The sequence below is a fragment of the Bacillus rossius genome (genome assembly GCF_032445375.1).
Source record: "Bacillus rossius redtenbacheri isolate Brsri chromosome 4 unlocalized genomic scaffold, Brsri_v3 Brsri_v3_scf4_2, whole genome shotgun sequence".
Taxonomy (NCBI): domain Eukaryota; kingdom Metazoa; phylum Arthropoda; class Insecta; order Phasmatodea; family Bacillidae; genus Bacillus; species Bacillus rossius.
The window spans coordinates 50,366,323-50,943,038 of NW_026962011.1; the positions used below are offsets into that span (position 1 = coordinate 50,366,323).

At 40.2% G+C, this 576,716-nt stretch overlaps 2 protein-coding genes across 2 annotated transcripts in view; one reads left to right on the plus strand and one right to left on the minus strand.

Annotated features, from left to right (window-relative positions):
* Positions 1-716: 716 nt before the first annotated feature.
* On the plus strand, positions 717-388,781 carry LOC134541859 (PAS domain-containing protein cky-1). Its single transcript, XM_063385558.1, has 10 exons — positions 717-896; positions 172,746-172,927; positions 290,964-291,025; positions 314,960-315,049; positions 349,326-349,505; positions 357,483-357,667; positions 372,406-372,512; positions 374,376-374,529; positions 387,058-387,983; positions 388,756-388,781. The coding sequence occupies exons 1-10, from the start codon at positions 886-888 to the stop codon at positions 388,779-388,781; spliced, it is 1,923 nt and encodes a 640-aa protein (XP_063241628.1). The 5' UTR covers positions 717-885.
* Positions 388,782-403,818: 15,037 nt separating this feature from the next.
* The window catches only part of LOC134542323 (tRNA (adenine(58)-N(1))-methyltransferase catalytic subunit TRMT61A), a 186,009-nt gene continuing 13,111 nt past the window's right edge, over positions 403,819-576,716 (minus strand). The window contains exons 4-5 of the mRNA XM_063386473.1: positions 447,031-447,194; positions 403,819-405,276 (exon numbers count right to left, since the gene is read on the minus strand). Of these exons, the coding sequence (XP_063242543.1) occupies positions 405,046-405,276; positions 447,031-447,194 (395 nt within the window). The 3' untranslated portion in view covers positions 403,819-405,045. The remainder of the gene's footprint in view (positions 405,277-447,030; positions 447,195-576,716) is intronic.

Consider the following 576,716-nt stretch of genomic DNA (forward strand, 5'->3'; position numbering starts at 1 on the left):
GAAACAGAAATTATAATATAAAATTGCATCAATTCTTAATATCTTTCTCTCCATGCTTATAAATTTGAGTACTGCCAGAAGTTTGCATCGAACTAGCAACCCTCACTTGAGGGTGACGCGATAGTGATCACGGCCAGCGAGGACCCAGCACAAATCAAGGAATATTTCTTTGAACACCATTGCCGCTTAGGTTTAGTGAGACGGGATCGCTAACTAAGTATCAAGGTCACGTTGCCCCTGACTCATTCCAGTCCATGCAGAATGAATCCGGTTCATTAATCTCGCATGCGGATGTGTGTCCGCACTTCAGATGCATCGCAGAGTTGCGTCGGCGGCTGCTACTCCGGTAGCCTCGTGGCGGTTCACGGACGACCAGCAGGTTCCGAGCTCGCCCGAGAGATGGCTCTGGCGGTGTCGCCAGGCGGCGGCCGTTAGCGCGGCAAATACCAACAGCGCCAACGTTTATCGCATTAGCCAACCGCCCGAACGCAAGCGATGGAAAAGTGGAGAAAAAAAAGAACCGCAGTTTTCTCCATCTCATTTTTAAAGGCTTATTTCCCTCCTCCAGCTGTTTCTTTTGGGCCGCCGTCGCGATTTCTCGCGACCGCGGGCCAATGAGCGCGGCGCTCGGCGGAACGCGCGGGCCAATGGGTGGGGGGCCGGCCCGCGGGGAGGGGGGCGGGCAGGCCCGCGCGAAGGGGAGCCTGGCGGGGCTCAGTGTGACTCCATGCGAGGGTGGAGCGCGGTCCAGGGCTGCCCCCCGCCACGCCGCGTGTGTGCGTGCGCGCGCGAGTTCCGGTGTCGTGACTCGAGTGTCGTGGTTCCGGTCCCGCCCCCCGGGGGTGAGGTGGAGGCGCCAAGTTGGAGGGGCAGGGGGGAAACAACATGTTTGCCCGGTAAGTCTTCAGCTCGCATTGGAAATTATATTATATTATTTTAATTTTCTTTGCGGATCTCCGTGCGACTATAATTTGGTGTGAATTTTGAGTGTCGGCGTGCCGTGCATAAAATTATGTGAGGGTTGAAGACGAGATTCTCTGCGGTAACAGTGTTAGTGTTCCGATATCATCATAAGTCTCCACGCTGCAAGTTTAGTGTCCTACATCTATCGAAATCTCCGCACTGAAGGTTTAGTATTATCTAAACTTAACAGTGAAAGTATCCACATTGCAGGATTAGTGTTTATAATAGTTGAAATTACAACACTGCGGGGTTAGTTTCAACATCGTTTAGTTCTTCGCATGAAGGGGTTATTGTTTAATATCGTTGGAAATCTCCGTGCGGAGAGGTTAGTGTTCTTAATCGTTGAAGTCTCCGCGCGGAGGGGTTAGTGTTCTAATAGTTGAAGTCTCCGCACGGAGGGGTTAGTGTTCTTAATCGTTGAAGTCTCCGCGCGGAGGGGTTAGTGTTCTTAATCGTTGAAGTCTCCGCGTGGAGAGGTTAGTGTTCTTAATCGTTGAAGTCTCAGTGCGGAGGGGTTAAGTGTTCTTAATCGTTGAAGTCTCCGCGCGGAGGGGTTAGTGTTCTTCATCGTTGAAGTCTCCGCGCGGAGGGGTTTGTGTTCTAATAGTTGAAGTCTCCACGCGGAGGGGTTAGTGTTCTTAATCGTTAAAGTCTCCGCGCGGAGGGGTTAGTGTTCTTAATCGTTGAAGTCTCCGCGCGGAGGGGTTAGTGTTCTTAATCGTTGAAGTCTCCGCGCGGAGGGGTTAGTGTTCTAATAGTTGAAGTCTCCGCGCGTACGGCGCCCAGCCTGCCGGCCGGCGCAGGGGGAGGACCCCGCGAGCGGCGACCGTCGCAAGAGGGCGTGTCTGTGGTCGCGCGGGCCCACTAGCCCCCTCACCGCGATCACTGCAATGTGTGGTCTCGCCTCCAACAAGTGCTTCGCCTTCAACGTTTCGCGGTAGTAATACTGAACAGTGTAACCCACAACACGAAAATGCGTGTACTAATAAAAAAATAAAAAAAAAATTATAATAAGCTGCTCAAACGCTTAAAAGAATTCGTTCTTTATATCTTTTTTTGCGTCTTATTGCCTCGATCTCAAATTATTATTATAGAAATGTTACTAGAATAATATTTTATTTGTTTTAGTAGTAATATTGGGTTAAAATATATAGGCACAATTTCACATAACATTCTTTGAAGGAATAAATTTTAATTTCTAAAAACCTTCTCGCAACTTCATACAGTGACGTTGCTATACATTTATTTCGAGAGGGGTAAATATTAGTAGGTACAATGTGAGAGAATATCAATATTTTTGCTTTAATATTTGTTGTGTATGTTTTTTTGGATAAATTTAACGAACTCTAGCTTCTAGTAGAGGTTGTAAACTACAGGGGTAAAGTTTTTGAGGATACACGTTTTACAACTGCAGTAGGCCTATTTCAGTATACAAATCAACGAAGTTGAAAATAAAATAATGGTTTCACATTACGTCACTTAAAAATCGCTGGTATTTTGCGACATGTTCTATGGGGCAAAATTACCTAAAGTGACCAACTGCAGATCCTTTATATATCCATATCCATATATTAGAAATATTGTATGTAATCATATACCTGTATTTCATAAAAAAATTGTAACCATGTTGACAAACCCTATATTCAGAGAGCCACTGCTCATCAACTGAGTCTATTGGGTGCTAAGAAAATAAATAAATAAATAAATAAACGCAGCCGTCGCGCGTCATGTCCACGCCTCGGCTTCGCGCCAGTATTGGCCGTGCAAACACGCACCCACAGGGCGCAGCCTGTGCCGTCTGGCGCACACGTTGTGGCTCAGCACTTCCGCGAGCTTCAATGATGTTACTCTGCTCCAAGGGCTGTGCTCTCTCTCTCTCTGTCATTTGTTGTGTGGCGGCAAGTTTCGTCGTCAGATATTTACCAACCGTTATTTTCGAGCTGAAAAACGTCTCGAACACTTAACACTATGTAAAAGTATCTTAATAAATAAAATGAAGTAAAATTACATGAAAAAGCATCATAAGAACCCATTTATAACGAAATAAATGTACTTTAATAGAAACGAATTTCAATGATTAAATGCATGAATTGTAACGAAATAAATCAAAGGAAAGGACTGAAATGTGTGGTAATGTTTCCTAATAACTATACATTTTAATGTGAAATAACCGAAAAAATCTTAAACGATACAAATGGAAATGAAAAAAATCCACATATAAAATGTACCTCGGAGGCATAAGACAATATGTTACCTTTTGGAAAAAATATGTACTTTTAACCATAAAGTGGACCACCGTTTGACATTCATTCTAGTGGCATACAACGCTAAGATTTACGATATGTCAAAAAATCACATATTTAGAAAATAGTGGAGCAAATAAGTAAGGTGAAGTTTAAAATGCTTTACACTGTTCTCATGAAAAATTATGGTTGATGTGACATAGTGTCTTTTTTGCCTACGAGGTACATAAATTATAATGCAATTAGTAAATATCCGTTAAAAAAAATGTGACAACAACAAATGCAAGAGAGAGGTAGATTGTATGCTGGTTTATTTTTCTCCCTAAACTTAACGTAACATTTTTGAGAATATTCGTGAAATATTTTTTTTGTAAGGTATATCCTGTTATACGTGAGGATGTTGAGTTTCTTAATTTAAAAAAAAATTTCATTAATGTTTTGATTGAAGGTTATCGAAACAGTCATTTGTGCGGAATTTGTAATAAATAGTTTAGACAGCTTTATTGTTATTATCATTGCGTAAACTTGCGACGTTGTAATTTTCAACATTATTTCGAATTTGGAAATAATTTCTCACTAGGAATTGCAGGAAGTTTTCCAAATTGATACCATTTAGTAGTTAAAAATAATTACATTTTTAAGCAGCTGATAAATGTTTAATCTATATATTTAATGGTAAAATATTAATTTGTGTGGGGAAATTTTTAGTAACTACTTAAACTAAAGGCATTACTTTATGTTAAACGTTTTTTTTTGCTTTTTTGTTATTGCATGTTATATATGCAACATTATAAAAATTAATTTTCTATTAGTTAGAGTAAAACTGATTTAAACATAAAAAATACTTTTAGTAAAGTTAAGAATTTTATAAGACCCAAATGGGATATTTTGCTAAAAAGGTTGCGTGATATATATATATATTTTTTTGCAAATCATAAGCTACATTATTTGCGAAACTTGAGTTCACTCTATGTTAAAATATCTTGATTTAGGGCTATACGAACACACCCACCACGCAGGATTTGAATTGTTCATGCAAAGCGTCTCGTATGTAATGACTTTAGTCCCAAAAAATATTTAGATTTTTAAAATAAAATGAATTTTCATTTTTATACTACGTAGACGCATAAATATTTAACATACACATAGGGATAGCTGTTCAGACGGTTAAGTAACAGACATATATTTTTAAAGCTTCACCCTGAAATCACCAAAGAGCTGTCAAAGCGAGGAGCGAATACGCGGTTGTTAAAAAATATTTCCAGAAAAATTATGGTATAACGCGTGAAAATTTTCATATACATACTAATGGGGAATTAAAATACAATTATTTATGTGATTCGTATTGGATTTACCTACGTATATTCTCTGAACCAATAAGTTAATGTTTTACGCTAAACACTCTTAATAATGTAGCTACGCCTACATGAAAACTTTATTATATATTCGAGTTTCTTCTTTAGAAAAAAGCAAATTAAAAAATAAATATGTTTCCATCAATTATATGTTAGTAAAAATACTTAGTGACGTAAGAATACTTATAGTTAACTGTTACAACTTATTGTGTTTATTGAACGCGTGATAAATTGATAGTAACATTTCAAGGATTACACAGGCAAGGTAAATAAATTACATTTATTTATTTTAACTTCTCAACTATTTTGACTGTATTATGATAAATTTTACTGTTTAGGTTAATGCAACTCGTGACTTTGATGTAGCTGAATCAAACCCACTCTTTCTATATCCCAAACGTTCCGCGCTAAATTTATGGTAAGAAAACTTGACACTATACCATGAACTGGTATGTTTTCATGAAAACTGTGACACATAGTCTAAATGAAGACATACAATTAACTATTTTGTTAAGTTTTAAAGACGCTACTAATGCAATGATTTTTTTCTCGATGTACTCGCGCGTTTCCTCAGAGTGACCGCGCAAAATGTTTCTTGATTTGCTAATACGGACGCATGTTAAAGAAGGCATTGACACAGTGCATTAGCAGAACTGCCAAAACAAGCAGTTTAAAGTGTGTTATTTGCAGTTAGTCCTATAATTCAAGACCTTGGAGTCGATAATTTGTGAATTTCCCGGTGTGAGTCGAGAGAATATGCTGTTCTCTTGTGTTGCTCAGTACTTCGAATCATTTCGCTTTCCTGTCATTGCCGTTAATTAAAGATTTCCCTGTAAATTATTTATATAGTTCTCTTGCACAGAAAAATTTCTGTGCTTTTACAAAAGATTCCTTCGGAAACCAGTTGCGAAGAAATAGTTTGTAATACTACAAGAAAGATATTGTACAACACATGGCTGTGGTTATTTTTTCACTTGTAAAATTCGTTTTTCGAGATAATACAAAGTATTTCTTTTGAAAATTGGAGCATAATTTTGTATTTTTAACTGATGTTTAATACAAGCATAATTTTTTTAAACCATATAAAATATAATCGTTAATCGAATATTCAACAATTAGTTTTTATTTTCTTGTATCATGCCTTTTTTTGCGCAGTTAATGCTATTCAGGGAACAATTTGAAATAACTTTAACCATTCGAGGAACTGGGACAACACAGAGCATAAAAGGCCAGGTAAGAATCAAAATCCAGTAGATATTATGTGAATTATATTTTGTAGTGATACAGTAGTTTTCATGTAAATGTACAAAATTAAAACAATATATATCTGGAATTTTTACTTGGATATTTCTGCTCCATTTACAAAAAATTGGTTGTCTGTAAAGTCGGTTTACGGACGATAGTTCAACGTGACAACGTCATAACAAAACATTGATGAAATGATTGCATACTTTTATGAATAAAAATGAATCATTTTTATTGAATTATCACTTTTCTATGGATTCACAGAAGGAGTGAAATGAAATCTACAATTTAATTCATAAATTTACTTTTATTTGCACTCATTAATTCAAATATCTATGTTTATTACTTTAACGAAGAGATTATTTTAACTATAACTTTTATACATGTTTGCTATTTAACTTCTTCCAAATCTGTGTTATTCTGTTAAGGATATGACGATGATAGGAAAAGTAGGAAACGAATGGGAGTGTTTCAAGTTTAATGTGCCTCGAAAAAGACAAATCGATGGTTGTTCCAATCGAGTGGAAGAGAGATGGATGCGGCGCAAGCGTACAATGAGCTTAACGGGACACAGCGTAACGGGACAATGTGCGTCACGGAACACTTTTTCGTGCGTGCAGCCGGCGTTCATCGATTTATTAGACGTTGTCAAGTCAAAAAAAAAAAATAAAGTGTAAGAGTTGCATTGGCAAAGGTTTTTCCGTGACTAACTTCTGCTGTTTATTAAATTTATCTGAGATACGGCTCCGCTCCTCTGGGTCGGGGTTCGACCCTCGGGAATGAGATCGGGCGTTGAACCCACGTCAGTCAGAACTTCTGCCGCGGCGGGAACCAGTCGCAGATGTAGTCCGCGGGCGAGAACACTCCCAGCCCGGGGCTCAACGGGGATATTCCGTCCGCCCCGCACCCAGTTGCCAATTACCACTCCGCTCCGACTGGATGGTAATTGCCTTCCAGTACGTCACCCGTACGCATCCAGCAAATCAAACTGAAATATTCATGTAAAATTACACGTATTTGCAATTATTTATTATTTCACATGAAAACAACTGCATGACTATAAAATAGTGTTCGCAGTAATGCTGGGCTAGGATTCTTACCCATGCTGTGTGTTGTCCCAGTACCTCCAATAGTTAAGGACCGGAAAAATTCGCGGGTTCAATGACCTGTAGGATGAACTCCATGGTTCTACGTACACTCGGTCAAATGTCACCCACCCATTGGCTGCTGTATTGTGAGACGTCCCAACGTAGAAGCCTGTGATTCGATACAGCTTTGGTTGAGTGTTTCTCATTGGCCCAGCGTCATCCAGGTGAGTTCTGAGCCAATAGCAGAGGCAGCAATGAGGTATAACTATTTGTATTTTAGCATATCGCGAAATGAATTCGCGAATTTTTCCGGTCTCTACCAATTTTTAAAGTTATTTATAAAACGTTCCCCGGATATATTTCCAGCAGTAACTGCGCACGTTAATAAGCATAATAAAACCAAATATATGTAGTCAAATTATTGAACATTTGATTATATTTTCTATGGTTTGAACAATAATGCGCCAATTGTCGTAATAAATACTCAGTAATATATCAAAAATCCTATTTAATACGTTTTAAAATAACCATAGTCATTCGTTGAACAAAGTTAGAATATCTTTATTGTATTATTACAAACTATTTCTTGGCAACTGGTTTCCAAAGAAATCTTTTGTAAAAGTACAGAAAATATTTTCTGTGTAGATAACGCTGATACATACTGTACATAGTTTCTTTATAAATAACTATGTTCTGAACTAGTAATAATATTATCGTTGAATTTATAATGAAAGCACGCGTAATTGAACACGTGCAACGCAAGCGTACAATGAGCGTAACGGGACACAGCGTGACGGGAAAATGTGCGTTACGGGACACTTTTTCGTGCGTGAAGCCGGCGTTCATAGATTTATTAGACGTTGTCACGTCAAAAAGAACAAAAATCAAATATGGTTCCTTTCCCATAAATTAACGCAAAAAAAAATCCACGTCACTGTTTGTATGTAGATCAATGTCTCAGATATCTTACCTCGAAAGTGACTTAGATTTACGTGAATTTACGTGAATTCAAGTGTATTGTCTAATTTATTTCTTGGGCACTTTCTTCTCAAAATTTACAGTTTTACTTTTGTGTACATCTGTAGTGGAATGGAAGCTAAGCGGTTCACGTAAATCCGTCAAAATAAAGTGATCTCGTTCAGAGATTGACAGCAACCAACGAGAGCTTCGGGAAGGAATTCAGTTTTAAAGTATCGCCAACAACGCGGCTGCTGGAGGGAATAGCGAGGGGAGGAAACGGTAAGGTTGAGCTTTGACGGAATGTGTAAGCCGGTGAAGGGGGAAGCTCCCGGAAACCGCACCTAATCGACCGCCTCTCTGGTCCTCTTGGTGAGGGTGCGATTGATGTGACCTCTCAAGCACAGAGATCGCCTTTGAGTCATAGGGAGAAAATGAAACTAACACAATGGATATCAAACCCCCTGTTGTTTATTACATTTTCTTCTTCTAAATTTATCACGGTACTTCTCTTGCAGTTTATGTTGCGTTTTTAAAACTTCCAAATGTTAATTTACAAGGTGTTATCTATTAGCGATAAAAAGCCACGGAAGTTTTTAATAATTATTACCACTCGCGTTATCTTTTACAGCTCGAAAATAAAGCTGAGTAAATATCTGGTGAAAACAAATTTGTGAGCTGACAAAAAATTAGCAAAAGTGACATCGAAATACAGTCATAGGAAAATCCGTCAATTAAACGCTATGACAATATAATGAAATAATCAGGTTGGCATTTGAAACAGAGATTAAAACATTTCGCCCCAATCGCCGTTGAAGAACAATGCGTGTGATTCCGGAAAGATTTTTATAAAAAAATTTTTCGAAAAAAATACTATAAAAGATAAGTTATATGCATTAACCTAGCCTTTAAATACAGAATATTAATTCATAGCAAGCGACCACTAACAAAAGAATATAATTGTGAATACATACAAAAAGCAGATTATATTTAGTTTGTATTTGGCAAGAAAATTTGCAAAAGAGAAATTCACAATAATTACCTCAGGAAATAAATAAAATATACTGTAGACACATAAGAGCAATAAACCAAGATGCCATACATATGAGAATGAGTATTTGAATTTTACATTTCAATTTGACTTTAAAATATGGTGTTATAAAAAACCTGACTACATTAGAACTCTAATAATTTTCCCATTACTATTCAGTATTTTAAATATATAACAGCAGTTTATTTTGTCACGCATGTTACCATAAACAACGGTATCCAATTATTTTATGTTCATTATCTCGTACGAAAAAAAATGGATTGACGCACACAAAGAAATACGAGTAATGTGTCACTAAAATAATCAGCACCACCACCAGAGAATTGGTTATGGCTTTAAGTTTGCCTCAAAAAGGTTTGATCTGTAATATTTTATTTTTAATCTAATTTGCGAAAGAATACAAACAATCAAAATGGAAGAAGTGTCTCTGCCTTAAGGCAAAGAGAAACAGGAAGAACCCTATTGGTTAAAAAATTTTTGGGCCATAATAATTTTTAATCGTTTAATATTGAAAAGTTTCCTTCGTTAGGTATATGTCACACATTAAGTGATTTTCAATTACATATTGGGTATTGACAGTGTTATAACGATTGCAATAATCCTATAAATGAATTCAACGCTAAACATCAGTGACGTCACAGGGAGAACTGTTTATAGCGCCAGTCAATAATAATTTCAAGCATTCCATAAAAATATACACTATTCTTTAAGGAAGCCGAGTTTATAAAATTAAATGATAGAAAATTGTGACGGCCTAAAGTGTTGAAAGCAAGATAGCGTCTTTAAGTTGCTAGCTAAACTTCTTAAGAAGGATTATGTCCCTGGTTACCAAACATTACTCGAATATTTAGAAGAAGCTATAACGATCGTTGGTGTATCACGCATACAATATCATGCATGCATATGGAAAGACACAGAAACAGTAAGCAACCATGCTTGAAGACCACAATAAATAATAACGGGAAAATATGGTACAAGCATAAAGTTGTCTGCGGGTTTTATGATAATGTAACTGTGACGTTGCCAACAGTGGAAACAAGTAAACAAGTTGATAACTTACCTTTCTTCGTTAGTGCATTGTTGGCAGCAGCAGCAGCGACTGTTAAGATCTGTAAATAGAAACAAAAAATTACGTCAAGTCATGCGCTAGCAATAATCACCGCGTCATGTGACATTTATTAGCACAAGCATCCGAGCAGAAAATTTCCAGGAATTAGTCTACTGTAGGTGATATGCAGGAGGAATTCTCGCGTGTCAGCCTTATTTTTAAATTTGAATTGCTAAATAGCTAACATACTCTCTAAATGTAAAAAGTGTTAAATTTACTACATATAAGTGAAATTTCAGACAAAAATATTGATACTGCAACACACGGATTAAAAATGAAGCATTTTTTAAAAACAGTTTTCAGTGATATTCCACTGATTCGCAGAAGTTTTAACAGTGTCATATTAGAGTGTAATAATGCGTGTATCTATTTATTTCGAGAAGGAAACCCAAAATTTGAGTGGCAACATGATTTTAACGTTCTTTCTACTAATGATGTAGTTTTCACTCAGTTTGAATTTAGCCTTCAACTAATAAATTTAGCTATGTATGTGGTCTCTCTCTTAGCTAAACCTTATTTTATTGAAAAGCTAAAATAATAAAATGATTTATAAATTGAATCACACAATTGGAAATAAAAAACCGACTGCTGTAAATCAAGTTTTATTTACGGGTTTAGCTATAACTTTGATTTTACTTTATGTATTTTTGGTGTTATTATAGGTCTGTCGGAGTTTACAGTGTAATCTTACACTTATTAAATAATGAACACTCTTCTGCGAAAAATTAACTCTTGATCATTTCAGTGATTATCAATAATATTAACAGTAACTTAATACGGATTTAGAATGCACTCAATTTATTCAGACAGAGAATACTTGAACATTCTACTGATTTAATAATCTTAACACGCTTTTATAATGAGTTCTCTGTGAGTTATTTTTATTTTCACCGTTAATAAAGATACATAATCCAGTTTTGTTAAGTGTAGAGCTCTTTCATAGAAACATTTGTCTGTTTTATTTTTATTTTAGGCACAACTGCAACATTAATATATAATATTTAAGCTTGCCTTTAATACTTATTTTGTATCCGAGTTAACATGGTGTCAAAAACACACAAAAACAAAACGTTGACGGTAGGCAGGTTTGCTGGTCTTCCACGGTAATCGTTCGTTTGCATATCATCTCAGTTTCGTTGTATGGACACACTCAGACGTAAGTAATGCAAATTTTCCACTGAAATTGTGCTGTTAATACTTTGAAATATTAAAAATATATAAAATAAAGCAAAAGCATGAAAATGACTTCGGAAAACTGGTCTAATTTAGGGTTTTATCAGAGGGAAATAAACCCAAACATGTAGGGCCTAATGTATGCATCACAACTGGTTTAATGCAAACGAGTTACGTATTACATACATGAGATAGTAATGCAAATCGTAGCACTGTGCTACAAAGTTATTTAAATAATGAATGCCCTTTTGCGGACGAATTACAAATATTAAGAATGTTATTGAAACTCTGCACTTTAAATATGAAACCACGAAAACTATTGTAAATCAGATTAATTAAACTGAAAGTGTTAAAACGCTCAATAATTAAATTCTTAGATCTATTCGAAACAGATTCAACTGTGTTGCAATAAAATTTATAACAATTTGCAGTAGTTGGTACGGTTTAGCATATACAACTATGCTGAATAGTTTTGTCCCAATGCTGCATTCCTTAAATATCTGCCTTTCATTAAATTACCTAAAATGCACCTAAATTGTCTAAACTGAGATTAATTGAATAAATATTTGTCTAGTAGGTTTTCAAAGCCTTTATCTAAATGTAATTCCACACTTTTTTTACCTTAATTATGTGCCTTAATTAGGAAAAAAAGTCCTTGGCTAAAAATGGCCCTTACTGCTTCGCTCCCTCAATTATGAACAGCAAAATTCGTAAAATAATTGCAGAATTTTATATTAACAAGAGAGTAAATAAGATAGGTGTGTATAAATTATTCACTACTTAATGTTGTTTAGAAAATAAATTATCACATTTTAATGCATTTAATTTTTAATTGCTTATTTACTATCAAAAATAATAAAATTTATGTACTGTATCTACAGATTACATTTATTTAAATATTTGTTCTTAAATTTCATAGTTGCCATTCGATACTTCTTTTTTCGAATCTTGTTTTAATGTATTGTCTTGCAAGCACTTATTATTTTTTTTGCTCTTTGTTAGGTAAAATGCTTCTGATGATTTTTACCACAGTTTACTTTTTTTCGTGTTTGGGGGTAAAATATGTTAGGTATTTCTCATCCCATTGTGTAATATTTGAAAGAGTTTCGCAATGACTTAATAAATAACTGTTTTTTACAACTCTCCGATACTAGCATGCTGCAAATGTAAGAAAACTTAATATTTATGACCGTGTGACATTACATTGCTTTAAACTGTGTTAAAAAACCAATAAATTTTATATGTCACATAATATTTCAGAAATAATAAAAAATATTATTATTTTTTTATTAGGGGGTGAACCTGTTTTATCTTTCCCTTTGCTAAGGTGTTTAGTGCTTTATTATTCTTCGTAGTCTCCACACAGTTAGTATTTTGGATTCGGCGAAATCTCCGCGCAGAAGGTATGATATTATAATTTCAAACTTCTAATTCATTTAGTATGTGTGAGACAGACAGTGGAGAAAACATTTGACGTGAAGTGAAATCCGAAATTAAACTATGCATTTATTTAAATTATCTATCATATTATCTCTCATAGCACAAAAGTTCTTTAAAAATTTGGCCATTAAAAAAAATATCAAAAAAGAATCGGTCAGTGTTGCAACATTTTGGAATATAGCTTAAAGGAGCCCTTAAAAAAAAACTTGCAAGTTAGCATAGTAGGTTTTCCTCACAAAAGACGTTAACCGATTAAAATTATTTTCCCCATAGTCGTACAAAGATGTCTTTCTCAAAATCATAGCATGTTTTGATTTTTAGATTTGATGTCAATAGTTGGGTTATTCAGGATCACGCGGCAAAAATCAGACTAGTTTAATATGGAAATTTGTAGTCACAGTAACTAATAATTTGGTGCAAGGTCGGGATTTTAAAACGTATTAAGGAAAAAAAAACACTAAAACAAAGACAACATTTTTTTGAACTCAGAACTATCACTAATTAGCTTATGAACGGTTGTTGGCTTGATGTTGAGTTTTGGGACAACCTGAAACGATCACCGCCGCTATTTCTGCTCGAGAACTTATCCTAGTAATAATACTTATCGGCACAGCAGCAACTGTTGGCAGAACTGACAAAGATTAGTGTCTTAATTCTGTGCCAGTGGATTTGGCTGATATTAAGTCGGTATGGACAATTAAAAAAAAATAATACTATTATAACTGAAAAAGCAACTTCCCCCCCAGAGAAGATGAGGTTTTTGGCTGAAATCAAGTTCACACAATCAATGTGATGGCCTTTATCAGAGAAATATTGAGCCTATTTAATATACGTGTAATGCTTCTTCTTGTTGTTTGATTAACTCACTGAATAAGGCGGGGAATAAATATGAAACAGTAAAAAATATTTATTATTTCCTTATTTTAAAATGTTATTATATGACAAGTAATTTTGATTATAATTGAAGAAACTTTAAAAATTCATTAAATGGTAATGTATAGATGTCATTCCAACTCAATAATTTCCACCGTCGATTTTTCTATATATTTTTATAAGATTATCTGCGTTGCCTAAGCTGACTACGGGATTGTCGAGACAATCTCATTAAATAAAAGTGTAAAGGTACTTAAAACTAAAAATATATATTTTTATCACAGAAATGATCTTGCTAAGAGTATCTATTCGTTGGTGATCGACAAAATGTCTGACAAAATAAAGTAGCCTTTTTTTCCCCATCCAATTCGTGACTGTTCTGAAGCGGTCATTTAGTTTTAAAGAGGTTCCTCTCTTTTGTTTGTTTTAACATGGCCATCCTCGTAATGTCTATAGTCAGCCTCAGGAAAAGATAAAAATGTGATTAAGATCATTGCCTTCCAACACTTATTAGAAACACAGTGTTTCGGAGAGTTATTTCAACTCAATAAAGATACAATTTGTGGAATTATAAAAATTGAGCACTGAATTTTTGCATTTCATAAATGGGTACGTTATTAGAGTAATATATCTTTCAAGATTTCAAAACTAAATAAATTTAAATAAACATCACCTAGTTAGAGACCATTAATACTTTGACGAATTGAAAGACTTCTTTAATTTCTAGATGGGAAAGCGACGATTTTGAAATAGTGTTTTCCAAAGTTTATGACTCCCTGATAAGAGAAAAGAGTAAGAAGTAAGTAAGGGAGTTTTGAAATGACTGAGCACGTTAGTAAAATGGTCCATCGATCCATTAAAAGTTTATTTTGATGTTTGTTAAACCCTTAAAATAATAACATAGTAAAGCAAATAATAGCAATAAGGTTAGATGGGTAACAGTATATGCATAACCTTATGGATTTATTATAATAACTTGAAAGATTGTACTCGATCTAAAAATTGACATAAATTTTAAAAATTGATAGCACTTGCACAATTTATAATGCCTTTATTTTATAACACGGAATCAACAAGTGACGACACGCAAAACGTTAGGTCAATTCGGTTGCAGAGTCTTAAAAATTTTAAAAAATAATTTGCGGGATCGTTTGGTTATCTGTACCTTTGGTTGTTAAGTATCCATTAACTTTCCACCTAACGACAATCAGGCAAAACGCATCACTGTCTATTGTAAAATATTTTTTTTTTAACACGACAGGGAAACTGACATGCGCAACAGTCATCCATTCACGACAGCGCAGTCTTAACAGGGGTTGTCAAGATACATACAGAAAAAAAAAATTTCTGTACTTTTTCAAAAGTTTAATTTAGGAAATAGTTTGTAATGCTACAAGAAAGATATTGTAACTTTGTAAAACACATGGCTATGCTTATTTTTGCATGTATGAAATATGTTTTCAGAGATTATACTGAGTATTTCTTAGGAAAATAGGTGCATAATTTTATATTTCAATTCATGTTTCATTCCCGCATATATTTTTTTAATACATTGGAAAAGATAATCGAATATTCAACAATTTGAGTATTTTGTTTTATTATGCTTATCATGTGCGCAGTTAACACTTAAAATCAGTCCAGGAAAAGGTTTTAAAAGAACTTTAACTATTGGCGGTACTGGGAGAACACGAAGCATAAATGACCGGATGGGAATCCGAATCCAGCGTTACTGCGAACGCTATTTTGTAGATACGGTTGTTTTCATGTAAACGTATAAATTTACAGATATCTATAATTTTACATGAAATTTTCCAATTACAAAAAAATTGGTTGTCTGTAAAGTCGGTTTACGGACGATAGTTTAACGTGACGTCATAACAAAACATTGATGAAATGATTGCATACTTTTATGAATAAAATTGAATCATTTTTATTGAATTATCACTATTTTATATGGATACAAAGAAGGAGTGAAATGAAATCTACAATTTAATTGATAAATTTACTTTTATTTGAACTCATTATTTCAAATATGTTTATTACTTTAACGAAGAGATTATTTTAACTATAAATTTTATACATGTTTGCTATTTAACTTCGTCCAGTCTGTGTTATTCTGTTAAGGATAGGGCGATGATAGGAAAAGTAGGAAGCGAACGGGAGTGTTTCCAGTTTAATGTGCCTCGAAAAACTCAAATCGACGGTTGTTCCAATCGAGTGGAAGAGAGATAGATGCGGCGCAAGCGTACAATGAGCGTAACGGGATACAGCGTAACGGGACAACATGCGTTACGGGACACTTTTTCGAGCGTGCAGCCGGCTTTCATGGATTTATTAGACGTTGTCACGTAAAAAAAAACAACAAAATTTACAGTGTAACAGCAGAGACTTGCAGCGAAAGAAGGGGGGAGGGGGGGAATAAATGAAATATATATATACCTATATATAAAAAATGAAAAGGGGGGGACCAATTCGAGTGTGTTGACCCGTGGCTCCCACTCGTAGTTTTTTTTCAGTTGTCAGATGGCCGAGGGAACGTCAAGGAAGACGTGTGATGGGTAAGGGGGGGGGAAAGGGGCAAGAGGTTTCTGGAGCGGCACGTGAGCCGCGGAGGACACGCGAGGACCATTGTCCGAGGACAGAGGTGACGGTAAATCTTCCTGTTCCGGCCCCCAAGGAGCGGGCCAGGGGGGGCTGATGGGGCGGTTATGAATTCCACCCTCGTGCACCGCCGGGCCTAGGAGGACCGACCGTCGCAGCGAGGAGGCACGCACAAGGCACTAGAGTCCGGCCGCAGGGAAGCCCGCGGCGATAAAAGCCAAGCCCCTGCGCGCGCGATATCATCGCCGCATCGCCCGGAGCCGACCCCACAAACGTCCGCATCATCTCCTTACTTCTCATTCTCTCTCTCTCTCTCTCTCTTTCTGGGAACGTTAGGTCGCCATGAACTTGACTGCTACGAAAACAAAACCACAGTGGAAACGAGATGGTCGACGACAGAGAAAACCTTGAAATCGTGTTAACCACAGTGGAAACGAGATGGTCGACGACGGAGAAAACCTTGAAATCCGGAAGCGTCGTGTTACTCTCCAGTGTCGCGTGAAACGCAGCGGTTTCTGGACTGGCGCTCATTTTCGGTCGCGAAAAACATTTCTGACTGGCAAAATGGTTGCGGAATACAAATTCATTATGGATCCTATTTTTTTTTAATTACCTTTAAGAAATTTACCAGCGTAAATATATGCACGCTGAACTTATAAAGTAGCTGAAAGTATCTCGTTTAGGGAAAAATTTCTCAGTTTATATCCACCGGTAGATATTGTCACAAATGGAACTGCAGTGATGAGTGTTGTGAAATCTTTATAACTAGTGTAAAAAAAATGAGTTAATGGATGAAACAATGAAGTAATAAGCTACTATGAGGTGTGATGATATAAGCGTGGAGCATTGGCGGAATTAATGAGTGGGGCAAATGGGAGTAACCGGTGGAAACCCCCGCCACGTTTCCCCACTTGAGAAGAATACGAGTTTGACCCTCGCTGGAAATATAACTCATATCGCCTTGGTGGGAGGCGAGTGAGAAAAACTTATAAATATTTCAAAGAACATACAAAAAAATTTTTTTTCTGTACTTTCACAAAGGATTTCTTTGGAAACCTGTTGCCAAGAAATAGTTTGTAGTACTACAATAAAAATATGGTAACTTTGTACAACACATTGCTATGGCTATTTTTGCATATATGTATTACGTTTTCGAGATAACACTCCGTATTTCTTACGAAAATTAGCGCATAGTTAAGTATTTTAATTGATGTTTCATTCAAGCATAATGTTTTTAAAACATAAAAAAAATAATCGAATATTCAATAATTTGAATTAATTTGTTCATTACGCTTATTAATTTGCACAGTTAATAATTGAGAGCAATTTTTTTTAGGGAACTGTTTACAAATACCTAACTATTTGAGGTACTGGAACAACACAAAGCACAAATCCTCGGGTAAGAATCCGAACCCAATATTACTGCGAACACTATTTTGTTGTGCTACAGTTGTTTTCATGTATATGTACAAATTTACTAATATATGTAATTTATAGAGACCTGCAAAATTCGCGGATTCATTCGGTGATAGGCTAGAATTCAAACACATACGTATATACCTCTTAGATGATTTTGCTATTGGCTTACTGTTCATCTGGACAAATCTCAACCAGTTATAAACCCTCAACCAAAGAAGGATCGAATCACAGACAAACCAGCTGAGACGACTTACAAGTCGGCAGCCAATGAACTTGCGTTATTTGCCCGAGTGTACAGGGTATGTGCAGTCAATCCTGAAGGCCATCGAAACCGCGAATTTTGCAGGTCTCTAGCTAATTTATAATGAATATTTCTGTTCCATTCACAAAGAATATTGTGAGCGAGTGTTTCAGTACTCGCCAACGACGTGTAGCCGTCTGAACTCGGTAACGAACAAAAACACGTGATCTCATGTTGCAAACAAATTTATAATACGAACCTCGGACACGAAATTTAACTTAGAAATGATTTTAATAAATGCCGAGAATGAGAAATATACCTAAAGTATTCATTTTAAGAAAAAAAAACTATAACTATATTTTCCCTTTTTGAAACCTAACAACAATTCTGTTTAACAAGATGGTATCATTGTTTTCTCAGGGCTAGGCGAACAACAGGAGTTCAGAACGCGTTACATGTAAATGCTTCAACGCTGAACATGTGACATATGCCCCTGGACCGGAATTATCATTGCCTGCATTTTTTTGAGGTTATACTTCTTTAGGCGCTCTGGGGATGAAATTTTACCCGGTATTTTCTGTTGCTGTTGCAATTTTAATATACTTTATTTTTTAGTATGGCAAATGTGATAAATACTAAATATAGTAAAAATAAAAAGTTATTAAAACCATATTTGATACATGTTTTAGCAAAGTATATACATCTATATCTCTCTCTTTCTATATCTACATTTCTCTATCTCTGTATATATATATATATATATATATATATATATATATATATAAATTTAGCTTCCGTATGTATTCGGCCGCAAAACTCGGAAAGTATACGATGGTTTGGATTGAAATTTTTACAGAATATTGCATCTTAACAGAAGAGTGTTTATATGAAATAAAAGTTTGGGAAAATCCACCGGAAAAGTCGGAAAAAAAGTTTCTATAACTAAATATCATTGTCACCCAACTTAGTAGTGACCACGCTCGACGATGCTGTACCATATTGTCGAAGTTCAAGCACATCAGGCTACTCGACCATTGTGCCTTGACGACTATATTTTACACAAATATGCATGGTTGAGCGAAAGAGCCATTCTAGCGGCTAAAAATGTTGACGTACACGATATGAACAATAGTATTATAAACAGAATCGAAGGTGAAACAATGACATACAAATCTATTGATTCAGTAGTGCACCAAAATGAAGCAGTGAACTTTCCAACGGAATTTCTCAATTCACTCGATGTTCCAGGATTACCACCACATATTTTGAATTTGAAAATTGGTGTGCCAATTATATTGCTTCGAAATATCTGTCAGCCTAAATTATGTAATGGTACACGATTAGTAGTTAAAAAATTAATGGATAATCTTATTGAAGCAACAATTTTGATTGGACTTCATAAAGGTGAAGACGTATTACTTCCACGAATGCCACTTATTCCGACAGATATGGCGTTCGAGTTCAAACGACTTCAATTTCCAATACGCCTTGCGTTCGCTATGACCATCAATAAAGCACAAGGACAATCTTTGCAAGTGTGCGGTTTGAATTTAGAAAATGAATGCTTCTCTCATGGACAGTTATATGTCGGGTGCTCCAGAGTCGGTAAACCATCTGATCTATATGTTTATGCAAAAAATGGGAAAACAAGGAATGTAGTCCTTCCATTAGCTTTACAATAAAAATATTTAAGCTAAACACATTTTTATTTCTTCTATTACATTCCACAGCCATGCACAGTAAAATATTAAATTAAACAATGAATTAATATTAAACTGTGCCACAGCAAAGCGTGGCCGGGTTTAGCTAGTATATATATATATATCCCTATCTATTTCCTCTATATACTATTATTTATTCTCGTATATCTATATATGTTTCTCTTTAGCCATGAAAATATTTATAAAAATAGTTTTATTCTATCTAAATTTTTATCTGTTACAGGTGTGACATGGATATATAAAAACACGCGCGTATTCGAATGTAACATTGTGCCAAAATTTCAAAGCAATCGGTGAAGAGCTTTCGGAGATTTAACATTTTGAACGAACGAAACGAACATTTACATATTTGTTTATACCAGAGATTAGAGAAAGTTACAGACGGAGCATAAACACAGTTTGTAGGTATCCCTGCTGAAGCCAGGGGACGTAAGGGGGAAGCAGGACGCCGCCATATTGTGACATGAAGAAAATCGCATTTTCTCATAAGTGATGTATGTATGGCGGTGGAAAAGTGCATGAATATTAAACAAATAAAGACCGTTGACTCGAGAATAAATGACTGTGTACAAGAGTATGTAGTAAACTACATTTCTATATACCATATAAACAAATGGCAGCCATCTTCTGGCGTGAACAAACTGGCCACAGTGCTCAGAGCTTATGCTCCATCTGTAACTCTCTCTAATCTCTGGTTTATACGCGGATTGCGATACGGCGAGGACCAATCCCCCCTGAAATCCGTCTGGGCGCGCGCGGCGGACTCCCGCGGTCCAGCTGTTGGCGGGAGTTCCGTGTTCGGGGCTCGCGCCGTGGCCTTGGCGAGCCGGAACAGCCAGAGAGAGAGAGAGAGAGAGAGAGAGAGAGAGAGAGAGAAGGCGGGCTCGTGACGTATCTGCTCTGCGCGGGGCGGGATATCGTTCACATCGCAGGTGCTCGCTACACTTCACGCACGGAGGCTTTGTTTTATTTTTTTATTTTTTACGTTAACAAGCGATGACTCTAGCCGTAGATTTGGATTTGAACCCTATTTTACCAGAAAATATCACTAAGCCTTTTTTCTAACACATTGTTTTTTTTATGTGTGAAAATTTAAGCTCTTGGTGTACGGAATTCGGTAGGAGTGATTTAATGAAAATTGAACGAAGTTCGATGAACGTAAATCCATCCTAAAGAAGGCGTACCCGCGTGAAGCAACATAAACCAGTTATATAATCACTTTCGTAAACAAGGGGAACACACCAAACATATTGGTGTGCCAAATGAAACTCTGTGATAATAAGACTACAATGGAACATACTTGGTAAACTAAAATAGACACAGTAAATAGTCATCACAATTTTTAAAATACCTAAGAAAACTGGCATTACAATGATTATAATATATGTTATCCTTCTAAATCCCCAGTGCGCTTACTACCATTACTACCACAGCGGTAGTGCGCGCGCTTGGTAACCTCAAGGCGCGAGGTTCAAATAACGTCATTGGAAATTATTATTTCAAAATTTTAATAAAATCATAATAATAATGTTAAATCAGCTCACTAATGTTAAGGTTTGTTTGTAGTAATTATTTACAGACTGATTTCAATAGTTTAAGCAAAAACAAATTTACAAACATATGTATTTTTAGTGTTATTATATGTACTTTAAAATGTTTCAGGTTCATTTTTGGTTGAATGAACAAAAAAAATAAAAAATAAAGTTTTTGTTCAAGGTAAAATGAAAGCTCTTGACCGTCAAGTATATTTTTACAGGCTTTAAACTCGGCAGGGATGTTCTTTATATTACACACACATCAACTGAGCTCGGTGTTTTCCTAAAATCAGCCTCAAAGGTGTGTTACGGGAGCGTTTAAGATTTTGGGGCTTCAACCCTTCCCCCGGCATATTTACCAACATAACCTGACCTATTGGGGATCGGAAACACTCTAAATAAAAAATTACATTTTTTAAATTTTCTAAAAGGGTCTTTGACTCCCCCTTTCTAGGGGCACAATTTTTTTTTAATCTCTGAAGGACTAGAATATTCTCCAGCCAACTCAATCCCTTGGCTCTTAGAAGTGTTCGCCTTCACAGTTGGATTACATTATTATTATTTTTGCTTTTTGTTTTATAGGAAAGCATTACCAAACCAAGGGCGGACTTCATTTAAAGCCTTAATAAAGTTTAAAATTTTGGATGGCTTACTTGTTTCGGAAATTTTAATGTGTTATATTTTTTTAGGTGTAATTTGTAGGATTATTTATCGCTGGCCATTTTTGTGCTTCCGATTAGATGGTGAACTTCTTGTTCACCATGGAACTTAATTTTCATCCATATTTCCCATAGCTTATATATTTGTTGATGTGTGTCTGAAGTTAAAGTTTTAGTGCAGCATCTTCGCAATTTTTAAGGGCTTAATGCCTTGTAAACAACGAGGTCGTTGAAGTTGAGAAGGGGTGATATGAGAAAAGAGTACCGACAGAATGAATTGTTGGGGAAGACAGGAGTACCCCGAGAAAACCCACCAACTCCCGGCAACGTCCGTCACGGTTCCCTTTCTCGAAATATACGGGTCTGACTGTGTTCTGACCACTCAACCACCATGTCCCCAAAAGCCAAGGATTTTGCACAGATAAGTGTATTCAAACGTCTAGTCAAAACTGACAATGCCTAGACGTATGCAAGAAGCTAGCCACAAAAAAAAATTATGACGCAAATAATATTGCTAACAAGGAATAATTAATAATTGTATCCAAAACAATTTTTTCCTTATGAAATCCCAGAAATACGGAAGAAAATGTCATTACTAGTCACCTTTTAAGTCTATCTAAAACACTATTAATAACTTTTTTTTTTAGGTTTTTGACATTATTAAAATTATTTTTTTAAAATCATGGCCTGTTATGATGCCTTTAATTACACAAAGTGAATATCTGTTAAAAAAAATAGATGTGGCAGTACAACAAAGGTAAGGTAGGTATCGAGTTAAAATTTTAGAAATAACCCTTGAAATAAAGTAATGACGAAGGAAGAAAACAAAAAAAACAGAGACCGAGTCTTAAGACTGACTGTATTGCAACGTAACATCCTGAAAATGTCCTCAGACTGCCGCAGCCGTGTTGCTTACCGTGAATCTCAAAGCTGTGGATCTCCCGCCCCAACTACTGGGTATGTTTAGTTACGAACCACCGATAGAGACCCGCGATCATTATTCGTTAGGAGATTTGGTGTGTTCCAAATGGCAGAATTGTTTGAAGAAACAATAACATGAACAGTACTGATATTATGGATTTTTTTTTTTTGAAAATCGTCTTCTTTTTCTCTCTTTCTCTGCCTTTTCATGTCTTACGACATAATTACGAGTCGAGGTTTGAGTTGCCAAAGAAGGTTCTCTTCTACCACCTATACTGAGTTACACGCGCTCTTTTTCTTTTCCTAACCTAACTGAAAACTAATAATAATAATAATAATTCTAACGTTGAAAACTAATATTTTTAAAATAAAAATAAAAAATATATATTCTTTAAATTATTTTTTATAACCAAAAATCGTCTGTTACCTGACACCTCCCTCCTGCACTGGCAAAAATATAAAGGTTAAACCGCGCCTTATTCAGTTGTCTTTTGTTACCATGACATAAGTTAATACATTCCTAAGAAAAACGTATCACAGTTTTAATGCGACTGTGAACGAAGTTGGGCTCGCTCCGCTTTGGCGCCAAATGGAGCGAGACGTAATTACGCACGAACTAATTAACGGCACTCGCAACGAAGAGGTAACAATTTTAACCTGCCGTAACTCAGAGCATAACCTTGTCTAGAATGTGATATGAATGGGTCGCGGTGAGCTTTAAACTAGCTGAACTTTTTTTTCTATGCATTTTGTTTTCCTTCCTTGCTAGGAGGAAAGCGCCTTCGCCTGAATATATCCTCACTAGCTGAAGTATACTCGGCGTTGCCCGGGCTAAACACACCATAATATGAGTAAAATTACTACCGAGTGCCATGTCTGTAAGGAATACACTTGAAAAACGGGTATTTTTTTGACGTGACAACGTCTAATAAATCGATGAACGCCGGCTGCACGCACGAAAAAGTGTCCCGTAACGCACATTGTCCCGTTACGCTGTGCCCCGTTACGAACATTTTACGCTTGCGCCGCATCTATCTCTTTTCCACTCGATTGGAACAACCATCGATTTGACTTTTTCAAGACACATTAAACTTGAAACACTCCCATTCGTTTCTTACTTTTCCTATCATCGTCCTATCCTAAACAGAATAAAACAGATTGGAAGAAGTTAAATAGCAAACATGTGTAAAAGTTATAGTTAAAATAATCTCTTCGTTAAAGTAATAAACATATTTGAATTAATGAGTGCAAATAAAAGTTAATTTATCAATTAAATTGTAGATTTCATTTCACTCCTTCTTTGTTTCCATACAAAATAGTGATAATTCAATAAAAAATATCAAATTTTATTCATAAGTATGCAATCATTTATCAATGTTTTGTTATGACGTTGTGACGTTAAACTATCGTCCGTAAACCGACTTTACAGACAACCAATTTTTTTAATGTACCATTGATTGCACAATCTCGTTGCATCAAGGCTACGCAAAAGATCTTCAGCTTCGTTTCGTGGGAAGGCAGGTAACTCCTAGGCAAGACGCGACGGATACATCAAATGACACCGCGTTACAATTTCAAGGCAACGCTATCTATTGACGAAGTTCTAAACTAAATTGTTATTAGCGCCTTTCGTTCGCTATCAGCCGCGAGCTTTACTGAGAGGATATGGTTTTCGCCAAAGAGAAAAATAGGAAGTTGCCAGACCTTACTATATGACCGTGAGACGGACATAGAGAAGTATCACAAACTCACTGTTTCTTTCTCTATGACCTATATCCTATGATTTTCTATTATAAAACTGAATTTACCCCTTTTAACCCCCTTAGGGATGGAATTTAATAATTATATGTAGTATATGTCACTATTAGGCCCAGAAACTATCTCTATGCAAAAAATCATATCGATCCGTTGTTCCGTTGCTGCGTGAAAGGACAGACAAACACAAATTCGCATTTATGATATTAGTAGAAACTAGTTGGGGAAGAATGGATTCCCCTTACTCACCTATTGAGAATTACAGTTCAAGTTATTGCGAAAAATGGTTTCCTTGAAGCTCGAAAACACATTTCCTTTGTAACATTAACAAACAATTGAAAACGACACCCTACGGTGTTTCTTTATAAACTATCACCAATTTGTAATAATATGGGTTGCTAATTATTAATTGCTCGTGTGGTTTACCCATTATGACCATGTCACCACACCTATCGATTTCCTTGTGCTCCCATCTACAGTGCTATCCTTACTCAGTGACCGAGTGGTAGGATTATTGTGTTAATTAAAAAAAAATCACACTACTGTACCTGTAAGCAAGGTGTAAACGAGATACCATACAGGTATCCACAGCTTAACACATCACTCGCCAGACACAATACTCCAACAACATCAAACATTTTTTAAGACGTGTTATGAATAAGATAGAGATGAATCACAGAGTCACACGAAATGCCAGGGGAAGATATCACCCCATAAATAATTGTTTAACATTATTTTAGTAAAAATATATTCACAATTTAAAAAAGCTTCATGGGAAATTTCACCGATAATGGGACATTTTCGAATTCAACTTGGGATTTTCTTACTAGGAAGACTGACAACAGAGGGTTACCAGAGCGAACCTTCTGGTAACTTGAGGCTTTTTTTTTTTTTTTTAACTTCACGTGTAAGTAACCGTTTTTACGTTCGCCTGTGCAGTGACGCACGCGCCGCATTGCGGAGTCTCTGCTGTGCCTGCGAACAGCTTGCCTCGATAACGACAGGAACCTCAACATCAGAACCTGTCGCATAGAGATAGGTATCAATTGAGACGTAACTAAGATACTTGCTGGAATATTCAAATATTTTTTTATCCTTTTTTTAATGGCTTAAGTTCCTTTGTTATGCCACTTGATAATTCTATGTTGCGCTTCAACCCAGGTGTTTTTTAACTTAAAAATTTCCCGAAGTTACACGAAGGCTAATATTTGGTCGCGCTGAAAAGGCTTTTCTCGCTCGTGCAATTTTGCGGTCTGAATAAAAAATTAAATTCCATATTACAAAAATTCATACGTTTTCACGATTTTCGATTATTAATTTAAAATGTCGCTGAAGTAATACAAACAACCTTTTTATTTTAGTTATTGATCACCCAGACGTGCGAAAGCCTATAAAAAAACATTAAGACCAACTTTTTGGGAGAATTTTTATTTTATCTAAGGTACCTTCTCTAACCTATATTTTTAGGTACAAGAACGCGGATTATTGGAGCGTTGTACTCGGGGATCAATGAATGTCAGGTTTCTCCGGGAGGTATCGACAGGTCGTAACTGGACCGGCCGCCGGGGTTGAAAGGCGTTAGTTAGGGTTCCCAACCGCCCAGCGCGCGCCGGGCGTAACGCCAAACGCAGCGGGTGGGGGTTCCCGCTTTTGTTTACGACCGCCGCGCGCGCTGCGTGCGAAGTGTGTCTCGTTTTGCACCAGGACCGCGAGTGTGTATGCACGCACGTACGCACATCATCATTTTTTTTTTTTTTAGTGAAACTTCTTTTGGCGCGATGAGAGTAAAATTTTAATGTAACTTTTTCGTGAAACATTGTTGTGAAACGTTTATGACGCGAAAAGGACACAGAATACGTACTTGGCCAAATATATATAAAGAGAGCACTATGCTACATACGTTGCTGGGCTCGTTTTCGTTCTCCTCTTTATGCGATGATTCTTTCCCCGCTTCCCCCCCCCCCAAAAAAAGAACCAAGATAGATAAATGAACGAAACAATAAGACTGCGCATGCGCTATACAGTCAGCTGTGAATGCCTTGAATTCGTATGTGCCACCAGCGCGCTCGCGTTCCTCCTTGTTCAACCAGCAGCGTAGAGAGCGCTGTCGAGACAGTCCCTGCATTTCCCGCATAGATAGTGCTACCTGTTATGTACTTCGTATTTCGTTAAGAGATTTGGTGTGTTCCAAATGGCAGAATTGTTTGAAGAAACAATAACATGAACAGTACTGATATTATGGATTTAATGTTTTCATTTTGGTCCTTTAAATACTTACCTTAATCCTATTAATACATAACTTTTTTTTGACATGACAACGTCTAATAAATCAATGAACGCTGGCTGCACGCACGAAAAAATGTTCCGTTACGCACATTGTCCCGTTTCGCTATATCCCGTTACGCTCATTTTATATTGCTCTTTGCTAACCTGAACCTCCTAGAATTGCGACCGAGTCCGTGGCGTAATTATGTTTTCATGCATTTCAATGTAACATTTTCATTGCTCTTTGCTAACCCGTTCCTCCTAGCATTGCTGCAGAGTCCGTGGCGCAAATATCTCTCTTCCACTCGATTGGAACAACCATCGATTTGACTTTTTCGAGGCACATTAAACTTGAAACACTCCCATTCGTTTCCTACTTTTCCTATCATCGTCATATCCTTAACAGAATAACACAGATGGAAGAAGTTAAATAGCATACATGTATAAAAGTTATAGTGAAAATAATCTCTTCGTTAAAGTAATAAACATATTTGAATTAATAAGTGCAAATATAAGTAAATTTATCAATTAAATAGTACATTTCATTTCACTCCTTCTTTGTATCCATACAAAATAGTGATAACTCAATAAAAATGATTAAATTTTATTCATAAAAGTATGCAATCATTTCATAAATGTTTTGTAATGACGTTGTCACGTTAAACTATCGTCCGTAAACCATCTTTACAGACCACTTTTTTTTTTAATATAAAATTGTATTCTTTCTCTTTCGTTCTCTGCCTTTTCATGCCTTACAACATAATTATGAGTCGAGGTTTGAATTGCCAAAGAAGGCTCTCTCCTACCACATATACTGAGTTACACGCGCGTTTTATCTTTTCCTAACCTAACTAAAATCTATGTGTATTTGTAGGAGGGGTCCGGGTTAGGGAGGGACCTAGGTGCGTCTCAGGCCGAAGCCTATACGCCTAGTCTTGCTGGGATCAGCCATGCAGGGAGAGGGTCGCATGCATCGTGTGCCTTGTGTGGGGATTGGCCAACCATGACCTGCGATTGAAACAAAACTCCCCTATCTTAAAAAAATAGCTTAAAACTATTCTAAGTTGGATAGACAGGGGGAAAACCCTGGGCATAAACATGCGGGATGCAAGGGAGGCATCAATAGCGTAGGAGTCTACAGGAAACAGAGGATGGTATGGATGAAGTGTTGGACAGAGTAGAAAAGAGTCTAACATGCCGCAAGGTGGGGGGGGGGGGGGGTTGGAACTTGGACGCATAGTCCGCTTTAATATTTCTGCTGGATTTATAACCAGGATCACTCGCCCGCCTGATCGGCAGTCAGATGGTCACTAGATTAATTAGTTTATATGTAGGGGCATGCAAATTTAGCGAAAAGATTACGAGACTAGCTGAAAGTTAAAACACTTTAGCATCATCTGTGTTTCTTAATTGGATGAGTTTCTTTCAGGTCAATGTAGATTTTTACAACACCAATCACAGTGATTCAGTGCGGAAGCAAACAAGTCCTGATTGGCCGGGCCAAACAAGGCATTGACTTATCTCGCAGACGGCCGCCAATCACAAGGAAGAAACCACTGGTACGGGTATACTTTGTTGCAGTCTAATAGGAGCTCAGATTTATTCGCGAAAAATGCCTGCCCCTATTTATATGATAAGTATCGTTCACAGTAGAGGCGTGGGTGCATACTGCTTGAAATTAGACGTATTATAATAAACTAAAACTAAATTGATTATTTTTGTATTTTTTAATTTGGATTTTAAATATTTTTTTTTCTTAGGGCTGTTACTTAGCAACTAGAGCTTATTTACTAATATACACTACTTCAATTGCTACTATAACGATAATAGTAATAGAGCAACCGTCGGCGTATATGAGTCTCAGGTAAATGGGGAATTAAGCATTCATATTTAATTTATAAGTGTTTTTTAATGTGAAATTCGAAATCCCATGCCTTTCAGAAGCACAACCGCCACTGGAGATGAGGCCTGCCCGGCGGGCTGTGCCCATCGGTAGAGACCGGAAAAATTCGCGGATTCCTTTCTAGACAGGCTGGAATCCAAAATAGTTTAGCTTAATGCTGCGTCAGTGATTGGACCGCAATTTACCTGAAGGACTCTGAGCCAATGGCAAACACTCAACAAAAAAAAGTATCGAATCATAAGAATCGCAGTAAAACAGGTGTCCCGAGTCGGTAGCCAATGACCAGGTGATAGTTGCCCGAGTACAAAGAGAATCGTGGAGTCTGTCCTAGTGGTCATTGAAACCGCGAATGTTTCCTGTCCCTACCCATCGGACACGAGAGTCAGCCCTGACACAACAGGCAGAGAACCCCTTGGGGCCGACCATCCACCTGCGTGCATCGGACCATTTGGAACTAGCAATTTCTGTAGGTTAAATGTGCTTGCTGCACTACGCAATGTGCAAGTCATCGTCCAAGTTTTCTCACCAGTCAGCAGCGGCCGAACTGGGGGTCTGCGCTCCGAGTGGCAGGCAAGCCTGCCAACCACTGCACGTCTGCGGAGGACTCTGTTTTCAAGAATCGCAATGGGTATTTCATATTCACGGTGCAAATCTGGATCATGTTCCCCAAGAGAATCAGCAAGAGGATTTCTTCTTAATGCGCAGCATTTATTATAAAATTTCCGAGCAGTTCTGATGTAATAGTATTTAAGAAGTTCGAGTGTAAGCTCTCCAAACGCGTGATTTCCTTCTTCTTCACCCCCCCTCCCCCCCGGGTCAACGCGGGGTGTGACAAATCATTAGAGACTGGAAGAAGTCGCGAGTTCATTTCGCGATAGGCTAAAATACAAATAGTTATACCTCAGTGCTGCCTCTGCTATTGGCTCAAAACTCACATGGATGACTCTGAGCCAATGAGAAACACCCGACCAAAGCTGTATCGAATCACATGCTGCTTCTTTGGGACGTCTCACAAGACAGCAGCCAATGAGTGGGTGACATTTTACCGAGTGTACGTAGAACTATGGAGTTCATCCTACGGGTCATGGAACCCGCGAATTTTTCCGGTCCCTACCAATCATTAATGAAAGTACAAATGCGCTACTTGGCCTCTGCGTGAGAGTGAGTTTTGCGCGGACAGTTCCCGCAGCGTCCACCAGCTCTGTCGGAACCCGTCAGGAGGAAACATCTCTCCCGCGTGGCTAGCTGCGATGCAGTTGGTTAGTTATGGTGGTACGACACTTTGGCTGTGTAGCCTGCATTTTGGGCGTGGATACGGGTAAACAACCCCCTCCCCCCCATCTTTTCACAATTGTAACTGTGAAACAGGAATAATAAAGCAATAATCTATCCAAAACTATATCTTAAGTTAAATGTTTTGAATATTTTTTTTCCGCTTATTACATGTATATAGGCCTAGACCGTCTAGTGAGATGACATGTGTAGGTTACTCCCAAACGCAAAACCTTTGTGCCGCAGACTACATTCCCCTCCCCATGAGAATCCTACAGATTTGACCCCTTGGCCTACATAACTTACGATTTTTTTTTTCCGCGAGTGGAAACGTAGAGGACTTCGTCGCAATTTTGTATCTGTTTTCTCGGGGTATTCAAATTTCCTGCACCCATGCTTTTCCGTCAATGCTCCGTCAATCACCACTCTTGAAGCTTTAACTGCAAGTATAAAAATATATAATGAAAAGAAAACGTGAAACGGGAAAAAAAACAAAAAATGATGTGGGAATTAGTGATGTTTCTGCGAATGATCAGTACTTGAAGAGGCACTAATTATTTTGATGATGCAAGATATAGCTATCTACAATTATGACGGGTATACCGTCCATTTCACACTCCTTTCAGCGATGACAAAATAAAAATCGAATGGAGTTTTTTTCAGTTGGCGTAGCAGAAAAGGATGAAACAATACAATCGAAGGAAAGTCTACATCGCTGCAGCGAACAGGGAAAATACAATGGCTACACCAAAAAAAAAAAGAAGATAGGAGCAGTTAATGGATCATATTTTTAGAAATGAAGGACTGTTGAAGGTCGAATGGGGAAAGCTGGGTGAGAGGGAAGATGCATTGGGGAAGGCCAAGGTTGAAGAACACGGATCATGTAAAAAAAAGCCTGGACATTCCTAAGAGCCGTGTTGTGAAGAGAAAGAGTTGGTAGGATTAAGGCGGGGCTAGGTATCAGTAAAGCGAACTAGAGAAACGGCAATGAAGCAGGTATCAACAACTTTCCTAATACGTCCGACTGCATTTCCGCATTCGACTGAATTAATTTTTGGAATGAAAATAAATCAGGTTTATCTCAACATCGAAGTCATCATAGACTATGTGTATGTAATGGCGTGTATTTTTCGTGAAATAATCTGATCGCTCGTTAGACGGCAGTAAGGTTTGCCCGTGCTAGCGATTGTTCCCTTGTAATTGGCGGCCGTCTGCAAGAGAAAACATTGCCTTATTTGGCCGGGCCATTCAGTACGTGCTTGCTTACGCAGTGGATGGCTGTGATTGGTGCGCTGACATAAGACACGCACCTGAAATAAACCGAACCAACTACGAAACACAGTCAATGCTATAAACGATTTAACACACAACTGGCCTGGAAATCTTTTCGCGAAAAGTACATGACCCTTAACTATGAGTAGATGCCCGAAAATTTCGCGTAATCAATCAACGAAAATTTAGACTTGAAACAACTTGTACCTACTATTTGGCGGTGTCTTCAGTAGGGCCACAGTTTCTTTTCAACACGCCCCCAAAAAGTGGCCTGAAGCAATGACGAACAAACAACAGCTGAATGGTCTAATCGCATTCGAGTCATTGAAGACTGTAAAGTTCCCTAGAGAGAACAGCAGCCAGTGTTAAAACATTTAGTACGCTGTCACACTGTACTGTGTGCTACCCATCAAAACCACACGCATGCACGCAAAAACTATGGCTACCGGCTTCGTATAAGGGGTTTGTGTTTCAGGTGAAAGATTAACGATAACAAGAGACCAGAAAAATTCGCGTATTGAATGACCTCTACGATAGCCTCCACAATCCTGTGTTTGCTCTGGCGAATGCCATCTGTTCTTTGGCTGCTGGCTTGTGAGTCGTCTCGGCTGAGTAGCCTATGATTCGAGACTCATATTATTGAGGTTCTCTTATTGGCCCACGGTCCTCCAGATTAAAAGTAAACCAATAGCAGAAGCAGCACAAAGGCATTATTAGTTGAATGTTAGCATATCACGAAATAATCCGCGAATTTTTCCGATATCTAACGATAACTGTAGGGGCATGCAGATTTAGCGAAAATATTTAGAGACTAGCTGAAAGTTAAAACACTGTAGCATCGTCTGTGTTTCGTGATTGGGTGAGTTTCTCCCAGATACATATCGATTGTAACAACACCAATCACAGTAATTCAGTGCGAAAGCAAACGAGTCCTGAGTGGCTCGGTCAAATAAGGCAACGACTCTCTTGCATACGGACGCCAATCACAAGAAATAAACCACAGGTTCGGGTATACCTTTTTGCAGTCTATTAAGCGTTCAGATCTTTTCGCGAAAAATGCCTGCCCCTAACGATAAGGCAAAGAGATGCCGAAGTCGTCAGACAACCAGGGGGGGTTTCTATGTCACGCAAAGCATATCGGCCGATCAGTGCGTTGAAAGGGAGAACGCGCCAGCCGTTATGCGAAATCACAAGGAAGACACGGATCAGGTGATGGCTCCGTCAATCGGACAACCATCCGTAGACTGTACACCTTTCACCTCTGCAGACTTGCCCTGTACAGTCGCACGATGCACGAAATACTGCCTCGTCATCGCGGGTAAACGGAAAATTTAACTGGAGACAAACCGCGAAGAAGTGGGATTAAGTATGGTTTAATACTAGAACTGCAACTGCAATACATTTTTTGCAAGTTACGTTCCGGTTTACATCAGTTGAACGAATTCTTCCAGTATAGACATAGCACTACAGTCTGAAGAGCCCGTTGTGGAGTGGATTAAAAAAAAATTTTTTTAGCTGAAAAAATTATATCTTGTTGTGGCGGCCACAAATATATATATATTTTTGTTTCAGTGCTGCCAACTGTGCGAATTATATACATCAAAGTAATATGTGTAGAAGATGGGGAGGATAATGAAATTCGATGTGGTTCAATGTCGCGCGGTTGTGCAAAGAGCCTTATTGGGACGGGACATCCAAGTTTAAGGGGGTTTTTAATCACTTTGGTACTGACTGGAAAAATTCGCGGTTTCAATGACCACTAGGATAGACTCCACGATTTTCTATGTACTCGGGCAACTATCACCTGGTCATTGGCTACCGACTCGGGACACCTGTTTACAGCGATTCTTATGATTCGGTACTTCTTTTGTTGAGTGTTTGCCATTAACTACCAAATGCCGTATACCGAGAGCTAATATGTTTACACATAATTCAAGTCTTTTTCGATTTTATCGCGACAGTTTCTAATAGTTTAAAATTTCCTGTTGTTTCATGCTGCATATTTCTATCTGCGTTCGATGGCGGAAAACAACGTTTACGATTCAGGCAGCGAATTCTAGCGGTGGGCGCAGAAACTATGTGTGAGATTCACTACCAGAAATTGTGTTACTTGAAAAGCGAATATAAATTTATTTATCAGTATATTTATGACCCTATGCATTGTTTTAAAGAATTCTGCGCTAAATTTCGCGTCTGAGTGTCGTATTATAAGTTTATTTACAACATGAACAACATGAGAAAACACGAACATGCTCATTACCGAGATCATATGTTTACGCGTCACTGGTGGGTAATGAGAGACTCGCTCAAAATTTTTGTTTTATTTTATTGTTATTACTACTAAACGTCATTTACGAGCTGTAAAATGTCACACGTGCTACCATAATTACGAGAAAAATGGGTGATTTTGTTGTGCGGAATTCACAGCAATAGCCTTAAATAATAGTCACGAGAAGCCGAGCCTTAATGCCCGAGTTATGAGCTCAGCACATGCGCCGAGGTCCTGGTAACAGGAAGCTCATAAATAACATGACTTGTGTTACACGCGGGAGACGTGACATGAGTGTTCTGGAGGAAAGGTGGGGTGTGGGGGAATGTGAAAGGGTTGGCAAGATTATAAACTAGTAATCAACAGTACCTGAACATAACGTTATCCAGACAATATCTCCTCACCATCTCCTTCGCAGCATCATCAAAATCGTAAGTCACAGACTTGAGACACGCGCGTTTCCATAAACTATTAGTTAACATCGTGGCTTACAAGAGAAATGTTAGAAGAGATTTATTTTCTTTCCGACTACATAACAACGCCTGGCTCGTGTCGTCGGTGTAACTGGTTACTAATAATACGCAAAATGTTCGAGATGTTAAAATAATCACATTTCACACGAATCATGGCAATGATACTGACGCCTGAATGAGTCGACTCGCGTGCCATGGAAAGCGTTTTATTGGGCGTTCATTTGTTATTTAAAAATGATCGTACTTTTCTTTCCTTTTTTCCATATTTATGCTGTTTTTATTTGTATTTGTTTTATTTTTGTATAGCGTCAGACTATTTTGGACTACGTCTGTTGGCAGGCGTTTAATAAATGTATAAATAAATAGCATTATGGTCTTTGCAACTAAAAATAAGACCCTATGAAATAGATTTAAATTTGACGTTTAGTTTAATATTATAGTAGTTACAGCGTAACCTATATGTAAAATGTCAACAAATTTACAGAAGCACGTTTGGGTTTAAATTTAGTAATATAAACGGAGAAACTAAAAATTAAATTATACAAATTCAAACTAGAAAATCTTGTACGTCGGCCCTTCTTCTGATGTACCACGATTTTTTTTTATCCACTCTGATGTACCGTATGCCAACATAACCACGAACAAACCAATTAAGGTCAGCCAAGTTAAAATGTAGAATGGCTTATCATGAACTTTTAACGTCAATGAACAAATACAGCCTGTGTACTCGCATAACTGTGGATTACAGTTAAAAGTTCATTTGAAATACGCATGTTTAAAGGTTCCTAGACAAAGGGTAAGCCAAAGAAAATCAAAAACTCGAAAAATTCCGCGTTCATACAGGTGTGGAATTGTTAGAGACCTGACAAATTCGCGGGTTCATTTCGTGTAATGCTAAAATTCAAATAATTATACCTTAGTGCTGCTTCTGCCATTGGTCCACTGTTAATCTGGAATACTGAGGGCCAATTAGAGACCCTCACTCATTGAAGTGTCGAATCACAGGCCACCCAGTCGAGACGACTCACAAGTCAGCAGCCAGTGAACAGTTGGCATTTGCCCGAGTGTGTAGTGGATATTGGAGTCTATCCTGGAGGTCATTGAACCCGCGAATTTTTCCGGTCTCTAGGAATTGTGCTTTTGGGAGGCATAAGCATTATTACACGGTATTGATGTTGCTGACCGAACCTAACAAACACTCCTCTTTAATGTGGATCAAATTGCCTCGCGAAAAAAAATTCCCAATTGTAAATGTAACATTTGGACGTGTAACTGAGGGTGTGCGAATCTTAGGCTAGCGCAGACAAAGAACCGATGCCATATGTTTCACAGAAGATGACACTCGCGAGATACGATCACAGCTCGTGTTTTGTCGTTCAGGTTAGTCCACTAACGTATTTCCCAAAATAACTCAGAATTTAAGTCAGAGGGAATCTAGTATACAGATCGTGAAAACTACTGCTCAGAAAAACTACCTTCTCCCAGAAATGCGAGAGGGGAATGAATGTTTTATAATACTTAGGTGAGCATGAACTATAACTTCAACCTGTCACGTTTAATAGTTCCGCTCACTTATCTCACAAGTGTAGAATGTCATTAAGTGTTAAAACAAATCTGTTTCACCCCCCCCCCCCCCCCTCGTGTTCCGCGAGATGCTGCTATACCTGTTAACCTTCGCAGGAATATTAGATGTCACTGTTTCGCTCGAAGAATTCATCGATAAGGAAAAGTACCAATAAATATTATAACTTATAAGGTAAACTCACGAACAAGGGGCATCTACCAGAATAACGGCCTGGAATGAGACTCGCGAAAGATAACAGCGTTCCTTTGGAATGGATGAAATTAATTGGCAACTGTGAATGAGTGCTAGAAATGTTGGAGTACTCTATTGAAATTCCACATGTCAACATACATTTTAGCAGCAGCATTTCACTACGACTGCAGTTGGACAAGTTTATTTCACTTAACAACATTTTCAGTGTAATGACAACGCTATCTGGCCACATTCATGCACCAAAGAATGCTTTGGAAACATGCTGATAAATATATATTTTTATATAACGCAAGAAAATGATGTAAGTTTTCCAACATATGACTGCAGAAATTACAAAATGTATGTTGTATTTATATGAGTATTATACATTCTGTAGTTCAAATACTTTTAGTCCAGATTAATTATTATTACTTGTTTTATATGCTACACAGTAAAGTGTAGTAGAATTCACCCCGTTATCCTAGAAGTGTTACGAAAAATTGTTTGGCAGCGGGTTTATAAAAAGTAACAACTGCGCCCGGAGTGAAGCCCAAACTTCCGCACGGACTTCAAGCAACCGCCATCGACCTAGTTAGCTCGAAGACAGGCTTCCAATCACCACGCGCGACAAGATAATGAAGATCTCGCGCCCCGAGGGATTGGCGTAATTACCTGCCGCTGATAATTAGCCCCACCGCCGTCACGAACAGACAATGCGGCAGTCGCAACAGAGGCCCCTTTCGACGGCAACCCTGATGAGACAGCGCCCCGTCGCGACTCTTGGACAGAACTGCACGTCAGCCGCACCAACCCGTGACGGGCGTCCCGATCAAGTCCTTCGGTGGTTTCCCGGCTCTCAGATATGGCTTTTCAAGTAGGCTGAAATTGATTTTTTGACGTGACAACGTCTAATAAATCGATGAACGCCGGCTGCACGCACGAAAAAGTGTCCCGTTACACACATTGTACCGTTACGTTGTGTCCCGTTACGCACATTGCCCCGTTACGCTGTGTCCCGTTACGCTTGCGCCACATCTATCTCTCTTCCACTCGATTGGAACAACCATCGATTTGACTTTTTCGAGGCACATTAAACTTGAAACACTCCCATTCGTTTCCTACTTTTTCTATCATCGTCCTATCCTTAACAGAATAACACAGATTGGAAGAAGTTAAATAGCAACATGTATAAAAGTTATAGTTAAAATAATCTCTTCGTTGAAGTAATAAACATATTTGAATTAATAGTGCAAATAAAAGTAAATTTATCAATTAAATTGTAGATTTCATTTCACTCCTTCTTTGTATCCATACAAAATAGTGATAATTCAATAAAAATGATTCAATTTCATCCATAAAAGTATGCAATCATTTCATCAATGTTTTGTTATGACGTCACGTTAAGCTATCGTCCGTAAACCGACTTTACAGACATGCCAATTTTTTTTTAAATACTTAAAAACAAACTCTCTGCAAGCAAGATGCATCCCACTCACACGTCAACATTGTAGGGTGCGCACGGTATAGACATCAAGAAACTTGGGTCCGAAAATGATTCTGTTAATCGCTGCTAATAAAAGCTCGATAATAACTCTTAGGTCTTAAGTTATCAAAAATCACCTTCGTTAAAAATGCAGGGCAGATGTACAAGTTTAATTGGGACTCTTTAGTGCGAAATTCATGAGGAAGCCTTGCAGCAGCACGACTTCGGAATGTAAACGTTGTTCAGCCACTGCATCTCCTTAATATGTACTTGCTTTATAAACTATGGTACGTAGCACATCTGATCCCCATGTCACGTGGAACACAGGCACAAATCCGACAATATGTAGGTTGGTTCTTTGGCGTCGAGAACAGGTAACATATAAACCTGAACAAGGTGGATTAGGGTTGGGTGACTATAAACTTGAAACCAAAGCTATGTTTGAGAAAACTGTTCAACGATAACTGACCGAAGACGAAGACATCGTGGTATTATATATGCAGTGTGTGGATTACAAAGAGGTTATAACTTAGAAACTCAAAGTTAAAATTTTCTAAGTTATGCCCTTTCTAAGTTGCGTATTTTAAAGTTATTAAGATTTTAAGTTGGAATTATGTGTTTCTAAGTTATGGCTGTGCTATGTTATGTGTTTCTAAGTTATGGTAGTTACATTTTTCGTGTTTCTAAGGTATGTGGTTCAGACAAGTGTGTTTATAAATTATGGTAGTTCTAAGTTCTGTATTTCTAAGTTATGATAGTCCTAACTTGTGTTTTTCTAAGTTATGGCGTTTCTAAGTGTTTTGGTTCTGCGTTGTGTGTTGTGTGTTTCTAAGTTATGTGTGGATGCCCCGAGAGGTTTCTTCCGCAAAAAAATTATGTATCAGCTGTACAAAAGAGTGAAGGACTATAAGTGAATTACCCATCGGGAGTGTGTGTATAAGATATATTGCCAAACAGTCAATAGTACTTTCAGAGTACAAAACAAATAATGGTCGTGCATATCGAAGAACACAGCGGACGTCGAATTATCGACAAATCTCCGAGCGTCGGCATATGCATTTATAAATGATCTCACCTTTACAAAGAAAAAAAAAATACAAGACATCAAATTTTCGCGCCATCCACCACAGATGGCAGCACCGTGGTTACACATTTCCGTTCCATGCGACTTCCCATTTCCTTTCACGAAATTTCTCCTACCAAATGCCGTATACCAAGAGCTGAGATGTTAGACACAAATATTGGTTGTCTGTAAAGTCGGTTTACGGACGATAGTTTAACGTGACAACGTCACAAAAAAACATTGATGAAATGATTGCATACTTTTATGAATAAAATTGAATCATTTTTATTTTAATAATAAAAGAATAAATACTTGAAATTATACTAGTAATCAGATTTTTAAAATGCAAGAATAAATAACCTTTATTGCCGAAATTGTTGTTGTAATAAGCAATGAAAACCACATTAACTTTTCACTTCACTTTATAAACAGTCGAGTAGAAGAGAGATAGATGCGGCGCAAGCGTACAATGAGCGTAACGGGACACAGCGTAACGGAATAATGTGCGTAACGGGACACTTTTTCGTGCGTGCAGCCGGCCTTCATCCATTTATTAGACGTCATGTCAAAAAAATCAATTCATGCTGCCTAGATCAGCAGAGCGTAGTTCAGCACAGCAAAGCCCCTGCTAACTTCGCAACCGCAAGAGAACGGAATTAAAATCTGCATAATATTTAATCGCATCAGCGAACGTTGAACCAACCAACGACGTCTCGAACGGTGTTTACGATCTCCGCTCGGTTTCAAAAGCTGTACACTGTATAAAAAAATTTCTAAGCAGTCATGAGGGCTGCCGACAGAAATGACAAAAAAAAAACTATAAACAAACAGTTGTTATTTTTGGATATCTAAATTAATTTTTGATAAAAATAAGAGACTTTTTCGCAATTTTTACGAAAAAAATATTATCACAACAAATTTGTTTTATCACGTCAGTAAAATAACTCCTAAATTACTATAAAATACGCATTGAATAGTAATTGTAGGTATTAAAAAAAAAATAATGATGTTCTTAATTTTTAGGTTATATTGCTACAAAGCCTTCATTTAATTCGTTATTCAAACTATATATCTATATGAGAATATTAATATATTTTATACTCAGTTTTTACTGCATACACACATTCGATTCACATATGTACAGCACTGATATAAAGGGACTGAAGACGCGTATTAATAAGATATGTATTGTTATATGTCGTGTGCATTACTTGTCGACCTGTGTTATGTGTACTGGCTGCGCGCGCATCACTGAGTGTATATATAAATATATATATACACACATATATAATATATATTCACAGCTGACGTCAAGTGACCATGTCAATGACGACTTACATGAATTTACTCCCTATTCAAACCTTCCTATAGAAGTTTTCACTTCAAAAAGAATTATTTTGTATTTTGACGAAAAATCGTTCGAAAGTTTGGTGGCCAAAATATTTTATTCTAACTCTAAGAATGTAACATATAGTAGATCACGAATTCCTGTAGAACTTGTAAAATTAATTCTTTGGCTGAGCAAGCTATTAGAATAGTCTCGCAAATTAAGAATAACACGGAATTTCAACATTCATTTTGTTTGTCCCAAAACCGATAATTATAAAATGAAAAGGTTATACTCTTTTAACAATATAAAAAATAATTTTTGGGAAATAGTTTCCAAAGACTACTTTTTAGCTACTGCGTTGAAGCCACTTTCGAGGAAATGGTGACGTGAAAGACGTTTCAACAGACCTTGGTGCAGCCATCTTCAAGGGAGATTAACAACTGAAGATCATCTGATGATGGCTGTACGAGGCGTGCCGAAACGTCAGGAAAACCATCATTTCAAAGGACTTAGCCTTAACCCAGTCACCAAGAAATAGTTAGTGACACTGAGTGCGAAAGCCTACGATATAGGTTTAGATGCAAAAGGTAGACTACACATAATTTTTTTTTACTGTGTAGCTAATTAGCTTTCGACCACAGCACCAACCGTAACGGACTTACTGCGATGTGCTGTAGGAAACTGCCAAATGAGAAACTTCAAAAACCCATATATCGTAAAGGAACGGCCGTCTCACGTAAAAAGATTATCTCATTTTTTCCCCGCTCTGCCGTGCTTCAAAAGGCGTCCAGCGACATCGAGAACTACTTGCGCGACTGCAGATACGAAAGAAAACGAGCACTAGGTCGTCGTGGAATACCCTGTCGGCTCACATAGCACCCTCGCGCAGCCAGCTGAACCAGTTCAAGTGGAAGATGAAAACGTTTATTCGATTGAGAAGAAAGTTAAAGTCAGGTTACCCGGGAGTCGATTGTTTACAATTCGAATCGATTGCTATGTCTGTGTTTCCGTATGTATTAGGATTGCCGTTCATTTACTCAAAACAAATAATTTAATATAGGATACATTTAAAAAAATCTATTTAAATTTAAAAATATAGTTTTTAAAATTCTTGTCTCTTTGTCTGTTTGTTCCATCATCACTCGAAAACTATTTGAAGGATTTTGATGAATCCGTTTTATTAGTAAAGTTTGGCTGACTTAAACACTGGGTTATATACAGTTAAAGAATTCCAACCCTAAAGGGGTGAATAAGAGGTAAATATAGTTTTCAGGTAATTAATAATATATTTGAAGCAAATGAAGCATTATAAACTATAGGCCTTTAACCAAATATTTAAGAAATTGATTTAAAACTCGTTTAACAAAATGTAGTCTACTATAATTCACGTTTTTATTACGGTAGTTGTAACAGCCGTATAAAACTGCAACAACCATTTACTAAATTTAAGTAAGAAAAAAGACATAGGTACTATGTCTCGGAAAAACCTTACGCTTTTTGTTGATAATGTGTTGTTTTTTTTAAAACTAATCGTAAATAACCTTGAATTTGTGAAATTGTATGATGTATGTGGGAACTGGATAAAAAAAAAAAGGGGGGGGGGAGTAGCTAAAGAGCGCTTAGATACCCGGAATAGGGGCTCGACCAAATGTGTACTTTTGACAACTGTAAAATTTAGGAATAAGTTAGATCACACAGATTATTTCTAGCATCGGAATATTACAGTATACAAAAAATAATACGTACCTCTCCTGTTCAGTACCAAGTTCAGGAATGCCGGTGAATTTCCACCGAGGCGAGTATTTCACCGGAATATTCGCCCGACTGCACGCGCGCGGCGTGTTCTGTTCATTCGCAGTCGCCGGCTCAACATTTCCCCCGCATACATGCATACGTGAACACACGGATCAGAACGCAATTCCATTCACGTAGAGCACCTGTGGGCGTGGCCAGACACATCCGAGTCTGTTCGCCTCAGCAGATGCTCAAGGCCAGCGACGACAATAAGTATCTACCAAAAAAAAATTAACAATTTTTTACTGAAGTTATTACGCTTGTTAAATCGCTAGAGACCGGAAAAATTCGCAGATTAATTTCACGACAGCCAAAAATACATATAGTTATACCTCAGTGCTGCCTCTGCTATTGGCTCATAACTCACCTGGATGACTCTGGGCCAATGAGAAACACCCAACTAAAGCTTTATAGAATCACAGGCTGCTGCGTTGGGACGTCTCACAAGACATCAGCCAATGAGTGGGTGACATTTGACCGAGTGTACGTATAACTATGGAGTTCATCCTAGAGGTAATTGAACACGCGAATTTTTCCGGTCCCTAGTTATTACGCTTGTAAAATCGCACGTCTCACTTTTGGCCCTTTTTTTGTGTGAAAAGGAATACAGAATGCTTTATTAAAATTATACAATTTAGGTAGCTTGTACGCGTTTGAAATGGAGACACGATGCACAACTAGTAAAACGAATTTTAAAATTAATTTTTTTTAAACAAAATCTCAGTTAAGTGGACATATAGAAATTAGTTATATCGGCTGAGGCATGCATTTTTAATCTGTTAAAAATAAACAATTTTAATATGTAAAATATTTTTATTGTTCTTGTTTTCATAAATCTGTCTCTCTGTCAGTACGTCTCTATCTCTTTGTCTCTGTCTCTCTGTGTCTCTTTCTCTCAGGGACTTTGGGCAGACGTTATGGTCTGGTGGGTCGCTTTTAAATTTGTACACTTCACTCAGTTTAGAGGGTTCACAATTATTGAAACTTATTATAATTAAAAACGATATACAAAATGAAATTTTTTATTGTTTTTAAGCTGGTTATAACCAATCTGGCAACACTGGTTGCCATTTGCTCTGTACTGCGAACTAAGCGTGAGGCAGACTATAGCTGTTCATAAGTGTTGCGACGACGCCTCCACGGAGAACAGCATGATTGTTCTCTCTCTCTCTCTCTCTCTCTCTCTCTGTACATCTACCCATAGGTATTGATCTCTCGCTCAGCTGTTCGTATGCCGCAACTTATATCGTCGAGCTGACGCAAGCTGCACTTTGCGGACGCTTGGAGCCCGTCCAAGTGAAAGGAAGTCGCACTCTTCGAAGCACCCGAGTCTAGTGTGCGCTGCGCCACCAGCTGTCTCTTCGTGCTGCGAAGAACAAAGCTTGTATTCTGTTTGCATGGCTGATTTTACCGTGCCAAAATTATGGTAAATAATTTACACTCGAATACGCAGACTGCAAATATATTGCCAGAAAAAAAATTGGTTGTCTGTAAAGTCGGTTTATGGACGATAGTTTAACGTGACAACGTCATAACAAAACATTGATAAAATGATTGCATACTTTTATGAATAAAATTTAATCATCTTTATTGAATTATCACTATTTCGTATGGATACAAAGAAGGAGTGAAATGAAATCTCCAATTTAATTGATAAATTTACTTTTATTTGCACTCATTAATTCAAATATGTTTATTACTTTAACTGTGAGATTATTTGAACTATAACTTTTATACATGTTTGCTATTTAACTTCTTCCAATCTGTGTTATTCAGTTAAGGATAGGACGATGATAGGAAAAGTAGGAAACGAATGGGAGTGTTTCAAGTTTAATGTGCCTCGAAAAAGTCAAATCGATGGTTGTTCCAATCGAGTGGAAGAGAGATAGATGTGGCGCAAGCGTACAGTGAGCGTAACGGGACACAGCGTAACGGAACAATGTGCGTAACGAGACACTTTTTCGTGCGTGCAGCCGGCGTTCATCGATTTATTAGACGTTGTGACGTCAACAAACAGCTGACCTGAGTCTCGGGGCGGGCGGGAACACCAGGGAGGGCGCGCAGGCAGATGAGTGAGGGCACCGCCGCTACTGACGGTAGCTTCTCGAGCGACACCTGTGCGCCGTGGAGGGTCGTGTGTCGCTCTCCGTGGGCGGAGGGCGAGGAGGAAGCCTATGATGTACATCAAGTTCCGCCCCTGCCCGATTACACACGAACAATTCACCTTCGGCCAACCTCGGGTTTATTTATATATAGACATACTTATATCTCTCTGTTTATTTTAATGTGGCTATACTAACATAACTAACCGTCCGGAGTGTTTTAAAGTGTTTTAATGTAGCTACACCTAACCGACCACTTTTAATATTTGAATTAATTTTTCCTGCGCAAAAAAAAAATAAAAACAAATCCCGAAGTTGGCCGAAGGGTGGATTGTTCGGGTGCGATCGGGAATGGCAGAACTTGGTGTGCATCTTACTCCTGTAAATTCCTACACGTAATGCATGCCAATTTGCATCCCGCATGAATGTGCCCAGGGTTTTACCCTGTGTCTGCGCAGGTTTTACCTACGCCCAACCCTATCTCTAGTTATAGTCTAGATTTAAGAGTGAGGGGAGTTAGTCATGGCGCCAATCGCAGCCATGGCTGGCCAATCCCCTCCTAGCACATGATGCATGCGACCCTCTCCCTGCATGGCTAATCCCAGCATGACTAGGCGTATAGGCTTCGGCCTGAGACGCACCTAGGTCCCTCCCTAACCCGGACCCCTCCAAAATACACTTAGTTTTAGTTAGGTTAGGGGAAAATAATAATAATAATTTGTGCATGTTAGGACTCCCGAGGACAAGGGGACAAACAGCGCTCGGGCGAGCCGGAGCGACATACACTTCCGCGCGAGCGCATCCATCAGGCGACGACCCGGGCCACTTACTGCGCAGCGCCGGCCCGATAAAACAGCGAGTGGGTTCGGGAGAGGCAAGAAGGGGGTGAGGGCCCTGCCTCCATTAAAATCTCCCGACAAGTCTTCAAGCGGCGACGAGGCTCTCCACTCGTGTAAGGCGCGGCGCTAATGGCTGCGCAGGGGCCGTTCCCCGCGCGTTCCCCCGGTGCGACCGGATAAGGAAATAACGCCTGCCCAGACACAGGTTAACTCAAACGGCCAAGTCAGCATAGTTTCCCTTCCCCCCCACCCCCGGCCCCAACGCCTTGCGCGTCCGAATCAGACCACGTATAAAAGTCGTACAGAAACAAAAATTCTGTACTTTTGCAAAACTAAAACCTTTTGTCTATGGATAGAGACCGGAAAAATTCGCGGATTCCTTTCGAGACAGGCTGGAATCCAAACTCGTTTAGCTTAATGCTGCATCAGTGATTGGACCGCAATTTACCTGAAGGACTCTGAGCCGATGGCAAACACTCAACAAAAGAAGTATCGAATCATAGGAATCGCAGTAAACAGGTGTCCCGAGTCTGTAGCCAATGACCATGTGATAGTTGCCCGAGTACATAGAGAATCGTGGAGTCTATCCTAGTGGTCATTGAAAACGCGAATTTTTCCAGTCCCTTTCAATGGGACTTTAAAATAAAAATTACACCATTTTCAAGTGTATGTCCTACAGACTGGGAACTCGTTAGTGATGTTCCTCATATTTATGGTGTGTTTAGTCCGGACAACACCGGGTACTTCAGCTAGTAATAGTATATTATATATATAAATATAATAGTACCTATGTATATATATATAACGCATGGACTCGTTGCGTGGTTTGCAGGCTGTCATGTATTACCGTAGCATCTCCCCTACCCCCCCCCCCCCAAATAAATACTTATCTAGTACGTCTGGCGGTAAAACCGAAGGGCGGGTTTACGACTCTTAGCGCGGGGTCGAGCCTAGAGTGAGTACTTCTGGAACTTTCAAACCCGTTTGTTACGGCCGTCAGTTCCACAGCATCACTCCGCATTGGTTCGGCCATTAACACAGAGAGAGTAGTTACCTCCCTCGGTTTTACGTTCGTACACGTAGTTCGTCCCTAAGTAGCTCTTAAATTAACTCGCGGTCCGCGATTTCACACGGCCCTCTCTGATGCTTTTGCGAACTGAATCCAGTATTAACTCTCAAAGGCATTGGAATTCGCTTGGTTGAGTGGGCTAAGTGTTAATATTTTAAACAAAATGCCTGGATAATATTTATTTTAGAAATATGCTGCTTTCAAGAGACATCATATTAAAAATACATCTTTAACTATATGTTAAAATATACTAGGTGTGTAATCATTCATTGCTTTTAAAAGTATAAGTTAAAGAGATTTGATAAAAAAAAAATTCAAATTCTAAGTAAATGTATGAATTTATTTTCCTAGACAAAGACTTGCTGAAAACAAAGCAACAACAAACATATTATAATTGACTAGGGTTTCAATTTTTGGAGAAACATAGCGTCAAAAACCTGACAACAGCTTTCATTTCTCTTACTCTTCGATACAAGAGCATAACTTCATGGCTTCGCGGTTATTGCTTGGCGAACATAGAACAATTACACTCATTGTTTGTGTGGCTATGACCTATCTCCAATTATTTTCTATTATAAAATCTGAATTTACCTCTTTTTTCACTCCTTTAGGGATGTAACTTCATAATATAATGTAGCCTATATGGTAATCTAGGATATGAGCTAGCAAAGTTAAAAATTTTATCCACATACGTTCAGTATTAAAAATGTGATTAAGCAACAAAAGTACAAACATCCAAACTTTCATATTTATATATAAGTAGGTTAGGATAGGATAAGAAATGTTTACAGCTGTGGTGTTGCAAGTTATGCCACTGCGATGCGCTAATGCCTTAACCAGCAGAGGCCAACCCAGTGAAGCCATAGTCGGGAGAGAACTCCAGAAAACTAACAGCCTAAGTGCATTTTAGCTAATCTAAATATTTCTAAGGTCTTGCTGAGTGTTTTTTTCCAATCAAGAAGACTTGCAAAGATGAAACTTCGCCCTTCCAATTACGTCGTCGGTCGGAACGAATGTAGGAAGGCTGCACTTCTTAAGTGTCAGAAGTCGATACCATATTTTCAAACAATCTGGAATGCATAACACCGAGTGCCACTAATTTACGTTAGGAAATTAAGTTTATACCTTTGCTCGTTTTGACAATGACACTGTAATAATATTTTTTTCTCCCGGAAATTCACAATTTTAATGTGCGGGAGTATTAAGAAATTACGAAAGGTGACGATATTTCCCATGAATCCTAGGCATCTGTCCTTTGTTTTCCTGGGAAATATATATATTTTTTTGTAATTTCCCGTACATTACACGTTTATATCCTCAATTAGGTTATGGACAGGAAGGTTTTTTTTGCAAGGTACAACTTTTTTGATGTCATTCCAAATATACCTGATATATAAATAACTAATATATATTTTAATTACATTCAAATTACCAAGGGCAACTAAAGATATCAGTTTGGTGAGTTATTGGCGGGAATGCCGAAGGCGAGTGATGGACGTATAAATGAGGAAGTGACCACACAAGAGGTCAGTAAACGGAATCCAGAGACACGTAAACCTGGTGGGCAGGCCTGACAAATGAGCACTCAGTGACGCGCCGGTGACCAGGACGGCAGATAGCGGGAACAGCTCGAGACTCCCGAGTGGGCAGCCAACAGCGAAGAGAGGCTGGTCATCTCGAACGTGAAGGATGCCGTCAGACGTGTGGCATGACATTTCACTGTGGAGGATTGTGTGGCCGGCGAAGATACCGGAAATTGTGGCTTGAATTTTTTTTAAGTTTTCATGAAAAAAATTGGTTGTCTGTAAAGTCGGTTTACGGACGATAGTTTAACGTGACGTCATAACAAAACATTGATGAAATGATTGCATTCTTTTATGAATAAAATTGAATAATTTTTATTAAATTATAACTATTTTGTATGGATACAAAGAAGGAGTGAAATGAAATCTACAATTTAATTGATACATTTACTTTTATTTGCACTCATTAATTCAAATATATTTATTACTTTAACGAAGAGATTATATTAACTATTAACTATAACTTTTATACATGTTTGCTATTTAACTTCTACCAATCTGTGTTATTCTGTTAAGGATAGGACGATGATAGGAAAAGTAGGAAACGAATGGGAGTGTTTCAAGTTTAATGTGCCTCGAAAAAGTCAAATCGATGGTTGTTCCAATCGAGTGGAAGAGAGATAGATGCGGCGCAAGCGTACAATGTGCGTAACGGGACACAGCGTAACGGGACAATGTGCGTAACGGGACACAGCGTAACGGGACAATGTGCGTTAGGGGGCACAATTTAATCGTGCGTGCAGCCGGTGTGCATCGATTTATTAAACGTTGTCACGTCAAAAAAAAAAGAGCGCGTGTATCTCAGTACATGTGATAGGAGTGAAACTTCTCTGACAATTTAAACCTCAACTCTTTATGTGTGTATGCGCTGTATTTATTTTTCATTTCGTGAAATGTAAACAATTGAAAAAGTTCAAAAGTTGATCAGTGAATAATCTTATATATAAAATTCTTGGGCCACAGTGTTAGTTATCATACTCCTCCGAAACGGCTTGACCGATTTTTATCAAATTTTGTATGCATATTCAGTAGGTCTGAGAATCGGCTACTGTTTATTTTTCATACCCTTAAGTGATAAGGGTTGTCCACCCCAAACTTTTTTTTAAATTTATTGGACCAAATATTTATTTTATTTTATTTATTTTATAATGTGGCATTAAAAAATACATGCAACCCTAAATTTTCACCCCTCTATCACCAACCCCTAAATTTTAATAGAATTTTATATTTTTCAACCCCGGTCGATAGCTGATAAATTAACACTTGATCAACCTTACTCGCCTACAGCGAGCTCATTACCTGGATTAACACATAGACCACATATTAATATGAAATTCCATCCCTAAGGGAGTGAAAAAGTGATAATTTCATTTTATAACAGAAAAAATCATAGGTCATAGACATACAAATAGTGAGTGAGTGTCATTTCTCTATGTCTGCCACACGATCATACACATGGTAAGGTCTGGCAAATTAATATTTTTCTCCTTGGTGAGACCAGCCCGCTTAGTGGAGCTCGCAGCGGCTAGCAAAATAAAGGCGCTCATAACAGTTTTGTTCTTAACTTCGTCAATAGATAAGAGTTAGTTGCCTTGAATTTTAAACGCACCATCGTTTGATGCGTTTGTCATGTCTTTAATTTCGTTTGTTTGTGCCGTATGCGTTTCTATATCATTCATCCAATATCGATGAAATTTTGGTGAGTTGTTATACGTATGCCCGTGAAGGTTTCTGAGACGGTATAACTATTTTGCAATAGTTGGAGAACAAATCGTTTCAAAAATGTGTTTATTTCATATTATATAGCGGCACTTCGTCTGTTTTTGTTGTATAAGTGCGCACGCATGACACAATTTATTTAAACATAAAAGAGAGTCAGAGATAGAGTGATATATATAGAGACAGACAGAGAGATAAGTTGAGATAGAGCGAGGTATAGAGATATTACAAAACAAAACAAAACTGAATGAGGCATTGCAATGCGTGCCAAGCATTAGCTAGATAATGGAATCTTTTCAATATTAGTAATCTCTTATTTTTAAGCTTTTTTCTATAGTGCTTTATAGAGTCTAGACTACATACAGACCACCAATTTTTATATGTATACAGGTAAATAACTATACACTGGCAGAACGTCTGTCGGGATCTGAAAGTGATATAAATTATTTTGCACACTTGACATTCAAATTAAGAAGACAATTACTAACTACATCTGATTTCGGAAAAGGTCCCCTTCACCCTGTGTTCAGCCCGGGCAACGCCGGGTACTGCAGCTAGAAATTCCCTAGAAATAATTTATATGCCAAACAACGTTTGCCGGGTCAGCTAGTATAAATATAAAATCATTACCTGAAATGCCTACTCGCGCACACACACGGTGCGCAGAGCTTCAGGAAAAGCAACGCGATTTGAAAACAACTCAAGACATCCTAGTGGGGTCTGTTTACGAAAAGCATTTAAGATATCGCAGAGGGCCGAAAAGTACTTTCGATTTCGGATTAAGTTTTTAAACTGTATTTTTAGAAGAGTTAAAATGTCTAAAACACATGTTTTCATACTAATGTTTAGACGTAAAAAAAAACCAGTACAGATTCTTGAAAGCAGTTAAGGGACTTGCTTCACACCTTTATCTTCATTTCGCCGCCATATAATGTTACGGTCACCGCTCAAATTTCACAGTTATCCTGGTGACGACGAGAAGACTGCGCGCCAGTTCAGAGCCTTGCGCTTAGAGGCGATACCGCTTTAGGAATACCATCGAGCGTCGCGCTTATCATCCCGTCTCACCAACACACATACACCCCTGACGAGGCGAGGGCCTTAACTCAGCTTTACATTCGCGCGCGGCGCGAATACTACTACGCCGTGCGCTCCACAGCGGGACGTCCATGTTTACGGCGACAAGTAGTGGCAGCAGTTTACAAACACTGCCGAGCTGGCTGTTGCATCTTTTATAGGCTCCGACAGCTTATTTTATTACTATTATTCTTTAGAACGCGTCAATTACTGTGAACGTAAAAAAAAAAACCTGATGTGTAAACATCTTAGCTCTTGGTATACGGCGTTTGGCAGGAGTAATTCCGTGAATAGAATGGAAGTAGAAAGAACGGAAATGCGTAATCATGGTTCTGCGTCTGCGTGGAAGTTTCGGAAACCTGGAAAAGATGGCGGACCCGCGATATTCATCCGTAAATATATTTTTTCACCTAACTTTTGAAAAAATGCGTGCATATTCTTGCTAATAAAAAATTACTGCAGGTGAACATATTCAATGTAATTGTTTTGTAAAAAATTAAGCATGAACAAAAGTGACTATTATGGATTAGTGAAATGCGTGTGAAAATCCTTTTTCAGAGACATCTAATGGAATCTTTAATCAAAACTGTAGTGAAATATAGATTTATTTATGGAGCTAGACATCTTTCGAGTAAAACGATACCATACAAGAGCGCGTGTGTTTGTTTATCCAGTATGTGTTTCTATAACATTCATACGATTGCGATGAAACTTTGGGGAGCTGTTATGCGCATGCCCGCGAAGGTTTCTGAATTAATACACCCATTTCACAATAGGTGGTGCGCGAATCATTTTAACAAATGTGTGTATTTCATACAGGTTAGCGGCAGTTCGTGTGTTTTCGTTGTGAGTGCACATGCATGACAGAATTAAATTAAATTAAATATAAAATAGAGAGAGAGAGAGACAGAGTTATAGTGAGATATAGAGAAATTTAAAGATATATGGAAATTTAGCGAGAGATGGAGCGACATAGGGAGATGGGAAAGATAAAAGGATACATAGATATATGGATAGAGAGATAGAGATATAGGTTTATAGAGGAGAGAGAGATAGAGATATAGGTATATAGAGGAGAGAGATAGTGGAAGATATAGAGGGATATATCGGCAAATATATAGAGATAAAGATAGGTATATAGATGGAGGAGAAATAAAGAAATATATATTGAAATAGAGATATATATTGAGAAATAGAGATATATATTAATATAGAGAGATATTGAGGGATACATAGATATATATTTAGAGGGATAGAGAATGAGAGAGATACAGAGAGATGCTTTGTATATGTGTACCTACTTCAAACAAATTACAAATAATTTTAAGACGGCATTGAAACTCTGCCGGGTATTAGCAAGTTATTTATAATTATTCGGTGTTAAAATGTTTTATCTCGTGTGTTGTTACCAACGATACTGTTTTGTTTATATTGCCAAGATTTACACGGTAACCTGCATTCAAACATATCCTTCATTTATTCTGTTTTGGTCGCGAGCCAATTTTATTTTTTTATTTTCGAATCTGACTTCAATTTGCATGCTATTTTCTACTTATTTCTTACTTACTAGTCAATTGTTTGCATAAAAAAATCTGTGCTTTCTATATTTTTGCTATTTTAACGATCTTTTTTTTTTCGACCGTGGTGGTATGTTTGAGTAGATTGTCGCACGGAATTGAATACCAAATTGAAGCCAATATTGACTACACACTTGCTTACTCCGCACGAACGAACTGCATCGAAGCTGTTCCGAAACTTACCGAAGCGTATCTAATGCACCCTCTTTTTTAAAAAAAAACTCACATGCCTACACCGTGCGCACGAACTGCATAGTAACTTTTCCGAAACTGCACAAAGCGCATCAAATGCATCGACTTTAAGAAAAATTGTAGGAAATAAATAAAAATGAGCCTAACCTAACCTGGTTTGGGTTGTGATGGGTTCAGTTTGGTTAGGTTATTACTATCTTGTTCAACATAATTAGAGTTAGGTTTTCAAAAGAGGAAAATCTTTTTCAGTTTTCCCTAAAATAACGTTAAATTTCGTGTCCTGATTTCGTGTTTACATGGATTTTACTCGTTACCGAGGTTCAATGTTTAAACATCACTGGCGAGTACTAAAAGACTCGCTCACTTATTTTCTCCATCCGACACTTATCATATGGCAACGAAAATTTAAAATATTTGATAAAAGCACCGACGTTAAAATTATACACTGAAAAAAAAATCTTTACTACCGATATACACATTCAAATGTTATTTCGATATAAATAATAGGTATCTTTTGTGTTTGAAAAAAGTAAAACGAGAAAATATGTGTCTACTGAATTTTAATAACTGATCAGAAAATTTTTATTTTAAATAATTTTTATATTGGTTTGACCTATGTATGGTTAACTGGGTTCGTTTAGGTTTTTAATTAAAATTTTATTAATTGCTACAATCTAGAGGGTGGGCACGAAACTACTTTAAACACTAGGTCTCATCTTGACAATTAAGAGTTTCTCCCCCGTGGGTCATACGTGGCACTCGACAAGGGTGTCGCAAGCCTTTGGCCTAAGGGGGGGGGGAAGTTGTGGGAAAAGTATGTATATTTTTGCATTTGGCTACATTATTTTATATATTTAAGGCTCTAGGGGGGGGATTGCCCCCCCCCCCATAACCCCCCTGGCGACGCTCTTGGCACCTGACACTTCTTCAGCAGCAGAGGTCCCCGCGTAGACTGTAAGCCAATGGAAGGGCGCAGGAACGAGCGTTCGGGACGTCAGCTTTCATCGAGATCCACCCACGAATGTTCCCGGTCCCTGCGGCGCCTCGCCACGGGCGGGAGTCGAACTCGCGATGTGTGTGTGGGGGGGGGGGGGAGGGGGAAGGCGCAGCGCCTCGCCGTCTGGGGCGGCGTCGGGGGCGGCGTGAGGCGGCACTTAGAGGCGGCCACGCGCGGCGGCACGAACAGCGGGGCGGCCCGCTAACAGACCAGCCCCCCTCCCTCCACCAGCAGGTCCTGTCCGGCGGCGGCCGGAACTGGGCGGGCAGCGCCGGACCGTCTCGTGTCGCCCACTGGGGAGGCGCTGACCCTCGCCTCCTGCCTGCACGGCTCGCGGCGGGACGAGCCGCGAGCCATGGAGGCGAGGAGCACAATTTTTTTTTTTTTAACGTGATAACTAGAGCCACGGAAATTTCGCGGATTCATTTAGTCGCAAGCTAGAATGCAAACCTCCACACTCTCGCACTGTGTTCATGATTGGACCGCAGTTATCTGGACACACCCCTCTACGACCGTGAGCCAACGATGTCCAGCTAGGAGAGAAGTAAGCGAATCAGGTAGTGCCAAATAACAAGGATAAAAATGTTCTCGCTAAGAAATCAACCAATGGGAAAGTAAATATGGGTCGAGCACACCTACAACTTTGAATTCTATCCTGAGGCCAGAGGAATCCGCGAAATTTCCGGGACTCTAGTGATAACGTCTCATAAATAGAGACCGGAAAAATTCGCCGGTTCATTTCGTGTTATGCTAAACTTCAAATAATTATACCTTAGTGCTGCTTCTGCCATTGGTCCACTGTTAATCTGGAGGACTGAGGGCCAATTAGAGACCCTCACTCATAGAAGTGCCGAATCACAGGCCACCCAGTCGAGACGACTCACAAGTCAGCAGCCAATGAACAGTTGGCATTTGCCCGAGTGTTAGAGGATATTGGAGTCTATCCTGGAGGTCATTGAACCCGCGAAATTTTCCGGTCTCTACTCATAAATCGATGAGCGCCGGCTGCACGCACGAAAAAAGCACGACTCGTCGTCACGTTCCGCCTGAGCCGAGCGTGCAAGAACCGGCCAACCACCGTGCGAGAAAATCTTCTGTAATATCAAACAGGTTAAGGCGAGCTTTGTAACTAATTGTTCGTGATTATATTTAAACATATAATTGTTTAAATTAAATTTGCATAAAAACTGTAATAAATATTTGAAAATTAAAAAAAAAGTATGCAATTTTTCATCAATGTTTTCTTATGACGTTATCTTGTAAAATTATCGTCCGTAAACCGACTTTACAGACAACAGCCCCCCCCTTTTTTTTGGTCTTATGACTGCGTGCATAAATGCCTGGATTATCGTAGGCTGGCTTGGTGCAGCTCATCTTCTCGCTCTCCTGTGTTATAAGACGAGTGTCCCGGCCCTACACGACTGCGTGCAGCACCGACAAGAGGTACAGACCTGGGTAACCCCCGAGCGTGACCCCCGGGTATGGAGCTCGGATCGCCTCTGATTGGTGGGCGGGCGACCTCGCATCCCCGCCACCGATGGAAACACTGTCATTATAAAACTGTGCGAACTCCTGGAATTTGAATGACCAATTAAAAAAAATTCTTCTTTACAAATAAAGTTGGAACTGTTATATTATTTTTTTTAAATCGGAATAAGAACACTAGTTTGATCACATACATACTTAGAGTAAAAAACCAAATGCAAAAAAAAAAATTAAATACAGAGACATAGAAGGGAAATTCGTGTAAACATTACACAAAATATAAAATATGAACATTATAGGAACGAAATTAAAATTCTAGACCCAGGGAATGACAAGTATGTTACTACAGTTGGTTATGTTAATAAATACTTAAGAATTGTTAAGATAAATAATGGGTTTCATTATCTTTACCAATGTTACAATGGTAAATACACTATTGTAATAAATCTTTAAGATATGTTTATGGATTTTTTTAAAAGGGCTCGAAAGATTTGCTACAATTATTAGTACAATTAACACTTTGAATTGACATGTAATAAGATCTAGGTGGTATCTCAATGACAGTAGGCCGGATCTTTCAGGGATGCTCGCCTAACTCAATGCAGACCTCTCTCGTTAGAAGAAAGTATGCATCAAAGGCCAAACGTCTTGCTTTTAGAGGATGAGTATTGTATCAACACTAACTACCCGCCCCTGCTTCGCACGGATGCGATCTACAAACATGGCGTCATTTAGATTTAATAAGTAAGTATTCGGCATTTTAAAAAATATATATACATGTTAACACGTTTCGCCCATAACAAAATAATTTCTTTGTAAACAAAGTTAATAGCTTTTCTCTCATTTTTTTTTAACCAATCGCGGACTTTTCTGTAGAGCTTTTTAAGACATACAATTCTGTAGTACATTAATTTTATGTAAGCCATGGAAGCACCCTAGAAAAGTGATTTTACGACTTTATTACAAAACATAAAGATTTTTTCTACTATCTTAAAATTTGATATGAATGATTTACACACATAAACTTTCCGGAAGAAAGTTTCTAAATTATGGTGAAAACTGCATAAAAATCGATTGTGTAGTTTGGAAGAAGAAGCGAACAGACAGACGCAGAGAGCGATTTTGTTTTATGCTATTTAAATATATATCACCAAGAAGGGTAATTTATACCGTCACTATTCCAATACGTAATGGAAATTAAAAGTTGGGTCTTTTTGGTATAGTGGCAAGGAATCCTGTTGGGTGGTCCAAAGGACCTCAGTTCGATTCCCGGCCGGCTCGGGGCCTTATCCCTTATGGAAGATTTCCTTCCTGAAAACAGGGCCTAATGCCATGTAATACCTTCATGTATATGCAGAAGAAGGGGCCGCGGTGGTCAATGACCGTGTGACTCGACTCCCAACACGATGATACCGGTTCAATTAATATAATATAATATAATAATTTATTTCCCATTTTTTACACTTTGTTAACAATATTCACTTAATTAACCAGGAAATTTAGCACTCACGAAAGCAAGCTTGTATGTGAGTGCATCTAGTCACTTTAAATTACATGCGGTATTTTGACGATTGTAAACATTTGTAAATGTATAATAACTGAGAAATAAATATATAAAATATAACCTAAGAAACTTTACTTTAGTTATACAAAGATGGAAGTTAAAAAAACAAATTTATTAAAAATCAATATTATGTTTAAACAAAAAAAGTATAAATTATAACATTGTTACATGAATAAATAAATAAATAAAAAAAATAAATAATATAAATTTCGTGGTTGCGTTGGACAGGAAATTTTTTTTGCAAGTGAGGAAACATGGCAGATATTGCAGTAAGCAGGCGGATTTTCTCGTGGTATTCCCGTTTCCGCTTCAAAACCATTTGTTCCACCAGTGCAATGGCCAATTTCTCAACCCTTCACCACTCGCCGTCTGTCAAGGTCATGACCTCCCGTGTTGGCGAGTGTTCGAGCTTAAATTAACTAACTAATTAATTCTGCGGCGTGGAATTAATTAATTCCATACCTAAGAATTTTTTTGTAGTGAGAACCTCAGCAGTGCCCAGACTCGCTTGCAACCGAGAAAAATTCATCAAATTCATCATGATCACAATCACCATCGATGTATTTAGCAGGCGATAAATTATCACCGCTGCAGTTAAACATAATGTAGGTATTATACAACCTTTATTTTTTATTTTTACCTCAGGTCATTTCTTTTAACTTCTTCTTAATCGCCAGCTAAGATAGAGTTTAATTTGTGCCTAGCATTGTTAAGGTACTTCTTGGAAGCTGAAAAAAAATATATATCTCGATGCAAACAAAATAAAAATCAGCTTCACCTACCCATGTTTGATTTTAAATTATTTTTTCCAATTACATATGTTTACGAAGGAAATTTTTTTTAAGAGTGACCGTAGAAGTTAATTGAACGCATTGCTTAGCTATGGGAATACAAAACTCACATCAAATAGATTTTAGCATGACACAATAAGCAAAGCCAAATTCGTAAATCATTAATACGTGATAATTTTGTCTCCAAATATATGCACTCGCTATCACGTATTTGTAAAACATTAGGCATGCTTAGAGGTTAGAGTGATACGTACGAAGGAATTAATTGATCTCAAACTAAACAATTACATGTAAAAAGCAATCACACCACGGTGTGGGTTAAGTATAACCTTAACGCCACAATGGGTTCATCTCAAAAATTCTTAGAAAGCCGCTGAAAAAAAAACATGGAGCCATGATATCTTCTTTAACAGATTTGTATAAATATACTATAGATAGCAGCACCATCGCACAGAAATAGAACGTCCTTTTCAATTTTCCAAGTACTTTTAAAGTTACGATTATTTCTTGTTGTGACCAGTAAGGTGTTCAGGATAGTTTCGCTATCATACAGTTTCATTTGGTACACCAACACGCTGGAACTTCCCCCGATGATCACAAAAGTTATTATATACGAGTTAATGGCGCTAGATGCGGTTCCGACGTCTGGAAGAAATCAACGAAAAAGTTAGCTCGGCTCATGCGCGGATTTTGATAACAAATCGGTAACGGATATGACACCAAAATCCTTCCCCTTAAAATAAGAGACTGGCCGTGTCTTATCGTACATTGTTAGGGTACAGGTGTAGCATATTCAACACCTAAACCCTTATTTTTGTGTCTTGGAACACCGGTCTTAAAATTCTATTCGTGTTAAAGACACCATGAGGACTAATGAGCAGTTTTTAGGTAGAACGTTTCTACCAAAGCACCGCGCATTGCTTGTAAGCAAGATACACGGTCCTCTTAGGGTAAAATGTGTTACAATAGTAAACGTATATTAGGCGTAAACTGAATTCTCTGACCTAGTCTTTGGTTCCGTTTCAAGCAGGACGAAACTCCCAACACAGAGCCACAAAAGGAAACAACTTCTTTTTGTACGAGAATTCCCGTCTCCACCGCCATTTTTAGGCACGAGCGACAAAAACCCGGGAGGCGGAGATTGTTCCAGGAAGCGGCGAGACACCGGGAGGAACATCTTGGATGGTGCGAGGCGTGCCACAAAAAGGAACACACAATGCCGGCAACAAAAGGTGTTCCTCGATGGCGTTTCTTTGTTGGCGTGTTTGGTCACATCACGAACGGACACGCGTTCTTCCCGGGTTAGACTGTCAGGGCAATCTGTCGTTCCCCAAAAGGCCGGGTCTCAGATACACCCTTTCTCTCTCCCCCCCCCCCCCCCCCTCACACTTCCCATCGGTCATTTCCCGAAACCCTCGTAGGCCGGGGTATCTGGTCCGCGTGCGCCCAGACGAAAAGGGAAGACAAGGAATTGTTCTCGCCTAACGTCTTGAGTTTGTCCGTCGACGTGTGCGTGACCAAACACTCGCGCAGTAGGATCTTCTCAACTGCCGTGAAATGCGGGAGAAGAATTTTATCCGAGCGTGTTTTTTTACTTTTTTGTGACGCGGCAAATACAGAACGCTTCCCACAGCAGCGAAATACGCGTGATCACAGTGTATCGGTCCAAAAAAAAAATGTTTTAAAAAAATTGGTTGTCTGTAAAGTCGGTTTACGGACGATAGTTTAACGTGACAAAGTCATAACAAAACATTGATGAAATGATTGCATACTTTTATGAATAAAATTGAATCATTTTTATTTTAATAATAAAATAATAAATACTTGAAATTATACTAGTAATCAGATTCATTTTCTTATGTACATTTAACGTAGAAATTATTTCATATTACACATTTATAAACAAAGTTTTTAGTTTTCACTTCTGTCGGTGCGGTGCAAGCGTACAATGAGCGTAACGGGACACAGCGTAACGGAACAATGTGCGTTACGGGGCAATTTTTCGTGCGTGCAGCCGGCGTTCACGTCAGCCGACGTTGTCACGTCAAAATTAGGAACTTTTCGCAAGTGGGAAACCTGGCGGACGTTGCTGTGGGCCGGTGGGTTTTGGGGGCACTCCCGTCCCATCCACGGATCTGGACATTGTCTTACCATCACGCATGACCTCGCTGGACACACGCTGCACAGAGCTTCAGAAGACACCGCGCGATTTGAAAACTGCTCAGGACATGCGAGTGGTGTCTGTTTACGGAAAGCATTTAAGAATACGCTGAGGGCAGATGAATTTTTCTGTTGCCATTTTTTGTTTTGTTTTTAAACTGTATTTTTAGAGAAGTGAAAAGGGCTGAAACGTGAGTATTTTTAGGTAGATTATTGAAATTATTCAAGGGACTTGCATTACATCCTTTATCTTCATATCTCCGCCGTATAATGTCATGGTTACCGCTAAAACACCCATAATTTCTATATGCACGACCAGCAGTGGATTTAAGATTAGCCTACGTCTGAGAAGGGACCTTGTATAAAACCTGTTTATTACATTATAAGTCGTATTATCCAGTGCATATTTTACCCTTCTGTGACGACGAGAAGACTGCGCGCCAGTTCAGAGCTGAGAGAGCGCGCTAGAAGCACCAGCGAGCTTCGGACCTGTCATTCCCCCTCACTAACACAGATACACTCCTGACTTAAGGGCCCCGCCTACCCGGACACACATACGCCGTGCAGAACTTCAGGGAAAAAAAAACACGATTTGATAACTATCTGAGTGGGGTCTGTTTACGAAAAGCAATTAAGAGTTCGCTGAGGGCCGGAAAGTACTTTTGATTTCGGATTAAGTTTTTTAAACTGTAGTTTTAGAAGAGTTAAAATGGCTAAAAAAGCATGTTTTAAGAGCAGTTTTTAGGCGTAAAACAACCGGTACAGATTCTTGAAAGCACTTATGGGACTTGCATTACCCCTTTATCATCATTTCTCAGCCGTACAATGTCACGGTCACCGCTCAAATTTCACAGTTGTCCTGTGACGACGAGAAGACTGCGCGCCAGTCCAGATGAGACACCGCGCTAGAAGCACCAGCGAGCGTCGCGCTTATCATCCCGCCTCACTGACACAGATACACCCCTGACGAGGCCCCTTAAGCCCTAATCCATCGACTGATCGGCGTCTCGGCAGACAGACTCCCTTCGTAGCGGTCCCCGAGCGCGGCTCACAGTTTCCCCTTGCGGAGAGGGGCCAGGTCTAATTCGTTCAGGCGATCAACCTAATGGCCGCATTACCCGCCGCTCATGCCAACGACAGAACCCCTTCATTATCAAATTATTGTTCATTAACTCGCTTCGATTACAGTCTTCGCGCAACTGCGGCGACTGCTGGCTTATTAACTGACTAGCCTAACCTAATTACTCCCCAGCAGTGGCATGGATCTCTTACACTAGTTAGTGGAACTCGCAGGAGCACACTGATGCCCCGGGGCTTCGGACCGCTCTGGTACCTGGGAAACGTTTGTGCCATCTATTTACCTTCACTCCGTCCGCCCATACGACATACATAATACTAACTCAGTGTAACTTGTCAACTATCAATTATATGTAATTTTACAAAATGTTATCAATATAAGTTAAATTATTTGAATATTTTACCACTCAGCGATATATTTATAAATGTGGAATAAGCCAAAAATATACATATACGTAAAAAAAATATGATTTGAAATTATTTTACTGACACTCTGAGGATGTGTTGAACAGTAAAGAAAAATGAAAAAAAAAAAAAATTGGTTGTCTGTAAAGTCGGTACACGGACGATAGTTTAACGTGACGTCATAAGAAAACATTGATGTAATGATTGCATAATTTTATGAATAAAATTAAATCATTTTATTGAATTATCACTATTTAGTATGGATACAAAGAAGGAGTGAAATTAAATCTACAATTTAATTGATAAATTTACTTTTATTTGCACTCATTTATTCAAATATGTTTATTACTTTAACGAAGAGATTATTTTAACTTAAACTTTTATACATGTTTGCTATTTAACTTCTTCCAATCTGTGTTATTCTGTTAAGGATAGGACGATGATAGGAAAAGTAGGAAAGAATGGGAGTGTTTCAAGTTTAATGTGACTCGAAAAAGTCAAAAAGATGGTTGTTACAATCAAATGGAAGTGAGATAGATGCGGCGCAAGCGTACAATGAGCGTAACGGGACACAGAGTAACGGGACAATGTTCGTAATGGGACACTTTTTCGTGCGTGCAGCCGGCGTTCATCGATTTATTAGACGTTGTCACGTCAAGAAAAGAATTGTTTTAATGACATTTTAGCGGCTTCATAAAGACATAATTTAAAACTTTAATCGCCCATGAGCTCTTCGCCGTTTAAAAAAAAATTAAAAAAAAAAAAAAAAACATTGTGACAGAAACGGATGTCATTTCAGTTTTCCGCCAGGGCATGATTTTGATTGGCCGATCGCATCGGAAATCCGACATATTTTTTTTAGAGCTCCGCCGTCCTGCGTGTAAAAAAAGGGGGGGGGGGGGTTTGTCTGTAAAGTTGGTTTACTCACGATAATTTTACGTGATAATGTCATAAGAAAACATTGATGAAAAATTGCATACTTTATAATTTTCAAAAATTATTTACAGTTTTTGAAAATTTAATTTAAATTATTTGTTTAAATATAATCATGAACAATTAGTTATAGAAATAAACTGAAATCAAATCAATGTCAACAAATTGTTGATTTGAAATGACAAAATTGAACAAATAAATAACTTTTTTTTTAAATTGCTGCTTTTAAAAAGCCCGCCGCCCTAACCAGTTCGATATTATTATAGAAGATTTCCTCGCACGGTGGTTTGTCAGGTTCTTGCATGCTCGGCTCAGGCGTAACGTGACACAATGAGTCATTCATGTTTTTTTTTTCATGCGTGCAGCCGGCGTTCATCGATTTATAAGTTATCGCGTCAAAACGTTAGCATTCAAGGGCGTCGCCAGGGGGGGGGGGGGGGTTAGAGTGGCAGCCCCCCCCTAGAGCCCTGGAGATTCAAAAAAATGTAGCCAAATGCAAAAAAATACACACTTTTCCCACAACTTCCCCCCCCCCCCCCCGGACATCGGCTGGCGACGCCCTTGTTAGCATTCGCCGGGAACTCGAGTGGTCCAACTCGCCGCGCAGGCGCTGCTGCGCTGGCGACGTCGGCAAGGCGCTGGAAGGCCCCGGGTTGACGGGACCTGGAGGGGGGAGGGCAAGCACCCCGGCAAGAGGAGGCAGCTTCGCCGCGCTCCGCCAATTGAATTAGAGCGGTAACGGTCGGCCGCGGCGAGCCCCCGACAACACTGCGACCTGGAGCAGCGGTTCCCAGGAGGTGTTCCGTGAGTCAGGACGAGTGTCGTATGAAGCAGCCACAGTCGTTCTCCAATAACTTCCTTCGAAGGAGTTGGAGGTTCCGCCGAAAAAAGAAAAGTCGATTGTAGAAGCTCCCAGTTACCGTAGTTAGCGTAGACCGCGGTGCTTCCGTCTGATGCGGGTAATAAACCATACAACTGGAATGTACAGGGTAATTATTAAGTCCGTTAAACATTTCATAAAATCGGTACAGCGAAATGGAAAAGAATAACGTAACAAAATTATATACCGCGTGAAAGAACAACTCTCAAAGTTTTTTTTTGAATGTAGCGCCAAAAGGCTATTTTAAAAAACATCCGACAGGGGCGCTAGTGCATGTAGTTGCTGAAAATGGCTGCGTACCAGGCAGAGAAAGCCTTTTGTGTGCTTGAATACGCCCGTAGAGAATCGGCAGTGAGTGTCCATAGAGCTTTCCGTGGCAAGTTTAACAAAACACCACCAGTTTACAATAGCATAATGAAGTGGTGCAATAAATTCTAGTTGTACCCTGTAGTTCGCGGACCAACACGGTGAAGATGGCAGACGGGAGATTGCGGCTGTGGAGCGACGCGATGATGATGACGTCGACGAAGGCAGGCACACGAATGATTAAGATGATAGTCTCTGAAGAATGAAAGGAAGAATAAAATAAGAAATAATAATAATTCTGGCTGATGCAGTTTAAATACGAAGAACAATGGAAATGGATATAAATTTGTTTCAGTAAATAAAAAAATAAAAAGAAAGTAGTGGTTGAAATACAGACAAACATAAAGATAGGTAGAAATCGATAAGGACATTGTATAAGAAAATGTTTGACGTATAAATCGTCAGTATAAGTACGAAGAAAACGTATATATTTTAAATATACTTTTTCTGATATTTTAACACGCGTTTGTAATCCAGTGAGTGCTTATAGCTATGAATAAATGATATTAATTATTTATTTATAGAGTTTATAATATAAGAAGATAATATAATATTATAAAAGCACCTGTGCCCCAATAGCCCTAGCAAGTTCTCAGTATTATTATTTAAGAAGATTGAAACGACAGCGAAGTAATAAATTATAATAATATACAAAACTCCTGATCTGCCCACACCAGGGATAATATCTAGGAGAAAAAAGGACTTTTGCGAGAATTCATACGAATTTTTACGATTTTAGAGGTATTTTAAATGTAGCTGAACTAACCAAACAAACCATTCATTTAAGTTATTATCACTTAGACGTGCGAAAATCCTACCTTCTCCACTCCTTTAAAAAAAAAAAAAAAGCAACAAAATCCACGGTGGTTGTTATGTAAAACTTCATTCACTAAAACTAAACCAGACGCTCAGTGATCCATCTTAAATACTTTCTCTATTATTTACATTATAATATTTTTTTTCCAGCTCCATCTTCAAAGCACTGGGAAGAACTGTAGGCTATAAGCTGTATACATATATGTTTCCAACTTATTTTGTCGTGGTGAACCTGTAGTCGAAGATTTTTCGGTCGAATTCACTCTCACCCTGTATAGAATGTTTAGTATAAAAATTAAGACTATAATAAATTAGTGGCATTAAAAAAAAAACAATTATGTACTTGTTTTAATGACATTTTAGCTACTTCATAAGGACTTTTCGGAAAGTTCATAACGAATTTTTTTTTTACTGAGCCCTGTTGGCAACTTTGCGATGATCTCCGCCGACCCTGCCGTGACCTCTGAAAGGTGCAGGGGTAGGAATGGTATTGAAGCGGAGGGGGAACTCATCACCGCCCGACACTCCAGGTGGAACGTGCCCTCAGAAACTGTTTCCCCCCTCCACCACACTGGAGGAGGCAAGTGGTTAGGTTTGTGGGAGCAGCGGGCAGGGGGAGGGGGTAGGTGGTGGGAGACAGCCACGGAGGATCGCAGAGACTTGCAATTATCCCATAACCGCCGCGCGGCGCGCATCTGTCCCGCGCATGCGCGCCCGGGAGAGAGTGTCGGCGGTGTTCTCTCCCCCTCTTGCCCGACCTGTCAGGGGGGGGGGGGTGAGGGTCTCCTTGTCATTACTCGCGCGCGGCTGCGGCATGGAGTCCCGGGGATTGAAGAACCGGGAAACTGTTGACCCCGCCGCCACACCGCAACCGGCACAAACATCCTCCTCCTCCTCAGCAGTTATTCGCGGATTACACCATTTCAGCTTCCTCACGCCTCTATTTCCTCCCCCTCTCCCTTCCCGAACATCGAGACAACAGTATCGCTAATAAACTCCGCGGCTCCATTTTCCACAACGGGAAATTACAGTTAAAGAAGGCTAGGAAGCCGCGACATAACGGTTTTTTTTTTTTTCGAAAAAGGAATATTCTATTCGCATCCTCGACATCGACACTGATTTTTTTAAAATTTTTTTTTTCATTGCTGCACAACGAAAGAAACAGACGTTAAAAGTTCACATTAGCTACAGCGTCCATATTTGTCAACATACAAAAGCAAATTAATTTTGCGCCAGCTGTCGTAACCCGTCGTTTAACAGGCTAGGTTTCCCCGCGTGTAATAAAGCTTTTTTAACGCTCTCATCCGCTTGCGGAGGAAACATCAACTGTGGAGTCTGCCTGGCCAGGTTGGAGTGGCAAGGACCGCGTTCGCTGCTTACGTTTACAAAAGATTCCTTCGGTAAACAGTTGCCAAGAAATAGTTCGTAACAACTACAATAAATATAGTGTAAATTTGAACAACATATTGCTGTGTTTATTTTTTTTGCATTAATGAAATAGGTTTTCGGAAACAATACTGATGATTATTTCTTGACGTGCTTATGAAAATTAGCACATAATTGTAAATTTTTATTGACGGGAAATATAATGGAATATTCAACAATTTGCCTTTATTTGTTTTCATTTTACTTAATCATGCGCGCAGTTAATACTGGAAATTTATTCAGGTAATTGTTTGCAAATGACTTCAATGTGGGCACTGGGATAAAACAAAGCATAAATGCCCGGGCAAGAATCCGAACCCAGTATTACTTACTGCGAACATTTTTTTGAAGCTATACGGCTGGTTTCATGTAAATGTATAAATCTATTTAATTTTACATGATTTATTCAGTTCAATTTAAAAAATCAATCAAAGTTCATAGTTTGAAAAAAAAAAAAAAACCAGTTTGAATATTTTTAAAGGGTACCACCCTTATATTTTCAATTTTTTTTTCTACCAAAAATATGTAAATTTTTGATATATCTTAGATCTTAGTGTTATATGCCACTAGAAAGAACGTAAAACGGTGGTCAAGTTTATAGTTAAATTTGAATTTTGCCCAAAAGTGAACATAGTGTCTTATTCCTCCATGTCCAGATACATACTCAACTGCAGGATCGCTCTGAGGCTATTCTGATGGTACCGTAACCCAGACGCCATCTGAGGCTATAGCTGTCTGTATTTAGACAGCTTATCAATTTGGTGACATATTTTACTCTGAGGCTGAACTCCGAAAGTTTTTTTGCTAGTACTTGGGAGCCTCTCAACTATCTGATGGTTGCCACGTGTGTTAGAAGTGTCCCTCTCTGACTTTCTCTTGCGGAAATCATGTTTTAGAGCATATCACTTCAGGTAACGATGACATAATATATCAAAAAACCCTGACGATGGTGAGTGCAGTGTCGAACGAAAAGATGCTGCTAGATCCCAATGAACCAATAAACTTCAGGCAATGCCTGCGGAAGCCTGTGATATTAATTCAAACGCACGCATGTTTAAAGATCAATCTGGTGATAGATTATTTTAAATACTGTTGTACTTCGATGAGGAGATAATGACGCCCGGTTGATGGCGGAGCTTGACGAAAAAAAAAAACACGATCGTTTAGGACGCGGCTGACCAAAACTCTAAACTCATTCGTGGCCCAACGAAAGTAAGAGCGGGGCCAGTGTTCGTCCGCTCTGGGGAAACAGGGCAGCGTAATTTTCGGAATGCGTTAAATCGATTCAGGGGAGAGTGAAGGGTGGCACAATCCCCCCTTCCTTTCCCGCCGGACCACGGTCTGTAGCGTGTCCAAGGTTGGGAGGGTGGAGGGGGGGGGGACCATGAGCGGGTCTGGGACGTCGTGCGTCTATGGAAAGGCGAGAACAACAGGACCGGGTGTCTGTGGGGGGGGGGGGGCCTTCTTTTCACAGACGAGAGAGCCAAACGCCCGATCGTGCATCTTCGGTTTTTTTTTGGTTCATTGTAAATACATATGACGGCGGTATTGAAAAAAGGAAAGACCATAAACAAGGCAACGGTATTTATTTGTACGCCGCCATATTTTTCGTTTGCCGTGTGTCCGTGAATGTTTATTTCGGACAACTCATGATAACTAATGAATGGTCAATTAGGTTAGGTTAGCTACATTATAAATACTTTAAAACGTCGTGGACGGTTGATTTGGTTAGGATAGCTACATTTAAAGATACTGTGAAATCATGTAAACGGTTTCCTAGAGCTGGATAGCTACATATTAAAAAGTTCTTTGCTAAGCAACCATAAAATGATTTTACAGTATTTTTAATGTAGCTATACTTACCTAATATAACCAACCATCCACAATGTTTTAAAGTATTTATAATGTAGCTAACATATCCTAATCGACCGCAAAATTTAATGCCACACCGGTTTATACAATGAGATAGAACGGCATTTTTAATGTAGCTATACTTACCTAATATAACCAACCATCCACAATGTTTTAAAGTATTTATAATGTAGCTAACATATCCTAATCGACCGCAAAATTTAATGCCACACCGGTTTATACAATGAGATAGAACGGCGTATGACGTATGAGTAAGCTACATCCCAAATAAATACACCTGTTGTGGTACGGAAAAAAAAAAGCGAGCATGAACTTCGGGGAACTTCGGGTGTGGCTCTCTCGTCTGTGAAAAGAAGGCTTCCCGGGGGACAGCATGGACTCACGGTACGTGAGTGGAGGTGGTCGGACGGGGGGGGGGGGGGGGGGGGGCAAGCCGTTGAGGCCCACGTCTACCCGGGTACACATAACGATTTGCAGAACTTCAATAGAAACCACCCGATCTAGAAACTGCTCGAGATAACCGAGTGGGGTCTGTTTACGAAAAGTACTTAAGAACACCGCGAGGGCGGATCTGTAGTCCTGGAGTTGTAGTTAGGAGCTCTCTGTTGATTCGCTAAGTTTCAAAGCCACGATGCTTTAGTTTATTTCCCTTCCTTCCTGTGTCATGTAACATTTTAAAATGTGACAGTTCTCAAAATGTGGCACCAATTGCCTACGTATCCTCTGCAAACGTTGTTCTGTCAAAATTACATGTAAAAAAATTCACGTGATCGTCAGTGTTAGCATAAACATACGTAATGTGATGTGTTGCTTTTCAAGTGACTTTTTGGTGGTGGTAACACTTTTGAGGAAGTTACAATTTTGGAGATAAGTTACATGACACCGACCTTACACAAACCACATTAATCTAGCGTCAAATTCAACATGGCTACTCATCTAGGAACATTAATCCACGAGCTGGTGCCGTGAATATGCTAAATTGCTGGAGATGTAAACATGTTAGACTGGAGCCAATTATTTTTGTATCATGGTTCGAATATAAGGACACCGAATTAGGATTGGTGTTACTAATTATTTTTTTTATATTTATTTTGTTTAAGCATTTTCAACAGAGAGATAGTAAACCCCCGCCCCCTCCCTTATTTATTTATTTAATTATTTATCGTCTTTATTGGTGGCGAAGTTAAGGCGGTACGCCTTTTCTTACACTTAACCACTTCTCCTTTTCACCTAGAAAAATTCTTAGGATTAGAAGTACTATGTACTCTCTCATTTTTGCAGTCGCATGTTTAGTATTGTGCACTTGAAACTAAGTTCGAAAAGATTAATTATTCCCCCAATTCCACACAAAATAAAAAACTTCATATGTCCCTAGAGACCGATACACTGAAAATAATTCAGGAGAATAACAGGGAAGAGTTCCGGCGTGGTTCATGTAAACAAAAAAAAAAATTAAAAACCGGGTATAAATAGATATTTGAACACGGAGAATATTTTTGTGATATCCATTTTGCTATAACTCGCCACTAGATGGCGCTGCAGCGGATACACTTATATTCCATTCAACCGATCGCCATAACAATTGGTATATTATGATGTTTACTGCACTTAATCCTCAATAACAAAAAATAGTAATTGTGACTGTGATTAGTAGTTGGTGAGTTTAAAATGGAATATCATTACCGTTTGAAGTGCTGGACATCGATATGAATAACCATTATTCTTTTGTTTATAAACAAACGGAATTTGTGTCAACTATCTTTGGACGTCGCATCTGTCAATGAACATTAAATTTTGAAAAATATTTTAAATGCCACGCAAAAACCTAACATTGGTAGATCAGTCAGAAATGCGCTGCAACTGTCAGCCAGTAGAGCTGCTGAAACTAACCGTATCAGAGCCTCTGCTTCAATTATTAATAAAAAAGGACGTAATTTATCCTGAATTTATACCAATATAAATAATATAATTTTAACAATATTAGTAATCTTTCAATTTTACAATTTTTTTCTAAATCGCTGTATAGATTCTAGATTGCTTACAAACCATCCATTTTATAAATAAATAAACACTGGCAGGACGACGTCTGTCGGGTTCTGCTAATGTATTATAATCATTGTAATGCCAGTTTTCTTAGGTATTTTAAAACTTGAGATGACTTTTCATTATGACTATTATAATGCAATAAATATATATTCCAGGTATTTTTATTGTCATATAGTTTCTTTTTGCACACCAATACGTTTGGCATGAACCCCAATGTTTACGAAAAAGACCAAAATACGGGTTTTATGTTGCTACACGTGGGTCCGCCATCTTTGTGTCACATTTCCGTTCATCGACTTCCGTTACATTTTCACGAAATTACTCCTACCAAATGCCGTATACCGAGAGTTAGGATGTTTTCACACAAGAAATAAACGCAAATTTTGCATGTCCGTGGTAACGAACTACTACGGAATTATTTTTTTCTGTGCGCTTGTGGTTGACCATCCCGCGCCATGAAGACCGCAGACCGGGGACAGCTGACCCGGGGGACAGTTGTCGGAAGACGCACACCTGTCGTGGCGTCGTCGGGAGAGAAGTGTACGCCCCACGACTTGCAGTCACTCGCCGACGCGTCACCCCTGAGGAGGACGTGTTGAGGGGGGGGGGGAGGGGGGTGACGACGCCCCCGCCGCTCCGAACAACGGCCGTCATTCTCCTGGGAGCGGGCCGTGTCAGCGACCCTCCAGCGCCGTCGCTGCCGGAGCGCGCACGAGTCGCCCCGTCGCGTCGCGTCCGAACACTCGTGCGTCAGCTTTCTTTCCGTTTGCTTTTTGTTTGAAGTCATTCCCTTCAAGTTCATCAACGCACATTCATATCGTGCACTTTTTTCAATCGATGTTTACTAACTGTAAGCGCCGCCATTTTGAGGTAATTTTGCTGCGTTTCGAGATTTCCATTTAGTATAACTTTTGACTCGGAGAAGCTACGACGTTCGTTAAAGTTTAAATCGTCAGCTCTCGTCAAAATCTATCGATTGCATATATAAAACATTAGTGTAAAATAAAAATAGTAAATATATATGGTGTTAAAATAACAACAAAAAAAAAGAAGCGTATTTCATATTTGGTATAGAAAATATTACCTGTTACGTACACGCATTAACGTACAACACACGGCTATGTCCATGACACAGCCACACACCGTTTAATTTTTTTTTTCCTTTCGTGCTTGTATTATTTAAGGAAAACACGCGTAACCGACTTTACAGACAAACAACCTCCCCCCCCCCCCCTTGTTTTTTTTGTTGGCTGCCGCGCGACGGAGCGTGGGAGCGGCTGCTGCTGGCCTCAGCGAACACGAGGGGGCGCCACTCCCGCTAGTTCGCCGCCGCGGAGGGCTCGACTGAAGGCGCGACTGAAGGCGCGGCGCTGATGGCGCTGTTTAATTTGTCCGCGGCGCGGCGCGCAGCGGAAAAAAAAAACACAATAAATGATAAAAAGAAAATAGTTAATATGGAGCACATTCGCCCGGCGCGGGTAATAAATGGTTCCTCCGGTCCGGTCCGACCCGCTGACCTCCGCGGTCCGGCAGAGGAGTCTGGCAGCCTCGGGCCTGGAACACTCCCCCGCCGCCGGGTGTGGTGGGGGGAGGGGGTCCCGCCCGCGCACCCGCCCCGTCAAGTTTTCACCGGCGGCCGCCGCGCGACCGGCGGCAAAGTTTTCATCGGAGGATATCGTTTCCAAAGAGGAATGAACCTCTTCACTACCGGTAGCTCCTGGCGATGACTCACCTCAGCGTAACGGAAGGCGGAACGCTAAAGAGTGGGGCGCTCGATTGCGGAGAGGGATAGGGAAGTTTGCTATCCGCGTCTGTCTGTTCGCTTACTTCTTCTACGATAAAAAAAAATGGTTGTCTGTAAAGTCGGTTTACGGACGATAGTTTAACGTGACAAAGTCATAACAAAACATTGATGAAATGATTGCATACTTTTATGAATAATATTGAATCATTTTTATTCAATTATCACTATTTTGTATGGATACAAAGAAGGAGTGAAATAAAATCTACAATTTAAAACTTTAACGAAGAGATTATTTTAACTATAACTTTTATACATGTTTGCTATTTAACTTCTTCCAATCTGTGTTATTCTGTTAAGGATAGGACGATGATAGGAAAAGTAGGAAACGAATGGGAGTGTTTCAAGTTTAATGTGCCTCGAAAAAGTGAAATCGATGGTTGTTCCAATCGAGTGGAAGAGAGATAGATGCGGCGCAAGCGTACAATGAGCGTAACGGGACACAGCGTAACGGGACAATGTGCGTTACGGGACACTTTTTCGTGCGTACAGCCGGCGTTCATCGATTTATTAGACGTTGTCACGTCAAAAACAAGTGACTTGAAAAGTTCATGTGAGGATCCCGGCCGCTCGGTGGTGCGACGGAAAGTAAAGACGTGGGCGTGGTTGCGGGGGGAGGGGATGTTGTAAGTCTCGAGGCGCATGCGCGCATGCCTGCACGCGCATTTAATGTTCCTTGCGCCGCCGAAGAGTTTTCCCACATCCATCAGAAGGCTCGTTACTTGCGGGGCCCGGCCATACCTCGCGTGAGAGTCTTGCCCCAAATAAACACGTACGAGGGCAACAGGCGCGAACGAGCACCGGCGAAAACAAGTTTTGACGCTGCAGTCCGTTCAGGCCCGTCTCAACACTTTAGAAAAAAAAAAAACTTTGCAATGAAAACTTGGACGTGTGTCGGGAGTGAAACTTCACCACTTCAATTATCCACTTGAGAAATTAAAACATTGTTCAGTAATATATATGAATAATAAAAATATAAAATAAAGTACACGATTAAATTCTCAATGGTAACAAACATCTGCATAGATCTGTACAGTTTGTCTATTTTATTAGTTATTCCCCCTCCTATTTCCCCTATTCACTATCGTGCTGCACTTTTCCTTGCGCTCCTATGAATCATCACCTCAACTTACCCTTTCGGCTCTAAAGAAGTTTCACTTAAAAAAAGCTCACTGGCTGTGACTGCCTTTAAGTCAACACAGAAATCTGACCAGGTTTTAGTCCTATTGAACGCGGTAATCCCAAGTTTGCTGACCGCTGAAATATTAATTTATTTATTTATTCATTTCGGCGCTCGTTGGGCGCAGTTACTGCGTGTGCGCCTCAACTCACACTGAGCCAGTACCTAACGTATGACATGTAAACTCGAAATATAACCATTCAAACATTAAATAAATATACCAACAAATTACCAAATTACTGGTAAATCACTAATGGCGATCTAACAACATTAAACTTTAATAGTAAAACCTCGTTGATCCGGAAAATCCGGATCAAATTTGTAGACATTTAATTTAATGTTCACACGACATTTTTTTAACTACATTGCGAGAACGTAACAGTGAGTACGACAAATTTTCACTTTTTAGTATGATTCAACGTACAATTCCTGCATAGATGGCAGAACTATGGTAATAAAAAGTATTTTGTTGAGATCAAGAAAGCGCACAGCTGTTGCCAAAAAATAGTTTGTAAAACGTAAAGAAAAAATATTTTTAATTTGTAGAATGAGATACATGGAAATGGTATATTTATTGTCACGATTACGTACATTTGCGCATAATTTTAAATTTTGATTAATGTTTTACACGAGCATACCTTTTTATACCATGGAAAAGCTAATAGACCTAGAATATTCAACAATGTGACATTATTTTGTTTTAATGCGATTATCAATGAGCGCAGTTAATATTGGAATGCTAGTCATTGAACGGGGCAACACAAAATCATAAATACCGTGGTAAGAATCCGAGCCAAGTATTAACGCGAGCAATTTTTTTTGTAACGATACAGTTGTTTTTACGTAAATTTACAAATGTACAAATAATTGTGGATTTACATGATTGTTTTCAGTTTCAGTTACAAAAAAAAATTACAGTGTGGGATTTAAAAAAAAATTATCATGGATTCTTTTATTGCCAACGAGGTGAGACCATGTTGGCAAACATAACTCCATGAATTCGCACACTGCGCTGACAACACTTTGATCGTGATCGCGTGTTACGTGTTTTTATCGTCTGCTCGTCACTTGAGGTGGTCCCGCCACATTTAATTACGGACAAGACGAGATCGCGCGTGTGATGTGTCAGTTGACGCACCCCCCCCCCCCCCCGGAACAGTCCAGAGGGCGCGAGGGGCAAGTCGCGACACGTCATCGCTCGCGTGACCACCCAGGTGGGGCCTGGCATTGGCGGAGGGCCAGCAAAAAGCAAGGCGCAGGGAAAATAATAGCACGGGTGCATTGCTCTTAAGGAAATGCCATTTGGCGGCAACGCGACTTCACTGAGTGACATTAATGTTTCTTTGGCTAAACTGTGATCATTTTTGACTAAAAAGGTATTTTTTTTTAGTCGTTACAAATTGCTTTTCAAATGTTTTTTTAAACTACTTCAATTACCAGCCACGCTAAGTTTATTCCACTCTTGGTCTCTGGTGCTCCAGAACTTACGGATTTTCTGAGCTGTTCAAAATTTACGATTTCGCGATGTCAATCGTGCACTTTGAGCATTTTCAAACTCCTCTGAAACCATTCTTATCTAAATATATAAAATAGGATGTTGGTATGTATGTATGACGTCGATAAACTCAGACACTGTTTAACCGATCGCCATGAAAGTTGGCACGTCGAAGTGTTTTTTCATGAAGGTTTTCATGCTATCCATTTTTTTTGTAACTCGCCGCTACATGGCTGTGCAGCGTATCAACTTCTAAATCTCTCAACCGATTGCAACAGGTAAAATGAAAATTATGATGCACTAGAGATTCAGTAAACACTTGTGCCTAAAAATTATTTTTTGAGTGATGTCTGATTACGAATACCATATACAACCATCTTATGTTTTATATAAAAATAAATGTTTTTGAAAGCACGAATTCAATACAGAAACACTATATATATTTGAAAATTCACAAGATCAAAATAACCTAGTTACGCTTAATATTTAAAATTTAAAAATAAGTTTTTAACATGTTTTAAAAATTTAAAAGCTAAAATTTTTAAGTTAAATTTCATTTTAAACTCTTGTGTGAAATTTTTAACAGAAACCGTTTTTTTAATGCCTATTTCTATATATTTTTTTATTTTAGTCAATTAAAAATTGTACTTATAAATTTACATGAAGACTGTGCTTTTATATATTATAAAAGAATTAATATTGTTAAATGTAACATGTTTATACTTTATTGAACATTTGCATTTCAGCACCCACCGCATCCAGAGAAGGACTGTGTCGGTTCAAAACCCACTCGCCAAACTCTCGGGCCGCCCCCTCCCTCCCCTGGCACAGACTATAGTTATCGCTGATGGGGATGTTTCCTATCACATTTATTTGCAACCAGACCAACAGGAAACGTGGACCAAGTTGTAGTCAGCAGAGATCAAAGAATGTACAGCTTTTGTCCATGTATCCATTATTTCTTTACACGAATCTAAAATATTTCCTGGTTAAATTTACAATAATCTTTACACTGCAGTTTAAAAAAAGTTCAATATATACACCGAGTGAAAATTTCTTTGGTAGATGGGGGAATGTCGGAAAAAGGCCGCAAAACAACGCTACATCTCGGAAGCGATGGCAAGGCGGGAATAGGTAGGGCCATGTATATTTCGCGAAAATATTCCGAGACTAGTTATAAGTTAAAACACGGTAGCGTCGTCTGTGTTTCGTGATTGGGTGAATTTCTTTCAGGTGCGTGTCGATTGTAACAACACCAATCACTAGAGACCAGAAAAATTCGCGGAATCATTTCACGACAGCCTAAAATTCATATAGTTATACCTCAGTGCTGCCTCTGCTTTTGGCTCACAACTCACCTGGATGACTCTGGGCCAGTGAGAAACACTCAACCGAAGCTGTGTCGAATCATAGGCCGCTACATTGGGACACCTTCACAAGACAGCAGCCAATGAGAGGGTGACATTTGACCGAGTGTACGTAGAACTATAAAGTTCATCCTAGAGGTCATTGAACCCGCGAATTTTTCCGGTTCCTACCAATCACAGTAATTCACTGCGAAAGTAAACGCGTCCTGAGTGGTTCGGTCAAACAAGGCTTTGACTTCTCTCACAGATGGCCGCCAATCGCAAGGAAGAAACCACAGGTGCAAGTATAGTACCTTGTTGCAGTCTAATAGGCGTTCAGATTTATTCGCGAAAAATGCCTGCCCCTAGGAATATGTGCCAGGAAATCCGAGCTTATCTCGGTTTCCTTGGCAACAGCGCGCGGGTGACACGTTTAACCCGACTCGCGAACGGGCGCCTGGCAGGACGATTTATTTCAAGGATGGCAAAGTGTCAACTCGGACAGTTTGAGTAGTGGAACACTGTATTTGCCGGTGTCATTCAAGCGCAGATGCTAAAGCGATACATGCACTGTCACTCTTCTCGTACACTTTAAAAAATATATCGTAATGTTACATGCACAAATGTTTTAGTAATTTAACGTTTTTTTTTTGTAATGTAATTATTGAGAACAAGTAGCTACATGCTTGTGTAATTTTACACAAATTTTTCTAGAAAACCAATCTCTGCTATACAAGCTTCGGTTAAAATGAACGAATGTAGGCCTACGTAGCGTGTTTAATTAAGAATTTAAACGTACATATAATATTATAAATAAATTACAAGATTTAAATTAATTAACGACCCATTTTTTTAATCAGTACTCTGAAGTTGTACATGCACATTTCCATAGTACACAGTATTCGTCACAGCAATTTTTATAACGACTAAGTTTCTGCAAAAAAGAGTTAAATATGAATGTGGACCAAATCTCATTAAATATGCATATGCTTACTGTTTATACCTATGACACTAGTTGAACAAATCATCGTGCTAGTAGTATCCGCACACATTACATTTTGAGTGAGGTTAAGACGTGATATTGGCCATGTACAGCACATGGAGGCGGTTTTCCTATCAAAAAATAGGTATATATTAAAAAAGGTTAAAAATACATAACGTGGATTAACAAGCACAAAATACAAAGAAATTAAAAAATATATATTTGAAGACTTTAAATTTTACACATTCATAAATTGTGAAGGTTTAATTAATATTGAAGTAAAATAAGTATCATTTGTGGTAAATTTACACTTGCATAAATTTTTATTTGATACCACAGAATGTCAAATATATTAACAGCTATGAAACATTTACCAAACCACAGTAATTGTATTTTAATTGAACACAAGAGTAAAATAAACCAACTCATGTAGGTATAAAATAACACTCTCATCCATGAAGACTTTTCTGCCACACACTTTTTGTTTAAATTACTCTTTTTTTATAGTGTACCGTACCTTGTGCTTGCAACTAATTTTTCGGTGTTGATTCTTTTCTTTGGCACTGCTAAAGGCGAGAGGGAAAGATAAACACATATTCTTCGCATTAGTTTGGTTTTCACTTGGAACTCGTTTGTGACAAATCCGTATTTCAGTTTGGTGTCTTTGCTTTTCTGCTACAGGCGATGCACTAACTGCAACAACAAAAAAAAATTGTGTATTCTTTGTTGGTGCGTCTGAAATACGCATGGTAGCGATAATCACTTGAAAGTTCCTTGGAAGGGTATGCTTGCTTGAAGCAAGCAAGTGCCGCGAGATATTTCTGTTAAAATTGCTTTCGTCGAGAAAACGTACTGTGCACACAATAAAGCTCGGAGGTTTTGATTTGAGATACAATTGTTATTACGTCAGTATGCCCAATTGATTTGCCTAGTTACTAAAATATTGTAGTAGAGAAGTTTACCTCTCCTGCAACGTCAGTATTTTGGCCAATACGTAACTAAATAATATGAATTGGTTGAGAATGTGTATCCTTAACTAATGAAATCTCCAGAAACAAACGATGGAGTAGGTTCTTTAGATCTTAGATGATTCATTGGGTATGTAATATGTAAATATATATGTAAACAAATGATTCCGGCTTGTATAAGCCGTCAAATATAATTCACGTAATTGGTTAGCGTTGCGTAAATTACATTACTACCTAGACATAAGACCAAATGGATACAATTATATCAAACTCACAGTAAATACCTGAACTAACTTAAAAATAAATTATCTAAAATAGTTGTCTGTTCATTTAATTACGAAATAGGGATTTATATTCCCCAGGTTTTTAATTTTTTACCCTTTTAAAACAAATATAAGAACTAAAAAAACTATTCTGTTTAATTCTCTGGTAACTTTTTTAAAAATATTCTAATTATATATATTTTTAATAAATTCCGCACGCAAAGGTTATGGGGAATTCGCGCTATTGAGAAGAATTTTATGAGTGACAGTGCGAGCTCGTAACTGTAGGCTATATAAAATTCTGTATCATTGCTAGGTATAGGGCAACAGACAGTCACTGAGACATGATATAGGGAAAGCAGGTCCAGGAATCAATGTCACATTAAAAGTTTAATGTTTGAATTTGTGACCGCTGAAACAGGTTCCCATGGTTTTATGTACGCGACGCACGTTAGAGAAACGACGTTTAGACTTCGCGTGATCGCTTAGATGCAGGCTGTTAGACTCGCCACAAAGTTATAGCCGACGCAGGATGAATAACTGCGCGATGGTCGAAGAGAGAACATAAACACAAAGTACGTTTTTTGATATTTTCAGACACTAGAACACTGTCGTATGGCTGTAATTGATCTAAGTGCTGTTACTTGTTCTTTTTGCATCGTAAAACTTAATTTATACGGCTTGACACTGCAAATGTTTCTTCTAAGTAGTGTTGTATTTTCCTGGAAGTTGCAGACATTGTTTGCCCGATGGAAAACAGTAGCAGTTCTTTTGATGCACTCACTGCCTTTAAGTTTGCCTGTATAGATTAATTTTTCTGGTGGGGATTTCTCGCAAGGCGTAGGCAATCGGAACTTTTATGAAAACTAGCATCGACATTGCAACTGAATGATATTTTAGATAACTCATTTTCACCCCAAGAACGCAAAAGAAATTAAAAAAAAATTGTTTGCACGGCTTTATATTTAACTTTAAAAAAATACAATTAGTTATTATATTTTTTATACTTCCTAATCCAATTTCTTGAAACCTTAATTTCTGAAAATTCTAACTAAACATAGGCCCTATTAATTGTTTATATATTTAAAACTAATTTTATTTGTAAGAAGTTTGATTGGAAGGCAGGCAGCATCATGGTTCGGAGACCAAGCCTTGGTGATCTCCAGAACTTAGCTTCTAAAAGCATCCGTGTATATTTGAAAGCTGTTGTTGGCAGCACTGGTGAAGCCACACCCCAGGCTCCAAGAGACAAGTCCTCCAACACTGCCCGCACGTATTCGCGCTGGTAGTAAACGAGGCAGCTTGCGACTGTGATGCACTTACCGGATACTTAAATATAACAGTGTAGCTACCTCACCACTTTCAAATTACAAAATTATCGCCAGAGCGACGCCAGCGAGCGATTTACGCGACGTCGCGAATGCCTCGCTGGCTGGTTGCGGAACGCGAGCGCTGCGGTAATATTTCAACGGCTATGGTTTAATGGCCGAGCATTTCCGCTAGCCGCCGGGACATAGTTGCAGAAACACTCCCGGGGGTCGACAGTAAACCCGAGCTGGCAACGGGACTGAGCGCGACCTTCCACGTCTGCGCGACAGCGACTCGCGACGGTATCTCGGCACAGCCGTCGAGGCGACGAGGGCAATGAAACCGCCACATCTCCAGGCACTTCTCACCTATTGCCATGCGAGGCGAACGTGTCCACACCCCTCTCAGGATCTAGAAGGTTTATCAGAAGATCATTTCCCCGTCGCTAATCAATGGATTTTCTGGTTTCGGGAACCACACATAACTAGTTGATTAGGACTCAAGTGGGCTTTACACTGGGTAAACTTTTTACTAATTCATATGTGTTGATGATTACGCGTTATTTATGTCTCGTACCTACTTAGTTTCTGTTCAGTTTCTTCTTCAAATTTTATTGCCTACTTTTCAAATGTTTATAAGGATTTGTAAGGCTCTCGTGGCCAATATTTAACACAGATGTGGAACATAGAACGATGTCAGCGTAAAGGGGGTAGGGGTTTAATGTGCTGCTTGTGAGCGGAATAAACTACAGATAAGCCTAAGCAGTCCGACACGAGGACACGTCTTAAAGAGGACTAGCCAGTCCGTCCGCGCGGAACGTCGTTCGTGCAGTGTTAATTCGGCTTTTCGCCGTCCAATAAACGTCGCGCCGCGTCAGCGACGTAACTCGCGGTCTGTGGACGGCGGCCATTGGAGGCCTTCATCGCCCAGCCTCGCGGCGTGACGGCGCGGTGAAGACCGACGGCGAAGACACCTCCCGGAGGATTGAGCCACTCGGCAGAGCTCTTCAGTCGAGCGAGCGGCCGGCACCGCCAGCTCATACGTAAGACTGACAAATGAACAGCAATCTCGCAATGCAAAATATTATACGCTTTTACGCTAACGTGTTGTTTGTTTGTTAGTTCATTTTTTAAGGATTAACTTCCCGCCCGGCGCAAGGTGCTTTGTTAATAATGTCAACTTTAATTTACGAAGGACAAGTTACTATAAACGAATCTTCATAAAGGCCCGGATTCTTTAGGCAATTTACGGGTCCAGAATTTATTTAATTTCAACACGAACTCACAACAAACCTCTTGGGATATTGAAATAAACTTTGAAGACTGTTTACCTATAAAATTTTAATTAGATATCTCCCTGACATTGTCAAAATATATTCACTTAGTGTAATGTGGGTTTCAAAAGTAGCGCATCACTTTACACCAATGATATTAAAATAAGTATCTAATGAAAATATTTGTGTCAGAACAATAAATGTAAAGGAAGTATGGAGTTTGAAATTTAGAAATACCCCTTAAATAAAAAGCAATGACGAAAAAATGAAAGTAAAAAAAAATAACACACGTTTTTATTTTTCGCGTACCTGTTTACCGTGTTCATAACGGAACACAGAACTCGTAAGTTGTAATACGCAGTAGTTCCTACGAAGACCGTTAATGTATTTGAGGCGGATTATTCGTTGAAAATGTCCGTAAATTTTTCTTCAATGTCTTACAGTGTGGCGCAGTGGTTTTCTATAGTCTCAATAGGATCACTCCAGACCAAAGCTAGGATTGTTCCTTACCATATACTACTATGTCCGCTTTTTTACATGTCATCCGTGATTTTGACTCGTTTCGTTGTGAGTTACGTCTCTAATGCCCTCGCTGTCGACGTGACGTAGGAACTACTGTCCGAAATTACAGTAAATTTTACCTACTTTTCAACGAAGGATTCAACTTAGATAAACAAATAGCTCTCCATGGTTTCAAATAACTGAATCTTCGTAGAAACTACATCGTATTTTGACTTCCCCCGTTGTATACTTCGTCCTGAACAAAATTAAACCAACACGTGGACAAAATAAGCGTGTTCTTGCTGTATACTGGACAAGGTTTATGATTATCGTCAATATGTCAAGGATATTCTTTTTGGATTCTTCTTCAAAGTTGCGAACTCAGTGTCCCTAAATTTACGAAGATAACTGGACATTTATGGTGATACTGGCGGGGGGGGGGGGGTAATTTGTCATCAACGTTCTTCGTAAATTAAAAGGTGAAAATTTGTAACAGCGTAGTTATGATTGAAACTGTCGCACAAGCGCGGCTCCAGAAGGGGGGCGGTGGGGGCGATAGCCCCTCCCGAGACCAATTTTATTGATTAGTGTATATTTATGTTTACTGAAATATTTAATCTCATATGTTAAACTTTTATCTCATCAAAAGTTGCGTGGAGCTACTAAGGTTCTGTATTTGAAACCTGTAATTTTTTAATAGGAATATTCCAAGGCCAATATCTGACCACTTTCATTTTTTTTCAACTACGACCTTTGTTTGTGCGATAGCCCCTCCAGAAAAGTCATCCTGAAGGCGCCGTTGCCGTCGCACGGCTCTGCCCGGGAACTTGAGGCGCCGGGACATGCCCGGACTGCAGCGAGCTTCGAGCCGGCGCCCGTCGACGCGAGACGTCTAGAGACGTCAGGCTGCCGGGCTCGAACCCACGACCCTCGTGACGCGAGCCCGGGGGGGGGGGGAAGAGAGGGGGTCTCAGGCCCTCCTGGAATGAAGAAGAACGCCTCTCGCTAAAAAAAAAAAAAAGGGGGCCCGTCTGTTGCTCGCAAACAACATCGTGACCGTGAAACGGGTTTTGGAAAACGTAGACGTCTTTAACTGTGATTTTATGGAAAACTTTCGGTATATATATTTTGAATGTTTTCTGCGTGCTGCATGCATGTATGTAGGGCAGAGTATGGGCCGTGTGCAAATTGCAAGCCACCTTCCAGCGATGACTCGTGTCGGTTGAAACCCCACGTGCGAAAATCTCTCTTCCCCCCCCCCCCCCCCGAGAATCCTACAGACTTTGCGCCCCTGCACACGAGCATGTCACGTTAGCGAACCTGACCACTGGGAAACCCTCCAGTTAGGTGTACTTTTTATCAGTTAATTGGAATCAATAAAAAAGTTGATCCCAGTTGTGATTTTTTTTAAATACGCATGCATTAGTTTGATTACGTTTATTTGATTTCAAACATTTTACTGACTTGGATACGCATTTTTTTTTTCAAAATTACTAAATCTCTCCTACAACTCTGAAATTAATTTGTAAATAAATTATAAAGATTGAGTATTAAATCAACTTTTGTTTTATCATCTAATTATGCATACTTTATTCAATACATACTTAAAACGTTTATGAAAAATTCACCTAACTGGGTAAGATTTTTACAAGCATACAAATAAAACTAAAACATGAATTTAACCACTAATACATTTTTTCCCATACAAATTCTAGTTTTCATTTATTCTTTTTGAAATTTCTAGGTAATATATATTACTTCTTGGTGCTTATATTGTAACGAGTCAAATAATGAACTATCAAAGACTAAGTTATTCATTTTTCAAGTACAATCTGGTTATAATTTATATTATAATTCCGTATTGCGTGGTTGTAGGCGATAAGGTTTTTTATTTAAACGTTTGAAGTTCTTGATAATAGCGTTGAGTTACTTTGTAGAAGAGTACTTTATCAGATGAGTTGTAAGGAATCGAAGTAGGCTAACTGGAAAACAACACCCCGTGAAGTCGGCAGGAATCGAACACACAACCACCCAGCTGAGACAGGTATGCCACCGCTCGAATAAAATAAAGGTTAAAGTTCTTCCATAACTTTCTAAAAAGAAATAAACGAGATCTCACAACGCTAACCACCGTAACGGACGTCTGAACAAACAAGCAAGCCTTGTTCGATAATTTTTGTTCGGTTGTAAAGTTAATGGCAGGAAGCCTGTCTGAAATGCTAATGACTTTATCTTTCTCAACTTAGCTGAAGTATCTAGGAGCAGAACAGGATTGACAAGTTAACAAATTGGCGATGAATAATTATGGCTGGCAGAGTGAAAAAAATAAAAAAAAAATGGGTTAAGATAAACGGCCGGAGACTTGCATACCTAACCGCGGCAGTATGCTTTAAAGACTTTCTTCCGCGTTATGTAAGGGCGATTATGAACTCACAAATCACCTCACTAATTCCGTGAAATTGGACCGCCGAGAAGACTGATTAAAAAACGGCTCGAAGAGTCGCAGATATGATTTGGGATCGCAAGGAGCACACCTGCTAACCCCCCCCCCCCCCCAATCAAACTGTGCCACCACGATCACCACGGGACTAACACAGTTGTTTATGACTGCGTTATATCAGCACATTTACATAACTTGAGACGTCACTCTGTTACTTTATTCTTTAATAATTTGTCGCTTAGATAACTAATAGAGAAACTCACAATGATTTATTTATTGCGTTCTCTTCACATTTAAATACCTGTAGGTATAGTAAGGGCATGACTTTTCAGACAGCAGTACAATAAAGTTTTCCAATAGAATATTATTTACATAAATGATTCTGCTGGAATGTAAGAGCCCGGTAACAAAAGTTTAGCAATAAAATAATTTTTAGTAATAAATGTGTCATGATTGGCAGCATCGTGTTTACACATTTCCTTTCCATGCGACCGGTGTCTCAGTTGCAATGCATTTTCTTATCACCTGAATCAAATAACATGTTTAAGCATGGCATTAGTCTTCCTCTTGTTTGCTGGTATTTTACCTATGTGGCGCGCGATGCTTCAGTCAAACTGCACGGGCGAGTTTCTTCAAAACGTCGCGTCGCAGGTGTTCTTGTCGGAGTAGTGGCTGCCTTGCTTCGCCGCGTGCAGTGTTCTGATTACACACTGCGCACGAATAGGTAAATCTAAAAATTAAAAAAAAAAAACAATTAAAGAAAAAACTCAAACGATCGCTTCAGACGTTTTACGAGCAGAACTCCGGGTCTCTCTCTTTTTTTTTTTGTGTCGGAGGGGGTCATTCGGGAGAAGAATTTGTGTGAGGGAAAAGAAAATAAGAGACGAAGTGAAGTAAACGAGAGCAAACAACGTAAACGCCGCGTCAGGCAGATGGCTGCTGAAGTATTGGTTCGTCGGCCGGTTGGGTCCGTGCGCTGTAATAATGCATGATAATGCACCTGCGATAAGTCGTCCCGTCCCGGCCGGGGTGTGCACTTAGTTCTCACCCGGAGCCTCGGCCGCGGGGGTAAACGCCGTGTTATTAGGCGCCCGCCCGGGGGAATTAGCCGCGCGCCTCCAGGTGCGTTCCTAAATCAATCGGCCCGCTCTTCTCCCGGCAGCAGGACACAACTCCCGGAGCACACAGTAAATGAAGTACTGGCACAGAGAAGGAGTGGCCACTGCTGCATCGTAGCACGCTAACCGCGTGAGCCGTATCCCCCCCTGCAGACAATGTTAATTAGACGTCTAAAACATTGCGGAAATTGTGCTTGATAAAGCCTGATGAGTAGGGACAACTGTATTTCGCGATTTCATTTCATGCCAAGGTATTTCACAAAACACTGTAGCTTTTTCTAAGAGTCATGGCAAATTGTGAGGGTGCAGCAGTACGGTGACCACATTCTCATTGGCCCCGTCAAGAGCGGGACGACACCTCTCACCGACCTCAGCCAATAACCACAGGAGAAAAGCTACAGTATTTTGTGAAATACCTTGACACGAAATGTATTCGCGAAATACAGGTGTCTCTACTGATGAGTGTTAGTCTGGAAAAGAATCCCCGTCGTCAAAAAAAAAGTGTCACTGTCATGGAAAAGAAAGTCACTTAAAACTGTTTCCACAATGCAAACACTACACTTTAGTTAATGTTTTCGGCGTCTGAAGAAGAAAAACGGCTTCACCCATCTATCATGTAATGATGCAGACGTGGCCACCCCTTGGGCTAAGGTTTGGTGGTTTGCATTGTGAGAACAGTTTTGAAATGAAGTAGCTTCGCTTCTGGGTTGTAGCCGCGTCCAAGGCGAATATATCACCGACGTTTCGATCGACGTTGCAGTCGCCATCATCATACTGAGGTTATTACAAGTTCTCCTGCCTTTCAAAACTGTCGCCTGAGAGGGGAGAGGTTCCCGATTGGCTGCAGCTGTGGGCCAATCATCACAGCTTCCCTTTCGTCTGGTTGGCCTGTTGGTATGTCTAATCGGAGCTGGTCTTCTGTGATTGGCTTGGGGGGTGCTGGCAAATCAGTGGCCTGTACTCTTCTGATTGGCTGAGCTGTTTGGTCAACCATAGGTGACCAGTCTTTTGTTAAATGCAGAGCTAAGTTTTGAAGTTTTCTGAAGAGTGGATCCCATATTCTGCTTAATTTGTAGCCATTTTCTCTATTTATCTTTGCTGGGTGTTTTAAAATTTCTACTGATGCTCGAATGTATCTTTGAAAGGACTTTTTTTTCCTTCTTGGAAATGGCTGTGTTTAACGTCGAATATTCTAACCAAATTTTACATACCATCATCAGACTTAGTAAATTACCATTTACGCAATGTTTTAGGCGGAACAATAGAGCGATGGTGAGGTACTAAAGTAACTTAACTACGTCACGGTATGCCGTCTCCTGGCAATTCGAAACTCCATGAGAAGACTGGACACCCAATGCTAATGAATCTTCGTTTTTTCTCCTTCATACTTTTGCTACAGGATCGCAAGCTTGACCAACATGAACGCAGTTCTGCCACGCTTTTAATTCACAATAAACGGGTTGCAGGTCAATAAATGACGTGTGTTTTTCCGTAAACTATCCTTACGCTATCCTTCTATTCAGGTATACAATAAATAGTCATGTGTATAAAAGCTGTATGAGGATTAGCAGCTATGAAAATGTTTTCTCTAGGGATTTGTAACATTTTATTTAGCTGGGTGTAACGACAGTAAAGTGAAGAAAAGTATATCAATGTTGAATGGCATTCTATCCTTGTACTACACACACAGAATATTTATCAGATTCGTGCATGTTTCACAAAATATGCCGACCGCTGAATGAGATTAGGTACTTGAAGCTAGAACGCAGATCACTTTCATCACGTCACGTTGTCTTCTTCGTTTTGCCAAGATCAAAAAATGTTCAACACGTGGTAAAAATAATAAAACTTGAGGGTTGCATAAATTTGAAAAGAAAAAAATATTCGACTCCTTAAATATAAGTAATATACAATAGCTTGAAACGTTTTATTTAAGAGTTGATTTAGTATTATAAAACTTGACTCACTGTCTCCATGGGCACCGTAGCACAAACAAGAGCGACTATCAAGGCTCACAGAAATGCAGTGTTGCTTTCTGTAGCTCTCAGAGTGCTCAGTTTGCCACATAACACAAAGTTAATTTTTTATACAAGTTTGATCAGAAGTAAAGTTCAACTTAAAATTTTCCTGTTTTCAGAAAATGTATTGCCAAATTTTTAATTTTCTTGCATTTGACACCACTCTATTATTTTCCGTAAATATTAATCTCTTTTTTTTTATACTTGACTATATTGTGCTTTAATTTTTTCGTAGACTGCTTTGAAGTGTGAAAAAAAAAAGTTGTACTGTATGTTTAAATTCAGCTTATGTATATAAAAATGTAAATGTTCGTTCGTTCAAAATCTCAAATCTCAGAAAGTTCTTCACCGATTGCTTTGAAATTTTTTAGCTACACTGCTCTGCTTTAAAACAGGGTGAAGATGCCCACCAGAACTTTTCAGCTGTGAAGCTGCTTCTCAGCTGGACGAACTCAATGGAAAACTATCGTTCCAGCGAAAACCACAGTTAAAACAGTGATCATAATCAGTGATGTATCAACGGTTTTAGTTTAGCAATTTTTTCCGGTTTAGCAGTTACGTTTCCTCCAATACGGAGACTTTTCTGCATTTAATTTTGGACACAGGCCAATCATTTTTATTTGCATTCATAAAATTATACATGGATTTTCCTGCTCACTCCAGGTTATAAAATGATGAACTGTACCAACCACTTAGCCTATCTCAAGAAAATTTATATTGGAAACTCGTGCTTTTATAGAATTAATTTACCAAATGAGCGGGAAATATATTATTTGTCCTAAAAGCTGATGCGCAAGAGAATATTTTTCTTTCTTTTCTCAGAGGTTTATTAGTTTAAGGAACACAAGTCTTCTTGAGATGATTTTTTAAAACAAATCTAAACCTTACGTTTAACATTTAAAAATTTTTGTAATGATAATTAAAAACATTTAATTTTAACATGAAAAACCTTCAATTTAAAGGCTAACCAAATTTATAGATTTTATATTAATATATTTTCAATCACAAAACATAACATTCAGTAATAGTGCTAAAAATTCAAAAGCACTTATCTGTAATCATATAAATTTATCATTTTATGGAAAATAGTAACTGTTTGATATATCACAAGTAGCTACCTATAAGCAGCATTTTCTGGATCTACAAAATGTTGAAAAATCACTTTATATTTCATGCACATCTAATCAACCAACTCTTTAATTGCTTATGGATGGGTTTCAACTTACATAACTATTCCAAAAAAAAATACTTTTGCAATCATGCTATGTTATTTGTACATATTTTGGAAAAGAGAGTGAAAAACATTTCTTGGTTTTATGAGATGAAATTATGTAGGTACATATATAGCTATGAATAATTCAGCCACACTATGAAAAAGGTTTTGTTAAAACTTTTCTTATTGACATTGTAATGTTGACAAGTACATAAACTCAAACAAATGAACCACAAATTAATTTAAATATAAAATCAGTTTTCTCCACTTCTATCATCCCTGGTTGTTTTGATTCTAAGTCAAATACACGACGTTTTCCAAAGATAAGTTACCAGTTTTGCATAATCGCAGACAACCTATTGTTCTGATGGTCTTTCAAATTGTTTTGTTTTTTCGCCGCCATTCACTCTGGTTGAAACGAAAATATGTTGCCTCACAACAGCCAACCGGTCAAACCACTCTCAGCCCCACCTTGCTCATGCATTTATCTGTATTTTCAACGAGGCTACAAAATAAATTTTATTCAATTCTTTTTCATCAGCATAAAATAAAATGAAAATGAACGTGATAGTTAAAAATAATTCCTTACGCTTCGTTGTGTGTGCAAAATTTTCTTCCTTAACGGACGGAGAAAATTAGGCCCAATTAAGCACGTAACTAGTTTGCATGTTGGTTAAGAAGTAAATATGAAGAAAAAAAGTAATGCAAGTAAGGCTGAACCGGTTAACAGGCATACCTATGCCCACACACTTCGTGCAAAAAATTTTTAACTCCATTTAAGACACGATCCATTTTAATTACTATGTAATGAAATTCAGGAAGAAACCGTTTTGCATCCACTTCTTTAAGTTGCGAAGATATTCTGTTAGAGTACCTATTCAGAACGGTTTTATTTTCTTTATTGGCTAAGCGCTTGAAATAATATTCATGAAACGGTGATATTTTAAAATATGTATATTAGAGAAGCAGGAGTATTATTGATGGAAGGTATCGGTTTTAAGTCAATTATATAATTAACTATTGTTTCTAATAAAACCAACAAAATTTTACGAGATTAATAGGTGAAACCTTAAGGAAAAGTAATATGTCATCAAATATGCAATCGCTCATATAAAATGCCAGCCTTGATTGATTATTTGAATACATTGAAACTTTCATATCAAATATTATCGAAGGGCCTACTCTTCATTAATTACTGGAAAAAAAGGACACATTTTCACTAGTTCTTAGAAAAAGTTAACGCATTAAAAACAAAAGTTAAAAAGGTTATAAAATAAAATAAAAGTATTAAAAATAATTAACCATATAATCACCGACGTGTATTTTTGAAGAAACATAATGATGACATATTTTTGTTAAAGAAAAGTTCTCAAATACTTCTAATTTTCTTTCACAGTCAGCAAGACCAAAATCAGGACGATTAATAGATTCTTACATTGTTCCTCGCATAGCTATATGTAGATACCAAATTTTGTCTGGTTTTTTATATTTTTCTTTTAGCTGAAACTAAAATGTCTAGTAATTGCACCATTATCATGATTAAAAATCATCAATAAGACAACAAAAAAAATATTAATACTTTAATTACAGATAAAAAGAAGTGGATTAAATTTGAAAAAAAAAAATGTGAGCGAGTTCTTCAGTAGCCTACTCGCCGGGAATGTGTAAGTATCTAACCTAGGTTACGAGCAAATTGATGTGTTATCATTTTGCGAATAAGCTTGAAATACGAAAACACGGACAGAAATTTATTCATAGAATTGTTTTTTTTTTAAATAAATGTGAAGTGTGATAAATATACGAAAAGTACCATTCATTTTAAGAAAAAACGGTAAATCACACGGGTTACCAGATCAAGATGTCGATGCGGTGTTTTGACGAGGACGCAGTTGCAGCAGTAATTTAAGAATAGGTGCCGCGGGTGAAGTCGGCTCGGCAGCCAGAGCGGGCGCTAACTCGCGCCTTGTTCCGTCCGCCCCGGAGCGCCGAAGGGAGGTGCCAACAGCTGAAGACTTCGCGCCTCTGAAACAATGCGGCGCGGGCCGGGACGGGAAAGAAAGAAGACAGGCGACTGGCCACTTCCACTTGTTCCGAGAAGCAGCTCCGTCGCCCGGGGCTAACGCACCGTGTGAAGATCCCGCGGTTCAAGAACCCATCAGTCGCGCAAGGCCACGCGCGCGCTGCGTGCGATCTTGACCGATCAAGCGCGTTTCCCCCGCGTCAGCTCCAAGTCTGCTAGCAGTTGACAGGCCTCGACTTCGGTTTTACCACAGTTTTCCACAATTTATGTCTTAAGGGAAATGCCGATGTGGTACTTTACCGAAAGCTTATAACTAGGGACTGGAAAAAATTCGCGAATTCAATGACCTACAGGATAGACCCCAAGATCCTCTATGCACTCGGACAAATTACATCTGCTCATTGGCTACTGACTCGTGGCACCGATAACTAGAATGCTTTTTTTTTTTTATTTGATACTTCTTTCGTTGAGGACCATTCATTGTCTCTGATTCCTTCAGACAACCTGTGGTCCAATCACTGAAGCAGCAAAAGGTTAAACACATTTGGATTCTAGCATATCGCGAAATGAAACAGCGAATTTTTCCGGTCTCTACTTATAACCCATTATTATTTTTGTCTGTAGCCGCCTCGCATGTAGTCGAGACGTAAAACCCAATAAAACGTCATTACGTGTATTAAAAAATAACACACAGAGATAACTAACATTTTAAGTGCAGAAACCTTTGTTGGTTAGTTTTTTTAAAAAATAGATTCTAAAAATAGTGTTGCTGTATTTTGTGATTAATGCCTGTAGCGAGTTTTGCAAGTTAAGATAGAACACTCCTTCAAAAATAATTTTATATGTTAAAATTTGTAATAATTTAAATGTCCACACATGTGTTTGTATGTGTGTGTAGGATACTATTTTGGTTCAATTGTTCTACGGTACGTTAAAATGGCGTTATTTTCAAGGAATGGACATTGTCAATCTGACCGATAATACCGTTTCCTTTCAAGACATGGCCATCAAGACAATTGATATATTTTACTCAACAAATATAAAAAAACTGGCATCTTTATTTATCCAAAAATACACCTTCACTTGTAGTTATAAAACTCAAATTCACTAAATAATTCGTAATTAAATAAATAATAAATTGCTAGTAGTTCCATGTGATAATTGCCTTTGTAAGAGTATGATGTTTTATTTTATGCCCACGTGTGTATATCATATATACAAAATAAGAATCGGGGACATGATTACATACTGATGTTTGTAATTAATTTTTGTCTGCAAATTAGGACCCATAATCACAAAGCAGCTACATAGGCATTAAATTTAAACACTTACCTTACAGATAATTAATAGACTAATTTTAATAATTAGTTTTCAACTTGACAGAGTTTAAAAACCAAGTGCAGAGCAATTTCTGAAGCCATTGTCTTGTCAGTCACCATTATGAATTAATCGGTTATTTTCTCCGGGCGTTTAAAATATTGGAGCCTGTTAATTAATAATAAACCATAAAAACGTAAAAAAAAAAGTTTTGATGTACGTATGCTACATAGTATAAATAATTTTAATAGATATTCAAAAAAACGAAATTACCAAAAGAAATATGAATTAATGTGCGTTTGATGTGGTGGGTAAAAGGATGCGTAGATTTCCCCACCTACCCCCACCACCCCCCTCAAACGAGGCAAGACAAGATGCTACGACTGTCAACGGTCTGAACGAGGCGTGTGGCTACTCACGGCCGCTCATCTTCGGTAACAATTATCACGCCCGCACACACCCCGATACCATCTTCAGCACCCTCCCCTCTGCCCCTTCTTCCAACCTCCCCCACCACTTCCTCGCTTAGCATATTTGTCGATCAATCACCAGGTTTCCTGGCGAGGGGAGGGGGGAAAGCCCCGCCGACAGATTCAATTAAGATGGCGGCGCCGGGGGAGGGCCTCTTTGCGGCGGCTAATGGGAGCGCATTATACCCCGGCTGGCGGCGAGACATCCTCCCCCCACCCCCTCGTCCTGCACCCTGGTCGACGCACAATGCGCCGCGTCGGGCGGTCTTCGATGTGCCGGCCCTGCAACGAGGATATGGAGTGTGTTTTTGATTCTGACCCAGTTGTGCCCGGGATCTGAACTACAGCTACAGTTACCATAACCCTTCCCTGTTGATTTACGGAAACTATAAATGTCTTGGGAGCCGATTGATTTATAACAATTGAATAATACTAAATCAATCCTCGCTCCACTACCTATATGAAACCTGTTTGAATTTCAAGTAAATAGGATTAAAAGTTTTTTTGAGCTAAATATTTCATAGATACAGAAAAATAAACGTTAGATTTGGTTTATATATACATGCACGAGGCGTGTTTTTTTTAAGTAAGAACCTCTTTGAAACTAAAAAATAACAAGTAAAATATTTTCTTAATTTTTTTTTTTACGTGGAAGCTTGAACCTTAATCTACTTTTCTACATAATTTCCACCAATATTAAGGCATTTATCGTATCGTATCGTATAACCAGATTTTGAATCCCATCCTCACAGAAGTCTGGCGCCTGATTTAAACTCGCCTGATAAACACACAATGTCCATAATAACAGAAAACTAAACGATAACAGACAACATGAAGGCTTCCTGAACCGAAAACACGCGCGCTCTGACAGACAATCGCGGACTGTAGTGAACCGACTCACTCGGTATTTTTTAAATCCTTGATTTTTAGCATTTGATTCCCTTCCCAATTACAAACAACACTAGGCCTTTGCGATACTATCAGTAAACTAAAGTTTCCCTGTACAAAGGTCAATAGCTCCATGTTAATCTATACAGTGGCCGAAGGGTCCTGAAAGAAAATTTGTAGCATAAACCCAGCTATACCCGAACTGAGGGTGCAATATGTTTTCAATTTGTATTTTAAACGATAAGTTTTATTGGCCCTCACATGTCGTTTATTGAAAGGCTCCATTTTTTTTTCAGATTCCAAATCAATATTTTGTTATTTTTTCATTCGATAAAAGTTAATTTTTTTAGTATAAATATATTTTAATCCAATGAAATGGAGACTAAAGACATGAGGTCATAGCCGCCTTAAAAAAAACGGAACTATCTCTTTATACCTCCAGTGACGTTCATTGTATTAAAAAAAAATATGTGTTCTGCGAATACGCCCTTGCGTGTATGAGCGGGATCTTTAAAATTTCTAAACCTGTACCTCGAAGGCATAAGAAAATGTCCATTTTGGGTGAAATACATTTCTTATCACACACTTGACCACCTATTGACGTTCTTTCTAGTGGCATACAACACTAAGGTGTAAGTTAAGTCAAAAAATGCACATATTTTGAGTAGAAAATAGTTGAGTATATAAGTGAGGCACTTTATAAAATTCCTTAAATTTTCTCTTGAAAAATATGTGACATAGTGTCGTATGCTTCCGAGGAACAGAAATACACACTTGACGTGCCAAGAGTTTGGCCTATGTACTCAGGCGCGCACACAATCCCCACGACCCTGGCTGCCTAATTTAAGGCGATGTTACAAGTACTGCGTATTTTAGCAAGAAACATGCCGTAACTTGCATTTATTTATTTATTTATTTTAAATTCAAGCGTATATTGAGAATTGTCGGTAGTCTATGATCATGCGATAATCCGGGGGATCTATCCAGACTAAACGGTATTTCTAAAATCGCACTTTCTTTCGCTGTTAAATTTAAACAATTTTTTTACTATAACAAGTAAAGTACTTTTAAATGTTCTTCAGGATATAGGAAAAATATAAACAACGAGCTCATAATAATAAAAAATTATCTAAGATGTACTATCATAAACTTGACAACAAAAGAACGCGCGGTTTTAAAAATGTCGTTCATAGCGAGGTTAGCTATATTTAATTTGCATGAACGCAACGAGTGTCGGGAATTTCCGAGGAAACCGACAAACCGCACCCGGAAAAGTGATCTGAACTTATTCTCGATATATCGAACCAGAGCCGTCGCAAGGCAGAGAGAGAGAGAGAGAGAGAGAGAGAGAGAGAGAGGGAGAGACACGTCTCAGTCAAAGAGCTCACGACCAATAACCAAGCGGTCTCCAGCATCGGATAATCACTATTATCCGGGTAGGAGGAGGGGAAGATGAGCTGTGAATCCCCCCCCCCTCCCGCCCCTCAAACTCCCTCGTTTGTCGCGGCCGCGTCTTGATTGCCTGTCAATCACAGCTTGTTAGGCCTGCATTGTTTTTGTCGGGCTGTTCGGCGCTAATGAACGGCGCGTCTATAGGCGCGGGCCGCGACTCCGGATGCCGACACGTGCTGCCCCTGGCGGCAACCCGCCCGAAGCTCTCAGGACAACACCCAACTCTTGCCACTCTCCCGTCGCCCGCCGCCATGACAGAGCCCACGGTTTTCCCCGAGTCCATGCGGGTTTTATCCAGGTCCACCTCGAGGGCATAGCGTCCTAAAATATTGTACAAATTATATTTAGTCTTATTGAATGATATTTTACTTAAATCAATGATACAACCATAATCAATTGCTTATAAAAGTATTTTTTTATATACTAAAAAGTCGTTATTTAATTTTTTTTTTTTTAAACTTCAAGGCAGATGTTTGTGTCAGTCCTATCATGTCCTGATAGCATGATCATGTGGTATACAGATTTAAAATGTTAAGATTGCCTTCGTCTTTAAAAATCTCTTAATTTTTTTGCATATAATTCAGTGTATAAATAAAAATTAGGTTTTCCAAAAATAGAAAAAATTGAGATTTTTTTTAGGGTTATGGCAAAACCTAAAGGTTAATGGTTTAATGAATGCTAAACTAAGAATAAAGAGTTTTACGAGAAAAGTTACACAATAACAGTTTATCCACAACTGTATACCACATGATTTCATGATTTCAGTGCATACTAGAACTGACATAATAATATTCCTTAAAGTTAAATGAAACCACTAAATTTGTACTTGTTTAGTAGAAAAAAAACTGTTGCACGAACAGTACGAAAAAAAAAGTTATGGCTCGTTCTCAAGTGCCATGTTAATATTAATTTTTTTTCGACATTACTTTTATTTAAGGGCTATTTCTAAAATTTTAACTCGATACCTCCCTTGAATTTGTTTTTCTATCACAAATATGTTCTACAGATAAACATTTAAGTGTAATAACACGGGTGTGAAAAGTTGAGCAAGTGATGGTATTCACGAAGCTGTTTTATATCAATGTTATTACTCTAAATGTCTATATGTCGAAAATGTTTCTGGCAATTCAAGGGATGCATCGATTAAAAATTTTTAGAAAGTGCCCTTAAATGAAATTAATGACGGGGGGGAAAAAAATTTGTTGTCTGTAAAGTCGGTTTACGGACGATAGTTTAACGTGACGTCATAACAAAACATTGACGAAATGATTGCATACTTTATGAATAAAATTAAATCATTTTTATTTTAATAATAAAAGAATAAATACTTGAAATTATACTAGTAATCAGATTTTTAAAATGCAAGCATAATTATTAACCTTTATTGCCGAAATTGTTGTTGTAATAAGTAATGAAAACCACATTAACTTTTCACTTCACCTTATAAACAGTCGAGTGGAAGAGAGATAGATGCGGCGCAAGCGTACAATGAGCGTAACGGGACACGGCGTAACGGAACAATGTGCGTAACGGGACACTTTTTCGTGCGTGCAGCCGGCGTTCGTCACGTCAAAAATTCAAGATGGTGCGTGAGACGGAGGCTTAATGAAGCGAGTACTTGTGCAACAGGCCTACAGTGGGTGTGAGGCTGGCTTGAGAGACGCAGACGTGGGGAGAACTGGCGCGACTAGACCCCTCGACCAGACCTTAGGGGAGGAGGAGGGTTGCCAGGCCGAAGCAGGGCCGTCAGACAACCCTCCCAACCGCCTCATGCTAATGTGACCCGCATCCTTCCAATCATCACGCCGCCCAGAGAGTGTGTGTGGATAGGAAGGGTGGGAGGGATTCATCTGGTACGAACTAATAAATTACGACTTGACGTCTGGTCTCGACTCCGAGATCAAGTAAAATATCAAATTAAAAATAAGATGTAATATATCATTTTGTTTTAAAATAATAATTTATAAGACTAACGCTGGTATTTTGGAGCGGCTTGCGAGCTAAAATACAACATACCTCACCTGGGAGTGAACCCATAACCCCTCGCACCAACTGAGCCACGGGATATTTTCTGTTGTAAAAAAAAAATAAAATGTATGGAATTTTTCCGAACTGGGGTCTGATGCGAGCGCGATTTCCTTCTCGGCGCGAAGGGAGAATCGATAGCTCAGCGACTGGCGATAATTAGTCTGCGGTCGGAGAGCCGAGCGATTAATACCCATCCAGTTTGTACGGACCGTTAATTTCTCTCTCTCTCTCTCTTTCTCTCTCTCTCTCTGTTCCCCCACTCGTGGGGCTGGAGGGGGTTGGAGGAGGGGGGGGGGTTGCTAACCCAGAGCGCGCGCACCGCGTGACGTCACAGTGAATCTCCCCCTGTTCCCACGGCGGCCGGCAGCGCCCGCGATGGCCAATAGCGCCGCTGGTAATTAATTACCCGTGCCTCAATCACGGCGCCCCTTTGTTGAAACATTACGGGCATATTTCATGCCCCGCCGTGTTTCCGCCGCGGAACAAGCAGTCTATTAGCAGCCTCGAGGGGTGGCCAAACTGAGCTTGCAGAAACAATAGGGTTTTGTTTTTAACAAAGAAAATCTAATTACTGTAATTAGCCAGGTATTTTATTCTTTGATAAAAATATCAAGGGTTTTCTAAATCCATCAAAAAAAATCATTTTTGAAAGAAAAAAAAAGTGATATATTCCAATATTATATTAATTTACGGTTAGCCTGAAGATAACTTTCAGGGTGATTTTTTTCTAGTTCAAGATGCACCTACAGTGTAAAAAAAAAATAAAAATACCTGTGCTCACTGAATTGAGGAATTATTTCACTATAACAAATATTTAATTGGAAATTAAAACTTAAGGAAAAAAATGAAAATATTTCCTTTGCAAATTTGATGACGTCATTGAAGTGTTTATACGAGTAAGTAAGGATTGCGTAAACAAAATATTATTTTAAAGTTTCAGCAGTTATAACAAACAATATACCTATAAATTTCACTACTGAACACGCAAACTTAGTTATTTTTGAGTCACTTTCTCTACCCTGAGCGTGATCCAATAAATTAAACCGGACAAGAGACCGAACACTTGCTTCGTTGCCTTTCACCGGCGCTCACCGAGTCCTCGAACAGCTGTCGGTGCAGTCACCCGCCCCAGACGCTTGTTACACTTTGAAGATAACGGGACAAAACAACACATCGGAAGCGCACTGCACCTAGCAACGCCGGTTCCCACGAACTGACTCCATTAGAAGCAATAATTGCGCTGGTTAGGCTTGCTAGCCGTAGGTGATCTCCGTTACATAAACGCGCTTGGAAAAATCTCCTAGCTCGGGTAGTTTTGTGCGACGCAGCTTTCATTCTGCGCGTCTTCGTGTTGTACATATGACAAATATTCTTAAATAAAAAATTGTCTATGATACGATGCTACATAGCATTGATGGCTTACGTTTAGTATAATGTCGGCTAAGACAATGAATTACAACGCCTGTTTACGGTTTATCTATTTACATTTAAATTGGTTCAAGTCAGAAAAAAATTATTATTATTTGTCGTAAATACAAAACACTGATTGTAAACCCGTAGTTGGCGATTTATATTTAAATTTATTTATAACTTGTATTGTGATGGTGTATTAAAAATGGATAAGAATCACTATTGATGAAAACAGGTTGAATGCTGGGTTAGTCAAGCTAACTATTCATCGTCAATAGGGTTTCCCAAACAAGGAACAATGTGTTGTACTTAAAAAAATTATAACTAATACTCAAAAACTATTGTTCATTAAATAGTTTCATGTGTAACATCTTATCTCTCGGTAAAAAGCATTTGGCGGGAACGCAAACGTAAAATAACCACGATGCTGCCATCTGTAGCGGATGGCACTAACCCAAGTTCGGAAATAACGGAAACTTAACAGTATTAACTGTTTAGTGAATTTTTACCAATATGGCCAGTATTTTAATGAAATTACTTGTTGAAATTCATGTCCAAAGCCAGGGTTCGGTTTTTTTTTCAACTTTTTTTTTTTTTTTTTGCATTTATCGTAGCCGTTTCGTTGTGTACCATTTTAAATTTTCGCTCTGCAAATCGAATTATTCAATAGTCGGCGGCAGCTTAATTCTAGCAACGGGTGAGGAAATTACACGTGATTCGCGTCTATAAATGAAATGTAGTTGAAAAACACTATTTGAGTATGTTTATCACGCTCTGCATTATTTTAAAGATTTATACTTAAAATTTTTCGTCCGAGTTTTTGTGTTATAAGTGCGTTTGCAACATGAGAACGCGTGTATTTGCTCGTTACCGAGGTTAGATGTTTTCACATCACCGGCGAGTGTTGAAAGACATGTGTGTGTGTATATATATATAACTAGGGACCGGAAAAATTCGCGGGTTCAATGACCTCTAGGATGAACTTTATAGTAGTTCTACGTACACTCGGTCAAATGTCACCCACTCATTGGCTGCTGTCTTGTGGAGGTGTCCCAATGTAGCGGCCTGTGATTCGACACAGCTTCGGTTGAGTGTTTCTCACTGGCCCAGAGTCGTCCAGGTGAGTTCTGAGCCAATAGCAGAGGCAGCACTGAGGTATAAATAACTATATGGATTTTAGGCTGTCGTGAAATGAATCCACGAATTTTTCCGGTCTCTATATAAAACTGACCTGAATCCACGACTCAGACATGAAGCTACGCCCCTCCACTCCACCGCTGCCGTGCAGTGAAGGGGGCGGGCCGACCTTGTTGCCGGAGGCGGCGGCGGCGGACACGCAAGGGGGCGGCGGCCCCCGGGGCAGTTCCCACGGACCTGCGCGCCCGAGGGAGCACCCACGATCCACCGGCCCCCGATGCAGTCCCCGGACAAGCAGAGTGTTTTCAACAGACCCCAGTCTGCGAAGCTTAACAACTACTGTTTTGTCGTAGCGCGCCCAGTTGTCTGCGTTTGTTTTCCACCTTATCTCTTGATGCCAGCTTTTGGACATACGCCATTGCAAAGCACATGTTTGTCTGTAGAAGAAAAATAAAAAAATACCCAAAAGACAAAAAACACAATTTAAGCAAAACATTGATGTTGTCAACAGGATATAAACACCACATAATATTCCATAACAAGAATATGGTCAACAAACAAATTTAATTAGTGTTTTTTTGTCTTTTGGGTATTTTTTTTTTAGTTTTCTTCTACAGACATACATGTGCATTGCAATGGCGTATGTCCAAAAGCTTACATCAAGTCATGCACTCCCATTGCAAAAATCTTTCAAAGATAATACCTTATCTCTTGTAAGCACAATGTAGCTGCTTCTCTCGTGTACAGATCTCCTTGATAAGGTAATTGTGCCCGTTGAAAATACTTTACAATGCCATTTGTTATATAAGTTTGTCGTATTGTTTTTTTTTTTTAGAATTCTTGTTAGTGTACGCATATGTTTCTTGCAGGGACGTCTAGAGGCTTTGGCAAAAAAAAACGGGGGGGGGGGGAGGTCAAATGCTTGGGGCTCCGGTTGAGATTCGTTATATTTTTTTGTATTCATCTTTGTGTTCGTATATTTGCTGCGTTGTCCAGGTCTTGTTATCTGGCTGCATTTACTGTTATTGTTGAAGCTGCATCGTTGCTGTTGGTCCACTGTGTTCATCTGTGCTGTTATTTTTTTTTATGACTAAATACCTTCCACGGAATACGTGTGCTGTCTGATATTTAAGTTTAAATGTGTTCGTCTGTTCTGTCGTTGTTGCGTTGCCCATAATACCTGTTTAGGTTCATCAGTAGGCTTCTGTTTGACACAGCTGATTTAGGCTTATTCTCTATGAGCTTAGGTTTTCATTTCTAATTCTTTATTTGTTTCTTTATTTTTTTCCATGATGAACAGTGAAAAACTGCATTGGCCTAAGTGCAAGAAATTGTATATAAAAATTCCCCATTGCACGAATAATTTAAAGGACCTTACTTTTAGTTACGATCCCCTACGCGCACAAAAAACTATCTTCCTGTAAAAATAAATATAGAACGAATTTTTGCGGTAGTTGTAACCTACACAGCAGACTCAACCCAACCTACCTTTTAGAACAGAAAAAACAAATCCTTTGATTCTACAAGCACGGATTATTTGGAGTCGATGAATCACATATTCCTCACCTGCACATCCGAGGGTCGGGCGGAGAACCGGATCCGAGGAGAAAGGAGGAAAGGATGTTGCTACAAACGTAGAATAATGATGACTGTAGACACTCTAGACGCAGCAGGCCAACAAGGGCTTACGATTTGCCAAAAATAGCCTTCAAGTTCAGAAATTCAAGAACAGTGCCATGCGCGTCATTGTTTAACATTTTGAATTTTGCACAGTCGTGTCGGAGTCTTCTGAAATAATCTTTTCTAAGTCTATTTCAGAAGTTGCAGCAGTACACATGCTCGGCCCCGTCTATTTTTTTAGCTTGCGTTTTTTTTCCAAGCCCCTTAGCCACGTCATGATGCCATCTCTCTTCAGTTAATTCGCCAGAGTGCGAACCCCTTACCACGGTGACCCTAGCCGTAAACACCCTCCCCCTCCCCCGCCGGTGCCGCAGACCAATCCCGGCGCGCGAGTCGACCTAGGGTTTGGAGATACGCGTCCGGTAGCGCAGAACAGCGACGGTAAAAACTGCCTGCGCAGGCGCAGTTCGAAGCGAAGCCAGGGAGCAGCTATGCGGGTGCAGGCAGCATCAGGGGTAAAAAGAAGCTGAGCACAAGCAGTGTCGTCACGAGTGTGGCGGGTGGTATCCGCCGCGTTAATAGGGGTTACCACACGCAATGTTACCAGAAACGTGAGTCTACCGGTAACCATACGTGCGGAAACATAACCTTTCATATATAAATTCACTTAAAAAACTTTTTTAAAGAATATTAACACAATTTATATCACTTATAATCACAACAAATGTTTTTAATAAAATGGACCAGTATTCATTATCAATACATAATTTAAAAGCACATATATAAATTGTCTTTGTTTGTAGACTTTTTTCATCCTGTCAATTTTTGTTGCATGCTACGCGAGGATCGTAAAAATGCTTTCACATAATTTTTTATAGTGCGCCCAAAGAAGTATAACCTAACCTGATATACAAATACAATTTAAAAAGTTTATAAACACAATTTCTATTACTAATATTCACAATAAATAAATGTTTTAAATTATATGTACAAACACTATAGTATCAGATTATAAAGCACATATATAATTTTTATTGGTATGCAGCCTTTTTTAAGTTATACCTGCTTTTTTAGGAGCGTTATGAAAAAATTATGAGAGTGAATAATTGTTAGATGCGCGCGCACCATGCAACAAAATTTTCGCAGGAGGAAAAAAAAGGCTTCATACAAATAAAAAAAATTATTTGCTTTTAAATCTTATAATTTGTGTTTATTAACTTTTTAAAGTGTTTATATAAGTGAGGTTATGTTCCCGTATGTATATTTTTTTAGTTTTAAAATATAAATTATAAAAATAGTATTTAATAAATAAAATTGATATATTAAATAAACATTAAGAATATTTCTTGATTTTTCAGTATTATTTAAAATTTATCTCGATTGTTTGAATAAATTCAATAATTAATTTTATACTCGTTTTTATACTAATATTGAATGCTCAGTGGTTATTTAAGTTCTTATTTGATTGATTTATATTTAACTATCTGTATTTTTTTTACTATATCACCAGACCAATTAATTTTATTCCTATGAATTATTATTTGACTGCACAATTTAAGTTAGTTTTTTTATCACGCCCAGTAAGTATATCTTCTAACGCGCGTACATAAGTACAAGCTCCCGTTTGAGGTAGATTTAAAAGAAATACTACATATTGTAGTCGTTATCATGGTGCGACATACGGAATTTTTTTATATAGTTTTTTTGTTTGCTTCATGGTCCATAGATCAAAACCATTACCAACTTAAAAGTGTATGTATGTATGCATGTAGGTATGTATGTGTGTATATATATACACACACACAAAACCACACACATACTTTTGAATTGACGATGGTTTGAGGTCTATATATGTATATATCCGACTAAAAGGGTAGAAATAGGGAATGTTTAAAAAAAAACACACAAAAATCGCCATAACTCCCGTAATTTGTTGAATATCACATCCGTCTGAGTGTTAAAAAAGTATTTATTCTCTAGTTTAGCCACGAGTGTAATTCTGAACGTGTTCTCGCCGCTGCGCCCCGCGCACAACAGGGGAGTCCGCGCCACAGCGTGGGAAGCAGCGCAGCCGTCACGTCAGATGCGTTTTTAAGTCGCGCGCGGAGATTAGCGGCCCGTCGCCGCCGGCAGCATGTTTCAAATAAGGTTAAAATAACACTCGTCAGACACGCCACCGCGTGCATTGTAGGCAGCGCTGCTAGCAGGGGAAGTGAGGGGGGAGGGGGTGGTTTTCCCTGACTGCAGGTCGCCTTTCATCGCGCGCCGGAGTGAAGACGGATGGGAGGTTGTCGGCAGGAGGGGGGAAAAAAAAGGAGCAATTCTAACGTCCGTAACCACTTTCTACCCCCCCTCCCCCCACTTTCTAACTACTCAGCAGAAGAGATTCTGAAAAGTCAAACATTCAATAAAAAAAAGTATATGTTTGTAGACAAGAGCGTACGCAGGTACGCAGAATTTCATTTGGTGCCCGGGGGGGGGGGGGGGAAGCATAACCACTTTATCCGCTGTTTTCTTTCAAATGGTTTCCCATTGTTGGTTCCTAAAATACTTAAGATGATAAATTTAGTAAAAAAAAACTTAACTAGCTAGTTTCTTCTGCTTTTCTGAATAATTTTTTCTAATAACCTTATTATCTGGAATAAAGACACTCACAAAATGAGCGGTTTTATTTCAAACTAAGAGTATCCCGTTATATCACCTAACCGCGGATAAAAAAAAGAACGAAATAGTCGTACAAGATTTAATGATGTGGTAGTATGGCATGCAAAATAAATAAAAATTTACAAATTTACAAATTACCAACAGATTGTTTTGTAACGTGTTAACTGCCTCGTATATTCCAATGGCAAAGGATTTCCTGAAAACATCAGTGCTGTTATTAAATTCTGGGCGAAGCTAAAACTATTCACAGAGAAATGACCTGGCAGGACTCGACGTGAATGCACACTTTTCCCAGAACGCAATCAACATGTTTTGTTGGTGGGTGTTCCACTCGTACCTGAAGAAGTCATCGGCAGGATGATTAATTGTTGTCCACCTGAGCCGCTTCAATCCTGACATAATTATAACATCATTATAGCTGATGACGACCGCGTTATTTCGGTAGCGCGTACGCCTTTCTCCTTTTGATTGGAACTAAAGAAAATTAACAAACAAAAATAAACTCAACTTCGTTTTCTTATACACAATAACATTCTGTGTTATAGTTTTGTTGCTGTATGAAGACCACAAGAAAAAATAATTGTTACTGAAAGCATCATTACCCTTAATTGGGAGAAGAATGAATGTCTGATAAACCTCATAAAAAACACGTACATGAACATATCTGAATGTAATGAAGCATAGATATGAAAGAAGATACCGAATATTTTGGTGGTCATTGTCGTACTGTGATATCGACGTAGCTCGTAATGATGCAAGTATTACTGAACGTGTTACTTAATTATGTCTCAAGTGCTCATACTGTAACGTTTATTATACACTACATAAATTAAAATTACTAGTATAATTTTTAAAAGTATTTGTGGTTTATTTGTGGCAGAAACATAGGTAAGACGTTACGTAAGAAACTTTTTGGTAATGTGTATAATTATTTTGTTTGCCATACTGCCACATTATTAAATATTCGTACAACTATTAGTTTTTTCACTTCGGTTCTGTACTATAAAGGAATACTATTAGCCTAAAATAACCGCACACATTTCTTTGTGACTTTAGCTTTCAGATAAGAGAATGAAGCTCCTTAGAGAAAATTCACCAGGAAGGCAGAATCAAATATTTAATTAAATTAACATTTATTATACTTGGTGAAAATATTAAGTGCCAAATGCAATGTAACTAGTTAAACTAATTTCTTGCTTTTGGAATATTTTTTTTTTAAAAGAAAGAATCCATTTAGATTACCTTCTTGTCTTTATTTTTCTGTGATTATATTTTAATTTTCCTGAAAGTGCAATGAAAACTGAACTTTACATTCTATTCCACATGGATTAAGAATACAACTATAAAAAACGATGAAATTTCACTAAAAATACACATATGCTAATCAATGGCAGCAAAGACATAGCTGCAGGACATCGCTGTTAAAATAAACGTATTACCTACACAAAGCATTGACGGCCTTATCTATCCATCTGGGACGAGGAGGGTGAGAAATTTCTATGTCGTAAAATGTAACCAAATAGTAACTAGTTTGTAGATCATATTTGTCGGTGCGATCAAACCTTATCTTCATCACAACAAACGCCTCTATATGTTAGGGCAGTCCGTATTTCGCGGCGAAATTTTTACGGTGTGCAGAGCTTCATAATGATCGCGATTGGAAAACTTCTCAAGATTTCCGAGTGGTGTCTGCTGTCGAAATCATTTTATAATGCCCCAAGTGCGGATGAGTAGTTTGCGTATTTCGTATTTTAAGGAGAATGAAAAGGGATGAAACGCGTGTTTTGAAAATATTTTTTATACATGAAACACCCGGCACAGAATCTTTGAAAACATTCAAGGGACTTTTATTACACCTTTATCTTCATTTCTCCTCCATAATGTTATGGTCACCACTTAACTCTCTCACGAGCAGACTGCGCGTCAGTCCACAGCCTTATGCGCTTAGAGGCGACACCGTACTGGAAGCACCAGCGAGCGTCGCACTTATAATCCCTGTCAGGGATGTATCTGTGTCAGATACGCTGAATTTTTTTTATATCATGGGCACGATTACCGAGGTGAGCGCTTTTCCGTGCTTTACCAGGCCACTCGAATGTGAAATTACTGTACTACTGGACGTTCATGATTCAGATTGAAATAGTTGCACGTTTTTAAAAATTATTCTCCCATCTGCAACGGTAAAAAAAAATAGCTACGGTGTTTTGTGAATAATTAGAAAAATCTAGAGTCGGAACGTGTGCCCGTTATGCCAGTGCGTTCACCTGAACAATCGCGAAAGTCGTAGAGTTGCACAGGGACAGCGTGTGTTGATGTGTAAACATCTTAGCTCTCGGTACACGGCATTTGGTAGGATTAATTTCGTAAATGGAACGGATATCGCATGGAACGGAAATGTGTAACCACGATGCTGCCATCTGTGGCGGACGGCGCGAACCAAAGTTCACAAACACAAATGGAATTTTGATAGTATTAACTGTTAAGGAATTTTAACAAGAAGGGCAGTATTTTAATAAAAATTTATTGCTGAAAAGCAGGTCCGAAGTCGGGTTTACAATTTTCTCAAGTATTTTTTTTTTTCGCTTTCATCGGAGATGTTTTATTATATAGTTTAACCTTTCGCTCTGCGAATCGAATGTTTCGACAGTCGACGTAGCTGCTCCGGCAACGAATTCTAGCGGTGGTTGCAGAAACTGCGTAAGATTCGCGTCAGTAAATGTAGTTGCAAACACAATTTGCGTATATATTTATCACGCTCGGCATTGTTTTAAATAATTTTTATTATAAATTTATTTGCTACATGAGAACACATGAATTTGTTCGTTACCTAAGTTAAATTTTTACAAGCACGGGAAGAATCGCTTACATTTTAAATTAGAATCCTGTTTCATGATCTGCCATCAAACACAGATAATAATGCTGACACATTTTGTTACAAACAATTTATATCGTTCACTTGGGGGTGGTAGGTACTACATTAAAATATTTATTTTATAAAATACCATGTGGGTATGTAGGATACCACATCACAAAATTGTAACCTTTCATGGGAGTAAGTTTTCAATTTGTTTTGACTTTATCTATTTTCAGATTTTTTTTCGCGAGTATTGCATCTAAATTAGACAAAATTAATTGTTTCACAGACAATATTTTAACGTTTTCAATTTGAATTTTTGTTGAAAAATGTGTTTTAGGCCTTAATACATAAAAGTTGAACTTAAAAATACTAATATCCTGAGTGCTCTATACCGATTCAAAGAGCTAAAATTGCAGGTACAACATGGACATGGTACCAACTATATTTCATAACAAAATTGGACATGTCATTCTTTACCTTTGAGGTATAGTAAAGGTCTTGGTTTACTATCTCCCGCATACTTAATAATATCGTTCATGATAAACTTTACACCCCTTACCTATAATGGCTTCTGCAGCCTTTACTAATTACCATGGGTGGCTAATATCAATATTTCTGCTTCCAGGTAAAGAATATCAGGCCAAAGATTGCACACGTATTTCCAAAACAAGTTTTATAGACTGCGAAAAATCGGTAGGCTAGAATTGGCAATCCTCTGTTGGCACACAAATACAATACTGTTCAGTGACTATTGCTAATCTTAAAGGGCATAGCAAAATCTCTTCGTTCCTTGTTAACTACCTCACGATTGGTTCCAAGTCCTATAAAAAGTGTCCGATAATATATGAACTACGTAAAAGCATAAGTATTAATGTTTTTTTATTAATTTAGCCTGTTGCCAAACGTATAATATCTTATTTAATAAAATAGACATTCAAGAGATAGGCCCATCATTTTTGTCGGCAGTGTCAACTTCTAGCACAAGAAACCGTTCTGTGAAAAGCAAATGTTTGATGTAAATGTGATATAATTTTTACCAGTTTTTTTGCTACTTTTTATAGTAAGAAACATTAGAAAATTAGCTTCGGTGATTAAAGAGGAAATTTTATTGGCAGTAAAATTAAATTATTGTTCTCATCTTAGGACACAAGAGATAACATTTTATAGCTAAGTGATGAAGTGTTCACATTAAATTGAAATCGTAAAAAAAAACTCACATAAACAGCAAAAAAAAAAAAAAAAAAAAACTCAACTGACTCGTGTGAGGCACAGGAATAATTTATTGTACCGTGAAGGTGGTTTGGAAGTGCATGCACACGCGTGGGAATAGCGCGATCCCTGAGGATGCACTTTCACTGCGAGCAGGCGTTGGTTTTAAAATGAATCATTTGAAATCCAAAACCAGTTTCTCCAACTACCTTCACGTCACAATAAATTATTCGTTTGCCTCGCGCGAGTCAGTTGAGTGTCATCATTGGATAAATAGAGGCTGGTAGATGAAGAATTTAAGCAGCTTTTAGGATTTTACACCATATAGTCTATTTAATTGAATAAATACTCGTACATAAATTTTTTTGACGTGACAACGTCTAATAAATCGATGAACGCCGGCTGCACGCACGAAAAAGTGTCCCGTTACGAACATTGCCCCGTTACGCTCATTGTACGTTTGCGCCGCATCTATCTCTCTTCCAATCGATTGGAACAACCATCGATTTGACTTTTTCGAGGCACATAAAAATTGAAACACTCCCATTCGTTTCCTACTTTTCCTATCATCGTCCTATCCTTAACAGAATAACACAGATTGGAAGAAGTTAAATAGCAAACATGTATAAAAGCTATAGTTAAAATAATCTGTTCGTTAAAGTAATAAACATATTTGAATTAATGAGTGCAAATAAAAGTAAATTTATCAATTAAATTGTAGATTTCATTTCACTCCTTCTTTGTATCCATACAAAATAGTGATAATTCAATAAAAATGATTCAATTTTATTCATAAAAGTATGCTATAATTTCATCAATGTTTTGTTATGACGTTGTCACGTTAAATTATCGTCCGTAAACCAACTTTACACACAACCAATTTTTTTTGCATTCAGCAAGGATCGAACTTCGTTCACCTACCACGGGACCGACTGGGATGCGACTGGACGTGTTGGTTTAGCGTCCAATCACGTCGCACCGCAAGATGGCGAGTTGATCGCTGAGAGGGTGGCGTTCCTAAGCTAAAATTATATTTTTGTTAATAGAACTGAAATAATCATGTAAAATTTGTAAATTTGTAAATTTATTTGAAAACAAGTGCATCACTAGAAAATAGTGTTCACACTGATACCGGTTTTTTTTTTTTTTTTTTTACCCGAGCATTTATGCTTTATACGTTGTTCAAGTTCCTTCATTTGTCAAATTTATTTAGTGTTCCAGTGTTAACTTCGCACAATAATGAACATTATGAAAACAATACTCGATTATCTTTCCCGTGATTTAGAATTTTTTTTTGATTTGTATTAGGCCTAAACATACTTAAATCTATATTTAACTACTAGCTGCCCGATCCGGCTTCGCACGGTTGTATTAATTGGGGGGGGGGGGGAAATGAGACCAAATCTCTTATTTACAGTTATAATAAATGAAATAAAATGAAAATTAATTAATTTTGACAAAAATTTAATACAATGCTTTGTAATGTACCGAAGAAAAAACGGATAGCACCGATGGTTTCCCGACCATTGATCGAAATAAAAACTACCCTATCTCTCAAGTTGGAAAAAATTACACATAAATGCCCATTTTCATCGAAATCAGTTGACTTGGTGAAGGGGACCTTTTTAGAAATCAGATGTAGTTAGTAATTGTCTTCTTAATTTGAATAATTTATATCACTTTCAAATCCCGACCGACTTTGTTCTACCAGTGTATAGTTATTTACCTGTATATATCTAAAAATTGGTGGTCTGTATTTAATGAGTGATGAGGACTATACTAACAATGAAATAGTCGTTGCCATGGAGACGAATGAAGCATCAACAATGCTACAGCCGTTGCCGTGGTGATTTTCTGCCAACTCATACATACATCACATTAGAAAACTCTAAAATTATAAGATTAAGACCATTAATCGAAATAAAAACTATCCTATCTCTCAAGTTGGAAAATATTACACCTAAATGCCAATTTTCATCGAAATCGGTTAAGTGGTTTAGGAGTCCATTGAGGACAAACATTGTGACACGAGATTTATATATATTAAGAAGAAAGAAGATATGTATTCAGTAATTTTTTTTCTTCTGAAAACGTATTTCATACGTGTAAAAATAACCGTTGCAATGTGTCGTAAAAATTTACAGTAGTAAAAAAATTTACAGTAGTTTTCGTGTAGTATTACAAATTATTTCTTGATTTCCAGAGAAATCTTTTGTAAAAGTACAAAAACGTTTTTTTCTGTGTATAAGATCATAACGCCAAGGGATTTTTCAACGTAGGCGAGGACAAAGATGTATGTCCCGGTGGGAACTAGAGTGCAAGGGGGGGGGGGGGTCCAGTCCCCCTCTGGCGAAAAAAATTTATTCAGTTTATTCAAACAAATATTTTGTTTCAGTAAATATATTATTTTAATAAAATGGTTTTGATAACTCATATCTATAGTGTGTTAGGTACCTATAAAAAATAAATTTTGTTAAACGTAAATTTTTATTCAGGCCAACAAAACATTTTGTTATAGCAAGTAAATATGTATTTCTCCATATACAATGAATTATTTTATTTTTGAATCAAATAAATCTAAAAAGAAGCTCGGCTGCTTCTGCTTATGTACTACAAGCCAAAGAAATGGGTTTGAAATGAGGGGTAAATTGAGAGTCCGTTTTTTTCATACTTATATACTATACTTAGATTTTAAGATTGATCGTGGGAAAATATGGCTGTTCACTAGGATTCAATATATTTTGTCCATATTTGCAACCAGTAATTTCTTATTAGCGCGTTTGTTTAATGTCGCTCGTTCCACACGCAACTCAGCCAATCAGGAAACTTAGAATGCAACACAAAATGTTCGCAATTCACCGTAATAAATAACTACGCCATTTAAAAAAAAGTTCTTCCGATCGGGATATTAAGAACTTACAGCATGCTGCAGACTACATTTGTTTCAAGTATTATGAAAAACAATTTTTCATTTTAGTTATTTATTTTTTAGTCGCTATCAGTTCCTTTTTATTCAAAAATGTACGACTGCCGCTATGACCTATTATTGGCCATGGCCATACAACAACATGGCCATAAGCCATTGCACTGCATTGGCGCTAAATGTTTTCGCTACGAAACCACCACGGTCTCAAATAGCACGATATACAAATACGTACGCACTTGTTCACAATTTTAAATATCGGTCAGCATTGAATGACGTCATGCCTCGCCATTTAAATATTGGATGATGACATACCTCGGAATCTATGTCGGTGGTGGGGTGGGGGGTGATGGGAGGGGAGAGGTGAAGTCACGTGCGAATGCGAGGGGGGTGGGGGGACGATAAAGAGAGTGTACACACACACACGCTGCGGGAATGGTACCCATCCGGCCGATTTATAGCCACCCGCGCGGAGGGGCGCAGAGCTGCAAGGGCATTACACGGGTCTGAACCTGCTGCGAACAGCCGGGTGTATTAATGCGCCGGCGCGGGGGAAAGCGGCGTTCCACAACGCGAACACGCGGATTCAAACCAGCGACCATATTTTTCCTCGGCAGCCACCTGCCCCCGGTTTGAACGTAAACAAATGCCATCCAGGGAAATCTACAACGGTAGAGAAAAAAAACAACTTATCCTTTAAACAACAAAAAAAAATTAAAAAAAAAACGTTAATTATAGTTGTGCTTTGCATCACTTCCGTCAAGACCGATTTGCAGCAGAGAATTTCTACTTTGATGATTTTTAAGGAAGGTAAAAAATAGTGACATTTATTTCTCGACTTGAAACATAATAAATTTTATGTCAACACTTTATCATCTTCACCGAGTATAACGATATTCACCCGAATAATAAAGATAGACTATTAATATAATAAAGAAGGGAAAATGTAATTTAGTCTCTCTCACCGAGTACCTCTTCTATACATAAATGTTTCTCCTTTAACTTGCAAACAGGTTCAGATCAAAGATTTCTAAACATTGTTGCTCAGGTATTAAGTATGTCGTATAATGGGCGTGAATTTAAAATGTTCTACTGTCACTGTTTTTTCCAGTTAGAGTTGAAACAAAACTAAAACTGCCAGCCTAGGCGTGCTCTCATGTAATGATAATTATCAATATAAAAAATAAAATAAAAATAGTAATGTTTACATGATTTTTTTTGGAGTGATGTTTACTTAATAAATAATTCTACAAGACTAACACACAATTTTCAGTCTTGGCTGAAAGCTCATCCCGTTCCCAAGCTTAAAGTCTGTGACCTGCGAAGAGGCGGGCAGACGGACAGACTTAGTTCCTAAAACTTTCCCCCATATGCCAGAATCACGAAAAAGCATTTTATAAGTTTTGAGAAAAAACCGATTTGAAGCATCAAATTCTCTTTAAAAATGGGGATTATAAATTAGTAATAATGTTTGTATTTATGCGTGTTATAATGATAAAAATTCAAAAAAATACTAAATTTGATTTGCTTCAATGTCATTAAATGTCCCTTCCCCAGACATTTTAAGTATAAATTTAGTATAAATTTAATACACTCGTGAAACTGTCATTATAATAATCACCAATAAAAAGACGTAATTTTATAATTCGAAAAATACATTTTGAAATTTATTTATTTGCTATCAACTCTTAAAAATATTAATACTACTGAAAGTTCAATACCTCTTAGACAACGGAAAAGCCGAAAATGTAGTAGTTAAATCATGAGAATTATCTTGAAACTCATCATTGTCTGGTTTTGGTAGTGCATCAAGAACACCATTACCCTCCAGTGCTCGGTAATAGGCATGGTGTTTTCTCGTAATTATCAGCTTGTGACATATTGTACATGGATATTTGTACTTGGGTGCAGAGATTGTGAGTGTCTGTTGCTGAGGGCCGTTGCCTCTTTATCTGCGTTTTCTGAAAGGGTTCGTTAAAATCTGTTTTATAGAGCAGCGATCGAGGCTTGGATTTTTCGTATTGTAGCCAGCGTATCTTATGGGAATTTTCGGATTTCTTTTTGAGTTTATCTTAAAGTCAATAAAATCTTCATTTAACACTGTTCTCACTGCAAATGGGCGAGGATGATTCCTTCTTGTTCAAATCATCTGCGCCCACCCTTCGGGAACATAAACATTGTATCTCTTTTCAGTCTTAGATTGCATTCAATCACACTCAGTTTCAGTATGTACAATTTAAAAGAATTTATGATGGAGGGTTTTGAGCCCTGGTCGAAATTATTTTGCTGTCCCCTACAACCATTTGACATCATTCGAACTTTTCGATGTTCTGTTAACTCATTACTAGAGACCTGCAAAATTCGCGGATTCATTCGGTGATAGACTAGAATTCAAACACATATAGGCTACCTCTTAGATAATTTTGCTATTGACTTATGTTCATCTGGAAGAATCTCAACCAGTTATAAACCGTCAACCAAAGAAGGATCGGATCACAAACAAACCAGCTGAGACGACTTACAAGTCGGCAGCCAATGAACTTGCGTTATTTGCCCGAGTGTACAGGGGTATGTGCAGTCGGGTAGCAGTCACTAGGCCGAAAGTCATTTGGCCGAAATTTCGGCCTACTGCCTTTCGGCCAAGTGCCTGTCGGCCTAGTGCCTTTCGGCCTAGTGCCTTCGGCCTAGTGCCTTTCGGCCTAGTGATTTTCGGCCTACTGCCGCGGCCCCGTGCAGTCTATCCTGAAGGCCATCGAAACCGCGAATTTTGCAGGTCTCTACTCATTACACAATTCATACACAAGTGACTATTTAAACAGCTCCTCACTTACCTTCAAGTTCATTCCATAATTAACGCACCCCGTCTTGATTGTCCAAGTTGCAGATTATACACCATCGAACTTTTGTAAGTCAAATATTTGTCCACATAATCCTTTGGAAGTATTTAAAACAGCCTGTGAATTAAAATTAAAGGCCAGAATATGTACATTACCCTGTGCAACCAATTTGACCTTAAGCATTCTTGGCTGGCCATTTATGTTTTGCCTACAATTTTTTTTTTAAAAACTCAAATAATAAATATTAACTTATCACTCCGCCATCGAACAAAACTATATCGGCGCTTCTCCTCCTAAACATTATAACTTGTGTATTTTTCAATCAACTTTTCATTTATAGAGACCGGAAAAATTCGTGGATTCATTTCGTGATAGGCTGAAATTCACATATGTGTACAGTTCTGCTGGTTCTGCTATTGGCTCGCGGTTTAACTGGAACTCTTCGGGTCAATGAGAGACTATCGACCAAAGAAGCGTCGAATCACAAGCTACCCATAGTGGAGACGCCTCACAATTTAGTACCCAATGAACACGCGTGTTTACTTGAGATGTGCAGAGGATAATGGAGGCTATCCTAGAGGTCATTGAATCTGCGAATTTTTTCGGTCCCTATTCATTTATTTCTGAGCCTTCTACTTGACGTTCCTAAGCCCGGAGTCAAAGACAACGGTGGTAAAAAAAAGGTTCCTCGCCCTAGCATGACGCTGATAAACGTGCGCGGTGTCTTGATATCTTCATTGCGGGCGTTATCGGCGTCGACAACTTGGCCCGGTCCCATCAGTAAGCCCGCGCGAGCTCCCTGCACGGTGACACCCGATACTTCAGAGTCACTGGGTCGTCCACGCCTGTTGATGTCTTGCGCCGCTCACCGAACCCGACTGACCAGTCTGCCTGACTGATGCCCGCTCGGTCCGTGAAACTGCGCTGTGCCACACGCAGACCACGTAGGTCGCGAAAACAAAACTTTGTGGTAATTTATGTATACACATATTGTTAGGGACCGGAAAAATTCGCGGGTTCGATGACCTGCAGGATGAACTCCATAGTTCTACGTACACTCGGTCAAATGTCACCCACTCTTTGGCTGCTGTCTTGTGAGACGTCCCAACGTAGCAGCCTGTGATACGATAAAGCTTCGGTTGGGTGTTTCTCACTGGCCCAGCGTCATCCAGGTGAGTTGTGAGCCAATAGCAGAGGCAGCACTGAGGTATAATAATTTGTATTTTAGCCTATCGCGAAATGAATAGGCGAATTTTTCCGGTCTATATATATTGTGTCTAGTTGTAATAACTTTTACAAACTCCACAGAACAACAATTTTTGTACAACCAGGAATCAGTTTTGCGGTAACTAAAAGTATTTCCAACTTCCACCAAATTTATTATCTTTTTCTTCTACAGACATACGTGTGCTTAGCAATGGCGTATGTCCAAAATCTTACATCAAGTCTTCCACTAAACATACATTAAGGGGATATATATTTTTTTGTAAAGTATTTTCTGAAGATCGCATAGAATTTCTTTTACAGAACATTTTTTTCGTCGCGCTTATTATTATTTAAAAGTGTAATCTGTATTTATGATAAAAACGGAACGGACAAGAGCGTATGCACATTTTCATTTCGGGAGGTTTGGGGGGTAGAACCATTTTTCCTGCTGTTTTTCATTCAATTTATTTTCTTTTGTTGGTGGAAATAATAGATTCATTTAGATTTTTTTTAGGTTTTTAGTAATTTGTTTTTTTTTTGGGGGGGGGGTTATATATCTTCCTTCCCTTTGCGTACGCCCTTGGGAACGAAGTCATGTATGTACAACATCTTCTGTCCTACTTCCTACTAATGATATAAATGTGAAAGTCTGTGTGTTTTTTACTCAAACACACAATAAATACTGAGCTATTTTCAATAAAACTTTAGAGGTAGCCAATATATGGATTAAAACATAGGCTAAGTCAGTGAAAATGGGATAAAATTCTGTTCAGTAATAATAAAAACACAAAAATAGTAAGTGTATTTTCCTGTGTCCGCCAAGCAAAACTCGCGGTGCGTGGAGCTAAGCTGTTATTCTAAAGGTAAGACATGTGATCGTTTATAGTACACAAAATGATTTCCATATGACAGCGAACTGAAATAGCATTACTTTTAGCGCAACTACGATACAAAATACATAGTATTTCAATGATTTCAGTGACTCAAAAGACTTTAGTGGATAAATCAAAGTGGCATGCATAAGTTTTTGTCGTGTATAAATAAGTTGTAATACTAGATACTTCAGGAAAAGCCACGGGGCGAAAGCTACGGGCTACAATTATCGATACCTCGCAGTTAAAGTCGCGCGCAAGAGCTAGATTCAGCACCTAATCTTGCAGGCTGGCTTTAATCACTTCTCCAATAACATACTGTTTATTCTCTGAATAATTCATGCAAAAAAATAATTTAAAAAGTGTGCGTTTATACTTATGTAGCATAAAGTATACAGTTAACATCAAAAGAAAGAAATATCTCAGCATTCGTCATTTCAAAGAGAACCAACAAAATGTTATTATAAATAAATATCGACGAAGCCATGTATTTTCTGACACAATTTTCTCGGCTAATAAATTAAAATGAATATTTTTTTCTTCTTCAGAAAATTGGTGTCAGGAACAAAAGTAGACTCTGTTAATTGCAGCTATTAGTTCAATATTAATAATGTATGGGTCTTTTTTTTGCAAATTGTTTGTTACACGAACTATTTTTCATTCGTTTGAAAACAAACCACAAGCTGTTGTACATATTTTGTTTGAACACAACTCGACGATGCGCACATGCGCATTGGACCGCGCATTGCGAGTACGCATTTGCTTGCATACTAATATTTCACCTTAAAAGCACCTAACGAAGTATAACTTAAAAAATTCAGTATTGATGTATATTGGCCATTAAACGGTACTGAAAAGCAAATAGACTTAAGCCCAAATAAACATAAAAATATAGTTTTCTATCGATATTATTTTACTGACAAGAATTATCACCTTATTTATGTATACTGTTCAAGTTTCTGGGTTTGTGTTAGTTTATATAGTTTTTTTACAATGTTTGTTTTAATGCTAGAATATATGTTTAATATTTGGCCTGGCTCTTTTTACTGTCCAGTGTTTTTGTTTTCTTGTGTTTTTATGAACTCCTATTTTTTGTTGATTCCTGTTAGGAAATGTAAAACGCGAAAATGAAATCATCGGGTAGTAAAATTGAAAAGTATTTTATTCGAGAAATATTATCACATATTTGTTTCATAGTGCCCAAATAAAATAATTTTGGTAATAAGTATAATACCACCATCAACATTTAAGCCAGCCATTTTTTTTCAGGCAAATTCCACCCTGAAATTCCTCACTATTTTTATATGCTAGACTGCACCAAGAAATAATTAAGGTTATTATAAAAAAATTACAGAACAGACAATTTAAGTTGAATGTACGTAATTAATCACCATATTTGAGAGCGAAATATTCATAAACAAATAATTTATATATGAAAACAATGTGTTGAAAACATTTTAAATAATAATTTATTTATAATTTATGAAGTGACATATAATAATTTATCTTGCGTTAATAATTACTAACTACAATTGTTACTTGTTTGTTATTCTGTTTTTAAATAAAGTCTTAAATTTCAAACATTTATGATGTTTGTTCTACTTGCAAAGCAAAGAACCCAATACCTCTTTTCCGTATGATTCATTCCTACGAAAAAGCTATTATTCCCTGCCAGACTCCAATCCAATTACAAAATTATTTCCAGCTTTTGAAAGCACAGCTTGTTTCACTGATTTCCCGATCTCATTATTTCATCTGCACTGGTAGACACGGAACGTGGAGGGCAAGTATTCAGGCTTTATTATCCAATTAGCCACTTCTCGTCCGGTACTAATAGCAGAGGGCAGCCAACCCTTTCCCGTGTACGTAATAACGTTTCCGTGTTTAATGGAGGTGTATTGGCAGCGCGAGAGAAATCTATCATGTTGGTACGGCTCGTGGGAAAAAACAAGTGCACGAGACGTGGGTGGCGGCACTGGGTGAGGGGGTGGGGTTAGTGGGGATGGTGGGAGGAGGGGGAAAGGGGAAATTCTCGAGCCGTACGTCTGGTTATAATGATAGGCTTAACAACAGGAGTGCATAAATGTTCTCCGGCGGCGTCACGATTGTGGATTGCGTGGATACGAACTCTTTTTAAGGCTCAAGTGGCACGTCTCTATGATTTACGCCTTAAATGGCAGTATACTGCTTAGTGTTGACGCGAAAGAAAAAGACATATTTGCTGAAGTGCTTTAGCTTTTGCAGTTTTACTTCATCAAAACAGAATTTACGTTGAAGCTCTTTAAAGGGTTTAGTTAACTACATACGTACAAAGCATTATTTAGTCACGATATAAACAGCGAAAACTGTACGAAATATAATTTCCAAATTCTATGAAAATGTTTACCAATATAATATAGGTATTTATTTTCCATAAACATAAATATATTATTTTCATACAGGTATAGGAAAAATTACGCAAATAACTGCAACGAATCACGTTCCGTTTATTTTATGAGAGAATGAACAACAAAATTTACGTTTTCATTTCAAATAAGTTAGTTTCCCTACACTTTTTGTAATAACTATTCAGTGCCTCTACTAAAATATATGATTGTTATCACGTTTTGCACCTAATAACAAAGAATGGCGATTTGTTGGTTCTTCCAATCGTGGTCAAAGAAAATGTGTTGGTTACAGTCCAACCTAACATAGGCTTAGCGCAGAAATGTTTGTTAATGAAACTAAATTTTATTATGCTAGAGCTGACTGCATGTCAAAATATATTAGAATAAAGAACATATATCAAATGATAACTTTATGTTCAAAAACGTTTTCGATAAAAAAGAGTTATAATTTATTATTAAACAACTAGCAGTTTGAATAACATTTTAGGCTATAACAATTTAAACATGATTTCCAGCAGTGATTTAGCTGTATACTCAATGCGCAACCCCAGTAAAACACTGTCGATTACCAATTGCTGGCCTATGCCACTATTTTTCGGGATTTAAAATATTAATTTCAATTATAAAATAATAAAGTATTTCAGTTACAATTTTTTCACACGACATAAATTAATGTCACCTCGGTATTTTGTGAAGCAAGTAAAAAATGTATTTTTTTTTTAATTATGATACTATTTTACTGAGAATGCGATTTGTATATTTCTTGGTGAAATATTCAATTTATTGATTAAAATTCTAGTCCAAATATGTATGCAGTCCAATTGCGACTCTCTCACTTACTGACTGACTCATCTACACAAATTCCAACCCCATTCCAGACGAGATAGGAACTCGAAATTTTGACAGGAGGTAGACCTCGACCCGTTACCGACGGGGTAAAAAAGAATTAAGTTTTCTAATTTTGTAAACCCCGAAAAAACAATAACTATCAAAAATCTACCAAGCCAGGCCATCGAAGTATTGTTATAGAAGAATCGTCATGGCAACACCATTGTTAGAGATGATAGAAAATTTTCTAAACGATATATAATTGCTATAAACACTTTTATTGAAGATAAAACGCTATAATATCACTAACCAGTGAAATTTAAGATTTTACTGTACTGCAGAGACTTCCAATGTTGTAATTAATTTTTTTCCATCTTAAAATCTAAAGCTAACTGCCAATTAAAATAATGAATATATTATATATTCCCACAACATAGATTAATAATGCCATGCACAACCGTGAATTACTGAGGAAGCTTATAGGTCAATTTCAGGAGAGCATTTTATGAAACATAGGCAATTCAATAGTACCAATACGTTGCACAAGTGGTATGTAGTCAACTACTTCGCCAATTTATGCATAACTTTTGACATAAAACATTATTTTTACTACCCGATTTAATGCTTATGCACAACTGAAGAAAGACAATACAAAGCGTTTGCAACATAAAATTTATACTGGCACAGGTTGGGAATTATTTAAATTAAAATCGCAAGAAACTCAGGAATAAACTATGCATCGGTGTATTTCTTAGTAGTTTAATGTATGTTATCTGCTACACACGAAGAAGTTGTGGTGTAGCCTACACCTCAGGCTGAGGAGGAAAAGCAGACACGAGGCATCAATAAAAAAAAAAGGAACCATACATTAAACATCCGTAGATCTTATCTGAATCCACAATTCATTTAAATTATTTAGTTTAAAGTATCTATTTTCCCTCTGAGTTTTTATTAAGTAATATTTAAAATTTATGAGTTCAAATATTTGCATTTATATTTTAAAAATAGTAAAAACAATTGTGCTAAAAATTAATCATAACTGTAAGCAGAGTGCAAAACATTTGACGACGTTAACGAGAAGGCATACTCGAGTTTTATAACGCAGCATTTTATAACTTTTAAGTTTATTTCTAGCGAGAAAACCCAAGGTTAGAACTAGTAAACGATGCATTCCAATTTCTATTCCTTGATTAGAAATTTAGTGAAAATAATCGCTACCTCACTAGAGCATAATTAATTTTATCAGAACCGTTTTGGATTCCAAGTATCACGACGGAAAGATGACGTTCTTCGCCTAGACATCATCACATGTTCTCGTAACTGTTAAGTCGGAACTCTTAACTTACTTTGCAGAACCCTCCTCGCGAGATCTTGGCGTCAGATTCCACTCGAACACGCGTGATTCATTAAACCAGGAACGGCCGTAGCTGCCGCACCGCGCACCGCTCGATGACGCAATCGCCGGAGACTCGCGGATAACGAGTTATCTGCAGGCGGATACCGTCCGAGAAAAAAAAAAAAAATTAAAAATCTGCCGTTCACCCCCTCCCCATCACACCTTCCAGGAAATCCCACATCGAGAGAACAGTTTTTTGTTTCTCTCTCTTACCGCAGCCTGGACTTCATCCATTCTCACCTGGTGGACGGGTGAATTGTTTCCCCCCCGACGCGGCCGTTGAAATATACGCCACCGCGGGCTGACCTTTGCGCGCACCGGCGCAGCGCGGGGAAACAATAAACACAGGAGATATTGCGACGCTTCGGCCTCGCGGGATGGAGTTTTTAAACACCGCAGACCCGAGCGTCGGTAAGTTATGCACGGGAGGTGTCACGCCGACCCACACGATATGCGCGCGTGTCCGCACGCCTCGGCCGCCTGATTGTTTGCCTCGCGAGCTGGGCGAGCCAACATGGCCGCCCGGGCCGACAATGGCGGGTCCTTAGCCAATCACGTGCGACACCGCTGTCACGCCAACTCGAGGAAATTCGCGGACGCGACACACTTCCCGATTAGAAAGGTTTATTTATTTTTATCCCCCTTTTTCTTTCGCGTCACGGGCGTGACTTTACTGAAATGAGCATCGAAATGTGGGTTTATGATTGGATGGTGTTATGCACAAATGAGTTAACCAACAAAAGGAAAAAAAAAAGTTATTGAAATAATTGTGTAGGTAAAATGACACTTTTAATTGAGCTAAATTTTTGTAACCGACATTCCTTGCTACTATGCCATCTTGCGACCAAATATTAAACGCACTGCCACGATACCGGTTATTGTGTGTTCAACTTTGAGCTCAGTTTACTCAGTTGAAAATGTTTGTGGGTTGAACCATTTTTACATAACACCGTCCAATTATGGTTGAACAATTGGTAATAAAATTATATATAGTGTGCAATTGATGGTTTGTTTATTAAAAATGTTTAAGAAATGTGTTAATACGTTCACGAACAATGATAATTCCCAGTAAATATACATTTTGGACTTAAAAACTGTTTGCTCAGATAAATCAGATGAACTCCGCATTTATGTCTGTCGCATTATAGGTAGTGAGAATTAAATGGTAAGAAACTGTTTATGTCTAGCGGTTTGTCACGCGGTTAAAAAACAGCATTTTCATAATCGCAGCATCACATCCTTCGCACTGTATTTTTAGCACTGTTGTGTTTTTTTCAGCATTAAATTGTCGATAGTACCGTAGAGATTTTTCTACGAGTACCGTGACTTTGAAAGTGAGATTGTGCTTTATGACCTCAGTAGTGTCTGAGACCACCAAAACGTCCATGGTCAACTAATGTGTTTCAGGTATAGAAAATTAACACATAGAAAGAAAATAAACTCCAGGACTCCGATTTAGTCACAAGTTATATATGTAAAGTATTAAAATTTCCTTTTGAAAAAATAAAACATAATGGGCACATGTATAGACACAAAAATACATGAGAATTTTTAAAGATCCAGAAATTCAAACTTAAGCTGAAATTTTTCAAATGTAATAAAATTGAATATGTAAATTTTTTCCCATGGTAGGAATATCGATGCAGTTACAGGTATATGTAAAAATATTGTGTCCTCTAGGATAATTGTTTTATTTAGCGCTTGATGGCATGTTTGCTGTAAGAAATAACCAGCAAACTAAAATACAAGCATTACACAACTAGAGAACTGATTATAAATTGTGAATTGAATTGAAACATGACCTTAACAACATTCTTGTTTAACTGAAGAAATATTTTTATGGTTAGATGCGTTAAGTAGCTTACGTGACGCATCATAATATCACACAAAAATAAAATACGTTTCACGTATATAACAAGTGAAGGCCATAATGCGACACGTAAATATGAAACATCGTAATACCGGCATACCTGCGTCTCCCTATTAAACAATGTATTAGGCCCTATGTTTAGAGAACCTCAAATATCTCGTTTAGGCCTAAGCACCTAATGAAATGTAGGTCTATAAACTATAAGTTCTTGCGTGTTTATAAATTTAGCTTAAGTATTTCACTTACCTTCGAATAATGGGATTATGTTCCCCATTCCCCATTTTAGTAAAACGTCTTTCGTAAACTCATCCATGGCGACGGCAACACCACACAAACGAAACAATATGGCGTCGTCACGGGTCACGGTTTCCTGTGGCTTCTGAATCTTTCTGTCCAGCTCGTCACGCGCATGCGCAGATTTCGTTCCTTGGTTTTGTTGTTACCGCAAAAAGTTTATTGGGGATGACATGAAAAGTAATGCGTACAATGGGTGTTAGCAAAATGTTTAGTTGTAGCTAGTAAATATATATCCAACAAAGAAATACTTTAAACTCTACCAACTGACTTTAGTACTTGTAAACCTATGTGTTAGTGAGAACCACAACATGTTTTTAGCGACTAATAAATTTCACTTCAAGAAGCATTAACCAAATAGTTTTTGTAGCCACTAACAAATCATTTCTTTCAGTGTGTTTATAGAATATATCGGCTACCTTCATGCCGAAACTGTTCAAAACCGGTTCAGTAGTAAAACTAAGTTTTTCAGTAACAAACATCACGACAGTAAAACTCTTGATTTTATATATAAGAAGAATTGCAAGTATAGCAAGCGTTATTGTACTCCTTTTGAAAAGTATTTTAACTATTACGGTGTTAACAAATGCTGGCGAACTTCTATTATTGACGAAAAGACTGTAGCGACTGATTAGCGACTTTGTAAGTGTAGTCCCATTAATAATATTATGGCAATGCATATGTTTAAAGCATATACCGACAACATTACTTACTTTTGGAGCAAAAACAGTATAACTCCAAGTATTCACAATTTTTTATTATTATGAACAGTCATACCGTAGGTGCACGATGGCGTAAGTTCACCAAAAGGCAACGTACAGTGGTGTATTATCAGAATATATACAACACTTGGCTATACAACCCTTGAGTCACGAGATATATAAAAAAAATTGGCGACAACGAAAGCTATTCATCGCAAACTATGACAGGACTTTAGTACGGAAGCCTTTTTAAAAACGTTTTCACGTAAAAATAATATCCCCACCTCCCGAACTTACCTTTTCACACGACGACCCTGCGTTGACATAAGACGTTTACGTTAAATTCTAAGACATTTTAATATCCTTGAAAAACCACGAAGAAACTCTTTTTTTCGTACTTTAAAAACCGCTCAAAAATGGAAAGCAACAAAAGACTGCTAATATAAAATTAAATAAAAACAAACTTAGATCGTGTTATTTTGCAGGGAAAACAAAATTGTTTATGCGTAAACAACTTGAAAATACGTATGAGAAACTCAGTTTTTTTTTTACTGTGACGATGTGGTACACGTGTATATGACGTCACGTTCCATATACTTTTTTTTGTTGGTGTTATCTTGTCGGTCGTGTTCGCGGGGCCTTGTCGGACAGGCGACGAGCTGTCGGGACGTGCTCTGAATCAGTCCGGATCACGCGCTGTCAGGGAGTGTGGGGCGGATACAGTCGCCGCGACGACGACTTTTTAATTAACGTCTGTTGTGACGCGCGGTGATCTTGATAGAGGGAGACCGCCTTCCTGCCTCTCCTCTTCCTCTTCCCCTCCTTCCCCCCCTCCCTCAACCGTCACTCGGTGGGTCCCACCTGGCTCGGGAAACCTTCTTGTCACAGACGAGAGAGCCAAATGCCCGATCGTGCATCTTCGGGTTTTATTTTGTTCATTGTAAAATGTTAGGTTAGCTACATTATAAATACATTGTGGACGGTTGATTTGGTTAGGATAGCTACATTAAAGATACTGTGAAATCATGCAAACGGTTTCCTAGCGCTGGATAGCTGCATATTAGAAAGTTATTTGCTAAGCAACCATAAAATGATTTTACAGTATATTTTTAATGTCGCTATACTTACCTAATGTAACCAACCATCCACGATGTTTTAAAGTATTTATAATGTAGCTAACCTATCGCAATCGACCGCAAAATTTAATGCCACACCGGTTTATACAATGAGATAGAACGGGGGAAAAAAAGCGAGCATGAACTTCGGGGAACTTCGGGTGTGGCTCTCTCGTCTGTGAAATGAAGGCATCCCTTGTCCCCCCCCCCCTGGTTCACGTCGAGCGGTCTCTGTCAAATGGGGCGACACCCAGGCTCGGCCAATCAGGGGCCAGGGCGACGCTCGCTGGTGCTTGCAGCCCGGCGCGCAGTCGTCGCATCCGAGCCGTGAGCGTGACATCATACGGCGGGGCGTGGCTGTGTCACGGACACGGCCGTGTGTTGTACGTAAACGCGTGTACGTAACAGGTAATATTTTCTATACATAATATAAAATACGCTATTTTATGTGTGTATGTTTATAATCACTTGCATATTTTCAACCGCCCCAACTGGGGTGTGGCTGTGTCATGGACACGGCCGTGTGTTGTACGTAAACGCGTGTACGTAACAGGTAATATTTTCTATACAAAATATAAAATATGCTATTTTATGTATGTTTATGATCACATGCATATTGTCAACCGCTCCAGCTTCAGATGTACTGGTACCGTCGTTGATCCGCTCGGCTGCATTTAATTCTATTACGTTCCCGACACTGCTTCACTCGGTAATATGGTGTTTTATTGGTGTCATTCGATTGGTTTTGTGAAACCCTTTCCAACCGTATACGATCTCTGTATTTTTATTTGGCTTTTTGACGCGTATAGGCCGACATTATATATTTTTGATTATAGGTATTTTTATTTTATTTTAACACCACATATATTCACTGTAACTATTTTACACTAATGTTTTATAAATTCAATCGATAGATTTTGACGAAAGCTGACGATTGAAACTCAAACGAACGTCGTAGCTTCTCCGAGTCAAAAGTTATACTAAATGGAGATCTCGAAACTAGAGCTGTAGCAAACCGTATGTATTCGGTACTGAGTAACGGGTGCGCCGTCTAGTACGTAGTAACGAAACGTTACACACGGCTACATCTCGTTACTCGCATTTTTCGTATGTTTTACGCATGCGCGCGCATATTCGATGAATTTACGTTACAAAGAACGATGTTTGTTTATTAAGTAAAGTATAATTTGGAATTTCGTCGTCCAAGTTTTTTACTGTTTATTAAAGGTATTATGTGTGTAGACAAAGTTTGAGATTGGAACAGAAACAACGTAAGAAAGTATTTTTTTACAAATTAGAAATATGTATGTTTTTGTTTTTTATTATCACGTATTTTTACATTTTATTTGTTCTTATCTTAAAAGAGATAATATAATTAAGCCGCTCTAATGAGATTTAATTGTTTCTTGGTTAACAAAAACTGTTAATTATCAAATATTGTTAATTGTTTATATTATATTTGTTATTATTTACGCGACGTCATACTGTACGCGTACGCAATACGACTCGATTCGTTGATGCAACATAACATAGCATGTTATGCGGTATCAGAAGTAACGAGTAACGTAACGATACGATAGTAACGAGTACTAATTGTTATAGTAACGAACACATACGGGTACGCTTTTTTTCGTTACTTTTACACCTCTACTCGAAACGCAGCAAAATGACCTCAAAATGGTGGCGCTTCCCCCTCCACCGCGCGCGATGCGTCACAGTCCTCACTTAGCGTAACGGATTTTTTGATCCTTTAACTATCCAGTGGTGTAATTAAATTTTGGATGGAGATGATAGATATGTAGCTGCAACACCAAACTGTATCCCCCGATTTTGTTATCATTCGTTTTTTAAATTGTCTCCCACTACAGAAGCAATTTTAAAGACGTATTCACGTCAAAAGGTGTGATGCAAGGCCCTTGAGTGCTTTCGAGAAACTTTACCGCGCGTTTCATGTCTAGGAATCGTTCTGGAAACACGCGTCAGGCCATTTTCACTAACCTAAAAATACGCGGTACAATCTTAAATGTATTTAATAAAAAAATATACTACTCGGATGCGTTACAGTTTCCAAACTGCGAGGTTTCCTCTGAAGCCCTGCTCGCCGTATGTGTGCCCCGATGGTCGGGTGAGGGGCGCGCTACGAGAAGACGTTGAATAAAAAAAGTATTCGGATGAAGCAAATAAATTGTTGTGTGGTTGCTATAGCGAAAGAAAATCGGTAAAATAATAATAAAAATAAGATCGTGGATTTATCCTACCCTAAGCGATCACTCTTAAAACGGAGATATTTTACACGCTGTACAGTAATTATTTTTTAAATAAATTTTTTGACACATTGTCTAATTACTCTTAGCAGGCATGTCCCAAGATTGTGATTCCCTCCTGCACTTCTAAAATAAACCTTTAGTTGCGGAAACTTGACTCCGCCATCACTCGAAGAAAGAGCTATATATCTAGAGGCCGGAAAAATTTGCGGGTTCATTCGGCGATAAGCTAGAAGTCAAATACATATACCTTTCAGATGATTTTGCTATTGGCTTACTGTTCATCTGAACAAATCTCAACCAATTATAAATCTCCAACCAAAGAAGGATCGAATCACAGACAAACCAGCTGAGACGACTTACAAGTCAGCAGCCAATGAACTGGCGTTATTTGGCCGAGTGTACAGGGAAATGTGCAGTCTATCCTGAAGGCCATTGAAACCGCGAATTTTTCGGTCTCTAGCTATATCGCAGGAAACGCGCGCGGCCGATGCCACATGTACTGACCTGTTATAGGTCTACGTAACATATGACACAATTGTATCACTACAAAAGAGTGTACGCAGTAATACTGGGTTCGGATTCTTACCCGGGCATTTATGCTCTGTGTCGTCCCAGTACCTCCAATAGTTAAAAGTTCTTTGTAAACTGTTCCGTGAATAGCTTTCCAGTGTTTACTGCGCACATTATTAATAAGCATGATAATACAAAATAAAGTAAAATTTTTGGATAGTTGATTTATCTTTCACAAAAAAAATTAAATATGCCCCAATTTACGTAAGAAGTACTCAGTATTATCACGAAAAAAATATTTCATATGTGCAAAAGATAACTATAGCCATTACATTTTTTTTTGTAGTATTACAAATTATTTCTTGGAAAAATAGTTCTCAAAGGCATCTTTCTAAAAAGTACAGAACTTTTTGACGTGATAACGTCTTATAAATCGATGAACGCCGGCTGCGCGCACGAAAGAGCATGACTCATTGTAACGTTCCGCCTGAGCCGAGCGTGCAAGAACCGGCCAACCACCGTGCGAGAAAATCTTCTATAATATCAAACAGGTTAAGGCGGGCTTTTTAACTAATTGTTCGTGATTATATTGAAACAAATTATTAAAATTAAAAATTGCAAAAAAACTGTAAATAATATTTGAAAATTAAAAACAAAGTATCCAATTATTCATCAATGTTTTCTTATGACGTTATCACATAAAATAATCGTCCGTAAACCGACTTTACAGACAACCCCCCCCCTTTTTTTTTCCTGTTTAGAATCATTCCCGTCGATACCATATTGACATCCGATAGTCGGGGTCAAAGACCTTCTGGAGGATCGTAAAGTGGTGAGTAGAGACCTGTAAAATTTGCGGATTCATTTCGTGATATGCTACAATTCAAATAATTATACCTAAGTGCTGCTTCTACCACTGGTTCACTGTTAATCTGGAGTAATGAGGGCCAATCAGAGACCCTCGCTCACAGAAGTGTCGAATCACAGATACTCAGTCGAGACGACTCACAAGTCAGCAGCCAATTAACAGGTGGTATTTGCCCGAGTGTTTAGAGTGTAGTGGAGTCTATCCTGGAGGTCATTGAACCCGCGAATTTTTCCGGTCTCTAGTGGTGAGAGGGTACGGGACTGCAGACACGCAGGTGTCGGAGCTGCTACCGGATAGCTCGCGAGGGCGCGCCTCTCGAAGTGGGGGGGGGGGGGGGGGGGGAGGCCTCGTGATCGCCCATCGCCGAGGGGGCGTGCCCTGCCCTCCGCAGCAGACAATGGCACCACGCGGCGGCGACGACTCCGGGACCTTGCTTGACGCGCCTGGAATGTCGCGCTTCGCCCGCCCGCCGCCATTGTTTGCTCTCCGGCTTATATCGAGAAACATCTCCAGCTATTACACAATGTACCAGGCGAAACAGTGTAGGCCCAAGTCAAAAAATTTTTTTTATTCAAAGTTATACTTCTTTAGGTGCGTCATGAAACAAATTGATGAGAGTGGATTTTTACGATGCGGCATACCATGCAACGAAAGCTTTGACAGTAGCCGTAACTTCGACACTGTTAAAAATTACAGTAAATTTTTTTCGGACTTTTCAACGAACGATTTATTTCAAATAAACGAAGAATTATTCGTAATCTGAAATAACTGAACTTTCGTTAAAAAACAAAACCATACTGTATTTCGACTTCCGTGATTATATGTTTCGTTCTGAACAAAGTTTGGCAAAAGTAGAGTGTTCTAAGACTTAATTAGTTTTTTTAATGTTTTGTTAATGCACCGCCGTAGCGAAGTGCGGGCAGTCCAGCTGGTAGCAAATAAAATGAATTGATTGATTGGAGTTCGTGAGTGAATTTAGTGATATGGGCGACTTAATGACCCCGCCTACCCGGGCACACACACGGTGTGCAGAGCTTCAGAAAAAAAAAATACTCGATTTTAAAACTACTCAAGATATCCGAGTGGGGGTCTGCTTACGAAAAGCATTTAATAGTTCGCTGAGGGCCGAAAAGTACTTTTGCTTTCGTATTAAATTTTTAAACTGTACTTTTTAGAAGAGTTAAAATGGCTGAAATGCATGTTTTCAGAGTAATTTTCAGGCGTAAAACAACCGGTACAGATCATTGAAAGCACTAACGGGACATGCATTACACCTTTATCTTCGTTTCTCTGCCATATAATGTTACGGTCACCGCTCAGATCTCACAGTTGTCCTGTGCACGACGAGAAGACTGCGCGCCAGTCCAGAGGCGACACCGCGCTAGAAGCACCAGCGAACGTCGCGTTTATCGTCCCGCCTCATTAACACACATACACCCCTGAGGAGGCGGGCCCCTTAACATGACTCAAAATGTTTTGTTAGCAAAAAAAATATATATACGTGGCTGTAACTATTGTTCTCTGCGGCGACGCGAAACAAGCCAGTTTGGAGCTGCAGACTGAGCAGCCTCGCGCACTTGCGGCGCGGACGTCATGTCCGGCCAGGAGACGTCTCCGATGAAGCCCTTACCTCGCTGTGGCCGCCTGGAACATTCCTCTTCTTCTCTTTGCCGCTCGTCCTCTTCCCGATGCCGGGGAACAACATGGCTCTCGGATAATGACCGCGGGGATGATGTATTGCCTCGCGGGCCCGTCCCTACATAATGATCGAGCATTCGGAGGGCCCCGCAGAACAAACACAGCTGGTAACAATGCATAGGCGCTGCCCCGCGGGGTCGCAGCCCTTGGCTCCGAGGGCAGAGTCTCCGGTCCGACGGTTCTCCCGTCCACCAACTCACACTCGCAGAACATCGCAACCACCACAACATCCTGAAGCATGTTATCTTTGAAAGATTTGTGCAATTTGAGTGCATGACTTGATGTCAGCTTTTGGACATACGCCATTGCTAAGCAAACGTATGTCTGTGGAAGAAAACCATTATGTGGTGTTTATATCCTGTTGACAACAGCAATTTTTTTTGCTTAATTTGTGTTTTTTGTCTTTTGGCTTTTTTTTGTAGTTTTCTTCTACAGACATACGTGTGCTTAGCAATTGCGTATGTCCAAATGCTAACATCAAGTCATCCTGAAGTATGTTGTTAAAAAAACACTACACGGACAGAACAGCAGAGGCAGAAAGAAAAAAACATACCATTGATACTACTTTTGAGAAATGCCAAATCTGAGACGATTTACGCCGTTAAAAATATATTTCACATTAAATTTATAAATAATGCTGGTTACAAATCATTATGGCCATGTTAATTTTTTTTTAAATATCATTAGACTGCAATAAGGTTTCTTCCTTGAGTTTGGCGACCATTCAGGGTGCGTTGGTTTCCGCACTGTATGGCAGTGATTCGTGTGCCGACATGTACCTGAAAGAAACTGAACCAATCGCGAAGCACAGACGATGCTACAGTGTTTTAGCTCTCAGCTAGTATCGAAATACTGTCGTGAAAAAATGCACGCACCTACAAAAAAATCCAAGGATCTTAGTAATCCGGCGGAAAATCTTCTTCATCATACGGGTACTGGATTTACTAAATTTGACCACGCCATCACAAAAGTTATTTTGGAGTTGTTAACAAAAAATTAAATATCTTGCTGCCAGACCTCGAAAAACTGTATTCATATCTGAAGCTCTCCCTTCCTCACTGGTAGTGTACTAAAGCTCACTATGCAATTTGTAAGGCTAAAAAAAAAAATTTGCTGTACATGTGATGTCATTTCACCCGAAAAAAATGGCAGAGACGCACATGGAACGAAAACACCGGTGCGAGAAGATAGCATTACCCGAAACGTCGCTTGTTTCTGTTTTGGAAAAACTATTGTTTTTATTTCGTATTTTCGTTTTGTCGTGTTTTTGTCTCGTTTCAACTGTTGTGCTGAATTTTTTTTTTGTTCAGTATTTTTGTGCTGTTATCATTTGTGGGTTTTTTTTCGTGCTCTTAGTCCATTTTTCTTTGTTTTTCTTTGTTTGTTGACCATATTCCTGTTATGGATTATTATGTGGTGTTTAAATCCTGTTGAAAACAGAAATTTTTTGCTTAATTTGTGTTTTTTGTCTTTTGGGTATTTTTCAGTTTTCTTCTACAGAAAAAGTGCTTAGCGATGGCGTATGTCCGAAAGCTTACATCAAGTGATGGTATCCATGGTTTTGGATTGTTGCCGTGCAACCACACTTCGCTGAAGTGCTGGTGCGTGCTGTTGGTCGACAAGGATCGCAGACTCTCGCGGCCACGGTCCAGAGGTTGCCTGACTTCTCGAGTACAGCCGCGTCGAAAGCGGAGATTTTGGGTGAGATCTTCGCAGAACACACAAGCCAATAAATTTGCACGCGGTGGTCATATCTCCGCTCCATCCCCCTCAGAGACTGTTGGACAATACAAGCACGGGACGTCTGGACGGGCTCTCCAGCGGTTACGAAGGGGAAGCCTTAATTTCACAGACGAGAGAGCCACACCCGAAGTTCCCCGAAGTTCATGCTCACTTTTTTTTTCCTGTTCTATCTCATTGTATAAACCGTTGTGGCATTAAATTTTGCGGTCGATTTGGATATGTTAGCTACATTATAAATACTTTAAAACATTTTGGATGGTTGGTTATATTAGGTAAGTATAGCTACATTAAAAATACTGTAAAATCATTGTATGGTTGCTTAGCAAATAACTTTTTCATATGTAGCTATCCAGGGCTAGGAAACCGTTTGCATGATTTCACAGTATCTTTAATGTAGCTAACCAAATCAACCGTCCACGATGTTTTTTAAAGTATTTATAATGTAGCAAACCTAACCTAATTGACCATTAGTTATCATGAGTTACAATGAACAAAAAAAAAACCGAAGATGCACGAGCGGTCGTTTGGCTCTCTCGTCTGTGAAAAGAAGGCTTCCCGTTACGAAGACTCCAAAGGCTCGTGGGAAATGGTTCGCGAGGGGAGTGGACGGAACAGAAATTATCCATTTATATCTTACAGATATTTGTACATTTTGTGCCTTTACATGGAAACAACTGTAGCACTGCAAAGTCGTTCGGATTCTTACCCGGGCATTTATACTTTGTGTTGTCCCGCAGTGCCTCCAATAGTTGAAGTTACTTTTCAACCGTTCCCTGAATAGCTTTACAGTAAAAAAAAACTTCGCAAATTAACGAGCATAATAAAATTATTTAATTATTGAAAATTCGATTATCTTTCCTGTGTTTTTTTAAAAATAAATCATGCTTGAATGAAACATCAATGGAAATATTTTCAGTATTATCTCGAAAAACGTATCACTAGAGACCTGCAAAATTCGCGGATTCATTCGGTGATAGGCTAGAATACAAACACATATACCTCTTAGATAATTTTGCTATTGGCTCACTGTTCATCTGTACGAATCTCAACCAGTTATAAACCCTCAACCAAAGAAGGATCGAATCACAGAAAAACCAGCTGAGACGACTTACAAGTCAATGAACTTGCGTTATTTGTTCGAGTACAGGGGTATGTGCAGTCTATCCTGAAGGCCATCGAAACCGCGAATTTTGCAGGTCTCTACCTATCACATATATATGCAAAAATAACCATGTGTTGTACTAATTTACAATATCTTTCTTGAAGTTTGTAATACTTCTGTTTCTTGGCAACTGGTTTCCAAAGGAATCTTTCGTATTTTTTTTCCCTGTGGGCGCGGGCGGGTACGTCCCCACCTACTCCGTGTTCTCTCGCCGGACCAGGGCGGCGTTAATACCGGCCCCGCCACGGCGGTTTAATTTACTGCCCTCCCCCCTGCCACCCTCCCCGCACGCGCAGATACCATCTGTAATATTCTGGGGGCCCCGGCGTCGCGGACCATAACGATCTGTTACCTCCTCTAATCTCATTACCGCCCGCCCCGGCCGAGAGTCGCTGCGCGCGCCGAACTGTGCTCCTCCCCCTCCGACCGTCGCTTGTTTGTTTGTTTCTTTTGTTTATCTGAGGTTGGTGGCACTGCGACCGGTGCTCGCGCCGATGCCTGTCTGCGCGTTCTTTCCCTCCTGCCTCTGGAACCCAGATAGAGAGGTCGTTGTTTTTTTTTACGGTTGGTAACACCGGAATGCGATTTCGGATATCCTGCGGAGGATATATGTTGTGAAATTAAAGATAAATTAAACTTATTGGGCTTGATCTCTTCACCCCTTTTTTTATTTTACATTTCGGTCAAAAAGTTTAATCGAGAGATGAATCAGCGGCTAGTTTACTGAACATGGGCGAAAATATGTAGGAGAACAAGTTGGGGGGGGGGGGGGAGGATAACGTTCATCATTAACCAATTCACAGTTAAGATTTTGCAAGCGCAAGCGAAGCCCCCTCCGAGAGGGGATTTTTGATTCCAAGGGTGGCCAGTGCCCCCACCCCCTCTTTACCCGGGATATACGCCCACGGCTTTAATTATAAAGACTCCTTGATACGTCCAAGACCTACTCAGAAACCTAACCCATAAACACTCGCATCGAAATTGTCAAATTTTTAAATATTCGATTTTTTTCCCCATGGTTTAAAAATATTTTGCTTGAATTAAAAGTGAATTAAAGTATGAGCCAATTTTCGTAAGAAATACTCAATATTGTATCGAAAAAGGGGGTTGTCTGTAAAGTCGGTTTACGGACGATAATTTTACGTGATATAACGTCATAAGAAAACATTGATGATAAATTGCATAGTTTTTTATTTACAAATATTATTTACAGTTTATGTAAATTTAATTTAAATAATTTGTTTAAATATAATCACGAACAATATATTTTAAAAAAAAAACCGCCTTAACCTGTTTGATATTATAGAATATTTTCTCGCACGGTGGTTGGCCGGTTCTTGCACGCTCGGCTCAGGCGGAAAGTGACAACGTGCGTGCAGCCGGCGTTCATCGATTTATAAGACGTTATCACGTCAAAAAAGTAGTTTATATAAGCAATCTTAACCATAGCCATGTGTTTTATAGAGTTATTGTGGTATTAGAAACTATTTCTTTTACAGTAGAGACCCGAAAAATTCGCGGGTTCATTTCGTGTTATGCTAAAATTCAAATAATCATACCTTAGTGCTGCTTCTGCCATTGGTCCACTGTTAATCTGGAGGACTGAGGGCCAATCAGAGACCCTCACTCGTAGAAGTGTCGAATCACAGGCCACCCAGTCGAGACGACTCACAAGTCAGCAAACCAATGAACAGTTGTGCATTTGCACCGAGTGTGTTAGAGGATATTGGAGTCTATCCTGGAGGTCATTGAACCCGCGAATTTTTCCGGGTCTCTACTCATCAGCTGGTTTCCAGAGGAGTCATTTGTGAAGGCGCAGGAAAGCGCACACTCGCGGATGTTGACGGGCAGATATCGGACTGCGCGACAGTCCCGACATTCCTGCGGCCGCGGTATAGGCGAGGTCCGCTACCGCCCGGGTCCGCGTCATGTCGGGTCGTGTCCGGGGTCAACGTCCAGACCTCCCCTTGCGCCAAACCCCCCCCCCCCCCCCCGGCGCAGCCCGTCTCGCTGTAGCCTTTGAATATATATACTGTATAGAAGTCGCCAGCCCAGGTTAAAATTTCTAATACGGTTTTGAGGTAGTTGGTTAATTCACCGCCGCAATCGCCACCATCTCCAGGGCATCGACTTGTGGTGGTCCCTAGCGGACAAGTGTCGAACTCTTCAAACACCCCCTTCCCCCTCCCGTTGAACGACCTTGAGCTGCAGTGAATGATAGGTGGGGGGGTGCGGGGAATGACAGCGGGCGACAGTGCTGCTCTCTAACGTGTAAATAACAACTAAGACGATACAGGGCGTTAACGGCAGCGCACTGCAGCGGTGAAGTTCCCAAGCTGCTCATCATACGCTTCTGAAAAACGTAGAGTAAATCCTATCCACTCGCGACTTCTATACAGTATATCTATTCAAAGCTGTAGCCGGCCGCGCGAGTTTCGACACCCCCCTGGCTGTGCCTTCAGTCGACACATTCACTTATTACTAGGGGCAGGCATTTTTTAGCGAATAAATCTGAGCGCCTATTAGACTGCAACAAAGTATATACCCGTACCAGTGGTTTCTTCCTCGTGATTGGGCGGCCGTCTGCGAATGAAGTCAATGCCTTATTATGACCGGGCCAATCAGGACTTGTTTGATTCCGCACTGACTCACTGGTGATTGGTGTTGTAAAAATCTATATTGGCCTGAAAAAAACTCACCCAATTAAGAAACACAGATTATGCTACAGTGTTTTAACTTTCAGCTAGTCTCGGAATCTTTTCGTGAAATTTGCGTGCCTCTACGTTATTATCTTTGAAAGATTCGTGCAATGGAAGTGCATGACTTGATGTAAGCTTTTGGACATACGCCATTGCTAAGCACATGCATGTCTGTAGAATAAAACTACAAAAAAAACCCAAAAGACAAAAACACAAATTAAGCAAAAAACAATAGCTGTTGTCACCAGGATATAAACACCACATAATATTACATAACAGGAATATGGTCAACAAACAAAGAAAAACAAAGAATAATGGACTAACAGAACGAAAAAAAAACCACAAATGATGACAGCACAAAAATATGGAACCCAACAAAAACATTCAGCACAACAGTTGAAACGAGACAAAAACACGACAAAACGAAAAGACGAAACAAACACAATAGTTTTCCAAAACCGAAACCATATTCCTGTTATGGAATATTATGTGGTGTTTATGTCCTGTTGACAACATCAATTATTTTGCTTAATTTGTGTTTTTGTCTTTTGGGTTTATTTTTGTAGTTTTATTCTACAGACATACATGTGCTTAGCAATGGCGTATGTCCTAAAGCTTACATCAAGTGACACATTTACTACGTTTAGACTCAATAAACGAGCTGACCAGTTAACACATGTACATATGGGCCAATTAGCATACACACATGCGGGTGTGCCGTGCCGAGGATTTTTAACACGTGGGTTCAGATCTGGGTGCAGGCCTAGTGTTGTTTAAACATTGCCCCAGTCATACCAAGAAATTATTTTTTTTCAAACCTGCCTCGTCATTATCATCATAAATCGGCTATAAATATTATATATATGCATGTATAAGTGTGATGGGTGACTTCTAAATAATTGAATGTGCCTTTGCCACATTATATATATGTGTATATATACATACACACATTACATACCGGTTATCCCATAACTCAACGCCAAGCCGAGAACAGACTTAAAAGCGCATAATAAATAACCCAACTATTGATAACACGTGAAAATAAAATCAAACATGCTATTCTCTTAGGGGGGGAAAATAATTTGGAGATCTTATGTGACAAAGAAAAAAAAGTCATCGCTTAAATTTGACTTGCCATACTATTAAAAAAAATTGCGAACTTAGCACGTTATTTGAAATTATGGTCGATTACAGCAAATAACTTTGTAAGTTACCAAAGTAATTTATCTACTGTGTGAATAGTCAAATTGACACGATTAGGAAAAAAAAAATGTTTGCCGCGTAAGTCGTGCAAAAAAAGTTTTTCCCCAAAAGTATTCATTTTGAACTGTTATCAGTAGAAGGGTTATTTTTGATTGCGTAGCAAAAAAAAAAAAAAAATTCGTCACAGCATCTAATAATTTCTGTGCGAGACTTAAAAAAAAACTTTTGAAAAAAAAATGTGTATAACTTGAACACTGTAACTTTTTTATTATTATTTATCAGAACAGTAATTAACTGGCCTTTCAACTGATCTCGCCTTGACGTTAAGTTATTGGTAGAGACCGGAAAAATTCGCAGATTCATTTCGTGATAGTCTGAAATTAATATAGGTACATATACCTTTAAGCTGCTCTTGCTATTGGCTCACTGTTCGTCTGGGCGACTCTGGGCCAATGAGAAACCCTCAACCAAAGAAGTAACGAATCACAGACAAACCAGTTGAGACGACTCACAAATCAGCAGCCAACGAACTTGTGTTATTTGCTCCGAGTGTACAGAGGACTGTGTAGACTATCCTGAAGGTCATCGAAACCGCGAATTTTTCAGGTACCTAGTTATTGGACATTGTGTATATAGTGTAATTTTTCTGGTAGACTCTTTCAAAATCCAAACCGATCCACGGTGGAGCGGTTTTCGACCGGTATTCCGTAACCCCGTGGTCCGTCCCTGGAACAGCTCGAGGCTGCGACGGCCACTCCGTCGAGGCACGCGCGGGTCTGGACGAGAGTCGCCTCATGGGCGGTGGAAGCCTAACATGTCCATTTTTTTTTCCTAACCTAACTAAAACTAAGTGTATTTTGGAGGGGTCCGGGTTAGGGAGGGACCTAGGTGCGTCTCAGGCCGAAGCCTATACGCCTAGTCATGCTGGGATTAGCCATGCAGGGAGAGGGTCGCATGCATCATGTGCTAGGAGGGGATTGGCCAGCCATGGCAGCGATTGGCGCCATGACTAACTCCCCTCACTCTTAGATCTAGACTATAACTAGAGATAGGTTGGGCCCAGGTAAAACCTGCATAGACACAGGGAAAACCCTGGGCACATTCATGCGGGATGCAAATTGGCATGCATTACGTGTAGGAATTTACAGGAGACAGAGGATGGTCTGGATGAAGTGTTGGACAGAGTAGAAAAGAGTCTACCATGCGGGGGTTGGCACTTGGACTCGTGGTCCGCTTTTCCAGTTGTCCAGTACTGGATTTAGTGACCAGGGACGCAAGCGCCCCTGGTGGTGAGTGGTTGCACTGACCACTCACTCCGCCGCCAGTCAGCACAACATGTCCATCAAGTTCTGTCCCTGCCCGAACACGCCCGAATATTCACCTTCGGCCAACCTCGGGATTTGTTTCATTTTTTGCTCAGGAAAAAATGAATTCAATTATTAAAAGTGGTCGGTTAGTAGGGACTGGAAAAATTCGCGTTTTCAACGACCACTAGGATGGACTCCACGATTCTCCATGTACTCGGGCAACTATCACCTGGTCATTGGCTACCGACTCGGGACACCTGTTTTACTGCGATTCTTATGATTCGATACTTCTTTTGTTTGAGTGTTTGCCATTGGCTCAGAGTCCTTCAGGTAAGTTGCGGTCCTATCACTGACGCAGCATTAAGCTAAACGAGTTTGGATTCCAGCCTGTCTCGAAAGGAATTCGCGAATTTTTCCGGTCTCTATCGGTTAGGTTAGCTACATTAAAACACTTTAAAACACTATGGACGGTCAGTTAGGTTAGTATATCTACATTAAAGTAAACAGAGACATATATAAATAAACCCGAGGTTGGCCGAAGGTGAATATTCGGGCGTGTTCGGGCAGGGACAGAACTTGATGGACATCTTAGGCTTCCCCATGGGCGGCGGGCTGTCGCCCGTTCCGTATTCACCGCGCGCGCGCATTGTGCACCGGTAGCAGCGCGCAGGAGGCCCGACACGTCACGTGTGTGTGTGTGTGTGTGTGGGTGGGTGTGTGTGGGTGGGTGGGTGGAAGTGTCAAGAGCGCGAGGTGGAGCTGAGGACTGAACAAAACCTCCTGAATTATGCACTTGATAATTCTTTCCAGCGGTGGCACAAACATTTAGGGGAAGGGGGGCAGAGACAGATGGAAGGGGGGGAATATCTACTCCCCCTCTCCTCCCACCATGCCCTCTGACGAAGAGCAGGCCGAGAATACAATGGGCGCTGAGATCAACGCCGATACGCGTGTTAAATGCAACCGAACCCCCTCCACCCCCCCCCCCCTCCACTGGTATCTCCGCAGACAAACGGTAAAGAACCCGGGCAGCGCCTGACAAAAGCTGGCAGTAGCATAAATAAGGCGGAGGTGCAGAAGAATAGATAGAGAAATGTCATTATTAATTTCTTTATTTTTTTTCCTCTCACCATGTTGATTGCCTGCCAACAGTCAAAGCCTTCAAGAGACAGGCACTGTGAAAAATGTAATACATACCCAGACGAACATTACACTCATGAACGAAAACTTAAAACAAGAACACAAAGCACAAGAAAAGGCCCCCATACAGTAGGCCTACACAGGCTCCAAATACAACAAATATAATAAAAAAAACAAAGACACGGAAAAAGGCAAATTCAAACAAAAAAAAACTAATTAAAATATTGGAAATAATTTTCACAACCGGTGTTTTCTTCTTCATCATACACAAACATTTTATAACGTCTTTCGTAGAAATTTTCCGTGTTTCAAAACAGTCTGTAGTCAAAGAGATTGTAAAACTTGCAGCAGTATGTATACAATATTTCACAGCCGGAAGGCACAAATGACAGGCTGAGAACAAAAAAAAAAAAAAGTAAGTAACGAAATACTCATTTCGAGTAAAAAATAGCTATTGAAGTCTAGCATTGCGCTCTGTCACTCTGCAAGTAGGTTAAGTGAATCCTGCATATATACAGTGCCACATGTTCATTGTAGACCTTGTCTGATTTTTGCCCTCAACAGTTTACCTACTTTGCTTATAAAAATTATGCTTTCCTAAATTTTCACTAAAATGTCACCTACCTGGTTTTTGTTCTTAGCCCCTCAAATGTAAGAAGCAGCGGGAGACGTATTACAATTGGACGAAGCAGAGAAACCAGAACCTAAAGACTTCGAAAATCGAGCCAACTTGAAAAGTACCTTTTTTTAGACGATACCGAGCGTTATAGGATTTAAATAAGTTGAAATACAAATAATTTATGAATTCGCATGTAAAGGCAGTGTATCTTTAAATTTTCGTGTATTATCGTTTATCTTCAGTGTGGGTACCGTCTTTTTATGACTCCAGTAGTTACCACAAAAACGAATAATTTGATACACGACGGCTACAAGTGGCCATAAATTTCCATTGCTAGTAGAAAAAAAATGGGAACAGAATTTCAAACAGTGGCAAAAGAAACATATGAAAGTAGCTTTAACAAAGAACATGTTAGCATCAAGCTACATGTTCAAGGTTGCTGAAGTGTTAGCTTCGGATCATTAAGTTGCAGTTCGAGAACGCGTGCCTTTTATTTACTATGTGCAACCGTGCGACGCAGAAACCTATCACTCCTCTCTCTCTGGTTGTTGGTATCTTGCCTTCTATAAAAAGTTGAGTTACTTCTTGGTCGGGCCACACGCGCTCAACCCACACTCTTTCGGTTCGCGTGCCGATGCGGAAGTCGCACAGCAAATTAAATCATCCAATCACAAAAAGCCGAACAGAGCTTCGGTTTGTTTTGAAATAAAGCTTGTCACGGAGTGTTTCCAGCCGAAATAGTTGTCACCTGATTACAAACCGACTATAAATCAACCACTCATGCCCGGCATCCATTTACTACTCTGCGCTATCGTACTCTGCTTCTGATGACTCAGCACATTAACCGGTGTGTTGTTTGGTAGCATCGGCATCTGCCCCTTTGTAAACCAGTTTCAAAAACGCAAAACGCGCACACGTATCAGATTTACTACGTAACTTACCGAGCGTGTCCGGTTTGCGTTCAGATGGTCGTGGGTTCGACTCGGAGATAGGTCCTGGTGATAGGTCAGGGGTGGAGGTGCCTGGATCAGGCCGCCATCTTGGATTTGTGACGTCATGGCCTCCATATTGGAAAACCTTTGAATCCAGCCGCCACCTTCGGCACCATCCAAAATTCTAAAAAATTACGCCATTTAAGCTTCTAGAAAATTAGACCACTTGAATTATAGAAAATTGTACCATATTGAAGCCGAGAAAATTCTACCATTTCAAATTCTATAAAATTATATTCGGTGCCTTCTTGGAATACGTCATGGATAGAGACCGGAAAAATTCGCGGATTCTGTTCACGACATGATAAAATGCAAATAATTGTATTTTTATGCAACTTCTGTTATTGGTTCACTGTTAACCTGTAGGACTGTGGGCCAATTATAAGCCCCTCAGTCAAAGCAGTATCGAATCACGAGTCTCCCAGTTGAGACGACTCACAAGTCAGTAGCCAATGAACAGGTGGTATTTGCCCGAGTATGCAGAGGATCGTGGAGTCTATCCTGGAAGTCATTGAAAACGCGAATTTTTCCAGTCCCTAGTCATGGACCAAGGTTTTTCGTTTTCTGGAGGCAGCATTCAGTATTGAATGCTGGAGGTCGCCATTTTGTTTTCCTGTGTTTGTTCCTATAGTGCACCAATGTCACACTGTCTTATGCACGTAGGTAACATCAATGCACCAACTCCCACAAGTATTAATGTGTACCCTAAAGCTTCGTGGTATTTATTTATTTATTTTTTACTTAATGTATCAGAAGCTGGGTGATTCGAACCATGACACACTTTGTGGTATTTTCCATCCCCCACTCCAGGAATAAGTCGGTGTAGTTAATTGTTATATATTTTTCAATTCTTTAGCTTTTACAACTCTGGTTATATTCAAGCTATTTTCTAGCACCTAAAACACAAATAAACAAATAAAAATAATAATTTTTAGTTTCTATATAACCACCAATATAGATGTCTATAAGGCGTCACAGTGGCTTCATGTAACGTTAGTAGATGTAATATTTGTTTGTATTTTGGTGGGAGTTTATTTTAACTTTCGTTTCGAATTTCAAGAGAAGTGTGTTATAGTATAGAATCAGAGTACGTAACGAGCATTCTATCGTAGCCAGAATATTCGGAGAGGGGTAGAGGATTTCTACAGATACTTATACTTATAGTGCTAATCCGTCTTCGGTCTACTTTAACATTCCATTGGTGAACTTGCTGCATAGAAAAATTAAAGGAGATATTTTTCATTCTTAAAAAATACATGCAACCAATTGTGTGGTCAGTTACAGGGCCGAAAATCTGTTGGAAAGAAGGGGGGGGGGTTATTTTTATATTTACCGTAACACAGTTACTATTTTGCAAGCGCAAAAAGGACATCTCGCAGCGAAGGCCTTTTTGATTCTAGTGGAAAAAGGGATGTTGGGGGTATGGTCAGCTACCAGCTATAATATTTCCGTGTGAGGAAGTGAATTAACCATACATACACCCGACTCCCCATATCTTCCGGCCTTTTAGAGCTCCTGGAAGTTAAAAAGAAAAGGGGGGGGGAGTTTCCGTTAGTAGTGGGTTTCCTCGGGTTACGTCAATGCTCCATTAAGAGCCTCGTCATCATCTCTGAAGGACATCGATGTTTGGGGTTTGGTGGCAGCGTAAAACGTCACGGGAAAGTTGTTTGTTTTTTTATTTTAACGGCAGTGGAAGGAAGCTGTTGCGTCGTGGGATGACAAGCCCCGTGCACTTAGCGGGTTCGAGGCTGGACCGGGGCATACCCTCTCCCCCTCCCCCCTCCCTCCTCCCTTCCAGCATTCCTGGGCAGAGACGCCCCGGCAACGCTAACACATCTCCTCTGCAATTTCCAGTCGTACCCGGCCTCTTATCGGACACGGGACGGTACAAGGGGGGGGGGGGGGGAAGGCCAGAGGAGCAAACAGGGTGGGGGGGGGATGAAATTATAATGCTCTCCCATGGGCCGCGATGGGAACGGTGCGCCTGTCGCACGAATTATGGGTAATTTCGGGGCCGCGCCGCTGGTTGACTTAACAATTTACCATCCCACCCACTCTCTCGAAAAGGGGGGGGGGGCGGAGAAGGGTAAAAAAAAAATATGTCCCGCCGCATCCTCCCCGCCCATCTCTGCATCGATCTTTCTCCCTCGCACACGCTTTTTTTTTTCGAGAGGTCGATTGTTTCGCTAAACAAGTGAAAATGGTACATGCCCGCGGGTTTCGCTGCTTCAAGAATAAGCCTGTTTACAGATTATCACTGCCTCACATGTCTGGAGGTGTTTTTTTGTTTCCCCCCTTCGGGCACGAGAGGTAATTTACCGGCTTGTGTGTGTTGAGGCGGCTTTCGTTCTCAATATTCAAATTTATATTTTGTCCTTTTTTCTTCATACCAGTAAGTATGTACAAAACAAACATATTATTATTTTTATTGTAAATTATTGAAAATGGTTAGAAACCGTTTTGAATACATGCTTCAAGTGTGTGTATTTAATTCTATAACTTATATGAAGTTTAAATAATAAAAAGAGAGATAGATGCGGCGCAAGCGTACAATGAGCGTAACTGGACACAACGTAACGGGACACTTTTTCGTGCGTGCAACCGGCGATCATCGTTTTATTAGACGTTGTGACGTCAAAAAAAAAACCTGCGTTCGTCGACAGTCGTCTTATGTTTACTACGTGGGTAACGGCAAATGGACATTGTATAGGTAGGTATTTGTTCGAGCTGGTTTTTCGCGCGGGTGAGAATGGACGCGCTCGTTCCGGTGTCGCGTCTCGTCGCGTCGCGCCGTCGCGTCGCGCCGTCGCGCCACACAGACAAAAAAGGTTTATTTGAATCAAACAAATATATATTTGTATATAGCGAGACAAATATTTACTCGGTGGAAAAAAAATATGTTGTTAGTCTGACCAAACTCAGTAAGCAACAAAAATAATTTGTTTACACTTAACCAAATATGCATTTGAGTTGACAAAATCATTCTGTTAGGCGAAACAGAATCTTTCCTACTACAAAATATTTGTTTGAATTAACGAAATATATTTATTTCTGCCATATATAAACAAATATTTTGTCGAGGACAACAAACCTTCCTCTCAGTGCACTGGGAACTGTCCCGGTACGAAGGGCGCGCGGGAGGGAGGGGGGATAGATCGGTAATGACCCCGCGCTCGCCCGGGCAGTTTGTAATTAAGAGTCGGCGCGCTCTCGGGGGAAACAAAAGAAAACCAGGTGGTCATGGGTCTGGTAAAGGAGGGGAAGGGGTGATTGCGAGGAAATCCTCCAGCCGGCGGGTACGTGCGCGAGGGGTATTTCATTACCCCTGGGGGCGGTGGGGGTGGTGGCAGCTCTGCCGCCGCGCGCGGGGGCGACTGCGGCTGCCCGCCGCCTCTCTTCCGACGCGGCGACGCGACGGGTCAGGGGGTCACGAGCTGGAGGGACCGACCATGGCAGCGACCACGGGGCGGCCGGCGAGGACGCAGGCGGACATAAATGTAACGAAATTCCGTTAGTGCGAGTTTCATTTGATCTCTTATCTTGTGTAAACCTCTCGAGTTAAGGCCAAGCTATCTGCAGTGCTGCCGTCTGTGTGCGATGGTGCGAACCAGATGCATCAGACACGCGATTGCAACACGCTGCCAGAAGGAAAAGGAATCAGACCACGTGGTCGCACACCTCACGGTCAGACAGATCTGACGGACGCCAGCGCTACTGGTGAAGGGAAGCCTAAGATGTAGATCAAGTTCCTTCCCTGCCCGAACACGCACGAATATTCACCTTCGGCCAATCTCGGGTTTATTTATATATATTTATATTTCTCTGTTTATTTTAATGTAGCTGTACTAACCGTCCATAGTGTTTTAAAGTGTTTTAAATGTAGCTAACCTAACCGACCACTTTTAATATTTGAATTCATTTTTCCTGCGCAAAAATAAAACAAATCCCGAGATTGGCCGAAGGTGGATATTCGGGCGTGTTCGGGCAGGGACGGAGCTTGATGTGCATCTCAGGCTTCTCGGCGCGCGCTGCGTGCGAACTGCCCTCTAGTTCCGCCGGTCGCCGCGGGAGGCGGTCAAGTCGTCGTGGCGGGGGAGGGAGAGGGGAAGGGGAGAAGGCTAAGAGGGGGTAGGGGCGAGAGAGGCAGTGTTTGTTGCCCGAGAGCAAACTGGACCTCGGTTGCAAGTCATAGTACAGCACCGCGCACGCCGCGACGCACTACAGGCGCAGTGCTTACCGGCTCCATTTACACTGTGACCATCTCTTTGGGGAAAAAATCTTCTGATAATAATCCACGGCTGCGAATAAGCGTGATCTGAAGCTCATCCGTGCTAGCTGAAAAACACCATTTTGTGTAAACCACAAGATATTTTCTCCAATAACAATATTTATTAGTGACGGTAAAATTTTACAACGACAGATTTAAGCATTTCGTAATACCTTTTTTTTTTTGTTGTTAATATTTATGTCATATATACGCTACACGTTACCTGCTATTTGAAAAATGTCACTACTGAAAATTTTGCCTGACTGCTTACGCCGTGGTGATTCACAATAAGTTAATATCTGTGTTCGCGTATCTGAGAAATACATACATCTTTACTTCTATAATCCCATTTTAGAAAATTAACTCATGAAAATCAGAAATTAGCAAGCATAGCTGGTAAAACCAAGCCTTAAAACATGGCCTCACCACTCTTGCTGGGTTTTTAGATTTTTGTCACTGTTGGTTCCAAGTTTATTTACGGAAAACTATTTAAAAATAAAAATACCGGGGTGTAGAAATAATGTTATGTGTACTGATTCTGTAGAGAGAACACAACACAATTAGTGAAGAATAAAGGTTTTAATATGAATAAATACACGCGTGATTTTTACGCTCAGGCAGGCGACGCCAAACATATGTTTGGCGAGTGCAACCACGTGCTTATCGTGTGACATCAGTGGGAATGGTCCTTTGAAACTAGAAATTCATGGTGCGCGCGTGCAATAAACACATCATAGCGGGTCAGGCAGAGACGAATGTTCATGTAAGCTTTCTGTATACGGCAATTGGTAGGAGTAATATTTCGTGTGTCTGGAACGGAAGTCGCATGGAACGGAAATGTGTAACAACGGTGCTGCCATCTGTGGCGTACGGCGCGAACCAAAGTTCACAAAGCCAAACGGAAACTTTATAGAATTAACTGTTTAATGATTTTTTTTTTAACCAGATGCGCAATATTTTGATAAAATTCCTTGTCGAAAAAATCATGTCCAAAGCCAGGTTTTAGTATTTTTTCGAGTCTTTTTCGCTTTTATTGTAGCCGTTTTATGATATAATTTAACATTTCTGTCTTCTACTCAAATGCTTCAATAGTCGACGCAGCTGCTCCTGCTGCGAATTCTAGCGGCGGGCGCGGAAACTACGTGTGATTCGCTTCCAGAAACGAAGTTAAAAATACAATGTGCGTATAATTATCAACTCAGCATTATTTTTAAGATTTCTACGTTTAATTTCGTGTCCGAGTTGCTTATTATAAGTTTATTCGCGACATGAGAACACGTGAATTCACTCTCTTTACCGAGGTCAGAAGTTACATATCTCTGTCGACTACTTAAAGACTCGCTAATATTTCAATTTGGTTGTGTTCGGTGCGAAGTGCTTCTCTTCACTTGAACGGGCCAATGGCAGTGCGGCTACTGTGCCACTGAGCGTCCATGACCTGCCGTAATGCGGCAAGAAGCACCTGTAGTGATTTAAAAAAAGAAAACATCTTGACACGAAACGTCTTCACGAAGTACGATGGACTGGCGATCTAGTCGATACTTTTCCAGTTCACATAATTAAATAAATATGCTTGCGGGAAAGTAACTAGCGATACAAAGAAAAATAGCTTTAAAGTACACATTCTTAAAGTAGAAAATAAAAGAATAAAAATATTTTTCATGAAGTATAGTTTTACACTTTCATAATACGTGTATATTAACTTAATATTGTTGTAAAACTAACTGGATTAGTGTTAAACAAACATGTATATTATATATGACTATTTACATACCCTGGAGGAAAAAACCACTACATGGTAAGACCATAACGAATATTACTCTTACTTTTATTGTATTTTTAATTAAATAAAAGTTAGTAAATACAATTTGTTGTAGGTGTAAACATATATAACGTAGATGGAAATACTACAGCAGAATACATTTGGTTTGAATTAAAACAACTTTTTTTTAACTGTGTGTATGTTGAGTCAGTCTAAAATAATTTATAACATAAATAAAAAAGCATTATAATATAAATAATATAAAGCCTGTACAGTTCAAAGTGAATACATTTAATCTTACGTTACATTTAATAAGAGTTTTGCTGTTGAAACTGTGAACAGCGCATCTTGATTTCTCCCGACAACAACTTAAGAGAGTTATTTATGAGAACCAGTTGAGACAGATCTTAACCATCCGTGAAACTCATACCTAAAAAAAAAAAATAACGAACCCCAGGGAGAAAACACTGGTAAGGAAGGATGTTCCTCGATTTAAATTAGGGACCTGGATCATCATTTTCGCCGCGTGGCCCGCGATCACTATTTACCAACCGTATCGCTTTGCGTTGACCCCCGCTATCCGACACGCCCATGTTTTCTCCCCCGGGTGTACAGACGTTGATTTACATTACGGAGGTCACAGGTTGAATACGCGATGGTCTTTTTTTTTGTCGTTGGTTGGGTAATCAAAGGGAGCTCAGGTTAATAGGTACTTAGAATTAGTTACTGCCTGTCGCTGGATGGTAAACACGAATCCGCCAGGAAGTGAAGCAAGCGGGGTCATGTGAGGATAATTTATTAGCACGGTCGGGGTCGAGGCAGGGTTGACTGATGTGTGTGTGTGTGTAAACATCTGGATTCGTTCTATGCGGTACGAGTTAATTACTTTGCCGGTGAGCGATGTTGCTTGAGGTTCGTTAACTCAAGCCAAGTTACCCACAAGAGCACCCGGAACTCGGGATCCGTCCCAGTTTGGAGAACGTTTAGTCCTTTAGGTCAACAGTGGATGCTAAATAATGTACTTAGAAATAGATGAGAAGATTTTCTCCTGTTTTACTCCAGATTAGTCACATCTATCCCTACTATAATATTATAAAAGCGAAAGTGTGTTTGTCTATTTGTCCTTATTTCACTCTGTAAAGGATCGACATGATTTTTTTGCATTATATATATATATAATGGCCCGGAGAGTAACTTAGACTTAAACTAAATATAAATCTGAAATTTCATCCCCAAGGGAGTGAAACATGGGTAAATTCAGTTTTGTAACAGAAGATAATAGTAGGTAGGTCATAGACACACAAACGGTGAGTTTGTGCCGTTTCTGTATGTCCGCCACACGGTCATATAGTAAGGTCTGGCAACTTCCCATCCTTCTCCTCAAGCGAAATCCGTCCGCTTAATGGAGCTCGCGGCTGCTAGCAAACTAAAGGGCCTAAATGTCAGTTCAGTTTAGTTTAGAACTCCGTCAATATATGGCGTTGCCTCCCATTTGTAACACACCATCGTTTGGTGGGTCCGGCACGTCATGTACAGGCTTTGCCTGCCTTCCGACAAAATGAAGCTGAAGATTGGCGTCTCGGTTCTGCTGATGCGTAGCCTCGATGCGCCGGGTTGGTTTTACCGTTTTTCAAGTTTGTGTCCTCCGGGAACTTCAGCTAGTACAGCATAAACTTACAATTACCAAGCCATTCAGATTTGTTGAACATGTTTCAAGTACAATGTTCACTTCCCACCCCTATTTCTGTTGAAACACAATTGAGGTTCATGGGTACTTATTTTGTACAGCCATTTATAATTAAATTTTCCAGTGCAGTTTGAATAGATATTTAGTTCATATGTTTACAATGTTCGTCATTGAGAACTTAATGAATTCTTAAACTTGCTACTAATGACTCGGATACGATATATGCATGCAATTTTTTTTTTTTTCGCGTGACCCTCTGACCCCCAGGCGAATGTGTACCACACAGCTGCCTGACTTCTGCTCATGCAGGAGTGTTTAGTTTCATGCTGCACGGTGATTGGCCGGTGATTGGTTCGCCGGGAGTGTTGGCAACAAATTGCTACAAAGCCGGACTGCAGTGATATTAGTGTCATTCCGTTACCCGACTATTGCGAGAGGCACTCGAGGGGTGTGTAACCACGGAGCAATCATTCCGAATGATCTGGTGGATGTGCGAGTGCAGCATGCTAGAGCTTAATTAGCGATTTTCATCTGCGAATTATTAGCCACTGAATACCCCTGTTATTTGCTCCCTCTGATATAGAATAATCAGTGGAATCAAATGGTATTAAGAAAGATACATTCAATGTATCTATCACAATTATGCTAATATTTTCAGAAAGATTATTTCCTAGAAAACTGCAATTATTTTTCTTTCCTTTTGTTACTTTGTTTCCAGGTAAATTTAAGTGTGAAGCCCAAGATGCATTTGTCAGACGGCACAATTTGCCACCTTGAGTCACTTGACCGTAACGAATAATGGTGTCTGCTACCAAAGTGGGTCTCAAACCCTGCACTTTGTAACCTGCTCTTCTTGATGAATGACGTAGGTTACGTCCTTTGAACTGTTCTTTTCTTCGCTCCGGCTGGACTCAAGAGTAAAATTACAAGACTGCGGTTGCGCGATCAGACACAAATTGATTGATTGAGTCATTCTTGAAAGCAGGAGTTTTAATATATGACTAATTTAACTTAATAATTACCTGTATACTATAAGGATTCTGGCGAAAATAACGGGCGGGCGTTTAATGGAGTAATTTAAATCTCCTCGTACCCTCCAGAGACCGAGACAATTCCGCGGGGTCGGCGTTAACGTCTCTGGCCCCAGAACCGAATCAAATACAAAACAGTGACATCCACTGATTTAACAGTCAGCGAAGTAAACGCATAAGCGGAAAGTATTTCACTGTTGATCAAAATCACTTCTAGTATAGCACGGCTGATCTGGACACTTGTGATTACTTGCTAAGTGTCTACTTTTCAAGAAGGTTCTGAATATTTTTAGACTGATAGACCAGTTCAGTTTGAACCAGTGTAAGCGAAGCTATTTCAAAGTAATTATGAGCAGATTTTACTGTAATTACCTACTGTCAGAAGTTTATCACTGAATATTTAGATTTAATGGGAAGTACTTGTTTTCAGGGTTTAGAGTGAAGACGAAAGCGTATGCATGGTGTGCTCTACATACCAATATGGAGTAGACAAATTATTGTCTTAAGCGTACGAGGCCGTTATTGGAGTAAGACTGGCCAATATATACGGTAAGAATCAGTTAACACAAGAATTCAAACTTATGGTGCCACTAGCTTTCGTTTAAAATTGGAAAATATTAAATTGTAAATTTGGGGCCATGCATATTTAAACGCAGTACCGTGAAATTAAAAAATATCCCTATAGGCTCAGTCTATAGGCGTAGGTAGATTTCGAAGCACCTATTTCTTCTGGAAATATTTTGGAAACTTCTATAAAAGTCTGGAACATTTTAAGAGCTAAATGTACATAAAATATTTATGTTATCCAGTATAAAAAAAAATGGTCGATGAAATATTTTCTCATTTTTCATGCCGGGGAAAAATGTATGAATGTTTTAAACTCAATGATTCCAACATTTAACAGCCTAGAACGAATAACATTATGCCAAATAAGGTATTTATTAAATTTTTTGACCTTCAAAAACTATTTTTCAAATCTTGCACTAATATGGTGGTCGTATAAAAATTTGCTACGCACCAATGCGCTGACGACTTCGTTTTACACTTAACTAATAAAACTTAAATAATCTAATACAAAACCAATATATCAAATTAAACATGAAGATAGTAGGTACCTATTGAGCATATTTCACACCTAGGCTAATAAACTAAGAAAAGTATAAATAATAAAAAATTAAATTCTCTCAATATGGGCTTATACATGTTTCTCTGATTACTTTCTGAAACAAAATACAATATAAATATGAAAAATAAATAAAAAAATACTTTAATACCAGTTACGAGTAATATAAAATCACGAAGCACTTATTTTGGCACTTCGTAGAAAAGCGAGTGAAATATTTGTATCGGGTGCCGGTGCTGTCGAAAAGTATGTAATTTTCACGAATGACTGTGCGCTTTTAAGTGGAGCAACGGCTCCCGCATGGTGATGGATTTAACTTCTGACGGTGGCCTTGGATACAAAGAGGCCAAGTTTGGAAACTATTATCTTGCTCAAGAAAGGAAGATAAAATATTCAATGGAAGTCTGATGCAATTTCATTGCATCAGAATGAAGATTGTATTTGGCAAAGTATGTCGTCGTCCCCCCCCCCCCCCCCACTGTTTGGAATGTGCGACCTCGTCCTCTTCTGTTCTTTTTTTTGGGGGGGGGGGGGGAAGACGAACGCATAAAAAAATAAATGCTACGCTACAATAACCATCGTCAAGAGGGGATGATGACAGGGGCGTAAGGGATTACAAATCACTAGGTACTTAACTTTACCAGTGTATGCTGTATCCCCATGTTTATCATACACACGATTCATTGCTCAAATAAGGCATTTTTTTATACCTATTTCACGTCAAATTATCGCATAAGCTACTCAGCTAAATTTGTAACAAAGAAGAATTTCTTTGCAACTAAATTTTAAAATATTTTTCTTTTTCTTTGAGATGTTACAAAAAAAATATTGCTGAATGTTTTCGGAGGACATTGTGGTTTCGTTCTGAGTCCAACGTCACACTTACTCACGCTTGTAATTGTTTTCCGCCAAGCATACCCACTCTCTCGAAGGACTTGCTGAATTGTTAATTTTTTAAATGGAACTGGAATAGTTATATAAAATTACAGGCATTTATAAATTTGTACATTGACATGAAATGAACGTTACCGCTACAAATATATATATATATATATATATATATATATTAGAAGTTATACTGGATTCGGATCCTTACGTGGGCATTTATGATTTGTTTTGTCCCAGTATCTTCATTAGATTAGGTTATTTGTAAATAGTTTTCCGGTATTAACTAGGCAAGTTAATAAGCATGATAAAACAAAATAAAAATCAAGTTGTTGAACATTCGATTATTTATTTTACAGGGCTCAAAAAAAAAGTACGCTTGAGTAAAACAACGATAAAAAATTTAAAAAATTATGCGCCAATTTTCGTGAGCGTGACAAAAAAAACGTAACAACTGGTATCAAAAGGAATATTTTTGTAAAAATTACAAAAAAAAATTGGTTGTCTGTAAAGTCGGTTTACGGACGATAGTTTCAAGTGACAACGTCATAACATAATATTGATGAAATGATTGCATACTTTTATGAATAAAATTGAATCATTTTTATTGAATTATCACTATTTTGTATGGATACAAAGAAGGAGTGAAATGAAATCTACAATTTAATTGATAAATTTACTTTTATTACTCATTAATTCAAATATGTTTATTACTTAAACGAAGAGATTATTTTAACTATAACTTTTATACATGTTTGCTATTTAACTTCTTCCAAATCTGTGTTATTCTGTTAAGGATAGGACGATGATAGAAAAAGTAGGAAACGAATGGGAGTGTTTCAAGTTTAATGTGCCTCGAAAAAGTCAAATCGATGGTTGTTCCAATCGAGTGGAAGAGAGATAGATGCGGCGCAGGCGTACAATGAGCGTAACGGGACACAGCGTAACGGGACAACAAAGGGATACTTTTTCGTGAGTGCAGCCGGCGTTCATCGATTTATTAGACGTTGTCACGTCAACAAATGTTCTGCGTGGCGCCGACAACAGACGGAGCCCGACCCGGCCACTGATATATCAACGAGATAACCATCTCCGCGTCTGGCCTCGTTTGTGGAAGGAGGGGGGGGATTGCGGGGGAGGGGGCGGGGGTGGCATGTCGCACACTGAGCTCCCCGTCGACGGCCACGGGAATGAAACCGCGAGGTCCCGAAACGCCATCACAAGCAATTAAGCCCCGAGCGCGGGGCGTGAATGTTTCAACACCCACACCTCCCCTTATCGCGGGGCCGATGGTATCTGCAGACTTGGAGAGGCTTGAGGGTGATGGGCACTCCAGCCCTCTGGAGCCTTCCTCCCCACTCCTACAACCCTCAGCCGTGTCAGCTAATTAATAGCAGGTGTGTTTGGGGCAGTCCTGACTGCATCATTACGTCGCTCCTCGCATGGCAACTGCCGCGCCACTTCTCTTCCTCCGTGTGGACGGCTTGTGGCTCCGGGCGGCGAACCAGTTGCTACGGTTGGCCGGAGACGAGGCTGGCAGTGGCTCCGCACTTCCCCTCGCCCTCATTGGTGGCTTCGGCCCGCCCGAGAAGCGACCAAGCTATCCTTTTAGCGCACAAAAAACAAATAATCTAATCTTCTACGAAAGACCTCTCTGGAAACCAGTTGCCAAGAAAGATACGGTAATTTTGTACAACACGTGACTATGGTTATTTTTGCATATGTGAAATACGTTTTTTTTCGCGATAATGCTGAGTAGGCCAATTACTAGAGACCTGTAAAATTCGCGGATTCATTTCGCGATAGGATAGAGTCCAAATACTTTTGACATTATTTTGCTTCAGTGATTGGGCCACAGTTAATCTGAAGGACTCTGGGCCAATGAAAAATCTTTAACAGAAGAATTAGCGAATCACGATAATTCCAGTCAACAGGTGTTACGAGTCGGTAACCAATCAGCAGATGTAATTTGCACGAGTGCATAGAGGATCATGGAGTCTATCCTTTAGGGATTTGAAATCGCGAATTTTACAGGTCTCTACCTATTACTTACGAAAATTGGCGTATAATTTTATATTTTAATTGAAGTTTCATTCAAGCATATTTTGTTTTTAAAACAATGGAAAATATTAGCGAATTATTAATAATTTTATTTTATTTTGTTTTAAGTTTATTAATGTGTGCAGTTTACTGAAAAGCTATTGAAGGAACGATTTACAAATAACTTTAACTTTCGAAGGCACTGGGACAACAAAAAGCATACCTAAATGCAATATCACTGCGAAAACTATTTTGGAGTTGTACAATTGTTTTCATGTAAATGTCCAAATTTAAAAATAACTGTCATCTTAAATATAAAATACTGTTTAATTTACTATATATATATATATATATATATATATATATATATATATATATATTTTGGCAAAGCCTACAGCCGTAGGTAGATTTCGAAATACGTATTTCTTCTGGAAATGTTTTGGAAACTTTTATAAACTCCTGGAACATTTTTAGAACTTAATGTACACAACAGCCTATATGTTTACAAATATTCAAAAAGATCGATTAGAAATTGTATCATATTCCATGCAGCAAAAATATTTTGAATTTTAAACGTAATGCATCCAGAATTGAATGTCTAAACGAATTTCATTTTATGCCTACAAAAGTAGCGATGCAATAATTTTTGACCTTCAAACACTACTTACCATCCCTTGCACTAATACGTGGTCGTTAAATATTTTTTTTTTGGACAAGGGTTTACGGTAATATTAAGATGGTTAAAAATAAATTCCGATGAATTTCATACTAAGGTAGTTTTAGTTTTTTTTTTTTAAATTTTAACCCCTGTTTGTACGGTAATAGTTCATTCCACCAAAAATTGGTTCAGCCAAAGGTTTTAAATAAAGTTTTGGAGTTTTACAATAAATTATAACGGATTTGATAGTATATATATTTAAAAAAGTAATGACTGTTTTGTTTTTCTAGCCTTGTTGCTTCCACCCCTTGCAGTGATGCTTAGTTACATAAAATTTACTATAGACAAAAGTTTTCAACCATATTTCAAAAGTTGAACAAAAATAAACATTAATTCGATAGAGTACATGGTAGGAAAGTTTTATTTATGTTCTTATTTCAACCCCAGTTTTTTTTCAACTCCTTGCAGTAATGGTTTGTATTACCAAAATTTTTCAGACAGTAAAGTCTGTTAACAGAATAAATAATTATATTCGTGAAATAATTAAGTAACTGATACTGTTCAAACAGAAGGCGAGAAATTGTGTTCAAAGCTTTTACGTATTTATTTGTACATTTCCTAAGAAACTGTTCGTTATTTGCAGAGACCTGCAAAATTCGCGGTTTCGATGGACTTCAGGATAGACTGCACATACCCCTGTACACTCGGGCAAATAACGCAAGTTCATTGGCTGCCGACTTGTAAGTCGTCTCAGCTGGTTTGTCTGTGATTCGATCCTTCATTTGGTTGAGATTCGTCCAGATGAACAGTAAGCCAATAGCAAAATTATCTAAGAGGTATATGTGTTTGAATTCTAGCCTATCACCGAATTGAATCCACGAATTTTGCAGGTCTCCAGTTATTCGGTTGGCTCCGTTGATATTCGGCACCATGTGTGTCAGCCACTCACTCATTCACTCCCAGCTCCGAACTCGCAGGTCGGGCGTCATTCATCAGTCAGCCGCCAGGTTGCCGGCCACTCTTCGCCTATCCTGGTTGTCCGGGGAGAAGGGGGCAGTCGTGAGTTACGGTCCCTGGGGTCAAGGGTCACCGGTCGCGTCCCGGCCCGTGGAAACATACCCCGCCGGTCGCCTCATTATCACGCCACGCTGCGAACACGCTCCGGCGCTAATTCAAACAACAGCTCGGCTCGCAACGAGCTGTCTTCCTTCCCTCGCGGTCTTCGCCGAGCGGCGACCGGCTTCCTACGAACCGGCACGTATCATGAGCAACCAGCACTTTCCTGACGAGAAGCCTAATAATGTACATCAAGTTCTGTCCCTGCCCGAATATTCACCTTCGGCCAACCTCGGGATTTGTTTCATTTTTGCGCAGGAAAAAATGAATTCAAATATTAAAAGTGGTCGGTTAGGTTAGCTACATTAAAAACACTTTAAAAACACTATGGACGGTTAGTTAGGTTAGTATAGCTACATTAAAATAAACAGAGAAATATAAATATATATAAATAAACCCCGAGGTTGGCCGAAGGTGAATATTCGGGCGTTTTCGGGTAGGGGCAGAACTTGATGTACATCTTAGGCTTCCCTTTCCTGACTGCCAACTCTATCAACTGTTTTAGTTTGACAGCTCAATCACTTCTGACGAAAAATTCCGGTAAACAAATTTGGGCGGGAGTAACCACGGTGCTGCCATCTGTGACGGATAGCGCGAACCAAAGTTTCTCAAACAAAAAGGAAACTTTATATTATTAAATCCTGTATGTGTGTCTCTAAAGGCCCGTCTACAAATTGCAATATCCCGATATGTGTCCTTTGGTAGCATATACAAAATGAACTCTCGTGATATATGCATTTATCCGGTTCCGGTTTCAAAAGGTAAACAGAAAATGACGGACATTTATTAGCATTTAATTTTGCCTTACAGAATATTAATACATGTTACTGAACCCCTAAATTTTCACAAATAAAATACATATTCAATACTTAGCTGGACGCACATTTAAAAAGCATGAAAATAGTGAACGAAATCAATCGAAAAAAAAAAATATATTGACTCTCTAAATTTACTGCACTCTGGTGACTACTTTAGGAATCAGTACATTCGGACTTTGGAAATGGCAATGGTAGACTGAGATGTTTTCCGTGCGAAAATGTGACGTCGTTCACATTGGGATAAGGAAACAGGTTCGTACTGTTGTAGACGGACCTTAAACGGTATTCCGTCTCTACAAATCGGCCATCGACATCGATGATTACAGAGACGGATAAAAATAATAAAAACGACGGAAACCAAGGTGAATTTGGATTAGGTATGGGCCCCTCTCCCTTCGGGCACGGGAATTCGGGAAGCCATTGGCACCGAAATCATTACGGCCTGGTCGGCATTCGAACACGGATCCTCCGTAACAGAAGCACAGCGTCCTACCGCTGCACTGCCCCTCTCCGTAGACCAAGTTTGGTGAAGGGTGGATGAATTACTATACGTGCAGTCGTCAACTTAGTTGATTTGAGATCTTTACAATTTTCTGGTAACTTTTGGGAAATGGTGTGGTTCCAGGTATTTTCCTGGAGGTGATTTTGGAGAAACAACTGAAAAAAACTGAAAGCAAGGATCCATGGGGAAGGGATACCAACCCAAGTACTCTCCTATTGCGAGTCCATCGGCGTGTGTGTGTGTGTGTGTGTACATAAAGAGTAGGTACCCCCAATTTGCATCTCTACTAACAAGGCGTGGGTAATCTCCGACACTTTGCCCGCGTCTTGCGAGGTTCTCTTCACTTCACAAACTCGATGGTTGGACGGTTTGGGGGGGGGGGGGGGGTTGCCGTGTACAAAGGGCCTCGCAGTTCCAACACACACACACCTCTCCGCTAGCACTCTCCCCCCCCCCCCCCCCCCCCCGCCAGTCCGCGGAGAGAGAGGTCTTGTTCAAACATTTGCCCGAGTCGTTACCGCCGCGTATTGTGGTCGCAGTCGTAAATAACCCCCCGCGTGACAGACAGACGGGCTCGTCCCGATGACGGGCAGGCCGTAGGTGTCGATGCCTCAAGTAGCATCCCGTGGAGGGGGGGGGGAAGAGCGTTGGCCCCTACCTCTCCCGGAGACGACACGTGGGCAAATGACTTCCCACGCCGACGGCTGCCTTGGGTCTCGTCCGGGCCACAGGCGGCGGAGGCTGCTGCGGTCCGAAGGGCGTACTAGTAAATAATTATGGTGTCGTATTCTGACAATATTTCTTGTCATTAACTTTTTACTATTTCACTTATACTCTGTTACACCCGTTTCAACTGAAATATCAGTATTAGTAGTTTCATGTTTAACGTGTTTGCTGGAAGATAACACTTAGAAATAAATAAAAAAAGTTGGTTGTCTGTAAAGTCGGTTTACGGACGATAGTTTAACGTGACAACGTAATATCATAACAAAACATTGATGAAATGATTGCATACTTTTATGAATAAAGTTGAATCATTTTCATTGCATTATCACTATTTTGTATGGATAGATACAAAGAAGGAGTGAAATGAAATCTACAATTTAATTGATAAATTTACTTTTATTTGCACTCATTAATTGAAATATTTTTACTACTTTAACGAACAGATTATTTTGACTATAACTTTTTATACGTGTTTGCTATTTAACTTCTTCCAATCTGTGCTATTCTGTTAAGGATGGGACGATGATAGGAAAAGTAGGAAACGAATGGGAGTGTTTCAAGTTTAATGTGTCTCGAAAAAGTCAAATCGATGGTTGTTCCAATCGAGTGAAAGAGATATAGATGCGGCGCAAGCGTGCAATGAGCGTAACGGGACACATCGTAACGGGACAATGTGCGTAACGGGACACTTTTTCGTGCGTGCAGTCGGCGTTCATAGATTTATTAGACGTTTCACGTCAAAAAAAGCATCAATATAACCTCTGTAACGTGCAAATTCATGTGATCTCGCGATGCACATAAACATATAATAAATACATACGCAAATTGTGTTTGCAACTACATTTCTGGACGCGAATCACACGTAGTTTCCACACCCGCCGCTAGAATTAGTTACCGGAGCAGCTACGACGACTATCCAATCATTCCATCTGCATAGCTAAATTAAAAAATATATAATGGAAATGGCTCCGATAAAAACGAATAAGACTGGAAAAAAATATTAAATCCCGGCTTTGAACCTGATTTTCGACAACGATTTATATTAAAATATTGCTCCCTCTTATTAAAATTCATTAAAAAGTTAATACTATAAAGTTTACTTTTGGCTTTGTAAACTTTGGTTCGCGCCATTACGCCACAGATGGCAGCACCGTGGTTGTTAAACATTTCCGTTTCTTGACTTTGTCGCATTCACAAAAATTACTCTCACCAAATGCTTTATACCGGGAGCTAAGATGTTTAATATCAAAAACTATTGTATGCTCACTACAAATTATTTCGTTAGATTATACTCCAACCAAACAATTTGTAACAAGTGACTAATAGTCTTCAAATTTGCTTATTTGTATTAAGGATCGTTACACTAGCCATGATTTATCTTTTTTAATTGTTTAATCATTTCTATTATTTAACTTGTCTTTCTATTTCAGTTGTTTTGTCACTAATAGTTTCTAAGATAATTACTAAGTGTAATTTATATAATGGGTGTATAAGATCGTGCAAGTGACAATAATACTTACCCGAAATTTTACACACATAGTATTTTCAAATTATAGGCAGGTATCGTGTAAAGTTGTATAAATATCACTCAAATAATGACTAGAAATAGAAAAAAAAATAAAAACAAGGCTTATATACTGAGTCTGAGGTATTGAATTTTATGTTTTATTTTTGTTGTCAGATATTCTATACACGTTATCTGCAAACCGTAAAGCGTGTGAATGAATTTTTACATATTTGATCATTGCTCCAACTGGCTGCAATGGCTCTTAAATTTTCCAGTTGGCTACAATGGCTACAGTAGCTCCAGTTGCTCCAATTGCTCCAACTAGCTTCAGTACCTCCATCTGCTCCAACTAACTACAACAGCTCCAATAATGAATAATATCAAAACCTGTTGAAGGCAGAGCGAACATCTTTGTTTCAAATACTTTCTACTAGAAGCGCTAATCTCGCTTATTGCACACGTCTGCAAGGACCTACCAATATATGCTACTCCTATGGTAAAAACCACATTAGAGAGAACACGAAAAAGAGCAATCATAATTTCCAGAACTGTGATTCGAACCCATTGTCCACCGCAGAATGTATGTAAGGTCTATGTTTTTATCGCATCCCTTCAGAATAATACCGCGCAGCTCTATAATAACAACAACATAGTCGAGGGTGTGAAAAAAAAAACCTAGTGTCAAGAGGTGGCACTAAAAAAAACCAATTGTTAAATTTAATATTATCTGGTGTCAAACATCAATAATTTTCTTAAATTATTTTAAGAAATTTTAAGCACTGAAGGTTTTCTTTTCCCCATAAATATGTAGGTATAATGAATTTTAAAAAAATTTCCAGGAGAAATAATTTTTTTTTTTTGCTGTCAAAATTTGGTAGCATATTGTTAGGCATGCGAGAGACCAGACCACGATGCCAGGTTCGCAGCTGGCTGGCGGCCCCGCACGGCCACTGACGTCACGCGCCGTGTCACGCGCGGTCCACTGACGTGAGGCATGCCAGGCGGGCCTCGCCGGATTGCAAGGGTCATCGCTATCCCCCCTCCGCTCCCCGTAAAACGCCCTTCCTCGGCGCTGTAATCTGTCGCTGAGCGGTCTTGGGTAACTCCGCGGGCCGCCGCGCGAAGTGGCGTGAACAAGCGACGCTATTCTTGATGTTTCGAGCTTCGGGTTGGGCCGGGATGACGACGCGACTCGTTACAGTCGCTCTCGTCGGTTCTGGAAAGACGACGGCCGGCCTCCGCAGGAGAGTTCCGAGAATTCGTAGAGTGAAATGAAGTACGACTGCGGCGAAGAAGGTGAGAGAGAGCACCCACCCCCACCCATGACGCAGAGTTCGACTGTATCGTGAGAGTGCGGCGGCGCGAGACTGTGTGTGTGGACAGGCGCGAGGTAAGGGGCGAACCACTGTCGAGCCCAGCTCCAGTGAGGAGTGCGAACTGCGGAATTTGACAGACAGCAGTTTCAAATAATTGCTAACACTACCGAAAGATCTCGGATACATCGCGGGATTTCATCGGCTAAAATTAACAGCGAGATTTCAGTCATGTACCGATTTCGCACATGCCGTGTTGCACGTGGCCTGATATGAGCTCACTTATTTATTTATTTTTCGTGAACCCAGCCTTAGTCTGCAGTGTATGTGTGTATGCGTGCGAGGGCGCCCATACCTATGGGCTGGGTAGGTCCGTGGCTTTCAGGCAAAGAAAAAAATTTAGGTGTTCTTGAACATTATGGGCAAATTTTGAGTCCTTTAAGGCCATTTTTGGCCATTTTTTTTGTCATTTGTGATGGTTTGCCCCCCTCCCTCTACAAATTCTACCCCCCCCCCCTTCCCAAACTTTCATATGGGCGCCCTTGTATGCGCGTATATACACAACCAATGAGCAGAGACCTGCAAAATTCGCGGATTCATTCGGTGATAGGCTAGAATTCAAACACATATACCTCTTAGATAATTTTGCTATTGGCTTACTGTTCATCTAGACGAATCTCAACCAGTTACAAACTCTCAACCAAAGAAGGATCGAATCACAGACAAACCAGCTGAGACGACTTACAAGTCGGCAGCCGATGAACTTGGCGTTTCTTGCCCGAGTGTGCAGGGGGTGTGTGCAGTCCATCCTGAAGGCCATCGAAACCGCGAATTTCGCATGTCTCTACCGATGAGAAACCTCGCATCGGTCACGGCCGTTTCGCCGCTGCGAGGCTGGCGGCTTCAGGAGGCGGCGGGGACTACCTCAGACTTGAGGCACGCGCCGGCATTGTCCCGCCTCGTGGTGGGGAGATGGGGCTGGCTGGTGGGTCTTCTGTGGCAGGGGGAGGGGGGACGTGGCGCCTCGCCAGACCCCGAACACGCGCGGGGCACCTGTCGACGCCGCGCCGGGGGGGCGAACACAATGGCGCTGCCCCCCTCTCCCTCGCGCCGGTGAGGGGTGGGGGTAACGAGCCGCGGCGCGCGTGTGTGTAACTGCCGTGGGAACCTCACGTCGAGGCCATTGTTGCCGGCCGCGCATAACGGCGCCCGGCAATCAGGCGGTGCCGCGACTCCAGACAATCAACACCTCCCCGTCCCGCCCGCGGAGACGTCTTCTGAGGACCGCCGCGCGCCCCTCGTGTTGCTTGTTGTTTGTCACACGCGACCAAACAGGAAAGCCTTCTGAGCCACATCCGAAGTTCCCCCAAGTTCATGCTCGCTTTTCTTTTTCCCCCGTTCTATCTCATCGTATAAACCGGTGTGGCATTAAATTTTGCGGTCGATTAGGATAGGTTACCTACATTATAAATACTTTAAAACATTGTGGATGGTTGGTTGTATCAGGTAAGTATAGCTACATTAAAAATATACTGTAAAATAATTTTATGGTTGCTTAGCGAATAACTTTTTAATATGTAGGTAGCTATCCAGGGCCAGGAAACCGTTTACATGATTTCACAGTATCATTAATGTAGCTGTCCTGACCAAATCAACCGTCCAAAAATGTTTTAAAGTATTTATAATGTAGCTAACCTAACCTTTTACAATGAACAAAAAAAACCGAAGATGCACGATCGAGCGTTTGGCTCTCTCGTCTGTGAAAAGAAGGCTTCCCGCCCAAACAGACACACCCGCAGACAGGAAACCTGACTGCGGGAAACAGGGGAAATATCAGGGAATTCATTGAAAAAGGGTGTCCTACAAATGGGCAGAAAACAAGAGAATTTTTGCCAATTTGTACGTAGGGATAGCAAAAACCTTTCAACACATCGATACATTGGTATGTCGATGTTTCGCTTGAATTATATCGATACCGAAAAAATATCGCCTTGAACCTATCGATATTTTTTTATATAATACAAACATTTACGCATGATTTAATATAAAATTATTATTTAAGTAGGTATATCTAAACTAACATAATGAAATGACTTAATATATTGCTATTTTTCAGTCATCTAAACTTTTATTCTTTTACTATTTTTTTCTGTCAAATTTATTTACTGATAATTCTAATAAAATTATCTTTTACTTGACAAATATTATTTTAATCAAATTCGATATTATAGGAACAAAATTCTGTATTACTTTATTTGGACAGCTTAAAAATTCCGGAGGCTTTTTCATACTAGGATTTTAACAAAAGCAGTAGAAGAATATGAAAAAAAAAAAAAAGTTGGGGGGGGGGGGGAATTATTTTCCAACCATCTCGGCCGCCTTTATCGCTCGCCATCAAATGGTCCCATGGCGCAGAATCGCGCTAGGACGGACGTAAGGGCGAGGGAGGCGCCCGGCACGCGCGCGAGGCTCGACTTTATCGACGTCGCGGCTGTTGGAAAGCCGGGAGCCAGCGGTCCGTGGCGGGGTAAACGATTCCATCAAACCGGCGCGGCGCGTTAAGCCCTACCGGTCTCGCGGGAGCGGTGATGTGGTTTAGGGGGGGAGGGGGGAGGGTGGTGGAGAGAATCGATTGGAACGTAGCGTCGAGTCGTCGGGGGTAAAGGCACGTCGACAGCTGGAATTTTTTTTTGTTTTTTGTTTTTATTTGTTTGTGAAGTTATTTTTTGATCGGCGGCTCGCGGCCGCGGCAGAGTGCTCCCGCGCCGACTGTCGCGCGACAGATAGCCGTGTCTGATAGCGGCTATCGCCTGGAGGAGCGTGGAGTCAAGGCCGGAGCTGTCGTCCCGTCGCATTAGCATAGCGCGGTCCAGGGGCTTCTCTCATGGCCCTTGTAGATCCCTGGAACTAGCATGGCCCTCGAAGAAGGGAAGCCTTCTTTCCACAGACGAGAGAGAGCCAAACGCCCGATCGTGCATCTTCGGTTTTTTTTTTTTTTGTTCATTGTAAATAAATAAGGCGGTGTTGATGAAAGGAAAGACCATAAACAAGGCAACGGTATTTATTTGTAATTGTTTTTTAGAGGAAAATACCTAATTGAAGAAACGTACTTCGTGGATTTGTGTATTTTTCATACCGCATAAAATCTAGGAAGTCTTTGTCTTCCACAAATATTCTCGGGACGCCCCATATTCCGTGAATGTTTTATTTTGGACAACTCATGAGGACTAATGGTCAATAAGGTTAGGTTAGCTACATTATAAATACTTTAAAAACATTGCGGACGGTTGATTTGGTTAGGATAGCTACATTAAAGATACTGTGAAATCATGTAAACAAAAAAAAGCGAGCATGAACTTCGGGTGTGGCTCTCTCGTCTGTGAAATGAAGGCTTCCCCTCGAAGAATGAGGGCCTGCCTGCTGTCGCGGAACCTCAACTGTGGAACGGGTTCGATGTCGAAACTATGTCTTAAACGGAAAACTTAACTTATATTCTAAAAAAATTTCTGCTTCTTGAATTATACAACGTACAAACCCCACGTGCAAAACTTTCGCCCCCCCCCCCCCCATCCTTAGTTAATCCTAAACATTTGCGCCCCTGATTGTTTGTACAGTCTTTCTGCATCACAGTCCTCACTCAGCGTAACGAAGTCTTTGATCCTTTAGCTATCCAGCGGTGTAATTAATATTTTGGATGGAGATGATAGATGTATAGCTGCAACATCAAAAACTGTATCCCCCGATTTTGTTATCATACTTTTATTGAATTGCCTCCCACTATGGAAGCAATTTAAAAGACGTATTCACGTCAAAAAGGTAATTTGAAAACGAATTTCTTCCTCGTGCTTCATTTGTTAGTTCACGTTCAACTAAAACATATTTAAAACGGTTATCTTCTTTCAGTGTGAGAAAGTTCAAAAGGTGAAAACACCATGCAATGAACACAACATCGTTGTTTTCTACGAGCATAACGTCTGCGTCTTATAAAAGTTTTCGGAGAACTCCGCTTCAAATATTAAAGATGGAAATTCAAGCTGAAACTCAAGAAGTTGAAAGTTGGGCTAATGGTATATATTGTTTTCACGAGTGGGATTATATATGAACTTTTATATTTATTGATGGTTCATGCAATTTTATATTTATTCTGAGTAATTAATTGAATGGATTATTTTTGTAATTATGGTTGTGCTTTACGTTTCTATCCCTTGTTCGCTAAATTTCACAGCATGTTTTACTTTCTGCCATGACTAGGGGCAGGCATTTTTCGTGAATAAATCTGAGCGCCTATTAGACCGCAACAAAGTATACCCGTACCAGTGGTTCCTTCCTTGTGATTGGCGGCCGTTTGCGAGAGAAGTCATTGCCTTATTTGACCGGGCCAATCAGGACTTGTTTGATTCCGCACTGACTCACTGTGATTGGTGTTGTAAAAATCTACATTGACCTGAAAGAAACTCACCCAATTAAGAAACACAGACGATGCTACAGTGAATTAACTTTCATCTAGTCTCGGAATCTTTTCGCGAAATATGCATGCCCCTAGCCATGACCCATCTAGCTGGGTTTTATTCAAGTTTATTAATCGCATGATTATTTTGTTGGTAGCCCCTCTACAGCTGCACTTGCGTTGACGTTTTTTTTAAATTTTTATTTTGCGTGTTGCGTAGTTTGTAGACGAGTATTTGAAACTGTAGTTATTGAACTTTTTTTGTTTTTGGGGTGTTGCGTTTTCTTTTTTTGTTCCGTGGTTCCTGCAGCCGGCAGGCAGGGTGGGCGGTGGTAGTGGACCCAGGGGGAAGGGAAGGGGCGTGGTGGGACGGTGAGGCATGCGCGGCGTGTCATTATGCTCCCCCCCCCCTCCCTTGCAGTCATTAGGTACCTGCCCCCCTGGAGCCGGGTGCGGTACGCGTGCGTGCCTCATCGGCCGGTAACCCCCCCCCCCCCCTGCAGCCCTGCGCGCGGTGACACCGTCTGCGCTACCAGAGGCTCAACCCGGGCGCCGGGCCCCGGGACAAGAGTGGCCCAAGTACACCGGTCACAGCACTTCCCCACTTCCGCGAGTAACCAGGGGCATGCATATTTTCGCGAAAAGATTCCGAGACTAGCTGAAAGTTAAATACACTGCAGCATCGTCCGTGTTTCTTAATTTGGTGATTTTTTTTATTGACGTGATAACGTCTTATAAATCGATGAACGCCGGCTGCACGCACGAAAAAGCATGAGCTAGGGACACCTGTATTTCGCGAATACATTTCGTGTCAAGGTATTTCACAAAATATTGTAGCTTTTCTCCTGTCGGTGAGAGGTGTCGTCCCGCTCTTGACGGGGCCAATGAGAATGTGGTCACCGTACTGCTGCACCCTCACAATTTGCCATGACTCTTAGAAAAAGCTACTGTGTTTTGTGAAATACCTTGACATGAAATGAATTCGCGAAATACAGGTGTCTCTAAGCATGACTCATTGTCACGTTCCGCCTGAGCCGAGCGTGCAAGAACCGGCCAACCACCGTGCGAGAAAAATCTTATATAATATCAAACAGGTTAAGGCGGGCATTTTAAAACCAGCAATTTAAAAAAATTTGATTTATTTGTACAATTTCGCTATTTCAAATTAACAAATTATTGACATCGATTTGATTTCAGTTTATTTCTATAACTAATTGTTCGTGATTATATTTAAACAAATTATTTAAATTAAACTTGCAAAAAAACTGTAAGTAATATTTGAAAATGAAAAAAAGTATGCAATTTTTCGTCAATGTTTTCTTATGACGTTATCACGTAAAATTATCGTCCGTAAACCGACTTTACAGACAACCCCCCCCCCCTTATTATTATTATTATTATTATTATTATTGTTGTTGTTGTTCCGGCCGTGAAGTTGCATTTAGGATGTAGTCGGGGCGGGCCAGGGGTCGCGGGATGTTCAGGCGGCGCGGACATAGGCGGTTGTTGCTCGGGCGGCGCAGGGCGGCGCGGCAACAGTAGGCCCGCGCGCGGGTGGATTTTGCAAGGGCCCCGGTCGCGGTGGATGCGGGGGAGTCGCCCGGTAGAAAGGGTCGGCTAGGGGAGTTGGGGGAAGGGAACCCTCCTCGCTACGTGGATGTGTCGGATTGCAAATGGGGCCGCAGTCGCGCCGGGTAATTGGCACCTTGGTCGGTCCTGGGGGGTGAGGCACACCCTGTGCACCGCGCGGTCACGTGTGGCGCTGGACTGCGGTCCGGTGGCGTGGCTGAAGGGTAAGGCACGACGCGACTGCCTACCGTGCTTTCATTCTCGGCTGGCCTCTTGGAGAATCAACCTCGTGTGGTGGGGGAAGAGATATCCACTTCCCGTTCCCTCGGGATGCCAGTTTATGGACACCTTCAAAAACAAAGTCTGATCGTTCATCATCCTGCAATAAGTAGGGACTGGAAAAATTCCCGGTTTCAATGGCCACTAGGATAGACTCCACGATTATCTATGTACTCGGGCAACTATCACCTGGTCATTGGCTACCGACTCGGGACACCTGTTTTACTGCGATTCTTATGATTCGATACTTCTTTTGTTTGAGTGTTTGCCATTGGCTCAGAGTCCTTCAGGTAAAATGCGGTCCAATCTCTGACGCAGCATTAAGCTAAACGAGTTTGGATTCCAGCCTGTCTCGAAATGAATCCGCGAATTTTTCCGGTCTCTAGCAATAAGGTCTGCAAAAGAAGCCATTGATTGCCCCGTTTGACTGGGTCATTCAGGACACGTTTTCCCTCTCGCTGGGATGGCTGTGATTGGTGCACCGGAAATAAACCCAAGCCAACCCACGAAAACGCTGGCAATGCTACAAAGTTTTTAACACACAGCTGGTCTGGAAATCGTTTCGCAAAAAAGTGCGTGGCCTCACGCATTATTAATATTATTATTATTTTTATTCGGTGACAGTCTAGAATAGAAATGTTCGTGCACATGAAGGTGTTTAATAGCTGGATCACGGGTTGTACGACACCATCTAGAGGACTATAGGCCAATGAAAAAAAAAAGTAAATCTTCTGATTAATAATGCGAAATGTGATCAAAAAATACGGCGAATGACTTTTTATAGCAGCAACTGCTGAAGCCACGTCTGTTTGAAGTAATAATCCCGATAGCCTTATCCTTATTGATCAGTATTGGTTGTAATTGAATTTTAATTTGTGTTATTGATAACAAGTTTTAAAGTAACAAGACATATTAAATAAATTCCCATGATATATTCAACTGTTAAGTTACTAACATTCGTGAAATTTAAGTTACACGGGATATATCTAAAAAAATCATAATTTTTGCTACATAATTCTTTGATTATCCAGTGCTAAAGAAGTGCTTAGGGTCATACGAAGTACTCATACCATTTTGAGCCTTAAAATCTAATATGCGATGTACAGCTGTAAACGTATTTCACAAATTCCATTTGAAACTTCCCTTATTAACTATATAGATTCTTGTTACTTCTTAGTCTAGGATTCAGTCATATTTCATTAGGCCTATTTTCTTTTTGAAGTTAATTAAATAAAACTAAAAAAAAATATATATTTTTTTAAAATTTATTTTTTTCTTCTACGCCACGTGCTTTCAGTCAGATAGCATCGGTTCGAGTTGATCAAGCAAGGAACTAGGTTACGCAATTGGGGGGGGGGGGGGGACAACTTCTCGCGACGCTCTTAGATAAGACATGTTTGCTGGAATCGGACGCGATATTTCCGAAAAAGGAATCTTTTTATGTCTACAATTATCTTATCAGCCATCTAATGGGCGCAGCCTTAATAGTGCTGCAGTAATATACGCGTATAAACGGTCCTCGCAGTGTGTCCTAAATACGTTAATAAATTATGGGGCAAGCCCAACTCTACGCTGTTGCAAATGTTTACGTAAATTTACGAAGAATGGTAGTTATAAAATTATCTGACCATCCTAATAAATTCCTGGGTGCTGAATTTTCTTACTTTGAATATGAACGCATGAGAGTTATCTTGGTTGGTATATGTTAACAAAACCCTCTCCATAACTTGTTAAGTTCACAGTAAACGCACTGTTGTTGGTTTTTTTTTCCCGCTGTTCAAGTCAGAAAAAAAACGTGAATTTAGAACCCGGTGTAGATTCCAAGAAGTCAGCTGATTGTAAGTAAACGAAAAACTCGTCCTTCAAGTGAAGTAAATTCTTCGTTGACAAGCACGTACATTATTTGTAATTAAAAAAAAAAAAAACATTTTTTCGATTGTATTGACCACATGTTAGCTGTTACGAAATTTGAATTCGTTGAGGCAAACCCCATATAGTTGAATGTATAAAATTGCTAATAGTTAACTACAATAAACATTTTATATTGTGGATACATTAAAAATCAACTTTTTTCTTTTTTTTCACAATTTAAATTTCATCATCGACTGTCAAACACTGTCTCAGAAAATCTTGAAAGTAAGAAATTATTTTAAAAAATTCATGCATCAAAATTGATGGTTGGTTATCGGCGTTCGTGGTAAATTTAAGGTGGAAATTATTAACAGTGTGCATCTACGCTTGTAAGAGTTTCAGTTCCCGATACATTGTCTCCGAGAGGTTCTTCGGGCAGCTTCCGTTCAGAATAAGCCGTGCTTTGATCATGTCCTACGAGGCAGTGACTAGATGAAGACTTCGCCCTTCCGATCAAACAAGAGTTTGGGCGCTTTAAATTCCGTACACGCTCTCGGTCACTGACCGCTGGTGTCTGAAAACACCCAGAATCTCGCATCCTAGTGGTTAAGGGCACAGCTGGGAAATCGCCAGTTCCATTCCATCTGTCGGAGTTATAGTCACGAGAGATAGATTTTTTTTCATCCCAGAAGTAAATTGACGTTCCTCCATATTTCTTGACAAGTTTTCAGCAGGGGCGTGCATATTTCGCGAAAAGATTCCGAGACTAGCTGAAAGTTAAAACCCTGTAGCATCGTCTGTGTTTCTTAATTGGGTGATTTTATTTAAGGTCAATGCAGATTTTACAACACCAATCGCAGTGAGTCAGCGCGGAATCAAACAAGCCCTGATTGGCCCGGTCAAATAAGGCAATGACTTCTCTCGTAGACGGCGGCCAATCACAAGGGAGAAACCACTGGTACGGGTATACCTTGTTGCAGTCTAATAGGCGCTCAGATTTGTTCGCGAAAAATTCCTGCCCCTAGTGTTCAGCAACAATGCCGGTAGTTCCTTGTTGGACGCCCTTACCTGGTGTCGTCCGTGATGGGCCCAACGGGAAACAGGTGTGTGGTCTGCCCAACCGCGCGGGGTCAGAAAGGCTGACACCACAGTCAGACTGTCTCGGGGCCCTGCCAGTGACAGCAAGCTGTCAGAGATCCTTCCCTCGGCCAGTACCTGGTCCGTATGATGCGGGAGACCGGGGGAGGCGCCAACAGTGCTGGGCTCAGGACACAGCCAACTGTCTGGTCAGCTGAGCGAGGTACAGAGGCTGAGGCGGCGACTATGCTGGGTTGGTGGCCCCAGCCGCTTATCAACAACAGTGAGCGATCCCTCACAGTTCTGTATATTAAAAAGCTCTGGAATGTTTTAAAAAATAACTGGAAGATACTCCCACACTACCCTTCAAGGGCGCATATTGGGAGGGGAACGTTCAGAATTGCCGGCCGCAAGGTCGGAATACATCTGCGCCTGGTCCGGCCGGAGTGCTGTCTGTCAGAGAGTCTCCCCAGCCTGCCCGACATGGAACCCAGGGTCATACTCAGAAGGGGTGATGAGGGATGTATACACCCTCAACACAATTTCATAAAAAACCTTCTAAATTTTTTTTTTGTAAATCGATTAGAAATATTCACGTGAATCTACAAATATGTGTGTGTTTGTACATTTACACGGAAAAAAACCTGTATCAGTTCAAAAATAGTGTTCGAAGCAATACTGGGTTAGGATTCTTTGTGCAGTCCCAGTACCTCCAATAGTTAGAATCAATTTGTAAACCGTTCACTGAATAGCTTTCCTGTATCGAATGATGGGCGCATCAATAAGCACGGTTAAAAACAAAATAAAAGTCAAATTATTGAATATTCGATTTACTTTGTACATTCATAAATAACCATAGCCATGTGCTGCACAAAGTTATAATATAGGTAATCTGTTTTAGTAATCCAAACTATTTCTTGGAAATTGGTTTTTCAAAGGATTATTTTGTGCATCGTTCCCACCAACAAAAAGGAAATAATTGGTAAGCGAACAGCGGGGGAAAGTAGTTCCATTATTTGTCTCTTTTCCCTCCCATCCATCAAGTCCACACACATATTAACAATTCTGCGTATGCTGCTGACGGAATCAACCACTATTATTCCGACCCAGGACCGACCAAGAAAACCTCTCGGCGGGGATTCCTCCGGTTTGTTTGCGGTGTAGGGAAGCGGGCAGACCGCGGCGGCTGTCCGGGTATCGCAGGCGCTGATCGGCCGGGGCGGAGACCCGCTCCTTCGACGGCGGCTGTCCATCCGGCTCGAGGGGGGCGGGGGGGGGGCAGTCCCCCGGGTCCTTGCCTCCGGAGTCCGGGAACTGACACACGCACTGCCGCGTCCAGAACATCGCGCGGACATCGTGCACGATCGCTCGTCGACGACTATTCATTGATAGAGACTGGAAAAATTCGCGGATTCATATCACGATATGATAGAATCCAAACAACTGTACCTTTATATTGCTTCTCTGATTGGCTCACAGTTAATCTGAAGGTCTCGAGCCAATGAAAAACGTTTCACCAAAAAAGTATCGAATCGAAAGCGTCCCAGTTGACAGGTGTCACCAGTCAGCAACCAATGAGCAGGTGGCATTTGCCCGAGTGTGTAGGGGATTGTGTAGTCTAGCCTAGAGGTCATCAAAAGCGCGAATTTTTCTAGTCTCTATTTATTGACAACGATGAGTAGAGACCGGAAAAATTCGCGGGTTCAATTACCTTTAGGTTGGACTCCAATATCCTTTACACACTCGGGCAAATGCCAACTGTTCTTTGGCTGCTGACTTGTGAGTTTTTCTCGACTGGGTAACCTGTGATTCGACACTTCAATGAGTGAGGGTCTCTAATTGGCCCCCAGTCCTCCAGATTAACAGTGGACCAATGGCAGAAGCAGCACTAAGGTATAATTATTTGAATTTTAGCATAACACGAAATGAATCGGCGAATTTTTCAGGTTATAACGATGAGTTAGAAAATTTCTTGTCGAACGCAGCCACAGTTATGTCAAATGTAAACGCGTGACGAACTCGCCCATCACGTGCCTCTCTCCGCACCTACTCACGAGGCAGTGAACTGGCACGCAGGCGCTTTCAACAACGATCTTGCAGATTAAATAACGAAATAATAACCGTTAAATTAGCCTTTAACATCGTTTTAAATTTTCACTACCATATTGGTCATACTTTGAAATAAATAAAAAAATTAACAGTTTCCACTTTCCAAAAAAAAAATATATAGTCTAATTGAAAGAAAATGAAATCCTGAAACTCTTACAAGTGCAGATGCAATATGTTAACAATTTTCACCTTGAATTTGCAAGAAAAACTGATTACAGCGTATCAATTTTTTAATGCATGCATTTTTCGAAATCATTTACTAACACCAAGATTTCCTGAGACAGGGTGTGACGGTCGATAATATTCAAATTGTTGAACATCTTCCAAATAAATAACAAATGTTGTAATCTAATGTACTCACGAGGCAATAATTTGATGTCAGCTATTGGTAGAGACTGGAAAAATTCGCGCTTTCGATGACCTCTAGGATAGACTCCACAATCCCCTACACACTCAGGCCATGCCACCTGCTCATTGGCTATTGACTCGTGACACCGGTCAACTGGGACGCTTGCGATTCGATACTTTTTTGGTTGAAGGTTTTTCATCGGCTCAAAGTCCTTCAGGTAAACTGTGAGCCAATAAGAGAAGCAATATAAAGGTACAGTTGTTTGGATTATAGCATATCGTGAAATGAATCCGCGAATTTTTCCGGTCTTTCTAGCTATTGGCAATTTTAAACATTCCACTAAAATATGGGATTTGCCCCAACTAAGTCAAATTTCATAACGGCCATCATCATTGTTGTGACCACACATAACTAGGGACACCTATATTTCGCGATTTCATTTCATGTTAAGGTATTTCACAAAACACTGTAGCTTTTTCTAAGAGTCGTGGCAAATTGTGAGGGTGCAGCAGTACGGTGACCACATTCTCATTGGCCCCGTCAAGAGCGGGACGACACCTCTCACCGACCTCAGCCAATAACCACAGGAGAAAAGCTACAGTATTTTGTGAAACACCTTGACACGAAATGTATTCGCGAAATACAGGTGTCTCTACACATACCTCATGAATTGACGTCAACCAGTTTCCTCACCAGCGGCGAGATTAGGTATTTGTGACTTCCGATACTGCTTGTGTTTGTGGCCACTAGCCCCCCCCCCCCCCCCTCCCCTGCCTTCCCCAGCAGATCTATGAGCTCGTGCAGGAGGGAGTAATTGTATCTTCTGGCACGTGATGGCTTGATGCCCGGCCAAGGCTAGTGAGTATAGAGGAGTTGAAATAACCGGTGGTTTCTGAGAAGGGAGAGCGGGATCGATGTCTAGGCCCGGTATTCCAAGACACGAAGATAAGGTAGGATGTGCTACCCATGTACCCTAACCGCATTCCTATAGTAGGTACGATAGGACACGGCCAGTCCCTTATTTATAGGGAACGGATTTACGTGTCCTCTCCGTGACCTATCTGTTGCCTAAATTCCGAGCAAGCGCAGATCTCAATTTTACCTTGATTTTGTCCTGATGGCGGAACCGCGTCTGGCGCCATTAACTGCGGAATGACAAGTGCGACGCTCGCTGGTGCTTCTAGCGCGGTGTCTCCTCTTGACTGGCGCGCAGTCTTCTCGTCGTCACAGGATAACTGTGAGATCTGAGCGGTAGCCATAGCATTAGATGGCATATAAATAAAGGTAAAGATGTAATGCAAGACATTAGAGCGCTTTCAAATATCTGTACCGGTTTTTTCCTCGCGTAAAAATAATTCTGAGAAACGCGTTTCAGCAATTTTCGCTCTTATAAAAATACATTTCAAAAATAACAACTCACCCGCAAACAAGACAGCACTCACGTGTTTTTGAAGTGAAAACTTCTATGGGAAGGTTTGGATAGGGAGTAAATTCGACATGGTCACGTGACGTGTTAAAGATAACACTATATCTGTTACATACTATTAGTATAACTTATTGCGTTTTTAAATCTTAAGTAAACGATTAGGTACTGTGCAGTAAAAAGTGAGTATAAAATATATTAATATTCTCATATAGATATTATAGTTTGAATAACGAAGTAAAACGGAGTCTTTGTAGCAATATAACCTAAAAAATTAAGAACATCATTATTATTTATTTATTAAATACCTACCATTACTATGCAATGCGTATTTTTATAGTAATTTAGGAGTTATTTTTACTAAAGTTGATAAAACAAATTTGCTATGTGATATTTTTTTTCTCGTAAAAATTGCGGAAAAGGGTTTTCACTTCTGTCGGCAGTCCTCATGAGCGCATTGGAATATTTTTTCCCCTCTGAAGCTGTGCACCCGCGCGTGTGTGTTGCGCGTGTGTTAGTAAGTGTTGTGGGGGGGGGGGGGGGGAGGGGTTAATTAAGCTGTCAGCCGCAACACGCCGGCGACACGTCAGGAAGCAGTAGTCGCGCAGCTGTCGCCGGAAATGCCAATCGGAACCAGATAAGACTCCAGGATGTCGAGGTTTGCCCGCAAGACGCGATGCCGCCACACACACTCACACACGTGCGCGCTGACGGGGTGGGCATCAATCAGCTCGCGGCGGCCCGCCCCCTCGCACCTCGCCGACCAACAGGAGAGGAGGGTGGGGGGTACCGGGCCCTGAGGGGCCGCGCCGGCACGTGAGAACATGAGCGATGTCCGGGCCCTTCTTCCCCTCCCCCCGCCCTGGTGCTCTGCGCCCGGAGAGACACGTGGCTGCGCTACGCGTCCACGCCGAATGTGGTTATGGGCCCCGTCTGCCTGCGCATACACACTCGTTTAGAACAATATACTTTGGAAACCATTTCGTAGGGGCAGGCATTTTACGCGAATAAATCTGAACACTTATTAATTAGACTGCAGCAAGGTATACACCTGCACCAGGGATTTCTTCCTTGTGATTGGCGGCCGTCCGGCGAGAGAAGTCGTTGCCCTATTCAACCGAACAACTCAGGACGCGTTTGCTTTCGCACTGAATTACTGTGATTGGTAGGGACCGGAAAAATTCGCGGATTCAATGACCTGTAGGATGAACTCCATAGTTCTACGTACTCTCGGTAAAATGCCACCCACTCATTGGCTGCTGTCTTGTGAGACGTCCCAACGTAGCAGCCTGTGATTCGATAAAGCGTCGGTTGGGTGTTTCTCACTGGCCCAGAGTCATCCAGGTGAGTTGCGAGCCAATAGCAGAGGCAGCACTGAGGTATAACTATTTGTATTTTAGCCTATCGCGAAATGAATACGCGAATTTTTCCGGTCTCTAGCTATCGCACAAAAAAGGTCGTAGTTGCAAAAAATGCAAGTGGTCAGATATTGGTTTTGGAATATTATTTAAGAATTACAGGTTTCAAATACAGAACCTTAGTAGCTCCATGCAACTTTTGATGAGATGAAAGTTTAACATATGAAATTAAATATTTAAGTAAACATAAATATACACTAATCAATAAAATTGATCTCGGGATGGGCTATCGCCTCCCCCCCTTCTGGAGCGCGCTTGCGCCGAATGTCGTTACGGGCCCCGCCTACCTGCGCACACACACGCAAATATTTTCTGAACGTTTGGAAAAGTATCCTTTGGAAACCATTTGCCAAGAAATAGTATCTATGGCTATTTTATTTTGCGTAATTGAAAAACTTTTTCGTTATAATACTGAGTATTTCCTTACGAAAATTGACTTTTAATTCAAGCATAATATTTTTGACGTGATAACGTCTTGTAAATCATTGAAAGCTGGCTGCACGCACGAAAAATTGTCATGTTCCGCCTGAGCCGAGCGTGCAAGAACCGGCCAGCAGCCGTGCGAGAAAATCTTCTATAATATCAAACAGGTTAAGGCGGGCTTTTTTAATTAATTGGGTGGGCTTTTTTAACTAATTGTTCGTGATTACATTTAAACGATTTATTTAAATTAAATGTGCAAAAACTGTAAATAATATTTGAAAATTAAAAAGTATGCAATTTTTCATCAATGTTTTCTTATGAGTTTTGACGTTATCACGTAAAATTATCGTCCGTAAACCTACTTTACAGACAACCCCCCCTTTTTTTTAAACCATGGAAAAGAGAATAGAATATTCAATAACTGTACTTCAGTGTGCGCAGTTAATACTGGAAAGCTGTTGAGTAGGCACTGTAACACACAGAGCATGCGAGTGTGCAGATGTACGCGGATGGCGCTGACGGGACCCTCCCCTCTCTCGGCCCGCAGGTTCGACGCGGCCAAGTCGACGAAGGGCGCGAGCAAGCTGCGGCGGGACCTCATCAACGCGGAGATCTCCAACCTGCGCGACCTGCTGCCCCTGCCGCCGTCCACGCGCCAGCGCCTGTCGCAGCTGCAGCTGATGGCGCTCGTCTGCGTCTACGTGCGCAAGGCCAACTACTTCCAGCAGGGTGAGTCCGCCCTCCCTTGCCGCCCTACCCGCGACCTGGTCTGCCCACACCGGACCGCCCTTATTTCTTTGTGCGGAATATTAATGTTCACTTAAATACTTTCGTTAATGTGCTAAAACTCTTCTTTCAATCAAAATTTGTACGAAAATACTAAATGTCAGTATTTGAGACCATATATTATGTGAATATCCCAAGGGCAATGTCATGATTATTAACTGCATCCTCCTGTGTGTGAGAGCCCTGCCTGAGAGGTCTTCCTGGAGCCGCCATTGGTAGAGACCGGAAAAATTCGCGGATTCATTTCGTGATAGGCTGAAATTTAAACATGTGTACAATTCTGCTTGTTCTGCTATTGGCTCGCGGTTTAACTGGAGCTCTCTGGGCCGATGTGAGACTATCGACCAAAGAAGCGTCGAATCACAAGCCACCCGCAGTGGGAGACGCCTCACAATTTAGTACCCAATGAACCCGCGTGTTTACTTGAGAAGTGCAGAGGATAATGGAGGCTATCCTAGAGGTCATTGAATCCGCGAATTTTTCCTGTCCCTAGCCATTGAGCAGGGGTAGGTCGTCCCCTAGAAAATTAAAAAAAAAAAAAACTAGCATTAAACTGTTAGTTATTTAATCCTTTTTCAAACTATTTTCGCCACAAAATCACAAAATAATTATTAACTTCCTGTATTCAACACCACAATATTCATTGTTAATTACTTTAATTAATATCCAAACCATTTCCAAAGCAGATATCATTTACACTACTATTTAAAATTGCAACATACAATTTCTAATAAACATGTTATTTTACTGAGCTTAATAAGCAAGGCTTGATTAAAAATGAATCAAGAATGTGCCGTGGTTGTAAAATTTTATTTTACTATTGTTTGTAAAATATTGATGTTTTGAATTCATGATGGGGTGGCTAAATACTGGGTTGGACAATTATGGAGAGGCAAATGTTACCCCTTGCCACCCCGGAATCACGCCTGTGCCTCTGCCAGCGATTCCTTCCGTCAGCAAGGACTGACGTGTTTTACCGAGTCGCTCAGGACGCGTTGAACCTCTACTCCTACTGACTTGACTTGATGCAAGCTTTTGGACGTCAAGTCATGCACTCCCATTGCACAAATCTTCCAAAGATAATAGTTATCTCTACTGACTTATTATGATTAGTGTGGTGACACTAGACAACTCACGAAACACAGATTATGCTACAGTCAGGGACATAACTAGACTAATTTCAACCACTTTTTTTTTTTTTATGATGTTGAACATCTTAGCTCTCGGTATGCGCTATTTGGTAAGAGTAATTTCGTGAATAGAGCAGAAGTCGCACGGAACGGAAATGTGTAACCACGGTGCTGCTATCTGTGGCGGATGGCGCAAATCGAAGTTCACAAAGCCAAAGGTAAACTTTATAGTAATAAGGTTTTTTTTTTTTCGCTTTTATTGGAGTCGTTTCGTTATATAGTTTAAAAATTTCGGTCTGGTAATCAAATGTATTAACAGTCGAAGTAGCGACAGGAAATTATAGCGCCGGGTGAAGAAACTAGTTGTGATTGGCGTCGTAAATATGGCTGAAAATACAATTCGCAATTATTTATCAGGCTTTGAATTATTTTAAAGAGTTAATTCTACGTTAAATTTCGTGCCCGAGTTTCGTTTTTATAAGACTATTCACACGTGGGGTTTTGTACGGTTCCGGGGTCAGATGTTAACACACCAGTGAGTCGCGAACACTGGAAGACTCGCGCACATGTCTCTTTGTGAACGCCTCGACGGCCGCACGCGCATGACGGTCGATTGGCAGGCGCGCGCGCCGAGCTGCCGTGAATCAGTCGTCCCGGGCGTCTGTGGCTGACGGCACTCAGTTGGCCGGCTGCCGACACCATGCCTCTCTCGCCGACACGCCCTGCGCGACGCAGTACGTGTTCGCCGACAAGAGGCGCGCGATTTGTTTCCTGCACCCAGTCGCCGGCGCCCACACGCGCGCGAGGATTAGGGCCAAGGGGTCATTTGAAACCAAACATGTTTTTTTTTTTCTTCAGACTATCTTGGCCTGCGTGGAGTAAAAAAAGACCGGATCCCCGCATGTGCACCTTTAGGTACGCTTCGGGTAGCGAACAGTCCAAACGAACATTCCAGATATTATTGTATGTAAGGACTGAGAACTGGCGTCTTTCCTTCTGGTCGGGGTGTATCTGTGTTAGTGAGGCGTTGATGACAAGCGCGACGCTCGCTGGTGCTTCTAGCGCGGTGTCGCCTCTGGACTGGCGCGCGGTCTTCTCGTCGTCCATAGGACAACTGTGATATTTGAGCGGTGACCGTAACATTATATGACGTAGAAATTAGAACACATGCATAAAAAAAAACTTACATTACTATTGACTAACATAATGTCGTCTCTGATATTTTCCCTATCTTTTCATAACTTCTGGGGAGAGGGGGGGGGGGAGATGATAAAATTACTCTCGTCCCTTCCACCTGAGGTCGCCACTGCTCCCCTGTCCCTCCGCCCTGGTTTCAGAATCTGAACTTAAGAACTTTAAACCACGGCTAGAGACACGGGAATTCCGCGCATTCGCCAAGTCACAAGATGGAATGCAAACCTTCACACTCTCGCAGTGCCGCAGTTATTGGGACACGCCCCTCATACGACCGTGAGCCGACGATGCCCAGCTAGGAGAGTGGTGAGCGGATCAGATAGCGCCGATTGAGAAAGGATGAAAATCTTTCTCGCTAAGAAATCAAACCATAGGGAAAAGCAAACGTGGGTCGAGCACACCTTTCTGACTTTTGAAGTCCACTCTGAGACCAGACGAATCGGTGAAATTTCCTGGTCTCTATCCGCGGGGTTATGTTGGTTCAGGAAAGTGGTAATAGGTAGAGACCGGAAAAATTCGCGGGTTCAATGACCTCCAGGATAGACTCCAATATCCTCTACACACTCGGGCAAATGCCAACTGTTCATTGGCTGCTGACTTGTGAGTCGTCTCGACTGGGTGTCTGTGATTCGACACGTCTATGAGTGAGGGTCTCTAATTGGTAGAGACCGGAAAAATTCGCGAATTCATTTCGCGATAGGCTTAAATACAAATAGTTGTACCTCAGTGCTGCCTCTGCTATTGGCTCACAACTCACCTGGATGACGCTGGGCCAATGAGAAACACCCAACCAAAGCTTTATCGAATCACAGGCTGCTACGCTGGGAGGTCTCACACGACAGCAGCAAATGAGTGGGTGAAATTTGACCGAGTGTACGTAGAACTATGGAGTTCATCCTACAGGTCATTGAACCCGCGAATTTTTCCGGTCTCCACTAATTGGCCCTCAGTCCTCCAGATTAACAGTGGACCTATGGCAGAAGCATCAGTAAGGTATAATTATTTGAATTTTAGCATAACACGAAATGAACCCGCGTATTTTTCAGGTCTCTAGTAATAGGTAGAGACCGGAAAAAGTCGCGGATTTCTTTCGAGACAGGCTGGAATCCAAACTCGTTTAGCTTTATGTTGCGTCAGTGATTGGACCGCAATTTACCTGAAGGACTCTGAGCCAATGGCAAACACTCAACAAAAGAAGTATCTAATCATAAGAATCGCAGTAAACAGGTGTCCCGAGTCGGTAGCCAATGGCCAGGTGATAGTTGCCCGAGTACATAGAGACTCGTGGAGTCTATCCTAGTGGTCATTGAACCCGCGAATTTTTCCGGTCTCTAGTAATAGGCGTCGCCGCCGACTGCCCGGCGCCCGCGGAGACAGGGAGAGTGTTTGCGGGGTCTCGACCAGCGACGGGAGTAGCCTCCGTCGTGCCCACCAATCAGCCTCGTCGCCCGCCTGCTCCCCGGCACCCCGCAGACAATGGGCATGGGCGCATGGGCGTCGAGTCCTCTGCCGCCCGCGTTCCCGCACGTTACACAACCGACTCCTCCGCCAATCAGACACGCTCTCTCTCCCCCTCGCTCCCCCTCCTGCACCCGCCCCGACAACCTCACCAAACTACGAGCGAACATTACAACGTAATTATTTTATATTCAAATTTAACGTGTAAAACTACAAATATTTTTTTTTAAAAATTTGTACACTAACATGAAAAGAACTGTCATCTGTGTTGCCCCGGTACCTCTGATAGTTTCTGTTATTCGTAAATATTTTCCTGAATAGCTTGCCAATATTAATTACGCACATAATAAGCATGATAAAACCAAATAAAGTCGAATTATTGAATATTCGATTATCTTTTCCAAGGTTTAAAAAAATTATAACTGAATGAAAAATAAATTAAAATATGAAAATAAGAAATAGACTACTCAGTATTATCTCGAAAAGCATTTCATATATGCAAAATAACCATACTTAGCCGTATTTTGTACAAAGTAACAATACAGTTTTTGTAGTATTAGAAACTATTTCTTGGTAACTGGTTTCCAAATTAGAATTTTGTAATTTTTTCTGTGAACTCATAACGGTAAATTTGACTCCAATCGAGCCGAAAAGGTTCTGCTATAAATATTGGAGTGAACGTATGGCCTGACTATTCCATTAATGTTTTCAAAAAAAATACACCTTTAATTTTACTGTCCCTTAAAACCATTTATGCCGTGGAAGAGTTTTTTAGTGCATTACTTGCCATGTTAGTAACTGAAGTGAAATCGAGAACGACACAATAATACAAAAACAGCAACTAATCAACCAACTTGTAACATCAAGGGATTTCCCAAACACAATACACGCATCTGTTCGAAGGAAAAAAAAAAATCCAGACAACGCGTTTAAATATTTACAGTTGTGTCATATGTGTTGTAACTCATTCAGGATAGTTGTGCATGCATATAATAGAACGTATATATAAGCATTGCGAATACAAGGACGCCAGGTAGGATGTAGAAAGCTGTGCCATAATTCATGTGGGTGATCTGACATATCCGCCTTTGTTAAGTGATCATTCTGAAGATAAAATGTTAGCAAGAATTATTATTATGTTTACCATTTGAGTTTTATGTGTTTTCGACAACGTGGTCATTATAAACTGATAACAATCAAACAAATACAAGGAATGTTCTGGAAGAAATAAACCTTAGCCTGTGGCAAGAAAATATACCATCAACTGACTGGAAAAATGTGAAACTGAAAAACATCAGAATGTCCGGTGGAATAATGCATACCGGGTGTTGATAAATTACAGCTAAGAACATTTGATTTTTCGCGAAAATATTTTGAGACTGAAAGTTATAACACTGTAGCATTATCTGTGCTTCGTGATTGGTCGAGTTTCTTTCAGGTACTTACATGTGTGCCGTAAGCACACGTCAACAAGAAATGGCTATGGTTAATTTTGCATATATGAAATACGTTTTTCGAGATAATAATGAGTATTTCTTACAAAAATTGGGGCATAATGTAATAGTTTAATTGATGTTTTATTCAAGAATAATCTTTTTAAAACCATCGAAAAATATAATTGATTATGAAAAAATAGAATTATTTGTTTTATTATGCTTATTAATACGTGCAGTTAAAACTGGAAAGCTATTCAGGGAACGGTTTACGAATAACTCTAACTATTGGAGGTAGGCTACTGGGTCACAGAAGCATAAATGCCCGGGTAATGGTCCGAACCCAGTATTACTGCGGACACTATTTTGTAGTGATACAGTTCTTTCACGAAAATGTACAAAAATATGTCATTTTACATGAACATTTCTGTTACATTAAGCAAAAAAAAAACATTTACAGTGTACAATAGTAGCTGTAGGTGACGCGACTTTTCACATAGTTGAAATTACGGGTGTTGTAACAGCTCACCTCGCATCGCCCGAAATAACATAATTCCCTTCAGTGACATTAAAAAAAAAACGTTTTGCCATTTTCGCGGAAGGGGTGGAAGGGAAGATATATCCCTGATATCCCCCTCTCCCTCCCGCGTACGGGGACGCACCACAACGCCGAACGTACAATAACGCCGAATGCCAAATTGACTACAACGCCGACAGCTAGAAAACTTATGTGTACCACAACGCCGAATAACCACAACACCGAAAAATGTCATTGCAGGACTGCCACAAAGGTTAGGTTAGGTAAGGTTAGCACACAAATTCATTCAGTTGTTTTTCCTTTTGCTCCTGTGCCCCCCCCCCCCCCCTTCCCCGCAGCAACATTTTTCGGCGTTGTGGTACACAGCAGTTTTCTAGCTGTCGGCGTTGCGGTTAATTTGGCTTTCGGCGTTATTGTACGTTCGGCGTTGTGGTATTTCGGCGTTGTGGTAACGACCCACCGGGAACGACCCCTGACCCCCCGGGCGACACGAGCTGTGAGCACGCCCGTGCTCTGGACACGAGGGTCGCCAGGCGACTGGACTCGGGCGGCGGCCGGGCCCCGCGGCGCTAGGGCGTAGCGGAGACAGGCCGAGGGAAGGTTTTGTTTTTGTTTCTTACGACGAGGGCCCGACCCGCCGACGCGCGCCGCGCCCCTCGCGGGCGAACGCGCGGAATGCCGCGTCGGGGGAACCCCCCTGCCTCACCGTGAGCCCACACTGCGCGAAGATGACCAGCTCCGCCCACGGGCCGTCCGCGGGGAAGGGGTCGCATGTGGGTGCCTCGAGACTCGCCATGTCGGTGGGGACGCACCACAACGCCGACAGCTAGAAGACTGCTGTGTACCACAACGCCGAAATACACTAACGCCGAAAAATGTCATTCCAGGACTGCCACAAAGGTTAGGTTAGGTTAGACTAGGTTAGGTTAGACTAGGCTAGGATAGGCTAGGTTAAGTTAGGTTAGGTTATATTACGCTAGGTTAGATTAGGTTAGGTTAGGTTAGGTTATATTACGCTAGGTTAGATTAGGTTAGGTAAGGTTAGGTTTGATTGTGGTATTTCGGCGTTAAGGTGCATTTAAGAAACACACACAAATTCATTCAGTTGTTATTTCGGCGTTGTGGTACACATCAGTTTTCTATAGCTGTCGGCGATGTGGTCAATTTTGACATTCTGCGTTATGGTATTTCGGCGTTGTGGTAACGACCCGGAACGGCGAATGTAGTTTACCGAAAAAAATGATACGCGGTCAACTCAGGTTCTACCACAAACCTCTCCCCCCCCCCCCCCTCTTTCCACACTTTCATTTCTCTGCATTAGTTCCATGTCCAGAAACAAATTGTTCGCGCTTAATTTGTCACCATTGAAATTTACTTCGCATTAAGGATCGTCGCTCTGTTTACAGTCAAGAACAAAATTATATAACTTTAAAACTGCTCTATAAAATAATGGCTCGTTAAAAAAAATGGGGGCTGGTTCAATTTAAAAAAAAAAATACACGGTTATCTTTAAGAACCTTTGATTTTCATGACCATCATCATCATTGAAATGTTATTATAATTTTTAAAACATAGGTACTACTTGCACGTGTATTGACAAATAAACACTTTTTTTTTTTTAAGAATTTCTAAACTTGTGTAATTGATGCATTTATTTAAGTCAACGTATCGATTAGAGTTCACAGTACAATTGCTCAAATTAACTAAAGAATGGACCTCACGATGCGTTATTTTGACGGTTCAGGCGTGCTTTATATGTGAAAAAAAAAATGCACAAGGAATAGTTAGTTCATGTAGGGGCAGGCATGTTTCGCAAAAAAACCTGAACGTCTACTAGATTGCAACTAGGTATACCCGCACCAGCGGTTTCTTCCTTGTGATTGGCGGCCGTCTGCGAGAGAAGTCGTCGCCTTGTTTTACCGAGCCACTCAGGACGCGTTTGATTCCGCACTGACTTAATGTGATTGGTGTTAGAACAATCGAAATTTACCTGAAAGAAATTCACCGAATCACGAAACACAGACGGTGCTACATTGTTTTGACTTTCAGCTGGTCTCGAAATCTTTTCGCGAAATATGCATACCCCTATTCATGAGTGACGGCCAAAATTATCCATTTTTTACCACGCATCAAAACCATAAGTCGTTTTTAGAATTCGGCTGGTGACGTCTGAGAGCAATACGTCACCGCGCGTCTGCGCGAGTTATCAAGCCAGCGCTAACGGAGCGAAGGTATCCTGTGTTGGTGACCTTGCGTTTCCCTTGTCCGGCCGACCTGATTTGAATTTCCCGCGTTCCACCCGAAATGGCTCCAGGCCAATGCCGGCACTTGTCTCCTCACAGCAGCAATTCATTTACCAGCAAGTACTAATGATTACAAGCAAGACGATCTGGTGAATAGCGATAAAACAGAAAATAAACAGCGGAACTTAAGTCAATACACCATAAAATGCAACGAAGTGCACCTCAATTACTTTAATTTGTCTATTATAATTTAAGCTATCAATTCGTGTGAACAACCTGCCACACCAATCACAACTTAACATTTTTGCGTAGCGGTTTTTAACACAATCATTTTTCTCGTAAATAACGTCTAGTATTCCTTCTCAGGACATATTTCTTGCTGCAGTATCTACAGCGGTGTCCTTCCGATTGAGATGCAGGCCACGGACCAGGATCCATATTAGCTTGTCAGTTATGCCTGATGCTTACTGCAAGTTTTAAATTGGATCAATTACTTAAAAGGACAAAAGATTGAAGTGATTAGATGAATTAGCAATTAATTTTCTTAACTGGATACTTCATAAAAAAATACGTTTTTAACACTCAACGTAAATACGCTTAATCGGGCATCAACAAACAGCAACACATAAATGGACGTGTAACATCAGTTCCTGTGTGTCTAATTAAAAATTAATTAGGTAGGTAATAACTTGAATTTTCGGGATTTTTTTTAATAGTTAATAACACTCGTAATGTTCCTGCTCAGTTGCCGATGTCATTAACGTGACACGTTCAATCTACAACCAGGTTCCGGATTTACTTAATCCCCTGTTATAAGGTTTGGAAGTTCGTGCCAATAGAAATTTATTTGGTGTGAAATTAGTAGAGACCTGAAAATTCGCAGGTCCATTTCGCGATTGGCTAGAATCCAAATACATTTGCTTTCCTTGCTTCTTCAGTGATTGGGACACAGTTTATCTGAAGGACTCTGTACCAATGGAAAAGTTCGACAAAAGAAGTATCGAATCACAAGCTTCCCAGTTAACACGAGTTAGTAGCCAATCAGCAGGTGTAATCTGCACAAGTACATAGAGAATCATGGAGTTTATCCTAGAGGTAATTGAAAACGCGAATTTTTCCGGTCCCTAGAAATTAGTCGTGTGGCAAAAAGTTTTTTTTTACTGCCTCTAAAAGGTTAAGATAATATTTCGGGTCTTTTGCATTTTCTTCTACTGTAAATGAAAGTGTCGTCATTAATTTTATTTAACGTGTGCTGTCGAGAAGCGCTTCCATGAACCAAATAAGAAATAATTATTAATAATATCTTGGAATATTTTTTTTGCTAGCCGTGGCTCTTGTCTAAAATTTATTTGGGATGCGAAATAAAAAAAACTACAAAACACATTAGAGGATAAGAGATTTAAGCATTCGCAGGATAAAGGTCAGGGGTTAAGGTATCACCCAAGGTTCGAGCGAACTGCTTCTGCGGGAGTCCACGTCACACACGGCTCGTGTTGTTGTATAAACACCGCGGGGTCTGTGGGAGCAGCAGACTCGGTGTTGCTGGTCTCTCGCGCGTGAATCACCGGGGCGGCTCGCTGCGCTCTAATGCGAACAAATCGATACATTCCTCGTGGTTCTCGATCCATCTCGAGGCGGTCGACCCCACCCCGCGTAAAGCAATATCAGGCGGGACGGATTGAAGAATGGAGTTACAAACACCGGGTAAGGACCCCACCGAGGGCCGGCAATGTATTAATAAATAACCGCCTCGCCGCTGGAGTGTTCCTTTATCCGGGTGGAGGGGGGGAAGGGCCGAAGCGCGGGAACAAATGGCGGACGAGACACGTCCGCTCCGGAGAGTGGGAGGCGCGATGGCCGCGCCTGCATGGAGTTCCAACGCAATATCACCCAATGGGCGTGTATCCCGGTAGTGGAGGGCAGGGGGTCTCGCCCCCCCCTGTAATTAAGAAGCCCCTCGCTGAAAGAGGGCCCTCCTGTGCTTGCAAAATCGTTGAGGCGTAGCTCGAGGTACTCCGACCACGAGTCAGGGTACGCAGCCACCTATGATGTCTAAAAAGCGTGGAAACTATGAAACCAAAACCGGACAGGATGATGTCAGAAATAGAGTAATATATTACTGCCCTGAGCACGTTTAATCACACACGATTTGCGGCATGACATGGACTTGAAGTTAATTTACAAAAAAACACAACTTCACGGTAATTTACGGGCTGCAGCCTTCGCGAAAAACAGTACAAAAATACAATACCTACTAATACAAAAAATACTTAAACAACTAATTTGTTACTAAACAAAAATTTTACAACAGATGGGAATAAAATGTAAGAAAGCTATATTTAAATAAACCAGAGTCCTAATTTTGTTATTCCGGACCAACAAAACCGTCCAGTCTATCTTTTTGGGGTTCCTCCTTGAATATTACGAAAGTTGCCGCGCACTAGGTCTGTTTGTCCAGTTTCAACGAGCGTGAGTAGTCAAATTTGGCTATGCTCAGCGAGGCATGTCTCATCGTGACTGTGAAACGGGTTTGATAAACATAAACGTCAATACTCTGTATTATGGAAAAACTTTCGGTATAGGTATTTTGAATGTTTTCTGCGTGCTGCATGCGTGTAGGACAGAGAATGGGCCATGTGCAACAGGCAAGCACCCCAGCGATGACTTGTGTCCGTTAAAAACCCACGTGCGAAACTTTCGAACCCCACCCCCTCCCTGGGAATTTTTTACGGCCCCCCTTGAGAATCCGACTGATTTGTGCCCCTGGTTTATTTTATTTTATACAGATCTTAAAATAGAAACATTCTATCTGAAATCTAAAATGAAAAAAATAATTAAGTAAGCTTGTAAAATATAAGAGCAAAGGTTTAAAGGAACGAGATGCATTAGATCACGTTTGGAAAAGTCTTCGCAGAATTTTTTTTTTTTGTATTCTTACAAAAGACTCCTTTGGAAAGCAGTTGCCAAGAAATAAGTTGTAAACTACAATGAAACTACTGTAAATTTTTACAACACAATGCTATGGTTATTTTTGTATAAAATAATTTTTTTTTGAAAAAAACTATTGAATATTTTTTGGGCTTACGAAAACTGGCGCATAACTTGAAAGTTTGATAATGTTTTGCACAAGCATAATCTTTCTTTTAAACAGCGGAAAATGTAATAGAGTGTTTTTGAATTTGATTTGAATTTGTTTTATTATGCGATTTAATGTGTGCAGTTAATACAGGCAAGCTATTCAGGGAACGGTTTACGAACAACTTCAACTATTGCAGCTACTGGGACAACACAAAGCATAAATGCCTGGGCAAGAATGCAAAACCAGTATTTCTGCGAAAAAAAAATTTTTGTAGCTATACACTCACTGCCATGTTGGATTTCAGTTATTTTGACCCCTCTCAGTCCATTTGTCTGCTGAAGTGGACAATTTACATCTCAGCGATACATGGAGTGAATCAATATTTGAATGTATGGGTCACGGTTTACACCCAGGTCAACATCATACTTTATGACTACGAAATTATTAAATTCTACTATTACAATTATATACATTAAAATATACATATTTGTTATTGACATTATGGTAATTAATTGTAGTTTAGGACATTTACTACATAAAATATAAAAAAACAACTCGGCTAGAAAATAATATTACAATTAAATTTAAGAACCGAAAAGCCTGGCAGAAAGGGTTAAATTGATTTTGAAATAACATTTAGAAAATGGCACTAAAAAAATTTATATATTTTTACATGTACTTATTTTTGTTTAACTTCTCTTCGACAGCGATGTCAGTTACAACTCCACATGTCGGGGAAACTGGGGAACAAACCGACTCATGCCTGTTTTAAGAAACAATGACAATGTCAGCACATGTCTGGAGGGATTTTGGAAAACCGCTGAAAACCGAAACCAGGCTGAATGGACCTGCACTTCGAGTGGCACTATAGAATTAACTTTCTTCACATTTACAGTTATAAAAAATTGGTGCGCGTGTGTATGTGCGTTAGAAGTCAAATTTACTTGGCGTAGTTAAAAAACTAACTTGAATTTTGCATGCAAAAAATTAATAGAAATAAAATAATAAAAGGAACGGAGTATAAATTCAAACAAATAATTTTTTGTAATAAATACTCAGTATACAATATCAATATTAACACGTGTATAAATTAATTATTTCATTTAGTAACATAAACGAAATAAATTTCTATTAGTAATGAAAATCAATAAACATTCTGAAATTTTATTCTAATATATTAATATTAATTAAATATTAAATAGTAATTTATCAAATTAAAATTTATAATGAAAATAAATTATACATGAAATAAATCTTATATACACTTCAAAATACACAGATTTATATACACAATTTCTATAATTTATATTGACAATAAATGTTTTCAATTAAATGTACCAGTAATCAATATAAATCACTTAAGTAAGTACATGATTTAAAACCACGTGTATAGTTAATTATTTGTATGTAGCCATTTTTCATCCTATCAATAATTTTTGTTTCATGCTGCGCGCGCATCTCGTGGAAATTCACTCTCATAATTTTTTTTTCCCCATAAAGCGCCTAAAGAAAAAATAACTTTAAAAAAAATAGCACACACTAGCGTCAGTAATTTGCAACCCACATGACATACTTGTGTTTGTGCAGCGAGGCACCAGAAGGAATAATATTGATAAAAAAAAAAAAAACCAATCGTTTCCTCTGTGCCTCACAAGCACACGAAACTAATTCCAGGTGGTGCGGATTGAAGGATGGAGTTATAAATACTGGGCTGGGACCCCACCCGGCGCAGGCAATGTATTAATAAATAAAGTTTGTCAAGGATGGGATGTTGGGGATTGCTGGCGGGGGGGGGGGGGGGGGGGAGTAGGGGGAAGTGAGTGGACCCCTCGACCCGCGAGTCCATCCAACACCCCCCTCCCCCTTTTTCCCTTTCCCGGACACCCAGAGGGTATACACACGCGGCGTTCCTTGGACGGGCGAATCAATTCAGTCCTTCCTGTCTCTCCGCGGGGGGAAGGGAACGGGTGGTGTTGGCTGATGGCGCAGGGACGCCCCCCCCCCCCCTTCCGACCCCCAAGTAAATCAATATTGTCTTCGAGCAGCGTGATTGGTGGCCGGCGGACCAGGGCCGCATGCCCCCCGCTGACCGCATGTCTGGAGTATTGTCCGGGCCGCAAGGCTGAGTGCGGCATCGCGTGACAGGGCTTAACCCTCCCGCCTTGAGGCGCCTGATGCCGCCCCTTTTCATCTCTCCTTTGGCTGAAACAATCTGCTCCAAAGCGGGCTAACCGTAATTTAATTTTAAAATAATAATTAATTGGACCTTTTCCCCTATCTAATTTCGTTGGTAATCGGTGCATTAATCATAATGGAATGCTGGAAAAAGCACTGAGTCGAGTCTCTGCCAGTGGGATATGATTTTAAAGGTATTCTTTGGGAATATCACAACAAATATTATGAAAATAAATCTCTAAGCTAATTACTGTACATAAATGTCAAATCCTGCCTCACCTCTAACTTAAATTGTACACGAAACTCAAGAATCATTATCTATTTAAAGACAAGATAAATTTGCAAGTTGACAATACTAAATTATGAGTTATTTTGTATTTCGGTATTATGCACAGACCTAAATCGCATTATGTGGGGTTGTTTTAAAAAAAAAATCTTCAAACTGTATCCCTATTTAGACTTTTAAAGTTAGAGCTAGAAACATTTCCTTCGACCTTTTGATGGACGCTGGCATGCATCGAGATGTCGCCATTGACATGTCGATACTAGCTTCAGCTTTTTATTAAACTTATTTTTTTGTCTTCTACAATAATTTAAATCTATCATCCCTAAATATTATTATCGCGCTGATCAAACCCAGGTTATTTTCATCTGTAAGTTTAGATTATTCCACGTGTACCGATCAGACAATATAATTTAAAAATTTATAAAAAAAAATAAACACAAGCCACTTTCTAGTAATTATTCAATAACATTTACAACTCGTATGCCTCGAAGCAACACGAAACTCCGATAGCACAGATGAATAGGGACTGGAAAAATTCGCGGTTTCGATGACCTTCAGGATAGACTACACAGTCCTCAGTATACTCGGAGAAATAACGCCTGTTCATTGGCTGCTGACTTGTGAGTTGTCTCAACTAGTTTGCTTGTGATACGATACTACTTTGGTTGAGTATTTCTTATTGGACCAGAGTCGTCCAGATGAACAGTGAACCGATAACAAAAGCAGCTTAAAGGTAGATGTATTTGAATCTGCGAATTTTTCCGGTCTCTACGGATGAATAAGTACACGGTAATTTAAAAAAAAAAAAAAAATAATGCAGACAAATGAAACGGTACGGATCAGTAACAGGAACGACACGGGCATCGCAAGAGCGCGCGAGGGCGAACAGAACTCCAGTCGCCGACGACATCCAACAACTCCGGGGCCCGCCATGTTCTCGAGGACGTGAGCGATGGCCGCCGGGTGGACTCGTCGCCGGACAACTGGCGGTCTAGATCCTCCCCCCCCCCCCCCCCCGGGCGCGTCAGGGCACGTGATCGCTTTCCCCCGCGTCTCGGACGGCGCTGAAGTAGAGGTGTAAAAGAAAAGTAACGAAAAAAGCGTGCCCGTATGTATTCTTTACTACAACAATTAATACTCGTTACTATCGTATCGTTACGTTACTCGTTACTTCGGTAGGGTCATGTATATTTCGCGAAAATATTCCGAGACTAGTGATAAGTTAAAACAATGTAGCAACGTCTGTGTTTCGTCATGGGGTGAATTTCTTTCAGGTACATTCCGATTTATACAACACCAATCAGAGTAATTCAGTGCGAAAGCAAACACGTCCTGAGTGGCCCGGTCAAATAAGGCAATGACTTCTCTCGCAGACGGCCGCCAATCACAAGGAAGAAACCGCTGGTGCGCGTATACATTGTTGCAGTCTGGCAGGCGTTCAGATTTATTCGCGAAAAATGCTTGCCCATAGCTAATGAGTAGGGACCGGAAAAAATCGCGGATTCAATGACCTCTAGGATAGTCTCCATTATCCTCTGCATTTCTCAAGTAAACACGCTTGTTCATTGGGTACTAAATTGTGAGGCGTCTCCACTGGGTAGCTTGTGATTGGACGCTTCTTTTGTCGATAGTCTCTCATTGGCCCAGAAAGCTCCAGTTAAACTGCGAGCCAATAGCAGAACCAGCAGAATTGTACACATTTTTCAATTTCAGCCTATCACGAAATGAAACCGCGAATTTTTTCCGGTCTCTACTAATGAGTGAACAGTGAGTGAACAATGAGTGAGCCGCAGGGCCGCGGCGTCGCTAGCTCGGCTGGCGGGTCGGGACCCGGATGTGGCAGGGCGTTCCGGGTTGCCGCCCGGAGTCACCCGGAGTCGCCCGGACCCGCCCGGAGCCGATGCCAAGGCCACTTTCACACCACCGAGTTACCGATTTAGAAGCGCGTGGGTGACCCACGACTCCACCAAAAAACGTCAAATCCGCGGCCAATTTTACATCCAGTCGGATGTTCGGATGTTCAATAATTTTCGTATCGGTCATGTTCTAAAAAAAAAAAAAAAAAAAAAAAAAATTGGAACTTTTATTTCTACTCTCTTTTACTAAGTTCTTTAGTGCTTTCATGGCAGTAACATTCATTAACAAAAAAAAAGATATGATTAATTTTCCAAGTGTTCCTTCTAAGCCATAGGTACTTGGTTTCAATCCACGAAAGTTATTAACTCAGTTCTATTCAGTGTTTACAAATAAAGAGAACACCGGAACGAACGCAATATTTCTGATTCAAAGGGAATCCAAATTAATTTTATAGTGGAAGACATTCCACGCACTATTTAAGTAGCCTACTTGAAATTAAAACTTTATAGAAGAAATTACTTTAATATTTTCTTTTAAAACTTCGCTTCTTATATTAATTCTTATATATGGCAGGTACATGTATGTATATGTGTGTATATATGTGTGTATATATATGTGTATATATGTATGTATGTATACATATATACATATACATACACATATATATATATACATATATACATATATATATATAGTATTTAACAGTTATTCTTGTAGTTTGTAGTTTTAATTCCATACATCAATAGTAGATATTCTATTGATGACACGTATATAAGTATTATAGGTCATACTATAACTTGTAAGTAAAATCATTTCGCATAAAACTTAAGGTTAAGCACACATCTCTGAGGTGCTAATTTCGGTGGTTGCGATAATTTCAGCAGGTTTTTTTTTTGGTACGGCACTCGTCATTGGTGTATTTTATCCAATAAGAAAAGTTTTAATACATCATCTAAGATGGCGTTGTCAATACTGTACATTGTTTATCATGTTTACATACGTGTTTTTTTACTACGGCACATTCATAAAATAATCGTCGTATTTTGTGCTTGTTATTTATATTTAGTCTAAAATCGGGCATTGCTATGTAGAAATGGTGCTAAGTAAAATTAAGTGTCTTGCAGTATACAAGGAGACATTCAGTGACGAATTTCTGGGCATTTTACCATTAATAAAAGGTTAACATCCTGCTTTTTTTTTTCTTTGTGTTGCTGTGATTTATCTATCTCGCAACCAGAAAGAGTGATAAATACGAAGAAATATGCAGACAGTGTTAAAAGCGTAGCGTCAAATAAGAAATTGGATAGTTTTCGCAACACAAATTGCAAAGAAGATAGTGCAACTTAAACAGGGCGGTTATTCACGTATTTTATTTTAGAACACAATTTGCCCTTTAGTTGTCCTGATCAACTGCTTCACTCTATAATATTTCCAGATTGTGAAATAGTCAAAACATAAAGTTGTGCTCTCATAAACGTCTGCATGAATAGCATGACATAAATAGCAAAATCAGACACACAGAGGGTTAGCTGTTTTGAACAAAAAAATTTGATCCCAAGTTTCTTAAAAGAGTCAAATCTTCAACAACACACAGTATAAACAACCTATAAATTCAGAGAATATAGGCTGCCTGAAAAAAATGTTATATTCCTATTCTGTGTGACTAGGTGAAACTGTATTTTAGGTAATAAATTTATATATAGAGCACAAAAAAAGCATTGAACTCTGAAGAAGAAAAAAGGAGTGGGGAAACAGACAATCTAGAACCAGTGTGTGGTTAAGGTGAATTTAATCGTTTTTGTATGATGTACACTTACTACCCTTAACAACTTTACCGCTTCGGCTTCGAAGCTAACTTACCCTCAGTTACCTCCGCGGACATTCTACGCCATTTATGTTTAGTTATTAATTGACAAAAATTGTCTCTCTTTGTTCTTAAAAATAGCAACGAGCCTCATCAAGTTTTACAATTTCTACTAGCAGTTTTTGAATGTTTAATTAGAATAATGCTTACATGGCAAAATCGTGCATCTTCAAATATAATTTTCCCGATGGAGGGCCGAACTCCTCCACGTTAATGGTAGAAAAATCTCCCTCTTTTGGACTTGCCAAAGTTGGCAGGTATGTATATGTAGTAATATTATATATATATAGTTTTAATTTTAAGCTTAACTAGTGTGTGGAATGTCTTCCACTGAAAAAAAATTTTTTCTTTAAATCAGTCAGACATTTGGTGTTTGTTCCGGTTTTTCCTCGATTAAAAAAAAAAAAAAAAACACCGAATAGAACTGAGTTAATAACCCGCGTGGATTGCAACTTACGTTAAAGCCGAGGCAAATGGCAGGTCCTGATTGGTCTGCAGCAGCGCCTGGCGGCAGGTGATTGGTCGAGGAAGGAGGGGAGGTTTGCTACTCGCTGACAAACGGGCTCCAGAAGGACTTGAGCGGGTGCGGACATCTTACGTTCTGTCAAACGGTGGTTTGAACTTCTCTCTCGCCGGTGGTTTATTGCGTCCGCGTCGGGGCGTATTTACGGCCAGACGTCGCTATAAAGAAGGCCATCACCATTCTCTTAGCGCGCCAATCTGCATACAATTATTCCTTGTTGGGCGGAATATGTTACCCCTCCCCCTCAATCCCCGGACCACCCCCTCCTGTCCTCTGGCCAAGCGTGTTTTACTGATGGATGTCCCTCCAGCTTCTCCCCACCCAGAGTACATTGTAGTTTGTACAGTTAGGACCTGGACTCGTGACTGCTGATGACTCACTTGACCACTGCAGTGTGCAGCAGTCACTGACGGAATACTGAAGTGAAGTCCTATTGGTATGTCACCTTCGTGACTCTCCTTAGTTACTCAGAGAAAGACCACACAGGGGGGGGAAAATATTCCGTACTCCTTTGGAAACCAGTTGCCAAGAACCGTTTGTAATACCGTAAGAAAAATATTGTAACTGTGCACAACACATGCCTATGGTTATTTTCGCATGTATCAAATACGTTTTCTCGAGATAATGCTGAATATTTCTTACGAAAATTGTCACATAATTATATATTTTATTTTTGTGTTTCATTCACGCGTTATTTAAAAAAAACACGGAAATATTATAGAATATTAAATAATTTGACTATTTTGTGTTATTACGCTTAGCAATGTACTTCGTCAATACATATACTTGAAAGCTATTCAGGGAAAGGTTTACTACTAACTAACTAACTATTGGAGGTACTGGGACATCACAAAGCATGAATTCCCGGGTAAGAATCCGAACCCAGTATTACTGCGAACACTATTTTGTAGTTGTTTTTACGTAAATTTACATATTTATAAATATCTTGATGGCTTGAGTAAACAAAAATCGGTGTGTTACGCCAAAAATTACCAGAGAGAGATAGCAGCACCATCACACGGTCCTAGAAGTATCTTTATAATTTTCTCAAGTCCCTTTTAGGTTACAATTATTTCTTGTTATGAACATTAAAGTGTACAAAACGTATTCCAGGATAGTTTCGCTATCATAATGTTTCATTTAGCGCACCAACTCGCTTGGTGTGTCCCCCGACGATATCAAAAGTGACTATATACGAGATAATGTCCGCCATCTGGACTATATCGACGTAAAAGTGAGCTCTGCGCATGCGCGGAATTTGGGCAACAGATATGTCACGGAAACGACACCAAAGTCCGTTCCCTAGAAATAAGGGACAGGCCCTATCTTGCACTAGGATTAAGGTTAGTTAGTGTACATTTGTAGTGTATTCAATACCTAAGCCCTTATTTTTGTGTCTTGGAATACCGGCCCTAGGTTTATGTGCACGAGTCGTGATATTTTGAGTTCAAAGAAAGTTAACTCATCAACCGCAGATGCATAGTTTTTGATCAGTGTTCCTCGTGAATTTTAAATGAACGGGGAGAGACGCAGGAAGGAGCTGCTTTTCGTGTCATGGGGGGGGGGGGGGGGGATAAAATTGACAAAATAATGAAAAAATTTGGGTTCACGGAAATTTTTTTGAATGATAGACAATTATTTAAAAATAGTTCAGTAAACAACTTTGACAAATAAATAAATAGAGACCGGTGCTATTTAATATTTCTAGTGTTTGCTGTTAAATACAAACCTTATTCTCTACCAGATCTGACTTCAGCATTACGTGTTTCAGTAAAAATCATTTAAAAGAAGAGTTTCCAAACTAAAACTAAACAAGATTTACTTTAGATTCACTGAGAGTCAAGCTCGGCTCCCTGACATAGTCATCTTTTGAAATTGAAAACAATGTAGTGAACTGTTGTTGCAGAGAATAAGTGTTAGGGGAAAAAAGTTTTAAGACCTAATATGTTTACAGCGCGAAGTAAATAAACAAGATATTAACATTTGCTCTTTTATTTTTTTTACTTCTTTTAGTAACTTCATTTATGGAATGAATGAATATATGAAAAAAAATTTTGGGTTCAATATTTTTGTGCTGTCATCATTTGTGGTTTTTTTTTTTCGTTCTCTTCTGTTTTGGAAAACTATTGTGTTTGTTTCGTCTTTTCGTTTTGTCGTGTTTTTGTCTCGTTTCAACTGTTCTGAATTTTTTTGGGTTCAATATTTTTGTGCTGTTATCATTTGTGGGGATTTTTTCGTTCTCTTAGTCCATTTTTCTTTGTTTTTCTTTGTTTGTTGACCATATTCCTGTTATGGAATATTATGTGGTGTTTATATCCTGTTGAAAACAGCAATTGTTTGCTTAATTTGTGTTTTTGTCTTTTGGGTTATTTGTAGTTTTCTTCTACAGAAATACATGTGCTTAGCAATGGCGTATGTCCAAAAGCTTACATCAAGTTCATTTATGGAGCTTGATAAGTGGGGGGGGGGGGAGGGGGGTGGAGGGGTGAAACACATTCTCCGCAACGGGTACAACCAACTGACCGTACTACGTCACTGAAGAGCGACAGTTGAATCTTTGCTAAATAGGAAGCTTCGTGTTTGACTATCTGAACGTCTGAAAAAGATAACGGTACACTGAGAGAAAGGTTTGTTTTGCCTCAACAAAATATTTGTTTATATATAACGAAATAAATATATTTTGTTAATTCAAATATATTTTTTTTTGCAGTAGGAAAGATTCTGTTGACCCAACAAAATGATTTTGTCAAGTCAAATGTATATTTGGTTAGTTGTAACAAATTATTTTTTGTTACTTACTGAGTTTGGTTAAAATAACAGATTATTTTGTTCCACCAAGTAAATATTTGTTTCGCCATATATAAACAAATATTTGTTTGATTCAAACAAACCTTTTTCTCTGTGCAGACGTAAAACGCCTTGGGGATTTTGACTTTTCCCCCGCTCCTGTTCCGAGTGCCGAGACAATGGACCGGCCTCGGGGAGTGGCGGGCATGTTGCCCGGAGCGCTGCTCACTGGCCTGACCAGGGGGGGGGGGGAGGGGGGACTGCGCGGACCGCTGTCATTACCGCCCGCACCAGAGGCGGCGGTCGCCTTTGAGTCGCCGCGCGTAGCGCACGTCCGCCGGTAATTAAAAGGCGGGTAATAAAGACCGCGGGGGGAAAGAGGGATTCCATCGGGCATATCTCTCCCCCCTACTCCTGCCTTCGCAAACAACCCACTGCCACCCTTGCGTCTCTCTTCCGTGTACTCAGTCCTGATTGTTGCACCCGGGACCCGCGCGTGCTTCGCCGTCGTGACGTCACCGCAGTGCCGGCAACCTTCCAGGCTTCCCGGTCGCCCTGCAGTGCCTTCAGGGAACGATAACTCTGCGGTCCAAGTGCCCAACCCCCGCATGGTAGACTCTTTCTACTCAGACCAACTCTTCATCCAGACCATCCTCTGTCTCCTGTACTTCCCTGCACTTAATGCATGCAAACTTGCATCCAGCATGAAAGTGCCCAGGGTTTTCCCTGTGTCTATGCAGGCTTTACCTGGGCCCAACTTAACTAGTAGTTTAGACTAGAGATAAGAGTGAGGGGAGTTAGTCATGGCGCCAATCGTTGCCATGGCTGGCCAATCCCCTCCTAGCACATTATGCATGCGACCCTCTCCCTGCATGGCTAATCCTAGCATCACTAAGACGTGATAGGCTTCGGCCTGAGACGCACTTAGGTCCCTCCCTAACCCGGACCCCTCCAAAACACACTTAGTTTTTAGTTAGGTTAGGGAAAAAAAATCGATACTTTGGGGCCCCGCCTACCACGGCGCACACGCCATGTGGAGAGCTTCAGAAATAAAAAAAAAAAAAACACGCGATTTGAAAATTGCTCAAGACATCCGAGGGCGCGCGGGAAGTAGTTCTTTTCCATTTTAACTGTGTCTTTAGAAGATTGGTAATTACTAAAACTAGTTTTTTTTTTTTTCGTTTCAGAATGATTTTTAGTCATGAAACACCCGGTTACAGATTCTTGAAATTACTCAAGGGACTTGCGTTTTATCTGTGTCTTCACTTCTCCTCCATATGATATCATGGCCGTTGGTAATAACGACGAGAAGACTGCGCGCCAGGTCAGAGGCGACACCGCGCTAGAAGCACCAGCGAGCGTCTCACTGATTCCGCCTCGCTAGCGCGCAGACCGGCGCTCCGAGGCGAGTGGAAGTGTTGGAGGGGTTTGACGGTTCCTAGACCGGCTCCGGCCATGACTATTAAGGTTATATCATATTCCTACTCCAGTGTCTCGAACCCGGATCATTCGCTTTTGGGAAAACGTGGCGGACGTTAATCCCCCTCTTACTTCCCCCATTCACTCCTCAGCTGATCACTTAGCGTCGTCTCTTGTGGCGGTAATGTCAGCCAAACGTTAAGCCATGACTAGAGACCTGCAAAATTCGCGGTTTCGATGGCCTTCAGGATAGACTGCACATACCCCTGTACACTCGGGCAAATAACGCAAGTTCATTGGCTGCCGACTTGTAAGTCGTCTCAGCTGGTTTGTCTGTGATTCAATCCTTCTTTGGTTGAGATTCGTCCAGATGAACAGTAAGCCAATAGCAAAATTATCTAAGAGGTATATGTGTTTGAATTCTAGCCTATCACCGAATGATTCCGCGAATTTTGCAGGTCTCTAGTCATGAGTATTTAATTAATTATACTAACTCCCAGAGAGGATTTTTGTGAAGTTCGAAAATTATGTTTTGACGTTGCCGTGAGCCTACCTGTATAACTACGTCACTGCTGCTCCTTCTATAGCATAGTGATTAATTTATCACTTGTTAAACATTTGTCTCCCCATCAAGTTAAAGTTGTAATTTAGACATGCCAACAGTAATTGTAAAATAATTTTTAGTTCTCAAAGATTATTTTCAGTCAAAATAAACGTAAAATTTCTTATTGAAGTATATAGAGATTCCCAGAACTAAATTTCAAGCCAAGAAAAGTGGTGATAGGCCAATTAATCATGTTTCTGAAATGAAAAACAATTTAAAAGTGTCATAGTTTTTTTATTTATAGCCTTTTTTTATTTTTAATTCCTTCCTTGCACCAAATTATTAGGAACTGTGACTACACATTTTTAATGCGAAATTCTATTGATAACAATTCAAAATAAAAATTAACCATACTACACTTTTGGCAAAACAATTCTTTGCATGACTTGTGCGGCCAAAAGTTTTAATAAGTTAACTTGACTTGATGTAAGTTTTTGGACATACGCCATTGCTAACAACTTTTTCTGTTGAAGAAAAACTAATAAATAAAATTAATAAATAAAAATACCCAAAAAAGACAAAAAACACAAAATTAAGCAAACAAGTGCTGTTGTCAACAAGGATATGAACACCACAAAATATTCCGAAACAGGAATATGGTCAACAAACAAAACAAAGAAAAATGTACTAAGAGAACGAAAAAAAAAAAAAGAAAAAAACCCCACAAATGATGACAACACAAAATTATTGAACCCAAAATAATTCAGCACAACAGTTGAAACGAGACAAAAACACGAAAAAACGAAAAGACAAACAAACACAATAGTTTTACCAAAACTGAAACAAGCGACGTTTCGGGAACTGCTATCTGCTCCCGTCCTCAGGCAGAGACGCACATGGTACGGAAATACAGGTGCGACATCTGCAGACATACATGTGCTAAGCAATGGCGTATGTCCAAAAGCCTACATCAAGGCTCGTTTCAACTGTTGTGCTGAATTATTTTGGGTTCAATAATTTTGTGTTGTCATCATTTGTGGTTTTTTTTTTCCTTCGTTCTCTTAGTACATTTTTCTTTGTTTTTTTTTTGTTTGTTGACCATATTCCTGTTTCGGAATATTTTGTGGTGTTCATATCCTTGTTGACAACAGCAATTGTTTGCTTAATTTTGTGTGTTTTTTGTCTTTTTTGGGTATTTTTATTTATTAATTTTATTTATTAGTTTTTCTTCAACAGAAAAAGTTCTTAGCAATGGCGTATGTCCAAAAACTTACATCAAGTCATGCACTTCCATTCCACAAATCTTTTAAAGATAACAAGTTAACTTGAGCTGCACACGCTGTAAAAAATTGAATATCCTAACTTAGCAAGTTATTTGAAATTTATTATGGTTCATTAAGGTAAATAACTTGCTAATTTTGCATAGCAATTTCGTTTTACCGTATGAATAGTCAATATTCTCCGATAAAACATTTTTGCCGCATAAGTTGAGCTAATAATCCCCCAAAAAAGTATTGCATTTTTTATTTTAATTTAAATCGTTTTTAATAGTCTGGTTATTCATGATTGCGTAACAAAAATTTGTAATGACACTATCTAGTAATTTGGTGAGGGTAGAATTTTTAAAACTTAAAAAAAAAAAAATGTCAATAATTCAAAAACCATGGTCCATTATTTAATTTTTATATATATTTTTTAAATTCAGAACCGCAAATAAATGGCCTTTCAACTGTGTTCTCGTCGGCTTAAAATTTGAGTCCCGGGGCAACCCCCCCCCCCCCCACACACACACAAACAAAATCGTTGTAGCCAAATTATTTTATTGAATTAATTATGGGGGTAACCTTTATTTTCCATATGTTCTTGTGGCGTGTTAACTACCCTAAATTATTTTAATGAAATAATTTTACTACAGCGACAAGTTTTACTGTGGTTGTAGAATTTTGTTCAATTAAAAATAATCCAAACGCTTAGAGTTCTGTCTTAGTCACTTTCTCTATAATTTACAATTAAATTGTTGTTCAGTTCCAACTTCAAAGCCGTAGACTATTCTTGGTAAGCATAAGTCGTATAGATGTTTTCAACCTTTGTCGTCATGACGAACCTGCAACAGAATTTTGTCTGATGAATTCAGACTCAATCTGAATACACATACATATACATATATATGTTTTTTTTTTTTTACTGAAACTCACCTTTTGGAAGCGGGGAAACTCTTTACCTCACTTTCCCACGCCACGGACCCTTGTAAAAACTGAGGCCACCACAGATCCAATTACCGGAGAGAAAACGCCGGCTTGATTAGGCGAATCAGCGGCGCCATTCAGATTGGTTGCAACGTCATGCATTTGTGGGCGCTCCGGGTACAATGATTCCAGTCGTACCGTCATCGTGGTACGTGTACTATTATGAAAGTACTTGTACCGTCATCTTGGTACCCGTATAATTATTATGGCACTCGTACCATTACTAAGCCTTGCGTACCATGTGCCAAGATTAAGTCGACTTGTTTTATCAATAGTTCCATTATCCAACTTACATTGCAATACTACACTTCGAAATTTAAAAAAAAATTAAATCTGTTAAATTTGTTCACCTTAAATTTATGAAGAACGATGCTTACAAAGTGTTCGGGGGTCTTCATAAATTTAATGTTATCTTCGTACATTTATGGGTACTAAGTTCACTTCGAACACTAACTCACAAGAATAATCTTTGTGTATGATAAAAAATATTGAAAAACTGGTTAAGACTCAACCAAAAAACTCCACTTTCTTCCACGTGTACGTTTACCCTGTTTATACAGAAAAATATAGTTCGGAAGTTGAAATACGTAGTAGTTTCTAAAAAGATCCAGTTAACATAAATTGTGAAGAATTCTTCGTTTATTTGAAAAAAGAATTTCGTTGTCCAAAATTAGACATCTCTGTTTTGTACTGATATAAATCTCATTTGCGCGTGCTTATTTTCTATCACAAACCAATAAGACATAAATTCGGGTGGAAGTGAGGTTGGTGGTTTTACTATTAAAAATACTGTTAAAAATGTTCATCTTCAATTTACGAAGAACGCAGGTTACAAATTGTGCAGGGATATTTGTAAATGACTTGATGTTAAGTTTTTGGACATACGCCATTGCTAAGACTTACATCAAGTCATGCACTCCCATTGCACAAATCTTTCAAAGATAACATATTTGTAAATGTATTATGTTAGTAGATATACGAGTACTGAGTTACTTCGAGAATGAATCTATACTAGATTAATCTTGGTATACAATCAAAACATTCTAAAACTGTCGAAGACTTCTGAAAAAAAATTCAATTATACCTTCAACGTGTATGTTTACCATGTTTATACCGAAAAATAGAACTCAGAAGTCTAATCACGGCGTTTTTTTTTCCTCCAAGAATACCAAGTTATCAGAAATTACATGTACTCTTTTAACTCAGGTAAATTCTTCGTTGAAAAGTTAGTAATTTTACTGTAATTTATAACAGTGTAAAATGTAAAAATTGGCCCTTACTATTTAAATGTTGGCAGTGAAAGTTAGTTACCTTTAAAATTCAGTGTTTTTTTTTTAAATTGTCATGAGAGATAGGCCTAAATAAAAATTAAATTACTATAATAAATTCCTTTCAGACATCCTTCACTTAAAAAAAACTGTTATATTAAAAAATAACATGAAATAATGGCATAATTGAGTTTTGACACGTCGCGTCGGATACGTACCATTGTTTTGCGTTGGCGTACCATCATTTGTGGAGCGTCGCGCAGTGGCGCAACATTCCTGTGCGTCGCCGCTACACGAGGGCCTTACTGCACGCAGCCTCGGCGATTACTCGCGCGTGGTCCACCTGCCCGCCCCCCTCCCTACCTCCCTCCGGCCGCCATACAACCCCTTCTTAATCCATCCCTTTCGGGCAGGCGCGCAGTCCGATAGTTAAAAGCACATTTAATTAGGCTACTCCCCCAACTTTCGGTTCCCTCTTCGGCGGCGGCGGAACATCAATGCCACAAAGCTCTCTCGGCCTTTCGGCTCCCCTTCCCGACGAAATTTTATTTGAATTCAATCGGAATCCCTCCTTTCCCCCTCCCTCCCTCCTTCTCTCTCTGGGTACACTGGGCTGGACAATACCGTGGCACGACAAAAAATAAAATTGAATCATGATTATTTTACCACAGGTTGGCAGTCCTGAATAAGGACGAGTCGAAGACACGTACCGCCCAGGCCCCCAGGCTGGGCAATTGATAACCCTCAAGATTCTACCCCCTTCCTTTCTCGATCTCATTTTCTCTCGATTGCATTCGAATTCACCCATTAACCAAGCTCCAAGACTCGGTTGCTTTAAATCGTATGTAATTTTTTTCTTCTTCTTCTCTCTCTCTCTCTCTCTCTCTCTCTCTCTCTCTCTCTCTCTCTCTCTCTCTGTGTGTGTGTGTGTATGTGAGAAGCGCGGTGGAAAAATGTTTCCACTCTGCCGCGTGAGAATTGACCTGCTACGGGTAGAGGGGGTAAAAAAACACACAGGTATTAATGGTCTGCCGGGCAATCGTGGGAATCGATCCTCGTCCTAAAATGTAGCGGTCAGTAAGAGAAGTCAGTAGGAGACCGTTGTAAGTTTGTACTCTGTTTTCACATCGCAGCCCTGCGCAAAAACGACCAATATCGCGTGTTTTATAGTAAGAGTAACTTTTATTCTTAACAAACATCAGAATATGTAAACTCCGATATTCGGTGAAAGCTTCCGAAACGCCGATTAAGATTAGGAAACATTCATTAAATAAATTTAAAAAAAAATCGGTTGAATATATTTTTGCAAGTTTATATAGGTATTAAATTATAGCCCCGGTCACATTTTTGGAGTACAAAATAAGGAAATATAAATGGATCTCAAACATCACAGACATATATTATGTATATCAGATTTTTATCAAAAAAAATAGCGCTTGTAACTCAGTACACACGGCAGAAGTGAAACTAACTTCTTTGGCAATTAAGACCTCGCTCGTAAGTAGGGGAGAGTTGGGTAAAACAGGGTAGTTGGGTAGAACGGGGTACCACTGTTATTTTCCGTACACGTGCTGCTATCTGTGTGTACGTTTGGTAAGTTACTCCTCTACACGTCGTCACTAGAGTGAGGTAGTATGAAGTGTCGCACAATATTCTTTCGTGCGTAATAATGGAAATTACAAATTTATGATGTTTCACTAAAATGTTTAGCGTGTATTGGCTATACAATATTTAATCAGTGGTTGCAGATATATTTTATGGTAAGTTGTATTCAAGTAAAGTATTATATTTGCTATGTTGTGCCATAGTAACCGATGAAATTGACGGGTGTTAAGATTTTCTGTTTTCGTTTTTGCTTGAGAACCTGCATGTAGGGTAAAACAGGGTACACAGGTAATGGGTAAAACGGGGTAGTACCCCGTCTGCCCAATCAGTTTCCTGTTTTAACCATCTTTTCGATCAATTGTGCAAATGACTTTTAAAATTAAAAATAGTATTTTTATGCACACTAAATGTTATACAGAGTTACCTACAGTACATTTATACAGTCACCCAAAAGACAACTACTGACCGAGCTAACTCCAGGCCTTCAGAAACGAGAGTAAATGACACTGTTGGTGATATTCCATTGACTGCTGCAACAACTGACCGAGCTAACTCCAGGCCTTCAGAACCGAGTGGAAATGACACTGTCGGTGATATTCCACTGACTGCTGCAACAACTGACCGAGCTAACTCCAGGCCTTCAGAACCGAGTGGAAATGACAGTGTTGGTAATATTCCTGGGACATCTGGTTTGGTATCTTCACCAACTGAATCTCGTTTAGGCCTATCTTATAAAAACAATCGAAGTGCTTCATCAAACAGTAGCTTCACAATCCACCGACTACAGTGATGCCGATTCCCCATGCCAAAAGAATTCCTGCAGAAGGAAGAGGACGACGAAGTGGCAAGGCAGCTGTGCTGACCGACTCGCCATATAAGAACGAACTAATTATTATTCAGTCAGCTTCACCAAAATCTTTAAAAAGGAAAAATGCTGGTGTGTCTAAATCTCAAAACAGTTCTAAAAAACATATGAATAAAGAAGACAGCAACAAATCCATACCAACAGTAACTTTGCGTGTGTCTGATGATGATGACGTTCCTTGCATGTATTGCGCTGAACAGTTCTCCACTTCAAAATCAGCCGAAAGTTGGGTGCAATGCTTAAAGTGTCATTCTTGGAGCCATGAAGGATGTGCTGGTATAGACACAGATGACTGTAGGCCATGTGAATGTGATTTCTGCCAGTTTGGAATATAGACTCTGGCCTTATTTTGTGTTCTGACGGGCCTACTAAGCCATATTAGGCTAATTAAACAATCATATGTTTTGTCAGATATTTGGGTTAACCGCATATGCAAGGTTGTATTATACATAATTAGATTATGCTATTAGACTAACCACTTCCTCAAAACTAACAGTGATGTGTTATTGTTGTTCAAACAATGTTTGTGATTTTCCGCAATCCAATGTTTTTGTGAAGTTTTACTGCAAATATAGAGGAACATGTAAGGTGAAGGCTTATAAATGAATTTTTTTTCTTAATTCTCATATTTTTACTGACAATTGTATTTATTTGTCACACTACATGTTGTTCAGAATTTTTTATAATGCACATATTTAATCATTTAAAAATCTGCTTTCTGTACCCCGTTTTACCCAACCAGTTGGGTAAAACAGGGTAGTGTGCATACATTCAAATAATGAAAAATCTCTGCAATAATAATATTTCAGAAGACACGGTACTAGTTGCAGAATTAAACTCACATTATAATCTACGCATGCTAATGGTTTCATACATATACCGCAATATTAAAACAATAAATTTAAGCGATTTATACTAAGTACCCCGTTATACCCTACTCTCCCCTACCGTATATCGTAAGGGGTAAAACGGCAGCGATGTTTTTCTAAATAAACATGAATTAACATAATTTTTACTCATTTCCAAAAAAAACTGCTCAGGATATCAATAAATATTGATTAATCAATAATGATTAAATAACAATAAATATTACTCACTATTGAAAAAAAATCACACCATAAAATGTTATATTACGTTTTTCAGGACCCTAACTTTAGCACAAAAATAATTATAACTACAATTTATACACATTTTAAAAAGTAATTAAAATTTCGATAAATATTATTCTCAACCACATTAAAAATATTAATTAGTATTACTCAGCAAAACTATTTATGCAATTTAATAACAAGATAACACAGCGCGGAAATATTGGATTTCATTTTTTTTCCAAGTATTTAAGAGTGCTAAATTGTTGTAATTGTTATTATTTTGTTTCAATTATAAATAAATAAATAAACACGAATCAACAAAATACTTAATTACTCATTTCAAAATAACAAGCCAGGATATCATTAATTATTGATCGTTCAATATTGATTAATTAACAATAAATATTACTCACTGTTGAAATACTCGAGCCATAAAGAACATTTTTTTAGTAAATATCAAAGCTAGGATTGATTATAATAAATTAGTTTTTTTTATTTAATTTAATATTTTGTACATATTATATGCGATCGAGCATTTTTCTAGACTTTTTGTTCTGCAAATATCACCATATCATTGAGTTATAGTGCAACAGATTTTACGTCAATAAACTACTTAGACGTACTGCAGTGCATTCATAGGCATTGGTAACGTTCTGCCGTCGAATGAATGAACGAAGACATGTCCGCCGCTCCGCGACGCGAAATCTAAACGGCACGGACAATCCCAACCCTAATTCTTTACATTATAACCATACTGCCACAAAGTGGAAATAAAAATATATTAAACGCACGGAAATAGTTAAAAAAAAATTTAACTAGCTTATTCTTAGTTGGACTCAACATATTTACACTCTGGTGGGCTCATTAATTAAAATACGGTTTTGATTTAGTTACTCAAATAATAATACGTGACAAATAATTACCTTGTCAAACTAAGGCGTGAAAAGCATTACACCAGCAAAAAGTATTTAGTTACACAGATAAAACAATACTCATATAACACTGTTTAACAATATTGATTTACACAAGTAATTAAAATAATACGTACTTAAAAAACAGCATTTTCTTGCTAAGATGGCCGGTGGCGCGGTGCACAATAACATCAAACCCCGTTGTGTTACCCTCTGCCCAGATATACTCCCTAAAGTCGGAGTGGCGCATGCGCAGACGGGTCCCTATCCCTGTAGCATGACAGGTTTCAACTTGAACCGCACGCCGCCACGTGGAGCCCGCTAAAGGGAACAGTTCTCTGCACCGTCCGCAACCAACTAGCGTCAGAAATCGTTTCGTTAATCAGTCTTTGAAATTCTACTCCCATTGCGCCCAAAGAAGTTTTACTTCAAAGATTTATAACTTTTTACACTTAAATAAATAATTTTTGAAGTGAAAACTTCTTTAGCCGCGTTGGGCGATTTTTGGTAGGGGCAAAACTTACGGGTTCGCGTCACCGACATGCCAGTGACGTGTTGCGCCAGACTGGCGACGCGCAGCGGCCTGTGTACATGTATACGCATATATACACTAATACATTGTATATACTCGACTGTATCATGTGCGTGTTGGACTCTTTTTTTTGGATGGGTAAAATCTTGCGAGTTCGCGTCACCGACATGTTGTAGTAGCAGTACGTGAAGTTAATTTGACCACGTGAATACATGACCTAGGTCTGACATCACTGGTAAGTCATAGCTAGGCAATGAATTTTTACGTAATTTTGACATACCACTGACATCTGTTCTGACTAAAAAATGATGTAAGGATAAATGATATCATGCTGACATCGTACTGATATAATACCAAAATCATTTTTTATGTACATTTGACGTAGAAATAATGTAATATTACACATTTAAAATCAAAGTTTTAAGTTTTCACTTCTGTTAACAGTCCCCATGCCTGGCAATTTTTGGTTTTGTTTTAAGCGTTCGAACTGTACCTTGAGAAGCATAGATTTTGATTAAAACAATTGTGACACTTTTTTTTCCGGGTCCCAAATCTCACATAAATAATACTTTACAAATAATTATGCAAATAATATTCAACAAATTATTTAAAACGTTTCGAAAACCATAATATTAATAGATATTAAATACTTAACCAATATTGAATTTGTGGTTTTTAAAAACATGATAAAAAATAACTATTTTGCCGATTTTAGTGTTTTTTAGTGTGTTTTTAAATGTTTTCTGAATAGTCCGTAATGATTATCAATAAATTCTTATTTGCAACAGAAACCAATAAGAAAAAAGTATGTATTATGGTAATATATCTATTTGTTGACAGCGAGCTCAATGTAAACTAGAAAAATGTTGACATATGTATAATTGTTTATACAAACGTATTACCAGGTTTAAATTGTACTAAATGCGTGGGCATACATTTTCATTGTCAGTAGTTATAAAGCGGATTTATATTTATTAATCAAGGGATATTTCTTGAAAAACCAAAACACTATGTTAAAGCGCTTTGTCTTTTGTTTCAAAATTTAAAAAAACTGCACAGCCGCAATGTATGAGTGTTGAAATTCATAACTTCAGTTTCAATTGCAAAAAAAAAAAAAAAAAAAACATACACACGAGCACACGTATGCGCATGTGCACATGGCAGCCATGCTTATTTCATTGCTACAAAAAAAATTCAACATTGTCCAAAAAAAATTCCAAAGTATTTATAGTTCGCAGTTATACTCAATACATCACTCTATATATTCTGAACTAATAATATCTTTAGATTAATTTTTTTTAAATTAAATTATCAGGTTTAAGAAATTTCTGTTGTCTTTATGTTTAAAACTTAATTTTTTGATGTTGGTATTTCTCAACTGCACATTTTTTTTTAGTGGCCATATTCCGCCTGTTCAGTTGCGCCCCCATAAACTGAACGCGAGCTGTTCCGTCCCCTAAGGCGACTGTTCCTAACAACGAATTACCTCCCCTCCAACAACCCCTTCTCCGCTCTGGCTGCTTTTTTTTTTTTTTGTGAGGGGAAGATCTTCCCTCGCGGAGCACAGTAGCCGCGACGGTGGGAAAAAACAAGCGCGCATGCCCTCGGGGCAGGGGAAGGGTGTAGAGGGGGGAGGGGGAAATAAAGGCTGTTTTTTCCTTGACGAACAGACGGCGCCAACCTCCCATTACACAATCAGCACACTATTTCAGATCCTCTTCACGATAGATGTTCACCTTTACTCTCGTCCCGGCTTTTTTTTTTAAGGTCACAACCCGTGGCTTTTCCGAAGGTACGTTGTCATTACAAAGCCATGCACCCATCTGTTTATTGGTCATTATGGAGTTGGGCTTGGGTCACGACAATTCCTGTTGGTCGGATTCGGGGAGTGGTTTTCCGCGTGTGCTGATTTGTTTCTTGTTTTGTGATCCAATACCCTTATCGAGCACTGATGTGGACTTGGTAAATGGAGTTACTGATAAGACATAGCCTTTTCTAGGCCCTACTATCACGGATATAATAGGTATGCTATTCTTACTCAATATTTTGTTTATACTTAAAAAATGCACTTTAAGATTAAACATTTTCTGGTAAAATAAGTTGAGTTGAGTGACCTTGCTTTGAATACTTACTCATCCGTTAAGGTTTTAATTGAATTGAAATTCGTATTTGGTTTAAAATTAGTTGATCGGTTGAAAATAAATAGTTTTGCAATTTCGAAATCTTAATTTTGGAAACAATGCGAAACATTATAGAATTTTCAAATTTCGTAGTTTGCCTTAGCACTGCACTTCAGTATCAAGCGTAACTTCCTTTGCATAGCTCTGATTTACTTTAGATAAATTAGACTTATTGTTTATTACTACCGTTTAAATAGACCACGTCTCAAGAAACATAGTTATACATCTAGATACATTAAAGTGCATAATGCCAAGTTTGGTTTAAATGAGTTAAATAGAGTCCTTTATATGTAAAATGAACTAAAAATCCTAATAGTGACCACTTAAAAAATATATGATCAGTTTATTTGATGTACTATAAAAATGCGGAATATTAATACACTAAACACAGTGATATCGACTGAATTTGCCCAAAAGTCAGAATTTGTTTAAAAACCCGTGAAAGTGTGCATTTAAAATATAAAGAAATAATATGAACAGTTACTGTTAAATTCAAACAAATATAACAGGTGATGATCACAGTTAAAACGACCAAAATTATAGAACAAACAGTTTTTTAGCGGTCAAATTATTGTAGTGACACAACTTTATATGCCTATACGTTGTTCAATAAATCTAACTTTTTATTAACTATGACGTTCGATTTGTGTATTTCAAACATAATAGTGTACCAAACTAAAGTGTGTTTTACTAAGAAAATGATAAAATCAATTTCCAACATTAACTCTGAGGACTATCACACTAAGTTTCAATGTACTGTGAATGGGTGGGTGTCTTATATAAAAAAAATTAGAAACATTATCTCAAATAATTCGGATGTGACATTATTAATTAAGTATTTTTAGTGTTATTTTGAGAACAGCGTATTTTCCATTCAATGGTCCTCAAAGGGATTTCCAACAGAAAATAAACGCATTAAGTTGTAAATAGATACAGCTTATGCTAGAAATTCTAATGATTCTAAGCGTTGCAAGATCCTGTCAGTGGCAAAAATACAATCTTAAATAGATAATTCTTCAATTGTTAATCTCAAAATATATTTACTTATTCTGAAACCTGTAGGTATTATAAAATAAATACAATCGCATGCTCTGGCTTATCTCAATGCTTGAAGTCAAGACTTCCGAGTCTAAATTAATCAAATTACTGTGAACAAGACAATTAAAAAGCATGTGATTCAACATGTAAGATAAACTAACATTGTCAGGTTAAATAGTTATTTAAATCAGTTGGCAACGATTAGTATCAAAATTATTTGATTCAACCAAGATGTTAACAAATTACAAATTATTTATAATTAATAAAAGTGAATTTAATTTAGCTTGGTCATCAGGAAAGTGGTGCAATATTACATTTAAGAAACAGACAGTACTTTTAGCTTTGTGATTAAGAACAAAACTAATTCTACGCTCCTGAAGAATAATCTATGTATCGTGCAGCTTCCAGCGACAGTTAGCATTCGCCACGAACCGCGATTATGCTCGAAATTAAATTAAAATTTCAACCAAACTTTACAAAGCGCAATGACCAAAATATCTGAACTCAACTCTACAGGAGATGAGCTACATGTTATCTTCGCTCAAGGAAAGAGAGAAAAAAAAAAAAAAAGAAAATCCAAAACATAAACCTCGTTTCGTGTTCCGGTTATGCAGAACGGAGAACTCAATCTGATGGCAATGTTCACCACCGCTAACCTTGACGGTAAGAAGGGTGGATGGAGTGGGGAGGGGGATGGGGGAGGTTAGAGCACGCGACCCGCCCAGATCCCAGCCTCCAGCCCGGTCCTGGACCAGATCTCATCTCCTAACGAGATTACGATCTATCTCCCTTTCCTCGGCGACCGCCTGCCTTTTCCTCGCGTGCATTAAAGTCTCTTAGCCCCGTAACCGTATCGGGGGAGGTATGTATAGGCAGAGACTGCGGGTGGAAAAATTTTAATGATATATTTCCCAGCGAAACCATTGTACCCGGCCAATGAGGGAAAAGGGAGGATGGGTATATGGGAGGAGGAGGGAAAGGGGGGTCGCATCTCCCCTTTCGTCTGCGGCGAAGACGGCTGTCCGCGCTCCTTGACAGGGCGTGATCCCACGAGGCTGCGAGACCCTACTTCACATTCATAACACACGCCCCCTGCCGGGGATGGTGGTCTGTGAAAAGCACCGACAATCCCCCCCCTCCTTTACCATCATGCTTCACCAACCTTGCCCCCCCTTTGCAACATGAATTTATAATGGCGCGACTTATTTTGGTTTTAACGTGCACCGACCGTGAAATTTATGCCTTCGGAAACTTAATAAGACCTGGGATTCGTCTTTCGAGGTATAGAAATAAAAAGATCATAGTCCTTGTTTGCTCTTCTTTTCTTCTTCTTCTTTCTTTCCCCCTCTCCCCTTTTCTGCTGGACGGGATTGGTCCGCGGGGTCTGCCCCCGTGACGTATGGCCTCCCTCGTCACATAGCGACGCCTCCGGAATCCCAAGGCGTCAGAAGCGTCCACTTCGCAGAGTCGCGCTCCAGGAATGACGACAGCAAGGTTTCTCCAAGGAAAAGGAGGGGAGAAAAAAATTGAAGAACAGCTGAATTTTATCTCGCCACCACTTAACGTAAGTGCTCTCAGGCTGTTGGCTTATATTTTACTTAATATGGGTTCACTAAAATTAACCTGTAACAACCGTATCAAATTTTATATATAAAAACTCACATATGTACATACAAATAATATTTCTTCAATTTACATTCCCATATTTTGGGGTTATGCGTAATTTTCTCGTCAGGGACATTTAAATTGAACATTTTTTAAATAAAAAATTGAATGTTAAAATTTACAAAAACTTTATTTAACTACGTGGTAGACCTCAAAATATTTAAATAAAATATCTTCCCTTTATTTGCGTAAATCTCATCAACCCAACTACAGTTCTAAAAATAATTCTAAATGTAGAAAATAAAATTTCAAAGTAGTATATAAATGAGAATTCTGGCACAGAGAATGAAGTTCATGACGGACCACCATCTTGGATTTTTGTGATAAATTTCCACAAAATTCGGAATAAAACTCAAAATTCTTGAAAATGAATCAAAATGTCCCTATTTCGAGGGGAAACGATTTCCTTGAAATGTTACACTTCGGGTGTAATATGACACCTGATTTCCAATTTTTACCTGAAAACAAAAAAAAAAATTTATTTAATAATAAGTAATGTACGCATTCGAGTTCAGAGACCTCGATTCTATCCCGGCAAAGGTTAATTTTAAATTTTAATAATGAATTATAAAAAATTCAGAAAACGTGAATTAAAATACTTAAATGAAAACAGCACTTACGTCATGGACCTTGGGATCTTCGGTTCGATTCTCGGCTAATTAAATCGTAAAAATAAACCGCAACTTTCCAAAAAAAAAAATCCACTAAACAGACTGACTAGGAAAGAATGTACGACATTACGTCAGCCAGTATGACGTTACGGCAGCCATTCGTATGATAGTGTGTGTATTGTGCACCTACCATATTAGTTGATTGTTTACCCGCTAGAGCACACTAATGTAAATCACCAGACAGTCAACTATTGTGGCGTCCACCATCTTGTCGGACATCTTGGCCACCATATTGATAATCTGTAATTAATAACTTGGAAATTCGGAAAAATTTCCAAAAATTATTAAAATTTTATATACTTAAACCCTCTCGGAATAAAATATAAAAAAAAACTACTATTTATTACACTAACCGAACCTAACCTAACCTTTAACTTCGGTAAACCTCGGAACTGTTCGGGTTGTGGTTTTGGCTTTCATCCATGTGAACTGTAGGCTAACCCACGCGTAAAGGCCCTGCCGCCATGACAGCATGCCGAGTCGCAGTTTATCACTTTTTAACCTCGCCATCACCATATTGTTCCGCCCCGAAACATTGCGGAAATGGTGCTTGATAACGTCCGATGATGTTCAGCAAGTATGAATTAGCATCTCCGTCGTGCAGTCACTGCCATTAAAAAAGTAACTTAAAACCGTTTACACAATGCAAACACTATACTCTTCGGTCAATGTTTTTGGTGTCCAACCAAAATGTCGAAAAAAATAAATTGTAGTAATGTAGAATTTATGTAATACATTTTATTTGCTGGTAGTTATGATAGATAGCAATCACAAATCACCTGCCCCCAAGGACTTGAATGTTGGAAGGGACAATTTATGTATGTAAATATAATTTATTGTAATTCCTTTTTGATGTAAATGTACCAAATGTTCCCCTTCATGTAACCATTTGTATTCTCTTTTTTAAAATAAAGAGTTTTTTTTTTGGCGGGGAGGATCCCCCTGGCAGGGGGTCCCCCTTTCAAAAAAAAAAAAACTTTGTATGAGAACCTCTATTCCGATTTTTTTTTATTTGCTGGTAGTTGTGGGCCCGCCCAACAGATAGCGACACGTGGTTTCAGTCTCCACTGTAAGAGTCGCACTTGTTTGTGGTCCCCGAACCGCGCGCTCGTGTTTGCAGTCGGCGGCCGCGTCTCTGCGTGACGAGCCCCGACGCAGAAGGAGCGGCGAGGTCACGGACAGGTCAGGGAGAGGTCCCGCGACCCCACTGACCTCTCCGGAGGTACAGGCGAAGGTCGCGGGCGAGCGAGCGGGCAAGGCTCGCTCGAGGCAGGGGCAATGTTCCGCGAGTTGTTCCGGCCGCAGAGTGAACTCCCACCAGTCCGCGTGACCCGTGCACATGGTCTGATAGCTAGGGACCGGAAAAATTCGCGGGTTCAATGACCTCCAGGATGAACTCCATAGTTCTACGTACTCTCGGTCAAATGTCACCCACTCATTGGCTGCTGCTGTCTTGTGAGACGTGCCAACAGCAGCAGCCTGTGATTCGATAAAGCTTTGGTCGGGCGTTTCTCATTGGCCCAGAGTCACCCAGGTGAGTTGCGAGCCAATAGCAGAGGCAGCACTGAGGTGTAACTATTTGTATTTTAGCCTACCGCGATATGAATTCGCGAATTTTTCCGGTCTCTGGTTAATCATGCGTGAATATTTCTGTTCCATTTACAAAAAAATATATATATGGTGCATGGGAAAGAAAGTTCGATGGGGACCAATGCCTTCCGGAATTTCAATCTAACGCATCTGCGTCAGCGAGGTTCTCGATGACGTCCACTCACCGGCAAGGAGTGTGAAGTGAAGAGAGGATCTGACGGGCGGGCCACGGCGCGCGCTCCTGAGTAAACAACGCGATAAATCCCCCTCTCCCCCTCGCGTCTTCGACTCCACTGCTCGCGAACCAAAAAAAAAAAAAAAAAAAAAAAAACACACACACGTTCGCGCGAGCGGGAGTAGACCGTTTGCCCTCCCACGCCTCCCGCCGAAATAAAATAAATAAAAAATATCACCTCATCTCCCCTTCTCTCACAGTCTCTCTCTCTCTCTCCCCCCCCCCCCCATCCCTTATCTTGTACTTGCAAATGAGCCGCACGATCCTATAACGTCCAGCTTCCCAGCATGCCGCGCGATCAAATAAAGTAAGCGTGTTTATTGAGTCATTATCTCTACTTCGTGGCAGGACTTATGGCCTATGAGAGGGTGTTGTGGCGGAGGGGTTAAGGGGGAGGGAGCCGAAGCCACTATCGTTTCGTCTCGAGGGATCGCGGAACCACCCCCCCCCCCCCCTCCACAATCCTCGGGCGCGAGTTAAAACTAAACGGCGACCCATAAAAACCACGATCCCACCGACCTTATTGCTCCGGAAAAGTTATACTGCCAGCTGTTGTAAATCGATGTTTATTTGTTTTTTTATTTTATTTATTTATTTACAACGGGCCAACCAAAACGTGATTTGCCGGGCACGCTCGTGTTCCTGCTTCGGTATTGGACGAGAAGGATTAACTGGGAGAGGGTTAAGACAAACATAAGAGATCGTCTCAGGGCGTCGAACAACGGCTGCGGAAATCGCCATCCCTCTTCCCCTTTTTATCTCTTCATCTCCTGCCTGCGAAACCCCTGCGTAATGAGCACGGCCACGCCCGGTCAAAGGAAAATTATAGACTAAACGTTTCCTAGTTCTAATTGCTGCTGTATCATCCCCCCCCCCCACCCGGGCCGACACGAGGTAATGCAAATAAATTAATGATTTAACTATCTCTCGTGTTTGTATCGCACATATTAGAAAACCGATGGGCGTAACACGAACATATGTACACGTTTCTGACGAACTGACATTTAATATCTACATGCGCCGAGTTTGTAACATGCCTACAAAACGTTAGATCTTGATACCACATGCATTTAACAGTGACCATTGCTATATCATTAATGCAAATAACATGTTACATACGAGAGAAACTTGACGAGACCTTCGGGGAAAGTTAGCGTCGCTGTCTCCCGGCTGGCTCCGTGAAGGACGCGAGTGGATGGGTGGATGGTGGGGGGGAAGACAAGTGGTGCCAGCATCCAGGGCCAGGACCATTCGTCCCGGACCAAGATCATCCTCAGGACGTAACTGCGCGGCAGTGCGCGGCGAGCCATCTGTCACGCGCCGTGGACGGTCCTCTCGTGATCTTTAAAAGTTTCCCGCAGTGGCGCTTGAGCGAATCGGCCATTGCGGTAAACCACGTACACTGATGATACAGGGGCTCGCATGTTTCGCGAAAAAGATTCCGAGACTAGCTGAAAGTTAAAACACTGTAGCATCGTCCGTGTTTCTTAATTGGGTGAGTTTCTTCCAGGTCAATGTAGATTGTTACAACACCAATCACCGTGAGTCAGTACGGAAGCAAACAAGTCCTGATTGGCCCGGTCAAACAAGGCATTGACGTATCTCGCAGACGGCCGCCAATCACAAGGAAGAAACCACTGGTACGGGTACACTGTGTTGCAGTGTAATAGGCGCTCAGATTTATTCGCGAAAAATGCCTGCCCCTAGTAATGAACAAACCACGTGAGCATGCACAAGACCCAGGAAACAAGCCACGGTTAGCCATAGACAACGAGAAATAACAGAAAAACAAATTCAATTTCGAATAAGGAAAAAAAAGGGGGGATCAGTTAAAAATATTTAAAACAACACTGAAACCAACCGGGAGAATAACAAAATAAGTACGTGAAACAGAAACAATTATGAGAATATGTACGAAAGAACTAGGATCACTAAGGCAACGCGGGAAAACAGTAAGAATTGTTCTAACGACTGGAAATTTTCTTCATATTCCACAAGATTTTTTTTAACACTTTCCTGCTTTAAAATCCTTTATTTTGATAAAAAAAAACAAAAAAAAAACACTAATTCTCCTTCGAAACAAGATTATTTCAGGTGTGTACGCACGGAATTTTGGTATGCAGCCGCGAAAACAAATTACTTACAGTGTTTACGATTTTTAAAAGGGAAGAATCAATAAATATTTTGCTTTCAAAATTTAATGAATTGGCTCACGATTGTCAATAGATTTCGGTTTTTGTTAAAAAAAATTATTCTATCAATTGAAATTTAGTTTGAGAGCCTTGGAGGCCAATTTTTTTAAAATCCTAGCATAAGAGCGTGAAATGGCGTGCTATGCGCCTACAGTTTTGAACCAACCAGTCAGGGAGAACTTTTTAATATCTTCTCCCGGGCAAGTCTATCAGTCTCCAGTGAGCCAATAATCTCTTACATTAATGTGTTTTTTTTTGACGTGATAACGTCTTATAAATCGATGAACGCCGGCTGCACGCACGAAAAATTGTCACGTTCCGCCTGAGCCGAGCGTGCAAAAACCGGCCAACCAGCGTGCGAGAAAATCTTCTATAACATCAAACAGGTTAGGGCGGGCTTTTTAACTAATTGATCGTGATTATATTTAAACAAATTATTCAAATTAAATTTGCAAAATTCTGTAAATAATATTTGAAAAATTATAAAGTATATGCAATTTTTCATCAATGTTTTCTTATGACGTTATCACTTAAAATTATCGTCAGTAAACCGACTTTACAGACAAACCCCCCCCCCTTTTTTTTTAAATGTAACCACGAGTCGTGTAATTGTGGTTGTTGGTGAATGGGTAAGCGCCGAGAAGACGATTTCAACACAAATTACACTTATGTTTTGCCGGGAATTCGACCCCAGAGCCCGGTGCGGAGGCCGACACCACCAGACCAAGAGGACGGACAATTAAACTCACAGACAACACCAGGTGAGAGAGGCAACACAGCTGAGCAGTGTTGAGCGACACGCGGCCAAGCAGCAAGCAAGCTTAAGATGTCCATCAAGTTCTGTCCCTGCCTGAACACGCCAGAATATTCACCTTCGGCCAACTTCAGGTTTATTTTTCCTCTGTTTATTTTAATGTAGCTATACTGACCTAACTAACCGTCCATAGTGTTTTTTAAAGTGTTTTTAATGTGGCTAACCTGACCGACCACTTTTAATATTTGAATTCATTTATTCCAAGCGCAAAAATGAAACAAATCCCGAGGTTGGCCGAAGGTGGAATGTTCGGGCGTGCTCGGGCAGGGACGGAACCTGATGTACATCTCAGGCTTGTCGCCGCGGCCAGACGGCTCGGCGCGCACCGCTCAACGCCGCCGCCGCCGCCGGGGGCAGGAGGCGGGAGGCGTCGAGGAACGCGCGCGTGATTCGTCTCGCGGGGGTCGACTCTTCCACTCGCGCCCTGTGGTCGAGCCGCAGAACAAGGAGGGAAATAAACAAGTGCGACTCTTACAGTGGAGACTGAAACCATGCGTCGCTATCTGTTGGGCGGGCCCACAACTACCAGCAAATAAAAAATCGAAATAGAGGTTTTCATAAAAAGTTTTTGACGTGACAACGTCTAATAAATCGATGAACGCCTGCTGCACGCACGAAAATGTGTCCCGTTACGCTGTGTCCCGTTACGCTCATTGTATGCTTGCGCCGCATCATCCATCTCTCTTCCACTCGATTGACACAACCATGGATTTGACTTTTTCGAGGCACATTAAACTTGAAACATTCCCATTCGTTTAATACATTTCCTATCATCGTCCTATCCTTAACAGAATAACACAGATTGGAAGAAGTTAAATAGCAAACATGTATAAAACTTACAGTTAAAATAATCTCTTCGTTAAAGTAATAAACATATTTGAATTAATGAGTGCAAATAAAAGTAAATTTATCAATTATATTATAGATTTCATTTTACTCCTTCTTTGTATCCATACAAAAGTGATTATTCAATAAAAATGATTCAATTTTATTCATAAACGCATGAAATCATTTCATCAAAGTTTTGTTATGACGTTGTCACGTTAAACTATCGTCCGTAAACCGACTTTACAGACAACAAATTTTTTTAGTTAATACGTTTTTTTTTGGTTATGTTAATTTTAACTCCTTGGCGGCGCAAAACTAATTTAATCGATGCGAAAATACTTAATGCTGTTTTGTAATAAACCGTCATGTAATTAATAAAGGAGTAGGAGGTGTTAAAATTCATTGTATCACACACCACAAAATTAGTGGCTACCTAAATAGAGTGAATTTTCACTGGTTTGTTTGCCTGATAATAGCTTATACACCACTTCTCCAAATAAATTAATGTAGTTATGTGAGCAATATATTATGAAAACTACTATCTAGCGGACGGGCCCATAACTACTTCAAAAACTAGGTCTCAGTCTCGGTAATCAGAGTTTCTCCCCAATGGGTCGAGCGCGGATCCACACATCGCTTAGAAACACAAAACGCGTCGTAACTGAGAAAATCATAACAGAAACTATCACAAATTACTAACACGGAAGTTATAACTGTTATAATAATTTAGACACACGCAGCGTCTAACTGTTGTAACTTAGAAACCAACAACGTGTCACCACCCAAATTAGAAACATGGTAACTTAGAACTATCACGTCTTAAAAAAACACAATTTAGAATTGTTTTAGCTTAGAAACACAACGCCGAATCACATAATTTGGAACAGGAATAGTCTTGCGTGTTTCTAAGATGTGATTTGTTTTCCTAACCTAACTAAAACTAAGTGTTACTTAGCTCGCTGGTGCTTCTAGCGCGGTGTCTCCTCTGGACTGGCGCGCAGTCTTCTCGTCGTGCATAGGCCAACTGTGAAGTTTGAGCGGTGACCGTAACATTATATGGCCGAGAAATGAGTATAGAGTTGTAATGCAAGTCACTCAAGTGCTTTCAAGAATCTGTACCAGTTGTTTTATGCCTAAAAATTACTCTGAAAATACTCCTTTTAGCCATTTATAACTCTTCTATGAATACAGTTCAAAAACTAAATCCAGAAACCAAACTACTTTTTGACCCTCAGCGAATTCTTATATGATTTACGCAAACATACCTCACTCGGATACCTTGAGTAGTTCTGAAATCCCGTTGTTTTTCCTGAAGCTCTGTGCACCTAGTGTTTGCCCGGATAGACGGGGGCCTTAACGGTGGACGGGGGCCTTAACGCTGGACGTGGGCCTTAACGGTGGACGGGGGCCTTAACGCTGGACGGGGGCCTTAACGGTGGACGGGGGCCTTAACGCTGGACGGGGGCCTTAACGGTGGACGGGGGCCTTAACGGTGGACGGGGGCCTAAACGCTGGACGGGGGCCTTAACGGTGGACGGGGGCCTTAACGGTGGACGGGGGCCTTAACGCTGGACGGGGGCCTTAACGCTGGACGGGGGCCTTAACGCTGGACGGGGGCCTTAACGCTGGACGGGGGCCTTAACGGTGGACGGGGGCCTTAACGGTGGACGGGGGCCTTAACGCTGGACGGGGGCCTTAACGGTGGACGGGGGCCTTAACGGTGGACGGGGGCCTAAACGCTGGACGGGGGCCTTAACGCTGGACGTGGGCCTTAACGGTGGACGGGGGCCTTAACGCTGGACGGGGGCCTTAACGGTGGACGGGGGCCTTAACGCTGGACGGGGGCCTTAACGGTGGACGGGGGCCTTAACGGTGGACGGGGGCCTTAACGCTGGACGGGGGCCTTAACGGTGGACGGGGGCCTTAACGCTGGACGGGGGCCTTAACGCTGGACGGGGGCCTTAACGGTGGACGGGGGCCTTAACGGTGGACGGGGGCCTAAACGCTGGACGGGGGCCTTAACGGTGGACGGGGGCCTTCACGTCACTCGCCAGACCGCGGGCAGCTGCGGACACCAGGCCGCGATAACCATCAGATAATGCCTGTCCCGGGGACCTGGGCCGGGGTCTGTCTTATCCAGGTATCACCCTCCCCTGCTGGAGCCGCGGTGGTCTCAATTTGTAAATATGCCCATCGCGGTGCCCCGCTTACATGCTATCTGCGGCCGGGTCTGGATCGTAATCGCCATATTCCAGTTCTGCGAGCCGGGATAATTATCGCAGTCCTAACAGGGCGACTCTGGCTTGGTTTCATGTCCAGGCTGTGCCCTGGAGGGGAAGAAACATCAGTGAAGTTGGTCCACCGCGTAATAGTTCATCAATACAGTTCGCCCTCATCACATATTCTGCGGAGACAGCAAAACCAATTAGTTACTAAAGCTTGCCTCACTCTTGGAATGATGTGGACTTTCACTATCTCTTTTTCCAATGCATACTTTCTGCCAATAACGCTGTCATCGTTTCAGTGTGCTCTGTTGCCAGACATAAGCCATTGGGCCTCAATGTTTTGGACACGACTTTATAATTTAAAAAAAAAAAATGTTTTTTGAAACATTGTATTTTATAAAGGAAAATTTTTAATAACAATTTTAGAAGTACAATTTATTGTTGAATTTTATCAAGAGCATCCAATGATGATATTAAACTTTTACTTGTAAGGATACGTAGGTTATGAATTTTGGCTGTGTTTGAGCCTAGAACATAATTTAATTGAATGCCCTGTTATTTAAAGTATCCGACTGATACAGATAGTTTCTCCTGTTACATAATAATTAGTAGTTGACATAATTTCTTTATTTTTAAGGGTTTTTAATTTTATATTTTTTGGAAGGGCTAAGGAATCATTATATTGGAATACAAAACATAATATTAAATCTGGCATGCAAAAAAAATTTCATTTTTATTCATTAGTAAATTTAAAAAAAAATAATTTGTGAATTGCACGGAACCTACATTTAAAAAATAAGTTTGCGAGAGATATTATCTAGTTTGAAAGTATATTTTGGGCTCGACTTGATCGGCCAAAGTCCCGTCACTTGAGCGCCAAATGCTCGCAGCCCCCCCCCCCCCCCTTTCGAACAAAGGTCAGGTCCCAGCAGTCAGATCGCGGAAGTAAACCACAGCATCCGCCCACAGTTACCCCGAGACCGCAAGAGCGAAGATTGCAGGGGCCATCCCTCGTCGTTTCAGGAAACGCGATCGTTGAACGACCGCCGGCGCGGTTCGCATCGTTAGCATCTCAACTCCCGATTCCCCCCCCCCCCCCCCTATTTTATGTCCCTCTCTTCCGACCGAGCCTGCTTTCATCTCGCTGCGTGCGTCCCGGTCGATCTGGGACCGCGCTTTCTAATTGCGCGCGCGGTCGTCTCTGGTCGTACGGCGAGGACCGTTGGAGCGGGCGCACCGTAGCGTTACGTCGTCGCGCTCAGAATGATGAGTTGGCCAAGGAGTGTGATTGGGTTGGGAGGGGGGGGGGAATGAAGGGGTCAGCTTTCACAGGGATCAAAACCATGACTGCACACTCCCGTCTCCCATTCCATGGTGAAGTCTGTGTCGCGTCAGGAAGGGGGGGGGGGGGGGGGGGGGTGTTGGACGCACACAAATACCTGTTGGTAGAGACCGGTAAAATTCGCGAGTTCTTTTCGCGATAGGCTAAAATACAAATAGTTACACCTCAGTGCTGCCTCTGCTATTGGCTCACAACTCACATGGACGACTCTGGGCTAATGAGAAACCCTCAACCAAAGCTGTATCGAATCACAGGCTGCTACGTTGGGACACCTTACAAGACAGCAGCCAATGAATGGGTGACATTTGATCAAGCGTACGTAGAACAATGTAGTTCATCCTGCAGGTCATTGAACCCACGATTTTTTCCGGTCCTTACCTGTTGGTTCCCAAAACGTCGCCAACTGTTTTTTTTTTTTTTTGTTTTGTTTTAAGAAGCCTTCTGTGTTCTGCTGAGATATTTCATGCAGTGCAAACCAGCGCCGGTGCAATGTCCATAAAAAATATTGTCCCAGTTTCAGTTAGTTCAGATTGCGTAACATGATTATCACCGAACCGATATTCTGTTAGAAATGCTTCGATAGAGGTTCTTGGCCAGAAAGCAATGATGCCAGTGGCTCTGGTGGTGGTGTTAATTTTGGTAATTTGACCTTTCCGCTCGCACAACATAATCCTGGCGGTTCGAGTCGAAACCTCAAAGCGTTGCATTGTTGAAAAACAAGTGTTCATTGTTCCGAAGTTGACCGATACATCCGCGGCGTAATCGACTGTTGTATCATAACTGAACGCCAAACGTTTATGTCACGCTGTCACGCTTGGCAGTCTGTTTTGTCATCGTTCCAAATTATTCTGTGCATGGGCTCCAACTGAGCGAGTCGAACTCGACTGTATCCGTGGTTCTGGAGCCATAATGGATCACGCTTGATAAACTCTTATTCGTTTTTATTCCAAGCGGTGTCTACGTTCCTCGTTTGCATGACGATCATGTAGATCGCTTGCGTTGCGCGTACGCCGACTGATATTTCGATGCCTCTGGTGGCATTTATATCAATTAACTCCGAACCGAAATCAATTGAATGTTCCAATTTGATAACTTTAACGGTTATGTTATGCTAATAAAACATTGAAATATTTAATGTGGAATTTTTTGTTTTTGTGATGAAACTATCAAACAGAACGAATTTGTCAGAATTTTCCGGTGGATTTTCTTTTATATTACCTTGTTTTGACAAATACGAACACACAAAAAAAAAACATATTGATTGAGCAGTTCTCAAGTGATGATCTTTCATACACGCGGCAGTTTATTTATGTATGTATGTGTGTGTGTACACACCTAAGCTGTACATCTGACTGTATTGGTGACAGAGTCCTCGAAATGTTTCGTAATATTGCATCTAAAGAAAGTAAAATATATATAAGTTGTTCCGAGCCCAGTAAATCGTAGAAGCGTGTCCGTTTGGTATTCATAAACGAGCTGAAATTTACTATTAGGCCGTTATCGTAACTTAAAATAACGTAAGAAGCTCGCAAATTAGGGTAGTGAACAAACCAGAGATCTTTCCATTGCAATGTTTGACGTAAACATAATTTATGAGCGTCAAATCTGTCACGAAGAGGTTCTGGAAGTCACGCTTTATGTGAATATTCCGACGCCTTGAGAATTTATTAGCACAGTTCCATTACGTAAAGCACTAAATTTTCAACACGCCTCACATCAACTAGTTTTATTCTTGCACTGACTGTACCGACTGGCATTTAAGATTTACTTGCGTGAAGCTGTGCATCTTAAGCCTTGAAGTAAGAAGTTTCTTTCACTGCGCTTCTCAGCGATGTAATGATACGGTGCGTGACAGTAGGCGGTTTTTTTTCTTGTCTCGTGTTTTGACTCATTGTACAATTGTTAAAGATAAAACGTGTGTGGTAAAGTAGGGAGAGAAAATAGTTACATGAAAGTACACAAGCCACATGCGTAATGAAAACAGTTAGAAAAACGCATCTGTATATTTATTACACTGAATTTTTTTCTTGTATATTTGTAAATTAGTTCATTTACATGAAAACAACTGTATCGCTACAAATTAGTGTTCGCAGTTGTATTCGAGCATTTATACTTCGTGTTGTCCTAGTACCTCGGATAGTTAAAGTTATATGTAAACCGTCCCCTGAAAAGCTTTCCAGTAAAACGAACTAAAGCCAAATTGTTGAAAATTCGATTCCCCCCCCCCCCCCTGGTTTAAAAAAAACTCTGTTTGAATGAAACATCAATAGAAATATAGAAATATGCGCCAATTATCGTAAGAAATATTCAGCATTGTCTCTGAAAATCGTATTGCATTAATGCAAAAATAAACGTAGCCATTTTTGTTGTACAAAGTTTCAATATATTTTTGTAGTATATTACAAACTATTTCGTGGCAGCTGGTTTCCAAAGTAATCTTTTGTAAAATGACTTAAAAATATTTTGACGTGACGTCTAATAAATCGATGAACGCCGGCTGCACGCACGCACATTGTTCCGTTACGCTGTGTCCCGTTACGCACATTGTACGCTTGCGCCGCATCTATCTCTCTACCACTCGATTGGCCTATGCGTCCGAGGAGAAGAAAGACAGCGGCAGCACACAACTTACATCTACACGTGAACTGTTTCGTCGACTGTTTATAAAGTGAAGTGAAAAGTTAATGTGGTTTTCATTGCTTATTACAACTACAATTTCGGCAATAAAGGTTAATTATTCTTGCATTTAAAAAATCTGATTACCAGTATAATTTCAAGTATTTATTCATATATTATTAAAATAAAAATGATTCAATTTCATTCATCAAAGTATGCAATCATTTCATCAATGTTTTATTATGACGTTGTCACGTTAAACTATCGTCCGTAAACCGACTTTACAGACAACCAATTTTTTTTTCTTCTGTGCATTGGCTTCTGGCACTTGGAAACAAATTCTGCTGCAGACGCAGACGGAATAGAACCAGAACCCGCAGGGAAGCCAACACGGAGATGCGCGCTGAAGTCGAGGGGAACCTGCCCGCCGCCCTTAAGAATGTTCACGTGCGGCTGCATTTATTATCCCGGCAATACATCTCCGCGCCAGGGACTTCGCAGGTCGCTAATTAATTACACGCGCCTTCCCTCTCGCCGGAAGGGTCAGGAGTTAATGCAAACGCCATTAATCTGCTGAGGGGGCCGGGGGACCGGAGGCGAACTCCTCCTTAACGACTGATGCAGATGTTCCCTCGCAGACTCTCTCTCCCGTGGACCAAGCGCGGCTCCAGAAGGGGGGCGGTGGGGGGCGATAGCCCCTCCCGAGACCAATTTTATTGATTAGTGCACATTTATGTTTACTTAAATATTTAATTTCATTTGTTAAACTTTTTTCTCATCAAAATTTGCATGGAGCTACTAAGGTTCTGTATTTGAAACCTGCAATTTGTAAATAATATTCCAAGGTCAATATCTGACCACTTTCATTTTTTTGCAACTACGACCTTTCTTTGTGCGATAGCTAGGGGCAGGCATTTTTCGCGAAAAGATCTGAACACTTATTAGACTGCAACAAGTTATACCCGCACCGCACCTGTGGTTACTTCCTTGTGATTGGCGGCCGTCTGCGAGAGAAGTCGTTGCCTTGTTCGACCGAGCCACTCAGGACGCGTTTGCTTCCGCACTGACTCACTGCGATCGGTGATGTTAAAATCTACATGTACCTGGGAGAAACTCACCCAATCACGAAATACAGACGGTGCTACAGTGTTTTAACTTGCATCTAGTCTCGAAATCTTTTTCGCGAAATTGGCACGCCCCTAGCGATAGCCCCTCCCGAAAAGTCATCCTGAAGCCGCCATTGCGCGTGGGAGAGCGTGGCTCGTTGTGGGCCGTCGAAGGAAGACTCCTTCGTCCGCGCGCTCCGGGGCTGGTGTCTCGCAAGGCCTGTGCGGCTAATTGCAGTCTTCTGTGCCGACGACATCGCTCATCTTCCACGACCGTGCGGTGACGTCACACTGCGCAGCTCTCGACATGTGCCGGTTCCCGAGATGACAAAGAAAGCCAACGCGTTCCCTTCAAAAGGATAAACCCCCCTTCCTCCCCCGCGAAGACAGTGGGGGCCCGTTCAGCGGCCCATATGTCATTGTCACCAGTCTTCCCTTTTTCGGGCTCTGCGATCTCAAGTTTGGACAGCGCATTACATCTTAGTCGCATAATGAGGTTCCGGTGTTTAGGGACACAGAGTGAAAAAATTTTACACGGCGCGAGTGTCAGCTTAAACCGTTACGTGTATTTTTCACTAACGTTTGTACATTCTATATAAGGAGAGGTACGTATTGAGCATCAAACATTGTGTGACAGACGCTAGGAATTTTTTTTAATTCACTGTGAAGGCCTGTATTAAAATTTGCTGCCGGCTAGTTTGTCCCTTGGATCCGATTTCTCTGGCGACATACAACTTCACTCACACTCCTACTCTTGAGTTAAGCAAACTTATTTTTCAGTGTTAGATATTATTGAAATGTAGCTTTTAATATTCTGCCCGAATCATAAACAGGGTATCAGATCAGTATTGTTTGGCCTCCCCTCCTCCTTTCCCAACCTCTTAGAAGTTTTTAAACCAAGCATACAGAAGGCTTATCGATGAAATTGTACTCAGCATCCCCGATGTAAGTCACGTTTGTGGAAAAGAAAGCACACCGAAACCGAACTACTGTTAGCAACATACGTTACATGAAAGTTGCAATATGTATTAGTTTAAAAGAGTGGCGAATTTAGGGAAACATTCTTTATCTTATACTTAACCACATTATAGTTCCTACCTTCCAATTAGCATACGTAATGAGAGCATAAAATTAAACCACTACTGGTTTTAGAGAATGTTTTGTTTATAATAGTTTGGCTGATTAACCCTGGTAGGTGTACTCGTCAGAATTTAATCCTAGATTAGCTTTATCGTATGCAGATAAAAAAAATAATTTCAACGTTGCCAAAGAACGTTGCTACAGGACAAATAGCTATTGGTACATAAATAATTGTTTAGTGTCCAATCAGTTTCTTTTCTTCTTAGTTTGAAAAATTCCCGTCTTTGAATTTGTAACAACGTAGCTTAACATTGTCGGGCAGCAAGCTCCCAAGGAATATTTATTAGCTTTTATCATGGGGTCTGCATGAAAATAATACCGACGCACCGCATATCGATTCGATAATCGACTCATCCTGGTGTAGTGTGATCCAGCCCAACCATTGTTGAGGATCAAAACGGTTAAACAAACCATCATCGATGAAAGGCTAACCAGCCAAAATCAAAGGTTATTTTCCCCCACTCCCAAAAAAATCGCATGTATCAATGATTGCTGGTGGTGAAACAGGCGTGTTGGCGGCTGGGTGGTGTGAACTCCCACACCCTTAGCCGCGCAGGTGGTCGTTTGTGAAACCACCGCGCCGGTAGTTTACACGTCCTGATTGCGCGCTTTGCGGAGGGAAAAAGAGTTCTAAAATCCCGGCAGCTAGCCGGCAAACAAGGGGACGGACGTGTGAAGTGAACATCAACCTCGTCGGATAACAAGCCGGCGGGTAGAGACGCCCCCGTCCTGGCGGCAGTCTCGTTAGCGTCGGAGCGCATCTCGGGTTCCCGCGCGCTCTTGCGTCACGGCGTTGTTACGGAGCGCCTGGCGGCCAGGCTCCTGTCTGCCGGCGCACGTGTGCCGTCTGCCCAACCCCCTTACCCCTCTCCGCGCCCGGCACGATCCAGTAACGAACATAATGCGGGGTTTTACCCGGCGTTATGCGCCGCGATGGGGCCTGGTCCGATCCTGGGAGCTCATGCGCGGTGAGTCATGGACTAGGGGCGTGCATGTTTCGCGAAAAGATTCCGAGACTAGCTGAAAGTTAAAACACTGTAGCATCGTCTGTCTGTGTTTCTTAGTTGATAGAGACTTGCAAAATTCGCTATTTCGATGGCCTTCAGGATAGACTGCACATGCCCCTGTACACTCGCGCAAATAACGCAAGTTCATTGGCTGCCGACTTGTAAGTCGTCTCAGCTTTTTTGTCTGTGATTCGATCCGTCTTTGGTTGAGGGTTTATAACTGCTTGAGATTCGTACAGATGAACAGTGAGCCAATAGCAAAATTATCTAAGAGGTATATGTGTTTGAATTCTAGCCTATCACCGAATGAATCCGCGAATTTTGCAGGTCTCTGCCAGTGAGGAATCAAGAAAGCACTACCAGGCTTCGAACCCGTCACCTCGCTTCATGTACAGTTCTCGGAGAACGGGCGCCAGGGTTGGCCGGAAAGGGCATGCCGCGGGGAGAGGTGAGAGCAAGCCGGGAATGATAGCGCCCTGCGATGGGGGAGGGCCTCTTCATCAACGGCGAGGCGGGTTGAGTAATGGCCGGCCGCCGGGGGGAGGACAATGAGATGTCAACAGCGCACACTCCTTTAGCGACGGTAATTGTGATGGATGCCGCCGTCGAGGCTCCGCGCGAACTGGCGGACACGTGGGGTGGTCCTTCCCCCCTCGGACAGGACAGGCGACCAACACACGCGCGTCCATTTAGGTTTCTGCTGGTATCCATTTAGGTTTCTGTAGAGACCTGGAAAATTCACGGGTTAATTTCGTGTTATGTTAAAATTAAAATAATTATACCTTAGTGCTGCTTCTGTCATTGGTCCACTGTTCATCTGGAGGACTGAGGGCCAATTAGAGACCCTCACTCATTAAAGTGTCGAATCACAGACCACCCAGTCGAGGCGACTCACAAGTCAGCAGCCAATGAACAGTTGGCATTTGCCCGAGTGTGTAGAGATTAGTGGAGTCTATCCTGAAGGTCATTGAACCCGCGAACTTTTACGGTCTCTAGGTTTCTGGTGGTCCTCGACTCAGCTGGTCAAATGTAGGGGCAGGCATTTTTCGCGAATAAATCTGAACGCCTATTAGACTGCAACAAGGTAAAAACCTGCAGCGGCGGTTTCTTCCTCGCGATTGGCGGCCGTCTAGCGAGAGAAGTCGAAGCCTTGTTCGACCGAACCACTCAGGACGCGTTTACTTCCGCAATGAATTACTGTGATTGGTGTTGTAACAATCGACACGCACCTGAAATAAATTCACCCAATCACGAAACACAGACGATGCCACCGTGTTTTAACTTATAACTAGTCTTGGAATATGTTCGCGAAATATACATGGCCCTAGTCAAATGTAGTCCATAGGGGCATGCAGTTTTCGCGAAATAGACTGCAATAAGGTATACCTGCGCTAGCGATTGTTCCCTTGTGTTTGGCGGCCATCTGCAAGAGAAGCCTTTTGTCCGATTGGCCGGATCATTCAGCACGCGTTTGCTTCCCACAATGGACCGCCATGATTGGTGTGCTGACAGCAGCAGCTCTGGAAATATTTTCGTGAAGAGTACATTGTCCTGATCATTTCCAGTATCGCCGTGTTCGGGTCTTCGTAACCGTGGAACTGTGACGCTGTTGAACTCCTGGGGACGACGAACGTGGTGGAGAACCCCTGCGAACACGCATGCGTAAAGACGTACCAATTTACCAACGAGGAGTACGGGCACGGCTATAACTAAGGACCGGAAAAATTCGCGGGTTCAATGACCTGTAGGATGGACTCCATAGTTATACGTAACGTGAAAATGTGTGTAACGGGACAATGAGTCATCCTTTTTCGTGCGTGCAGCCGGCATTCATAGATTTATTAGACGTTGTCACGTCAAAAGTAAACCGTTTCCATTCTCCATTCTCCATTCTCTGAGTGCGAGTCGGTCGCAACTCCGTCGACGTTGCGGCAGCGGTTGGACGAGGGAAAGTCCACAGGTCGACCGCGCGTGGCTCGGCGAGACGTGGCAACAATGGAGCATCCCGGACGATGGATTGACGTCCGTGGGAGTGCGGACCGCGCGTTGCGGCACCGGTGTTCGGGGCCGGCCGGTCCCACCCCGTGTTGGTGTTCGCCAGAGACTCGGTCCGACCACCCCGGTGGGGCCGCGACATGGTGGCTGCAGTGACACCCGGGAGCAGTCTGAACTCCTGACCCGTGCCGTGTGTCCGAGTGGAGGTTACACTGACCATTCCTGAAAGGTTGATGAAAAAAAGTGTTATTCGTATACGTATACCCGGTAGAGACCTGCAAAATACGCGGATTCATTCGGTGATAGGCTAGAATTCAAACACATATACCTCTTACTGTACCGCTTACTGTTCATCTGGACGAATCTCAACCAGTTATAAACCCTCAACCAAAGAAGGATCGAATCCCAGACAAACCAGCTGAGACGACTTACAAGTCGGCAGCCAATGAACTTGAGTTATTTGCCCGAGTGCACAGGGGTATGTGCAGTCCATCCTGAAGGCCATCGAAACCGCGAATTTTGCAGGTCTCTACGTATACGTCCATTAAAATTCTTTCAACATCATAATCTTGTGATTTCGGATGAATAATTAGGAAACATAAATTTTAATGAACGCTGTAATTTTTTTTTAAACGAAACAAATGTTCTTAAAAATCTAATAAGGCAGAAATTCCATCAAGCACTGTGACGCATTATTTAATTTCACGATTGAGATTAAAAACTGATAAATTTGAGATGGCTCAAGCCAAAAATAAACTTTGATAGTGTGACGTGATTTAAAACGTATTCGAGGTTAGCTGTGGCCGAATTGATTTGATGGAGAAAATTAGAAGCTATTTTTTTCGATCCAATACTTCCCCTCCCACTCTGTTATAATGTAGTGGAGGGCCAATGCGTGGAAGTGTGACAGGACCGTGATCAGATAACTTTAACTTCAGAACAGACACCTATTCCACGTTTTAAGCAGATATTCCGTACCCTATGGCGATACTGGACGCGTAGCATTCCTGAAGAAAAAAAATTTCCCGTGTTTGAAAGTTTGTGCGTTGGTGCAGATAACGGAACTGGGACGAGGTTAGAGAGGCGTCTCCTGCTCTCGACCAGGATGAGACGAGAGAGGGGGGGGGGAGGGGCGTCAAGGCTGCCAACATCAATGGTAAAAACTGTAGGTCCGCAGTGAACAACCTAAAAGTAATTTTTCTTTCTTTCGAAAGTCTAACTTAACATGAAAACTATGTTTCAAGCAACAATAATTAAATTAAAATTACCAGTAAAATAAATCAAATATACACTACTAACATATAGCTACTATCGTAATATTAAATACAGTCCCATTCAACTTGAGCTTAAAATTTAGTACGAAGTTGTTACCTTTTCGTTGAAAATTAGAATGGCAACAAGAGCTTAAGGAAACACAGAGCAATGTATAACACATATTTAGTACGGCATGTACAGAGATTTATTCACACATTATACAAACACATATAATCCTCATACATTAATATAAATTTTCTTATTATGTTGGCTGTTACACATTACTGCTACAATTCATGTTCCAGCGATTACCAACAAAACACCTGAAATAAACTTATACAAATTTACGTACCATTCATTACTTTTTAAACATTTTCTCATAACTACACGAATTATTCCTCAATAAATAATTCTAACTGGACCTTTTTTTTTGTTATAATTACAAATTCTTTTTAATACAAAATACTTAAGCCTTCAATTACAGATCAAAATTAGACATTGTTTTAACAGTACCAGAGACTTAGGAACGAGATATTTCTAACACAATTTAAATTTCAACACTTCTCCCCAAATAAAATTGGCTAAAATCTTCAGTGTCGTTTAAGTGATAGCGGCGAGTGTTTTTTATTTCCGTTGATCCTTGACCTGATCACCCCAGTCGGACCGGAAACATCGACGGAGCGAATTTCTTTATTCTACCTCTGCCGCCGTGCTGATTCCCTGATACTTGCACATTTTCGCCGGCTCTTAATTCACACTATTTGGTAATAAAACGAACACTATACTAGTGCAGAAAATTGGAGACCAATCACCTAACATGCTGTTGCTTGAAATTATTTTAAAACAGTTTTTCATTAAAAATTTACCTCCTTGTTTATGTTCATTGGTAGTCATAAACGCCACGACTGGTAGTCCCGCTAATGCCACTGCACTACGCCCTTAATGTTTTAATCAAGTAGTAGCACCTTTTATTTTCACCGTATTAATAGAACGAGAAAATATATATATTTTTTAAAAGTATTGCTGAGCAGAACTCTGTTATGCTCCTAGTCGCAAACCACTTCATGACCCTCGGCGGAATTTTCTATGTTCCCCTTGGTCATTTTACTGCAAAGTCCGACACATACTTTTTACTTCCGAAGTCCCGTGCCAACTTGCAAATTGTTTCTGGGCTACCACTGAATTATTACCAAGTCCGTAACTGACTTGTATAATTTGCGGCCTCTCTTACCGCCTTTTTCGGCATCCATGCGCAGCTTGAAGACCTCAGCGGGCAGCCTTTCGGCGTCGATGATCGCAGGTGCGGGTCGTGGTCACCGCATTATTCACGCAGCCGGTTGAGAGAAGACTCTGTGGAACTCGTGCTAGCAGCCTGCTTATATACTCTCTGCGCTCCATACTAAAACAGCGAGGAATATTCTGGACATCCTGAATCGGAAACGCGGCTCGGAAACTTCCGACCACGTCCACGTGCTCCGATCAAAGGCGATTCGGCACGAGTGGACCCGAGGATCTGCTATCCAACGCGCATCAATTGAAATTCGCGCGCCGAGTCCGTGCAGTGTATGGCGGGTGGTATCCCACTAGCCCGCAGGGGCGAGTTTCCTCGTTACGCAGTACCAACCTGCGTAACAAAGTTCAAATCAGTTCCATAATGAAGTTACCTCTTATTTCGAGAGGATATATAGTGCAATATTATCTGCATGATATTTTTTGAGTATTCAAATGATACAAACATCAGGAAAAAAAATTTCAAGACGTAATGTAAAATATATATTGCTTTTTATTAAAATATTAGCTCTCTCACAATTTATTTATTGATTTTTGTACCACCTCAAGAACGGATGATTCTAATTTTTCTACTTGCGAATTGCTATCCTAGAAATCCCACAATAGTGCAATTTTGGCAATAAAACACCACCTCTAAAAAGGAAAAAGGAAAAATAAATTAGAACAATAACTAATTCGGCTTTGGGATTTACTCATAACACGTCGAAAATAGATCAATTTGAAATTTAAGGTATTATTTTAAAAAAAATCCCTTTCAGCACAGTCTACAGACGTAGGTAGGTATAATAATTTGGAAACTTAGTTGAAGTGTAGTGTTCTGCATTGTGGAAACAGTTTTAAATTACATTTTAAAAAATATATATAAATGTGACTGATTTTAACGACGGAGATTATAGTTCATTGTTACTAACCATCATTAGACGTTATCAAGCAGTATTTTGGGCGGAACCATATGGTGATGGCGAGGTTGCAGCTACATGACAGCATGCCGTCCCCCTGACAACCCATAAATGGGTAAAGCTTCGGCCACTCAGAGCTATGTTCGCGATGTTCGCTACGCGAGTGAAATATAGCCAAGCTGCTTCTCAGGTGTCACTGGCCACACAGAGCTATGTGCGCTTTGTTCGTCATGTTGGCGATCCTTGCGGCGTCATCGGTAGAGACCTGCAAAATTCGCGGATTAATTCGGTGATAGGCTAGAATTCAAACACATATACCTCTTAGATAATTTTGCTATTTGCTTACTGTTCATCTGGAAGAATCTCAACCAGTTATAAACCCTCAACTAAAGAAGGATCGAATCACACACAAACCAGCTGAGACGACTTACGAGTCGGCAGCCGAATGAACTTGCGTTATTTGCCCGAGTGTACAAGGGGATTGTGCAGTCTATCCTAAAGGCCATCGAAACCGCGAATTTTTAGGTCTCTAGTCATCGGGTGTTTGGGTTTCGGGTTTTTTTTTTTCCAAAACTTCGCTGACTTCGCGCATGCGCAGATAATAAAACCACAGACGTCTGTTTTCGTGAGGAAGTGTCCTGTACGTCTGCGTTTACTTGTTTCTCTCAGTTCACCGGGGAATATCATTGAGGAAGCACGGAAATATCTATGCTCATTGAACAAAACGATGGAAGAGTATAGAATGCAGGATATGCAGGGTAATGCCTGCGGGATTTGTTCTCAAGGAAACGTTCTCAAACTGAGTTGTGTTTATTTTTGATATAATCCATAAATTTGTCTTGGTCTTCACAGGGGATTGCTTCAACAAATGATGAAATGCTTCGAATTCTTTCCTTTTTGAAGTGAAAACTTCTTTAGCCGCTTTGAGCGAATTTGGATGGGTAAAATCACGTGAGTTCGCGTCACCGACATGTTGTAGTAGCAGTAAGCGAAGTTAAATTGCCCACGTGAATACATGACCTAGGTCTGACATCACTGGTAAGTCATAGCTAGATAATGAATTTTTACGTAATTTTAACACACCACTGACATGTGTTGTGGCTAAAAAAAAAATGATGTAAGGATAAATGATATCATGCTGACATCGTACTGATATAATACCAAAATCATTTTCTTACGTACCTACATTTGACGTAGAAATGATGTCATATTACTAGAGACCGGAAAAATTCGAGAATTCAGGTCGCGATAGGCTAAAATACAAACATTTATACCTCAGTGCTGCCTCTGCTATTGGCTCACAACTCACCTGGATGACTCTGGGCCAATGTGAAACACCCAACCAACGCTTTATCGAATCACAGGCTGCTACGTTGGGACACCTTACAAGACAGCAGCCAATGGGTGGGTGACATTTTACCGAGAGTACGTATAACTATGGAGTTCATCCTACAGGTCATTGAACCCGCGAAGTTTTCCGGTCCCTACATATTACACATTTAAAAACAAAGTTTTAAGTTTTCACTTGTATTGACAATCTCAATGACTGGATATAGGTATATATTTTTTTAGATTAACTTCACCAACCCGTTTATTTTTTTCCGTTAACCCGCTGTGAGAGCCGGCGGGAGTCTCTCCGACATCGCGAACCCGCGCGGCGGGACACGGCGTGTCGGCAAGTTGGCAACACTGGCGGGCGCCGAGGCGCTGCGCTCACGGCCGGCTGCGAAGCCAGAGGATCCGCATCCCGAAGGTCGGGCGCAGGGACGCCATCAGACCCCGGCGGGCGCCTTACGACGACGCGCAAGGACGCCGCGTTCCCGCGCCTAGCGAGTTACCCGCGGTAGCTACATTTGGTATGTTTCCAAGATGGCGGCCTCCAGCGGAACAGAAAAAAATATCTATTTAACAGTCATGACGAAAATTTTCTTCATGAGTGAGTGGGCAATCGATTTAAAGTTAGCGGATCCAATATGGAGGATTTTGGCGATTTTTTTTGGGGTAAATATTGGTAAATTTGAAGGTTAATGTTGAGGTAAAAAGTTAAGGTCATTCAAGATGGCCGCCGGAAATGACTTAATCCATGATGGCCGCCGGATCCCGGATCGGTCGTCCGGAAAGCACCACGTCGCCAACCGTACAGTTGGAAAATCGAAAAAAAAAAAAAAAAAAAAAGTTGAAAAAGGAAATTCCATCCATTGGCTTCTTTTTAAAATTCATATTTATCGAGAAAACTAAATAATTCGTGAAGAATTTGATTTGAGGTCTATGTATATTACAAGACACACCAGTATTCTAACCGAATCCCTAATGCACGATAGGATACGCCAATTTCTTTTATTTTTGGGGACGAATTTTAGTGTTCTGCCGATCTGTTGCTCAAATTCCGCGCATGCGCAGAGCTCACTTTTTCGTTGATCTCGTCCAGACGGTGTGCCCGCGTCTGGCGCCATTAACACTTATATAGTTAGTCAGTTTTGTGAACATCGAGAGAAATACCAAACGTTTTGGTGTGTCAAATGAATCTTTTTGGTTCTCGAAACTATCTTGGAATACATTCTCTACACTTTAATGGTCATAACACAAATAATCGCAACTTAAAAAGTACTTGAGATAATTATAAAGGCAGTTATCTTTTTGCGCGATAGTGCTGCTAACTCTAGTATTTTTTTTTTTGCCGTAACAATTGTACCGATGGTTGCGAAACGTCCGCTAGAATGCGCTGGAACCAGTTTCTAGCTTTTAGCAGGGCACCGTTTGTTCAAACGGCTGCCGATTTGTTTCCTCACTGGGATTCAATTTGGACACGTTCTGGCATTCGGCCCGCGAGATAGTTTTTGGTTTTATCAGAAGGCAGTGCTTATTCGCTACCTTACCTGGAAGTTTTTGAATACCGTCCATAGTGTCTATTGGCAAAGTCATTGTACTTGTAGTCGTTCCCAAAATTGAACGCCAACGACTTAACAGGGGAAAATATCTGAAGAAGCCAGTCACCATTAACTCTAGGCATTCCACTAAGGACTAAGATTTACTACGCTTTGACGAAACAATTTGGGAAAAATCAAACGATACATAAATGTAATGGTCTGAAAACTGTTGAAACAAAGAAATGTAGGTACGATATTAAATTTCAACTCCTCTCCTTTGAGTTTGCCTATGTATGCACAACACGGCACATCAAAGGTTCGAAATTTATTTTAACTCAGGCGACTAGACTATCAAATCGTTAAGTAACTTATATGTGCAGATGCGAGTGTATTTTAATAAGTCAAATGTATAACAATGGCCTTTTAAGTCACAGGGAACTTAGTGCATACTATGTTTAAAAATACTTTTTTTTCTGCTAGCAACAACTGACTTCTTTGATGAGAATTTGTGCAACTGGTGCTTGCTGCCGACGATCACACTAGCTTTTGTGCAGAATGTACTAGTCCCTCGTTGTCGGCCGGTCGTCCACTCCCATGTAAAGACCTGAAAAATTCGCGGATTCATTTCATGATAGTCTAGAATCCAAAAACGTTTGCCTTTTTACTGCATCAGTTTATCTGAATGATATTCGGCCAATGAAAAACCTTTACCAAAAGAAGTATCGAATCACTAGCGTCCCAGTTAACAGGCGACACGAGTCAGTAGGCCAATGAGCAGATTTTTATTTTCCCGCGTGCGTAGAGGATCACGGAGTATATCCTACAGGTCATTGAAATCGCGAATTTTTCCGGTCTCTACCCATAAGGCCGTCCAAACACGGGGCGGTGCGAAAGCGATTCGACAGCGATAATAGCTAGATAATACTCACTAGACTGCAGTCATGCAGTAATGTATGCCCGCGCTAGCGATTGTTCTAGTTGTGACTCGCGGCCGTATGCGAGCGAAGCCACAGCCCTGCAGCGTTTACTTCCGCACTAAAAGACTATGTGATTGGTGCGCTGACGGTTGACATTTGCACCTGGAGTAAACCCAGCCAACCACGAAACACGGGCAATGCTAACGAAGTTTTAACACACAGCTGATCTCGAAACCTTTTCGCGAAAAAATACATGGCCCCCAGCGACGCGATGTCCCCTCCCTGCCACTTCCTGGGTGCATAGCGATCCACTCGCCTAGCGTGGTTTAGAGCAATCGGGGCCACCTGCAGGGAAACGCAATCTGAGCGACTTGAGGCGTTTCATTTAAATTTTGTGTGGTGTTGAAAAACACCCGAGTTTTATATGATTTCACTCTCGCGATGTATTCAAGGAAAGACGTGATCAACAAATTATATCATCAGGAGGCATCCAAACAGTCTGTCATAAATGTAGCGGTGGTATTTATAATAATGTACATAATATATGTCATGTAGTAAAATTACTAAATTACTAACATGATAAAAAATGAAAGATCTTTAAAAACCTTTAAAAATATACTAGAAAAATATTATAGGTATTTTCTACTTGGAAGGCACGAGTCGACAGTAAAATATTGCCCCATGCGTGGATGCCCTGTTTTTCAGATCACCGATATCGCCGATATTGCCAACATCACCTGGTGATGATAATTGCTTCAAGAGTTCCCCGCGCGTGTGGACGGCCTAATAGAACCGGGCGCGGTATCGCAATTAATATCGATTCGACGAACCAGAGGCACAGATCGTTCGGCCGCGATCGTAAAGCCCCGGGCTTTACGAACCCGTCGAATTTAACTGCTCGACAACATCGCCGCTAAATGTCGTTGAGATTCCGACCATCCCGCCTCCGTTTCGACTTGAGTCGCTGGCGATTAGCTTCAACGTCTCACAAATACCATCGCGTGCGCTCTTCCTTGCCTGGGTGGGCTGCTACCTGTTTCAGTCCGAGCAAATGATGCCGAACAAAGTTATATAAATATATATATATATGTAATATATATATATATCGTGGGCGTATAAGACAAATCCCTTTAAGTCCGTATAATGAAATTATGAGAAAATTGATTTTTATATTCATATGGGTTTGTAAAATATTCTAATATATATATATATATATATATATATATATATATATATATACACGGTACTGAAACATGTTTAATCTAACATAAGTAATAATATACTTGTCATATAATATAGGCCTACTTGTCATGAAACACATTAAACTGTACTTTGTCCTATGGATATTTCATTTTTTTATCGAACTGGACTTAGTGGGTTTTCCTTGTAGTGTTACCCGTGGAAATACAGGTCCGGAAAAAAGAGCTGAAAAAATGAACTAATATTTTACACTACATATTAGTAAAATTACAACAATCTGGATTGCAGCTCACAAAACTAATCTCAGTTTAATAGGTCATTTATATACACTCTCCCCCCAGCTGGAGCTTGGCTCTACAGTGGTTCTCTGAACTACTCGTGTCTTGCCACGCACCTCGGTTCCAAAACACTGCCACGCACTACTCACTCGTCCGCCACACCGCACCGCCGTACCTGATGCTCTGATCGCTCGCCGCCCACTATCGCTCGCCAAGAGGCTCACTCACCTTCTTCGCTTCACTGGAACTCGCCGGGCGACCGCACCCTTCATACCTCCCTGTTAGATGCCCTCGGAAGTGTTGAGTAATCGAAGTCCCCGACTTAACACTCGAAGCTGCGGTAACAATGGCATAAAACAATAGTAACGACAAGAAAATTAAATAACCAAACATGGCGTGTGAGACCAAACTAAGTTTGCATTGTAGTCTGTCGCGCGAATACTCCGCTAATTCGTTCGGTGTTTTGTCACTGCGCTTCAAGGATCGAATACATAACCTTGTTAACGTAGCAATACTGAGAAGATTGCAATGTCCCCACGCCTTGGGAATGCAAAGACTCGTTATTGCCCATGGGTGTAAAGGGGGGGGGGGGGGAGTTCGACCTTTCCCGAGAAATGTTGGTGAATGCTCGGCCATCAACTGCGACAAATTACAGAGAAGAAAAGCCTGGACATTTATGGGGCTGTATCGCATTATAGAAGGTTTCATACAGGCCCCGCTTAAAGCTTGCAGCAATTGCTGGCCAAGAACTCCACGACAGCAGGTATGGATGTTTCTATGGAAGAAACTATCACACGTACAATTGTGACATGCGTATGCCTATCTTGTGGGAATGGTTTTTATTATGATAGTTAATTTTTTTTGTCTTGTAAAAACATGGACGTTTCTCATAATTGTCGCATAGGCCTAATTATGTAACTGCTTCAACAGTCCACATAACCAGGAAAAACTCCAAACCCTCCAAAATAAATTACCGTCTTTTAACACTAGGGGCACACTAAAACTTCAGTCTGATTAGCTAAAACCTTCCACACAAACTCGAATTACAAAAAACCTTCCACGAAAACGGCCAGGGCTCTGCTAATTCTTCCGTGCAATCATCCATACCTGCTGCCGTGGAAGGCCATGGCAAAAGAAAACTTCCATCGTGTGACTAGGGCCTTCAGCAGCTCCATGGGCCAGTTTTACGTCTTTTGATGGCAAAAGTCTGCGATCAGAAACTCTTTCGTGTAAATACGTGAAATAACGAGATGTACCGGGACACCATGACGGGCGAGAAAAGGTCATTAGTGCGGAGGCGAGAAGCGACTCCGCTTGAAAGCCCTGCACTAGATCACGTCCGACCCACGCGCTGACATTCTTGCTCTCCCCCCCCCCCCCCCCCTCCCACCTACCGGCTTCATCGCCTCCTCCCGGGGTCGCCGCTTTAGGAAGTTGCCCGACCGCAACCTGACCTGGGCCAACACCTGGGCAACTCGTCCAGGCGCCGAGCACTTTCATCGACCATCCTCCGTCGCCGTTCTTCGGTCCGCACTCGCGCCCGCCTGAAACCAGGCGGTGAATGCGTGGATCAACACGCTTCCATCACCGTGGATGGTTCAGCCCACTTTTTGACGCATTTAGCTATTCATCATATTTACTTCCTCGTCATAATTTACATGTCACGCATTTTCTTTCACTTTTACTGCAAAAAAACATGCAATCAATTACTTATACCAAAAAAAATTATACTGAAAAGTAATTGCAATGAATAGTGTGAAAAAAATACTAGATTAGGATAATAGCTCTCGTTCGTCCAGCTCATCTAAAGCTTTGGCATTATGCACCTACAACCTTTTAGTAAAAATTTCAAGATTACGATGTTATTGTTTAAAAGAAAACAAACTTTTAAGACATAATCTGCAATAAAACAAAACAAAAATTAAGTCCCTGAACGGCGAAATCCTGAACTAAAATTTGCGTTATTAAGGAACAAAAAACTTAAAAACCTTTTTATTATAATATACTTACTTAGATTTAGATTCCATACTGCAAAAACACTACACACTAATTGTGGTGGGCAATACGAACTGTTTGTGGGTCAACGAGTTATATTAATGGCCTCATCGGTAGACTTTAGCCTATGGAAAATTTTCTTTCAGGGTTCAGGACAGGCCTTTCGAAAAGCGAAAGGCTTGTTTATTGTTTAGCTTCTTGCTAAATATATTAATATTTAATCCGCTTTCCAATAAAAAATAAAGATGTTCAACCTTTTAAATCACAAAGACTTGGATAACCCATATGTGCGATTTTTTACCGAAATTGGACGAATTAATATTTCGTATTACATTTACTTGTAAAATTGTTATGCGTATTTCTAAAAAAAAAAATCAGTTGGAGGTTTTGTCTACGTTATAAAATAATGTTTTTCACATGAAACTTAAAAGTCCACGCTCAGTTTTTATCACCTCAATTTTCAAGTACAGTGGAACTTGTATGTGCAATACAGCAGCTAGGTTCGGTTGCTTGCTGGCTTACTTTCTATAAATAACTGCCAACAATGTGAATGGATAAAGATAACATTGCGTGCTAAGAAAAAAAAAAGGGGGGGGGGGGGTGTTTTCTGTCTTCTGGAACTTTTCGTGCGTTTTCATTGCAGTGCTCTTCAAGGCAGCCGGGAAACGAATTGCAGCTTTAACATTTTCCAATCGCGCTTGTGATAACCTTCGATTTCTCCTTATTACGTCTACTTTACCCCCCTTCCTTCCCTTCCCGTGTAGAAGTAACCGCGGCATTGCGAAATGCCCGGGCAGTAATGCCAGAGCTATCGTACAAGGAAAGAAAGTTCCCACAGACTGCTAGCGTTGAAATCCCTGCCCCCCACCTTTACCATTCCAACCGAGGTAATTGCCATCCTTAAAGGTCACGGCGCTGGGAGGTGCAGAAGGGCGCATGCGAGATTAGCATACGGTGTCGAGAGGGCAAGGACCATGGCGGCGAGAGGGGGGGGGGGGGGTGGCGCATTACGCCCGATGGTCGCGTGCGCTGCTGGCATGCAAACACGGGCCTAACTGCACGGATGGAACAAGGCAACAAGGCGGGTCAGTGGTCGGCCTCCGTGGCGCAGTCGACAACCCACCGGGCTACGGTGCGGGGGCTCCGGGTTTGAATCCCGGTCCCGGGTATGACTTGCATGTAATTTGTATTGTCTTAATACAACCTTCAACCAACACTACAATTTCACAATGACTCGGGGTGACATTAAATTAAACATTAAAGGGGGGGGGATTGTTGGCACACTGGTGACTGTCCAAACTTGCCAGTGTGCCATCAATCTTTTAAAATTTATAAAAAAAAAATGTGGTAATACACTGGACTCACAATACAGAAGACACGGGTTCCAGTCCCGGATCGGTCAACCACACTTTAATTTTTCATTCAATATCTCTCCCCCCCCCCCCCCCCCCAGAAGTGTATGTTAACGTACACGTGGGGTGATCGTTACTAAAAAGAAAGATAGTCTGGGTTAGTTCAGGAACATTTTTACAGTACTCTAAAATGATGAATATATGAATTATCGCCAATTTTTCCCCCTAACGTAAGCTAATCTAAAAGTGTGCGGGAAGGGTTGTATTTAAGGGCGGGATTTAACCATCCATGGTCACGTGCATTTTGTGCTACTGGTTTTTTTTGACCAGTTATGACTGCCACTGAGGCCATGGTTTACGCCTCTTTGGTCACCCCAGCCAAGCTACTGTGGCCCAAGTAAAACCTGACTAGACACAGGGAAAAACCTAGCCGGGTCACGCGGGCATCAACTAGCATGCATTATAACAAGCAAGGTCACTCCTGGATAAGGACTGGGGGTAAGATCCAGGTGAAAAAAAAAAGTTAGGCGTAGCAGAAATCGTTGCCATGTAGGGGTTATATTTTGACCGTGAGGTTGCACGAACGAGCGATTGACTTTGGGTATGTTTGGGAATGATCGTGGGTCAGTGGATCTTAGGCTTCCTGATGTTAGTAGGAACTGGAAAACATTTTCTGTATTCTTCTAGGCCCAGAGTCCTCTGCATAAACAGGCTGTGATTTAAGTGATTTCATTTTACCTATTCCGAAATTAAACAGTGATTTTTTTCCCATCTCTACTATGTATCCTATTTGAGTGATCTAAATTATATGTGTGTTCTATTCTGCAAACAACAATTTACGATACAGTATGTTTTTGTGGTTGTATATTGTTCTTTTAATGTAAAAGTAATTATCATCAACCACTGCAAGTTGAAGAAGTAGCAATAGCCTACTTTTTTATTTTCATCCAGCTTTGAAATTCACTTTGACGTGTGATAGTAGGCAAAAATTTTCAAAAGGTTTGTGCTCAAAAATTGTATTGCCCACGAGGCAGCAAAATTAAAAGACACTTCTCTTTAAGTAACTATACAGCTGATGAAGGTGAAACATGAAACCCTGCAAGTGTTGTGTCGGATGGGCGTATGTCATCTCATCCCAGAAGAAATGTCCAGAAAAACTATTGGTAGGCCCAGTGCCGGGGAACGCGGTCGCAATCACGCTGAGGTTAACTTTTTTTTATCTCCTTTTCTTTAAAAATTTCTTCCATCTATTGCCTGTTTCTGTACCACACAGCCAAACGAGCCAAATGTGGCGATATTTGTTTTGTTGCAGATTATGTCTGAAATTTTCGTTTTCTTCTAAACAATACCATCGTAACTCATTGAAAATTTAACTAAAGCATTTAGAAAAGGATGAGCTGGACAAATGTTAAGTCCAGATGCAATGCATTTTACCCGTGGAAGGAAAAAAAATATTAATTAATCATTAGTTCCTTCTTGCCGGCCACACTTGTATGGATATCACTGAAACAGCAGGGTTTTATTTCTCTTGTTAAGTTGCCCAACCGTGCATTAGGCATGTTTGATTCTGAGGTACAGATTAATGAGGCATGATAGTCCTCTCCGCATGAGGCAATCATCGGCTCACGGTGAATCGACACGACTGTCGAAACAATGTGATTTAAACAATTAAACATGTCAGCAATTTTTTTTTTAAATGTCATGTTGCAAGTTGACGCGGTTTTCATTTGAATGCTCCCTTCTATGATTTCTTAAGACAATGAGCTATCCAAATATATTGGTAGGTTATAATCCGTCGAAAGTTAACGCTTGGATTGATTTTTTTTCCCGGGGCATCTGATTGGCTAGTGATCACGGACAGACAGGTGACGGACGTATGCGACGTATCTGCGTGAGCTCGCCTGCAGGTTTGTCATCACGCGATGAGTGCAAGCAGAGCTGACGACCTAAAGCCACTAAGCGCTGGCCAACGACTCGTGGGCCACGTATATATTTATGCTAATGGCCCACGCCTGAGGGGAGGAGGAGAGGGGGAAATTGAGTTAAGGACAAAGACGAAACAAGAGAGGGGGGTTAGAAAAGGAAGGGGGGAAGACGGAGTGAGCAAGGCAGGCCCGATATAACACGTGTGCCGCCGTACGGAGGCCATTAGAGCAGGCGAAAAAGACAACGCGTCGGAGAGGAGAATATGTCGACGACGAAGAAAAAGAAATGGGGCATGGTAAATGGTAAGAGAGGGAAAGGGGGGGTAGTGGGGGGAACTCGATATACCGCCCACGCAACAAGGGCACAACCGCTTCTGTGCGCGGATGTTGCGACACACGTGGTTAGGTATAACCTCGCAGTACACCGAGCGGAAGGAATAATAACTTTTTTTTCTGGAGGGGGATTGAAGGAGGGTTTACGTCTCGTGTCTGTAATATTTAAACCAGACGGAATGCGAAAAAAACAGTAATCGTCAGATTTGTATCCCGAAGTCACATCAGGATGGCCGGTGCAGGATACGAACCTGATTCCTGCAGGAATGCGAGGACATCATCTCACCACTGCGCCACCACATTTCCAACTCGAGGCCAGTGATATAATTTCATTCCAAAAGTTAATTTCAGAATTTTTGACGTGACAACGTCTAATAACTTAAATCGATAAACGCCGGCTGCACGCACGAAAAAGTGTCCCGTTACGCTGTGTCCTGTTACGCTCATTGTACGCTTGCGCCGCATCTATCTCTCTTCCACTCGATTGGAACAACCATCGATTTGACTTTTTCGAGGCAAATTAAGCTTGAAACACTCCCATTCGTTTCCTACTTGTCCTAGCATCGTCCTATCCTTAACAGAATAACACAGATTGGAAGAAGTTAAATAGCAAACATGTATAAAAGTTATAGTTAAAATAATCTATTTGATAAAGTAATAAACATATTTGAATTTATGAGTGCAAATAAAAGTAAATTGATCAATTAAATTGTAGATTTAATTTCACTCCTTCTTTGTATCCATACAAAATAGTGACAATTCAATAAAAATGATTCAATTTTATTCATAAAAGTATGCAATCATTTCATCAATGTTTTTATGACGTTGTCACGTTAAACTATCATCCGTAAACCGAATTCACAGATAACCAAATTTTTTAAAGCATTAAATATCCGCTGCAGATTCTTGAAAAAATCTCATAGGACATTAATTACACCTTTATTTTCAACATTTCTCCACTATTTACGGTCACCACTCAAATCTCTTGGTTGCCCTATACACAGCCTTGCGCTTAAATGTGATACCGCTCTAGAAAAACCAGCGAGCGTCGCACTTATCATCCCGCCTCACTAGCACAAATACCTTCCTGACTATAGCATTAGTTATTAAAACAACTACGGAAGAAGACAGCAATCAGATATTATAAAAGTGATAATTTAAACATGAACCCAGATCAACTAAATCAATTTGAAATTATTAATGTTTTAGTAAGAATAATCACATGATTCACTCTACAATGCCTTAATCATTGTGAGATGCGCTAATTGCGACATGTATCACGTGTTTAGGGTAATCGCGAGACCAGCTAGAAAAAAAAACCTAACATATGTGACGTGGCTGTTAAACTGGGGCGCACGAAACTCTTTTACAGCACACGAACACGCTATCATTTACAATCCTACGAAATGAACTACTTTGAGGGTACAAATGGACTTGCATGTGAAGTAAGCTTAACTTACGGGTTCGCGATCCGTGCCGTGGTTGGCTTTAATATTTATATCACACGAACATGAGCTCTTAACTGGGGTACATTCAAATGGCCGTTTAAACCTTTTATTATAATTATGTGCCTCAGGCAATCGTACTCTGAATACCCACTATATACATACCGAGGGCTTTGCAGTTGGTTAGAACTATGTAGCCCAATCTTGTATACGATTCCGCTTTTATATGCGCACTGAATTCTTATTGAATAGTCTAATATAAACTAACATATCAAACAAGGGACTTTTCATCAAAATAAATATTTTTGTTTGTTTAATTTATTGGCAGTGGCTAATTATATTTTGAATTTTGTACAATTTTTTTTTTAATATTTGCAGATAAACTGAACTGATGTAAAAAAAGCGTTAAAATAATTTAATAATAATAGGTGTAGCAACTAAATTGATGCGTCTGTCCTTTTTTTAAATTCTCACAAAGCACGAACTTTTTTTGTTGAAGGTAACTTTCTACATATTATATGAATTGTAAATTTATGATTCTCTCCGTATAATTTAAAACTTGGTTTCAATTGTAAAGCGATTACCAATATTGATCCAAGAACCAAAATGAATAACGTTAATCATCATTAAATCAGTACAGCAACCATATTTTCCCAAACTGGTAGGAATTAGAAGTTTACAGTACCTACATATCAATAGATTCGCTACCCGAAATAATCAAAATACCAGTGCGAAAAGTGAGCATTTGAAGTTGCTGGTGGAATCAGGAAAAAAAATATTGACTATAAAAATTAATACAAGGAAAATAATTCGGGGGTACCAACTTTTGAAAACTGCTGGTTCCCGCCGAACTGCCCTCAGCCTGGTTGGTAATAGCTTCCGAGGTTTCTAATATCTCGTTGCGGTCGATACTTTACTGACGAATAAATCAACCGGTCGATACTGGTCGGACAGGCTGCCTAATAAAATCGACCTCCGCTCGGCCCAGATTTCAACGCCCATGTTACGACAAGAAGCGTGGTCTCCGGGGTTTATCATCCAGTACTTCTTCCCTTCCCCTTCTCATTCCTCCGCCCATGTCCCTTCCCAGGCCAAGTGGAAGAGAAAACAGAATTAACTGCAAACCGGCGTCACAGCTTTAGACGTCGTGGAAGGGAAATGTAGGGAAGAACTTTCCTGCTGCTGCAGGGAAATAATTTAATTGCCACGTTAAATACCCCCAGGCCACTCCCATGTATAAGTGCTGATTTTTTAATGAGCCCAGAAATTCTAATTCATCTGTTCTGGCGACATCACGGGCTTTTCGGTTCGTGCTAATTAGTAGCAGCCCAAATGAAGCCGGTAACTACCGCATCTTAGAGCGATCGGTACGCTGTTATAAATTACAGTATGTAAATGCACGGACATTTCAGTCGAAGAATGTGTGACTCAAATAAAAATTGAACCATGTTGATGAGGGGAAGGGGGAGAAAGCTAGTATCAAACCCCAGGTCTTCGCCAATTTGATCTGCGTTGGAACTACGCCCGTTTTCGTAATCAGGGTAGATAAACACGTGATAGGAACAAGAGTTATTTTTTTACAGACTTAACTAATCATTGACTATTTTTCTTTTAATGCTCGACGATTATTCTTTTAAGTCATGTTTAAAAATAATCAACTCAGTATCAATAAATTTACAAAAATATATGTTAGTTTTTTGTAGATTTATGGGGGAAAAAATTCAAAAATAAACGTCTACGCAAGTGTGTATGGTTACATAAATTACCAGGCACGAAAGGAATTTAAAAAGTCTACATTTTGTACAAATTAATTAATAAGAGACTGTTTAAAATTTCGCTGACATCAAGGTTTTTATCAACCAAATTTTATTTAATATTCATTTGAAATTTGTGTAACTTACAATGTCATATTTCACTTGGTGCAGTTTTCTGTACAACCAAGATGATAAACATATTTTAAAATATAGACACATGTAGGTACACAAATAAAAAGTTCTAACTGAAATCGGCTACTTTTTTTTCTAATTTTCTTAAAACAATTTTTTGTAACTCCTGCAATAGAACCAAGGAGAAATATCGTATTGCGAAAGAAAAATTGCCAGATTGTAATGAGTGTTATATAATAACTCTAAAAAAAAGCATACGTTTAGACTGAACATTAAAAATCATTATTTTAAACTGTACGTTCTATAACACCAAAGATTTTGTAAGCGATAGTGCCATAATTCAACTTAAAAATAAAATGTTGTTTGACCCCAAGTGCCGTGTTAGGTAAATTAAACTTTTTATAATTCAATTATCTGATTTTAAAATAAATAAAATATTGTTGCAACCATTAAACAGGCCTGTGATTTGTAAGGCGTATTATGTTAAGTCTAATGAAATTTATGTGTTTTTTTTAACAGATTCATGTTTAACGACAATTTTCGCTCCAAATCGTTATACCTTATTTATTTAATAGATTTATTTTCAAAACAATATTTTACATTGCAATTTTACTTGGGAAAAATCTTCAAGTTAAAAAAAATTCCGCATAGACTAATCGTTTACATAATATAAGTCAAAAAAATCCGGTAGGCTTACTGCAGTTGTTTTTTTTTAATTATTTTAATTCTGCAATTTGTTGACGTAAGTTCCTTGATCGATTTAACGATATCCCGGGTGGTGAAGCTACAGCAGGTAGTGTCGGCTAACCCCACGCTCAAAATTCTCCGGCCGGGCGCTTCACTCTGCCCTGTGTTATAGGCCTATATGGCGACAAAATATGTGATAAATGTGAGAGGCCGAGGCTTGAAGAATAATTAATGGTTTTCCTTGGAGTAAAAAAATAAATAAATTATTTGGTGTCCATACTAACATGAGTATAGCACAAGGTGACAGAATAACTGGAACCTGGTGTCAGCAAGATGGTGTGATATCGCACACTGCAAGGCAGTCAAATGCAGTTGCGCGAAAAATTGTTTGGTAATCGTGTCATCTCAAGATTTTGGTGACATTTCTTGGCCCCCAAGATCACTGGATTTATCGGTTTGCGATTTCTTGTGGGGCTGCCTCAAAGAGTCGGCCAAGGACTCTGGATGAATTGAAACACAAAATTGAAGACGGAATCCGTGGCATCCTAGACGGGATATTGCAGCCACCAAAGGGGAACCTGAGCAACAGATTAGAAGAATGTATTCGTAGGCAAGAACGTCATCTGCATGACGTATTTTCAGGAACTGATAATTTGGATTGTTGATCGTTAACAGGAAAGTTCTGATGGTTAAATTACTGTCAATAAATTTTTTGTTTTTGTTTGCATGTATGTATTCTATTTTTATTTTTGTTTGCCGAAAGTTCCCGGTTTTTCTGTGTTACCTCGTATATGTACAGTTATAGACCGGAAAAAATTCGTGGATACATTTCGCGTTATGCTAGAATCCAAACGCACGTACCTTCATATTGCTTCTGAAATTAGCTCACAGTTTATCTGAACGACTTTGAGCCAATGAAAAACATTCAACCGAAGAAGCATACAATCGGAAGCATCCCAGTTGCCAGGTCTCACAAGTCAGTAGCCAATGAGCACGTGGCAATTTCCCGAGTATGTAGTGGATCGTGGAGTATATCCTAGAGGTCATTGAAACCGCGAATATTTCCAGGCTCTAGCGGCAAACGAAACGCGGGGGCGCGCCCCTTGTGTCGGCCTTGCACTAGGCCGGTCAGTGGGGCCGGCGGGGGTGGGAGGAGGGGGGAGGGAGGCCGACGACGGTCCGGTCTGGCGAGTGGACTGGCGCCCCGGGTGGCGGCGCAAGGCGTCGTGGCGCCCCTGGTCCCGCCGCCGGGCGCTGCCGGTGCCGGCACAACTCACGGGCACGCTCCAAGTTACCACTTTCTACCTTACCATGTTTCTAAGTTGTGTGTTTCGGCTCTGTGTATCTCTAAGTTATGGCAGTTATATGTAGAGCCTGGAAAAATTCGCGGTTTCAATTACCTCTGAGATATACTGCACGATCCACTACATATTCGGGAAAATGCCACATGCTCATTGGCTACTGACTTGTGAGACCTGGCAACTGGGATGCTTCCGATTAGAGACCGGAAAAATTCGCGAGTTCATTTCGCGATAGGCTAAAATACAAATAGTTATACCCCAGTGCTGCCTCTGCTATTGGCTCACAACTCACCTGGATGACTCTGGGCTAATGAGAAACACCAAACCAAAGCTTTATCGAATCACAGGCTGCTACGCTGGGACACCTTACAAGACAGCAGCCAATGAATGGGTGACATTTGACCAAGTGTACGTATAACTATGGAGTTCATCCTACAGGTCATTGAACCCGCGAGTTATTCCGGTCCTTACCTATAATACGAAACTCGGACACGAAATTTCGCATAGAACTCTTTTAAAAATAACGCCGAGCGTGATAAGTATAAGCAAATTTTGTTTTATTAGACATTTCTTGGCGCGAATCACACGTTTTTTCGGCACTCGCTGCTACGTCAACTATCAAATCATTTCCAGAGCAATTCCGATAATAGCGAAAAAAAGACTTGGGAAAAAAATACTATACCCTGGCTTTAGACCTGATATTCGAGAAGGAATTTTATTAAAATAACCATCTTGTTAAAATTAATCAAACAGTTAACACCACATGGTTTCCCTTTGACTTTGTGAACTCTGATTCGCGTCATCCACCACAGATGGCAGCACCGTAGTTACACATTTCCGTTCCACGCGACTTACGTTCCATTCTTGGAACTAATTCTACCAAACGCCGTATCCAAAAAGTGATGACTAGAGACCTGCAAAATTCGCGGATTCATTTCGTGATATGCTACAATTCAAATAATTATACCTTAGTGCTGTTTCTACCACTGGTTCACTGTTAATCTGGAGGACTGAGGGCCAATTAGAGACCCTCACTCATAGAAGTGTCGAATCACAGGCCACCCAGTCGAGACGACTCACAAGTCAGCAGCCAGTGAACAGGTGGCATTTGCCCGAGTGTGTATAGTGTAGTAGAGTATATCCTGGAGGTCACTGAATCCGCGAATTTTGCAGGTCTCTATTGATGACGTTACATATCAGAAATCTGTATTGCAGTTACGTGGATTTGAAACTAACCACAGGGCCATCGGCGCGTCTTCCTGGGGCAACACGACACGACGGTCCAGCGAATGCTTCACCAATCGCTTGTTTCCAGTTGTGAAACTGCTGCGCCTCGAGTTCCGTGGAGGCCCCGCCTCGTAAATTACAAATTACTCCCTTAGGCCCTGCGGAGTTTCTTCACGGCGCTCATTCCCTCATTTCACGGTCCCAGACGGGCCACAGCAAGAAGGCAAGTGGCATGACCACCGCTGCATTGTCTGCGTCCGTGTGCATTACCGTACCGTACAGATTAGTCGCTAATGAAATTGTGCCCCGTCCAACCGAGAACCTGTGGTGATGCCCCGAACAGACCACCCACTTAGTTGGTTTTAACGAATGGGGCGAGATCTACACGTCCAACACCCTCCGCTGTCTTTTATGTACCCCCCCTTTTTTTTATATATATACAACGCCAACAATTTCTTCCCCTCCCATCGAGAAAAGAGTGAAACATTCGTCTCGCATTTGGAAAGGCCTCGGTACGAATCCTACTCAGAACCAGTTACTTAAATCAGACAACGCTGCGACAGGGTACGAGGTGCGTTCCGAAAGTAATGGCAGTGATCGTAGTACCGTCCCCCGAGAACTGCGGCGGGTCCTTTCGAGGTTCCGTGGAAAGGGGAAGGGTCCCCAGGTAAACCTTCAGTCGAGTGAGTTTCAAATACGCGTGCGTGTTCTTTTTTTTTGGTCGTCGCAAGGCAAGATGCAGCGTTCCTTCGGACAGCGTTACGCAGTTACTTGATGTAAGCTTTTGGACATACGTCATTGTTTAGCACTTTTTCTGTAGAAAAAAATATAAAAAATACCCAAAGACAAAAAACACAAATTAAGCAAAAAATTACTGTTGTCAACAGGATATAAACACCACATAGTATTCCATTACAGGAATATGGTCAACAAACAAAGAAAAAAAATGGACTAAGAGAACGAAAAAACCCCCAAAAATGATGACAGCACAAAAATATTGAACCCAATCAATAAAAAATTCAGCACAACAGTTGAAACGAGATAAAAACACGACAAAATGAAAAGACGAAACAAACACAATAGTTTTCCAAAACAGAAGAGAACGAAAAAAAAAAAACAACTACAAATGATGGCCTTCAGGATAGACTGCACATTCCCCCTGTACACTCGGGAAAATAACGCAAGTTCATTTGCTGCCGACTTGTAAGTCGTCTCAGCTGGTTTGTCTGTGATTCGATCCTTCTTTGGTTGAGGGTTTATAACTGGTTGAGATTCTTCCAGATGAACAGTAAGCCAATAGCAAAATTATCTAAGAGGTATATGTGTTTGAATTCTAGCCTATCACCGTATGAATCCGCGAATTTTGCAGGTCTCTAGTCATGACTCATGACTCTAAGAAAAAGCTACTGTGTTTTGTGAAATACCTTGACATGAAATGAAATCGCGATATACAGGTGTCCCTAGTTATTTATAAGACGTTATCACGTCAAATATTTCCTCCGTGCGGCGAGTGCCTCGATGGACGTCGCTGCACGTGCCGTCGCAGCTACCAGCCAGGCCGCCGTCGGCCGAGGTAATTAGACCGCGGTACGAGCGCCGCGGGGTGCCCCGGGGAGATTAGCGCCCGTCCAGGGACTCCTTTTCTCTCCGGGCCCTTTCAGCCTCCCCCGCCCGCCCTGTTTGCTGTCCAGCGACGCGACGGCCAGATAAAAAAAAAAAAAAAAAAAAAAAAAAACCCGACCGCGCATCCGGAAACCGCCGAAGAGAAAGGCGAAGGAATAAAGAAAGATGCTCCGGTACACACGCTGCTTGAGACACACAGTTAGGCACCATCATTGTTTCTGAATGATTTGTTCCTTTTAAAAAATTATCAGCAAAAAAAAACAAACAAATACCATCTGAACGTTGTCTGATCACTCTGGAATGTATTTCGTGGGTGAGGAGCCACACTGAAGTTGCTATCGAAATCAAAGAATGACTTGACGTTTCAAATACGGTTGTAGTTCAAGGTTTGAAGACTGTGTAGGCTATACATACTCCGGTGTTAAAAGATTGCAGACTATAGAAGGAAACATTTTTATTGGTATTTTAAAATATTTCAATTTTATTTAATGATGTCTTAATGGAAATAACATTTAATAAACTGCTAAAGTTCCATTCCCTCCTCCCCCTTGTATTTAAAGTCCACTTTTCAAGAGTCAATATGGCTATAAAAAATATTTTCCTCATTAATCTCAGGCATGGAAATTCCCGTACATGACGGTTAATTATTGTACCACATGAATGTGCATAATTTACCTTTATTGTGAATGCGATATTGTAAAAAAAATGGGTACATCGCACCTGATAATATTAAATAAGCAAAACCAAAGCTATCGGAAAATTTCAGATGGAGCCTGTATTAGTGAGAGTACAGCCAAACGAACCAATCAAAGACCGGTCAGTTTATCTTCCCAATATGGCGGTCATAAAATCCACTCGGTGCTTTATTATGGCCGGAAATAAGGAAAAAAAGAATTTTCAATATGTCAGCTGTAACCCACTTCCGTCTTGGCCTCACTGCCCCCAACTCGTCCATGATTAGGCACTCTGCTGATCTTCCACGTTGTCAAGCCACTGAAATGGTTATCTGTTTCAATTGGCCATTATTAGAGACCTGCAAAATTCGCGGATTCATTCGGTGATAGGCTAGAATTCAAACACATATACCTCTTAGATAATTTTGCTATTGGCTTACTGTTCATCTGGACGAATCTCAACCAGTTATAAACCCTCAACCAAAGAAGGATCGAATCACAGACAAATAAGGTGAGACGACTTACAAGTCGGCAGCCAATGAACTTGCGTATTTGCCCGAGTGTTCGGGGGTATGTGCAGTCTATCCGGAAGGCCATCGAAACCACGAATTTTGCAGGTCTCTAGCCATTATTCTTGTTCCCGGTTGGTTAAATATGTGGCCTACAAAGCCGAACGTTCCAACTAGTCTGGGTGGCTGTGCATTAAGAACTACGAGGTGTGTCCGGAAAGTAAGTACCGTTTGGTCGTTAAAAAATATAAAACCATGAAGAAAAAAAAAGTTTTATTGAAAGTTTTAGTTTACTACATAGCTACATCACATTTTAATATAGACGTCATTCAGTTGCAAGTACTTTTCGCAACGCTGTATCAATTAAACCTGTTGACAATCGTAATTTTGTACATTTTTCTGTAATATTGTTGACTCACGTTTTATTAATCAAACAAAATGAAGCTCTTTTCGTCCCAAAAAGCGGCAGCCATCATTTTTCGACTCAGTACGGAGACTTATTTTTCGGAGATGTTTACTAACCGCCTGTACTCGTGGTCCAAACAACACTGCCTTCAACGTGGTGAGTTTCCAATACTTTAGTCAAATTTTCTTTACAGTCACTTCATGTTAGAATTATCAGCGTATATTTACATGCGTTAGATGTAACGATATGCCATTTATTCCTCTTTTTTACGTTTTCAGAGATACGCAATTAAATGTTGCTCTTTCATTACTGCGCTGCATATTTTTAGAACGCCTAATATACAGCCGGGTCGTGTCCGTGCCGAGCAATGTTTGCTGTCGGAACTATATATGGACTGCAGCTCGCTACTTTCGTGGTCCTTGCAGTACATATGCCTCGCACGCGGGGAAGCCTAATTTGTACGTCAAATTCTGTCCCTGCCCGAACACGCCCGAATATTCACCTTCAGACAACCTCGGGTTTATATATATATATATATATATGTTTATATTTCTCTGTTTATTATAATTTAGCTATACTAACCTAACTAACCGTCCATAGTGTTTTAAAGTGTTTTAATGTAGCTAACCTAACCGACCACTTTTAATATTTGAATTCATTTTTCCTGCGCAAAAATAAAACAAATCCCGAGGTTGGCCGAAGGTGAATATTCGGGCGTGTTCGGGCAGGCAGGCATGTTAGGCTTCTCTCGCACGCGCCCCAAGGTTCTCACTCTCGCCACGAGACTGCACTGTATTATTGACGCGCGCGGAGTTGAAAAAGAAGAAGGGGGGGCAAAAAAGGAACATATCTTCGACTCGGGTTCGGTTCCGTACCAGTGATCACGCGACGGCTTGTCTTCCCCGGTCGAAGAGGGTTTTTCTTTTCTTTGTGTGTTCCCTACCGTCCCCCCGGGTGGAGAAGGGAAACTGACATGCTTGACGACACCTTTAAGGAGCGCGGCTTTGGCGAGGGTAACTCGACCGTAACAAATTGGCAGGTTTTTTATTATTATTATTATTTTAAGTACCACGTACTCAACGGGGGACCTGTCATAAATCTTGCCGCGTATGTTTCCAGGTCGTTCTTTCAACGCGAGAAAGCTTCTTAGCTTTAAGTAGCTCTCTTCTTTTAGCTCGCAATACGTTTATTATTGAGGAAAAAAAAAGTAATTTGTGCCACATTGAAACATAGTCATGAATTTTGCTAGCTGTGATTTATTTCAACGTATAAAAAGGCAGGACATTACCTAGTAATATTACAACCAGCAAAACTGTAAATGTTTAGTGAATTATTTGTTCAGTCGCACCGCAAAATGAAAATGATGATATTAATTAAAATTAATACTTTTTGCACAAGAGTTATACGTTATGTTTTAAAGTTTTGGAAAACTCTTTAGTTTATTTCTAGGTTACTGTGAAAATTGTAACTCATCTGTGTTAGTGAGCGCCTGCCTTTGCATGAAAAAAAAAAGATGCTAACATTAAGGCAGTAGTACTAATTCTATATGTTTGTTTTAGTTTTAAAGAAATATGATTTGACATAATTCGTGAAATTTTCTCTAAACAGGCTTACTACCTACGTAATTGCAAACTAGAAAACAAGCTGATCTGAACATTTTATTTTTTATTTTTTAAATTATAGAAAGCTTTGAACTATACACCACTTGTCAAAGATTGTTATAATTTGGAACAGGTGTAACACAGGCCCTGCTTAAGTAGAATTTGCTGCAGTTGTAGATCGGAATGAATATCAGAATTAGATTCTAAAGTAATTGCTAAAAAAATTAATACAACACATTTCTCTCGTTTCATTGTGCAGCGCATACCTTGGTGGATTAGCGGCCCGGCCTCGCTACCCTCCTTCCCCTCCTACCTCCTTCCGCAACGCTTTTTCATCGACCCTGAGCCGTCCTTCTGGAGGGTTCTGCAGGCTCCCGGAAGCAGCCGCTTGGAGTGGCGGAAATAGCACGCCACTGTTCTGGGAGCTTCGCCTGTTTAGATTGCTTGTGTCCGATAACTGTGCCTGCAACGTTTCAGGAAGTAGGTTAGTATTTAATTCTATTTAATTTTTTTTTGTGCGCGTGAAGAAAAACCACAACTTTCAATCAAGAAAGTTTTACAAACAGGCCGCTAATGCTAACACAGGAGTAGGTTTCACAGTAAAAAAAAACCATCAATATGCACACGATCTAAAAATCCTGGAAAACTGTTTCCCGAGAAACGATTACACGTTTCTGTTTTGTGTTAGCTTTTGGTTACGATATCGGGAGATACACGTCCGGTAAGGATAGAGCATTTAATTAATTGCAGTTTTATTTACTTACACTATTGGTTAAAATACAAAAATTTAGATGTCTGCCTCCAAATTAATCACGCTTTCATACGACCACTATTCACTCTCCCCAATGGAGCTCCGATAGACAGTGGATCTCTCTGCTTTCGTCTCTTACCGCATGCCGTGATCACGACATTTTCACAAGACATTTGCCCGTTACTCGTCGACCGCTATCGCTCGCCAGTGGATCGTTCACTCTCTCTTCACTTCACTGGTGTATCACTCGTCGATATCACCACCAGCCTCTCTCTCTCTCTCTCTCTCTCTTGGTGCCGCCTGTCTACCATATTGCCAGCCGGGGCATTTAGTGCGCGAGAGGCTAGTAACATATGTTCCTTTAACTCGCTGTGCGCACTTAATTTCACGGTGCACCCCACTTAATTTTACGGTGCACCCCACACTTATGTAGAATCGCTTGGATCAACGGGCGGGTGTGTGTGTTATGTGGGATAATTTTGCAAGCGGGCCTGAAGTGTACCTTACGGTGTTTTTTGCTGTGTAGTGCTAATTTTAATTACTTGCGTATTGGTGTATGGAGGGGGGGGAGGGGAGGAAAGAATACTTCCCCGCCAGTGAGATCGGCTAACTGGTGTGTTGTAGTGTCGCGATTTCAGCGTGCTGTAATGCAAGCGTCCTAATTAAACTCGGGTGTGGCGTGTACGTATAGTTTCAAACTGCGAGAGCAGCTGCAACGAATCCCTTAAGACATAATGCATGCGTGGCTAGTCCATAATGTGCACGTTAACAGGTGAATCAGGCCGAAACACCACTCGCGCAAAGCATATCATCGCGTGGTCGAGAGTTGGCGTATAGAGAGAAATTTTGCACGGTTGGTGACGGAGGTTGGTTTTCCGTCTTGACCTGGGAAGGCCTCGTATAGCACCTCGGGAGTGCCGCGCCTTCAAGGTCGACTTGACGCCCGGAGCCGCGGGCAGTTGCGGAGCGACGTAACTGCAACGGGGCTCTCGGGGTGTGCCAGACGAGACAACGAGGCGCCACCCCTTGGACTCCCGCTGATGGACTCCCTGTATTGGCGGCAGACACAAGGAGATAAGCGAGGCCAGCGCGCGGCTCCATACATCTCTGGCCTCCTCGTAACAGTATTCAACTCCCGCGAAATGCCGCAAATACAGCGCACTCTCGAAACTTGTTTCATTAATTAAGTTAATTATTACAGAACGAGTCAGAATTTTACCGACAAGCTTAATATGCAGGTTCAAAGAAAAATAATTTGAAATCTTACGTACGACTTAATGATATGAAGACCTTCCTGTGTCTGGTCTACGCCGTTGAAATTATAGCAGACCATTTTTTTTATTACAAACAATAAAGTTTGGATAATGTTTATATGAACTAAGTTCTACAACCACCGCAAAACATGTCACTGCCGTAAAAAGATTTCATTTAAAATAATTATCGGTTACACTATTATTTTCTCCCAATTTTTTTAAGTGTTGTTACCCCAATTAATTCGAATAAATTATTTGACGACAATGACAAGTTTTAGACATTATCATCCAGACGCTCAGTGTTTTCGTCTTAAATATTTCACTATTTGCAATTTTGAAAAAATATGTTCAGCTAACACTTGAAGTGCATATGGGAATCAATTTCGAACCACAAGTTGTACATAGCGCTAGCGATTGCTTCCTCGTGACTGGCGGCCGTCTGCAAGCTAAGCCAGTGCCCTATTTGCCCGGGCCATTCAGAACGGGTTTGCTTCCACACTGGAGGCTTGTGATTGGTATGCTGACGGTAGACATGCACATGAAATAAACCCAGCCAATCACGAAACATAGTAGACAGTGCTACAAAGTTTAATCACACAACTGGTCTGAAAAGCTTTTAGGGAAAAATACATGGCTAGGGGCAGGCATTTTTAGCGAATAAATCTTAGCGCCTATTAGACTGCAACACAGTGTACCCGTATCAGGTTTATTCCTTGTGATTGGCGGCCGTCTGCGATATAATTCATTGCCTTATTTGACCGGGCCAATCTGGACTTGTTTGATTCCGCGCTGACTCACTGCGATTGGTGTTGTAAAAATCTACATTGGCCTGAAATAAAAATCACCCAATTATAATTAAGAAACACAGACGACGCTACAGTGTTTTAACTTTCAGCTAGTCTCGGAATCTTTTCGCGAAATATGCATGATCCCTGTACATGGCCCTTTAAATAAATTTTCAACTGATTTATTTCGTGATGAATCTACAGTCGAAGATTTCCAGCCGAACTCTTGACTCATCCCGGATGCATCTAGAATACGGGAAACAACTAGAAGGTCTATTCTTGCAGTTGTTGTTCGCCCGACAGTGCGTTGGTCGCCAGGGCGGACTGAATGTCGGTCCACTGTGAAGCGCGCTCTCGCGTTGTGGAGTTGCGGGACCGCATTCGAAGTTTCCCGCCATATATCACACGCACGCTGCACAGGGGAAAGGGGATGGGGGTAATCGGAGGACAAACTTGTTCCGGCCGGGGCACGGGGACTTTTTTTTTAACGTCTGAATCCGTCGTGGCATCTTGCCCCCCCCCCTCTCTCCCCCTTCGAGCACCCCCTGCGGCGCGACGCTCGGAGCAGTCCTTCCATTGTGCCCTGTGCCTAGTGGGCACTCTAGCGGTCGACCTTGAGAGCGAAGCAAGCATCCGTCGATCCCTCGACGTACCACAGCAGGTACTTGTCTGCTCAGTGATCTGGGTCATCAATTTAGTTGACTTATTTTAAAAATGTCTTTGTTAATTTACAATGGTCACCTAATGCTACATTTGAGTTGGATTACTGCTTTATTATTGTAGAAGAACACATGACAAAGCTCAAAAATGGTTCATGTCCCATGATAATAGTATAATTATGGAAAAAAATATCAATATAATGGTACAAGTACCATGAATATGGTACAAGTACAACTATAATAATACAAGTATCGTGATAATGGTACAAATACTCTGACTACAGCAAGAACGCCAAGCCAGTGGTACAAGCATCAGTATAGTGGTACAAGTACTGCTATAATAAAACAAGTACCGTGATAATGGTACAAGTACCATGACTACGGCAAGAACACCAAGTTAATGGTACGAGTACAGTGACTACGGCACGAAATCCAAGCTAATGGTACAAGCATCAGGATAGTGGTACGAGTACCGTGACTACGGCAAAAACACCAAGCCAATGGTACAAGCATCAGGATAGTGGTACGAGTACCATGAATACGGTTAGAACACCAAGCCAATGGTACAAGCATCAAGATAGTGGTACAAGTCCCGTGATAATGGTACGAGTACCGTGACTACGGCAAGAACACCAAGCTAATGGTACGAGTACCGTGAATACGGCTAGAACACCAAGCTAATGGTACGAGTACCGTGACTACGGCTAGAACACCAAGCTAATGGTACAAGCATCAGTATAGTGGTACGAGTACCGTGACTACGGCAAGAACACCAAGCCAATGGTACGAGCATCAGTATAGTGGTACGAGTACCGCGACAATGGTACGGCGCATGCAGCCGCGCGCAGCACACGTGTCCAGATGGTATCTCGCGCTGTGGAGGCCGGCCGCCGGACAGAGCAGCGCCTCCACCGGACAGCCGCCGCTGCACCTGGGCCTCGTGCTTCTCTTGTTCGTCTTTCTCTCTCCGTCCACCGCGCGGCAGAGAACCAGTCGGGAACTACACCCGCCGGTCGGCTACAGTGCCGGCAGTGTCTGCTCTGGCTGATTAACCGACGTTAGTCACCGGTAGTAAATAAACTGTCATCGCTTCACATCACTTCACATCAAGGAATATATTGCTTAAATGTACTGGCTGAATCTTAACTTCAAAATACAAATAAGTAGGGACAACTGTATTTCGCGAATACATTTCGTGTCAAGGTATTTCACAAAATACTGTAGCTTTTCTCCTGCGGTTATTGGCTGAGGTCGGCGAGAGGTGTCGTCCCGCTCTTGACGGGGCCAATGAGAATGTGGTCACCGTACTGCTGCACCCTCACAATTTGCCATGAATCTTAGAAAAAGCTACAGTGTTTTGTGAAATACCTTGACATGAAATGAAATCGCGAAATACAGGTGTCCCTACAAATAAGAAAAGGGATAGATGGACAAATAAACAATAAAACGAGGGAACTTCCAAATACGAGCCCCAATGATTCACCGTCGCCAGGGACGACCTAGGCTTTTCTTCGCTTCCCAATGGCTGGTATTACGTCTTCGAACTTGGAGCTGAACAATTAGTTATTTTAAAAAAAATACGAAAGTACTTAAAATAGTTCATTGAACGTGTTGATTATGTTCAGCGGAATGAAGTTCAAACTAACGCGAAATTTTCGTGCTGTTGCTGTAGCAAAATTATTTGAATTGAAATAATCAGGGGTTACACCATTATTTCCACATATTTTTATAGCTTGTTGTTACCTCAATTTATTTTGAGGTATAATTTTGATACAGCGGCAAAATTCGCGGTGGTTGTAGAGCTATATTCAACTAAACATAATCCAGACGTGCAGTGATCTATCGTAAACACTTCCTTTATTATTTACAAATAAAAATGTTGTTCGGCTTTGGGAAGCGGTTTAGACCACAGGTCACAAATTTGTTTTTACTTATTTAGTCATGATGAACTTGCAGCAGAGGTTTGTCGGTCGAATCCATGCTGGTTCTGTTCAGTAGGAGCCGCGAGACATCGCCCAGTATCCTTATCACTCGCCCCGGGGGGCTTCTGGGCGGGGGGAGGGGGTCGTGTGGCTATCATCCTCCGACGAGCGGTCCAGCAAGGCGACCAGCGGGTGTTTGAGGGTGTTGGTGGTGTGGCCGCAGTGGTGGCCATAACAATACACGAACTAGCAGTGTTTCTTCACCAAATAAATATATTCAGAATGTCTTGACCGTGATCACCGACAAGTTACGCACAAAAAGTTGAGCTTGTAAGTGATAAATTGAGAAAAAAAATTTTGTACAAATAAAAATGCGCACCTGTTTACAGAATAATTTTGGACAATAATTTTTTTTTATTGAATATAAAAAAATCTCAGAAAAAGAACAATGGCCTCACAGTTCCGAGTTTAACCCACTGCGCAAAACAAATACGTATGTAATACAAAGTTGCTTTAGAGAGAAAAAAAATTTAAAAACTTTTTCTATGTATCCGAAAGTAAACATTAAAGTGTCCGCTAGTCTGTTAACAATACAGATGAATAAGAATCACTCAACGCTAGATGCGCGCTACATTTCTTTCGCAGTAATGTGGGAAACGTTTGGCGGAGAGAAGTGTCTCCGCGGGCGACGAAGAACAGACTCAGGCACGCGGGGAGACAGAGAGAGAGAGAAAGAGAGAGAGAGAGAGAGAGAGAGGGGCTTGGGAAGAGACGGCGGGGAGATCTGTCAGAATGTTCCCAGCACGCGCTGGGGCATCGCTATGCCCCTGAGGGGTTCGGAAGGGGGGAGGGGTGGAGTGAGGGGCCGGGCGAACACAGTAGCCGAGTGGTTTTCCCACGAGAAGTCGTCCCAGCTCTGGCTCGCGTGCGCTCGGCTACCGAGCATACCTGAGACACACCGAGCGGGGTGTTCGAGGCGGATCACCTGGGGGGCTTGAGGAGGGGGCAAGGGGAGGCAGGGAGTTCAACACACACACACACACACGCACACGCAAATTACACCGAGGGCCGCACACACACAAAGGTGGGGGTCCACTCCGCACGTTACACAACACACGTCCGACACACAACCACCATCCCCCCAGCGGGGCAACAGCGGCGCAAGTCAAGGTATGCTAATTACCGGCCAATTGCGCGACGTTCTCCGTCCGAGCCCCTTAATTTTGTGGAGGGGTTTCGGAAAAAAAGGGGTGGGGGAAGGCATTGGGGGGGTTAGAACCTCCCCTCTCCTCTTCACGTGAGTAACCCACACCCTCTCCAGAAGCCCTGGGCCAGCTCGTTAAAGAGTATCCACGGACAAGAGGGGAGATTCCTTAAACAGCGGTAACGATCCTCTTAAAGCACCGGCGAAATGTGTGTGTTTTCGAAACGTTTTGGAAAATCGTCCGTGGGTGAAGTGCTCCCGCGGCTACCCGCAAAAAGAAAGAAAAGAAAAAATAAAGGCAGCTTCAGCTTGATTGCCGAGTGTGAAGTGGGTATATCTTCGCGGCGTGTTTACAGCCGAAAATCAGCCGCAAGGCCTTCATTTAACAATTGGCTTTCGCCGACCTGCGTTCCTGGGAGAGAACGTTTAAATTGATCGCGGGCTTCTTGCGTGGTGCCTTCCTTCTCTGCGAGCTGGATGTTTCCATGCAGCGTGTGATTACCAATCAAAACGTTTCATTTGCTTAATACTTTCCTGTCGCTCAAGACTTCAGCACATCATTAAAGTGTAGTACCCAGAGGCTAGTTAAAACATTTAAAGTTTAAAAAAAAATTAAGAGGAAAGAATGTCGTTAATGATGACTTGTCTTTTTTCAAATTTATCTAATTATTCTTTAAATTTGCGGAGAGTACCTACCTACCTACTATCTCTATTGCACCTTTCGCTAAATTTATGTAAACTGTTATTCTGGAAAAATACAAAATTTCACAGTATAAATCGGGCGTAGTTTTTTTTTTTTTTTATTTATTCGAACCTGAAATCCAAAACACCCGTCGATCACGCAAAAAAAGTAAAACTCATAATTTTCTGCAGCTCGCTTAGGCCAGTCTTTCCCTCAGGCCACTGCATACCGAACAAGAAATGTTCCTTCTTATTATTCCCTTATTTGAAATAATAGAGTGCTGAGCGGTGTTCTAAAAAAAAAAAAAAATTGCCCCGATATCGACAACTATCAATTTCAATTGCTCATGCAATGAGAAAGTTGAAAGGTCAGAACTTGTGGCAGGAGCTTTTTTTTTCTTTTTCTTTTCCCTCCCCCTCCCTCTTCTTCGCGCGTCTGCTCTTCTTCGTCTGAGAAACGAAGAAACTGGAATGCGGATCAGCGGGCTATCATTGCTTGGCGTGGGAGAGGCGAGGCCAGCTCAGAGCCGCAAGTCGACCGCTACGGAGTCGCCAATTGAAGAAATTGTCTGTGTGCCCTGGCTCGTCTGACCAGCGTCGAATTATTCCCTCCCCCCCTCTTTTTCTTTTCCCACAAGAGCTAATCAGTGGCAAGTTGCTGGACCTAGAAATCTTCACTCGGAGATTTCGACGAAGGGTACGAATTCGAAATTAAATTACGCCCGCGAAAGACACGACGCAATGAAATCTCCCGCTGATAACACGATTTCGCAAGCATTTTAAGAAAGTACCCTCCACAGTGTATTCTTGGTACATATAGCTTGTACGCACTTACCTCAGCAGCCCCCTTGTTAGAAGGGAATCATGTGTTATTTACATAAAATTGTTGTTGTAGCATTGAGATCTTTTTTTGTAATTAAATTAAATAGCGCTTTTAAGAATTTGGTCCTGGGAAAGAACATTTGCCCACATCACATGCTTCTGAAGTTGTAGGAAGATGTTGCAAATTTCATTGGACCAATCATAAAAATAACAGATTCAAATCAATGTAATTTGACTCAGAAATGTTTCAAGAGGATCCAACAGTGAATCACTTTGAAACAGATTTAACAAATTTAAAATCAAAAGTAAATTATTCCAAACTGTTTTCCGCAATTTCGTTTTTATGGCGTTGAGAAATATTTATTAATTGTCTAACCAAAAGCGCTTTAAAAATTTAATTTACCAGGGTCGCCGGTGATTTGAAGGTCGTTACAATAGCAGTCTCCTTGCAATACTCTATTACATTGTAATATGGAGCTTGGAAACAATTTTCTGCTCACGTCCAAAAATACACCAAAAAAAAAATCAAAGCGATGGAAAAAAAGGAGGGGAATGTATCTTTTTTATATCAAACAAAGTTAAAGCGTTTTATTACACCAAGCGTTTGAACAAAATTAAGATAAAGATCACGATACTTCCAATCTGGTAATGGGCAAGTGATGTAACAGTTGATGACGTACTCGTACCAATTTAAACAGCAACCTTCACAAACGTTCAATGATTCGACGCCACCGTTCAGAGGATATCCTTACAGACAGTCTCATCGCCTTCTCGCCTCACAACAACCGTTTTTCCTGGAGGTACTTTTGAAAACCTTACCAAGTTAAACGGCTTGATGTTACTCGCCGGGTTTATTTTTTTTTTAATTATTGTATCCAAGAGTTAATTCTAAAATTTAAATTCAATACCTCCTTTGCATTTGTTGTTCTGTCGCAAAAATTTCCAACAGATAATCACTTATTGCAGGAGTTAGAGATAGGGCATGTCCGGCCCTTACAGTACGAGCCACTGCTGAGATAATAATTCGGCAAACAAAATTTTCACCAAAATATTGTAAAAACAATAGTATCCTCAATGACGAATACTAAGGATTTCAAAAACATGGGCTGTACGTTTTTTTTTTTATTTGATAAATGCTTGTTGCAGGTTGTGTGTTTCTCTTATGGAAAGCGCAGGGATATTAACACTTTTTTTCCTGCTGTTAAATAATAACGTACAATACCGTACGTAAAAAAAAAATGTTTTCCCCTGTCCCTCAATTTATTTTCGCGCACACGAACTCTCCAGCCCCTCCGGGCGAGCGGCCAGGGGGAGAAGGGAGGAGCCCACCGAGGGGTGCACATCGTGGACCCACGCGCGACCTTGGACACCCCCGCGCGCCCACGCCGTCAGCGCGGGCCGCGTGATTAATGGACGCTGCGCCGCCGACGTCTCTGTTAGTGCGGGGACGTGTCGCCCCGGCCCGGCGGCGGTAATGGGGCGGTGGGCCCTGCCCCCGGGGGCCGAACACGACCAATTACAACCTCGGGGTGCAGTGCTCGCCCTCACAGGGGTTTTTATTTAATATTTAATGGGGAAAATTCATGTATGAGCTAGATTGTGTGTTAACTAGGGGAAGCCTTCTTTTCACAGACGAGAGAGCCACGCCCGAAGTTCCCCGAAGTTCATGCTTTTTTTTTTTCCGTTCTATCTCATTCTATAAACAGGTGTGACATTAAATTTTGCGGTCGATTAGGATACGTTACCTACATTATAAATACTTTAAAACATTGTGGATGGTTGGTTATATTAGGTAAGTATAGCTACATTAAAAATACTGTAAAATCATTTTATGGTTGCTTAGCCAAAAACTTTTTAATATGTAGCTATCCAGGGCTAGGAAACCGTTTCCATGATTTCACAGTATCTTTAATGTAGCTATCCTAACCAAATCAACCGTCCACAATGTTTTAAAGTATTTATAATGTAGCTAACCTAACCTAATTGACCATTAGTTATCATGAGTTACAATGAACCAAAAAAAAAAAAAACAGAAGATGCACGATCGGAGGTTTGTCTCTCTCGTCTGTGAAAAGAAGGCTTCCCGTTCGAGTGGCCGGCAGCTGTGACTCACCCGAGGCTGCGAGCGTGTAGTAACGGGTCTCTCGACTCGAACACTGCCTGGCTCTCGGCGCGTACCGGCGGATGAGTATCTGCCCGGACTCACAATGGCACAATGACAGTGGCCCCGGTACTGTCAATGAGGGGGGAGGGGGGGAAACTGTCTGGGCGTGCGCTCTTCAACTCTTTATGACTAATCAGCAACGTCTCCTCAACTAAATGCCTAATATTTCTTTCTACCTTTTCCTTGGCCAGTCTGAAGTTTTTGTGATCGATCTCGTTGCACACGGATATTTTAATATTTTAATAACAGATAAACTTTAAACTTTCAAAATTCCTGTACAAAATAAAACATAAATTTTTATTTATATAACGTATTTTATAGCTTTGAAAAATAAATACTTTAACATAACAATAATAGAGTTGACGATAAAAAATAGGTAATAAAATTTAAAAGAAACAAATTGAAAGGTAAATGTACAAAAAAAGTATTAAAAATTGTACATTTTTTTTATATTTCTCAAATTTAAGTATAAGCAACCAATCACATGCTACATGCAACGGCAAAAAATCACACGTTGGCAATTAAAAAAAAATCATTAATGACATTACATTAATATTAGACAACCCAGAAATAAGAAATAAGATGCAGATGATGCTCAGAAATAAGATGCAGATGATTTTAGATTCTACGTTTTAGGTTTCCCTGACGCAACAGCTATAAATTAATGCGATTCCCGTGAAATTTTAGTAAATGCTCGGTCATCAGTGAATGAAAAGCTTCAGTACAGACACTTCAAGAATTTGCGAAGCCACGCGCTTTTGGAACAAGGCTTAAGTCATCACTCGCTACACGTTCCTGCTCAAGCCGATGACATTAAAAATCCTCTAAAATAAAATAAACATAAATTCACCATCCAGACGGATATGAATACCCTCTCGTTGATACATGCACATTGTTCAGATTTGATGTATTGAAAGTGGCCTCTCTCACGAATCAAACAAATTGATTCTATTACAGCAGCGTAGCAACCTATTACAAGCTTTGAAAGTTAATCGCGTTAAGAAATGATATAAGAGTTGTTTATTTCACTGAAGAGCGAAGGAATACTTCTCATTGACGGCATGGAAGATCTAGCACCCAATCTTCTTCTTCAGGTACTTTTTCTCGCCCTCCCCTTCGCCGAGGTCTGTGGCTTTGAAAAGAAGAACGAGGATGGGAAGAGAAATACGAGCAGATGGAAGAGATATGAATGCACGCTTGGGCGAGACACCCTCAGGACACTCCGTACCTCTCTCCAGCGCAAGATGTTGGTCGCGGTGACGTCACTGATTCTGGAATGGAACATCAACGCCGAGATGCAAAAACTGCGGTACCTAATTTCTCTCATACGAAATAATCGAAAATGTTCAATGAAAGGCATCTTACGTGGCCAACAAGTACTTGCATCACGTTCATTAACGTTTGTTCATATTGAAAGCTCACTAATTGCAAGGTCCAAATAATATAACTGTATCAAAAGAGGTTCTTACCATCAACACTTTTTTATTATTTCATTAACTATGCACATATAAACTAATAAAATACAGCTGAATAATATGTTAGAAAATTAATTCGATCGTTTCAAAGAAAGCACGAAAACTCTCATAAATGATGAACGGAAATATTCATTCACGACTTTTGAGTGACGTCACGATGTGATATTGGAGGGCTTCAGAGTTTACCGAAAAGAAAATTATTCATTGACATTAAATATATGTAATATTATTAAACTTTAATTATATTTTTTATTTGTGTTAATTTTGAAAATAATGTTTATTTCTAGATAATGCCTGTCATTTGTTGTAACGCCTCGATCAATATTTTTGTAATTTGTTTGAAGTAGATACACATATACAAAGCATATCTCTCTATTTCTCTTGCTTTAGTTCTCTACCTCTCTATGTATATATCTACACCTCTCTCTATCTCTCTATATCGATATATATATATCTACCTTTCTCTATCTATATAATTACATATCACTTTATATCTCTCTCTCATCTATATACCTATCTATCTGTATGCCACTCTATAGCAACAAAAATATAAAAAATATATTTTTTTACCTATATATATATTTTAATTTATCTTTTTCCTGTCACAGGTGTGACATGTATGAAAAACACGCGCGTATTCGAATGCAAAGTTGTGTCAAAAATTTCGAAGCAATTGGTGAAGAACTTTCTGAGATTTAAGATTTTTGAACGAACGAACGTTTACAATTTTTTTTTTATAGAATATGGTTAATTTTTATTGGTAGTAACAAACAATTCTATGGCGAATAATTCACTGACGTTTCGGTCGACATTGCAGTCGTCATCACCAGGGAGCAGTTACAGTAGGTAACTGTAACTGCTCCACGGTGATGGCGACTGCAATGTCGACCGAAAAACGTCGGTGTGAATTATTCGCCAAGGACGTGGCTACAAGCCAGAAGCCAAGCTACCTCAGACAATGGCCGTGAAAGCCTGCGAACATTATTAAACAGTTCTGTGGTACATTTTCTTTGATGGAGATGCTTGTCTGGTAAAGGTGGATGGTTCCAAGCAGGGAGAAGCAGCAGTCTCGCTGGGTGGAGTTGTCGCCCCGCCACCCGGGCGGCCGGGCAAGACGGCCTGGCGACGCCCCAAGGTCACCGGGGGAACAGCTGAGGAGCTGTAATGAACTGCCGAATGGCAAGGGGAGGGGGGCGACCTTGTTCCGGCGTTGTTCCGGTTCCCGTTGGCGGGAGGCCCCCCCCCCCCTCCCCCTTCCCGGACCCTTTAGAAATACGAAAATAAACAATGATAAGCTTCCACTGAGCGATGAAATTGCTTAACACGGGGAATTTTTCCACGATATCATTAATTTTCTAGAACAGCGTTGGCAATTTAATTAATTTAGAGGGGGCCAGATGCATACATAAATTGATATAAAATATCTTACAACATTTTTTTAACGACATATTATCCTGCAAAATAACCAATAAGTACAATACTTTTAAAGTGATGTTTTTAACTGAATTTAAAAAATAAAAAATATTAAAATCTTAAGAATAAATGAAATGAAACAATATGTTTAGTACCAAAATGTAAATTATATATATATATTTCAATATCAGTGTTAGAATATCATGGTTTCACAACAGTGTCTGCTGACAACTTGTTCCACACACACACATGCGCGCGCGACAGTTCATCAGATAGTGCTTCCTTGTTGGATGATTGTTTAAGCGGGCCGTGAGAATCTGCGTCTCTACCGGCGGACTGCTATTTGCCCGTCACTGTTCTAGAACGTTCTTCAAGTGGTTCATGCAACGGGGGAAATCTGATTTAATACCATTTCTCGGACATACGCCATTGCAATTTTACACTATATATTTGTCATGTGGGAAAAATTCAAAATGCAAAAGAAGACATTTAAAAAAAAATAAAACATATACCTACAGAAAACAAGCCTAAATCAGCTGATTTCAAACAGATAAACCCAAATATGAACCTAAGCAGGTATCATGAATAGAGACCGGAAAAATTCGCGAATTCATTTCGCGATAGGCTAAAATACAAATAGTTATACCTCAGTGCTGCCTCTGCTATTGGCTCACAACTAACCTGGATGACTCTGGGCCGATGAGAAACACCCAACCAACGCTTTATCGAATCACAGGCTGCTACGTTGGGACGTCTCACAAGACAGCAGCCAATGAGTGGGTGACATTTGACTGAGTGTACGTAGAACTATGGAGTTCATCCTGCAGGTCATTGAACCCGCGAATTTTTCCGGACCCTAATCATGAACATCACGACAACAGCGCAGACGAACACATTCAAACTTAAATATCGGACAGCACAATAACGGTAAATGCAGACAGACAGCAAAACCTGGACAACGCGGCAAATAAACGAACACAAGGATGAAGATGAACAACACAACGACAACAGCACAGACCAACACAGCAGGTTTCCCGTGACGAAACAGTTGCGACGTTTCGGCAACTGGCATCTGTTGCCGTCATCAGGCACAAACAGACTGACCTGTTTAAGTTATCTGTTTGACATCAGCTGATTTAGGTTTGTTTTCTGCAGGTTTATGATTTCATTTTTTTGACGTGATAACGTCTAATAAATCGATGAACGCCGGATGCACGCACAAAAAGTGTCCCGTTACGCACATTGTTCCGTTACGCTGTGTCCCGTTACGCTCATTGTTCCGTTACGCTGTGTTCCGTAACGCTGTCGGCGAGTGCAGTAATAATAGGTTAAGTTTCAATTGACTAAAAAATTATGGTGATTCATATAATTGATGATAGATATTTGATTACACATTATTTATATGAAAACTTGTTCATAATTATATTTAAACTTTATAGCTAAACGCCAGTTTTTAAAATTAATTACAAGTCATCAACACGTGAACTCTTTCGTCGACTGTTTATAAAGTGAAGTGAAAAGTTAATGTGGGTTTCATTGCTTATTACGACAACAATTTCGGCAATAAAGGTTAATTATTCTTGCATTTTAAAAATTTGATTACTAGTATAATTTCAAGTATTTATTCTTTTATTATTAAAAATTAAAAATGATTCAATTTTATTCATAAAAGTATGCAATCCTTTCATCAATGTTTTGCTATGACGTTGTCACTTTATACTGTCGTCCGTAAACCGACTTTACAGGCAACAATTTTTTTTCTTTCAATTACTTTCCGTAGCTGTATGTTTATTTCTACCTTCGGGGGAGAGATAATCGTCTCTAAAAACACACGTGGGTGAAAATCAGTCACACTCTGCCCGCAGCTTGTGTCCACCACGCGTCACAGATCCAGACTTGCGCAAGTTCCGCCGGCAACCCCAGAGCTGCGTGCGGCGTGTAGGCGCGCCATCACGTGACCCCGCGGTCATCACACCTTTCACCTGTCGGCACGCGTGATCCAACAATCACGCGCGTGAGGTCGCCGGAGTTCACACAAGAAACTGAGTTTGTATAGGCATTCGTGTGGCGGGCGGACGCAATCTTTGCTGGAGCCCGTTCGGTTGGGATTTGGAAATACGACATGGCTTGCTTCTATACATATCCAGTGGCGGTCACACGGGAAGGGGTTGTTGATATATCCAAACGCCCCCCCCCCCACAAATTTAAGTAAAAGATTGCTAAATATATGTGAAGGCAGTATTTTATTGTGGGCGATGCAAAAATAAACTGTGACAACTGAAATTTCAACTGCGTGAGAAGCCGCTTCGCCTATAACTACTTTTGTAGGCCCATATGTCAGTGTGTTAGTGTCAACAGTAACGTCATTTTTTTTTAAATACACTTGTTCATAATTAATTTTTTGTTTACTCCCGAAAAAATAAAATCTGGTGTTTAAAAGTTTGTGGCTTAAGTCATCCGAGAACCCAGTATTAGCAAAAAAAAAATAAAGTCGACCGACTATCAGCTGGTAAAAGAAAATAATAATCTTTGAATGAATCTAGCAATGGGGAAGTTTGATTTAAATACACATGTCGTTGTTGGTTAACAATAGACGTCATGGATGAACATTAAGAAAGGACAACAAATCTGAATACATGAACACTCGGAGAACAAGCCAATGCCAGAAAAAAAATTGCAGCGCAGACAAAGTGGAATGACAACAACGAGACTATCACAACAATAACAGCATATACAGACAAACAACAACCTTGCACAACGTAGCGATTCACAGACGAACCCAGCGCCGAAACTGAAAACATGCATATTCTGGACAACACAAAAACGACAGCATAGACGAACAAGCACAAGCTTGCTACGACAAAACAATTATGACATTTCGGAAACTGACATCTGCAAAGTCTTACTAATAATGTTCTGCCACATGTATTTAATTAGTCATTGGCGGTGTTAAAGGTATAAATAAACATTAATTTTAATGGGGAGTTTCACCAGTTTTTAGTCTATACATTTTTTTATATCGTTTGGTTTTCAAAATTTGGCTTTGTTAAAACTTAGTATAAAACTTAACAGAACGCCTAAGTAAATGCCCGCTACAAATAGTAAATCTTTTTCAGGTTAAGTCATCGGCGTGGCGTATTGAATTGAATGTTTCTTTTTTTTTGGAATGACTATGACTGTAATAATAAGTACAGAAAATATCTTTATATAGCTAGTCCTTAAAGAAGACTAATTTTCAGTATTAAACTATAAAAAACTAGTACATAAAAAAACTGTTGAAACTAATATGGCGTCTTTAAGTTAATATTAAACAAAAAACTGTTTGAAAAAAAAGCTGTTAAATGTAATATGGCGCTCTCGGTTACTATCCACCCCTCTCAACATGATTCAATAGTCAAAAATTTTCGAAACATTCTTAACTATTTTAAACTGCTGTAGCTTATTAAGAAACCTTAATTTAAATTAAGAATTTACTTGCATTTATTGACCTAAAAATTAATGTTACAGGATTTGATTTGATATCATTACAGAAGTGAACGGCGTAACCAAATAAACAAGACAGGGAAGAGTATTGTGCGCATTTCTTAGTTTCATCCAAGGAAATAACGGAATGGAAGACATGACAAAATCATTGCGTGAACATTAACTGACATGCTGTCAATGAGAATAGTGTTGTTGCAGTAAAGTAAAACTATAATACACAAAGTGCTCGACCATTGTGCATTAAGTCTTCAGATACTTTTTTTTTGTAGGGGTTGAATTCAACTGGGCGAGAAGGGTCGTTCGATTGATACGGTTGATCTAACGGGTACTGAAGTGTGACTAGCAAGAAATACGATACAGGCAGTTTAACAACATCGATTACGAATAACAGCCTCTTTATACGTGCATCGTTGAAATTGGGTTCACTCTCTGTAATTAGACTAAAGAAAAAACTTGTACAGCTGCGGATAGTTCGAGGAACTGGAGTTAGTTAAAGTTATTCTAGGAAGAATCCTAATGCTATGTATTATCGCACTGATTTTTATAGTTAAGAAATGGGCGTACATGATCATCTAAAGACGTAAAAAAATGTTGAAGGGTATGAACAGAAAGGCTGTGAATCAGCCAATTGTGCGTCATACTGTGATCTGCTTGATTATGTGCTTCCTGCAAATACCTATGAAATTAACTATCGAGTAGAAGTTTCTCTTACCGGATATACTTAGCCAATAAGCCAAAATTATAAATAAACTATATACATAGTAAATAAAAACCTAGAAAGACTAAAAGATTTTTTTTTAATCTGTTCTCCATGAAACAGTTTTTTTTTTTTAAACAACATGGCTAATGGCCATTCCTGCCAATTACGTACCCGGTTTTTTGGTCTCGCTCTGCGTTATTCTCGATCAAGTAATCCTTTAAGCAACCGGATATTATGTCTAGCAAGTTGTATTAATTAATAAATGTAGTATGAAATAATAAATTCAAGTATAAATGGATTAGGTCCCCTGTCGCTTGCTGAAGCCAATGATTAGGGCCAGGAATTTTTCGCGAAACTAGCTGAATGTTAAAACACTGTAGCATTATCTGTGCTTCGTTATCAGCTGAGTTTCCTTCAGGAACATGCACGCCAATCACAGGTAAGTCAGTGCGGTACTGACAAGGCAGTGGCTTCTCTTTCAGACGACCGCCAGTCGCAAGGAAGAAACCGCTGGCACAAGCATGCCATATTGCAGTCAAGCGGGCTCTCAGATTATTTCGCGAAAAATTGGTTGTCTGTAAAGTCGGTTTACGGACGATAGTTTAACGTGACAACGTCATAACAAAACATTAATGAAATGATTGCATACTTTTATGAATAAAATTGAATAATTTTTATTGAATTATCACTATTTTGTATGGAAATCTACAATTTAATTGATAAATTTACTTTTATTTGCACTTATTAATTCAAATATGTTTATTACTTTAACGAACAGATTATTTTAACTATAACGTTTATACATGTTTGCTATTTAACTTCTTCCAATCTGTTTTTATTCTGTTGAGGATAGGACGATGATAGGAAAAGTAGGAAACGAATGGGAGTGTTTCAAGTTTTATGTGCTTTGAAAAAGTCAAATCGATGGTTGTTCAAATCGAGTGGAAGAGAGAAAGATGCGGCGCAAGCGTACAATGAGCGTAACGGGACAATGTGCGTAACGGGACAATGAGTCATCCTTTTTCGTGGGTGCAGCCGGCGTTCATCGATTTATTAGACGTTGTCAAGTCAAAAAACACGCCCCTACCAAAGAGAGTTCCCCTACCTGGATTGCCAAGTATAGGTGCACCGACTCACCTGTGCTCATGTCTCAGTGAACGACCTCTACCTCGACTCGGTCGGCTGCAAGGCTAGACCGCAAGCTGCCACCTTACAAATATACACATATTATCCTCAGCTTCACACCTGGCCAAACATATTTTGTTACATTTTGCGGTTTGTGGTCTGCTTGCTACAGAAATTGTATCGTTTAGAAGCAGACATCCAGTGTTCGCAGTGCTACCCCACCAGTTTAACTGCAGGAGGCCTATAGAATTTTCACAGCCAAAAAAAGTTCCAGAAATTTTGTTCGTTTTTATCCAGGAAACGAGGACAAGTATGTAACTATATCCTGAATCGGTGGTGTTTGAATTTTTTTTAATGCCAAAAGTCGTTTTTTAAACATGTTTAAAGTGCCATGTTGGAAAAAGTAAGCATTATAAATATGACAAAAAAAAATGATGCTTCTGGACTACGCTGCAATGAAAATGCACTCGTAAAACCCCCATTTTTTTTTCACTTGAGCTAAATGTCTGCACTCGTCAGTCACACAATCGAAGATACGTCTAGTGAAAGCGTGTTTATCGACCCAAAGTCCCCCTCTTTGGTACAAGGTTACCACCAACTCTTGTTTATTTTAAACTAACAGCTAGCAAGAAAGTAAAACTTCATCAGGGGAGCTATTCACTTACTTTCACCAACCAACAGCATTAGCCCTATCTCTGAGCTTCTCGAAACAGTACTATTTATAACTTGGTATTTTAAAAACTTTTTTTGATTAAATTAGAATTGAAGTGAAAACAAATTGGCAACACAAGATTATGTCACATAACATTTGGAAGAAAACAGAGAAATTAAAAAAAAAGAAAATTCCGTTAAGAAATATATAACACATTTTCTTTACTCTAGTTTTCGATTTCGTTTTCCGCGTTGATTATTGCTTTTTACCAGCACAAAAAACGCTAATATTGTTTTGAATACATTTGAATTAAATGACGTATACTCTGCGGGGACATAATTGCTAAATCCCACTCGGACTTGGAATTTCTCCAATTCCTGCTGCAGTGATTCACCTCTTTACATTCCTTTCAGCTGCATCACACTGAAAAAAATAATTCTATCACCAAGCGTAACGCAGAGACTCGGAGTCATGCCAGTACTGGGTGTTCCAACGGCGATCGGTCAGCGTAACGACGTACGGTGGGTCGTAGCGTCGCGTCGGAGCGGCGCGGCGTAGCGACTTTCTTCTTCGGTGGGCGACCGCACTTCAGCAGTTCAGACAGGGGGGTTATATACTCGTCTGGACGGCCGTTAAGGCAACCTAGAAGGTTCTTTCAAAAGCGAGTGCGCGGCGGGCTCTCTCTCGCGGCGCGACTGTACCCGGCTGCCTGGTCCAGCGGCGCGCGGTCGGCTGAGCGACAGTGATGGATGCTGCGCGTGTCAGATGTCGTGTGGCTATCAAACACACTCCCCGGACACGGGCAGGCCGCGGCGCCCTCCCCTCTCCCCCCCCTCCCCCGGCTCTCCGCAACCTAACTAAAAAACTACCGGCTCAGGGAGGGACCTAGTTGAAGCCTGTACGCCTGGTCATGCTGGGATCAGCCATGCAGAAAGTTGTAGGTAATATTTTAAGTTTTTACGATACATAAGAACGGATTTAATAGGGTACGTTGTAAGGAAATTATGAGTTTTTTTTTATTCCACCCTCTTTTTCAACCCCTTGCACCATAGGTTCGTCTTATAAAAAAATTGTTTACGACAGTATTTTTTGGTAAAAATTATAAGATTTGCAAACAATTTTACTGGATTCGATGGTGTGCCTACTAAGGGAGATAATTAATTTTTTTTTGTTCTCCATCCCTTTTTTTTTCTCCACCCCTTACAGTTACTGTTGGTCGTATCAAATGTTTATTCAGACAACTGTTTTTGTAATTACTTAAGAGTTTAATACGTTCAAACGGATGTGATAATTTTTTTGGGGCAAGTTATAGCATTTTTCTGTTTTTCAAAAAACCTACTGTATTTCTACCTCTGTGGTGGGATTATGGCCATTAAGGAACTCGGCCCATTTTCCGTTACCATATTTTATGTGTTGGTTTTTGGAAATGATTTGTGCAAAATTATGGCAGTAATGGTGTCCATAAAATTTATATATATATATATATATATATATATATACGGTAATGGCTACAAAAGGTATTCATTCTTCAAAATCAACCTAAAATACTAATTAGCGTTACTGCCAGAATTGTCACAAAAACACGCTTGAAGTATGCCTTCTCCATAATTATAATTACTTTGTTATATTATATTACAATAACAAAACTGTTAATTTCTAACGCTTAATAAATGTGATAAATAGTTCTGAAGTTCTCAGCGGAATTTTTTTTGCAAGGAACATTTACTTATTCTTATTTTCTAATTCTTTATATAAATTTTTGTTTTGTTGACTATATTTTATGCTCCTTATGCTTCATTTAAAAAGAACGGAATATTGAAATGAAACTTAGGGCGCGAGTAAAATTTCAAGGGCGAATTTTAACGCAATGTTTTCGTGAAACATTGTCGTGAAACGTTCCTGACGCGAAAAGGACAGAGAATAGGTACTTGGCCAAAGCGATATAGCCATATAGCCCTTACAATATACTTGTAAGTCGATGTTTTAATTACTAAAGAGCTTCACTTCTATCACGTGTAGTCAGTTACAAGCTTTTTTTATACAAAAATTATTCCTAACATTATGCATTGTCTAATAACTAATAAGTGAATATCAACGATCCTTCAATAAATAAAAAATAAACACACTTCATAAAATAAGTTAAGATTTATGTTTTATTAAATATAAAAAAAGTATTAGTCAAACTGGGGACTGTTATCTGGAATGATTTTGAATATATATTTGCATACTTTTTACTTATGAAAAAAAAAACACATTTCAGACGATGTTGAAAATTAACTTTCAAATGTCTTGCGCAACACTTCTTACGAGACCATCTACATATCCCAGATACGTTTAAACATACGCTTATCTATAAATGTATTTACAGAATATCCCAAAAATATGTACGTAGAGAGACAAGCATTGGTCCTCACTAACATCTGGTGATAATAATTAAAGACCTGAAAAATTCGCGGATTCATTTCGTGTTATGCTAAAATTCAAATAAGTATACCTTAGTCCTGCTTCTGGCATTGGTTCACTGTTAATCTGGAGGACTGAAGGTCAATTAGAGACCCTCACTCATTGAAGTGTCGAATCACAGGCCACCCAGTCGAGACGACTCACAAGTCAGCAGCCATTGAACAGTTGGCATTTGCCCGAGTGTGTAGAGTGTAGTGGAGTCTATCCTGGAGGTCATTGAACCCGCGAATTGTTCCGGTCTCTAATACTAATATACATAGCCAGAGCCACAGTTGAACTTCGGAGAACCGGCGAATACAAAACGGAGAGATCTACACAGCCTTATGCCCCTTCTGCAATAACACGGAAGTCGGAGACGGGACACGTAAGCGGAGACGGATCACATGAAACTGCGTGTCTACAATTGCACGCATGCGGTCACGGACCCGTGCGTATTACCTCGAAAATGCCCAGCTCTTCCGTTAACGTTACTCCTTGCGACCACAAGAAGCCAATACTTGGCTGCGACGGTAGCCATGTTTGTTTACGTATTAAATACTTTGAAAATTGTTTTGAGTAAAAGAATATCTGGTGTTCTATCATTACTTTGCGGTGTGTTTAGATTACATATGTAAATCCTGACCGTGTATATATATATTTTTTTGACGTGATAACGTTCTATAAATCGATGAACGCCGGCTGCACGCACGAAAAAATTGTCACGTTCCGCCTGAGCCGAGCGTGCAAGAACCGGCAAACCACCGTGCGAGAAAATCTTCTATAATAATGAAACAGGTTAAGGCGGGCTTTTTCTAACTAATTGTTCGTGATTACATTTAAACAGATATTTTTAATTAAATTTAGCAAAAAAACTGTAAATAATATTTGAAAAATTAAAAAGTATGCAATTTTTCATCAATGTTTTCTTATGACTTTATCACGTAAAATTATCGTCCGTAAACCGACTTTACAGACAACCCCCGCTTTTTTTTTTTTTTTTTCAAATAAGATAAAATTCGATCTCATTTTTTGCCGTTTGTTACGTTTCCGTGCGTTGTGGTAGCTGTGGAAAGGTAGTGAAACGTAAACATGTAGCGGGTCCGTGGGACGGGGCTTAGGGGCGACACTGCGCCAGCCGCGCCAGCGAGAGTCGCCTCTAAGCCACTCGCCGCGCGGGACAGTGCTGCAGTCTGGCGGCGCGCGACTGTACCTGGCTCCACATGGCGCAGCGCCGTCCGATTGAATAGCTCCGGAGATTGCTGCACAATGGCTTGTAGATTTGACAGGCGCCAGCCGCCAGCGCGCACGACACGGCCGGAGCGGTGTTCACACGAGGGCGCTTAGCGGCGGCGCCGGGGTCCTGCAAGCCATGTCGAGTTTCTATCCTCGTCATCGCTGTTAGTAGAGACTGGAAAAATTATCGATTTCAATGACCTGTAGGATATACTCCATGATCCTCTACGCACGCGGGAAAATTACATCTGCTCATTGGCTACTGACTCGTGTCGCATGTTAACTGAGAATGACGCTAGTGATTCGATACTTCTTTTGTTAAAGGTTTTTCATCGGCCGAGTATCATTCAGATAAACTGTCGCCCAATCACTGATGCAGTAAAAAGGCAAACGTTTTTGGATTCTAGACTATCACGAAATGAATCCGCGAATTTTTCAGGTCTCTAGCTATTAGTTAACAATTTAACACTCTACCTCTCTTGCATTATTTTGTTGTTCTGTCACAAATATTTTTTCAACGCACATTTACTTGGTGAGATTGATTGCTGTTAAAATTCACTTAAGCGATAAAAAAAACTTGAGCGACTGTTTACACCCATCATATATCACTTATTAAATATGCATGTTGATAATATTTGTGACAGAACAACAAAAGCAAAATATGTAAAGTGTTAAATTTACACAAAATGTCCTTAACTAATAGTAATGGCGATAAAATTAAAAAAAAAAAAAACAACATTGGGTGTGAGAACCCACCTTAAGCTGGACTCGCAGCCAATCAGATGGCCCGAAATATTCCATCCGTCCGTGCGTCGAAACCTTACCAACATTCAACTTTTGACAAACAGACGTCTGAAATTATAAACTCAAAATGTCTGGAAGGCATTGTCTTTATTTTAAAAAGTTATTTTAATTTTTTTATATTCTATGCTGCTTCCATATAATTTTTTTAACTTGCGTTTGAATACGTTTTAAAGTCTGTAGTCGGATTCTAACATATTTTATACGGAGATAAAGCTAAATGTAAATACGAGGAACTCTTATGTTATCTGATGAGCGTTCTTTGTTGAAAATACTGTAAATTTACTATACAGTGTATGTATTACGACGATTGATTCCCTACAATAAAATAGCATAGAACTCAATATAAATAAATGAGGGCGTGTATTAAATATGTGATCACTAGAGACCTGCAAAATTCGCAGTTTTGATGGTCTTCAGGATAGACTGCATATACCCCTGTACACTCGGGCAAATAACAGAAGTTCATTGGCTACCGACTTGTAAGTCGTCTCAGCTTGTTTGTCTGTGATTCGATCCTTCTTTGGTTGAGGGTTTATAACTGGTTGAGATTCGTCCAGATGAACAGTAAGCCAATAGAAAAATTATCTAAGAGGTATATGTGTTTGAATTCTAGCCTATCACCGAATGAATCCGCGAATTTTTCCGGTCTCTACTGATCACTCATCAGACTGCAGCAAGGTATGCCTGCGCTAGTGATTGTTCCCTTGTGATTGGCGGCCGTCTGTAAGAGAAGCCCTTTGTCCGTTTGGCCGGGCCAGTCAGGACGCGTTTGCTGCCGCACTGGACGGCTTTGATTGGCGCCCTGACAGTAGAAATGCATCTGAAATAAACCCAGCCAACCAACGAATCAGACAAAGCTGCTAAGTTTGAACACAACCCTGAAATGGAAACCTTTTCACAAAAAAAACATAGCCCTACGAATACTGTCCCTACAAAATTGACGAACGTGGCCAAAAACATGGATAAACTTAATAGAAGTAAAGAGAAAACAAAACTTATCACAGCAACACAAAACAAAATCTCAACACGAAAGACGTTACTTCGATTCGAATGCCCCTTTATCCAGGCCCAGAGACACTGGATGCATGAAAAAATACTTCCCAGTCGACTACGATTGTTTTCTTGTTTCGACGCAAGATGGCCTCGAACAAATATTCAGAAAAGTGCAACTTTTTTCCGTCACGTTTCTCGCGGCAGAGAAAAATGAACGTGCGGATCGGATCCTGCGTGCTTTTATTTATATTAACAATGGTCTTAATTGGACTAAACGATAAAACTAAATATTAATGAACTCAAAACCCAAACATCAAAAATAGAAATAACAAAACAAATATTTCAGTCCACATTATCCAACTTTTATCAGAAAGAGAATGAATTTAAAAGAAATACAAAACTTTAGTTATTAAATAAACAAAAAATAAATTTTACAAGAATCGTTCTGGTGAAAACATAAAAAATAAAACAATAAAAAAATACAAATACAATCATAAAAATACGTTATAAATACTTAAATCCTTTGAATAAAATTCGTTCCATTAAGTGCGTGTTAATAAATGGAAAAGAGCTAAATAAATACACCCAAATGTTAAACTAGTAATGTATAAAAGTCATGTTGTGAATTAAAATTGATTCTTCTTTCTAACGTGTTGGGCGTGCATGCAAAAGTGATGCAGTCTCGTAGTAACAAGCCGAACGCTAGGAATAATGAGTCGGTATGTATGAGCCTTTTGGATCAGACATTGTGCTTGCTGTAGATTATTTCTGTTACTGTCCAAAGAAAAACCGTAACTTAAAAAATATTTTATAATTTTTTGTTCGTAGAGGATACGCGACAGCAGAACCGCCATGATCACAGTGGACGCAACACCTCATGTGTGCCGACACTGATCCTCATGTGTGCCGACACTGACCTCATGTGTGTCATGCCGAAGTGCTGGGATCTGACTCACGACCCTCGCCACATGAGCGTGACACTCAGATGAACACGGCCACCGATGACTCCACATTTAGGGATTTTTATTTCAGTAATATTTGTGAATACATTTTAGAAATCTTTTAGATTTTTCATCTCAAGTACTGGCAAAAGTTTATAAAGCGCTTTTAAACACTCTACATCCATGGTAAGAAGAGGCACAATGGTGGACAAATTAGTTTTTTATCATGATCATACTCTTAACGGCTTTTCTATTATAAAATGTTTTATGTAAGGAAGAATTCCCTATTATAAAAAACTAATTATGTTTTAAAAATAAAAAAATATTAAACATTTATCACCATTCCACCCCGAGAGGTGTAATTTGGAGGCTGAACTCCAAACCCCATTATGATTTCTATTAAAATGCAAGGGTGAATTGGTGCTTAAAAAACACACTATCGCTGAAACAAAAAACAACTAGAATTTGGATTTGAAAACATAAACAAAATTGGGTATTCAAACAATTTTTTTTTGTTATCATTGGTGAATATACAAACATCACAGTGGTATATTTTAAATAAATTTAAGTAATATAAGATGTTAAAGTATTTCTGAAAAATTTACTTCCTTTTATCCCCACCACCGATTTAATCCATCTTACCCTAACTCTTAACTGAAGTGCAGAAGATTTTGACCCACTGTACACTAAAGCAATCAATCACTTAAAGACAGAATTTTTTTTTCCCCATTAGCCTAGCGCAGTCCGTTGGAAAGGTTCGTAATAGGCCAAATGCTCCAGGAGTTTTCTCCCGTGTGTTACCAGAAGAAACTGGTTCTCCCTCGCAGGAACACCCGGCTGCCTTAAGAGCCGAGGTCAGCGAACCAGAGAACAAACAAAAAACAGTTCCCAGCGGAACGAAAAGAAGGAAAACTTTATAAAAATAATAACTTCCTCCTCGGTCATGATTTGAGAAGCGCGAGGCGTGTTATTATATAAACACCGGGAGGTGTTTTGTAGTGAATGGAGTGAAATTGCGCTCGCCGTAACGGAATGGATTATTGTTTCATTTTTGTTTTTTTGTCGCGGTGTTTTAATGTCCGGGGTCCCGCGGGCGCTGATAAAGACAGCCGGCGCCGCTGCTTTCAGGGCACCATTAGCAGGTAATGCTCTGTGAAATAAGGGAATGCCCCCGCCGCCGAATCAACGCGGGCTGTAATGGCGCAGGTGTTCTCGTTAGCACGTAACCGCCTTACGTGCGGTCGGAAACACTGTCCGGGATCTGACGTCACATTGCACACACACCGACACACACTGTCAATTATTTTTGTAAGTGGAACAGAAACTGTTCGAGTGAAATTACAGATGCGTGTATATTTTTGTATTGTTCTCAGTAAAACTGTGTTCAGTTTTTTTCCCCCGGGCATTTATGCTTTGTGTTATCCCAGTACATTCAATAGTTAAAGTTATTTGTAAAATATTCCATGTATTAACTGCGCACATTAATAAGCATGATAGAACAAAAAAACATATGAAATAATTACACTTGCTTGATGATTAAAATGTGTAGAAAAGAATATTCTTGATTAAAATACGTAACTAACATTTTTTAAAAAAAAAAACTTTCTTATGCGATATCCCAGTTTGTTTGGGATCTGCATTCTCAACACTCCATTCTATTAACGGATGATTGCGACAAAGGTACGCGTTTTTTCTATGCATTTAACCCCTACAAAACTTCTAAATAAATTAAAAACACTAAACTGTATCCGAAGTTTAAAACGAGAGTATTAAATGCTCACATTTATAGGAAACTCGCACTACTACTAGCACCGTTAGTACGCAGGCCGCCGCCAACTTCAGTAAGTTAAGGCCCCCGTCTAGTCGGGGTGTATCTGAGTTAGTGAGGCGGGATGATAAGCGCGAAGCTCGTTGGTGCTTCCAGCGCGGTGTCGCCTCTGAACTGGCGCGCAGTTTTCTCGTCGTGCATATGAGCGGTGACCGTAACATTACACGGCGGAGAAATGAAGATAAAGGTGTAATTCAAGGTTTCTTAAGTGCTTTCAAGAACCTGTACCGGTTGTTTTATGCCTAAAAAACTACTCTGAAAGCACGCCTTCTAGGAATTTGTAACTCTTCTAAAAAATACAGTTTAAAAAATTAATCCGAAATCAAAAGTACTTTTTTCTGCCCCTCGGAGAATTCTTATATATTTTTTTCCGTAAACAGACCCCCACTCGGATATCTTGATTGGTTTTTTTCAAATCGCGTTGTTTTTTTCCTGGAGCTCTGCGCACCGTGTGTGTGTGTGTGCCCGGGCGGACGGGGGCCTTGTTGGTAGTGTTACAAACTATTTCTTGGCAACTGGTTTCCAAAGGAATCTTTTGTAAAAGCAAGTTGTGATTTAACTGCACGCGGAAGGTGGAGAAGGGGGGGGGGGGTGCTTGTGATCTCCACGTGCAGGTGGAGCCCCGGGTGAAGGGAGGGGGAGGGAGGGGGGTGCAGACGGCGGAAAGGCGACCATCTCCCGCGAGAGGGCGTGTCCCCGGGTGGGGAGCGGGCAGTCCGCCCGAACAACAATGGACAGTGCTGGCCCGGGGCCCCAGGGCTTCGCTAGCCGCGCCGTACACTCCGTTCCGCTGGAGAACGATACCCCCGTCCCACCGGTGAATCATCACAGCGCGACGGAAAAAAAAAAAAATTGCAAACGATCAAGAGAGTGGGGCGTTCGATGACTGAACGGGGAATATTTTGAGCGCCTCACTCCTCACTTTACAGCTATAGTAAAAGCCACGTGACAGTGCTGCAGTTTTAGTTACGCTGGTAACGACAGGTCTCTAAAAATTACATTTAATAAAAGACAAGAATTGTGAACATTTTCATAGACATGTACAGTAGTGTTAGTGTGCTTTGCAGTAAGTTATTGCGTAATATTTGAAGTGAAACTTCTTTGGGCGCGATGGGAGATTTTTTTTTCCTAACCTAAATTAAAACTAAGTGTGTTTGGGAGGGGTCCGGGTTAGGGAGAGACTCTAAGTGCGTCTCAGGCCGAAGCCTATACGCTCTAATCTTGCAGGGTATTAGCCATGTGGGAGAGGAAGCATGCATCATGTGCTAGGAGGGGGATTGGCCAGCCATGGCAGCGATTGACGCCATGACTAACTCCCCTCACTGACTATTCTAGACTAAAAACTAGATAAGTTGGGCCCAGGTAAAACCTGCATAGACACAGGGAAAAACCTGGGCACTTACATGCGGGATGCAAAATTCCATGCATTACTGACAAGCAGGTTGGTTACAGGAAACAGAAGGATGGTTCCGGAAGAAGAGTTGGACAGAGTAGAAATAAACTACTAAGCAAGGGGGCGGGAACTTGGACATTGCTGTCCGCTTTGGTTTGGATGGCGCTGGTTGTTTCGGGGGCGACATTTTGTCGTTTCCCATGGTTATAATGTAAAGAATTGCCGTAAGTCCATGCCGTCTAGTTTTCGCGTCGCGGAGCGGCGGACATGTTATTCATTGTTCATTCATGCGACGGCAGAACGTTATCAATGCATATGAATACACTGCAGTGTGTCTATGTAGCCTGTTGGCAGAATCTGTTGCGCTATAACTCAATGATGAGGTAATATTTGCAGAACTATTAGAATGCTCGATCACATATAACCTATACATAATATAAAAATTAAATTAAACACTATTTTATTGTACTAAATCCTATCTAAAAACAATGTTTAAATAAACTAATCTAGAATCTAGACTATTTTAACTCATTTAGCAGATGATGATAATAAACTCATGAATTTTATTACACAAAGCAAAGAATTTCAAAATATAGATCTTAAGTATCTTACATTTTACCGAAACAAATTTTCTATATTATTGTGTAAATATAAGTTGCTAACATTTTGCAAGCCAAAATTTATAGAATCCTAATCTTAATAATATCTTTAAAAAATAAAAATAGTTACAAAGTAATTAACAATTTACATCGTTAAATTAATTATGTAAAGTCATATCTTAAAAATGTAACCCATTTATGTTAATCTTAATGAATTTTGTAAAAGCATCTTGCTTATATTGTATGTTTTTATGACTTACTTTATGTTTGTTAATCCGTTTAGCTGTAACAAAGTGAAAAAATTGGTTCCCACTAAACACTAGCATGAAATTCTCAACAGAGTGGTGATGGAGAAATAACAGCGGCTCACTTTATAAAAACAGAAATGAATTTTTTATCAGTTTAGAAACAATTAAGTGTATAACGTCAAACATTTTCACATTAGAGATTTTTCGACTTCCCTAAGTTTAATGAGAAATGTCTCTTCTAATTGAAGTAATTAATTTTGTTAGTTATTTGGTTGGTTTCATAACTGTAGATTCAAACGTAGTCACTTAAAATGTAGGGCCTATACCGAAAGCTAACTCCCCCATCAGCAATAATTTAATAAATAGTTAAAGAAATATTTATTTAAAATAGCCACGATCATGATTATTTACTTGAGTAGAGAAACTTATTTGCAAATGTTTCCACTTGTTCTATGACTCAATATTTTTTGTCACCGCACAGGTTCGTCCTAATGTGTAGTTGTACAACACGCTACCAGGCAGCGCTAGGGTCGAGCTGGGGATCATACAGTATCTACGGGTCGCATCGGAGGATAGCTGCCAGCCTCTTGAGGCAGATCCTCTTACGTGCTATTAGTGGCTGTACACGCACCACTGGCCCATGAGGAGAACAACGGTTCAAGCGCACCGTCCAATACTATGTGCTGCGATCTTCAGAAGCATTCAACAAGGGAGACCTAAGATGCACATGAAGTTCTGCCATTCCCGATTACACCCCGAACAATTCACCTTCGGCCAACTTCGGGATTTGTTTTATTTTTGCGCAGGAAAAATGAATTCAAATATTAAAAGTGGTCAGTTAGGTTAGCTACATTAAAACACTTTAAAAAACTATGGACGGTTAGTTAGGTTAGTATAGCTACATTTAAATAAACAGAGAAATATAAATATATATAAATAAACCCGAGGTTGGCCGAAGGTGAATATTCGGGCGTGTTCGGGCAGGGACAGAACTTGATGGACATCTTAGGCTTCCCATTCAACAATATTTAATAGTTGAATGTCTACCTTGAGGTTTGCTTTCTGACCGTGGAAAGCTTTAAATGTATCTCTCTTTTTTTTTTTTTTTTGCTGAATAACGTTTTGTCTCGCGTTTGATTCAAGTGCAACTACATACAAAACGTTACAAAATAAACTCTCAGAGAAATATTTTTGTAAGTTAAAACAGGTATTTCTGGTAGATGTATAACCATTTACCTTCTATTGGCCTTCAACTTCGTACTAACCACACTGAAGATCATTCATACAAATTCTTCATTCTAGTACCTATATTTCTGTTATAATCTGGAGGCCATGGGTACCATCTCGGGCATAAGTATTTTTTAGAGTTTGTTAGTTTATATGCCTTCATCATTTTCTAAGTCCTCCAGGATTAGGTAGGGACGTATGCATCTTCAACCAAACTTAAGATGTAGATTTCATAATTTCTTAAATAGTCGGCTAAAAGAAAAACACTTTTTCTGCTGTGAATCGAAACATTTCTCTTCGCTTTACACATAATAGGTCCATCCAACAAATTAATCTCCTGGTAACGATTACAACACTTGCTGTGTACACACGGAAGTTTACAGCGCGTATTTAACGATGTGGTTTATGATCAAGATTGAGTGTGGTGCTGGCGTTTTAATCTTCACATAAAAAAAGTTTACGCCAGAGATGTTTTTTATTGTGTTCAAAACGGCAGCTAAAAATGTTCTGCACCACACCAAAGTATACAACATTTTTTATATGTTACAGTATTGCTTCTCTACCGAATCTCTATAGAATTTCGCAGAACATTGAGTTAAAATTATAATAAACACTTAGTTGTTTGTTTGCTACCCATAACAAAAAGTACAAAGAAAACTTTTCTGTGAACGCTGTATGCACATATTTAAATTTTCATTTTCCTTTATATGGTGTTGACTTAAGTATTCGGTAATTGGCTGCTATAGAATAATGTAAACAAGCATAATTTATTTCTAAAAAAATGTAATTTAAACAAAAATAACTTTTTGATTGACTAATTACTAGGGGCAGGCATTTTTCGCGAAAAAATCTGAATGCCTATTAGACTGCAACAAGTTATACACGCACCAGCTGTTTCTGCCTTGTGATTGGCGGCCGTCTGCGAGAGAAGTCGTTGCCTTGTTTGACCGAGCCACTCAGGACGCATTTGCTTCCGCACTGAATCACTGTGATTGGTGTTATTACAATCGATATGTACCTGGGAGAAACTCATCCAATCACGAAACACAGACGATGGTACAGTGTTTTAACTTTCATCTAGTCTCCAAATCTTTTCGCGAAATCTGCATGGCCCTACTAATTACATCGTTTTAACTGTCTAAAGTGGGCCATTTTCTCAGTTTACACAGTTGGGTATGCATAAAACTATAGTTACAATCTGAAGTACTCTTCACACTAATGTGGAACTAGAAGTAAACCAACATTTAGCACGGTTCCGTGTGACCTTTCACCGGTGAAGATGACTTACAATTCGACCGACACGCCTTCAGTGAGCGTGTCTTGCTATTGTATGTGACTTACAAGCGCAACCCTTTCACCGTTACATCACATGACATGTTCAATCGCTCTGCGCCAACGGGGTCAATCATTTTTACAGATGACAGAAGAATCGTGTCCCTCTATATTTCATAGTTCAGGGGCCCACCTATTCAGGGGTGTATTTATGTTAGTGTTACTGAGGTGGGATGAGAGATGCGGCCATCGCATGTGCTCCTAGTGCGGTATCGCCTCCGAACTGACGTAGTCTTCTCGTCGTGCATAGGGAAACTGTGATATCTGAGTGGTTACGAGTATAATGTGGGGAGAAAACTGGATTCGTAAGGTGTAACACAATTAATTGGTTCAGTTTTTTTGTTACTAATGTCTATACCATAAATTTAATTAATGCACTCAAGATCTCTGTCCACAACAATAATTAGAGACCGTAAAAATTCGCAAATTGATTTCACGACATGTTAAAATGTAAATAATTGTATTTTATGCAACTTCTGCTATTGGTTCACTGTTAACCTGGAGGACTTAGGCCAATTAGAGACCCTCAGTCAAAGCAGTATCGAATCACGAGTCTCCCAATTGAGACGCCTCACAAGTCAGTAGCCAATGAACAGGCGACGTTTGCCCGAGTATGCACAGGATCGTGGAGTCTATCCTGGAGGTCACTGATTACGCGAATTTTTCCAGGCCCTAACAATAATTAGTCTTAACACTGGTCATTGAAACATTAACACTTTCCATCGGAGCTTGGCTCGACAGTCGCTCGCTCTTCTGTCCGCCTCTGTCCGCTTCCTTCGCACACTCACCCACGCCGCGCCGCAGTGCAGTCCCCAACTATCGCTCGCCAGGCCTTCACTCGCAGGTATCGCCTCCCGGTAGGTCCGGTTCGCCCAGCCAGGGCCACTTGCCCTCCTCACCTCTCGCTGATGGCACGGGTATCGCCAGTATCACTCTCCGAGGGGGAGACTCTCTCCGCTGCTCCGCTCTTCGCTCGGAACTCTCGCGGAGGCCGGCGTCGCTGCTTTTATACTCTTGGCAGACTTTCTGGAACCGACTGGGGTGGTTGGAAGACTCGCGTCACCTTGGGCCGACCCGACGCCCGAAAAGTCCAGAAAGGCGGTGTTAATTCGCGTCACTCCGCGCGGCAGCCTCGGGTAATTCCCTGGCCTCTAAAAGGGCCATTGACAATGTCCTGAGGCTTGACGGTGAGAGGGGAGAGAGGGGTCAGTGGACGGCGCGTGACGTCAGTGGAAGTGCGGGACCACCAGCCAGCTCCGAACCTGGCGCGCGTCGCGGTCCTGTCTGCGTTCGTAACAATATTATATGGTGGAGAAATTATGGTAAAAGTATGATGCACGTTTCTTTAGAGATTTAAATAATCCTTAACAGGGTTTTCATGCCTAAACATTATTCTGAAAACACGCATTTTAGCCATTATCACTCTTCTAAAAAATATATTAAAAATCTACCGTTATTCAGGCATATGTCCTACAGACTTGACCTGATGTGTATATCCCGGGCAGTTCAGGGTACTTCTGCTAGTACACGAATAAAATTCAACATTACGGTTTACTGTTTTCTCGTGTTATTAAACAGAGCAAAAAATAAAATGTAAATAAAATATTTTAAACCATGCCACATAACTAGGGACCGGAAAAATTCGCGGATTCAATGACCTCTAGGATAGCCTCCATTATCCTCTGCACTTCTCTAGTAAACACGCGTGTTCATTGGTTACTAAATTGTGAGTCGTCTCCTCTGGGTAGCTTGTGATTCGACGCTTCTTTGGTCGATAGTCTCTCATTGGCCCAGAGAGCTCCAGTTAAACCGCGAGCCAATAGCAGAACCAGCAGAATTATACACATGTTTGAATTTCAGCCTATCACGAAATGAATCTGCGAATTTTTCCGGTCTCTACACATAACATCGTTAGAGAATCTCTTGCATTTTCTATTTCATCTTGAATTTCCCCAGCAGATATTTGCTTTATATAATTCAATAGCAGTAAAAATTCATTAGGTGTCCATGATTATGTCCACTCATGTGACCTTTTACAGCGCGAACCTAACGTTTAGTGAAGATGCGTGAGAAATTTATTTGATGACCCGACAACTGACGCAAGAGAGCTATTTATGGAGTAAATCCAAACATTGTCAGGTTTTTCTCTTTGTAAATTCAACAGAAATATTCATGTAAAATTACATAAATGTGTAAGTTTGTACATTTACATGAAAACAACTGTATCGCTACAAAATAGTGTTCGTATTAATACTGGGTTCGGATTCTTACCCGGACATTTAAGCTTTGTGTTGTCCCAGTACCTCCAATAGTAAGTCATTTGTAAAAATGTTTCTGAATAGCTTTCCAGTATTAACTAAGCCCATTAATAAACATAATATAACAAAAAAAAGTCAAATTATTCAATGTACGATTATCTTTTCCATCGTTTAAAAAATTTATGCTTCAATGAAACATCAATTAAAATATAAAAAATATGCGCCAATTTTCGTAGGAAATGCTCAGTAGTGTCTCTAAAAAAAAGTATTTCATATATGCAAATATAATAATAATCAAAGACATGTGTTGTACAACGCTACAAAACATCTTTCTTGAAGTATTACAAACTATATCTTGGCAACTAACTGTTTTCTAATGGAACATTTTGTTAAGTACAGAAAATAAGGTAAGTAAATTATATGGTAATATTAAACAAACCTTAGATTATGTGTCAGCCTTTCATTTCGATTTTTCTTACTGAGTATTCTATGATTTGGTTTATGAGATTTATTTTTGTGTATTGTATTTTTACGTTGTGATATTTTTGACGTGACAATGTCTAATCAATCGATGAACGCCGGCTGCACGCACGAAAAAGTGTCCCGTAACGCACAATGTCCCGTTACGCTGTGTCCCATTACGCTCATTGTACGCTTGCGCCGCATCTGTCTCTCTTCCACTCGATTGGAACAACCATCGATTTGACTTTTTCGAGGCAAATTAAACTTGAAACACTCCCATTCGTTTCCTACTTTTCCTATCATCGTCCTTATCCTTAACAGAATAACACAGATTGGAAGAAGTTAAATAGCAGACATGTATAAAAGTTATAGTTAAAATAATATCTTCGTTAAAGTAATAAACATAGATATTTGAATAAATGTGTGCAAATAAAAGTAAATGTATCAATTAAATTGTAGATTTAATTTCACTCCTTCTTTGCATCCATACAAAATAGTGATAATTCAATAAAAATGATTCAATTTTATTCATAAAAGTATGCAATCATTTCATCAATGTTTTGTTATGACGTTGTCACGTTAAACTATCGTCCGTAAACCAACTTTACAGACAACCAATTTTTTTTTCTGTTAAAGATTGTCCCTTAGCGGGTACAAGTGACGAGACCATGAAGCAAGTAAAGCCTCGTCTTGGACGGGAAAGCTGCGTGGTCGTCGCTTTCGCCCGCCGCCCCGGGAGCATGTGGGTGGGAGCTGGGGAGGAGGGGAGTAATGGAGATGATGAGCTAGGATTGGAAGAGAGGGAGGGAGGGGGCAGTATTAATATTGCGAAACGCAGGGAAGCGAGGCGGTTATTCGGGGTGGGGCTGCCGAGAGGAATTGGGGGAGAGAGGACAGAAGTGGTTCCGCGAGGCTGACGCCCAGAGACGGCGCGCGGCAACAATGTCGCCTCCCTTCACCCCCCCCCCCCACACACAACTCCTCCTGGTCCACGCCGATATGACCCTAACCCCGCCTTGAGGCTGGCGAGAGCGCGCTTCACCCCGTCTTGCAGCGCGCCCGTGTGAACTGCGCTCTGCCCGTGTGAACGGCGCTCTGCCCGTGTGAACGGCGCTCTGCCCGTGTGAACGGCGCTCTGCCTGTGTTAACGGCGGAGGCGAGCTTAAAAGGCGGAGACACAGGAACAGAAAGACGTTGCCTCCCACTTAACGGGTTATGTCTAGAGACTGGAAAAATTCGCATTTTGGATGACCTCCAGGATAGACTCCACCATCCCCTACATACTCGGGCAAATGCCACCTGCTCATTGGCTACTGACTCGTGTCACCTGTCAACTGGGACGCTTGCGATTCGATACTTTTTTTGGTTGAAGGTTTTTCATTGGCTCAAAGTCCTTCAGATAAACTGTGAGCCAATCAGAGAAGAAATTTAAAGGTACAGTTGTTTGGATTCTATCATATCGTGAAATGAATCCGCGAATTTTTCCGGTCTCTAGTTATGTCCCATTCCTGTTCTTCATATTATATTTACGTTTAACACGGCGAAACTTGTAGACTTTTCGAGTGACCGAACTTTCACAAAATTATACATATACAGTGCCTACGTTTCGCATAATTATTTGGCAAGTTTTGAATTTTTGTAAGAAAATGTTTGTGCAGTATGGATAAGGAGAACAGAATAGAATAGAATAAACAAAGTAATAAGCTTAAATCAAACATGTACTAATCTCCTTAAAAAAATTTCTCTCCTTGGCTTGCGATGCGCACTTATTCCAATGTCGATTCCATGATTGGAAGCAATTCTGGATGTGGATTCTATTCGGCCCAAAACTCTTGGATCAGAGAAGCGAGGTGTGGCACGGAGCGTTTTCCTGATGAAGGAGGAAGCCATTGGCCCGTTTTTCTGGTTTCCGTTTCGCAGACGAAACTTAGTGTTAACGCATTGTTCGAAATCCATGATTATAGATACGGATATTTGGCTCGTTAATTAAGTCGCACTTAAAAAGCAAACATTCACACTCTCGCATTATATCCATGATTGGACCGCAGTTATTTGGCCACGCCCCTCTACGACCGTGAATCAACGATGTCCAGCTAGGAGAGAAGTAAGCGAATCAGGAAGTGCCAATCAAACAAGGATAAAGGTTTTCTCGCTAAGAAATCAACCAACGGGAACGAAAACATGAGTTGAGCATACCTATGACTTAGAATTCTACTCTTTGAGGCCGGACGAATCCGCGAAATTTCCGAGTCGCTATCCATGATGCGAAACAGACACGGCAAACACGACCTCTCTCTTCCGGCTCTGGAAGCCGACTGACAAGTCACGACTTGTTCGAACTTGACACTGGCTATCTCAACGGATCAGACTATTGGGCTTACTACTGCAAATAGATGTAGCTTCAGCAGTTGCTGCTATAAAAAAAATTCATTCGCCGTATTTTTTTGATCACACCTCGTATCTTCGGCTAAAATATTTCTGACACTGGCTGCCACTAAATGGGTTTTGGTGATGATTCTACACACATTCTGTCCCCTCAAGACGCTTAGCATTCTTTGTCAGAGTTTGGCTCTCGGTCGGACTGAGGGTTGTTTTCGCCAGCGAGAGGTTTCCTCCCATAAATATTGCAGAAGGTAACGGCGTGCCACTGTATTATTATCTCGTCTACCCACCCAGTATGCCATGGCTAACACACCTCGGTTGTAACTGGGAAACCTAACCAGACTCCAGTCAGATCAGCAATCAATACTCAGCTGCCATTTTATTTAATTTCAGAATAATGTAAGTTTATTTGCTTACACCAGTGATGGACAACTTCACTATTTTCGAGGGAACTGGAACCACTCCTATGGCCAGACTTTTATGTATAAATAAATATTAATTTTGTACAATTTTATTTGTTTATTTTAATATAGTATTGATCCCGATGAACACAAATGTGGCATATGACGAAAAAAAAACAGAAATATTTACGGAAAAAAAAACTTAAAATCTAATAATACCCATTGAACAATAAATAGAGTACACACGTGAATATCACGGTTTTACAACCGTGTCTGTTGACATTATTCTACAGAGGACAGCCTACAATCAACAGAGATGAAAGCCACAACCACAACCCGTATAGTTCCTAAGTTTACCGACGTAAAAGGTTAGGTTAGGTTAGGTTTGGTCAGTGTAAAAAATAATAGTTCTTTATTTTTTACAGGAGGTTAGGTTAGGTTAGGTTATCATAACTAAAATTAAAGTTTGGTTAGGTTGGGTTAGCGTTCATTTAAAATACACCCTGGTGTTTTTATCAGGGGCGAACGGCAAAGTACGGAGAAGTTCGGAACTGTTCGGGTGTGGCTCTCATCCCTGTGAACTATAGGCTATCCTGCAAATACGGTTTACACCCCACAGTTTACCTGATAATGCATTGTTGAAAGATTCTTTAAGAGGGGCCGTACGAAGCGACGTCGTGGCCTGTCAGCTGCACATATCTGGCCTACACAACAGTTTTTTTTAACTACTTCAAATCAGTGGAATTTCATTTATAAATTGTTTACAAAATAATCCTCTGTACGTATCACAAATGTGGCAGATTAAAAAATATTTCCAATTTGAATTTCACAGAATCGCGTTAACTTGAAAACAGTTTCACATAGGCCGTATAGTGTGTAGAATACGTAAATGTCAATGTTGCCTACGATCACTGCCAGTGTAAGTCTGTCTGTAATTCGCTACCGGCTGAGGGCTTACAAACTGTTGTTTTGGTTTTTGGTTCCAGTGTTCAAGCGACATGAGCTCGCCCTCCATCACGTGCCTACTCCCAACATCGGCTTCTCAAAGGTAAGCTTCTCATTTATTTGTAACTGCACGACAAACAAGAGATTACGGAAGTGTACAGATGGATCATAAGTAGAGACCGGAAAAATTCGCGGGTTCATTACGTGTTTTGCTAAAGTTCAAATAATTATACCTTAGTGCTGCTTCTGCCATTGGTCCACTGTTAATCTGGAGGACTGAGGGCCAATTAGAGACCCTCACTCATAGAAGTGTCGAATCACAGGCCACCCAGTCGTGAAGAATCACAAGTCAGCAGCCAATGAACAGTTGGAATTTGCCCGAGTGTGTAAAGGATATTGGAGTCTAACCTAAAGGTCATTGAACCCGCGAATTTTTCCGGTCTATAATCATAAGGTCCAATTCTAGGCGAGGAGGGTGATTCCAAAAGAGCACTACACGTACCAATATGGCGGCCGTTTGTTCACAAGTGTATCAGCTCTACCTGTATGGGAGGTTAAATTGGAGAAAAGAATTTCAACTCACATCATTAAATTTTTATTATGAAGATTCGTTTTGGACTTTTAATACATATAAACATATTAATCAATAATATTATGATCTAATTTTCTTCCGAACAGCTTAACTACAGTCGTTAATAAAAGCAGGCTGGAACAACTAATGCAAATAAAAACAAACGGCTAGAATTATTAAAGAGCACAGGAAGCTTTTGGGATTTTTAAAGTGATCATTTTCTTCCGCATTGTACTCAGGTTTGAAACTGGCCAAGTGGCATGCGGCGTGTCCAGGCTCTCGAGAAGCACGGACAGTGAACCTTATTGTTTTCTGCTCGTAGACTCGGGATACCTGCTCAGCAGGTGCGCGTCCACACAATGAGTCAGTGACTCACGAGGCCTGCATCCCGAATGAGTTCCCCGGTCGCCTGAGCGCGCTGCGCCCATGCTGACAATTACCTTCCTCGCGCTGAGACCACAGACTGACTCAGCTCTTGTCTCAGGCCGCCTTCCGTTTGTCCGGACCCTCGCTTGCCAAACTCCGTTTGTTTCAGCCTCTGTTTGGCGACCACGCATTCGTAGAGACCGGAAAAAATCGCGGATTCATTTCACGACAGCCTAAAATTCATATAGTTATACCTCAGTGCTGCCTCGGCTATTGGCTCACAACTCACCTGGATGACTCTGGGTCAGTGAGAAACATTCAACCCAAGCTGTGTCGAATCACAGGCCGCTACATAGGGACACCTTCACTAGACAGCAGCCAATGAGAGGGTGACATTTGAACGAGTGTACGTAGAACTATAAAGTTCATCCTAGAGGTAATTGAACCCGCGAGTTTTTCCGGTCCCTACGCATTCATCGTTTTTATATGAGTGGGGTCTTAACTTGTCCACAACGACGTCATCGCAGACGGAAACATTGGGTGTTACTGATCAGGGATGTCGGGGAATTAACCGGCCATGTTTTATTGTTAGAGACAGGAAAAAAATCACGAATTCATTTCACGATATGTTAAAAATCCAAACTAATATATCCCTCTACCGCTTCTGCCCACATTTCATCTGGAGAACTGTGTGCCAGAGAGGAACCCCAAAATAAAGAAACTTCAGAATTACAGCAATCCCGGCTGACACGTCTCACAAGTATTCTGCCAGCGAACAGGTGATATTTGCCCGAGCATGCAGAGGACTGTGGAGTCCGTCCTAGAGGTCAATGTACCAGCGACATTTTTCCTGTATCTATTTGTTGTAACCAACCATTCCCGCATTTTTCCTGAAGTGATTCCGCAAAAGTAAAGATCGCAGACTTTCACAAAAAAAAAATTGTCTGAAGTTTCTTGGCTTGTGAGATCCAGCCGCGTCGTCGGTCGATGTTGGAGTAGCCATCATCAGCCCCGAAGTCCAACTCCGATTGGCCATTCAAACCAGCCAACCAGAAATAAAGAATCCTCTGGTTGGCCCACGGATGCAGACAATCAGGAAACACAGCCTAGAGTACATAAAGACAAGAGGACATCTCAGACCCTCAGAAACGAATAAAGTCGCCCCAGAAACAACCAGTGCCACCCAAACCAATGCGGACAGCAATGTCCAAGCCCCCAACTCCCCCGCATGGTAGACTCTTTTCTACTCTGTCCAACTCTTCTTCCAGATACATCCTTCTGTTTTCCCGTAAGCCTCCTGCTTGATATTAATGCATGAAATTTTGCATCCCGCATGTCAGAGCCCGGGGTTTTCCCTGTGTCTATGCAGGTTTTACCTGGGCTCAAGTTATCTAGTTTTAGTCTAGTATAGTCAGTGAGTGGAGTTAGTCATAGGCGCCAATCGCTGCCATGGCTGGCCAATCCCCTCCTAGCACACGATGCATGCTACCCATCCTGCATGCTAATACCCTGCATGATTAGAGTGTATAGGCTTCGGCCTGAGACGCACTTAGTCTCCCTCCCTAACCCGGAACCCTCCCCAACACACTTAGTTTTAATTTAGTTTTAGGAAAAGAAAATTAAATCAGACCCTCAGTATGTAGCTAACCTGATGATGGCAACTGCGTTTCGCACGTCCCCCTATATTCGAGTTAATGGCGCGTCACGGGTCCGCCAGCTGGACGAAATCAACGAAAAAGTGAGCTCTGCGCATGCGCGGAATTTGGGAAACAGAAAGGTCACGGACAGGACACCGAAATACGTTTCCTGAAAATAAAGAACTGGCCATGTCCTATCGATAGAGACCGGAAAAATTCGCGGGTTCAATGACCTTCAGGATAGACTCCAATATCCTCTACACACTCGAGCAAATGCCAACTGTTCACTGGCTGCTGACTTGTGAGTCGTCTCGACTGGGTGGCCTGTGATTCGACACTTCTATGAGTGGAGGGTCTCTAATTGGCCCACTGTCCTCCAGATTAACAGTGGACCAATGGCAGAAGCAGCACTAAGGTATAATTATTTGAATTTTTGCTTAACACGAAATGAAACCGCGAATTTTTCAGGTCTCTACCTATCGACCATTAGTAGAGACCTGAAAAATTCACGGATTCATTTCGTAAATGCTACAATTCAAATAATTATACCTTAGTGCTGCTTCTGCCATTTGGTCCACTGTTAATCTGGAGGACTGAGGGCCAGTTAGAGACCCTCACTCATTGAAGTGTCGAATCACAGGCCACCCAGTCGAGACGACTCACAAGTCAGCAGCCAGTGAACAGTTGGAATTTGCCCGAGTGTGTAGAGGATAGTGGAGTCTATCCTGGAGGTCACTGAACCCGCGAATTTTTCCGGTCTCTAACCATTAGGAATACTTACGTGTTAGGGAACAGGTGTAACATCTTCAACACCAAAACCCTTATTAACTTTGTGCCTTGGAATACCGGCCTCAGTGTTCCCAACTGTGATCTCACGATTCAGTTTTTATCGAACTGCTCCCAAAGCTGCGCTGGGCGGGAATCTCCGCGAGTGACCTCCGCGCGGTCAAAGTTCAGAACAGTTCCTCTTAAGATCGGGACCAGCGATGGAGGAGGGGGGGGGGGGGGGAGTCTGAAGGGTTGTTGATGGGGGAAGGAAAAAAAAGCTGATGGAAGAGAGAACAAAAAAAACTCGAAGAGGAGAGAGGGGAAACGTATCTCCGGCAAGACAGGCGGGAAAGATGTGGGGCATTTTGATGGAAACTGTATCGTGGGAGGGAGCACAGAGAGCGAGAGAGAGACGGAGCGAGCCAGTTCCCACGTCGCTGAAGGATGGTCGGGAGGAGGGGGTGGAAGGTCATTCATCATGGCAGGCGTCTCAACCCCCCTCTCCAACTCCTCTTCTTTTTTTTTTTTTGCCCCCCTTTCTCTCTTCGTCACCTTTTCCTGTCCGCAAGAAAAACACCGCTGATCCGCTCTTCGCCTTCGATTAGTCGGCCAAGCTGGAGGATTTGCTGAGCATCGTGGTCAGACCTCTTCTCGCGCCTGCTGTAGGCCTACCGCCGGTCAGCGTTGCCGTCGCAGCAGCTGCAGGCCTGATGGTCCGGCCGCCTGACCCGGGCCCAGAGTTCCCAGGCGACGGAATGTCGTCCGGCATCTCTGTTGGTACAATTGCAGGGGTTTACGGTGTCGCGCTGAATCCATATACACGATGTCCCAGCACCCAACTTCAAGGCGATAACAGTGTTGGGCAGGCCAGTAAAATATCGTTTTGAAACAAAAAAAAAATTCAATCATCACAATGTACCAAATTATTAGCTCCTGTGACTTTTTTTTTGCTACGCACTCATAAATAACCCTTCTATTGATAACAATCTATATATATGTATACCTATATAATTAGATGTTGGTCTGTATGTATGTATGACGTGGATTAACTCCGACATCGTTTGACCGATAGCCACGAAAGTTGGCACATCGAAGTGTTTTTTTCATGGAGAAGGTTTTTCTGCTATCCACTTTTTTTTTTGGTACCTCGCCGCTAGATAGTGCTGCTGGACATAAACTTCTAAACCGTTCAACCGATCGGCATGGATAGGTCATAGACATACAAACAGAACCATAATAATCTTGCTTCTTACAACCCTGGCAGCAAGTACAAGTACAAACAGAGAATGATCTGCGGTCCAGTACATATTCTATAGCTTAGTTAGCCAGAAAGGCAGCGCTGCAGGAAAAAGTAAAAATTTTCTGACTCCATATTTACGAAGATTTTAAGTCCTGGACTACAACTGCGCCATTCAGTCAATTATTTGTTACGAATTTTTTTTTAAATCCGGTGGTTTATAAAATATTATTTGTTTATTTTAGGGCAGATAATGCTAAGTAGTTATAACTACAAAAGCAAATAGTACCTTCAGTTAGAACCTGGTATGTTAGTGTGTGTGTGTGCGTGTATATATACACCATTATCCTTCTCTCCCTGGCTATGTCCAGAACTTGTCAGAAGTTGATTATAATATACCCAGTTTAGCCGTATGGACCCGTGAATCTGTAACGCTTCAGTTTGCAACAATTGTCGCCGTATTCGATCGCGAGACACGCAAGGGCACCACCTCGGACGTCGCACCACGAAATGCTTTCATCGCCCGACAACAATGTGTTCCCCGGAGACGCGCGATGAAAGCCACGTCTTAACGCCTCTCGTGCGAGGCCTCGTCCGTACGGCGAGCGCCGTCATGGACTTCGAGTCGCCGGCTGCGCCATTATCGACCTTAACGAGGCGGGCCGCGAGAGCTCAGCGCGGGGAGAGAGGGCGAGCCATCCGAAAGTGATTACCGCATTGAAGGCGGGCATTAGACTTCCAAACCGCAGCAGAAATGATTCCTTTCAAAAGGATTACAGTCCCTTTGATCGACGATCAGGCCGCGAATCCAAAAGGAAAATAAAACGAAACAAAATATGTCCGCCATGACTTGCCAGAACTGGTCCGTATATTTTATTTCCTAGAAGAAGAAGATAAAAAGAAGGAGTTCCGAGTTTGATTTGTGTGTACGACCAGCGCACCCGCCAGACCATTTAGGACACGTGATTAACTGACGTTAGCTATTGGAGCCGGCGGTTAGTGAAACACAACAAAAAGGAAGAATTTTTTTTTTCTATATCAAAGGAGTTTATGGGCGCGTACCGCACAAGGAAGCGCTCACACTTACGGATTTCTTCCAGCACACGTTTCATTAATCTGTCCTCCGAGCCGTTCCGCAGTTCAGATGTTCTCAAACAAATATTTACCTTACTCCAAAGGTAACTCGATAGCTAGGGGCAGTTAGTTTGCGAAGGAAAAAAAAATAACTGAACGCAGTTTAGGCTCTAGTAAAGTATGCCCGTGTCAGCGGTTTCTCTCTTGTGTAATTGGCAGCCGTTTGCAAGAGCAGCCATCGCCTTATTCGGCCGGGCCATTGGGAACGTGTTTTCTCCCGCGCTGAATGGCTGTGATTGGCCCACACCGCGCATGCGCCTGAAAGAAACACAAACAATCGCGAAACTCAGTCGAGGCTAAAGTGTTTTAACACGTTGATGGCCTCGAGAAACATCTTCACGAAAAACTAAAACCTCCACGATAACGTAAACTAATTTAAATGCGCTCGATCTAGCTTTATTTCAAATTCTACTAAACAATGGCAGGAGTTTATTTGCGTTTTTAAACATGGGTCTTTACACTTGTCAAATGATTCGGCCCCGCCAACCTGTAGTTTTAAATATATTGCCACAAATAAAAAAAACTCTTTGTTTTTTTAAAAAGATTCATTTGGAAACCAGATTCCAACAAAAAATTTATAATACTACAAGAAATATATTGTAAGTTTGAACAATATATGGCTATGGTTGATTTTGCATTGATGAAATAAGTTTTTTTGAGATAGTACTGAGTAGGTGTTTCTCACAAAAATCGGCGCTGTATTTTATATTTGAATAGATGTTTCATTCAAGCATAACTGTTTTGTAAACCATTGAAAATATAATCGCATATTCAACTATATAACTTTATTTCATTTTAACATGCTTATTTTGTGCGCAGTTGATACTGGAAAGCTATTCAGGGAACGGTTTACAAATAACAGTACCTACTACTGGAGGTATACTGGGACAGCACAAAGCATTAATGCCCGGGCAAGAATCTGAATCCAGTATTAGTGCTAACACTATTTTGTAGTGCCACGGTTGTTTTCATGTAAATGTACAAATATCTGTAATTTTAAATGAATTATTTCTGTTCCATTTACAGAAAAAAAAGATGTACAGTGCACGGCTTGTACCGAATTCGATGTTTTGGCTGGACGTGGCATAGAACTTAGCTCTTGGAATAATTCTAATGCAGCATTCAAGGACTGGTGTAGTTATCACGTTTACAGTCCCATACACAATATGATCAGTGATTTTCTTCCGGTGGTCACAGACTTCCTTGGGGTCTTCTTCCTGTGTACTTCAACTCCACAATTATTTTCCTAGGCAGCCCCTCACATATTTTCATATGAGTAGCTTACCGTCACTACGAGTTGAATAAATTACCAGCAGTCCTGAAATGTAACGAGTGCGAGAAACCACTGCAAAACCAGAGCACCCTTCGTCGCAAACCGGAGCGGTCAGGAAGTTTCACGTCACGTGAATTTATAAACGATCACGGACAATCGTGTCTCGAAGAAAACCCGACCCACGTGTTCAAATGTTTTGAGGATCGTAAGTTAGCAAAGGCTAAGTGTGCACGGAACCAAAGTGACAGGATGGAAAAGGGAAAAAAATATATATATTTTGAAACGATGCCAGGAAGGGTTCGCGACTCCAAAGCACGCGGACTACCTATGCTTCTTGGCCTTCCCCACGGATGAACCGCCCAGTGTTATCATCTGGCTGAAGCGGAAATGGCGTAACGGATACTCGTTCGTCTGCCGACTGACGTGGTTCGGAGAAAAAAAAATTGGTTGTCTGTAAAGTCGGTTAACGGACGATAGTTTAACGTGACATCGTCATAATAAAACATTGATGAAATGATTGCATACTATTATGAATAAAATTGAATCATTTTTATTGAATTATCACTATTTGGTATGGATACAAAGAAGGAGTGAAATTAAATCTACAATTTAATTGATAAATTTACTTTTATTTGCACTCATTTATTCAAATATCTATGTTTATTACTTTAACGAAGAGATTATTTTATCTATAACTTTTATACATGTTTTCTATTTAACTTCTTCCAATCTGTGTTATTCTGTTAAGGATAGGACGATGACAGGAAAAGTAGGAAACGAATGGGAGTGAGTGTTTCAAGTTTAATGTGCCTCGAAAAAGTCTAATCGATGGTTGTTCCAATCGAGTGGAAGAGATATAGATGCAGCGCAAGCGTACAATGAGCGTAACGGGACAATGTGCGTAACAGGACACTTGATCGTGCGTGCAGCCGGCGTTCATCGATTTATTAGACGTTGTCACGTCAAAAAAGAAAGATTTGAATTGAAACACATTTACATCCGCGTTGCATATGAAAGCAGCGGCGTTTAATTTTGTATACTATTCAATACATTCATAAACGTTTACATACTTTTGCAACTCTAAATTCTCAACTCGGCGGCGCAGGGCGAGGAGGACTCCTCCAGCAGTTTTCCCCTTGGCGCCCGTGTGCCAGGACAACAGCGCGGAGCGAGTGTGGCGCCGGGAATTAGCATAATCCGCAACCACGCCGCCCCGTGACATTTCAGCGGCGACTACCTCGCGCCACGCCCGCTTCAGCAGCGCCACCCCCGCAGTCCGGACACGAGACCACAGCCGTGTGTAGCATCGCGACCAGCTTTGTGCTGGAACTTTCGTGGTTGCACAGAGACGGGAAAATTTCGCGCGTTCGATGACCTCCAGGATATACTCCCAATATCCTCTACACGCTCGGGCAAATGCCAACTGTTCATTGGCTGCTGACTTGTGAGTCGTCTCGACTGGGTGGCCTGTGTGATTCGACACTTCAATGAGTGAGGGTCTCTAATTGGCCCTCAGTCCTCCAGATTAACCGTGGACCAATGGCAGAAGCAGCACTAAGGTATAATTATTTGAATTTTAGCATAACACGAAATGAACCCGCGAATTTTTCAGGTCTCTAGTGGTTGCACAGAGAAAAAGTTTTATAAGAATCAAACACACACAAACACATATATATATATATTTATTTGCTATAAACAATATTTTGTTGGCCTTACCAAATTATTTGACCAACAAAATAAAATTGATTTGTTACACCTAACCATAAATACAGTTGAGTTGACAAAAACCTTTTTCGTTGGGTCAAAAAAATCGTTCCTACTACAAAAATATTTATTTGAATCAAATAAATATATTTATTTCGCCGTATAGAAACAAATATTTTTTTGTTGAGGCAAAAAAAAAAACCTATCAGTGTGGCTGGGTTATTTCAGGCGCACCATTGCCTGAAATGGCAACTTGCCGAACTGCAAGGCAGTTCCTACTCGCTACCCTTAGGCGAACGTCTTGGAATACCGCCCCAAGTGGTTCGTCTCGAACCAAGGGCCGAGGGGCCTTGACACCCCTGACCCGCCCAGGGCTGCAGCGACCCCTGAAGGTCGGGGTGCAATTAGTCCAGGTGCGCGCAAGCCCCTATACTTTGGGGCTATATTTCAAAGGTCAAGCCCACCCTTTCGCGACGGGGGCGGAGATAGTTCTCCCCAGGGGGGGAACCTGGGAGCTGTTCGTTTCTTCGGTAGGCCGTGAGCGCTTAAGGCACCGTGTTCATGTGACGATGAACCCAGCGGGGTGGTTATGAACACACATTTTGCGACACAAAAACACAGTAAACAACGAAGGTCGTGAAGATTGCTGCACATTCAGTCCACAACTGTGTTAGCTGGCAGTACTCTGTCCACAACTGTGTTATCTGGCAGTACTCTGTCCACAACTGTGTTATCAGGCAGTACTCTAACAACTGTGTTAGGTGGTAGTACTCTGTCCACAACTGTGTTAGCTGGCAGTACTCTGTCCACAACTGTGTTAGGTGGTAGTACTCTGTCCACAACTGTGTTAGCTGGCAGTACTCTGTCCACAACTGTGTTAGCTGTGGTTGTTAAATCTTAACTTCAATTTTTTTTCCCCCAACTTGGAAGGGCAGGGAACTGATGAAAAGCCTTTATTCCACCGTCAAAAGGAGGCCACAAAGGCCAATCGCAAAAAGGGGTCCGTAGAAGCACGTCTAGTGGAGCTGTTTCCTCAGAATCATTCATTTTCACGTCATGCATGAGCAACACGTCAGTAGATTTTCAAGCATTGTCTCGGCAATGACGTCATAATTTCGCCAGGATCTTCTAGCATGCGCGGTTCTTGAGAAACAAGAAGTATCACTCACAATAGTTCCGTTTAATGTCAACATTATTACGTTAGTAAATAATTCATACCGCGTGTTTTGAACCAGAATTTCTCAAACGGAGTCAGAACTGTAAAGGTATGCAAGTCAAATAAAAAAAAGCTTTTTCTTTAAAAACTATAAACATACATTTCATAAAAATATCAAGCGTTTTTGTTTAAACAACTATTTTTAATCAAACTGCGTCTTTCCTGAATGGCATTCGGAGATCGTGAGTTCATTATAAGTTGACTTCCCTGTCACGGTTTTTATATTTACCCTTACTGCTTTACTATCCCATTATAGACTAATTCTGATTAAGTTACTTACTTACTGTGTACCCACGCTGTAAAGAAAAGGTTTATATTCATTCATTGGAAGTTATTATTAACCTGTATTTTGATTAAAAATATTTCCCATAAATCCTTCTCAATTCCGTACCCGTCAAAAGTGAAGACCAATAACGGGCAAAAACTGTTGTCTAAAAGTAAATTAAAAACAAGGAATACGATGAAACAAATTTTAAAGGTTTTTATACTTAAAATAGTACCTGATTTTGTAAAAACTTCTAATCTCTAATAATTTCAGAATGCGGACTGAAATATTTTATCTCCAGAAGTTCATAACGATGGCCTTAATTGTTGGAATAAGGAAACATAATTGTAACGCCCGAAAAAAACGAGACAAATGTGTATGAGTTTACTTTTTTGACAGCGCTTTGATGCACTGCACTGTGGACCCTCAATTACTCAAAAGCCCCACTATACCAATAAAAAAAAAACTTTAAAGAACTTTCCTTCTTTTTTCCCGCTCCGCATTGGAAGTCAGTTAATTTGTTTCCAGGGGTCTGTAGCCAGGCACATAACTGGGCGAGCACATTGATACAGAGGCGGGAAAACCCGAACAGTTCTTAATGCATACATCTCAAGAGATCTTTACTCTACGACGAAGCAAAGACTAAAAACTAAAGAAACTGGGTGAAATACAAAGAACCCCCAAACACAGGGAAAAATTTTTTTCTGTACTTTTACAAAAGATTACTATGGAAAACAGTTGTCAATAAATATTTTGTAATATTACAAGAAAAATATTGTAATTTGTACAACACATGGCTATGGTAATTATTGCATATATGATAAAAGTTTTTTCGTGATAGTACTGAGTATTTCTTACGAAAATTGGCGCATGCTTTTATATTTTAATTGTTTGTTTCATTGAAGCATATTTTTAAAAAAAGTTAATCGATTATTCAACTTTTTACTTTATTTTGTGATATCATGCTTATTATGTGCGCAGTTAATAGTGAAAATATACTCAGAAAAGTTTTAAAAATTACTTCAACTATTGGAGGTACTGGGACAACACAAAGCATAAACTGCGAACACTATATTGTACTGATACAGTTGTTTGTATGTAAATGCACAAATTTACAAATATCTGTAATTTTAGATGAATACCTCTGTTCCATTTACAAAACAAATTACAGTGCGCGTAACTTTTCTGTGCTAGCCAATCAGTGCAGGTTTTTATTTCCTTTTGGAGGATACAATTACGTATTTGAAAGTGTGCATCAAACGTTTACCAGACTAACAACGAAAGCATTTCCAACACAACAGAAACAAGAAACAACTGTACAGTATAAAACGGACTAATAATATTAGTATTGGTTTCGTGTCCTTGAACACCACATCTACAGAGCGAAAGCAAGCTTGGAAGAACCGCACCACCAAAATGAAGCTGAAGTTACGCTTGTCATCAAAGATTTGCCAGAACACATCACTCTTAGATCTACAATACTGAGCCTTTTTAAATAATCATCAAAAATATTTTAATTTAAGTTACTTCGAAAAATCTAATTCAATATGTAAGTGAGGCCAAGTAAATAAAATTTTATGCTAATGTATATTTAAGAATTTTTTTTATTTCAGACATATTTTAGGGAAATGTATCCAAGTTCACAGCGGGAAAATAATGATGTTACTATTCTTTTATCTGTTTGCACGCGTATGAGACGATTTTATCTCGTAATTTGAAACAAAATAGAAATCTATTTTTTTTATGTTACGTACTGATTAAAATATTTTTTCGAAGGGGTTTTACGTCACATAGTTATGCGCAGATGTCTGAGGCGATGGTGCCTCCGATTGTAGTGGTCTCCGAACCACCTGGGTAGCGAATCACTGCTCGTGAATTTATGTCATATCGAGGATGTTGGTATCGAACCTTCGACCATCGATATATGGGCGTAACCTAGTAGCAGTCACGGTCACAGGCCCGTTCAAAACCTAACATTGCTGTAATTTTTCATATGAATAATAACTGTTAGAGAGTTAGTCTAATTTGGTTTGAACTGATAATTATATGAATGTACAAGGTATGCATAGTTTGTACCCTATAATGTCAACCTCTAGCCATTGGTAGAGACTGGAAAAATTCGCACTTTGGATGACCTCTAGGATAGACTCCATAATCCCCTACACACTCTGTCAAATGCCACCTGCTCATTGGCTACTGACTCGTGATACCTGTCAACTGGGACGCTTGCGATTCGATGCTTTTTTGGTTGAAGGTTTTTCATTGGCTCAAAGTACTTCAGATAAACTGTGAACCAATCAGAGAATCAATATAAAAGTACAGTTGTTTGGATTCTATCATATCGTGAAATGAATCCGCGAATTTTTCCGGTCTCTAGCCATTGGCCTTAATATTACATACAGGAAAAATTCGCGGGTTCATTTCCAGATAGGCTGAAATACAGACATATGTAACTTTGCGATGCTCCTGAAATTGGTTCACAGTTCGTGTAAAAGTCTCCGGGCCAATCAGAAACCCTCAACCGATAGACTGGCAAATCACAAGCTACCCAGTTGATTTCGTTCTCAACACGTGGAGCTGCCAATGTGCATGTGGTATTAGCGTAAGTGTGTAGAGGTCTGTGGAGTCTATCCTGGAGCTCATTTAACCCGCGAATTTCCTCTACTTATCATGTTTTTATCTGAAAATATTTATTTGTTAAAAATCTCTCGAGAAAGCTTGTGATTGTGTGATTTTTTTTTTTTTTTTAATGAAGTAAGCAAAACCATGTCGTATCTGAAAATAATGGAATAGAGTTTCGGAGATTATTTTATTTATTTTTTTATTCGCTTGTTAGTTTCTCTGGAGGAATGAAGGGCTGGAGCTGGCTCGCTGGGACCGACCAGAGCAGGGGTGTCCAAGAGGTGTTCGGCGCGCCCCACCAAGCTGCCCGGCTGCCACGAGGGAATGATTCACATTGTCGGCCGAGATACCACGGGATCACCGGGTGTTTTGAGGGGTCCCAGTGTGGTGTAGGCGCCAGCAGTGCTGCGGACACAGCCAACTGTCTGGTCAGCTGAGCGCGGTAGAGGGGCTGAGGCGGCGACTATGCTGGGTTGGTGGCCCCAGCCGCTGGTCTAATACCCTCCCGATCAAACAACAGGGAGCGATCCCTCACAGTTCTGTATATTAAAAAGCTCTGGAATGTTTATGAAGAGAACTGGAAGATACTCCCACCCTACCCTTCAAGGGCGCATATTGGGAGGGGAACGTTGAGAAATGCCGGCCGCAAGGTCGGAATATATCTGTTGGCCGAGATGCTGGAAGTTTCCGATCACGAGAGAAACTTTAATGCCAGCCTCCAGACCGCTTGCATTCGCCAATGGAACCAGTCAGTCTTATTTTGACGATAAAATTGTCCGCCCCCTCTCAAGTTCAAATTCCTTCGGCCATTTCGAATGTTTCAAGTCGACTCAGCTGAACAATATTTTTTTTTAGTTCTTTATCTAGGGTGAGTTTTAATTATTCTCTACATACTTTATTGTCGTTCATAAATAAACAAGTTAATAGCAGGTAAAAATAAAATAAACACACTGTGTAACATTAAAAATAAACTTTTAATGTTTCAGTAATTAGAAACTTAATTAAAATAATCTTATTATTGCAGACTTAAAAAGGATATTTTCAGGAACAAGGTTTATAATATCAATATTACTTTGATCTTAACTTGAATTAAACATGTTTTATTATAGTAAATTTGATGGAAATGACCGTTCGTAACTTCTTACTAAGCCTTTTCACTAGTTCCTACGATACATTTCCGAACAATTCCTTAGAGTGTTTACAAGAACGACTCTCAGTCCTTCCTTATATACCTACTTTCGTGTGTGATCTAGTTCTCGGGAGGGACCATTTAAAAAATAATTTATATCACTTAAAGGCAGCTTTCACAGACGATGACGTAAAATTTATTGTAGTGAAAACTCAAACTCAGTGGTGAACATTTATACGATCAGATCTCTTATAGCGAAGGGGAATTGTGGCAACATCCATGTATGGTGTCGTCTCGCGCGATTACCGGTTTCTACAGATCGAAATTCTGGTCGTAAATAGAAATTCTTTTCGGCACGATCGGGCAGCCACTTAGCTTTTTTTATATTTAATAATTAAACTTGCAATCGCGGACCAGATGAATGCGACTACATTTCTCAAAAAATGAATTGCGCAATTGGAAGGAATTGACGAATTAAGAAGTTAAATGCTCGGAATGAAACTCGAAATTAATTAATATCGCACATATACTTTACACGTAAAAAAACATCAGAAAATTCCTGCTTCACCGTATAATTGAATTTCTTATTTATGGTTACATTCAACCTTCACCACTTTTTATATTCCGTGTTGCTTCCCTATTAGAGTAGACAAGAACATACCTTTTGATACGAACAATGCAAGTCCAACATTAAAAAAAAATCCCATACTTCACTCGGTAACGTTTAAAGCGATGCATTACACGTTCGCGGCAGTAAAGAAATAATTAATACTTACCGTTTATGTTTTCATAAAAAATATTAAATGAGAAAAAATATACTTTTTTGCATTACTTTTTCTTCTCAATGATGTGCTTCGCATGTTTGTCGGAATGATGCGTATAAAAAATTGGTTGTCTGTAAAGTCGGTTTACGGACGATAATTTAACGTGATAACGTCATAACGAAACATTGATGAAATGATTGCATACTTTTATGAATTAAATTAAATTATTTTTATCGAATTATTACTATTTTGTATGGATATAAAGGAGGAGTGAAATGAAATCTACAAGTTAATTGATAAATTTACTTTTATTTGCACTCCTTAATTCAAATATGTTTATTACTTTAACGAAGAGATTATTTTAACTATAACTTTTATACATGTTTGCTATTTAACTTCGTCCAATCTGTGTTATTCTATTAAGTATAGGACGATTATAGGAAAAGTAGGAAACGAATGGGAGTGTTTCAAGATTAATGTGCCTCGAAAAAGTCAAATGGATGGTTGTTCCAATCGAGTGGAAGAGAGATAGATGCGGCGAAAGCGTACAATGAGCGTAACGGGACAGTGTGCGTAACGGGACAATGAGTCATCCTTTTTCGTGCGTGCAGCCGGCGTTCATCGATTTATTAGACCTTGTCACGTCAAAAATGGTTGAATTTGTATACCGTTTCTTTGCATACGGCGTGGGCTGCGTGGCTCTCCTTGAGCTGTGCCGAGGCAACCTTGCGCATCGTGTTAACTGCCGTGCGAGTTGATCCTGTCCCGGTGCGGCCGACGCACGGCGACAGCCGTGACCGCGACTGCGACTCGAACCCCGAGTCCTCCGACGAACCACCTCGTCCGGCACGAAGGTGCGACGAGGCTGGCTCGCGAGGTTGAGATACCGCGCGCGCATGTGTGTTGAGATAACGTGTTTGTGGGCGGATCGGCGACGATGGCCTGACCTTGATTCTTTTTATTTTATTTATTTTTTTTCGCGGTCGTTCGCCTCTTGCTGCGCCAAGTCTGGCCCGAATAGCGGCTGCACCGACCAGATCTAACAATGAAGTTGAAATTTGATTTCGACAGTAGACAGTGCACTATATTAAAAAAATAGTAAAATTTAAGATATTTGAAAATTTTTAATTTTACATGAAAACAACTGTGTTTCTCAGTTATACTGGGTTCGGATTCTTACCCGGGCTTGTGTTTCTCAGGACCTCCGATAGTTAAAGTTGTTTGTAAACCGTTCCCTGAATAGCTTTCCTGTATTTACTGCTAACATTGATAAGCGTGATGAAACAAAATAAAGTCAAATGACTGAATATTCAATTATCTTTTTCATGGTTTAAAAAATATATATGCTTGAATGAAACATCAATTAAAATATAAAATTATGCACCAATTTTCGTAAGAGATAGCCCAGTATTATCTCGAAAAAGTATTTCATATACAGTATGTAAAATTAATCGTAGACGTATGTTGTACAATGTTAACATATATTTATTGTAGTATACAAACTATTTCTTGGCAACTGGTTTCCAAAAGAATCTTTTATATACGTACCGGAACTTCTTTTTTTCTGTTTAGCGTTCTTTGGATTTTTCTTGCAGTAAATAAAATTGATTTAATTTTTTTTTTTCGGACATACACTATTGTTATTTTACTCTGTATGGCATATAGAAACCTCATCATTCTGTTTGTTCCTGATGACGAGAGCAAATCTGTTCCCGAAACGTCGCAACTGTTTTATCTGGGATTTCGTCGTTGTGGTGTCTAAAATATCTGTTTGGTATCACCGTCGGGTTCGTTTGTTGGTCACTGCGTTTTCCGAGTTCGTTTTATGTCTTTACTTACTGTTATTGTTGCCACTGTATCGTCGTCAGTTCATTGTTTTTGTCTGTGCTGCAATTTTCTCCTGATTCCTTCCACGAAATTATCTGTGTTGTCTGTGTAACTTACAACTTTTGACATCGACTGAAATTTGGCATGGTCTCTGTGTGTTTGTACATTCACGATTTTTATTTATTTATCATTGAGGTTTTTCTATGACATTCAATGTAAACCAGTAATGGCGTATGTCAATTTTTTTTTCAAACAAGAGGCAGTAGCGTTCTGCGACTGGGCCATCCTATAGTTCACTGTTAAAAAATATTCCCTCTTAAACTTCGAAGTATAGTATGTATTTACAAAATTATCCAGGGAACTTCGTTATTTTACAGGCACATATTGAAAGCACTTACTTTGCACATAAACTACCTATTAACAAACCTTTGAAAAAATAAATTAGTTGAGTCCACAATAAAACACTCTTCGTCCTTTCATCCTTCAACTGGAATGTCTACTCTGTGCACAACAAGAATATAGAAATCGCTAATCGAAATTCGCAGTAGTTTTGACAGAAATATAGTCATCTAAACCTTAAAACCAAACCATTTGGTTATTTATAGGCCTGTGCGAAACTTCGACTAAGCGAATCAATTGATGCTCTTTTGAATATTCGACTTGACTTGGCCGGGAGATTTGCTATTCGTTTTAATTGAAGCTTCGGTTGGGATGCAAAAATTCCCGTCTGATGTGAAATTTCGTATGTGTTGCAAAGCTTTAAAATATTGGAAGCCTTAGTTTAGCTCCAGTCTGGAAATGAATATTCTCCTACTCATTTTTTTAGTGAGCTCTACTTAATGTTTAAAAAAAATTTGTGTATTGTTTAAAACAAAAAGTTGTTTTTGTTTAGGCTGTTGTAGGAGTTACTTAGGCTCACTCAAAAACCCTTTACCTACGTTCGTTACAGAAGAATAGACATAATTCCTAGTAATTTTATCGAGTCATCAAAAAAAGAAATGTACCGATTGTAAAAATCTACGAAGTGGTTTATTGGCCAACTTTAGAAATTTATTTTAAACCGTGTGAGAGATTACAAATAACAACGAGGGTTTGGATCATCTTTATTTCCAAAACGGTGGAGATGACCCTGGGACAACGTTATTCCCTGGCCACTTCGCTTGCCGACGTAATTAATGTTCGCGGCGAGATAAAGGGGAGGAAAGAGGAAAGGCCAGCGCAGCAAGGTGGAAAGGTCGAATGGGGGGGAGGCAGAAGGGGGGGGGAGGCCCGACTCTTTGCCCGGCGGACCATGAAGATGGCGCAGAAATTTGAGTGAAAAGTTCACCGGCGGGGAAATAGAAGGGGTTGCTGCCCTGCGGCCCCATAAAGCATGGATCTGATGGAGATTCTATCTGCCCGAGGGGGGAGGTATTGTGGGTTGGGGGGAATGAGGGTGATGGACGCGAGGGGTGGATGGACGTATTTATTTATCTTCCTCGGAGGCCCGCCGCCTCGTCGCCATAATTCGTCCATAGGGCACCACCGGCTCCGAGATGGGAGATTGCAGCCATAACTCTGGCCGCAGAAATAACGAAGCGGCAGATTTGTTTTGTGCCTGCCGCCTTGTGTGTGTGTGTGTGTGTGTGTGTGCGCGCGCACCTTCCTATAGCCTAGTTAGTGTAATCGATCCATCGAACCGTTTTCCTCGCCGTCCTGGCCTGCGGCCGATACCAGGCGCCGATAAGCCCCCTGGAGGTGCCCGCAATGAGGTATCCTCACGTAGTCGCAGCGCATTCGCCTGGGATCCTCCTAGCCTGCCCTGTTGCTGTTTCCGAATAGCAAAGATGCATTCGTCACCGATGCATAGCGACCGGAAAAATTCGTGAATTCATTTCGCGATAGGCTAAAATACAAATACATAGTTATACCTCAGTGCTGCCTCTGCCATTGGCTCACAACTCACCTGGATGACTCTGGGCCAATGAGAAACGCCCGAACAAAGTTCTATAGAATCACAGGCTGCTACGTTGGACCGTCTCACAAGACAGCAGCCAATGAGTGGGTGACATTTGACCAAGTGTACGTAGAACTATGGAGTTCATCCTGTAGGTCATTGAACCCGCGAATTTTTCCTGTCCCTACCGATGCAGCCTTAACCAAAGGACAATTTTAAGGTCACCAATCTACCTGGGCACACATACTCTGTGCATAGCTTCAGAAAGAAAAAAAAAATCACGCGATTTGAAAACTAACCCAGATATCCGAGTGCGATCTGTTCACGGAAAGCATTTAGGATACGCTGAGGGCGGAAGTTATGTTTTGTTTGTGTGTTTCGTTTTAAAACAACACTATTTTTAGAAGAGTGAAAATGGCTAAAAACTTATAAAAAAACGCTAAAAACACCCAGGTACAGATTCTTGAAAGCACTCACGGGTCTTGCATGACTCCATTATCTTCATTTCTCCGCCATATCAATTTTCAACTAACAGAAATAATACATACATAACTAGGCGGGTCCTTTAACATCAAGGGTACTTTCAGTGAAAAACTAGCCGCGAAAGGGTATCAAAATTCCTTCAACGATAACATAACCTGGTTAATCAACAATACATTTTAGAATGTCAATTCTTTTTTTTTTTTTGCATTTACAGTGTTAAAAATTTTTACCTTTAATTTATGAAGACTGCTGGCTACAAATCATCCAAGGATCTTCGTAAATTTGTGAGTACTAAGTTCACACTTTGGGCATGAATCCGCACGAATAATTTCGGTCATTTAGCAAAACTTCAAAAACATTTAAAAAAAACTACTTGCACCTTTGTGTTTACCATGTTTAAAACCAAAACAAACAAAAAAACATAGCTAAAAAAATTTGAAGTACGGCTTAGATATGCGAATATCAGGTTATCTGAAATTAGGAAGAACTCTTATTATTTTAAAGCAAATTCTTAGTTGAAATGACTGTAATTTTACTGTGATTACTCACAGTTTACAAATATTTTGCTTTCTTGAAATGTTTGAATTTTTACACGCAGCGGAAATCATTTGACAGTAATATATAAATATAAAAAAGTAGACAGCAGTTGGCTGGCTAAGAAACAGACTTATTTTTACATTTTACTCAAAGATAGCTCGACAGACCCCTCAAAGATGCATGAACGGACGCTATCCACTCGTCATTTCACAAATTCTACACTCGCTATTTTGTTTTAATCCTTACAACTATTCGGAATGTCAACAAAAACAGCTGACATCCTATTATATGCATATTTCAAGGATCCTTTAAAAGGATTTTTTTTGGAAAAAGACTTATGTCTAATATCTAATGTTGATTTATCTTGCTTAGCGCACTAAGTAGGTATAAATCATGTCGGTTCACTACTAAAGACGTTCCGTAGAACCTAAACGGATTTTTCCGGTGAAATGTACCTACAACATACGAAAGCGCAGTCGAAGAGGTTTTAAATAAATATATCCTCTTCATTGTGGTAAATAATAATTTTATGGGGAGAAAAAATAATGGTAATTTTATTATTGAGTCGAATAATTTATTTTTTGGTTAACTCGATATTTGGGGACAATTTTGTCAACATTTATGAAGTTTATGGATACATAAATATGTAATAGTTGCAAAAAAAAATATTGTCGGGAACACTATTTATTCACTATAAAACATTTCCACACGCCTGGCCAGCAGGCAGTTTGCAAAGCACGGTGCCGTCGCCTTATGCCTACTTTCCTGGATAAGGTAGGATAGGCTACGTAGTAGTATTGCGAGATTTACTTCTGTTGTTTTTTTCTTTTCTTTCAAATACAACTAACACATATTGATTTTGATAACAAAGCAAGCTGTCCTTTATTCTGGTCGCGTACTCTGCTGCATCCGTGCCGATTACAACGTCTAGGATCCGTCTGCGTCTTCAAATACATAACGAAAAGCAGAAATGCAAGATTTTGAAAGTTGCGTCGCATTGCGTTTTTTTGTGCCTTGCGTAGTTTTTACATGATTATTCTTACAAGTCTTCTTAGAGACCTGTAAAATTCGCGAATTCATTTCGCGACAGGTTAGAGTCCAAATAATTTTGACATTATTTTGCTTCAGTGATTGGGCCAATGAAAAATCTTTAACAGAAGAAATAGCGAATCACGATCATTCCAGTCAACAGGTGTTACGAGTCGGTAACCAATCAGCAGATGCAATTTGCACGAGTGCAAAGGGGATCATGGAGTCCTCTAGGGATTTAGGGATTTGAAATCGCGAATTTTACAGGTCTCTAGTCATTATTGAACATATTTTGCGTCTGGTGTTTCTCGCGTGGTCCTTGGGTGGGCTCCGAAACCACTCGTGTCCCGACTCGGACCCCGTGCGTGGGACATGGACTCGTCGGCGACCACCTGGGACATGGACAGACCCCGAGGAGGAGAACGGCGGAGGGTGTTCATATATTAAGTTGCACGAACGGCTGTTGTTTTTACGATTCACTCGTCGGGAGCATAAATCACGCCGGCCTCCCCTCACCGCCGCGGGGGTAGCGCGATGAGGTTGTTGCCGCGGTTTACAACGGCTCGTAAACCCCCCCGAGGACGGTCGTGAGGGCGGGAGGGGGGGGGGCGGAGCCCCAGAAACCTGACGGCATCTTCACGCCCCTGGAGCGGGCGGGCGGGTGATTAGCGGCGATGGCCTCTTCATTAGCATGCCCGCGGCGTCCCGCGGCGAGCGAGCCATCAACGCCGGCCCGTCGCTCGCGGAAACCCTCCCCCCTCCTCCTCCCACTCCGCGCTCCGGTACTCCCTCGACGCGCACCGTGCGGCGTGGAGCTCGTTCCGTTACTCCCGCCGACGACACGCAGGGCGACGGGACATCCAACCGTTTTGGCAGCTGATTCGCTCATAAACGTGAGCCGTGCATTCAGTGGCGGATCCAAGGGGGGAGGGGGGGGGGGACCACCAGGGGCAAGTGCCCGCCCCCGAAAAACCAGTTGTCTGCTACATTAATATTGCCGACAAAAGTAATTGTTTTTGAAACCAATAAAATATTTTTAATATAATTAATGAATTTCTTGTAGAATAATAAAATCTTGTGGTTGGATTTTATGTGTAGTGTGAGTAGATTAAGTACAAATTTAGTAATTTTAAGACTTTTTTTTTCTCTGGTTATTCTGAAATCCTAGAGTGCCCCCTCCGAGGTGAATCTCTGGATCCGCCACTGCGTGCATTAATGTTTGAGATAAAAAAAAAAAAAACTCCGCCTCGCTACACAGTAGTGAATTATTTTTGTTTAGCATCTCATCGATCGAACGTATTCTCTTCGTTGCAATGGTTTCACCTAATCGAAAGACAAATTGAAGTGTAAACCCACAAAAATGAAAGGAATTTGGGGGAGGTGCCCTGCAACTTGTCTCAAATTTGAGAGTTCTCAGTGGTACCCATTTTCCAAACTTCATTGTTTACAAAAACTGTTGATATAACGGTGGCAGAAGGTTACATAGATATTGGTACTACTTTGAGTACTGTCAAATGTGGGACATTACACAGGCTATGTCACGATGACGCTCGGGCCGAGATACGATGATATATACGAGATACTTCTGAATGACAGCTCGTGGTTCTACGGCGAGCCGTCTCTATTGGTGTTTGAGCAAATCATAAACAGGACGGTAAAATGGTGGGGGGCAGGGAAAGATTAAGAAGGCAAGCGGACTGCAGTCAAGAGACGGAAAGGAGAATGTTGCGGTGGTTTTGTTATATTTTACGCCTGCATCAGCTCCTGTCGACTGCAGTAACACCGACGCTCGAACATTCATGAGCCACGTGTGTGCTGAAAATAATATTTAGATGACGTTACGTTTCAATTTACTTACGAAGAACATAAATCACGATCTCATACCAAAACAGGCACAGCTGATACAGTTTCTTACAAAAAAAACCGACCACGTTTTAAGTACGTGAAATAACGAGGAAAAAAAATAAGTGCAGGTCCACTACAAATGTTTAATGCTTCACAGGTACACAGTTTACTAATCTCCAGAGCTGACTCAAACCTTGTGAAATACAGTTCAATTTTAAAAGCAGCTCTACATAATTGTTATGCTAATAGCAATTTTATTTTATTATTTCGAATAAAACTCGTTTATCCAGATATATTATCAATGATATATTATAAATTATAAATTTAGTTATTATAGTTTATATAATAGTGATAAATAATATATTATTAATTAAATGTTATTCAATATCTATCATACATATAATATATGTTATAGAGATTTTGTTTTACGTAGGGGCATAATGCACATATCGCGAAAATATTCCGAGACTAGATGTTAATTAAAACCCTCTAGCAGCGTCTGTGTTTCGTGATTGGGTGATCTTCTTTCAAGTGCACGACTGCTGTTAGAACACCCATCGCAATAGTTCAGTGCGTCCTGAGTGGCTCGGTCGAACAAGGCAGCGACTTCTCCGGCGGACGTGGCCAATCACAAGGAAGAAACCCTCCGGTGCGGGTGTACCTAGTCGCAGCCTGACCCTGGTTGTACGTCATGAATAGAGACCCAAAAAATTCGCGGGTTCATTTCGTGTTATGCTCAAATTCAAATAATTATACCTTAGTGCTGTTTCTGTCATTGGTTCACTGTTAATCTGGAGGACTGAGGGCCAATTAGAGACCCTCACTCATTGAAGTGCCGAATCACAGGCCACCCAGTCGAGACGACTCGCAAGTCAGCAGCCAATGAACAGTTGGCATTTGCCCGAGTGTGTAGAGGATATTGGAGTCTATCCTGGAGGTCATTGAACCCGCGAATTTTTCGGGTCTCTAGTGATGAAGCAGGTGTATGACTCGAGTTGGCGTTGTGCTGTGTCGCGGAAGGCCCGGTCGACCAGTGATTAGAGAAATTTACAGATGGAGCGTAAACACAGTTTGTAGGTATCTCTGCTGAAGCCAGGGGACGTAAGGGGGAAGCAGGTCGCCGCCATATTGTTCCATGAAGAAAATCGCATTTTCTCATAAGTAGAGACTGGAAAAATTCGCACTTTGGATGACCTCCAGGATAGATTCCACCATCCCCTACATACTCGGGCAAATGCCACCTGCTCATTGGCTACTGACTCGTGTCACCTGTCAACTGGGACGCTTGCGATTCGATACTTTTTTGGTTGAAGGTTTTTCATTGGCTCAAATTCCTTCAGATAAACTGTGAGTCAATCAGAGAAGCAATTTAAAGGTACAGTTGTTTGGATTCTATCATATCGTGAAATGAATCCGCGAATTTTTCCGGTCTCTACTCATATGTGATGTATGTATGGTGGTGGGAAAGTACATGAATATTAAACAAATAAAGACTGTCGACTCGAGAAAAATGATTGTGTACAAGAGTATGTGGTAAACTACATTTCTATATACTGTACAAACAAATGACCGCCATCTTCTCACGTGAACAAACTGGCCACGGTGCTCGGAGCTCATGCTCCATCTGCAACTGTCTCTGATCTGTGCGGTGGACGGACGCCTTCATGAGCGGTCTGTGATTGTTGGTGTTCCAGGCGCTGAGCGGCTTCCTCATGATGATGACGCAGAACGGCAAGCTGCTGTACATCTCCGACAACGCGGCCGAGTACCTGGGCCACTCCATGGTGAGTCTGCGGCGTCGAGCCCCGCCACGGAACAAGCGCGACTGAAACCACGTGTCGCTATCTGTCGGGCGGGCCCACAACTACCAGCGAATAAACAATCGGAATAGAAGTTCTCATACAAAGCTTTTTTTTTTAATAAAATGGGGAAACCCCCCCCCCCCCCAGGGGGTCCACCCCACCAAAATATCACTCAACATTATTTTATTTGAGTCAGCAAGGTACATGATTGGAAACACTGGATGAGTACATTGATAAATAGAAAAATACAATACAATATAATATATACACTGGGTGAGGCCCCTCCCGACAAGGTCCTAGGGGCCGATGATTCATGTGGTGTGATGATGATGTCTCGTTCTCGCTGGTGGGTGAGATCAAGCCTTGTCCGGACGGTGTTGGTCATGTATGTTCGGTGGGGTGGTCAAGCTTTTTTAGTTAATACGTTTTTTTTTTTGGTTGTATTAAGTTATCTCCTTGGCGGCGCAAAACTAATTTAATCGATGCGAAAATACTTAATGTTGTTTTGTAATAAACCGTCATGTAATAAATAAAGGAGTAGGAGGTGCAAAAACTCATTGTATTACACACCACAAAAATTAGTGGCTACCTAAATAGAGTGAATATTCACTGGTTTGTTTGCCTGATAATAGCTTTATACATTACTTCTGCTAATAAATTAATGTAGTTATGTCAGCAATATATTATGAAAACTACTGTCTGGTGGACGGGCCCATAACTACTTCATAGAACTGTGTCTCAGTCTCGGTAATTACAGTTTCTCCCCCATGCGCCCCACGTCGCGTCGGGCGCCTAGCGGGCAGAGCGCTGCCCCAGCTGACAGCCGCGTGGGGAAAATATACAACCTGCTTCATTTTGGGCAAATATTTCAAACATCAGAAACTTTTTTCGTAAATATCCAGGGCCTTTAGAAGGGAGAAACTTGCGGGGCCAAACCCCTAGAGGCTTGATCACCATAGAAATAGGAAGGTGATGAGGGGTGGGGGAGGGTGTTCGAGAATTTTTTTTTGTATGCTTGGGTCCACCCTTATGGAATGAAATTTAGAAAACCCTCCAAAGTAATGCGATTAGCACAGATCACGTTTAAATTTTGCAGTCTTTAGATTTTTTTTTTAAATTATGGGGTACGAAACGTTTTACATTAAATAATAGGGGGGGGGGGTGTTAACTGTGCCTTTGGGGCCTTGGTTTCTCTCGATGCGATGGCTCTTTAAATATAAGTTATTTTTATGTCTTAAAAATTACATACTCTCCCAATTAAAACATATTTTTTATCAAATCTATTGCCGGGTAAATGATTCGTTAATCAAAATGAAAGTAATAAATGGCCTTGATCAATAGTTGTTCAGACACTCAAAAATATTGGTTTTCCAATAAATTAATTAGCAGAAAGGAAAAATACTGTCTAGTACGTTGTAAATAAAGCTATAAATCTTCTAATGAACACGGTGAAAATTTTCTTTAATCACATGCGAGAAAGGTGTCGTATTTCAAAGAAATATCTTTTATTGCATTCCTGCGATTATGAGTGTCATTTTTGGTGGATTATACACCTTGAACTTTGTTTCAAATGTCCTTTAAAGTTTGTGTTATCTACGATCAGTTTTTGTTCAAACAAAGATCTCCCACAGGTTTTGGTGTTTTAGCAAGAACTATATCAGTGACATGGAGCTATTGAAATTATAAAAAAAATATGCTGAAAGTTCGGCTACTTAAAAATAATATATATATATGTATAACGACCAGACATTTTCTCTTCCCAGTATGGCGGTCAGAAGATCGACTCAAAGCATTCTTATAACGGAAAAAAAAAAGTTATTTTCAATATGGGTCAACATATACCCCTTGCCTGTTATTTTTTTTTTTTGTCTTTATGCTTCCCAGCTCACGGATTGGATCGTGACAGTCAAATGTATCGCGAGATGGTAGGGTTGTCAAACAACTTATTGCGGGCCAAGACTTTTCCCACGAAACACTGGGTGGACTTTTTACATTTATACCCGGTGTACGCTCCACTTCCTGCTTCGGTGCCTTCAGAAGGGTGCAGACATTTGGGCTAAGACGAACTTTATTTCTAAGCTCATTATTCCACCCTTCGGTTACATTCTTTGTTCGATGCTTCTTTACGTCGCTTCCGAATTCTCACAAGGGATACCGATGCATCCCTACACACATCAACTAAAATCGGGATTTACAGGGATGCTACACTCGCATCCATGAATACGTCCCTACATCCATTAGCTTCGGAATCGCGTTTAAGTTTGTTTGTATATAATAATGCTTCATATTTTGACATAAGATTTGTTTAAAACATTATAAGCGTACGTGGTAACTCAGAGACAAATAAAAGCGTTAATAAAAAATATCGAAAGGTGAACTTAAACTTTCATAATGCTCATTGTAAGTATTTTAAATATAATGAGATTTATTACAAAAAAAAAATTCTTGATCGCTAAAATATATAAGATCCAAGCTACATTATTTTTTTAAATTAATCTTTGTTATTTCATTTTGCTGAATATTCGTTTATATTTCGCATCTTAAAGGTTACGTGCACATTGTTCAACCAATTCTCAACAGGTGGTGCTAAAGGTAAATGTATTAGGATGCTATCCATCCCTCAGAAGTGCGTCCTATACATTGTGGTTGCATTTGCATTGCGGACGCAGCCCTGCGCACTCTCACACAGCCCGCGTGTGTGGGTGGAGCGAGGGACTGTGGTTGTTGCTGGTCGCGACACAGTGGATCCCGGGCCTATCGACGGCATCTCCGGGGCTGCTGTCCGCCTTGTCGCTGAGTGGATCTCCACTTCGCGCGGGCCCGTATCTGCACACAACGGCGCGAACACGAGCCTCGGCTGAAGACTGCGCGACAAACCAACAACAGTTGTCACCACTCCTGTGCACCCGTGGCTGCCGAATCCCAGACATTCCGGTCGATATCTGCCGCTGTCACTGGCACTGTCGAGCATCGTGTAAGTTTAAGTTCACCTTACGATAAATTTGATTAACGTTTTTATTTGTCTATATTTGTGTTATAATGTTTTAAAACAATCTTATGCCAAAATCTGAAGCATTATTATACACAAACTTAAACGCGATTCCGAAGCTAATGGATGTAAGCACGTATTCATGGATGCGAGTGTAGCATCCCTGTAAATCCCGATTTTAGTGGATGTGTGTAGGGATGCATCGGCATGCCTTGTGAGATTTCGGAAGCGACGCAAAGATGCCCGCATTCTCTAAGATGCACTTTCAGTGGATCCCGTAGCAAATAGATCCATTAGGCTAGTGTTCGGATGCACCTAGCGTTACGTACTACGTCCTTCCGAGACCTCACCCCGCGCATGGTAGAAGTAAAGCCTCCATACTGCCTGGGCTTCAGGATGGATTAAAAAAACTGTCGCGTAAGAGTCGACGGTCCAAGAACACTTAGCACAAGGCGAAGAAATGCTTAGTGAAATAGGTTCATGTATCGTTTACATTATTTTGTATTCAAAATGTAGTTTTTGCTAGTTGCAGATTATATTTTGAAGAAGTTTTTCAAGCTGTATACATTTAACCAATTGTGAACTTCTAATGGGTGACAGTGATGAAACCCACCAAAAGGTTTTTTTAAGTTATCGTGAATAAACATCTGACATTTTACAAATAGCAGCTCACGTTTTTAGCATAGTTTTTAACTGGTGACCAAATGTAACGAAACGTAATATGCAATTTTAAACCTATTCAGAGAAACATCGTAGAATAGTTCTTAAAACTTAAGTTATCGGGAAAATGTTAAACACAGCGTGGTAGATGAGGCACATCGAAGTGTTTTTTCATGGAGAAGGTTTTTATGCAAACCATTTTTTTTGTAACTTACCGCTAGATGGCGCTGCAGCGCATCAACTTCTAAACCGTTCAATCTATCACCATGTCAATTGGTATACATACGTACATATCTGAACATGGAGAATTTTTTTTGCGATAGCCATTTTGTCATAACTTGCCCGCTAGATGGCGCTGCAGCGCCTCAACTTCTAAACCGTTCAAACCGATCGATCGCCGTGAAAATTGGTATACCGTGATTTTTACTGTCGTTGATCCTCAATAACAACAAATAGTGATTGTGATAAGTAGAGACCTGCAAAATTCGCGGATTCATTCTGTGATAGGCTAGAATTCAAACACATATACCTCTTAGATAATTTTGCTATTGGCTTACTGTTCATCTGGACGAATCTCAACCAGTTATAAACCCACAACCAAAGAAGGATCGAATCACAGACAAACCAGCTGAGACGACTTACAAGTCGGCAGCCAATGAACTTGCGTTATTTGCCCGAGTGTACAGGGGTATGTGCAGTCTATCCTGAAGGCCATCGAAACCGCGAATTTTGCAGGTCTCTAGTGGTAAGTATTTGATGAGTGAGTTTAAAATGGAATACCGTTACAAACGCTTTATAGACTCTAGATTAAATACAAATCTTTAATTTTAAAACATATGGAGGTAAATGATAAAAAAAACACTGGCAGGACGTCTGTTGGGTCCCGCCAGGGCCGATGGTTGCCGAAGGCGGGTGGTGGGGTAGAGAGAGAGAGAAGAGGACGGAATCCGCCGAGTAATGGTGCGTGTCCGCCCGCCTCCTCAGTCTTGAGCCGCGCGGTTAATGGCTCCGCCGACATGTGTTGCCGTGGCTGCGCACCGGTGACCCCTGACCCCGCGGACAAGCAACGAGACGTAATCCCCCCCCCTCACCGGTCATGCCCCACGCCTCGCAGGAGGGAGGGGGGGTTCTCCGCAGACGTCCGCCGGAACGAGTTCTTCCTCCCCCCCCCCCCCCATATCACAAGATGGAAGGACGTTAACGATCTTTGCGCGACGCGGGACGATCTCGCGCGGATAGCAGCGGAGCAGATAGCATCGGAATGCCTCCCCCCCCCCCCAGACCCGGGGGGGGGGGGAGGAGACGACATCGCCGGCGGGCCCCTCATCTCCACGTCTACTCGCATTGCCGACTATATTGGACACCCTGTACAGGTCTCCGCCTACCCGGGCACACATATGTACGGTGTGCAGAGCTTCAGGAAAAAAAAACCACGGGATTTTGAAAACTGCTCAGATAACCGAGTAGCGTCTGTTTACTTAAAGCTTTTTAAGAATACGTTGAGGGCTGGTGAATAAGTTATGTTTCCGTATTTCGTTTCTAGACCTTGTTTTTAGAAGCGAGAAAATTGCTGAAACGCGTGTTTTTAAAAAAAAAAAAAAGTGGGCATGAAAAACCGTTACAGATTATTGAAAGCACTCGAAGGAATTTTTGTTACAACTGATGTCTTTTCTCCTCCAAATAATGTTATGTTAAAATATAAAATTTCACAGTTGTCCAGTGCACGACGAGGAGACTGCGCGCCAGTCCAGAAGAGACACCGCGCTAGAAGCACCAGCGAGCGTCGCGCTTATCATCCCGCCTCACTAACACACATACATCCCTGACGAGGCGTCACCCTAAAATTAGTTTTTCTGGAGGTGATCTGGGTTCGATGCCCCGAGGGTCCCTGATTTTCTTCAAACGGGGGCGTTACCGTTAGACGGGTTTTCTCAGTGAAGACGAGACTTTTAACCCATTTCATTCCATTCCTTCCACCACGTGTTTAAATATCTCTGACGTGAAATTAAAGAAATCTCTTCATCAGTTAAATTATCCAGCCGAAGATGGACTTTTTAACACAATAATTTTGGTATTTGACTTTTTTAGGAAGGATAACTACAAATTTTCTATCAAAAATTATAAAGATCTCTGTTAAATTGTTTTACGAAATAGAGGGATAGGCAAATTTATGTTCTATCTATTCCGTGTAGGATAATTAAGAGACACATAATTTAACTGATTTCACCTTCGATACGTAGGTACTCGTTATTGCAGCTCTAATATACAATTTCTCAATATCAAACTACTCTTGAAAGTTTAAAACTTTCGTTGGATGGGTACGTATAGATATTTTAAAATAACTCGTAGAATGTTTTTTTTTTAGTTGTAATAAATGGCCACAAACCTCCGTCAAGCTGTGTCAAGGCACCGTTTCCTTCGTGTTCAGGTGTCGCAACACGGTGGTGGTGTGGTGTAAAATAACGTCAGCCGCGCCTCAGTATGCCAACTCCTCGGGTGGATCCAAAATGCAAGGTTCGTTCCATTGCTTGTGATTATGATTGCGACGGGGACGCACCACAACGCCGAACGTACAATAACGCCGAATGCCAAATTGACTACAACGCCGACAGCTAGAAAACTGCTGTGTACCACAACGCCGAATTACCACAACGCCGAAATACATTAACGCCGAAAAATGTCATTGCAGGACTGCCACAAAGGTTAGGCTAGGTTAGGCTAGCCTAGGTTAGGTTAGGTTGTGGTATTTCGGCGTTAAGATACATTTAAGAAACTCACACAAATTCATTCAGTTGTTTTTCACTTTGCTCCTGTGGCAACATTTTTCGGTGTTACTGTATTTCGGCGTTGTGATACACAGCAGTTTTCTAGCCGTCGGCGTTGCGGTCAATTTGGCATTCGGCGTTGTGGTATTTCGGCGTTGTGGTAACGACCCCTTTATGCAGTGCTTATTTTTTCCCCCGCTGCCTTGCGCAGTAGAAGTTGTGGTCGGACGTACAGCCACATGTTCGGCCCAGCCAGCCGTTGCCCCGTGACTGCTGACCCCGGCGCTGATGCGCAGACAGCGACCCTCTCGTCGCTAATTGCATGTTTCGGGTGCGAAGTGAAGATGTTTTCCCCGCCCGCGCGTGGCACGACGCAGAAGGGAAAGGGGTTATTTGTGAGCGGCAGGGGGGGAGGGAGGAGTAGTTGTGAGATCCCCGGCTCGCTGGTGAAAGTCTAGTCACGAGCGTGATCCAGATACGAGGGCGTGGGAACCCAGAGCCGATTTGCGCGCCGGGGCGACGACACCCGCCTGCAGGGGGGGGGGGGGGGGGGGGCTCCCAGTTGGCCTCGTGGCTGAGTGCTGAGGCGTGCGTCCATTTGGACGGCGCGGGTTGGTCAGGGGGTGGTTTACCCAGATTTAAACATTCACTACCACACCTCAACACCTAACACATACAAGGACGCACACGTCTTCTCACATCTTCCCACCCCCACCCCCTCCTTCACTCCTTACTCGACACACCCGGATAATTTCGCCTGCCGCACCCAAACCGAACTCATTCATCACGCAACTTTCTCTCCGGGACGCAACTGCCGGGCAACTGTTGCGCACTCCCAGACCGGCGGAGGCTCGAAACCGCGCCGGGAACTAGGACGTAACTTCTGTCGAGGCGCTAGAAGGGAGATGAGAGTGGAATTAATATACCCCCCCTTCCCCCCCACTCACGTCGTGTCCAGGTCCTCCCCCCCCCCCCCCCCCCCCCCCCTCACCTCCGGTCTGCATCGAGCCACGAGACTGGAGCTTCAAGGTCCCCACACGGGATCGTTCGGAACTGCCGTTTCGCCAGTCCAAACCGCCAGTCCAAACAGTCCATCAGCTGAGTGTCGCGGAAGAAATCTTTGTTTATACGCTTTGGGTTGCTTCGCTAATTCCCCCCCCCCCCCCCCCCCACGCGCCTTTTTTTCTAACGAAAATTGCAAACTTTAATATCCAAAAATTTCTTCCATATTCCACGATGAAATGATACATCCAACAACAACTGCTACCACAAGCCTGGTCGTGTTTGGGGAAGGCTACACTTCAGTCCAAACAGCCAGTCCGGACTGGGAGATGGACTGATCGTGTGTTGGGGAAACTCGAAGCTGGGCGCACACAGAACCACACCAAATGTAACGTAGCACGACGCGACACGACACAAAGACACGCGACAAGTGAACACGTTCTCGCGACAGCTTTACACCGTATTTCTCTTACGTCATTTCTTCACCATACACATGGAATAAAATAAATTGTTGTCGTGATACTCCTTTTAAAAATAAATTTCTATAAAATAGGTATTTCGTCTACTAAACATATTAATCGATCTGCATTCAGCTCCATGATGAGAAATAAAATCAATGAATAAATTTATAAGTGAATATTTCTTCAATTAAAGTAATGTTGTAAAATAGTTTAAGTATGTCCCGTTCTCTAGGTCATAATTTTATATACGGTTTTATACACGGTTAAATTTGTCGACTTTTTTTTTAAATGGCTGAACTTTCACAAAAAGTGTGTGTGTGTGTGTGTGTATCCCATACTTTTTGCATAATTATCTGGCAAAGTTTCATTTTTATTTTTATTTTTTGTGCAGTATGGATAATTAGAAGGAAATGCAATATAAAACTGGAAATTTTAGGTTTAAGCAAGTCAATTTTACTGGCTGCTATGTGGTATAGTTTAATTCCTTTCAGAAAAAAAATAATAGGTACCTAAACTTTTTAAATCATCAGAATTTTTATGATTTAAAAAGGCAAAATAAAATTTACAATATATTTCTAAATAAAATTTAAACTACGTCACGCTATAGCAACTAGCAATGCTTTTAAAACATCATATTTTCATTTATTTATTCCATTTGGTTCCCCTTATCCATACTGCACAAAAATGTTCAAAATTAAACTTTTCCAGCTAATTATCCAAAACGTATGCTATATATATATATATATATATATATATATTTTTTTTTTTTTTTTCATATATAAATTTTGATCTAGTTCAGCCACTCAAAAATTCTACTAGTCTAAACATGTTAAATGTAAAAATAAAATGATGACCTGGAATGGGATATAACACTCTTAACTAATCAGCTGTAAACACACTACCATAGCTTAATTAAGGGTATGCACACTACGGCACACCTTTGTTGACAAATATGTTATACTCCACGCATGCGCAGATCACTGCAGGACACTGCAGCCGTCACACAGTCGACTTGTTCGCCTCGCGGGTTCAGTTTGGAAAGTTGGCGGTGCCCGCAGCGCGCTGATTGGCGGGCTGCGACCGGCTCTTCCTCCTCCGGGCGCTCGGCGCGGGAGATGAGAACGCCACGTGGAGGCAGCAGTTCAAGTGCTGCTGCCGCGGGGACCGGAGACCACTTCGGCGCGGCGGCACGTACGCCGGTGCGCGGTGCCGTATGTGAACTCGGCACGCTGTTTCCCGGCCTCCAATTGCCTCCCAACAAAAGCCAAGAGGCTTCCTTCCTCTCTATCTCCCCCCCCCCCCCCCAATAATCGTGGCCCCGTGATTGAAGATCCCACCCCCTCCCTTCTCTTCTTTTCGGCGAAGGTGCTGCTTCTGTCCGAGGGGGGCGTAGCCCGGCGCCAGGGCCGACGAACGAGTGTTGGGGTTTTATTATTCCGGTCCAATTCCTCTCTCTCTCTCTCTCCAGTTCGGAATTGGTCTCGTAGCAGGCGTGGAATTGCAGCCCTGGGTCCGCCCGCCCTGTGAACGGGTCCTCGCGAAAAACCACGTAGATGGCGCGCCGGAGCGTGATCGCATTCCGTTTCGCGCACGGACCCGCCACCTGACCGCCGCGGCTAGGGCTTTGTTGTTACCGCCGCGTTTCTCGGCCGGCACACCCGCTAATTCAATTTCCCATCCCCCCTCTCCACCCCCCACCCTTCATTCCCTTCCACTAACTTTTGTTACTTTGTTTCTTATAGGGAGAATCTTCCTTGTTAATGGCAGGATCTTCTCATGAGACGTCATGCAATCATCTTGTCTCTTACGGTCGCATGTCCATCTTTTTCCTCGCATCGAAAATTGTTACGATGACCCCCATGAGAAGGAACGTGCGGTAGTAGGCCATTACGAGTTTAATCTCAACATATCCCCCGAATTGCTTACCAGACACTTCCCCCCGCCCCAAACTCATCAGTTTTATTACAAAGGGCTGCACCAGACCCGTGAACATCACTATCATCAACATCATCGTCGCCATCATCTTGCGAGCTCGGTCATAATCTAGATTTGCACGAGATCAATGGCACACAATTTTTTTGATGTCTTCAAGACTTTCGAAATATTGCGCATAAAATGTCTGTAAAGCACAGTTATTTATATGTAGTTAAGCCTATGTCTAACAATCTAGTTTGAAACACTAATTTTCACCACCTTGAACCACACATCAGTTGAAATGAACTGCTATTGGTCAGTTGCGCCGTTCTGCTCTTCGATCCGCGATCCTATTATCTTCGCCTAAGAATGATATAGGGAATATTCCTCTAAGCGTTGCGCCAACACATACTACATATATTGAGACTAGACGAGAACCAAATTTCACTCATTTGCAATTCGCGGCAATAGGCGGCAAAAGAAAAGTTAGGTGAATTTATATCAGCGAGCTGAAACTATTTGATGCCGCTACAATTGATCGTGCTATAGCAAGAAAATGTACTTTTTTATTTTTATTAGATTAGGCTTCTAGTTAAAGTGAAGTTTGTTTTTATTGTCACATGACAGAAACATTAGAGGCATATTGTGTAAAATCATTAATTACCTACGTTATTGTTCAAAACTAAATAAAAAATATTATCGATTTTAGATGTAAAAAAAGTATTTTTTGAAGTAGTTATCTTTTCTAAAATACATTAACAAAATGATACCTTAAGCCAATACAGAATACAAAATTTTACTTTCCAAAGTAGCCAGCAATGTATAACCATGATTTGAATATAATAATCAAGTAATCATTACAGTTTTGTTGTTGGTAACGAGCATCTTGGGTCTTGAACTACTCTGTAGTTTTTGTAGGATGATTTTCCAAGGTAGCTAGATATCTGAAAAAGTTCCCTAGCCAGATCTCAACGTGCTGTTTCTAGCGACACCCTGCGGCGAGGTTTGAACAGAACTTCACATACGTCTGACGTCTGACGTTGAAGAAATTGCCTTACCCTACTCGTCATGCGTGTACTTTGTCCATATTTTTAGTTTTTGGTTTGACTATAAGAAGCAAAAAAAGAGTTTTAAATTGTGGATTTTAGTTTACTTTTTTAATTCATATATTTTAAGATTTCATGGGTCTTATAATTTTATTTCATAATTAAATAGTTTATTTGAAACTACATAAGGATAAAAAAAAGGGACAAGATTGTATTTTGTTGCAGGTACGCCCCACCACATTTAGTCGGAATGATCAATGGTCTCTTGCATGAAAAGGTAGGGACAAGTAAATTTTTTTAATTCTTCCAAGTTATTTAACTTCGTTATTTCCCCATTTTCAGGAAACACACGTGCCTTGTATTTCGCGAAAATGTAATTCGCTCTAAAGAGTTAAGTGAGTTTTAACTTTTCACTCAGATTGAAGTAACAGTACAAAACAATTTTTAGCTAGTCAGCTATAAACGCACTACGGCATGCCTTTGTTGACGCGCATGTGCAGAACACTGAAGACATCAGACATTCTGCTCACCGGGAACTAGGGCGTCATTTTGGTTGAGGGGATAGAAGGGAGTTTATGATTGAGTATTTAATAACAAACAGTAAGAACTAGTTCTATTCTTAAAATATGACATATGTAAACGAGTGTAATGACTTGTGATTTTCGTAAGGACAGGACTAATTCCTACACTCACTGCATAAGTACTCACTAGTAAACTAGACCTTACTGTCAATTCGGACTTATCTGAACATTTCTTTAATAAACCTTTGAGACAAGTCACTGCCAGTAACTGCGTGTAATTCAACACAAAAGTTACCACGTTCGCACTTTTCACAAGTTGGCAGCAAATCAAAAAAGCAAATCCCAAAACTTAACGGTTACTTGAAAGTACTACTCTTAAATTTATATTTGTTTCTTAACATTATAAGTAATACGATTTTGTGTACGTAAAAGTAAAATATTTTATATTTCGGTGATTTGATATTTGCACATGATCGAAGCTTGTATGCGAGTACAAATCACCTGGCCCAGGGCAACGCCGAATTTTGCTATAACCATTGGCGCTCCTATGGAAGGTGCGATGGGGGTAAAAATTCCTCAAAAAACCCGTGTAACTTAAACAAAAATGCAGAGATAAAATATAATCTACTGCACAGTTTTGATCATGCCTTTTCATGATTTCAGAAATGCATAAAACTAAATTTTTAAGGGGATAATATGTTTTTTTTAATATCTGGACTCCCTAAATTAACCTCCTGAAACACCTCTCTCATGATGAGTCAACCCCTGATTGATACTGAAAGATTTAAAGCATGGCTTCAAAATATGTTCCGTTATAAATGAACCAACTGTAATTCTACTTAGGGATCCAAACCGAATTTGTTCAAAAGATTTTAATAGTACGTTGTTTGGTTACTATATTTATCTCCTACGTGGTTGTGGAAGTGTAATGTCGAGCGGTATATCCGTGTAAGATCTTTGAAGATCTGCGGTTGGGATAGAAACCATGCGATTAAATACGGCACCGGAATTACAGGGGTCGAATGCAGCATGCGAATTACATTTTTTTCCTTGCTGAATCTGATTTTTTTTTCTGCTGTACTGCACAGCGTACGCAGTAAATAGCCAATCTTTGATTAGTTGAGGCCCTCTTTAACTTTTAGCTCCATAGACGCTTCCATCTCCCCCGTGCTGGAGGCGAATAATGACTGCCTCAATGCGAGATCTGCGGGTTCCGCTCTACAAATTACTTCGCTTCCTTTATCTTCTTCGTTTTATTAAATCATTTGCAGCCAATGCAGGCACCAACATTCCACGCGCGGATTGGATTGCACTTTCAGACATCTAGCGTAGTGTCAGAGGCCTTCAACACGGTGAATCAAGGTTTATGCAGACCCCTGTACCAAAACATACTCTTATATCAGTTTATAAAAAATAAAATAAACTTTATCATTTCTAGCCTTGTGGAACGATTTTGCCCAGTAACGAACTCTACCGTGATTTTTAATCTTTATATGTATTTTTATGTATTTGTTTGGAAGTAATAATTGTGCAAAATTACTGCAGTAATCGTATTCATAAATTTGTGATATAATAATAATGTGTGTGTGTGTGTGTGTGTGTGTATATATATATATATATATATATATATATATATATATATATATATATATAAACACACACACAATCTTTTAAAATTGACGATGGTTTTGGAGTTTAGAGATAATGAAACTAAATACTAGGTGGATATTTTCTGGAAGTCGCATCACAGTAATGACTCCATTAGTTAGTTTTTCTTCGAAATTACTTAATTTACTAACTTAATGGTGACACAATCCTTGCGGTGGAGAAGAGTGGTTAAAAATATTTTTATGGATATAAGCCATTGCCACTTTTTCACTGTGTGTCATATTATACAGAAACACTAAGCATGGACAAAAAACGTTGAATACACAAACACACAGAAAAACAAGCAAATATCAGTCCACGTCAAATGTTAAATGCATTGAATAAATCCTGTGGAAGGAATTAATCGGAAAAAAATGCCATGGCACAGACGAAAAGTGGACTGACAACGACGAGCCAGTTGTAACAAGAACAGTGAACACAAACAAACAACAACCTTGGACAACACAGACTCGTGATGGTTAGCGAAGTCGTGTGTCAGTGACGATGAAGGCTGCTGGTACTGAGAGACAGTCACAGTCAGTGACAGCCATCTCGGGCAGCAAGTGCCTGCGAGGAACACCCCAAATGACAGGCTGATTTTTTTTCCTAACCTAACTAAAACTAAGTGTATTTTGGAGGGGTCCGGGTTAGGGAGGGACCTAGGTGCGTCTCAGGCCGAAGCCTATACGCCTAGTCATGCTGGGATCAGCCATGCAGGGAGAGGGTCGCATGCATCATGTGCTAGGAGGGGATTGGCCAGCCATGGCAACGATTGGCGCAATGCCTAACTCCCCTCACTTTTAAATCTAGACTACAACTAGAGATAGGTTGGGCCCAGGTAAAAATCTGCATGGACACAGGGTAAAACCCTGGGCACTGACATGCGGGGTAGTGTAGGAGAATACAGGAGACAGAGGATGGTCTGGATGAAGAGTTGGACAGAGTATAAAAGAGTCTACCATGCGGGGGTTGGGTACTGACTCGTGTATCCAGGACTGGATCTAGTGACCGGGGACGAGCGCCCCTGGCGGTGAGTGGCTGCACTGACCACTCACTCCGCTGCCAGTCAGCACGTGACAGGCGGGTGATGAATCAGGCGCAGGGGTCAGTGAGCCGGCAGACGGACCGTGGGAGCGGACAGAACACCGGAGGGGAACTGGTGCAAGTGGGATCAGTCCGACTCTAGGAGCTGCTCGCGTCCGTACTGCGACAGGCCTGCGAGAGAGAGAGAAAAAACACTGGTTGTCTGTAAAGTAGGTTTACGGATGATAGTTTAACGTGACAACGTCATAACAAAACATTGATGAAATGATTGCATACTTTTATGAATAAAATTGAATCATTTTTATTGAATTATCACTATTTTGTATGGATACAAAGAGGAGTGAAATTAAATCTACAATTTAATTGATACATTTACTTTTATTTGCACTCATTAATTCAAATATCTATGTTTATTACTTTAACGAAGATATTATTTTAACTATAACTTTTATACATGTCTGCTATTTAACTTCTTCCAATCTGTGTTTTTCTGTTAAGAATAGGACGATGATAGGAAAAGTAGGAAACGAATGGGAGTGTTTTAAGTTTAATGTGCCTCGAAAAAGTCAAATCAATGGTTGTTCCAATCGAGTGGAAGAGAGATAGATGCGGCGCAAGTGTACAATGAGCGTAACGGAACACAGCGTAACGGGACAATGTGCGTAACGACACTTTTTTCGTGCGTGCAACCGGCGTTCATCGATTTATTAGACGTTGTCGCGTTAAAAAGAGTTGTGTATAAAAACGATACAATCATCGGATCGGACATTATCCCCGTCAGAAGTCTGTCTTTCGCAGTATCATCAAGGGGCGCAGCCATAACTTAGAAATACACAAGATATAATTATTTCAGTTCCAAGTTGCGTGTTTATTTGTAATGTCGATTCTAAGTTACGTGTTGTAAGTTATGACAGTTCTAAATTTTGTTTCTGAAGTTATGCTGGTTCTCAGTTTTCCGTTTCTAAGTTACGTGTTTCTAAGTTATGACAGTGGGTTTCTAGGTAATGTGTTGGCCCCCACATGTTTCCCGATCTTTAGGCTGTATTATCGCAGAACCACTCCAGCAGTTCCCTTCTGCACTTGCCAGACTCACTGGTTCACTCAGATACGGCAACAGTAGATGTGAAGAAGGAGCTTGTGTTTCGAAACTTCCCAGAGGTTTCTTAACTTCATTTGTACTTGAAAAAAAAAACCTGTACTTAACATACTAACCAATCTGTGTCCACATCCATACTAAAAAAAAAAAAATTAAAATATTTTAGAAGGGAATTCTGCTCAAATTAAAGTAACAGTTCAAAACAATTTTTAGCTTGTCAGCTATAAACGCACTACGGCATGCCTTTGTTGACAATTTTTTTTTTACCCGCGCATGCGCAGATCACTGAAGACATCAGACAGTCTGCTCACGGCATACATGTAGTTGTATCTAGTGATGGGCATATTTATAATCGTAAATACGAATATGAATGTATTAGCAAAAGACAAATATTTTCTAAGAATACGAATATGAATATAAATATATAAAATAAATATAAATATAAATATAAATATGAATAAATAATTTTAGGGGAGTGAATACAAATATATTCCAATTTGCAGGTCTGAATACGAATACAGCTGTATTCGTAATTTCATGTGAATATTTGTATCCGCATATTAGAGGATACGAATACATGAATAAAATATTCATGTTGCAAATTCGTATTTGCAAATACGTACACATATTCAAATTCGCATATTCGTATTCGCCATCAGTGAAGACGTGAATTTACCACCTTCACTTCTTTCCAAGCTCTAAACCACAATTTTTTGTACTTTGCTAGATCCTGAAGGAAGACGTTTGGTCTCACTCCATCCGTCCGCAACTTCCTGAAAAATTTTAAATAGTTTTTATTTGCATGGTCCATATACCCCAAAACCATCGTCAACTCAAAAGTGTATAATTATGTGTGTGTATATATATATATATATATAAACTTGTGGTCACGGTAACTGCCGTAATTTTTCACAAATCACTTCCAAACTGATACATAAAATATAGACATGGAAAATCTCGGTCAAGTTCGTTAATGGGTAATATCTGGTCAAAGAGGTAGAAATTGGGAACGTTTTTTGATAAACAGAAAAATCACTATGACTCCCATAATATGATGAATATCACATCCGTTTGAAAGTAATATAACAAATAGGAGAAATATCAATTTTTTTTGTCTAAAAACATGTTTGATACGACCAGCCATTACTGCAAGGGGTGGTAAAACTAAGGATTGGAGGACAAAAAAAATTATAACCCTGTTCATAGGCACACCATCGAATCCGTTCAAAGTGTTAATAAATCATATACTTTTGGTCTAAAACTTTCGTCTGAAACAATTTTTGATAAGACGAACCATTAAGGCAAGGGGTTAAAAAAGGTATAATTAACAAAAAATCATAAAAACCGTACCTTGAACATTATTAAATCCATTCCTTTTATTGTAAAACCTAAAAATAATATCTACAACTTTCGTCCGAAATTATTTGTTATATGACCAACTATTACTGCAAGGGGTAGGTAAAAACAGGGGTTGAAAGACAAAAAAAAATCATAACCCAGTTAATAAGCACACTATTAAATCCGTTCAAATTGTTTTTAAAACGTATAAATATTATCTAAAACTTTGTTCTGGAACAACCATTACTGCAAGGAGTGGAAAATAATAAGGATTGAAATACAGAAATTTAATATACACACTATTAAATCCGTTCAAATTGTGTGTAAACCGTATAAATAAAAACAGGCATTTGTAAATGTGTTGATATACACGAAAGCATCATTATAGCTTAAAAAAATGTTCGCTGTAATACTGTGTTCGAATTCTTTCCCAAGAATTATAGCTTTGTGTTGTCCCAGTACTTACCAGTTATTTTTAACCGTTCCCTGAATAGCTTTCCAATATTAACTGCCGACATCAATATGCATAATAAAACCAAACAAAGTCCAATCGTTGATATTTCTATTATCAATCCCATGGTTTTTTTTTAAATTATGCTTGTTTAAAACATCAATCGAAATTTAAATTTATGCACAAAATTTCTGTAATTTTCGAAAACGTGCTTCATACGTATGCAAAATGTGTTTCAACAAATTTACAATTTTTTATTTTTTTTTGCATTATTACAAACGGTATCTTAGCAACTGGTTTCAAAAGTAATCTTTTATAAAAGTACAAAATAAGAATTTAACCGGGTGTTTATGAAACATCTCTCCATGAAATGAGTAATCCAGCCGGCCGGAGGAGCTCTGACGCCGAGATGAAGGAGAGACGCGGAAACGCCCCTGAGGGGGGAGGGTGGATACAATCTCCGCTAGGGGGGGGCGCCCCTGGACCGCAGAGAAGCGGCGGCGCGCGGCTGGTAATGGACGCGCGGGTAATTGATCACGAGCGTCGTCGCCAGCTAGCGCGCGTGCTGCCACCTGGCGACGAGGGAGGGAAAAAAACAAAACAAACGAGCGACGGCTACCGGAGCGGCGACGGGGTCCCCGACGTCTTACCGCGTCGCGTCGTTCTGCGCCGACACCTCGATCCTGGTTCGTGAGACCCACGCATTTCGGCAGCTGCCGCTGTTACACGCCCAGTCGACTCACGGACTTTTCAAACGTGTAATTTAAATCTAACAAAAAATTGGTTGTCTCTTAAAGTCGGTTTACGGACGGTAGTTTAACGTGACAACGTCATAACGAAACATTGATGAAATGATTGCATACTTTTATGAATAAAATTTAATCATTTTTATTTTAATAATAAAAGAATAAATAAATAATCAGATTTTTAAAATGCAAGACTAATTAACCTTTAATGCCGAAATTGTTGTTGTAATAAGCAATGAAAACCACATTAACTTTTCACTTCACTTTATAAACAGTCGAGTGGAAGAGAGATAGATGCGGCGCAAGCGTACAATGAGCGTAACGGGACACAGCGTAAAGGAACAATGTGCGTAACGGGACACTTTTTCGTGCGTGTAGCCGGCGTTCATCGATTTATTAGACGTCACGTCAATTTTTTTTTAATTTCAAGTAACTGAATCTTCGTAGAAACTAATTCGTCTTGCGAGTTGTAAGTTTCGTTCAAAACAAAGGACACTTGGACAAGAAAAGAGAATTATTACTGTAGTCATAACTGGTTTTTTGAATGTTTTGTTAGTATACCAAGAATATTCTTTTGGACTCATGTTCAAAGTATAAGTGAACTCAGTGTCCGAAAATTCTCGAAGATCCCTAGACGATTTGTAACCAGCGTTCGTCGTAAATTGAAGGTGAAAATTGTAAACAGTGTGTGTGTGTGTGTGTGTGTGTGTGTGGTCTGTCATGTAACCTGTCTCAAGTACGACAGATTTCAAAAGCAGCAACACCAGTGGCCTAACTTGCAAATTATCTCACCGATGAAATTGTTTTACAGACACCGTTTGCATAACAGCACACAGTTTTTTTTCCGGACATTTTAACGAAGGTTTGACCATAAATAAGCGAACAGTTCGTAATCTCAGTTAATGGGTTCTTAGTTATAAACTACACGTGGAAGTAAAAAGAAAGTTTTTGCTCAAAAGAATTTTGAATGTTCTGTCAATATAAGATAATTATTGTTTTATGTTCAAAATAAGTGCACTTACGAATATAACCTTAAATCAACTAAGATCCCTGCATAATATGTTACCAGCGTTCGCAAAAATCGGGAACCATGCTCTTAAGGTGAAAATTTTTAATGTGACATTTTCTAAAGAAAAAATTATTATTTATAAATAATATTTAAACATTTTTTAATTAAATCTTTTAATCTTGCAAACAGTGCCATGAAACAATTTATTGATTACAATTCAGAATAGTGATTACTGACAACTTATTCTGCATATGAAAACTAGATGGCTAGTACACGATAGTAAGACATAATAATATTTATTTGTTGTAAGATTGTTAAAGAGGGCCAGTTTGTCATCACTGGCGTAGACTATACTTACCGCGCTACTTTCAATAACTGCCAAATGCAAGACAAGTTACACTGCACAGACTATGCTGTGTACTGCGCTAGGCGACACGGTTCTTAATTTTACAAATATATTTTTTTTTATAAAACACCTGGAGTGCTTCAGTCGAAAATGAGAAGCATTTGTGATTGTGATGACAGGTCGATGATCCCCTACCATCGCCACGCGAAGATGACCACGGCCTGACTAGGGAACACCAGGTGAGGAAACACTGCAATGGTTCGCCGTTCCATGCCCCGATAATGATGCGAAAGAACAACACGACACCCAGTCTAGAACCAAAAAATAAAATTTTTTCACAAGCAGAAAATCCTCGACTCTTCGACAGCCACGGGGTCCATTGGGGGTCAATATCTGTTACCTGTTACCAACTTCACGTACAGACCTATCACACGCGCAGACATCCACATACATTTCGATGTGCGCAGTGCTTGAATTATTTATGGACTCGCAAAGATCCGTTACGTCCATCCGTGTCCCATCCGTCCGTCGAACACGTGACATAAAATCCAATCACACGGCTCTCATTTTTCTGTTCGTCAGTCAAAACCTCGGCGAGCATAACTTTCGACTGATGGACAGATGAAGTTACGAACTTCCAGAATGTTTGCACGATTTCGCTTGTCAATCCTAATTATTTTTAAAAGTATTTGAAGTTTTTTTTTATTTATTTAAATGTTTCAATTGAATGTTTAAAACTTGCGTTTGAAAACAAAATATAATGATTTTTACGAACGTATACTGGGGAAATATATAAGAGAAAGAAAATGCCGGAGTTAAATTACATGAACGTCAAACCAATCTGCCTTACAAGTTAACATTTCTTTCCTAAATCCAGATGGATTCTCGTCAGATGGCAGCACTGAAACGGAACAGTCGTCTGACAGGCGTAGGGAGTATCTAGAATCTCTCGGCAAGTTGACGGACGGACACGACGGATCGTTTAAGAGTCCAGCTTCGGTCATTATGGACGGCGAGACGTGATCGGATGAGAATGGGTCGTTGACGGCATTGACGTGCGGTGTGTTGAAGAGGAGGGGAGGTCATCATCGCTTGGTGCGAGAACCGTGAACCAACGTGTGGTTCCTCCGTGATTCTCCCCGGCCAACGTGAGGTGCGAGTGTACTGCAAGTACGAATGACGTCACGCTGAAGACTGGTTTCGGCGGAGCGGTCGGGGCGGCTGCCGTCAGCTCTCGCGGGCTGTCGGGGAGACCCGTGATTAGTCCGTCAGCGGTGGGGCCGTGGTCTACCCCTGCCCATGTCCCGACCACACGTGCGCCGGAGCGGGCCAGCGCGCCTCGCCTCCGCCCTGCGTCCCCGGCGGACCCGGTGCAGGGTGGTCCCTCCGCCGCGGTGGTCGTCGACTCCCAGGTCTGAGTCCCCGTCGCCAGTCAGTCTCAGCAGTTCTCACGGTCTCACAGTGCAGGTCTCCTCAACCTCTCGACCCAGCCGTGCGCTCGCCAGCAACATGCCGCGATTTCCCGGTTCTCGGAACCCATGTTTGGCACTGGCAACAGTGTCAGGCATGTAAAAGACCCATCTTTTCTCCTAACCAGGATAACACCCTAACGGGATCATATGCCTGGGGGAGTATTGGTGAATTTATGAGTGTGACCCTAAGTTACAAGTCTTACAGTGTAGTTGCGTCAATCACCAGATCGTCAGCTGTCGTATCTGCCGTATTGTCGGCCATAGTAGAATTCTTTAAAATAAGGCCAAGCTTGATAAATATATGAAAAAATAGGAAGTTGTAAGGCTCACGTTGAAATATGATGAATATTACAACCACCGTAATTAATACACACTGTTCCATCCTGTTAATGTTTGGCATGCTGAGTGCGCATCTTAAAAATTCATTCTCATCATTTTTTTTTTCAGATCGCGCCTAAAGAATATTAACTTTAAAAACATGGAAACATCCGATAATGGTATAATTGAGTTCCTTGTTTTATTTCTAAAGATTACGTCGAGGCTCATCCAGATATTGTCAAGAACCTCACACGTCTTAAACCATTTTACGTACGTGGTTAATCGGAGGCCACCAAGATTGAATCCCGGTAAACGTTTTCGAGTTAAATATTGGTGCCATATTATTGTAAATATTACTATAGTGTAAATATAGTGCCGTAATTTTTTTTCGTTGTGCTTAAATAGCGTAGCCGAGACTGTTTTCGACCAGACATATTCCTGATCCTTTTGTCACCACCCTACTGTTTACTTGATACTAGATGTAATTCTATCCTGTGGTTCTCTATATACCATAGCCGAGCTGTTTTCAAGGGCTGTGTAATTGACTGGCATGTTTTTAATGGCGTGTGAATTTGAATGGCCGAAATGATGACTACTATTAACGTTTCGTGTTTGCGGACGATAATTATTGAATGAGTAGTGATAGACATGACAGTGTACGTCAAGTAATCAAGCAAGGTGATGTTTGGTAACTGCCTCCGTGTTGACTGGTTTCTTGATGCATCGCACAGTCAGCCATCAGTATAACCGGATGGTGAGAAACGGCGGAGGGTGGTTAGTTGTCAATGGGTTGAATAAAAATTACATTTCATATACATTTCTTACATATATTTCAATTTTCTGTATGCCTGAAAGGTCCTCAAAAAGCGATCTGGCGAATTATTTTTGAAGTGAAAACACCTTTAGCCGCGTTGAGCGATTTTTGGTAGGAGCAAATCCTGCTAGAGCTAGTGGCGTGTTGCGCCAGACTGGCGACGCGCAGCGGCCTGTGTACATGTATACGCATATATACACTAATACATTGTATACACTCGACTGTATCATGTGCGTGTTGGACTCTTTTTGGGTGTGTAAAATCTTGTGAGTTCGCGTCACCGACATGCTGTAGTAGCAGTACCTAAGTGAAGTTAAATTGACCACGTAGAGCAATTTTCTTGTGTCTATTTATTTACGTAGTGAATTTCTTCAAATATCAGGTTATTGATTTATGAGAGGTAATGTTGATTATTTTTTGGACTTAAGTTCTTTTTTTTAAATGATCTAACTTCATTTATTCTAATTTTAAAGTTGTTATTGGTAGGGGCAAAACTTATGGGTTCGTGTCACCGACTTGGTAGTGATAAAATACCAAAATCATTTTCTTACGTACGTTAATCGTACAAATGATTTCATATTACACGTTTAAAAACGAAGTTTTTAAGTATTCACTGCTGTCGACAGTCCCCACGACTGCCTTTTTTTTTCTTTTTCTTTAGCATGCAAACATAATCAGTTACTCAACGGAAAGTCTGCTCTCGCATGAAGGTTCGGCAGCGGTGCGGCCAGTGGTCGCGACCTCCCCTTCCCCCCGGTCTACAGGAGCGGGAAGCCTTTTCACAGGCCAGAGAGCCAAACGCCCGACCGTGCATCTTCGGTTTTTTTTTTTTTTTGTTTTTTGTTCATTGTAAAAGGTTAGGTTAGCTACATTATAAATACTTTAAAACATTGTGGACAGTTTATTTGGTTAGGATAGCTACATTAAAGACACTGTGAAATCATGTAAAAGGTTTCCTAGCCCTGGATAGCTACATTTTAAAAAGTTATTTGCTAAGCAACCATAAAATGATTTTACAGTATTTTTAATGTAGCTATACTTATCTAATATAACCAACCATCCACAATGTTTTAAAGTATTTATAATGTAGCTAACCTATCCTAATGGACCGCAAAATTTAACGCCACAACGGTTTATACAAGAACGGGAAAAAAAAGCGAGCATGAAATTCGGGGAACTTCGGGCGTGGCTCTCTCGTCTGTGAAATGAAGGCTTCCCTTCCAGGAGCACAGCCGGGGGCATCTCGCGGCCATCTTGCCACGTACCCGCTCATCCGCCGGCCAATCAGCGACCCGCGTCACCCACCATGCACCTCGGTGCATCGAACAGCAATATGCGTCCGGCGCACTCTCTAATCGAATGCGCGAACGCTCATCATTTCAACAGCATCTTTTTTTTCTTTTAATGAATCGGATAATTTTGCGATGTAGCAATCGAGTATGAGAGTACTGCCCTAATAATATCAAGAGATATACTCCCGCCATCAGAGACACAGTTTCGAATTTCAAAAGTCACTTAAAAAAAAGGGGGGGGGGGTTGTCTGTAAAGTCGGTTTACGGACGATAGTTTTACGTGATAACGTCATAAGAAAAAATTGATGAAAAATTGCATACTTTTTTATTTTCAAATATTATTTACAGTTTTTTTGCAAATTTAATTTAAATAATTTGTTTAAATATAATCACGAACAATTAGTTAAAAACCTTTTTGATATTATAGAAGATTTTCTCGCACTGTAGTTGGCCGGTTCTTGCACGCTCGGCTCAGGCGGAACGTGACAATTTTTCGTTCGTGCAGCCGGCGTTCATCGATTTATAATAAGTTACCACGTCACAAAAATAGTTTCGAAAATCTCGGTGCGTATTATCTTATAATTGTTATCAAGTGTACTGCAGAGAACCTACTAATTCTCTAATAGGCTACATGGCTAAGAATCGCTCGCTCAGTTCTGTGCTGCCAGCTAAGTCTAACGGTGAGAGCTGTAAATTAGTTCACGCATGTGCTCTTGGTAAACAGAAGAAAAATAAATCAGAACTCATTGCCTTTTAGAGCTGGTAACATTTCTAGCCAGTTGAAGTAGCTCTGCGCATGCCTATATATCTGACAATGTATGTAGCTCTCTCAGAAAAAGTTGATAACCTTGCTAAAGACGCAATGGGAGTATTTAGCCCAGACAGCTGTATGGAATAACTGAGCATATTATAAACATGGTGCCTTTCATAACCGTTTGACAGTAGAAGTCATGCGAAGGGAAGACACGGCGTGTATCCCACACACATGAATTATGACTAGAGACAGGAAAAATTCGCGAATTCATTTCGCGATAGGCTAAAACACAAATAGTTATACCTCAGTGCTGCCTCTGCTATTGGCTCACAACTCACCTGGATGACTCTGAGCCAATGAGAAACGCCCGACCAAAGCTTTATCGAATCACCGGCTGCTATGTTGGGACGTCTCACAAGACAGCAGCCAATGAGTGGGTGGCATTTGACCGAGTGTACGTAGAACTATGGAGTTCATCCTGGAGGTCATTGAACCCGCGAATTTTTCCTGTCCCTACTTATGACTCATGAGTACCGCCTCTTTTCCGGAGGTATTTTCAAAGGTTGTTTTATTTGGATCCGCTGTATCCTTCGTCAGTGTGGTCTCTCGAGTGTTGTACACAGTGACTGAAGGAAGCCTCAGTTACACTAGGCTGCCTGCTGGCGCCTTAGGCAGCTGCGGCGGTGTCGTGGAAAATAGCTTCTTTATATTAACGACGGGTGAAAGCCTACTTTTCACAGACGAGAGAGCCAAATGCCCAATCGTGTATCTTCGGTTTTTTTTTTTGTTCATTGTAAATAAATATGGCAGTGTTGATAAAAGGAAAGACCATAAACAAGGCAACGGTATTTATTTGTACGCCACCATATTTTACGTTTGCCGTGTGTCCGTGAATGTTTATTTTGGACAACTCATGATAACTAATGGTCAATTAGGTCAGGTTAGCTACATTATAAATACTTTAAAACATTGTGGACGGTTGATTTGGTTAGGATAGCTACATTAAAAATACTGTGAAATCATGTAAACGATTTCCTAGTTATTTTGCTAAGCAACCATAAAATGATTTTACAGTATTTTTAATGTAGCTATACTTACCTAATATAACCAACCATCCACAATGTTTTAAAGTATTTATAATGTAGCTAACCTATCCTAATCGACCGCAAAATTTAATGCCACACCTGTTTATACAATGAGATAGAACGGCGTATGACTAGGGACCGGAAAAATTCGCGGGTTCAATGACCTGTAGGATGAACTCCATAGTTCTATGTACACTCGGTAAAATGTCACCCACTCATTGGCTGTTGTATTGTGAGACGTCCCAACATAGCAGCCTGTGATTCGATAAAGCTTTGGTTGGGTATTTCTCATTGGCCCTAAGTCATCCAGGTGAGTTGTGAGCCAATAGCAGAGGCAGCACTGAGGTATAACCATTTGTATTTTAGCCTATCGCGAAATGAATTCGCGAATTTTTCCGGTCTCTACGTATGACGTATGAGTAAGCTACATCCCAAATAAATACACCTGTTGTGGTACGGAAAAATAAAAAGCGAGCATGAACTTGGGGTAACTTCGGGTGTGGCTCTCTCGTCTGTGAAATGAAGGCTTCCCGTGCGCGGGTGGACTCCCGCAGCCTCGACAAGTCCCCCCCCCCCTGTGCTTGAACCCTCCGCCGGCGACAGTAACTGATAGGCTACACGTGCAGAGCGGGGCAGATAAGAAGTGGTATATGTCTCCTAGGGAGGGCACTCGGGGTTAGCTCTGACGAGGCACTTTCCTGCAGTAGGCCTGCGCCAGCGTTGCCACGTACTCACTTACATTGCCCATTCCAACAAACAACAAAAAAAAACCTTAAAGGCCTTACATATAATTATTTTCACAAACAATGAAAACGCCAGAAAATATTTCTTTCTTTAATAAATACGTTTATTAAGGGCAGTAAATATAACTTATTTTTTTTAGAAAAGCACCACAATACACAAATAGAATTTGTATACGATACGTTTTCCCTGATACAATGTTTTGCAAAGAGACACGGTTTCAAATTTATGAATTCCTCCTTGAAAAATAAACATTGCAAATTTTTTCTGACGTCATTTTATTCCAGTATGTAGATATATGCATTTTTAATTTTTATTCCTTCGATCATTACCTATATATAAGCCTTAGTAGTAAATTATAAGCATAGTTATTCGTAAGGCGCCCAAGGCACGCATTGAAAAATGATGAATATTACTATCGCTTTAATTTAATAACTGAATCGTGTTCCACTTAAGTAGCTGTATTTCAATGAGTACTCTGTTGTTAACTTCCACTTTATATTTTATACACATCTCTAAGGAGTAAACTAATATTTTTTGTGCTTCATTTGTGTTCGCCAAGGTATTCATATCTCTTTGGCGTTGCAGAGTCAGTGAGTCAGTGATGAGCGTAACTATACATGGATATCATTCTCAGATATATACAATGGTTTCCCAAAAAAAGAAAGGTCTGACAACCTGAGATTTTCAGGGTTTTGGGATAGCCAATTTTTTTAAATTTATTTGTGAATTACATACAAAAAAATTAAGTCGTTAAATGACAGTGGCTTTGTAGACATATCATTAGTCAAAAATTTATTATACACGATTGAATTATCTCAGTTCATTTTGGGATTGGGATGTAAAGTGGTCGGAAAGGTTGCTAACATCACTGAATGACACCTGTTGAAGTGCTAGGACAGAGTGTGTGAACTATGAACTTTAGCCGAGCGCAAAGTGTTCCCTCCCGGCCACGTGGGCGCATAAATATTTACGCCGCGGCCCGGTGAAGAGGGGGAGGTGGGGGGAGTCCATTAGGAGCGCCGCGCGCTGACGGCCCGTCACTCGCCGCGGACTCAAGGGTCGTGGGAACCCGCTGTCAGCGGGGCTGGCGCGCCGCCATTACCATCGGGGGCTGCCGAGTGTGCGGCGATTTTTTATTTTATTTTTTCCTAGCCTAAATTATTCTAAGTGTGTAGGGGAGGGTCCAGGTTAGGGGAGGACCTAAGTGTGTCTCAGGCCGAAACCTATACACTCTACCATGCGGGTTTTTAACCATGCAGGACAAGGGCGCGTGCATCATGGGCTAATATGGGTTTACTGGCCAGCCATGGCAGCGATTGTAGCCTTGGCTGACGCCCCATTGAACGTCTAGCTTAAAAGCTAACTAATGTGACCCAGGTAAAACCTGCATAGACACAGGGAAAACCCTGGGCACATTCATGCGGGATGCAAATTGGCATGCTTACGTGTAGGAATTTGCAGGAGACAGAGGATGGTCTGAATGAAGTGTTGGACAGAGTAGAAAAGAGTCTACCATGCGGGGGTTGGGCACTTGAACTTGTGGTCTGCTTTACTAATTGTAATTGTCCAGTACTAATCCTTCCGGATCCTTCTCGATCCTTCCCGATCCTTCCCGATCCTTCCCGATCCAGCTCTCGGCTCGCGGAGTCGGAGAGGGGTGATCCCGCGAATGGGACGGAAGTGTGTAACCACCGTGCTGCCATCTGCGGCGGATGGCGTGAGCCAAAGTTCACAAGGCCGAAGAGAATATCCTTAGTATTAATCATTTAATAAATTTTTAACAAGATGGCCAATATATTTTTAATGAAATTACTTGACGAAAATCAGCTCCAAAGCCGGGGTTCAGTTTTTTTTTATTTTTTATTTTTTTAAGCTTTTATCGGTGCCGTTACATTATACATTTTAAAATTTCACTCTTCAAATCGAATTATTCTATAGTCGACGTAGCTGCTGCAGAAACTACTTACGATTCGCGTCCGGTAATGTTGTTGAGAACACAGTTTGCGTGTAATTATCAAGCTCGGCATAAATATGTTCTTTTTTTAAAGAATTCCACATTATGTTTAGTGTCAGAGTTTCGCATTATAAGGGTATTAGCAACACGAGAACACGTGAATTTGCTCGTTACCGAGGTTAGATATTCACACATCTCTGGCGAGTACTGGAAGATCCGCTCACAATTTATTTTTCTTCTCCACATTACTTATAGCTAAGGGCTATTCTGTAAATTTAACACTCTACCTATCGTGCCTCTCATGGTGTTCTGGTTCAAATATTTCAATTGATGTTTACTAACAAAGAGGGCACGACTTCTGAATGAGAGACTATTTCAAAATACCCACTTTTTTCCGCTTTAACACTTCAAAGATATGCGTTAGCGAGCGGTAAGGGACGTGACTCGCGAGTGTTACGTCCATTGTAAGCTGTTCAAATCAGACTCTTCACAGTTGACAGTTGATGCCCAAATTCAAAAAGAATTTTTAAAATTGTGCGCGCCTCTTTGTGCTTAACCGCGAAACGGATAAAGCTGAACGTCTCGATGCAGAGACGATGGAAGGTGATGGGTGAGAAAAACGGAATAAAACACTCGGGAAATCCAACGACCACGGCAACTTCCGCCAAGTTTCCCGCTAGTGGGAAACTTCCCTGATTCGACTCCACCAGGAATCGAACGCGAATGTTCTGACTACTCAACTCACCGTGGTCCCTCTTGGCCACAGAGAAACTCTAGGGAGAAGAGAAAATAGCACTTTCTAACGTCCGTTCTTTGCGATAAAGTTTCAAAACACCACTCACCACTTCCCAAATCAGGTGGGGAAAAATTGGGCTCTCGCGGTGTTCGTGTCATTTGGCGTCTGTTATTAGTCAAACGGTTGCCAAACTTGCCCTACTTTGTTCCAATGTTCCGTAAAATACCCGGATCCACGCCTCCTCGACATTTCACATCTGGTGTTGTCACAGCACCAGAGGGAGAAAGAGGTGAAGCTGTCCACGCTGGTCTTACAGCACACAACCGAGATATATTGTGGTGAACACCAAATTCTGGCAGTTATTCATCTCCTTGGAATAGGAGTGAACCTAACTTGAAGTGAAGAAGTAGCAGGTTCCCAGCGCGCGAACAAAGGAATGAGCGAGCGCCGCGGTGGGTGTTCCAGCAGATATACACCACGAAGCCGCCTGTCAGGCGGAGCTGGTCCGTGTGGAAGATGGTCGATACGCCAGCCGGGTCTACAAGCAGTTCACACACTTGCAAAGCAAAACATCGTGTAATACCCGCTTTTTTTACACTATGGCAACGTGGTGGAAAGATTTTTTTTTTAACGGAGTATTGTTTCGTTGGTTTGATTGTTTATTTCATACAAAAATATTTGTGTTGTGATCTGAGAAAAATAACATATTTAAAACTATGCGTGTTTTTTTTTGGGACCCCTTCTAGTTGATCAAATGATGGCAATACCCCCACGAACACTTGTGTTCACTCAACCAAATAGCAAGGTGGACTGATGATCGCGAACCGCAGGAGTGCGGGGAGAAGCCACGACAAGCGGAACAATGATGTCTCAGCTCGGCCCATCAGTCCGAACTGATGTCTCAGCTCGGCCAGTCAGTCCGAACTGATGTCTCAGCTCGGCCAGTCAGTCCGAACTGATGTCTCAGCTCGGCCCATCAGTCCGAACTGATGTCTCAGCTCGGCCAGTCAGTCCGAACTGATGTCTCAGCTCGGCCCATCAGTCCGAACTGATGTCTCAGCTCGGCCCATCAGTCCAAACTGATGTCTCAGCTCGGCCAGTCAGTCCGAACTGATGTTTCAGCTCGGCCCATCAGTCCGAACTGATGTCTCAGCTTGGCCAGTCAGTCCGAACTGATTTCTCAGCTCGGCCCATCAGTCCGAACTGATGTCTCAGCTCGGCCAGTCAGTCCGAACTGATGTCTCAGCTCGGCCCATCAGTCCGAACTGATGTCTCAGCTCGGCCAGTCAGTCCGAACTGATGTCTCAGCTCGGCCCATCAGTCCGAACTGATGTCTCAGCTCGGCCCATCAGTCCGAACTGATGTCTCAGCTCGGCCAGTCAGTCCGAACTGAAGGCATAACTGTACGTGTAAATTCGCGCCGTTTGCGTCAACCCCCCCCCCCCCCAACCCCTAACAAACGCGTCATATTAACACATGCGTAACCACACGAATTTCGTAAGTTTCCCGTGCGTTTGAAGAAATTCCTATATGAACAAATGTGTGAGTAAACTTGTTGGCTTTCAGGGTTGAGACACGATGAAGTGGTAGATGGTATCTAAGTTTTCGCTCTGCATTGCAGCAGTCGTCATCGGGGTTTGAAGGTGGCGCCACCTTCTAACTCACAGTTAATTCATCAGCCCTGAAGATGCCTACTGCAATGCTAAGCAAAATGTCGGTACAATCTACCATGCTTGGTCGCGGCTCAATCATGAAAGTCAAGATGGTTTATTAGACAATGGCCTACAATCTACTTAAAATGTGGGAGTGATACTGTTGGCTATTGATAAATATGCTTACGGTTTGTAATTTATAATTACGTCTATGTTATATTTCCGAACCACTTCTTACAATCGCACCCTGTGTCACACGCCAACTTGGTTCTGTGTATTATTTCGTCATTACTTCTATTTAAGGGCTATTTATTTTAATTGTGAAGCCATGCGTTCTTTTCACTTGTTCTCCCATAAATATTTCCAAGCAATATTCACTTAGTGTAATAAGGTGGGTGTAAAAAAAAATCCGCGAAAGTTATCGTAATTATCTTCACTTACGCGAGATGGTACTACGCTTAGTGAATACCTGTACGAAAACATTTTTGTGGCAGAAAAAACAAATGCAAGCAAGGTATCGAGTTAGCATTTTAGATAAACGCAATGCCGAATAAAGAGAAAAAAAATTGGGTGTCTGTAAAGTCGGTTTACCGGCGATAGCTTAACGTGCCAACGTCATAACATAACATTGATGAAATGATTGCATCCTTTAATGAATAAAATTGAATCATTTTTATTGAATTATCACTATTTTGTATGGATACAAAGGAGTGAAATTAAATCTACAATTTAATTTATAAATTTACTTTTATTTGCACTCATTAATACAAATATGTTTTTTACTTTAACGAAAAGATTATTTTAACTATAATTTTTATACATGTTTTCTATTTAACCTCTTCCAATCTGTGTTATTCTGTTAAGGATAGGGCGATGATATAGGAAAAGTAGGAAACGAATGGGAGTGTTTCAAGTTTAATGTGCCTCGAAAAAAGTCAAATCGATGGTTGTTCCAATCGAGTGGAAGAGAGATAGATGCGGGGCAAGCGTACAATGAGCGTAACGTGACAATGTGCGTAACGGGACACTTTTTCGTGCGTGCAGCCGGGGTTCATCGATTTATTAGACGTTTTCAAGTCAAAAAATAAATAAAGGAGTGTCGTGTGGGACGGACACGGAGCCTGCAGGTCTCGCGTGCAGCGATGCGTGCGCGCTGATACGCTCGAGGCTCGGCCCCCAACAAAGGAGACCCGGGACAAATGCTCGCTGTCCGGGCGACGGCCGGGTGAGAGGCGGGTGATAAGGCGCCCTCCGACGTGGGCAGCCCGCGATGGGTCGCCGATGAGGGGCTAACCCTCGCGCCGGCCGTTAATGAAGGCGCGCGGCGCAGATGCCATCGGTGGGTCTCGGTCTCCGAGGTGCGAAGCCCGGGTGGTCCAGTCCGTCGGCGACCGCCGCGCCAGGGACAGCAGTGGCAGGGGGGAGGGGGAAGTAGCATGTACTTATTGGTAGGGACAGGAAAAATTCGCGAGTTCAAGGGCCTGTAGGATGAACTCCATAGTTCTACGTACACTCGGTCAAATGCCACCCACTCATTGGCTGCTGTCTTGTGATACGTCCCAGCGTAGTAGTCTGTGATTCGATAAAGCTTTGGTCGGGCGTTTCTCATTGGCCCAGAGTCACCCAGGTGAGTTGTGAGCCAATAGTAGAGGCAGCACTGAGGTATAACTATTTGTATTTTAGCCTATCGCGAAATGAATTCGCGAATTTTTCCGGTCTCTACTTATTGGGGAAGCCTAAGATGTACATCATGCTCTGTCCCTGCCCGAACACGCCCGAATATTCACCTTCGGCCAACCTCGGGTTTATTTATATATATTTATATTTCTCCGTTTTATTTTAATGTAGTATACTAACCTAACTAAACCGTCCATAGTGTTTTAAAGTGTTCTAATGTAGCTAACCTAACCGACCACTTTTAATATTTGAATTCATTTTTCCTGCGCAAAAATAAAACGAATCCCGCCGGCTTAGAGAATTTGATTAGATACCTACTCAAACAAAAAAAAAACACGTCAAGTCTTGATTATGTGCACCCAAATAGGAATTAAAATTCAACAAATTGAACCCTTAATTTTTCTGCCTAACTTTTAACTCGCTTATAATCAAAACATTTTTGTCGTTAAATTTTCTTCCCATATCTTAAGGTCTGTACTTTTCCTACCAATTGTTAAGAAATATGTTCTCGGAGACAATCTTTGACGGGTAAATTACGCAGACATATTTTAAGGAATCATACTGGAACCAAGACCAGCGTGAAAACTTAATATGAAACCACTAGGAGAAACAATCAGGAAGATATACATACGTGTGGAAGGTCGCACAACAAATGCGAGGAAGTTAAGGGTGTTAACACATGACAGAAAATTCCACGTAAAATACGAAACCAAGTCACCTTCGTTAAGTCTAGTTCTAAACAAACAGGTACGAGTTACACTATTACCTTGCGAGCTCTCCACCCACATGCATCAAAGAAGGGATTCATTAACGCGCACGAAATATTTTGACAAGATGTCTCTGAAGCTCGAATGTGTCCATCACGACAAATGTAACCGCTGTGGCACGATCGCTAAAAATAACTTTCCCTCATTTAACGCAATAGACATGAATAACGTTTCTACGTTGAAAGGTAAGTTCGGTAAAATCGATGGGCAATTAGTGTTTTTTTTATCATGGTCATGGTATTGACACTTTCCTATTATAAAAACTGCAATAGAAGGAGAGGGGGAATATTCTCGGTGGACGTATTTGCTAAGGCGTCACCTCTCATGTGGCGAGGGTCACGCCTTAACCCTTCCACTGAAGTGGAAAATTTATGTCTCGATGATACATTAAGTTTATCAAACCTTGAATGTTTGAGTAACTGTGTACTTACATCCTAGGCGACATCATACTAACTTTATGGCTAAGAAATAAATGAATTTTATAATAATTTTATATATAATAATATTACATCTACACACTATTTTTTATATTTTTGGTTAAGATTATCATAACATAAAATATTCGATAATTATGTTATTGTAATGTTAAAAAAATAATATTACATCTCAGAAAATGAAAAAGTGTGACCGAAAGGTTTAGATCCCTGTGCCATGGCATATTTCAAATTTATGAGGACCAAGTCACGCAAAATATCATTATTACGAACAATCGCTGACTTCTGTCTGTCTCGTGTAACTAACTACCTGTAGTCTCGCATCTGACAGTTCTGGAAAACAGTGATCCGTCAGCAGTGCTTGTAAGCAACTTCATTTGATTTTCAGTTTTCAAGAACAGACATAATATGCTTTGGAGGTGACAATTTGTAAATGTATACCTACCACTAACACCAATTTCGAGAACTGACATATTTGAGACACGTTACACGATGCAAAAATTATAAATTATACAGTTGGCAGCACCGTCCGTTCAATGCGACATTCGCCGCGGGAAGCCTTCTTTTCACAGACGAGAGAGCCGAACGCCTGATCGTGCATCTAAGGTTTTTTTTTGGTCATTGTAAATAAATATGGCGGTGTTGATATAAGGATACTAATGGTCAATTAGGTTAGGTTAGCTACATTATAAATACTTTAAAACATTGTGGACGGTTGATTTGGTTAGGATAGCTACATAAAAGATACGGAGAAAAAAACACGAACTTAGGGGAACTTCGGGTTTTGGCTCTCTCGTCTGTGAAAAGAAGGCTTCCCCCTCCGCCGCATTCACGGATTCACTCCCACCAGTTCAGGGGGGAGAGACTCTGATTACCGAGACTGAGACATAGTTTTTTGAAGTAGTTATGGGCCCGTCCGCCAGATAGTAGTTTTCATAATATATTGCTCACGTAACTACATTAATATATCAGGAGAAGTAATGTATAAGCAAAACAAACCAGTGAAAATTTACTCTAATTAGGTAGTCACTAATTTTGTGGTGTGTAATACAATGAGTTTTTTTCACCTCCTACTCCTTTATTTATTACGTGACGGTTTATTACAAAACAGCATTAAGTATTTTCGCATCGATTAAATTAGTTTTGCGCCGCCAAGGAGTTAACTAAATAAAACCAAAAAAACAACGTATTAACCAGTGCCGGGTATTGTAATGTATTATAAATATTAAATTGTTCTCTTGTAAATGTATCATCTGTTTTCCTCCACTGATAAATTTATACTCTTGCTGACTCAAATAAAGTTGAGTGAATTTTTTTTTTTTTGGGGGGGGGGGGGTGTCCCCATTAAAAAAAAGTTTGTATGAGAACCTGTATTCAGATTGTTTATTTGCTGGTAGTTGTGGGCCCGCCCGACAGATAGCGACACTCAGCCTCCACTGTATGAGTCGCACCTGTGCACCGGCTGGCCGAGAGCCGAGGGCCGGGACTATACTAAGGCTGGTTGTTGTTGTTGTGCCGGCGCAGGAGGACCTGCTGATCCACGGAGACAGCGTGTACGACATCATCGACAAGCAGGATCACCAGGCCATCCAGGCCGAGCTGGCGCGCGGCGCCGCGACGCCCGGAGACGACGAGCGCCTCTTCCTCTGCCGCATGAACGTGTCCCGCAACGCGCGGCGCCAGATGCGCTTCGGCGACCAGAAGGTGAGGCGTCGCGACACCAGGGCCAATCCTCACATCTACCGCACACCCACTCCAATAACATCGCGACGTCTTTTTTTATTTACGTGATAACGTCTTGTAAATCGATGAACGCCTGCTGCACGCGCGAAAAATTTGTCACGTTCCGCCTGAGCCGAGCGTGCAACAACCGGCCAACCACCGTGCGAGAAAATCTTCTATGTATAATATCAAACAGGTTAAGGCGGGCTTTTTAAAATCAGAAATTTAAAAAAAAAAATTACATTTTATTGACATTGATTTGATTTCAGTTCATTTCTATAACTAATTGTTCGTGATTACATTTAAACACATTATTTAAATTAAATATGCAATTACTGTAAATAATGTTTGAAAATTAAAAAGTATGCAATTTTTCATCAATGTTTTATGACGTTATCACGTAAAAATATCGTCCGTTAACCGACTTTACAGACAACCCCCCCCCCCCTTTTTTTTGTTTTACTTATTACACGAACAAATTAAGTAAAACGTCCTCTACTAGAATTTAAAAAATGTATGTTTGTTTGGTGTGAAAATTTTTTTTTACTATTTCATTATAGAAATTTGTATATCATACCTAGTAAAATTATGGCGTAGGTTACGTACAAACCTGTTTTTCATAATTTGTTTAAAATTAAAACATTATTTTATTGGGTGTGCAGTAAGAATTACATTGAAGAATTTTTACTTTAAAATTCCTTGATGAGACTGTTTCTATTCGCCCCGCTGTTTCTTATCATTCCCAGTACAAAACGGAAAAAAAAGGGGGGATTTGACTGCATTCAACTTTTTTGATGACTGTGGAGGGTCCATGAATTCTCACAGTTGACGTATTTTCTCTATTTCGTGCCTAATAATTAATTTTGAAAGTGATAAAATAGCAACAACTAACCTGTTAGTAAATTGTTAACCATTTTTTTTTACACATCCGGAGGAAGGCGGCAGGGGGGACAGATAGTATAGCCGTTCACCATTCTCTCTTCCCATGGATACGTTCATGCATACCTCCCCTGTACACACTCTCGAACATTATGATGAGCGAATGAATTAGGGCATGTCTCATCCACAAGGTCATCAGAGACTTTGTGAGGGGCGATCAGGTGGCAATGAAGCATTTTCGGAATAACTAAGATGGAAAATAAACGTGAGTACGCTGTTGAAGAATGTTTGCCCTGAATTAATTTACGAAACACTGGTCCAGGGATCTTCGGAAATGTTTGCGGATGCCTTCGTAAATTTACCGGAATTAAGTTTATTTACTTTGAAAAACGAAATAAAACTTTTGGTAATATAGATTAAATCTTTAAAAAAAATGAAGTGTAAAACTATTCTTATTTCTTCCACGTGAATGTTTACCCTACTTACAGCGTATTTTTACTCTAAGTCAAATAGAATTCTCAAGTTTTGTTGGTGCGGTCTTCGTAGAAAATTGTGTAAATATAATGTAATTTCTAAAAGCGTACCACGAGAACACCACTGGAGAAAGACAACATAAGACACGTTTACCCAGTTGCATAGTATCAAGAATTGACTCCCACGGGCATCGAACACATAATTCTCCCAGAAATCTTCCCAGGAAAATACCCTGCTGTATCATCTCGGCCATTTCCCTCCCCACATTCCCTGCGTTGTGTTAGTTGCGTAGCTGCATGTTACAACACGCCTTGCTCTCTAGGAAACGTAAAGACCAAGTTCAAAATGGAAAGTAAAATTAAACAGGATGACTAGCAGAAACGACATAAAAAAGAAACTAGCTTACGTTACCTTGTATTCTCCAGGGCTCACACATTTTACATCACTTTACCATGGAAAACTAAATTTTTGGACGAATGATTTGAGGACAAACAATTTCAGGACAAAAGAGATGTACTCCATCTTACACCACATCTAAATTTTTAGTCTCATTAAATAGGGTGCTCAGTTTCAGCTAACAACCCCAATTCAATAAGAATTCTAAAGGTGGGCTAAAATTGTACGTTTCAGATAAATGTGAGCAAATGAGGAAAAAGTTGCAAGAAAGCAAAGAACGTGTTTGTCTTCTATCTACCGTAAAAAAAAACAGCATCTGTTCACTAAGTCACTTCCCGAAATACGTCCACCAGAGTCTACGGGAACCAACAAGCTGGAACAGTCGTTGTTTTGCCCTGCTACACGCTCCTGAGGGACGGGAATTAGTTCGTGGGGTTGTTTCCGATGTCTTACACAAGGACCAGCCTCAGGGAGGGCGTTGTGGCGTGGACAGCACGTAAATATTCAGTTAACGCGGAGATGGAGTGTCCGTGAGGTCAAAGCTTTTTGATGTTGCAGGGTTGCCAACAGGATTAGACGACAAATCGCTAATGGAGTACCAAAAAAAAAAGTATTAAAGTCACTAAATCGTCACTAAGAACTTCAAGGATTTATAAACGGGATTATCAATTTGAATGTCCAATCCTAAAGTTATAAATGTCAACACATACTATCACTACTACAGCAATATACCAAAAAATAATTTAAAAAAAAAACTTTAAAATTCACGTATTCAAACTATTTAATTGGATAAAAAATCTTGCCAGTGTCTATAAACGAAAAAGAAAAGAAAAAAGACTAAACTGTCACCATTGCATTGCACTGTTAAAAATTTTCACTTTCAATTTACGAAGAACAGTATTTACGGATATCTTCGGACACTTAGAAACTTCTTAATTTAAACACGAATACAAACGAATATTCTTGGTATGTTAACAAAACATTAAAAAACTGGTTAAATGTATAAAAATAACTCTCTACTTTTGTCCACGTGTTTATTTAGCTTTGTTTCGAACGAAACACATAACTGGAAAGTCGAAACACGGCGTAGTTCCTTGCGAATATTCAGTTGTTTGAAATTACGAAGATTTCTTCGTTTATTTGAGTTTTTTTTTCGTTGAAAAGTCCGTAAATTTCTTGTTATTTTTTTAACACTGTGGGAAGTCGTTAGATATAGTGGAAACATTCCTCAGTTGGCAACACTGGTTCAGGGTTGGGACGCGCCCCTAGCGGCGCGAATTGGAACCGCGCCCCCAGGCGTGTCGGGAGGGAACGATCTGAATAATTGAGCAATAACTTGTTGCGGGACCGTGAATCACTGCGGCGCGGCGATTAAAACATTCAAATTTGGCGCATGGGCGATATAATTTTTCCAATTAGCGCGGTGAAAGCCCAGCCTTGCCACAGAGACGGGTCACGCCCTGCCCAATGTGCGGCGAGATCAAGTCGCGGGGGTCAAGATGCCAACCAATAAATACTTATTCAGCCCCATTACAATTTAAATCGCCCCCCCCCTCTTCTTTTTAATCTTCCCCTTCCCCCTTATTTTCACATGATTTGTTTCGCTAGACGATAAAGTGAATCACATTACCCGGATATTAACTAAACCGCTTGCATCTGTTCACATGAAAGAAATAAATGTTTTCAAGATGTTGAGTACATACCTGACACACGTAAAATTTTCACTATATTATATACTCCAGGATTAAGGATTTAAAATTGTTATAATCACTATAACTTTATTTTCTACCATGCCTTGATTTTTTTACATAATTTAAACGCTTATACAACGTCTGAACATATACTTATTATTAATTTTTAAAACAATATTCAGCAAACATGTTGCCTTAGTTGACTCCCTAGATGGTTAAATTGATTTGTAGTGACATTTTACAGTTGAAACTACTGCTAAGTATTAAGTGCTGTACGTGATTTTTAATGTAACGTAAGCAATGGTGTAAAAATATTCAAAGCAGAAGGATTTTTCAACCGACTTAAAAATTATTAATACTGTAGGCTTTCACAGCCATTATCTGGAGTTGCTGGGTTGTAGTCGTGTCGAAATACTTTCACCTGAGAGAAGAGTGTTTCCTGATTGGTTGCTGCTGCGGGCCAATCAGGGTCTTCCTTTCTTCTGGTTGACTGGTTGGTTTAGTTAGTCGAAGCTGGGATTCTGTGATTGGCTGGAGTTGCTGACCAATCAGTAGTCTCTTTTTTTTCTAGTTGGCTGGGCTGTTTGGCTAATTAGAGGCAATCTGTCTTTTGTTGGATGCAGAGATATGTTTGAGGCTTTCTGAAGAGTGGTTCCCACATTCTGTTTAATTTGTAGGCCTATCCATCCTCTATATTTATATTTCTACTGCTTCTAGGATGTATATTTCCTTGTATTGGAGATTTGCGTTAAAACAATTGTTCAACCTCAACTTAAAAAGCGTATACCAGCCTTGCAAAAAGACTTTAGACCATAAGTCATATATGTTTTCAACTTACATATTTCTTTGAAATGATCATGCAGCCTTAAGTATGTTGGTTTAATTTTGACTCACTTTGTTCGTAGTTGTTGAATGTTATTGGCGTTTTTATTTAACTTATCAGAGACGAGCTAACATCACTTAGAATTCCTTCTACTTATTCCTTTTATTCTTATATTAATTCCTACATTCCTTCTACAAATAGTCCAGGCAGTGTTCACTTCTACTAATATTCCATGCAGTGTTCACATCTACTAACAGTTCAGGAAGTGTTCATTTCACGTAGTTTTCATTTCTACTAATAGACCAGGCAGTTTTCACTTATACATATAGGGCAGGCAGCTAAACTAATTTGCTTCTAATACCTATTTAGTTTTGTCAAAATTATTTTAAATAAATTTGTAATAATAATTATATATAATTGTTTATCAAATGATTTTTAATACTAACCAAGTCTTTTAATTAATGGGTTTTATGAACTAAGCGGCATGTTTTTATGTCAGTCATACCATGTACTGAGAGCATGGAATCGTGTGGCATGGTATACAGTTTTTGATTAACAGTTAGTATGTAGTATTAGTCTACAAACACTTTATTTTTACTATAACATTCACAAAAAATATAAATTATGTATCCCCAAAACCCTTTCAAACTATGTGTTTTTTTTATTTTGAGCTAATTTCTATTTATCAATGAATAATAAAGCTAGTCAAATTTAAGTGTTTGAAGACGAAGGCTACGTACGAAAGATTCATCAAAAACTGTATATTCACGGTTCCGTGTTTCCAGTACATTCTAGGACTGACATAATAATTTGCCATCAAGTTCATAAAAACACGTTAAATAAGAAGAACTTGTGTATTAGAAAAAAAAGACTTATAAACAATTAAATATTGTTATATTATGTGCAAACACACGAAACATTATGTTAATAACAATTTAGGATAGGCCTACTACAGCTCAAGTGAAGTTGGCTGCACTGCAGCACAATCGGCGCCATCTCAGGGAAGCATGCTTTTCACAGACGAGAGAGCCAAAACCCGAAGTTCATGCTTTTTTCCCGTATCTTTAATGTAGCTATCCTAACCAAATCAACCGTCCACGATGTTCTAAAGTATTTATAATGTAGCTAACCTAACCTAATTGAACATTAGTATCTTTTTATCAACACCGCCATATTTATTTACAATGAACAAAAAAACCGAAGATGCACGATCGGGATTTGGCTCTCTGGTCTGTGAAAAGGCTTCCCGGCCATCTCCCGCCCCAGCGCAGGGGGGCCAACAGGACGCAGTCTCAATCACCTCCTGGTCGGCCATCAAGATAAGGACGCGCCCAGGGGCCGAAATGGATGTCCTCCCGTGTCCGACACGCACCGGGAATTTGTTTCCGAATGTCCGCCGGCAGTATTTTACTGACCAGGGGCTGGCAGTGCTGTGGTGGAAGTCATTTCCCAGTTACCTCTTTTGATTCTTGGTTCAGATCTTACTTAACGTAATAAAATAATGACGTTCTCGCTGTATACTCTCTCACCAACTGAGATACCGTATTTTCTAGCACCTAGTTGGGAAAGGATGTACGAATATTTTTTTTTTCCTTGTGAGAGAGTCAGTAAAAGAAAACATCCAAACCTTTTGGCTGATTTTGGTAGTTCTTGCGTCTACCAACAAATCGTGATTAGGAATACGTGTGCAGAAGAAATGCGTTTAATTTACCTCGTGTTTGGTGCGCGATGCTGCCAGCTGACGTGCGAATCATTTACTCAGCAGATCTGCGAAAGAAAAAAAACAAACAGTGTTGCGTATCCCAGTAATACAAAGAAAAACCATATACACATTTTCGAGTATTAAAAATGAGTAACTACGTTAGAAATATTTTTTTTTGTTAATCCACTAGCAAAAGAACGTTAGATATTAAAATAACTTCACGGGGGAAAGTGTAATTAAAACGCATGGATGAAAATTTCCCCCATGCACTAGCCAAATGTAGATTAAGATCGATTCTTCTTGTCTTCTGCACACGAGGCTATGATGTGGGTACTTTAAATGCAAACGAGCATATGTGCGTTATTCACATTTATTAATTCTTGCAGGCACATGTTTAGTTTTAGTTATCTAATTTGAAGTAGTAATGTAATGCAGAAAGTATTAAAATGTAATGAAATATTAAACATTAACTACTGTATTGCAACTCAGACACACAAGTTAACACGAGAATTAACAACTTAAGTAACGCATCAACTGTGTCAGCCATCATAAACGTTCAAAATATTTATATGATCAGAAAAAAAACTAAGTTCTTTTAATAGTTGTTTGTGAGGAAAATTGGTTCAAGATGTTAACTTGGACATACACACCATTGCTGGTTACACTGTCTCATAAGTAAGGACCGAAAAAATTCGCGGGTACAATGACCTGTAGGATGAACTCCATAGTTATACGTACACTTGGTCAAATGTCACCCATTCATTGGCTGCTGTCTTGTAAGGTGTCCCAACGTAGCAGCCTGTGATTCGATAAAGCTTTGGTTGGGTGTTTCTCATTGGCCCAGAGTCATCCAGGTGAGTTGTGAGCCAATAGCAGAGGCAGCACTGAGGTATAACTATTTGTATTTTAGTCTATCGCGAAACGAATTCGCCAATTTTTCCGGTCTCTACTCATAAGTAGGGACAGGAAAAATTCGCGGTTTCAATGACCACTAGGATAGACTCCACGATTCTCTCTGTACTCGGGCAACTATCACCTGGTCATTGGCTACCGACTCGAGACACCTGTTTACTGCGATTCTTATGATTCGATACTTCTTTTGTTGAGTGTTTGCCATTGGCTCAGAGTCCTTCAGGTAAATTGCGGTCCAATCACTGACGCAGCATTAAGCTAAACGAGTTTGGATTCCAGCCTGTCTCGAAAGGAATCCGCGAATTTATCCGGTCTCTACTCATAAGGAATCTTAATAAAAGACAAAAAAAAAGTCGGTTACTTCCTGAGGAAAGGAACCGGCCTGAGTTCCCGAAACTTGCCAACTGTTGTCTTAGCAAGTCTGCTGTGTTCGGCTGTGCAGTTGTCGTTGTGTCCAACATATCTGCTTTGTTACATCGCTGGGTTAGCCTGAGCGTCTCTGTGTTGTGTTGTCCACATCATCTGTTCAGTGTCGTCGTTGGGTTCGCTGTTGGTCGCTGAGTTGTCCGAGTTTTATTGTCTTTATTTACTGTCCTTTTTGCTACTTTGTCGTTGTTTTAGCCCATGCTGTAATAATGTTTTGACTTATACCTTCCACGGGATTTTCTGTGCTGCTTATGTTATTAATTTTTTTGACATGTGCTGATTTTAGACGTTTTCTGTGCGTTTGCAAGTTCATTTTAATATTTTTTGTACGTTCTTGATGTTCCTTATGACTAGAGACCTGAAAAATTCGCAGGTTCATTTCGTGTTATGCTAAAATTCAAATAATTATACCTTAGTGCTGCTTCTGTCATTGGTCCACTGTTAATCTGGAGGACTGGGGGCCAATTAGAGACCCTCACTCATTGAAATGTCCCCAGTCTAGACGACTCACAAGTCAGCAGCCAATGGACAGTTGGCATTTGCCCGAGTGTGTAGAGGATAGCGGAGTCTATCCCGGAGGTCATTGAACCCGCGAATTTGTCGGGTCTCTACTCATGGCACACGGTGTAAGCAGTGGTTGCGCGCGCTGCCGACAGGTGGTGCTGGTGCAAGGACACTACCTGTCCTTCCTGCCGCTGTGCAGCCGCAACGAGCCCGTGTTCCTGGCCACCTGCACGCCCGTGGCCATGCCCGAGACTCGCGAGTGCGTGGTGCAGGGCGCCACTCACGTCTTCACCTCCATCCACTCCATGGACATGAAGTTCCTGCACATCGACAAGAAGTGAGTACCCATACGGCCATACCTACCTACTACATGCTACTACTCACTCACTCAGAGTCAGCCCACCGTTTGGGGTCGTTACCACAACGCCGAAATACCACAACGCTGAACGTACAATAACGCCTAATACCATAACACCGAATGTCAAAATTGACCACAACGCCGAAAGTCAAAATTGACCACAACGCCGACAGCTAGAAAACTGCTGTGTACCACAACGCCGAATAATATTTTTGCGGGGATGGGGGGCCACAGGAGCAAAATGAAAAACAACTGAATGAATTTGTGTGCTAACCTTACCTAACCTAACCTTTGTGGCAGTCCTGCAATGACATTTTTCGGCGTTAATGTATTTCGGCGTTGTGGTAATTCGGCGTTGTGGTACACAGCAGTTTTTTAGCTATCGGCGTTGTGGTAAATTTTGACATTCGGCGTTATAGTATAGTATTCGGCGTTATTGTACGTTCGGCGTTGTGGTGCGTCCCCACCGTTTATTCTTGGGAAGCCTTCCTTTCACAGTCGAGAGAGCCAAAACCCGAAGTTCTCCGAAGTTCATGTTTTTTTTTTTTCCGTATCTTTAATGTAGCTATCCTAACCAAATCAACCGTCCACAATGTTTTAAAAGTATTTATAATGTAGCTAACCTAACCTAATTGACCATTAGTATCCTTTTATCAACACCGCCATATTTATTTACAATGAACAAAAAAAAACAACCGAAGATGCACGATCGGAGGTTTGGCTCTCTGGTCTGTGAAAAGAAGGCTTCCCTTTGTCCTTCATTTTCCGGATCTTCTTTTATGAACGGTTGGTTTTTTCCACGAGCGATCGGCAAACTTCGCAGAACTTCGGGACTGCTCGGGTGCGGCTCTAATCCCCTGTGAACTGTAGCTTCCCGTTTACTTAGAGTGTGCCGTGGTTGTCGAATCCTCAGAGATGGAAACAGAAAGTAAGTAGGAACTGGCAAACTGCTCGGGTTCATTGACCTCAAGGATGGATCGCTCAACGCTCTACATAATATAGCGTCTATTATACCTAAAAGGCGTAAATTACCTCATCTGTTTTGAAAAACCTTTTTTTTTTTTGCCATTAAATTGGAAATTTCACTGTGTTAAGTTAAAAGACCTTTCCTTATTTTATAATTATGGTATTTGCTCATTTGTTTTTAGTTTATATTTTCAGAATGATGTAATAAAATAATAAAATAATTGAATTCGCGCCAGACAAACGTCTCTGCGTATTGGTTCTTGGGTGTCAAAAATGTTACTTTCTTAGAGCGAATCGTTCATTATTTCAGCTCTATGATATTTTTTCTACAGCAATTTTAAGTATTAGATTATTTAAAAAAAAACATGATTGCTCGCTGTGAAGTACCACTTAAATTATCCCAGAAAACTTAGTTATAAAATTGATCACATTTTTATTTTATTTGCAAAGTGGAACTATTTGAACTCGGAACAAATTTTTGCTATTGAAAGTAAGAAACACTTCTTTTTTCTGTAATACGTAAAAACAATAAATTAATGTCAACTTAAATGTTTCTAACATAGAAACTTTATTGTGTAACTGAAGTCAAATGTTTTGATATTTTATTGATATAACAAGACTTTACGACCAGTGTAGGTGTTCCAAAACGAAATTAATTTGTTTAATCCAATAATACATAGCTTATTGAGTTTAAGACATGTGATGTTTACATAAAGACATTTTAAAATAAGAGGCATTAATGGGCGCGCATTAATGGGCGCAATGTCACGCAAGTGAACATAACTGTGAACACTTGCATGACTTCTCACTGCTATTAAGTAACAGTTGACAAATATCTGGCGATAAAATTTTTAAAGAAACTTGAAAAATAAGAGCCCTGTCGTGATTATTCGTCAAGAATAGAAATGGTTTGGTTTTGGTTTTTTTATATTGTTTTCGTTTATTGACCTGGATTTGTTTACATAGCGTGTGCACAGTCATGCACATATTTACAATGGTGACACACAGAAAATACTGTTACAGACTTTCAGTCTCTTGCAGTTTAGCGGAATATATATTTTTTTTTTCGAAAAAAAAAAAAGGATTTAGTAGTATGCTACACACAAGGGGGAAAATTGAGTTAAGTAACAAAAAAAAAGAGCAAAAGAAAGGGTTCACCGGGTCTCTAAGGACGCTCTCGTTAAAAATACATGCATAATACATCCGGCGTCGCTTAACCGACAAACCCGAGATCCTGGACGTAAATCGCGAGATCCCTCCCTCCCTTCCCCCCTGAGCTGTGGGCCACTCCTCCTCCACCGCAGCATTCGACACTCGTTTGTTTTTGTAGTTCCGGAAGCAGGCGGGCCGGGGGCGCGCGTGGGCGAATATGACGCTCATCAGCGTGTTTGGCCGGCGTCACGCTAGGGGTCGCATTGCCGATGCAAAACACACATCACGCGAGGCCGGTGAGTTACTGGCGGCCGGCGCGCGTGGGGGCTGGGTTACACTGGCCGCATCCTGGCTGACGGGCAAGCGCACCGACAACGGGTCGTTACCACAACGCCGAACGTACAATAACGCCGAATGCCAAATTGACCGCAACGCCGACAGCTAGAAAACTGCTGTGTACCACAACGCCGAAATACAGTAACGCCGAAAAATGTTGCTGCGGGGAGGGAGGGGGGGGGGGGGCACAGGAGCAAAATGAAAAACAACTGAATGAATTTGTGTACCTAACCTAACCTAGCCTAACCTAACCTAGCCTAACCTAACCTAACCTTTGTGGCAGTCCTGCAATGACATTTTTTCGGCGTTAATGTATTTCTGCGTTGTGGTAAACAGCAGTTTTCTAGCTGTCGGCGTTGTAGTCAAATTGGCATTCGGCGTTATTGTACGTTCGGCGCTGTGGTGCGTCCCCACCGACAACTCTCGGTATTTATCTTTCTGGGAAAATGGCAGCGGGCAGCATACAGGCGCCCGCCTGGTCGGGAGTGCATTTGTCGGTTGGTGAGGCGGGATGATAAGCGCGACGCTCGCTGGTGCTTCTAGCGCGGTGTCTCCATTGGCCTGGCGCGACACGCAACTATGAGATTTCAGCGTTAGCCATGACATTATTTGGCGGATAAATCAAGATAAGTGAGTCCCGGAATTTTCCATGCCTAAATATTCTGAAAACACGTGTTTTTAGTCATTTTTCAGTTTTTTAAAATACATATTCTAAAAAAAACTTGAGCAATTTTCAAGTCTAGATGGTTCTTCTGAAGCTCTGCACACCGTGTGTGTGAAGAAGGGATGTTTTCAGCAGTATGTAGAGTATTGTGGAGTCTATCCTAGAAGACGCTGAGCACACGAATTTTTTCAGAAAATAATTATTGTAGCGTTCAATTTTAAAGGTAATATTGAGAACAACATATTACTGAAAAAAACGCAAATCAAGAAAAAGAAAAAAAGTTACCCACCGTAAACTCTCTATTGCGCAAATACGAAGAATATTTCAAGAAGCTGTTATTCGTCCCAAATTCTTCCTATAAATTTAAATAAAGTTATTTTTTTCCCCCTTCAAAAGAACTAGGGTAGCCCACCTTTCACCAGTCAAACTTGCCACGCTGATAAAGTTATTTGTCGGAAAAGTGGCTCTCGTTCAAGGGGCGGACCGCACTTTCATCGCCGACGGTCGCGAAGGTAACTCGCCCAGTGTAATCGCTCCTCGTCTGCAGTCCCGGCGGCGACGCCGGAATGCAAATGCGGCGGTCGGGAAGCAGCAGTTGGCGAGCCGGTAAGGATCGGGTTGGGCTCGCGATGTCCCGTCTGGGCCTGTTCGAGGACGAGCCAGGACACGAGCTCGTCTCTGCGCGCGCGATTACCTCCAGCATTTCCCACGCCAACCTGCAAGCAAGGACGCAACTACTGGGTGTAGTAAGTAGGGACTGGAAAAATTCGCGGTTTCAACGACCACTAGGGTAGACTCGACGATTCTCTATGTACTCGGGCAAATATCACCTGGTCATTGGCTACCGACTCGAGACACCTGTTCACTGCGATTATTATGATTCGATACTTCTTTTGTTGAGTGTTTGCCATTGGCTCAAGAGTCCTACAGGTAAAATTGCGGTCCAATCACTGACGCAGCATTAAGCTAGACGAGTTTGGATTCCAGACTGTCTCGAAAAGGAATCCGCGAATTTTTTTCCGGTCTCTAGTAGTAAGCCACTTCTAGCAAGCAATTATGTCTAAAGAGTTTGAATCCCAACTAGAACGGTGTTAATGATGTGTTTATAATCATGTAGTTCGTGGGATGTTTCACCCTGTGTACTTCAGACAGAGCTGAGCTATGCAGTTGTCTGATTTCGCTACGTAAACGTAGTCTTCAGCGAGCTAAGCCAGCGGACAATGGTTTTATTCTGTGTTTACGATCGTCATCAGTAAATTTATTCCATGCAACTGGATAAAGTAAAGGTATCACTAGTAATAATGAGGAATTTCTAAACTCAATCGATTTTATTGGCAGGAAAAATTTACCCTCCGGTTAGTACGAACATCAAAAACTGGACCGAGACCAATGTGTTGTAACATATTGTTACGAAGGCGAGAGACCAGACCGCGATGCCAGGTTCGGAGCTGGCTGGCGGCCCTGCCAGGCCAATGACGTCACGCGCCATGTCACATGCGGTCCACTGACGTATGGCATGCCTCGCGCGCCTGGCCGGATTACAAGGGTCGTCACTACCCCCCCCCCCTCCCCCTCGTCCTGCAACGGCGCTGTTATCTACCGCTGAGTGGCCTTGGGAATTCCACGGCTCGCCTCGTGAACGCGCGACGCTCATCTCGACGCTTCGGGCGTCGTTGGGTCGGCGCGACTCGCCCCAGCCGCACTCGTCAGTTCTAGAAGGGCGCTGCAGACTACTGAAGCAGGGACGCCGGTATCCGAGGAAGCTTTTGGGGCGAATATGGGGAAGCCTTCATTTCACAGAGGAGAGAGCCACACCCGAAGTTCCCCCAAGTTCATGCTAGCTTTTTTTTCCGTTCTATCTCATTGTATAAACCGGTGTGGCATTAAATTTTGCGGTCGATTAGGATAGGTTACCTACATTATAAATACTTTAAAACATCGTGGATGGTTGGTTATATTAGGTAAGTATAGCTACATTAAAAATACTGTAAAATCATTTTATGGTTGCTTAGCAAATAACATTTTAATAAGTATATGGAGCTATCCAGGGCTAGGAAACTGTTTACATGATTTCACAGTAGGTATATTTAATGTAGCTATCCTAACCAAATCAACCGTCCACAATGTTTTAAAGTATTTATAATGTAGCTAACCTAACCTTTTACAATGAACAAAAAAAAACCGAAGATGCACGATCGGGCGTTTGGCTCTCTCGTCTGTGAAAAGAAGGCTTCCCCATTGATTCAGTATTACCTTGGGAACGTGTCTGTGAATTTAGAGAGCCATATTTTTAATTATATATATATATATTGAAGATGTTGGCAGTCCGGTGGTGTCTAGGAGGGGGTGTTTGTTGTCCGCTGTGACGCGGCAATGCACGCATGCCCCAGACGGGAAGTGCTGGACAGACGCCTAGACGGTGAGAGGGGGCAGGGTGTCGTGCGAACCCCAGGCAACCCACGCGCCTACACGCTCCACGGCCGGGGATCCGCGCCGAGATAAGCCCTCTTGCCCGCCGTGGGACCGCCGCGCTCAACCCCCCACTCCGCACTCTCCCTCCCTCGCGTGGCTCATCTTGTGCTCATGAGCCACGTCCAGACGATGCGCGTTTACCTGGAAGTCAGTAGCGCGTCTGGTAGCGCACGTGTTCCCGTTGTCAGTGGGTATCATCGGCCATTTCCGTGCGCTACGCCGTGTTTGTCTACACAAGTGTGCGTGTTTTTGTAGTTGACGACAGTTGTCAGAGTTCAGTTAGTTGGTACTGTGATTGTGCATAGTGAATAACATAATGTCAGATAGCCAGGAAAGCACATTGCAGTTCATAGAAGACTACCGTAAACATGAACTCCTGTGGAACACTAGCTTAAAAGAATACAAAAACAAACAACTTCGAAGGGATGCCATAATTGAACTAGGACAAAAGTATGGACTAAGTGAAAAAGCTCCGACCTTAGTTGAGCGCGATGAATATACGACAATTGTGTTGAAGTAGCTTGGCTTCTGGGTTGTAGCCGTGTCCTCGGCGAATAATTCCACCGACGTCTTCGGTCGACATTGCAGTCGCATCATCATCAGGGAGAAGTTACCTACTGAGTTACCTACAGTTACCTACCTACTCAGTAGGTAACTAACTGCTCCCTGATGATGGCGAATTGCAATGTCGACCGAAACGTCGGTGGAATTATTCGTTAAGGACACGGCTACAGACCAGAAGCCAAGCTACTTCAGACAATGGCCGTGAAAAGCCTGCGAACATTATACGAAAATTGTGTGGTCAACTACATTTATTGAGACGAATATAACGTATTTTCCGCCGCTAGAATTTTCTGCCTGAGCAGCTAGGTGACGTTAAACAATTTGATTAGCAGACCGAAATGTTAAACTATGTAATGAAACGGCTCCGCTAAAAACAAAAGAAGACTGAAAAAAAAAAAATACTAAACCCCGACCTTAAACCTGATTTTCGTCAAGTAAATTTTATTAAAATACTGTCCGTCCTGTTGAAATTCATTAAACCGTTAATACTATAAACACTCCCCTCTGTAAATTTTGTTTCGCTCCATCCGCCATGAAATTACTCTTAATAATTGCCGTGTATCGAGAGTTAGATGTTACACATGAAAAAAAAAAAAAAAGCGTACGAGGGAAAAAATTATAAAATATTTACAGTTTCATTATATCACGGAAACTTTGGCAGTGTTTACGAACGTTGAAGACAGATGGAAACGTAGACAGCTGGTACCAACTCCTTTTGAGTAAAAGTTGCATGGACTTATTGACATCGCGATATTAGACTCGAAAGCTCAATGCTGGCAGCTATGTTATGTGATGTGATGTTATGTTATCTCCTTATGTACTAATTTATGAGGAACAATCGAAAAACTGTAGAACGTTTCAAGTATGTAGTTATAAATTTCACGATGTGTTGCATAGATAACACCGCCAAAGTGAACTACGTATATGTAAATATTTTTGGAACGTAGCGAATTATGAGAGCTAAAAGGATTCCAAACCTAAAACTTATGACTGTAGAGACCTGTAAAATTCGCGGATTCATTTCGCGATAGGAGAGAGTCCAAATACTTTTGACATTATTTTGCTTCAGTGATTGGGCCACAGTTTATCTGAAGGACTCTGGGCCAATGAAAAATCTTTGACAGAAGAATTAGCTAATCAAAATCATTCCAGTCAACAGGTGTTACGAGTCGTTAAGCAATCAGCAGATGTAATTTGCACGAGTGCATATACGATCATGGTGTATAAACTTAGGGATTTGAAATCGCGAATTTTACAGGTCTCTATAAGGTTTAAAGTTATTGCTCTTGACTACGTTTCAGAATGCATATTTTTTTGCGCGTCGGGAGATCGTCATACTCGACACTTGCCAACGCCCCTCGTGTATGACCGGGTTTGTGTCCGAGGTGCGCCTGGGAAGGGTCGAACCCTCGGACCCTGGGGGAGGGCAGGGGAGGGGGTGGGCGTCTCTCGGGAGAGGCAGCCGGCACCTGGACGCCGACGTGGCCTTGTCAGGTCGGGCGCTCGCGATGACGGGCCGATAGGGCGAGACGTGTTATTTAGGGAGGGGGGGCGAGGTGCCGCCATTGTGCTCGGCGGGAGCTTTTGAACCCCCGAAACTACGACGGCGGCGGCGGCGGCGGCGCTGCCCCAGTTTGAGGGTCGCCGACAGGCGGCGCGGAGGTCGCGGCCCGGCTGTCACTTTGTCTTCGTCGCGCCGACAGCCGACTACTCCCTCCCTCCCTCCCTCCCTCCCTCCCCCTCATCCTCCTGCCGCTCCACTTCGCACCTGCACGTGTCGAGTGTGGCAACACGCCCCGCCACTTCCCTTGCGCCGCAGCCCGCCTTTTCCTCGCGTCTCACGGCCTGATTTTGAGTTGTTTGCCGGCAGTTTCGTGTCGGTATAACGCGCCTCTATGGAACGTTGAGTGATAACATTATTTTAGTGTGGAACATTTCAGATAGAGGCCCTGCACATATGAACATATACTTCCAATATCTGCGCAACAATTTTTCCATACCTAAAAAAAAAAAAAAAGCCCGTAAAAACTGATAAGCCCTTTTCGCTTAAAAAAAAAAAAACACAGCCTACGTTATAAACGAAACCCCGAAACAAATTCGATGTCTCCTAACGCTATTCGTAATCAGACAGTGTTATTAAATTATGAACTGTTTGTAAACAACCCGGAACTATGCCCGCCGTTTGGTAGCCCAAAAAGGGAGCCATCTTCACGGCCCCGCGTTTGAGCCTACAGCCAAATCATCTAACAAACAAATTTAGCAATTTTTTAACGACGAAAAATTTTCCACGCAACCCCTTCCCCCTCCTTTTCACGCATATAATTAATGACTTGAAACTCATCGCGCCGCTTAGCTCGTCTATAACCATAATTTACTTTCATTATTATAGGTATAGACCGGAAAAATACGCGAATTCATTTCGCGGTAGGCTAAAATACAAATCGTTATACCTCAGTGCTGCCTCTGCCATTGGTTCACAACTCACCTGGATGACTCTGGGCCAATGAGAAACACCCAACCAAAGCTTTATCGAATCACAGGCTGCTACGCTGGGACGTCTCACAAGACAGCAGCCAATGAGTGGGTGGCATTTGACCGAGTGTACGTAGAACTATGTGGAGTTCATCCTACAGGTCACTGAACCCGCGAATTTTTCCGGTCCCTGTTAGCAGCCAGGTGAGCAGCCTGGTGGTGGGAGGTTTCGAGTCAGAGACCACAACTTGGTTCTGTAGTACCTGGGTGTACTGCTGGCTGCTTAGCTTGATTTCCTTCGACCACAGGAAGAAACAGAGATCGACAAGGTGATCCGGGTTCGCGTTGCTGTGGCTGGGGTCATGGGGTCAAACTGAGACAGGCAAAAGGGTGAACTTTGGGGACATTCCAGTAGGTCCTCTCAGGGGAATCCCCCCCCCCATCCATCCCCCCCATAACCAAACCCAACACATTCATTCCGTCGCTACATCTCGCGCAGTTACGGGTTATCAACTCGCAGCCGACGAAATGTCGATATACCCAAGTTCCACAACAAGTTGAATCGGTGGCGAAACACAGGAAGTTGATCGTGATCTCATTTCATCATGTTGTTTCCCAGACAAAAGCTTGGATATATGCCTGTATGTCATGGTGTATGTCGTGTGTTACCGTCTATGATAACCTCGCATTTGACGAATTAAAAAATAAAATTATTTCTTTGGTTTCATACACACTTATACAGGGGTCATTGTTTGAAAAAAATTGTGAGCGAGTATTTCAGTTCTCGCCAGAGAACCTCGGTAACGAGCAAATTCACGTGTTCTCGTGTTGGAAATACACTTGTAATACGTCACTCGGACACTAAATTAAACGTAGAATTCTTAAAAATAATATCGAGCGTGATAAATAAACGCAAACAAATGTGTTTTCAACTACATTTCATGACGCGAATATCACGTAGTTTCCGCAACCGTCGCTAGAATTTAATGACGGAGCAACTACGTCTACTATTTTGATTAGTAGACCGAAATTTTAAACTAAGTATATAATGAAACGGCCCCACTGAAGGCAAAAAAAAAACTTGAAAAAATACTAAACCCAACTATATACTATAAAGTTTCCCTTTGTGAATTTTGTTTCACTTCATCCGCCACAGATGGCAGCACTGGATTTCATTTACGTTCCATGCGACTTACATTCCATTCACGAAATTAATAACAGATGCCGTATACCGAGAGATAAGATGTTACACGTCAAATAATTGCACGAGGAAAAAGAACTGTAAATATATTAAATTATCGTTATATTTTTACAAATGGGTGGAGGTATGTAGAGAGGCGCACGGAAACCTTGGCAGAGTCTCTTATTCAAAGCTTTGTACTCGTGCTTTCTGAGGGAATCGGCCAGTGTCTCATCTCGCATCTGTCCTCCTCGCGACCCGCATGCCACGGGGAAGTGAGCGATGCTTCCTTCGCCGCTAACAAAAGCCAGAGGCGGGCCTCCCGATCTCGGCAGCTCGCAGCTAGGCGCGGCCGGGATCTCGCCGCTCATTATTCACTGCCTCGCCGGGAGGTTGTCGTGGAACGGCGGAGGATCGCGTATCGAGGATCGCGTCGTTTGCAGGCGGGAGTACCAGCGGCCGTCTCTGGACGGTGACTCAGCGCAGCTTCCTCACTCCCCCCTCCTACCACCCCTGCACGGCCTCCATCGCCGCGAGAAGAGCTCGCTCTCTCTTGACCCGTGCGTGGACGCCGACGCGACACACGACGCTACGAGGGCGACTCGGGGGGACGCACCACAACGCCGAAACACATTAACGCCGAAAAATGTCATTGCAGGACTGCTACAAAGGTTAGGTTAGGTTAGGTTTGGTTAGGTTAGGCTAGGCTAGGTTAGGTTAGGTTGTGGTATTTCGGCGTTAAGATACATTTAAGAAACACACACAAATTCATTCAGTTGTGTATCATTTTGCTCCTGTGCCCCTTCCCCCCCCCCAAACCGCAACAACAATTTTCGGCGTTTTGGTACACAGCAGTTTTCTAGCTGTCGGCGTTGCGGTCAATTTGGCATTCGGCGTTATGGTATTCGGCGTTATTGTATACGTTCGGCGTGGTGGTAACGACATGTGACTCGGCGCGATCGCCGACTGTCCCCCTCCGAAGATCCCGACCAATCCCGTGTCCCTTTGTCCCCGCCGCCCGGATCAACTGCCACAGGTGCCAGACCTGCTGTGACACGTCCGCTAGGATGTGGTCCAACAGAGATCTCATCTCCGTCAATGGTACTTCGAGGAAGACCGGAGGGGCTCCAGGGAGTTCATGAGAGCTTCGTCGAAAGGAACTCCACCAACGTTCCTTTACCAACTCGGCGAGAAGTGATCACTGTCGTCCGAAAAACTTTCCAACGTCAGTCCTGCTTAATACCGCCAGTATGATCGGGTTTCAAAACTGTTACCGAACATCTATTTAGAAAGAAAAATAAACCTTCGCAGAAGACAGGAATCTACAATTGACTAAATACTATGAACAGGTGACGACAAATTCGCAATTTATCTACCGCACTACATACTTATTAATGTGATCGCGACCTTACCGTTCAGTATTTCATCATGGGCCTGTCAATTTCGTTTGGATTGCTTCGATGCAGTTCCACGTGCGCAGATCATGCTGAATTGCGATCCTTAAAGCTTCTCTCCCATCGTTTAATGTGTGTTTGATGCATTGTTAAACTCGTTGACATTTAAAATAACCAAACTTTCAGGACCAGGCGACTTAAAAAGCGTTGTAAACGGCCCGTCGCAGTGCAGAACTTGCAGGTAGGTCATCGATCAAGTGCGCGATTGTGTAAGTGGCTTGAAACGCACGTTGCGTTTCCGATGGACCGTGGAAGAAGATGGATCCTTGTGGGAATACTTGTTCCGAAGATTCCAGTGCAATCAGGGGAGCTAATCGTCGCACTGAAGACTTCATGTGTGCAACTACGCCGCGTGACGGGGGAGTCTAGGAGGGGAGGGAGTGCTTTATGGCACGATGTAAGAGCCGACGAACTCCGCATAGCTCGTAATTTCCCATCGCAGTAATTATTGGCCCGATGTAAGTGGTGTGAAGGGAGGGGGGGGGGGGGGTTCGGCATCGTCGGTGCTTCGTTGATGTATGGAGAGGAATTAGGGCAATTTGCCTGGTGGTCGGGGAGAGGGGAGAGAGGGGGGCGGGAGTGTAATCTTCGTGTTGCGGTGTCCGGCGAGCCATCGGGGCGTGCATGATTTGCGAGCGCGCGGCCCGCTCCGGAGACATTCGCACTGCGCCTGCGGTCTCAGCCCAGACGGGGACGCACCACAACGCCGAACGTACAAGAACGCCGAAAACTATAACGCCGAATGCCAAATTGACTACAACGCCGACAGCTAGAAAACTGCTGTGTACCACAACGCCGAAATACATTAGATAACGCCGAAAAATGTCATTGCAGGACTGCCACAAAGGTTAGGTTAGGTAAGGTTAGGTTAGGTTAGGTTAGGTTAGGTTAGGTTAGGCTAGCCTAGGTTAGGTTAGGTTGTGGTATTTCGGCGTTAAGATACATTTAAGAAACACACACAAATTCATTCAGTTGTTTTTCATTTTGCTCCTGTGGCCTCCCCTCCCCGCAGCAACATTTTTCGGCGTTGTGGTACATAGCAGTTTTCTATAGCTGTCGGCGTTGCGGTCAATTTGGTATTCGGCGTTATTGTACGTTCGGCGTCGTGGTAACGACCCAGCCCAGACACGTCACGGCTCTCCCTGCCTCGCTTCGTTCTGCCGCTCGTATACAGATGGCGACTCAGACCTGCACTGATCATACATATCCTGGTTCTCAGTTCAAGTCGTTCAGAAATGTCACCTGTCTCTAATAACACCTAATATCATATCTTTGCTGTTGGCATATTTTTTCCTTTCACTATTGTTATTATGTATTATGCAATGCCTTTATTAAGATATAGGTTTATAAATATATGTACCTATATATTTATTGAAGTTATACTGTTTTAGGCACGTTATGGAAAAAAAATTGTGAGAGTGATTTTTTACGATCATGCATACCAGAAATTTGTCATTTCTTACTCAATCTTTATATATATATTTCTTGTGTGCGTGTGTATGTCACTGAACTCCTCCTAGACGGCTGGACCGATTTTGATGAAATTTTGTGTGTGAGTTCACGGGGATTCGAGGATGGTTTAGATTCACAATTGGATATTTTATCTCGATTCTGAGTTAAGAAAAACTAAAAAAAAACACGCTTTAAAAGCAAAAATTGCAACGCATTATTAGAAGCCATTAAGTTTTGCTATTGTAAGGAACTAAGTAGAGTAAGAAAAAAATAAAGATCCTGACAGTTTATAGCGTCGCCATATTTGTTTCAATTTTCAATACCCTTTTTGTATATTACAATTTAAATTGCAGAAAAAAAATCATGTTTCATAGCCACACAAATAGTGAGGATGGTTTAGATTCACAATTGGATATTTTATCTCGATTCTGAGTTAATAAAAACTAAAAAAACACGCTTTAAAAGCAAAAATTGCAACGCATTATTAGAAGCCATTAAGTTTTGCTATTGTAAGGAACTAAGTAGAGAGTAAGAAAAAAATTAAGATCCTGACAGTTTTTAGTGTCGCCATATTTGTTTCAATTTTCAATACCCTTTTTGTATATTACAATTTAAATTGCAGAAAAAAATCATGTTTCATAGCCACACAAATAGTGAGTGTGTGTCATTTCTCTATGTCCACGAGGTCTCGCCGCGTCAATTTTCTCCTTGGAGAGAACCCGTCCGCTTAATTAAATAAACAGCTTTTATCGTTGAATGATTTCATGATTTATTTAATGAAAATATGCTCTCATAAAAAAATTAGTTAGATAGACATTCAATAGGTGTCTTTCTCTCACTCTCTCTCTCTGAAATGTATGAAGCTTGCTCGCGGGTCAGTAATGCAGACAATCTTTACATTCTAGCTCGAGACGGAAAAAACAGTAAATGTGGTTTACAAAGACATTTTATGAAGTGTCTTCCCGTCATTACATTTGAAAGTAGAAAAATATTAACTCAAAATTTAGGTAGTAACATATTTTTATTGCAAAGACTGAAATAGAGGTGAGAAAAATTATCATTTGTGAACATAAGAAAACTACTACAACTGTATCAACTGTTATGTAATAATGTTTAAATTTCTAAATGGTGCAAGATAATACAAAATTCCATGCGGAAAAAGTCGTGGGCAGCAGATACGTATAGTTATAGGTGTGGGGCTATGCATGCTGATTTTTCATATACTGCATAGATGCGAACATGTAAGAATAATCTATCTATCTTACTATAATAAAACAGTACTTTTTCTGTCTGTCTGTTTGTACGCGATTTTGATGAAATTTTGTGTGTGAGTTCACGGGGATTCGAGGATGGTTTAGATTCACAATTGGATATTTTATCTCGATTCTGAGTTAAGAAAAACTAAAAATACACGCTTTAAAAGCAAAAAAACTAAGCATTGTTGATAATTAGCCTTCATGGCAACGGGCATTTGCATTTTTGTTGCCTTCTGCGTAACCATGGGAAAGGTTTTTGGTAACGGCAGTGGCGTGCCCAAGAGGAGGGGTATGTATATTGAGAAGATACAAAATGTCCAGCGTATAAATACTTACCGCCATATCCATATCTCACAAAAAGTACATTTGGGCAGGACAATGTCTGTCGGGTCCGCTAGAAAGATATATAGAGAGATAGAGATATAAATAGAAAGATAGAGAGAGTTATAGAGATATACATAGAGAGATAGAGAATTAGAGAGATAAAGAGAGATGCTTAGTATACGTTTAAAAATTACAAAAAAAAATTGATTGAGGCATTGCAACGCATGCCGGGCATTATCTAGTTTATATATAATCTACTTTTTTTTATTTACAAAACAGCATTAATTGTTTTTCGCACAGTTTACAAAGCTTTTAGTCGTCAAGAATGTTATATAAGTACCTAACACTTTGGATGCGTACCTTCCGCCCGGCTAGTAGTCGTGTGCCCGCCCGCCTAGTGACGCGGTGGTTCTGCCTGTTCGCAGCGGCGAGTTCCACCTGGGCTACCCGCGCGCCGAGCTGCAGGGCGCCTCGTGGTACCACCTGCTGCACTGGGACTCCATGCGGGAGGCGCAGAGCAAGCACCGCCTCAGTGAGTTGGCAGCCCTGCACGACCCACCTTCTGTTCACAGACGCCCGATCGTGATCTTCGGGAGTTTTTATTGTTCATTGTAAATAAATATGGCGGCGTTGATAAAAAGGCAAGACCATAAACAAGGCAACGGTATTTATTTGTACGCCGCCATATTTTTCGTTTGCCGTGTGTCCGTGAATGTTTATGTTGGACAACTCATGATAACTAATGGTATATTAGGTTAGGTTAGCTACATTATAAATACTTTGAAACATTGTGGACGGTTGTTTTGGTTAGGATGGCTACATTAAAGATACTGTGAAATCATGTAAACGGTTTCCTAGCTTTGGATAGCTACATATTAAAAAGTTATTTGTTAAGCAACCATAAAATGAATTTACAGTATTTTTAATGTAGCTATACGTACCTAATATAACCAACCATCCACAATGTTTTTAAGTATTTATAATGTAGCTAACCTATCCTAATCGACCGCAAAATTTAATGCCACACCGGTTTATACAATGAGATAGAAAGGAAAAAAAAAAAGCGAGCATGAACTTCGGGTAACTTCGGGTGTGGCTCTCTCGTCTGTGAAAAGAAGGCTTCCCCCATCCACGAGTCCCCGTCTGGGGGGAGCGGCGGAGACTGGCACTTCTCGCACCCGCTGTATGTTAAAAACTTTGTAGCACAGTCGTGGTTGTGTTAAGTTCTTAGCTTTCGGCATACGGCATTTGGTAGAAGTCATTCACGTGAATGGAACGGAAATGTGTAACCGCGGTGATGTCATCTGTGGCGATTTCACGAATCAAATTTAACAAAGAGAAACTTTATCGTAGTAACTGTTAAATAAATTTCAACAAGACATTATTTTAATAAAATTTCCTTGTCGAAAATCAGGCCCAAAGTTGGGGTTTAGTTATTTTTTCAAGTCTTTTTTACTATTATCGGAACCGTTCCATTATATAATTTTAAAATTTCGTTCTTCAAATTGAATGAATCGACAATCGACGTAGCTGCCCCTGCAGCGAATTCTAGCGGCGGGTGCGGAAACTACGTGAGGTTCGCGTCCGGAAATGTAGTTGGAAAACACGGTTTGCGTGTGTTTATTCACGCTCGGGATTATTTCAAAGAATTCTAAATTAAAAATTTCTTGTCCGGGTTTCGTAATCAAAGCGAATTTTGCAACACACCGAATTTTGCTCCGTGACCGGAGGTCAGAGGTTACACGTCTCTATTACCTTTGAAAGATTTGTGCAATGGGAGTGCATGACTTGATGTAAGCTTTTGGACATACGCCATTGCTAAGCAAATGTACGTCTGTAGAAGAAAACTACTATTATGTGGTGTTTATATCCTGTTGACAACAGCAATTTTTTTTGCTTAAATTTTTTTTTGTCTTTTGGTTTTTTTTTTTGTAGTTTTTCTTCTACAGACATACATGTGCTTAGCAATGGCTAGAGACCTGCAAAATTCGCGGATTCATTGACCTCTAGGATAGACTCACAGTCCTTTAAATATTCGCGGAAATGACACCTGTTCATTGGCTACTGACGCGTGAGACGTCTCAACTAGGCTGTCCGTAATTCGGCACTTTCTTGCTTTAGTGTTTCCCATTGGCTCACAGTTCCCCGGATAAAATGTAGGCCAATCGCAGAAGCGGTACGAAGGTATAATAATTGTTTTGATGCTAGCCTATCGCGAAATGAATCCGCGAATTTAGCATGTATCTAGCAATGGCGCACGCCCAAAAGCTTGCAACAAGTCGCGCGTCTCCGGCGGGTACTGGCGGGAGCCGAGGGGAGCCGAGGGGAGCCGAGGGGAGCCGAGGGGAGCCGAGGGGAGCCGAGCGTGATGCAGGGGGGATGGTCCTGTTCGCAGTCACGCAGTCGGAGCAGGACCGCTCGTGCATCCTGCTGCTGCGGCTGCAGCGGCGCACGGGGGAGTGGCTGTGGGCGCACTGCGTGCTGCAGGTCAAGGACAACATGGAGAACAGCCAGCAGCCCGTCATCGTGTGCACCAACCAGGTCCTCAGGTCGGTCCTCTTCGTCACCCCACCCTCCCCCTCAGGGGCGCAACTACAGGGGGGGGGAGAGTATTTCCCCCCCCCCCCCCCCACTGAAACCTTCAAGTGGGGGCAAAGAAAGTGCTGTGTAATCAATTTGTAGATAATAAAACTGCTTAAATAGCACCATTTTCCACCTTGAAATACAAATTTTCCCGGGGGAGGATCCCCGGACCCACCGACCCCCCGCTTCAATTCTTTATAAAAAGATATATTGCCCCCCCCCCCCTTTTGTAAATTTAGTTGTTGCGCCCCTGCGTCCCCCCTCCCCCTTTCCCTTCGTCGCCACAGAGACTGACGGAAGCCTAAGATGTCCATCAAGTTCTGTCCCTGCCCCGAACACCCCCGATTATTCACCTTCGGCCAACTTCGGGATTTGTTTTATTTCTGCGCAGGAAAAATTAATTCAAATATTAAAAGTGGTCGGTTAGGTTAGCTACATTAAAACACTTTAAAACACTATGGACGGTTAGTTAGGTTAGTATAGCTACATTAAAATAAACAGAGAAATATAAATATATATAAATAAACCCGAGGTTGGCTGAAGGTGAATATTCGGGCGTGTTCGGGCAGGGACAGAACTTGATGTACATCCTAGGCTTCCCCAGAGACTGATACCGGACAGCTCTGCACTTACAACACAGGCGACAGCGCGCAAGAGGCGCGACTACAAATACTTTTTTCACAAATAAATTGTCAAAAAAAAAATATATATATATATATAATATTACCTGGTGTCAAACATCATTAACTTATTTCCAAGGATGTATAAATCCAAATAATGATAAAAAAAGTTTTTTTTTTTTCCAAGTGAAAAGAAAGGTATTTTTTGTTCTCAAACTGTTAGTACCACATGTACCACATTGTTAATTCTGGGCAAATAGTTTGCCATCCATTCGAACTGACGTGATAAACAACGCCAGGTTTTCACACCAAATTCTTGTAGCTGTCCGGTATTAGTCTCTTAGTGTACTTATTTGCTGAAATCATCTGGATAGCAAAACAGTATTAGTTGGTTACAATGAAGTTTAACACTGATTTCTTGCCAAGATATTTCCCTATGAAAAACTCATTTGCAATCAAATTTTTACGATTATTTCTATCGAGTTATTTTCAAACTATTAGAAATCTTCTAGCATTTTTTTATACAACTAGTTTATGGCCAACCTGAGTTCCTTCAACTTTAGAGCAAACACCCCCACACCATAGACTGATGCCTCCAGCTAAACTGTCAAAGTAATGTGGAAAAGACTATTTTTTTATGTTTCGTATCAAACATCTTGTAAACGTCTAAATAAGTTCAAAAATTATCACTTTGCATGTTGAATCTTCATTTTGGATCCATATGCATTAAATTAAAGAACTGTTTCATAAAAAAAAATCAATGGGTACGAAACATCGTAACGTAATTGGTTTATTCTGATATAATGTAGCCTATTTTTTTTTCTTAATATGATTTCAAACTCCTAAACGTTTTGTTTGGTTAGTAATTCAGCGAATTGTGTTAATCTAAATTATTGAAAACTTTAAAGTTGTGAAGTTGAATTTGTAAACACTAGTTAATTGATTATTTTAAAAAAAAGTTAAGCCATGAAAATGTATTCACCCAGTGAATCCATGAATATCAAAGCTCAAATCGCATATATATATATATATATATATATATATAACTTGAAAATTATTGTAATGCGTTTAAAAAACTAGCAAAAATTAACATTTCCACTTTTTTTAACAAACTAAAAATAAACTCAACTAAGGTTTTATGGTAGCACCAGATAAAACAAAAATATACTTTTCACAAAAACCATGAATAAGTGTTGCACACTTTCACTGGAACAAATTTAAACTACATTTCGAAAACATCGGTTTTCCTTAAATAAACAATTTTTTGCGGGAAATGAAACGAAGGACTGCTGACCAATTAATATGGGAACTGTACAAAGAATCTCGGATAGAGTGCATAGGTATTCTGTGACGACAAAATAAATGTAATTGCATAAGACCAACATTTATTCACGAGTCAAATACTACCAAGTCAATGCAGGTGTACTTGGCTTGCACAACACAGCTGCCGCGGAAATGACAAAACAACCCCTAACTGAATCTTAAAATACACATCCAAGACATTATATGAGCAGTGATCCCCCCCCCCTCCTCAACACTTCCAACGAGATTCACATTATTTACACAGACCCAGCTTTATTATTTATTAAAATGTCTCTAGAGAAAATGGTGGGTATGTTTCCTAAACTACGTATGTGTCCTATAACGAAAGGTTGAGTAGTTGTAATGAGAGTAAAAGTAATGTTTACTCTGATTGCCTTTTCCCGGATCAGTTAAGTTACCCATCAGTAGCGGCATGCGTTTTCCCGAATAGATTTTCAAACAAGCTGGGTGTTCAACTTTGTAGAATTGCGCGTGTTTCGTGGTTGGCTGGGTTTAGATCAGCACACCAATCACAAGCCATCCGCTGCGGGAGAAATCGCGCCCTGTATGTCCCGGACAAGTAGGGCAATGGCCTCTCTTGCAGACGGCCGCCAATTACAATGGAACCATCGCTGTTGCGGGAATAACTTACTGCAGTCTAATGACAGATCAGAAATTTTCGCGAGAAATGCCTTTCCCTACCCTTGTTTGAGTTTGGAGATCGCTAGCGACTGGCTTGTCACGAGATTCGGAGCGCTAGACGAGGTGGTTTGTACGGGGACGCACCACAACGCCGAAATACCACAACGCCGAACGTACAATAACGCCGAAATGCCAAATTGACTACAACGCCGACAGCTAGAAAACGGCTGTGTACCACAACGCCGAAATACATTAACACCGAAAAACGTCATTGCAGGACTGCCACAAATGTTAGGTTAGGTAAGGTTAGCACACAGATTCATTCAGTTGTTTTTCATTTTGCTCCTGTGCCCCCCCCCCCCCCCCCCCCCCACAGCAACATTTTTCGGCGTTACTGTATTTCGGCGGTGTGGTACACAGCAGTTTTCCAGCTGTCGGCGTTGCGGTCAATTCGGCATTCGGCGTTATTGTACGTTCGGCGTTGTGGTATTTCGGCGTTGTGGTAACGACCCGGTTCGCACTCTCTGTGGTCCCGGCCCGCGACATCAGAAAACGCCAGCGGTCAGCCCGCCGTCGAACGGCCGACATAATCATCATGATTGCATTAATTAACAACTCCCCTGAGCGGGTCTCCAGACGGACCACCCTCACGCCCGGGATCGGAACACGAGAGTCGGCAGATCGGCACGCGGATAAGCCCTCGCGCGATGCCACACCGGCGGACCTCAGCAGTCCCGTTAGCGGCGGTCGCCTGGACTCTTCGTTATCGCTCGCTCACGTGAGTTAATTGGGCCGCCGCTAGAACAGGAGACCTAATGCTATCGCCGGGGAATCACAACATGGCGGGGTTTTACCGCCAACTGTTAACAATGAGCTTTGTAGCTTCGGCGGGCTTTCGTTCCCGCACAAGCTCACAAGGAGCACACGTGGTTACGAAAGATGAGCCAGAAAAATATCCTCCCCTTTGGTTTCAGAACTGCTTTACAATGAACGTCACATTAACGAAGTGTAAACATCTTATCTCTCGGTATACGGAATTTGGTAGGCGTAATTTCGTGGAAATGGAACGGAAGTTGACTAACGGAAATGTAACACAAACAGGGTCTGATTAACCGTTAAGCTAATTAGGCTGTAGCCTAGGGCGCGAGGATCGGGGGGGGGTCCCTTAAATCGTGTCTTCGCATGCACTATTAATCTAGCATCATTGCATCTACCCTACATATTTCAACTAGCCCGAGACAAAACACTAAAACTAAATGCGCGAGGTTCTTTGCCTTTATATACGGTCAGCTAAAAAAAAATGGTTTGCCACCCTAAGGTGTTATCATACCATGTTATCATTTTCACACTAGTAAGCAAAGTCAGAACTAATATACTACTTGTTAGGCCGACCGTAACACACACACCTGGCGGGGGCGCGTCCTCATAATTAGCCTAGGGCGGTATGAACTCTTGATCAGTCGCTGAACACAAAGATGGAAGACCCACGTGTAGCAACATAAACACAGTCAATTTCGTAAACATTTGGGGATATACCAAACGTATTTTGTACCAAAATAAACTTTGATACTGAAAATACCCCGGAATATATTTGGTAAAATACGAACACATTCGTATTTGCAGGTGTGAATATTTACCCTACGTTCGTATTTTTGTGTGAATATATACGTATTCGCATATTAGAGAATAATAATACATGAATAAAATATTCATATTCGTGTATCCATTTTCGCACATATGTAATTACATCCAAACTTACACTTTCAAATTTATATGTTAGTAACATTGAGTAATGAAACCGCTATGTATCGGCAAACTAATACTTTGCAAAACATATTCATAATGTGGAGAAAAATATTAGATATAGTTTATGTCACGAGTATTGGCTTACTTTACTACACCAAGAGCGTATTTAGCTATATCGTAAAATTTCACGAAATATATCTCAACGTGTCAGTAGGCAAATTAGTCCTTGTACGTCAGAACTCAAGACCAATGTATTTCATAAGAAAACGATTGGTAAATCTGACCATACCCCTTTCCTTTAGCGTTTGCTCGTCTTAACTTCAGGGGCCCGTCTAGTCTGTGTGTGTGTGTGTGTGTAAGTGAAGCGGGATGATAAGTGTGACGCTTGCTGATATTTCTAGCGCAGTATCGCCCCTAAGCTCAAGGCTGTGAACTGGCGCGCAGTCTTCTCGCCGTCCGTAGGACAAATGTGAAATTTGAGCGGTGACCGTAACATTATGCGGCATAGAAATGAAGGTAAAGGTGTAATGCAGGTCCCTTAAGTGGTTTCAAGAATCTGTACCGGTTATTTGATCCCAAAAATTACTCTGAAAACACGCTTTTTAGCCATTTAAACTCTTATGGAAATATAGCTTAAAAAACTTAATTCGAAATCAAAAGAACTTTTCGACCATCAGAGAATTTTTGAATGCTTTCGTAAACAGACCCCACTCGGATATCTTAAGTAGTTTTGAAATAGCGTTATTTTTTCTCAGCTGTGTGTGCCCGGGCAGACGGTGCCCCTAAGTGTTCCTGGCAATATGCACTTCAAAACCCTGTGGTACTTCACTGCACACAGTCAAAGAAAAGTTCCAAAGCTTTTAATTCATTGAAGAGATAAAAAAAACGAAGATATAAATCAGCTACATTCTAGCAGCTAATAGCCAACTAAATTAGCAATGGTAAAAAAACCTTCAGGCTATTACTGAAGCGACTTCAAGCGAAAGATTAATGGCCGTCGGCTAAGACATTAGTTGCCGAATAGACGAACAGCGTACACTGGTAAATAGGGTTACGGCACGTTTTATTTTCATTCGTGCAGTCCAACGATAATTTTTCCACCAGGTTAAGACACTATAATTTTACTACTCACCCCACGTTAAAAAAAAACAAAAAAACATACCATCGTCCCCGATTATTTTATTTTGCCATTTTCAGTTACTTCTTGATTTGCGTTTATGGAGATTAGTATATGCTGAAACGTTCTTAGGAATTGGAATTTTGACTTTTTAAAGAATATTCAGCAACAAATAAGTACCATATTTGAGACTAATCTGTTACTCCTCTTCAACGAAAAATCAGCAACAAATCACAAATGACCAGTCATTCACGATAAACAAGAAAATGCTAGGTTGAACATAATTACATAAGTGTAAAGTGATAGTAAAATTAGTTGCGTTATATTGACAAGGGTTCTTAAACACACATTTAGATTTCAAAACTAAACAAAAAATTGAGGGGAGGGAGGGGTAGAGAGAGAGATACAGACACCCTAGACTAACAAACTTTAAAATAAACAACTCCGAGATTTGAAATGATAGATGCCTTTACAACGTTTACGGTGATGCCGTCTTTGGAAACGTGACTGAGTTAACTATGTTTAATAATAGCGTACGTTTACCTATCTCTAGGCAAAAACGACCGTCACAGAATTGGGAGAAATCCTTTTCCTGAAAAGTGAGCACAGAAAACAAAATTCGACTATGTTACAGGCATAATTTCCATTTTTTTTTGTGGTGGGGGAGGGATATAAAACAAGCTTCTATTAGGTACATAATATTTTATCGCAGTATGAAAAATTCCTCAACACCGAGTGCGCATCAACACAAACACTCGCGACTAAAACAATTAACGGTGTTTTCTTGCTATTTCTTTAATCCCAAATGAAGAATTATATTTTTTCTTCGGTAGGAACTGGTATTATAATTTCCGACCGTGTGTATTTAGCGGTTACGGACTTTGCTACCTAACCATCGAGCCTGCGCTGCACAACCGACTAACACCCACCTACTTCTACACAGTAAAAGATAACTACGTAATTAAACGGTCAGTTTTATTGGTACAAACAAACCTCATTAAAATATTTTTTTTAATACTCTCCAGGTGTATTTTACAGAATATACGCTGCACAGTTTGAAAAATCGAATCTTAATGATACATTTTGGCAATTAGTAGCTTCTAATTGGGGAATAATTTATTCAATAGCTCGATCATCATAGAAACAACGCCGTTTCCGAGTTCTGTTTTCGGTTATAAACAAGGCCAACACACGTGGTTTAAACAACTGTGTTTTTTCAGCCGTCTGTACAAATATTTGAACGCTTTTCTTGCACAACAAGATTATTCTTGTGGATTCATTTACGACAAAGTGAACTTCATACAAATTCAACAGTGTATTTGAAAGCTTTTATCAAACTAAATAGTCTGTAATAAGAATGTGTTGCGCAAAAACGACCGTGTTTAGTATTGAACGTGATTCTCCCAAGAAAAAAAAAATATTTAAAAATAATTAAACTGATATAATGGATAGTTTAAAAAAAAACTTTAAATATAATTCCACGTGGTAAGAGACTTCAACGCTATATATAAAAAAACATTTAAAAAAATCACACTTGTATTTTATACATCCGAAATTTTATGAATGCATGCTCGTGAATTTACGTCTGATCCCGAAAATATCTCCTGCACGACGTCGGTGCATATTCCAGACATGTCAGTTCGGCGCCAGGTCAGGCCGAGACCATCACCACGGACCACCAGGTCGCCACTCCGATCTCAGAATCCCCGGCGTGTCGAGGCACAGCGGCGTGGTGCAGCGAGATCGCGCCCGAGCCGCGGACATGGCCGCTTGCTCGGCAGGGGCCCGCGCGCGACAGCAGCCCGGCGGAGGGCAATTACAAGCAGCTCCCGGAGGGTGTCTCCCGGCGTCGCCGCAGAACTCATCACCGCGGCGCGGGGCCCGACGCCTCGCGCCCGGCTGATGGCCTTGCGGTCGCCCGCCGTAATTGCCCACGAAAACGGAACGGGGCAGCGCAGCGCCGCATAAAGGGACCCGCGCGCCGGATGCCGTCACGAGGAGGAGCTCTTGCGGGCGATCCACGGGCTCCCCCCCCTGCTGTCCGCCGCGCCGCGTCTCTTATCGCTGACCGGCAGCGGAGGACAAGCCGTCATCACGCTCGTAATAGGATAGACCGAGGAGCCGCCGCCGTGGTTAGTGAAGACACGGCGTGAAGGCTCATTTAGGAGACCACCTGTCCAGACCGCCAAAGCTTGTCTGCAGATGGAATGCAGTGACGTAATTAGTCGCCCGTCGCCGTATTGAAACACCCGAAACATCGCGACAACGGTGCTTGACAACCCCTGATGGTGGTTTTCAAGTGTGGATTATAAACGTCCGTCGTTACGCATAGCCATTTCCATAAAAAAACTGTCCTTTTAAAAAACTGTTTCCATGATGCAAACACACGCACTTCAGGGTGTCCCGCCAACACATGGTCACACCTGGTATATGCAGAGACAAGAGCATTTTAGAGAGGGAAAAACAGTTTCTATGCACAAGATTAGCAACCAGTCATTTCTAGGAATGAAAATTCCGCTAAAGAACTTCAAAAGCGGTTTTCCGCTTGCATCACACTTACATATAAAGACTCGGTTCCACACAACATGTTAATTATTTATTTTCTTTGTGAAATTATTTTGGTTTAAGGGCTATCTATTATGTAGATTTATCACTAACGCTATTTTGTTGTTCGGTCGCAAATTATGACTACACATTTTTTTTTCCAAACGTTATTTACGAGCCGCAAATTTGTCACGGAAGTGATCAAAGCTATGAATACACGCGAGACGTTTCACAGCTTTTACACAGAAAAAAATATTTTCTGTACTTTGACAAAAGATTTATATGGAAACCATTTTCCAAGAAACAGCTTGTAATATTACAAGAAAGATAATGTAACTTTGTTCAACACGTAGCCATGGTTGTTTATTTTTGCATATTATATGAAATACGTTTTTCGAGATAGTTTTGTATTTTAATTTATGTTTCATTCAAACATCATTTTCAAACCACGGAAAATATAATCGATTATTCACTAATTTGACTTAATCTTATTTTATTAAGCTTATTAATGTGCGCAGTTAATACTGGAAAGCTGTTCAGGAAAGGTTTTACAAATAACTTTAACCTATTGAAGGTACTGGGACCACACAAAGCATAAATGCCCGGCTAAGAATCCTAACCCAGTATTAATAATATGATTTTGTAGTGATACAGTTGTTTTTACGTAAATGTATAAAATTTACACATATCTATAATTTAAACAAATGTTTTTGTTTTATTTACACAAAAATATAGTGTCGATATAGGGTAAATATCTCGCAATAACAATTTTTAACCAAACATAAAAAACAAAACCGCTATCGCGATAAATTGACAGGACTAACCATTGGACGATAACATTGACAGTAATGACACAATGAAATATGAAACGTGGCGAGTAAATATGAGTTTTAGCTCAAATTTTAACTTCAATTTTTTTTCTTTCATTACTCCAAGGAGGTGTTAAATTTTGGGCTGGAGAAATAACAGTAAGCCTTTAGGGATATCTGTTAAGTTTCCAAGCATGTTGGCTATTGGCTAGGTTTTTTAAACGCCGTTTTGTTCACACCAGTTACTAATTTGCTGAAGCATTTAGTGATCTCCTGCACATGAGCTGGCAGAATGTTGCGAACAACGTATGTTTACACTTTTCGGTGCTGTAATGCGCTCGAGAAGCTGTGACACACCCCGGGATGAATGTCACCAGAATTTGGCGGCGATTACTCTACTGGATCATTGCGAAATGCGCGGAGTTAATTGGAAAAGGAGGAACACCCTCAACGCTAAGTCCAAGGTCACTAAATTACGCGAGTAAGGTCGAACAATGTCCGGAAAGGTATATTGTACCGAAAAGTCGTGCTCTCACAATTTTTCACGCTTCTCGCAACATCGTCTGAGAATAATAGGCAAACTCTGTAGTAGCACTCAACCGTAGTATATATTTCCGTCTCTTGGAGGCAGGGAATGACGAAGAAAATGTTGAAATCTAATTGTAATTAGAAATTAATTGTTTAACTGTAACATAGAATTGTCATTAGTTTAATTTACTGGCGTTTAAAGAACTAATATGACCTTACCACTTCATTTGGAGGTTTGGACGTTTGCCTACTTTAACTTTCACTAGGCCAGCCTTGGCAGTGTGTAAATCAGCGCAGTTTCTGAAAGATATCGTAGTTTATTAGATTATATATTAAATAATTGATTGGTATCTCGAGCAAAAGTCATTCGCTCATTTTTAAAAAGTAAATTCGCCCCTTCAGCTGTTTTTTAACTAGTTTATATTTGTCTAGGGCAGTCAAATAATTATTTTTAAAATATGTATCTGTATACTAACAACTTACTTTCATACTTCCAATGATTTATTTTTACTATCAATAAATTCGTTAAAATGATATAATATATTTTTTGGTCCGTTGTTATTTAGATTTGACTATAGGTTAGGAAGGAACACTGGTCTTGGTCAACCGACCAATGGCCCCGTTTGGCAGGATTGTTTGCGTCCAACCCGAGTTTTAGCATCACGTCTACAAAATAAGCATGCGAGTAATATATTTTTAATGAATTTCCTGCATGAAATCATTTTACTCATGATTTAATCAGGTTGTTCTAATGAATATTAAAATAAATTTTGCAAAACAAGCTGGTGTAAACACCCAAAATTTAAATCGCTATTAGTTAAATAATGCGGGCGGGAAAATGAAGTAAAAAGATTGTAGGCTCTTAAAAAAACTCTAAAACACAAAATAAAATAATCTGTTCGTTAAATATTGCTGATTTTTGGTTAAACTGGACTTTGAGGCGAGTTATTTACTTACGGCTGCCATTCCAGGAAACTATAAGCTCAATGTAGCTGAGCGATAGTGATCTAAGCACCACTTAGGCCTACACCACCTGACAGGAGGGTAAACATACGAGAGGAAATCATTTAGTTTAAAACGAACCGTGATGCCAAAACACGTTTACATGCCTAAAAATTATGGCCTCGAAACAAGTATCATAAATACAAACTACGAACACTGTGGAACACGTAGGTATAGTTTGCGACTGCGGGGTAAGCAGCTAGGATGGGGTACTCAATCTAAAAAAGTTACATTGTAGGTTTTTATAAAATTCCAAACACACCCATCACCGCACGCATCAGCCCTATGCCTTTATCCCACTAGCACAATTCAACGTCGATAAAATGGCAGGTCTTTGTTCCTTAATGTTAAGTGTCCCTATAATGGCGGGGTATCACAGGCAGTAAATATCGCAGCGACGCTTACGGGAAGCTGTGTGCAGTTATTTTCTCGTCCCAAGTTCGGGCGATGGAATGGAGAGGAGAACCAGGTTTGCGGAAGGGGGGGAGGGGGGGAGGTGAAGACCGGCATGCGCGGGGAATCCTCGGAGGGTACGAGATTCCAGATACGCGGGTGCTAATTTTCCGCTCTAGTTGACGCGCCGCGAGATAAGCCGCTCCTATTCCAGATACCGCCGCGAGTAAACCAGCGAGGTCACCGGGGGTGTAGTGACCTGCGCACGGCCGGCTTAACGCAACCTTCTCATCCCGATTGGTGTTTCCCGAACATACCAGCTCTACAAGTGAATTTTACTCACATTAAAGTACTTTTACAAAAGATACCTACCGTTGGAAACCAGTTTCCAAGAGATAGTTTTTTTGACGTGACAACGTCTAATAAATCGACGAACACCGGCTGCACTCACGAAAAAGTGTCCCGTTACGCACATTGTTCCGTTACGCTGTGTCCCGTTACTCACATTGTTCCGTTACGCTGTGCCCCGTTACGCTCATTGTACGCTTGCGCCGCATCTATCTCTCTACCACTCGATTGGCCTATGCGTCCGAGGAGAAGAAAGACAGTGGCAGCACAAAACTTACATCTACACGTGAACTGTTTTGTCGACTGTTTATAAACTGAAGTGAAAAGTTGACGTGGTTTTCATTGCTTATTACAACAACAATTTCGGCAATAAAGGTTAATTATTCTTGCATTTTAAAAATCTGATTACTAGTATAATTTAAAGTATTTATTCTTCTATTATTAAAATTAAAATGATTCAATTTTATTCATATAAGTATGAAATCATTTCATCAATGTTTTGTTATGAGGTTGTCACGTTGAACTATCGTCCGTAAACCGACTTTACAGACAACCAATTATTTTAATACTACAAGAAAGATATTGTTACTACAACAAATGGCAATGGTATTGAGTATTTCTTACGAAAATTGGCGCATAACGTTATATTTTAATTGATACTTCTTTCAAGCATAATTTTTTAAACCATTTAAAATATAATAGAATAACAAAAATTGGACTTTATTTTGTTTTTTATGCTTATTAATATGCGCAGTTGATACTGGAAAGCTATTCTGGGAACGGTTTACAAAACCTTTTTTTTCTACTGGAGGTAGGCCTACTGGGATAGCACAAAGCATAAATGCCCGGGTAAGAATCCGAACCCCAGTATTACTGCGAACACTATTTTGTAGTGATATAGTTTTTTTTTCATGTAAACGTACAAATTTATTTAATTTTACGTGCATATTTCAGTTCCATTTACAAGACCATTTACAGTGTAGTCAGATGTAAAGTCATGCGCATGCGCAGAACACTGCAGCCATCAGACGGTCTGCTAGCGACGAAGTCGGAGCAGTCATTCGATGTGTTCGCTTCGCGTCCTGTCGCGACAGTCTCGAGGCGGCGTGCCTTTGTGTGAACGGGAAGCCTTCATTTCACAGACGAGAGAGCCAAAAACCGAAGTTCCCCGAAGTTCATGCTTTTTTTTTTGTATCTTTAATGTAGCTATCCTAACCAAACCAACCGTCCACAATGTTTTAAAGTATTTATAATGTAGCTATCCTAACCAAATGGACCATTAGTAGGCTATCCTTTTATCAACCCCGCCATATTTATTTACAATGAACAAAAAAAAAGACCGAAGATGCACGATCGAACGTTTGGCTCTCTCATCTGTGAAAAGAAGGCTTCCAATTGTTCACGAGCAGACGCAGCGAGACGACGGGCCTGTGGTTGTTGCAGCGAGCGCGAGGCGGCCGTGATGCGCGCCAACAGCTGGCTCTACCACTACTACATGGTGCAGAGCAAGCTGCAGTACGGCCTGGCCTACGAGGCGCACGCCGCCTCCAGGATGGCCGCCGCCGCCGCGGTCTACTACCAGCACCCGCCCCCGCAGCAGCCGGCGCCGCCCCCGCCGCCCGTCATGTCCCCCTACGAGCCGCCGCCGCCGCACGGCTACCCGCAGCCGCCCCCGCACCACCACAACGGCTCCCAGCAGCACGCCGGCTACCACGAGTACCGCTACGCGAGGCGCGCCGAGGCGGAGCCCGTCGACTACTCGCTGCACTCGGCGGCGGCGCACCTGCCGCCCCCGGAGGAGGCGGGGTCGCCGCCCCCGCACCACCTGCACCTGCACCACAACCACCGCAGGAAGGCGGCGGCGGGCAAGGCGGACGTGCTGAGGCAGCACCTGTCGCCCGCCTCGTCGCCCTCCGCCGACGGCATGGCGGACCTGGAGCGCGGCGGCGGTGGCGGCGGCGGCACGGTGCTGATGGCGGCGGGGGCGGCGCCCCGCCTCCGGGCCGCGCCCAAGGTCGCGGCGCTCGACCCCGAGTTCATGGAGCAGTGGAACCCCAGCCCGCCGTGGTCCGACTCGGCGCTGCAGAAGGTGCCCGACATCCTGCACCACGACCTCAGCCCGTACGCCGTCACGACGCCGCCCACGCCCACGCCCCACGCCGTCTTCACGTTCGAGTGGGCGGCGGAGCAGCACGTGCCGCTGGGGCGGGCGCCGGGGGCGGCGTGCGCCGACGAGGAGCCGTGTCGCCTCCAGCACCACGCGCTCTGCTGGCCGCCCGAGCACCGCCTCTTCCCGCTGCAGCTGCCGCCGCCGCCCAGGCTGGAGGCGGAGCTGGACGCCGTGCCCGGACAGTCGCCCGCCGCCGCAGGTAACAGCGCCTCTTCAACCTACGTTCATTGCCGGACGATCCTACTAGGAGTCTGGAGTATCCAACCACTCATATCTGTGTTTTAATAAGTAGTCCAACAGAAATGGCTTTCAGCCAGCGATAACAAGAAATTAAAAGAGAATTTATATAAGATTTCTATATCCTTTTGTCAAAACTGTTATGGAACATTCTTAGAAATTGTATTGTAAAAAAAATATCATGCCACAACACTCACCATTAAAAATAAATACTCGATCTATAACAGTGAAATGGGTTGTGAATATGTTCTCTGTACTTTAACCCAAGTTTTCAGTACTTTTTATTTTAGCTTTGCCCCTTGAATGCACTGTATCGAATACATTTCTACATAAGAAATACTCGTGTCTGATCCATTCAAGGCTGCCCTTTTTTTTGGTATCAATTCTGCGAATGCAGGTGTATATTTTCTTGTTGCATCAGGAGGGTAGAACACAAACGGCGTTGTTGCATAAATAAAGGTGTTTTTGCAAACCAATGTTACTTTTGACTACATGCCACTTCTTAACTTGGTTACTTTATTTCTCCACGCATAATGACCCAAAATCGTAGACATGAAATTGTCACATGGTAATTGAAAGAACAAATAGACAAGACAGTTTCTAATTTTTTTAACCGCATAAAACTATGGTTGAACTGATTAATAGATTATTTGAATTTGTATCGAAACGTACTGCCATGGCTAGTTGACAAGTGAACCACACGACTTAGGAATGTTTTCCTGTTTCTGTTTCAGACGTCAGGGAGACCGGGGGCCTGTGATTGGTCGGCGCCGCGACCCAGAGATAGCAGATGCCATCTGTATTAAGTATGACATATTGTCAGTACAGTCTGTGATGACGACATCTCCGTCCTTTCCCCCCCCCCTTCCCCTCCCCCCTTAACAAGCACGTGGAGCCAAGAGAGAAGAAAAAGAAAGAACGAATGTATGTCTCGGAAGTATTTCTTCTGTCCTTCGCCAGGAGGACTCCGACGATGAAAACAGCTTCGTCAGCCGGCGGTTCACGCACCAGGACAAATGGTGCGGTGTCACACGAAGTGACAATCGCCGGTCGGAGAAACCGGCTCGGAGCATCTCACAGTGTGTTTACAACGAAAGTGCCAAATAAAAATAAAAAGAAAGTAGAACATTCGTTATCTTGCAAACTCATGGTATCGCGGCGGCAACAGTTCAAAGAAGCAATTCCTTCTTCAGCTCACCGAACGTATCAAATACGAGTGAGGTATGGTCTGATTCTTTTTTCATTAGCTAACAATCTTATATATATATGGCTCAGCTTTAAAGGTCATTTTGCATAGGCCACATTACAAAAAAAAACTCGCAGTGTTGGCACAGTCTTCCAAATGTATTTAAAACATTGTTTTCATTGAAGATTGCCTTACGACTGTACGGTCTGTACTCACCTCAGTTTCCGCGAGAAAATAATACTACGCTAACTTACCAGCGTTGCTGTAACAGCCCTGCTCTAGCAAGACGAATTGCAAAAGTATATTATACCCATGTATTATTATATTTGGTTTCAAGTAACAGCTGGATACCACGATTTTGCCTCAGAAAAACGTTTATCGGTTGATACTTCTAGAGATAAATAAAAAGGTGTTAAATCTGTTCAATGAAAAATTTAATATGAAAAAGTAGTAATAACTGTTGGCTAACTTTATGTGGCTTGTTGTGCAAGTCGTGCAATGTTTTAATTAACCATATCATCCAAACTGGCACGCAAATGTGTCCAAACAAATGAAGGGGACGCTCTCCGTCGATATATTTAATCTCAGACTCGTAGGTAATCGCACTTAGTGCAATCGAGTAGAAGAGTATATTAGGTATATGTTCTCAGTGTGACTGAGTATATAAGAGTAAATTATAAATTTTGAGTGATTGAATGTTGTGTTAACATTATGTGATTTACTATTAGTGATCCCTTGCTGCAGAATGTGCTAGTTAAATTAAAACATTAAATAAAACGAATAAACACTACGAGACCATCTCCTGTCGGATAATATTGTCCGGGATTAGTTTGCAGTGTGACAATCAGATGTGGGTCGTTCACCTTTAATGTTAAATTACATATCATGAATTTAGATAACATCCATCTAATATGTGAAATGATTTGATGCCCCGGTGAAAAGAAGCAATGAAAGTAATACTACCGCACAAGCTAGCGTCGTCGCTTCTACGACGCAAAATATTGAACTGGCGCACATATTTATGTCCAGCTCAGCACGGCAATGAGACTTTACTGAGATTTAAACCGCGTACGTAATGTTATTGCTTGTGGCAAACAACAAAGGCTTAAAAATTTGAATTTTTAAAACTATAATTTTTTTTTTACCCAAATACCATTTGACAATACCTAATAGCCATTCACTTAAGCGAAGTTACAGAAAACTGGATAACATTGAGTAACGTTTAACAGGTGTCCATGCGAATCTGTAGTCAAATTTTCCCGAACTTCCCTAACAAAAATCTCAAATTTCCTTGGATAAATAAAAAAAATAATAATTTAAAAATTTGCAAATTTTTGAAAAAGAGAAAACATTCCAGCCTCACTATTCCCATATCTTAATTAGTTCTCTCTACACTTTTTTTTTTCTATTTCAAACACAACCTTACATACACCATTTTATAGTGTGTAGGACCATGCACTTAAACCAACTCTGAAAAGAAAAAAAAATCTTTCAGTCAGGTGATGATAGACTGGAGCATGAAAATTTCACCTCAAAAAATCATCAATAAGGAATTTCCACGACCTTCCCGGAATTGCAAGTAAATTACCTGGTTTTACCTGAACAATTCCAACTTCCCTGACTGTCCACAGTGTAGAAACCCTGTTTAACGTAGGCCCATCTTAAATGCTGTCCGAAGCTCGACCCTTTTGAAAAGCGTCAAGTCGATTTTCCAATAACGGGACCGATTGAAGAATATCTGCACGGCACCTGGTGTCACGGATAGATAACCTATAGATAGAGACCGGAAAAATTCGCGGATTCATTTCGTGATAGGCTGAAATTAAAACATGTGTACAATTCTGCTTGTTCTGCTATTGGCTCGCGGTTTAACTGGAGCTCTCTGGTCCGATGAGAGACCATCGACCAATGAAGCGTCGAATCACAAGCTGCCCAGTGGAGACGCCTCACAATTTAGTACCCAATGAACACGCGTGTATACTTGAGATGTGCAGAGGATAATGGAGGCTATCCTAGAGGTCATTGAATCCGCGAATTTTTCCGGTCCCTACCTATAGAATAAAAAAAAACACTCGTTCGTGGAATGTACTTCAAGTGTGGGTGGACGAGAACCGAGACACTTCTACCAGGCCACGTTTAAGGGCGTGTGTTCCACCTGCGATACCGGGTCTCCAAACATTGAGAAAACTACGGATTTTTTGCAAGAACGAGTCGAGTCGTAACCACAGACTACTTTAGCGGTCTTCGGTTGGCCTTGATCGTTGTGACGTCACGCTCATGTGGCGAGGGTCGTGGGATAGATTCCATCCAAGCTCCCCCCCCTTTTTTTCCCCCATTTTTATATTCCCCGCGGCATGAATTGAGTCGTGTGCTCCAAGTGGCCATGAGGCCATTATAATATTTGAGGTCCGCTCCGTGTATTACCTAGGGATAGATGTTCATTTGGGGACGGCAGGTGTATCCGGCAAGGCACGGGGGGGGGGGGGGGGAGAGACCCAGGGGGAGGGTGTTACACTGCGCCGACGCGGCGAGGCGTAAATTGAGTGATAAAGAACTAAATCCCCGCCGCGAAGTTAGATGAAAAAAGAGGGGGGAGGGGGTTTATAGGGGCCCATGGGGGGTCGCCGAACGTGTCATCAAGGCACGCCCTGCCCGGGGTCCGATGGGGCGCGGATAAGAGGCGTCGCAGACCCCAGCCCGCCACTTCCTCCCCTTATCGGCGGGCCGGATAACAGGCGATAATGACGATGTTCGCGCGGCCCGGCAACAGGTGTCCATCAAGTTCTGTCCCTGCCCGATTACACCCGAACAATTCACCTTCGGCCAACCTCGGGTTTATTTATACATATTTATATTTCTCTTGTTTATTTTAATGTAGCTATACTAATCTAACTAACCGTCCATAGCGTTTTAAAGTGTTTTAATGTAGCTAACCTAACCGACCACTTTTAATATTTGAATTCATGTTTCCTGCGCAAAAATAAAACAAATCCCGAAGTTGGCCGAAGGGTGAATTGTTCGGGTGTCATCGGGAATGGCAGAACTTTATGTGGATCTTAGGTCTCCCGTCTCGTACCACGACACAGACCGAGTGGAATCATACACGCATTGAGGCAGGCTTGCACGACGGGAGTGTAAGAAGATCGCGAGCCACAGCGGGCATTTGCGAAAAATTTCTGTTTAAATTGAATAGGAAATATGTGATGGTTATTGTTGCGCCTTACAGAATGCCTCATATTTCACATTTGCATGCTTCCACCGGCTTTGTTGCGGAAACTGGTTCGATTAGGGCTAACGATCTCTGCGAAATCAACAGCACAAATAACTTCTAAATGTGTTTCTTTTTCAAACTTACTAAACACGGCTTTAGGTAGAAAGATATTTTTTTGTAATTATAATTTATTTTGGGATTCTATAAGTATAAACATGAAAACGGTAAAGACAACCCTTAGTTAAAAAAAAACTATAAACTAGCACTATCAACTAGCTCGACTTGATAACGCAAGAGTAAAGTCCCAGACGGTAAATTATCGCAAGATTTAATGTAACAGTAACTTTCAGCTGGCATGGCCGAAAAAAAACCTACATTTCCCTAAACACCGGCCTGTTTAGAAGGCGTTCTTCATGTCCACGCAAGGAGCAAGGTTATAAAAGAGTTTGTGAGTTTGTGTCTAAGGCAAACGTCTTGTCTACGGGCAGGGCGATGCCATTCAAACATACATTGATAATCGAGGCCGATACCAGAGGGCTGGGAGGCATGAGCATACATAGATTTCTAACCAGCTTTGGGCTTCGAAGAGCAACGTGTAACTATCAAGTTTTTTTTTTTTTTTCATTAACTCTTACACATTTACCACCCGGCCATGTTCGTGTAAAGGATGCAGCCTGTGTCGAAGGCAGTGAGTGGCCCGACTGTCGGCAACCAATTTTTCGCGTGAGGCGGGATTAGCCGACCAATTACAAGCTGACTGAGACGTCCCGGCGGGCGACGGACCGTGCCTGATGCCCGGGGCACGACGGCCATTGGTCCAGCCGGGGCGGAGGCACCGTCTTCCCACAGCCCGACAATTCAATCAGCGGCCGGCATTCCATCGCGCCGGCCATCATGTCCCGGCTCTTTTAATTGTCGCGGCGCGGCGAGGCGTCCGTACCCGGAGGAGATGCTGGTCACCGCTCCGACACCTCCTCCCGCCCGTGGACTAGCGAGGACCGAGTCACTCCGCGCGTCTGCGGCCTGGACGCACGGCCGAGTGGAGTTCGACAATGGCCGAGCGATGGAGAAAGCTTTTCATTTGCCCGCGCGAAGCCCCAAAATCACGCTTACTAAATATAAAAATCTTCCTTAGATCATTCGTTTCACTCTTTATCGTCCTTACATTAAACTGGGGAACGTCATGTTTGTTTTTTACATAAAGGTTATTCGTCGTATGTACTTTTATGTAATCCCTCGGGGATCAACTCTGTGCTCACTGATTGATTGGCGTCAAGTCATTCTGCGCCCACGGATCACGGCCGGGGGAGGGGGGGGGGTAAATTATTTCTTTTCTCCGAAAAAAAACAAACGAATCTGTGATTTCAACTCCCAACGAGTCTTGTACAACCCGAAACATTCGGACCCTGAAACCCAATTCATATTCTAGTCCCAAACGCAGCGATGGAAGCATGTGAGTCACAATGAGACGAGTTCTCGCCACTGAACGAGAAACCCCGTAGTGGAGTCTCATTTTGGCATGAAATAAAATTGTATTGAAAATGTAGATTCGCAGCAGTTATTAACTTTGTATGACGTGGCTCGTCGCCACAGAGGTTGCATCATTTTGCCTACCGTATTTTCGCTTTAAATTACGCTACACATTACTAGGCGAAACTAATTTAGCTATGGGAGGAATCCATAACCAGAGATTTATTTGGCAAATAAGTACTGCTTTGTGAAGAAGTCTTTAAGCCTTAATTTGTAGTTCTGAAACAATTGTTACATAAAAAAATCGTGGTTAAATGATGTATTTCGTACTTGATGAAGTAATCATACAAGTAGCTGCACTAAATATCATGGTTAATCGCATACGGAGCAGTATTTCTAGCGCATTTTTTTTATTACGTATATTATTTTCCGGGAGCTTCACAAAAGCTACCTGTATTTCCCGGACTACCTATTGCCTCTGCATACAGAACTGGTTCTCATGACGGCGTGTAGAAGCTATAACCTCGTGTGTTTATAAGCCATTTTAACAGAATCATGGCGCTCGAAAAACTTGTAAACTTGCTGCACGTTCCTTATAGCACGTAAAATGTAAGAAAAATTGCCCCTTTGGTAAAATAAATTATCCATAGTATATTATTTAAGATAATGTAACTACCAGTTTATCAGTCGGGTATAATAGCGTAGTCAGTAGCGCGTCGGACTACTAACATAAAAGTAGGCCTACTTAATTTAGCCTGGATTATATTACTTTAAAAAAATAGATTTTAATGTTCATAAAGTTTTGTAAATAATTTTATCCTAATTCAAAAACCGATGATCAAATGGAAAGGAAATAGTAGCACTTTATTTTGTAGTACGTATTGCACTTTGACAAAAGAATACTACTGGTACCCACTATTTTACTGATGAGAAACTGTAATAACCTAATAATCAATGCTGGTGTCAAAAATCATTTGGCTCGATGTCTAAAACAATTTATCATTTTGGACCTCATTTTGTTCATAGTTTAATTTTTTATGTATAAAAATAATTATGATTTAACGTAATCACAAAAACATTTCAGTTAATTCATAGATTTTTGTTTATTGTATTTAAACTAAGTTAATAAGGACCCTTTATTTGGTACAAATTATTGTAGAAAAACATAAAAATGCTTAAAATTATTCCATAATTACAAACATTTATTCAATTAAAAATCACAACACAACATACCATGTAATATGAAAGTTTTGCCACACGTATTTCCAGATGATTGCACGACTCCGTCCAAACCCATCATGTTAAAAATCCAAATCGGTTTCGCGGCCATGTTCAGACTCTACACAGCAACAAATGTGAAACAGATAGATCAATGCACAAATCCTCGACCGCCATTACTTGACGGAGAACAGAATATTCGGAAGAATAATCGCTGCTTTTACTGACTGTAAACTATTGGGGGAATAGCCAATACCTACTTTGCGATACATGGCTTAGGAAGAATTAAATTAAATTGAGTGTAGTTTTTGCGGGCAAACAGGAAAAGGATGGGGGGAAGGGTTAATATTTTAAGGGAAATGTCATTAGTAGGGGCAGGCATTTTTCGCGAATAAATCTGAACGCCTATTAGACTGCAACACAGTATACCCGTACCAGTGGTTTCTTACTTGTGATTGGCGGCCGTCTGCGAGATAAGTCATTGCCTTATTATGACCGGGCCAATCAGGACTTGTTTGATTCCGCGCTGACTCACTGCGATTGGTGTTGTAAAAATCTACATTGGGCCGAAATAAAAATCACCCAATTAAGAAACACGGACGATGCTACAGTGTTTTAACTTTCAGCTAGTCTCGGAATCTTTTAGCGAAATATGCACGCCCCTGGTCATTAGGAAGAATGCGTTCATTCTAAAAGATGCACCGCCGCCACACGTCATCACTAGAGACCAGAAAAATTCGCGATTTCAATGACTTGTAGGATATACTCCATGATCCTCAACGCACGCGGGAAAATTACATCTGCTCATTGTCTACATGACTCGTGACGCCTGTTAACTGGGACGCTAGTGATTCGATACTTCTTTTGTTGAAGGTTTTTCATTGGCCGAGTGTCATTCAGATAAACTGTGGCCCAATTACTGATGCATAGGGACACCTGTATTTCGCGAATACATTTCGTGTCAAGGTGTTTCACAAAATACTGTAGCTTTTCTCCTGTGGTTATTGGCTGAGGTCGGTGAGAGGTGTCGTCCCGCTCTTGACGGGGCCAATGAGAATGTGGTCACCGTCACAATTTGTCACGACTCTTAGAAAAAGCTACAGTGTTTTGTGAAATACCTTGACATGAAATGAAATCGCGAAATACAGGTGTCTCTACTGATGCAGTAAAAAGGCAAACGTTTTTGGATTCTAGACTATCACGTAATGAATCCGCGAATTTCTCCGGTCTCTAGTCATCACGCGACGTGACACAGCCTCGACGACAGCGCTCCTGCGGGCGGATCCAGGAAGCTGGCGTCCCACACAACCAGGAGCCTGAAGGATCCGGCTGCGAGGCGTCCTTGCGCGCGGGGAACTCCGTCCCCAAGCCGGCCTCGGCAGTTCGGCGTGGGAACACGCCGAGGTCGCGCGACGGACGAAAGGTGCTTGTGAGATTAACTGCCGAGTATTTCGGCCGGGCCCTGCTGCATTTCTGACGGATCCGCCGGGTTTCCCCGGTGCGTGCCTCGAAGCCATTGTCTCTGTGCGCTTCACAGTCCGATGGAGACGCGTTGCTCGGACCCTACGGAATTAAAAGAAGAAAAAAAAATAACAAACTATGCGTAGAGACCGGAAAAAATTCGCGGATTCATTTCACGACATGCTAAAATGCAAATATTTGTATTTTTATGCAACTTCTGTTATTGGTTCACTGTTAACCTGGATGACTGTGGGCCAATTATAAACCCCCTCAGTCAAAGCAGTATCGAATCACGAGTCTCCCAGTTGAGACGCCTCACGAGTCAGTAGCCAATAAACAGGTGACGTTTGCCCGAGTGTGCAGAGGATCGTGGAGTCTATCCTGGAAGTCATTGAATCCGCGAATTTTTCCAGTCCCTACCGATGCGTGTTCTTATCATGTAAACGCGTTCGAAGTTACACTTTATTTTTGTTTTAAAGCACATATTTGACTGCCACGTTCAGATTGAAAAATTAATAAAGAAAGCACTGCGTTAGTACTGTTATAGAGAACCAACAAAATGTTAAATCTGTTTGACGCCATGTTTTATCAACACAATTTTCTTGGGTGAATAATTATAGGTATAGGCCTAATTAAAGTTTCGATTATGTCTTCTTTTATGACTATTGAAGTTTACGAAGTGTATTTCAGGATAGTTTCACTATCGTAAAGTTTCAAGCTAGTGGATCCCCCGGGGTTCACAAATCGAAAGTGAATATTGCCACACGCGGGTTCGCCATATTGACGACTTCAGCTTGTGGCTGTAGCAAAACGCTTATCTGCATTGCACTTTCAATCTGTTAAAAATTCCCATTGTGTGATGCGCACGCATCTCATTGCATTTCCGTTGCACACTAAAGTTTCACCCTCAACGCGCCTTAAGTAGTTTACGTTCCAAAATTTACTAAAGACATCAATTTACACATCGGTCGTCAAGCTCTACATGGTAAACATATTTTAAAACGGGTGTAGCAATCTAAGAAATATGCCGCGCCCCCGAAGATTCGTCAGACGTCTTGGCCCAGCCTTCCCCTTCTCCCCCTTACGCCCCGGTTACCCCTCACGATACTCGCAAGACGTTCGGGAACGTACTGCAAGCGCGCTGCAATATATTGTATGCACACAGGTTGTCTGAAAATCCAATATCAAGCCGAGAACAGTTGATAGGCCCATTAATTTCAGTCCTGAACAAAATTAAATCCAAACTTTTTTTTTTAATTATAGGCATTATTTTCTAAGTTTTGAAACGTCCACCCTGCATCAAATTATTAGCTGCTTGTGGCTACAAATTTTTGTCACGCAATCCTTAATAACCATACTATTGATAATTCAAAACGTAATCAAACATACTATTCTTTTTTGGGGGAGGGGGAAGGGAATTATTAGCTCGATTAGGTGAATAATTTTAATCGTGTAACTTGGACTATTTACGTATGCTGTAGAAAATTCTAATATGCTAACATGGCCAGTTACTGGCTCGTGTTCTCAACAGCTCGATGGATGCACGGGGTCAGCCCAGCTCGGCGGTGAAGGTGAAGAACGTTCACGTGGTGGCGTGAGTCACGCTCAACAGGTCGATGAGGGGGGAAGGGGTGCCAGACGGGAGTTTTGGCAGTGACCGACGGCAGGCGCGACCCACGTCCGTCTCCTCAGCTCGGGCGACAAGGACCGTCACGCGTAAAAGTGTAAAAAATGGCCACCGTCAAATATTTCAATATTTCTTCCAACGTAAATCTGGTCGAGGCAAAGAGTCGGATTGGTTGCGAAGTCCTCGAAATTACGACACAAAATGCCATGACTGTCAGAAAAGATGCACGGCGTGATGATTGCACCGGACTCTTTGTTCGCGACAGGAATGATTCTACAGTTTCCGGGTTGTGTGGCAGATACATCCTAATAGAATCGTCCATCTATAATATATTTAAAAAAAAATTATTAAAACACGCAGTCAAATATCCGCAGGATATTGCCCTAGAACAATAAACAAGCCCACGGAAATGCAATAACCCAACCACTTGGGCCGGACAGTCTCGGAGTTGGCTCCGCCGCCAAGTAGGTGCGACCACCCCCTCCCCTCTCCACGAGGCTAGTCACCCGGAGGTTTCTGGCCCGACATCCAGTCACACTCACCATTCCTCTGCTCCGTGTCTGGGTACCCGAGTAGGGTCAGTGCGCTGAGGGCGGATAGATAGTTCTGTTTCCGCATTTAGTTTTCAAACTGTAATTTAAAAGAGCTAAAATGGCAAAAACACTTGTTTTCAAAATATTTTTAGGCACCCGGTACCGATTAAAAAAAAAAAGAATTCAAGGCACTTGATTTACACCTTTATCTTCATTTCCACGCCATGTAAAGTTATTGTTACCTCTCAAAACTCATAGTGACTGTATTTTAGTGGAAATTTTATAACTACTGTCGCGACCTTTCGGGAGGTATTTAAAAGGCAGTCGAATTTTGAAACTTCATCCTTTCTACACTTCGCCAGGAAGAGACAACTTCATGACGGGTGCATAGTTTGGGGCGTATCATTCCCACAAACACGAGGAAATAGTTTGAAATCAAACAGCGGGCAAAGTTGATGTATGCCCCCCCCCCCAACCCCTCCACAGAAATGAAATTCTACGTACGCTCGTGATCGCAGATGGCACGCTGCCAGTCCTCGGGTTCGAACAATGGACCACCGAGGCGAGTACAGCTCGGGGAGGCCACCGGGGAAGCCAGTCTTTCTCTTTTTAAGGACCAAATCTATAAGCACTGTCTGCTAGTATATCATTTTTTTTTGTCCCGTCGCACATCTCCAGCCTCTCGAAGGACTACTTGCGGCCAGGATATAAAATAATGCTCTCTTGCTGTGGAACATGTCGCATTGTTCGGACTACCAGGGAGCGGGCAGGCGTGTATGATTTACCAGACCGCGCGCGAGGCTTGCACTTACTTTCCCCGCGAGGCCCAGCCGTAAAGATACCTGCACTCGCTGTGCGAGGAAAACCAGCTCCAGTTTACTCCCGCTCATAAACTACAGAAACCACGTTATCGTTACTAGCTGATGGTGTTTACATAACTCTCGACTCTATGGAAGGGTCGGTATATAAACATACGAGTATCTTTTACGCTGTGTAGGCCTATGCGAAATAAGATTTAAAAGAAAAATATTTTGATACCTTTGCATTATTTTTTTTTGTTGAGATTGTTGAGATTTTAAATAATAAAATTGAAAGTAAAATTTTTTTCAAGCAGCTAACGAATGAATTTTGGAAAAGAAATTAATACCCATTAAAATGTCTCCCGGAAAAAACAACCAGCCTAATCATACGCCATTAGCAGCGCTACGTGTTACATCACCTATATATATATGTCTAACGATACCTCTGGTTACTATACTAAGCGTATTTGAAGTAAAAACCTCTCGAGTAAGAGGATAATATTGATGCAAGCTGTAAGTAATTAAAAAAATATCGGGTTTTGTGGATGAGCAGGTTTGAAATTGTTATGATTGTAAGTTCAATATTTACGTACAGGCCCAGGTCCGGAGCTCGCCGGGCGATGGCACGGGAGAAGTAGCGCACATTGTCTGCGGCTCGCGCTGTCGCCGCAGGCACTTCGGGCCGGCTCGGCTCGGCTCGGCTCGCCGCGGAGTGACGTCACGCAGTCACGAACCCCCGCGGAGTACCAACACACGCTTATTGAAATCAGGCGCAGTTACGAGGAGACCTTTAACGTGGGTGGGCGTTGCCCTTACCTTCCCCTCCAGCCCCTCTTCTTTGTAACCAAACAGAAACACGGAGGTTGCCCCGCCGCTCCACTTTCCCACGGCCAGGTACAGCCTCGGACACTAAACCGGAGCGAGAAAAAAAGTAGAGCATTACGAAATCTTGTGTAATTAAAAGATCCCCTGGTCCGGAAAATAAAATTCATAAGTTCATCGCATTTATTTAAGTTTTGCACAATATTTCAAAACCACAACATCAAACTAGCTCCTAGCCGTATTAAACTACATTGCTTTTTATTTCACTGCCCAGAACGCGTTTTAAGTTGATTCAATAACATTTTAATGTCTGCGCTAATACAGTTTAGTGATCTTCAAGATCCTGGCCAGTTAAATGCCTACGTGAACAACTTCACTTCAGACAGAATGTTAAGCCGGTCCTAAGTGACTGTGATCGCTGCGGTGTCGTGTCACGATCGTGTGTCGACGGTTGAGGATTCCTTTCCAACCTCTGGCACGACTCAGTTTATGAGCAACGAGTTTTATTACCCAATTAGTTCTTAGTCTACTAGAATCTTGAATGCTCCATTGCTTAACGTCTCTGTAAACAGCGGCGTAACGTTAAAAATGTTTCTCAAACGATATAAAAAAAATGCCTTGTCATCGATAAAATAACGACTTTATAATTGGCATTAAAAAAGGTATACATTTAATGCGTAGCTAATGTACTTATGACATTACAAATATTTTCCGTACAATAACCATTTAACCTTATGCACATTTGTTGGCAAGGATCATCACCAATATTTTGCTAAGTTTGCCGTATTTGGAGTTTTCTTTCACAGCATGGTTATTTATTTTTTTTTTTTTTTTAGAATAAAATGCTCTTTCTAACATGCTCAACAGATTATAAGAAGTTAATTTTAATAACTCCAAAGGTTTACAGTATTTCAGGCAGGCATTATTATAAACTATGCTCTAGTATTAACTAACAAAACAATACATTTTTGACGTTACGTATCGTGTTTAGCTGCTGTAACACAATTAAGTTCGAAGTTAAGAAATTATACAATTTATTTTCCTTTAACACTGACAGGCGATGGTCTCTACTTGTTGCTACGACTGGAAAATTTATGTGTTTTGTACACAAGATGATGGCCTCAAAGGCGCCGCCATATAATGTGCGATATGTTAACTGTACAGTAAATAAATACTGTATATTGCGTTTGTATAAATGTTTATTATTTAAAGTGATGAATACGAAACAAGTATTACGCTGGTCGAATAAGAGAAAGTCCAGAAAACATCCGTCCCTCCGTGCAATGTCTTTTCTTACAGCAAAGCGCCGTTTTTTATCTGTTAAAAGATTAAGATTGTTGATTCTGGTAAAGGGTTGATATGTATACAGTGTACCTATTTTTGTACCGTATAAATAAATGACAATAATTTTTGAAATTTATGCTGATTTCATATTTTTCACTAATTTTCCTTAAATAATGTATAAAACCTTATCCTTTATACTAGCACTGTATGAAAAATTAAATTTAAATACATTACCCATCGTTTACTATCTTTTCATTAGCTTACATCTTTTTGAAATCATACACGTAAATGTGCAACCAAATCTGAGTGTGATACAAAAAATATATACGTATAACATTAACAACAGTGTACAGTAAAATGCGATTCTAATAATTTTCAACCTTTGGCATTTCTTAAATATTCACTGTTATTGTCTTAAATAAATCCTATAACAAAAACCAAGAAGAGCACAAAAGTTAACTGGATTAACTCCAGCGGCGAATCTTCGATTCAGTTCCTGGAAATTCCGCACATCAAAAGGTTTGTTTACTCAGACAAAATATTTGGCGATATAAATACATAGCTTATTCCAAGTATTTTGCCATGGAAATAATATTGTTGACGCCACAAAACATTCTCGTCAACTAAACTCTGTATCGTGCTAGGTGTACAAAATCCATTTTGTTGAACATTAAACTTGGCTAGGCCAACAAAATGTTTGGTTGCAGCATGTTAATATTGGTTGCGCCGCATACATACAATAAGTAATTGGTTTGTATCAATGTAGTATTTTTCTCATTGTACAAACTATGAGTGCTGTCGTGTATATGTCGAAGATTGCAATACAAAGTTGTATTGAAAGTTATAAGTTTCCTGCAAAAATATTGTCCCTTTTTTTTCGAATGGAAGCAGCTCAAATAAGAATCGTTTCTATAAAAAAAATTGTGAGCGGAGTCTTCCAGTAATGACCAGAGATGTGTAACACATAACCTCGGTACCGAGCAAATTCACTTACAATACGAAACTCAGAACAATAATTTAGAGCAGAATTCTTTTAAATCACGTCGAGCGCGATAAAAATATAAGCATATTGTATTTTCAATTATTTTTTTTGACGATAATCACACGTAATTTCCGCATACGTCGCTATAATTCGTTGCCGGAGCAGCTATATAATGAAATTACTCCAATGAAAGTGAAAAAAGACTTGTAAAAAGAACTAAACTTCGGTTTCGGACCTGATTTTCGACAAGGAATTTTATTAAAAAACGGCTCATCTTGTTAAAATTCATCAAACCGTTATTACTATAGTTTCCTTTTGTATTTGTGAACTTTGGTTCGCGCCATCCGCCACAGATGGCAGCACCGTGGTTACACATTTACGTCCCACGTGACTTCCGTTCTATTCACGATATTACTCTCACCAAATGCCGTAGGCCTATACCGAGAGCTAAGATGTTACACATCAAAAATCATTTTAAAAGGTCTATGCAACTTAATTTTCGTACCAGGCACATGTTTTCATGACCAGCTATGACTATAGACCGGAAAAATTCGCGGATTCATTTCGTGATATACTAACATTCAAACAATTATACCTTTGTGCTGCTTCTTCCATTGGTTCACTTTAAATCTGGAGGACTGTGGGCCAATTAGAGACGCTCAACCATGGAAGTATCGAATCACAGGCCGCCCAGTCGAGACGACTCACAAATAATCATCCAATGAACAGGTGACATTTGCCTGAATGTACAGAGGATTTTGGAGGCTATCCTAGAGGTAATTGAACCCGCGAATTCTTCCTGTCTCTAGCTATGACTGTGACTGTGTAGACTGGTCCCAAAACTCAAGATGATATGGAAACACTTATCTGCTATATCGGTTATTTCCTTTCTAATTTTAAGCTGGGCACGCCGAGTTGGTTACTTATTTTTCTGGTCATTATTATTTATTTAGGGATTTTCCTGAAAATGTATTGCAATAACTATCCTGCATTTTGATGTTGGTTCACAAACATTCTCACTACAAAATTTACTTAAAGTTATTCTTGAGCTGTAAAAATTAATTTAAATGACCATAATTATTATATCTAATATATCTTATGTGACTTTTTAATGCTGCAAGATGTTATTTATCATCTTCTGAGAATATTTTAACTGAAACATAAAATGTAAGAATGATGACAAGAAAATGAAATAACTAAACGTGGCGTGTAATTCGATGTAATAACCACATTATATGTTATAACATAACGTATAATTCACCACGGGAAATAATTACAGTTTGTTCAGATAGTAGCAAGTATGATTTAAGATTTTTTGTGGGTATATACCATTGCTCGTTACACAGCATGTCAGAAGAAACCTCAATAACAGACAAAAGAAGATGAATATACAAAACAGATGAATGTAGAAACAAATAGAAAGCAAGCCAATATCAGCCCAGGACAAAAAAATTGAAGAACAGTCTGCGCCTGAGGAGGGAAACATCTCAGATCCCGAAACGTCGCAATTTTTTGTCTTAAGAAGCATACTTTGTTCGTCTGTGTTGTCATCGTTGTGTTGTCAGAATATTTGTTTAATTTCATCATTGTATTCGCATGTGCGTCGCTGCACTGTCGTCATGCCATCCATATCATCTGTTCTGAATCATCGCCGGGATCCTCTGCTTGTCGCTGTTTTGTCCAAAGTTGTTGTTTTATTTCAATTCACTGTTCTTGTCGCAAATGTCTCATCGTTGACCGCTACACTGTGTCCGTCAGCACTGTAATTTTTTTTATTTTTTTTTTTACTGACTGCTTCCTGGAATTTTCTGAGCTAAGTTCATTAATTAATTTCTTTGTGATCGGCTGATTTTGGCTTGCTTTCCATGTGTTTGCACATACGTCCTGTTTTGTATGTTCATCTCATCTATGACATACGACGTACCGAGCAATGGCGAATGTCCATAAAAAAAACATCTGAAATCAATTTTCAAAGGGGTCGTTACCACAACGCTGAAATACCATAACGCCGAATGTCAAAATTGACCACAACGTCGACAGCTATAAAACTGCTGTGTACCACAACGCCGAAATAACAACTGAATGAATTTGTGTGTGTTTCTTAAATGTACCTTAACGCCGAAATATCACAATCAAACCTAACATTACCTAACCTAACCTAACCTAGTGTAATATAACCTAACCTAACTTAACCTAGCCTATCCTAGCCTAACCTAGCCTAGCCTAGCCTAGCCTAGCCTAGCCTAGCCTAGCCTAGCCTAACCTAACCTAACCTTTTTGGCAGTCCCGAAATGACATTTTTCGGCGTTGTGGTATTTCGGCGTTGTGGTGCGTCCCCCAAAGAAAGTAGCAAGCTAGATGGATTCCCCGAGCATGGTGCAGGGTTGGAGCTTGGAGAACAAAGAGACGACACGTGGCGATGGAAGGTGTTTATTGCGGTGACGGCTGGGGGGCCGGCTCGGGGGCGGATACGGGGTCGGGGGCGGGCTCGGGGGCGGATACGGGGTCGGGGGCGGCGCGCGGGGGCCCCGGGGGCGGCGGGCGCGCGCGCCGCGGCGGCAGCGTGGCGGCGGTGAGGTAGCCCGTGTGGCCGGGACTGGACGCCGGCGGCACGGCGCTCAGGAAGCGAGTCGTCTGCGGCCTGGAGTCGGCAGCCGGCGCCTGCGAACAAGCGCTCACTCTGTTCTCACCCGTGCGAGCTCTTGGAGGCGAGCACATCATTACAACACGAACAAGAGTCCACCAGCTGTAACGGAGAACACCAGCCACGGAGATAGAAGTTAGAAGAAAAGAATGTTCCAGGACACATTCGAAATGATAAGAAGCTACCACCTCAGTTTAAAAGAGGAATCAGAAGAAAAAGCAGTTAAAATATGCTTACGAACCCCGTCTATGAATAAGAACACATGCAAGTTTCTTGACGGTTCTTCCTGCTAGCTGTCCCGGCTAGTGCCGGAGCTATGTCGCCGCTCACCACGTCCTCCCTTCAACGGGGTGACGTGATCTAAGCAACCAGAGCACCCAAATTCCAGTACGATCCTCTCCATGTGACCTGGGCCGCCCAAGAAAACCTCAACGGGAAGTACCAGCATCAGCAAGGGTCGCTCCACACTGCTAACTACATTGTCCAAGCACTTGCAGGCTTGTATGGTCTGTCAGCCCGTGAGATGGCACGGCAGTTGCCACCGTCCGGGACACAGGAGACGGCTCGGGAGCCCCTCGGATATTCCTCCGGCTTCGGTGCCCCAGAGCTTAAAGTGTTCTTTCACGCCCGATTGCCTGAATTTCCACAGCAAAAGCCGCACCCAGACTAGCCATTCCCATCACGCCATATGTTCTTCACGATGAGCCACGGCCTTTGGGACCCAACGGCCTGAGTACACGACAGTGCTGATCCCCATGCCAAGGTGTTGACCGCAGGGAGGTCTTTCCCACCTTACCAGATACCTCTTTGCAACATCTCAAGATGTCGAGGGACGAGGACTCCCCCGAAGAGATCATTTTGGCGAACACCCTTGGTACCACGAGGAGGTAGTGAGTTGCCTTGGTGCGGAGGAGGCTATGTACTGTTTCCCGTGTTCCTGCTGGATTTTGCCTGGCAACAATTACGAAGCCTCAAGCGGCAGGCACCTTCCCCCACAGGAGTCGGGATCACTCCCGATAAAATGGGAGTACGTCATCCAGTGTAAACCAGTATGTACCGCGTGCCCAAAATGATGCTCGACATGTAGTTTCCCGCCCGAGGCAGGGTCTGCATGGATGGAATGGATCTGACACTCATGTAGTAGCCGGCTGCCCTACCCGAGGGACAGGCCTATCGTTCCGGCCAGCCTGAAGAACGCTAGAGGTGAGTTACGATGGGAATGGAGAAACGACGGAATGAACTGTTGGGGGTATCGGGAGCAACGCCCGCCACGTTTACCACTTGCGAAAAATTCCAAGTACCCCACCGGGAATCGAACCCGGAGAGGCGAGTGTTCTGACCAGTCAGCCACCGTGCTTTGCATATGTCTAAATAATAATTAATTTTTTTTTTGTTGTGATTTCATGAAAAGATTTTGTCGACCTTCGCTGGCTTGTAGCGAGCTGTGCCGATGACGCAGGCAGGCCTCTGACGCCATTCTTCAGGCGTGTCTGCGTGTCTGCGTGCTTGCACACGACGACGAGTCCCGGCCAGTCGGCGCTGCGACGTGCGTCGAGAGCGCAGCGCGGACGTCAGACGATGCGCTCATCGCAGATTCGAGAGCATTTCTAGGTATAGGCCATGAATAGTTCGCGAAATAAACTGATCGCTAGGGGCAGGCACTTTTCGCGAAACAATCTGAACGCGTATTAGACTGCAACAAGGTATACTCGCACCAGTGGTTTCTTCCTTGTTTTTGGCGGCCGTCTGCGAGAGAGTTACTGCATTATTTGACCGAGCCACTCAGGACGCGTTTGCTTTCGCACCGAATTACTGTGATTGGTGCAGTAACAATCGACATGCAGCTGGAAGAAACTCGACCAATCATGAAACACAGACGATGCTACAGTGTTTTAACTTTCAGCAAGTCTCGAAATCTTTTCGAGAAATGTGCATGGCCCTACTGATCGCTCATTAGACTGAAATAAGGCATGGTCGTGCTAACGATTGTTTTCTTGTAGTAGGCGGCCGTCTGCAGGAGAAGCCATTGCCCTGTTTTCCCGGGCCATTCAGGACACATTTGCTTCCGCATTGAGTGACTTGTGATTGATGTGCTGACAGCTGACGTGTTTCTGAAATAAACCAGACAACCACGAAACACAATGCTAAAAATTTGAACACACTGCTGGTCCGGAAATCTTTTCGCAAAACGTACACGACCCTATATATAGGTATATGATAGGTCATTAGTCAAATTTATGCACGAGTTTATATGAAATGGGTGACGGTTAACAAATGTAATCAACTTAACCGTTTGCGCCAAACTGCGATCGTAGACCATATAAAGAATTGTCACATAGTTTTATAGAGTGGTACACTGTCACCATCAAAAATTTAAGAAATGGTTAAACTAAGCGATTCTCAGCGGCTGGTCGAAAAAAATAACAAAGAAAATAAAATATTTTCACAAATTACCTTACGAAACAAAAAAAAAAAATAGTTACAACTAAAATAAACCAAACACGGTTTCTTAGATTCAACCATTTTCAAAAGCCTTCAAATTTGCATTTATTTAACAAAAATTACAGTGTCAGTATGATGGCAGACATAAGAATTACAGACAAACTGGATTCAATGTTACCGTGAATGAGGCACCAACAATGGAGTAGCCGTTTACATGTCAACGAATGAAGGATCGACAATGAAATAGCCGTTGCCAAGGAGACGAATACAGCTTCATCAAAAATAAAATAAAAAATTTAAAAAAAAAATTTGTCTGTAAAGTCGGTTTACGGACGATAATTATACGTGATAAACCATTGATGAAAAATTGCATACTTTATAATTTTCAAATATTATTTACCATTTTTGCAAATTTCATTTAAATAATTTGTTTAAATACAATCACGAACAATTAGTTAAAAAGCCCGCCTTAACCTGTTTGATATTGTAGAAGATTTTTCTCGCACGGTGGTTGGCCGGTTCTTGCACGCTCGGCTCAGGCGGAACGTGACAATTAGTCAGGCTTTTTCGTGCGTGCAGCCGGCGTTCATCGATTTATAAGACGTTATCACGTCAGAAAAAAAAATTCGAAAAAAAAAATCTGTTGGGAGGTGTAACCGGACCTCGCCGAACTACAGACTGACAGACAGCCAGACAAACTGAACAACCTGGCTGAAGGAAACCCAGGTGGTCTCAGGGAAAGCTTCACCATTTCGCCGACTCGCTACGCGCGACCGAGGGGAACATGGGTAGTTCTGTTTCCGCATTTCGTTTTAAGACTATGTTTTTATATCAGCAAAGTACAAACGGGCTAATGATATTCTCGAGAGCACTCAAGAGACGCGACTGTCGCAGTAGCTCCTCTGGACGACCCTGGCCGCGCAGTTGACGGGCGCCGGCCGAGACGTGACGTGACGCCATACAGGATATCCACGAGACGCGTCCGGCCGATTCCCATGGAGATGAGGCAGGCGCAGCCGGCGGAATGCCTCCGAGACTGCCCCATGACCTAGCCCAAGGCGCCTACCCCCCCCCCCCCTCCTCCCGGCCCGTGCTGCAGTGCGCGAGCTGCAGCGGCGTCGCGTCGCGTCGCGGCGGCGGGAAGCCCGCCAAGAAGAGCGCAGACCGGCGCCGTCGCCATCGCAACTAGCCCCTTCTCCCCCTTGGACACCCGCGACCAGCCTCGCCGACTCGGCCGGCCGCACAGAACAAGGAGGGAAATAAACAAGTGCGACTCTCACAGTGGAAACTGAAACCATGCGTCGCTATCTGTTGGGCGAACCCACAACTACCAGCAAATAAACAATCGGAATACAGGTTCTCATACAAAGTTTTTTTTTAGTTAATACGTTTTTTTTTTTTGGTTGTAATCGATGCGAAAATACTTAATGCTGTTTTGTAATAAACCGTCATGTAATAAATAAAGGCGTAGGAGGTGCAAAAACTCATTGTATTACACACCACAAAATTAGTGGCCACCTAAATAGAGTGAATTTTCACTGGTTTGTTTGCCTGATAATAGCTTATACATTACTTCTCCTAATAAATTAATGTATTTATGTCAGCAACTACTATCTAGCGGACGGGCCCATAACTACTTCAAAAAACTAGGTCTCAGTCTCGGTAATCAGAGTTTCTCCCCCGTGGCCGGTGGCGGACCCGTGCAGCGCTAGAAGGTCAGGATGGTCACACTTTCAAACACAAGTAAGAGGGACACGTATCAAAGTAAATTTACAAATGGTGCTAATTTTTTTTTTTAAATCGGACGTGAAGTTTTTTTTTTATTTTGGAGAAAAGGGTTAAATATTTGTTTGACACAGTTTTTCTCAGAATCAAGGCGTTTAAGCGAAAAAGGTTTCAAACAAAGGTTGTGGAGAGTTAAAAGAAAAAAACATAATTTTTAAGTTACTAAGCAAATATTATAGAACATTTGAGCGAAACAAGTTATATTTTCTTAATTTGAAAGAATGACAAGTATGATGATAATAATCCAGGTTCGCCCCCACTGGATCCACTCCAAGGGAGTGAGTGTTGTGATCATTCAACCACCGCACCTCCACTGTAAGTGAATATGTTGAGCTTAAATAAAAGGTTTTCTCAGTTTTCATGGCGGGAACCAAGATGAAAGAAGACATTTTGAAACCAAAGGTTCTCCTGTTGCACTGTCTTCGACAGTCGTTATTTACTATTGGAAAAGGCTGACATTTTGTAAAAACAAAAACAGAAGAAAAAAAACCAAGGTGTGATGTATGAAAAACTCGTGAGACAAATGTTACATTGTAGCTAGGGACAGACAGGCATAATTCACTAAAAAAAAAATTATCATTAAAGCCATATTAGACTGCAATAATGTATGCCCGCGAATTCCTTGCATGTGATTGGCGGTCGTCTGCAAGGGAAGCCATTGCCCTACTTGAAAGAAATTAAACCAATCAAGAAACACAGTCGACGCTACTGAGTTTAAACACACAGCTGGTCTCGAAATATTTTCGCGATAAATTTTATGTCCTCAACTATAGCCTATGTGTAGAGACAGGAAAAATTCGCGTTTTTAATGACCTTCAGGATATACTCCAATATCCTCTACACACTCGTGCAAATGCCAACTGTTCACTGGCTGCTGACTTGTGAGTCGTCTCGACTGGGTGGTCTGTGATTCGACACTTCAATGAGTGAGGGTCTCTAATTGGCCCTCAGTCCTCCAGATTAACAGTGAACCAATGGCAGAAGCAGCACTAAGGTATAGGCCTAATTATTTGAATTTTAGCACAACACGAAATGAACCCGTGAATTTTTCAGGTCTCTACATATGTGCTATACAAATCAAATACCTACTACGGTATATGTAGATCTTGGTTTTAAACTAAGCATACCTCAACAGAGTGTAATTAATTTCTAATAATATGGTAGTTATTCGCGCCATTATAAAATTAACTATAGGAGAATAACTAATAACAAAAAAATCTAAGGTTCTTTATGTGAAAAGAAAAGAGCTGTAAATCTTACGAAAAAGGGATATTTCATGATCTGTATGAAATATTTTCTTCACCCCCCCCCCCCCCTCCCAAGCCAAAATAAAAACAGGACTGTCTTGCAAAAGGCAGGACGGTTTTTGACACTGCTATGCTTATAGGTGGCTGTCGGCCAGGGTGTCGCAATGCGCACAGAAGCCGCGGAGTTCCGAAATGTGTATAGCGCTTGCACCGAGCCGTCAAATCACGTCTGGCTCTCGTACCTTGCCGTGAACCCTCTTAGGACGCTGTTCCGCTGACGGCAGTAGCGGCGAGCAGTTGCCCGCTGGTTTGTAGTACTTCAGGTGGAAGTCATGTCGTGCAAACTGCCGGGCAGTCCGCCACCGTGACGTCACAACGACCGGCCGTCAACTGCCGCCGCTCGGAGACAGGCGAGGAAGGCCGGCCGTCGCGGTTTAACTGCTATGCGTAACTTCCAGTTGGTTCTACTTCTTTTTTTTTAAAATTCTGTTAGAAAAAGTAATAGTTGTACTTTGGCGTGCTGACAAAGTAAGAAGTAAGAGATGATGTTAGATTTAATATGTGATTGGCTAGTTGGACATTTTAAGACATCCAATGACCTCGAGCTAAACAATTGTAGAAAAAGTAGAGGGTAAGAACTGTATTCAAATGGAATATATATTTTAGAACATACAATAAACATCAATGCTAGAAGGAATGTGATACCTTTGATGTAAAATATATGCGTATTAGCTTGTTTTTCCGCATTAAATATGTGTTAGTAAATTGGTACAATTTTTTTCTTAGAAAAGTGCCAAAAAATTACCCGAAAAAAAATCCTATATACTGTATTTAAAGGTAAAAATCATTGGAAATTTTCAGCGTTTTTCAAACTACGTTTTTCATTACTACAGCCTGTTTTACAAACGTTCTCAGTCTTTTAAAGTCTTCAATAAATTTGTATAGCATTATTTTTCCTTGTTTTTCATAATGCTGAAAGCGAAATAAAAATGTGTGTAAATTAATTTTAAAACTGCACAATTGATCTGCAGTGTGAATCCTGCCATAGATCACACCACACGTCGCACACTGGCAGAAGATGAGTGAAATACCCTGACAGTCACTGCCAGACGTCACGGTGAGCAGTTCCTGCGAAATGGTACATTTAAACTCCATGTCAGTGCACCCCTGAAGGCAAGAAGCAGGGGAGTTGGCGTGAGCAATCTTTGCCATGTTTAGGTAATAATTTAAGTCAAAATGAGAACCAAGTTCCCTACTGAGACGAGATTTTCAATATTTCACTGCAGAGCATACTAGGAGCACTTGAATCGTCTTCTTTTCTGTGATCACATTAACATTACCCTGGGCAGAGAAAGGTCTCAGAGTGACAGCTTCAAGTTTAATGAAAGCAGATGATTATTCCGGAAAACATATAATTTCTCATAGGCTGAAATCCACTGTTCGCGTCTCGCCAACTCCACAACCAGCCGTGTTCAGAAACCCAGCAGATGAACTAGAACCACCAGGTTCTGCTCGGGAGGCCCGACTCTTGAGGACAGCCCCGGGGCCAGGCCGATGCAGTTCCGAGACCGTGTCAAGGGTCACCTCGCCGGGGAACAATGCGTCACTGCCGACCCCATTGTGCGGCCGACTTCACGCACATCAACCACCGCCGACGACAGTTCCGTCGAGCTCCGAGATGCGTCGAGGGGGCGTCTGGAGGTCCACGGGCACCGCCCCACTCGCCACCTGGCCAGACCACCCACAGACAGCGAGACCTTTGTTTGCCCCGAGCTCTACCCTGGGGTAACACTCAGGTCATGGCTAAGAGCTTTTAAAACGTTATACTCATAAAAAACGTTTTGCGCCACTCAATTCCTGTGATGCCGAAATATTTGTTTGATTTCATCGCTGGGGTCGCATGTGCGTCGCTGTGTAAGGTAGGTGGCCCATATTTCGTCCCCCAGTCGTATTTTGACCCCTACGAGCTCTCCGGAGTGTGTCCTTGTTGTAAAAATTTGTATGTTTACTTCACAACTATTCATACATAAGAATATATTTCACAGAAAGAAAACAAAAGTATATTCACGTTTAAAAAAAATGTTGCAGTCGAAAAAAATTGAATTTGTGAAAAAGTGTTCTTAATTTCGTCCCTATTATTCAAAAAAATAAATAAAATAACCCAATCTCCACGTTTTGTTTCTAGGAAAACTTAAAAATATTTATCTAAACACACTTTAACCCTTTTTTTCTTAAAAAATAATTTACTGTTTTTGTCGTAAATGTCTCGTCGTTATCAGCCCAGTGGGTTCGTCTGTGCTGTGACATTTTGTAACTCCTTACACGGAATACTCTGTGCTGTCTATGCACTAGCATTTGACATCGGCTGATTCTGGCTTGGTTTTCTGTGTGTTTGTCTGTTCTTCAGGTTTTCCCTACGACACACAGCGTAAACTAGCAATAGCGTTATGTACAGCACAATGTTTAAAACCACTCAAGTTACCTTACAATCATGACATACAAGTTTTCTAGATTTCTTCGTTTGAAACAAGTTTTTACAGTGTTATAAAATGTGCAATTTCATTCACTGTTCGAAGCAAAATGTTGGTCACATGCCACAAGCTTGCGCAGAAATCCAGGCGGAGCAAAAGATTTTGAGCTGTGTACATAAATTGTGTAATTAAATGTACATCATACATGTATACATTGCAGAACTGATTAAGAGTTGCGTTTTATGACTCAGCAATAAGGGAAAAAAAATCTGAAATAGTAGTTACGACGCCTAACCGGTTTGTGCAAGATCTTCAGGTCAGGGTACTGTGTTGATGGGGAATGTCATCCACGGGTTCAAGTCTTGGAATCGAGTTTTTTCTTCGATGAAGGAACAATAACTGCATAATCAGTGTTGAATTTAAAACCTTACGAGTCTGCAATCAGTTAACATACAAAAAGGTTAATATATTCATACAACTACCGTATGAATCGTGACTGTCCTGCATTTCGTTGTCACAAGATATCACAAATCTTTTAAATGAGAAGTTTCTCTAAAAAATATCGACGATAAAATAGATTAAAACTACCACCTACTGCAAAAAAAAAAAAAAAATACAGTTTCAACAGGCCACGTGTAATTTAAAGACTGCTAAAAATATTCAGCAGTACTGTCTTGTTACGGATAAAATTTAACAAGCTGTCAATGTCCGAATGATAATATCGACCCCGGATAAAAAAAAGTGGGGAAAACGGTTGTTTACTGTTGTTTCCACACTTCCAGATTTAAAAGACGCAAATTTGGCACGATAAAACAATTCTTTATATATATCCTATATATATACAGACTGACAGACACACATATCACTTTTGAAGAAAACTAGTAACAACCGTCTCAAACACAAATGTAAAATAAATGGTTTGAACACGAATAAAATATTTTTATACTAAGTATTACATATTATTAAAAAATTCAAATAACAGGTTATTTTAACAGGATTTGTTATCAATAAATATTGCACTTATGAAATTATAAATTTCCCAAGCATTAAAAATAATGCATGAAAACATGCCATGTCTACACGGAATAGTTCCTGTACATCCATGAGCGTTTGCGTCAACGGGAATAACGTTTGCCGCGAAACAACCGCGCGAACACCTGGGTTGCCTGTTCGAAGGGGCGACTTTTAGGATCTAAACGACGACGGAATCTCGAATACATTCGCGCAAAACGAACATGTCGCGGCGATCGAGATGGTAGATGCAACGGCGCGTGCGCCAACTGCGCATGTCCGCCGGCAAGGGGCGAAGGAACGCGGGCGAAGGTCGACCTTACCGCCGCCTGCGGACCTCGCGAGTCCCTCGACGCGGGGCTCGCGGGGGAGAAACTCTATACCGAGACTGAGACACAGTTTTATGAAGTAGTTATGAGCCCGTCCACCAGACAGTAGTTTTCATAATATATTGCTGACATAACTACATTAATTTATTAGCAGAAGTAATGTATAAAACTATTATCAGGCAAACAAACCAGTGAATATTCACTCTATTTAGGTAGCCACTAATTTTGTGGTGTGTAATACAATGAGTTTTTGCACCTCCTACACCTTTATTTATTAGCCTACATGACGGTTTATTACAAAACAGCATTAAGTATTTTCGCATCGATTAAATTAGTTTTGCGCCGCCAAAGGAGATAACTTAATATAACCAAAAAAAAGTATTAACTAAAAAAACTTTGTATGAGAACCTCTAATCCGATTTGTTATTTGCTGGTGGTTTCAGTTTCCACTGTAAGAGTCGCACTTGTTTATTGCCCTCCTTGTTCTGTGGCGCCGGCGCGGCAGGGTGGAGACGGAGGACCGCCCTGGCCCCGCTGGAGGGGAGCTGGGAGAAGCGCGCAGCCCCGCAGGAGTGGGTGGGCTCGCCCCCGGCAGGCCTCGAGCGAACCGGCAGTTAAGGGCGGGATCCCCGGGAGAGGAGTTTCGCCGGTTGGCCGAGGGCAGCGCCTCGCGACGCCTTCATTTATGGCGCGAGCGCGCGCGGAGGATTTCACTCCCCCCGCCGAATTAAGTACACGTAACTTTTATAACATCACACAACCTGCCAGCGCACACACAGGCCCGTGTGCCAAACCTATCCCACAAGACACGCACCCCCGCCGTCGATTCAAATGATTCTCCACCAGTGAGGGGTGCACCTGAGTTACTATGCACTTGGCGAGTTGTGGAAACTTCTGTTTCTGGCCTCGCCCACGCTTACTGCCCCGGATGGCAATATGATGAATCGGCGGCGGCGGAGGATGAACACTCCAGGTCGGAGCGCTGAACCCCGGGCGTAGACGAGGCGGAGGGAACGCGACGAAGGGACTTTTAATTAAACACAATTCTTTCCACATGCGCCACTGCAGTTTTGCGCTGTTCGTCAATTTAAAGGAAACTAAATGATTCAGCATTTATTGTAGCAATAAAATTACCATCAGTCAACAAAATATTGAATTTTAAAAAAATTATATGGATACCTACCTTTAATTAAAAAAGAAACTATTATACCACAAAACCCACTTGCGAACCAACTACCCTCGCAGCAAGACTCGCCAGCCCTCAGACGCGCGGCCAATCAGGGAAGCCCTCGCCTGTCATATTGGCCTATAAAGCCCCTTTTTATCGTGCCTGATAGTGGCAACAGATGCCAGTTCCCGAAACGTCGCAACTGTTCTGTCACAGGATGCCTGCTGTGTTCGTCCGTGCTTTCGTCGTCGTTTTTTTTTTTTCCATCGTTGTGTTCGTCGGTTTGCTGTGTTACCCAGGGTTGCTGTCAGTATGGATTTACTGTTCTTGTTGAAACTGTCTTGTCGTTGTTAGCCCAGTGTGTTCGTCTGTGCTGTTATATGTTCATGACTAAATTCCATCCACGGAATTTCCTGCGATGTCTGATATTAAAAATTTGACATCGGCCGATTTACACTTCTGCTCTGAGGGTTTTATGTTTTCATTCTTATTTTTATCTTGCATTTTTCACACCAGAGTTATCACTTTTTATTATTACTTTTAATTAATTAATGTTCCTATTGCTTTATTTCAATAGCTGTATTGCATTTATTATTTGGTCACAAATATTCTTACCAGATATTTAACTATGAGTTATTTTCCTAGCTGTAAAAGGTCACAAAAATGATCATGATTATACAGACTTGCGTGCCTTTTTAAAGCTATTAGATTATATCTAGTAAATATCTGTTGAGATAATTTGATTTTAAACTTGAAATTCAAGAGGGCTAGCTAGCTGTCTTCATAAACGCATAGAAGAGGTACCCAGAAAGAGAAAAAAATAAATAACCATTTGGGTGTGTGAGACCATGACAATATGTACACCAGCGTTAATTTTCACAAACAGCAGATCCAAGGATGTAGCGTACGCGTAATGTCGAAATTTGCAACAAAACGCGACCTGCAATCCTTTCATAGGGAAATACCCGCTAAGTGTTCTTTGTATAACGTAGTCGTGATAGCGGGATAGTTGTGACGAGGCAGTTATAGTTGTATAGGGACGGACACGAAACATTGCCTCACAAGTGATGAGTCAAAAGCCAGTCGTTGCCAGAGGCGGAGTTGAGAGAAGAAAAGGCCTGACCGCGCAGGACACGTGTGTACAGACATTTACTCTGGCAGCATCAGGCCGCCATTAGATGGAAACAATAGGGTAATTACGCGCTCTTGTTTTGAATGGCCAGCCCTCGTAATGACGAGGTCAGCCGCGGGTCGCCGAAGCAAATGGAAAGGCGGTCGGTGGAGTCGAGACCGAAAAAACGATTGCTTTTAAAGGCTGTTAAAGTCTGCATATCCGGGTTGGAACGGCGCACTGGGGTGAAAAATTATATGGACCATTCTTCAGCGCCAAACAAGCAGGCGCTGTTTCCAGCCGACAGTGTAACAAAGTGGACGTATATATTCCTGCGCTGCAGCACTGTGTTGCACACTGCTCCAGAACAACTCAAAACTCGAGTCCTCATACCAGCTGTTGCAGCACACTTCCCACTGCACGACAAGGTCACAAACAACATTTCGGTTAACGCACTGCAGGGGACTTAGCAATAAGTAAAGACTGGAAAAATTCGCGGGTTCAATGACCTCCAGGATAGACTCCACTATCCTCTACACACTCGGGCAAATGCCAACTGTTCATTGGCTGTTGACTTGTGAGTCGTCTCGACTGGGTGGTCTGTGATTCGACTCTTCTATCAGTGAGGGTCTCTAATTGGCCCTCAGTCCTCCAGATTAACAGTGAACCAGTGGTAGAAGCAGCGCTAAGGTATAATTATTTGAACTGTAGCATTTCACGAAATGAATCCGCGAATTTTTCAGGTCTCTAGCAATAAGTTATATCTAACTAAATATTGTGGATTACATCTTCAGTTTCAAGTAGGCTGGCTTTCAATGACTGATTTTATGTCTCAAGAAGATGAAAATAGTATTAGGCTTCTCAATATATGAATAATTTTTTTTTAATAATACTGTGCCTAATTTTATTTTTAAAAAAATTGTTTAACAACTTATTTGGTAAAAAAACTCTTCTAATTTCTTACATTATACTTTAAAAAATAAATGCGTGGAACGTTTAATTGGTGAACGTGACACTTATTTTATGATTGTGGCACAGGTATTTGATGTGAGGAATAATTGTATAGAATTAAGTACTGCATTTTTTTTATTCAAAACACGGAGTTAATATTTTATAAACTACACATTTAAACTAAACTAAAATTATTTATATTAGCAATCGTTAATTAAAAACTAAATCTGCATGCAGTCGTATTGCTTCCGTCAATACTAGGTAAGTTGGACACAATTTTAGGTTGTGTACTTTATTTTTATCCTATGTTAAGATGTCGCAAATAAAATTGCATTTTTAGTACACTACTGTGTTCAGGGTAACTAAATAAACAACTAGCTGTTCGTTTGATTCTTCATGTTCTTGACAAAATATATTAATATTTAAATTATGTCTACGAGAGAAAAAAATTGATAGCTATATGAAAATAATATTTTTTTTGGGTCATTTCATGATTTTCCTAGTTTTGTCACGAGCATTACGGATGGCTGAATACTTATGTTTAGAATAATTTGCTGTTTTCACTTCGGCTGAATTTAAAACAATTTTAGTATTGGCCCGCTTCTAGGATTGGCCTTCTATGTTTATGGAGTTCTGCGCCAATGAGGTCCTCTCAACAAAAGAAGTATCAGATCCCGGATGTGCATGAAAACTGAGCAATAAAAGACGTCGCTAAAATGAGCGAACAATGAGAAGGTCGCGTTGATTCGAATACGTAGGGGACTTTGAAATCCATCTTAAGAGGTCGTTGAACCCACGAATTTTTCCAGTGCCTCCTTAACTTACGACACGTCAAATCAGAACAGGCTTATTCACACGCATTGTGATAATTCAGCCTCAAAATTACATTGCCATGCGTACTTTTAATACAATAATAAATTAATTTTATTTGCCTAAATTCCTGTTTTCAGAGCAACGTCATGTATTTTCGTGAGTATATTTTCAGACCAGCAGTGTGTTAACACTTTGTAGCATTGTCTGTGTTTCGCGGTTGGCCATTGGGTTTCTTTCATGCTCAAGTCTACTGTCAGCGCACCAATCACAGCCATCCTGTGCGGGAGCAAACGCGTCCTGAATGGCCCGGCCAAATAGGACAATGGCTTCTTTTGCAGGCGACCGCCAATCACAAGGGAACAGTGGCGTAGCCAGGATTTGTGTATGGGGGGGTGCTAAGAAGCATGCCCCCCCCCCCCCCCCGGGATTAAAGCGGGGGGTCGGGGGTCCTCCCCCGGGAAAATTTGGATTTTAAGGTGTAAAATAGTGCTATTTTAGTAGTTTTCGGTACTTAAATTTAAATATTGTAATGGTAAAATTTTTATTAATTTTAATATGAAATTTGTTTGAATGATGAATAAGAAATTAATTAAAGATTTGGTGTTAAGGGGGGAGGGGGGGTTGAACCCCTAACCCCCCCCCCCCTGGCTACGCCACCGCAAGGGAACAATCGCTGGCGCAGGCAAAACTTACTGCAGGCTAATGAGTAGGTGCAGGCATTTTTCGCGAATAGATCTGAACGCCTATTAGACTGCAACACAGTGTACCCGTACCAGTGGTTTCTGCCTCGTGATTGGCGGCCGTCTGCGAGAGAAGTCATTGCCTTATTCGACCGGGCCAATCAGGACTTGTTTGATTCCGCGCTGGACTCATTGCGATTGGTGTTGTAAAAATCTACATTGGCCTGAAATAAAAATCACCCAATTAAGAAACACAGACGATGCTACAGTGTTTTGAAATTCCAGCTAATCTCGGAATCTTTTCGCGAAATACCTATGCACGCCCCTGGCGATAGCCCCTCCCGAAAAGTCATCCTGAAGCCGCCATTGGTGGTTTGGGAAGGAAGGCGGGTCGCGGCCCGACCACCAGTACTATGACATGGACGGCTTGGCGATTCACAGCCACGCGTCTGCAAATAGCGACGGCCTGAGGGCGGCCAGACGCCCCAGGGCCACGCAGTCTCGCACCGGGGTCGTTGACCCCGCGCGAAGACAACACAAGGCTCGCGGCTACCTTTCCGAGAAACACTTCCATATTACGCATGCGTTCAGCGACGACAACAACAACAAAAAAACTGCGGGTTTTTTTTTTTTTTTGCGTTCCGTGCCTAGCTTGCGGTAAACCCTAACCCCCGTCATTTTTTTGAATGTATTTCCTTCCATCCACACCACGTCCAGATTTTTAATATCAATTCTTCTTCTCTTTTTGCTCGGTAAGGCGCAAGGCTATTTCAACCGAATATCGAAATAAACGAATTTTTTCTATACAGGTCGCCACTTACATTTCGGTAATCATTTTTTTTTACCAAAGAGCCGTAATTAAATATGTTAGCAAAATTATCGCGTTATAGCTGCCCAATACTCACTGTTTGTCCTGAAGTTTTAGGAAAATAAAGCCACGCCTGGCTTTTCTGTAGGCTTTTTACAGATGGGAGTGCGACGTTTATCTTTAAAGCGTTTGTCCTAAAATCCTTTATCTTAAAAATTAGGACATGCGACTTTAGGACAAACGACGTGTACTGTTATCAACACCTGTCTTCTGGTAGTGTTACATTTTAATTAATTTCTTGAAGGAACCTACAAATAATAATAAAAAACTCAACAAAAATCTTAACTACTATAATCAATATTATTCATTCACATTTATTGTATAACCATGTATACTGGCAAAAAATTTACAATACTATCAATAATAATCAAATAAAAATAAATTAATATTACAATTATATAAATAGCTAGTTTAGAAAAAAACGTACTAGTGCGTTAACCGGTGTATACCTATATATAATACTAGCAATCGAATTTTCCAAGAATCATAGAAAAATTCCTACAAGATACAATGAACAAATACAAATACATATAAGCTATTGGAGTCGGTGTGTGGAGCAGGAGCCCACCATATTGGATTATGACATCACGGCGGTCATCTTGAATGATGACGTCACGTACGCCATCTTGGATTCTAGAACTTCGGGCCTTTTGGATTTCGTTTTTTCTAGCCATTTTTAATTACGCAAGCTCGAAATAATCATGTCACTTCCACCATATTGAAAATCCGTAATTATAATACGAAAAAAACATGAAATATTTAAAATTTATGAAAAAAAAACTCACTTACGTCATGGAGCTTGGAGCCCGGGTTAAAAATCCACTGATGGCAAAAAATGACGACGGTGTTGTACATCCTTTTAAAAGTAAATAAACCTTAACGTTTTGTCTTAAACGATGTCAATAAGACGGTTAAAATAGAACACAAACCAGGGAACATAAGGACGAAATTGGCCACGACCGGCCCAGCGCTTGCCTTTGGAAACCAGGGAAGACTTGAGTCTCGCTGTCCGGACCTGGGACTCGAACCCAGGGACCCTCAGAAAGCGAGTCCAGTGTCTCACCACTTGTCCACCTCGCTGGGCTCATAGAGTACATAAAGCACTAGTACGGAGTGGATACCCAATGCTGTTGAATCTTCGCATTTTATACTTTGCGGTCACTATACAAAAATCACAAACTTGATAAACATAAAAAACTGTTTTATTTTAAATAAGGTATCCAGTCTGTATGGAAAAAAAAAACAACTAGGGGATTCCGAACATTTTTTTTTTATGGCTTAGCAAGATTTTATTTTGCTTAAAAAACGATGGAAAAGTTTTGTCTTCTTTCCTTGTGGTATAACACTAAGCACAGACTAACTTGACGCATATTTCACAAAACTCCCGACCACTGAATGTGATTCGCAGCAGCAAGAACGTCGACCACTATCACCACGCACACGGATTTTTTGTCTTCTTCTTCAGCAAGTGCAACTCGCGATTAAAATTTTAATATATAATTATATATTTCATTTTTATGAAATAATAACAATTAAGAGAGTAGCACAAAGATAAAGAAAAAAAGATGCGTGTGCTAATGTATGTACGTCAAACGTTATAGCCTACTTAGTTTTATATTTTGTACATTAAACTATTTTGAAATTAAAATTTACAAAAATTCATCAAAACTGATAACATACCTTAAAAATATATACATATATTTCACCGTACATATGACTTTATCAGTGTAAAGAGAATTTATTTCAGAAAATCAAACCACTCATGGATGGGGGATGAAATATTATTTTTTATATATCATATGTAGATATTCGTCTTATTTTGACTATTAAGTGAGCAACTTGTCATCGAAAGTACAAGAATTCTTATTAAAGGGATGGAAAAGTGGGATAGGGTGATAGATATTATGTAGAAAACTATCATAATTAGTCTTTTTTTAACTAAATGTAGACAATTTTTTTTTCAAGTGTATAAAATTTCAAAAGTACCAAAACTCTCTGGTGGTTTCCCTAAATCTCTTGTACGCTAATTTACCTAGTTTTTTTTAATTAGTTGTAAACATTTTTGCACAATTTCACCCAGAAGAGGCACCGAAATGCAGCCATAAGGGCTGGGAAAGAGGGAAATTTCACGCAGACAGTGATCGTCCTTTTTTTTTCTCTCAATCAGACGTGGGCGGATTTATTCCTCAAGTCAGCTGATAAATATTTCACCAATAAGTACCTTGATTCCGCACTAGGGAGTGGTGAGAGGGTAGAAGGAGAAGGGATGGAGGAGGAGGAGAGAGCAAGCGGCGGCTCGAGTCTCGCTAACCACGGGAGGTTCGCCAGGGTTGCCAGATGTCTGCAGAGGAGATGGGCAGGCTGGCCGGATGCCGACGGCGAATGGCAACGCGATGCATGCAGGAACACGAGTCGGCCGCCTGCAGACGGAGTTCCGAGAACCTGGCACTTCCCCCCCCCCCCCAATAAAAAAACCCTACCCCTCAGCCCACCTCTTAGATACATCCGTCGGCGAAATGCGACAGCACTTTCTGTATTGTAATCCCCCCCCCCCCTTTCTCATGAGCCCAGCAAACTCTCAACTTCCCCTTTACGCACATCACTAAAGGTTGTGTCTTGTAGCTTGTCTCGAATTTGACAGTTATCAATAGAAGGGCGCCCATTTCCCAACTGTCACTTGTAAAGCATCACGTGATTTTTGTTAACGAACAACGTCAGCCATATAAAGTTACTTACGAACACTCTTGACGTCTAGACAGAACAAAAGCGACAAAAGGATGCGTACACAATTGGTGATACTTTTGAGAAGTGTCAAATTTGAAACCAGTTACTTGAGACAGAGGCATCTTCTCTGTGAGATCTTTACAACCCGGGCTCCAATCATCACTCCCTCCTCTAACCAAGGGAAATATATGTTAATTGGGGGGAAAAAAAAGTCTGCAATAAGTCTGCAAAATATGTAATTATAAAAAGTAAGGCATTTGTATATTATAATAATATAGAACTGAAAAGACTATTGTATTTAAATTTAATGTAGGCTTACTGTTGGATGAAATTTAAGGAGAAATTAGTTCACTCCCAAAAAAGGTAATTCACCGCCCAGGAAAAATAACTGGCAGAAACACTGATCGCCGCACCTTTCCAGGCAAAGGCGGTCGCAAAAATAAACAAATAAGTAAAAAACGATCATGCAAAAAAATTTCCTGGCTCTCTTAACCCTTGTAACTTTTACGAATTCACGAAAATGTATATTCCTCAAAAACATTTGCCTTAATTTTGTTGTAATTTATTATTAAAATCTACGAAATCCAATCTAATCCTCCAATTTTTAATGAAGAGGACATACATCCTATAGATATTCTGAGATTTTTCGTGATTTTCAGAATATAATACTACACTCAACCTCTCGGAATTAATACATACACTGAGAAAAGAAATCGGTTTCTCATAACTAGAGACCGGAAAAATTCGCGGGGTCATGACCTCCAGGATAGACTCCAATATCCTCTACACACTCGGGCAAATGCCAACTGTTCAATGGCTGCTGACTTGTGAGTCGTCTCGACTGGGTGGTCTGTGATTCGACACTTCTATGAGTGAGGGTCTCTAATTGACCTTCAGTCCTCCAGATTAACAGTGAACCAATGCCAGAAGCAGTACTAAGGTATAATTATTTGAATTTTAGCATAACACGAGACGAACCCGCGAATTTTTCAGGTCTCCACTCATAACTCATGGACGGACACAAAAGAAAAAAAGTTTGTGATGTAAATTTCCAGGGACCGGGAATGGATTATAGTGGGTGGAATCAACGGAAGCGGCCCAGTAATCGCGAAGTCTCGTCGACGTGGGGGTCACTGTCGGGGGAAGTCCACTCGCGAAGACCCCCGCCTCGGTGGCAGTGGCGTAGCCAGGATTTGTGTATGGGGGGTGTTAAGAAGCATGCGCCCCCCCCCCCCCCCGTATTAAAGCGGGAGGTGGGGGGGGTCCTCCCCCGAGAAAATTTGGATTTTAAGGTGTAAAATAGTGCTATTTTAGCAGTTTTCGGTACTTAAATTTAAATATTGTAATGGTAAAAATTTTATTAATTTAAAATGAAATTTGTTTGAGTTATGAATAAGAAATTAATTAAAGATTTGGTGCTAAGGGGGGGGGGGTTTAACCCCCAAACCCTCCCCCCCCGGCTACGCCCCTGCTCGGTGGAGGGGCTGGGACCACGGAGGCCGCGTGTAGGCGCGCCTGCGTCCACCCGACAGCCGGGAGGCTCCGTCACGTCTGCGGGCACAGTTTACGAGCCATGGCACCGGGCGACGGCGGCCCGGATTTGCATTCGGCTACCGAGGCGTCCGCACGCACCTTCCATCCCAGCCGGCGCGAACACCTCTCGGTATTCCTGCAGTCGAACTGCTTGCCACCGTTTGTTGCCTAACAACAGCTATGATACATTAAAAAATTACATATAGATTTGGAAGCTGTACCTAAATCTTTTCGACAGGAGTGGCTGTTGGGAGGTAAAAATAAGATTCCGAAATCCATACACACAACCGCCTCATCCACACAAACACCGACAACCTGAGAACCTCAAGAGATGGTGGACGGCACAGCGCCACTTTCGAACCAAGTGGTTCCGAGTTCGACGCTCTGGGAAGCCACGCGACGTGTGAAGTCTTTGGTTTTAAGAGTTGATATTATTATTTTAATTTTAGGTTTATCACAGTTCAACTTGAAGACTTTTTATTAGTTGAAATATAATTATATATACACATACATACATATATATACATATACACACATTCACACACAGACATACACACATACACCACTTTTTTTTTGTTGCATGATTGGCTGCCAACGCTACATTTTTCATGTTTTTAGGTTAAAAGGAAATTTTACTTGTTATTTCATGATATGGTTATTTTCATTTTAATATATATTATTTTTCTGTCAAAATCCTCACAAATTTGAAAATTTTGAAAGACAAAAAAAAAAGTTTTTTTTTTGGAAGAAATTTGAAAAATATCTTGAAGAAGCCAGTAGCACTGCAATCAAATATTAAAAAAAAAAGTTTTAGTACGGTAGTACACTTCATTATCAAATAAATGTTACAATTGTAACTCTGGCAGCTAATAATGCAGAAAAATCCACTGTGTATTATTTTAACTTGGTGACAGTTATGCATTCACAAAGTCCACATGCTATCCAGTGTTCGCTGAGCCGGTCAGCCAACCCTCCCCGCCACTCAGCAATGTCGGGGTACTCGCGGCCTCGCGTCAGATCCATGCAGGCACGTGTTCCAGAGCCCACAGTAAACATGGACACACACAAAGTGACAAAAAATAGCGCCAGAAGAACCGGTAGTAAAAGCCCAGCAAGGAAAAAATGGCACTATCAGAAAAACCCGAACAAACCGTCCGAAGAGAATCCTTACAACTTGCCAAATCAATTATTGAAAAAATGCGTAGTTCACAAAGACAAGATTGTACGGAAAATTGTCCCGCAAACAGACATAAATTGGTGGGAATACAAGCATCACAAGAAATCACAAGAAATAATGACATCCATTCAAAGACCTTTTCTTTTACAAGTCTGCGCAAAACATTGAGTTTATAAAAAATAAATAAAAAAAGTACTCCAGTGGTTGCCACAACTGTCAGAGAAAAATTATGTCAGCAATACATTATAGAAAATGTTCATTTTGAAAACTATGAACTATTTATCACACAAAAAAAGCCGGTAAACCAAAAACATTTAGCAATACACTGGTGAAAGTAGTTTAATATTTTAATTATTATGAATATTTAAACGTGTATACCTATCTCTAAGAATCATTTGATAAAGACGTATAACGTTTTATGCTTGTCACTACAACTGGAAGTTGAATTTAATCTTAAAACGAAAAAGTTTAGTCCCACTAATGCTTAATTAAAAGAATAGCATTATAAATATTCATATTGGCCAACTTCATGGAGAATTTTATAAATACGCCTTAGGCTAATTAATTCCGAATGTACGGTTATAAGAAATTAAATTTTGTATTATATTATACATGGTTAAAAAAATTAAAGCAAAAAATAATGTACGTGGATAAAAAAAATACATTCTCCTTTCACATACAACGAAATAACCCAAAATAGTACTTTTACTATCATTAAGACACTTTCTGAAGCATACCGGTACTTCACAATAAAAACACGCTTGTCTCGTGGGCTGTTGAGGCGAGGCGACGTTTCGGTCGAAACTGCTGCGGCCAGCTTTTCATTTGTTTTTACTGATCAGCCTCAGCCTCGTACACATTTCATTGCAAGAGAGGCGTACCATCAGATTAGTAGAGCACGTTTAACCTGTCAGTGGCTGGCTTCCTTTCTGACTGGAACACGCGAGCCAGTCAGTGGCTGGGCTGCCCAGTAGATCAGCTGATCTGGCCTATGTCACATGCCGGCAGGTTCAGCCTGCCGTGTCCTTGGTTGTCAAGGAGCCAGGACCTGCTGTGACGGCGAGGTCACAGACTCAGGGTACTTATTCCGTTTTTAAATCCTACGTACCATTTACAATTTACACCTTAAATTTATGAAGAACGCTGGTTACTAAACATCCAGGAGTCTTCATAAATGAACCATTATCTTCGTAATTTTGATTGAAAGAAAGTTCACACACTTTGAACATGGTATATAATAAAACATTAAAAAACTGGTTAAAAATACTTCAAACTTTCACGAATGCGTTTGCCAAGTTTATACGAAGTTCCAGCTATCTAAAATTAAGAAGATCGCTTAGTTTATTTTAGGTTAGTTCTTCGTTGAAAAAGTCAGTAGATTGACTGTAATTTTTAACTGTGTATGTTGAAGCCACTTTTTTTTTTAAATTTAATTTGCACATGATATCTCGCTGACACGAAGTCATTAGAGACGGTAAACACACAACAACGACGGCTCGAAACTAAATGATAATTTTGGACATCAGTAGTAATAATATTATTTTACACAACGATAATTGATTGGGCCCTCGCTCAAGCAATTCAAACTGAGCAAGTTCGTTCGTTTGGAGGTCTGCGCTGAAAATAAGGACTAACAATAAATTCCCAAGTGAACTTAAGGTTTATGAGACATTATAATGACCTACAAATATACACACATGTTCTTAATGTTATATTATGTGTCTTCATTAAAATGTTTCAGGTTAATATTTTTATTTTTAAGAATTCTTCTTTAATTTTCGTACCCGGTTTTCTTATCAAAACTGCATTTGCAACAAAAAAAAAACATACATTTTTCAAGACTTTTTCGCTTTTATCGGAGCTGTTTCATTATAAAGTTGAAAATTTTGAAAATGTTAGGTCTGCAAATGTAATGATTCGATGGTAGACGCAGCTGCTCCGGCAGCGAATTCTAGCGGCGGGTGCAGGAAATACGCGTGATTCGCGCCCAGAAAATTATTTGAAGAAAACTTTGCTTACATTTATCACGCTCGGCAATATTTTAAAAGAATTCCACGTTGAAGTTCGTGTCCGAGTCTGGTGTTTGTTAAAGTGTATTTGCAACACGAGGACACGTGGATTATGGTCGTCACCGAGGTTAGGCGCTACCCGTCTTACGAACGCAGCGCAACTGCCAAGGTCCCGCGCCGCGCACGAGTCACGCGCCGGTCACGTGTGCGAAAAGACCCGCCGCCTGATCCGCATGCGCCCCGTCGCGCTCCCCCCCCCACCCCCCCCAACACACCCACACACGCCCACACGCGAGATTCACCGACATCCCGACCAGTCCCGGAAGAATCCGGGCTTCGCCGCCGGCCAGTGCAACTTCGCGGTCGGAACAATAAAGAGGAAAAAAAAATGGGTTTGTCTGTAAAGTCGGTTTACGGACATTAATTTCACGTGATAACGTCATAAGAAAACATTGATGAAAAATTGCATACTTTTTAATTTTCAAATATTATTTACAGTTTTTTGCAGATTTAATTTGAATAATTTGTTTAAATATATTAACGAACACTTAGTTATAGAAATAAACTTTAATCAAATCAATATCAGTAAATTGTTAATTTGAAATGACGAAATAGCACAAATAAATAAATTTAAAATTGCTGCCCGCCTTAACCTGTTTGATATTATAGAAGATTTTCTCGCTCGGTGGTTGGCCGGTTCTTGCACGCTCGGCTCAGGCGGAACGTGACAACGAGTCATGCATTTTCGTGCGTGCAGCCGGTGTTCATCGATTTGTAAGACGTTATCACGTCAAAAAAAAAACTTTAATGCATGTTCACGAATTGTATGTTTAACATCTTAGCTCCAGGTACACTGCATTTGGCGGTGGTAATATCGCGAACGAGACGGAAATGTGTAACAGGAAGAAGAGAGAAGAACGCGGACTACAGTCGGCGCTAGTCCTGCAGCGTGTAAGCGAGCGCAAACGTTTCTATGACTTTTGAAAAAGGAAAAGTTAGATAGAGAGAGTTGTTTCCTTGTGGTGTCCCGCAGTAAAGGGGTCGTCCATTAATCACGTGATAATTTTTTAGCAAAGTTTTAACCCCCCCTCCCCCTAGTGATTTTGGTGAGGTTTTAAGACTAACCCCCCCCCCCCCCAATAAATCACGTGTAATTTTTGGTACAAAATATTTTTAGAAATTTCAGAATATTATCTTTAAATTTAGGTATCATCTAATTTAATTCTGGAAAATTAAGCACAGAGATAAAAAGTCCAGACACACATTAAGGTTGCAGGTTTATTCTCACTGGTAAAGGAAAGGCTTATATGTGATATACGCATGTATTCGGCGCCAAAATCACAGTCTTACTGGCGACTGGCAAGCCGAGCCGGGTGGTTCATGTTGCGGCGGGCGGGGATGTTGTTGCCTGGCTACGGCGAGTCAAGGTCGCGCGTCGCTTTTCTGTTTAGTAGAAATCGGGCGGAAAAATAAATACACGTGATATTTCGTGAGTTTGCCCGACCCCCCCCCCCCCCCTTCCCTTTTCGAGCCTCACGTGATAATGGACGATCCCAAAGCAGGGAGAGAGGCCGGGCATAGCCTCACGGCGGCCGGACGCGGTCGTAAAGCGGGCCCGACGAGGCATGGAGGCGTCGCGGCGCTGTTAACGGGACGCGAGGCGGCGGACACAATGGCGCGGGGGAGAGAGATCTGGCAGCCGGGCACGTGACTCGCATGCGGGGGGCGTGAGAAGCGTTTAGGCGGGGGCCGCGGGTGCGACGAACCTCCGGCCAGATGCGTCACCGCGAATCACCTCGTCCTTTTCGCCGACCAACTGAATTACTCCTGCTTGTCATGGGTAGAGACCGGAAAAATTCGCAGTGCTGCCTCTGCTATTGGCACGCAACTCACCCGGATGACTCCGGGCCAGTGAGAAACACTCAACCGAAACTTTATCGAATCACAGGCTGCTACGTTGTAACGTCTCAAAACACAGCAGCCGATGAGTGGGTGACATTTGACCGAGTGTACGTAGAACTATGGAGTTCATCCTAAAGGACATTGAACCAGCGAATTTTTCCGGTCCCTAGTCATGGGAGTACCCAGCTCAAAACTAATGGTAAGATGTGGGTGGGGGGTTATTTCTTTCCGGAATTCAACCTCTTTCCCAATGAAGGAGGATTCACTGTGTCATCTAGCTACCAAGCTATCTATCTAAACCAATAAAAGAGTTTGTTTTGTCTGTCAGTTAAAGTTGCTTGTGAACCGTTTCCTGAATAGCTTCTTCCAGTATTAACTGCGCACATTAATAAGCATTTTAAAACAAAATAAAGTATGAAATATTCGATTACCCTTTCCATTGGTAAAAAAAAATATATGGAGGAATGAAACATCAATTAAAATATGAAAATATTGGCCAATTTTCATAAGAAATACTTAGTATTATCTCGAAAAAAGAGTATTTAAGTTATGCAAACATAACCATTGCCACATGTGGTACAAATTTATACTATATTTATTGTAATACTATAAAATATTTCTTGGCAACTGTTTTCAAAGGAATCTATTGTAAAAGTACTGCGGACTCAAAAAATGAAAAAACAAAAAAAATATATATTTAACACAATTGAGACTGAAATAGTTGTAATCTTTCTAGTAAGCGAAGGTCAAGCTACAGTTACACACTCATGCAATAAAACAGCCATTTACACGACAGCTTAATCGATTACCAAGAACTTCTGATGTTCGTGGTAATATCTGTCAGAAAAATTAGAGTAACATTAAAATTTAAAAAAAGGACCTCATGATGAACTCATGATATTGATTTTTGTTGCTTATGAGTAGGGACCGGAAAAATTCGCGGGTTCAATGACCTGCAGTATGAACTCCATAGTTCAACGTACACTCGGTCAAATGTCACCCACTCATTGGCTGCTGTCTTTTGAGACGTCCCAACGTAGCAGCCTGTGATTCGATAAAGCGTTGGTTGGGTGTTTCACATTGGCCCAGTCATCCAGGTGAGTTGTGATCCAATAGCAGAGGCAGCACTGAGGTATAACTATTTGTTTTTTTAGCCTATCGCGAAATGAATTCGCGAATTTTTCCGGTCTCTACTTATGAGGCGTCCCTACTATTTAAATTACACTTTTATCTGCCAGTGTCAATGTGTATAGCATTACTAACGTTTCACTGAATTCTAAAGGTCAAGGTAAAAAAAAAAAGTTCCATTTAAAGCACTCGCAATTATCATTCCGGCTTACACGTACCGGAATTAAACACGCGTACTACAGTGTTCAGTATACATAAGTCAGCATGAAAATTAAAAAAATAATAATAAGTAATACAGCTGGATTATTACGAACACCCGCGAGTCGGCACCAGCGCACAATAAATACCTGCGAGGTTTCTAATTGCTTCGCATCGCAGAGTCTCCACGGCTAGTTTCAAATATAATAGAGAGGGAAAAAAGGTTGTCTGGAACACAGGAGGGCCGCCGCGCGGCGCTAATGTAATGGCGGCTAAGTGGGAGCTGGCTTCCAGCCCGGACACCCCCGCCGCGGTGTGACGGCGCGTCAACATCTGATGGCTACCTGAACAGGATCAAATGAGTTTTTCCTGGGACGGAAATTACATCGCGAACACAAAACACCCCGTAAAATCTCCCCCCCCCCCCCAACCCTAAAAAAAACCTTCTGTAAATGCCGACAGACGTTGGTTTTAACGTAAGTCGCCGTCAGCAGAAGGTAAGAACAACAGCTCTTGTTTTTCTTATTTTTACCAAGAAGCGCGAGATCCAGGAGATTGTACAAATTAATACATGAAATGTTGCCATAGTGAACATGTCCCGATTATCACCAGGGGGGGGGGGGGGGGGGAAATTACGTCCTTTCGGAATAAAATTTCATCGTCATTTGAAAGAAGAAAAAAATTAGTATGTTTTAATGTGACCTTTATCGAAACAACGTTCGTGTCAATTTATTCATCTGCGAGGAAAGACACAGCTTTGGTTAGTATTCTGTTCGAAATTGTCTATTTTAACAGTCTTGTTCACCTCGTTGCTTACCCACGTGTGTATATGTTGCGATGTCTCGAGGTGTTTCGAAAAGTCCCGTCGTAAGGAAGGGGGTAGACTATGTGGGGATGTGGGGGGATGTGGGGGGATGTGGGGGGATGGGTAGAAGGGGGCGGACGCCCCCCCCCCCTCCACTGACGCACCTGCAGCCCGAGGGGGCACAAAGGTCGCCAGGGGCCGAGACGCGAGTATCGCAGCATCTCTCGCGGCGCCGGCAACTCAATTAGGCCCCGGCGCAGCGCGAAGCCTCAAACCCTGGCCGCTCGTTAGGCAATTGAAACTAACGGCGACGACGCGTAATTAATAGCGCACGCTACAAGCCAATGTTTGTTGTTTTCGACTCCGCTCCAATGAAATTCCGGCACCTTTATCGAACGCGTTTGTGCGGGTTCTCGCGAGAGAGCTGGTAAAAAAAAAAAAAATCTTCATTCATTATTTCTCCGAGGCGCTGCAAACATAATTGTTACATTCCGCATGCTTTATCTTGGGCGCAATTATTAACGGCCGAGAACTCGTATTTACCCTCGCAATTACACGTGGCAATTAGTTAAGCCATCAGTTCGCACACCGACTGATGAAATTAGCACATCGCACACTCGCGCGCCGACCGAAGTACTCCTGGCCTCTGGCCTCGGGAGGCAACAGTTCCCGCGGTCCACGCTGAGACAAGCCAGCTGGAGAGCGCCGTGCGCCGTGGGCCCGAGAGTGGAAACATGCACACCCTTCCGCCAGGCTTTGTGGCAGTTCAAACGTGCACAAACACGCGAAAGTGTGGGTTCGACGCAACCAAATATGTCCCAGCAAACTTTGCCGCAGCTGTAAAATAAATTTCTTTGAAATCGTCGGGAATTAAACAAAATCACTGGAAAATAAAGGTGTTTCCCACAATTATTTAAATGGAAAACAATTTTAAGAAAGCGACAAGTTTTGCGACGGTTGTGACGCTAAGTGATCAATCTTAAAAATTTTCTACATTATTTTCAATAAAACTTCAACTTTACAAAGGCGAATGTCAGCCTTGAGAAGCACTTCAGACCATAAGTGCGATAATTTTTCAATTTTTTTTTAAGTTAAACTTCTTTAGGCGCGATATGAAAAAAAATGACGAGAGTGATTTTTTACGTTGCGTGCGCATCATGAAACGAAATTTTCAAATGATAAAAAAAAAACACATACAAAAAAATGATATATTTGATTTTATTATTGCCTTAAATTACTCAATTAAATTATTTTTAATACTGGTCCATGTCATTAATAACATAATATTAGTGAAAGAAAAAGTGTTCATAAACTTTATCAAGTGTATTTACATTACATATGTATAATTTATTGATTTTCATTATTATTAACATTCATCTCGATTATTTTAATAAATTAAATGATTAATTTTATACACGTGATTATAAGAATATTTAATATTGATTATTTGAATAAAAAATTTTAAATGAATGAATTTATACTCTACTAACCGTATTTATCATATCACTCCAATCCTTTCATTTTTTGTTTATGTTATTTTTTCACTAAACATTAAAATAAGTATTTTATCACCCCAAGTACGAATAACTTTAAACGCGAGTACATAAGTACACGGGCCCATTTTATTTTTTCGTGACGAACCTTCAGCCGAAGATTCTGACTCATTCTGTGCAACAAATGGCGCACTCGGCGTTGCAAATAACTCGAGTATGAATACCGATCAGCCATTCGTCACTTCGTACAGTTTCTCGTGGTTGGTATTTAAAATTTAAAAAAACCTGGTACTCTCATACAACTGCGTGTGTTTGCAATGTATTTTATAACTATAGTGTAATATAATGCAACATATATAGGATACATACTATAAGTAGGGGCATGCAAATTTCGCGAAAAGATTCCGAGACTAGCTGAAAGTTAAAACATCATTTGTGTTTCTTAATTGGGTGAGTTTCTTTCAGGTCAATGTAGATTTTTACAACACCAATCACAGTGAGTCAGTGCGGAAGCAAACAAGTCCAGATTGGCCCGGTCAAATAAGGCATTGACTTATCTCGCAGACGGCCGACAATCACAAGGAAGAAGCCACTGGTACGGGTATACTTTGTTGCAGTCTAATAGGCGCTCAGATTTATTTGCGAAAAATGCCTGCCCCTAACTATAAGACATATTAAGGATTAGTTTCACACATGTAAACAAATAATAAAGCAATACGAATTAGCTGACTATTATTTATTTTATTTTATTGACGTGCGCATTTGTAATTTGAAATACAAAACATAACTTAATTAATAAATAGAAGTTAAAAAAATAATACAGCAATAATCACATTAAAATAAATGTAAACATATGTAGAATATAGAAGTATAGATAAGTAAAGTATCGATATTTTTTTCAACGCAAGACTAGCTGTTAGCTTGCGCAATCGCTGAATAAAAGAAAATGAATCAAAAGTCTTGAGGGCTTACAAATAACTAATTTTTAAATAGTGAATAAAAGTCATAACCGGTTTTGCAATTGCTAATTACTATTACCGGAATGTCAGAAAGTTGTTATTTTTGCGTGTGTTTTGTTGGTGGTTGGTACATGACCCTACAAAACCAACAGGCTGGTACGATAACAAAACTGGAATCCCTCCCACAGAGCAAGGAAGATAAAGAGTAGCAACTCAATGCTATAACTAACGTCCTTATTTTCTTTGGAAATCTGAGAACTGGAGGGATTTAGAGGCAACCTAACACCTTGAAAGTCGTTAACGTTCCGAAAGTAAATGTTGGCAACCTTGAATTTTTTTTTGTGGTCGTTTGTAGCTGGGAATATTCATCCTAACCCGTTTAATATTATTTATTTTTCTACACGGATCAACCAAAACAATGTTATAATACTTTATATTTTGTTTCAAATATTAAAAACTGTATGGTCACAAAGTTTGAGTGATGAAAATTAGTTTCTATTGCAAAAAATACACAAGAGCAAAAGCAAAGCGCACACAAGATTTTGATTTGCATCTGTGCTTATTTTATTACTACCAAAATAATTTACACACTGGCAAAAATTATTCTAAATTACAATAGTTTGAAATTATAATCAATACGCCACTGCGTTGATACATCATTCCAAAAATTCTGAATTAAGAATGTTCGTAAATACTATTTTTTATTTATGTTTTAAGATTTTTCTATGTTTTCCTTATAGGTAAAATTTTAATTTCTGATTTTGGCATCTCTCAACCGCACAGGGTTTTTTCAGTGGCCATATTCCGTCTCTACACAGTTGCGCCCGATGTCCCTGGCCGTGTGGTCGTGAGGTCGTGTGGTCTTGGGGGCGCGTCGTTTTGCCTAAAATCGTTTTGCCTAATCATGTTTCCCCACCTTCGTTTTGCCTAAAATTCGTTTTGCCTAAAGTTGTTTGCCCTAAAGTCATTTTGCCTAAAGTTAGTTTGCCTAAAGTCATATTGCCTAAAACCATTTTGCCTAAAATCTTTTTGCCTAAAGTCGTTTTGCCTAAAAGTCATTTGCCCAATGTCATTTTGCCTAAAATCGTTGTGGCTAAAGTCATTTTGCCTAAAGAACATTTTAAGGCTAAATGACTTGAGGCAAAACGACGTGTACTCGTGGTCGCGCGTGAGGGGAGGTGGAGGGGCGGGAGGGGGAAGCGCGTGCTCCGTCCGCGCCTGCGCAGACAAGATGTTTCCCTGGAACAGTTGCGGAGCGTGGGAACGGGTCGCGGATATCCCGCGAGGAAGAGTCATGACTCGCCAGGAACAGCGGCGAACGAGGGAAGGAAAGAAAAAAAAATCAGGAACACAACGAAAAGAGAGAAGAGAGTAAGGCAGAGGAAAATAGAACACACAGAAAGAGAGCAAATGGTCCGAGGTAAAAAAGAGGGCTTCTACTGGAATTTTCTCAAGTTAAAAAAAAAAAAAACCGCAATGAAACGATTTTTTTTCTTCATACGCTTCAATTTTTTGTTATTGGCTGAATGCGTAGTCGTAACTAACAGGTCACAGAAACGTACAGACAGTTTGGCGTTTAAAACCTAAACTTCTTAGTCCCAAGTAATTCATGAACAGGGGGGGATTTATCCTAATGCACAATTAAATTATTTGGTTTTTAATCACTTTCGTGTTGACGTCGCACTTCGTTCGAATGTGTTGTGCTTCGTGGCCTTCCCTATTCAATTCCAAAATATTCTTCAAAACGAGGGGGAAAACGAAGTACGTTTGGGGGTTGTGTCCTCCGCACTTAACTCCTTTAGAACTCCAGGAAAAAAAAGTGAAAACTAAATTTTAATAAGTCAACAAGTAGTGCCGCGCTTGAAGCAATCTCTTTTTTAAAAAAAAAAACTAATTTAATACTAAATATCAGTGACGTAACAGCGAAAAGTATTAACAGCAGTCCAGAAAATGGGAAAAGGGGGAAATTATAGTTTAGAATGTGTTGAAACCAAGATGGCGTCTTTCATTTCATCTCTCCCACCCATTATTGTCTTCCGGCATAAGGTCGGGAAGCCTTCTTCTCACAGACGACAGAGCCAAAACCCGAAGTTCATGCTTTTTTTCCGTATCTTGAATGTAGCTATCCTAACCAAATCAACCGTCCACAATGTTTTTAAAGTATTTATAATGTAGCTAACTTAATCTAAATGACCATTAGTATCCTTTTATCAACACCGTCATATTTATTTACAATGAGCCAAAAAAAAACAAACCGAAGATGCACGATCGGGAAGTTTGGCTCTCTCGCCCGTGGAAAGAAGGCTTCCAGCATGAGGTGACCCACCGGGGCTTTCAGCGCGCTGTTTACGTGGCCGAGAGGAAAGTCAGCTGGGGGGTGCCCCACACCCCTCGCTCTCGCTCCCACGGCGCGGCGCCGGGCGACATCGCCCCGACGAGAAGAAGGGCGGAGGTCAGGGGTCGTCGGGAACATCCCGCGAGACGTCAGCGGACAGCCCCAGTGTTTCCGCCGCGGGATCTCACCTCCGAGGGAAGCCACCTTTCCGCAGACGAGAGAGCCAAACGCCCGATCGTGCATCTTCGGTTTTATTTTTTTTGGTTCATTGTAAAAGTTTAGGTTAGCTACATTATAAATACTTTAAAACATCGTGGACGGTTGATTTGGTTAAGATAGCTACATTAAAGATACTGTGAAATCCTTTTAAACGGTTTCCTAGCCCTGGATTGCTACATATTAAAAAGTTATTTGCTAAGCAACCATAAAATGATTTTACAGTATTTTTTTAATGTAGCTATACTTACCTAATATAACCAACCATCCACAATGTTTTAAAGTATCTATAATGTACCTAACCTATCCTAATCGACCGCAAAATTTAATGTCACACCTGTTTATACAATGAAGATAGAACGGGAAAAATAAAGCGGGCATGAACTTCGGGGAACTTCGGGTGTGGCTCTCTCGTCTGTGAAATTAAGGCTTCCCTTTACCACCAATGGTCAGTTGCACCATTCTGCTGTTCGATGCGCGATCCAACTATCATCGCCAGCACATATACTGGGATTGCACGACGACAGACGGCAGCAGTGTCGAAGGATATCTCCTATCCCCAATCAGTACTCGTAAAGAGCTGTCTTCTGTCTTCTGTCTTCTGTCTTCTGTCTTCTGTATCCATCACCTCCAATTATCCAGCGTTTCCTTATGATGATACACCACGTCCTTCTCTCCATTTCTAGTTTAACAACTGTTATCTTCCCTCTTCTCTTTCTTCATTATTACAATGAGCTGTTAACCACCTAGGTGCTAAAAAAAGGCTTGAATTACTCCGTGGTTTCGGGATCGAAGCCACGACATGAGCACAACGCGAAGGACCTTGTTTCAGAAGCGCGTGCTTTTGGGGAAACAGAAAAAAATAAGTTAAACTGTTTGCCGGTGCAATATTTTACTTGCAGTTAGTTGTCTTGACGCTTTGAACGTCGGCAGATTAATGCAGACAATTATTATGTCTAGAAAATGTCTTATCCTCCTAGATCCAATCCCCATGAGGTCATACTCTACGAGATACGTGGGCACTCATTCATTCCACGAAGTCTTATTCCTTACGAGCCAATCTTCCCAACTTATTTGTGGGCGTTTTTTTGGAGAGACAGGTTTTATGTTAAGATTACTATTCATTGGGACATTTCCGGTCGTGCAGAGGTAAGCATTCTTCCTAGCACAAGTCGAATAAATCCTGTCCATGGTAATACCGATCTTTTTTTTTTTGGAACATCAGAACGTTACATAACCGACGCTAATTCGCGCATGCTCTAGCCTGCAGGATAATTTAATTGAACACGTCGCCTGCATTTCAAGGAATTAGATCCCCATAGCAGAAATGGCGAGAGCTCGAGGCGGCTGGGGAAAGGAACGCGATGTAAATCGGACCGGGCTGGAAGGCGGGGAGGGGGGGGAGGAAGGGAGATCAGACGGCGGGTGGGCCCGCGGCGAAGGCGGCCAGGGGTTCGGATCCCGGCTGCGGGAAGAGCGATAAATCAGCACCCCCGTCGCCGGGCGCGGCGGGGCGGCGAGTAAATCACGGGCGGGCAGTGGCAAGGGGGGGGGGGGAAAGGGGGGATGGCTGTGGGGAAACGCGATACCCCTCGGGGTAAGGGCCGGGTCTTTGCCCCCGCGGCCGCCTCCAGTAGACACCCGGGGGGCAGTGCCGCACACGGGTTGTTAGACGCACCGTTACCGCCCACCTTTTAAGGGCTCCGCCTACCCGGGCACACACACGGTGCGCAGAGCTTCAGGAAAAACAACGCGATTTCAAAACTACTCGAGATATCCGAGTGGGGTCTGCTTACGAAAACCATTTAAGAGTTCGCTGAGAGCCGAAAAGAACTTTTGATTTTGGATTAATTTTTTTAACTGTAGTTTTAGAAGAGTTAAAATGGCTAAAAACGCATGTTTTCAAAGTAATGTTTAGGCATAAAACAACCAGTACAGATTCAGGGACTTGCATTACACCTTTATCTTCATTTCTCCGTCATATAATGTTACGGTCACCGCTGAACTTTCACATTTATCCTGTGACTACGAGAAGACTGCACGCCAATTCAGAGCCTTGCGCTTAGAGGCTATACTGTGCTAGAAATACTAGCGAGCGTCGCACTTATCATCCCGCCTCACTAACACACATACACCCCTGACGAGGCGGGCCCCTTAACAGAATTAAGCTTGGCATGTACCATGATGAAGAGCTGTCAAAGTACGTAAACAGAAAAAAAATTGGCCTTCAACAGATAGATATTAAAAATTGCGAAATGATACTGAATTGCACATATCAATTATTACAATGATTTTTTTTACACGACGCGAATTGTTTTAACCTAACCAAACGTGAGCGAGTGTTTCAGTACTCGCCAGTCATGTGTGAACATCTAACCTCGGTAACGAGCAGACTCATGTGTTCTCATGTTGCAAATACACTTACAATAATACGTCACTCGGACACGAAGTTAAACCTATAACTCTTTAAAATAGTGCCAAGCGCGATAAATACACGAAAATTGTCTTTTTTAACTAAATATCTTGACGCGAATCAATATCATACCTAGTTTCCGCACCCGCCGTTAGAATTCGCAGCCGGAGCAGCTACGTCGACTATTGGATCATTCGATTTGCAGACAGACAGTTTAAACTATATAATGAAACGGCTCAGATAGAAGCTAAAAAAAGACTTGAAAAATTACAAACCCCGGATTTGGAGTTGATTTTCTACCAGGATTTTTTTATTAAACTACTGTCCATCTTGTTAAAATTCACTGAATAGTTAATAATATGAAGTTTCCAATTGGCTTGGTGAACTTTTGTTCGCACCATCCGCCACAGATGGCAGCACCGTGGTTACACATTTCCGTCCCATGCGACTTCCGTTCCATTCACGAAATTACTTCCTAGCAAATGCCGTATACCGAGAGCTAAGATGTTTGCACATAAAATAAAAACCGCTCATATTTGAATGACCTAGACCAGTTATTTGAACTCTTCTCACGGAAGCTGGAGTTAGGAATAACTGGACCACTGGAGTCGACCTATGGCCGACCTCCTGATGCAAGAAGGGGTAGGGGGGTGCGCCGGATCTCGATGCGAGAGGAGTACTGCATTCCAGTCCCGCGTGAGGCGTGAGTCTCATTATGGTGCATCCTTAATTCTTCACAGAATACAAGTCAAAGCCAGTAAGAATTTCAAATAAAAAAACATAAATTAAAAGTAAAAAAAAGAAGTAAGCCGGCTCCGAAAAAAAAAAACCCAGGCGATACAATTCTATAAATGCTGCATTCGTTTTCACGTTTTACAACATGAACTAGTTCATTAATACGGAACCAACAATTCTGCATCCAACGTAATTAAAATTCTATGACAGGTTCTGTAAGTACATTCATTTGCTTAAATAATGTTAAGTGCAAGTTCTAACGTAGACTTTCGTGCCCAGAGTGACTAACAAAGTATTGGTTTCCGGGTTGAAGTCTTAGAAGATGGCATCCCAAAACGTCGGGGACAAAGCTCCTTCATATGCATACCCTTAACCCAGAATCCAAAAAGTAGTAAAAATAAGAGCTAGAAGGCCTAATATTGTTTAAAATTCATGAACAAAAAAATTGTGGATTTTTAAAAATTGATCTCTGTATTCGTGAATATTTTTCTAAGCAATTTTAAAGAGTCTCATTCACGAATAAAAAAAAAAAGTTATTAGTAGTTGTCGAGAAACAATAACCAGAATCTATTTTTAATAGAAAAAAATATGTAAAATTACGAACTACCACCAAATTTAAAACTAATAATTATTATAATTTAAAATATATATAATACTCCATTTCCATGCAGGAATAGATAAAAACAAAAAAAAAATGCAGTACATATTTAGGAATCAGTAACTGGTTGGTAACTGTTTTATTCAACTGTTATACATTACATTAAAAATGACATATATGGTATGAATGTATTTTAAATAAGATGTTATTAGCACATTAGTATAAATTGAAGAGAAACATCAAGAGTTGTAATTCATTACATAATAAATAATCAAAGCATGCAACCATGAACTGAATTTGAAAATATTATTATAACTTACCTCAGAGCATTAAAACACAAATTTAAAAAAATATGTAAATTAAAAGTGAAATAATATATAATTTGACGGTATTTTGCCGACATAAAAAAATAATTATGTTCTATGATCAGTAGGCTAGTGAGCTAAACGTCCAGGGTTCTATTTACAGATGGGTGCGATGTTTTTCACCTGTGAATAATTTTCTTCCCGGGTTGAGGTTTGAGTGTTATGTAGACCCTTCGCTTCCGTAGCTCGAGAGGCAATGGCAAACCACTGAACAATCATAATGAGAACTACAGGCGAGACGCCTTGTCCACCACTGAGGTGTTATTTAGGTCACCATGCTAAGGTTTTAAAATTGGATTTAATTATCCTTAGTAAGCGTTTGGCCTCTCATAAACTAATCAATAACTAAAAAAATAAAATGATTTGTCTCTTAAAATTCGGGAATGAGGGAGAGAATGAATGATGGGATAAGTATGTACCCAGATAAGTAACCCAAGTTTTTGAGGAGGAACACATATTTAAAAATATGAACACGAAAATAACCGAATCACATTTTCTTCTAAACAAACTTCAATATTCGAAAACACAATATCTGCAGTGCAGTTACAATCCTCGATCCATCCGGCTACAGAGGAATCATTGGAAAATGAAGGAGAGCACGTGAAATATAAAAGGAGGAGGAAGAAGAGAAAAAAATAGGATAAAAAACGAGGATAATAACTCAAATTATAAAACAAAATTACCTTTTATTCTCCTAAGTTTGAGTTATAATTGAAAGACGAGGGCACACTAGTTCATGACTAAACGGTTTGAAGGTGCAATAAAATAACATCAATAGACAGTTCTGTAGTACTTGCATGTTGTATCGCAATGCTCCATTATATATTATCAATAAAAGATGATATAGGATGCGTAACTAGTTTTTTATGTGACTCACACCAGGTACTTTGAGAGCCTATCAAGCCAAGGAAAACGTTTACGCGCTCCTATAAACCATTCTACGAACTAAAAACCCTATTGGAGTTCGAACCTAAGGTATAAAGACTACAATACAAGCAAAATATATACACCAGCTTTAACGGAGCTTTCACGGTTAGACACGCTATAAAAAACACATGGGTGCGTGACCGCCACCAGCCTTAGAAGGGAAACGTCACAGATAAAGTTATAAGGATGTGTGCAAGTATGCGAGTGAACGATTATGCGACCGCGCTAGTTTGCAAGTGCGTAAGTATGCAATAACGCCAAGTTTTCAAGTTTGTAAGCTCGCAAGTATGCCTATAGTGTGCAAGTATACAAGTACGGAAGAATAAAAATACGCAAGTATACTAGTGCACAAGAATGCAAGTACGCTAGCATGCAAGTAGCTAGTGAACAAGTGAACAAGTATGCAAGTCCGCAAATATGCACTTATACTATAATGCAAACATGCTATCGAACGCCCCACTCCTGAGTCCCTTTCCCCTTTCCATTACCGATCACACCACTCCTGCTCGTTGCATTTTTAGTTCTCCTCTAAGCGTTACAACTTTGTTACGCTCTTATGACTTCTCCACGACGCGACGTACCCTAACGGCTATACTGTGAGAAATCGTATCTATTGTTAAAAATGTTTGACAAAATAATACTAATCACATCCCATTCGAAGTAGATTATTTCGAAAACACCATTTATCTTGATTTTATAAGATTGCAAGAACCATATACCAATGCGTACGCATAAAAGTAAACAAAAGCAATCACTCGACAAATGTATTCCTGATATTATGCCTTTTGTTAAACTTTTAATTTTTTTCGCAAAGCGCGTTTTTTCCTTACAGGAAGAGCCTGCTCGTGTGATTATAGAAGCAAACAACAGCAGTGAACTGCTTTTATTTTTTTAAATTTAGTGATGGGTCAACGAAACCTTAAATGCCATCAAATCCTTAGTATTTAAAGGATTTAATATTTGAGGAAAAACTTTAAAAAAATATATTTGAGGAAATATTGTAAATAAAATATTCAACACTGACAATCTCCTGTTGCCATGTCCCAAGGTATTGCCTTTTTAACAATTAATAAAATTATTAAATTTAAATATTTATTGATTCTGGAAACTACGTTTGCGAAACAAACATTTAAAGGGTTGAATGTTTCAATACCATAGTTAATATTTCTAATATATTGTTTATTATTTTATTTTTGACATTTGAGATATAAGATTCGGATTCGAGGATTCACGGTACTCTTTGAGTTTCTAATTCGAGATTTGGATTTAAAAAAAAAATTAGAATTTTACACATCACTAGACTTTCTTAGGTTTTTTATAAATGGAGATTATTATAGAATAATACGTAATTTTCCCATTCCTAAAAGGGAAAATGAGTACTGAGGTCAAAACTCGACTCAATACTCTTTTTTCCCTGGCAGCACAGAATTATTATTAGGAGGAGGAGGAGGAGGAGGAGGAGGAGGAGGAGGAGGAGGAGGAGGAGGAGGAGAAGAGGAAGAGGAAGAGGAAGAGGAAGAGGAAGAGGAAGAGGAGGAAGAGGAAGAGGAAGAGGAGGAGGAGGAGGAAGAGGAGGAGGAGGAGGAGGGGAGGAGGGGGAGGAGGAAGAGAGAGAGGGAGAGAAAGCCACTTGAAGCCTTTGTACATCAAAAAACACTTTCTGATTAAAAAAAACCTCTGGGCCTAAAAGAAAGATGAAATTTCGTCACTTTACTAGATGTTTAATAGCATCAAATCCTTACGTTTGCGGTCTTCACGTCGTACCGCAACGCAGGGCTGTCCGCGAAGGGGTGGACGCTTGTCACGTCGCTCCTTCTCACAGACGAGAGAGCCAAAACCCGAAGTTTCCCGAAGTTCATGGTTTCTTTTCGTATCTTTAATGTAGCTATCCTAACCAAATAAACCGTCCACAATGTTTTAAAGTATTTATAATGTAGCCAACCTAACATATAGACCATTAGTATCCTTTTATCAAAACCGCCATATTTATTTGCAATGAACAAAAAAAAAAAAAACAACCGAAGATGCACGATCGGGCGTTTGGCTCTCTCGTCTGCGAAAAGAAGGCTTCCCGCCTTCTCGCTGACGCGTACACGCACTGGCGGCAGGTGCTGGTGACGGTGTCTAGGGGGGAGGGGGGAGGGGGGATATTGTCTCGTTAGTATCGAGCGGCAACAGCACGGCACGTCTCAAACATCGCGTCGGCGGACGACTCCTCGCATTCCCGTCGTGCTCGGCGGCTGTAGGCCCGCCGAGGAATCACAATGGCAGCTGCACCCCCTGTTGTTCCCACGCGCCGGCAGGCAGGGGGGGCAGGGGGAGACAGGGGGAGGCAGGGGGAGACAGGGGGAGGCAGGGGGAGGCAGGGGGAGGCAGGGGGAGGCAGGGGGAGACAGGCCCCCTGCTGACCGGCGAGTAGGCGAGCCTTCCGCGTGCGCCGTCTGCGGGAGACTTCCGGTGTCCTCCGAGCCCTACCGAGACACGCGCCACACGTGGTGTATTTTGTCAGTGAAAAATATCAACATTTTGGTTTAATGTGATGTATAAACACTTATTGACGTGACAACGTCTAATAAATCGATGAACACCAGCCGCACGCACCGAAAAAGTGTCCCGTTACGCACATTGTCCCGTCACGCCGTGTCCCGTTACGCTCATTGTACGCTTGCGCCGCATCTATCTCTCTTCCACTCGATTGGAACAACCATCGATTTTATTTTTTCGAGGCACATGAAACTTGAAACACTCCCATTCGTTTCCTACTTTTCCTATCATCGTCCTATCCTTAACAGAATAACACAGATTTGGAAGAAGTTAAATAGCAAACATGTATAAAAGTTACAGTTAAAAATAATCTCTTCGTTAAAGTAATAAACATATTAGAATTAATGAGTGCAAATAAAAGTAAATTTATCAATTAAATTGTAGATTTCATTTCACTCCTGCTTTGTATCCATACAAATTAGTGATAGTTCAAAAATTGATTCAATTTTATTCATAAAAGAATGAAATCATTTCATCAATGTTTTGTTATGACGTTGTCACGTTAAACTATCGTCCGTAAATCGACTTTACAGACAACCAATTTTTATTTTTTTTATTTTTTAGTTTTCATTTTTGTTCCAAGCATTTAAAATCATATGGTCAGTAATTATTTCATTTAAACATGGAATAAAATTAATGTAATGCCTGCGGGTTTACCATAGCGAACATAAAACTGCTGTTAACAGTTCCTAACCTCAAATTATTGTTGAAAATTAATTGTGAATACGCTTTGAACATGATTTTCGACAAGTAATTTTATTAAAATACTGCCAACCTTGTTAAAATCTATCAATTTAATACTATAAAGTTTCCTTTTTTTTCTTTTTTATGCGAAAATAGGTTCGCACCATCAGTCGCAGACGACAGCACCGTTGTTGTTACACATTTCCGTTCCTTGACCTACGTCGCAAACACGAATATTACGCCCACCGAATGCAGTATACCGGAGGCTACGACGTTACACATCAAAAATTAAATTAAAATAAAATATACGTGAAGCAACACGTCTAGAAAAAAAAAGACCGGCCTTGTAAGATAGCACATAATTGAGACTAGACTGCGTCGTGCACAGCGAAGTGGTTGGCACGGACGCGCATCGTGAGCTCGGCCGAAGACGCGCCGACGCCTCCCCAAAAGGCCGGACGTCACATGACTCGCGCGCACCGGCGCGGAATACGGAGACGCCTCCCGCTGATGGCGCCGTGCGCATGCGCGACGCGCCGCGGCCCAGCGTGGGGCGGCAGGCCCTTCGCGGAAGCCGTATTCTGCATGCCTTCCCGGCCGCGGTCGCATCTGTGCGAGTGTGCCGGTGAGACGCCGGACGGTGCTTAGGGCCTGGCGCACAGTCTTCATCCTCGCACATAGGGCAGCTGTGAGCGGTAACCATAGCACGTCGGGTGTAATGCAAGTCCCTTGCGCGATTTCAAGAATCTCAGGCCTAAAAAAAACACGCGTTCTAGCCATTTTCATTCGTATAAAAATACAAAAAACCGTGACTTCTCATTCGCCCCTAGGTTATTCTTAAGTGCTTTTTTGTGAACAGACCCCCACTCTGATATCTTAAACAGTTTTTTAAATCGCATGTTCTTTTTCCCCTGTGAAACTCTTCACACCGCACGTGTGCTCAGGCGGGCGGGCGGGTCAGACACGACCGAGACAGCGAGCCTACAGACCAATTATTGAGGACTGTTTGTATTTTTCAATCATACTCTGGCAAGGAATTTTATAATTCTAAGACATGTTCTGCTTTAAAAATAAATTAACGCATTTCTTGGAAGAATCACTAGCGATAAATGTAAATACAAAAAAAAAATTCGTGGTTATAATAATTAACTAAAAATTTTTCTTAACCAAAATTAAATTATAAATTAAAATTTTTTTTTTTTTACAAATTAATGGTCAGATTACACGGGAGAATATTTTGGTAGTTAATATAATTACTGACACTGCCAACAGATGTCAGATCATCAACATCTTCATTGACTAATAAACAGATTTAAGTTGAGTACCGATTTTTGCACAGGGCGGGTGCACAGTACGCGCTTTTTTTTATTATTATTTAATTATGAACTCAGCCTTACAGTTGTGTGACTGTCTATTTTGTTCGTTGTAGTTGCTTGCATTCTGGGTTGAAGCCGCTTCGAAGGTCGACCGAAACGTCGGTGAAATTTTCGCCTTCGACGGGGCTACAACCCAGAAGCCGAGAAACTCCAGATGTTGGCTGCGAAAGCCTGCGATCTTCTCTTTGTTCGTTTTTCCTCTCTCTTTCTCTCTCCCCCCTAATTTCCCGAGCGCTGCACTTCTAGTTATTTATTTAATCGTCTTTTAACGAGAGACTTACAAAAAAAATTACTTTTACAAATGAAAATAAATATTGCATAGAAAAACAAAGCAGTGATCACTAAAAAAAGGGCTAAACTAAGAAAATAGCTCACACTTAAAAACGGAAAAAATATATAGTTAATTAATTTTTTTCCCCATTATGTGCTCTTAAAAGGTAGTCTGATTTCTTACAGAGAAAAAGTTCAAAGTATAAATATAAAATTTAAACAAAAGATAGATAAACAAGATTTAAAAATAAAATTTACTTTAAATAAAACTTATGTAAACTACACAGTATTACATTAAAAAGTAAAATATATATTTATTATTTTACCACACATATGAAGCTCATAAACGTATCACATAAATGAATAGGGTAGAGACATGTACTCAATATGGTTATGCGTGCAACAGAGATGTATTTGTTCGTTGCGACCGGCGGTCGTCTGCCTGGTTTGACCGAGCCACTGAGGACGTGTTCGGGTGAGCGGCTGCAGAGAGGCGCGACTGACCTGCGGCGGGTCTAGCTGCAGCACCGTCTGGCCCCGGGACTGCACCTGCAGCTCGCGATGCAGCAGCTCCGCGGTGCACAGCTCCAGGAAGCCGTGGCTGGCCAGCGCCGCGCACGTCCGCTGCACTTGCTCGATGCACGGCGAGAAGGACACGAGGCGGCCCCCTGCAGCCGGGCAAACACACGCACCCCCGCGCTCCTTCAGTCCTGCACCACGTGCATAGGCTACCTACAAGTGAAATAGCGGCCGGAACTGCTACACTCCACTCCTGTTATCTTTCAAAGATTTGTGCAATGGGAGTGCATGACTTGATGTTAGCTTTTGGACATACGCCATTGCTTAGCACATGTAGATGTCTGTAGAATGCCGTCATCATTTGTGTTTTTTTTTTCGTTTCTCTTTTGTTTTTGTTTTTTTGTTTTTGGAAAACTATTGTGTTTGTTTTCGTCTTTTCGTTTTGCTGTGTTTTTGTCTCGTTCCAACTGTTGTGCTGAATTTTTTGGGTTCGGTATTTTTAAGCTGTCATCATTTGTGGGGGGGGGGGGGGGGGGTTCGTTCTGTTGGTACATTTTTCTTTGTTTGTTGACCATATTTCTGTTGTGGAGTATTGTGTGGTGCTAAATCCTGACAACAGCAATTTTTTGCTTAATTTGTGTTTTTTTGTCATTTGTGTTTTTTTTTTTTTTTTGTAGTTTTCTTCGAAGGACATACATGTGCTAAGCAATGGCGTACGTCCAAAAGCTTACATCAAGTCACTCCACGTCCACGTGTATCTCCCAGGCTTGCCGACAGAGGTAATTAGCCGCGGTAATAGACTACCTGCAAGTAAAAATAACGGCCGGAACTGAAACACAGGGTCTGCCAAGGCATTCGGTCTCAACGTCCAAATTTTCTGCTGCTTATCATTGCAAGACACAGACACTCAACAATCCCAGGATCGCGAGAACGTGAATGTGCCTCGAGGCGGCACTGCCCAATGAAGCAGCATCGCATCCTGATGTGGCACCGCGCCATGACACTCCACATTCTAGTACGCCACCCACCAACCAGGCAGCATTGCTACATTTCTTTCCATATGTATAGTATTCCCATCTACATCTGTGAAGGCCGGCGCAGTGGGCTGTGAAGGTGGTGGGTGCCAACCCTTCAGGGCGGATGGTTGAATAAAACTTTTGGAAACTGGCTTAACATTTTAGTTAATTACTTACTTACTAGAAATGAAAACAATTTCGTTTTTAAATCTGCCATGTAAATGTAATAATTGGCCAGTAAAAATTATATTTTTCTTTTTTAGTTATTAAATTTATTAAATTGAATATTAACTTTGAAAAGTCTGTAGCATCAGGTTGTTCACAATAAATAATTATAAAAATTGTGTATTTTGTTCATAGCTCCGAATAAAGTTTAAAAGGTTGTGTATACTTACCCCGCAAACGGATCAAGTTTACACAACCGACATAAACATGTTTTATTTTATTCCACTATTAAAGATAATATTTAGGTAAATTCGTAATTCGTCTATTCAATATCTGCGAACAGTTTTAGGTAGAAAAAAACTACGATAAATTTGAAAATTCTTTAACATAAATCTGAGCAAACATTCCCCGGTCTCCCGTATATATTAGGGGAGTGTGTTACATCAATGTGGAGACAGGTACAAACATATATACATAAACACACAGTACATACATACACGGTACACTGTTAAAAATTAAATACGATTTACACGAAGGAAACAAATGTATAGTTTTTTTCATTGTTAGCAGTCGAAATCACATTCCAACATGAAGAAGCCGACAGCGGATATATTTAAATTCAATAAAAAAAATATGCAAAATGTTTTTTTTTAATCTTTTGACTTTTTGTTTACAATTTTATCAATGTTTCATTTAAATTTATAATGAAGATGAAAGAGAAACGACACCCCTTAGTAGCACGATCAAAAAACAATATAGACAGATAAGGTGGAATAAAACCAACCATTTGAATAATATACAACTGAACACAAAGAATTCTTGGATGGATAGAAAAAAAGTGAACTTTTATATTTCTTTTAATTGCTATGAATCGTTCTGTTCTTAGGAGGCCTACTGTCACTTTCAATAAGCATTTAAATATGTGCTTCACAATAACAAATAGCACAAGCTGTTAAAAAGAAAACTTATTTAGTTGTACGAGATATTTATTGTATTTGACCTGATGAACCGCAAGGAATGAATGACCTGTAATGGCGGATGTTCTTTAAGCCAGGACGACCCCCTTCTAAGACTTTCTTCGTGGATTACACGAGTCATGAACCCGGCCCGGGTTCCTCCACGGCTCCTCCATGGAGCAGGCGTGTGCTGGACTTGAAGGAGACTGCAGAGATACCGGCCGGCATCGTGGATAGAACATGGCGGGAACTTCGGGACCCAGAAGAAGAAGGGTAGTGAGGGGAGGGGAGTAGGAAGCGCAGTGCGCTGTTGTTCCCCGGCTCGTTAATCGGGTGAATCGTTTTCGCGCCCTCGACGTTACTAAATACTTTTTTTTTTGTTCTTCCGCCCTTCTTTTTTTTTTACTCTCCCCCTCCTCTGTTTACCCTTCCCCCCCCCCCCCAACCACTAACAAACCGCCGCGCCGGTGCGACCAGGCCGAACCCTGTAATTACTTAGCGCGCGGCCCCAGGCGCGCTTATCTCCGCCGGCGAATTAACAGCTCGCAGCTATCGGTAATGGATCATGGCGAGAAGGGGGGTGGGGGGTGAGGCCCGCGCGCAGCCGACGAGATACCAGTCTCCCGGAGGAAGCAAGACGAGGACCGTTTTGTTTGCTCGCCCGGCACACAGAGATACAGAGAGGAGTTCCCCTTCACACAACCTCCTCCCCTCGCCACTCCAATTTTTTTTTTTCATAACCTAAATAAAACTAAGCGTATTTGTTTACGAAGGGTCTGGGTTGATCATGCTGGGTTTCAACCATGCAGAAAAGGGGTAGCATGTGCTTTTGTTTGGGGATTGGCCAGCCATGGCAGCAATTGATGCCATGACTAACTCTTGACTTTTAACGTGTTGAGTTGTGCCCGGGTAAAATCTGCATTTACACAGGGAAAACCCCTGGCCCCAGTCATACGGGGTTAAATATTGCAAACGTGAAGCACAGGACAAGAAGGATGGTCAGGGGCAAGGAGTTCCAACCATGCTGGGGTCGGGAGCCTGGACCTCGGTGTTCGTGCGCCCCTGGCGGCGGACAACTTCACTGTCGCCCAACGGCTGCCAGTCAGCGTGTGTGCTCAAAACTATGAGACGGAAGACAAGGAAAAAAATCGCGTGGCGTCATGTCAGGTGAACGCCAGCGAAAAAAAAAAAAAAAAAAAAAACTCAATAGTCTCGAGCATTTCGACCAATCACAACGGTCAGGGACTTGGACGTTCAACCACTCTCGTACAAAGATATTCCAATGGGGAGGGGCTCCATCCTGTTGCTATATAAAGTTTACCGGTTCACCCTACCCTCCACTAATTACGCTCAGGAGTCGCCATTTTGCGTGGGTGGCGCTGCAAGGGGAAGCCTTCTTTTCGCAGACAAGAGAGCCAAAAGCCGAAGTTCCCCGAAGTTCGTGCTTTTTTTTTCCGTATCTTTAATGTAGCTATCCTAACCAAATCAACCGTCCACAATGTTTTAAAGTATTTATAATGTAGCTAACCTAACCTAATTGACCATTAGTTATCATGAGTTACAATGAACAAAAAAAACCGAAGATCGGGCTGAGAAGAGAAGGCTTGCCGTGTTTCTTCTGGTACTCGGGACAGCCGCGGCTCCCGTGGCGGCGGTGAGTTGGCACCTTCTTGCCGGCGGCGCGCGGGGGCGGAGGATCCTAATGGAAGCCCTGAGAGCTGGTCCGAGATGCATCGCGCGACATTCCCGACTCCAGCACGTGCGGCCAAGGCCGGGCCCGCCGAGGGTGGACGCGCTCGGCTCGTTACCACAACGCCGAACGTACAATAACGCCGAATGCCAAATTGACCGCAACGCCGACAGCTAGAAAACTGCTGTGTACCACAACGCCGAAATACAGTAACGCCGAAAATGTTGCTGCGGGGAGGGGGGGGGGGGCACAGGAACCAAATGAAAAACAACTGAATGAATTTGTGTGTGTTTCTTAAATGTATCTTAACGCCGAAATACCACAACCTAACCTAGCCTAACCTAGCCTAACCTAGCCTAACCTTCGTGGCAGTCCTGCAATGACATTTTTCGGCGTTAATGTATTTCGACGTTGTGGTAACTCGGCGTTGTGGTACACAGCAGTTTTCTAGCAGTCGGCGTTGTAGTCAATTTGACATTCGGCGTTATTTTACGTTCGGCGTTGTGGTATTTCGGCGTTGTGGCGCGTCCCCGGTGGACACGCTCGACCGATTTCTTCCAGCTGGTTACTTCGCGCGTGCGTCACATCCTGCTCGACTGGTCGTCCTCTGCACGTCACACACACTCAACTGGTACGTGTACTTAGGCCTATATACGCGCGTTCACAAGTTACACTCACTTGCCGTGGCATGAAAACTGCCAGGAGACTACTACACCTTCCACAGACACTCCCTGCCAGCGACAATGGACATCGTCATACATAAGGGAACATAACCTCACTTACATAAATCCACTTTTAAAAAGATTATAAACACGATTTCTATCACTAATATTTTTAAAATATATATTTTTTTAATTATACGGATCAATTTTCAATACCAATCACTAGGTTGTAGGATTTAAATCTCATATAAATATAACTTTTTTTTGTATGTAGCCTTTTTTCATCCTATCAATTTTTTTTTTTGCATGCTGTGCACGCATCGTAAAAATTAAAATCTCGCATTTTTACATAAGGCGCCTTAAGAAATGTGTAAATACACTTGATATTACATTTGAGAAAGTTTATAAACGCACTTTATGTCACTAAAGAATAATACTTAAAATAAAACATAATTTTTATTTGTACATAGTCTTTTTTTTTTTTTTTTTCATCATGTGAAAAATTCGTTTGATGGTGCGTGCGCATCGTAATAATTAACTCTCATCGTTTTTCCACAACGCGCTTGAAGAAGTATAACTTGAGAACAGTCGACCAGCCCGGGTCCCACACCTGCGGCGACTCGGGGAACCACTCTCAGGCCTGCCACAATTACCACACGGCGCGTCTTCGGGTTGTGTATATATATATTTTGTTGTTGTTGTTATTCGCCGGCCTCGCCGCGAGTTGGTGCCTAACAAGGCTGCGATGCCCCGTTGTCGGCCGGGCGGGTGGGATAATCGCGAAACGGTCGCCGCCCATTATTCACGGCTGCAAGGATGCGTTTCTATTAGACAGTTCCGGGGTCGGGGCTCTCCCGCCAGTCGACCCGGCGGCCGCGTGCATTTCCCCCCCCCCCCTCCCCCCGGGTCGTTAATCATCCGGGGGGCCTAGCACTCTCGTTAGCATGAGCGGCGCCCTCCGTCCTTCTGGCGTCCACAGCTCGACGCCAGTTGCCCGGCGGCTCCCGCCACTCCGCTCTTCCCGCCACTCCGCTCTTCCCATCCGCGGTGCGGGAAGCCTTCTTTCCACAGACGAGAGAGCCAAACCCACCGATCGTGCATCTTCGGGTTTTTTTTTGTTCATTGTTAAAGGTTAGGTTAGCTACATTATAAATACTTCAAAACATTGAGGACGGTTGATTTCGATAGGATAGCTACATTAAAGATACTCTGAAATCACGTAAACGGTTTCCTAGCCCTGAATAGCTGCATATTAAAAAATGTTATTTGCTAAGCAACAATAAAATTATTTTACAGTATTTTTAATGTAGCTGTACTTACCTAATATAACCAACCATCCACAATGTTTTTTAAAGTATTTATAATGTAGCTAAAGTATCCTAATCGACCGCAAAATTTAATGCCACACCGGTTTATACAATGAGATAGAACTGAAGAAAAAAAAAGCGAGCATGAACTTCGGGGAACTTCGGGTGTGGCTCTCTCGTCTGTGAAATGAAGGCTTCCCTCCGCGATGCCGCTATCTCTGAGCGATGCACCAACCAGGGAGGCCGGACACCTACACCTGCCTTCCCCGTATGTACATTTATACACCACGGAGTAAAAACACACCAACAACAACATAATTACGGCAATTGTATTGTTACACTTTCGACAGTAATTTTACGCAAGCACGGAACTAAAAATTAAAACATGGACATGTGAACTCGTTAAAATGCACAAGCATTTGTGGAAATTCTGCTGTAACATTAAACAACCTTCTTTTTTTCTTCCGCGTATACGAAGTCGGAATATTGAAAAGTTTGGAACGCGCAAGTTGGTAAAGCGCGAAGGAGAGAATAAAAGGCGAGGTAGACTAAACGGAAGAAGAGGAGGGAGCACGACTTATTAACAACCACGCCCGTTACGAAATACGAATCAGGCGAAGCAGCTTAACGAAATTAAAATGTTTTCGTGGCTGGAGTTGTTTCGTGCAACCAGAGAACGGGTCTCCAACCCGAACTGAACTTACGATTTAATAAGAGATCTGACTGGCTGCCGTACTATCGCTGCACACTTCCCCCTCGCAAACGAATAGCGATACATCCGCAGCGGGAAGCATGCCGTCACTCCAGCCACCAGCCACGTGGCCTCCGAGCCAGCGTCTCCCCTAACCTGTTCCAGGAACTACCTACTATCTCGACCGCTCCATTGTTCCTTCGCTCTCCCTTTCATTAGCCTTAAAATAAGACACTCCCTTTGCCCCGCGGCCACTGAAATGTGGTCCAGAGTGCATCATCATAGCTTTTCAGAATTTATTACGTTATCCCCACCCTGTCGTACAACCAAAACCCGTAAAACTTACGTTTTCGCCCCCGTGCCGTACAACCAAAACCTGTAAAACTCACGTTATCGCCCCCGTGCCGTACAACCAAAACCCGCAAAACTCACATTATCGCCCCCGTGCCATACAACCAAAACCCGTAAAACTCACGTTATCGCCCCCGTGCCGTACAACCAAAACCCGTAAAACTCATGTTATCGCCCCTGTGCCGTACAGCCAAAACCCGTAAAACTAACATTATCATCCCCGTGCCGTACAACCAAAACCCGTAAAACTCACATTATCGCCCCCGTTCCGTACAATCAAATCCCGTAAAAATCACATTATCGCCCCCGTGCCGTACAAACAAAACCCGTAAAACTCACGTTATCGCCCCCGTGCCGTACAAACAAAACCCGTAAAACTCACATTATCGCCCCCGTTCCGTACAATCAAATCCCGTAAAAATCACATTATCGCCCCCGTGCCGTACAAACAAAACCCGTAAAACTCACGTTATCGCCCCCGTGCCGTACAAACAAAACCCGTAAAACTCACATTATCGCCCCCGTGCCGTACAACCAAAACCAGTAAAACTCACTTTATCGCCCCGTGCCGTACAACCAAAACCCGTAAAACTCACGTTATCGCCCCCGTGCCGTACAACCAAAACCCGTAAAACTCACATTATCGCCCCGTGCCGTACAACCAAAACCCATAAAACTCACATTATCGCCCCCGTGCCGTACAACCAAAACCAGTAAAACTCACATTATCGCCCCCAAGCCGTACAACCACAACCCGTAAAACTCACATTATCGCCCCCAAGCCGTACAACCACAACCCGTAAAACTCACATTATCGCCCCCGTGCCGTACAACCACAACCCGTAAAACTCACATTATCGCCCCCGTGCCATACAACCAAAACCAGTAAAACTCACGTTATCGCCCCCGTGCCCTACAACCAAAACCAGTAAAACTCACGTAATCGCCCCCGTGCCGTACAACCAAAACCCGTAAAACTCACGTTATTGTCAAAGACGCATTGCTTAGCCCATCACTAACCATTACCAAACCACGTGCTACCTCATTTTCAATGGCGGGTAGGAAACGTTTCGAATATATATTTCCTACTGAAAATTACTCTTGCCCCCCGCTTTTTTTGCCCGTAGGCCTACCTATTTAAATTTTAAGTCTGCAATTTAACTTATTTCGTGCTGAGTATCCCATATCCACGCAGACATTAGATTTTATCCAGCCAAATCAGCCGTTAAGTCCTCAGTTTCGAGCCCAATCCAATCCAGCTGGTACGGTCGTCTTTTAACCTTTCCGCGCACATCCGTGCAACGTGAAATACAAGCTTCGGCTTTAGTTTGTGAGTGCACGGATACAGAAGACCATGGGTAGCCTATAAGCGAAATTTAATAGTAGAAATAATAATAATAATGGAGGTATAGGATGGCTCCAATACGGCATTAATCTTCCAGAATTAATTAATTAGTATTTCAGGTTGTTCCTCGCTGGGGGAAGGAAAGGGATAGAGGGGGGTGGAAGGGAGGAAGAATGGCGGAAGGGTGACCGACCCGGTGAACCCGACAGGCTTGTTTGTGGACGAGGAGAGAAGTGGGTGAAGGAGGGGGAAATAAAGGAGGGGGGAGGGGTATTTATCGGGGTTCTCCCGATCCGCGTGCCTCGTGTGGGGTCCGCGCAAGGTGCAGCACTTCAAAGGACGCCGAAAAGACCGGCACCCACATACATCGCCGACGTGAAGGTGTGGAGGGGACGTGGAAGGAAGGGGGAGGGCAGTTACCCAGCCCTGGGGGCGTAAGTCGGAGATCGGCGCACGGAACGTCTCCCAACAGCCACCGCTGGACCATCGCTAATGATACTGGGTGCTCGTCCCTCCTGATCTAGGGGGTGAAGCTACAGATGACTCGCTCTGCACTCGCAGCATACGTCACACTACTCTCGGGATATGTCTTGAGAGACTGGCGACCATTAAATGTATGAGTGGACAACAGCTACGAAACCCCCAAATCATAAAAAAAAAAAATTATAATGTAATCCCCTTCCTTTTGTTCAAAAGCATTTTATAAGCAATTAGATATAAATTTTTCACCAAAAACGAACGTGTAAAATATAGTAGTTATAAACAACACACACTGGATTACAAGAGTATAAATTATCTTTCAAATTCCTCTTTTTGATCAGGTTTTTGTAGTACATTTTATAAACTTAATGACACGAAGAAAAGATTGATTTGGTCTTATTTTCTTTGAAACAAAAATCATTTAAATTTTATTTACAAACGTGAAACAAACCAGACATACATTTAAGGACACTTTTAGATATGAGTTTTCCTGTATTGTAAATCTAATTTGTCAGTTTGCTAATAAATATGTGTCAAATAGCTGCCAAAATATTTTTTTTGTAAATATACTTACATAACATCAAAAATTGTACAGTATGTACTCGTGGAATATATAGAATAGTTTATCCGAACAAGTTCTTTCAAATTATAATAAACATGAAGTTGAAGCATATATTTTGTGTAACACTGCCAAATAATTTCCAAAATATTTTTTTGTAAAAGCACTTTTTTTACTGTGTACACAACTATAATGTATTATGTATTATGACACTAAGTTTAGAATAAATATATTAATGGCAAAATTTGTAACACTATATTATTAAGGAAAAAAAGATTTCTCCAACTGTTTTCATTATAAATGGGCTTATTTTATTAGCAGCCCCTAATTTGTTTCCAAGAAAAGAAGTAAGATCTTACATATTATTTAACCAACCCATACTTCTAAAGAGATATATAGCCATTGGGTACTAGAGAATCAGGCATAGCAATTTTGTAGCGAAAAAAAAAAAGTCCCTATAGTGCTCTCTCATCGACGACACTCCTTTAAAAATTTCCGATGCGCAACACAATATACACTGCATAGGTATCAACGTATACATGCACATAGTAACATAGCCCTTTTTTTTAGGATATAAATAATTTTTAAAGTTCGTAATTGTGTTTTAGTATCTACTTATTGATGTACAATTGTGATTATTACAAAATAAAAATCATTTGTTTGGATAAAATTAAATACAAGAAAAATATTATAATGTGACCATTAAGTTAAGCAATCATAATTTTTTTTCCCCAGAAGATACGTCGTCTTACCCAAGGGGTTTCATGTAGAATGGCTTACTGATTAGTTTAATTGAAAACACTCACATCGGACTTGAACCCAAGACCCTATGGGTAGACTTTGGTCAGCCTGACCCCCAGATTACCGAGGACAGGTTACTACAATCATCCCGACATAAATTCGTAGAGACTGGAAAAATTCGCGGGTTCAATGACATCCAGGATAGACTCCACTATCATCTACACACTCGGGCAAATGCCAACTGTTCATTGGCTGTTGACTTGTGAGTCGTCTCGACTGGGTGGCCTGTGATTCGACGCTTCTATGAGTGAGGGTCTCTAATTGGCCCTCATTGCTCCAGATTAACAGTGAACCAATGACAGGAGCAGCACTAAGGTATAATTAGAGACCGGAAAAATTCGCGAGTTCATTTCGCGATAGGCTAAAATACAAATAGTTATACCACAGTGCTGACTCTGCTATTGGCTCACAACTCACCTGGATGACTCTGGGCCAATGAAAAACACCCAACAAAAGCTGTACCGAATCACAGGCTGCTACGTTGGGACGTCTCACAAGACAGCAACCAATGAGTGGGTGACATTTGACCGAGTGTACGTAGAACTGTCGAGTTCATCCTACAGGTCAATGAACCTTGCGAATTTTTCCGGTCCCTAGGTATAATTATTTGAACTGTAGCATTTCACGAAATGAATCCGCGAATTTTTTCAGGTCTCTGTAAATTCGATATAAAGTAAACTCGTATTTTGCAAGTCATACTCCGAAGGCTTACTCAATAATGTACCCAGGTTAATTGAAATCTTGCTGATTATTACCAACGTTTCCCGAAACACGGCTCCCTCGTACCAGGAGCCGCCACACTGGTGCCTCTCTCGCCCCGACGGCGCGCCGATTGCGTCACCGACGACCCGAGTAAACGGCGAGACTCCATCGCCAAGGTTAATGATACCCTGTTTACTTACGAGCGCGTGTGCGACAGCGTGTGTTGGCGAGAGAGATAGAGGGAGGAGGTGCCAAATATGAAAAAAAAAAAAAAAAAAAAAACTGGATTGTCAGGTGGAAAGTGGTGCGGATGTGTATGCGGTCCGCGAGGAACCAGTTTCTCCGCAGGCCCCCGACCACCGACCATCATCAAACAAGCGATCACCACGCTGCTCTCGGCCGTCGACGGTAATGTTCCACCGCAGACGTCGTCATTACGCTCATCATAAACGCTTCCCTCTGAAGCTGTAGCAGATCGCATCTGCTCGATCAAACCGTTTATCAATAGCTCTTTCCACTGTGCATGAAACGGTACAATGACTGGCAACTGCTTGCCTCTCCTGCTGGGTTTTGAAAGTCGAGATCTCAGAACACTTCATCGCAAAGCTGTTTGCAGTTCACGAATCCATGATCCCCCTACTGTAATTTACTCGCGAGCTGTCTGCAAACCTAAACAACTGGTTCCAAGTCGGAACGACGACAACGCTAGTTAGCTGTAGGCCTAAGCATCAAAGTGCATGTGCCACAATGGACGTGTACCCGTTCCTACATCCAGTTTCTCACGCACGAGGTATGGAGGAACAAGATTCTTCAATTGTAGACGTACTACTAATGTGGGCAGGATAGATCTCCTTAGATGTCCCACAGGTATAAAGGCAGTTTTATCTTCCGGTGACACCATGTGGTGTAGAACGAAAATCAGGGTTTCTATGTTAAAAAATACAAGATGTTGATAATACACTCCACATTTTAGTCTACACAACATGCAGGGGATTCTATTGGGTCATTCGTGCCAAGGCGTATTTATGACTTGGCATCGGAATAACAGGTACAGTGACGCATCTCAGACACCTTTAATCAGTGTGTAGTGTACTAGCTTGGCAACAGCGAGGCGAAGTTTGACATGTGAAAGGGCTTCTAGAGCAGGGCTGTCAACTTGATTTTGACACCAAATATGTTTTTATTTTTTAAAATAATTTCGTGTTAATTTTAAATTCTCAGAATGTAATCTAATTGTAAGACTACGCTCTTAAAAACTGGTAACTAATCTAGTAACTAAGTTGAATCTATTTCATTACGTTTGAGTATTCAGTTCCTGGTCTGCCAAATGAAGAGCTATCGGCTAACGCAGCGACTGATGCAAGAATACTTGGAATTATGACTTCTGAAACTTAGAAGAAGTTGTTATCTGACATATGACAAAATAATGATAGAATCACTAAGCTTAAAAAGGGACTAGGATTCCCCGATTCTGTGGTTGAAATGGAAATGAGATATATTTAACAATAATTATAGCCAAAGTGGATGATCGAAACGTTGTAAAAAAGGTATTTAATCACTTAGATTGTTGATTTATTGTGTTTGCAAACGATCTAATGAATATCAAGTGATTTTTATTACTTTTTGTGCTTGAAATAATTCTTTTATTTTTTCTGATAAGCACAACCTAGAGTCAGTAAGAGCTCTATAGAGTTCACAGTCAAGGTGGATTGAGCGCGAAACGTACAAAATAATGCCTTTTCTGCGCAGAGGTTGGCGCGAAACTTAGAGTTTTCTATAAACTGAAGAAAATTAAATACTGCAATCGTACTCAGTTTTTAAATGGTTTTGTTTATAACAATATGATCTATTTTTTATGGTTTTACTTTCAAGCGGTTATATTCCCGTTAACATAAATTTATTTACTAAGTTAGGTGTTTTTGTATATATTTTTTTCAAATTTATGTATTTTGAATCGCCGAAGTAAAATTTTTTAACGATAGTTATAAATCTTGCAATGTGACATACAAATATTACAATACACATATGAAAAAATATTCCAACATACATACATAACCTGCAGAATGTTTTCCTACAAAGCTGGGAGTTTACTCAGATATTATTGGTAATAATACTATGTAACTAACACATTCAGTCTGGAAAAAAAATATCTGGTCAAACTTTGAAATTATACATTCTTAATCGTGAAAAGATAAATGTGAATGACTATTGATATTTGAGTGTGCTTAAAGTAAAAAATAAGCTGATTGTACTTACATTAATGATTGATTTACATGCCATGTTTTAGGCTACCAAAATAACACATTTGTGTACGAAATATTACAATAACTGTCTAGTAAATAATATATTGTCAAATTCCCTGTGTTTTGCAGATTCAGGACACCATTTAAAGTAGAGAGTTCCCATACTTGGAAATTAAAATAATTTCACTGAGTTATCCTTGATTTCCCTGTCCAATAAAATATCTTTCACCAACGTAACATTTATCAATCTTGTAAGAAAACTACTTACAAACACTTATTGAAACACAACCACACGTAACATGTAAAACTGTACTAGAAAATGCTTCCTCAAGCTTAGAAACGTTAAATTACTGATTGTGTCCAGATGAATGACTTTCTAAATATGATCACACTTCAAATCATTGAATCGGTACACGTTCGATTCGTTTATTGATTCTGTCATACTTAAAACTAAAGATGAAAACGAATTGGTTTTCAACTAGGTATGAATCAGCGATTAAAATAAAGACTGGTTTTAAGACATAATGGAACAGAACTGGTATTAAAACTTACTAATCCAATCTATTTCGCCGTGTTTTCCAGGGTTTTTTAAAGTTTTTTTTTCAATCCCTGAGTTTCCTCTGACTGCGGGAATCCTGTGAGACCTTGGAACGCTCTACCCGGATGGTCCCCGGGACCCTGAGGGTGTGATGGAGAAAGGGGGAGAGAGAGAGAGATAGAGAGAGAGAGAAAGAGAGGGACACTTGGCAAATGTGGATCCCCAGTGAGTCACGCAAGAGTTCGGACGAGAGGCAGCCGTCACCCGTGTTTCGAGAGTGCAGCCGCCGAAAACACTCCCGACCTTGGCATTAGACCGCGCGCCTCGCCAGCCGGACCCTGGCTATCGCGGACGCCACACGGCTGCGGCCTTTCACAAGTCACTCTCCCGCGCAGGGCGCCTGCGCGCACTCGCTCCAGTCCACGCACGGCAACAAGCCGTGGCCATCGGTACTAGCTGACCCGTGCGAATATTTAGCAGTTAAATGCGTTTATTCAATTACATTGCTTTATAAACAACAGTTTAAAACTATTTATAACGCTTTAGTTGATTTCATTTGATTGATTTGCTTGATAGATTATACTTGAATATAATTCAAACTATCTAACCACTGCCTTGTTAGTTAAATATATTTTTAATTTATGGCGTCTCCTACATGTTATTTGACTATATTTTCATTAGGCATGCCATCAACAAATGGCATTCCTAATGAAAATATGATTTTTTTTAAATTTGTAATCAATTTTTTAAATAAACCATAAATTTTAAACTAATTGTCTATTTTTCATCAATAGCAGGGAACATAAGTTTTAGAATTATGTTTGAATCAATAATTTTGATGAAGAATTAAGGGAGATACGGTGTTGCGACAAAAACACGCCTTTGAGAAATAATATATATGATAATTGTACCTCATAAATGAAATGTTAGATAATAAGTCGATGGTAGGTACAGGAATTATAGCTTATATTAGTAATAACTACAGGTTGTCAAAATGAACATTGCACCCCGAAAGAATCAACCTTAAAATAGAAACAAAAAGGAAACCTATAGTATAAAACAGCAATACTTGTTACCGCAGTACTCCTGATATACCCTCAAAGGGTTCAGTTCCAGGATGCATTGCAAGATTGGCCAACATTTACTTGGAATTATCTGTGTTTAGAAATTATTTCACCATAAATTTGTTTTAAAATTCATGGCACATACAGTATGGGAAGATAGAACGCAACAAGACAAGCACAAGTCACCAGTGAGTACAGGATGTCCATAATCGAATATGTCCCAGTTTCAATGGTACATTTAATTTATTCTGTTTAAAACAAATCATACACCAAATTTAAGTTAAACTAACCTAGTTTTTCTTACAAATGTTCAGTATGTGCTTCTTTAGTTTTACGGCACGGATACAACCTAAAGTCCAATTCTTCACTTTGGTGAACACACTCGGAGTAAAGGAAGCAATGGCCTCTTCAAATCTGTGTCTCGACTCTGGAATATCAATTTTTTTTTTCTCCCCAGGAAGGATACCTACAATTTTTGGAAGCCAAAATTTCTAAAGATCTTTGGAATTGTTTTATGAAATAGAGGAATTGGTAAATTTATGTTCTGTTCATGCCAAGATAATATAATTTTCCCTTCGATACATACTCGTCAAGGCAGCTCTAATGTATAATATTTTATTATGAAACACTGTTGAAGTTCGAAAGGTTTCTCGGCCTCAATGCGGCCAATAAGTGAGGTGGTTGTTTGGCCGGTGTTCAGCTGTCTCGACTGGCGTCACCGCTCGGACTGCAGGGCTAGCAGACCGGAGTTAGCAGAAGGCCAGGGCACTCAGTTCCGGCAGTCAAGGCGAGCTTGTCGCGCGGGTTGCGTCGCCGGCCGGGCGCCGCCAGTCTCTCTCCCCCCCTGCTCATTCCGCCATGTAGAAGTTAGGGAAGCCCTCTTTTCACAGACGAGAGAGCCAAAACCCGAAGTTCCCCGAAGTTCATGCTTTTTTTCCCGTATCTTCAATGTAGCTATCCTAACCAAATCAACCGTCCACAATGTTTTAAAGTATTTATAATGTAGCTAACCTAACCTAATTGACAATTAGTATCCTTTTATCAACACCCCCATATTTATTTACAATGAAACAAAAAAAAAAACAAACCGAGATGCACGATCGGACGTTTGTCTCTCTCGTCTGTGAAAAGAAGGCTGCCCCACAAGTTACGGGGCCCGTCGAGTCAGGGGTGTATTTGTGTTGGTGAGGCGGGGATGATAAGCGCGACGCTCGTTTGTTGCTTCTAGCGCGGGATCACCTCCGAACTGGCGCGCAGTCTCCGCGTCCTGCATACGACAACTATGATATCTGAGCGGTAAGCATAACATTGTGTGACGGAGAAATGAATAAAAAGGTGTAAATCAATTCCCCTGAGTGCTTATCACTCATCTGAAAATCCAGTTCATTGACTAAGTACGGAAACAGAACTACTCGTCCGCATTCAGAGGATATCTTGGGCAGTTTTCAAATTGCGTGGTTCCTTCTAATGCTCTGCACACAGTGTGTGTGTGCCCGGGTAGGCGGGGGCCTTAACTATTCTGTCCCCTACGCCCACATACACACCATGCAATCTAAAACTGCTCAGTGGATAACAACTAGCGAAACGATAACATCGGCAGTGGGTTGGGGGGGGAGGTCATTTTTAACTGGCTACGCTTGAGAGCCTAAGCCACGTGGAAGTTCAAAAATATTCTCGGATGCACATTAAACTTGAAACACTCCCATTCGTTTCCTATCATCGTCCTATCCTTAACAGAATAACAAGTTAAATAGCAAACATGTATAAAAGTTATAGTTAAAATAATATGTTCGTTAAAGTAATAAACATATTTGAATTAATGAGTGCAAATAAAAGTAATTTTTTCAATTAAATTGTAGATTTAATTTCACTCCTTCTTTGTATCCATACAAAATAGTGATAATTCAATAAAATGATTCAATTTTATTCATGAAAGTATGCAATCCCTTCATCAATGTTTTGTTATGACGTCGTCACGTTAAACTATCGTCCGTAAACCGACTTTACAGACAACCAATTTTTTTCCTCCCCTGTGCTTGTGAATGGCGACAGTGTCGGCGTCTCGACGGAGCCCCACCCGCGCGGCAACAGCAGCCAGACACACGCAACACTCGCTCCCGGATCCCAGGACCCCCAAGGCCCGCCCGGTCGCACCGCGACGCGAGGCGTCTATTCTTGGCCCGCCGGCACCACCTGATCCGACACGTGGCTGATATATACTTGCGCGGCGCGTCCATTTACAACCGGGCGTCGGCGTCGGGCAACAGGGAAATCCCTCCCCACCCCCCAACAATTCGAGGTCCCGGGCCGGTAGCGGCTGGCAGCCGTCCAGACGTCCACAACACAATCAGCTCTCCGCGCGCACGTTTATACCTCGTCCGTCAGCGGGCCGCTCGTAAACCAGTTCCACTGCGGGCCTCGGAGGTCGCGGCTTCTGACCCCGTCAGACCACTACGTACACACTTCTTAAGGGAACTAAATTTTCACGAACATCAAGAAAAGAAAAAGCCTTTAACACATACACACACACACACACACACACACACACACATATATATATATATATATATATATATATATATATATAACATACTTAGGTAGCGGGAGAGAGGAAAAGGGGTTTGGTATTTGCAACGGGTATTATTTATGGTGTTTTAAAACCTTTGAAAAAAAATAGTTTAACATGGACAGATTTCAACTACATATGTTTGCAAATGTTCAGAAATCGATATTTACATAGTCACTATGGTGTCATTTTCCTTAAACCCCACCTTCCCCCACCAGGGGGGGGGGGGGACATGAGTTATATTCGGATAATGATGGGGTAAGGGGGTGGTGGTGATTAGAATTATTTCAGAATATATGAAGTTTTGTGTAGGCCTACATCTGTGCTATTATAAAACTGTATCTGTCTGTTTCTTTGTTGTTTTTTTTTCGAGCATCACGCAAAAACTTCTGGACCGATTTTTATGAAACGTTTTGTGTTTAAAATGTTATATATGATTAGACTTGAAAGAAATGAGATATTAGGTTGTGTTGGAACAAACATGCCGTCAAAGATATTTAAAATTTTAGGTTCTATAAATAATTACGAACGAGGCAATGTCTTTTTTTAACACACTTTTATTAGGTTCACTTGTAACCAACTATGTAATCAAATGTTGAAAGTCGATTTTAACCTACTTCAAATAGTCGTATTGATTTGAAACTTAGCAGGTATATGTAATCTGGATAATTTTATGAATATAACTTGAAAAGAGGGGGTGGGTGGGTCATAGGGGCAGAAAACCGCTACTTTCGAGCTATGAGCAAAAAAAAAACACTACTTTCGTGCTATGTGCCATAACCATGCTTTTTGTGTATCCATTAGGCCGGGGCATGGTGGGAAATTTGCCCAAAGTCGACAGTCCCCTTCAGGGGGTTGGGAAGGGGAAGGAGGGTAAATATCACACACTTTCGAAAAATTCAAAAATTATCATTTCTCTTTCGATTTGTAGTGTTTCCGAGCTATTCAGGGACCTAACCATCACCCCCACCCCCTTTTCCAGAGGAGGGGTCACTTACCCCCGATTTTTTTTAAATCGGGAAATTTGTACGTTTTATTTCAACGTGCTTCCGAGGCCTTCTGGCACCATCGGACCCCCTCGTAGTGAGGGGGTCAATTACCCCCCAAATTTTCGGGACATTGAAAATTGATTTTGTGGTGCATTTCGAAGAATTTATAAAAAAAAATGTTATTCAATATGAACTAAATAATAAAAATAAAATTATACTTTAAAAATTAAAAAAAAAAACGCTTTCATGTTTCATGAAATAAAAAGTAACAAAAAAACTTTGATTTTAAGTAATTTGTTCCACAGCGATAGAATGAATCACGATCTGTATAAAGTATTTTTTTAATAAGCTTGAAATAAGAATCAAGTAATAAAATAATTCATTTTGATGAAATAAAAGCGTTTGTGCTCTCCTTTTCATAATGACTACGTTTCATAGAATAACCATTCGTGATAGACAATTTAATCAACTTATATCAGGCGCGCGTTACTCTCGTCTTTCATTTTCATAATAACTATCTTAACGAATAGATATTAGTGACATATAATATTTAAGACTACTGATATCAGGCACCTCACGCCTTTTCTCATTAAAATTAATAGATTTGTTTATTACTTAATTCTTATATTAAACTTACTAAAAAAATATGTTATACAGATTCATAGTTCATTCTGTCGCTGTTGAACAAATTACTTAAGTTTAAAGATATTTTTTTTTACTTTTTTGTTCATAAAACATTGATAATGTGTTTTTTTGTTTTTTTTAATATACTTTTCTTCTATTTTTTTAAACTAAAAGTTGCACTTCAATAGATAGCTGTTTAGTTTTTCGCTTAGTTATAATAGTAGCAGTGGTTTTTACGACACATGTCGCCTAGAACTGACAACCGCGAAAACTTTGCAAAAAAAATTACTACGAGACTACGAGGTTTATTGAATGTTGACCATTGGCTCTCGATTGCTTTCATTTCGGCTGGCTATAATTGCATACTGGGTAATGTTGTAAGGTAAGATACGATTTTAAAATACTGTCAATAAATTTAAAAAGATATATAGATATGCGAGCGAGTGCTTTTCAGTACTCGTCAGTGATCTGTATGCATCTCAAGGAAACGTTAAAGATTTTAGGGCTTTAACAACTCCCCCGGCACTTTTTCCACCACAACCCGACCTCAGAAACACTCTAAATAGAAATGAATATATTTTTTAAATTTTCGAAATTTAAGGGCCTTACAACCCCCCCCCCCTCCCTCCCCGGGAACATCTTCCACCATAACCCGACCTTTTGGATCGCAAAACATTCCAAATTGAAAAAAGTATTGAAATTAAAAATTGGCGAAGTTTTGGGTCTTTAACTCCCTCCCCCCTCTAGGACACAGTCGACCCCGTAGCAAATTCCCACCATGCTCCGACCTCATGGATACACAAAAAACCTGGTTATTACCTATAGCTCAAAATTTGTGGTTTTTTGACCGTCTGAAACCCCCCCCCCCCCCGGGCCACACCCATAACACTGTCTTAAGTTATAAAAATATTGTATTGTAAGGAGGTTTTTTATATGTATGCAAAATTTCAACACATTCGGACGTCGAAAAGTGTGTAAAAATTGAATGAAATTATTTTATTACATAGTCCATTCATTAATTCATACATACAAGTCAAGCTAATAAAAGCGTGGTAAAAACGATTAAAGGAATCGATTTTAACTCGTATTCCGGACGAGACTTGACTATTCCACATTCTTTTCGACTAGGAATTCAATTTAAAAAATAACCCTCACACTTGGTTAAATTCGATAAAAACTCGTCACGAACACGTTTCGAACGACATGGTAGACTTTAATTCCACAATAGATTAGATATATATCGCAGCAGTGTCCAGTAAACGGACAGATGTCATATTGCAACAAAAAAACTTATAAAGGATATTAGGGTTTTTGCCGATATAAATACAAATACGCATTGGATCGTCACCAAATTTAACGTAATGCGTAGAGACCTGCAAAATTCGCGGATTAATTCTGTGATAGGCTATAATACAAACACATATACCTCTTAGATAATTTTGCTTGTGGCTTACTGTTCAACTGGACGAATTTCAACCAGTTAAAACCCTCAACCAAAGAAGGATCGAATCACAGACAAACCAGCTGAGACGACTTACAAGTCGGCAGCCAATGAACTTGCGTTATTTGCCCGAGTGTACAGGGGTATGTGCTGTCTATCCTGAAGGCCATCGAAACCGCGAATTTTGCAGGTCTCTACCTAATGCGTAAAACATTATTTTACTTAAAAGAGTTTCAGTTCTAGCAAGCAACCGAGCAACAGTATTATTTTTTTTTTAATTGCGACATTTAACAAAAATAATAGTTTCATGCAAAAATATCACGGAGAAGTCGTTTAACCGAGAAAGTTTTTCCCTGGAACATATTTGCGCATCTGACCCGTGACAACCCACGTAGGGAAATGCGAAAGAGCGCTATCTCATCTCGCTTCCACGCTCGTCACCGAGTGACCACAGCCGCTACGGCGCGAGGTTCCCGACCTTGACACGTGACGAAACACTGGTCCGCGCGTCGTGACCGGCCTGCGCAACGCCGGCGCTGGCGAATGTGTTTTCGCAACACGCGGCCTCGGTGCATTCCTCATGAGGACATCCCGAGTGATGCGGGGGAGAAGGTCATGTACGCCTCGTTAAGAGTCCGTCTACGATAGTCCGAACCTGCGCGTGGTCCGTGTCCTTATCCGAATGTGAGTGCCGTCACATTGTCTCGCCGAAAACTGCCCTGTCTACAATTGCGATGTCCGATGTCCGAATGTATTGATTTCTAAAGTTGTCACCAGAGCGCAGTAAATGTGCCAAACCAAATTTTTTTTGTTTATTGTGTTGATGCTTTGTAGTTTGAGAAAGTTATGTAAGTTATAAGTGACGTACAACACATTCCATTTCCTTCAATAACAAAAACAAACACCACGTTTTCAAACGGGAACCGGAAATTCAAATATCGTGAGTGTTGTTATTTTCCTGTGTCCGAAGTACACAGGTTGGGACAAAAAGTTCAAATTGACGAATGTCTTCGGACCAGGTAGGTTCGGACCTTCGCCCACTTGACGCATGACGTCAGAGGGTCACGTGGACCAATCAGCGACGAGTGTCCTTCGGACACAGTTTAGGACATTGCTATTGTAGACGGGCCATAAAAGTTCCTGACCGACCAGTCGGTAACGGCGTTTGTCTGTTCACAAGAACACGGCGATATTTCAGAAAATACGTTTGTAAACACCGTATGCGCGGTGACTTCAACGCACCATAAGAATGAACTTTGTACGCACGAGATGCCTACAGCAAGTTTTAAACCAGCACGCAAGACAGCATCACGAATACCAAAGTTTGGTGTTGACGCTGGCTTATTTAAAACCCCAATTATTAGATAGGGCACGACTTCTATTTTAAGTAGGCCCTATATTTCAAATAAATACTACCTATTGTAGCCGTTACCTTGGTGCGACTTTCGAAAAATTCTTATATAGTTTTTCGTTTCATGATCCATAGATACCAAAAACCATTGTAAACTCAAAAGTTTACACACACACACACACACACACACAGGCTACATATTACAATTTTGTGGACACGATAATTGTTGCAATTTTTCAAAAATAACTTAAAAACTATTTTATAACTATTTTAAATATATATATACTATCAAATCAGTTATAATTTATTATAAAACCTAAACATCATCTAAATCTTTGTCTGAAACCATTTTTGATTAAACGAATTATTACCGTAAAAACATGGGTTAAACTTTAAAAAAAAAAAAAAAATCTTGCTTAGTATCAAATTCTTTTGGCTTTATTTAATTTGAACCATCTTACTATTATCTTAAAACTTGGTGCAAAGCAAATTTTTATACGACCATATAACTAGCGCAAGGGATGAAAATTAGTGTTTGAAAGTAAAAAAAAATAATAATTACCTTATTTGGCATATAATACTTATGAAATTCGTTTTAAGCATTTCAATGCTGCATTCTAAACTATTCAATGCTGAATACATTGAGTTAAAAAATATTCGTAATATTTTCGCTGCATGGAAAAGGAGCAAATATTTAATTGATCAATTTTTAACATTGAAAAACATAAATTTGTTACGTACATTAAGTTCTTAAAATGTTCCAGAATCTATAGAAGTTTCCAAAATATTTCCAGATTAAATAGGTACTTCGAAATCTATCTACGCATGTAGGCTGTGCCGAAAGGGATTTTTTTAATTAATATAGTCTAAATTGCTCCCTCATAATGTGACTTACCTATCACGTAAGCTATCACGACTTCACAATGATAAAATATAGAACACTTTCATCACTATCCTCATTTTCACCGCACTGGTCCATGCCTCATCAGCAATCACTTAACATTATATTACACTGTACCAAGTTTCGCATTAGCTCGCATGGCTGCTGTGGTTTTAAAAGCTGAAACTACGTGAACGAGAAATTTACTGAGTGGAAAGGCGAGATTTAATGTCATTTTTCGGTACCCGAACCATACCTAATATTGCAATTTCAGAACTTTGGCACATTTCCTAGCCATTACGGGAAAGTACTTATCATTTAACCACGGTTATGACACTGCAAGAGGCCAAGCCGTGATCGTAAAAAGAACGTGTTCTCGAGTTTGCAGTGGTAAGACGATGAAATCGTTAAATGTGTTAAGTGCATCCTTTGAAATAAAAACCTTGCTATGTCTAGCGGGACATCGTCATATTCAACCGCTGCGCTACGATAAAAGAAAATTAAAAAAAATTTGGTTGTCTGTAAAGTCGGTTTACGGACGATAGTTTAACGTGACAACGTCATAACAAAACATTGATGAAATTATTGCTTACTTTTATGAATAAAATTGAATCATTTTTATTGAATTATCACTATTTTGAATGGATACAAAGAAGGAGTGAAATGAAATATACAATTTAATTGATAAATCTACTTTAATTTGCACTCATTAATTCAAAAAGGTATGTTTATTACTTTAACAAACATATTATTTTTTTAACTATAACTTTTATTCATGTTTGTTATTTAACTTCTTCCAATCTGTGTTATTCTGTTAAGGATAGGACGATGATAGGAAAAGTAGGAAACGAATGGGAGTGTTTCAAGTTTAATGTGCCTCGTAAAAAGTAAAATCGACGGTTTTTCCAATCGAGTGGAAGAGAGATAGATGCGGCGCAAGCGTACAATTAGCGTAACGGGACACAGTGTAACGGGACAATGTGCGTAAGGGGACACTTTTTCCGTGCGTGCAGCCGGCGTTCATCGATTTATTAGACGTTGTCACGTCAAAAAGTAAAAAAAAAAAAAAACGGCTTGCTATCACGTACACGGGGGTAAAAAAAAATCCCCCCGAGGAGGAATGAAACAAGAATGGAGGTACGTGCAGCAGTTTAAGAGGGTGATGGCGAGAAAGCCAATCGCTGTTCCGTCCCCTCCGTGGGATCGGACAGTAACTAATACCGATTTCAAGGTGTAGCCGTCTAAGTAACCGTAGTGTCAAACAGGCGGAGGACAACGAGGAGAGGCCAACTGACACGTTTTCAATTATTTCCTTCGTATCCAGGCACAAAGCCGAGCTCACGGGAGGGAAAGAGAAAAAAAAAATGGAATGGCCTAAGCGATACAAGTGAGCTGAACAGGGTCCCACGGAAGAAGTTGCTGTCGGTCGGGCAAAAACATTTCAGGGGTGTGTTTGTGTTGGTGAGGCGGGATGATAAGTGCTACGCTCGCTGGTGCTTCTAGCGCGGTGTCGCCTCTAAGCGCAAGGCATTGGACTGGTGGGCAGTCCTTTTCGCCGCGCATAGGGCGACAATGAGATTTCAGTGGTATGGCGGAGAAATGGAGATAAAGGTGTAATGCTAACTCCCTGGAGTGCTTTCAAGAATCTGTACCAGATGTTCAATTCCTGAAAGGTCAAGGTCATTTACTCCTTTACTCCATTCTCAATCATCACTCCAGCTCCAGCCAGGGCCGGTGCAAGGTAAATTGGCGCCCTAGGCGAAACACCTTAATGCCCCCCCCCCCCCCCCCAATCCGCCGGACACCCCAAAAAAATTTTCCTTGCCTCAAAATACATCACGTAAGCCCAAGGTTTTGTCAACAATCGAATGTAAATAGGCTTGTGTTTTTTTTTTTACTTTTTTACTTATTACAAATCATAAACAGGTCACCGTGGACTTTAAATAATTACTTATATCAATATATACATTAAAAGTGTTCAGAAAATCCATTTTCATCTAGTTCCAATAATCGTTAAACATATCATATCAGCTGTTATGTGTCGTGCTGCGCCGCCCCCAGCTACTTGGCGCCCTAGGCGGTTGCCTAGTTCGCCTATATGGACGCGCCGGCCCTGGCTCCAGCGCCTTTTATATAGGTACCTACTACTTGGGTGTAATTAATAGTTCATTTACACGGCAACTGTGTGTTTCTACAATGCTGGGATTTTAGAATATCGACCTATATTTGGTGTACAATTACACGATTTAATAGTACCTAATTATGCACAAGGAGTGTGTACAAATACACAAACTTTGTGTATTTTTTTCCGAATTACACGGAAAAAAATATGTAAAAATACACGAACACCAAATGTGTATATTTACACTAATATTTCACAGTGTAAATCCCAGCAAGTGCTCTTTTAGTAAATGGAACAAACAAAACTTTGAAAAGGTCATTCAATCATCCTATAATTATAATTAATAATGACAAAGTTCCAGAAGTCAATACCGCCAAGAGCTTAGGTATCGTTCTAGACAAAAATGTAGAATGTTAAAGCAAATTTCATGGACTATCGGCTGAAGCACCAACAAAATTTAAAAAATATATATATATTTTGCAACACTGTGGCATGCCGTCCTTTCCACTTTTAACTATTACACAGTGTAGAATACAGAAACTATCGAATGCATACTTAATGTGTGCATAAAACTGGAATAGAAGACAGAATATAACAGAATATTCGCAACGTTCTAAATGGTCAAATACAGAAAATAAACGACTGCTCCAACTAACTAGGCAGGAAGCAAGAATTATAATTCACATGAGCCTAAATAACTATTCAATATGCTAATGCAACAGACTCCTAATCGCAGTCAACTCACCAGCCACAAGAACCACTTAAGGGCTCGGTTCACTCCCATGCTAGCCGAATGGCGGGATAGGGATTTACAGGTTAAACTTAAATGCACGCGATTCCGTCAGTTATTGTAATAGAAAACTAAAACAAACACCAAATTGTAGATATTATAAACATACAGGTTTCTACAAAAACAATTTTAATTTAATTTAAGTTTTTAAGTTTGATATTGTAAAATTAAGTTTTAATTTTGTCACAATTATCAGTCAGTATGTTCTACCCCCATAATCATCTCGTAACAACGTTGGTCATATCTCAATCTCACGAAAAGTCCTTGGCTTTGACAATGTATCTGGTTAAATATACAAGCAACACTAATTTTTTTTAAATTAATATTTTGGAATTGCCTGATGTATAGGCTGCAATGCACGCTGGTAATATGACGTGCTCCGCCGGCGGCGGACAAGAGATAAGGCCGCGTGGAATGAGAGAAGGAACGGCGTAGTTGCCACTTCACCTATCTCCCCCTCATCCACCCCTTACCATCAGCTGTCACGCGACAGTAAACCCGCACTTCAAGTGATTTTGTTCCTCGGTTCAATTCTCCAGTTGCTACGCTACAGCCATGGGAAGAAATTGGCGTAAGTGTTACAAGATCTCGCGACCTTTATCTCACAGTAGAAAGTCCATGAAAAATCGAATGAAGCTTCTTCTAGCATCTAAACGTCAAAGTAAATGGTATATATTTATATGATGCAACAATTATTTTAAGAAAATTTATTTGTAACCTTTTTACAGCTGGTAAAGTAAGATGAGGCGATGTTGTAATCAGCATAACAAAAGCGTAACGCTTACAGGGTAACTAACTATCAGCAGTGTCGTATTCGAAGGAGGATAGGGGAACGGGGTTCAGGAGTGAGGTGCTCAATGAAAGTTTTGCATTATAGCACACTCGCTTAATTGAATACTTGCGCATTTGTCTACTTGCTCACTTGCATACTTGCACACAATCCACACATTCGTAGACATTATTATTCCCCTATCACATATATTGATACATCACTTCTAACGCGCATAGCGGCCACTCGTCCATATGATTTTTATGGGTTTTACAGCTAGAGTATGCTTTTGAAATCAACACAGTCAGTACAGTATATAATTCTGTAGTGAACAACCGGATTAGGGCTAAAGGTTTCCAGCGGGAAATGAATATATATTTCATTCGTAAAATGTTTTTATTGGCCTTATAGGTTGTGTACGTTACATGCAGCCTTACAAGAAAAACAATACACATTTTAAAGTTTTATTATTTTGCCTGCCTATAAATTCAGCAAGCCTTTTTAAAAGATTGCAAGCAATACAGTTTAAATGTGCAACATGAAATGACCACTCTATGCGATATTCCCCAGTATTATTTCAGGTGACCGTAGCTGAAGTCGCTATGTACCTTTGGAAGGAATTTGGATCAGAATTTCGGGTGTGCCATGAATTTAGTTAAAATTGTATAATTTTTTTATATAATTTATTTGTCCATCCGCCCCGGACTGGCAGACGTAAAGAGCGAGCGTTGAAAAGCAACAATTTCACAAGAAACTATCTAAGCTTAATTACTGCATAAAAATGCGATGAAACTATTTAAACTATCAAAAAACCTATGGACGTCTAAATCTGGATCAGAGATTTTGAAATAAATTTTAGGCATTAGTAATAAAGATTCCACCGGCTTTCGCGGCCATTGTCTTGCTTTTATTGGCCAATAAATTTAGCCATTAGTGTTCCTAAGATTAGGTACCGTAGTTGATACGCCGAGCCCTAACAAACCCGCCGGCACACGGGAACTTGTAAAATAAAATAAGGTATCAAAGTTTTTAAAACTAGTCGGTGCTGAAATTAATGGAGTTGAAATATTGGATGTTTTAAAATGAATATTACTAAGTAGGATATTAATACATTGTTATCAGTTAAACAATTTCTTACTTACAAGAGAATGTAATACTATCATCATGCCAATGACTACAATTATAATACGCACAATGTTATTATGTTGCTCTTTTTATAACATGGTTGTATTTGATTCGAACAACAGGAAAAAATAATTTTTCCTTACAAACTATATTTACGAAACTGTAGTAATTCGACAGGCCCTTGAAAATAATTTTGATATGGTAGCCATTGGTTAGGCCTATGTTAAACAAAGTTAATTGTAAGTTAATTTAGATAGTTCATGAGGCTGGAACATATATATATATATCTATACATATAGATATATATATAAAAATTACATTTAGGTTTATGTAGTAAAGTGGTCACTTAGTAACTGCAATTACGTTTATTTTCTCTTATAATCTTCAGTATAATTTGCGCCAAACTTCTTAGCGGGCGAATTTTCGCGATGTTGTGCATTACCACATCAAAGAACTTCTGACTCAATGTCCAGTCGTTATCTTGGTAATAGTCTGCTTACAGCCGAGCTGTTAGCAATTTTAGCTACGGTGAACAGTGCTTTTCTGAGGACCATTGAGTGAGCAACTAGATGGATGAGTCGTTGTGACATTGCTTGGACAGTTATTGTAGCAGCGATTTTTTTACCTCTTAATTTATGAATATATATATTCAAAATACAGAAGTAGAATAGGATAGTATTTCCGAGGACAGGCCTCAGGCGGTGGATTGAGATTGTCGGTCCGCCATCTTGAATTTGTGACGTCACGGCGACAAAAATTCCTCAAAATTCCTCAAAAATGCCTCAAAATGACTCAAAATTTCCCGTTTTAAGAAAAAATTTCCCGTTTTCGAGGGAAAAATTCCCGTTTCGAGGGAAAATTTCCCGTTTTAGTCCTTAAAAATCCCAGCGGCTAGAAATGTCCTGATAGAGGCTTAAGCATCCTTAACTCAAGCCTCAGTTAAGCCTCTATCAGGATGTGACCTTGACCTTTGACCTTGACCCCGACGGCCATCTTGGATCCACCATTTTGGATGACATCATTTCGTTTTCTCGAACATTCCAGCATTGTGTTATCCGCCATTTTGAATTATGACGTCATTGCTGCAATTTCCGAGACGGCCGCCATCTTTAAATTTATTATCCGATTTTAATGAAAAAAAATTTTAAAATTATAAAAAAAATTAAATAATATAAATTTAATAAAATATTTATAAAAAACAAACATTTACGACACGGAGTTCGGAGTCCTCGGTTCGAACCCGGTGAGGGCAAAAAAAATAAAAATGGTGACCGATCCTTCCCCTGTGGCGGGGGGTGCTGGCAGACTGACCCCCACCACTTATGTCAATGCACATATACCATCAGGTAGTATGACGTCATGTCCGCCATCTTGAAATTAGGACGCCATCTTGAAAATCTTTATTTATTATCCGATTTTAATGAAAAAAATTCCAAAATTCATCAAAAAATTAACGTATTTGAATTCTGTTTGATTATATCGATGTACGTCCTTGGTTCGATTCCCGACGAGAGTAAACAGTCGATCCTTCCTCCATGAAAGCTACCTAGACTGATCTATCACCACCAATACCAAGGTATATATCGTCAACTGGTATGACATCATGTCCGCCATCTTGTCTTCATCCACTGGAGACCACCATCTTGTTTTCGTCTGCTAGAGTGTGCCGATATCATGTAGTATAATTATCTGGTCACCACACCTTTGACCTTGACCTTGAACCTTGACCTTGAAATTTGACCTTGAACTTTGACCTTGGCCTTGACCTTGAAATTTGACCTTGACCTTGAAATTTTACTTTGACCTTGAAATTTTACTTTGTCCTTGAAATTTGACTTTGTCCTTGATGTCCATCACGGATCCGTCATTTTATGTTCAGTACATGCTACCAGGAGCGACCACCTGCTGGAGTACACCATCTTGTGCGTGTACTCGTATTACCATCATGCTAGTTTTATTCTAACATGCTACAGTGCAGTAATCATTTATTATTACTGAGGTACCCACCATCTTGAAATTTGACCGCCATCTTGAAATCATGTAATTATTTAGCTAGAAATGCGGGAAAAATTCCAATAGTCTCCGAAAAAATCATTTATCAATTTACAAATCGAATCGATGGATCCCTGTCCACGGTTCGATTCTTGACCAGAGACAGTTGTAACTAATTATTAAATAAATGTTAGGTTCTGTTTTCCATTACCTTTCGCAGAGTTTATTAATCATTCACTCTACGAAAATCAACTCAAGTCAATATACAGGACCAACGAATTAAATCAGTGCCGATTAGCCTATTATGAAAGTCTAATTTTTCAATAATCTGAATAACATAAAAGCCGTTCATGTACAAAGCCACACATATAGATCAATTGCCTTCAGTCCATGAGACCGAGTCATGTCATTATCAGACGTATAGGCTAGTCATTTCAGGACCACATGACCTTCGTAATCCATCGTGACATTTTTATACATTCTAAAGGACCAAGTAACCTTGTAAAATATTTTAGTAACACCAAGAGGTGATAAACTAGTAAATATTCAATCACTACATTTTGTACTACGCGCAATCAACAAAAAAGGAAGCACCGACAGCGAAAAGACAGCACCGCCAACAAAAAGACAGCTCATTTGGAAGCACCGACAACGAAAAGGCAGCACATTTGGAAGCACCGACAACGTAAAGGCAGCACATTTGGAAGCACCGACAACGAAAAGGCAGCACATTTGGAAGCACCGACAACATAAAGGCAGCACATTTGGAAGCACCGACAACGTAAAGGCAGCACATATGGAAGCACCGACAACGTAAAGGCAGCACATTTGGAAGCACCGACAACGAAAAGGCAGCACATTTGGAAGAACCGACAACGTAAAGGCAGCACATTTGGAAGCACCGACAACGAAAAGGCAGCACATTTGGAAGCACCGACAACGAAAAGGCAGCACATTTGGAAGCACCGACAACGAAAAGGCAGCACATTTGGAAGCACCGACAACGAAAAGGCAGCACATTTGGAAGCACCGACAACGTAAAGGCAGCACATATGGAAGCACCGACAACGTAAAGGCAGCACATATGGAAGCACCGACAACGTAAAGGCAGCACATTTGGAAGCACCGACAACGAAAAGGCAGCACATTTGGAAGCACCGACAACGAAAAGGCAGCACATTTGGAAGCACCGACAACGAAAAGGCAGCACATTTGGAAGCACCGACAACGTAAAGGCAGCACATTTGGAAGCACCGACAACATAAAGACAGCACATTTGGAAGCACCGACAACGTAAAGGCAGCACATTTGGAAGCGTCGACAACGTAAAGGCAGCACATTTGGAAGCACCGACAACAAAAAGGCAGCACATTTGGAAGCACCGACAACGTAAAGGCAGCACATTTGGAAGCACCGACAACGTAAAGACAGCACATTTGGAAGCACCGTCAACGAAAAGGCAGCACATTTGGAAGCACCGACAACGAAAAGGCAGCACATTTGGAAGCACCGACAACGAAAAGGCAGCACATTTGGAAGCACCGTCAACGTAAAGGCAACATATTTGGAAGCACCGACAACGAAAAGGCAGCACATTTGGAAGCACCGTCAACGTAAAGGCAACACATTTGGAAGCACCGACAACGTAAAGGCAGCACATTTGGAAGCACCGACAACGAAAAGGCAGCACATTTGGAAGCACCGACAACGAAAAGGCAGCACATTTGGAAGCACCGCCAACGAAAAGGCAGCACATTTTGGATGCATCATCGAATAAGGAAGCACATTTGGAAGCTCCATCAACTAAAAAAGGCAAAAAGGAAGCACAAGTTACAAGATCTAAGTCTTAGTAAGAAATCATAATACAAGAAATAAAAACATTACATTCTTATAATTTAAATTATTTATTTTATTGCTTTACATTATACAAATGCAAGTAAAACATTTCAATATTGTATGTAGCCAGCATTCCTCAGTTCCTTGAGTATGAAGGATATTTCTTTGATGCACGAATAGTTTCCTGCACAAAGCGAACCATGTAGAAGTCTTAGCCGGTCAACCAATATGTTTGGATCTTTCCATGATGTGTAATCATTCTCTTGTACCACCATCTTCCTTGCACCTTTATAATAAATATTATGATCTCTGGTGTCTTCCGTTTTACCACCAACCTCAGGGTAACTTTCATGTTTGAGACGGTGATCATCACAAGCTTGATCAGATTTATTTAATATATCACGTCGTTTCCATCGTTTCGGTCTCAGGACACCGCCACATTCTTCGATCTTGGCAGCTTTAGGTGCTTCATCATAGTCTATGTCTTTGTCAACAGCCTCAGAGTCACTGTAACAATCACCGTAGAAGGAATCGTCTTCACCCAATTTACCGTAATAATTCGATGTTGATGATGTTGAAGTGTCTTCATCGTCTTCATGCTTCCTTTTTAGGAGTCCATCATTTTTACAAAGTAGGAAAGATCTACTTGAATTCGGCTGGAATATATTCTCACTTTTCACGTTAAGGATTCTCCCATTGTCTTCATTCTTCCGTAAATCATCAACCTTCTTCAATTTAAGTTCTTTGTCGAGATCAGAAGATCCAAGAAAATTATTGTTGTAATGCAGATCACTCTTCCTTAGGCTAGTAGATTCATCGTTGTCCTCTAGCTTGTACGCAGGCTTGGCGCTACAAGTTCTGCCATGTCTTTTTAGGCTCTCTCTCCGCGTAAACGACTTGCTACATCGAACGCAACTTATCATATTGCGCAGTGGATTTTTAACACAGTCATTCTTCTCGTGTTGTCTTTTATTCTTTCTCAAGATAAACTCTTTACTGCAAAACTTACACCTATGTTCTTTCGATACAGCGTCAGATCCCAAATCGGAATTCATATTAGTTACTGAGACTAATGCCAGATACCAATTGAGTGTTTTAAATTAGATTCAATACTTAAATAGAAATTTTTTCATATTTCATCAGCGAGAATTAATATATCTCATGCAAAAGTACTTTAAGCATGTAGTTCTGCTTTTCAACAACAGATGTCGCCACATGTTGCTTGCAGGTAAATAATATTTAGTTCTTTTATGCGGGATGCGGGATGCTCACTAACGATCGCAAAAGAAGGATGGCTTCGCTAGACTCCAAGGAAAAGGAAGTTCGTCTTGCATGTTGGTGCTCCACAGATGTCTCATGGCGTAATATTAATTTGACTGAGTAATGATATTTGTTAATTCCACCTGATAAAAATATTGCAAGTTTTGATTTAGTAGCAGAAATTATCGAATTAAATGTAACTCCAAATAAAATTACATGTCTCATTAGACCAAAAAAAATCCATGCAGAGAGCGGTTTCTCAGAATAGTCAGAAACACTTGAAGAAACCACAGGAATGATTGCAAGAACACGGGAAAAACCATCAAAATATTGTCAAGAATAATCAGGAGCACACTGAGAAAACCACCATAATATTAACAATTATAATCGGAAGCACACGGAGAAAACCATCATAATATTGACCAGATTAATTGGAAGCACACAGAGAAAACCACCACATGTTTTCTTTGATATCATAAAATTACAAGAAAAAATATTTAAATATAAAAATAAATTAATAAAAAAATAAAAAAAATGCATAAACAGTTTCTGCTAGCTTGTAAACTTATCATTGTTGAGCAAAGATAGAGTTCTTGTACAAGCCAGAAATTTATGCATTTTTTATTTTTTTATTAATTTATTTTTATATTTAAATATTTTTTCTTGTAATTTTATGATATCAAAGAAAACATGTGGTGGTTTTCTCTGTGTGCTTCCGATTAATCTGGTCAATATTATGATGGTTTTCTCCGTGTGCTTCCGATTATAATTGTTAATATTATGGTGGTTTTCTCAGTGTGCTCCTGATTATTCTTGACAATATTTTGATGGTTTTTCCCGTGTTCTTGCAATCATTCCTGTGGTTTCTTCAAGTGTTTCTGACTATTCTGAGAAACCGCTCTCTGCATGGATTTTTTTTGGTCTAATGAGACATGTAATTTTATTTGGAGTTACATTTAATTCGATAATTTCTGCTACTAAATCAAAACTTGCAATATTTTTATCAGGTGGAATTAACTAATATCATTACTCAGTCAAATTAATATTACGCCATGAGACATCTGTGGAGCACCAACATGCAAGACGAACTTCCTTTTCCTTGGAGTCTAGCGAAGCCATCCTTCTTTTGCGATCGTTAGTGAGCATCCCGCATCCCGCATAAAAGAACTAAATATTATTTACCTGCAAGCAACATGTGGCGACATCTGTTGTTGAAAAGCAGAACTACATGCTTAAAGTACTTTTGCATGAGATATATTAATTCTCGCTGATGAAATATGAAAGAATTTCTATTTAAGTATTGAATCTAATTTAAAACACTCAATTGGTATCTGGCATTAGTCTCAGTAACTAATATGAATTCCGATTTGGGATCTGACGCTGTATCGAAAGAACATAGGTGTAAGTTTTGCAGTAAAGAGTTTATCTTGAGAAAGAATAAAAGACAACACGAGAAGAATGACTGTGTTAAAAATCCACTGCGCAATATGATAAGTTGCGTTCGATGTAGCAAGTCGTTTACGCGGAGAGAGAGCCTAAAAAGACATGGCAGAACTTGTAGCGCCAAGCCTGCGTACAAGCTAGAGGACAACGATGAATCTACTAGCCTAAGGAAGAGTGATCTGCATTACAACAATAATTTTCTTGGATCTTCTGATCTCGACAAAGAACTTAAATTGAAGAAGGTTGATGATTTACGGAAGAATGAAGACAATGGGAGAATCCTTAACGTGAAAAGTGAGAATATATTCCAGCCGAATTCAAGTAGATCTTTCCTACTTTGTAAAAATGATGGACTCCTAAAAAGGAAGCATGAAGACGATGAAGACACTTCAACATCATCAACATCGAATTATTACGGTAAATTGGGTGAAGACGATTCCTTCTACGGTGATTGTTACAGTGACTCTGAGGCTGTTGACAAAGACATAGACTATGATGAAGCACCTAAAGCTGCCAAGATCGAAGAATGTGGCGGTGTCCTGAGACCGAAACGATGGAAACGACGTGATATATTAAATAAATCTGATCAAGCTTGTGATGATCACCGTCTCAAACATGAAAGTTACCCTGAGGTTGGTGGTAAAACGGAAGACACCAGAGATCATAATATTTATTATAAAGGTGCAAGGAAGATGGTGGTACAAGAGAATGATTACACATCATGGAAAGATCCAAACATATTGGTTGACCGGCTAAGACTTCTACATGGTTCGCTTTGTGCAGGAAACTATTCGTGCATCAAAGAAATATCCTTCATACTCAAGGAACTGAGGAATGCTGGCTACATACAATATTGACTTGTTTTACTTGCATTTGTATAATGTAAAGCAATAAAATAAATAATTTAAATTATAAGAATGTAATGTTTTTATTTCTTGTATTATGATTTCTTACTAAGACTTAGATCTTGTAACTTGTGCTTCCTTTTTGCCTTTTTTAGTTGATGGAGCTTCCAAATGTGCTTCCTTATTCGATGATGCATCCAAAATGTGCTGCCTTTTCGTTGGCGGTGCTTCCAAATGTGCTGCCTTTTCGTTGTCGGTGCTTCCAAATGTGCTGCCTTTTCGTTGTCGGTGCTTCCAAATGTGCTGCCTTTACGTTGTCGGTGCTTCCAAATGTGTTGCCTTTACGTTGACGGTGCTTCCAAATGTGCTGCCTTTTCGTTGTCGGTGCTTCCAAATGTGCTGCCTTTTCGTTGTCGGTGCTTCCAAATATGTTGCCTTTACGTTGACGGTGCTTCCAAATGTGCTGCCTTTTCGTTGTCGGTGCTTCCAAATGTGCTGCCTTTTCGTTGTCGGTGCTTCCAAATGTGCTGCCTTTTCGTTGACGGTGCTTCCAAATGTGCTGTCTTTACGTTGTCGGTGCTTCCAAATGTGCTGCCTTTACGTTGTCGGTGCTTCCAAATGTGCTGCCTTTTTGTTGTCGGTGCTTCCAAATGTGCTGCCTTTACGTTGTCGACGCTTCCAAATGTGCTGCCTTTACGTTGTCGGTGCTTCCAAATGTGCTGTCTTTACGTTGTCGGTGCTTCCAAATGTGCTGCCTTTACGTTGTCGGTGCTTCCAAATGTGCTGCCTTTTCGTTGTCGGTGCTTCCAAATGTGCTGCCTTTTCGTTGTCGGTGCTTCCAAATGTGCTGCCTTTTCGTTGTCGGTGCTTCCAAATGTGCTGCCTTTACGTTGTCGGTGCTTCCATATGTGCTGCCTTTACGTTGTCGGTGCTTCCATATGTGCTGCCTTTACGTTGTCGGTGCTTCCAAATGTGCTGCCTTTTCGTTGTCGGTGCTTCCAAATGTGCTGCCTTTTCGTTGTCGGTGCTTCCAAATGTGCTGCCTTTTCGTTGTCGGTGCTTCCAAATGTGCTGCCTTTTCGTTGTCGGTGCTTCCAAATGTGCTGCCTTTACGTTGTCGGTGCTTCCAAATGTGCTGCCTTTTCGTTGTCGGTGCTTCCAAATGTGCTGCCTTTACGTTGTCGGTGCTTCCATATGTGCTGCCTTTACGTTGTCGGTGCTTCCAAATGTGCTGCCTTTACGTTGTCGGTGCTTCCAAATGTGCTGCCTTTTCGTTGTCGGTGCTTCCAAATGTGCTGCCTTTACGTTGTCGGTGCTTCCAAATGTGCTGCCTTTTCGTTGTCGGTGCTTCCAAATGTGCTGCCTTTACGTTGTCGGTGCTTCCAAATGTGCTGCCTTTTCGTTGTCGGTGCTTCCAAATGAGCTGTCTTTTTGTTGGCGGTGCTGTCTTTTCGCTGTCGGTGCTTCCTTTTTTGTTGATTGCGCGTAGTACAAAATGTAGTGATTGAATATTTACTAGTTTATCACCTCTTGGTGTTACTAAAATATTTTACAAGGTTACTTGGTCCTTTAGAATGTATAAAAATGTCACGATGGATTACGAAGGTCATGTGGTCCTGAAATGACTAGCCTATACGTCTGATAATGACATGACTCGGTCTCATGGACTGAAGGCAATTGATCTATATGTGTGGCTTTGTACATGAACGGCTTTTATGTTATTCAGATTATTGAAAAATTAGACTTTCATAATAGGCTAATCGGCACTGATTTAATTCGTTGGTCCTGTATATTGACTTGAGTTGATTTTCGTAGAGTGAATGATTAATAAACTCTGCGAAAGGTAATGGAAAACAGAACCTAACATTTATTTAATAATTAGTTACAACTGTCTCTGGTCAAGAATCGAACCGTGGACAGGGATCCATCGATTCGATTTGTAAATTGATAAATGATTTTTTCGGAGACTATTGGAATTTTTCCCGCATTTCTAGCTAAATAATTACATGATTTCAAGATGGCGGTCAAATTTCAAGATGGTGGGTACCTCAGTAATAATAAATGATTACTGCACTGTAGCATGTTAGAATAAAACTAGCATGATGGTAATACGAGTACACGCACAAGATGGTGTACTCCAGCAGGTGGTCGCTCCTGGTAGCATGTACTGAACATAAAATGACGGATCCGTGATGGACATCAAGGACAAAGTCAAATTTCAAGGACAAAGTAAAATTTCAAGGTCAAAGTAAAATTTCAAGGTCAAGGTCAAATTTCAAGGTCAAGGCCAAGGTCAAAGTTCAAGGTCAAGGTTCAAGGTCAAGGTCAAAGGTGTGGTGACCAGATAATTATACTACATGATATCGGCACACTCTAGCAGACGAAAACAAGATGGTGGTCTCCAGTGGATGAAGACAAGATGGCGGACATGATGTCATACCAGTTGACGATATATACCTTGGTATTGGTGGTGATAGATCAGTCTAGGTAGCTTTCATGGAGGAAGGATCGACCGTTTACTCTCGTCGGGAATCGAACCAAGGACGTACATCGATATAATCAAACAGAATTCAAATACGTTAATTTTTTGATGAATTTTGGAATTTTTTTCATTAAAATCGGATAATAAATAAAGATTTTCAAGATGGCGTCCTAATTTCAAGATGGCGGTCATGACGTCATACTACCTGATGGTATATGTGCATTGACATAAGTGGTGGGGGTCAGTCTGCCAGCACCCCCCGCCACAGGGGAAGGATCGGTCACCATTTTTATTTTTTTTGCCCTCACCGGGTTCGAACCGAGGACTCCGAACTCCGTGTCGTAAATGTTTGTTTTTTATAAATATTTTATTAAATTTATATTATTTAATTTTTTTTATAATTTTAAAATTTTTTTTCATTAAAATCGGATAATAAATTTAAAGATGGCGGCCGTAACGGAAATTGCAGCGATGACGTCATAATTCAAAATGGCGGATAACACAATGCTGGAATGTTCGAGAAAACGAAATGATGTCATCCAAAATGGTGGATCCAAGATGGCCGTCGGGGTCAAGGTCAAAGGTCAAGGTCACATCCTGATAGAGGCTTAACTGAGGCTTGAGTTAAGGATGCTTAAGCCTCTATCAGGACATTTCTAGCCGCTGGGATTTTTAAGGACTAAAACGGGAAATTTTCCCTCGAAACGGGAATTTTTCCCTCGAAAACGGGAAATTTTTTCTTAAAACGGGAAATTTTGAGTCATTTTGAGGCATTTTTGAGGAATTTTGAGGAATTTTTGTCGCCGTGACGTCACAAATTCAAGATGGCGGACCGACAATCTCAATCCACCGCCTGAGGCCTGTCCTCGGAAATACTATCCTATTCTACTTACTGAACATTTAAATGACATGTAAAGCAAGTTAAATAGAACAACTCATTTAATATTGTAAATAGATAGGTAAACTGAATATTTCCATCTTATATTTCAAACTGTTAAATAAAATAATAAATGTTGTTTATTACATCCACAGCGCACGCTGTTCACCATGTATTTGAAAAAGATAAACATGAACGAACTATTTAACTGATAGAATTAGTTTATGAACATTTTATAATGTGCCTGAGCATTTAAAATCTACATGTATTCTAAATTTTATTCTTCAGGTCAGATCAGTGCAAATAACTATTTACCCCAATAAAGAACATATATTCAAGCCAGCGCATACAAAATACAACTGCAATACATATTAGAGCTGAAAGAGTTGAGGAAATTAGCTAAAAAGCTAAAAAAGAATTAAATAGAGCTGGAAAAAAGTGTGAATTAAGAATTCGTGTGAAGCTATTTCATTTTTATCTGGGAACCACAACTTCTTAATTATTTTTTTATACACAGGAAAAAAACACTAAAAAATAGTTACTTTTATTTTTAAGAAGTAGAGAAATGTTCGTTATAGCTGTAGGTTTTCACTGTGATTTTTAAGGTCTTGTGTGTTTCGGCATAGTAGTGGGAAAACCTCGACAGAAAAGTAATAACATAAAGATACGCGAGGACTGATAGCCACAGCATTATTATCGTTCCACTATTCGTCTTGCTATTTTTAATACATGAAATAATTAAACAATTATAAATATTTAACTATGGCTATTTAGATGTACATCTCAGTAAGTTTTTTAAAGGAAACCTGCTACGGAAAATTTTAACATAATAGGGCTAGTTTACATCTTACATTATTACGATGCGGAAATTAAGATTTACTTTAAATGCACTTAAATGAATCATTCTTGTCTCCAGTGATAATTACGATGTGAACAAACATTTTATGAATAATTTTAGTTTTCATACAGAATATTCTCCATTGTCATTCTAAACATAAGAACAAAATATAGCATGTTATCCTGAGCATTCATTAATAATAAAGTCTTTAAGTAAAATCAGAACTAATAATCATTTTAAAAAAAGTTTTTTTTTAAGCCCTAAAAACGTTTAATAAGATGATAGGATTATACAATATCGAGGTTTTGTAGCGATACATTTCATTAACATATGACCATTTTGCATCATTACACGTCTTTGTCTGAAAACAATATTTCCGAATCAAATGCCAAATCATAACTGTGTAATAAGCATGCTTTCTTAACAATAGTCATGTATTTAACATTAAGTTAAAATATGTATTTGTACTAATTTCTTATTTTATTATTGTTAAGCACATTTTATTCTTATTTTTATTTTACAGTTCGGCTGTTTGTGAAGATTTTAATGAGCATTTACCAAACCTCATTGTTGAAAACAGCCAAATTGAGAGTTCTTCATGGATAAATTTACAAGGAAACAGGATATTCAGACCCTCATATGTAATACCATATTTATTAAACCTACAATAAAAGCACACAAGACAGTGCACTGCAGGAACCATTCAGTTCAAAAAATTAATTCGTCATGGTCTTTAGAATATTTATTTCCTATTACTTTTAACTGATAATAATGTATTCTTTATGGGACTTACTCAAGTTAAACATGGATATTGATTATTTACTACGTAGCTTCACAAAATTAGTGGGTAACGTTTATTAATTGAGTTGCTACCATATAGTACGATTTTGAAATGAACTCAAAACTAGTGAGTAAAGTAAGGAAGACTGCAGTACTTGTGCAATTAATTAATCACAGTTGTGGCCTTATTTGTATCACTGTGCATTGTGTTCACGAATTTTCCAGTATTTCTTATACTGACCCCACTTCCAGCCTCCTGATCCCGAAGTAACTACAGCGACACAGGTAGAAGATTTATCTTGACTCTGAAGTGCAGACCGATTCAGGCCTCTTACGATTCCTAGAAAACAACTTAAAACTATTACCACAATTATTCTATTTTGACGTTACAACGTCTAATAAATCGATGAACGCCGGCTGCACGCACGAAAAAGTGTCCCACTACGGATGTGTCCTGTTTGCTCATTGTACGCATGCGTAGCATCTCTCTTCATGCTCATTGTACGCATGCAGGGCATCTCTCTTCCACTCGATTGGAACAACCATCGATTTGACTTTTTAATCATATTTTCGTAGTTTGAATTATTAATATTATGTAATTTAACGATCGTCCACCGATTTTCAGCACAATCCGTACAGTTATTTAAAAGTAATGTTGAATATTCAAATACGTTTTGAACCAAAAATGGTGTTTTACAGTTACACATAATAATTCAAATTACACCCGGGATCTTTTGCACAATGTTTTAAAAAATATTGTAACACATTATAAATAAGTTTGGTGTGTTTGGGATGCGTATTTGTTATAAAATCGTGTTATAAAAATGAAATAATATTATTCCCCTACCGTGAACAAAAATTTTATAAATATGTATATAACAACTGAAACTATCGTTATGAAGTATGGCCTCGTAACCGTGCGGTCAGCAAGGCAAACTTCCATTCCAAAGGAAGTCGGTTCGAACTCGGCAGCTGCGAATTTTTTTTTGTACTTGTAAAAATAAATACGGCGCACGCAACATTTCAAAAGTAATAAATATATTTGAATTAATGAATTCAAATTAAAGTAAATTTATTAATTAAATTGTACTTTTCATTTCACTCCTTTGTATCCATACAAAATAGTGATAATTCAATAAAAAAGATTCAATTTTATTCATAAATGTATGCAGAGGTAGATTTTATCATACAAAAGACAGAAAAATAAAATAAAAATTCTTCCTCAAAGAATATAATATTTTTAATTCCTAAATGGTTTGGTTGCAAAAACCTACTTACGGCTCAGTCTCAGGCCGAATATGATATTTACTTTTCTTCTGGATCAATAATTTCATCAATGTTTTGTTATGACGTTGTTACGTTAAACTATCGTCCGTAAACCGACTTTACAGACAACCAATTTTTCGTTCTGTTTTTTTTTAAGGAAGCTGTAACTGGATTTATTGTAATATGAGACTAAATCAAATTCTGTGATTGAATTTAGCTTTTGTAATCAGTGAAATGTATGATGTTTGAAAAATTGAAATATTTATCACGGTAAATCTTTATATTTACTTACCTAAATTTGTGTAACATTACAACACTGACGAGAGTTTATATGTTTGGAATGCCAATTTTTTACTTAGCATAAAGCTAAGTGTAATTAATACATCATATTTCATATAAATAGTAGACAAATCAATTGTGATACTTCAAATAATCACAAACCAAAATCGCACCATGGAGAAATATTTTTTTTTTTTTACGATCTACATTGTAACTCTACAAGTTTACCTGGGAAACTAAATATTGCTTGAGTTTCATCGAATACCTATAACAAAATCATTATACATCTTTGGTGTGGTCGTACATAGACCTTTCAGGGGTTTCCCCCCTTTTCTTTGTTGACCCGGCGCTCTTAGCCATAAGGCCCTGCCGCCCCGGGCCCCCACGGGCGTGGATATGGATACGACATATACGCAATCGGAAAAGCCGCTAGAGCTCCGGCTATACGACAGAGGCTGAGGCATGTCCACCACCTCGGCCCCCTGCTCGCTCAGCTCACTTCATCCCCTGGAGCAGCACTGCTGGCGCCTACATCACACTGGGATCCCTCAGTCACCCAGTGGAGGCCGTCCCGGTGTTGTCGTACAGTAGTGTCTCGCTTATTCGACATAAACGGGTCAGCAGAAAGTCGGATAGTTAAAATGTCGGATTAATAGGGAATTGCTAATAAAAACATTATAAAAGTAAAAATTTGCTAATGTTTTTAGCATTTCAAACCTAATAAACATTTTTACAACCAAAAAATAACAAAAATATCTGGCTGAATAATAAGTTGCAGTACCTACAGTCGGGATCAACAAAAATTATTATGGCAAATTGTCGTTTATGTTTCCGATAGAATAGTTTTTATTTTTGAGATGTAGGATAATACGAAATGTTGGATAAGAAAAGGTCGGATGAACGTGACATTTCGGTTTTTGATTATTTGTGCTTAATTCAGTCATACTCATTTAGTAAGAAAATTAAAGTAGGTAATGAAAATAAATCATAACATTGCGTGGTTAAGTTTATATCAATCATTTATTGTAATTAAATAAAACCTACATGTGTAGTTGCGATGCGAGTGGTAAAGTCTCTGTTTTCAATGAGTAGAATTCGTGATTTTCCGGAGGTTCAAAGTACAGGAGGTGCGTTTGGGCGTTATTTATTTAATGCTTAAATTATTTCTATAAATACTAAATTGTTTACATGGAATTATGTTAATATAAAGCAGTGTTTACGTTTACAGTAGTCAAATGTCAAGTTTCCTTTCGAATGATTGTGAAAAACGGGGAGGTTCATCGCAGCAATGAAGGAAATATTTTTGTGTCCAATATAAGTTATAAGCCGAGGCTCCAGATTGTAAGGATATCAAGGCAATCGCGGGCTACATATATATTGGGTGAAAAATATTGGGTCAAGTAAAGTATTGCATTAAATGTTCTGGACATTTATAACCCGGAACCACGAGATGAAAATAAACTGTAGAAAAAATGCTAAAATGTCGTTTATTTATTATTAATTCTGCTTGCGTTTTGTAACATATTGTCCCAGCCTAATCAAAACGCTAGTCAATAGGCCTCAAATATATAAAAAAAAAATTATTGGTAAAAAAGTATTAACCTGGATTACTATTTATTGCACTGAATAATTTATGTTTGTCACACAGCATATTCTTTTCAATCCAGTGTTAGTTTAATACGGTACAATTTCAAATTTATATAAATATAGTAACATTTGAAACACACAAACGGTACGTATTTTGCTGAATGTATCAAATATTTATTGTACTTAAAACCGATTGGATGATGATATCAGGAAACTAAAAAAAGTTACGTTAACATATTAAAATATTGTTTGCCAAAATGGAAACCATTGAAATAAATATATATGTCCTTTATGGAAATAACTTTAAACTGATAATACACAAAAATATAATTCTGTTTTAATTCTTGAATCACTATATTAGGATTTTGCCCTTAGTTATGTGTTTTTTTTATTTAAATATAATTTTGTAGGTAATATTCTATTTAACTTTTCCTTAATCGTACCAGACTGCCTTTCCCAACAGCCGGCCAAATGGTCCACGGACTGCTATTCAATATATCCATGGTTAAACCAGCAAGCAAATAGCACAAGCCGCCAATTTGGGCCCATTCGGAAGCAGAAGGCACTGCCTAGCTGCCCTCGGATAGCTAGCAGAGCGACCGCGGAACCGCCTGTCTTCGGTAGCCCATAGCCCTTGGTGCGAGCGTCACGTGTCAGATAACGCTTGGCAACACCGCGTTGTAATTATCGTGTTCCCCCCGCTTCTACCCGGATGACAGCGGCGCCCGGGAAGAATATATGTCTGTGATAACGAGTGCTCAACTGATCGTGACTACTAGCGCTCTCCAGCGGGACAGAATCACAACCGTGACCTTGAACCGAGCCCTTAAAGAGTTCCAGCACACAGAAGTACAGTTTACAGAAAACCATTTACATACACAGGCAGCAAATTGTCGAGTGACTTACCAAATAATTATGTCCAAACAAAACTTCCATTGAGAGAATTGTTCCAGAAATTCAATGCACGTGTAATGTAGGTTAACGATGGTAATGAAATTATAGTTATTTTAAATATTTCGTTTTTCAATATTACTTATAAGATCAATTACTTACTACGGTAAAAAGTGTTGAATGTAAGTTTATGAAAGTTACGTATTCGTTGAAAATGGGCCCTTGGCCGAAGTGTACACAGGGGCATTGTGGAGGCTACCGTAACTGTAAAACGGGGAGGGATGATAAACCTAATAATAACGTAAAAACTCTGCTTTTAGGAAAACTTTTTGAATTTTATTAAATGTTCCGCTTGTTGCATGCATATAGGCCTAGATCTCATGGTGAGATGACTTGTGTGGGTTAACCCCACGTGCAAAACCCTTGGGCCGCAAATATTAAACGTCCTATCTCCCCCACCGAACCCAAATTTGCGAATCCTACACATGTGCACCCTTGTTTGTGAACTTAGCAGCAAATGCAGTGGGCTTTCTTTTTTTTTTTTTTTTTAATAATTTGCGAGTGCATGATTGTCGACTTACAAGGCTCCTCACCGACATCAGAAGGATGAAGGATGGAGGGGATGTTTCAGTTCGCATCCCGCCAATCACTCCCGGAGCAGTGAGAACCTCCCCTCCAGGAGAAGTGGGGAGGGTTGCTAAGAAGGGAGGAAAAGAGGGGGGGGGGGACGCGCCGTTTCCGCGGAAGGCGGGGCCGGCCAATGGCGCGCGGCAGCGCCATCACGACAGATGTTACACGCAATTAACCCGCGGAGGATCTCCCGCCCGCGAACAAAGAGTGGGCGTGGCCGCGCCGCGGTACCCCCCCCCCCCCCCCCTTGTCTACACCCAACGGCAAACAGTGAAACGAGGAAGGGAGGAGGAGCATGCGCCCCACGCCGCGACATGCGCATTGAGGGGGAATCAAACCTCGCCATCTTGGTTTAGCACACTTTTTTTTATTGCAAACTTCATCTATTTTGAATTACGAATTAGTAGTGAACGGAAAAATTCGCGGTTTAAATGACCTGTAGGATGAACTCCATAGTTCTACGTACACTCGGTCAAATGCCACCCACTCATTGGCTGCTGTCTTGTGAGACGTCCCAAAGTAGCAGCCTGTGATTCGATACAACTTTGGTCGAGTGTTTCTCATTGGCCCAGAGTCATCCAGGTGAGTTGTGAGCCAATGGCAAAGGCAGCACTGAGGTATAACTATTTGTATTTTAGCCTATCGCGAAATGAATTCGCGAATTTTTCCGGTCTCTACGAGTTAGTCTAGGGGCAGGCATTTTTTTCGCGAAAAAAATCTGAGCGCCTATTAGACTGCAACACAGTGCACCCGTACCAATGGTTTCTTCCTTGTGATTGGCGGCCGTCTGCGAGATAAGTCAATGCCCTATTTGATCGGGCCAATCAGGACTTGTTTGCTTCCGCACTGACTCACGGTGATTGGTGTTGTAAAAATCTACATTGACCTGAAAGAAACTCAGCCAATTAAGAAACACAGATACTACAGTGTTTTAACTTTCAGCTAGTCTCGGAATCTTTTCGCGAAATTTGCATGCCCCTATGAATTACTTATCCAAATAGTTGGTAGGGCAATGGAATGACAAAATACTTTTAATATTATTTATTCCTTGCTAGTCAGGCTACTGCATGAAACAGACTGGCGGTTCGTGACGTGTCCGAGGGAAGGGAAGTTGAGGCGCTGAACACTGGGTAAAATGACGTTTTCTAAACAGGGTAAAAAAAAAAGGGGGGGGGGGGGTGTTTGTCTGTAAAGTCGGTTTACGGACGACAATTTTACGTGATAACGTCATAAGAAAACAGTGATGAAAAATTGAATACTTTTTTAATTTTGATATATTATTTACAGTTTTTGCAAAATTAATTTAAATAATTTGTTTAAATAAAATAACGAACAATTAGTTATAGAAATAAACGCAAATCAATGTCAATAAATTGTTAATTTGAAAACTGTTTGATATTATAGAAGATTTTCTCGCACGGTGGTTGGCCGGTTCTTGCACGCTCGGCTCAGGCGGAACGTGACAATGAGTCATGCTTTTTCGTGCGTGCAGCCGGCGTTCATCGATTTATAAGACGTTATCACGTCAAAAAATAATTCTGAAAAAAAAAAATAGTTCCTGACAACCCCCACGAGATTCTGGAAACGCTACTGCGAGCGACTGCAAACAGATGTAAAATATTTTTCACCAGGCCACGAAAGTTGGCTCAACGAGTGTTATAAAGTTAGACACTGGGGTCATCCAGCATATTTAAAAAAATCTATAAAATAATAAATGTGTACTGCAAGCAGCTGTTAATATTTGAAAAATCTAGCGCAGCATTGTATGATGACCCCTCCTCAACTCTGTGGTGATTATGTCTGTTCCCCGAAAACATGCAGGCTGTCGTCCTATCTGTCTCGGAGCGCACACCTTTGCTAGCTCGACGGCAAGGCACAGGTATGTAGGATTCACAAGAGAAGTCCGCGCATCCCGAGACATTTAACTGACACAAGTCCCCTCTGGACAATGTGCTTGTTTGTTGTGAACTGCCCATATTTTGACGCATATGCATGCAGTCAGCAAAAAAAAAAAAAAAAAAAAAAAAAAAATTAAAATACCTATACAGAAAGTTTTCCACAAAACATGGTTTTGACGTTTACGTTAATCAACCTCGTTTCACAGTCACGATTTTGAAAGGGCAAGCGGACCCTCTGTCAGGGTCTTTTTGATTCCTGAGATCCGCGCACATGCCCGACAGTAGAACGGGAGACGGCCTGTTGCCATAATTTTTTGAATACAAAAATTTTTAAACTGTATATTTGATCAAATTGAACCTCAGAAACATATTTACCATTTAAATGTTACATGAGATCGCTTTTTTTTTTAGTTTTATATGTTCAAAACAGAACCAGTTTTTTCATCAAATAAGTGTTCCCCAAAAATTTTTACTACAGAAGTTACAGAAATATTACTGAAAACCAGGATTTATTATAATCGGACGTCTAAAAGTATTTTATAAAGAGTGAGCATGTGGTCCAAATCTTCGAATTAAGTTATCGAATTAATTGCTGAATGAAGTCCAGGATAGTTACAAGATTGGCCAGCAAATACCACACCACTACTAAGCGAGCAAGAAATATTTACCGCGTTCGCAATGCCAGAAGAACGAGCTAGTGCGGCGGTGAGACCAACACAAGCATTCGTCTCGTTCGCATTTGGCATGGGTTCGATCTCATGCGTCTCATGCTTCCACGTGGTTACTTTAAATTCGGATTTTGAAAGAACTGTAGGGTCCAATTTATTTTTATAAAGATTTTTGACGTTACAACGTCTAATAAATCGATGAACGCCGGCTGCACACACGAAAAAGTGTCCCGTTACGCACATTGTTCCGTTACGCTGTGTCCCGTTACGCTCATTGTTTTGTTACGCTGTGTCCGGTTACGCTCATTGTTCCGTTACGCTGTGTTCCGTTACGCTGTCGGCGAGTGCAGTAATAAAAGGTTATGTTACAATTGATTAAAAAATTATGGTGATTCATATAATTGATGATAGATATTTTATTACATTATATTTATATGAAAACTTGTTCATAATTATATTTAAACTTTATAGCAAAACGCCAGTTTTTAAAATTATTTAAAAGTCATCTACACGTGAACTGTTTCGTCGACTGTTTATAAAGTGAAGTGAAAAGTTAATGTGGTTTTCATTGCTTATTACAACAACAATTTCGGCAATAAAAGTTAATTATTCTTGCATTTTAAAAATCTGATTACTAGTGTAATTTCAAGTATTTATACTTTTATTATTAAAATAAAAATGATTCAATTTTATTCATAAAGTATGCAATCATTTCATCAATGTTTTGTTATGACGTTGTCACGTTAAACTATCGTCCATAAACCGACTTTACAGACAACCACTTTTTTTATAATTTTTTTAACGTGTAAACATTTTAGCTCTCGGTATGCGGAATTTGGCAGGAGTAATATCGTGAATGTAACGGAAGTCTCATGGAACGGAAATGTGTAACCACGATGCTGTCAAGGGAACCTTTAAAGAATTAACTGTTTAGTGAATTTTCACAAACTGGACAGTATTTTAATAAAATTTATTTGACGAAAATCAGGTCCCGAAGCAAGGGTTTAGTATTATTTACAAGTCTTTTTCGCTTTTATCGGAACCGTTTCATTACATGTATAGTTTAACATTTCGCTCTGCAAATAGACTGATTCGATAGTCGACGTAGCCGCTCCGACAGCGAATTAAAGCGGCGGGTGCGGAAAGAAATGTAGATGAAAACACAATTTGCGTATATATATATTTATCACGCTCGGCATTATTTTAAAGAATTCTACTTTAAATTTCGTGTCCGAGTTTCGTATTTAAGCGAATTTGCAACATGAGAACACGTGAGTTTGCTCGTTACCGAGGTTTAGATGTTACACATCACTGACGAGTACTTAAAGACTAGCTCGCCTTTTTTAAAAAAAAAAAAAAAAAAAAAAATTCGATAAGTTATTGCTAGTGACCGGAAAATTTCGCGTATTCATTTCAGGATACGCTAGAATCCAAACAACTGTACCTTTATATTACTTCTGTGATTGGCTTACAGTTTATCTGAAGGACTTTGAGTCAATGGAAAACCTTCAACCAAAAAAGTATCGAATCGCAAGCGTCCCAGTTGAAAGGTGTCACGAGTCAATAGCCAAGGGCAGGTGGCATTTGCCTGAGTATGGGTTGTGGAGTCTATCCTAGAGGTCATCGAAAGCGCGAATTTTTCCAGTCTCTAGTCATTGCATATAATAATCAACAACAATAAAATGTTCAATAGTATCAGAATCGGTAAAGATAGTTTTATAACTTGTTGAACGCACTGTAGAGAATCAGCACGGGCTGAAAGATCTCTTCACACCCCTTTTCCCCCATCCAGACATCGCGATACGAAGTCTGGGGGTTGCAGGGGTAGAGGGGGGGCGGGGCCAACTATTTACAAATACTAATTGCAGCCTTATTGAACTAATCTGCGGCCGCCGTCTTGAGTTATGGCGCTCAATTACTGGCTGTTACGGAGGCCGGAGCGAAGCGCGCGCTTCTGATGGGATCTCGTGAAGGGGGAGGGGAAGGGGGGTGAGAAAGGCCAGCGCGCCCCATTCAACGTCCGAGGCGATACCCGGTCCGCGATTCTGGTAGTACACCCGCCTCCAGGGGGGGGGGGGGGGGGGGGTTTACCGGCAGATCCTAGCAGGGACGGTATCTCGCCAGTATTCTCTCGCGCCTCGCCTATTATGTAACTTGTTTTCCCGACCACACGATACCTGCACGCGTATACGTAGGTACCTATATGCTCGTGTTATCCGGTCAGACGCGGCACGGATCGCAGTGTTTATATAGCCCGCATACACCCACCGACAAGCACGGAGGGTATTTTTACCACACCCGCCCCTCTGACACGCCTCGGAATCACCGTGTATTTTTTATTTATTTTTTTATTTAAGGCACAGGTGATTGTGTCGGACGAGTTTTACTGGCTACTCGCTCGGTAGATACGCAGACGGGGAAGGCCAAATTTATTTACACGCACACACACGGGGCGACTGAAATGCTTCCCCTTGGAAGGGAAGCCTTTCAGGATTTTTCTTGCAATGGTTTGTTTTTTACAGCGACTGGAAGGGCAGCACATCCAATTTCTGAAAACATGTTTCTTTAAGTGTTTAAATAATCCTGAAAACTTGCCCCTTGGAAGGGCAGCCCATCAGGATCTTTCTGACAGTAGTGTTTTTGAAAGGTTGTCTGAATTGTTGCCCCTTGTATGGGCAGCCCTTCAACATTTTTCTGACAGTAGTGTTTTTGAAAGGTTGTCTGAATTGTTGCCCCTTGTATGGGCAGCCCTTCAGGATTTTTCTGACAGTAGTGTTTTTGAAAGGTTGTCTGAATTGTTGCCCCTTGTATGGGCAGCCCTTTAGGATTTTTCTGACAGTAGTGTTTTTGAAAGGTTGTCTGAATTGTTGCCCCTTGTATGGGCAGCCCTTCAGGATTTTTCTGACAGTGGTTAGTTGGTAAAGTGACCTAACCTAACCTAACCTAACCTAAACGTAGTAATAAGTAAACCATCTCCAAATTTTTAGAGAGCCGCAAAAAATATTTTCTCTGTAAACACGTGGAATTTTAAGACGATTAAAAAATCGAGGTAAAATAAAATATTTTATTCGCCAATTCAACATAAAGACTTAAAAATGAATGTACTGATAAAACAAAAAAGACATAGATTATTTTAATAAATTAATTATTAAAATTTAAAAAAGCAGTTGGTCGAGTGCGGGGGCGGGCGGAGCGCAGTTTGAGGACATGCCTTGTGATTGGGCCGTTTCATTTAGTCCGGTATTTCGTCTCTTGTGCTGTCTTTTGCGGAGCCGTGAAATCCTATGGCAAGAACCGCGGTCTGCCGACCCCTGACCTAGGCCAAGGTCGAGTTCGGCTCAAGTTTCTGTGAACTGTGTAGGTTGATTTATCCGACGGTACAGACCTCGCAGTTGAACAGATATTTCGGCCATACAAAAGATAATACTGTTAAGACATTGTGCAAGTTAAATTTTTCGTTGGTTTTTTTTTACTTCAATTTAAATAATAATTTGAGCTTATTCATTAAAAAGAAAAAATACTTTATACCACTGAGTTCATTTACGTTGTTTACAAGTTTGTATCCTCTCACTAAACCTTCTCCACTGTTTTTCTTTATTTATTTGGATTATAATTCTCAAGAAAAAATATCCATATTTTATACTGTTAGTAAATATAAATATAAATTATTCTTTTAATTACAGCTGGAGAAATTTATTTCACCAAGTTTGATGAAAATAAAAATGTATGTGTTATGTGAATATAGTGACAAACACTGAAAAGCGATCATTATTCGGCAGCCTTTTTTGGCGGTGGTCAGTTATTTTGAATTTTGCAATGCGAGCACTATGTTGCACTCACGTTCCAGTATTCCTCAACCACAAAATAGGCTAGGCTAGGCTAGGCTAGGCTAGGCTAGGCTAGGCTAGGCTGAAAGATACGACGTAAGTAATTACCCAGTGACAGCTGCAATGTACTTTTCAACGTCTACGAAAAAAAAAACTGGAACAAAAAAAACAGAGCGGAGTCCATAAATGACGTCACGGATTTTTGAGCCGTGGAAAAGGGTGGGGGAAACAGGACAAAAAATACGGGTGATGGGTTTCGGTGGAAAAGGGGCGGGAGCTGTGTTAGGCCTAGCGTGACGACCCGTGACGTGATATAAACTGAAGACTCAATTAACTCCATTACAGCAACACTCTCGTTCAAACGTTGTGGCGACTGTACGGAATCAGACTGTACAGAAGAGTTATATTTATCTGCGTTAAAGGAGAATTTCTTGTTTTATCATCTCTTTATTATTATTAGGCTACATGTCTGAGATAGTGTATCATGATGTCTTTGGCGGCAGATTTGATACTCCTCTAAACATATTTTGATATTTTAAGACTGTAAAGTAACATTAAACTTATTTGAAATATGTTTCACGCAAAAAAAAAAAAAAAACGAGGAATTTGAATGCAACTAGGGAACCTTGGAGTGTGTGCACCTGTGTGGTGAGCAAGGATATTTCAGTGTGCTTCGCACATTTCAATGATGTTTACATGTTAGTGCAACTATTGTATTCATTCATCAGTAAGTAGGACACGTGAATTCTAGGCATTTTCCAGCTTCTGGTTCATATCATAAATATGTGATTTATTTTTGCTGAACTTATTTACATTCGTGCTAGTAAAGCAGGAAATTTTCATAGTATTTGCAAGACCATCAGTTCCGGCGATAACCTAATTGAGTTAAGCCAACACGGATGATAAAAGTATCGTATTTAATTGCTTGATGTATTTCACCATCTTGTTCATTACTAAGGAATAGCTTCCAAGCACAAGCCAATTATTACAAGATATTAAACAATTTTTTTACGTATAGTAAGATAATATAACTGATAATATAATAAAATTGGTAATATTTACATTTTCAATTATGAAATAAAGCAATTTTAATAATAAAATTCTGCCGTATCTTTGGGCAAAATTTTTCAAATAAGTTGCATTGACCTTGAGAACTGTTTTACATGTTCTACCACTAAACTATTATGATAAGAAAAATATCTAAGAGCTTAAAGACTTTAAAAACTTTAAGAACAAAATATTTAATATAAAAATAACTAATTTTCTCAGAAATTTATATTTTATAATCTTGGATACATACAGAATCTACACTAATAATAAAACTGTTACAGATATGAAAAGGCGAAAAAAACAATTTGAAATAGCTATTTACGTTATTAAGAACTAAAAATATATAGTTATTAAAAGTTTTGTCTGTTTATGTGTTTGTTCCAACATCAATCGAAAACTATTTGCCAAATTATAATAAAACGTTTTTATTAGAATAGCTTTGGCTAATTTAAAAATTAGACTATATACCTATAATTAAAGAATTCAACCCCTACGGAGATTTAAAAAGATAAATAACGTTTTAAGATAATTAAGAACAAGAAAAGATATAATAAATAATATAATAACATACGAAAACTACCATTCAAACGTTTAGCATTTTGCGAAATTAAACCCCTAAGGGGTAATAAAGGGGTGAATATGGTTTTAAGATAAATAATTATTACTCCGAATCTAATCACGCGTGATAAAATATATTAGGTACCAATGATAAAAATACCAAAACTACCAACCACAATTTTACCATTTTACGAAATTCAACGAATGAAAAAAAAGTAATAAGTAAGGGGGAAAAATTTCAAAAATTAAGACGGAATTAGGACTAATATAATATTTTATACGGAGCTCCCATTTTACATAATGTTAATGAAGGGTTCAACTACTAGCGCCGTTAGTTCGCAGGCCTACCGCGAGCTTCACTAAGCGGACGAGATACGCCAAGGCAAAGTATAGGAAGTTGCGAGACCTGTCTGTATGGCCGTAGTCGGTGCGGTTATTCAGTGCAATATGGCGGACAACATAGAAGTTAAAAAATGAAAAATTATTACATATTTTAGAGTTTTTGGAATCTTATGCTGAAAGTTCAGAAGAAGACAGAATAAAGTGGGTTTTAAGACAAATGAAAGTTTAAAAAAAAGGCCTAAAAAAGAAAACTACATTGATGATGTATCTCGTCATTATAGCGATGAAGAGGTTAGTTGTTTCATTTATGAAATTTAAATATCTCCTATGTTGACAGTTCAAGAACAAATTGCCCGTAGCTAATTTCGTTGCCGACGCCGTGTATCAGCATTGCGTCTGCCTTTTTTTACATGCTTTTTTACATGCTTTATATTAGCTTCACCTGTATGTTTGTCTGTCCGTCTGTAACTCTTTCGACTAAGAGTGAGTGGCTCATCACTGTAAAATGTCCCAACAATTTCATTACGTTCGTTAGCCGAGCGGTCTAATGCGCGCGACTTCTGTGACGTCAGCTGTCGGATTCAGCGATCGTGGGTTCTACTCCCGGCCACGCCGAAAAAAAAATTTTTTTTTCAGTAAATTCTAAGATTATATCCATACATCTAACTGTAAATGATTCGGAGAGACTTTACCATTTCTTTGTGACGTTGCAACTCTAAATAGTTATCTCAGATGGTAATAGGTAGTGTCGGTAACTCATTTCCCTATTATAATTATACATAAATATAGTTTAAAAACTATAATTATACATAAATATTGTTTAAAAAACTAAAAAAAACATGCTTTTAAAGAATATCAAACTAAAAAGTTAAAAATAAATATAGTTTAAAAAAACTAAAGAAACATGCTTTTAAAGATTATCAAACTAAAAAGTAAAAAATTATTTTAAAATTTAATTTATGACAATAGTATATAAGCAATACTAGTATAAATGAGAAAAAAGCATGGGGCGCTTAATATACAAAAAATATGGCACAAAGCGCCTCAAGCTTTTTCTCATTTATACTAGTATTGCTTATATACTATTGTCATAAATTAAATTTTAAAATTATTTTTTTACTTTTTAGTTTGATAATCTTTAAAAGCATGTTTATTTAGTTTTTTAAACTATATTTATTTAGTAAACAAACAAACAAACAAACCCGCACATTGCAGTTTTGGTGCTTCGTGTTCCAGCTTTTAGTGCAACAACAAATGGTACTCATTAATTGCAGGTACGTGATAGTTGACTTTTAACGTTTTTAAGTGCGCACTGAGTTCAGTGAGCTTGAAGACGCTATAAGACGTATCTATAACACGTTTACAAAAAAAAAACGAGAATTGAAAGTATGAGTATATTTTCTTCTCAACATAAATCTCCACAATGGCGAACTAAGCAATCACAACTCGTAGGACCCTCCAAGATAACAAAGATGAAAATACGCCTGTTATAGAAGTGTACAACGGTATGGTAAAGGAAGCACGTATAGGTGCTACAATACCACAGAGCTCAATCGCACACAAAATGCTGTAATTGAGAGCGATTTTCCATTTGCCTGCAAAGCTAACAGTTCCTCCTTTTGCTGTCCAATTTCCCATTCCTCAAGAGTTAATAACCAACGGTCGTTAAAGAGTATGTGAACACACTTCCCAGGGCTGGCAAGGGAAAAATTTATCTTAAAAAAAAAACTACTTCCAATTAGGGCAAAACGTATAATCTGGCGCGCGCGAGTACATGCGCCGTGTTTGTACTGGAGCCAGTAATGACTCGTGGTTACCGCCGACATCACATCAAAAGCCCTGCCACGCTCGGTCGCACACGGTGCGGCCCTAGACAATGGAGGAGTAGTTCTCGCGCCCGCCGGCAGGAGAGCGATGGTCGGTCGGCCGGCACAAGGGAGAAAATAGAACACCCTTCCACTAAACCCCGATTCGGAAAAAAAAAATAGAGCAAACTTTTGAAACATGGTCTCAATTACAGGCGACCCGTCTCGTAGTTTAGAAGCGGCCTCTTTGATCAACGTTCAGTGTGAAAACAGCCCTGAGGAAAGGGAATTAGATAAAAATAATATAAAAGAAGATGCACACGTGGACACAGAATGGAGAGGGGGGAGGGAGGGAGGGGGAGAGAGAGAGAGAGAGGAATACGGTAGCCTGAGACAATCTACTTAAAACACCTGTCTGTCACTATTTACACGCCGTGACAAATTAGATTTATAAATTATGGCGCTAAGTGCCATGCACCCTTCTCACGCAAGGCAAGTCCGGCCAGCGAGAAAACGGCTCATGTCACAAATATCAAACTTTAAGGCGCCCGCCTACCTAGCAAGTGTACAACATTGCAGAGTGTTTGAAATACACATTTTTACAGAAAGCTATGGACAATTTTCGAAATTGGTTTCCGTACGAAAAGAACACACACTTCAGATATAGGCTTAATTTTTATTCGAAATGAATTATTCATAAAGAAAACACATTTTAGAATCCCTCAACATGGCCAAAAACGGGGTTTTCAGGCTGCAGTATCTTACAAACTATTCACGGGATGTATGTGGCACTAATATAGAGACATGCAATGGACCTTGATACAAAATATACACCAATAAAATTATAGGGTCACCGCATTGAATTCCGAGAGGCACTTGTATTACTGCGGCATGTTTTGCACTTGTTGGCAGTCCATCACGTGGCGCGCTCTCAGCCGTAGAACAGCAATCGGCTCGTTTCCGCGGGGGGGAGGTGAAAGATGAGTCAGGTTGGCGCGCCTGATCCCCCCTCCACTCTCGACACAGGGCGTGCAGTAAGCAAGCGCAGTTGCGGGGTGGAGTCGCTGGACGTGGCCGGATTGTTTTTATTTTACATCATTATGTTCAGCTGTTTCCTTTGAATATATATGTGTATATTTGTTTTAAAATGAAAGCTGTCGACGACGAACGAAGAAAAGGAAAGAAATCAAGGTTGAGATTACACGCCACTCGGAAGAAACGAATCTGGAATAAAGGAAAAGTTAGATATTTCGACGGCACGAGGTATAATTTTACATTATTACTATTGTGTTTCCTTATTTATTTTTTATTTTTATATTATAACTTCATTTTTGTGTTCACAGACGGTCTCCGATAGCGTAGTCTGTTATGGCGCGGGAGCAATAGGCTCTGAGTTCGAATAGAGGTGTGCAAGTAGCAGTAAGTTCAGGTTTAGTTAATAATATAATCCTCTCGCTAGTTTAACCGGCGTAATGCAGGAAGTTAAATAAAACAGAATTACGAGTGACGTTAAATGCGTCACGTTTGATGGATGTATATGTTTCGTTAACTGTGTAAGAGAAGATACCAGTAGTAAAAATTTAACTTTTTAAACCTGTACTGTATATGTATTAGTTCAATACAACTCACAATGTAGATAGAAGAGCGTGAAAGTTAAAAACAAGATAAAATGGTACGAAACCAAATGATCGCGTAGTTGCGACGGTAAAGCTTTACCGCGATACAAAATAAACAACTGAAACCAATTTACAGTGAAATTTTTCGTAGCTATTACATGCTATTTACCAGTTAGAAGGTCGATGATAAAAGTTTTTATGGATCAGTAAATAAATGGAACGCATTCTTTAACTCGTACGTGTAAATTCATTATCGTTAGTAAGTTATAACCAGGAAACCTTTGCTCATAAATGGTAACGACATGAATTGGATATTGAACATTATAGGTATTTAAAATATTTATTACATAACAATAAACAAGACGTGAATTTTAAACTCCATTTCCTTCAATCTAAAAATAATTTTGTTATTTTAAAGATATATTATGTACTGTTTTAGTGCTTCAAGGTAAAAACTGACATGTTTTGCGAACGGACTAACTTTGGCTAAATTTTCTCATAAGTTCTCAGTACTGCGTGGACAGAATTTAATTTCTGCTACATAGCTTTTATGCTTGGATAATAAAATATCTTAGAATTATTTCTTAGATTAGAGACGTCAACTGTTGGTAATCGATGTAGCCATTTTTTTTTTCGTCAGAGCAGGACGTCTGCAGAATTTCGTAAAGAAGAATAGAGATCGAGTTTATTACATAACTGTATGTTGTATTAAGCTGGAGTCACAATACCACGACGAGGCTGACACGACAGGCCCGACAAACCTTCGTTCAGCGTTCCAGCACGACAGATTTAAAAGCGTAGGGTCACAATACCACGACAAAAATAACCCGACGATTTTCAATTTGGCCTTCGGCAAATGGTAATATGTGGATTACAAATAATTTAAAAAGTACAATTTTTTTTAAACAACCAAGCCAAAAACTCGAAGCAACTGCATTCAGAACTGATAAATATTTAGTTAACTTACCGTCAACTTCTTCTCCCGAAAAACTATATGTTATCTCAGCCCACGTTTTTTCTTTTTTTGGCTGGTTTCTGTAGTCCTTTACACCAATATCATACAAAATAGCATGAGCTTGGACTTTACTAATTAGAAGTTCTTCGCTGAACTCGTCCATTCTTAAATCCAATCTTCACGATTCTAAAATAACGTCTTTAACCATAAACACGATGATATATTTTTATGTTTATACAAACAGACGAAGGCAAGCTACCAATTTTTAAGTTCATCAACACGTAAAACGAAATTTCACTTTCCAGCAAAAATATTCACCAAGTATGTAAATATTTTTGAAATTTAGTTCTGTACTGGTTCTTTTCCGTTGTCGTTTTCTTATCTGTCGGGCAGTACGACACGACGGAATTAGAAATATAATATATTCCTTGCTGGCCGTCGGGGTGCGTATTTTGTCGGGCTGACGTCACGGCGAGCTTGTATTTCATTGACTATTGAACTTGTCGGGCCTGTCGTGTCGGGACCGTCGGGGCACTGTGATTCCAGCTTTCCATGTTAGCTGAGTTACTAAGCCAGCTGAGCTGATAAATCAAATAAACCTTTATGACATGACATCATACGTCTAGGGAGTTTTGTTTTTGTCGGCGGAAAAAATCTGTTTCAAAATATCGGGTCTAGTTTCAAGTAGGAATGAAGCTAATTAAATGATTTGTTGATGTTAGTCTTGGTAATCAGAATGGCTTTCAGTACTGCGACACTTAACTGTGTTTTGTCAATTGTTCATATTTTGTTCATTAGGTATGTTGAATTATCATTTTGTTTGCGAAAGCGGGGAATTTTTGCCCTCGCTGGGGACAGCGGGACAGACAGCCTGAAAGCGTGACTGTCCCGCCCAAAGTAGGACGTATGGTCACGTTACCTATACTACATATTATAATAAATCTGCCCGAAAGTACAGGAAAACTTACAATTTGTATATTCATTTAAATTTTTGTGGTAAACTTACCTAAACTTTTATTTGGCGCAGAACAAAATTAATAAAACCAGAAGATCTCAAGAAAATTAAGAACTGTGATGGAGCAAAAACAGCAGTTTTGGAAAATCCGTGTATCCCTTGCACTGACGATCTGCAGGGTGACATCTGTGACAACAGTTATGCGAAGACGCGTGATGGGTAAGTAAACAGATGTCTATTTCTTGGAGATGAGTGATCTTGACGTTGAATTTGTTACGATGTGTGAGGGTAATAATTAGCAGGGGGTTTTTCACGAGTCAAAGTAAGGGGCAGAACAGATGAAGATTTTAAAAAGTCTATGAATTTATTAAAACAATTTGAAGGAAAACAAATGAATCATTAACTTAGAAAACTAAATTAATGATTTTTTTAAATATGATATAACATTTAAACGCAATTAAGTAGATATATAATATTTTAGGTCCACACACGAACGGTTACTTGAGTTTTAAATACTTATGTCGTATACGAAAATATGAAAATCGTAAAGCCATATTCTACTACACACGGCTCTTATTTAAAGTAAGCAGCATTTTTTTATTTGATTATTACATCGTTACTGACGTGAGAATTTGATTTGATCATGCCTTTTTTACATTACATATAGGTGCATTTTTATTTTACAACTTATACATCTTCTGCAGAAATAGATAAATTAATACGTGTTAATGATATAAATAGTCAATATGATTAAGAACACAAAGTCTATCATCAAGGATCGTCTTTGACTATTAGTGAAAATTAAGAAAAGAACATACCGAAGATAAGTTACTGACTGAAGTACCATCAAATTAATAATATGCGTAAAGACACATTAGTGCTCTAAATATCAGTCACTAACCTTCGGTGTTGGAGGTCCTTGTTTGGATCGTAAGCCCCAACTGGCAGGGAGTTTTCCGGACTGGAATGTTAAGATTGGTAGTGCTTAAACTACAGCTGTAATTTGGAATGTACTCAGATGCTGCGGTTTCTTCTCACCTTTTCAATTAATTCTTATAATGCCGTCATTTAATTTAAAATGATTATAAAATCTTTTGTATGATAAGGAATGATATGTCTGCCTATCACGCAGGTCACGCAGACAACATTAACCTTTCATTATACGCACCTTACACTTTAATTAAACTTCATCTTTCCAAGCTTACTTAATTTGAATTTAATTTATTCTACATTAATTCTCTAAATAGCCCATTGCGTCGTGAAGTCCATTAAAGGAGATCTTTCTGTGCTTCGTACTCAAATACCAATGTAGATTTGACACTGCTGTACAACTGCTGTAATATGTTATTAAAAATTTTGTTTCAGATCACCCATCCAACTAACCACACTGACAACATTTTCTTTGGAAAACACTCAACCAGGTTGCTCTCATTGGCCTGATGTGTCAATTGAAGTGACAACCCCTACAAAGAGCAGTAACGTGCACAGTGACCTGTCCACTACAAGTCAAGTAAATCACACTGCCATACCTGACCATTATTGGGATGAATCAGATGTTAGTGTTCTACCGTTATCACCAGCAAGTGAAGTCAATAGCAATGGCCCGTCAGAGTATCCCACCTCTACAGAAATAAGTGGAAAAAATGCAGCTGTATTAGTTCCTGAAACATCTACCACACCAGTACGAGCAATCATTCAGGGGCGTCGTATTTTTGATATAAATCACCTGTTTTCAGAAGTAGCAAGAATAAGTAGACACAGTAAAATTTTTGACTGTAGCTTTGATAATATGGTGTTACTTAAAGAAGAGAGAAAAGGGATGGAAAGTACTTACTACTTCGAATGTGATATGTGTGGTTTTAAAGATAAAATTTCTTCGGAATCTCCACAAACAAACAACGGATGGATGGATATTAATGATTCCTGGGTGAGTAGTATGTTACTAACAGGTCAAGGATTTACTCAACTCAAAGACATTACTTCAAATTTAGAGATGCCATGCATGGCAAAAGAAACTTTTCAAAGACGACAAAGAAATCTATCGGGAATCATTAAAGAAGTTGCCTGGCAAAAAATGCAATCAGCTGGAAAAGAAGAAATGGAGTTAGCCCTCGAAGCAGGGGAGGTTGATGAAACTGGAATACCGGTTATCTCTGTAATAACTGATGGCGCATGGAGCAAACGATCTTACGGAACCAATTTCAATGCTTTATCAGGAGTGGTATGTTAGTCAGTTTACTGGTTCTTAATGTTGTTTAAGCGATGTGAAGTATGTATATTTTTCTGTATCGTGTATTTATTTTGCTTCCAGGCATGTATCATTGGTGCCAAGACCAGAAAAGTTTTATTTATAAGCACAAGAAATGCTTACTGTTGTATTTGAGCCCGAGCTTCTTCCAAGGGTGAGGAAGTGAATACCCATGTCTGCTACAAAAACTGGGCAAAGTCATCCACTGCCATGGAAGCTGATATTATAGTCGAGGGCTTCCGGTGCAGCGTCGCAATGCATAACTTGAAATACCACAAAATAATAGGTAAGTGTAAGAAAATATCAAGATATCTTAACTCTATAAATTACTTTTTATTGTTAGTTTCAATTTATCACGCGCATGTTTTACGCAAGGAATATAAGGGAAAACATATATCATTAAGGATTATAACTCAGCAACTATGCATCTTTCTCTGAATACAGTTACAAAACTAATTTTCTTTGCTGTTTATAATGGTATGCAAGTAAATATGAATATATGTAACGGGAATTATTTTGTGAGAATGTAATTTCCTTTCTGGTAATGACACTAATTTAGTTCTGACTTTTGAACCCTGTTAGCGAATTCTTTATTCATTACAAATTGGGCAAACTCAAGTAAACTTTATTGTCTATGAATATTATTTAGTTTTAAGGTGTATCCTTATCGTAATCTAGATACAATTGAAACGTTATAAAGTTATAATTGTACAGTAACCAAGGAACACAGTCTAAATTTTAATTTACATTTTCACGGTTCACAGATAAACATTTAATTAATTCCCGATAATAAAACTGCCCTAAAATACTAGAATCTTTCTATTATGTTGCCAGAATTATTTCCAAATGAAATGTGTTTAATTTATACCTTGTATCAATGTTATTTTTGCATACAATCGCAAAATAAACATTTTGGATGTTTTTATTTGTGTTTATTAACCCAACTAGAGATTGCTGATATTGCACCCTTTTTAAAAAATGTGTAATAAATACCCAAAATTCAACTAGTGCCTATATCCCTATGTTATGCGTGTAATATTGACTGGCTTTGCTTATGACTCGTGAATGAGATAACTAGTCTAAATATTTGAGCTATTTGTCCTTACAAAATGTTGTTGGGGATTAAATGTGTTCACAAAATATACGGGAAGTAAAAAGTGTGTACCTATTCTAATAGGTGTAAGATATTAGTTATTTATTATAGAAAAAACATTTAATATTCCATTTAAAAGTATTTACAGAAGTTAACGGAATTTAATTTTTAAAGTTACCTTTCTTCTTAACGGTGGTTCAATATAAGGATATTGTTGAGTTGTTAATAACTTATGTGGTCTAAATAAAGAAAGGTCCAATTACATATATGTTTAATGTAATAATTTATTTTACCGTGGAACGATTTCTTATTCTATCTAACATTGGCATTGAAATATTCAAAGCAGAACTGTCTTCAAACATTTTATCAGCTGCATCCACTTTTGTATTTCAATGAACCCATTGACTAAATGCCCTCCAATGCCATAGTACGTTTTTGTTAATCTGACCAATTCCAGGTCTTGGACTAAAGAACCAAAAAAACCTTAGATTTTTCAAAGAACGATGAAGACTAGTTCCCCAAAACCTGTTTTGTAACATGACAAAATGCATATTTACAGAACTGTTACGGTTGCAGAAGACTTCTTTATTTTGCTGTAGCCCCCAAAAATTCCTGCTTATATTAAAGTACAAGAACGTCAAACTCACGTTACGGCAAATGTTTCTATAATTACTTTCAGTATGATTCAGACAGTATCAATTAGCATAAACCCCATTTCTAATTATTTACAAGTTACAAGAAGGTATCTTTAGAAATTCACTCTGATATGGTGCATATTGATGTAAATATTATTTACATTAATATTTTTTGTCGCATACACCATGAACTCACTATAACCATTTATTGGCTTGTAATCGGTGGGAGGGTAGAGTTCACATTTTCATTGAAATCGGCAGTACCAAAAAAGTGATCGTCCCATACTGAGGCTGCCAGCAAATAATGGTGTAATTGTTTTGGGTGCCAGCTTGCGTTGCAAAGGGGCTAATTTTTAATCATATGTAAGGCTTAAAAGTTTTTGGATTAACAGAGGAATTGTAATATGATTATACCTATTCTACTTATTTTGACTAGTATTGTCAAAATATTTGTAACAATAATTATGGAAATACCGCTCAATTGTTGCCACTGTTTTCACTTTTTAAATAATCTGGCTACTTAGATTTCCAGCTCATATAATTGCGCTCATTTTGTTGTTGGGTTCCCTGCCAGGTGAATAAAGTAAATATTTATGGCCCCTTTTTTACTGAGCGCGCTATATCAGTAAAGTAAAATGCACTTAATTGTTTACCCCCTAGCACTAAGGAACTAGAAAATGTTAGATTTTCATTTGTCATTGAAACATAAGCCTATATTACTAATATTTTAAAATGCATTTTTGTTTCTGTTCAACGTTACATTCATTACAAATGTAGCTTACTTTCTAACATTTGAGACGCTGAATAGTAGGTCACAAATACTAATTTATGTGTTGCTAAAACAATACTGATGTATGGATACACAAAAATTGTTCTTGTTTTGTGCAGGTGATGGTGACAGTAGCGTAATGAAGCAGCTCATTGCATGCCAACCGTACGGACCAAACTTTCACATTGAAAAAATTGAATGCAAAAATCACATAATCAGAAACTACAGCAAAAGGCTTAGAGATGTTGCATCTAAAACCAGAAATGTATCTGGTTCTGTACCTTTAGTGGCGAGACGTATTTTGGATTCGGACCACCAACTGCGTCTTCGTGTGGCAGTAACAAGTGCTATTAAGCACAGAAGTACTGAAAATTTGCCTTTGCGAGATAAGATTAGTGAATTAACAAAGGATATCCACAATGGGCCTTCTCATGTGTTCGGAGACCATGGGAAATGTCACGAAAGAGGTTATTTTTGCAAAGGGCCAAAGGATGGTGAAGTGTGTGTAGTAGAGGACCTAAAATCGGTTGGTATGTGGGATGAAATAATGGCAGCAAAGAATCTCGTCGCTCACCATGCCAGTAGCCTCATTCATAATGTTTCTACCAATGACGTGGAGAGGTTTAACTCCGTTCTCTGCAAATTTGTCGGAGGAAAAAGAGTAAATTTTTCGCTACGTGGTGGGTACGAAACAAGAAGTAATCTCTGTGTTATAGAACATAATACTAAAGGAGATACACAAAAACTTATTACAAAACAAATGACGAGTAAAAGCCCAGGTTTTTTCTGTAAAAGCAACATACAGAACAAACAAAGATCTGCAGAAAAAAGGAGAAAGCGGCTCCAAGAAAAACCGAAAAAAATTAAACGTAGGCGATTAGTAATGACTGGGCCAGATTGTCACTATGGCAATGTGAATGCAGAACCTGAAATGACTAAAGAAGAATTCCAAAGACAAAAGCAAAACTTTTTGGTAAAACTTAGCCTTGATGAATGCGAAATAAATTCTCTTCAGACTAACACTACAGCTCAAATTAACTCTCAGCGTTGGTTGGCAGAACGTTCTAAACGGTTAACAGCATCTTCTTTCGGCCGTATTTGTAAATTGAAATCATCAACACCAAGATAAAAACTCTTATATCTTTAATTTACAGCAGATTTCAAGGATCGGTCGCCACAAAATACGGATTGGCCAAAGAACCTATAGCCCTAGAACAGCTAGAAAAAACTCTCGGCAAAGCGATTACAGCATCAGGATTGTTTGTTGACCAAGAGATGCCTTGGTTAGCAGCTACCCCGGATGGTCTGATTGGCGAAGATTCAGTTGTCGAGGTGAAGTGCCCTTTTTCAGCATCACGCCTTACTCCAGAAGAAGGTATACAACAAAATAAAATAAAATTCTGTCGTCTTGAAAATGGGGAACTGCGCCTGAAAGAAGACGACAGGTATATGTATCAAGTACAGGGACAAATGCATATTGCTCAAAGACAGACGTGTTATTTCGTAGTGTGGACTCCCTTGGGCATGCTTGTCCAAAAAATTGAGCGAAGTAAATCATTTTGGGAAGGAAAAATGGTAAAAAAGTTAAACGACTTTTACATAGAATTTATGCTCCCTGAACTTGTGGATCCGCGATATCCGAAAGGATTACCTGTGCGTGACATAAAAAATTAATGTACACAGTTTTAAAACAAAAGTTTCTTGACAAATTGTATTTTGTTGAAGTGTGGATTTTTATTTTTAAAGACATAGTCACATATGATTTATTTCTAACTAAACATTTGCATATATTACATTTATGTACTTATTGTTTAATTCCGTTACATTTGTTACAACTGAGTAATGAACTTGGTGTGTTCGCTCTTTCCCCTGTGTGTATATTTGTTGTGGACATGTTTTATACATATTGTTATTTCATGAATTTGTTATAAATAATTAAAATTTTTATAAATACTAAAGTCTTAACTTATACAAAAGCATTTTAGATTTTGTTTTAACTAAGGTAACTTTTAAGTAAACTTCACATAAATGACAGCATAAAAATACAAATATGTTCTAGGCAGTCTCAAATAGGTATGATTCTTAGAAAATTAACATTGTATAGCTGATGAATTAAAAAAAAAATCTTATATAATACCACTACACAAAATTTTATTTCCATTATAACTTTCATTGTAAATATATAAAATTAAAAAAAAAATGGCAAATTTATGAATGCCGCCGTAATCATTGAAAACGATTCACTATTAGCTGCGAGTTTGTGATAGCCCATTTCACGCGGGTAAGCGGACTTCGTTTGATGCAGTGCGAGTCTCAGAAATATGCTACATTTTCGCTCGAAATACAAAGATAATACGTGATCAAAATTGTTTGTCCATGAATTTTAAATTAAAACGATTCTTTAATAAAATACTCGATGATACACGTCGGAAAGTAAGATATTGTCAGTAACTTAATTTACACCAGTCCTGAACTGAAACTGCTGTTTAATAATTTGAGTGCGATCATTGTGTGTGTGTGTGTTGGTGTGTGTGGGTGTGTCATGATATGTTGTCCACTTAAATTTTTTTGTTTGTTATAACTGGTTCTCGTAGTTAATTTTATATTTATTCGGCTGTCTTTTACACTTGAAAGGCAATCATAAATAATTTTTGTTAGAGCGTAAGCCTATTGTCAATCTTAGCAAGCTTGTTCAACTAATAGTAAAAAGCCGAGACTCGTATATTACAGTTCATAAAAAACATATATAGATTAAACTAATATTGACTTAAATTAAAAAAACTAGTTGATACAACTAGGAATATTTAAGCTAATATCTAGATTGAATTATACAATCTAGAGCCGCGCGAGTGCTGTTGATGTAGTTAGATACTTTGGGCCCTTTTTTTGTCAAACGATTTGTTTTTATATTTTATTAATCCATATTTAATTTAAAACTTTTGTGTTAAAAGTTATAGTTTTACCTTTATCCATGTTGTTCATATTTTCGCCTAAATTTTTCTTATGGTAACTTGTAATAAAATTACAATATTGAAGGGTTTTCGTTGAATTTAGTACACATTGTACCTTTTGTTTGTATTAACAAAACAACTGTATTTGTCTTATATAGGATAAATGACACATGAATACACATATAAATGTTTTCAATTACTCACTAGATTACACTGTGTTAAAAATAAATGAAATGTATTAAATGATTACAATATAATTTTTAAAAAACATTCATGGATTTGTAAAATAACTGTACTTACAACTATTAGGTTCTGAATAATGTTAATTTGTATTTTTTTTCTATTGTATATTACGCAAATCGACGCAATGAATAATATTTTACTATGAAAGAGTTCATTATTATAACTAACTACTAGATATTTTGTACTAAATATATCGCTCGACGTAAACATAACCTACTTTTGATCATTATAAACAAAAATAAAATGATTATTCTAATATGAGTAACTCATCTACGAAAAAACCACAATTTATTTAACTTGCTTCCACTTACACAGAATTTGTCCTTCCTATTGCATGTTTTCACCAATTTACTACACATATCATTATTCTTTGGATAGGAGAAATATATATTTTATTAAATAATATTTATTATGTTTGGAGAAACTGTGAAATCCGTACGCTTCATAGTCTAGCATCTTGACTACATGTAGCTCATACGATTATACATCAACAATCAGAAAGGTCCTCGCGAGACGTAAATGAAATGGATAGCCTTGGAATAAGAGCTCCGTCTGCAACCAAGGAGCGGTGGTGTGGGAGCTGGGAGGGGGAGAGGGTGGAGAGAGGAGCATGCACGCGGTATCATCTGTCTTTCTTTCCGCCGTGAGAGCACAAGTACTGGTGGTTTGGAAACACCCTACTACCATTGAATATATATAATGTATAGAAGTCGCGAGCCCAGGTTAAATTTTCTGTCCGGTTTCTCAGAAGAATTGTTGTAGTTCCAAGCTCCGCCGCTGCGATCGCTTTCATCGCTGTGTATCGGCCGTATACGCCCCTGGCGGTATTTGGCAGAACTAGGTTAACCAGCCCAGTCGCGACATCCTTCACCACCCCCCCCCCCCCTCTTCAAAAATACCAGACCAACGATTCAAATTACCCGGCAGGTCTTATCAGCTCGTTAGGCGACCTTGAAGAGGAGCTTCCCTTACCGTCGTTTGAGAATAATGAAATCCCAAAAGAAGCTAGCCACGGAAATCACTGAATGATGGGATTCTGTACCCGAGTGAAGTGAAAATTAGCTATTAAAACTTTGTATTGAGCCAATAGTCAGTGTTCCGTTCAAAATATGGTTTAATTTTAAAAGTAAATTCTTATTTAAACTATATTTCGCGTTTGTAAAAATTTACTTTTAGATATTGGCAAGGAAAATCAACATACCTTAAACAACCTTCTCTTATTTAATGTTATCTATTAAGTAGTAAAAGGGGTAGATATTATTTTTAAAAATAAATAAAAAGGAACCCACTAAATCAGTATTGGCAATATATATATATATATATATATATATATATATATATATATATATATATATTAAAATACGCATATTAAAATTTTTTGTATTTAACTTTTTTCGGTAATAAAAATTCAGGATGATTTTGGTTTAATTGGTTTACGTATATTGCTATATTTTCTAAATCACATAGAAAAGTGAAAAGAGTACATCAGTGAAAATTCAAAAATTTAGTTTAAGTAATACTAGCCATACCAAAAAATCAATATGCGAGATAAGAAATTTGGTAACTGCTCTACATTTAAAATAAAAATGCATTGGTTTCATGAATATTGAAATGTATGCGTAATAAGGCATATTATGTTATTATCCTAAGCATGACTATAACGAAAAAATTACAGTAATTTAAAACGATGGCAGTTTTAACATACAATAAGTGCGCGAGTCTTAGTTTATTTTTTAATTGGCTTCTTCGTCAGATGGAAAAGAGTTAAGATTTCATCAAGGAAAAATATATTCTCAAAGTCACTAAACCGGGAGATAGAAAATAAGGTAGGTTCTTAATTTTAAATAAAAGTTAAAATAGGCTTACGCTAAACCAATTAAAAATAAGCCGTAAAAATATTTTTATTTATTAAATATGTTCTATACTTGACAGTTCTTTGTGTATAATTCTTCAATAATCTTTGGAATTTAATACATACTTTTCTTAAAATGGTAGAATATCAGCAATACCCGTAAATTACGTGAGCAAAGCCACGGGTTATTAGATACACTTTTACTATAAAATAAAAACAACTATACATTTGTAGTTCACGAATGTGATATTTTGTTTATTGCTTCACAACATTAATTTGTCAGTCTCAAATTTCATCGTACCACTTGTCAGAAATGTCACCAAAAATGAGAGATAGATTTTTTTTGACGAATTTCAATTACGAGGAAACCTTTCGCAAGACTTTTTTCTTCGCAGTAGTCACTGGGACACCATTAATTTAAATCCACTAAGATAATAAAATTGTATGTATAATGATTTGTTTTTGTATATTTATATAACTTCCCAACCAATTTTTAATGATTTTCATGTGAATAAAAACTTGTAAAGCAATTTAATTAACTGTGTCATAATACTTCTGATTAGATGGAAATACAAACTTTTCATCCGTAATATACGATGATAAAATATATTTATATTGCAAAATAATATTCACTGTTCAAATGCAAATTTAAATAGATTATTCATACATGTTTCCTGCTAATTAATGGTTTAACATAATAATTTTTAGTATAAAATCCTTTTTCTCTTGTGTTAAAATGGGTTGCTAAAATGAGGAATTATAAATATATCACTTACAAAGTCCGTGCACAGATTTACACAAAACAGCAACGTAGATAATCTTTTTTGGTAGTTTCTAATTTTCTGCCCTGAATAACATGAATTTGGTTGAATTCATACCAAAGTGAATTTTTTGAACAACTTAAATTGATGTCATAAATAAATATTTATTTTATATTAAAAATCCACAAACTGTTTTTAAAATATAATATTTATCACGCCAGATGGAATAATAAACAAAAAATAGCTCTTATATGTTGTCTGTGTTTAAAGTATTGTATTATATTTCATGGAAATAATATTTACCTTTCGGTTATTAAAAGAAAATATATTTGTATTCAAAATACTTGCGCATCATTTTTACGAGCATAACTTGTGTATCTAACCTCAAAGCAAGGAATATAAAGAGTGGCAACTCAATGCACTAACACAAACTCTTATTTTCTTTGGAGATCCGGGAAATGTGCGTTATTTATAAGCAACTTAACATAGTAAATCGTTAACTTTTTAGATCTATGTTGGCAAAATTGATTTTTTTTTTGTGGTCATTCGTTACTGGGAATATTCACCATATAACGTTTAAGATTATTTATTTTGAATTACGAAACAGCCAAAACATTATGTAAAAAAGCTTCATCTTATGTTAAAAAAATTATAAACTGCATAGCCACAAAGTATGACATCATAACATTAGTTTCAGTTACTAATAACAACACGTGCACGCGTTTGAACAGTCATCGCAGCCATAGTTGTTTCATAGCTACCAAAATCATTCAACGTTGTCAAGAATTATTCCAAATTATGTTTTGCCATTTTACTCAATGCGCCACTCCGTTAACACATTTTATAAATTCTGAACTACGAATGTCAGTATTTTTTTTTACGTTATTACGTTTAAGAAATTTCTGTAGTTTTCTTATAATTAAAACTTAATTTTTGATGTTGGCATCTTTTAACCGCACTTTTTTTTCGGTGGCCGTACTCCTCCAATTCAGTTGCGCCCGCCCGTATCTAAGCGCTCGGATTTCAACAAAAGGCACCGCCTCTCGATAGAGTGAGACAGAGAATTACGCGCACGACCTTGAAAAAAACGACGCTACAGCGCTCTGGCGTGGAAGCTGGTAACTACGAGTACCCTCTTGTGGAAAGAAGAGCTGTCTAGCGGCGGAGCTAACAACTACCACAGTTTTGGATCCGAAAATTGGAATAATAAATCCTATCCCCTCGCGACTTCTATAAGTTATATATATTCAATGCTACTACGGTGGTGACTCTCCGTTGGAGGGGAAAAATGGATGGCACTCCCGCTGTGCGAACACTGCTGCAGCCGCCTAGTTCCAGTACCGACCGCTGTCGCCCGGCAAGGTCGCTCCGCCAGCGAGTGAAATTTCGGGATGTGCTCCCAGGTAGGCGGGCGCCTTAAATAGGCTTATAACGGCATTTTGCATAATCAAGTTTTGTTGCCTAATAAAGAAACATGTGCAGATAACAGATCTGAAAGGTCTGTGTCCAACGTAATTAAAACATTCGAAAATTGATTTTTTCCCGTATTTACAATTAATTTAAAATCCCAAGAAAACCATATATATCACAATGTAAGTTTTTGGTTTATGCTACTGGTGAAAGAAAACTGGATTCCGTTGTATGTATCCAACTGGCAACATAAAACGAGCAAAAATTATACACAAAAACAATAAATTATAGAAAATACACAAAATACAATTCGAGTTTTATACGATACTAGCTGCCCGACCTGGCTTCGCACGGCTATACTAATGGAAAAGAATTAAGCCACATCTCCCATTTACAGTAATAGTAAATTTTAAAAAATTCAATGAAAATTTATTACAATGCTGTATAATGTACCGGAGAGAAAATGAATAGCACCGATGGTTTCCCGACTCGTGCACGCAACGTACAACTGATGTACCCGTACTTCGCTACGGCAGTCTACAGGCAGATCACTCTTGCGCCGCTCATTATACATGCCCCTCCTTGTGGGTACGCCAATGCCGCGCGATGCCCGTTGCCATGGAGACGCAGAAGGCATGAACAATGCAAAATTATGTTCTCATGCAGACAAAGTACCCACTGTTACCTGGTTTTAACCACCCATGGGATCTAATTTTCGGAAAATGTCATCCTGCGTAACATTAGGAACATTACTGTGAAGTTTCAAGTCTGTAAAATATATATACTTGAACAAAAGGGCAATAAAAAAACAAATTAAACACAGAGAAGGAAAAAAAAAACAGTAGTTTAGGTTTGCGATTTAAAGTGATAAAAAGTATTTAAATACTAATTTAACTCTTATGAGGGTACTGATTGCTTCGTTGTTAATATCACACGGGTGTTTTTTACTTGTATGGGAAAATTAAGAATGATAAGGCATCTAGTGCGTGGCAACAATGTTAATAGACAATAGGAAATAAACTTCTAGCACCTGCAGCATTGTCAACACACACTTCGTACGTGTACTGCATGCTGTATCTAACCCCCTCCAACGCATTTGATTCTAAATTGGACTTTTAGTAAGGATCCCTAATGTTATTGATAATATAATATAGCCTATAGCCTTCCTCGATAAATGTACTATCCAACACTGAAATAATTTTTCAAATCGGACCAGTGGTTCCTGAGATTAGCGCGCTCAAACAAACAAACAAGCAAACAAACTTTTCAGCTTTATAATATTAGTATAGATAATTATGTTTACGGTTGGTAGCAACTCAACAAAAAAAATTCTCCAAACTATAACTTATTGTTTTTACCGTAATTTGAAATTTGAAAACATTAATTTTTGTCGCGACGTTCACTTAATATTGAAATAATTTAAGTGTTTCCATGTTTACAGGTCGATTGAAATCTTATCGTTGCAGAAGTAATTTCGATACGAAATCAAAAACTAAAACTTACGTTTGCATAAGAAAAATCTACTAATTTAAATAAGATTTAATTTTTAAATGTGATTAATTAATCCAAAGGCGGAAACAATATCGCAAATTAAATAGTGGGCACTCTCTACATCAGCGAAATTATGTTGCAAGCCTGAGAAAACTATTTCACAAAAGTTTAAAACGGCTGAAATTCAACGCAAAAAAAAGTCAACATATTATGCCATGCCAGACTGAAAGTACAGGTAGCAAAAAAAACCTTTCATGTCCAAGTAGTCGATAGAACGTCAGATAAGGTGACAGGCGAAGAGAGACAAAGGAGAGATAAAGTGTGGTGACGTGAAGGTCATCAAGGACAAAGCCGGCCTCCGTAGCGCAATTGGTTGAAGAGGGTTCCTGTGTTCGAGTCCTGGGCGAGGTATCGGCGTGTGTGGTCTCTCCCACTCGTCAACCTACCAGCGATAAATTAAATTTAAAATAAATTAAATTGATAAAATATGAGTACCAAGGCCACCATGCGCGTTACAAATGAAATTTCACACTTTAATAGCCTGCCTGTATGTTAAAACAGAAAATAAAATCTATTAACATGAACTAGAACACTAAACAATAACGTAGTAAACAATGGTAGTTCACAATATTGTAGCCTGCAAACAATCTTACACCTGTCTGACCTTATCCTTTTCCCTCCACCTCTCCGCCATCGAAAGCCCCACTCCTGAACGTCGCACCTCTATTTACACTCGTGTGAGTCATCGCAACGAATAACCCTACAGATCGCAAGGAAATTTCACTTAAAAAATGCGAGCGAGTCGTTCAGTTCTGCCATGTGACGAGAGTAGGATTTAATACTCTTGTAAGTAACAAGTTTTGGCAACATAACCTCATATAATTAATGTACTGATAAAAGAGTTATTAGTGTTTAGATGCAGCATAAATTTGTTTACTATTCTATTTTTTTTTAAATCTAGGTTAAGAACTAGACACAACGTCTTTCTACGAGATTATTTAGCAAACTTGTAATTGTAACCAACCTACCTTTAAAAGAAGGCAGAAAATTAGTAGTACGCAACAATTGTCATAACCCAACGGTTCTTTGGTAGCCTACAAGTAAATAATCTGTAAAAAAAAAAAAAAAAAAAAAAGAATGTGAAGATTCACTTGCAATTGCGAGTTTATAAAGAGTGCTTCCGTGAAACACTTTTAACTGTATATAATCACAAACTTGTAAAAATGTTACTTGTTAGTTACGAACTTGTACTTTTTTGTGAAATGGGCCCAGGTGGTGCAAAACTTATCTTGAATGATATTTTTTTTATTCGTGTGTAATTATATGATACCTACGATTTGAATTCCACTTTTGAGATGATCACACGAGAGCCCAGACGCGACAGTGATTGGGTCTCCTCGGGAACACACGCCAGTCAGCCAATGAAATTTCGCGATGCATACAACATCTGTTGGAAGTGTTAGTACGTAACTACCAAATGATTATCCCGTGTCACCTGACAAGTAATCTGTGAGCACAGTTCTTCAACATATAAATAAATGTTATGTAAAAAATTTTTAGTTAACCATTCCAACCACGGAGCTCTTTTTTACACGCTTTATATTAGCTTCACCTGTATGTTTGTTTGTTTGTTTGTTTGTATGTATGTTTGTATGTATGTTTGTAACCGACTCCTTTGGGTGCGATTTTGACCCACTTTAAACGGCCAGATTTCATTCAAACTTTGTAGATTTATCGACGACCGACGACAATACACTAATTTGATAAGATTATTCCATTAATCAATTTGCAAAATAATATTTTTGTCAATTTATATAATTGGTAAAATGAAACAAAGACATATATGTAAAGAAAGCCATTTCCCTCATGTGCGAACTCTTTTCTTTCAGTTTGTCTTTGGCGCGATAAAAACAAAGCCAACTAAATATGGTGACATTTAATTAAATGAAAAGTGAGAGTGGGTTATGATTATTGTGAACAATATACTTTCTTGAAGAGAATATTATCTATATTTGTAAAAATATGAAGAAAAAAACCTGAAATAAGGGCTTTAAATGTTGTTTCTTTCGTTAAATAGAGAAACACAATTACGTCTTTTTTTTTCATTTTACCAATTAACCAAGAGTGAAACATTATTAAAAAACAACATTTTATGCAAATTTTTCACGAAACATGGAAAAATTGAGGTTTGATTTTGCTGTGAAACCAACAGCAGATGGGAAATCAAACACAATATGCATAACCTCAATAGCTACACCTGATGGGCAGAATTTTGAAATTCCACTCGAACACCAACCTGCAAATCTACACCAAGCAGTTACAAATACTCCAAACTATGCCAAGGTCAGTAAATCATTAAATAAGACATCAAACACGGAAAATATGGATATGTTTGACAGATGACATATCAAAAACATATTTGGATAAAGAGCAAAACTTACAGTTTAAGTATTTTTACCTGGAAGAAATTGAGGAAATAATTTTTAAAATAAGCTTAAAACAATAATGAATGAAAAATACTAGTATTATTGTGAAAAAAGCGTGGGGCGCATATTTATCGTACATCGAGCGCCCGATAGAGCAGCCGACATGTCATCGGAAGGCTCTGGGTTCGAATCCCAGTCCGGTCTATCCGAATTTTTCTCACATATTGTATACACTCTCATTGAGCAGGTCCTTTCCTCATCCTTTCTCAATCCTTATCCTTCCCAAAATTCCTGTTACGTAAATGTGGAACGCTTCACGCAATAATTAATCCGTAACTTCCATCTTTTCCTGCTTCACAGCATTAATTTCGTACAGTATGTAAGACTGATCGATATCACTTGTTCGTCAATAACCTTATACCATTAAGTCTCACTGTATATATTGATAACTTTAAAATTTTTGAATGGCATCTAAAATCGAGATTTGACTAACAATACAGCTGTACACATTAATAATTTGTAAAATAATTACAGTTACTTATAGTTATCACGGAATTAATAGTAGATTAGAAAAAATAACAGTTTAAAAAAATTAAAAAAAAACACGCTTTTATAAATAAACAAAACTAAAAAGTAAAAAATAAATAAGAGTTTAAAAAAACTAAAAAAACACGCTTTTATAGAAAATCCAACTAAAAAAAAGAAAATTAATTTTAATAAATTTAATTTAAAAATAGTGTAAAATAAAAAAATGTATTTTATTTAGAAAAAGCGTGGGGTGCTTTTTAAAATATTATCAAAATGATCATCCTTCTACTCATATCTGTCAGTAAAATAATTATAACTATATACACCATGTACCCCACGTTTTTTTTAATAAAATAAATTTTATTTTACACTATTTTTAAAATAAATTTATTAAAATTTATTTTCTATTTTTTAGTTGGATTTTCTATAAAAGCGTGTTTTTTAGTTTTTTAAACTCTTATTTATTTTATTTACAATTTTGGCTAGTGACTTGTAATTAATGGCAATAATTAATTTGTAAATCAGGAATTACACCTAAGCATTGTAATCATCTCGACAATTTCTTACCACGGTATGATAGATAAAATATTTAAAAAAAGTTCTCTAGTCCCGATAAAATTGCTTCATACTCCTACTCACATTGGTTTTCGTGCCATGCGTCCGTAAGAGAAATACAATATATTAATATTCCTTGCATGAGCACGACCTGTCTCCAATGCACGCGACAGTCCAATGCGCTATCGTGGATCAGAAGGCTCGAAAACATGGCGGTCAGAAGATCTTGTGCGCACGACCTACTGTTACTGTTACTGTTATTTCTTTAACTGTGCCCAGCTTTAGGCTGTTGTGGCGGTTGTGGCGGTTGTCGCTAGGGGCGTCCCCCCCCCCCCCCCCCCACAACCCAACATGTCTACCTGCAGTCCCGCTGGCGGGGGACGGGAGAGCAGGGGGAATCAATCTCCGAGGGTAGGCACCCCGGTAGCCCGACTAACTCCCCCTCCATCATCCGAGGGAGGGAGGGGTTAACAAAACCTTGAAGAAAGGTAATAAGGGGAAACGTAGGAAATAAAAACGACGCGTCTCTTTAAAAAAAACATGATGACGTCATAGAAGTCTCATCGTGAATAATTTAATCACACTTTACGGACCCCTGAAGTAGCTTGGTTTCTGGGTTGTAGCCGTGTCCTTGGCGGATAATTCACCGAGGTTTTTCGACCGACATTGCAGTCGCCATCATCAGGGATTCAGTTGGGTAGGTAACTGCTGCCTGATTATGGCGACTGCAATGTCGACCGAAACGTCGGTGAATTATTCGCCAAGGACACGGCTACAACACAGAAGTCAAGCTACTTCAGACGATGGCCGTGTAAGCCTGCCAACTTTAAGGACCCCTGTTGGTGCTCTTCACGAGAAAACAAAAAATAAGTGCTTTCAGAAGACTAGCTTAAAGTCTCGGGTTTATCATTATTGGTCCGCTCGCGTGAAGCGCGGGAGACCGTCTTGCCCGCACACTGGGATACTCGCGATTCCAGAAGCGAACGCCTCTTGTGGACCTGCTGTGTGTGACGATGCAGTTTTACCCGTCCACTAGGATACCTCACGAAACTTGAGTATGGTCGCCAATATCGAGACTTACAATTCCTTCACGATATATTAATATGGGCACTGTGTTTTAAACTCAAATTGCCAATTACGTAAAAAAAAATATATCCATAGAAACATAAATTAACTTACATGAACACTGTCTGGTGAACGGTCTGATACGATCAAGGTATCACCATAAATAATTTCATTCAAAAGTCGTTAATGTGTCGAGAAACGCTGTATTCAATTTATATTTAACGCAGAAAGTGTAAAAAAAAGTCCCTTGTTATAACTTACTGTTAAGTATATCATGATTTTAGATGTAGTTAATTTATTACAGACGTTGAAGTTCAGTAAACGTATCTAAGATAAGTTACTCATTGAAGATCAAGATCAGTTAATTAGGTGTTGATTATAAAAAAAACATTGGAAGCAGTCGCTGCAAATCTTACAAACGCCAATTTAGAAAAAAATATTTGTTCAAACATGTAAGTAAGTGCAGATGCAATGTAAATAATGCTTTCTTATGTTAGCCGTAACTTTTGTTCGGGGCTGAATGAGCTACGACTGAAATTGTAAGGTACCTACGTGAGATTTTTTTTTTTTGCGTAGCACCTGCGGTAGTTATTTAAAGATGGCAACGCCCATTACTAGCTGATCGCGTCACAGGATACAAAAAAAAAAAAAACAAGTCCTACCCTGCATGCCATTGGAAATTAGTGAAACATGTTTTAACGAGGAGATCCTAAGATTTTCGTTTTTTTCCTTCACGCATATAGTAAAATATGTTTGCATTACCAAAGAATACAATTTTAAAATAGCACTTCCATCCGAAAAGGTGAAAACATGAGTAGGTTAAAAAAAAAATTAGCTATTGAGTTAAAATTATTTTAAGACCAGACACATTAGAATGCGTGACGTGTTTCGCGAGCCTGCGTTAAGACTTCTCGTCAATTTTTTTATTTTTTCCCAGGGCACGTCAGCCAAAGGCTTATCGACAGGCAACATTTAATTTATAAACAGAGAGAGCGTCATTCGCTCCAATTACGAACCGGCCGCCACCACAACCAGGCGCGAGGTCAGTCTCCCCCCCCCCCCCCTTGCCACTACTCCGCGGGGTCTTAGCTGCGTCTGGCGGCCACTTTGAACGCCGCAGGTGTGATGACAGCTAAGGTGAGCAGCGTTATCGAAGCCTCTTTATCGCCGGGTACCAGGAGGCGGCCTCCACGCCTGCCAACGTTACAAAAAAAAAATAAAGCCGGCAGTGTGGCCCCCCGTTACCAACCGAGAAACGAAGGCAGAAGGAATCTCCCGTCGGCCTGATAAATATTAACGGAACTTAACAAGGATTGCCACCGCTTCCTCGTTCGCAGTGTCAATGGTGTGTGTTTGAATTGGTCGCTGAAAGCTCTAACTGATGCAATAAGCGAGACAAGCTACATGGGGAGGGGGGGGGGGGGGGGGGGGGAATGAGGCGCCTTTGGTGTTAGTGATGCATGATGCCGGATGATAAGTGCGATGTTCGCTGGCGCATCCAGTGCGATATCGCCTCTAAGTGCAAGTCTGTGGACTTGTCGATTCGACGTACAAGGGCAGGGGCGTGCATATTTCGCGAAAAGATTACGAGACTAGCATCGTCTGTGTTTCTTAATTGGGTGATTTTTATTTCAGGCCAATGTAGATTTTTACAACACCAATCGCAGTGAGTCAGCGCGGATTCAAACAAGTCCTGATTGGCCCGGTCAAATAAGGCAATGACTTCTCTCGCAGACGGCCGCCAATCACGAGGAAGAAACCACTGGTACGGGTACACTGTGTTGCAGTCTAATAGGCGCTCAGATTTATTCGCGAAAAATGCCTGCCCCTATACATGGGTTGATTATGAAATTTGCGTGGTAACAATAAAATTACACGGCGGAGAAATAAAAATAATTTTTAATGCGGAATCCTTTACGTGCTTTCAATAAACTCTACAGGGATTGATTTTTACATGCCTATTCTGAAAACACGCGTTTTAGCCGTTTTCACTCTCCTAAAAATTCAGTTTTAAAGCGAAATATGGGAACAGAACTACAAAACCAACCGACTCCACTCTGCTATGTTGAACAGTTTTTAAATCGCGTGGTTCTTGAGTGTCGGGTAGACAGGCCATTAACTCGCCTGACCACCAGCTAAAGAAGGGTCACGTGGCACGGCAAAGCACAGAGGCTCGAGGCGAAGAAACCTCTTTGGTCCACTTAGGCACCCAACCAGATGTCATAAATATGAACCCAGTGGCCAGACCTTGGACTGGCTTCCCGGTTACGAATTCAGGTTCCCATAGGCACTTCCCGAAATGACTCCAGGCAAATGACGTGACGGTTCCTTACTACAGACATTAAATATAAATATTATTGACGTGACAACGTCTAATAAATCGATGAACGCCGGCTGCACGCACGAAAAAGTGTCCCGTTTCGCACATTGTCCCGTTTCGCTGTGTCCCGTTACGCTCATTTTATATTGCTCTTTGCTAACCTGAACCTCCTAGCATTTCGACCGAACCCGTGGCGTAATTCTGTTTTCATGCATTTCAATGTAACATTTTCATTGCTCTTTGCTAACCCGTTCCTCCTAGCATTGCTGCAGAGTCCGTGGCGCAAATATATTATTTTTCACTGAATCTTGGTGTTGGGTAAGCCATTTTCCTTCACATCATCCTTGAAACACTACCATTCATTTCCTACTTTTCCTATCATCGTCCTATCATTAACAGAATAACACAGATTGGAAGAAGTTAAATAGCAAACATGTATAAAAATTATAGTTAAAATAATCTCTGCGTTAAAGTAATAAACATATTTGAATTAATGAGTGCAATAAAAGTAAATTTATCAATTAAATTGTAGATTTCATTTCACTCCTCCTTTGTATCCATACAAAGTAGTGATAATTCAATTAAAAAGATTCAATTTTATTCATAAAAGTATGCAATCATTTCATCAATGTTTTGTTATGACTTTGTCACGTTAAACTATCGTCCGTAAACCGACTTTACAGACAACAAATTTTTTTATATTCAATGTTTCATGCCTATAGTTTCACTGCATTAAGCCCACCCCACACGATGCCCATTTTCTGCTTTAACTTCTGTTACACCTATGGGTATAAAAATGTGCATAAAATTTTGTATAGCAGAAGAGAAGAAATAATTCTCAACTACATACACACGATACCAACAATGTTAACAGAAAACCAACCAACGCAGTTGCCGACCAAAGCAATCATATCGGAGAAGGATAAACATGTTGTCAAATTAACACAATATTGAGAAGAAAAAAAAATGACAATTACAGATGTTTATGTTAAAAATTATGTAACCTGGTTGAATGATTTTTTTGTTATTTTATCTTATATATTTCAATTGTAAAAAACATGTAATAAAGTTGGTTTAGTATTTTAAAACAAATACAAAGCACTTAGTTAATATATATAATTTGAAACTAATGATTTGATAGTGTGATGTCAATATAAAATAAATACTTATCATTTAAAAATTGCTTGCGATCGTTGTGAGTGTAGTGGCTGACGCAGTAGACGACAGATATTATGTCGGTATCGCCTCTTATCCTGACGCCGACAAATGCGTACATGGTTAAGTGGTTTCGACGTAGATCACTTAGTGATCGAAGTTAAAACGACGGCTTCAGTCCTCCAGCCACGGAAACTGCTAAACGCGCCATAAAAAATCGATAATGCATTTTCAAAGCCATCATCCGGCAACAACCACGTATTTTGCACTATTATTTTCGCATTATAGGATTTAATCGAATCAACGTAACACCTTGAACACGAAAGAGCTGATTCTCAGGGTGCCTCTAGATAGCTGCCAAGATACCAACTTGACCTGCCATTACTTTAGACAGAGAAGAATTTACAAGAGAGGCTACAGAATAGCCCATACCACACAACAAAAACTGCTTGAAATAAACTTATACTGTTGAAAATAAATATACGAACATAATTTTCAGAAGTTTTGCTCATCTTGGCTGAGAAATGTTTTTATGTAGACCAAGACCAGACCAAGCAACTTAAATTATAATTAATTTTGGAGGAATTCGTTCCACGACCATAGTCTAAATCTCATGCAAAGATAAGAGTGAAACAAAACAAATTGTAATTGTTTTTTTTTAAATACGTGAAAAATTTCTTCTGTTTTAGTAAAAATCATTTACACACAATTGAAAGATAATTTAAAGAGATTGGTTACCGCTAGGTCACTTCAGTGTTCACGTCTTCAACAAACCATGTCATCTTCAGCAATACGCGCATCTAGGCCACTGCTCAAGATTACTAAATGGGCGCACCCAGTCAGGGGTGTATCTGTGTCAGTGAGGCGGGATTATAAGCGCGACGCTCGCTGGTGCTTCTAGCGCGGTGTCTCCTCTGGACTGGCGCGCAGTCTTCTCGTCGTGCAAGGGGAAACTCTGAAATTTGAGCGGTGACGGTAACATCGTATGGTGGAGAAATGACAATAAAGAAATGCAAGTCCCTTGAGTGCTTTCAAGAATCTGTACCGGATGTTTCATGCCTTAAAGTTATCAATAAAACAAGCGCTTTAGGCATTTTCACTCATAAAAATATAAATCAAAACGAAATACTCATCTTTCCTCAGCGTATTCTTAAAAGATTTTCGTAAACAGACCCCATGCGGCTATCTTAAGCAGTTTTTACATGCCATGGCTTTTCTGAAGCTATGCACACAGTACTTATGTGTGCGGGGAATTAACGTACAAATATGTAACCGTTCTAATGAATTTGAATTTCTCCAAAAGAAATGTAAGATTCATGAAAAATATCTTCATCATTCGTAATTTATTACTACGTGTGTGTATGGATACACACACAAACTTTTGGTGAATTTATTTATAATTTCTTACAGTGCAGATAAAAAGTAGACCTTTTCTTTTTTTTCTTTTTTTTCAAAATTTGTAAACGTGCTACATGCCCAAGTAGGTAAACAAGTCAAGTCTACCTGCAGACTCCTAACATATTCATGGAATTTAAGTCCGCAGGGAGAAAAATGGCAGCGTAAATTAGGGCCTTTAAATTAATGTTTGCAGACAGTAATTTCCCGCAGTTGTAGCCACGTCGAGAAAGAGCAGCGTCACCGCATTTCACGATAATGTGTTCAGGAAATATTATGTAGTTGGCCACATTCTGCGGCAGCCTCGTGAGTATCCTGCCCCCCCCCCCCCCCCCCCACACACACACACACAGCGTGGTTCCCGAGAGCACCCGGGTCGGCGAGTGTGACAAGTTGCCCGAAAGTCGGGAAACCGGGGAGGGGGGAAGTTGGTTTACGATCGGCGGGGCGACAGGAATTAGGATGCGCGCGCAGGTGAAAACGACCGCTGAGAAACATCTCGAGCCTCACGCTAAAGGGTAGTTAAAGCCACAACTCGAGGCGCCACTGCGGCCTTCAGCTCAGCAAGGCGGTTCAAGTCTTGCCTCCGACGACCTGGTGTAGCGAAAGTAGACATTCACCTGCGCATTAAGCATTGATCCTCAGCGACTGTCGTCGTTACGTAACGACAGGATTTTTTACGTCGAGATTTAATGCTCGGGCTCATAAAAGTTAAGTTTTTATTTTGTTTACTTAAGTTTTGTACTTATGTCAATTTTTTCCTGCTTTTACCTAACCATTTTTATTCTTAATGATTATTTGGATATTATCGCTAGTTAAAGTACTAATCGTTGCATATAGACTAAATAAGATAAAAGCATTATTTTAGACATACGCCATTGCTAGCTTGCAATGTGTGTCATGGAAATCCATAGAACGTACAAAGAAAAATGAATATACAAACACACACACAAAAAAAAAGGCAAAAATCAGCTAAGGCCAAATAGAGTATTCAGTGGAAGGAGTTAGAACAATTTCACAGTACAGAAGAACATAGTAGGCGGACGACGACAAGACATTTGCAACAAAAACAGTAAATACAAACAACAACTTTGCACAACACTGCGATATACAGCGGAATCTCACGACGATACTAAACAGATAATCTGTACAACACACCATTCATCTATCTTAGACAGTTATTTTGGTTTTTTCTATGACATACAGTACAAACTAGCAAAGACATAGGTCTATGTCCAAAATAATAATTTTAATTAATCTTCCCCCATTACAATAATCATTCAAAGAACGTATGAGACTAGCACTAGCAGCACTCACGCAAAACTTGTATTTTGTAAGTGTTAAATTTCTTGAAAAACTTAAATGTGATATTGTAAATAATGTAAAAATTAGTATGCCATGCCATGCCATGTAGATCATTCCATTCGAGGGATTTTACCATAAATTTATCGCATCATCTCTCATGAATTCTATGATTCATCTAAAAATTTTTCAACACATTAATAATGGTACTATTTAATATTGGTAAAATAATCACGCAAATTTTTATAATTATGATCACTTGCATAAACCTTTTGACGCTCGAAAACAAGGCATAGAAAATATCTGTCAAGAAACTTCATGACCCAGCAACCAATACAAAAGAGATATCGGAAAAAAAATTACAGGAAAATTCCTTAGTTAACAGAAATGACAATAAAAAAACCAACTCGGCTTGTGAGACCGAGCATTAAGGGCTTCGCCTGACAGTAGCTGTACAAGGCAAAGGTGGATATTTACGTGACACTTCTGCACAGACGGTTATATCCCGAAATCTTGACGTTTTGAAAAATTGACCACACCTCACAGCGAGAAGGATCTGTGTTGGACATACTCCAAAACTAATTTACACTGTGTATAATGGAGAAAACCTTAAAAGCGGATAGACGAAATATGAAAACACAAAAACAAACATATAAAACCAAGCAAAAATCAGCCGATTTAAAATTTTTAATTCATAGACAGCACAGAGAATTCTGTGGAAGTAATATGTCAGAACAATAACACAGCACATACGAAACCAGTGGGCCGACCACGACGAGACAGCAAAAGTAAAAACAGACAAACAACAACCATGGACAATACAGCAACAAACAGAGGAACTCAACAATTGATACATCATAATGTTTTAAATCAATCTTCTCCACAGCAAGAATTATTCAAAGAACGTTGCAATGAGGACGGATTAATTTCATGGCTCGACAAACGACGCGAACTAGTTTCGGATCTTTGCTGAAATAAACACATTCTTGGCCTAGTGTGACTGTTACTTCTACTGAAGCCGTTCACGTTAAATTAATCAGTGGTTTCCTCTGGCTAGTGCATTTTCATTAATACCATCATCTATGCCTTATTTAAATATACGTATTAGTTACAATAACACAAAAAATCTATTCAAATATGGCGGGATGTATTCCCCCTACAGGGGAGGGACCCTTAATATTCAAATGGGTTCCGAAACAATTGAATACCGACTCGATGCTCGTAAATTTCAGTCAAGCTGGTCGGTTTATGAAAGTACCCGCGACGCATTACCAATATTTATCTTAACAGTTATAATAATAATAAACAACTAGCTAACTGTTGGCTCTTGATAACCTCATGGATGTATATTGTTACAGTTACAACACATGAATAAAATTTGCTATCAAAATAAGTAAAACATATCAATACGAAAATTTCCAGCTATAAAACTTCGTCACTAGCCATGTTGGTAATTTTTGGTTCCTTCTATCAAACTCTCTTCTTTTTGGATTGGATTTTGGCACATAATACGTAGCTAAATTAATAGGGCACAATTACGGGCCACAGTGGTTGATTCGTCAGATTATTCGCCTCCCGCCAAAGCGATCTGCGTTAGCTTCACAGGCGGGGCCATAAAAGGTCACGTTTAAACTAGATACCATTCGGCATACCCACGACCCATGTACTTTTAATATAGGCACAGTTTGTCTGACGGGTTGTCGGTCCGCGATTGTGTGAATGAATAGTTACTTAAGTGAGGCATGGCGTCTGGTAACTGTTAACTTCTGAACACAATGTCACAGAACTATTCTGGTGTCATTTTCCTGCTCATTTTTTTTTTTCTCGGAGTAAGTATTGCCATGCCAGCCACATGCACGTCACTGGAAAACAAAGCGAAGCGTCCAGTAAAAGAATTCAGGTTCTCGTGTATTTAACCCTTACCGTAACGACTGGATACCTGCAAAATTCGTGTTATTTCCAGGACGAACTACACTCGCACTTGTACGCAAATAAAGTCGGTGTCCGCTGTCCACAGCCTGCTCCCGTATTTTCAGCTTCCGATCGTCCAGCGCTCGGAGAGACATCTGAAGTGTGTTTCCAGGAACAGCATCGCTTCGGGAGATCCCGCAGCCTCGCGATTGTTCGGGGCGGGTCGTTACCACAACGCCGAAATACCACAACGCCGAATGCCAAACTGACAACGCCGACAGCTAGAAAACTGCTGTGTACCACAACGCCGAAATACAGTAACGCCGAAAAATGTTGCTGCGGGGAGGGAGGGGGGGGGGGGGCCACAGGAGCAAAATGAAAAACAACTGAATGAATTTGTGTACTATCCTTACCTAACCTAACCTTTGTGGCAGTTTTGCAATGACATTTTTCGGCGTTAATGTATTTCGGCGTTGTGGTGCGTCCCCGTTCGGGGCGTAAATCGCGCACGCCCCAGCGGCCAAATCCTCGCCCGGGAAGGGAAGCAGTCCACACCTACGTGCGCTGCAGAGAACTCTCCTAAATGAGCCGCGGGTACAAATTATGCGCCGGTGGGAAAAGAAGAAGAAGAAGAAGGAAAAAGGAACGCGGGCCATCACACCCCGGCCGGCGCGCATAAATCGAACCTCACCGCCCGTGTTATTTCCACATACTTCGACAGTCCATTAGCGAGAGGAGGCGGTCCTAAACCCCCTCGCAAACGTCGTGTGAGTGCGCTTGAGATGTGAATGCTCCCCTCCCCTTCGCCCACCAACACACACTCTCTCTCTCTCTCGCCGCTGTTGAGAAACGTGTCCCGGACGGGGCAGGGAATAACCGGTAGTGCGATCCTATACTCCCGAGAGTACCTACTCCACGAGTTGTCGCGGAGACGAGCGCCGCGGCTTCCCGATACGGCAGACGTCTTCAAGAACCACGACGTGGACCACTTGCCGGGATGACCTCTCGCCGCGCGGGTCGGCGGCTACCTGCGGCGCAGACCGCGTGGGCGGGTCCCGACACTCGCCGCGGCCGTTCGCTTCCTTCGCCGCTCAATTGGCCCGGTCCGAGAACACCTCAGCACCGACTCATCGCATCCGTGCGCAATCATTAATACCTACACTTCGATTAATTAATATCTCCTGATATGGCATTGCGTATTTAAATTATTTATTTCACAAATATATTTTCCTGGTAGTTTGTGTAATCGAATCCAACAAGAGATATAATATTTTGATTGAAAAAAAAATTGGTCTTGTCTGTTTAGCAAGGGTTACCAATAACTAGAGAACTCTGGCATATAGTTTAAATAAGCAAATTTTTATTCCAGTTTAATTCCAAATCATCTTTATTAAAAAACGTTTTTGTAAGCTTGTTTGCATACAACTTTTTTTTTTAAATTTTGACAAATTTTATTACATATAAACCACCGTGAATAAGTTAATAATGTTAAAAATTTGCGGCAAGTTCCGTTAATACCCACAAGGAAAAGTTGAAATTTGACTTTATAACTCTGCATAATTTTATTATACCCGCACTTTTAGGTTATTTGGCGGTTATTTTTTCCTACCAGTGCAGCAACAAGAATAACTTTTTTCTACGGAGCACGTTCCCACGTAACATGCAAATTTCGGAGAGAGAAAAAAAACCGTTAAGTTTACGGATCCTGTTGCAATCAACTGCACTTGTAGAAGGTCTGAAACTCTTTCTCGATGAACCATAATCATTCCACGTTACGTCACCGCTAAACCAATTAACTCCGCGGTCTGGTAGCAGACGAGTTCGCGGGAATGTGGCATCTTCGCTGTCGCCATTTCGTATCGAACTTGATTCGAGCGAGCTGGGCGTAATGCGACGCGACGTCAGCTTTGCGCGCGGGGAATGGACTCAGACGAGGATGTTGCGGCTTCCCTGGCGATAACCTGCAACATACTACCGACTGAAACGATCATGTCCACAAACAGGTTCGCGGACAGGACGTAAGCTGAGCCACGAATAAAAAGAAAATATAATCCGAACTCAAGGTACACGTTCCCAAAATCTTAGCGAAATCTACCACGGTGCTTGAACGCGAAAAGTCAATACTTTAAAAAAACGTTTATACAAAAATGATAAACATTATCCAATTGAGTAAGATAAATAGATTTACATCAAAATACTTATCATCAGCTACGTTTCTGTGATTAAAAAGCATTATATTATTGTTTTCTTTTATCATATTTCATTAAATGCATCAGAATATACCATTACAAAGTATGCATAACTAACACACAGCTTTATAATAATCTTTATCACTCAAAGTAAAAGTTACAATAACTTACAAAGTTATTCAAAATGTTTAAAAGTAAATAAAAAAAACAAGCAAAAATCGATAGTAGATTGTAGATATTGAATTATCACTACTTTGTATGGATACAAAGGAGTGAAATGAAATCTACAATTTACTTGATAAATTTACTTGTATTTGCACTCATTAATTCAAATATGTGTATTACTTTAACGAAGAGATTATTTTAACTATAATTTTTATACATGTTTGCTATTTAACTTCTTCCAATCTGTGTTATTCTGTTAAGGATAGGACGATAATAGGAAAAGTAGGAAACGAATGGGAGTGTTTCAAGTTTAATGTGCCTCGAAAAAGTCAAATCGATGGTTGTTCCAATCGAGTGGAAGAGAGATAGATGCGGCGCAAGAGTACAATGAGCGTAACGGGAAAATGTGCGTAACGGGACACTTTTTCGTACGTGCAGCCGGCGTTCATCGATTTATTAGACGTTGTCACGTCAAAAAAAAGTTGCCGCTTTATTCGCACGGTGACGATCGTTGATCGTACGTTACCTCGCGTTAAAGGCCTACCTACGTAAATATTTGTTTGTTTTATGGCATTCCACACTGTTGGAAATTACTTGTAAATTTACGGACTTTCAACGAGGAATTTAACTCAATGAAGAGTTCTTCGTAATTTATAATTACTAATCATCGTAGTATCTGAGTTGTAAGTTTCGTTCTAAACAAAGGCACACACACGCGTGGACAAAAGAAGAGTGCTCTTGCTGTGGACCTAATCAACTTTTGAAGGTTTTGTTAATACACCAAATATATATTTTTGAGATTCTTATTCAAAGTAAGTAAACTCGGTGTGAGTAAATTTACGAACATAGGTGTAAATTTACGAATATCCCTGGATAATTCCCAACCAAAGTTCTTCGTAAATATACAAACTACATCATAAAAACCACGGTGAATATTTTTAAAAAAATCCATCTTGGCTGGAAGGAAAGGTCCGATTTCTTTTCCGAATTCCCTACATTATACTCATTTGACGTGTCTGTCTCTAAACAATTTTGCTGTCAAAGAGAAGCAAAGCCTGCACTTGAAGTATAAATAACTAACTTTTTGCTGACTTCTTCAGCGGACTGACAAGGACAGTGGACCGGAGGAGACACGGGCGAGATTACACTTGGCCGGTCGCCTGTGCGCCCGCGGGGATTCATCTGCTAGTTACAAACGCAGGAATGGAAATTGCAGGGGAAAACGAAACCGCTCCCTTCCCACGGCACCGAAGCAGTCTCACATGCCCCCTTCCCCCTCCCCAACACACACACCCAGAAGCAACCACTGTCATTGCTGCTCGCGTGAGCCCAGCCGCGCTGTCGGGGCGGACGCGCCAATCAGTGGACCCGCGCAGCCCCCCTCTCCCGCTGCCGGCGATCGAAAGGAGAGGATTTCCTTCTTTTTTTTTGTTCCCACACTCGGAAGGCAAATTAACTCGCATCCCCTGTCCGAAAGCTGTCTGGCGTTTTTCGAAGCGCGCGCGCGCGGACACGCACATTGACATGTCCGGAGGCGTCGAAACGGCGGGACGTCGTTCAGTCCACCAGCACGACAACTCAGGGTTCAGAGAAAATATTGGTTGTCTGTAGTCGTTTTACGGACGATACTTTAACATGACGTCATAACAAAACATTGATGAAATGATTGCATACTTTTATGAATAAAATTGAATCATTTTTATTTTAATAATAAAAGAATAAATACTTGAAATTATACTAGTAATCAGATTTTTAAAATGCAAGAATAATTAACCTTTATTGCCGAAATTGTTGTTGTAATAAACAATGAAAACCACATTAACTTTTCACTTCACTTTATAAACAGTCGACGAAACAGTTCACGTGTAGATGTAAGTTGTGTGCTGCCGCTGTCTTTCTTCTCCTCGGACGCATAGGCCAATCGAGTGGAAGAGAGATAGATGCGGCGCAAGCGTACAATGAACGTAACGGGACACTTTTTCGTGCGTGCAGCCGGCGTTCATCGATTTATTAGACGTTGTCACGTCAAAAACGAACATTTACATGTAGATTGCTGATTTCCAGCAATCATGCTTACGTTACTTAATAAATCATGCAACCAAACTAACTTTTTAAAGGGTAAAATGTTACTGCCACAAAAAATAATAAAACATGTTATATTTATTAAATAATATTAATATCATGGAGTGAGGTGGCGTGGTGGTAAGACACTGCACTCGCACACTAGATGACCCGGGTTCGAACCACGATCCTGAGCCTTCTATAATAATCTTGTCAAGAACTAAGGCCCCCGCCTACCCTGGCACACACCCACACACACACACAGACATTGTGCAAAGCTTCAGACAAAAACACGCGAATTAAAACCTGCTCAACATATCCGAGTAGTGGGTATTCACGAAAAGCATTTAAGAATGTGTTTGAGGGCGAATGGGAAGTTGTTCTTGTGTCCGTATTTAGTTTTAAAATTTAAACTTTATTTTTAATGGAGTGAAAAAAAAAAGTGTTTTCAGCAGATTTTAAGACATGAGACACCCGGTACAGATTCTTGAAAGCACTCAACGGACTTGTATTACACATTTATCTTCATTTCTCCGACATCTAATATTATGAATACCGCTCAAATTTAATAGCTTCCCTATGCACGACGAGAAGACTGCGCATCAGTCCACATCCTTGCGCTTAGAGGCGATACTTAACTAGGAGCACAAGCGAGCGTCGCACTTATCGTCCCGCTTCACTGGCACAAATACACCCCTGACTAGGCGGGCCCCTTAACATAAATGAAAATACAGTACTATTATCTTCATAGAGGCCTCTTAACATCTTGGATGATGAATTAGGGGGACGGGGGAGAAAAAAACGCTTCTTGTTTTCTTGGACAACTGTGTCCGGGATGGTGTTTTCACTGCCTTGGGCTATTTGCGTTACCGAATTAATGACAAAAACAACATTTCAGACATTCCAGGAGAAATCGAAGTTATTATAAATCTTGTGCTTTCCCCACACGTCCTAAATCGTTTCGATTTTTATTTATTTATTGGGAGAATGTCGTTAACACTAAGCACCCGTAGCAGAGCCCGTGCAGCTGCTTGAAATTATCACTTAAAAAAAAAAAGCTCACTTGATGAGAAGTGATGCTGTACCTAATTATAATTTGAACACGTGAAAGAATATTTAATTCATGAATCATGGAATAACTTTGTGGTGACGTAATTTTTATACATATGTTCTAATAATTTGTCACACATGCTTACTTAAAGTATAATGAATACAAATACAAGTTAAACATATTAGTAAAGAAACCGGAACCATTGAAACATAGCTTAGCTGAAAACCAACAATAAATTAAAAAAAAAAATTGCAATATTTTTCATTTGCAGTTTTGATTTCGACATACTATGTTACAATTAAAAAGAATGACAAAGTGGATAAAGCGATTGAATAAGAAATTCTGCGTCTGTAACTAAATAACATTATATGTTGGAGCAATACGACTATTTCATCAGCATGTACGTTTAACGTGAACCAAAAATTGAGGTAAGAGGGTGAACTATCTATTACAATTATTCACTTTGTGACTTATTTATTTATCTATAGTGCTAGCCAACATACATTGTCCAACACAGGCTATCACTTTACAAGTACAAAAACAAAAACAGATACAAACAAAAATATAAGAGAGAAAATAAGTTCAAAGATTCAATTTCAAGAAAAAATAACAAATTAACATTAATGTAATCAAACAAATGTTTAGGATCTCAGGAATATCAAGCAACCAACAGTAATGATCGTTAATAATGTTAGTGAAAATAAACGCTTGACTATTGTAATACTACGAGGGTTGTCTGAAAAGTTTCAAACCTCAACGTGAAAACGGTAGCAATCATCAATAAAAACTGGGGAATGTGTCTGCGCATGCTTTGGAATACACTCTCTGAAATTTCATCCATTTTAGACACGCAGTTGTTTTTGACAATCGTTTGCGCGAGTCTCTGCTTTACGAAGGTATGGCCTCAGTCGACAATAATCTCTCTCCTCCGAGGGCAACTTTTAACCTAAGGAACAAAAGAAAAGTCAATTGGGTCCAGATCTGGTGGTTAAGCAGTTCAAACTGCAATTCGTAGATTTTCGCCTTGTAAATCGCTGAGGTGTGTGCTGGTACATTGTCTTGGTGAAACAATTTTTTTTGTGTGTTTCTGCAAATGTGGCCTTTTTTTCTGCAATTTCTGGCTTCAGCTTTTCAAGTAATGATGTGTAGTATGTTCCACTCATGTTTTTTTTTTTTTTTTCAAAATTATTGATCAAGACAACTCCATGACTATCCTAGAAACAGTCACCATCACTTTTCCGGCCTTTTTGGAGCTGTTTTCTCCTTCGCAGTTTTTGGTGTCGCAAACCTTCACCGTCACCCAAGCTAGTACGGACACGTATAAATTCAGCTGCCCAAAATATCACTGTGCTAAATGATGGAGCAGTCCCAGTACACAACGTCTTTGGTTTGCGTAGGCGTAAGGCCTTTCATAAAAAAATATATATATATTATGACAGCTCAATACCCAATTTTCCATTTTCACATGAAAATTCGCATCGACTCACGCAAACTATTGTTAAAAAACAAAAAAACATTCCAAAGCATAGCCAACACATTCCCCAATTTTTGATGAAGATTACTGCCATCTTCATGTTGCGGTCGGAAACTAATCAGACTACCTTCGTAATGTATTATAATATGTTTGACAATGTTACAAAGGTTATGAGGTGTTATAGATTGGTCAGAGGATTTTCTACAGGTATTAGTATGATAATTACACCGCGCATTACCAAGTTATATGACGTTTATATAGCGGTAGAGTGGAACTTTCAGGAACGTAGCCTCTCTTACCTCAAAACAATCGTGTATTTAAAAAAAACTCAAGAAGAAGGTAGGAATCTGAAGCCGAAAGTCCTGTTTTTAGAGAGTATAATATAGATGTTAGTTAAGGGCTCCGCCTACCTGGGCACACATACGGTGTGCAGAGCTTCAGGAAAAACAACGCGATTTCGAAACTACTCAAGATAACCGAGTGGGGCCTGTTTACGAAAAGCATTTAAGAGTTCGCTGAGGGCCGAAAAGTACTTTTGATTTCGGATTAAGTTTTTAAGCGGTATTTATAGAAGCGTTAAAATGGCTAAAACGCGTGTTTTCAGAGTAATTTTTAGGCGTAAAACAACCTGTACAGATTCTTGAAAGCTTTTAAGGGACTTGCATTACACCTTTTATCTTCATTTCTCCGCCATATAATTTTTCGGTCACCGCTCAAATTCCACAGTTATCCTGTGGCGACGAGAAGACTGCGCGCCAGTCCAGAGGAGACACCGCGCTAGAAGCACCAGCGAGCGTCGCGCTTATCATCCCGCCTCACTGACACAGATACACCCCTGACGAGGCGGGGCCCTTTAGTTGTGTGTATTATTTGTATGAAATGCTTGAAAAATAACGTGGGAAACTGAAAGATGTACTGACGATGATGTTGCCGCAGTAACCCGGAGAAAGAGGAGCGCAGGCCTACTCGAGCCGTGGGAACGCGAGCAGACACCTCCCCCCCCCCCCCCCAACCCAACCCCGGGGGCCGCCGCGAGATGCAATCTGCCTGAGCCACGCCCCGCGGCCGTCTGGCGCGTCTTCATTCCTCTTCGTCTGCGGTCTGGCCCCCGCACACACCTCGCCCTAAAAGCCTTTCCACGACGGGGAAAGTGTCGGTACTTTTTTTTGCTATCGATAAGGATGCTTCCACACTCGACATTAACACACAGGCTTGCTTCTGTCAAGGTTATTCATTTCCTGTAAAACAAAGTGGCAGTGTGTAGATGCTGTAAAAAAAGAAAAAGGAACCTAAAAAAATCATTTTAAAAAATATATTGAAATATCTTGTTAACGTACCGCGGAATATTTTTCGCAAATGCCACCATCTCCGCTAATCGCAGAAGTATTATAATTTGGCTCTTACTTGCCGATTCTCGGGAGATACCACGATAGCTGACTTGTCAGTTGCTCGTCTTCTAAGCCAGGTAGCCTGGGTTGCATTCCCGTGGTAGGGGGAGGGGGAGGGGGGAGGGGGGAGGGGTTAAACCAAGATTTGTTTTGCAAATTTTACATTAATTTAATTTGAAACACATAACCAGAGTAACAGGCAAATTAGTAGAATACGCCTAAATGAACAAGTCTATTTCCCTCAAGTCGAGGTGCGGTAACTTAGGGCTGCCTTCCCCCATATAGATTCTAAAGCGGTATGAAAAATAAATTACAATAAGGGTGACACTTGCATATGTACTGCATGGAACTTCAACTCTGTGAACTGTGGGTCGAACGAATGTGGGTAAATTAACAGATACATGTGGACAAGTATTAAACTCCAATATACATATAGATACTAAATAAACTTAATTCTCAGTAAACAGGTTTTCTTGCATAGCTCAAAAATGAACTTAGATAACACTAAATCCCCCCCCAAAAAAACACATATCAATAAATTATTAATTTTTTTTTCACAATGCATTATGTACAGGAGAAATTATTGATGCAATTTTTATTACGATTAATTACGTTTAAATTTTAAATATTGTCTGAATTTGTAGCTCTCTCCATTTATAGTGTAGGTGTTATCGTAGCTTATGAAATATAGTACAACTCTGATCCTCAGTGGCTGAGACAAAGCGGCCGGCCCGAGAGCAATGCATGCGGGCGCTACTGCCACTTGAGCTCGGCGAGCCTGAAGAAGGAACGTCCTAATTTGAACGATACTGTCGAGATAAGTTCACACCAATAAACATCAAGCAGTGAGAGAGGAGGGGGGAGGGATACCAAGCTAGACTAATTTCGCACTATCACGGCCTGCAAATATCCGTCGCTTCATCCAACATTCGCTATCTGGAACCGGCGTCGGAAAAATATTCGCGTCGTTCTCGACTTTTTTGTCTCTCCCAATTAAAAGCGCGATGATTCTAGCGGCGGAACATAAGGAACAGGTTTAACGTCTGTGTATCTGAAGAAACGAGAAGCTGAAAGAGAGAGAGAGAGAGAGAGGAAGGGAGACAGGTGTCACTGGCTGGACGGAGAAAGACGGAGGAACGGAGGTTCCAAGAAAGTGGCAAGAAGCGACGCGACGGTAGAACCTGCATGAGAGCCGTAATTTGTAATGAGTCGCCGCTGACCGCGGGCACAAATCTTTCAGGAAATGTTCCGACGCTGCGGGCAGTTCCAAAAGAGAGAGAGAGAGAGAGAGAGAGAGAGAGAGAGAGAGAGAGAGAGAAAAACCGCCTACCGGATCCCGCCACCGGCGATTAAGCCGAGTCGTGTGTGAAATCAATAACATTTTTTTTCCCCATCTTTACTCGCCCCTTAACCTCCTCTCCCACGAAGGCCCAGGACACACACACACGGGTCGGGGCAATACCTGGACGAGTGCGGGCATAAATAAAGCGGTGTGGGAATGTCCCGCTGGGAAGACGATGCCCGACATGACATCATCGGGCGAAGCGGAACACGAGGTGGATGCAGCAGGGCGAGAGGAGGGAGGAGCGACTTCCCAAATTACACGATTCCCCCGCGCGGATTCGGCGACAGGTCCGAACAGGCCTGGGTGCGCGCGTGTAAGTCGGAGGGTCTGGCGCGGCCTGGAGGAGTGGTGCTAGGAGGAGGGGGGGGGGGGTGAAGCAGGGCGGAGAAGAGCAACAACAAAACAAAACCATAACTGTTACGACAACTCCAGGAGGCAGAGGGAAAGGCGAAAGCTCTCGCCATTAACCCCCCCGCCGGCAGTCGTCCATCAGCGAGGGACCGCGGGAAAAAGTGGCCAGGCCCGGCGGAGTCGGCGAGGAAGGAGGAGGAAGGGGGTAGGGAATTACGGAAGGGGAAGGGGAAAAAAATTACGGAACAACTTAATGCTTGATCTTCGTCCTCGTATCAAATTTTTTTTGTTGTTCCCCTGTTACCCCCCTCCCCCTTTCTCCCGCCGAGGCTGTGAATAAGAGTGGGCAGCGACGCTGACAGATGATAAACGCCTGGCAGCTTATTACACCTGCGACTGTGGCGTTCGGCCTTGCGCGTCGCTACTTGCGCTTCCGACAGAGACAGTCACGCTGTTTACGATCTTCACCTTAAATTATAGAAGCACGCTGTTTACAAAATTACTCAGAGACATTCGTAAACTTACGCGTTATCTTCGAAAATTCATGGCATTTTCACCTCACACGCCCCGGATTTTCGTTAACTGACACTATACGACATTTTAAAATTTTTGTAACGATGTTTTGATACTGTAGAAGTTTTTTTTATGCTGATGTCAAATATGGTTTTACTTTTCCTATATTACGTAAGGTTTTTATACAATTCAATTTTTAGTTTTTTTTTAAGAAGCAGTAAGACACCCCTGGCCTGAACAAGCGTTTTTAGATGATAAACTGCGCATAACCTCTTTAATACTTTGTTTATAATGACGATTGTGGCACATAATTTAGATAACAATGTAAGTGAATTATTAAAACAAACCATCAAAAAATGTTACGTTACAAGAGGGAAAATTGCGGAAAACTTAAAATTAAGTTGGTTTTCACACATTTTACATCGGCTGATTTTGACATGCTTTTATCTGGGTGTTTGTGTATTCGTCTTTATTGTCCGTTCTTGTGGTTTGTCTATAAAAACAGCATTGGCGTATGACCATAAAATTTTTATTTTTAATGTAAACGTTTAGTTTCTAAAGAAAACTATACTACAACTGGTTTTAGCACGAAGATAAAAACCAACATCGTTCTAGATTACGGTAAACAACTCTCCTACGCAATTATGCGCCGCTCTGCCCTATTATTAACGGTTTGATGTGCCACTCAAGAATCTCGAGTTGATTTCAAATGGCGTGGGTTCTTGACGATCACCCGTATTTCCTGTCGGCCCTGGCAACTCCAAACGGACTGCACTTTAAGATAGTATGGCACGTCAGGTAGACTGCACTTACGGTAGTATGCACATGATGTTTCTTAAGCGTAATGTGAAGCAAACCCCGACACGTACTTTGGATAGTTTTTACAATGAGGAAGATTGATTTGCGATGTATTTTTTGTCATATTAGCCATTTCTGGTTACACTGTATGCCATAAGAAAGCTAACGAAGCCGATGTAAAAAAAAGTTAAAAGCATAGGCCGTACAGAAAATTCCGTGGAATGAATTATTCGGAATAAGTTGAAAAAAAAATAGACAGCACAAAAAATTCCTTGGAATAAATTAGAAAAATATTACAGCATACACGTAACCAGTGGGCTAGCAACGTCTGTTCTGTAGTATTTTCTAATTCCTCCCACAGAATTTTCTGTGCTATTTTATTTTACTTTTTTTTAATCATAAGCTAACTTTGGCTTGTTTTCTCTGTGTTTTCGTATCCGTTATTGAGGTTTCTTATGGCATACAGTGTAACCAGCAATGGCGTATGTAAAAAATAACTTTAAAAAAGACCCAGACACCCTAACGTCTCATATTTGTCCGCTAAACAAACATAATTCAAAAGCCTAGGGAGTGCCTGAATGCCACAGGTAAACTGATACCCGAGGTTCCTGGTAATCCTGTTTATTCAAGATTTGTTCATAATAACTTCGCCACGAGAGATGTATCCCAAAGGACTTGCTAAGCCGATTTCTGCTTCCTTGGCATCAAACGCGGCATATTTTTTTTTTTTTTACCTAACGTCTAATTCCTTGACTCAGCCGATGCATTAACTATCCTTTGGCATTTAATTTCACCATACTTTCGAAAAAAAATACCAACCACCCTTGATATGTCTTTTTGCCGAGTTATAATGCAACAGGATCACTTGTGAAAAAATAAAAATATAACTGTTAAGAGAATCAATAGGTCTAAAATGATTACAGAAGTTTTTGAATGGGTACACAGACCCTTTTTTTTTCTAAAAAAAATCTATACCCGGTTGAAATAATTGTAAGAGAGTACTTATTACTAATTTATTAATTTTCGCAAGGAATGATCTGTCGATTCCATTGAAACTTAAATAATAATGCTCTAGTTATGGGCACCCCAATGAATTCGATTTAAATAAATAATATAATTCAATTTACTGCGATTGCTAAAATGTATATTTTTGTGACATACTTGTCAAGAAAAATACTTTCAAAATAGGCACAAATAATTTACAAAATTCTTAAGCAACTGTCAACTTCAGTAACTCTAATTTCCATAATTTTTACCGGAATTTATTTGCGTTTTTTTTTTTTTTTTTTTTTAGGAAAATGCTCTACTACAATCGCATGTAATTCCGAATCTTAGACCTAAATCTTCACTGAAACCCGATTGTGAATTGAATTGGCATTCTTATCATTCTTATTTCGTATAATACAAAACAACGATGGAAAACTTAACTCGGGTAGTACTCTTTTGAACCTTCAACATAAATTCTAAATTACTAAAAAAAAGTTTCTAACAGTTGCTCGTGTAAATTGATGAATAAGGTGTGATATACTAAAGCAAATACACGGGCCATTTAATGCAAAATACTGCCTTACAGCCTTTCTTGCTCAAAATATTTCTAAATCCGGGTGTCAAGTTGAAATTTATGACTCAAACACTTGATATACACTTAACTTGAATGTTTCGCAGCTAATCGAATACCCAACATGCAAACCCACATCCGAAACAGGTTTGGTAGCGACAACACGACAGCTCATTTAAATAATTATTTAAAATATCGCTTGCAGACAGGGCAATGTGTTAACACCAAAATGACTCTCCCTGAAGGCAGATAATCGCGTGAAAAAACACCTGCAATACTAGCAATGCTGGAATATTAGAAACTATACGCTCAGAAAAATATAGGCCTATGGTTGCAGGAGACATATTTTATGTACCAAAAACCATATAATAGCTCCTGCAACACATGTATCTGTTATTAACTATGTTTTAGATAGCTCTGTATACAAATCGTTGTGTTGCACATATACAACAGTTCGGGTACTCCATCTGATAAAACCTACATACTCCTCCTTCTACCCACGTACCTTAACAAGCTCCAAACCCAAAGACAATCGCTTCAGACGTTTCAATCAAGTCAACTTTCATCACAAGTTTGTAACACAACGTTTCTAACTGAATTATTAAAATATTACCGATTGTATCAAAGGCAGAAAATCACTAATTCAAGACACATTTCTTCTGACTTAATTCTACATTCCCGGTCATCTATATTTATAGTGCACTCTAAAAATGAATTTGCCAACGTTCTAAAATATGTTTTGAATATGTACATGTATGAGAGCATAAAAGGTACTGAAATATACAGAGCCTCACATGGCTATTTTTTTCCTACTGTCACAGGGGATATATTTTTTTCACTGTAAAAATTTAAAAAAATATATAACACACTTAATGATTTTTTTGGTAAATTTGTTTTAATTTGACAGCCAATTTTTTTTTCAAGCTAATCTACGACAAATAACACATATAATATGCGACAGCAAAATAAAAAGCTAACCCTTCCCTGGAATTTCGGGGAGGGGAGAGAGAGAGGGAGAGAGAGAGAAAGAGAGAGAAAGAGAGAGAGAACTATATAAGAGGCGATATCCACACAGCCTCCCTCCTGTATAAACTCATGTACAGAGCCACAATTCATAATAAACTACATTTCAAAACGACAGAGTAACATTAGAATATATTTAAAAGTCATACCTTGAGCGTGGTGCATTTATATGACTATTTTGCTTCATATGAATACGCAAATTATCTATGTCAAACGCCCTACTTCCCAAAATAACTGAAATGGACGTGTCTCAACAGAACATAATTCACCACACATACGTACAATATCCCGTTAGCAATAAAATTTACATTTGCAAGCTTTGCAAAACCAGACTATAAAACAAATGCAATCAACCTAAATTACCATGAATATCGGAGTCACAGTCATTAAAGGCATTCAATCACACGTATTTCATTATAATTTACAATAGCAACTCTATTTAAAAAAAAAAAATGAGTAGAGCCTTCAACTACGAAAAAACACGTGGATGTGAACAGAACGACCACTTACTCCACTCTTGTTCTAAGGCCAGGAGATGTGTCCTTGTAAAAGTAGAGCATCTATTCATGCCCACTCGAATGTAACATTCATCACGTCTTTAGAACGCTTGTAAAAGCATGAACATGACTTCATCCACGGCTTACACGAGATGCATAAAGATTTCATGGTACACACTTAGCCCAACTAGGTGCACCTGACCTCAACTTATATAAACGAACACACGTTAAATAATAAATAATTATGCAGTAAGACTACATACATGTGCACTTATCTCGAAAACGATCAGCGTAATAGTTTCACAAAAACACTTTTTTCAATTAACTAGTCCTCCGTGTATCATGGGACTATTCTAGGGGGCAACCCGAAGTGGAAAATAATAAATAAAACAAGAAGCAAGGCCCTGTAGTTAGAGAACATTTGCAACTAACCCCTACAAACTATTGTTCCAGTTTGCGAGCGCCGAGACACGGAACTATCTTTGTTTGTCGTGGCGCGCATTTTTATTAGAAACCAGTTCAGTAAGTTTTGCATTTCTACAGCTTGCATAAACTTCCGTGGTAGTTTGGAACTCACATCTTTGGCATAACAGCTGTTACGTTTTTGTACACTTCCTCCACGACATAGTTTGTAGGCTGGCAGTACGAGGCATTGCTAGAGACAGGAAAAATTCGCGGATTCATTTCGTGATAGTCTAGAATCCAAAAACGTTTGCCCTTTTGCTGCGTCAGTGATTGGGCCACAGTTTATCTGAACGATACTCGGCCAATGAAAAACCTTTAACAAAAGAAGTATCGAATCACTAGCGTCCCAGTTAACAGGTGTCAAGAGTCAGTAGCCAATGAGCAGATGTAATATGTAATTTTCCCGCGTGCATACAGGATCATGCAGTATATCCTACAGGTCATTGAAATCGCGAATTTTTTCCGGTCTCTAGGCATTGCGCGCTCAGTGTAATCGCTGCCGCGGACTGCTGTGGGTCTGAAGTGGGAAGGAGGCGGGCAGTAACAGGATCTTTACACTAGGTGCGCTGCACAAATACGCTTTTAAGAAAAACTTTCTAACTTAATTTTTTTGTACGAGACTGCAGTTATAGCTTTGAACAGTACTGGATTTTCCTCCCGGACCTGTTGCTGCCAAACCTGCAAATTCACAATCGTTCCAACGAGATACACTTTTGAAATCTTTTCGTTTACAAGTCGTCCCGAGACGCAAATCGTTCAGACGTAAAAATAAGTAGATTGGTGGCACACCAAAATCCAAGAACATTTTGTAGAGACTGAAACTTTAATTAAGTTATTTTTAATTCTTTATAAATTTTTTGTCAGTGTACACTCTTGTACAGAAGTTTTGTCGTACTTTAAAATATAATTCAATAAAATACAGTTAGAAGGTATGTTGCACTTACTTTCTCTAAAGAGGCTTGACTTTTCCCTTTGTTAAAATTGTCCCCTACTTACTCTGCAGTTTGTTGCATTTATTTATGATTAGTAGAGACCGGAAAAATTCGCAATTTCAATTACCTCTAGGATATACTCCATGATCCTCTACGCACGCGGGAAAATTACATCTGCTCATTGGCTACTGACTCGTGTCGCCAGTTAACTGGGACGCTAGTGATTCGATACTTTGTTTTGTTAAAGGGTTTTCATTGGCCGAGTACCATTCAGATAAACTGTGGCCCAATCACTGACGCAGTAAAAAGGCAAACGTTTTTGGATTCTATACTATCAAGAAATGAATCCGCGAATTTTTTCAGGTCTCCAATGATTAGTAATTTTGAATTTAATTGTTAGTTAACGTCTTTTTGTGTTGGTGTTGTGCCCCTGAGGGTTGGAAGGGGGCAGGGGCTACACACGAAACATCGTCTCCCCGCTACAGTCCGGCAGCGGTTGCAACGCCGCATGCAAATGATTGGTCCGCGGCGGCGCGCCTATCTCAACGGGCCGTCATTAGGGCGCCCGTCCTCAGAGACCCCCGCGTCGAAGCGGCGCCCCGCGGGGCAGGATCCCCCAAAACATACATTACCGGCGGAACAGGTTCGCGCGCGGCCGCAGATTACAAGCGCGCGGCCCGGCCACGCCGACTACTAATGCGGGAAATTAAATATCGGAACGCTCCCCGCAGCCAAGGTGGAAGAACCAGCACGCAGGCGTGGGGCGCGCCGGCCGCCAGGGCTTCCTTCCCGCCGGCGTTAATGACGCAAGAAATCAAACATCCCCGCGGCCAGACTACAAGCAGAGGAGGAGGCCGTAGATTAGTCTCCCGGTTTTCGGCGCTGGACTCGCGGCCTAAACGACGCGACGGTTGGAACTCCCTCCCCCGGGTCCGCGGTGGAAGAACCAGCGGCTTCGAGCCCGCGCGTCGGGTCGTTAACAGGAAGGCGTATGGCGCCGTCTCGGAAAATAACGCGAGATGTGAACAAGCCGAGGCAGGAAAACAAGAAGAAGAGCCGACCAGAGGACGGAGAGACAGGTTGGTTTATAGAACGCGAGGCGGCGGCAGCGGCGCCTGGCCATTTCGCGAACACAGATGGTTTATTAGAAAGCGAACACACAGGTGGGTTTATTTAAATATTTATAATGTTCGCGGGTACTTCCCACGCAAGGAATGGTAATCCACAACTCGCGCAGAATTTCTCGGGTAGGCTGACTACGAGAGATGCTGTTGGATCGGTAGGAACCATTTCTCTCCCGCCAAAGAGTTGTGATGTTTCCTAACGTGCCCATGGATTCTATAAAGTTCGAGGACAACATTTCAAATAAAAATACGCAATAGAAATAAACTTTGGGACAACTTTTTTTCTGTGTATTAGACAAATTTTTAAAGAGTGTGAAACCTCGTATAATAATAATATTTTTAAATTAAAAAAAATTATGTAAACATAGCCTACATTAAGGAGAAAACTCAAGCCAACATTTAAAACAAAAAAAAAGAGCTTTTCAAAAATAACTTTAAAACAGATAACTGATTTCTGATTTGAAAATGGTTGACAAAATATAAGCACTTTGTAGCAAAGCAGTTATTTATTTAACAATAGATATGTGTTTGCACACAATTCAATTTATTTCGATTTTTCTTATCTTTTCTGATGGTTTATTCGATGGTTTCTGATAGTTTTAGGATCGATGTAACCCTTCCGCGACCCACTAGTGGGTCGCGACCCACCGTTTGGGAACCACTGCTCTAGGAAGTCCGTGTCGTACACTTGCAAGGGAGCAAGCGAAATATAGAAAATGTTGGCATCCAATTTTTTGCAATCTTCATCGCTATATTTTTTTGTTTGCAAGTGCTTTGACCAGAAGAGCTATCACATCCCCATTTGCATAATACGTAACTATAAATGAACATTTTTTTAGGAAGAATTTGGATACATCTGACTATATCATTCGTGCTTTTTAATCTGCATGATTTAGCAATGCCTAAAGTGTAACAGTAGCTTCACCTCCAGTCACAGAAATGTCTGAATTTTAAGAGTAACGCTTCCTTTTTAGAATCCAATACATATTTAAAGAGGGGAAACTTTAAAAATTTTTTTCCTCGCTAACAGAACTACTTTTGATACCGACTTTTAGACAGTTAATCTTCTATAACAAATGATAATGCTTATTTGCCTGAAATCATATTTTCCGTAACGCGTTGCATAGATGCTTTTAAAGGACTGTCTTCTGTGACATCCTTAATCGCCTTCGAAGAATGTACTTTTCCTGAAGCCCGAAGACCAATCTGTGTAGAGTCTTTTTTATTCTGTCTTTTTCAGTTTTGACCGTTAACTCAAATCGTTCCAACTTGACGAAGGAAGCCTCCGCACCTTTATTTTAAACTCTGAAAGATACAGGAACGTTGAACCAAACACTGAATATTTCATAGAAATTTTTTTTTTCTAATTTATTAACTTGTTTCATTTAGCATTAACATCTTTTAAATTTTGTGGCAAATTTTATGGACTCTAACATTCCTTCATACCTCTGTTTCACCAATGTCACTCGCAAACGTTGATATTTTCATTTAATACCATTTTCACAAACAAAAATATTTTACTTTCTCGTCTACGAAATTTACTCGGTCCCTTTTGCAGATAATGCAATAATTAAAAAGTAATTAGAATATAACATTTTTACTAATTTTTTGTAAACAATATTACATACGGAAAAATTATGCAAAACTGAAAGTGAGAAATGCTGGGATTGAAGCGCATCCATATCATCGGATCAAAATTATAACAAACCGAATCTGCAGCTCTCTGCAGCTAATTTTTGAGATGTTTTGGAAATATGTCTAATCAACAAATCCTATTTGGTTTCAGAATGGAATCTGATAGGACTTTGGAATGATTGTTTTTTTTTTTTTTTTTTAATGTGATGAAAGAAAACGTATTTATTATTAATTCACTATTCGACTGATTGTTAGATAATATTAATTTCAAGTAACACACTTTAAATTACTTACTTTCTGGAGAATAATACATAATGCAGACTCCAAATTGGTTCACTTTTCACTCGGAACTTGAGTAATTTTTGGGTGCGTCACAACCTAACTAACAATTCGACACGCTTGACGCTTATGAATGAACTGGATCCCTGATCCAGACAGGGACACATAACCTTTCTTAATGGCGTTAATTCTTGCGAGATGTACCACTACAGCTATTTCAACAGTTAAATGTCCTCAGAAAGAAACTTTTTTTTTTTTACTTTTGGCCAGCTTTATAGAATTTGGGACCACTGTGCGGCGAGGCAAAACATCAAGAGCACTGTTTCACGAGTGAGTATGTCTCTTGCATTTCCTCAATGTATTCAACATGAAGAAATCTCTGATTACTGTTTCCAACCCACACTAAGGCCATACCAAACACCTAAGTTTATTCCTGAAGTTATCCGTGATAGATTTCATCAGTTGGAGGTGCACAGTCATATTATTCATTTTTAAAAAACTGTGGGATAAGGAGGAACCATGGGCGTAGATCCCGGGGGAAGGGGCAGGGGGGCCCTGTCCCCCTGGAATTAAGAAGACACTCACTGAGTGGGCCCGCTTGAGCTTGCAAAATAGTAACTGTGAAACGGGGTGGATAAATGTAAACTTGAAAACCATGTTTTATGGGAAACTTTCTGTAGATTAAAAAGTTTTCTGCTTGTTGTATGTACACAGGTAACAAACATGGGCATTATACAACAGACGAGCATCCTATCCAGAGATGACTTGTCCGTTAACCCCATGCGCGGCCCCCCTGGGAAACCCACTGATTTTTCACCCTTGGTAGGAACGGTGATTCTTTGCATTGTTGTCGCTGGTGTGGTGCACAGAGAAAAAGGTTTGTTTTAATCAAACAAATGTTTGTTTATATATGGCGAAATAAATATTTAGGCCTACTTGGTGGAACAAAATATTTTGTTAGCTTAACGAAACTCCGTAAGTAACAAAATGATTTGTTAGACCTAACCAAATATACATTTGAGTTGACAAAATCATTTTGTTAGGTCAACAGAATCTTTCCTACTACAAAAATATTTGTTTGAATTAACAAAAGAGATTATTTCGCCATATATCAACAAATATTTTGTTGAGGAAAACAAACCTTTCTCTCAGTGTGGAATGTGATAGAAAATAAAACAGCGATCAACCATTATATTTTAAACTGCTACTTATAACACATCTGTAATCAGCATGAACTAAACACGACTTAAGCAGCTGCCGTTAAAAATAGTTATATTGCCAGAAAAAAAAACAATTCTCTTTTTTATTTATTTGTTTGGGAGTGGACGTTTCTGGAGCTTCCCGCGACTGGGAGCGCCGCGGTGGCAGCCGGGGAAACATGCACGTAGTTATCACGAGGAACAGCGCTGCCAGGGAAACACAATGCCCCGCGGGACGGCAAAGAGGCTAAAACAACCTCCCACAAAGGACGTGAAATCAAAGCGGGGCCGGACAAAGGCCGGCTCGCCAGGACGGGGCCTGGCGGATGCCGCGCCGCGCCGTCAGGGATTCGACGCACTCGCCGACGCCCGCGATGGCGCGGAGGGGGGGGGGGGGGGGAACCACCTCCTCCCCTCCCCCTGGGCGTCTGGACGACAGCTGGAGTTCTCCGGGAGCGCTGGAGGATGACTCGGCATGCGTGGCGCGAGTGCGCTCCAGACGATAAGTCACGACACACCCAACCTGACTTCCAGTAGCAGGGCTTGCTCGACCCGGCATCGGCACTCCGCCATATTGCTGGAGCCGCGTCTTTTTAATCTCTCACCCATTTTCCGAGATCGCATTGCTGTCTGTGTGCACAACTGATTAACATCTGACCGAACATTTTTTCTGGAAGCCATGCCTAAAAATCAACTCGCTGTTTCCCTCAGCCAGATCAAACTTAACTTTTCCAATGGAACTTTCGTCGTCCAGCAAAGTCTCCGTGTTCAAATCAAGGAATTCGATCAAATTGTTATTTTATATCCAATGATTTACTTCTAAGGCATAACAGGAATTCAGACAGCAATAGCTTAGTTTACTAACAATGTTAAAATTACAGCCAACGTGATTCACTACGTGAAAATAGAACCAGCTTTCCACAAATAAGGCTCATTATATGTAGCAATAACTTCTTTAAATTTTTGTCCATTTATAATCACAAATAAATGGAAAGTAAAAATAATGATGAATCATTTACATTTATAAAAAATTAATATATTAGATCATTTTAACGAGAGTTGTCCGCGATTCTCGCGTCTTACAGGCAATATACGAGCAAAAACAAAAGAGTACTAAATTAATTAACATATAATTCAAAAAATCTAAATTTTATTTTCGAAAATAAAATAAAAGTGAAAACATTGCACGTAATGAGAAAAATAAAATGTACTGTCATAAACATTTTGGTTCAGCCATAATTAGGTAGTAAATTAGGTGATAAATGTGTACGCCCTGGCTGAGAGATCACTGAAGCGAATTTCGTTTATGTTGTATAATTATTTTGTTTTGTACATTTATCAGGTTTTTCACTATGGCAAATCAGTAACATTTAGATTAGTATATGTTCAACTACAGCCATAAAAATATTTAGACCGTCTAAAATAGCATAATTAAAATTTTAAAATTTGCATTAAGGTCTCGTGCATTTTGTTAGGAATTTTAATTGTGGATGGAATTTAACCAGTGAATTTTGTTTAAATTAATTCCTAAATATTACATTATTTAATATTAGTAATCTGTTTAATAAACAGAAAATTAAAATAATAACAAAAGACTTAGAGGAAGGCTTTGAACATATTAGAAGCGTGACCAACAATATAACAATTAAATGTATAAATTTAATTAAGTAATACACAACGCAGTCCTAAAAAATTAATAAAAATACCTATTTTACTAAATGCAATCAAAAATAAAAGTTTTACACATCAAAATTAATAATGGTTTTAGGAATACATAGAACACTCACAACAGTTTGGAAATGCCAAACAAAAACAAAAATTACATTAAACAAAGCAAATATTATAGTAGTAAGATTTTTTTTTCAAAATGTTCTCTAAACATCTTCACACGTTATTAAAAAAAATACAAACACAATGTTTTATTTGAAATTTAATATACAGAACGAAAGTACACTCACGTTAAACCTTGATTAAAACGATAAAACGTCAGTAAAACTACAACGGAGAGAAACACATGATGATAGTGGTAACCAGTTCGTCGTTCAGATCGAATAAGACTTGAAGGATCTTGGTTATATTCCCATAAAATTTAAAAAAAAAAATTGTATATTAAAATTCAAAGCGATACATTAAGAAAAATGAAAATGTCACACCCCTGGATGTTGGCAACGCGCACATGTTACTTCTGCGCAGCGTTGCCTACCCACAGGCGCAGGACAACAGAGTTCAGTTTTGAAGGCGATGCGTCGCTCTTGCGAAACACCATTTTCAGCCATCGCAGATTTTTTTTTTTTTTTTAAGTATCCCACGAGGTATTCTTTTCAGTATTAACTGTTGCATAGCTGAGAAATGTCATTACAGCGCCACTTCAATACTTAAAACCAACATGGCCACAGCTGAAATTACTATACTGATGTTCTATAATAAATAATTTAAATGTGTTGCTGCAGGTCATTTCTAATGGCTCGAAAATTGCAACGCAAGTTTTTTTTAAGTAAAACTTCTAATGCGACTTCCAACAAGGTTGCGTTAAACGTTTAACGCTACCATGGAGAAAGAAAGATACACAAAGGTAGAAAGTAGGAGAGAGAAAGAGTGAGTCGGTAGATCCGAAGCACATGCGCGTGGTATTCTTGCTATGCAGCGAAGTAAACAGTGAAGTTTCACTTCTTCCGCGCGGAGGGACTCCACGCACTATTTTTTTTTTTTGTGATGAGTACAACAGGTCATGAAGACAAGCGGTCATATTTAAAGAGTTGAATTTAGCGTGTAAATATTTTTCACGGCAATGAAGCAACTCTGGGCGCAACCTCAGGTATACGGAGACAGACGGCTCTGCGCCAACCACAAACATGCTCTCCTTGTTAGGAAACACCAGGGCTCCTTGCCAAAAGGAAACAAGACGACGCCAGTGACGACACGCGATTATAAAATGATCCAGTTTTTCCGGACCCACCCGCGTCTTCGACAGTTCCAGAGTCGGGGTGCAATAAGGAAGGCGGAGAAGGGGGGGAGCGACCCAGTTAGCGGGCAGAGGTCGCGCAAAAGGTTGCGAAAGCTCGCCAGCTGCCAGGCTGCTGCTGCTGTTGTTGTTTCTGTGGTTGCTGCGGCAACCCGTCGGGGGAGTTACAGTTTCGCCACTCGAGGGCCCCTCGCGATCGACGCCGCCGTCGTCGACCAGGAGCGCGGCGGCGACTATCGTCGATCTCTCGTTTCGAAAGCGGCGTCGGGCCCACGGGGTCCCCAAACCGCGGCTCTGGTTAGCCCGTGACGCGACAGTCGTGATGTTTGCAGCTGTTCACGCATGTCCCACAACCGGATCGATCATCGCCATCTCGGATTTATAACTGAATTACAGCTCATCTGAACACCAGGCGGCAGGCCCGCGGCACAGCTCTATGCCATAGAAGACACACGCCACAACTAAACACAATCAAGGGAAGCCTTCTTTTCACAGACGAGAGAGCCACACCCGAAGTTCCCCCAAGTTCATGCTCGCTTTTTTTTTTCAGTTCTATCTCATTGTATAAACCGGTGTGGCATTCAATTAGGATAGGTTAGCTACATTATAAATACTTTATAACATTGTGGATGGTTGGTTATATTAGGTAAGTATAGCTGCATTAAAAATACTGTAAAATCATTTTATGGTTGTTTCGCAAATAACTTTTTAATATGTAGCTATCCAGGGCTAGGAAACCGTTGACATGATTTCACAGTATCTTTAATGTAGCTATCCTAACCAAATCAACCGTCCACAATGTTTTAAAGTATTTATAATGTAGCTAACCTAATCTAATTGACCATTAGTTATCATGAGTTACAATGAACCAAAAAAACCGAAGATGCACGATCGGAGGTTTGGCTCTCTCGTCTGTGAAAAGAAGGCATCCTCACAATCTACAATCCTTACAGGCTGGGGGGAGGGGGTAGGGTGTTGCCCCCCTTAGCTATTTCCCTGAGACGAGCTTGAATTACAAGCGAAACTTTTGTTCTTGAATAATGAGTATGATCATTGTCCAAAGCATCTCAAAATTTGCAATTCAGGCTCTGCCTCGCACGTCATTTTCAGCTAGCGATGGGTCGAATACACTTTTTAACGAATCCGAATCTAACATTCGATTCTCAAAAGAGTGCATCGATTTCGGTTCTTAAAGGAGTGCATCAAATTCGATTCTTAAAAGAGTGCATCGAATTCAAATCAGTTAGGAATAAAATAACATAAAATGAGGCAAAGCTTAGAAATTTTAATTTGGAAGAAACATTGAACCCATTAAAGTTTTTGTTTTTACAAAAAATTATTTACATAATTGGAATACAAACTATAATTATTTTTTTTGTTTTAGAAATGGTCCCTGACGAGCTAAACAAACTGTAGATAACTAACAAACTTATCAGCACTCTAGCTGGTGTCAGAAAGCCCACAAAAATTTATTTCATATATTCAGTAAAGATATATAATGAATCACATCAAGTTTCGTTTCTTTTTCAGTTTTGCTACCATCCATATGTAGGCTACACATTATCTGTTATTTGTAAAACTCCAGGTAAATATTCATACTTAAGAACTTTGTTTGGTTTATTGCACCTTGGTAACTATACATTATCTCCTTTTTTTTCCCAAAACTGTATAAAGCATAGCCTACAACTCAACTTCCGTAGATCCATTTAAATTTCCGCAAAAAAAAAATTAAGGTAGTAAAAAAAACAGACGTCTTGAAAATTCATGAATTACCTGCTGAAATACTTCCTTCTAGAAGTGCATTCATCATTAACGTTTCGTTTAATGTGTTTGAAGGCAAATATTTAATAGAAACAGATTTATAATTATCACTTGTAATTTTTTTACTCTTAGAGCTTACTACCTACATTCTTTTTGCGATTTTTTCCTCCAATATTAAAAAAAACTAGCCAACTGTAAAGCAAATCTCCAGTAAAAATAAGTTTTGACACGAAATTAAATAATAAACATCATAACTTGTTGAAGGGAATTACACTTATGTTCCCCACGACAGTAAAAATAAGACGCTACTAGCAATTACTATCAAGAACAACCCATTGTGGCAAAAAAAATATTTCAGAAAACTTTCAAACGCAACACCTCCTATTACTACCTAGCAAAAAAAATGATTCGACATAAACCAACAGGTGTATAAAAATCACATGAAGCCTAAATAGCGCATTACTTGTGTTTTTAAATCCAACTTTTCAGTTGTAAATGACGGCAGGTACTTGATATTGATGCATGCTCATGGTACGAAGTACTAAGCTTATTTCGGTCAGCAAGAACATTAGTTTTCATTCGAGAAAATGATAACAGCATTTTTCTCGGCTGAAAATACAATCTATCTTCACAGCCCGCGAGTTAATAACTGGTTTCAGCGGTCCGCGCCCGCTGGGATAGAGTTCCAGTAGCTGAAGGCTCTTCAAGCTGAAGCAATACACAGCTGACACGTGCTTACGTTCCCGGCAGCGCTCAGTCAAGTCGCTTTTATTTACGATCCGGTTCACGCGAGGCAGCAAGCACCAAGAATCCTAAGACAGTGAAAGTAGACAAGAAACCGGGATACAATTGTTCACAACCATTCCTATGCAAAACGAGTAATTAACTATTTATACCAAGAAATAAACAAATGAAAGAGAGAGTGTAAATTTCCAATGCCAATGGCATGCAAAGCGAGTGGAAAAGAATGGCTAATACCTTATTCGTTATTAATGCCAGTGGCTGAACTGTAATCAACTGGCTGGGCATGACAATATTAATGTATTGTATGATAGCTATTTGAGTAGCTTGCACTTATGCCGTAAACATTGATATGCAAATTGTGTACACTAAAAAAGTATGTTTGTGTTTCCGTTCTGAAGAACTATACGTATTCCTGTACAAGTAATGGGGCTTCAATTGGCAACCAGGTAAGGCATTAGTGAGTCATTCTTCCACTGTTGTATATTCAAAGCCCAGCCAAAACTGTAATTACCAAATCGCATGTAGATATAATAAAACATTACTTAAAGATGAAGGCTATTCAGATATTTTCGTATTAAAATCACTTTAGAAACATATAACATTAATAATACCGTGAAATATTATATATGAAAACTCCAACTGACAGCAACTTCGACAAACAGCTTTGAGAAAATGTTACGGAAAAAGATTTCATTATTAGCAGTGATGCAAAAATTGAAGTATATTTTTTTTAATGCATGGAACTTAATTTCTCGGATAAAACTGAATATAATATATTTCAATTTCACTGGATAAACTCTGGGCGTTCAGCTGTGAGTTAATATAAGGAACATAGCCGGAGATCGTGATACTTAACGCAAGCACACGTGGTTAATCAGGGAAAATGGTTCATTCTCAAAATGTGACACAATGAAACACATTAATTTATGAGCACACTTTTGATACCCAAGTATTTTGGAATCCAGTAAAATCTTAGAGGTAGTGCAGACTGGCACTTAAAACGTGTCGAACTTATTAAGAAGTATTACAGTGAAAAAAATACAATCAATGTATCATTCTATGAAATATAATGCAACACTAATACTTAATTCATCCTAAATTTAAAAAAAAGTCATATTGTCAGGGGCTATTTCAACTCTTCTAGTACTGAAATATTTGTATACGGAATTAATTAATACAACTTATGTCGGTATGAAAAATTAAATATTTTTAGGATGTGTTTTTAGTCCAAAGTTAAAAACAATACTTTCATGACATTCATTTGGATTAAGTAAATAAATTATAATTTAAAACTATTTTAAGATTTTTTATATTAAAACATAATCCGGAGTATTTGATTTTCAATAAAAATAATATTCATTCAACAAAAATATTTTTAAATCGTCGGTAAATACCGAAATACTATAAAATATTCACTATCTTTACTTTCTTGGGTTCTAGATTTAAGTATGAAATAAGTAAATAATATTGAAAGATTTTTAGTGTTACAAAATATACAATGTAATCTTGTCTAATATAACACTCTTGATGGCAATTTTTGCAGTTACTATAGTACTAAGTTCTGCAAGATTGCGGTATTGCCAGCCTCAGAACTAATAAGGAAATATACATTTCCTTAACAGTAGTGAGACACAGTATTAATCGAGAAAAAAAAATCTAACATCTACAACTGAACCGGTTTTCTAACCCAGAACCTTGTAGTCCACATAAGGAGCCGGAGAATCATAAGACGGATGCAGCGGCTGCTACACTTGTACAGTTATTTACTAAGAATGTAGGAAAAAAGATATGCAGCGCCCATCGATGTCGGTTTGGCTTTCGGTTTTCTCCCAAAGTGGTTTTCCATTCCCACTCCCTGCAAAACCTAACGAGATGTTATTCATTCGCTTCACTCCCTAAATTTTTTTTAGAAGTAAACGTGTTTTATAACATTTAATCTTCATTTTATAACGCTACTACGAGATGACGTTTGTTTGTGAAATATTAAGAAAGGAAGGTTGTATACAGTAAATATACAAGATTATTATAATTTATTATTTAATTTTAAAATTTACTGACCTTTTACTGCTTTCAGCACTCAAGAATAACATAAGAACCATCAAAATCCGATGTTGTAAACATTTACACGTATGTTGTTTTTTTTTTTTTTACAAATGAAGCCCAAATAAAAAGGGAGATCTGGTGTAATTTGGTAACACTGAAGTATCCATGGAATATACACATTAGCCATGAAGATTATTTAAAGTTTGGCCACCCCTGGTGCAAGAGTTGTGCAGGAACACGTCCTGATGTGTGGTAAATTCACGAGTGCACACAGCAGTCAGCTAATAGGTAATTATTACTGAGCAGAAATTATAAGTTCATTATTTTTTATATAAGAGTGTAAGTGAAATGAGAAAAAATTTTCCCGAAAATAATAAAACAAACAAAATACTAAATCCGCGCCTTTCTGTTTTGCACCCTTCATGATTCATAATAAATTCTCAATCAATATGTAAAATCGATGCTGGCGTAGTGTCATTCGTAACAAATTTAAATAATACTCCCAAATAAAGTTAAATAATTACAATAGGAAGCCATTTTTAAGCATTGAAATGTGTATTAATACACCAACATTTTTAAACTTTTTTTTTAGCCTTTTGTCTGATTCCAACAGAAAATATGTTTTTAATCGGTACTTTTTACACATTAGTATCATTGTCGTATACATCTCAAGGAATGAAAAGCAACAGACGAAAAAAAGTAAGAAGGCGGCAATGACATCAACCTGCTAGGGTGAAAACAAAAATTATTTTCCTCCCACATGTGAGATTCGGCATTCAAATTTAAACACGTTTGTAATTCTTTCATTTCTTTTTTTAAAGCCACCCAAACCAAAATTTTATTGCATGAATTTGCATACAAGGAGGTATGTTCTTGTATCTACAACTGCAGCTAAGGAGGTTCAAAGAGGAGGCGACTCCGGCGAGAGTTTATGGCCACGTCGGCGAACAAACCTATTAGCCATAACAGTTGGTTCGGGTTCATGAACACAGATAACTTCATTTCGCTGACGTTATGTTGTAAGCTGTCTTTGTAAATACCCGTAATGGATAAATATTAAGAATCTTATAAAGAGAGCTCACTCAGTTAATAAGACACGCACGCAAGGTGTACTTTATTGCTTTTTTTTTTTTTGAGTCGCGCAAAAAGAATAATACCCTGCGACCTCGCTGGTTTTAGATGACCTGCTACTTCGAAGATACGGGCTTTAGTATCTAGTATATTGCCGTGCAATGGTCATGCATTATTTTTATGAATATTAATGGTTACATGAAATAACTCGTGGAATAATTTATTTAGTAACTTAATGTAATTAATTATAATATATACATACATATTTGGATGGTTGTAGTGAGTGAAATCGTTGGCTTAGTAATATTGAAATTAATATTGATATTTCTATTAAAATATTTTGGTCAGCAAACAATTATAATCGATCTGGAGTAGTAAGGAAAAAGTCAGTGGAATTCGTTGAACACACTTAACTTAGTGTACCTACGCAAAATTTTAAATTTTATTTATATCTACATGCATGTTTATCTTCTCAATTGTATTGTTGTTTTGCTAGTTATGTAACAACTACAGATTTTTCCCCCTTAACCTTGACACTTTTAACCTTGATTTTAACCTTGTACATAGAACCAAAAACAAAAAAGAAGGGGTAATTTTACAAACGAATTTTTTTTTTTTTTTTAACTTTAATGAGGAGTTTATTCACTATGGAGCAAGGTAGCGCAGTGGTAAGATACTGAAGATTGAAGAATCTACCAGTAAATTAAGTTGGGGTAGTTCGTTAATAATTACAGAAAACGTTTCTTTTACGTCGTTATTATATTACAATTAGCGGATTTGACTTGGAAACTATCACGTCTGTTTTCTCTTCTAGACTTATAGGTATTTAATCCATCAACAGGAAATTTTACGGAAACAAGATTGTTGTATAGTATTTTGAAGGTTTTACACCAAGAAACCTACGCATGATACTATGAAAAAAGGTTGTAAAGTTACGGTTGTTGTATTAAATATAGCTAGACGGTGATTAGTTCATTGCATTGCATTGCATTGCTTTTATATAAAAGCAGTCAAATTAACTTTTCTGCAAGACTATAAATATAAAATTCCAGCAGAAAAAATAGCCGAGTATTTCAGCCATTCCCAAATGGGTCACTTTTGCACAGCTACATTATTATTATTATTATTATTTTCGTTTTTAGGCCTTCCTATAACTAGAGATCATGCTGGAACTAATCAACAAACGAAGATTTGAGAACCCAGAGAGGGTTGCACTTTGCTCTGACATCGAAGAGCTGCATTTTAGAACCGCGTCACGAATTACAAATATATACGTATTTTATTAAAGCTACAAAATGAATGTTTTATCGCAAAACACATCGGTGTGCGTACAGAAATCAGGGTGTTCAGCAAAACCCACAACCAGATTTCCCTGACTTTTTCCCTTTACTTCTCCAGGTATTTTATATACTTTTGCTGATTTAAAACATTTAATATTTCTACCAGATGAGCCTGAATTATATCGACATACTTCGACTGAAGGTCCCATCAAGACAAAATAAATTGGAAACATCTGTACGAATTTCGGTATGAAGTGCTTTCCAAGGCTGGCACGTGTCTTTAAAGTTGGGGCTGAACAACAGTTTTACTTTAAATAATATATAACGAATTTAATGTGGAACACCGGGCGTCTGGATTATGTTTAACTGAACTAAGTTCTACAACCACCGCCAATTTTGTGGCTGTATTAAAATTATTTCATTGCAATGACTGGGGGTAGAAACATGTCGCAAAAATACGTGTAAAATAAAGTTGATCCTACCTGTTATTCAAAAGAAATAATTTTGCTGCAGCGACAAAATTCGCGGTGGTTGTAGAACATCATTCAATTAAACATTATCAATACACTTAGTGCTTCTCTATTATTCACAATACTAATGTGATTCAGCCCCAACTTCAAAGGCCTTTGGAAGCAATTTAAATCATAAGTCGTAAAAATATTTTCAACGTATTTCGTCATGATGAACCTACAGCCGAATTATGATTCACCCGTATAAGAAAAACTAAATTGTGCACTAATTCCTAACATTGCAATATAGTCACAGCGTACATGCTAAGGGATTATTCAATATCGCGAAACAAATGTTAACACACAAACAAAATGCCTGATGGGAAAAATGCACAAAGTAATATTTCTTATGTGACACTCCAAGTCATCAAGCCACAGTCACAGACAGAATTCAGCCTCACGTGCCATAAAATACGACTTTGCTAATGAATACTTGGCACAACAGCAATGCAACGTAATGCGAATGGACCTTAAATAACACAATAATGCTCAGAACAGTTACTGAGTTCGAGATACAGGGTGAGCCTTAGTCTAACCATTTAACTTAATTTCTCTGACCTTAACATATATTTATTTACCTGAGTATATCAGAAATGCAAAACTCATTGACAAGTCCAATGTTCTCCCTTTTTTCCCCGAAGGTGAACACCCTGGATTTCCCTAATTTTACAACTTCTACTGACAAGATGTCAAAAGAGGAGGCGTTTCAAAAAGAACAAACGTATCAGCCAAGCCAGCAATTAGTTCAAGTTCACACAAGTCGAACCGATAGTAAAGTCAGTTATTTAAATCAAAGAATAGCCATGCTCTGAAAATTCAGATGATAAGCTGATGCTGGTGAAAAAGTGGAAAGCAATGATGATAAGTTCCCAGGGTAATGCCGTTACGGCAATCCTTCACTTGAGAATTGAGATCGGTAGATATAGAAATTTTTTTTGGACACACGCCACTGCTGGTTTACACTTTATGGCATACAGCAAACCTGAAGAACGGACAAAGAAAAAGGTGAACACACAGACACACAGAAAACATGCCAAAATCAGCCGATGCCATATGTTAAAAGCACAGACAGCACAGAGAATTCCGTAGAAGGAATTGTTCAGAACAATATAACAACACAGATGAATACAGTGAACAGACGACGAGACATTTGTAATGAGAACAGTAAATACAAACAACAACATTTCTTTCTTTGTCCGTTCTTTAGGTTTTCTCCACGACCTAAGGTGTAAACCAGCAATGACGTATGTCCAAAATCATGTTTATAATCAATCTCCCCCAATACAAGAATCGTTCAAAGACATGCAACATCTTAATTCCTTATTTGTTTCAGGTTATGCTCCTAATACAAGAAATCAAGTCGTTTAATTTTTCTTTTGTTACTGTCATAGTCCGAGTCCCCTGAGATCCGACTGTAAAAGTCATACGGTAGAATAAATATTCGGCCAATAAAACGCTGCGGGAATTTTAGCCGCGGCGGCAGAAACGCATCGTGTGACACCGGCTTTAAGTGTTTCCCAAGCGAAACAAGACATTCAGTAATGTACCAAATAGGTTGAACAGTCTGCACTTACCCGCTTCACAGTTCAGTTTTAGAAATTCTAGACAATCCTGTATAAATTTCTGCCTCTTTCTCTTCCCTCTTCCACAGTGTGTTCGGGGGGCATCATTAAAGGGGTAGTATCCCAAATTATTTTGTTTCTATAATTTCATGTTTTTTTCTTATGTTTAAAATAAATACAAATATTTAACTATTGTTTATAATTTTTAAATAGTTAGTATTTAAATTCAAAAAGTGTTTATTTTATGGGATGTATATACTTAGAGGCACATTTACCTTTCAACGCAAGCATGAACTATGACCGTGTAATCGTGTGGTATACAGTTTTGAATTACTTGTACGTGTTTATTTTAAAAATATTTTATTTGTTGGCTAACATTCGTACATGATTAAAGATTCTGTTCTGAAATCATAGAAACCTATTTTTTTTTTAGGGTTATGGAATAATATAATTTTTATTTATATATGCATATAGTAAAAATAAATAGTTTTACGGCAAAGGCCACGTACAAACTTTCTATTTAAAATTGTGCACCACAGGAATTCATTCTCTCGATTCATGCCAGGATTAAAACATAAAATGAACATTGTGGTTCTTAAAATCATTAAATAAACACCTATTTAACTGATGAAACCATACATATAACAACATACAGTTATATAAGCAGGACAATTCTTGAAACTAGCCCTTTAAGAGAGCGTGCCACAACCCGGGCAGCTGTGTGATGCAAAGTCTGTACGTCAAACGATATCTCGGAGAATATTGCTCCTGCACATTGTCTGAGGATAAGGAAAAAAATTGTTCCTGTGAAGACTAATCAAAAACGCATGTTTTTTAAAGACCATTTTACAAAGGTTATAAAAATATTATATTTGCACGAATCTCAGTCGAACTAAAAGTTGTTACAAACAAGACACACTGCACCTTGAAACCCCATCCTGGTGTATGGTAAGAGCGGTTTGAATTGCCGGGTGCGTGGTTAAGAACTGGCTAATTAAGGTCAGACATGAATACATTTTCAATTTGTCGGGCCCTTGGGTGGCAAGAGTATGTTTGAGCAAGCGACACGAGGTGCAACTGTAGCACTTCTGTGACACGGTCGGGGGGGTTTGGGGGGAGGTAGGCAAGGGACGGTAGTTATATCTAGGGCCAGGCATTTTTCGCGAATAAATCTTAACGCCTATTAGACAGCAACAAGGTATACCCGTACCAGTGGTTTCTCCCTTGTGATTGGCGGCCGTCTGCGGGAGAAGTCATTTCCTTATTTGACCGAGCCACTCAGGACGCGTTTGCTTCCGCACTGAACTACTGCGATTGGTGTTGCAACAATCGACATGCGCCTGAAAGAAATTCGCCCAATCACGAAAACACAGACGATGCTACAATGTTTTAACTTATAACTAGAGACCGGAAAAATTCGCGAATTCATTTCGCGATAGGCTAAAATACAAATAATTATACCTCAGTGCTGCCTCTGCTATTGGTTTACAACTCATCTGGATGACTCTCGGCCAATGAGAAACGCCCGACCAAAGCTTTAACGAATCACAGGCTGCTCTGCTATGTTGGGAAGTCTCACAAGACAGCAGCCAATGAGTGGGTGACATTTGACCTAGTGTACGTAGAACAATGGAGTTCATCCTGCAGGTAATTGAACCCGCGAATTTTTCCGGTCCCTACTTATAACTAATCTCGGAATCTTTTCGCGAAATACGCATGGCCCTAGTTATGTCCCAAAACTCTACACGACTGTAGAAACGAGTCGGTACCCCCCCCCCCCCCCATCAGTGTCCGGGAGCCTCCCGCGATCTTGGCGGCCGCAGCCGCCTTCAGTCCGAGCACTTGGGGGGGGGGGGGGGGGAAAGAAAGCCCTAAAGTAGTTACGAGCGCGGTGGATGGTGGATGGTGGATGGTGCGTGCGCGCGTGGTTTCACAAGTCGCCACGTGTGGCTGTGGCTGTGTGCGCGGTCGGGGCGTGTCCCTCGGCCTGTTGCCCAACGCGTGGCGCAACGCCCCCGCCCCCCTCCCCACCCCCTCCCCCTAGCGAGTGCGTGAGGCTGGCTCCTCCACCTCGTACCGCGAGCAAACAACCATTACCCGACCCAACAATGTCAATCGATCTTACAAGTGGCGATTAGTTCACACGTCCTTCAACTTAAAACTTCTTCAGACGCGTTATGAAAAAAAAAAAAATGATGAATGTGAATTTTTACGTTGCGCGGGCACCATACAACGAAAATGTTCACAGGATGAAAAATAGGCTACTACTGAAAATGCTACATACAAATAAAAATTATATATGTGGTTTTAAATCTTATAACTCAGTGTCGCTTGCAGAGAGTGTCTGTGGAAGGTTTAGAAGGCTCCTGGACGTTTCCATGGGAGTTTTTGTGAGGTTATGTTCCCGTATGTATAATTTATTTGCATTACAAATTTTATAAATTACATCATTATTTAATTAATAACTAAAATTAATAATTTAGAATATAAATGCATTGATTTTCATAATTATTTTTAATTGATCTCGATTATTTTACTAAATTAACGAATTGATTTTTACACGTGTTTATATTACTACTGAATACTGAGTATCTATTTAAAAAATTTATTTTGATTGAATTTATACTTTTCAACAGTATTTATAATATCACTCCAGTCCCTTTATTATTTAATTGTAATTAATTATTTGCATGCAAAATTAAAGTTAGTATTATATTACGTCAAGTAAGTATAACTTCTAACGCGCGTACATAAGTACACGCACCCATTTTTTTTTAAAGTACTTCGACGTAAACGCATCACTTCTTGTAAAATTATGTGATGGTTTAAAAATGCCCCAATGCTTGTAAAGTACAATGAAACGGTCACATCAGCGAATCATTACTTAGAGATGAAAAAAAATATATCCATACGGTCAATAACTTGCTGCGTAAACAGGAAGATATCAAACAACAGACAATGAGAACTACCAGACCTGTGACATGGCGAATATATAATTATGCATGTCGAACCCAACCCACGTACATGTCTCTATGATCATAAACAATTTTTTTTCACATTTCGTGCAGCCATTCCATGTAATTTCAATCAGGTATTTATAATACTGAATATATCTGTAATGTATACTCGCAGAAAACTAAACCTGTAATCAAAATATCTGAAAATACAGGAAAATAAGTCGCTCAATGTCAGTTGATGAAAACACTTATCTCCTAAGCTTACTGACTGTTGATGAAGACACCCTTCTCCTAAGCTTGCTGCCTATGTTTCTGATATAATTTTCTCTCCGACACAACAGCTAAGCACGCACGATGTCTTCGATATTTGAATGATTCTTTTAATGGGGAAGATTGATTCAATTTTTTTTTTAAATACGACATAAGATGTCGACTTCATCCATATTGTTGTAACGTAGCTTACTACAAATCAACGCACCTCGATCAAGACAAAAGCCTAGAGCTAACGTGGAGAAAACTTTTTTTTTATCCAATGCGGTATGAGCATAATGTGTATAATATGTAAATTATGCATTTATGTAACTTGTGCAATGTTCTTGTACCACTGTATAGCAAAACACCCACTGGAAAAATCAATTCGTAGACAAACAAGATTTTCCTATATTTCACACGTTGATTATTTGCACAAGTTGATATCAAACAACTGCGATTTAAAACTTTGCTGTCCATATTATTTAACCCGAATGGTGTATAATATTGCACTATTTCTTTGTGTCAACTGGGCAGTGCTGGTTAGTAAGTTTCCTATAATACGACGATAGTATTTTTATATGCAGTACTTCTTAAGATAAAGTAGTTAATACTGAGTCCTATAATTTTTACATTAAAATATATATGTATATGTGGTCAAAATGTACTTGGAAAACTACATCAACTAATCAATGAGAAAAAACTTAAAAAAAAAAAAAAAAAAAACTAACAACCTTCTGAAGACCTAAAAATAAAATTTACTACCGAACAGCAGAAGGCGAATCAAAAACAGAACACCGAGTAATAAAATGGGAAACATAAATTTGTAGCACAAACTGAATATTTTATACCCAGATAGAAAACATATAATGTGTGTGTGACCAAAGCAAACATAAAATGTCGTTTTTATTATAAAAATGTTTTTGCCAAAATAATAATGCGTAAAAAAAATAAAAGAAAACAATGATCACGATGAAGGCACTATAAAGAAGCACTGGCAACTGTTTCTTTATATGTTTTGTGTACTCCATGTCTATTAGTGCATAAACAGTTTAATTCTGTGTGTTTCAGGAAGAGATATATGTTGCAATGAAAAGTCGCTTCAGCTGTTACTACTTCAAAAATCAGACTGAAACGAAAATTCAATATGAATAAAGGGCACTAAATTTATCAGAAAAATGACTATTAAAAGTGTGTGTCCAGTTCAATGTCATTGTTTTATATTTACGTTCCACACAGTTGAACAAGCAGACTTTTGGAATAACTGAACTTTCATAAAATAAAATAAAAATATGTATATCGCATAATTTTTGCGTGATTTTCTGGCAAAATAGCATTTTAAACATTTTTTGTGCAGTATGGATAAGGATAATGAAATGGAATATAAAACTAGAACTTTTTAAATTTAAAAATATTTTACTGGCTGCTATGTGACATGGTTTAAATTCTTTCGGGAAAATTTAGTTAATTTTACCTGGCCCTTTTTAAATTCATCAGAATTTTTATGATTTTAAAACTCTAAATGAAATTAAATATTTTTTCTGAAGGAATTTTAAAACATAACATGGAGTAGCCGCTATTGCTTTTAAACACAAAATGTTTTAGTTATTTATTATATTTGGTTATCCTTGTCCATACTGCACAATAATGTTAAAAATCCAACAAGTATTACCGCGTGGAACGCAAAAATAAAATAATGACCTGTAACGGGATTAAACGATAAAGTGGGATTCCAGAATATAATTTTTTTTGACGTGACGTCTAATAAATCGATGAACGCCGGCTGCACGCACGAAAAAGTGTCCCTTTACGCACATTGTCCCGTTTCGCTGTGTCCCGTTACGCTCATTTTATATTGCTCTTTGCTAACCTGAACCTCCTAGCATTGCGACCGAGTCCGTGGCGTGATTCTGTTTTCATGCATTTCAATGTAACATTTTCATTGCTCTTTGCTAACCCGTTCCTCCTAGCATTTCTGCAGTCCGTGGTGCAAATATATTATTTTTGACTGCATTTTGGTGTTGGGTAAGCCATTTTCCTTCACATCATCCTTGAAACACTCCCATTCGTTTCCTACTTTTCCTATCATCGTCCTATCCTTAACAGAATAACACAGATTGGAAGAAGTTAAATAGCAAACATGTATAAAAGTTATAGTTAAAATAATCTCTTCGTTAAAGTAATAAATATATTTGAATTAATGAATGCAAATAAAAGTAAATTTATGAATTAAATTGTACATTTCATTTCACTCCTTCTTTGTATCCATACAAAATAGTGATTAGTCAATAAAAATGATTCAATTTTATTCATAAAAGTATGCAATCATTTCATCAATGTTTTGCTATGACGTTGTCACGTTAAACTATCGTCCGTAAACCGACTTTACAGACAACCAATTTTTTATAAATTTGTTTTCTGTTATATTCCAAGGTTTCAAGCATTTTTTCAAGGTTATAAATATAAAATGCGAGCTTGAAAACGCATCAGTTCATAAGGTTTAGGCATTCAATATAACAGTTTTTGTGTAAAACTCCTGGACAAAACAGATGTTAAAAATTACTTTTCCCTTCCATATAAACCTAGCGCAGCTTCTAGTGAATACGCTCAGAATTTTAGGGTTTAAGACAATATTTTTTTAGTGAAGATAGGTTACCCACAATAATGCGACTTTTAGCTACCATTATCGTACTTTATTTTTATAAGTTTTGAGTGAAAATTGTATCTTACACCTCATCCAATATCCGCAGATGAATTGTTTAACTAAGTGCTTTATTTATTACAATTATCTGAGATCAAACGTTTATCTAAAAATTACAAAATAAAAAAAATTCTAACGACGAAAGAACCAAATTTTCGCTGGTGGAAGGCAAAATTTACATTACACGAAATGCAATATTTGGCCGTTACAAATTCGTGAAATACAACATAAATTATGGTTGTCATGGTAATTTTTTTTCCTGTAGTTTACAATCTGCGCATTACATCTTAGTGAAAGGAACGCAAGCGTGTATTTTAACTTAATGTAATAATTTAACTTTAACAATTATCTATGATTAAGTTTTAAAACAAAATGTTCGAACATTGTTAGCATCATTTTAATTTTTTAAAATATTTGTGATTATCTAAAAAAACTAAAATGACGCAAAAAATATGCTTAAGATGTTCAAGGATCCTTATAATTGGTGTATTGTAAATAGATTTTCGGTATACAAATATTTGGTAAATATGTATAAGCATGCTACAGAAAAAAAAATACTACGAAAGCTTAAAACTATTATTATTTTAACGTTTGAGAATATGTGTACATCCACGACATGGGTAATATTCAGGAGAAGAAGAAAAAATACAATTTTTCTGCTTGCAAACAAAATGTATGGCGGAACCTTGATCAACTAATTCCACAGTAAATACACACAGGAAAATACTACACGACACAAAGACCTAATGTCAGAGAATAAAATAATGGTATTAAACTATGTGAGCAATGGAAAAGCTGTGCCTGAACTACATGTGCAAATGCTTTTTGAATTTAGATGTAATTTGAATTTAGATGATAAATATTTTCTTACAACAAAAAAAACTGCCACAAAAATCTGTAATATAAACTATTACGTTCGAGGAACATAGGTATCGTGGTATTTACCCGTTTGGAACACAGCCTTCCAGAAATATTTATATATTAAATTAGTTTTCAAAGCATAACTGAGCTTCGCATTTATAAATATAATTTTTGGCTTTAAAGTTTGTTATAGTTTGCATTTTAGACTCCATATGGTGCCCTCGAAGGACTCCCTAAAAGGTATTAAAATCTGGAATGGATGAATAACTACAAATTTATTCTGAGTAAAAACCATGATTCGATTTAGTGATACAGCTTCACAAATAGTATATAATATACGCCTACATACCTACAACCGTTTAAATTTTCCCGAATAAAATATTTCCATCTGCCACAATATTAAGGAAGTTTAAAGAACTGTGTGTATGCATCTGTGTATGTATGTACATATATATAAGAACTGAATATATATACATATATATACACACACACTCCTGATGAACCCCACGTGTGAGTTCATATTCAACTATTGTAATAAACTAATCTGAAAAGCACGTACTTATGAGCGATCAAAAACGAACAAAAAAATATTAACTACAAAATAATTTCACAAATATGCCTATTTATCAAACCTTTAGCATTAGTAACCGTAGTACCAAAACTACAGCGAGAAATGGAAATGCAACAAAAATTATGATTTTAATGAAAATAATGAGCAGAAATAATACAATGTTAATAGGGTCTTGGTTTTTTTTTAGCATGCTACGCTGAATTCTCTTCGATGTGCGAGTAAAACTAAAATAACAGACACCATAATAATAAAGATTAATTATTTCCCGCGGATCACTCAATAAATATAAAAAACTACGACTATTCGCCAAGAACAATTACACTACAGTCTCGTGTAATGACTAATTCATTTTAATTCCATATCATAATAAGGAACTCATGTGATAAATTTTAATGGCTGGCTTAAGCAATAAGCTTAATCATTTATTTAAGAGATATGAATCACAGGTAGCTTATGGCTTTTATTAAAACCGCTACATGCGTGGACGGTGGACTTATATCTGAAACGTAGCAATAGGATTTATTCTCATTATGCATGGAACGATTAACAACACAAATTTTGTAAGATATCCGCCAAACACCTATTCACCGTATGCCCTATACCTACAACTGGAAACATTATTCATTTACGGGACGTGAGTTGAGATTAGCCTAATCTTAAAATCTAATATCTAACATTTGCCACCTAAATCTAACTGTAACTACCACATGGTTGTAATCATCAATGGTAACCAGAATACGTTTCTACGCATTACTTTTAACGGAAGGTTTTGAAGGTGAAAGAAAAGTCGATGGAGAACGTTGCAAAATGGCGGCCAGTTGGACAGGTTAGAGCGCTAACAGTTTCGCAAGCACGGGTCATTCAAACTGAAAAATATATATATATAATTTTACTTTAGTTTTGTAAACGAAAACAAATAACAAACGCATTTAATTTATGAAATATATCTAAAATGTAACATATTTAAAATCAAAATTATACTTATTCAAACAAATTGTAAATTAATTATGTTGGAAAATTCGTTATATATTTAATGATAAGAGAATGGATTTATGAAAGAAAAAAGCAAGGTCACAATAAATACGCTTATCAATATCAGACCTCGCCCACTGTAAACCACGACGGTTTACGGCAACGCCTGTGAGCATGCAACCTGCGAAACGCAGTTTGTCTGAGCTAATGATGTGAAGTGCTGCGCCATCTATGATCCACAAACGGAACTACTACGACCAGTCGCGAGTAATGTAACGATATTGCGCTACAACGTTTGCTCAAAACAGTAAAGAAAATAAATCTAGACGTTTCTATAAGACCTAGTTATTACCTAGTATTCCGTCGGTGCACAAAAGCTCGTTAATTAATAACGAACGCTTTTCCCAGAACCCCGTCGCGGGAATTTCAAGCCAACTCACACCTGTTGCCTAACTTCGCCACTTAATTCATTACGTACCAGAGACAGTTCGTGGGTTTAAATACAGAAAACGGCTTGCCTGCATTTAAATTTATTGCTCTAGCCACTCTTTGGCAACCCGGAAAATAAACCAGAACGGAAAATTGGGAGACGGGTTTTAATAAGAGTTGAGCTCGCTCTACCATAAGTTAAAAGGCGTGATTTTGATCCGGGGGGGGAGGGGGGGATAAAACACCTTCCCTCGATATCCTTAAAATAAAAACACAAAATCGTTTTGGAAATGAAATTCTGCGTACGCTGCTACATAAGTTGTGTAATAGTAATTTTGTTTAATTTTCAAATTTTCACTAGATATACAATGCATAAATATGTAACGTGTTTTTTTTTATGTATGTTAGTTTATTTTAAAATCGAGAAATACTGCAGTTATTTTGGGATTACTGTTTTTATGAGACCAAAGCTGCCTCAACTACTACATGACAAACTAGTTTGTGCTTGGCTTTTCCCGACTTATTTTCCATTACTCACTGCCGGTTTTTCCGACCGTGAAGTTTGGTCTTAGGATTCTGCATCATTTCAAATATTTTGTTCACTGCAATTCCTCATCCGTTTCTTCATCACCACGATGTGACGAGACCCTCAGTCCTGATTCCATTCCATTGCAAGTGTTTCGTTTTCACGGCGTTTTTGGTTTAACAGCGTGTCCTCACAAATCCTAAATTTTAAATTTCACAAGACTATTTTTCTAAAAGTAATTCACCCATTCTGCGATTTTCTGGAAGAAATAAAGAAAATTTAGCCTCCAGCATCTCCACATCTGGCCTAGAATGATATAACAAAGATTTAAATCAAACAGAACTTTGAATACGCCAGATTTTAAAGTGTAGATATACCAATATAAAAAAAAATTGAAAAAATATCGGTCTAGGTGTTGACAGACTCGAGCACATCATCCCCTCAAATTGCTATAACTGTAGTAATTTCAATGACTTTCCCACGATTACAAGTAAATTCCTCGTATTTACCTAAACTAGTCCAACTTTCCTGACTTTCCCCCAACTTATTCCAACTTCCCTGACTTTCCAAAAGATAGATATCTTCTTGAATGAATACAATGTTGGGAAATTAAGTAAAAACCTTAAATTTTGGTTTAGATAAAGCTTTCATTTAAGTACAATTTAATTGTTTCCTGATGCAACCCTTTTCTCCCTTCCTTTCTTAGCAGCTGTGACTCCAAATGCGGTCACATAAGTCTCCATGTCGCCCCACCCCACAAAAGACTGTCACGGAGTAAATTTGTCGCCATCTGAGGAAATAACCCCTGGGGTCAGAACTAATTAGTGCGTAGCCTTGCAAGCCGACCTGGAAGAGAGGTGACCAGGAAGAATGGGGAGATAACACATATTTGGAAACCACCCCTCCTCGTACATCAGGGGTTATGAAATCTAGCAAAACCTAACAACCTCAAACAAAAAATAGGCAAAACATGTATATTCATTTCCCAGTAGTTGTTTTCGGTGGCCGTTATCGCTAATCGCCTCGCGTTCATGTAGTCGCGGGTACTATGAACACCTCCAATAAACTCAAATTATGAGCGCCATCAGCATTTAACCAATCTCCTTATTCATATGTGCATAACCGTGTGACGTAACCTACCTCCATTTTTTTCTTTCCGCGTTTCCGTACTGAGCGAGACAGAAGTAACCAAAGCAACCAAGAAGTAGGCATAACATTACCTCTAGTCCCGCTAGAAAACCCGGCTCACGATACTGAGAGAGTATTAGACTCGCAGTGAATAGAAGTAAACCGTAGAAATATGGCGTAACCTGACTGGAAAAATAAAACACACTCGGTTAACTTTTCTTCGGTTTTCGTTCTCCGGCCACAGCCGAGGTTGATGACACGGCACAGGGGAAGAGCACACACTCCGTGGTTCACTGCAACACTCGTCACACGAGTCGCTCTGAGCGCGCTCCTGCTCTTCTCGCGTCTAGGCTGTTCAACTCACACTTCTGATGTCTGCTCCATTTGCACTGTTACACTGTTGAATAACTTGTGTTTGCAACGAAGTTTAGTGGCCGCTGCAAGCTAAAATAATTGTTCCTGTTGTCACCACAAAATATTTGGCACTCTAAGAAAAAATGTTTACTTGCCTCAAAAAAAGAATTTTTTTTTCACGTGCATGACGCAATGTTTTGACAACTCATTTACTCGTTTACACAGAATCTTTTATTTGGCCGAAAAATAAATTGTGAGAGTAAGTAGATATTTGTTCCTGCGTATGCAAGAGAGTATTTGTCTTGAACAAATCTTTTCCTCAATGTAGGGTGGATACATGGCAAAAATTTTTATTGGATCACAGACACGTTTCTCCTTCTGTCGAGTGGCACGGTAGTTGGGCGAATCTTCCCCGGACACAGCTACGCGCGCTCGGCGTTGCGCCACACGACGGCCATCCTTCACCGGCGAGAAGCGCGGGGGCTCCCCCCTACCACGCGGTCGCGCGGAGAGCTCGCGATAACATCGGGCCGCGCGAGACGCCGCAACGGCCGCGTGTTCGTTACCCGGGTCAGGGGCCCTGCGAGCGACGCGGAGCATCGTCCCGTCGAAGGGACACTGCCGCACGGGTCGCGACCCGCGCGCCTTTATACGCGGCCGTGTCGGACCGGGGGGCGAGCCCTCCCGGAGATCCGGGACCGCCGACGAAGGTCTGCCGGCCGCTTCCGACGGCGGCGAGCCTTGAGCGGCGCGCCGGTCGCGGATCTGCTGCGGCCGGCAGACCTTGGGGCGGGTCTCGTCGAGCGGCGCCCGGCCTCGCTGCTGCAGGTCCTGGCACACTGCCTGGCTGCTATCAACTGCGAGGAAGACCAACAACTAGCGAGCATGGATAAGACCAACAGCTAGCAAGCATGGATAAGATCAACAACTAGCAAGCATGGATAAGATCAACAACTAGCAAGCATGGATAACATCAACAAATAGCAAGCATGGATAACATCAACAAATAGCAAGCATGGATAACATCAACAACTAGCAAGCACGGATAAGACCAACTAGCAAGCATGGATAAGACCAACGGCTAGCGAGCATGGATAAGATCAACAACTAGCAAGCATGGATAAGACCAACGGCTAGCAAGCATGGATAAGACCAACGGCTAGCGAGCATGGATAAGATCAACAACTAGCAAGCATGGATAAGACCAACGGCTAGCAAGCATGGATAAGATCAACAACTAGCAAGCATGGATAAGATCAACAACTAGCAAGCATGGATAACATCAACAAATAGCAAGCATGGATAACATCAACAACTAGCAAGCATGGATAAGACCAACTAGCAAGCATGGATAAGACCAACGGCTAGCGAGCATGGATAAGATCAACAACTAGCAAGCATGGATAAGATCAACAACTAGCAAGCATGGATAAGACCAACGGCTAGCAAGAACGGATAAGACCAACAACTAGCGAGCATGGATAAGATCAACAACTAGAAGCATGGATAAGACCAACGGCTAGCAAGAACGGATAATATCAACAAATAGCAATCATGGATAAGATCAACAACTAGCAAGTACGGATAAGACCAACAGCTAACAAGCATGGATACGATCAACAACTAGCAAGCACGGATAAGATCAACAACTAGCAAGCATGGATAAGACCAACAGCTAGCAAGTACGGATAAGACCAACAACTAGCAAGTACGAATAAGAGCAACAACTAGCAAGCATGGATAATACCAACAACTATCAAGCATGGATAAGATCAACAACTAGTAGCATGGATAAGACCAACAAATAGCAAGCATGGATAAGACCAACAGCTAGCAAGTACGGATAAGTCTAAAGAACACCCCTCCGCTTAGTAAATTAAATGATTACATGAGTATAAATTAGAATACCCTTTGCGAGATTCTTGGCTTCTCGCAATGAAGTAATCGAACCGTATGGACTAGGCCATATATTAGGCTACATGATTTTACAAGTTGTAATTGTATCATTGATTACTGTAAAAAACATGTAAATGTATATAATCTTAATTTTTTAAATTTTTTATTAATAAATTACATGTATACTCTCGCCGGGAATCGAAACGAGGACTGAAATAAATTTAAGTAACTAAACATTTGAAGTAAACAATTTTTTTATATACTCTTTTGGGTTTTTCGGAAATTTTTGGCCAAAAATTGAAGAATTTCAAGTTTTTTCGGTCAAGGTCAAAGTAATGACCTCTGCTGGGGCTTTTGAGAAAAATTGCCCTTCTCTGTAAAAAAAATTTAACCCTCTCTAAGGAAAATTATCTCTGTCGGTAAATTTGGGCCCTCTGGATTTTTTGAGGGAAAAAATGGGAAAATTTCCCAAAAAACAGAAATTTAAACCTCGAAAGGAAAATTTCTAATAATTTCGAGGATGTTTAGTCATTTTTGAGGAAATTTGACACCAAGATGGCCGCCGTGACGTCATGATGGTCCGTCATCGACTCCTTCCACAATCCACAACCAGGAAACAGCCGCAGGAGCGCCATTTGTATTCCACTCGCCTATGATAGTTTATTAGCCTGTGTACAGGCACAATTCAGGAACTCTGAGGAAGAAAACAGCCAAGACTTACGGGGAAATCGATATAAGGATGACTCCAGTTCGTCCGTGCGCGTGTGCAATGCTCGGCCACTGCGCCATCTCGTTTGATGTGTAAACGTTAGACACTCATTCCGGCAATATATGCGATAGCAAATTAAAACATTAAACATACGAGGGTAGTTCAAGGAAAACAAACCATTCGTTTGGTGCTTCATGACACACATTCGCAGTCACAAAACAATTTAAAACTACAACTATAATTGACTTTTCGACATAACCACCACACACGTTGAGACATTTATCATATAGTTTAACACACTGGCAGGTACACGCATATTTAT

Excerpts from the sequence above, each read along its gene's own strand:
- LOC134541859 (XM_063385558.1), top strand. Across the intron at positions 349,506-357,482 it reads TGCGCTTCGGCGACCAGAAG|GTGGTGCTGGTGCAAGGACA; the intron begins GTGAGGCGTCGC and ends CGCTGCCGACAG. Across the intron at positions 387,984-388,755 it reads ACAGTCGCCCGCCGCCGCAG|ACGTCAGGGAGACCGGGGGC; the intron begins GTAACAGCGCCT and ends TTTCTGTTTCAG.